The sequence below is a fragment of the Osmerus mordax genome, chromosome 2 (genome assembly GCF_038355195.1).
Source record: "Osmerus mordax isolate fOsmMor3 chromosome 2, fOsmMor3.pri, whole genome shotgun sequence".
NCBI lineage: Eukaryota > Metazoa > Chordata > Actinopteri > Osmeriformes > Osmeridae > Osmerus > Osmerus mordax.
The window spans coordinates 13,089,343-13,584,342 of NC_090051.1; the positions used below are offsets into that span (position 1 = coordinate 13,089,343).

The 495,000-nt window shown below is 44.3% G+C and overlaps 25 protein-coding genes, 1 long non-coding RNA gene and 1 pseudogene across 53 annotated transcripts; 16 read left to right on the forward strand and 11 right to left on the reverse strand.

Moving 5' to 3' along the window:
• Positions 1-77,082: 77,082 nt before the first annotated feature.
• On the forward strand, positions 77,083-104,170 carry acvr2aa (activin A receptor type 2Aa). Its single transcript, XM_067252698.1, has 11 exons — positions 77,083-78,240; positions 86,335-86,551; positions 87,776-87,885; positions 92,080-92,234; positions 99,147-99,290; positions 99,842-99,985; positions 100,323-100,468; positions 100,824-100,938; positions 101,099-101,237; positions 102,207-102,337; positions 103,104-104,170. The coding sequence occupies exons 1-11, from the start codon at positions 78,186-78,188 to the stop codon at positions 103,296-103,298; spliced, it is 1,551 nt and encodes a 516-aa protein (XP_067108799.1). The 5' UTR covers positions 77,083-78,185; the 3' UTR covers positions 103,299-104,170.
• A 3,525-nt stretch (positions 104,171-107,695) lies between these two features.
• Positions 107,696-122,784, forward strand: LOC136933655 (methyl-CpG-binding domain protein 5-like). The gene is made up of 11 exons (XM_067229139.1): positions 107,696-107,851; positions 110,650-110,805; positions 111,021-111,399; positions 112,160-112,262; positions 112,390-112,552; positions 113,218-115,365; positions 117,488-117,675; positions 117,798-118,808; positions 119,942-120,015; positions 120,139-120,214; positions 120,490-122,784. Exons 3-11 carry the CDS (start codon positions 111,275-111,277, stop codon positions 120,550-120,552), a joined length of 3,951 nt encoding a protein of 1,316 aa, XP_067085240.1. The 5' UTR covers positions 107,696-107,851; positions 110,650-110,805; positions 111,021-111,274; the 3' UTR covers positions 120,553-122,784.
• Positions 122,785-124,083: 1,299 nt separating this feature from the next.
• On the forward strand, positions 124,084-131,631 carry epc2 (enhancer of polycomb homolog 2 (Drosophila)). Its single transcript, XM_067254073.1, has 14 exons — positions 124,084-124,442; positions 125,073-125,232; positions 125,456-125,601; positions 125,781-125,987; positions 126,209-126,357; positions 126,542-126,671; positions 126,889-127,098; positions 127,462-127,545; positions 127,775-127,923; positions 128,409-128,734; positions 129,055-129,185; positions 129,292-129,433; positions 129,645-129,912; positions 130,343-131,631. The coding sequence occupies exons 1-14, from the start codon at positions 124,290-124,292 to the stop codon at positions 130,413-130,415; spliced, it is 2,328 nt and encodes a 775-aa protein (XP_067110174.1). The 5' UTR covers positions 124,084-124,289; the 3' UTR covers positions 130,416-131,631.
• Positions 131,632-132,606: 975 nt separating this feature from the next.
• LOC136966979 (kinesin heavy chain-like) lies at positions 132,607-157,912 on the forward strand. The gene is made up of 24 exons (XM_067261090.1): positions 132,607-132,732; positions 138,612-138,699; positions 139,047-139,120; positions 140,167-140,271; positions 141,896-141,944; positions 142,167-142,310; positions 142,401-142,525; positions 142,761-142,865; positions 143,058-143,206; positions 143,349-143,497; positions 146,118-146,281; positions 147,091-147,159; positions 150,930-151,136; positions 151,558-151,704; positions 151,844-152,032; positions 152,180-152,297; positions 152,395-152,471; positions 152,558-152,667; positions 155,948-156,049; positions 156,262-156,322; positions 156,408-156,479; positions 157,042-157,146; positions 157,283-157,499; positions 157,776-157,912. The coding sequence occupies exons 1-24, from the start codon at positions 132,607-132,609 to the stop codon at positions 157,910-157,912; spliced, it is 2,889 nt and encodes a 962-aa protein (XP_067117191.1).
• A 12,071-nt stretch (positions 157,913-169,983) lies between these two features.
• On the reverse strand, positions 169,984-170,922 carry LOC136965355 (olfactory receptor 1D2-like). The gene has a single exon (XM_067259481.1). It carries the CDS (start codon positions 170,920-170,922, stop codon positions 169,984-169,986), a length of 939 nt encoding a protein of 312 aa, XP_067115582.1.
• Positions 170,923-180,597: 9,675 nt separating this feature from the next.
• Positions 180,598-181,536, reverse strand: LOC136965178 (olfactory receptor 5AN1-like). The gene has a single exon (XM_067259219.1). The coding sequence runs from the start codon at positions 181,534-181,536 to the stop codon at positions 180,598-180,600; it is 939 nt and encodes a 312-aa protein (XP_067115320.1).
• Positions 181,537-196,715: 15,179 nt separating this feature from the next.
• On the reverse strand, positions 196,716-197,681 carry LOC136967010 (olfactory receptor 1D2-like). The gene is given in 1 exon segment (XM_067261091.1): positions 196,716-197,681. A coding segment is annotated over 1 exon segment (966 nt).
• An 850-nt stretch (positions 197,682-198,531) lies between these two features.
• LOC136967026 (olfactory receptor 1D2-like) lies at positions 198,532-200,405 on the reverse strand. Its single transcript, XM_067261092.1, has 2 exons — positions 200,340-200,405; positions 198,532-199,428 (listed from the first exon to the last, which is right to left on the reverse strand). Exons 1-2 carry the CDS (start codon positions 200,403-200,405, stop codon positions 198,532-198,534), a joined length of 963 nt encoding a protein of 320 aa, XP_067117193.1.
• Positions 200,406-202,931: 2,526 nt separating this feature from the next.
• On the reverse strand, positions 202,932-203,879 carry LOC136967042 (olfactory receptor 1D2-like). The gene has a single exon (XM_067261093.1). It carries the CDS (start codon positions 203,877-203,879, stop codon positions 202,932-202,934), a length of 948 nt encoding a protein of 315 aa, XP_067117194.1.
• Positions 203,880-211,676: 7,797 nt separating this feature from the next.
• Positions 211,677-212,618, forward strand: LOC136958736 (olfactory receptor 2K2-like). The gene has a single exon (XM_067252836.1). It carries the CDS (start codon positions 211,683-211,685, stop codon positions 212,616-212,618), a length of 936 nt encoding a protein of 311 aa, XP_067108937.1. The 5' UTR covers positions 211,677-211,682.
• A 16,429-nt stretch (positions 212,619-229,047) lies between these two features.
• Positions 229,048-229,995, forward strand: LOC136964084 (olfactory receptor 1D2-like). Its single transcript, XM_067258004.1, has one exon. It carries the CDS (start codon positions 229,057-229,059, stop codon positions 229,993-229,995), a length of 939 nt encoding a protein of 312 aa, XP_067114105.1. The 5' UTR covers positions 229,048-229,056.
• Positions 229,996-230,598: 603 nt separating this feature from the next.
• Positions 230,599-231,540, forward strand: LOC136964945 (olfactory receptor 1D2-like). Its single transcript, XM_067258927.1, has one exon. It carries the CDS (start codon positions 230,602-230,604, stop codon positions 231,538-231,540), a length of 939 nt encoding a protein of 312 aa, XP_067115028.1. The 5' UTR covers positions 230,599-230,601.
• Positions 231,541-238,316: 6,776 nt separating this feature from the next.
• On the forward strand, positions 238,317-240,946 carry LOC136967059 (T-cell surface antigen CD2-like). The gene is made up of 5 exons (XM_067261095.1): positions 238,317-238,368; positions 238,858-239,178; positions 239,729-239,971; positions 240,108-240,263; positions 240,581-240,946. The coding sequence occupies exons 1-5, from the start codon at positions 238,317-238,319 to the stop codon at positions 240,814-240,816; spliced, it is 1,008 nt and encodes a 335-aa protein (XP_067117196.1). The 3' UTR covers positions 240,817-240,946.
• A 4,217-nt stretch (positions 240,947-245,163) lies between these two features.
• LOC136958922 (peripheral plasma membrane protein CASK-like) lies at positions 245,164-277,438 on the forward strand. 10 transcript variants are annotated; one of them, XM_067253123.1, is made up of 26 exons: positions 245,164-245,789; positions 257,050-257,162; positions 257,748-257,853; positions 258,349-258,426; positions 258,631-258,703; positions 259,218-259,320; positions 259,606-259,784; positions 260,028-260,150; positions 260,240-260,323; positions 261,179-261,278; positions 261,901-262,022; positions 264,425-264,502; positions 268,246-268,326; positions 269,009-269,179; positions 269,398-269,476; positions 269,762-269,847; positions 270,016-270,084; positions 270,565-270,627; positions 271,436-271,471; positions 272,010-272,206; positions 272,409-272,518; positions 273,884-273,964; positions 274,073-274,153; positions 274,890-275,092; positions 275,508-275,591; positions 276,020-277,438. In XM_067253123.1, exons 1-26 carry the CDS (start codon positions 245,731-245,733, stop codon positions 276,194-276,196), a joined length of 2,736 nt encoding a protein of 911 aa, XP_067109224.1. In that variant the 5' UTR covers positions 245,164-245,730; the 3' UTR covers positions 276,197-277,438. The 10 variants fall into 10 exon arrangements, with proteins under 10 accessions (XP_067109224.1, XP_067109232.1, XP_067109167.1 ...); XM_067253131.1 differs by having other exon boundaries at positions 259,606-259,781; XM_067253066.1 differs by lacking the exon at positions 257,050-257,162 and adding an exon at positions 267,463-267,510.
• A 1,212-nt stretch (positions 277,439-278,650) lies between these two features.
• Positions 278,651-284,272, reverse strand: nyx (nyctalopin). The gene is given in 6 exon segments (XM_067229304.1): positions 278,651-279,461; positions 279,956-280,260; positions 280,524-280,810; positions 283,765-283,821; positions 284,216-284,246; positions 284,249-284,272. Coding segments are annotated over 6 exon segments (1,515 nt in total).
• Positions 284,273-285,483: 1,211 nt separating this feature from the next.
• On the reverse strand, positions 285,484-303,053 carry LOC136957754 (ATP-dependent RNA helicase DDX3X-like). 13 transcript variants are annotated; one of them, XM_067251925.1, is made up of 21 exons: positions 302,744-303,044; positions 301,268-301,322; positions 299,793-299,840; positions 298,005-298,061; positions 297,428-297,499; positions 296,169-296,342; positions 295,193-295,319; positions 294,963-295,064; positions 294,275-294,374; positions 293,972-294,107; positions 293,337-293,431; positions 293,153-293,251; positions 292,364-292,524; positions 292,033-292,177; positions 291,806-291,950; positions 291,410-291,460; positions 289,983-290,164; positions 289,764-289,881; positions 288,869-289,022; positions 288,550-288,677; positions 285,484-288,384 (listed from the first exon to the last, which is right to left on the reverse strand). In XM_067251925.1, the coding sequence occupies exons 1-21, from the start codon at positions 302,786-302,788 to the stop codon at positions 288,299-288,301; spliced, it is 2,280 nt and encodes a 759-aa protein (XP_067108026.1). In that variant the 5' UTR covers positions 302,789-303,044; the 3' UTR covers positions 285,484-288,298. The 13 variants fall into 13 exon arrangements, with proteins under 13 accessions (XP_067108026.1, XP_067108051.1, XP_067108018.1 ...); XM_067251950.1 differs by having other exon boundaries at positions 296,235-296,342; positions 298,005-298,064; XM_067251917.1 differs by having other exon boundaries at positions 298,005-298,064.
• On the forward strand, positions 290,370-290,717 carry LOC136957826 (uncharacterized). Its single transcript, XR_010878332.1, has 2 exons — positions 290,370-290,481; positions 290,534-290,717. It is a non-coding gene; the product is annotated as an uncharacterized lncRNA (long non-coding RNA).
• A 4,127-nt stretch (positions 303,054-307,180) lies between the features above and the next one.
• rpl8 (ribosomal protein L8) lies at positions 307,181-309,429 on the forward strand. Its single transcript, XM_067255150.1, has 6 exons — positions 307,181-307,199; positions 307,719-307,862; positions 308,020-308,161; positions 308,296-308,514; positions 308,881-308,996; positions 309,236-309,429. The coding sequence occupies exons 2-6, from the start codon at positions 307,725-307,727 to the stop codon at positions 309,392-309,394; spliced, it is 774 nt and encodes a 257-aa protein (XP_067111251.1). The 5' UTR covers positions 307,181-307,199; positions 307,719-307,724; the 3' UTR covers positions 309,395-309,429.
• Positions 309,430-312,359: 2,930 nt separating this feature from the next.
• usp9 (ubiquitin specific peptidase 9) lies at positions 312,360-343,422 on the reverse strand. 5 transcript variants are annotated; one of them, XM_067251900.1, is made up of 49 exons: positions 342,999-343,422; positions 340,504-340,754; positions 338,760-338,905; positions 338,430-338,509; positions 338,118-338,230; positions 337,526-337,744; positions 336,447-336,562; positions 336,024-336,275; positions 335,740-335,878; positions 335,498-335,650; positions 335,248-335,352; positions 334,903-335,109; positions 334,606-334,742; positions 334,056-334,094; positions 333,324-333,457; positions 332,556-332,646; positions 330,886-330,999; positions 330,493-330,721; positions 329,430-329,525; positions 327,386-327,597; positions 327,059-327,299; positions 326,823-326,972; positions 326,564-326,684; positions 325,943-326,073; positions 325,507-325,785; positions 325,152-325,277; positions 324,904-325,059; positions 324,552-324,718; positions 324,081-324,189; positions 323,848-323,994; positions 323,593-323,739; positions 323,148-323,355; positions 322,382-322,602; positions 322,062-322,252; positions 321,797-321,970; positions 321,352-321,493; positions 320,436-321,180; positions 320,045-320,168; positions 319,709-319,934; positions 319,079-319,208; positions 318,739-318,924; positions 318,052-318,272; positions 317,689-317,777; positions 317,456-317,612; positions 316,391-316,603; positions 315,873-315,980; positions 314,848-314,916; positions 314,182-314,386; positions 312,360-314,097 (listed from the first exon to the last, which is right to left on the reverse strand). In XM_067251900.1, exons 2-49 carry the CDS (start codon positions 340,585-340,587, stop codon positions 314,012-314,014), a joined length of 7,935 nt encoding a protein of 2,644 aa, XP_067108001.1. In that variant the 5' UTR covers positions 340,588-340,754; positions 342,999-343,422; the 3' UTR covers positions 312,360-314,011. The 5 variants fall into 5 exon arrangements, with proteins under 5 accessions (XP_067108001.1, XP_067107983.1, XP_067107975.1 ...); XM_067251882.1 differs by having other exon boundaries at positions 312,360-314,386; positions 324,922-325,059; XM_067251874.1 differs by having other exon boundaries at positions 312,360-314,386.
• A 2,218-nt stretch (positions 343,423-345,640) lies between these two features.
• Positions 345,641-360,056, forward strand: med14 (mediator complex subunit 14). Of its 2 annotated transcripts, XM_067255121.1 has the most exons (30): positions 345,641-346,022; positions 346,364-346,390; positions 346,515-346,620; positions 346,840-347,013; positions 347,148-347,277; positions 347,415-347,543; positions 347,690-347,797; positions 348,165-348,297; positions 348,401-348,551; positions 348,926-349,037; positions 349,296-349,421; positions 349,570-349,648; positions 350,790-350,949; positions 351,288-351,482; positions 351,717-351,851; positions 352,359-352,435; positions 352,522-352,682; positions 352,814-352,960; positions 353,092-353,183; positions 353,481-353,633; positions 354,235-354,504; positions 354,806-355,046; positions 355,460-355,582; positions 355,979-356,158; positions 356,256-356,494; positions 356,778-356,957; positions 357,093-357,200; positions 357,335-357,460; positions 357,789-357,978; positions 359,357-360,056. In XM_067255121.1, the coding sequence occupies exons 1-30, from the start codon at positions 345,850-345,852 to the stop codon at positions 359,428-359,430; spliced, it is 4,299 nt and encodes a 1,432-aa protein (XP_067111222.1). In that variant the 5' UTR covers positions 345,641-345,849; the 3' UTR covers positions 359,431-360,056. The 2 variants fall into 2 exon arrangements, with proteins under 2 accessions (XP_067111222.1, XP_067111223.1); XM_067255122.1 differs by lacking the exon at positions 355,460-355,582.
• A 19,085-nt stretch (positions 360,057-379,141) lies between these two features.
• On the forward strand, positions 379,142-443,952 carry igsf3 (immunoglobulin superfamily, member 3). The gene is made up of 9 exons (XM_067228646.1): positions 379,142-379,540; positions 390,630-391,010; positions 405,494-405,913; positions 412,780-413,166; positions 415,685-416,092; positions 417,845-418,258; positions 436,849-437,259; positions 440,481-440,942; positions 441,726-443,952. Exons 1-9 carry the CDS (start codon positions 379,501-379,503, stop codon positions 441,974-441,976), a joined length of 3,174 nt encoding a protein of 1,057 aa, XP_067084747.1. The 5' UTR covers positions 379,142-379,500; the 3' UTR covers positions 441,977-443,952.
• A 4,997-nt stretch (positions 443,953-448,949) lies between these two features.
• On the reverse strand, positions 448,950-451,302 carry rpe (ribulose-5-phosphate-3-epimerase). Of its 2 annotated transcripts, XM_067255729.1 has the most exons (7): positions 451,107-451,294; positions 450,391-450,470; positions 450,156-450,295; positions 449,894-450,028; positions 449,590-449,676; positions 449,367-449,499; positions 449,177-449,236 (listed from the first exon to the last, which is right to left on the reverse strand). In XM_067255729.1, exons 1-6 carry the CDS (start codon positions 451,226-451,228, stop codon positions 449,377-449,379), a joined length of 687 nt encoding a protein of 228 aa, XP_067111830.1. In that variant the 5' UTR covers positions 451,229-451,294; the 3' UTR covers positions 449,177-449,236; positions 449,367-449,376. The 2 variants fall into 2 exon arrangements, with proteins under 2 accessions (XP_067111822.1, XP_067111830.1); XM_067255721.1 differs by having other exon boundaries at positions 448,950-449,499; positions 451,107-451,302.
• Positions 451,303-453,904: 2,602 nt separating this feature from the next.
• LOC136960165 (NAD(P)H dehydrogenase [quinone] 1-like) lies at positions 453,905-455,354 on the reverse strand. Its single transcript, XM_067254532.1, has 6 exons — positions 455,290-455,354; positions 454,978-455,145; positions 454,736-454,866; positions 454,536-454,649; positions 454,315-454,416; positions 453,905-454,231 (listed from the first exon to the last, which is right to left on the reverse strand). Exons 1-6 carry the CDS (start codon positions 455,291-455,293, stop codon positions 453,932-453,934), a joined length of 819 nt encoding a protein of 272 aa, XP_067110633.1. The 5' UTR covers positions 455,294-455,354; the 3' UTR covers positions 453,905-453,931.
• Positions 455,355-457,770: 2,416 nt separating this feature from the next.
• LOC136960171 (NAD(P)H dehydrogenase [quinone] 1-like) lies at positions 457,771-459,220 on the reverse strand. Its single transcript, XM_067254546.1, has 6 exons — positions 459,156-459,220; positions 458,844-459,011; positions 458,602-458,732; positions 458,402-458,515; positions 458,181-458,282; positions 457,771-458,097 (listed from the first exon to the last, which is right to left on the reverse strand). Exons 1-6 carry the CDS (start codon positions 459,157-459,159, stop codon positions 457,798-457,800), a joined length of 819 nt encoding a protein of 272 aa, XP_067110647.1. The 5' UTR covers positions 459,160-459,220; the 3' UTR covers positions 457,771-457,797.
• Positions 459,221-462,160: 2,940 nt separating this feature from the next.
• On the forward strand, positions 462,161-463,596 carry LOC136963513 (NAD(P)H dehydrogenase [quinone] 1-like). The gene is made up of 6 exons (XM_067257668.1): positions 462,161-462,225; positions 462,370-462,537; positions 462,649-462,779; positions 462,866-462,979; positions 463,099-463,200; positions 463,284-463,596. Exons 1-6 carry the CDS (start codon positions 462,222-462,224, stop codon positions 463,581-463,583), a joined length of 819 nt encoding a protein of 272 aa, XP_067113769.1. The 5' UTR covers positions 462,161-462,221; the 3' UTR covers positions 463,584-463,596.
• A 2,214-nt stretch (positions 463,597-465,810) lies between these two features.
• Positions 465,811-468,528, forward strand: LOC136962372 (zinc finger protein 665-like; annotated as a pseudogene).
• A 19,045-nt stretch (positions 468,529-487,573) lies between these two features.
• On the forward strand, positions 487,574-494,257 carry LOC136965849 (vang-like protein 1). Its single transcript, XM_067260126.1, has 8 exons — positions 487,574-487,641; positions 488,287-488,449; positions 490,186-490,617; positions 490,731-490,906; positions 491,814-491,949; positions 493,359-493,495; positions 493,597-493,831; positions 493,997-494,257. The coding sequence occupies exons 1-8, from the start codon at positions 487,574-487,576 to the stop codon at positions 494,255-494,257; spliced, it is 1,608 nt and encodes a 535-aa protein (XP_067116227.1).
• The last annotated feature ends 743 nt before the right edge of the window (positions 494,258-495,000 follow it).

The following is a 495,000-nucleotide window of genomic DNA, read 5'->3' on the forward strand; positions in this document are numbered from 1 at the left end:
TTTCATGAGTTCATCAAACTGCCTCAACATTTTAAATAATGACTCACACACTATGAGAATTCAGCGTACAATATTTTTCTCTGAAATAAACTTGTTGGGATATCAAAGTAATGCTTGTGTGAGAGGTTGTGCACGAAAGCTGAGGACGGGGAGGCGTAAAAACATACTGTACTCCCACTGGCCTCTCTCCCACGCCAGGGATTACTCTGCCAGACCATGGTAGGTCCGCTGAAGGAAGCAAACACACGGGAAGGAGATAGGTGGTGGCTTAGCGGAAGATGGTGAGAGGTTTTGAGGGCGGGAGGCCAAAGGAAGAGGGTGGGCTGGGAGAGTGGGGAGGGAGGGGGGGGGTCTGATCTTTACAGACCAGCTGTTTTCTCTCAGGTCCTCTTTGTGAAGAGACCAGCAGGTTGTAGCTGTTCATTAAACGACCCTGAGAGACATGTTCTAAAGCTCCAGGTCGCCTTAAGCAATTTTGCTGTATGGGTCAACCCCCACAGGCCGGAAATGCATTAGGAGGAGAGGAGTTCCTGCAATGAGTTACTGTACCATGGCTCCTTCTCCCTTAGGATATAAGTGTTGAATCATTAAAATGTTTAAACCTGTTCAAACCTCAGGCACTATCCAAAATCTTGATACCAACTTGCTGTGTGGATTGTGTGGTTCAGAGTTGAATTTTCTCTGCTCTCCTAGTTCTCACAGCGAGGAGTTCTTCCCCCAAACCCAAAGGGTCAAACTGAAGACCAAATATTTCATATGACCCAGGTATCCAGATAAAACTGCCTCACAAACTATCTCAAGAGGAAGTGACTCCTCATTGAATGGTTGCTCACCAAATTTCTTCTGTTCCCTTTTTTCTCCCTCTTTTCAATGTTAGTTTTCAGATCCAGATTGGATTATCTGTTGATCTGTGGGGAAACCATGAAGCTGTTTGTGACAGTGATTGTAAAAAGGGCTACACACATACAATCTGATTTCATTTGGTCACCTAGTAACCATCAATGGGAAGCCAGACTGATTCAGGAGAATGACAGGCTTTCTCCGGTCCATCGAAAGTACGTAATCGAGTTTGCATTTACAGCGCAATCTCAATTACGCCAGCATTCAAAATCCTGGAGGTTTTGTTTTTTTGGGATGTGTTTTGGCTTTTTGGTAATTATTATTTATTAGTTGGCCTTTTTCTTTTTCTCTGTCTCACCCCATGGAGATTTGAGGTTAATCCAACCGGGAGATTACAGGATTCTCTTTAAGACGCTTGCACTGATAAACCAGTTTTATTTTTGTCATGCAAACTGTCCAAAATGATGTAATCCCTTCAAATAACATTTCAGAAACATGGAAAAAATCCAACTATAGCACACATTATTAACATTTCTGCTCAAATAAACACTCTAGAGATCACTAATTCTCATGCTAGAATGACTGGCCTGTCACTACCAATTACCCCATTGTCATGGACATCGCCTAATTATCTTCAATTTGTCAACGTGCGTTTGATTGTAGATGACATGGGTGTCACGACCAGTGTGTTTGTTCATGACTCGTTTGTTTTTTCGTTCCAATAGTCCCTTTTGCCCCCCAACATTTCCTTTAATGAACTATCAAGCCCTTAAGAGGCCTCTTATCTGCACTAAGGAAGTGCAGTCAAGTGGACGACTTCAGAATATTCTGGAGCATCGGAAGCTCAGAGGGCAAACGCCTTTTTTATGGGCCAAGAGAAAATTGCCCAAATTGAAGCATGTGTAAATACATCCCAAAACACAAAAAGTGTCATGATTTGATTCTATTCGATGAAAAGTATTGATCCGTATTGAAAAATTATTTGGTCACACGGCCATTGATGATGCAAATCTCCATAGCTGAATCCTACAGTGAGTTTGGGGGTGTAGCAGCTGGACGTCCTGTATTTCCCATCAGGTCCTCACTACATCCTGTCAGGTACCCAGGTTTGGGAGGGCCATGCGCGGCCTGCTCTCCCAGCCTAGCTCGGAAACGTAAATGTTATGCCTTGTTTGCAGTCACCAAGGCGTGCGCTCTGGGAAAATCCAGCGTGTTTCCCATTTTAATCCTACCTCGAAGCGTGTAACCAAACCCAGATGTGTTCGAGCACAAAATACATTTTTACTCCCTTACAAGTTTTTTTCACATGTATTCACTCCAAAGATGACTTAAGGTCACAGGCGCTAGTCCTGCAGCTCCAATTGTGAGTTGATTTACTGAAGTCACTTAATCTCTTTGTTTGCACATCCTTTTTACAGAAATGCAAACATTTGTATATTTACAAAAATGTGTCCAAGACATAAGAATTAGTTTTCTTTCCTACCAGAGACCTCCGTGGAAGTCATTTATCTTCATATGCTGTAAATCATGACAATCCCATCCCTCAAATCTCTAGATAACAAACTCCATTGGCCTGCCGTGTACAACACAAGCTGAGATCATGTAGGATTGGTTTGTGTAATACAATCTGTCTCTCTGCCTGATCCACATACAACAGGTATGCTAAATACTCAAATACATCAACAGCCATTTGTCTAGTACTTGTTTTATCATAATCTTTCCTCTATCGTCAGATGAGTTTTCATCGATTTATCTCATCAGTCTGTTACATCCTGTCATTATCTATAATCTTCCAGATTCACACATCTCCTGCCCCTAGTTTTGCTGATCGCCTGTGTCCTCTCTGCTCTTAGACGGAAGCAGGAGGAACTCGACATGTTACTGCTGATGTCACAGGCCCTGCAGGTCCCCAGTCAGCAAGGGGGAGGGTCTAGAAAGGGCAAGAGAGAGGGAGAGAGACACAGGGTCGGAGCCAGAGAGTTAGAGAGAGAGAGAGAGAGAGAGAGAGAGAGAGAGAGAGAGAGAGAGAGAGAGAGAGAGAGAGAGAGAGAGGGAGGGAGGGAGGGAGGGAGGGTGCAGCTTGGGAGAGTAACGTGGGGAACTTGCGAAGCTTCAGAGTGTTATGATAACATGAATCAGGCCCCCGAGCAGTGTCCTCTCTGCGTTCTGAGCACCTAGGGGGTCCTGACTTCCTGTGTTCCTCAACAGGGAGGGATGGGAAGGACCCATACAGGAAACTGCCCTGTCCGATCTCCAGATTGTGACTACTTGAGAAAACAGGGGTGTTTGGCTTCACTCTCACTTTCCCAGGGTGCAGCAGGCTCCAGGATGTCATTTTTCCTCTTTAGTCGATCACTTTGGTATCATTCCATCAGGGACTTGAGGCTCAGGGTCAAGGTCTGCTGTCTCGAGTAAATACCTTTCTGTGTCCATTTTCAGTTTTTTTTCCCATGACTCAGACTACTTCATCATGTTTTGACTTATCTATTTATCTATCTATCTATATATATATCCGCCTTTCGTCTTACAATACCTTCCTGTTTATGTACATAATCTTATTAGCAAATACAGTAAGGTCTTAGAATATTCCCTTGAGGTACCCCTCTTTCAAAAATTTGAATATTCAGTTGGCACAATCTGGCCTTGAAGTCAAAGTCTTATCAGTTTCCATTACCAGTCATTAATGAGGCCATGGCAAGACTAATGCAAATGAAGGAAATGAGGTATGTTCATTTCCATCTGTCACCATTCCACTCCCAGTCAACCATCGCATCCTGTCCTTGGGGTACCTGGAAAAGGCTTCTTGCTGTTTAGGTATACAACTTAATTGTGGCACAATTTGCCCAGGGTGAGGGAAGTTAATGTGGAACAAGATAATTTGCATGTCCAAGCCTTTAAAATTCTTCTTTTATCACAATAATATACCTCCAGGGCTCAACAGCCTCTGATATGTATGTCTGTAATAGGAATAAAGAACCAGGAGAAATGAAGTGACAGAATGCAGAAGGTATGACACTGTATTTGTTCCCATGTCCAGTTCTCCTGGTTTAACAGGAAGATCAAAACCCTTAAGCGTGTATGGGAGGTTTATTCCCATGCACTGTGATACAGTACAGTGTGGGGCTTGGATTGTCACTGGTGTGTTTAACAGAGAGCAAAGCCTCTCGGGACATGGTTTAATGTCAGTGTGTGTATGTGTGTGCGTGTATGTATGTGTGAGTACAGGAGAGCTCTCGTTCCTCCTCCCACGTAGGTCACTGGGAATGCTTTGGGGCTACATCCTGGACTCCACGTAGGGGGAGGAAAAATAAATACAACCCCAAAAACGCGTCTGGGATCTGAGGGTGGAATGTAGTAGGGCATGGGAATTGCACTCGCCCTGGAGGATACTTTGGCCTGGCTTAAAACGCCAGCTAACTGGGAACCCCCTCACCCCTCCCCTCCTGCCCCCCTGCCCCCCCCCCCACCCCCACCCCCAGCCACCCTGCTCTTGCCCCAGAACACTACTGAATCCTGCTCCGCCACCCTCGGTCTGCCTGGCGGCACTCGCAAACAAGCTTGAGACAAGGTGCGTGGGCGAAGCCCTCGTTTCTGTGTGTGGAGGGGAGGGAAGGGGACGGCAGGGGAGGCTTAACTATAACCCACTCGTTTCTTAAACACTCACTCGCACACAGACACAAAAACTGTCACTCTCTCACACACATACACACACACATGCTGCCACTCACACTCACACAAATACTCACAAACTGTTCTCTTCCTCTCTTTATCTTTATGCTTTTCCTCTCCCTCCCTCCCTCTCTCTCTCTTGCTTTCTCGCTCTCTCCCTCTCTCCATCTCTCTTCCTCTCCCTCTCTCGGATTTCTCTGTCTCTCTCCCTCTCTCTTGCCCTCCTTCCTCTTGGCACTGTCACCATCATCCTAGCAGGAAGGTCTACTTCTAGGTTCAGACAGCTGCCAAGCAGTCCTGGTGATTTGCGTCAGGACTGAGGGAGAGGGAGGGAGGGAGAACGAGGGGGAGGTAGAGTGAGAGAGACAGAAAGAAAGAGACTGAGAGAAAGAAAAAAGTGGGAGCGATGGTGAGGAAGAAAGGGGGAGGTGGGGGTGGGGCAGAACGACAAGGCCTTTGGACCGTCAGGGGGAAGAGCACAGTTCCCACGGAGTCACGGGCTGGAGAGGTTAGACGCTGTGGCTAGCTGTAGCAGACACTCACTAGAATGATGAGCCCAGGGCAGGCCCTCAGAGACCTGGAGCAGAGAGGAGGGGGAGGGACGCAGAGTGGTCTCTCATTAGTTTAGATAACGTTGACAGGACCTGCTTGGAGACAGAGACTATCACAAACAAAAGCTCTGTTTAATCGGTAGTTCAAGAAAAAAAAACGTAGAAGGAAAAACCTAGGGACACGATGACAGGAAGCTTCTCAACTGCATTTGTGTCGTGTCATTGACTCTGACCTGGAGTTTTTCTGGGGACTAAGTGAGGTCTTCTATTTTAGGCTGTGTACTTTATTGTTGCCTGGGTAGTGATGGGGAGGGAGAGCCATGGTTCACTGTGTGAAAACAGAGGTGGCTGAGATGGATGGAGGGAGGAGAGGGGTCTGTGTTTGAACACACAGACCCCAAAGCTCTCTGATTCATGTAACATAAGAAACTGCACAGAGGCCACAACATCAATCAGTCTCATTATGGCGTCTACCAGTCCTGATCATTCCGGAGATATATTTATTTCTTTAAAGCAGTCTGTTGTCTTTGTCGTTTATTTGATTATGAAAACTCTAATTAGGATGTGATGTGATGTAATCAAAAATAAACAACAATAATAATAAAACATCTTTTTAAAGGGGGTGGGGGGGTGAAACACTAGGGGAGAAGCAGAAAGCTTTCAGGATGTGAAGGCAAATAAATCTTAGTGATTATATGTAAACTAGAAGTTAATTAACAAACTGTTAATTGAAAACAAGGTTTAAAACTGCTAAATGAACATCATAAACATAATTTCTCCTGAATATAAATAATGTACAATTCGTTGTTTCTATTAGCAATTTCTCTTGGAGTTAATTTCATTATGTTAATGAAATCTAGCCCTCATCAAACCTACACTTTGATCCATTCTAATTGTCATGATCCTCAAAGAAAGACTTGCCACTTGCAGGGAATAAATGTAACTTTTTTTTTCTTCTTCAGGAATCATATGCAAATAAGATGAGGTAATTAAAATGTGATGTGTCTCAGTGTGTTTAACGGGGAAACGTCCAAGTGGCTGTAGATTTCATTTAAAGTAAAGTAAAAAATACAACACGTAGAGTTAGCGTAGAGATTTCCAAAGGAAGTAGATAAGGCAGAGATGGAAGAGAGAGGACTCCCTGTAAGCTCCCCAACCATCAGAGAACAGTGCCGCTACCATACGTACATTTTTCATTGTAATCTGTGTGAATTTGCCCCTCCAGATCTCGGTAAGTACCACTCCTGTGAACCCCCAGTCTCTCTGAGAGTATTTACTATTTATCTGATGCATGCAAGGAGAAATCTGGAGGGAACAGACAGATCTAAGAAAGAGTCTCAGTTATCCATCAGGGGGCCATTCCATATTCATACATAAAAAAACATAAACACGGGGAAAAGATCCACATTACCGTCTGCAGCAAACATCTCCGGTTCTCTACTTTAATTATGCACATAAATATTCATATTGAGCAACTCTGGGGGGTTTGGGGGGGGGGGGGGGGCAGTATCCTGTACTGCTGTACCTGAGACAGACTGTGCGCTTGGCATCCCTCGTGTGGAGGCTCTAATCTTCTGGCTGCCGCCTTGAAAGTGTAAACATGAGATCTTTACAAAGTGCTGGTGTTTACGTTTCCCTTCTCCACCCTCGTTTCACCTCCCAGAACTGTCTTCTCTTCACTGCTGTCCCCCAAAGCTGAGATTGTGTCTCTTTCATCGAAACATGCAGTGTACAGTACATTCTTTTAGTGACGTTTAACACTTACATTTACTCAACAAGCAAATGCTTTCATCCAAAGACAGGTAAGACAGTAGGGGCAGCGCACATTCAAGGACAAGTGCCCAGTTCTAACATAGGTGGGTAACTGTTGGTGATGAAAAATGGGTGGGACTGTCTCTGGCCTTAACTTTAGATGTGGACTGTGATTGCTCCAGATGACTGACATCTCTCAGGGGAACTGTGGCCCAGTTTATTCATTCTGACATGCAGCCGTCTGCCCGTCAGACAGACTCCCAGATGTCATCACTTTCACTCATTTGTTGAAATTACTTTCAACCGCAATTTAATATCTGATTATCTGACTGTCAGGAACGTAAAATTGAAAATATGCTTACCATCAGTTATTATACAAAGTACAGCATTTAAGGGGAAATCCTACACAATCCTACCAGCCTCATCACCGTTTCCTGCATGTCACATGATCTCCCATGATGCCCTTGTTTGTTGATCTTGTTGTCATGGTTCTGGGTGTTGCATAGGTGAATGCTGGCAGATTGTGCCTTTCACCTTTTAAGTCCAGCATTACATGGGACACGGGAAAAAGCCTCTTACACACCAAAATGAAATCCTCTCTGTCTGTTTGAGTGCTTAGGCAGGGGGCCAAATGTGCTCAGGTATCAGTGCTAGCTAAACCACCCTGTTGGGCCATGATAAAACACCATCACTAACTCTCATCTTTCTCTATATATATCTCTCTGCATCTCTCTCTCTCTCTCTCTCTCTCTCTCTCTCTCTCTCTCTCTCTCTCTCTCTCTCTCTCTCTCTCTCTCTCTCTCTGTAATCTCAACGTTTCTCGTTCTGGACAAACACACCCTGGCATGTGTAGTAATTAATTAAAGCGATAAATTAGAACGGGACGTTTTTTTATGCCGACGGGGAACACGTTGATACGAAGCAGGGGAAGAGGACGAGGAGGGAGAGACACAAATGGATGATTGTGGGGGTTTATAAACGTAACATAAATATGAGAAAAGGGTCCAGTCTAATTCCTCCTGCTGATCTGAGCTCTGTTCATCCTCCTTGTCCTGTTCTTCTCTCTGTTGTCTGCCTCCGCCCAGCTCTGTGACACTCTCTCCTGTTCAGACAACCCTGCCTCTATACCCTTCATCTTTACCCTGCCTCTATACCCTGCCTCTATACAACTCTGCATCTATATCACCCTGCAGCCTGCGTCTCTCACATTTCCAACATGAGGGTGCACAGATGCCACCTTCTCAGGATTTCAGTCCACCAACAAAAGTATATTATTTTTATCTTTAATCTTCATTTTTATTGAAATATTTGTTTGTTTTTACAAAGGCTATGGGGCTGCATTAACAGCACATGTTAAGTGCAGTTTAATGCTTCTCATGTCCCTCCAGAGGCTAACACCAGATACGTATGTCTGGCTGTTGTTTGAGACATGAAAAATCCAAATGTTGCCCTTTGTTAGTAATAGGCTTTTTCCTTGTCTTTAGGGTTGACCATCCATCTCCCTGTGTCAAGGTAACTAGTGTTGACCTCAGTCAGAGTGCAGTACACGTGAATTGTTGTGTATCCCTGTGCTCTGTCCAGTTGGAGGGAAATTAATGTGTGGTGGTGAGATATTGCAGTGAAATCCGTTTCTGGCTCTCTGAGCAGCCTTAAACATCTCATACCGACTAGATACCAATGGACATTCCCTCGGGTCGGCGAAATGAAAGCATGCCAGTTCAGATCAGCTGTCCTGCTTCCTGTGGGCATTCTGCAGAGCACATAGAGAACTCTACTTTTCTTCAAGCAGTCCTGGGGATTTCATTTTTCAAGCAAAAGAAAAATATTACCTGTGTCATGACCCTGTGGAAGCTCATTTCATTGTAATCCTCACACCAATTGATTAATGTGCTCAGATGTAGTTCCTGATGTAAACCAAGATCCTGTTTCAGCGGAAACGTATTTAGGACGGTAGTAGACTGCAGTGCAAGTGCAGTATTGTTAGGACTGTAGTACATTCTGACAGTAGCCCTGTCACATCATTAGGACTGTCTGACTGTAGCCCTGTCACATCATTAGGACTGTCTGACTGTAGTCCTGTCACATCGTTAGGACTGTCTGACTGTAGCCCTGTCACATCGTTAGGACTGTCTGACTGTAGCCATGTCACATAATTAGGACTGACTGACTGTAGTCCTGTCACATCATTAGGACTGTCTGACTGTAGTCCTGTCACATCGTTAGGACTGTCTGACTGTAGCCCTGTCACATTGTTAGGACTGTCTGACTGTAGTCCTGTCACATTAGGATATTAGGACGTCTTAACCAAGCATGAAACTCTTAACCTAGTTGCATTAGTTGAAGGTGTTAGTTGTGTGTGCAGTACTTCTTTGTGACATGCCTTCCAGTGCTGTGTGGTGCATATATGCATGTTTCACTAAGTCATCTTTGAATGAATCGTAGAGTTCACGTTAGCCAGCACGCAGGTTACTTAACCAGAAAGGACATGTAGCTCAGCAACTCGTCAACTTCTGGGTCCTTGTGTTAGTATTTTAAAAAATCTGTTTGTTTATCAGCACACGTTTAGTAAAATATACCCCTACCCCCCCCCCCCCCCACACACACACACACACACACACACACACGCACACATATACTGTTCAAACACACATATAAATACATGCACATACACACAGACAACACACACAAACACACACACACACAACCTGCAGGGTTCAAGTGGCTAATAGTGGACAGATTCCCACTTTGTAGTAATTACAGCCTGACTGTTTGACCTCGGCATTCAGCTCAGAGAGAAACCCCTCTTTCCTCCAAGTCTTTGTCTCAAACATATTATCAAAGGCCCTATTGGAGTAGGAGAATTGGAGCTTTGAATCACACTTGCTGTGTTACAGTAATATGTTTACCTTTGCTTTGACACAGAACCGTTAGACTTCTTTACAATGAAAATCATGTTACAGTCGAGAGAAAAGTGTTTAGACAGTGGTTGACCGTGGACGCCTAGTTTTGACTGACAACTAGCATAGCACTGGCAGATATCTCACAACTGTCTCCTCTCACAGGAAAAGATAAACAGCTTTTTCTCTTTCTAACTTCAAGCCACAACCTCTCTGCTGTTGTACATCCGCTGGTGGACAGAAATGTGACGGATGTTTCTGCAGAGTAATGCCCTGCATTTACAAACCCATTATCTCAAACAAAATGTCCCCCTCCTCACACTTCTTCATTCTAAATTACGCTACCCCTCGCAAGCTCCCCCTCACATGGCTTAATAGCACTTAAGGTGTCTTGAACGTTTCTGAAAAGCGGTCCGAGGGGGGTGGGGGGATGAGGAGGGGGGTAAGGAGGGGGGGTGGCAGACGAAGACCAGGGACAAAACACAGCCTTAGTTCCCTCCTCTGCTTTATCAGTGCAGGAAAGCGCAGAGACCAGTTTACATACCAGCTCACCGACAGCCCGGATTGGTTCTCACCTCTTGTCACTTTCTCCAGTGACCAATGAGTTATGTGGGACGTAGACCCTGCCCGCCCACTCTATCATTAGTGATAATTACCTTGCAGGAAAGGAGCCACTCTCCCTGCCTCCCCTCTGGGGTCATCGGTCCAGAGCGCGTCTCTCCATCTCTCTTCCAGTCCTGCTGTTTCCCGCTGACAGCTGCATGAACTCTGCAGAATGTCTTTATCTGGGCCCCTGGGAAAACACGTGGAGCCTCATACAGTACACACACACATACAGAACACACACACATATACAGAACACACACACACATACACAACACACAGAATACACACACATACTTTTTCTTTTTTTTACCTTGAAATATACGTTTTTTTCAAGTAGGTCTCCACTTTACTTTCATGAAAGTATTTCAGTATTTCACTACAGTACCATGTATAACATAATACTACACCACTACAACACCATAGATACTACAATACTACCTCAATACAATACCATATATACATAATACTAACACACTAAAATACCATATTAACCATAATACTACCTTTACAATACTATTATCATATATTTTATGATACTATACACCTATAATACAATATATTCAAACATATACTGTAACTTCATATAAATGGAAGGTATTTACATTACAAGAACTCAACCTGTTACAGATGTCTCTAGAACTGAACTAGCTGAGTGATAATTGTATGACTACAAATGAGAACAAGCAGCAGAGATGCTCCAGCCCTCACGTATCTGAGGAGTCTCATCAACATGGCATCATGTCAAACAGCTGAGCAAAGTGGATAACAGCACAACACTGGTTAAACAATGCCTGTGTGTGAATGTGTGTGTGTGTGTGTGTGTGTATGTGTGTGTATGGGCGTGAGTGAGCATGTGTATCTATGTGTGCGTGCTACTTTCCATGAGCGTGTGTGGGCTGTGTGTGTGCATGCATGTGTATGTGTGTGTGTGCAAGAGGTGAGTGTGTGTTTGTAGCGTGCATAAGTGTGTGCGCAGTACAAAAGCTGGAAATAAAGAAACAGAAAACACGACAATACACACCTTCAATTCCATGACCTCATCTCATATCTGACACAATGGAGCACGAGAAGGGACAAAAAGAACGGAAGCTTCACATTCCAAACATTAAGTCACACCACCTTCTACATGAGTGTTTACTGTAACCTCAGCTCAGATATGTATACAAGTGCTGTCCTCAAATTAAACTTGTCCAAATGCACATCTAGCATGACAATGGGTGGGCGCAGCCAGAGTGGGATACAAAAACAGAGTTATTGTCTAAAACTAGGTCATAGCACTGGCACTCTGGATTTTTCCGGAGATAATTTACATCTTGGGTATGAATTGTCCTTATAAACTTGTTCTTTCCCAAGTGGAGGTTCAGGTGAGCTATCATAATCTGTTAGCTGGATGGTAATCATGGCATCGCGGATATCCCTGGCTTCTCACAGGAGTGCTTGTTCAGCACAATCTCCAGAAACAATTTCATATCTATCATGTGTATTCATTTCTTTCCGTATCAATATGCCAAACAACTTGTATGACTTTAAAACGTAGGTATTCATTGGTCGTCAATGTAAAAACATCCATAATTCCCTGTTCCCATCCTGCCACCCTCAGCTTTTCCAGGGAGGCCTGTCAGGCGTAGCTCATCTGCGATGGTGATTCAACAGTTGTTGAATAAACATCTGTGTTGTTTTTAACCTGCCTCAGACCAGGCAAGGTGGAGCGGCCTCCTGAACGATCCTAATCTTTTCCTCTAATTAAACGATGCAGTCGACCGGAGCGACACAGCCTGGATGCAAATGAGCGAGCGAGCGCTCACCGTAATGCTCTAATTAGGGTAATTTGATAAAATCTGTTCCAGTTGTTAGACATAATTGTGTGTTTCCTTGATCTCTTTTCCCTCCTGTTAGCAGGCATGGTGTAGACAGCCTGCTGAGTAAAGACTCTCTCCCCCAGGGGCACCGCGGTGACTAGGATGCTTCCTGGGTCTCTACCTGTCAAGCGAATTACTAACAAACCAAACACACTTAGCGGAACCTGCCCTGGATGGGAGGAATATCAACACAGTCCACGTGAATTTATTTTGGACAAATTGTTTCTTTTGTTACTAGAGTTTGCATGATGGGTGTGTCTTTATGTGTGTGTGTGCGTGTGTGTGTGTATAGGTGTGTGTGCGTGTGTGTGTGTGTGTGTGTGTGTGTGTGAGGGAGGGAGGGAGCTTTTCTGGGGTTGCACTTATAGGAGACTTATAGATTGTGGTGTTTCAAAAGCATGTCATACTTCAATAAACCTGTTTGCAGTGGGTCATTGTACTGGCAGTTTTATGCAGGAGCAGAATTGTATAGCTTCAGATTAGCTGTCCTTGCTCTGTCAGTGAAATGAAAAAAAGCATTATGTGCAGAGCAAAACCAACGCCACTGATTATCTGAACATGTTCAGATGCAGCATGTAGTTCAGTCTGAAAACCTCCATCTAGATAAACACATACAGCATCTACATTCAAAGAATACAAACATTGATTAGTCCACACAGTTGAAGCATGTGAGTCTTATCAGGGTTGTTGGGTCTTTGATGTTTACGACAACGCCTAAGGCTTCTGTCATAAGAGGAAGAGGAGGTAGAGGGGAGGTGGAGGAGGGGATGTTGAAAGCAAAAAGGCAGAAAAGCTTCGGGACCTTACATAAGCACTTAGCTACATGAATATTCCTCAAATACCTGGCATTAGAGAATGTAATCTTCTTACATAGACATTACTGCATGTGGGCTCGCTTCTGTGACAGGTGTTTCTGCATAAGCATGTACTACCAAAGATTACCAAGGCAATGATGGTAGTGATCTTGAATGGTAGGGGAGAGAGGAGAGGAGAGGAGGGAGAGAAGAGATTGAATTTAATCCAGATCTGGAGGGGAGGATTCAGGAAGAAGAGTAGAAGAGCAGATCATCACATGCAACCAGCCCACTGAGAGACGTGATGTGTTTCCTGCTGTTGTCAATGACAACCATGTGATCTCACAGAGAAACTTCCCCTCGTTTAATACCTATGGCCTGTCATGGGATCAGAAGAGCTTGAATCTGGTTAACAATGCTACCTTTAAGGCTGAGAGGGACGGGGTGCGCACACAGGCGTATTAGCCATGCTTCTCCCACATGTTACGGCCATTGTGACCAATTTCAAGAGGTCATTTGTAGGTTAGCGCCCATACTGGTTTTAGGTTTCGCTAAAGTGGCTCTGGTATGATCTGGCACACCCCCAGATGCTAACGTAATGAGTCCCATTGGCTGGTCTAACTGCTGGTTTGTTGAAAACAAGACTGGATACATGTGTTCCCAAACTTACTGTTCTACCAGAAGTATCGGATGAATATTGTCTGTTTACAAGAACTCTTTCCGTTTACTCCCTGGGATTGGTATCACTAGCTCACTTTAAGCAGCCTAATGAAACTAAACATCTGTCACCTGGCATTTGGAAAAGTATCTGTTAAATTACATATTTCCTGATTTATTTTCACATCTCATATACTTCACGCAACAGTGCAGAAATGTGACATCATTCAAAACACAAAACCAGGCTTCACGGAAACTCGTAGACTCATAGTCTGAAGCAGCCACATTTCCAGATAAAGAGCGAGAAGTCCCTCGGTGCAGAGCGCTGTGTGGGCTTTGCCACTCCATCTCTCTAGTTGTAGTCTAGAGACTAGCCTCTTGGGGCAGTGTGGCCCCCGGGGCACGCTGGGGATCAGGGCCCCTCAGTGTCTCCTAGAACAAGGGCCATCCACCCAGAGAAACAGGGCGCCATTGATCAGCCCTATCTGAACAGACACACATCTGGGCGACCCCTCAACAAGCAGACCTCTGTGCGTCGCAGATCGCTCTTCGCTTATGAAATCAAACGCACATTCATAACTGTGGTTCTCCTCTGTCCCCAGTTCCCTTCCTTTCACATCCAAACCCCCTCCTCCGTGCGCCCTGAGCACTGGATCAAATCATTATCTGTTCGCTTTTTGAAAAACATGTTTGTTTGTCTCCTTGAGACATCTTCTTTTTCCTCTGCTGCTCCAGCGTAAGGGTGTGTGACAACGAGGTGGCTGTTTAAGCGACAGGGGAGGCTTGCGGACAATCCAGTTTCCTGTTACAAGCCTCTGCACTTGTGCCACAGCCGTAATGTCCCGGTTCAGTGTCCAAAGGCATCCCGAGGCTGGTTCGAAAGATCACTATGAGTTTTTTGTGCTCTTCAAATCAGGTGATGAGGAGAAAAAAACTGTTATGTTATTTTTTCTTTCTTCTGTTTTACTGTTTTACTTTACTTTTATCATCTCAAGAATAACATTTTGTAAACAAGACCTGCAACATCAGATAAAATCTGTTCAAACTTTGCTCTTTTAAGAAGTTTTCGGAAGCTTCTCTGGCTCAGTGTTAGCCTACTGGCGAGGCCCAGAAGGATGTGGACAGCGCTGACAACGAGAGTAGAGACGGGAGGATGGGAGGCTTGTTTAACGCTCCGTAGCAGAGGAACGGCAGGCAGATGTTGGGGGAGAGAGCGGCTCCAGACTAGTTCCAGGCCCATCCGAGGGTGCACCTTGGGAGGCCAATGTTCATCTACGTCAGTTGTCACCAAACCTCTAAGATGCGTCTGTTGCTGTGGGCATACTGTCTCTCTGGGAGCCCAGATGTCAACATGTCTTGTTTTAGCTCTCTAGCTGACCTCAGCATCGGTGTTAGCATCAAATAAGTCGCCATCTAGATATTTGTATAAACTCCAAAATTGGATTCAAAATGTATCCTAACCGTAACCAAAAAGAGACAAGTACCGAGATAACTGCTAGCAAATAGAGGATAGACAGTATTTTACAAATACAATATACAAGTATATTCCATATGTAAAATTCCTTTATATCTGGATATTCTTGTCTTTATATTCATCTGCCAGGTAAAGAACTCGTTTCCAATCTGAAAAACCCTGTTGAAAATGTGTTGAAAATGCGTAAACATAGATGCATTTGTAAAGTGCAAAGGATGAAGAATGAATGCACAGGAATGATTACTCCTTAGAAAGCGTGTATCTACAACAGCTTTGAGTTTGTCTATGCACCCCATTGATCCTAATGAGGTGTCTGTTTAGCAGTGAGCTGTGTGTGTCTCCCTGCTCACCCCCCTGGATTGATTCATGGTCTTTAGGTCTTGACTTTTTAAGAGACATACAACCTTAAACAGTGAGCCTCTTCAAGCCTGTCGCCCCGAGCACATCCTTACAGCGTCCGCATTGATATACGTTGTCAGTCGTCCCTGGTTCCTCACCGTGCAGCTGGGACCAGAAGCTGCAGACAGTGGTCGTCTCTCTCTTTTCCCACAATGCCGTGCTTGTGATGCCGGGGCGTTGGGCGGTGGGGACAGGCCCCTCAGCAGACCTTGGGGGCTGAGTCGGAGCTCTCCAGAGAACACGTGAGGTTAGGGAGGGGTAAATCACTGAGTTTGTCCTTAGTCAGGTAAAACTGGGTCTGTCCCAGTCCCTCCCCCTCAACCCAGAAACGACCCCCCCACCCCCTCCCACTCCTCTCTATGAGAAGCGAAGACGAGGGCACCTGCCCAGCACAGATGGCGGCGGGCATGCTCAGACATGCCCAGGCATGCCTGCCTTCTCAGCTATGCCATCTGCGCTGGTGTGGAGGGCCAGGCAGGTGTCCCTGAGAGAGCAGATGCAACAGAAGATGCTACAGCCAGATTAAGTGTCCCTGTCTGTCACATGGTGCAGGCTCAACAAGTACATAGACCTCATCTCTATTACGACTCACATGTTCTTTTCACCTTTAGCGTTCAACAGAATGAGAACATTTTTTATTTCTATGTGGAGAGTGGAAAATGAGAATGGAAAAAGACTCTTTACAATGATATTGTCTTGTTATTGTGAGGTCTCCACCCACACATGGCAACCACAATGTGGCTATCCCCAAGCTAAGTTGTAATTCGGTATCAGAGATATAATTGTGGAGTTAAGTATTGATTGTTTTTGGAGTTCACATACTCATTTATTCTCAGCTCTACGCTGGAAGCACAAAGCAGCGATGTTCTTATGTCACACTAAGAGTTGTTGACTTGGTAGTTTCACTCTGACTGCCAGTCTGAGGGCATGTCCGTGATCTGGTCCGAGAGGAGATGACGGCTTTCAAACACCCTTTAGCAATGTACAAACACGCACAAAAAAAAATCTCACTTGCAAACTACACACTGTCTCCCATAAAGACACATAAAGCACACTCACACACATCTTGAAAAATGCACACACACACATACAGCACATACACACATGCACTAATACACTCAGACCAGGCATCTTTCACTCAGGGCTGCTTTCAGGCACAGCTGGAGGGCTTTGTGCAGAGGGAGGCCTGGTGGGGCAGCCTGCCTAGCAAGCAGGGCCCTTAGTGGGGCAGGCGTCCCGGGAGGAAGGCCCTAACCTCCCTTAGTGGAATCTCGTGTGTGAGGTTACCAGACCAAACATGTGCAAGCTAACTCATTCAGTCAAGGCTTCCGGCGTTAATCTTGTAGTCCCAGCATTGTCCAGAAGGGGGGTGGGAGGGGAGTGGTTGCACCACCCTCAAGAGCACGCTCTGGCCCTCAGGAGCAGTAGTGTGCCAGGTGTTGTGTGCTGTCAGGAGGATTACAGGTCAGTGACCCAAGAGATGGAGGGGGGGATGAAGAGAAAGGAAAAGAGAAAGAGAGAGAGAGATACAGAAAGGGAGAGAGGGAGACGGAAAAAAAGAGACAGATAAATACCGATAGGGAGAGAGAAATAGAGAGAGACAGAGTGAGACTGTATGTACATATGTGTCTGTGTGTGTATATTTCTATGTATGTGTGTGTGTTTGTGTGACCTACATAACTGAAGGAGGCAGGAGTCACCCGTAGGGCTTTACCTGCTGTGACAGCCAGTCACTGGAGCAGGTGAAATGTAATCGAGGAATTGTGACATAACCCTTTTGTGGGAGGGAGAACTAGCTGGCATTGTTGTGGTATGCTGAATCTCCCCGCATCTCACCATAGCATGCCATTTACTGTATGCTACAGAAGTACGCTTACATGCAACAGAAGATTGAACCCAGTACTGCTACGAGACTAAATTTGCCCTTTGGTTTGTTTAGGGAAAAATCGAAAATCAAATATTTTGTGTAGAGCAGTTACACTAGAGCAATGCTGAGTTGTCATAACAAGATCAAAAACTTGATTTAATTTCAGTAATCACATACAGTCTCTGTCAACTTTATGAGGGTGAATACTTTCTCCCACTTGTGTAACAGACTACCCAGGTCTCAATGGTGACATTCTTTGAACTGTAATTTGAATGAACAAAGACAGAAAAGCTTCACTTTTTTAAGTCTAGGCCTCAGGTTATTTTCAGGTTGTTTGGAAGTATCTGTTGTGTGTCGTTATATATACTGTATAATTAGACTTTATTTTGTTTTTTATACACCACCCTTCCAACACAAACCTCACAAGCTGACAGTGTTGCAGGCAAGTTTGTTCTTTCTCTGGATCTCCGATATGAGCAGAGGATAAAATCTGTCAGCAGTGCATTCCAACTGCTCCTACTGCTATGTTGTAAGTAATGCATCAAATGTTAACTAGGTATCGAAAGAAGGAAGTATGAATGCCTAAACTTCCAAATCATACCATCAATATTTCGTTAGATAGCATGGAAGTAAACACAGCAGGTAGATAAAACTGGAGATACTTCCGTTTCAGTGAATTTCGACTATTCAGCAGTTTGATCAGAAATGTTTGATGTTATCTGATTCTTACATTTCTAGCAACCCATGTCTCACCAACAAAATGTCCCACAAATTTGGTACATTTAAAAAACATCAATGTCATTTGTGGAGATTTCAATTCTTCTTTGAAATTGGAGACAGAAAAGATAAAACATTTTGTTCTATCTTGAACGCTTTGCTTTGTTGTCATGTTCACCTAAAGCTTTTTTGTCATGTTCACCTAAAATGAATGAGCAGTCTCTTTCATCGCAGCATGTAAGGACATGGTTTGTGAGGACATGGTTCTTCTCGTGAGGACCTCAGACAAACCAGAATCCGATTTGAAAAACTGACTTAATTAAATCTTAATCTGTCTAACTCTATTTTCCATGTCATATAGATTTGTATCACACACTAAAGAAATATTTCAGTATACATTTATAGAATCTGAAGGATCTAACTGATCTTTCAGGATGAACGCACTCCAGAACTGCCACTTGTGTATAGCAAGATGCAGCAAGATGTACGGTTAGACTGAACTGATGTTTTCGGGACAACATGGTAGCATATCGTTGTGGTGTGTTTATGCCTGAGGTGGTATATTGTTATGGGTGGCTTTCTAGAAGTGTTGGCAGGATAGCGGTAGGTTTCCTTCGAAGCAAACCATCAAAACAAAAGGGGATGAAATTAATGATTTCGGATGTGAAGATGTCTGATGAGCCAGATCGTGTCCTGTGGTACAGTGGAGCTGCGTACAAAGAGAGAAGGTGTTCAATTCAAGCTAGCAAACTATGTGCGAACTGCCAAACTCTTAGTGTTAAACCAGTGCTTGAATTGTAAGCAAGCATTTCTGCTGGGGGAGGTGTTTCAGCTGGGTGATGTGCCAGTGTTTCAACTGGGGGAGGTGTTTTAGCTGGGTGAGGTGTTTCAGCTGGAGGAGTTGTTAGTGTTTCAGGTGGTGGAGGTGTTCACGTTTCAGTTGGGAGAGGTGTTTCAGCTGGGGGGATGTTTCAGCTGGATGATGTGTTTCAGCTGGGTAAAGGTGTTTTTAGCTGGTTGATGTGTTTCTGCTGGGGGAAGTGTAAGTGTTTCTGCTGGGTGAAGTATTTCAGATGGTTGATGTGTTTCAACTGTGGGGAGGTTTTTCAGCTGGGTGATGTGTTTCAGCTGGGGAGGTGTTTTAGCTGGGTGAGGTGTTTCAGCTGGGTGATGTGTTTCTGCTGGGTGAGGTGATTCAGCTGGTTGATGTGTTTCAACTGAGGGGAGCTGTTTCAGCTGGGTGATGTGTTTCAGCTTGGTGAGGTGTTTCAGCTGGTGGATGTGTTTCTGCTGGGGGAGGTGTTTCAGCTGGGGGAGTTGTAAGTGTTTCTGCTGGGTGAAGTGTTTCTGCTGGTTGATGTGTTTTAACTGAGGGGAGGTTTTTCAGCTGAGTGATGTGTTTCAGCTGGGGAGGTGTTTCTGCTGGGTGAGGTGTTTCAGCTGGGTGATGTGTTTCTGCTGGATGAGGTGGTGTTTTTCTGCCGTGTGTAGTGTTTCAGCTGAGTTATGTGTTTCAGCTGGGTGATGTGTTTCAGCTGGGGGAGGTGTTTCAGCTGGGGATGGTGTTTCAGTTAGGGGATGTGTCAGTGTTTCAGCTGGGTGAGATGTCTGAGCTAGGGGAGGTGTAAGGTTTTGCAGATCCTTGCAGTGCTGAGGCTCAGTACTGAGCTTGTGGGCTTCCATTGAGCAAGTCACTGGCCTTAATCCAAAATTAGAGGAGTCATTTATAGCAAGCATTTCTGTGGAAACCACACAGTGACATCAGGATAACATAGGGGACGTTTGAGATTCTCTGTAATTTTTCTCTGGATTGTGTAAAGAGTAATCTGGGCCTCTGCCACAGCGATGGTAAAAAAAAACACAGCACGGATGTAAAACTCCTGGAATGTACAATCATTTGATTCTCAGAACCTGGACTTATTATCACATGACCTGTTTGTGATTCCTCTTTAGAGGAGACCCACAGCGTTACACACAGTGCAGGAACATGCCCTCCACAGGTAGGTCTTGCTGATGACACTTCTTCAAAGGTGCTCAAGCATTCCGTGTTTTCACAGCTGTGCATAGGAAACGAGGGGGCATTCTAGCCCTGGTGTGGTTTCACTCCTACTTCTACATTCTGACCAGCATCTGCTCGCCTTTACACTAGGCACCACAGCCTGCAGAACACCAACTCTGGATCCCTTCAAATGAGTCGCCAGGAAGTGAAACACTCATTTGGAAATAACACCAACTGCTTCAACAAAAAGCTTGATGCTATATTTGAATACTTTTAGTTTATCAATGGATCCCTGCCTTCAAACCGTGACAGGGGAAACCTGGTCAATCTTGGGAGCATTCATGGTAACACTTTATAATAAGTCAACGCTTTTTGGCATTTACTAAGTGTTAACTAATAGTTAGTTAATTCTTTATAAAACATTTTGAAACATTAACAATACATTATTAAATAGTTAATAATCTTATTATTAAACACTATCATTAATAAACACTGTTAAATATTATAGATTTTATTCATAATACAATTCATAAGGTGTTTGATAACTGCATTATCATACTTTATAGACAGCTTGTTAATATAGTTGCAAACCAGTAGTTTAAAAGGTGTTAGTGGTACATGAGCTGCTATAGAAAGCATTAGCAAATGGTGAACAAACCATTTACATTACCTTTACAAAGCATGAGTAAATAACTAACAACATATTTACTTATGTCTTTAATTAATGTACGCCAAGTCGAATACATTATGTACACCAATACTTAGCAGATATCTTAACAACTATTTTATAAAGACTTACTAATGATGCAACTTCTGATTAGTAATGCAAGTTATAAAGCATTCATTAACTGTTAGTTAAGGCTGTTGCGTGACCTAATCTAAAGTGTGAACTATCTATGCCTTATTAAACATTTATAAGTTATTTATTAAGGTATTCTTGTCCATTCTCCAACCTCACATTCACAAAGGCTGAACATACGTTTCTCAAAAGGAAACAGACACAACACAATGTGATACACAAAATTACTATTTTATTGAAGTAATGACAGGCATGTGTCTTACTAACTACTTAGCTCTAACTCTACTAGCCGAGAGTGACAGCGGTCGATACGTTAAAACCTCAGTTTGATATTTCCCGGCATGACCGAACGGTCGAGGTTAGTAAGTTGTTTATTATATGGCATTTTTAGCTCTTTTCATTTAAAACATGTCGTTTTGTCCAGCTCTACTGAAGTCTTCTCACGGTGTGTTTCAGGTGTTAGCACCTAGCAACCAATCTGAAATATGAGCAACCAAACCTAGCAATCTGCCTAGCGCTTGTCGTTTATCTCTCTGTGTTCACACTTTTCTGCTCTTTTAGAAAGTTAAGAATTTCCTCGTCGCTGTTGCTGTCTTCACTGTCATCTGGTTAGTAAAACTCTTCAATCTCGCTCATTTTGAAGATGACATCAGCGGAGGGCAATAAGAACAAGTATCAGACCGCAGGTCAATACGCGCATAGAATGTGAAGACTTAATAAGCGGCTGGCAAGACCATAGACATATATACGTATATATTGTTGCAATTGAACCAATATGCTGTTGTTATTGGTTCAGAAGTATATACTTATATACTATACTTAAGTATATATATATCAGAAGACGTTCTCAAAAGAGTTATTGATATGTTGCCTTGGAGATGTAGTGACGTCACCAGTACAAGTGCAGCTGATTGCTCTGACAAGATGGCGTCTGCTCCAGATTCGCCGTGTTTGATTTGGGATCTTCCCACGTATTGTTGTAGTATATAAGAAACCAAATGTTTACTGTTCGACAGGTCAGCAAACGCTTTGTCGCCTCAATTTGTTAAAACGATTTGAACGTTTTAACAAATCTCTGCTTTCAAAGGCGTTAGCAGACCTGTTGAGGAGTATATTTCCAGTTTATTACAGCCATTTTTGGAAAATAAAATACAGCTTTGGGTAACCAACTTTTATACCAATTCTACTGTATTGCTTCTTAACGGAAATAAAATACTATTTTATTACCCAGGTAAATAAATTAACAGCTATTTCTTCTTAAAAACAAAAACACAACATCTATAGGCCTATAGTCTTTCTATAAATGCTTAATAAGGCATAAATAGTTCACACTTTAGATTAGGTCACGCAAAAGCCTTAACTAACAGTTAGTAAATGCTTTATAACTTGCATTACTAATCAGAAGTTGCATCATTAGTAAGTCTTTATAAAATAGTTGTTAAGATATCTGCAAAGCATAGTGTACATCCTGTATTTGACTTGGCATACATTAATTAAAGACATAAGTAAATATGCTGTTAGTTATTTACTCATGCTTTATAAAGGTAATGTAAATGGTTTGTTCACCATTTGCTAATGCTTTCTACACCAGCTCATGTACCACTAACACCTTTTAAACTACTGGTTTACAACTATATTAACAAGCTGTCTATAAAGTATGATAATGCAGTTATCAAACACCTTATGAATTGTATTATGAATAAAATACATAATTTTTAACAGTGTTTATTAATGATCAACATAGTGTTTAATAATAAGCTTATTAACTATTTAATAATGTATTGTTAATGTTTCAAAATGTTTTATAAAGGATTAACTAACTATTAGTTAACACTTTGTAAATGCCAAAAAGCGTTGACTTATTATAAAGTGTTACCGCATTCACATGTTCAGGTACTGCTGAGAATACAGAGTTCTGTAGTTTGGGTTTAGGTCCCTTTTTTCAGAAGGTTGTCTCAAATAACCAAGAACCCAGTTTCATCAATCGTCAACAATTACATTTAGTCATTTGGCAGATGCTCTTATCCAGAGCGACTTACAGTAAATACAGGGACATTCCCCCCAAGGCAAGTAGGGTGAAGTGCCTTGCCCAAGGACACAACGTCATATAGCACGGCCGGGAATCGAACCAGCAACCTTCTGAGTAATAGCCCGACTCCCTAACCGCTCAGCCATCTGACCCCCTCGTCAAAAAAAACAATAAAACATTGCTATCTATCTAGGAACAACATTTCCCTTTATGACTAGGAAATGCTTTGATAAATCCTTTCGTTATGTATTTCGTTCAAGTAAAAGGAGAGGTAGCTCTAGTGTGTCCTTGACAAAGATTTTCAATCACATTTATATGTTATCCAACTAAATGCTCTCCTATGAGCCGTGTTTATTCACTGTGTCTGAAACAGGGCCCCTCCATCTCCACAGCAACCACCTCTCCCCCCCCCCCCCCCCCCCCCCATCACCTCCACCCCATCCTAGGGAACCAACCAGGAACCTCGGGCCCCTGGTGTAAGCAGCTGTCACCCTGATCAAAGGCAGGATTTACATCAGATTCTTATGATTACACATCCCCCGGCAGTCCCACGATGGAGTGGTGCGCTGCCCAGACAGACGGCCACAGGGAGCGCGAGCAAGACCCTCTCAGGATCCGCATGCCTGGGATCAGCAGTGTGAACGCTGCCCCAGGTAAATGGCAGGTCACCTGAGAACAGCAGGGAAAGAGTGAAGATGAGTGATGGGTCCTCAAAAAGTGGAGCAGGTTCACAACTTCCTACTTAGAGGGAGCACCTACTTAGATAGGACATTAGGGAGAGGAATGTAAAGTTGAGTGGAAGGTTAGAGGGTTGAGTAAGGTAGAGTAGAGTTGAGTTTTTCAGATAAAGAAACAGGGCTGTATGCTAGCATGTAGCCAGAGGTTTCTGGCAGCTGGTAGCTGGTCGGCCTTGAGAAGCTGGACGAGAATAGGAGTCCTCTAACTAGGAACATATGGAGGAAATGGCTAAGCCAATGGGATTGTGAAGTGGGGTAATTCAAACTTCCAGAGCCACCCAGGATCCAGGCCACCTGCGCTCCCTGACCCCTGACCTCCGACATCTGAGCACAGGTGCAACAGCACTGTTCTGGATTGGCACCTGTTGTGTTTGATCTGATTGAGGAGTTTCTGTGCTACAGCAGGAGCATTATTACTGCCATATTATTACAGGTATTGTTACATGTGTTATAACAGCAAGTAGGTTGTACCTTTGCTGGTCTGCGTTACTATCCCCTAGAGTCCTGCCAAGATGAAGCTATGCAAGATGCTGTTCATGTCCGAGGCCAATAAAATAGACTGCATGGGAGGGTATTAAATAGATTCCTAATTCCTAAAATGAGAAAAAACACACAATTTCACACACAGGCACACAAACACGCACACAAACACATGCACAGAAATACAAGTACACAAACAAATACACACACAGTTTGGTACTCCCATAAGGTAAGAAATACATCTGGGTGTTGAAGCCAACGTGATTGGCTGACGGTAATGAATCCTCACAGCTGACTTCTGTGTCTGATCACCAGCACGCACCTGTCACTCAAAACATGCAGCAGGCACATCTCTGGAAAAGGGAATCAGAAAATATTTGTTTGAAGTCCGACTGACAGGGATCAGTGTGTGTGAGTCAAAAGAGACAGCGTTAGAGAGATGGACCAGGCTGAATTAAATATGTGAATATCAGATTCCATTTAAAATTTGATTACACATATCTCCTCTTCTTTCTTTTTTCATTTTTACATCTCTAAGATGAAACTGCATACTGTGCTTTACTCATAGTGCCCCAGATTTCCCTACTATAACACCCCAGTGAAATGTTTCATATTGAGTCTAAAACCTCCAACATCACACTGCAGCACAACCCTGTAGCACCCAGTGTCAAACCAGTACAACACCAATCATGTTTATTTATCTCTCTCACGGTGTCTCAAAGAGCTCTTTCCACTGTTTAAACTGAAACCGTTTTCTGGAATATTCTGTCTGTCAGTCGTCTTCCTCATGTAAGTATCACATTCACTGGGAAGGTTTACAATGCTGTGACTCTGTATACAATACAGTGACATATGACCACTGGTTAAATGCAATCAGTTGTCATATATGGGAATTATAGGGAATATGATACACTACAGTTAATCAGAGTGTTTACACAACACCGTCATCTACCTACCGGAATTGTTCCCTGAATGTTTCCTTTAAAAGATTTTAGGCAACAAAAGATTAAACAAAGTGAGTAATCCCGCCTCCATCTTAGTCCCACCTCTTACCTCCTTTAGAAAGAAGAAGTAGGTGAAAGGGAAGGTGAAACTAGCCTCGTGTTCAGGAGTTGGGCAACATCAGGAAAGTTGTCTGACCAAGTTCGTACTCCGGTGAATGTGAAATGCAACCTCTGCTGATTTCACCACCCAATCATCTGTGAGGACATTGCCAGGTACGTCTAAAAGTCAGAAGTGTTGCAACAAGAGCTGACCTGACTCACACAGATTTCCTCTCCCACAGTTTCATCAGAGAGAAAAAGGGGAAGAGGTGATTCTAACAGTAGACTTTGTAAACTTTCACCTTTCGCATTTTACGGACACTTGGCCCTGAGCGACAATGATGAACACAGAGGTTACGTTCTGGGATGATGGTTTTGTGACCTTAGTTTTCAAGTTAAGCGAGCAATCTCTATAACAGACAAACAGGAGGACATCGGGAGATCTTTTGGATTACTTGCTTTTCTTGACATGTCATGATCACTGTAGATAAAATCCATGGACACAGTTGCCCGAGCACACGGATATATAGAGACAGGAAATGTAAAGTGGTTGATGGCAGATGCCATAAAGTGTAGCATCAATTGCTAACAGACTTTAACTTGACCCTATCTCAACAGCAATCTGTGCTGCATCACCATCATTACAGAGAATTACAGGGTACAATTAGGAGCCTCCAAGGTAACCCTTTATCCCCTGATTAAAAACAGATGAGGTACTTGAAACACTTTATTTTCTATTAGGAGTGATTAAGGTAGAGCCAAGGGCTACTTCTGATAAACCAAACGTTTGGCTCATATTTGTTATTCTTAATTGCACCAACTCATCAAGTGAAGGACGGGGGTTTGACGGCGTTGCGTGTGGGATGGAATTCCTTACGCCGAAGCGTCCATGGGAACCCATACCACAAACAGACACGCAACGTTTTTGCTCTTGATATTTGTTTGTTCAGTTCTCAGCCACCAGTCTGAACCGTGGTGGTTTATCGCCATGTGAAGCTGATATTCCACATGCAGAGAGTGATGGGCCCTGACAGGAGCATGCTTCTCCTGTCACTCACATGGGCACAAAAGGCATTGTGGGAATCTGCCAAGGCAGGACACTTTGATGTGGCTGGGCTGAGTTGAGGGCTGGAACTCCACCCATGTTTACAGCACAGCCTGAATTCAAAAGTCTGATTTGGAGAGAGAGAGAGAGAGAGAGAGAGAGAGAGAGAGAGAGAGAGAGAGAGAGAGAGAAAGGGGGAAAGAGACAGAGAGAGAGAGAGAGAATGTCAGTTACTCTGATGAGTTATGAAGACATGGTAATGTATTCACGCAGATGTTGTATGCTCCGGAGCCATGGTAACACATTGCTGCGTTATTCTTCCATTTCAGTGTTAGTATTTTCTTCGTCCATGCGTGATGTTACGCACCTTCAACACACCACTATTCTGGTGCCTTCACACCAACATTTGTGATCCTAATCATTGTGACTGTGTAAGTAATTGGGATGCACCTTGCAATGCAACAATCCCAGTGTGTTTCTTCAAATGACAGCTCAGGGCATTTCCACAGGCCCAGAAATGATGTTACAGCTTTGACGGCAGTCTGAATATATGAATCTACATTACTACAATGTCCTCTTTCCGTATCTGCAGGCTCCTATCTAAATATTCAGTATTTGTGTTGTTCCTGCCATTGCACATAATTTTGTGTCAGGCTGAAGAACAAGGTTTTCCACCAGCTAGGTTAGAGAGCCCTGAGGCCTGCATTCAGCTCCTTTAATGTTCTCCTCTCAGCAATTATGCCACAAACAGGGCAGTTTGTTTTCTGAAATACTACTGTCTACGGAACGCAGTAATTACATAGTAAGGTTTATGTAAGTAAAGTTACTAAGTAAGCACGCATAATATGGTCTCATGTTGTAATTGCGACGTATAAAGAGCTGCCATAAATCATTACACCTCTGTGTCAGGACATTCTCTTAAGGTACAATTTACATACTAAATATTAGGCATCATGCAAAAACAGACATTTCATTTATTCGTTTTTTTTATTTCTATTTTATTGCCTGACTTGGTTATAATTAAATGACCTTTTTTAAGCTAACCTTTTGGTTACCCTCTTAGCAGAATTTTTTGGGGTTCAAGTTTAACATTTGCGAAGATCCCAGTGTGCTGGGTGCTTCCACTGGGTGGAGAAGCTGCTTCGCTGGCCTGTCCCTGCGGGCTGGAGGTAGCTGGTGTTGGAACAGGAAGCGTCTGTTTAGCACTTAGCGGCTGAAGTGAGCAATCAGGTCTGTGGCAGATTACCTTACCCACGAGCAGGCCCCACAGGACTTGAGCTGAGCTAACAACACCTGACGTTTCCTGTGTGTGTGTGTGTGTGCCTGTGTGGGGGCTTCTGTGTCGGTGTGTTTATTGCATGCTTCTGGAGTAGGTGCGTGCGTGTGTGTGTTATGAGTGTGTGTGTGTCTGTGTGTGTGTGTCAGACGGTGATTCACAGGTTTAGGCAGGGCAGTTGGTTCGCTGCCCACTCTTGCTCAGGGAGAATCATTTTCTCTTCCCTAACCAGCTCTGGCAGCCACAGCCGTGCTGCCAGCCTCCCCCCGTCCAGGAGAGGAGTTTCCGCGCTCTGGAAGACTCACCAGGAACGCTGACAGAGTTTGACCCAGCCGTGTCACCACTGGGCTGGCCAGAGAGAAACCTAGGAATCTTCACATCTTGTTTTGTATGTGTATAAACACATGTATACTGGCCCCCAGAGAGGTTTAGGCACTATAACTGCTGTTTAATGCTCAGATTTAGATGGCACTAATAGCTGTTTGCCACATAAGGATGATGAGTGAAAATGTGATGTTCTGCAGTAATTTGCGACTATCTAGCTTGGAGTACCAAAACCAGTATTGTTACTCACGTTACAGTACACTATAAAAAATATTTTGAGTTTGAGATTTGACACTGTTTTTATGGAATACACACTTTGAATCCCACACTGATTCCTGTTTCAAACATCAAACCATCCTCATTTCCAATCAACATATCCGTCACACACAGTGGAGAGAGGAGGGATATCCAGTAGCTCTGTGTGAAGACAGTTCATGTTTTAGGTCTCTGGGGTCAAGATCACAATGTCAGGATGTGTGACAGATCAATGAGTCACACAGTGGGGTAACATTTCTACACTGTCCTTGACTGGGGCATGCAGTAGAACTACTGTACAACTTAAGCAATCCAACCGTTCTCCAAAAGGTCAGGAAAGACATGTTAATGAGGTGGAATGTTAGTCTTATTATGCACACAAGACTCTAAAGACGCTCAAGTTCTTGCTCAAGTTTACTTTTATAAATATTATAACTGTCTGAATTTCCTAATGGCATGTCATTAGCCCGAAGTGCATTCATGGAAGCCGACCTGAGTGTGAGGTTTCGTGTCCCAGGTTGAGAGGCTGAATGGGGTCATGTGAGTGCATGGCCAGGTCCTGGGCATTGTTCCAGAGAGTGTTTATGAAAGAACACAGCATTCATCATTCCTAGTCTTCAACACACAAACCGCAGGTCAGACCCTGGGTCTGCCTCCAGGGTCAAATAATATGCTGCAAATCATGGCTTTCAACAAGATGGAAACAAGCTTTATTTCCGATGGCCAGGCAACCAACCTTGACTTCAATCCTCTCTCAGGAAAGAGATGTTTCTGGGCCTTCACTATGCTGGGAGACTTTGCATGTCCCCATTAACCCTCAGGACAGTGTGTTTAAGATGCGTCCTAACAGGGCCCTCTGACAGAAGCCCGAAGAGGAGTTACCATGTATAACTATGTGTGTGCGTGCATGAGTGTATTTTTTTTTATTGAGTCCAACTGAGGGCTTCTAATATGAGGGTCAACACTGACTGGGGTCTTGCTTTGTGACTTGGACATGGCTCCCTGAGTCTGAACACTTGAACGAGTCAAAGTCCTTTCCTCCATCTGGCTCTCTTGGTTTATCTTCTCCATTTCCTCCATCCTTTCCATCTTTGCTTTTTGACTTGACCTTTTTTCCTCCCTCTCAACCCTTCTCCCGAACACGGCGGGCAGCACAATACGTGATCTTAACTCACCCTCCCAGGGCCCAAGGTAAGCACCTGTCACTTCCTGCTGTTGCCGGTTGTAATCGGCCATATCCTGGGTTTACACCAGGGCCGGCGGGCAGGGGAAGTGTGGCGTTTATGCAGTGTAAACCTCCAGAGCCATACAGGATGCTGCAGCTGTGTAACGTTTACCTGCGTGACATGAACCCCCGTCACATGACAGGGTCCCTGTTTTCTCTCACAGCTGATTGGCTGTTATTACCTCAGTTTCCGCTCATATTTAGAAAGATGAATAAACAGCATTGACCCGGGCGGTTGTGTTTGTTTTGATTTGACTACATAGTGGGTACTTAGGATTTTCAGGGCCCATTCTAACTGTCTGGTTTGAGCGAATTCCATGCTGTCTCTACAGAGACATGCGAGGCAGAAGGAGTAGCGAGTGTTAGTCGCATGGTCTCGATGGAATGGTTGTGGTTTTTACCAAAGGATAAACATGACATTGGTCATGTTTATTAAACTCTTACCTCCTTACTTTGTCCGAATTTTCCATGGTACATACTAAAATAAACAGATGTTTGTCACAATTTGTCTGTCCCGATCATTCCTGTGAAACACCAGGACCATGCGTATTCACCTGGGGAGTGATACCATCCCAACGGGCCCACTAGTTTAGCTTACAGGCAAAATAACACCTCAGAGGAACATGAAAACCACGTTCACAGCCCCCCCTCTCCTCCTCCTCTTGGCTCTTTTCTCTCCTGCCTTGGCTGTGGTCATGCAGAAACAGAACAGGACACGCCTAAAACCCTGAGTTGTCCCTGGTGGCTGGTGTCAGTTGTGCATGGAGACTGTGGTCCTTGGCCCCTGCCCAAGGATTAGGTGTTCCAAGGAACAAAGATGTCTTGGCTCCTCCCCCGGAGTGCCTTGGGAATGGTGAATGCCCCACCATCCCCATACCCTCTCCCCTTCTGCCCTCTCCCTTCCACCCTCCCTCAATCTCTCTCCCTCTCTCTCTCTCCCTCTATCTTGCCCTCCCACTCCCTTTCTCTCTCTCTCCCCCTCTGTCTTCATTTCTCTACCTCCCTCTCCTTCCCTCCCACTGTCTCTCTCTCTCTCTTTCCCTCTCTCTTTCTACTGGCCCCTGTCACACAAGCGAACAGTTACAGGCAGTGTTGGTATGCAGCCCTAGACAGAGTGTCCACACACACTGCAATCAACATAGCATGCCAACTGAGAGAGAGAAGACAAAGAGAGAGAAAGAGAGAGAAAGATCATTTGATAGAAGAAAATGAGTGGAGAAAGTGAGGAGGGAAGAGAGGTAGACTCGGATAGAGGAAGAAAGATCTTTACTGATGTGAGAGAGAAAGAGAGGCAGAGATCTTTACAAATAGAGGGGGCAGGGAAACAATAATCTGGCAGAAAGAGAGAGAAGGAAAGGGAGAGAGAAAGAGAGGGAGAGAGAAAAGTGGCAGTGACACCAAAAGAGACAGTGATCCAGAAGAGAGAGAGAGAGACTGAAAGAGGAGGGGACAATGAGCTTATTGTGTGGCTAGGAAGAGAGGAGAGAAAGAGAGTCACAGGAAGAGAGGGAGAGAAAGGAGAAGGGACCCGTCAGAGAGATAGATCTGCAGAGAACAGCACCACCTAAAGGCTACACCTGGTTGGATATGAAGAAACCGTACCGACTCATTCCAAACCAATTGAGGGGGACACAAAGATGACCTTAGAACATGCAAAACAGATCAACGAAGAACATATAAAGAACATTTTTAACTGATGTATCCTTCCTTTTATCAGCCAGTAATGACTTTGGATAATACATTTCAATATGCAATATTCCTGTTCTGAAAATGATGTTGAAGGTCTGTCATCACCTCAGCTTGAGGACCTCGCCCCCCTCTCCAGGACTTGGCTGTGCCTCCTCCCCGCTGGCTTCAGTTTACACAGTACCCCCACCTACATGATTTAGCCAACCAGGAAATTCTCTGTGACACTTCAACATGGGTGGGGGAGTCCTGGCTGGGCAAGTTCCTTAGAGTCTCACGCACACACACACACATATACAACAGCTCATGTGCGCACACACACACATATGCAACAACATCAGCTTCACGACGTAGACACACAATTTTTCAAGTTGAACTTGAGGAAGATACGAATCCAACATAAATGTATGTCTTTTGAGTTAGCAGAGTTAGCAGTGTTAGCAGCTATGTTCCACCGATGTCATTGTCTTGTTTACAATGACCCCTCTTTCTTTCTTTCTCTCTCTCTCTGTAACATCATTTCTGGGCCTGTGGAAATGCCCTGAGCTGTCATTTGAAGAAACACACTGGGATTGTTGCATTGCAAGGTGCATCCCAATTACTTACACAGTCACAATGATTAGGATCACAAATGTTGGTGTGAAGGCACCAGAATAGTGGTGTGTTGAAGGTGCGTAACATCACGCATGGACGAAGAAAATACTAACACTGAAATGGAAGAATAACGCAGCAATGTGTTACCATGGCTCCGGAGCATACAACATCTGCGTGAATACATTACCATGTCTTCATAACTCATCAGAGTAACTGACATTCTCTCTCTCTCTCTCTCTCTCTCTCTCTCTCTCTCTCTCTCTCTCTCTCTCTCTCTCTCTCTCTCTCTCTCTCTCTCTCTCTCTCTCTCTTTCCCCCCTTCTCTCTCTCTCTCTCTCTCTCTCTCTCTCTCTCTCTCTCTCTCTCTCTCTCTCTCTCTCCCTCTCTCTCCCTCTCTCTCTCTCTCTCTCTCTCTCTCTCTCCCCCCAACTATAACAACAGATGATCCCAGAGGGGATCCAGACGGTTGACCTCAGTGAAGTGTGCCCACCACAGAGAAGCAAATATTTACCCTTCCTGCTTCTCCTGTGACTGTCATGGCCGCCCCACTGACAGGCCACTGATGAGGCTGCCCTGTCATGTCTTTCAATGTAGGAAAAGCCCTTTGAAATAGAGGTAACAACTCTGGATGTTGGGTTGTCGTAAGAATAGCATAAATATGTTGTTGTGTGTGAGGACGTATGGTTCCTGTTCTCTCGCAGTACAGTAATGGTAAACTCCTGCCTCTTCTTCTATGGTTTTCACGGTAGGGGAACTACATGACACGGGTGCAGCCAACTGGTACAATCTTCTGTGTTTTCCCTGCAGTCCGCTGCCCCCCCCCCCCCCCCCCCCATGGAGCAGGAGTGGAACCCCACTCTTGGAGGGTCTATGAGCAAGGCTGTGTTAACGCTCTCTGAGATGCATGATGGGGGAGGAAGGCACAGATGGCGGAGAGCGAGGGAGGGGGCCGGCTCCCCAGGGCTCCACACTTACTCAGAGATCTGGAAGGCTAAAAGTCCACCCCCAGGAAAATGGTTGGAGAGCACCACCAAATGGGGTCCCTTGGCTACTGTATGTACGCATTGTAGAGCGACTATTTGTACCCTACATGGAAAAACAATCATGCCATGTCTTTGCAACATGTCTCTTCAAACGGACGGTTGCCTGGCTCTGATCACGAGGCTCTCGTCCCTTCAGAGCCAGGCTGATGTTTGGAGATGGACACCAGTGGGTTTCCATTTTAAGTGAACTCTGTAAGTCCAAGTGGTACATCTGGTCTTGTATGTACCTGCGTGTCAAATGGATTTATCGTAAATCGGTTGCTCCCATCCGATTATAAATCCCACTTATAGGAATGAGCCCTCAAATCCAACTTAAACCCAGTATAAACTCTGTTTCAGATTGAGGATGTTGTTGATAGATGAAGGCCATTAACCTGGCCACATGGAACAAAAAAAGTGTCCACTCTGAGGCTAAGAGTCAGTGCCGTGCCAGAGCCAAAACTGAGAGAAAGAGGGAGTGAGAGTGATAAATCTGTTTTAATCTGATAAAAGGGCCAGATTACAGAGCAAACCGAGACATTACAGAGCTGATAACTGTTCAGAATGTCAGGATTAGGATTGTTGTCATCTGGGCGGAGAGGGAGGTGGGGGTGCTGGAGGTGGAGGGCAGTGAGGGGCAAAGAGATGTCAAAGGAGGTCAAAGAGAGGTCAAAGGAGGTCAAATCAGATCACGCCAGAGATGGACCCGCCAGAGAACGTCATTTGGATGAGCAGGAGGGAAACGTTTTCCCAATGTATTTCCATTCTGGCCTCCTTTTCCCTGGTGTCGTTTAAAACCTGCAAACATGAACTGCAAAGAGGCACTCTCCTCCAATTGGTTCTTTTCTATCAGCAGACATGGTCACGCCAGACTTCGTCTGTGAGTCCGCTCGTCGGACTGGAGTGTTTAGAGAACGGACAACCTGCTGAAAACAGTTGTCTCACACGACGTAATGACATGAAACCGACACGAGTCAGGAGATCAACTCTCAGTAAACACTTGACGCCAGAACGTATCCTGGCTTTAATTGATACCTGACTGAAATGCCTCCTTTGATCCAAAACCGGCTTTTTCCCCTTCTCCCAAGTTTTTAAAGTGGAAATTTATTTATTGGAGTTCTACCACTTCCTACCACAACATCTGGAGCCCCTCTGGTCCGGTGAGGAGGGTGTGTTCAGATGTGTGCAGGGGGGAGATACCCCACTAGCATAGCTGCTATATTTACACCTTGGCCTATTGTAGAACAGAATTTGTATCCTTTTAAAGCTGACTGGACTGACTGCTCAAGTAGAAAGGGTTTGAACCACACTGTACTGCGTTTAGAACGTTGGATATCGCTCGCAAGCGGTGATTACAGTGGGACTGTCATTTACAAAAGCATGAAAAAGATTCATCTTCTATTTGTTGATGAGAAGTGTGTGTATGATCGCCTAAGGTGTTGTTCAGCTATGGGCAAACTAGCCTCATTATGTACTTGCTAGTTGGAGGGTGTCCTCCACTCCAGGGTTGTTTTCTACGCACAGTATGCTACAGTGGATAGAAGATAGCCTGTAGGTGTTCACCCTCTGCCTTCTCTGGTTCAGGGCCTTCCAGTCAGGTCATGTGACTTGTGTAGCATTCTGACTTTTAGCTGAATTGGTGTATAGCCCCAACTAGCGCCACGCCCTCTGGGAGTTGACTGCCTGATGACATCCGTAAGCCTGTTGAATATCTCCATTCATGCACCCTTTGGGGACACCCAGGAACAGGCTTCAGCATCACATGCACATACTTCTGACTGCTGAATCTCCAGGCCATGTCTAGAAGGAGTTTGCCCTGCCACTTGCTGTATGAGCTGTAAAATCCCCACTTTTAAAAAAGGTTGTTTGTGAAAGCACATTGTGTCCTCATTCAAGTTTGACTTTCTGTTAGCTTTCTTTTATTTTTGATAGTTACAGGTTTCAGACTGTAAATGTAAAAGCAAGACGCAATATGAGGGTTGAATAGGAATGTACTGATGGTAGATGCATAAGATTGGTCTATTAAGGATTGTTGTTGCCGTTGTTGATATAAATATAGACAAAACAAACACATCTACATTATGTGTATTAGGATTGCTGGATTCACAGGTTTGTTGAGGAGATTTAAAAACAGCCAATAACAGATGGCAAAAGATAATCAGATCGCAATTAAAATCTCAACCATTCATCACCAGACGCAGTAAAAACCTGACGCCGTTTTCCTCTCTTGCAATTATTACAACGGCGGCAACAGAAGGGGCAACCACAGAAGCATCCTTCAAAACAGAGGGATGGAAAAACACACACAAGATCCGTAATCGTTTCTGCGTGTGGCACAGCAGGGAACATCAGCAGTCGAAGACAGGTTCTAAATGTTTGGGACTAGAGGGTGTCCCCAGGGGATAGAAGAGAACAGAACCTTGATTCTAGAACATCTGGATGGAGAAGCGCCCGAGGGGAGCCAGGAGATGGGAGATGTTCTGCACCGTGTGGGCTGGGTTTCTCCCCTGTGAGATGGCTCTGTCGATACAGCCTCAGGGAGGGGAAACCCACCAACAGAACAACAGCCTCCTTCATCACTTCCAAGCGTATCAGGAGGGTAACTTCTGCACGATCTATCTCTACTCAAACGTTGACAACGAAGCTGCTGTTGAAAGCAATAACATGTTGAAACCTTTATCTGATAAACAAAATCAAGGTGTCATAAGATACTTAGGTCCTGATGTGCTGTGTTTTGGTTGAATTGATTAATTTTATGATGGCTGACTGCAAGAATCGTTTGAATGTATTTTTCAAGATCACCTCTGAAAACGATGGTGTACAAGGAACATGGTAGGAATTTCTGTTACAACAAAATTCAAATGTGTTTTGGAACCTTTGGTTAGATCAGGGCCACACTGAAAAACACACACCGTACACACACGCACACACATACACACAACACAACTGGAGAACATGTTGGTGGTCAAAGAAGAGATTTATCTGGGTCAATAGCAGAGACGTACATTAAGTCCTTTTCTATTTAAAAAGTGTTTGAAGTGATTGATATTACAGTAAATTGTTCCAAATCATGGCGTGAGTTCAAAAGTTATTAAACCCCTTTCAAACTGGACTATTCATGAATTAAAAGTATTTCATTTAAAATAAGCTTTTAAAAACATATTTCATGAGCGTAGGTCTTAGTAGCATTTTTGTTTTAACAGTCACATAAAGAATATCCTCTGAAATGTCCCGATTCAAACCACATTAGGCTGAAGTCTAATATAAAAAACCTGGATGAGAGACATAGAAAAGGTCTTTAAAAAGTCTGTCAGTGATCAAAGTTGACTTCTTTAACTGCTTTGCTGTCATGCGCTGAGCACTTGATACCCACTGAGGACAGCTATCTGCTGTGTGATGTTCATCTTGTGGTGGTGCTTCATATTGGTGCCCAGTCACTGCCCTTGGAGACTCCACAATCAGGGCTTGTGGGTAGTAGGTCCTGGGGTCCTGAAGTCTATGAAGAGTGTGCCCTGCAAATCTCTGGCATCCTTCCTGAAGCCTGCATTCATCAGAACACCATAAACTGTCTGTCCCTTTAATTAAAACGATGAGCTGCCCCTCCATCAGTTCTCTCCTCACTCTGAGGAGGATTTACCCCCAACCTAACGGAGTTCACCAGCCCTAGTGGAATAGGACATATTCATGCAAAGAAACACAGTCAGACAGAGATTAGGTTGCTCCAAACCCTGCCTGTGCTGCAGTATGATGTGTTGGTGCCAGCGCGTATCATGAAGCTACTCTGATCTTCACCGCCATTCCTCCGACTGTGGTGAGCTTCTCCCCAGCTGATTATCCTCTGAATCCTGGCGGCGCTCAGCCCAGCGCCAGGGGCCTGTACGCCCCTCCATCTTCAATCCAGACCCCTTTCTGTTGCACCCAGCCGGGCGAATTTGTCTGTCAGAAATAGCCACAGAAAAAACACTGTAATAGCCTTATCACCGCTCAGCGCAAAACAGAACACCCGCCGCTCTGGCTGCAGCCAATCAGAGAATGCGCCCTTCAAATGTTCGAAGTGTCTGCTGTTATTTAGATATGGTCCCACATGCAAGGCCCACGCCAAACCGCTGGAAATATTGGCAGAGGACGAGTTGGATATTTGTGTGGAGGGCCAAACAGGATTGGAAGACTGCGCAGAATAAAAACCGAACAGATTTTTGTTAAGAATTACAATCGAAAAAAGTACTTCAGCTCTCTCCACCAAATCCAATTAGCATATTGTTGCTAGGTAATTTCTTTCTTTTTATAGATCTCTTCTTAGTCCTCTTCTTAGTCCAACTTAATGAAACAAACTCAAGTGAAACTCCAATTATCAGACATTCAAGCAGAATGGCCTAAAGTTGTACGGTACCACAACAAAGTGACAGCCTCAGAAGTAGCTTTTTAGAGACACACACACCATCAATTTTCATCAGCGATTAATCAAAGACTACATAATCAGTCACTATCAAAGACTCATCTCCTTTACTGCCAGGCTGAAATATCACTGTTTGATCTACAGTGGGGGGCTCCATTACCTCCAATGTACTTCATCTGGTCAGGAAATGAACCCATCGTCACCAGGGTGGCTCGGCTGCAGACAGGAAGTCTTCAGGCTGCGTACGGGGTTGTGAAGCCCTAGCCAGGGTGGTAGGGACGGGACTGGTAACCATTGGGTGAACACACACGTGTGGTACACTAAAAGGAAAAATGAAGAAATGGCTAGCACATGTTCCCACGTGTAGTCTAGCCCTTAATGAGAAGGTTTGTGGCCGCCTTTGAGCGGTGGAAAATTGCACCGTTGATAAGAATCTTGATAACTTTCGAACTGATTGACGACAATTACTGCCTCAATTTTTTTGTCAGGAAGGCTTAGGATGTTGGTTTGGCCTGTTACAAGAATATTCCCATCCTCTGTGAGGCCATTTTGGGGTCAGTATCTGTTTCCCAATGACGGTATCTCTGTATCTACAGTACTTGAAAAAAAGAAAAGAAAATAGAGACATTGAAAGAGAGCATTGAATACTTGTTTTTAATGAAAGGCTACATGCCAGATTTAATTTTCATACATAACTTACAAGTGCCTTAAAAATAACTCTCCAGGAGATGCAACAGCCCTTTAGGCTCATGTTCTGATGTTCCTTTGGGACCTTCTCCTTTATAAAGGAACTTACATGCCAGACAATCACATGGCGGTTTTGAGTCAGCAAAGCTCTAACAGGGAAGAACAGTAGTCTCTTTGGTAGGGGAGATTGACCTCTTGCTAATGGCGTAGCGAAGAGACCATTTGTCTACTATATCTAATTATGGGAATAGTGGCACTTGAAGTTTCTTGAGGCAGTGTGAAGGGACTTTTTAAACAGAGAGTTCTTTGAAAATTACAAGCCTTTCCAATTACCTTCTGAAGACACATTTCTACTATAGCCTAAGCCATCCTATGGACACAACTCATTATGTTGATTTCATGGTTTGGAAGCATTCTTTTCACAAATTATTAAACAACCTAATTTTCGGTCATGGCCAAGCCTTAAGGCACACTGTAGAATATTATCTTAAACACAGTCAAATTTGATTCTTGAAATACAAGATGGTGTCTGGCTGTATGGGTGTATTTCTTCATGTACCGGTTGGCCCAGAGGGAAGTGATTAGGAAGGCCAGTAATTCAGGAGGTCGATTAGCATAATGTTTGGTGTCAAAACCTCTCCGATGGTCTCCCGCTCTCATAAGGAGTTTTGATATGGGAACAGGAACTCCGGGCATGTTATTGTGAAGTGTTTCCTGCCCACTGTGAAGAAAGACAGGGTGCCAGCTCCACTGTATGAACTACTCAGTGATACTGATGACATCTTAAACAGTTCACAAAATGGTGGGAGGAAGGATGGAGCACTCCTGCCATGAAAGCTGCCTCCCATCATGTTAATAAACCCTGAATAAAGGATGAAAAGCTTTCCTTGCCAATGCACTGACACAAAATACAACCACTCCAGCAGGCACCCTTTAAGGACGCTGTACAGCAAAGTGACTGTGATTGAGCAACAGTAGCTCAATCTATAGGCCTACAAGTTTCAAACTGCACTGTACGGTATTGTCCTATGCCAGATTGTTTACATTGTGTTAATCAATATCAAACAATATTATGAGTGTTGTTTTGTTTTGATTTGAAACCCATATCCTGCCCACGGGAAACTTCCTGTTCATTCCAAAGCCGGAGTTAGGTGATGTTGCTAAGTGACTGGTCTCCAACGCTGGAAGCCTCTGTGTCCTACTGGCCTCCCTGCTAGTACGACTTAAAACACATCATACACAAGGGCCTCCAAACAAAACTAAAGTTTTATTTATTCCCTCTCATCAACATTTCCTGTCGCGTCGTCCAAACACAGAGGGGAACCTCCAGTTTGCTTTCTCTTTTCGCTCTTTAGAAACACTGCTTCTTCATGTAAACCTGCTTTGATAGAGGACTCCCTCAATGACTGCTTTGTTTTGGCCACCATTTAAGCCATTCTGCTTGCTTTCTGTTCAATGGGTATTTAGCAAGTATGGAGAGAAAAAAGGCAGTGACAAAACTGACCTGGTGACCATTTGATGCATCTGAAAGCTGTTGGCTAGGATTGGGACATCATGCCATTTTCATTCTCTGAAAATTGGCACTGATGGTGTTCCAATGTCCACAGCAGTGGGTTGTTCTGGCAGAAGGTCAACGATGCAATGACAATAAAACTATAAAACACACACACACACACACAAAGCTGATGAAAAAACACAGCATGTGTTTTCTGCCTTCTAAAATCAGTCTGGATGTGTCTTATATCGTAAATGATCGCTTTGTTTGAAGTGGCATTGACAAAGTGACTATCAATGAAGAGGACTGTGAACGTACATCTCCCTAAAGACTCATGGTGATCCAAGTAAACAAACAAAGAAAGCAGATTCATCTGTCTCTCTCAATGGCAAATGTAACAGGGACAAGTGACCGAGGGCTGTATGTGCTATTCTGTAGCTCACAGTAAAGAGGAAAAACTGTTTTACTCGTCAGCTCTAATACAGAAGTAAGGGGATACGGGAGGTTTACTTGTGCTGTGTTGCACATGATGTCATAGAACACCTGTGTGGATGTCATCTTCACAGCGACTCTGTATTCACTGGTTAATGAAAAGAGTGTCATTAAATACGTGTTCATTGTATTCAGTGCTTATTTAAAGCATTTTACATTTACATTTAGTCATTTAGCAGACACTCTTATCCAGAGCGACTTAAAGTAAGTACAGGGACCCAAGGCGAGTAGGGTGAAGTGCCTTGCCCAAGGACACAAAGTATTTTTTTTTTTGCACGGCCGGGAATCGAACTGGTAACCTTCAGATTACCAGCCCGATTCCCTAACTGCTCAGCCACCTGACTCCGTAACCTGACTCGTATTTGGAGCACACTTTCAGCCACAAATCCTACAGTTTCATCTGCCTTCATCATCCAGAGTGAACCAACAGGAGAGCGAACATACATTCTGAATATTCTGTATTAGCATAGTTTAGGAATAATCTAAACTAAGTATGTTAAGAAATTCCATTCATTTAAAAATAAATATGAATAATTTTCCAAAACTGTAGCCTAGTTGTTGTTTTTTGTCAAGTACCAGCTTCTTTACAACACCTGTGAAGAAGTTCCACCTCAAATACTGGAACTTGCTTTTAAACCGATCAGTATCAGAGTTTTCCAGTGTCACAAATTTGACTTTCAATTTGTCTCAAAACTTTCTGTCCATGATAACTTCCTACATACCTAATTACAATGTCCACAGATGTCTGACTAATGGAGGGAGTTTATCACTGACCTTCTGACCCAGTGATGGCCTCCTCGGCGTGTCACCTCCTGCCATCTTTAACACCATTGTCCTTGGTGGACACAATTTGCCAATTCCTCATCTTTGAACTAATGACCATTTGTCACTTCTTTTCAAAGACGTAGCTTATCGCCTGGGCAGACCAATCAAGTGATCAGAATCTCTTCTAATAATTAGGGGCCTTGACCGCGCACCCTCTTCCCAGTGGAGGGTGACATGCAGGTAATTATGTCATCATTATGCTGTTATCTACCCTCAGGGCCTTCTCAGGAGGTCACTGAATTGAGCTGTAGATGATGAAGATCTGGTCTGACAGATTGTGTTTTGTTGAGACAGGAGGGGGCACAATAGCATGTTCAAAAGACAGAAGTTAATGTGCTCTAAGTCAAGAGATTGGCTCTGTGGCCTGTCACCTTGCCTGTTCTGATGTCGTGGTAATCTGTAGTACTGAGGACCTCTGGTTCAGAGAGAAGTTAAAACGCATGACGCAGTTGTTTTGTTTGGCATGGAACAGTCTGAGGTTTTTCTTATGAAGTGACTGTGAAAGGCTGACATTTACTCACACATTGTATTTGCCAGGTCAGTCATGAGCTCAACTTTTTTATATATGTGGTCTTCCTCCGCTTTGAAAATGTTAGAAAACATCAGAGGTCAACTTTCACTTCATAACTTGATACTAACAAGTTCTGGTAGAAATATGTGATGGGTTGTTTCCCTTGAACACTGGAAAATATTGTCATTTTCCTTCACCACAGTAGTTTACAGCACTATCTGGCCAGCACATCTTACATCAACTGTAGCTTTAATTATATAAAAAGTTATAATAACTTATAAGACCAGCCCCTAATTGCATGACTATCCTTGCATTGAACCGAGACCCAGTCAGTTCAGAGAGTTGCTAATTGCAAATAAAATTCCATTTCATCTATGTGAATGAGTTTCTACTGGAATGTTTATTAATATTTAACTTGACCAATCCCAGAGGACCTCCTTCATCTGTTTAGTTCTGTGCATACACTTGGCTCGGTTTCATTGTAGTTCCGCACACGCCTCTGAACCGGTCTACAGGAGATTGTGAGAGCTTGACATTTTCAGGAAAATGCCAGAAAGGCTTTTGTCAAATAAAGCTGCAGAAATGTTTATTAAACCAGGCAAGACCGTGCATGATGGTATACACACCATTTCATCAGAGCAAGCAAACTCGGTAAGCTGTCAGATACCAGATGTTGGAACTGAGCGAGTCTTCTCAGAACATCAGTCTCCATCTGTAAGGTTTTGTTTTTCACCGTTTCATCCGTAGAGCGGATCAAGGAGGAGCTGTTGGAAGTCTCTAATGCTGCTAGGCATCATCCTCGCTACTGTCCTGAAATGTTGGGCAAAGTCTTCCATACAAAGGTAATGATTTCAACCATGACCAGACCAGGATACATTGTGTAGGTGTCACGATAGGCTGTGTACATTGCGGCCGAACTGTAACTCAGTACTGTAACAGTAATCTTTACAAACAGAAAAGAAAAATGTGAATGGTGAGAGCTACTCTTATCAAAATGTTAGTATGATGCAGTCTCTACATTCGTCAACCCTTCACCATTGTCAACATATTCCACAGTAGCTTAGCAGACTGTCAGGAAATACTGTAAGTCCTCGTGATGAGATGCGAGGAAACGAGAGAAACTAAATCCAGAAAAACGTTTTTGTTTTCTCTCTCACTTGTTTGTTGATGTTGACCTGGGAGAGTAGCTTTGTTCTGATCCCTGCTCCAGGTAAACAAACACAGAAACCTAACATGCACAACAACATGGAACACTATCTGAATATTCATCAGACTGCGTATCGCTTTGCACCTAGCAAAATAACATGGGTACTAGCACATCTAGAGGTGCCTGTTGACTGTCTTCCGTTTGGTTCTGGAACCCTGTATCAATATGTTCTTCATTCTATTCCCTGGCAGTCCTGTGCTTGGTGTCAGAGAAGATGACACTGGGTTGCCAACAGTGAAGGTCCTTCATGTCAATTTGTTTTCAACGAGAGCCCTCTAAGAAGTTCTAACATCAGACCCTCTCAGACAGCGCCGCATGCTGAGGAACATGATCTCCCTATAGGCTTCTGCTACATCAAAGACAACGTTGCTGTCGTATTAAATCCAACTCCAAGGCCCAGAGCGCTGACACAGAAAGAGGGCTTTTGTTGTACATTGTAAATACATGAATGGTATAAAGTGAGCCCCACTACAAGCCCAACACTAACATTCAGACACAAACTAAGATTAATTTGAGACCGGCGAGGCGGAGTGTTGAGGATGAGGGACTGCAGCTGAATCACCCAGTGGGTCCTGGATCCACCGTCTCTGCCACCGCTACAAAGATGCTCCAATCAAACTCCCTGTAGCCATTTTGTTGGCACAGTAGCTAACATGATGTCCCATGATGCACCATTATTTGTGACCACCGCACAGACATCAGAGGGTCTATGTATTAGACCCAGGACAGAGAGGAACATCCACACAGAAATAAAAAGGTCCAAGCTTGTTATGTCTACTCTGTCATTCCCAACCAGGATTATACAGCTACTCAGCCTATACGCTGGCCAGTCTTGTATGATCCTTTACTCTCCTCTGAACAAAAGAGGCAGAAAGAGGCTTTCTAATCTGTAATGGAGACAGCAGCTTCTCTCAGGGCAGGGAGGGAACAAGAGGCCTTGTCTCATCTCTACAATATTTAAAGAACAGATTGTGTTTCTGTGCGCGAGAGCGTGTGGGTTCCACAGTGTGAGTGTGTGTGTGTTTTATTGTGTGTGTGTCTCTGTGGACTGAGTTGTATCTTGTTCTGGGTCAGGGTCTTTTTTAATCACCATGCACTTCATACAAACAAAGTCCATCTCAACTCTTGACTGTGAAGCAAATACTCCGGGTAATTTCCAGGAAAACTTTTGCTCGAGTTCTACCATGATGGGATAAGCTCATATACTGGTTAACTTAGACAGTTCACAACACAGTTCCCCACTGTAAACATGTTCCATAGCGCCAATTGATGATTTTCTAGCCAATTAAATCGGAATGACTGGAATGAAAATAAATGTACTTTCCCAGTACAACTAAACGATAAAACTTTATAAACTTTCCAGATGCAGGGCACCATCAAGTGGAGTACGTGAAGGACAGCCTTTCTGCTTGCTGTCGCTACAGGAGGAACATGTGAAGGACCGCCATTAGCTGCAAACCGCTGGACAGAAAACAGGGGTGCAGCTCGGTTGATTTGGTCGAAGACTGTGTTTCAGGGTGTGTGAGAGAAAAAGAGAAAGATGTGTGTGTGTATGTGTCTGTGTGTGTGTGTGTGTGTGTGTGTGTGTGTGTGTGTGTGTGTGTGTGTGTGTGTGTGTGTGTGTGTGTGTGTGTGTGTGGGTGTGGGTGTGGGTGTGGGTGTGGGTGTGTGTGTGTGTGTGTGTGTGTGTGACCAGCCTGGAAGCCCTGTCATGACCACTAAACCTCGATGAGCTCACACAGCTCAGCCAGTTATTCCAGCTATTTTCATGCCAGATTAAATAGAATCTGTGTGTGTGTGTGTGTTTGTGTACTCGGACACCAGAGTGTGTGAGTGAGTGTGTGTGAGAGAGAGAGCGTTCCCAGCAGGCACAACCCCTAAATCCCGGTGAAGAACCTGCATCATGGTTGTCCATGTCAGTGATGCACATTATGCTCCAGATGGTTGTAGACCACCGTCATTTCCCTACAGTCATCCAAGAAGTTATTCACACATCTGAGTCCTGCATCCAGGTGGTCAGACCCACAATCAACTCGGTTTCATATCTATTTATGGTCCTGATTAAATATATGACAAAGATAGAAGGAAACAATACTTTAGTAGTATTTATTTGGCAGCACAGCGATCATTCTGAGCATACCCAACCATACACCAGCTAGTAGACCACATAAAGGCCATGGACCATGTCAGTTTGAACCTGCACTGAATCGACGCAATGTCAAGCAGACTGCACTGCGCTGTGCAGACGAGGAGCAAGTGAAGGCAAGGAAGAGCAAAGTTCACCAACGGGACAGGGAGGACGTGGGGAGAAACGCCTCACCACACCTCACCCACTCGGGTGCTCCCTTTAGCCAGAAGGCCCCGCTCCCTGGGGGAGATGAGCGAATGGTTGGGCCTCGTCTCGGATCATTAGAAGGCACATGCCCTGACAGAGAGAAAAGAGATTCCTGGGATCTCCATTGTGTATTACTCCTTATGTTTGAGTCCTGTGGTGGTATCAGGCCAATAATTCCTGTAAAAGGACGTCTTCAATATTACATTTCCATGTCTGTGAAAGGCGTACTCTTTCAAGAAATGTCCAGTCATTATCCTTTGTTGAGTATGAGGTAACAGCGGTTGTGACGTGTGGAGATGGGTCAATGGGAAGCAGACTTAAGCTGGGAGAGGTTTTTGGACTTAACATCGGTGTGACTCAGGATGGAGTGAGCTAGGTGTGGTGCTGGATTTCTTACTCTTAGTAAGAATTCATCATTTGTAGAGTACATCATTTGTAGTTGCTGGCCTTCACATGAGGATTATATTGACATCCTGATACATAGTAGTTTGTCATTATGAGTGGATTGATTTGCCATGAAATCATGTTCATTTGTTTTTTATTCAGCAAGTGTAATGAATTTGAATGTCCACTGTGTTTAATACGTTGCAAATCTTTATTCCTGAAAATCCAACAAAAATAAGATAACTAAAACTCTGAGGTGTCAAAGCAGAAGATGTTCCATTTGGTTTTGGCAAATCAAAGGAACACATTGAAGCTGGCAGGGATGTTGTAGGAATTCTTGGAAGCTCCCTGAGGAACTCTGCAGCTCCCGCCTGATTAGGGGAAGAACTTCTTAACGTTCGCTCCCCTGAAATGGATATTCCTCTCCCTCTCACACAACTCATCATAGATTATTAATTTCAGAGGTGTGGAATGTACCATTCCTAGGAGAGTAAAGAACCTAGCGTAGCGTGTACTGTATATGGGAGGGGATGCCTTTTTCCTAGAGTTCCTCATAATTATTTACAAATGTAAAATAGATGTATCATGATTATATGCCAACTCCCTGACACTGAGTCCTCTGCCTTGTACCTGAAGGCTGAATAGGAGCACGACATGTTTATTCAACAGCCTCTGTCCCGTAACTTCGTCGAAAGATCTGTACATTCTGGAATGGCAGCACACCAAGGCAAACGTGGCAGGACTGTGCTCAAGGTGTTTCATATTATTAAACTAGTGAGGAGCCAAGCTTGGTTTAAACGTTGTTTATTTTTCGGGGGGTCTTCCATATCTGGGCCATGGAACGTCCAATCAGGGTCAGATGACTCAGCTTCTTCCTGTCTTCTGGGCCCACGGGGTGGGGATGGAGAAATCGCCCACCTAGGCTCATGAACAAGAACCTTGAAACGACCAGGAACTCTACTTCGAAGTGTCATAGCTTTATTGATTAAAGAGAATGAACTGAATAGCGATAGTGATGCCAAAAACTAATCAAACACACGCTTGACGTCGTTAGCGGTGTCAACTAAATAAACATTGTTGGAATGTTGTCATGGCTACACTCATGCAGAATGGTTGTGTTTTCCACATCAAGGTAGACATTTCGAAGGCACACACATGTTTAGAGTTAGTAAGAATGTTTCTAAGAATTTGTCTTTAAGGTTTGAATGTAATTGAGTTTTTGAGTGATCTGAGAGAGTCTAAAGGACAAACCTTGGTACCGTCACAGGCGCTCTCTGCAAGAGCTGTCTTGTTCATAATTATGTATCTGACTAACAATGATGCAAAAACATCTTCTTTTCCTCATGTTGATCATGAGGATTCAATTTGAACGAGGCTCGGTTGTGGAGCACTGGTAACCTGCGAGGGCCAGGGGAATAGATGGCTTTGATGAAATATTTATTCAGATACACACTTGGGCCTACATGCCTACACTGTATGTAAATATAGCCACTGAAATGTGTGAATTGGGCATCAGCATCGTTAAGATGGCCCTGCCATTTCTGATTTCCATTTCTTGTATTCTTTGATGTGTATTTTTCCTCAAGTTCATGAGCTACTGAGGCATGTTCTCAGATGTCTGTGAAAGTAGTGGAGTAAGGAACAGTGTGAAATAGAAAATGCTATCATTTTTAACAATGTCAAAGTGCTGGTTCTCTATGAATGTGATTAATTAAAAGCATGAGTGCCAATAATTAATCAAAAGTGAATCTTTTTATATCTGAAATGGCAAATGCCTATGAAATTATGTTTCTTTCAGTATGAAAGACGAGGTGATAAGACCGATTAACTTTTCCAAGGAGAACAGAGGCCTTCACCAGTTGGGATAAAATGACATGTTTTCCTGCTGAAATGGAAGTTTTGAATTGCAAAAATAACATTGGCCACATTTAGATAATTGTCTTCACATTTTTATTCACACCCTTCACTTCTCATAATTTGTCAAGCTTCGTAAACAAAATCTATTTCTTTCAGAAGTCTGAAGTATAGTTGTACGCAGTTGAAGACTAACTGTTATGAGAGTGCAACATATTGTTTTGGTCTACAATGCATTTTCAATATAACGTGATTAGGAGGTGTGTTTGTCTTTCATGTCCAGTCAAGAACATATACAAATCCCCATGATTTCTGGCAAATTGCTTTTCATTTTTTCTTCAACAGGAAACAGAACAGGAAATTACATAATTGGTGTAGCGATAAGGTATTCTTTCCTGTAGCCAACTGCTCTCAGTCTGACCCAGACTCAAAACTACTGGAGCCTAAAGTCTGAAGTGTCGGTTGTTCCAGAGTTTGTCCTACAGGGGGTTGAATATGGAAGCGCTCCTTGAGTGATTTGTGCAGTGCAAAAAATGTGTCAGACTAGCAGGAAAAAAAACTTAATACAAAATTCCACAAAAAAGCCTCAGAGATATTGTAGATAACAAACAGCTCCTTATTTATCAGCTTCATTTTTACTCAACTTCCCTTTTTTCAGTATATCTAATGACTTCCCAATATCTGACTTTCAGGCTTGTATTGGTGATTTGGAAGACATCCATCTTAACCAGTGTACTGTAAGTAGTTCCTTCATGTTTTCCTTCCCTTGAAGAAGACTGCCTTCAGGACCCTCAGGAAGCCATCTGGCTTCTGTATGGACGCTTTCTCCTATCGATCTTCAGGGATAATTAATAAATTACCAATGTTTATCGTATTCTGGTGTTATTATATGGCTTTGTAACTCGAAGATATTACAGGCCGTCAGGACATGAACCCGATAAGACCATGAGTCACTGTGAGAGACCCAGAACCACACAGATCTGTATCTGGGCCAGCATGATGGGCTCCATCTCCTGAGTACCCTGCTTCGGCGGGTTGCAACCCCACCTCGGGGCCAGGGCCGATGTGGGGGAAACGCCGGGTAGAACCAGAGACTCACTACCACCGAACCTAATTACCACTGACATCACTGAGTTACATCCTGCAGCCTTAAAACACTGAGGTCATCTGCTAAAGTCATTCCCAGGGCTTCCTGTAAGAAACACAAGCCCTCTGCTAGGCTCTCTAACCCTGCTGGTGGGCAACTGTCCTGCTGTCTTTTACCCCAACCCCAGACTAGCTCACCTGCTAGGAACAGGTAGCTGACTGAGCTGAATCAGGTAAGTTGTAGCTAGGGTAAAGATCTCCAAGTGGGTAGTGCTCCAGGAACATGGTAGGATAGTTCTGTACTGTATGGCCTATATATATATATTATTCTAATATATATTATAATAAGGCAGCCTGGCTACCCTATGCTACAGCATAGGGTCTACAAGTAGTCTCATCTGATCATTCATGTATGTTATCTAATGATGACAGAATAACTGCAGGTCCACAGATGTTGTTCCTCTAGAGGTGTGTGTGTGTGTGTGTGTGTGTGTGTGTGTGTGTGTGTGTGTGTGTGTGTGTGTGTGTGTGTGTGTGTGTGTGTGTGTGTGTGTGTGTGTGTGTGTGTGTGTCTGCATGTGTGTGTGAGGCATTCCTGTGTGTGTGGTTGGGTGGTGTCCCTGCCTGCATGTATACAGAGCAGAGAGAGGAGCCTGGAGGTTCAGAGTTGATGAGTTCCTATTGGTTGATTCCCATCCTGTCTCATTGTGCCTTAAGACGATACACAAATGTTTGGATTCCTCACAGACTAAACACATTAGCACACACACAGAACACCTGCTGTTTATCTGCTAAAGGAGCATTCAGGGGCCAATCAGAAGCCTCTTCCTGTCCACATGAAGGTATTGATTGGCCAGTAAGCCTGTGAGGTCATGGTCACTTTGATATAACTTTCAAAGCTTAGTTCATTTACTGTCACTTTACCGCATGACTTGCCTGTAATAAACATTGAAATGTTGCCCCAATAAAAATCGATTTGTAGATTTTTTTTTGTGCACAAAAGCAACAAAATCTTGGTGGAGTAATTGTGGTAATGTAGAGAAGTGATTAAATGCGCAGATGCCTGGATGTCTGGCCTCTGTATATTCTCTGCACTCCTGCATCCTCGTGTTTGGGAACGATTGCATTGTACCGGACAAAAAACTCAAATGAGCTGTTCTTGGCAGTGACCCTACATTTCTACGGGTGCGTGGCTACTGTTTAGCTTTAGCAATAACAATGCATTGTTCCATAAACCTCTTTTTTTACCTCAGGTTTTATCTAAGAGTGAGCTCATGGATCCGGAGGAGGTCAGAAGGCTTTAAATAGACAATGGGATCTTATTATTAGGGTTTCCGAAGTCAGTGACTGATCCAGTCTCCATGTCTTCACAGAGGAAGAGAATGGGATTGTCCTCTGCAACACAATGACTGCATCCAACTTCAGATGCAATAACTGTAACATCACCATGTCCTGGATCCCGGTGCCCTTGCCACAGTTCATTGACTGCTGACATTTAACCACATCCTCACTGACGTTTTCTGAAGGATTGTCTTATGTTCTGAGACACATGTCAACTCTTCTCTAACGTCTCTGGTATTAGGGCTAAGCCTCAGACAGAGACTCAGACACAGAGCTCCCAGTACAGCAGAGATCCTTACTCACTCAACACTGCAGTGTCCTCAGCCTCTAATCGTCTTCACACAATAAAAAGAGCCAGCTGCAGGGGGATTCTTCACTAAATGTCAGAATCCAAACTCTGTCCCATGACTGAGTTTTTACTGTGTGGCAGCAAAGTTGTTGCTTCCCAATCCTAAAGAAGTGTAAATGATACAAACATCATGGTGTCTTGTTGGCTGGAGGGGTATGTGTGTTCTTGTGAGTGAATGAGTGTGTGTGTGTGTGTGTGTGTGTGTGGGTGTGTGTGTGTGTGTGTGTGTGTACGAGTGTCTGTGTCGGGGTGTGTTGGTGGGGGGGCGGGGGCGGGGATGGGTTTGAGTGCTGTACTGATTGAGATGTCTGTTTGATTCCTCCTGTTTCCAAAATTAGAATTACCCTTTAAATCCTGATGATGGAGGGTTACTCCCTGTGATAAAGTCAGGGATGCACCCTGTAGTGCTAACATCTGTACCCTCCCATATGTTTCTGTGTCTTAAACCCTGCCCCCTGCTGTGTTACTACTGTAATATTCCCCACCCACCCACCCATCCACTAACACACACATACACAGAGCCTCTTCCATCTACTGTCTCCCTAACTCACTGACAGACTCCTAGTGGTTACGCAGATAAGGTGACATTATGTTTTATTGATTTGTTGTGCAGTTGTGCAGGTTTTGTTCTGGGCACATTTCCTGATGTTGCTGAATTCAACTCTAGATATATTCGGATATGATCATGTTGCATGTTGGGCGTCATGACCATCACTGAGAGGGTGAAATATGTTTCTGTTCACTATTGTATCTGGCACTGCACTGGAGTGCTTCAGCGCATGTGTGGGGGTATGCGTATACATGCGTGCGTGCGCGTGATCCTGATTTCCCTGCATTTTTCCTGTCATTTATATGTCTGTGGAACTTACACTTCCATCCTTTCCATGGTGTTCAGGCAGCAATTCAGCTCAAATACGTGTAACATCTCGACTGGGCTGCACTCAGCTGCTTACACATAAACAGGCAGAGAGCCCTTTAGAGGACAGACACAGAGACTGCTTGACTTTGTCCATTATCTGTCCCTGTAAAAATCAACACTATCATTCATCAGCCTCCTCGTTCTCGGCTCTGTTTAAGCAGTCTCTGGTAGGGTAGGAACCAAAAGAGCGAATTACAGGTTGCCAGTCTGTCTCCAGTGTAGGACTGAGTGTTTCACCCAGCAGGGGTCTCCCCTCCTAGCTCTGACAACCTGTCATTACACAACCCTTTATGTCTCTCAGCACCAGGGCCCGGTGAAAGACTTGTGGACCAGACGTGCTGGGTGCTTGGGTTGAATCCATTTCCTGATATCCCTTGGTCCTACTGGGCTGATGTGAATACGCAGAAGGGCTTTTGCTCAGAACACAACATGGATGCAGAGATGGATGTCCTCTTGATAGTTTCTCTGCAGAGTACTACATGGTGGTGGCCATACTTTTTCTGATTCAGAGCTGAAAACAGACAAGGACAGAGTCTCGTCTGCGTTATCGTCGTGGTCAGGACATGGCACACAGGAGACAAGGTATTACAACACTGGCAGGGAGGGGAGAATGTGGATTATCCCCAGCCCCAGCCCTGCCTATCCCTGGAGCTGGGGCTGGGGTTAGGGCTTGAGATCACTGGCTGGGGTTGGGACTGGGGCTGGGGCTGGGGCTGGAGATCAGGGGTTGGGGCTGGAGTTGGGGTTGGGGGAACTGATCCAATCATTATCCCCCAAATTCTAACCCCTTTCCTTTCTGTGGGCCAGTGAGGTGATGTTTCTGTGTAACCGACCATCTACAGATCTTTAAAGGTCCCATGACATGAAAACGTCACTTTAGGAGGTTATTTGACATTAATATGAGTTCCCCTAGCCTGCCTTTGGTCCCGCAGTGGCTAGAAATTTCAATAGGTGTAAACCATGGCCTGGGTATTCTTCTCTGCCTTGAGAAAATGAGAGCTCAAGCACTCGGTTTTGAAAATCCCCTATTGTGATGTCACAATAGGGAAGGTTACCTCCCCTTTCTCTGCTTTGCCCGCACTGAGAATTTGGCCCATCAATGAAAAACAACCTTGCGAGTGCGACATTGGTTTTTCCTTGAGACATCATGGCTTGCAAACGACCGAAGCATGGCAGTTAGCCCCGCCTCTTTCTTCCTCACAGCATTTAAAGCTACAGACACAGAAACAGCGCGCCCTGAGGAAAGCTCACTGTGGGACTGCTCGTAGTGCTTGTAATTCTGCACCAAGGCTGAATTTCGGGAAAGAGACTTCAGATACAGTATTAGGGCACCACTAAGGCCTATATAAAATCATACAAAAACAGCATGTCATGGGATCTTTAATGTCTGAACTGACTCGACTGACAGATATGAATGAGGAAAAAGCACCCAACAGTATGTTCATTTGTTAATGTAGAACAATTGCTTAACCTGTCGGCCACGTAGACGTTAAACTGAGCACTTGCTAGCCCTGTAGAAATCACACTCCAGTTATGACCTGGTTACCTTCATGTTTGGCACAGAACACAGCAAACACCATCAATAAATTACTTTACCTCAATGGAAATCTTCCCACTACAGTAAGTATAAAACCAGCCTTTAGATATTGATGATTATTTGACTCAGTTGATTGACTCTCACATATATATATATTTTTTTTTTCAGGTAATTATTGTTGAGGATGTTGATGATGAAGAAGGACAGCCAAGCTGGGAGTGTCAGCTGATGACTCGCAGGAACTTTTGATCAGTCGTCACACTGCATGAAGTCATGGGACATCCAGCTAACAGGCGTGTTTTCACATTGTTTGGGTGACTACAGTCAATATGGGGTGTTTGGGCGGGCTCATGTGCACACTGCTTCAGTCATACAGAAACACAGGAACATTCCCGTCGTGATCTCTACAGTACGTTTGCATCTTCCCAGCATGGAACTGTGTAGGAGCAGGGCATCTTCAGCCAGCTTTTAGCATTCAGACCTGCATGTGTTTGAGATAATTAATCGTTTAACCCCTTAAATACACAAACGCGCATATTCCCAGACTGAAACTAACTGAAGCTAATCCCAGAATCAGTCAGATGAGTTATTTTGTGGTTCTGTCAGAATACAAGTTGGAAGTTACAAGTTCTGCAAGAGTTGCAAACAGTTTAAGTTGTGTAAGTCTTGAGTGTTTGAGTGTAAATTTAAATATTTTGACACACAAGGAGATTCAGTGATATGGCTCCCTCTAGTGTATTAGGAGGAGAACTGCTGCCTGCAGAGCCATGACCGTGTCCTGTCTGGCCTATTTGACCCTGTAAAAACTTGTGTGTGGGGGGGAGGGGGGAGGGGGGAGGGTTAATATTCCTTATGGGGCTTCCTTAAATGGTCTCAGTAATACATAAAAATGGTGACAACTTATAAAACCCCTACGGAATCTCTCTGATAGGCTCTCACGTGACAAATTTCTGGCCATTTTTTTGCTACTCAAAAATGAAAACATGACACATTTGCAAAGATTTATTGGAATCAAGTCCAGGATTGTTGAGTTGAGCCATGCTTGAGTTTTAACCATGAGGGTTGAACTGGAAAAAGGTTTGGAGTTTAGTTACACTTTAAAGTGATACACATTTCAAGAACGTTTCAATCTGAACCAGTTACAAACTGCTTGTTTTATATGTTTTAACACAAACAATTTATGCAATTTTCTTTTCCAAAATGAAGTGACGTTGAAAAGGATGCTGGGATCTCCTCAACTGAACTAATTAATATTGTATCCTTTTCCTTGTAGTGCATCTGCGGGGTAACTACCATGGTTGGAACCAACATTAGTGGGGGATCATGCTAAAAGGCTTTCTGAAGTGCTGCAGTTCCCGAAATGGAGCTGTTTGTCCGTAATGGAAGCCCATGGCACCATTCACTAGAACACAACCATTCATCCATGTCTAGTTACCTTCACTGCGTACACTTAATGTTTACAAACACAGTCCTCCAGCATTGTATTCATTGCTAAAATTAAGTTAAGAAGCACTTACAAGGGGAGAATGATCTTGTCCTAAGTAAGGACAAAGATCTTTATCTTACTCGATTATAAACAACGGTCTTGTCTTATGTTGTCTTGTCTTACAAATATCTCCACTGAATATCTTCTGACTGTTGTCTCAGTGTGCTATCAGTGCGTGTTTGTATGTGTGTGTCTGTGTCAATGTCTGTTGATGTTTGTGTGCGTGCGCTGAAGTGTGTAAATCTCTCACTGTGTGGTTTTAACACCGCAAGAAGAAGAGCAAAATGAGTACTGTGGTTGCAAGTTTGTCAACAACCTCGACTACAAATCAAAAACCTGATGTCCTCAGTTTCAACTTCAAGTTGAATACAAGTGCACATGCATCATATAAAGGTTTATTACAGTTTAAGATTGACACATTCTTGGATTGTGGACTTTGCTTTAAACAGGTTGGATTCGCTGAGATAATATTTGGATGCTTGCCAGTCAAAGCAGCAGGCTACCAAGATTCTTGTTACTTACAACACAAGCTTTTTATCAGGCATGCGCTCCAAGAGGTTATGGACCCAAACAGCCACTAGGGGGCAGTAACACATTGATCACATGAAGCACTTTACCAGCAGACAGAGAATTCTCAGAGGCACCTTTGTTCCTAACACAAAAAACCTTGGCTTCTGCCAATGCAGTCTGCTACTGCCAAAGAAGTGATATAATGTATGATGCAACAATATGCAAGTTCTCCAATCTGTTTCTATTAGGAGACCAGGGTCTTGAGTTATGTGTTTTAAACCTGCTTTTTATCCAAGAGAATTTCTAATATGAGTTATGTAACTTCCTCTATAATTGGGGTGCAGCCTCTGATTCACTCGCAAATCTAGGACTTAGATAATGCATCTGTATATATATATATATAGCTGTCGTGTTGTGTAATGGACTACATTCAACTTTAAACTCACAAATAGCACTTTTACAGATTTTATGTTTCGTAAATGCCATGGGATTATTATCCTTTCCTGTGCTCTTGCTAGGGGGTGGGTTGGGTTTATGAAGCGTTGAACCCTGTGGTAGGGTGGAACATGTCTGTCCTAGTCTCGCATCCAGGTGTTGGGTTCTGGTTCATTGGGGGATGTTCTCCGCATAGCATCTTCCTTCAGGACAGCAAAGGACGATGCTATTCTGGTTTCACCTTTCACTCTGTTAAAGGAACGTGACATTCAGCTGTGGGCTCGGGCATTCTCTGCTCATCGAACAGCCCCCCTCCCCCTAGTCTATCCCTCCTAACCCCTCTCTCTCTCCCCCTAGTCTATCCTTCCTATCCCCTCTCTCCCCCACTCCTGCCCCTCTGTCTCTCCCCCTATAGTCTACCACTACCGTCCCCTCTCTCTCTCTTTCTCTATCCCTACATCCTACCACTCCTACCTTCATGTTTGCCACCTAACCAGCGAGGATTCATTTTCTGTATTTGGGGGTAAACACATGAAAAGAGAACTTTCACAAGCCCATTTGATTGTAGGTACAGTTCAATCTGAGCACGTAGTTCCGCACCTGCTGAATTGATCAAATGTATTGGAAATGTGCTCTAGCTTCATAGGACATGATTGAGAATCATCGTGCCAGACCAAAAGCTTCATAGAGCATGTTTTAGCAGAAGCCCCATTGAGGTTACACCCAGAACACACTGTGACCTCCACAAGAGATGTTTACAACGTGTAGTGGGAAACCATTTATATCTTCAGCATCGGTTCTATTTCAGAACTGTGAAAATGTTACGTTTCTAAATTGGAAACGGGGGCTGTTTGTGCATACTGTTCGGTGAAGGCAGGGTCAAGGGATTAAAGTGCTCTAAATTTGAGCACATGTGATGGCCAGGGCTATTTTTACAAGTGAGAATGCACGCTAACTTCACAGAGGACATGTGTGAGGGACAGTTGTTGGTCCAATAGTTCATCAGGACCCTGGCATGTGTGGGTCCAAGGTAGCAGAGGCTGGGAGCAGGATGGAGGCTGGGGGCAGGGTGGAGGCTGGGATAGCAATCTCTATTGGCAGAGCAGAGGTTTCAGGCCACGGTGGAAGCTGGAGGGTGGGTGCTGGGGAAAAGGGTGGAGGCTGGGGGCAGGGTGGAGGCTGGGCACAGGGGGGAGGCTGGGGCAGCGTAGAGTCTGGAGGCAGTAGGCAGGGTGGAGGCAGGGGTAGGGTGGAGGCTAGGAGCAAGATGGAGGCTGGGGCAAGGTGGAGGCTGGGTAGCATACTCTGGATGAGCATCTGTCCTGACACTAATGCTACCTGCTTCTGGCATGGCGAACTCCTCGCCAGCCATACTGCTGTGTGTGAGAGTGTGTGTGTGTGTGTGTGTGTGTGTGTGTGTGTGTGTGTGTGTGTGTGTGTGTGTGTGTGTGTGTGTGTGTGTGTGTGTGTGTGTGTGAGAGAGAGAGAGGAGGATCATACATGCATTGGACCATATCGGGAGTAGGTTTGTGTGCGTGTATGCGAGCGTGTTTGTCTGTGTGTGTCAGTAGTATGTGTAGAAAGAGCTCATTGAATGGAATCACAACACGGGGTGTCCCTAGCTGTACATCTGGCTGCACAGAGGCAGGATGCTCTGACACAAGCCTGTGTGTGTGTGTGTGCGCGCGCGTGCGTGCGTGCATGCAAGTGTGTGTGTTCATTGCAGCCTAGTGTTGCTCCAGGGAGGGGGTGGGTCTCAATGGAGTAGCGTGACCAGCTGTATAAAAGAGATGGGGGTGGGGAGAAGGGGTCTGCGTGGTTGTATGCTCACACAGAATCAGCTGGGCTGCATCTCATACCCCAGGCACACGCTGGGTAATGTAGCATGGGAGTCCGGGGACACGCATCAGCGTGCTCCCACACAGAGTTAAAACGGGTAATCCCGACCGCAGCATGGAGAGGGGGAAGGCCTCAATCCCGATCGCATGAACAGTGAGATGTGTGTTCATGACGAGCGGCTTGGACCGTGGACGTGTCTGTGCTGGTCAAACAGCATTGGGTTTGGGTTAGCTACAGCACTGGGCTACAGCTGCCTCGTTGTCGGCTGTGAGGAAAGGGTTAGCCTTCTTCAGACCGCCGCATCGGTTCGCTCCGGCGAGCTTGGTCACGGAACGGAGTCGGTTAATTACACAGGCGCAGCAATAAAGGGATGGCGTGAGCGCCAAAAAGCCAAGCAGGAGAGCCAGGTCAGCTCTGAGGACAGTTTCAAAGAAAACCAATTTGCTCTCAGGAACATGGCTGAAGCTGAGACAATTTCCAGAGCGTGAATCAAACAGTGAGGCAGGGAGCCGGGTAGGCATACTCGGTTACACTACCATGGATCCCATGTTGGTAAAAACCCGCTCTTGATTGATGGATGGATGGATGAATGGTTGGATCGAAAGATACAGAGATAGAGAGATAAAGAGCCACTACAGTGGAGTGGAGGATGCCACAGATTTACACGATACACAATTAGACAGTTTCAACCGCCATGTCAAGGAGGGGGTTCCCATGGCAGATTGGACAGTGTCCTTGCCTCTGCCACCTCCGCCAGAGTCACTCTTTATCTCTATCATAGCTCTGGTTTAGTGGTCCAGAAAAGTCAATATCCATCACCCACTTATCTATCTATCGACACAGACTGTGTAGTAGTGATTATTTGGCCTCAGCTCCAGAACATTGTGTATTTGGAGCACATCTGTAAAACAAGCACTTAAACAAATGAGTGATTCTAATACCACACACAGAGGCTGTTGTTCTCATTGGTCCAGGGGAGAGGTGTGGACATGAACATGGCATGCCTGCTACAGCCAGCCTGCTTGGTTCCCTAATCTGAACATCAGGGCACCAGTACTACCCACACAACTTCCAACCATCCACTCCAGCTGAACAGAGGTGCCGTTAACCCCAAACTCTGACACCGAATCTGGGATGTGATCTTTGGAGAGATGCCAGTGCCTCCAGGCTCCTGCTTATAAACGCTGGAAAACAGGCATGAGTAACCTGTCCTCCTGAACTCTCGTGGCTTACTCTTCTTCCTCTTTCTATTCTTGACATCTCTTTTTCACACTGACCTCTCTCTCTCTCTTTCACTCTCTCTCTCTCTCTCTCTTTCTCTCTCTCTCTCTCTCTCTCTCTCTCTCTCTCTCTCTCTCTCTCTCTCTCTCTCCCTCGCTCTCACCCACCCATTCTGTATTTCTCTGTCCTTTCTGTCTCTCGCTGTTTCTGTCTCTCTGTCTTTACCACCCATTGTCTCTCTCTCCCTCCCTCCCTCTCACCCTCCTTAGCTCTCTCTCCCTCTCTCCCCCTGTTTCATGACTGACTTGAAGCACCCTGAGCCTGGGGGAACTGAATCAGATAAAGGAGAAGGCACTACAAGCAGCCTGTGTCAAGGTGAGAGACTTGATGTGTGTGGAAGCCCCCCATACCTAAAAGGACTGGAGACCTGCCATAGAGAGTGGTTCACGGGGCCCTGGGACCAACTGCTACCTACTTAGACTCAGGTATGGGGGGTAGGTGCCCTTTTTGTGGGGGAGACAGAGACAGTCAAGAATTGTTGTTGCAGGGGGTAAACATGAAGCTGGGCTGGAACTCCCAAGAAACAGGGTCACATGTATTTTGTTTCATATTTTTATGGGCTGGCCATCTCTCTTACCCACTGCTTTAAGCCCTTAGCTTTAAGCCCTTAGCCCAAATAATACACGCACTTAACCGGTGAACCACAGGGGCAACCACAGCAGTGTGTTTTTCAATGTGTGAATGTCTCAATAAAGAGCATAAAAAAAGTCTTCCCTCTCTTCCTCTCTCTCTTCCTCCATCTCCCTCCCTCTCTCTGCCTTCCCCTCTCTCTCCTGCTCTGGTGGACCAGTTCAGTTGATTGCAATCCTAATAGTGTATCATTGCTACCACAGTCACACAAGGCTTATAGCTGACTAGCTGACCTTAGAGACAGAACAAGTACAACCCATTAAAGGACCAATTAGTATAGAAGGTCGCATGTGCTTCTATCTTCAGCTTGGGCAATGTGATTTGTTGGTGAAGGTTGTAACCAGCACCAATTATCTCAAATGTCATTGTGGATCACAGCATTATGGAAATTTCCATAGCGATTTTTACCTACAATTAAATGCAATGATTTCCCATCTCATCGGTTCTGATAACTTCTGACCAGAATTTTACATTTGCTTATTTTCAGGTCACACCAGTAAAGAGAACCTGTCATCTGAGGCTCAAAACATGTGGTGTAGTTATTATCAAAATGTCACCTTGGGTTCTCCTTTTCAAGTACTAATGTGGAATCGTCTTGCTAAAATAACATAATTTAAATAGCATGGTGGTTGTCCTTTTATATATTTTAGACGGCAAGGTAATCCATTCCAAGTCTTACTCTCTGTGGAAACGATCTGTGTGAATCCTAGATATGAGAAAGTGAATATCGTTGATACAGAATCTCCCCAGCATCTCTCCAGCTCCTCTTCAAATACAAAGCAAGTACACCTGCCTCAACGTGTCTCACACCTTTCTCAATGTCAGAACTCCCCTCTTGTGAACATCCCTGCCGGCTTTCCCAGCTCAGGCCACGTTGACCTCACTGAAATGACTCCAGCCCGTTCACGTCCCAGGATGGGTCACAGTGACCTTGGTCTAACGTTCAAGGCCAAGATTCAACCGTGTTGTTCAGAAAGTCCTCCATCACCCATAGGGAATGCTCTCAGTCTCCCAAACACTTTATTCACTGTCTGATTATGCAATATCTACTCCGTGCCAACAGGATTTCAACCACCAAGCCCAGGATATACATATAAAAAAAGCATATATGCTTATCCATAAACGAGGAGAACCAAACACAGTTCATTGTGTTCGAGGCCGTGTTTGAAAGTCTGTCTGACAAACTATAAGGTTTTACAAGTGGTTTATGAGCTAGTTAACCTTCTTCACTCAAACCAAGTCTTTCCAATAACAAGCCCAGGCAAGGTCACACCTGTGGTTGGATGCAGGGTGTCATTCTTCCAACAGTATTACCTCATGTTTGGGAAAAAGCCCTCTGCTTGTCTTCCCCTTGACTCTGACAGGTGTTCAGAACATCCATTGTTGTGAAGCTTAGGCAGGGAAGATATCTTGGCAGGGTCCAAAACTGCTACTCACCCCCAGGTACCAAAACAGTGAGATTAGATCTGTCAGAGCGAGCTGAAGTGATGGACCTTGATGTGTACAGTGACATTAATGATACTAAAAACTATGCGGTGAAGCCCTGTTCAAACACTCAGGGTAATCAAAATGCAAATCACGTCTGGAACTAAAAATAATAATTTCACCAGTGGAAGCAAATGTATGGTTCATTTTCAGATAGCGAGCCCTGTCATTTTATGTTTAATGCAATTTTCATCTCTTTGTACGCCTGTGATGAACAAAGTGATGTTGAAGAAATGTTGAATAGCATGAATTCTGAGAGCTGTTAAGATTTATAATGGCATCATTAGAGGAACTTGGCCTACATGGAAGTGTGTTAACATGGTTTAAGCTTTTTCATAGCTTTTATTTCCAGCAAACCCTTTTCTCTTTCTCTGAAACGTATTAAAGTTTAGTCATAGAGGGCAAAGCATTCAGGGCATAAAATATCTAGGAAAGGTAATTTATTAATCTGTTTCATATGACAGGAATATGGAAAGGGCCTCTCTTAGGATAGGACTTTCATATTTTTAGGAAAAGGTCCATTTCCTTAGTAATGTTAAATACACTTTAAAGTAATTTAAGTGATTGAATTCAATTATCGGTTATTTCTGTAGTTTCATACTGACTCATCAACATAAAAGCATTACAAATAAATTCCATTCTAATGTCAAGATTTGTCACTTCAACCCTTTAAACACTTCCCTGGATGTGCATATGTCAAGGTGACCTCATCTCAGCCACATACCAAATGTAAACGATAAAGTGACCCGTGAAGGTGTTCAGTAAACTGGAAGATCTCACTGTGGGTGGGGGTGGCATGTGTGTGTGGTGGTGTATGGGCTCTGTTTAGAGTTTGTGTGGGGCAGGTATGTCTGTGAGGTGTGTTTATCTGTAGTGTGTGTAGGTGTAGTATGTGGTTTAAGTAGTGTGTGGGGGGATGAAGGGTATGTGTGTGTGTGGGGGGGGGGGTGTATGGTGGGGAATTACTGTTATTTGGTGTGTGTGTGAGTGAGGCGATTGAGTAGTTGTATATATGGAGTGTGTGTTATTGTGGCATGTTTATGGTGTGTGAGGGGGTGTATGGGGTGTGTGTGGTGATTGAGTGGTTGTGAATGTGGTGTGTGTGTGTGTGTGTGTGTGTGTGTGTGTGTGTGTGTGTGTGTGTGTGTGTGTGTGTGTGTGTGTGTGTGTGTGTGTGTGTGTGTGTGTGTGTGTGTGTGTGTGTGGTGATTGAGTAGTTAGGGTTTCTAAGGGTTTATGTGGCATGTGTGTTGTGTGTGTGTGTGGTGTGTGAGTGTGTGTGTAAGGGAGGGAGGGATTGAGCAAATAGTACGCCTGGTACATTCCAGCACAGTCTGGGGGGAGGGGCATGGGGGAGGGGCCTAGGGGAGGGGCCTGGGGGAGGGGCCTGGCGTCTCTGTGGCAGGCTGTCAGACATGGTCAGATGTGGAGCCAGAGTAAGGGATTAAAAAGAGCCAGGTGATGACAGTGGCCCACCAGGCCATGTGGGTCTGTTAGAACACAATACCCTGATGTCCCTGTTCCCAAGAGAACTGCTAGGGACACAATGAAATGTAGTGGTACAATCAACAACATGATAACAAGAAAAAAGGAATTCATGTGGTGGGTTGCAGACTGTATTTACATTTGGTTTGTTTTAAGTGAAATAGTATTTACTATTATTCCGGGAATGAAATAGAACATAGTTGAGCAGGTTGTAAATCCTGGATCATAATCCGTCTAAATGGTTTGTCCAAATACACTCAGTAGAGCATTCACTTCACATTGAATACACTTTGTGTGTGCTAATGTTTGCCTCGAGGAAGTCATTCTTCATAATAAGAAATAAGTATCATTCATTAGCAACAATGTTATGCTTGCTTTCATATTTTGTGAAATGAAGTATTCAGGCCTGACAGAATTAAGTTGATTAAGATGTTTGCTGAGAAAGCAGCCCAGCTGATCCTTAAAGACAGAAGCCCATGGAAGGTTGAGTGAGGCCTGTTGTTAGCAAAAATCCCTATATAGTGCACAACTCACAAACCCTGGTAACTTTCAAACAACTGTTCTGAAATTTTGGCACAAATTTTGAAAAAAAGGGGAGCCAAGGGATTTTAAATGTTTCTCTCAGCGTTGAGAGAACAATTCATCACTGCTACATCACTGCTATAATTTCCTGTTCCTATAAAACAAATTGGTATGGTGTTATTGGCCACAGGATGAAACTAGTATGCAGAATAGCTGTCCATCTTTACATAGACCCATTGCCATGTACAGAAACACATTCTCAAAACAACATGACCACAACTCCATGAGAGGGTTATGGGGACTACATCTTCATGTAGTCTTGATAATCTACAAAACACATATTTCACATATTTTTTTCTTTTTGCTCTACTGGATGAAGGTTCTTTCTTTAGCATTCCCACTGACACGATCAGTTCTTACTGCTTTGCATTTAATCCTCCCATCCCTGTCGTGTAGATCTATGGCAGATGGTGCTGCATGGGGATTTGTGGGGGGCAGGTTGAGTTTCATTAGGCCCCCCCCTCCCCCATATCTGACACCCCATATAGCTTTTACAAACAAGATCACTGCTTGTGCATGAAGGGATTGTCCATAACTTAAGCCCTCCTCATGCGTGTACCGTCCTAGTTACAAGCATGTACAACCATTTTGGAACTCAGCAATCAGGAGTGGTCGTGGAGGTCACAGTATTTTGTGTCAATATCTTTTGTACATATTTTTTCCGCTTTTTTACTGGGTTGGGGGATAAGACTCCCTATATAAAGAGATAGAGGGAGAACCAGTAGGCTTGGCAAAAGAGATGGAGATAAATCCCAAAACACCAAGAGAGAGAGAGGCAGAGATAACGAGAGAAATAAGAAAGAGAGAGAGAGGACGAAAGGAAGGAAGGAAGGAAGGAAGAGGCAACATTACATGTAGTTTTCCTCCCTGGTATTCTAGGGCGCCAAGTCTGTGGTGGGTGTGTTTAGTGGCCACTAATACCTCACCACCTCCCACATTGTAGCTGCTTTTGTGGAAACGCCACCGGTGCCAAGAGACGGGTGTGGGTGCCCAGTCTCCCTGGCAGCCCTGGGCCCGTCTGCCTTCAGCCTGTGACCAGCTCTAGCTTTACTCCAGCTGCAACCCTCTTCCAGCCTTCCACCTCATCCACCTCCTCCAGCTCTCCTGCACCTCTTCCTCCTCCCCCACCTCCTCCAGCTCTCCTTCACCTCCCCCACCTCCTCCAGCTCTCCTTCACCTCCTCCAGCTCTCCTCCACCTCCTCCACCTCCTCTACCTCTTCCACTTCCTCCTCCACCAGTCCTCCACCTCACTTAGACAAAGACACTCCACACTTCAAGTGATTAAATATGAGAAGGACTGCATAGCATACAGAAGACCACAAGATGTTTATCACGATCTTTAAAATCTACTGTCCTCCATGTTCTGGGTAATTAATGTACTGTGGATAGAAGTCTTGTAGGCTATTTATAACCATAAAAAATACAGTATATTGCGTTGCAAAATTCATACGTTTTATAAAAACGTGTGTGCCACTCTTATAGGTAAGAGAACAATGTATCCCCTGAGTCTGAGTCATGGCTTCCTGGAAGCAGTTCCTTTGTGGCACTGCAGAACATGACAACCATGGCTCTCTGCATGGCTCCTCTAGATGCTGACTTGCATCCCTCTGGAAGGCAGTCTGTTCAGATACTGTGCAGGTCATTGTGTTCCCGGCGAACTGCAACCAGAGTCAGCCTCTAAAGATGGAAGTTCTCTGATGGCCTACTATGCTGTATTGGCTGTGCAAGGTGGTGGTGGTGTATGGGGGGAGGGCTGCATCCATCTTGTGCTTTCAATATTCTACTTAGCTTGTTTAACCAGCAGTAGTGCCATCCTTCACCATACTAAATTATGTGGTGACCTCAATGATATATTTGAGGCTGTCACGGATGTACGTATGTATTTAATTATAGATATAGATGGAGAGGACTTCTGTGTATGTGTGTTCGTGTGTGTGCGTGTGTGTGTGTGCGTGTATGACATGAGGATGGGAAAAAGTCGGTAGCCCTTGAGGCCCACGCGAGGCCTTGCAGCTTGTACCTTGTCACCACGGTGAGAGGATGCCATGACAACAGAAGACAAGGAGACAGTATTTGATAGGCTACATGAGGTTATCTTAGATGGACAGTCTCTTTTTGCCTGAAAAGTCAATAGGATGCCCCACTTTACATTTCAATTGTAAATAAGATTTGATTTATAATGAAAATTGAAAATTAGATTAGTGAATTAGAATTGGAACTTTTCAATCAGGTAAAGAGTACAACTTTTTCGTATTTCTCAAATGTTTTTTCTCACTCAATATTATCTCAGTCGAACATCTTTAATGCGTACCAAATTGAACAGTATTGCATTTCAGGCCAGCCGTAGCCTTCCCGCTATCAGACAGCCTACCCCCTGTATTTCAGATTCCCTCACAAGGAGGTGTGATCGGTTCCTCTAGGAGCTGGAACCTCTGTGTGATGTAATGGCCTCCGCTGCAGTGTTCTCACATTTCAAATTATCAGCTAATCAGCTAATTAAAGTAATTGGTGCATAAATTGCCTTTTTAATTATACCAACTAAACAATGCTCGGGTGCCAGGGGAGTCTCCCTCCTAATCAGCGACAAATGGTTTTGTGCCGCCCTGGAAATCTAATTACACAGTGAGCCACCAGCATTACAGCTGATAAGCACTTGCCAAACAAACAAAAAGGGAGGCCAGGAGATGCAGATAGGCCCATGCCTTCGAAGGGCTGAACCTGTTAGCGACGTTAGCTCGAATGCTAATGTGAGGGGGTTTATTTTGAAGAGAGGGCATTTTCAGTGTTTCTAGTGGGGTCCTTGCAGGGAGAGAGGGGTGACAGAAGTGAGGAGAGGAGGTTGGGAAGAGGATGAAAGACATCACTGTGGTCGTCAACATGTAAGCCAATCTGCTACATCATGACCCAGGGCCGTACACTAACACTGAAACTGAATCATTGGCGACTTACATCGAATAGTATTTGGCTACAGGGTGGAGATGCTAAGACTCAAATAGTATAAAAAATGAGCTATAAAGGCAGCCAGGTCAGATTCTGGTAATATGATCATAACTTTGCACTGGTAGAGGTCTTCTTGTGTTCAATACGTAATACAACTCATTATCAGCGTCTTTAATAAACAAACCCTCAAGGATTCTACAGCCTTCAGTGTATTAAAACTACAAGACAAAGGGTCCACTCTTGTAAACAGACACTCCTGCAGTCAGGCAAGGAAATCACAAGCACAGATTGTCAGTGAACAACAGCTGGCGTTGAGGGTAAAACAATCGGACTCGTTTATCCGGAAGTATCCCTTCTGATTGTGTTTGTATTTGATTCAAAACAAACAATCCTTGCAACTGTGGACATAAAAAAACAATCAGGGTAACAGATCTGCAGACAGCAGGTACTCAGTGTTGGCTTTAGCCCCCTGTGGCATCTCCAAGAACACTGGCAGTTTGTTACAATAATGTTGTATTTGTGTAATTGCCTTTTTCCTTTTTTGGGGGAAAAAGCACCATATTCCCATTTTATGAAAGAAAATAGAGGGAGCACATCTTTAAATGGGAAGGGGGGAGAAGAGGGGTCATCAGCGAAGAAATTACTCAGGATTCCAACCCAAGCACCAATAGAAATGACTCAGGATTCCAACCCATCCATATAGAGACATATTCGGGATTTGAACCCATGTAGTTCGAGATGCTACAGATGAATGCAATTATCACCTCTACCCTAGTTCTCATAAGCTCCTACCTCTACCTCGACATTAGTCCTCTTAAGCCCTTGACACTGAACGTGTCTGTCCCTTTCAAGCGTGTCACTAGAGTAATATGTTTTAATCCTGTCCTTCTCAGGAGGAGTTATTGCCTTCCCACGTGTTCTTCTTCCTCCAGTGTGGAGATGATGGAGCTACTGTCACGGTGCTACGTGCTGATCAGCCGTCCTCTCCCGACCCCGGGGAAGAGGATGCATCCTTGGCTGCTCACTGACATGAATCCAGAGTTACACAAAGCCTTTTGTCTTTGGTTTGTGTCTGATCTTGACTGACGGCACGAGGATGCAATCCCAAGTTCGGGGTGTCCTGCAGAACAATGAGGCAGAAAGAGACTGCCATTAGGGTTCATTCTAAATGAGCAGTTTGTCAACAGCAGTTTGTCAACAGAACGGTTGTTGACAAACTGCTCATTTAGAATGAACCCTACAGGCAGAAGATTTACAACTCTTACTAAGAACACTACTGCCGGTATACAGTAATTGTACACTCCCATACCAATGAGCTTGTGCCTATCGCAACACAACATCAACGACAGCTTCATGTACATCATTGAACATGCAATACCACAGATTCAGAGAGATCAACCATGTCTTTACTTATAGTTCAGTGCATTTCTTAAAATAGTTTTTTTTTTGTAATGCTCTCTCGTGGAAGTCGCTTTGGATAAAAGCGTCTGCTAAATGAAATGAATAAATGTAAACGTAAGTAAGTGTTAATGTTGCAGTTGAAATTGAACCTGAAACAGAGCGTAGGTCTGTTTGATTACCAGGTTCCAGAGGTTCATGGAAACAGCCATACTGACAAAGGGGTGCTAGTAAGCAACGGGTCTGAGAGGGCCTTTAGCAACCCAAGCTCTCAGCTCTCTGGTAAACATCATTAACCTGCTCGCCACCAGATATCCATCATCAGGTCCTCTCAATGTTAATGACCAGCCAGAATTCTCTTTGTTAGCAAAACCCCCGGTCATCCGTCATCTCTCTTCTCCCTTCCTTTCTCGTTACTCCAGTCCTCCTCCTCAGACCCAGAAAACACAACGCTGGATTTAATGTGGATATGTGTTTCCTCTCTCTTTTGAACGTGTGAATCCGTGAATGAGACGAGCAATAGAGCTGCTTAGTGGGCTTGCTCCTAATAGGCCGACTCTGTGACCAACGAGGGTCACAATGATCCGTGGTGTGGTCTACGTGAGCTGCGTGTCCACAATGATCTCCCATGTCTCAACTGCAGAGAGCAGTGACGCATGGTGTGGGTGGCACACAGGGGGGAGGGGGCTTGGTTAACTGGCAGGGTGGCCACTTTTTCGAGAGAACATCACTGCATGTGATCAGCACACATGTGACTCCTCTCATCTCATTGGACAATAGAAGGCATGGTGGTCCCGGAGGAATCGGGGTGCGTCAGAATCTGTAACCATCTATCGTCCTGCTGCCTGTTGGGGGGAGGATAATGATGGAGTGTCAAAATGTGAGGAGATTCAGTCATATCAGGATCATACAGAGTAACTAGTGACTCCCACAGATGTTCACTTAGGCCTCCAGATCAGCTTGGTCTGTTCTAGTGGGCTGCTCATGCATCCAGTACAGGAATGCCTGGTCATTTCCCCAAAGCCCTGATTGTTGTTTGTGTGTGTTTGAGCTTGTGTGTAATTGAGACAACACACACACATGAGATATGAGATCACTGGAATGGTGTGACAGGACACCTTCAGACAATGTGCTCTCATCACAAACGTCCCAGGGCCACATACAAGACACAGTAATGCCAACTGTGCCATGTATTAACCATTATCTGTTTCTATGTTTACGGAACGGCATTGGCGCTACAATAACAAACTCTCTCTTGGCTGACGGTTAGGGTTAAGAGGAATTCTGTAGAAAGGGTCGGGCCATCCCTGTACCCCCCCCCCCCCCCCCCCGCACAAGCCTGAGTGGAAGTCCATGGTCATTAGCAGATGGACTGCCTGTCCCTCTACTGCTGTTGACTCTGTTCCACCGCCCGTCGTTCACAAACAAAGCTACAGTGAGAGGCCTCAAGAGCGGGGTGAAAGGCGTGCTGATGCAGGCTGGTCGCGGGGGCCGTTTAGCGGCAGCCCATTGAAGAGTCCTCACCAGCGACGGGGCCGAGACTGAGCGCGGGGAAGGAGCCTTTTGCTCCAGAGGGATGAAAAGCGTTCCCAGGGATGAGGCACAAAAAGACCTGTCCATCAGACCGTCCTGCCGCCAACGCCTCAAAGCACCATGGCAGCTGTCGCCATGGCGCCCTTCCATTTTCAAAACACCGGCGGAGATACTGAAAGTAGCGGCCTGATTTGAATAATTTTGGAAATTTGAATAGGTGGATATTCAAATACATTAAGCAGTGTATTCATGTAGATTCGACGGGTGAAAGCAGGGGTGTCTTGAATCGGCAGGAGAACTGCAACGGAAACATGGGAATCAGTCACCAGTGTTTGTGAATTATTTGACCTTAATACAGCAGCAATAATAGAGCTAGCCAGTTTGGGGATTGTTTTCCCTGGCTCAGTCCCCACATCACACCTTATATGTTTCAGGACACACTCAGGCAACTCGTGTTGCCTGTCCCCCTGTGGCGATTGGATGGCTGGCCCCGAGCGGTGATAGGATGCCTGACCCTGGGCGTCACATTTCATTTGCATTTCTAATAGTGATCTAACCGCTTGACTATTTGCAGACGCCATCTCACTCGAAATGGGTCCGTTTGATAGCACAACGATGGAGAATGTGATACCGAGGGACTCGTAAAAACAGAGAAGTAGTCATAAAAGAAGAGCAGGGCAGTGTGGGTGTTTATTCTGAACATGAAAGAGCTGTCAAAGTGTGGTCTGGGCTGTCGCTTAGGCCTTCAATGAAGCCAGGGGGCTCGTGCACTTTATTTCATGCTGATGCACGCAGTTATAAAGCTGCTCAAGACATAGATGATTCTCTCATAGGAGTTAAAGATGGATGGTGGAGTCACGTATACTGGATTTCCCTTTTAGGTTGTAGACCTCCCTGAAATAGCAGGACTTGACCTCCTTCAACCTTTTCAACATATTTTTCCCTCGCTGTGTTGGTCTGACACACCTTCCTCTACAGAATCCTACTGGAGCCCTCCACAGAACGTATTTGCACATCAGGTGTTTTCTCTTCTCTCCACACAAAGAGGCCGATAGGTAATCAAAAACCAGTATGCCGTTTGCCTGTAATGATGTTTATTCAGATAAAGTTACACAACTCTTGCAGGCTTATTTATCAGCCTTCCATGGCGCTTTAACCACAGAAGGAGTGGAACATGTTCATTCGGCTCTCACTGGCAATCTGCACTGCTGCAGACAGGAAGCGCTTTGATATGCAGCGAGTAATTTCAATCTCATTGGGGCGCCGTCACCGCTGTGATAAAACGGTCGTTAAAAAGAGGAGGCTTGGTGTAGGTGGAGCTACAGGTGGAGCATGGTTGGAGAAATGACTCTTTTATCAGCACTAAAGTGGCTAGTGATCGATGAGGCGAGATTAAACAGGCGCCGGCGCTGGTTACGCCTGAAAGACCTGGGGGGACTTGGCAGAATGGCTTTTCAGTGGGTTGAAGCTCCCACACGGCAGATCTGGTGTCCAGGTTCAGCTCAGGACAGAAACAGAGGTGCCTGGGTTAGCTCACTCTTCACCAGAAACACCTCAGGGACAGAGATGAAAATGTCAGATTTTGTGTGAGGCACTGGAGGTTGGCCAGGTCTACTTCAAGAAGAAAAATTACCTTCTTCTTTTATCTTTTTTTTGCCTTTCTGCTGCCAAACTTCTGTATAAATCTGAATTAATACACTTCTTGCTGAGGAGTTTCCAAAATAGATTCAGGAGGGCCGTATTAGCCGTCGCTGCGTGATGCTACCAGTAAAGTTCCAAATTCCCCCTCTAATTATAGACTTAGAGCTAAAACAAGCTGTTCTCACTCTCCCTCTCTCTCGTTCTCTCTCTCTCTTTCTCACTATCTTACCAATTCAGTCACAAAAAAAACCTTCAATCAGGAACCAGTGTAAAGTAATATTTCAGCAATCAAATTGCAGGGACTCAAAAAAGTATCCCTAGCAGCCCTTTATAAAGGCAACGCTAGGGTCATTTCAGTGCAATGTCTCTGTCCTCTGTTACAGCTAACTTCTCCATCTGGTCTCCCCTGCAGGCTAACAAGCAGGACAGCTAATGTGTAAAATGCATTCATATGGAAAATGGTTGCCAATTTTTATATATTAAACATCAAACTAATGTTATGTGGTTACGAGTCATTTTAACTTGTGATCATGCTTTCAAATAAAACCCAAATGATTATTACTCCTGGGACCAAAGTTGTCAAATTAACTTGTTAATCCTCTGTGTGGCATCATTGAAGGTCAAACTGTATTGCCTCTTTGACCAGGTCACAGTCACGGTCATCCTCATTTGGATCCAGTACTCTTAGTTAACGCTAACTCCGCACCCACTTTAGCCTTTGAAGACCTCTGGGTGAACCACGCTCAGCTAACAAATCACCTCTACATCATTGCGAACTAAATGGCTAACCTTCACTGATTGGATCTTCTGCCAGATCTTTGGCTAATGAGATTAGGGAGAAGGGCAGGGGGAGGGGCTACCCTGGGCCAGTTCCAACTCTTTCTCATAACCCCGCCCTGTGGAGGCCCAGGTCAAGGTGGATGTATCTGTCTGTACTTCACGGAGGAGGGGGAAGCCTGGTAAGAGGACAGTACTAACTTCTGGCCTTCATAGGTTACAGATCACTGATCAGTCAAGGTGTCAGCAGTCCTGCAAGTTATGTGTGTGTCTCTTCTTCAGAAGCACACAAACACCTTTGTGTATTAGGAGTAAGAGGCTAAGACCAAATTGTAACATTTGCTAAAATGTTGTCTTCATGTATTTCAGTGGTGAGGTACACTGGACATGATGAGGAACACCCCTTCCCCGACCTTTTCTCTCCTCCCCACTCTCTTCCTCTTTCACCCTCCAAAGTTCTCGTCCTCCCTCTTCTCCCCAACCTCTACCCTTACCTCTCCCCCTACCCCCTGCCTGTCCTTTACTTCACCCTCTACCTCTCCCCCATTCTTTACCTCTCCCTCACCATCTACCTCTCCCTCCCCAAATCCTCTACCTCTCCACCCCGCAAAACAAAGGCCAAACCCTATTTCTCTGCCCCTCCCCCCCCCCCCCCCCCCTCTCCACCAAACATTCTCCCTGACCCCCAGACTGGCAGCGAGGTATACATCAGAGAGTTATCCGAGTTAAAAGTTTCAGTAGGGCTCAGTAAAATAAAGTGGCTTTTTAATTACTGGAGAGAGGCCATTAGCAGCCCTTAGCCCATTCAGCCCACTCTAGCTGGAGCCAACAGCTCTACAGTGGAGCAGCAACCAGCAGGGAACCCATCTAGCAGACACCAGGAGAGGACATGAGATGTTGAAATGGAGAGAGAGAGAGAGAGAGAGAGAGAGAGGGGGGGGGGGGGGGGGGGGGAGAGCTTCTCGTTAGCACATAGTTTTTTTAACTAAATCTGAATCTGAAAACTATTTCACTTTACTTATTCCTCCATATGTAGTTCACACATTGATGTTTAACATGCACTCAATTGTGGGGCTTAAATGGAGCAAACAGGGAAGCAGACCATAAACAACAAAAGCTATTTGCTTAAGCCCATTTTTTTCCTGGGAATTTCATAGCCATTAAGGTGTCTGAGTTATTTGGTTGGTTCTCAGAATTCACAGCCTTCATGGGTGCACACCCTTTTCTCCGTTCTAAATCCCTTCAAATATTTCCTTTTTTCAAATCCATCCTTTTCTTCTTTGAACATTTAAATATTAACTTCTCGTGTTTCTTGGAAGTGCTTGTGTTTCATGTTTGATGGGTTTGACAGGTTTAGCTATACTTTTGCATTCTGTTCCTTCCAGCATTACTTTTTGACATAAACTGCAGCTGAACTTGTTTTTTAAATTCAACTGACACGTAAGTCCTCTCGATGCAGACACGTGGTAAACACGTCAGGGGAAAGCAAACACTTTGTTCTTACAAAAGGCCAGTGTCGTCACACCGAGGGGTTGTTTAACAAAGCAAAATTGCGAATGATGGACGGGTTCATGGGGTGTAGGTAGGCGTAAGACTTTCTTAGCATCACATGAGTTTAGCAGTGTTGGGCCTAGCGAGTGTCACCACGCCTGAACAGCAACTCTCACCCACAGTGGGCAGGCAACCTTGTCAGGCTGTTTGATGGGCAATGGTAAAGATAAATACACAAACGGCAAGAGACGTAGACAGCCTAGCGAGGTGTGGGGCGACAACACCACAGGGGGCCATGGGTTGACCTTTCAAGGGCAAAAGACAACACACTTGTCTTACTTTACCCAGGCCATCCTGTCAGAACCATTTTTCATACTCAGTGAAGTCTGTAAGGGCAGCGGAAGTCTTTCTGAAGAGGAGTTAAAAGGTGAACGACTGAAACTTCGAACAACCATGCCAAACAAAAGACAAACGTGTCAGTCGCTGGCGAGTAAAGACGGTACCTACAGATGTTACAGGCACACCTGCTTCCTCAGTGGAATGAGCTTTTTGAACTCCCCATCATAACTCTTTCATGCGCAAGCTTTAAAAAATGTACGTACATCTTACAAAACCCACTTTGCATATTTCATTTAGGTTGTGAGGGATGACACTTTTCTATGCAAGCAGATTGCAGAACTACAAGAATCTCCGGCCTGTCATCTCAGCTGTGTTAACGACTGAGGCCATTTCTGGCTCTGGGGCACAATAGCAGTGCAACTGAGTCTAATCTCTCATACAAACAGGTCTTCCCATATGAGGTGAGCTGGAGGCCAGGGGGTGTTGGACAAGTATGTCCACCAGCAGTTGAATGCCTGTTGTGAGGAATTTATCACCATGGCAGTGCTGTGTCTGCCCAGTGCCAAGTCCACGGTCCTTGGCCAATGCCCCACTTGGCATGAGCTCCCAGTTTTCTTTTTCAGCCACGGACAAGCAGCAGGGACAACAGGTCTGGTCGGATCTGTGGCTAACACCACAACTTACCTTTGACATCAGAGGGCCTCCTCTGTGGATATGACTGGATGTGGTCACACAACAAGCTCCCAGAGTCCTTCAGAGTCTCCCCGACATCCTTTAGGCCAAACTGTGTGAGCAAGGCTTGTGCTTATACTCATCTGTCTATTATGGGAGCCTCTTTATCCCCCTAACCTGTTACAGACATAGGCACTGCACAGTACTGCATACACACACCATCTCTCTCTCTCTCTCACACACGCACACACAACTGCAGACATACACTTTCTCTCCCTTTCTCTCTCTCTCTCTTTCTCTTACTCACACACATGTACACATAAGCGGACAATTTGCTACACTGGGTGAAGAGCACTCGAAGGTTACGTAAAAGCAGCCTTTTGAGCAACAAGGAACAGCTTGTGAGGACAGTCTTCATTTCAAATGCTATTCCTGCAATAACCCCTCAAGCACTGTCTGCCTGAAGTATAAGTCCCATCGCCCACCCAATCCCCCCTCCCCAACTCCTCTTTCCCTTGCAGCATACAGAATAACTCCCCACAGGCTAAACGTCTTAGCATGATGTCTATCCCTGCAGAGTCCTTGTTACTGTGGGTTGCATAACATATGAAAGAACTGTGCTGCTGAAGTCATAGACTAAAGTGGAGCTCTAGAAATGTTGGTTCGGATGTAGACAATTCTATGAATCGGTCCCATGTTACCCCGCTCCTCATTTCCCTTAACTTGCTACCCATCACGGCCCGTATCAAATTCAAAACCCTGGTACTGACCTTCCGAGCGGTGAACGGGACTGCACCTGCCTACATCCAGTCTCTCCTCCAGCCTTACACTGCCACCCGCCACCTTCGGTCTTCTTCTGACAATCGTCTGGTGGTCCCACCTCTCAAGAGTGCCCGCTCCCAACCCAAGCTCTTCTCCTGTCTGGCCCCCCAATGGTGGAATCATCTCCCAACCTCCATCAGAGACACTGACTGACTCCCCACCTTCAAGAAAAGGCTAAAGACGCACTTGTTCCGGGACTAACGGTACTGAAGAAAGATTTGTTCAATCCGATGTTAGTTTATTTCCTCCAGGAACACAATGACACTTATTGAGGGACTTGTTGCACTTGTTGGTTAGTTGTAACTTTACCAACCGATTTAACTACTTGTACTCGCTGTAAATTATATTATTGTTGCTTGCTTTCCTACAGGTACACTCTTGCACTTTTGAGGTTCATGTTGTTTACTACATGCTCTTATGTTTCTTCCCATTGGCATTTATTTGCTTTTCACAATGTATGCTTCATGTTTTGGCTGGAATGCACTTTTGTAAAGCTCTCTCTTGGAAGTCGCTTTGGATAAAAGAGTGCTAAATGAATAAATGTCAATATAATTGTTCCCTCCTTTCAATTAAAAGCATTCAAAAGTATTCAAATAACACAAAATATATGATAAAATGCAACCCAACCCTATTCTATCCTATTCTATTCTATGAGGGAAACCCACACGAAAATGCTCAGTTTATTGCAGTCATGACTTCCAACATTACACACTGTATTGATTTTGCATGCCTATTTACAAAAAGCTATGGGAACTAGGTGGAGGATATGCCCAAGAGATGCCAGTTAATTCAGATGATTTTAAACAGTTGCATTGAATGATTTAGAATCTATTATTAGCCACTATTGGCTTCCACATTTGCTGCCATCAACAATTAGGCTACCATGTAATTAGATGATATGGCTATTACCACACACACACACACACACACACACACACTTGCAGGTATAAAGACTGCAGTAGCTAACGTCAGGGAGGATGAAGATTAGAGGAGCAGATGTGTCATTGCTGCCCAGGTCACAAGCCTAATCTGCTAGCTCCTCTCTGTGACATCCAGTATCACGCTCCTCACATTCTCTCTCCTCCCATCCAGAATCACGCTCCTTCTCCTCTCATCCAGTATCATGCTCCTCTCCTCTAATCAAGTATCACATTCCTCTCCTCTCTCCTCGCTCCTCTACCCTCTCCTCTCATCCAGTATCATGCTCCTCTCATAAAGTATCACATTCCTCTCCTCTGCCCTCTCCTCTCATCCAGTATCACATTCCTCTCCTCTCCTCTCCTATCATCCAGTATCACGTTCCTTATCTCTCTCCTCTCATCTAGTATAATGCTCCTCTCTCCTCTCCTCTCATCCAGTGTCATGCTCCTCACGTCTCCTCATAACCATGGCAACATCCCATAGTGCCATCCTCAAAGTCAACAGGTCAAACTTCAGAGGCATTGCTGTCTCAAGGGAATAGGTCATGTGTCGTCCTTAAGGACTGTGTGTACCCCAATCATTTGCTAAAACGATGAGAAGCCGTGTTTGATACAGTGATTGCCTGTACCATGTTAACTGTGCCAGTGAGATAAAGACGGAAAGCTCTTTGACAATGCCATGTTTGTCTTACTATAAGAAAAGGATATCCTTGCCGTGTGCCAAGGCTCAACATTGATTTAAGAGGACAGGATGTAATGTGATTTACTAGTGCTTAAGCCAAGTAATTACCTGTGCACAAGGAGAAGAACAACTTGGTACAAGTATGCAGGCTTAGTCCTAAGTATAACATTGGTTAGAGGTTACATTTACATGGACTTCAAAAGGACAATTCATCTAAAGAGAAGGGACAAGAACGTCCATTTCGGTATTAAGGTGACCTGGCTGATATTGTTCTCATTCAAGGTGTTCCAGTCCTTTGGAAATGAATTAAATGCTGTACTGACTGTTATGATGGCTAAGAGAGGTTATTGCTGGGAAATGGTAATTAACTTCATGGTAGAAGCTTCCTTCGCCCGTTCAAGGACGTTCCCCTTGACAGGAAAGACACACTCCAACAGATGCATTGCCAGTCTGCTGACATCTGCCTGACATCTCTCACGAACTCTTTGAAATCCATCTGGATAATCTCTCGCACTTTTCGAACTTTGATTAAAAGTTAATGAGCTCACAAGGAGGAGAATGCAAAGCATGATGGGAATGCCTACCAAACATCCCCTCAGCTAAATACTGCACGTGTTTCAGGAGAGTGTTTGAGGGGTGTTTAGTGGGTGGACTTACTAGTGAGTGGGTGGCCCAGTAAGGAATGACAGGTGTGAAGGATGGTCTAAAGTCCTTCTGGTTTACGATAAGTGTCCAGTATGTATGTCCTCAATTAGTGAATTTCGACTCGGGGTCTGCCGTTTCCTGGAGATTATTGTGGTCATTCTACAGGCTATTTAAGCCATTTAATTCATACAGTTATGCAAGGGACTGGACCTGAAGACCAACAGTTTAGCACATATTAAGTGATAGACCTATACAGCATGTTTGTGTGTGTTGAATATCCTGTCCTTCGTCTTTTGTGAATATTTTCCATTCTTGCTTTTATCTGTACCAAGGTCAGCTACAGCCACAGAGGCAGTAAGTGACAATGAGGTCATTGTTTAAAAGATGTAAGAATCTGACAACCCAGTGACCTAGTGACATCCAGGAACAAGTTATCGCACTTCTAAGTTATGTTTAGATAAAGGTTTCTGGAAAAGTCGCAAGTTCCAAACTTGTATTGGCTTTCTTTAGAAGAAGCAGTTACCTCTCCACTGTCAAATAAAGTAAATGGTTGGTAAATATGATCCTCAGTGCTCGAAATGCATTCTGGACTACTTATAATGCCAACTGAATTTCTACAGTAATGCAGCAATCTTCAAATTAACAGAAGATTGCTTTTCATATTTTTAATCCGTTTACAAAGGCTGTCAGGCATTTTGGACAGGCTTCAATTCCAATCTCTTGGACCAATTCCCTACTTTCTATCCGGGGAATTCCAAAGCACCTATAGACATGCCTAAGCATACATTAGGTTACCTGATATGCCCAAAATAATAATAATCATGATTAGCTAGGACTTTATGTTTTCAAATGCCATATATCATAGCAGCTGTGAATAGAAAAAATATTAGACGTCATTGCATAGGCTACTCATATTTTGGGGGGTTTTAGATCACAGGAAATTGTGGAAGTCGGAATATGATTCACCTAAGCATATTGAATACAAAGGTGATGTTACCTTATACAAAACCATTACAGGCGAGGCTACGTTAGTTTATTTTTGCCCAAATCGTAAAAAAACACAAAAAAAAGGTGTTTCATATACGACTCTTTTTGAGCAAATCCAAAATGTAGGTTCAAATTCCAAAAACATGTTAAACGTGGTTATCATACTAAATCGATACAAATAAACTGTGCGGGTGGTTATGAGTTTACTCTACTGTAGCCCACAGGTCACTGTAATCAAAATACACAAAAATTATACAGTAACAGTGGGCGTTAAAATGACCTGTCATTCATGTGTCACAGGGTACACACATTCCTCACAGTATTGGTAGAATGGTAAATACTCTAATCTTTTCTCGTTCCCGATAGGACCGCATTCACGCCAATCACAGCTTTTAGCAACGTAGTGACAGATGAGTGTGGAAAAAACAAAAACAATCCGTGCTAGCAGCCATCTTACGTACAGTCTGCACAAGGCGAGGGAATGAGATATCCGCTGGAACAGTTTAAGGAAAATCTATTCCTTTTTTTCAAGGATACTCGATTATACGACACCGTAACTGAAGATATTTGTGGCAAGTCATTTTGCTGACGCAATTGTTGATTTTTATCCACATCTCCTGTTTGGGCGCGCTAGGAAACCGACTCCAAACAAGCCCGTTCACTAGCATGGAAGCTAGCTGGAAAGCGATGGATTCGTGGCTGCCATCATCAGCGTAGCTATCTTCTAAGCCACACAACCCTATCAGGGGGATGGACTGTGGTGTATGTTCTCTGAGGGGCGCTAACTGTAGACTATGATTTTTTGAGGTGCAATTTATTTTGAACACGGTCAGATGTGTGTGTCATGGACAGTGTTTGAACAATTGGAATTCACACAACCTTCTGTCAGCTTCCCTTCAGATTGATCGCGCGTGATTTGGGAAAAGTGGAATGCTGATTGCATGAAACAAGCGAGTGGAAATTTCAGCATTCAAGCAACTCGGGTGTCCTGTTAAATCGTAAATTGCTAAATGCAGGTTGAAAATCGTAATCCGTAAGCAATGCCAATAATCCTGGACCTATGCAAATACGAGTAATAGTAACGGTGATGCTATCAATGTCCAGTTGGACGAGGCTTGTATGTTGTTGAGTGACCTGGATACATCCACTCAATACATTGCATAAGACCGTAAAGCAACTTCACCCGGCAGCCTTTGTACATTTTTTAGGCCATCCCATAACTTTGAATGAATTATGAAAATGAGTAGGATACTACGTTGCATTGTGTGTAGGGAACCACAGAGTTAAGAAGTACACTAGGTAACTGTTTAGCTACCAACTGGACATCGGCATTATCTACAGTTTTTTTTTTTTTTTTACTTCTCTGGTGATATTTTGAATCACAGACGTTTCATTGCCACGCACTGAGTTCAACACGCCAAGAATCGCAACGAGGATGTTTTCAAAAGCTCCATGTGGCTGGCTGATCTCTCAATCAGTCATCTAATGCTACTGCTATAAAAAGGTACTCTTGATAGGTTGGACTTTAATCCCAGGGAATCGTGGCTCCAGGATTTAATCTAAATAAAGAGTTTTTGTATTTGATCGACAATGGGATCAGCAACAAAACTGGCATTCGGCGTTTTTCTCATCTCGTGTTCTTCAGGTGGGTCGTCAGATATCTACTTTGTACAATTTTAAAACGTTGATTGCATGCTTCAGTCATTCCACCTATAACGCTGTACGGATTATTTCCTAGGGGGCGGGGACAGTTCGTTCAAATGCGTTGCTCTTTAATTTAAAATGTTTAATTGTATGGATGATGCGCACTACTATTTATATACAATGTTTTAATCCTATTTTATACAACATGTCTTGTCTGTAAACTAACAAAGGGTTGCATACTGGTCCCTTCATATAGTAGACCGAGGCCTATGCAAAGCCCAGGCAGCGTGTTCATTTAACGGGGGAGAGGGAGAGTATATATAATGCATACGCCGCTATGATTAATGCATTGTGGGCTTTGCATGCGATGTCAAAGGTGATGCATATTTAAACAGGATGATTCTAAATGCAACTCATCTCGGCTACTCTTAGATTCTCAGAAGTATAAGGTGCATAAGACTCCAGTACATTTACATTTTAGTCATTTAGCAGACGCTCTTATCCAGAGCGACTTACAGTAAGTACAGGGACATTCCCCCTGAGGGCAAGTAGGGTGAAGTGCCTTGCCCAAGGACACAACGTCATTTGACATGGCCGGGAATCGAACTGGCAACCTTCAGATTACTAGCCCGATTCCCTAACCGCTCAGCCACCTGACTCCTAAAGGCAGCACTCCAGTACAAAATATCACGGATCGAACACTTGTCTATTCACTTTAAAACCCTGTAACTGGACACTATATCACACAGATGACAAATGTAGATGTTGACCTGTGCTAAAAGTGATTTCTCTATCGGTGACTACCTCAAAACAAAATTCTCCCTCTTCTCATAGCTTTGAAATTCTATTTTTGTTTCTTGATCTATAACTATCAGTCTCAAAAAGTCCCCCCACAAATGTACCAAATCACCAACAACAAAAATAATGCATGGTCTTGCAGTGAAAGCTATTCGTTGTCAGTTTCTGTGTCACTGGCGCCTACCCTGATAGAAAGTCTTCCATCTGTGCTTATCACTCTTCACACCATACTACTTTCTTTGCACAGGGTTCAAAGACTTGAGACATATCCTCGGATTCAGAGCTCCCTTTACTTATCATTAGTGAAAGTGGATTGTGAACTGGGCCCAATAATCTGCACCGAAGATTTGATCAATCTGCTGGTTTCCCCCTAGGCACAACCTCCCTTACAATGCTGGGGTTTGACCTCAGCAGAGAATGAATGTCACATTCCTCCCCTCTGTGTTACTGTAGCGGATCGACGCCGGGGTTATTTTGAGGAAGTGGCCATTATTCAGAGCTAGCGCGTCGGCAGTTTGGAGGTTGTTTAGGCCGTTGTTGATAAGCCTGGCCTTTGGAGTTTGTTGCATCGTAGGGGGAGGTTTGTGTGTGCGCGCACATGAAGACTGACAAATAGATCCCCATGGGTTCTTAGCAGAAGGAAAAAGGAGAGGTAGTTGGCTGTCCTGAAAATACTCCACATGGAGGGATGGGTTGTTATGATTTGCAGTTTTAAAGACTAACACACATGGGGAGAAAGGCAAGACATGTCCTTTAGATATTGTTAAAGAGTGGTGACTGCTGTATGCACAAAAGCAAGTTTATTATTTCTTCCCTTTCCATATGCACCATTTGTGGCTCCAAAAGAAGGTTTAACACCTTACCGAGGCATTAGAGGTCTTGACATGTTTAGTAGAGATTTCCAACCTTATGAAGCATGTTCCCAAAGGTCAGGCCTGGATTTGTCTGCCCTCTCTGCCTCAGCATGAGAAGACCAGGGTCATCTTCATCCCCACCAGTGTCCAGGCAGGGTCTTTAATCAGACTTCCCAGCTGGAGACCATTAGAGAACCACTCCACGTCTGTCACAAATCCTCCCACCCCCCAAAACAAATATACATATATATATTTTTTATGTAGCAGAAAGATAATAGCATACTAAACCCCATTTCCATCTTTTGGTTCACTCACAAAGCAATCCATACTGATGGTAGCTTAGAAACCCTTTAATGCTTTAGTTGAACTGCACATTTATGAGGGATTAGGATGATCTGTACAATGCATAGGACCGTGATGTCATTCTCAAGGGGGCCACATATGTTCTTATCTGTCAGTGGCATAACAAAGGGGGTGTCATTAATCTTTTTTTGAAAAACATAATTGATATTTTTTGGGGTGGCTGAGGGGCCACCCCCCTCAAGATGAATTGTTTTTCATTGAGTTGATACCCCTGTTGTTTTTTCTAGTGTGATCAACACAAATGAATACCATTACTCAACAGACAAGCCAAGTGATGAGCCTGGATGTCAAGGTGGTAGTTATATTCTGAAGGGGCCAGGACCAGCTGGTTTCCAGCTGAATTTGCTCGCAGGACCTTAGCTGTTTCACATGTAAATTTCCCCACACATCGCACAACAAAAGCCCACCATCCCGCCCTCGCCTCCTATCCTTCTGAATTTTAAGCAGCCCCTCTCTAAAGCTATAATTATCGCATTACCTTGGTGGCTTTTACAAGTGGGGCTTTTAGAAGAACACAATTAGAATGTGTATTGCTCATTACCGAGGGGTTTCTTGGTCAAATTGGGTGAAGATGCCCTTCATTATAACACCCTAACCTTATAAACTGAGCAGAGCAGTGGCGCCATGGTCTATTCTCCATGTTGTTGACTTCTGTTAATTGAGTTAATGACACCAGTCAGAGAGCAGGGTGAAGTCAGGTCCTGTTTTGATTTGTGTTCTGCTTCCTAGCCCTTGCTTAGACGGGTGTATTCCTTGGTGGATATAGGGATTTTTCCACATTCGTTGATTTATTTTATTTACGCTCAGGATCCTTCTTCTTCCATCCTGTTTAATATCAGCGGGTGAACATGCCTCAACAAGATTCATTAATGGGACTCTGCTGTAACCCCCTCTGCATTATCTAGCCACCTGCACCGAGCCCTCATCTCATGGTCAGGTAGTTTCCTGGGGCGTGTTTTCTCTCCCACAAGCTGTAAGGGTCCACCCCTATGTCTGAGAGTAGGATCGCTTGACCGGAAAAATACCTGGTTATGTTGTCAACTGAACTACCATTCCACTACTTGCATGCGAAAGAGTTTCCACAACAACAACACAAGCAGCAATACAGAGGGCTTTTTTGTTGTTGTTTTAGGATCGTTATCGGGACTCCAAGAATGTGTTCGATGAAAGTGTTATTCTGAACTGGTTTCACAGATGGAAAGCCATCAAATGTAATTGTAGGAACGAGCTGTGAGTCTGGTCTCTTAATGGCACACCTTTGGATTTAAAGTGCCAACCTCATCTCAGGACTTTTTTTTCTTTCTCTTCTGTGTTGTGGCTCAATGGTGGTTTTCAACAGCCAAGATAGTGTTGCAAGTCCTAGCATCATGAAGACATGAATTATTTATATTACCCAGTTGGAGCCGAGTTCACCTTGGAAAAAACATGCGCAGATTGTTCTCAGGTGATTTACTCAATACTCGTTTGATTCCTCAGGTCTGGGAAAACATTCTGTTCATTTGTAGGCCTTGTTGGCTCAAAGGCTTTTGGCCAGGGCTAGCATGGAATTTTAAGCGCTCAGCAGATCCAGCATGTCTCCACTTACACACAGGCCAATGCAGGACAAGCATATGGAAGGGTTCTGTGGATTGATATACATCCACAAGGGGAGATGAGCGATGTACCTTCTAAATGCAACTGTTAAAGCTGAACTACTCCAAAGGACGTCCAGATGTTGGCTTATGTTATATGTGTGCAATTTCTTCAATGGATAGACCCAATGTTGGTCCTGCTGCTGATGAGCCAGTCTGGAGAGTCCCAAAGACCGCCAGGCCTTTGTCCATTCTCAGAAATGGCTCAACGTGGAGATGAATTTGGAGAGATCTTAATCTTGACTGGAATGTCCAGCGGCCTCTCAGATCCAGCTCCAGTTACACTGCTCATCTGTCCCGATCACTGCTGGAACGCCCACGTACCTCCACCAGCAACTAGGTGGTAAACACGCCCAGTTTCACCTGGAACCTCCACCAGCAAGCACCACCAGTACCTCCATTAGCAACTAGGTAGTAAACACACCCAGCTTCAGCTGGAACCCCCTTCCTAGTCCAACCCTCCTGCAGCATATTTTACAGTGAACGTTGAGCCTGTTGGGGCCAATGAGCAACTCAGAAAGTAGGAGTTTACTCTGTCAGTGTCAAGCAGCCAACATGCGTCATGGTTGTTCAGTAGAATTCCCTTGAAGCAAGGTATGCTGAATCGAGGTAATCTGGAGGACAAAGTACTGAGAGAGATTACATTTACATTTTAGTCATTTAGCAGACGCTCTTATCCACAGCGACTTACAGTAAGTACAGGGACATTCCCCCCGAGGCAAGTAGGGTGAAGTGCCTTGCCCAAGAACACAACGTCATTTTGCACAGCCGGGAATCGAACCGGTAACCTTCAGATTACTAGCCTGACTCCCTAACCGCTCAGCCACCTGACTCCCTAGAGATAAATGACAGGCAAAAGTTCAACAGGATCTTTCTGAAGACATCGTCTACCTGAACCCTTGGGTGTCTACTTCCCTCCAGTGTGCACATGTAGCCTCACGTTTCCAACTCCTTTCACTTCATCAAATTTCAAGCAGGTCAAAAAGGGAGATTCTTGGCTGTTTGGTACCATGTACCATTACTGCACTGTCTGTGTTGTAATGGGACTTTACAATGGAGAAAATATACTTTACAGTAGATGTGCTCAACCATGTCTGTAATCAAATTTGTGTTGTGGGTAGTAATGCTATTTTTAACATTTCACTTGTTGGGGAGTGCTTTATGCACTGTGGGGTGCAGTACAAGAGAAAGTGTATTGCTCCCCCTCACCCCCCTTCATCTAATCCTGGCCAGGGCTGGACAAGATAATCAGAGTCTGCAACAGACTTGATGAGCTGGCAAAGTGGGGCTTTAAGCTGTCTTGTCAGGCCCGTTGTGCTACAATCATAAAATAAAAAAGCGGGGGATAGTCTTCAGTCAAAGCACTCACACAAAATCCTGGTTGTCCTCTGGTTAAATAATGTAGGCATTTTTAGTTTTCATCCCCAATTATGAAGCTGGCTCAGAAAACGGAATTTAAACAATTTAGCAAGAAGCTCTGGTTCTTTTGATAAACTCTTTCTTTTCAATAGGCAAACAGCTGAGTTATTTTGGAGCAAATTGGAAAATAGTTTTATTCATCCCTCATTCACCTCAGAATGTGTGATGTCTGTCAACCAACCACGTCTCACAATTTCACAATGATATATACATTAATTGTGACATTTGAACAAGGGCCTGTTTTGTGAGTTGTGTTTTAGCATCTGGGTCAATTTGTCTTTTTTGATTTGTTGGCCCAGATCTGTTATCCTGTTAAGGAGATCTCAATGCCTGATGCTGCATCTTGAGACCCGTCTTCCTTGCACCCTGGCCTGGCAGTGACAGGAATTCCAGCAGATACTCTGTAATCCTGATAATAGCGACTTGTCTCCAGAACTAATCCTTTGGATTTATACCCACTGAGGGGCAATTAGCAAATTAATTCCCCCCAAAATAATTTTCTTCCTCCGTGCCGCTACGTACTCCACTGCACCATTAGTTTCCTAACGAGGCGTTCTTTTTGTCTTTGTTTGTGTTTCTCTGAAATGAATATGAATGAAAATGCGAGGGCTGATTTGGACCGGGTCCACGAGTGATAGAGAATGAATCTAAATGCACTTATCCTTGCAGAATGCAGCTCCCGGGATGTTCCAGTGCATATACCCACTACACTGCTCTGGTGCCTTCAGATGTTCTGAGCATGTTTACAATGTGCTGCTGCACAAGGGTTTAGCTCTGAACCATTAGCCTGGACAAAACAATCTCTCTTCAGGCTCAGTTACTTCTATCGAAGCTCATCAGAGAGCTGGTAGTTAACACCGCATGATGAACACGCCAGCCCCTGGGAGCCCTTGGAAATGCTAATGGGAGTCATCGTATCCCCCAGTCCAGTTGGTCTGGCACGTGCAGCAATATTAAAGAGCTTCATCTGCCCTCCTCCCTTGCTCATTTCCTTGGCGCCAACTGTCTCCTCTCAACCTGCGTGACCAGTTCTAGATCCCTGGCCTGGGGCTTGGATAGTCCTATGCTGGCACTGCATAGCTCATAATTGATTGTCAGCACAAGCATGGTTGTAGGTCTTCCTTCCTGTCGTACACTTGTGGAATGAGGAACTCTAGTTTCCAGTTTTTTTTATGTAGGAGTATTATAACCCTGAGTAACTGACAGTCACGTTTTACCCTCCCCACCCCCATAACAAGTGATACTAGGCTGGATAGAATACTTTGTCCACATGCACAAAAAGAACTCGATGTCCACAACAGTTGAACCATCTCTCTGTGTGTGTGAACTGTGTGTGCCAGGTACCTGTGTGTAATTGCATATCTGTGGCTTTGCTTTGACAAGTGTTGTCATTGTCAAACCCCACCCGCCTCATCCTTTGACTAAGTAAGCCTGTTTTGTTGGTCAGTGTCACCACTTGAGTTTTTGAGAGGGTTAACCACAAAACCAGCTCTTGTTGTTCTTAAACCATATGGTGCCTCCAGGCGATGTTTTGCTTCTGAAATTGAAAATCCTCTCATTTTGTTTAGATAAGATTAAGTCTCAAGGATTATACTCCATAAGAGAAATTATTTTGTTTGGCCTTTTTGGTGTTGAAGATAAGGCGTATAAGTTTTCTGTAAGCAGTGGTTAGGCCCTCAGTCATTGATGAACAGTTTAGGGTTTGACAGAGTTGTTTGAGTAGTAAGCTTGGAGAATGTTATTTCACCCTCAGCTGTTTGCTCTTTTCACTGTTTCTGTTCTGAGGGTGTTTATGTTGGCTCCTGGGCCAGTTCATCCCCATGTGTAGTAGGGTCGGGAATCTTTTGGGACCTCACAATTCGAATCGATTCTTGGAGTCGCCATTCGATAAATTGATTCAGGACTTTTTTCACATTTGAATCTTTTTTTTTTTTTTTTACGCTAGAAGACTGAATCGAGATTCATATGTGAATCTTTTTTCCCCTCACCCCTATGTGCATCTAAACCTGCGTGACAGTAAGAGGGGCATAGGGGATTTGATGTGCTTCTACATTTACATTGTCATTTAGCCGACGCTCTTATCCAGAGCGACTTACAGTAAGTACAGGGACATTCACCCGAGGCATGTAGGGTGAAGTGCCTTGCCCAAGGACACAACGTCATTTTTGGCACAGCCGGGAATCGAACTAGCAACCTTCTGATTACTAGCCTGATTCCCTAACCGCTCAGCCACCTGACTCCTGCTTCTAATTTTGCATAACTCATGGAACTACTGTTCCACACCTGAACCTAAAACAAGATTCAACAGCGCTGGGAATGCAACAGGGAGAATGCTATCAGGTTACCTCTGGACCTGGGCAAATAGTTAATAAATCACGATAAGCCGTTTTCCTACACAGCACAGCCTGCTGTTTGAAGACTGTCTCACACTCCCTCCTTCTCTTTCTCCCTTCCTCCCTCTATCTTGTGCTCTGTCCCCCCCCCCTCTATCTTTCTCTTTCTCCCTCTATCTCTTGCTCTCTCTGTCTCACTCCATTTCTGTCTTTCCCCCCAGCCTCTTTCCCTCCAGAGGCTCTCATCACCACTGGTTAATTACAGGACTACTGTCTGTCGGGCCATTACACTGGTGACAGACATCTCTGTTAGTGATCACTACTGAGACCTGTGAGGCTCCCCTCACAACTCCTCTTCCCCTTCTTTGTCCTTCACCATAGTCAGGGATGCAAGGAGGAGGCCTCTACTAGTGTGCCTCCTGTAGTAGAATAGTCTAGAACACTATGCCATCCTAATGGTGGATGTGGTGCAGAGCAACGGGCCAGTGAACAGTGTTGATTATGCACGACGTGTCCCTCCTGTGGTACGCTTGGTCACTGGATATGTTTTGCATTGAAAATCTCTTTGTGAAAAAGGATCTGTAACCCAACCTGAAGCTATTTATCCTACCTGACAGTTTGCTTGGGGGTTGGGGGGGAGAATTGTTTGGATCCTCGACCATGATCTCTGATCCAGAACCTGCCTCGTCCTCCTCAGGCGCCATCTTGGGCCGGTCGGAGACCCAGGAGTGCGTCCACTACAGCTACAACCCCACGGACTCCGCCGACCTCCGCGGGAACCGCAGCGCCATCGAGACGTGCCACGGCGAGAAGGACAAGCGGCGGCACTGCTTTGCCACCTGGCGCAACGTGTCGGGCGTGGTGGAGGTGGTCAAGCAGGGCTGCTGGCTGGACGACATCAGCTGCTATGACAGGTACTGCTGGAGCCTGGTGCTGGGAGGTTGTCAGGATGATGTGTACTTGTCACGGGAGTTATCAGTGTACTAATGTGGTGGTGGCGGGTGGGTGGGCGTTTGGACTGCATGGCAGCATGGTAGATGCAGAGCTGTGATAACCTGTTAAAAATATCTTTGTCCTCCTCAGCTACAGATATCGTCAGATCCTCAGTTTGCATGTTGCAAATGGCCTGTGACTCCGTCAGCACAGCAGTTATAGGGTTTGGCACGTTGATATCCACTGCACATGCAGCGCTTTCAAGTGCTTCAACTTCAGCCCTCTTTAGTTGTGAAAACATGTTATTAAGCAGGGCTGTCCTGCCCCCCCCTCCTCCTCCTCACACCATTCTCAAAAACGTGGTGTGTGAGGGAGCTGCCAGAGTGTGTCCCTGCGCTAGCGTGTGAGAGACAGGAGGGCTCTTGTCTCAGTTACCTGCCGCTCTTGTCTCGGCACGTACGGAAACCCGTTAACCCCCCACCTGCAGTAACCGGATCGATTTGTTTTTGAAGCGTGGCATGCCGCCACGTTATTACTCAACTAAGTACAGCAGGTAGCCTGGCAGCAGAGCAGCGCGTCTTCGTGCCCGACATGTAAACTGGCTCCAACCGGCACGCTCCCCCTCGCTTCTCCTTTTACAAACAAATAGTTTGCCGAAGTAAACGCAGCTGCCCGCTCCGGCCTAGTGAGCTTGTTTACGTCTGTTTACAACACGCCACCGAAGGTCAGCTAGCAATCCTAAAAGTGAACATAGTCAACTGACAATAGATCTTCTCCTCCCTTTTTTTGTCAACTTTATTGTTATATTCTTTTACGGCTCTCTACGTCTTGGCAAGGTTGTAAAGCAGAGAATGGGACTCTGCGGCAGAAAGCAACATGGTAGCGTAATAATTCTTCTAGCACACAAAGATACCTAATGTACAGGTGGTGCTTAGCTCCCAAGGTCAGTAGAGTAACTGCAAACTCAGTTGAAAAGTGCAAGTATGACAAACAGTCGTCCAAAGCAAGTAAAGAGAGAGAGGGAGTGAGACGCTAATAGATATAGGGGGGAACGGGGGGGGGGGGGGAGGAGGAGTGGGAGAGGGGGGGATGAAAGAGTGCGAGGAGACAGACAGTGAGAGGGACAAAAAGAGAGGTCCTTTCATCCAAACGGCCATGGTCAGGGAGGCTACCATGTTAACTTCATCCTCTGCTCTCCTCTGCAGTGCTGAATGTGTAGAGAAGAAAGAAGCTCCGGAGGTGTTCTTCTGCTGCTGTGAAGGCAACATGTGCAATGAGAAATTCTTCTTCAACCCAGACAAACAAACAGTACCAAGTAAGTGACCCAGACCCAAAAGCAGTAGTAAGTTTAGGCTGTGTACGTTCAAGAGGACAATATCGAGGGCTTGGAGCAAAAGGGGTGTAAGAGACATATTAGGCAAAAAATAGTTGTATCTATAATTTTAAAGGTCTTGATGAGCCTTATCAAAATGGCAAAAGAAAATGGAATACATATGTGACGAAAGCTGAAAACATTCAATTGAGTTTGGAGCAAAATAGGCGCAAGTAATTGTAATCGTTTATATATTTCTTTTTTTGTGACATCAATTACTTGAAGCCTAATCTCTACAAAAGTATAGATTGCTTAAATATGTCGTTTTTAATGAAATAATTACAATCAATCAGAACATTCGGAATATGTCACTTCTGCTACTTTTGCGTCAAGCCCTATGTAGTATGTCTGAATGTGCGCAATGTGTCTCAATGGAGAATGCTCACCTGCTGCTGGTATGACAGTAGGTAGATAGTAGAATCACACGCACCAGCTCCGGACATCTTTGCATCCAAACTGCCGCTCCTTCGATTAGTTTGTTTGATCATTCAAACCTGGGCTGTGTGAGATCGACCCCCTGTCATTGGGCCCTTGGACAGGGGGAGAGTGGGTGAGAGCGGCCCTTGGGCAGGGGGAGAGTGGGGTGAGAGAGGCATGTGGCGTGCCCTGTGTCTCCGTGCTTCAGGGATTGCTGTGTTTCAGATTACAGGGGCTGATCTGTCCTCCTGTGGAGCTACCAGGCCTCCCTCCCAGCAGAGGGGGGAGGGCTCTCTAGCCCTGGGCTGGGGCCAGACCAGTCTGGATGTTCTGGAACTGGAATTACAACTGCTTGCATCTGTGCAGTTCTAGGCTATAGCTAGACCGTTCAAAAACCTGCCCTTTGTCCATCATTCAGTGCTAGAAACCTGTTGGGATGTCCTCATCAGGACAGTGAGGCTGGTCTCAGGGGGTTACAGGATCGAGGTTAGCCAGGGATTGCGGGGGTTCGGCCAGAGACCAGGGGCCCTTGGTCTGAACCACAACCCAGGACAGCCTGCACAGTGCTCTGTGGAGAGCACTTCCTCTGCAGATCCTATCCTGTCTGTCTGCTCAGAGAAATCTCACCCCAGACTCAGTTTGTGGGAAGTCGTCCTGTTGTTCTTTGGCTCGTCTAAACCGCTAGATCTTGTTGAGCGAGTGATATCAGTGGTCCAAATGTGGCTGTGTGTTCTTTGCGTTACACAACAGGGGTGTGTTATGGCTTGGAGGAGGAGATGGCTCTGTAGATGGAGCCACTCGGCTGCTTATGCAACCCTGTGTGGATCTGAGGCTGGCAGGCAGGCAGAGAAACAGGCAGGCAGAACGACAGGCAGGGAGGCAGAGAGGCAAAGGGGCAGGTAAGCAGAGAGAAAGGCAGGCAGGCAGGCAAGCAGAGAGACAAACAGTCAGGCAGAGAAAGAGACAAATGGGCAGGCAGAGAAATAAACAAGCAGGCTGAGAGGCAGGCAGACTGATAAGCAGACAGAGAGACAGGACGGCAGACAGAGACACAGGGAGCCAAGAGAGAGCTAGAAAGGCAGGGAGGTACAGAGGCAGGCAGGCAGCGGCATTAGGAACTAACTAGATGTGGAATGCCGGGGACATTTACAAGAGGAAAGCACTGTGGCCGCTTAGTGTAGCATTGAGCGATCAAAGCTGTGACGTTCTCTCTCTCACGCCACACACACGCGCTCAGACACGCATGCATGATGCTCTCTCTCACACCACACACGCATGCATGCACGCATCGGTGCTTTTTAAAAACCTAGCAACAGGGCCTATCTGGGGAGCCACGAAAAGGATAGAGAGCTGGGGAGGGGGGAGGGGCATGAAATAGAGGGAGATGGAGAGCGAGAAAAGGGAGGAGGGGGACATGAGAGGGAGTAGCAGAGAGGTAAATAGAGCAGGAAGGGGAGGATGGAGCAAGAGAACAGGGTGGGGAGGAGGGAGAGAGCAGGAGAGAGAGAAAGCATGGAGGTGAGGGAGAGAGCAGAGAGAGAGCAGGGAGAGAGAGCATGACCCGCTGACCAGAGTGCCTCCATGGCAGAGTTGCGTGTGCCGTGCGGTGATCCTGATGCCCGAGGGTTGGTAGGGGGAGGGGGGTTAAAGCAGGAAGTATGCAGTACTCAGAGTAAATGGGCTGGAGGGGGGGTGGTGCTGCCGTGTTTTTCAGCTCAAAGAGGCTAATCCGGGTTCTTATCCCACTCGTAGCTAAAATTGAGCGCTGAGCAGAGAGGGGGAAGGGAGAGGAGAGAGGCGTGGGGGAGGGGCAGAGGTTGAGGGTTAGGTTGTGGTGGCAAGACAAAAAGCACAGTGCCCCACTGTAACCACGTCAGTGACTAGCTAACCACTGTAACCATGTCAGTCACTAGCTAACCACTGTAACCATGTCAGTCACTAGCTAACCACTGTAACCACGTCAGTCACTAGTTAACCACTGTAACCATGTCAGTCACTAGCTAACCACTGTAACCACGTCAGTCACTAGCTAACCACTGTAACCATGTCAGTCACTAGCTAACCACTGTAACCATGTCAGTCACTAGCTAACCACTGTAACCATGTCAGTCATGAACTAACCACTGTAACCACGTCAGTCGCTGGCTAACCACTGTAACCATGTCAGTTACTAGCTAATGGGGTTGCCAAATGTTCAGTTTTAGCCGGGACTTCCCTTTATATCGGGCCTAATTGATTTGTCCCATATGTGATCTCCCTTGTCCCGTTTATTGACTGCTACGCCGATCTAACCACTGACTGATGCAACAGCAGCAGTGCTTATCCCTACACTGGAAAATGATCACCGACACCGGTCATCATCCAATCTCAGCCCCCCCGCACTTGCGCCAGTGTACGTTAAGTAAATGTGCCAATTCCTTCACAAAAAAAGAAAATTAGGGCAATGTGTGACGCTGTTCAGTCGATTTGTCATGTGGAAATAGGGATTACCCCGTACTGCAGCGGCAGGCCACCTTTTGTCCCTTATTTCATCGTGACAAGGTTGGCAACTGTACTAGCTAACCACTGTAACCATGTCAGTCACTAGCTAACCACTGTAACCATGTCAGTCGCTAGCTAACCACTGTAACCATATCAGTCACTAGCTAACCACTGTAACCACGTCAGTCATTAGCCAACCACTGTAACCACATCAGTTACTAGCTAACTACTGTAACCATGTCAGTTACTAGCGAATGCCAGTTTATCTTAGGTCAGCCCTTCCAGAGGGGGGGGAGGTGGGGAGAGAAAGACATTCAGAGAGGGGGATGAGAAAGAGGGAGAGGGATACGGATTGGCGGAAGGGGGAGAAGGCGAGAGATGGAATCCGATTGAGAGAGGGGGGTATGGAGAGCGCAAGGGGGGGATGAAGAGAGAGAGGGGGATGGGGAGAGAGAGAGTATGAAAGAAGTGGAGGGATGGAATTGGAAGCACACACTGGATTTCAGGCTGGCAGGCCAGCATAGAGAAACCCATCACAGCAGTTACTGCACTGCATGAACTATTATTGATACACAGTTGCTTCTCTGACAAAGGGCACTATTTTGCATCTCCTCATCTCTCTTAATTCCCTTTCTCCCTCTCTGTCCACTATCTCTCTCTGCTCCTCTGCTGACCCTATCCCTCTCTTCTCATCTTTCTCACCCTTTGCTTTCCATCTCTCTATATTTCTATCTCTCCTCTCCATTTCAACACTCGCTGTCTTGGTGTCCGACACCAAGCTGGGACTCTGACAAGCTGGCCACTTCCTGCTATACTGTCAGGGGGAGTAGAGAGAAAGGTGGGGAGGGAAGGAGGACAGGAGGGACAACACTACCACACTAGTAGCACAAAGCCCACATAGACCTGGCACTGTGCAGTTGCCAGCCTCCTGGTGCAGGTGATTAGGGACCAAAAACATTTCCCCTGTGGCTAACTAGCTGAGTTGCTGACGCTAGCGCAATAGTGGCTAACGCTAGCCTAGATCTGTGCTAAGTAGCAATTGCTAGCGCTGATCTAGTAGCTAACTAGCATTGTGCTAAATGGATATTCCTCACATAGTGCTAAGATAAACGGTTCCTCAACAAACTTGATTTTGAAGCACTTTATTGTCTTGATATAATTTGATGCAATTTAATATTTTCTCCCCCCCCACCCCTTCTGTCTCTATATCTCTCTTTCTCTCTCCATCTCTCTGCCCAGCAACGTCTAACCCTGTCCCCCCTAAGCCAGCGATGGTGACCACCCTCATGTACTCCCTGGTTCCCATCATGGGGATCACAGCCATAATCCTGTTCTCCTTCTGGATGTACCGCCACCACAAGCTGGCGTACCCACCCGTGCTGGTGCCCACCCAGGTAAGACAGGCAAGGCGAGAGTTGTCATATCAGGCTAGACTCTACCAGTAGCATGTGGGGGGGGGGGGGGTGAAACATTGTTCGTGTCAGTCTCGGCTCAACGTCCCAAAGCTTGAGTCTGTCCTGTTGTTGTGGCGTCACAGTCGAGTTGAGCAGCCTCTTTCTGTAAAGGGCACATTACCTACTTCTCAAAATAATTTCTCTCCCACAGGGAGAGAAACTCTCACGCCTTCTCACACACACAAACACACACACAGCTATCTCTCCTCAGACACAAATACATCACCTCACATACAAACATCTGTCCCCCCACACATACGCACCCACACACACACACTCTCTTTTCCCGTCTGTTTAAATGCCACTCTCTACTTTTTCCTACAAGTCTTGTTTGGGAGAGAGGCTGTCAGCTCAGGAGATGGACAGACAGAGCCTCTCTTCCCCGCAGCTGTGTCACCTCTGCTCTGCTTGATGGGGTGTGACGGAACCTTGACTGAGCCAATGTACCACCCCCCCCTCCCTCCACACACACACAAACACACAGGCACCAGCCTGCCACATGAATGCTCAGAACAGCAGGAAGCCTCATGACAGGCCCTCCACCACAGCTAAGTGAGGCATCACACTGCCTGGCAGGTGGGGCCTACCTCCACAGTGCCTATAGAAGCGTGGCATTTAGCGGAATCCGATTTCAAAGGCCCTTGTGCCTGGTGGCACTGTATAAATGGTTACTTTATTATTTTGTTGTGTTTCTGTCTCTCACCTCGTCTGTATTCTGTTGTTGTTGTTATTTGTCTATAAACATATATCTCTGGCCATCTACATTTACATTTAGCAGACGCTCTTATCCAGAGCGATTTACAGTAAGTACAGGGACATTCCCCCCGAGGCAAGTAGGGTGAAGTGCCTTGCCCAAGGACACAACGTCATTTGGCAGAGCCAGGGATCGAACCAGCAACCTTCTGATTACTAGCCCGATTCCCTAACCACTCAGCCACCTGACTCCCTACATCATATATATATATATGACATATATATATATATATATGACATATATATATATATATATATATATGTCATATATATATATATATATATATATGTAGACAGATAGGCAGACAGATGTATAAGACAGACTATATATATATATATATATGTCATATATATATATATATATATATGACATATATATATATATGACATATATATATATATATATATATATGTCATATATATATATATATATATATATATATATATATATATATATATATATATATATATATATATATATATATATATATATATATATATATAGTCTGTCTTATGTCAGATGTATAAGACAGACTATATATATATATAGTCTGTCTTATACATCTGTCTGCCTATCTGTCTACATATATATATATATATATATGTCTGTCTATTTATCCATCCAGCTTTCTGTCAGTCTGTCCATCTGATGTTTACAGTTCAGAAGAGTCTGGTGTGTTCATGATTGGTCAGTTCAGAAAAGGCGTCCTCCACTGTGCTCCATCTCTTGTGAGGTCAGAGGTCATGGTGACCCGCTGGGACCCTCAACCTGGCAGCGCTCCCAACATCAGCACCGTCAGCAGTCACCTGCTGTGCATGTGGGGTCCTGTTTGGGGACAGCGGCCGGCCGGTGATATGCCCGGCGGAGCAGAACAAGGGCTGGATACAGCTGAGGGGGGCGGGGGCCTCCAGGCACCAGCAGCCAATGAACAAGCATCTTAGTTATGAGAGGTAGTGGGAGTATGTGGGTGGTGTGTGGGTGCGTGCAGGGGTGGTAGTTCTTGTTTGTGTGTGTGTATATGCATTTGTGCCCTCTTGCGCAAACTACAGCATGTGTGTGTGTGTGGTCCTCGCTCACTCATCATCGCACCACAGAGCACAGGCAAGCGCAGCTCCGAGTGGGGGAGGGGGCGGGTTAATAATGCATGCCCTCTCTCTCCTTCCATCTCTCTCTCTTCATCTCTCTCCGTCTCTCTCTCCAGCTCTCTCTGAATCTCTCTCTTCATCTCTCTCCGTCTCTCTCTAGCTCTCTCTGAATCTCTCTCCATCTCTCTCTCCCTCTATCTCTCTCTCTCTTTTGTTCTACCCACCTACCCCCTACTCTGTCCCCCCTCCCTCCAGGCTACAAAAGGCAGCATTTCCCAGGTCAATGAGACATGCCAGGTCTGATCGATAACAGGCCATGATTTTCATTAATCCCTCCCCTCCTCCCACATGCAGCGCTCACTTGTGTACAGCCTGGCACTTCCTACTGGAGTGTACACACACACACACACAGACCACACGCTTACACACTCACGCACACACACAAACGTTTTGAAGTACAGCACAGTTATGTTTATGTTCATAGAGCTGTATCATTAGCTGTGAAAAAGGAGAATTGGGGTTAGGTTGATAAATCTTTGGCTAAATGCATGTGCACACACATACACGCACACAAGGATTACGCTTAATACACATGATGCACACACTCGCATGCACACACTCACGCAGGCAGGCATTTAGTGAAAATCTCCATGGTTTGTATGACCAGGGTCAGTCCGTGTGTGTTTGTAAGGGCAGGCTCAGTCCCGGTGTGTGTTTATGGATGACCAAGCTCAGTCCCAGTGTGTGTGTGTGTGTGTGTGTGTGTGTGGCCACCCTCCCTGACCTCCATCCCAGAATGCAACGTGATCTTGAGAGGCAGGAAAGAGCTGCTCTATTATTTACCAGATTTTTAAACACCCCGTCTGAGTCAGCATGTCCTTCAGCCTGGAGGGGGAGTGGGGGGGTGCACACCCTCCTTGCCCCACCGCCACCATCACCCCAACGATTACCACCACCACCCCCACCATTACCACCACCATCACCCCCACCATTACCAACACAACTATCACCCCCACCATTACCACCACCACCATCACCACCACCATTTATTACCACCATCTCCACACCATCAACATCATCACCACCACCTCAAGGCCCTGCTCTGCTCCACCATGCACAGGACACACAGTCTCATTCAACGGCCGCATTGCCGGAAGCTCGAAGGGATTTAGTTGTGCGCATATGGAGACTAGCATATATGCAAATAGGGTGGACTGTGTTGAGCAGGTGTGGGGGAGACTGTGCTTGTGGGTAAGGAACAGTGTGTGTGTGTGTGTGTCTGTGGGAACAGTGTGTGTATGTGTGTGGGAGTACAGTGTGTGCTGCCTGACAGTGTGTGTCAGGGGAGGGTTAGGTACCAGGAGCGTAATCACACTCTCTAACAGGCGTTGCAAAAAATCTGGGGGAGTTGTTGGCAGGGGCTGAAATGCTCACCGTCAGCTTGTCATTTTGATAGCATCCCCGGGCTGAACACACTGTAATGTACACACACACACACACAGTGAAGAGGTGCTCCACAAGCACCAGCATCCTCGTGTGTGTGGCCTACCACAGAGTACTATTAATCACTCAGGCCCTATTGCTGGTTGTGGATGAATAATGTACAAATGGTCCTGGCTTTCCATAGGATTGTTTTGCAAGGAGAGAAAGTGTGTGTGTGTGTCTGCGTGCAAGCGTTGGAGAAGCCCTAAACTCTCTTCCAGCTTAATGTGCTTTCCATCGCTGTCGTGACTCTTACGCTTGGCTGCAGGTGAGCCCAACCCAGGGCTGAGTGATCACTCATCTGCAGATGTTACAGTGTAACAATGGGGGCTCGTTCACTCCCTCCCTCCCTCCCGCCCCTGTGTGCTAAACTGAAGCTAGGTCAGCGAAGGCAATGGTCACTTAGCATTTACATTACATTTACATTTATTCATTTAGCAGACGCTTTTATCCAAAGCGACTTCCAAGAGAGAGCTTTACAAAGTGCATAGGTCACTGATCATAACAACAAGATAGCCACAAAACATTGTGAGTAGCAAAAACATGAAGCACACATTGTGACCAACCAAACTAAGTGCCAAAGGGAAGAACCATAAGAGCATGTAGTTAAACAAGTTACAATTAAACAACATGAACCGCTATAAGTGCAAGTGTACCTGTGGATAAAGCAAGCAACAATAATAAAAACAATATATCACAGCGAGTACAAATATTCAAGTCAGTTACCACTAACCACAAGAGCAACAAGTCTCTAAGCAAGAGTCATTGTGATCCTTGAGGAAACTAACATCGGGTCAAGCGAACCGTTCCTAAGTACCGTTGTACTCCCGGAACAAGTGCGTCTTGAGCCTTTTCTTGAAGGTGGAGAGACAGTCAGTGTCTCTGATGGAGGTGGGGAGTCGATTCCACCACTGGGGGGCCAGACAGGAGAAGAGCTTGTGTTGGGACCGGGCGGTCTTGAGCGGTGGCAGCCAATCAGAAGAGCCTGTTTAGGAGTAGGTCTGTTGTCTGACCTTTAGGTCATCGGATCAGCCTTGCTGTTGCAGTTGCCGCTCTCTCCTCTTCCGTCTCTCCCTTGCCCTCCTCTGACTCCGTGTCTCTCTGCCTCCGCGTCTCTCTGCCTCCGCGTCTCTCTGCTTCCTTGTCTCTCTGCTTCCTTGTCTCTTTGCTTCCTTGTCTCTCTGCTTCCTTGTCTCTTTGCTTCCTTGTCTCTTTGCTTCCTTGTCTCTTTGCTTCCTTGTCTCTCTATGCTTTCATGTCTTTCTTTCTCTCTGCCTCCATGTCTCTCTCTGCCTTCATGTCTCTCTCTCTCTCTGACTCCATGTCTCTCTCTGTATGTCTATCTCTCTGCTGCCTCCATCTCTCTCTGTCTCTGTCTCTCTCTCTCTCTCTCTCTCTCTCTCTCTCTCTCTCTGACTCCATGTCTCTCGCTGCATGTCTGTCTCTCTGCTGCCTCCATCTCTCTCTGACTCCATGTCTTTTTCTCTGACTCAATGTCTCTCTCTGACTCCATGTTTCTCTGCCTCCATGTCTCTCATGCTGGATCTTTGTTTTATGCCTCTCTCCTCTACTAGCACGCCTTTCACATAATGATTGAGGTAAGACTCGAGCTCCATTCAGCTGTTGGCTCGTACTGAGCCCAGGGTTTCTAGTTTGTTTGACTTATTTTTGCATCTTTTTTTGTTTCTGTTGTTGATCACATTATTCAAGCCTGCTTTTTCACCTTTTCAAGTGCGACAACGTTTCTTTCAGTTTGACTTGTACCAAGCAGTCTTTTCATTTTGTGATGCTCTTCGATGGTTTGTAATTGTGCACGGACATGTATGCATTAAATCCAATGTCCTGATTGGGTCTTTGTTAGCAGACCCGTAATCACGGACTAATCAAGTGCATGGACCAATGAGGAAGTGACTCAGTGATTGGAATGCAAGACTGAGCATGCCATGAATGCAGCCAATAGCATCTAGTTGAACTGATGGATGATCTGTGATGAGACCAATGGGATGGTGGAGAACTGTCGCCAGGGAGACATGCACCACACGCACACCCACAACACAACCTCACCTCAAAATACACTTCACCTACTATCTCTCTCAGTTTCCCTCTTCTCTCTCTCTCTCTCTCTCTCTCTCTCTGTCTCTGTGTGTGTGTCTATCATTCTATCTATCTTTATCTATTGTCTATCTTTTTGTTTCATATCCCTCTTTTCCTTTTCCACCAATCAAGACACTTTTCTAAAGTCCAGTGCCAGCTCCTTTTCCTTTTTATAGCTCTAATGAGCACAACCATTCTCAATGGCCTGTAAACGACAGTATTGATCCTTGCTTTGAGGGGCAAAAAAGTGGCTCATAAATATAATAAATGCATAGCAAGCCCCCTCTTTCCCCGTAGACACAACACACAAACCCCACCCGTATCCTGCCCTTGCCTACAGGGACAACTGTACCATAAAAAAAGCCTTGTTTTCTTTTTTACGAGCGCCTGTTCAGTGACTGGCAGTGGGAGAAATGGAATTGTAAACATGACCTTGGACATGGCGCTGTTAGAGGAGCTGGGTGTGGAGCAGGGGCTGGGCTGGGGACACAGCCTTAGCCCTGCCTAATGGCCTATATGTCAACCTGTCTGGCTAGGTTACCCTCTCTCTCTACCACATGCACACACTGTCCTCTGCTCCCACTGTTGAGCTGTTATCCCCTGACCCTCTACACACACACACACACACATGTACAGTAGCTACATGTGGGATGGTATGGTGTGTGTGTACATGTTCCGAGGGTGAACATGGATGTTATATTATAGCTAGGCCTTCTAGCTATAGGCCTACTCCCCTAGGACTCAACTCTCTCTCTCCTTCACACACACACACAAACTGTATTTAAAGACCTCGTGCTCACAGTAGGAAGTAGGTTGGACAGTTATGGAACTCTCCACCTACATTAACACCAGAACAGAGTGCTCTTCTTAGGCCTCAGGTTGTTGGAGGCCTTTAGCAGAGTAGCCTATCCAAGCTAAGTCAGCCATTAGTCATACATACACGCTTGTTTCCCGCCAGGGGTGGTGGGATCTCGTGTCCTGGAGGAAGTATTCATCCCAGAGGGAACATTTCAGCGTGAGCACCTGGGCTGCTGTTAGGTAGTTTGAGCATCTTCTTCATATAATTACACACTCCAGTCCCCTGCCACGCTCAATGTAGGTCAGCATCACCCAGCAGTCCAGAGACAGAGGTTGGTGATTAAGTGTAACAGGCTCAGGACTCTTTCCCCCCCCCCCCTCCCCTCCTACTCCAACCCCTCATAAGCCCCGTCTGTCAAATCTTCATAGCAATGACTTGGCAGCTGCTCACAAGTTTCCCTTTCCTCCATCTTGGGGCCTCACTGATCCTGCCCCTCGGCTGCCATTTTGGATCTTCACAGCCCCACTTTCCCAAACTAAGCCACACAGTTGAAGCTCGGTCTCTCTCTGACTTCAAATGCTCAAGGGTAGTCATTGTTATTGATTTTGCTCCATTTTCCTTGTGTGTTTCTCCTCCAGGACCCGGGACCCATGCCTCCATCCCCCATCCTGGGGCAGAAACCGCTGCAGTTGCTGGAGATTAAAGCCAGGGGGCGCTTTGGCTGCGTGTGGAAGGCTCAGCTGCTCAATGACTATGTGGCCGTGAAGATCTTCCCCATTCAGGTGAGGCTTCACCGAGTTAGCAAGGAGGGAGGAAGGCTAACAGAAGCAGCCAGGGAGGGAGGCAGCAAGGAATCAGGCAGGCTAGCACGAAACCATGAGGCAGGCTTTCCCTGTTTTCTTGTGTGTCGGGTGTGGTGTGTGGGGGTGGGGGTGGGGGTGGAGGGGGGAGCGTTAGTCTTAGTCTTAAAGCCCCAGGACTAATCCCCCCCCCCCCCCTGTCTGACCAGGGCCCTTAACTGAGGCCAATCACTAAGCCTCTTGTGGCCTCGATTGACCACTGAGCCCAATATGACAGATCATTATGGAAGCCCAGTCACTGTGTAGACCAGTTCAGCTGCTGCATTAAGAACCGTGGAGAGGTTCTAGAATGTCATATGCATCAGGCTTACCCTAATCCCTTTCCGCTATGTAAATATATGTAAATAATGTTTGAGCTGTAATATAATATATGATGAAAGCAGGGACCCTAACCCTATAAAGCCTGTTCATCTGTGGATGTCAAGCACACAATCCGTTGTGTTAACCATTTCTTGTCCGCGTGGCGTTCACAGGACAAGCAGTCGTGGCAGAACGAGTATGAGATCTACAACCTGAGCGGCATGAGGCACGAGAACCTGCTCCACTTCCTGGGCGCAGAGAAGAGGGGCTCCAACATGGACATCGAGCTGTGGCTGATCACCACCTACCACGAGAAGGTAGGGGTCCCCCTGCTGGTCAGAGGAACACATCACACCTTCTCTCACGCTCTGCGGCTCTGTTAGTTAGAATGGGTCTGGCCATTCTCTGTGGGGGAAACCTGCCCTCTAGTGGATGAATCCATAGATTCCAGAGAGTGCATGTGCATGTTTTGTATGTGTGTTTTGTTAGCGGTGATGTCCCTGAAATCTAAGAGTGTAGCTCAGTGGTAAAACATTTCCCTGCTGATCAAAAGGTCCCAGGTTCAAAACCCCCCATGTACGTCGCTTTGGATGAATACATTATTATGATATCCAAAGGAGGCTATGTGTGTGACCTGTGTGACACTTCCCCCAGGGGTCGCTTACTGACTATCTGAAGGCCAACGTGGTGTCGTGGAGCGAGCTGTGTCACATCGCCCAGACTCTGGCCCGAGGCCTGGCCTACCTCCACGAGGACATCCCTGGGCTGAAGGATGGACACAAGCCTGCCATCGCTCACAGGTAACCTGCCTCCCTCTCGGCTCCCCTGCCTCCCTCTCTAATACCCTGCCTCCCTCTCTAATACCCTGCCTCCCTCTCTAATACCCTGCCTCCCTCTCTGCTCCCCTGCCTCCCTCTCTGCTACCCTGCCTCCCCCTCTTCTACTCGGCCTCCCCCTTTGGTACACTACCTTGTAACCAACCTCCTGCCTGTCTGTCTGCTAATAGGCCTTGTTCACCATCCACTCCTCAACAGAAAGACCCATCTGTCAGCCTGTCTGCTTGTTTGTCGTACCATCTATTAGGCCACCTCCCTCTGATCCAAGAGCTTCTGTGTGTCTGAATGCAGCTCTAAAGGTGCTGTCCTTCCTCCACAGGGACATCAAGAGCAAAAACATTCTGCTGAAGACCAACCTGACGGCCTGCATAGCTGACTTTGGCCTGGCCCTGAGGTTCGAGGCAGGGAAGTCAGCTGGAGACACTCATGGACAGGTGAGACCAAGGATGCTGTCTGTAGAGCATCATCATCAGCATCATCTACTGAGTCTGGAAGCTAACGACACAGCAGGATGTATTCATATTTGTGTATGTGTGTTTATACGTCTCGTCCCGTCCCGTCCCCCCCCCCCCCCCCCCCCCCCCCCTCCCTCAGGTGGGCACCCGTAGGTACATGGCTCCGGAGGTCCTGGAGGGGGCCATCAACTTCCAGAGAGATTCCTTCCTTAGGATAGACATGTATGCTGTGGGCCTGGTGCTCTGGGAGCTGGCCTCACGCTGCAAGGCAGCTGACGGTGAGCACACACACACACTTCTACACACACACACAGTTCTACACACACACACCCCTACACACACGCCCATCCCCCCCTACACACACGCCCATACGCCCATACACACACGCCCATCCCTGACACACACCCACGGTGTAGGAGGTGGCCTGCAGCAGGCCATGTCCTGGTCCTGGTCCACTGAGTCCTACCCTCCTAGCCTGTCCACACAGCTATAGATTGTGTCTGGTCTGGCCGCAGTATTGACCTGGTCTGGCCCGGGGTTATTGTGACAAGTCTCATCAGGCAGAACGTTCTGGATGACCTCAGTTGTTATAACTGTAGACCGCACATAACTCACACTGTAGACCACTCAAACCCCTTCACACATCCTGTACTGTAGTTTACCACACACGCCTCCTAGACTATAGACCACACTCGCCTCCTCGACTGTAGACCAAACACGCCTCCTCGACTGTAGACCACACACGCCTCCTCGACTGTAGACCACACACGCCTCCTCGACTGTAGACCACACACGCCTCCTCGACTGTAGACCACACATGCCTCCTCGACTGTAGACCACACATTCCTCCTCGACTGTAGACCAAACACGCCTCCTCGACTGTAGACCAAACACGCCTCCTCGACTGTAGACCACACACGCCTCCTCGACTGTAGACCACACACGCCTCCTCGACTGTAGACCACACACGCCTCCTCGACTGTAGACCAAACACGCCTCCTCGACTGTAGACCACACATGCCTCCTCGACTGTAGACCAAACACGCCTCCTCGACTGTACACCACACACGCCTCCTCGACTGTAGACCACACGCCTCCTCGACTGTAGACCACACATGCCTCCTCGACTGTAGACCACACACGCCTCCTCGACTGTAGACCAAACACGCGTCCTCGACTGTAGACCACACACGCCTCCTATACTTTGGCAGGGCTTAATCATGGAATGTGTGTCGTCCTCGATGCAGGCCCTCTGGATGAGTACATGCTGCCCTTCGAGGAGGAGGTGGGCCAGCACCCGTCCCTGGAGGACATGCAGGACGTGGTCGTCCACAAGAAGCTCAGGCCCACACTCAGGGAGTGCTGGCAGAAACACCCGGTGAGTGGCACAAATCACTACAAATCCCATCATCCCTTGCAGTCCCAGTGGTCAGGTGACAGGGAGAGATGATGACACATGAATCCATAATGAGGCTTTCAGGAGGAGTTGGGATCAGACTGTAGGTATGCTCTGTGAGCACATTTCTACAGCTACATCCTCCACACAGTAGGCCATGCCCAGTCTCACCTGTTCATGTGCCACCCAAATAAATATCCCCCTGCCCCCAGCACTGGCTGCAACACCTCGTTCACCCCGGGCAGACCAGACCCCATACCAGACCGCTATCGATTAGAGAACGATACCGTCTTTGTGGCCAGATTTCTCTCCCTCGAGTCTAGAAGATAGTGGCCTTTCCTGTCTGAACCTGCTGCTGCTTCTCGCTGCCCTATCAGTGTCTGCCATCATATCTGTTCCAGCCACGCAGCCTCCTGTCCTCTGGAGCTGGAGATGAGCTTAGCTAGCCTAGCTGATGGAGTATAGTCTCTCTGACTTGCACCATGCTGTGGTGTGTGTGTCCTTGTGTGTCTCTGTGTGTGTGTGTGCCTCCCTGTGTGTGTATGTGTGTGTGTGTCTGTCACTGTGTGTGTGTGTCTGTCACTGTGTGTGTGTGTGTCTGTGTGTGTGTGTGTGTGTGTGTGTGTCACTGTCTGTGTGTGTGCGTCCCTGAGTGCATGTGCGTGTCAGTGTGCGTGTCAGTGTGTCCCTGTGTGTGTGTGCGTCCCTGTGTGTGTGTCCTGTGCAGTAACCCATCTGTATTCCCCAGGGTCTGACCATGCTGTGTGAGACCATAGAGGAGTGCTGGGATCACGAGGCGGAGGCGCGCCTATCGGCCGGCTGCGTGGAGGAGCGCGTCATTCAGATGCAGCGTCTCAACAATGTCACCGCGCCTGAGGAGATCGTCACGGTGGTCACCATGGTCACCAACGTAGACTACCCCCCAAAGGAGTCCAGCCTATGACTAGGCTGAGGACCAATCAGAGCAGGGCTGACTGGGCTGAGGACCAGTCAGGGTGGGGCCGGTGGGCCGGACCCTGCATGGGCTCAGCCAATGAGCTACAGTGACTCTTACCTGTGCCCGTCTCTGATTGTACACAAGTTGTCTGCCAATCACGGAGAGGATCTGGATTCACATGTGGAGATTCCCGGTTTAGACGCGTTGTGTGGCGGTTAGCAACACGTGTGCCTGAAGACTGCCCCCCAATCCCCCTCCTCCCCCCCTTGGATCCAGGAGGTGGGGGGAGAAACAAAGCCAGGAGAAAAGCAATCATCTAGACTTCTATTTGGACACACTGGTGTCCAGGACCTTGACAATGACTCAGTAATTTTAAGGTTGACCCTTTGACTGATATCTTTTCTCTTTTTTTCTTTTTTTTTTTTTTTTTCATTTTTTATTAAAGATGAGGAAAATTACTTCCTGGACTTCTTTTTTTGTTTTAGTTTTTTTTTAAGAAAAGCAGGCGTGGATAGAGCCCACACAAACAGTTCACTTCATTTCAGTATAAAAAAGGGCAACTTGGTTTTTAAAAACACGATTTGCTGTTTTTGTGTTTCTATGAATGACAATTGTAATGCCAATAAGAAACAGCTTCTGAATGTCTGTGTATTGCTGCTGTATATATATCAACAGAGAGAGTGTGTGAGAGGGAGAGAACAGCGTAATCAAGGTTGTTTATCCAGACCTGCACCGCAGCGTTTCTTCAGAATTACCATCAACCTCTCAACAAGGTATACCTCAGTTTCACATTCTACAAATAGTGAGTTTCTATGGCAACACTAAGACCACTGCAGAATATTCAGATGACCGTGTTTGGTATTGAAGCATTTTTAAGTGGGGGGGGGTGGGAGGGGTGCGGGACTTTTAAGTATGCCAACGTAAAATGGCCATTCAAAAACCAGTGTCTCTGCCTTGTAAGCTTCTGTGTTCCTATGTTGCCCCTGCGATTCAAATGTGACTGTGAGCGTTGTTGTTTTACTGAAAATGTTAGACCTTTTTTGAGAAGAATATCCCTGAAAATATGAATATCAGAGTTCAAAGAAAATAATATTTTAAAGCACTTCCCTTGTTAGGTTTGCAGTGTCACACATAAGCGCATGCCTTCTGTTTGGTTTTCATTCTGTCCTTTTTTTTATTTTGTCCTTTGTAAGTTTTGAGCCTCTGTTTATAAGTGACGCTGGTGTCGGTTGTGGAATCCCCCCCCCCCGATGATTATGATTTATATATAATTTTTTTCTGATATGGAGTTGCAAGTTCTACCTTCCCTCTGTGGTTTTTTTCAGATTATAGTCTGCTACTTGTACCCAGTATCACCATAGCTCAGGAAACACATCTCTATCTATGGTCCCCTCTGTCTGCAGGCTGTCACTTCCTCCTGCCATTGTGTGGTGACGTCTCAGTGGAGGGTCGTATGCAAACGTTAGGTCTCGAAAGCAGGCCAAGTTCTGCTCGAGCCTACTTGGTCTACTTCGCGAGGTAAAAGATGGCATTGCGATGTAGAGGAGAGAACATCATGAGGTAGTGGATATCATTGCGGCTGACGACAGGTTTTACAATGTAGCCATCATGGAGTCGAACCTTGTCTGCCCTCTCTTTGTCACCCTGTCCGCCATCAACAGACACGTTCCCTTCTTTGGATATACGCCCTATTTTCAGATGGCAAACACATAAATCTAAACTCAAAAGGCTAATGGAAGCTTGTAGGTTGATTGAAATGACAAGGCGAGAAGCTCTGAGTAGCTTAAGCATCTTAACACAGTGATGTGTTCAGTATTCTGCCTCGCCCTCTCTAGAGGGGATGCTACACTGGTGGCTTCAGTCTGTGCTTCTGCCTCTTCACCAACAGAGACATTCAGGGATATAACACTATGTTTCTACTCAGCTAACTGTATGCAATCCATGTTGGAGCAAACACTGGTTCGCCATTGCCTCAACTGACATTTCAGTGTAGCGTTTATTTGTTTTGTTTTTAGCTATAAAAAAAAAATCTGATGTCTTGTTAAAAACCAGGAAATCCTCTGGCCATGGTAAAGTACAACACGTACGGTTGCCAACTCAAAGGTGCAAGAACGTATGTTTTTAGATTCATAACGACTGCAACACAACCTTGTAGACTTCTGGTCTTTTTGAAGGGGCTGTCTAATGTACAGTAGCAGCCTGAGCGCCTGGGGTCTCTCCTTTGCGTTACTGGTGTCCATACTGTAGCAACAGAAACTCAGCCAGGCTGTGAAGGTCTGGACGATGACTGTACAAGAGGCACAGCTAGCCAAGATGACCACAACCAGTAGACTGTCTGACTGATGCAACGGCTGCCATTTTGACACTTCTCACCTGTATTGCGTGTAGCACTGATGCTGAGGGGGTCCTAGGTCAGATCAGGCATTAATTTCCAAGTTCCACCCTTGCAGGATGTTGTTTTAACAGCTGCTGTGCAGATGGTCTGTGCCCTGAGAGAGGGATGTCTCTGACCAAAACAGGCCCAGGTCTTTAGCATGTGGAGCCATGATTTGTCTGTTCTTTCTGCTCCACGGTACTTCTAAGAGGCGCGTGTTAAATCTAGCCTGCTTATTTACCCCTTTAACAAAAAGCCAAACCCCCTTCAATGACAATAGCAGATGACTGGATGGAAGATGCACAGTATGTACATATGAATGTTGTTTTAGATTGTGATCTTAGCATGAGGTTGTTTTTTATGGTCTCAAGACATAAAAGAAAAAAAAATCCTTTATAATGTTAATATTTAAAAAGAATGATTTTATGTTGTTTATTTTATATATAATTGTATTTTAAAAATTGTTTTAATAGTAATTTATGTCAAGGCCCAAACAACACTAAAATTCCTCTTTGAAAGAGAAAGTCTTTACACTAGTCAAAACTCCCAGGATCAGCTTATGCGTTACCTCAGACATCTCTGTTGGTGCTCTACGTCATTCTCACAAAATTGGTCTGTGTTCCAGGCAAGTGATCTCACAACGTCATTACGACGCTGTGACCATCACCTGTGATATAAGACCAGCAACGGGTTTTTCTTTTCATTTTCACTCTATGCTGACACAATATTTCATCACAGTAGAACGTTTCCGTAAACTGAAGCGTGTTACACGTTTTGCGGATATATTCATTCAAGGCATTTTACCACCCTAATTAAAACCTGACACGTGTTCCTTTGTTTTGCAAGAATTTAACAAACTGTTTCAGGGCTTGGTCGGAAGTGATTGTTGAATATTGTACAGAAGAAATTATGTATGCTATTTCTCCCCCTAAATAAAGTATAGTGACTGCTGAAGTGTCCCATGTTTTTGTTTGAGTGTATGTTTTCTTTTCTTCAAGTAGTTAAAATGATTCTAACTCAGGTTTTTATTTATCCAGTAAAATCTGTTATGTATGCTTTCATCCCAGCAATTACCTGGATGGCTGTTTGTGTACCGCTAGATGGCAGCAAAGCATTTTGAAAAGATGTCCCAATATTCTTGTCATTATCATCCTGTGCCTGGACCAGTAGCGTAGCCACAAGGGGCCTAGGCCCCCTCATTTGCATGTCCAGATTTCTGATTGCTCACAATGATTCTTTTTTTAGTGACCCCTTCATTTTAAAATGGGGACCCCCCAACAAAATAAAATTATAGATATGCCCCTGACCTGGACCTCTAGATTTCAAGGGATTATTGTAAGAAAATAAATCCCAAATTATATTATTCATTACATTACATATCACATAGGATTATTTCCCCTATAGGCATTTTGGAAATGGTTACTATGATTGGCTATTCCAAACTATTCGCTATATATTTCAGTTTCAAAAATGAGGTTCTAACTAAATCTGGATCTTTTTAGGTTTTTCTTAGGTGGCCAGTATTATTTCTATGAGTGGGATAGCTAAATGTGCACAGAACGTCTCTGACGTAGTCAAAATTCTATATTTAATTGCATGTAATCGAATTGAAAATATGTAATATAATATTCCAATTTAAACTTTGGAGTCTTACTCCGGTGCCCTGAACATTGCAAATAATTGCTCATTTGGTACTCTGGAACATTATCAGTCAATCTCCTTGGTGCTGGGGTTCTCTTGTCCAGGCTCCAGCTGTTGCGCAGGCGCAATCCGCTTCTCCCATCGTTCTATCCCACCGCCCTGCCAAGAAGAGAAATGTAGCAGAGCCTTCAGGCTAGCAAGGCATCACGTAGGAGCTCTTTAATCGGCATTATTTTCCAGGAATATATTTGGGAATATTCATATTTTCAGCATTTCTCCATGCAGAATCTCTCGCACGCATTTTACTATGGATTATGTGACATAGAAGACACTAATTGTAATATTGCTGGTAGCAGACGTGAATTGCCATTCTTTGCTGCCTGTTTCAACAGACTTGTTTGGTCTGTCTGTCTCAGCTTTGGCCCTGGCTCGACTCGACTGTCAATTTTGAGGGGTGCATCGTTAGGGTTGTTGTAAACGAAGCGAACGGCACTGTGTGTCGAGGATTTTCCATTGCTGTATTGCAGCAAGGAAGGGCAAAGAGGTAAGAGGTCGAGTTTCCATGTTTAGGATACAAAAATGTGAACCGTTAGCTTGCTAACTAACGTTAGCTAGCTAACTAGCTAACTAACTGTTTAGCCACTTAGCTAGCTAAAAAGCTACAGCTTGCCATGTTGCTTAGTGAAGCCATACAATTGCTAGCTAATATGTTTTAGCAGTTACTTACCTAATTAGCTTCTGAGACCGGACAGTCATCTCAAATCAAACTGTATTGAATTATATTTTGGCTCGTGCAACATTTGTCATTCTGAAGCGGCTGGCTACTACTACTGTACTAGGCAGAGATGCTATTTAACTGGGTAGCTAGTCCTGAACACTTGCATACAGACGTAATATGATATTGCAAAACAGTTGGCAGTTATTATCTAGTTAAGGTTAACACTTTCTAATTTGAGGCCCAAAGTATCAACAAATGTTGCCCACATACTTAGCCAGCGATTTATTGTGGCGAAGGTTGTGTGCGTCTACGTACAGTACAAGTCAGCTGGTGTATCCTGATGTCAGGCATAGAGCAAGGAGCTCTTTGGCTTTCCTGCCTGTACCCATGAATTAGGCCTGACATTATGTGTTCCTGTTACCTAGTTGTCAAGGAAACCACCTGAATGTGTCATGTCAAACGATGCTCATGAAATAATGTATTCTTTTTCAGGAAGATTCTGCTGGTTTGCAAAAATTGTGCGACTGTTGTTACCCAGAAGGTTCCCTTTGAGATAATTATGTTATGGTTCCTGATGGCGGTAGACTCCTGGCGCTAGTGATGATATTGTATGGAACGTCACTCTGAGGCTTTTTTGTAATGGTCACCTACCTGCCTACCTGCAGCATGTAGCCCACTAGCAGAAGATGAAAATTCAATAGGTCATACTGTATTATCAGTAACATTGGCTAGAGTCTATTCTAATTACAACATGGCAGGGTGAACGGAGAGTTCCATGTCTCTCTACATTCAAAATTCAATGTTCCTCAATGTTCCAAGCTCCATGTTTCTGTATGGACACCAGTCCCCAGTTAAACATGCCCTTCTGGGAATGACAAAACGTATGCCCCATCTTAATCTAGGTAAAAGATTGATTTCACCTGTTTTCCCATCCCAATTGAACAGGCCTCTCCGTAGACTTGTTGTAGGCTATTGTCAGTATATCCTGAGCATACAGTCGAATCAATTTGTTGTCATTTTGATTCTCAGAAGGTGCTGTCTGTACCTGTCTTGCAAACTGTTTAGTCATTTATCCTAATTGCACAGCGTATTCATGAATGTTTTTTCCCCTCCTTTCATCTGGCATAGTTGATTGTTGATTCTGTGTCAAAAGTAGAGTTATTCTGCCTGTGAATCAGTGTGGCCCACTGTGCCAACATTTTTGAGTGCCGTTGAATCTGTGGACCTCCCATCCTCCTTTGGGAGGAATTTTTTTTTACCTTGCATGTAAGACAGACTGCCCTATTTTTCAACTTGTTTCCCCCTCCAAGCTATAGAGCAGTGAGTGAAGAAACACGAGAGAACCCCATGCTCTTCTTCCTGACTCGGTTGATCAGGTAACGAGGAATTATTCTGCAAATGTGCCTCAGTTCAGTCACGCTAGGCCTCTCGGCTGTTTGGAGTAGCCTTGGCCAGTACGCAGGAGATGTTGCTTAGTTGAGCTTCTTGAAATTTGTCATCTGATTCTCTCACTCAACAATCCTGTTTGGATGCTTTTGCTGTGATTTAACACCGGGACATTCGATACCTCAGGGAAGACGCCTAGCTTTAATTCCCAGCATTTTCTGTGCACGCTTGGCCCTGGATGACTCATCCGTCACAGGAAATGCACAGCATCGAGCATGATTCACACTCTGAAATGCAATATCTGAGTGCCCGTGTTTATGGAACAAGTAGTTTGACAGGCGCTGGGGACAAGCATCACAATGTCCATGAGAGAGACAGAGCTGGGGGAGTGTTCCAGCATGCTGGGTGGCGCACTATCTCAACATGAAGGGGAAGGGATGGCTCCGACTATGCTCGAATGAAACAGTCTTTATTGCGGGGATTCTGAACCAACACATACAGTTAAAAATGCTGGTTTTGTGCATTTCTGGAGGTTAGTCAGTCGGTAGTCACATAGATCTTTCTTCTCTAGCTGTGAAGTACCAGTTAAATAATATAGGTTATGCTGAACTTGTGGCAGTGAGACTGCAATGAAACGATATGCAACGCACTCATGTAATTTGTAATACAGATATATAAGGCTTGCACATAGTTAGTCATCACGGCAAAAGGCCTGTCTATATCCCCCCCTCCCCCATTTTAATCAAGCCCCTGGCCAATACCTTACGATGAGATCACCAGTGGCAACAAGATGGTAATATTCCCCCTGTGTATTCTTTATTAGTTTGCTCCTCGCTACTGCAATCTCTGGGTGGATGGATTTGAAGGGCACATATGAGAATTCTTTTCAGATATTTTCTTTTTTATTGTCCAATTTAAACAACACAACGTGTGTTTTGCCATCTGGACGGTGAGATTTGCCATCGTATGATCTCTCATCAGTAGAAATCTCCGAAGCAGAATGCAGTGCTCTCTCCCTGTCATTAGATAGTGGGAACTGCAGCTCCAAAATATGGTATTTTTAAATGCTTAATGGAAATGGGTTTCCAAAAGATCGGTTTTCAAAGGATCAGTTGCTTTCTCAGTCTTTAATTCCACGTATTCAACATTTGCTTGATAATTAATATGAACCAAGACTCCTTATGATGCATGATATGGATTGCTGTTGTTAGATCTCGTCCCGCTTCATGTTTGTACAGGTGGCATTGTTGGGACCCTGACGTGACGCTCAGTGTATCTGGACGATGTTACACTGACCCTGTCTGGAGGGATGAGGAGAGACAAGAAGCAGCAGTGATGACGGACACCAGTTTTAACTGCAGTGTCTAAGAACTGACCACACATCCGGCAGAGAGGTACGATATCCTGGGCCTGTCCACTGCACAAGTCTCTCATTGGTGCTTCGTCCACCTCACCTCACCCTCCCCCCTCTCCACCTCACACACACCCCATCCAACCCCCAAAGCCCCCCCACCCCCCCAAGTCCCCCCTCCCCCTCCCCAAGACCCACCATGGCCTCCAATAGACACTGGTGCAACCTGTGTTTTGAAATGATGACCGCACTCAGCAGGATGGAGATGATGGACTTCCGAGGTCTGATCCTACAGTGAACCTGCCCACCAACCCACCCCGGAGCGACAAGAGGATCGAGGGCGGCCGCAGGGGATCGCAGGGCTCTGTGCTTCCTCCAACGAGGCTGATGCACATCCTCTCTTGGTCGGTCAGTTCACTCCTCCGAGACCGCCAGGATGACGTGCGGCCCCAGCGGTCCGACCGCCTGGTGAGAACCTCACGCAGGTGTGGTTGTGTGTGGACCGAAGGACAATGGACAGAACAATGAAGTACGAGGGCCAGTACGAGGGGCTGTGTGGCGAGGGAAGGCGACCTCCAGCTCAAGTCCCTATAGGCTGGCAACGGAAGACCCACCACAATGGAGTTGTCTACATAAGGTAAATACTCCCTTCTATATTTATTTTTCTGCTTGGCGGGAATATGATTCTTAATTTCACTCTGGGCCCGTTTGATCAATTTTTTTGTAGATCCTTGTAATGGCTTCCAAATGACACTGTCATAAGGTTCCTCTTTTTACAGCATTTCCAATGCATTTTACCCTTTAATTGGCCTTTTTACTTGTAAGTCAGATGGGTTTGAGATCACGGTGACCTTTATTTCAAGTCATAAAGCAGTTCATTTTCCGTCTGCAGGAACGGATGAAAGTGTGCTGTAAAAAAAGCACAATACCTAGATCAGTCAGGCATAGCCCCTTCTAGGGAGTCTAATATTACATTCCTGTTATATGAAGTATATTCGTCTCTGCTAGGCAGTTCTGGCTAGCATGGCCTTGAGGAGGAATGTGTTGGTGACCATCTCGTACAGGGAATATTCTGTCTTTGCCGCTTAGCCGGGGAAGTCTGTCGGGCGCTGTGTTTTATGGAGCTATAATTCGCCACCACCAGACACCACCTATCTACCTTGCTCTCCCCACAGGATTGTTCTGTGAAGTATGTTAGATATTTCCTCCCTTTAATGCGCCTGGTAACCTAACGACACTGTTGTTGCCCACATGAAGGTTAGCCCAAAGTCACAGTGGTGTTCATGTGTGGCAGCTAAGTTGGGCCTTGAAGTTCACAATTAATTGAAAGACAACAGAAGCCATGTCATATGGTGTGATGTGACTTAACAGAGGTCTCTCCCATTCCTCCCTCTCAGTCCCAGTGGCTCAGTGCTAGCCTGCTTGGAGCAAGTGAAGAGCTACCTGTTGACAGATGGCACCTGCAAGTGTGGGCTGGAGTGCCCTCTTATTATTCATAAGGTGAGGCCTGTTGTTTTCATGCCACAGGGATTAGACTCGGCGACGGGAACTTCTCAAAGTTCAAACGTGACCCAGAGGTTTAACAAGTGTACCTCGGATGCTAACCGCTCTCTCTGCCATCTGTTAGATTTTCAACTTTGACCCTGGGGCTGCAGTCAAGCAGCGTACGGCGGAGGACGCCAGAGCCGACGCTGACGTCACCAAGCTGTGCATCCACAAGAGGAAGATCATTGCCGTGGCAACCCTGCACAGAAGCATGGAGTCCCCTCACCTTGTCAGTGGTGGCACTGGTATGTGTACACTATACGATTCAACCCATACACAGCATTTTGCTTTTTTGTTATTTAGGTATGCAAGTGAAACTATAGTTTCTGTATGCTTAGAATCACTTTGACTTGTACCAGTAAACAGCCTATCAAGTTATGATATTGAAGTTATTTTGAAATATCCATATAAGTTAAAATAACAGGCCTAGTTTTAATTTTTAATGTTGTTGAACAATTTTGGGGTCATGAAGCCATGTCTTTCTGGAATTCTTGTATATACCACCCATAAATGATGATGTGTCGATGACTTGTGAAACCTCAGCACTTTTCTCCCTTTTGTTTTTCCAATGCCATGTAGAAAATGAAACTGATAGACAGTATCCTTATGACAGATTGAGACCAGCTCAGAAGTGTTGTGGTTGGTGTAGTGTTCACTGTGTACTGCTGCTGTTTTATGCCATGTCAGCATTCTGTATGCATTCATAACAGAAGTGAAAGATCTGACACCACAAAAAAAACATGCTTATCAAACACACATATTTGGAAAGAGATGGAAGATATTTTAATATTTCTGTTCCTTTCCCTTCTGTCCCAACATTTTCAGATTTTTCCCCTGTGGTTTCTAAGGGCAGGGTTTCTGGTTTCCATCCGACACGTCTTTATCTGCATCCCTTTTCTCTGCTTTCCAGGCACTGCTCCCATGGGTCCCATGAGCCACCAAGCAATAAGGAATAATATGCACAATGGTCCACCCAATTCTGTAGCATCGGACAGTAAGAATCCTTATAAAATGTCGATGTCTAGTCAGCGGTACTATCAACATGAACTGGGTTCTTCACCTCAGAGGGATCCGTACTTGTGCCATAGCAGGGCAAGGCTGGGCGGCGGCGGCGGCGACCACAATAGCCAGAGGTCCCCCTACCGCAGCCGCCAGGGTGTGCTGCTGAGCCCTCCGTCCTCCACCTCATGTGGCTCGCATCATTACGGAGACGGGACTCCCTCTCCGAGGACTGACTCTCTAAGGAGCCCCGACCGATCCATACTTGGTTTCCACGGCACGCTGAGCCCAGGCTCTGCCCACGTGAATGGCGAGCGCTTCACCCCTCTCTCACCCCCCGGCATCTTGCTCCACGGCTCACCTTCAGCCGTCCAGCCTTCGTGCGCCATGGCTGGAAGGACTAATGGTCCCCTGTCTCCTACTATCAATGCCAAAAGTCCTAATATGCAGAGGTCACCTTGCAGCTTCTCTCACAACATGGACTATCAGCATCAGCCCCAGTCACATCCCTCCTTGTCTCAGCTCCCTCCCTGCATCCTCCAGAAAAATCAGGTGACCTCTGAGAAAGACCCTCTGGGTATTCTGGATCCCATTCCGAGCAAGGCCCCTGGCCGGGATCCCTCACTGCTGAACCCACCTGGCGTCCACAGTGCCCAACCTCAGGTACCATCAATGAATGTAAACATCCCCCCTTCCATCGTCCCTCTGCCAAGCAACCTCCCTTTGCCTACTGCAAAGTCTGGACCTGTCGGGCACGGCCAGAGGGTCCAGCATCCACCCGCCTCTTCGGTGTCTTCGTCCCCCATTGTGTCTCCGGTGCACATGGCAGGGCCTGGCCTGGCGAGGGTGGAGGAGTCCCCCCACCGGTCACGGTGCTCCTCAGCTTCCTCTGAGCACGGGGGTTATGCTCTGTCCTCGGGGCTCCAGACGTCTTGCGGAGGCTCTAAACTTCCTCCCCGGTCCCCTCGGCCTTCCTTGCCCCCGAGCTCTGCGTACAAGCAAGACCAGCTCCATCACTTGAAGGACGGTGCGAATCAGCTGCTGGGAGGGATGAACAGTAGTCTAAGCAGACACCCTGGCTCCATGTGCCCTCCGGTGTCTGGATCCGAAGGTGCCCTTCACAGTAACCACCAAGGAGGAATGCCCCTCAACCAGCTCCTCGAGCAGCAGAATCCCTCCTCCTTCCCAGCCAGCAGCCTACTGTCAGCAGCAGCCAAAGCACAGCTAGTAAATCAAAACAAACTCACGGACGGCACGGCAGGGGCAGAGGTGCGGCCCAGCGGTTTGGGACATCCGGGGCTGGTTGGTGGAGGGCGAGGGGGAAATCATGATGGACACGGCACTTTAAACCCTAGATATGTACCCAACACCGGCCCTCTTTCAACTGAAGTCCAAAGTGGGAGAGCAGCTCTCAGAGACAAACTCATGGCCCAGCAGAGAGAGGCGCATCGCAAGCGGAAGCAGCCTAGTGACAGCGGCGAAGACGTGTCTTTTAACATGTTAAAGCATCCGATGAGTGGCGCTGGCTCCAGTGCCTCTGGCTACCCAGAGCCCATGAGGAGAGCTCTGCAGCCGGGAGGACTGACACCTAACACCTCCATGGCCCAGCTGCTTCAGTGTATGAGCAACCAGAATGCCCAAAAAGGGCCCAACCATGTGGGGCACCACCCTGCCAGGTCTGGCAAGTCCCCCTTCTTTGAGGAGAGTGTGCCTCAGATGTCGGCTTTGCAAATGCTGCAGAGACCTAATCAGCTCCAGGGTAGAACTGAGATATCCAGCTGTCAGAACTTCAATAGTGAAGGTCACAGTGGAGGCCAGGATCCCGGTATGGAACACTTCCCAGGCCTGATCAACCAAATACACGACCCTGCGATGGCTGGGAGCTTCGGGCCGTTGGGGTACGGAGGACACGAGGCTGTAAGCTCTGTGGGCAGTTCAGTCCCTCACCGTCAGCAGTTTGGACATTTCCAGAAACCGTCCCAGGGCAACCTCCACTTCAGAGACAGGACAGGGCTGCCTCCCATGATGTCCAATGGAGGCCAAACCTTCCCTGAGTCAGGTAAGCTGGTGTTTCCTCAGGATACATGAAAAAGGAAAAAATATATGTTGGTTGTTATTTTTTGTTTTGTTTTGTTCTCTTCTATTTTTTAGGTACCCTGACTTTTTGGCAACTCCAAGAACAAATGTGGCCACAGTCATATTTGGTTGCATCTTAACATTATCATCATTTTTGCATTTCTGTGCATATCTCACTATTGTATTTCTTGTTCATTTTATCAACATTTTTTTACTGGTTCTGTACTTTCCCAGTATCATCCGTAACACTGCAGAAATCAGGCAAGGCCGTGTCCAGACGTGGCATAGGCCAAAGATTTGAGCTATTTTAAACCTGTATAAGACCTTTTTTAACGTATTTTTAAAATGTGATTACATTTTCTTATTGTGATCATCTTTTACATTTTCATCTCTGACACACTTTTGCCAAAAATTAGTTAAGAACAATATTATATTTTGACATTTTAACCCCTTTGTCTCTGTTCTTGTATTAATTAATTAGTGATGTTTTCTTTTTATTTTAGTATTTAATTTGTATTCCCCCCCCCATATCTTATTTTATTCTGATTTTAGAATAAAGAGTAGACTATCATATGATAGCCCAAGCATCAGACATCAGAAATATGGTCCTTTCCTGCCTGACGCAATATCTGCTTCTATCTATATTGTGGACAGTGAAGAGAATTTAGTGTTGGAGAAAGCAGCCCCTTGGTATGTCCTCTGAAGTCTGCATGCCTCTGCTTTGCCAAGGGTGACAGTCTGTGACGGAGAACCCGGGAGCCACTAGGCACGCGTCACTGGTTCATGTGTCAGACGGCAGCGTCCTCTTGGCTGACGTCGCTGTCCCCGTGTCCTCGAGCTAGCCTCTAGTAACCTACATTCCATGTTCTCAGAAAGCAAGAGACTGGAGAGATGGGGTTGTAAAGGGGTCACACACAATGACAAAGCACTGGCTTTGGTAAACAAGCTGGCACGCAGTAGTGATCCAGGGAATGAGGTGATGGTTTAAGACTAACATTTTATGGTGGTAGGGAACATGACAGGGATTTAACCTTTTTCCGCGGATTAAAACAAACTAAAACATAATTGGATTACTATTATTATTGTCTGACACGCATGTATCAGTGGTTGACTGGTATGTATATATCTAAGATATAATGGATACTGGGATCTTCCACTCATTTTTGTTTTCACAGCAGAAATCTAGTATCAATTGGTAGTTGGTCAGGGCCGGTTGAACTGTATGGACATGCAGTTCCCTCAACATGACAGACATATACCACACATTCATAAACATGGGATGCATTTCTGTTTCAATACAGGAGCTCCACACAAATGATCACATTCACTTCGTGTCCAAGCTCTGTGGATTCAGCAAATGTCCTTCGAAACCAAGTTAGCGGATCATGGTGGCTACTTTGTTCGAGGTTTGTCATCTGCTTTGTAAATGAACCTTTTTGTTTTTGTTTACTAGAGCTAGTCCACCCTTCTGTTTGTGTCTCTTTTGTTGGCAACTTGTCCCTTCTTGTTCTTGCCTCACTCTTGTCCTCCGGCAGCCACTGTATTGAGTCACGGTAAGACACGGTTTTCCCCTTTACGACTGGTATTGTTAGGGGTGTTTCAAGCTTTATTCCCTCCCCATTGAGTTCTCTTAATTTGAAGTGTCCACCATCCTGAGCTATTTGTTGGCGGAGTTGTACTTTTAGTGTCAGACTCCGTATCTGGGAGGACCAGATGAACCCAAATCAGTTAGTTTCTTGTTTTAAAGCAGTTTTAGTTTTTTCCATATTTCACATTGTCTTTTCCATGCATCATTCTTCCAATCAACACCACCTCACAAACTGCTTTAAGTTACACCCACACAACCCACCTGGTCCCTAGTCTTAACTATAAACCTGTTATTTGCACTGATAATTGCCTTATTTGAATATTTCACATGCTTTTAGGTGATTCTCCCAACCACGCAAACCTGGTTTTAATATGTTTAGCAGTGTCTATCTTAGTTGGGAGGAAGATTGTTCTCAGATAAGATCTCGTTCTCTTTTCCCTTACTTATTCCTCTGTTCTAGCGTCGGGATAATCCTCCCTTTTCTGTTTCCTTTCCATCCCCCTCTCCCTGCCCCCAGGTGAGGCCCGTTCTCTAAGCTGTGATCTAAGACAGGCTCAAGAGGACAGTCTGCAGTCTCTCCTCAGGACCAGCCGCACACTGCAGCTCGGCCAGCCTGCAGCACAGGGCCAGCCTGTAGCACAGGGCCAGTCTGCAGCTCAGGGCCATCCCTCTAACCCTATGGACAGCCTCCTTCAGAACTTCCAGGTCAGGCATCGACATTCAGTAAATACCTCATAAAGAAGGATCTTATATGTTAATGGAATAACCTTAATAATAGTTTTTTTTTGTATATTGAAATTGTGACACATTGTAACTGTCTTTTCAAGGTTGGTTTGCCTGAGAGGGTCCCGCTCCCCAACAGAACAGTAATCAGTCATCCTGGGGTCATGTTTTCCACCGGTGCTCCCCTGAGCAGCCATCAGGAGTACCAGTCCGCCCAGGGTCTCCTTAGCAGTGAGGCTAACTACCGGGCACCAGCGGGCATGGCCAGCAAGACCACCTCCAGCGTCATCACGTCGATGGCCCGCGTCGGTGTGTACACAGATTCTGTTCCCGGCGAGCCCGTCAACCTTTCCCAGGGCACTACTCACTCAGTCATCCACGGCCCGCTCCGCTCCTACCCTCAGGAGGCTGAGCGACGCCCATCCAGGGTGGGTCGGCCCCGCAAGAACCCCGATAAGACCAGCACCTCCCCGGCCGCTGTGGGAGCCCCGGTGCGGCTCCGAGCTCCCCGGCGTGGCACCCAGCGGAGGCCAGCAGTCCGGGAGGCTGAGGCCCGTCAGGGTCTGTGGTGTAGCGAGGAGCTCCTCCAGCAGGGCTCCCTGGACCTTCACAGGAATGGCTCCTACTTGGAGAGGCCCAAGGGCTATCCCAGCCCCGGGGATCCTGCCCTATCCCAGTTCAACGGCATGTATTCCAGACCCGGCCTGGTGACCCACATGAATGGTGGAGCCATGTCCCCTGGAAGGGCCCACCCCAAACACATCCAGCCCCCAGGAGTGTTCTCTTCTCCAGAGGGCCACTTCGTCAAAGACTACAGTCACTACAACGGACACTTGAATGGCCACCCGAACGGACACTACAACGGGCATTATAATGGCCAACTAAACGGCCACTGTGCACTCAGTGCTCCAGGAATACAGAGTAGTGGCAGCGAGGAGGACCCAGGGCCTGTCGACCCTCTTTTCTCCACCAGGGGGCTTCACCAGAAGCCTAGGAGCCACCCGGCTGGGGACCTGCTCTGGGGCCAGGGCAAGGGCTTCCCTCCCTGGCCAGGGAAGCCCAGGGAGGAGGGCCACATCTATCTCCCTGGCGTGCTGAACAGCATACAGGACAAGGTGAGGCTTGCGTCTTTCTTTTCACATCAGCCTTTGTTGGATACTTGCTCTTTGTACTTTTCTTCTTGCGTCTTCTTGCACTGCTCTACTGATGGAAAGATAATGTTTACAAGAAATGAGTTTTAAATGGCTGAGGCTGTGTACGTTTCTGAAAGGCATTCATCACAAAATGCAGGGACCAGAGAAGAAACATGCACGGTGTTCTGCTTTCAAAAACAACATTTTGCTTTGCTGCACTGTCAAAGGCCTCAGAGATACCCAGAAGAAAAAACATTGGGGCAACAGCATAATGAATTTGACACCATCTCAGAGGTCATTCCAACTCTGCTTTCACCTGTGTGTCTAAAGCCCTTGGATAAATGTATTCACTGCTGACTGAGTTTGTGCTTATTTTTGTCCACTAGTATCCTCGAGGCAATTAAAATGTTGAGAGGACAGGAATGCATTTTTTACCTCCAAACACCACATAAATAGATAACAAAGTCATCTTTTGGGCCAGGTTTTATTTGGCTACGGCTTGGTGCTTTGCTTTAGACTGTGACAGGATGTGCTGTGATGAAGAGGTGGAGTGATTTCTGTAAATGAGGGATTTGAAGTAAGTCAAAAAGGCAGCATAAGATGCTGCTCTTTTAATTTAGAAATTAATTATATGGAGTTGAGGCACATTTTTCAGTTAATTAAAGTATAATTAAATTTGGTCAGGCTATAATGACTATGAAGAGTGAATTGTAGTCACGTTGGCCTGAGTCAGTGTGTACATTGGCCTGAGTCATAGTGTAAACCTCTGATAAGAAGCTTTCACAAGCATGCAAGGCTAACCAGAATCACGCCTTTTAGGTTTATGCTTTACCCCTGCAGTGCTCAGGGAGGCTAAAACAAATGTCAATTTGTATATAGTCCAAATACAGCACATGTCGATTAGGTGTAGGTTTGTAGTGAATCAAAATGTTGCAGGTTCAAATCCCCCCCACCTCCCTCCATATTGCTTACGTTTGCACTATGTAATATGTTTAATGGGCAACTTTTCCAATTGGCTGTCTCTTCCACTGGTGTGCTATGTGGGGGTTGTGATGCTTTTAGTTGAAGATTCTTACTACCTTCCCTGGGCTTTGGTGTTGTTTAACCCAACACAGGTAGAGGCAGAGAGGTTCCACAGGACACTGGCAGAAGACCTGGAAGCCCTACATAAAGCTAAGATGCACAGGAAGTAGGCAACTTTTTAAGGGATACAGTTATTGTTCAAATTGTCACATTTGCCACATCTCCCAGACATACCCTGAGACATGGTTATGGTATATATATCTTGTATCTATATTTATTTTTCTTCCAGTGGCATGGAACTGAACAACCATCTCGAAGCTGCTATACAGGACGCAATGACTGAGCTGGACAAATTAACGGGCAATGTTAGTAATCTAATATCTATATTCTTGTGTTTATTATTGCAGTTATTACATTTTCTAGATGTCATCATTTATTTTGGATGAACCATTACATACCGATATCTGTCAAATGGAACTTTCCAGAGAGGTCCCTTTTCACTAACTACTAAGTCTGTGATATAACTAGCATCAGCTATATGTGTAAAGGTATGTGATATAACTAGCATCAGCAACTTGTATAAAGGTATGTGATATAACTAGTGTGCATAGGTGACGTTCTCTTGTCCTCCCTTCCCCAGTTGTCTCAGAGAGACAGACAGGCTAAAACCCCCAAACCCAAGAGGAGGAAGATCTCCAGATGACAGTAAATGTTAGGGGCCTGGTCCTCCAGCCGGTTCCTGTTTTGGCTCTGGCAGTTCCTGATCCTAACACAACAGTCCTTCACCGCCACCATCCCCACGGCACGACAGTCAGAGAACAAGGATCGGGGTTCCTGTCTGTAAAACTGTTATTGTATTCACATACTTCTTAGACTAGGATCGGAACGTTCTATAAAAAAAACTTTTTATGAGAATTGTCTGTTTCAGACTGGTGTACATAGGAAATTATCCATTATCATATTCTTGAATTAATTGTGATTATTGTTGTCATCGTTGAGTCAGTTGGATTGTCCAATGTACATATCAACACGGTCCGTTCTTTGTTTCAGTCAACCGTGTGACTGGGTGTTTCATCACTCCCTGCCTATGAAATCCCTTAAAGTTGAAAGACCTGGGCTTGTCCCATTCACTGCTTTTGTGCATTAGGCATGCAAATACCTCCAACAACTCAACCTGCATGTTTTCTTTGCTGATTTTGAATGTATGTACTGTAAAACTACTTTGTTGAAGAAAAGAAAAAGCCATTTGGGAAGGGGCCAAAAATATGCCTCTTAAATTAAGGAATTATTTGTATTCCCAAAATAATATTTATTTTCTCAGAATATTTTTGATAAAACAGATTTCCTGTTACATCTGCAAAAAAAAAAAAAAAATAAAAAAAAAAATGAGTTTCAAACGCTTAATGTAGAACTCTGTGTTATGGTGTTAAAGCATTCTCAAATTAGTAATTCAACAAACCCTTGAAAAATAAATACATGTTTTGCCAAAAGTGTTATGATGAGACGAAAAAGTATGAAAGCTTTCAATATGTAATCGATAATGTTGAAAAACATAAACACTATTTGTAACTTGACGGGTCAAAAAGCCTTAACAGTATTATATCCTGCACGTATACAGTAGGTGCAGAAAGTGACATCAGTGAAACCTTTGCTTTCTGCTTCTTCAGAGTTTCAATGACCCAAGAAAGTATTACAATTTAGTTTGATTTGAGCCTTGCAGCCAATATCAAAACTCATATCTGCCAAAGCTACTCAGTGTCACAGATTTGGCATTTTAGTTTATATTATCTCTAGAGTCTATTTTAGTGGCCTTATTTTTCTTATTTAAAATGTTTTGGTGTTAGTTTCTTTTTCTTCTTTTTTTGCATTTGTAATTTATTTATAAATGAATCCCATATTTATTTGGAGAAATGATGTTTAGCAATAATACTAACAAGAGTTTAACACTCTGAAAAGCCTTAGAGTATTATATTTTTCTCCTGGACACAGAAACGGACAGTAAAATGTATATTCTGTTAATGTAATATTAAATCAATTGTGTTTATAGGAAGTGTACATTTATGGACATCTGTGATGTTTGATTTGATTTTTACATAGTAATAGATGGTCAATCTTCTTTTAATTTTTTACACTTGTCCATTTGACCATTTGGTTTAGTGTTGATTTAAATATATTTCTAAATTCAAATAAATGCTCATTTAAGATTATAAACTAGTGTCCAGTGTTAAGGATTGTCATTATGAACGTATATATGGTTTTGGTATTGATTTAATCATGAACACTGCCGAGGTCATTACAGCACTAGCAAAATGCTAGTTTTGTTGGATTTTGAGTGAAAAACCTCCCACTGTCATGATGACCAACTGCAGGATTTAAATTGAGGTAACATAAGAATCTCACATTACTCTTAAGTATCAAGTATTTATCACGAAAAAGCAGTTTGTTGTATTAAATGTCTGTTATGAATGTCTTATGTTTCCCTCTGACCTCTTGTCTCATTGCGGTGATCATGACTTAATAAACATTTCCCATACAGTGACAAACTGTAACCAATATCAGCCTATATACATATTCAGTAATTGTAAATTATATATGATAACTTATATTTTTGTTGAATTACCTTTTTTTTCCTCATCTCAAAAAGACTTGCATTTGGAGGTTGTTATTTGTAAAGAAATATGTGTTATGCTTTGTAGGTAATTTGGTAGTGTAACATCTATGAAATGTTACAGCAGTATGGTAACATCTTATTTTGTCCATCTCTACAGTCTACAATATCAAATGTGTTGTAGAATTTAATTGGTCTGTTTCTACATGGCATAATTTCCAAACGATGCCTGAACTAACAGGCAGTGAAGGGTTGCTTTCATGTCTATTCCAAAGGGATTTCAAATCAAAGTATTCCGGTAATTTTGTAATAAAATATTCAAACAAAGATGTGCTGCTGCATGGTCTTCTCTCTTTAAATTGAGAATGCTTAAAGGTGCCATAGACACCTTCACTTTGACATTTTGTCAAATTATAGCAACAGCCCCCCATTATACATCTTAATGAGCTAACCGCTAATGCAATAGTTAAAAGGTACAGTATGTAGATAGTAACAGTCCTGTTTTCCACGTGATGAGAATCAACAACCCTGTGCTAGAAACTTGCCAACAATTTACAGCTGTACTGTTTTTTTCTTTTTGTATAAAATACAAATAAAATGGCTTGCAACAAAACAGTGAGAGCTGTACACATTCACGATAGATGAGGTACAAGATTCACCTCTATTTGGAAGGTTAATGGTGGTTGGCATCCAATGGAGTGTGAGTCACAGAGCCAGAGACGGGTCTAAACCCTCCCAATCAGTCCGGTTACCTTTAGAACAAGGAATATGTGGGTGCTCAGTTAGCTGAACTCTGCAACAAGGCCTCCACTGTCAGTCCTGAAATGCCATGACCTCTCAAGCTCACCCATTATCTCTCCCGTTCCCTCAAACAACACTAAAGTAGGGCATGATGCACAGATTCCAAATGATAGGCCTAGCAGCCATGGATTATGAAACTGGTATTTTTTATTTTGAAAACTTAATAGAAAAGACAGGGCCCACTCATAGCCGTTGACTATCTCCAATTGGTCTGTTTCACTTCATACAACATGGTAATTTAGTTTCAATGGGAAAAACTTACAGTCCCTTTAACTGAATCCATCCGAATCTGAACAGTAGCACTGTTCACCGCTAGTATAGGCTAATTAAGTATTCGGGCAGACTTTCAGTTTCAGTTTTTCTTTTAAATTGTAGATATCAGACCTATGGCCTATAGGATTGACGAATTGTTTGGTATTTGTGTTTATAGCTTGCTTTAGATGAATTCCACATAACAAACACTAAAATAAATACTTTAAAGATAATGACCTATTTGGAAGTTAATTGGTTACTTTTGTGGCCGCAGGTTTAAATGATGGGGAAAAGGCTTGTTCCTTACAATTAATACTCAGGAGAACTCTACATGAGGGTCAGTGAGTACTGAGACAGTGGACGTATTTAAACGTGTAAAACTTTGTTTGATTTAGTTTTCACTGTATTTGTACAGAAAGTGATCAGAAGCTTTGCATGGGTTCTTCATGCATGTTGTATGAGATGCGCACGCAACACCACGGCCCATGTTTTTCAGATGTCTCGCACTGGCTGCCGGGATTGCTCAGCCGCTGTGTGGACATGTCCGCCATGTTTTTCATGGCGCAGAGAGCGGATCACCCGAGGAAAATAGCTTTTAAATCCAGTTAAACTCGACCAGAAATGGCTTCTCGCACTGGATTTCAATCAAATGGAAACTAATGAGTTCTCTTATTGTGGAAACAACCGAGTCCCGTTTGGATTAATACCAAATTTTTGATCGAATTCTGGCGGGATTCATGTTTCCTTTACAGTCTATGTGATTGTAATAGGCGCAAACAATGAGTAAATTATCGTTCCGAGCGCGAGCGCTAGACGCCGCCAAACCTCTCCCAATATACCGCAACAGAGACCTTCCAGACTTAAATGACTGCGTATCAATCAACCGGGCTGTACCGCAGATGCCAACCGGGATGGAAAAAGAAGAAGAATCGGTGTGTATATAATTAAAAATAAAGAAATCTTAAAAAGTATCTCAGGTCCGCTGGAGTACACTGGTATTCAAGATGTGTTTACGCACTACTTTCTGCGTAGCATGTGCTGTGCTTACGCTATGTCTAGTTAGTTACGCATCTTGCGTAATAAATATAGGGTTTTACGATTATTTCTACTCCTATAACGTAAACAATGTGCTCTACGTACGATTTTAACCCAAAGGGTTTGGGTTCGTGACGTCGGTAATTTTGCGTACATCGTTTGCGGATTTGCAACATGTCGTTGCGTATGAGGCATAGCTAGCAAGCTAGATTGCTTCTGCATGCTTCAAATAATAAGGCTATGTAGCAAACACACTAGCAAGTGACGTATTTTAAACACAGATAAATGTATCTAAAAGTAGTGGCCAGCACACCAGTTGTCACATTAGTCAATAGTATGTGTCAAACCCATGCGTAAGATTCACATCATTTGTACATATTAAAAATAATTTGTTCAATTTAATGTTTCAACAGTGTTGAACCAAAATGTGTCCGTGGTCAGTATTCTGACATATATTCATATTTGCGGACACACACATACCACAACTCAACTTGTTCCTATAAGTAACTCTTCCTGGCCCCCAACAGGAGCACCATCTCCAGAGGGCCATCTCAGCACAGCAGGTGTTTCGGGAGAAGAAGGAAAACATGGTTATCCCTGTTCCTGAAGCGGAGAGCAACATCACCTACTACGACCGCCTCTACAAGGGAGACCTGAAGATCCCCAAGCAGCTCTTCCACATACAGTGTGAGTAGCACCTCGTCTCTCTGCGCTTGGTGCTGCTCTTTCTCTTCACACATAGACACACACACATAGACACACAGACACATAGACACACAGTCAAATAAGTACACAAATCAAATGCTATGCCGAGGACCACGCAGATTATACACTCACAAGTGCAGTCCTCCTCTGCGACCGTCTGTGTGGTAGCAGGCGTTTGGTGCTGACCAGCTGTTCTCTCCCTCAGCCCTGGGCCTGGACAATGAGCAGCCAGACTACGACATGGACTCTGAGGACGAGACCCTCCTCAACAGGCTCAACCGCAAGATGGAGATCAAGCCCATACAGTTTGAGACCATGGTGGACCGGCTGGAGAAGGCCAGTGCAAACCAGGTACACGCACAGCAAGAATAGCAGCGTAGCACACTGTAGGCCCATATTACCTCCAACTTCCAGGTTGTTGTTAAACCAGATAGAACCATGCACAACTTTTAGTTGGTGGTAAACAAACGTGCATTTCAACCGAGGCACCATCCCGATGACAAGCGTGTGTGTTCCCCTCTCATGTTCAGCTGGTCACTCTCCCTGAGGCGAAGCTGCTGCTCAACGAGGATGACTACCTCCTCAAGTCCGTGTACGACTACTGGGTGAGGAAGAAGAAGAACTGCCGTGGCCCCTGCCTCGTCCCCCACATCAAGCAGGAGAAGAGGGATGGCTCCACCAACAACGACGCCTACGTGGCCTTCAGACGCCGCACAGAGAAGATGCAGACCAGGAAGGTGAGAGACACCATCTGGGCTGGCACACCCCCACACACACACACACGCAAACACACTGACACAGCCCATACTGCCCCCCCACCCCCAAACATGGCAATCCTAACATGCCCCCTCCCCTCTTCGAATAACCCCCCCTCCCCTCTCTAAATCAGCCATCACAGCCCACCACAGCATTAGCACTGTGCTCATATTCGGACTGTTCTCTCTGCTCCTCCACCCAGAACCGCAAGAACGACGAGGCGTCGTACGAGAGGATGCTGAAGCTGCGGAGGGAGTTCAGCCGCACCGTCACCATCCTGGAGATGATCAAGAGGCGAGAGAAGAGCAAGAGGGAGATGCTGCACCTCACCCTGGAGGTGGTGGAGAAACGGTGAGAAGGGCCGCGCTTCCTCAGAGCGCAAACACATATCCTCACCAAGCCCCTCTCCTAACAGGGCTGTTCCAGCGTCCGTCTCCCCCCCCGTCCCCCACTGGGAGCGTTAACAGTAGTCAGTGATGATGAATCTGTGTTTTTTTCCGACTTTCCTGTTGTGTGTGTGTGTGTGTGTGTGTAGGCATCAGATGGGTGACTACACAGGAGAAGTGCTCAGCGAGGTGACAGTCCCTCTGCCTGAGAAGCCCTTGTACACTGCTCCCATCATCCTCACCAACGGCAACCGTCACAAAGCTGACATCAAGACCAAGGTAAGAGCCTGTGCTGACCTCCACTATCGGTTCATGACTTTATATTGCGTAACATGTATTACATTTTTATGAAACTGACAAAGAAATGTAGATAATCAAGTTCCAGAAGTGCACAATTCTAACATGAATTATGTGGGTAATGCTAAGGGACAGCACTAGCGGTACCAGACATGACGAAGGGATTTTCAAGCCCTCTTCCTCTCTGTCTCCCTCTCAGACACACAAGTCCGCCCTCCCCTACCAGGTGTCAGTCAAGGACGAGGCTCCCTTCGACTTTGTCCGACCCAAGAAGAAGTACACCAGGAGGGAGAAGCTGCTCTGCCCGCCGCGCAGGCCCGGACGCCCTTCCAGCCAGTATACCATCAACAAGGCCGACATCAAGCAGTACGACTTCCACAGCTCCGGGGAGGAGGACTACCCCCCACTGGTCAGTAGCTCCCGCTGCAGCTGGCTGGGGTGGTGCTGCATTCTGTAATAGAAGGTGCAGTGTCAGGGTGGTGTAAAGGTTGTTCAGCATGGGGTAACGTAATGGTAGTAGGAGGTGTAGCATGGTGGTAGTAGGTGTAGCGCGTTGGTGGTTGTCGGTATAGGATAGTGTGTTGTAGTGGGGTTAGCATGCTATAGTCTGGTGGTGGGAGTAGGTATACTAGGGCAACATGGATGATGAGACAAAGACGAGGTGTTTCCCCCCTGGATTTGGGAGGGGGGGATTCTATACTGCCATTACAGATGTGTATTGATAGTTGTATTTACAGGTGATTAATATCTGTGTGTGTGTGTGTGTGTCCAGTCTCCTCCCTCAGAGCCAGACGAGGAGAATGACCCAGACGGGGTGTTTGCCTTCAGGAGGAAAGCAGGGTGTCAGTACCTGGCTGTAAGTCTCTTCCACACACCTGCTAACAGGAATAGCCTCTGTAACGATCTGTATTGTGTTACTTGGGCTTAATCTGGGGAAAGAAAGGATGTGATGTTGGTCCTGCCCTGGAGTAGCTGCTGAATAACCTTTCACACTCCTTTTTTCTATAATTCTCTCCCTCATTCTCAATCTGTCTTGCTCTGCCTCACTCCCTTCTTCCCCTCTCTGCCTCCCATCTCTCTCCCAGCCCCCTGTGGACCAGCGTGGAGGGATGTTGTGGGAGCACCCAGAGCTGGCTGGACTGGACACCCTGCAGCATCGCCACTCCCTCACGGCCCTCTCCATACTCCCCCGCTGTGTGGGTCTAGCTCGTCGCAGGCTGGGCCGGGGTGGCAGGTATGCCAGCCCCCACACCCCTCCACTGCCACACCCTTCCACCCCAACATCCCCTCCACTCCCACACCCTTCCACCCCAACATCCCCTCCACTCCCACACCCTTCCACCCCAACACCCCTACCACTCCCACACCCCCTCCTATTTAATTGGAGAACTTGTAAGCTATTTGATTTTAGAAAAAAGAATCCATGATTTTCTTAAATGTTAAATGTCAGTGTGTCTCTGATACAACTGACGTGTGAACACACCCTAACCTGTGATGTCTACCTCATTCTTTTCTGTCTCTCCCCTTTCTACTTTCTCTCTCCACCCTGATTCCCTCTCTCTCCGTCTCTTTCTCTCTACATCCCTCTTCTCTCTCTCTCTCTCCACCCCTCCTCTTTCTCTCCACCCCTCATCTCTCTCTGCACCCCCCCCCCATTTCTACCTCTCACCTCCCCCCCCCCCCCCCATCCCTCTCCTCCCTCCCCTCATCCTTTCTCAGGGTGTTGTTGGACCGCATGTCATCAGGCATGGACGGCGTTCTGCAGCAGCTAGACCAACACGTCCTGACCTCCCAACCCAGGCCCGGGGCTCCACCTCCTCCAGACAGCCTCACCACGCAGTCCCACAGACATGCCCCCTCGGCGGGCTCCGTCGCTGCCTCCTCCCTGTCTGACATCCTCAGCAACATCCAGACCCTCAGGTGGCGTTGCTTCGCACCGCGGCCCCGACCGGAAGACTCTGAGGCGGGGGCCCGGCCGGGCCCAGCCTCCCTCTGCAGCAGGCTGGCTGGAGGACTGGCACTCGGTACCAAGAACAAAAGCTCAGGTCAGACACCATCCACACCTCAACAGGGACTAGCAGTGCTTTGATATCAGCAGGGACCATTTTCTGTGTGTATCTCAACTGGGAGTAGATCGTGCATATATGTCAACTCGCATAATATATTTAATGCATCTCAACTGGGATTAGATGGTGTACATATTTCAACTGAGATTAAATAGTATACAATATACAGCTCGGATGGGATTTATAAATGTTAGAAGAGAACTGCACTCTGCCCTCTAATGTAGGTACAGCTCCCTCCCCCAAACCTTATTTGACCTGTCTGCCCTGTCTAAGTCTGCACCCCACTCTGTCTCCTGCAGTTGGTATCACAGAGCAGCAGTATCAGACTCACCAGCAGCAGTTGGCCCACATGCAGAAACAGCAGCTGGCTCAACTCCTGCACACCCCTCCCTCCCAACATCCCTCACTGCCCGAGCACCAAAACACACAGGTACACACTCTCACGACACCCTCTACAAAAGCACACTGGCACACACTCTCACAGCACCTCGGTCTTCAACAGCTGTGTGTTTTGAGAAACTGTCCTTTGGTTTCAGACTGCCCACACCACCGACTGCATGTCCAAGACTCTGGACTCGGCCAGCGCACACTTTGCTGCCTCCGCTGTGGTCAGCGCCCCGGTGAACAACGAGAACAAGCCCCACAAGACCAGCGTCAACGGCCTGGTCCACCCTCCAGGTGAGGAAGTCACGGGGTGATATGTACCCGAGTGGCTACCGTCATAGTTACAGGATAGCGGTCATACTGTTTAATGTGCCATATCCATTGTCTGAATGGTTATACAGTTGAATTATTGTTTGAACAGTCATATTGTATCTGAATGGTTATTTAGAGTTTTAATTGTGTTGTGGCGGGTGTAGTAACACTGTCGCATTGGCTTCTTCCACAGGACCTCCCAGACCTCTTCACCAGACCTCCTCCACCAGCACATCCCACAGCAACACAGACTCCCCAGTCAGGCCTCACTCTCTGCCCAACCACAGGTCCCACGCACACGCCCACCCGGGCAGCGTCAGCGCTGTGTCCCCCGCGCACCTCCACCACGGCGCCCGGCTCTCCGCCCCCTCGCCCTCCGCCTTGAAGCTGGCCAGCGTAGCCAGCGGCAGGGACCGCGGGCCCAGAGTCACACCAGACAGCCCTGTGGGCAGTATAGCCAGGTGAGCTGGGGAGAGTATTGGGGGGGACAGTGTAGGGGGAGAGGAGAGGGGGGGGGGGAGGGATAGTGAAGGGAACACATTTGGAATGGTTCAGGTTTAGAAAGATTCAATTTTGACCATGCACTGAACTAGCCAACATCTTTACTATGCACTACATAAACTGATGTTGGTGACTGGTATCAGATGCCTAAACAAACACGAGCTGAATCCAAAACGACTTAACTAGTTCTACACAGTACGCACTAGCAGTGTCTGCTGCCTCTGACTGATCATCTTCTCTTTGGTTATTTGTGAATTGGCAATCTGCTTATTATAAGATGGACAGATAATCTTGATTTTGATGCAGTGAAGTGAAGAATGTTTTGTATTCTGAAGGTTTTGTATTCTGAATGTAATTGTTAATTGACTGGCTGTCTCCTTGTGCCCCCAGGGATAATCATGAACCAGAGAGACTAGCATTGAACGGTATATCAGAGACCACAGTGGCCATGGAGGTGACATAACCCCCTCACCCCCCCCAGCTCAGACGGGTGAATGTGACAAACAGAAACCTCCCAGAGGACAAGTGCACGCCCCAGCCACCAGGGGGTAGAATACAAGGACCTGTGCTTTAATCCAGCATATCAAAATATTATAAGAGATTTGTCAATATTATAAATGTACATTTTGTAAATTGGGAATATCACTACCGTGTAATATAGTATATTTGTATCATTAGTGCGTTCCATTTTTCTGTTACTTGAATTCAAGCGATTTTGTCATCATGCTTTTGCACTTGAAAATGCAAACAACTAGTATACACAAAACAATGCACCCGTTTGTGTTAGGGATCATGAGCATGGATCCTACATCACTCGTTTTTCGTTATTTATTTCGCAATGTTTACATTTTTGTATCTCACAGAAAACAAATCAGCAAAATATGTCTGCGGGGATGAACATCAGTCTTGCTAGCATATTCGCTTATGTGCTTTTTTTCTTTTCTAATTAGAAAAATTAGCCCAATTTGATTTGGTTTCACAAATTAAATAGATATTGATGTTTTGTAATTAGATTGGTGGCATTTTTTTCCATACGGACAAGTTTTCCTGTTGCTTTGTTAGGTGCAACAGGAATTTTGTCTTTTTAATTTTTAATTTCCTTTTTGATGAAAACATTTCATTCAATGCATATTTTTTTCCCAAAACATTGAAGAATGAGCCATTGTCTCCACAGGAACCTATTTATTTAAATTCACATTGAAATAACAAATAAATGCATCCTTGAATCAATCCGCAAATGTAAACCAGGAAAATGTTTTTATAATATATTTGCCTTTTTAAACGGGTAGGGAGTGTGAGCCAGTAAAAAGGTACATGGCACTAGACCATGTCTCTCATGCGATGTGTGTAATCTTTCAGAATACTGGCCAACTGAACGTCTACCCCTTTAGACCGAAGGAGGGGGGGGGGGTTGCATAAATAAATAATTTTTGGTATATTTTTTTTCTCCTTTAGTCAAGGGCCAAGTAACATGTTGAAAGAGTGTCTGAGATCAGTGCTAAGCCTCACTTGTAGTTATGTGTAGTTGTAGTGATTCCTGTACAGGGCATTAGAAACGTGTTTAGATTAGTCGCAGTGATAGTGTTCATGCACTATTTCTTCAGACATACATTTCCCCTGTTACTTGTTCTTGGAGTGTTTCTGAAAAAAAATGCTGGGAAATAAAAAATATATATCTATACATTACAGTGTGCTGACTCGTGTGTGACTCACTTGGTAATTCCGGTATGTTATTAAACTGCCCCGTACACTGTACCGATAATCCAGCACAAGCACACATAGGTTTCCTGTATCTTTCGGGCTAATCAGGTTCGGGAAGAGAAGCGGAGGTCAAGCTGGAGTTTCAGTGTTGACCAGCAGGTGGAGCAGCACATGAGTCAGCAACTGCAGAGACAATATCAACGAGTTACACAATTTTTTGTGTTGGTTTGGTAAATTCACATTAAACTGGGTAGGATGACAACATAATCAGCAACATAATATGGGACAGGAACATATCAAGAGCACCAATTATGCGGCAAAAAGTAAAACAAAAAACAGGAGAAAAAAAACTACAAAAAACGGCTGATATCAATATTCCACTGTTCTCTCTAATTGCCTCTCCCTGGATCCTAATGACCAAGATTCAGATGTATGATAATTATAGAGCCAGGTATGACAGTCAGGGAATCTCATCGATAAGGTAGACTAGCCTTTTTGCGCTTGCTCGGTGATGCATAGGGCACGTGACCGCGGGCTCAGCATCCTGTGTGAACCTAGGTGGGACCGAGCATCAGCGAGACGAGGCTGCTGACTAGTTGGTGTTTGAGATGAAGAATGGCCAGACGCTCGCTGGGAAATAGATATTCCGAAGCAAAGATTTGACAACAAAATTGTTTTTCAAAAGAGGACATTTCTGATTCACGCTCTCGGTTACCACAACCACACCCAGATGCTGTATCCTTGATTTGTGTTTTGACTTTTCGCAAATAAACATCAATTAAGGCATTCACTTTTGTAATTGGCTTAATGGACCATTGACATTCAATCTTCAACGAAGCACAATAAAGAATGAATGCCACTTTGGTCAAATCTTAATATTTTTGCTTGCTTGGTGTTGACAAAGAAAACTTAAAACTAAATTTATATATTTTTTGGGATACAATAATTTTGTCATGGCGGACGCGTCTGAGTGCGGAGTAAAAGTAATGTGTCGGTTCAGGCCTTTAAATGAATCGGAACAATCAAGAGGAGACAAATACATACCAAAATTTAAGGGGGAAGATACTGTTGTGATAACGGTAAGTCGGTTTATTTCTCAGAAGTCAACTTAAAATCGCCGTTGTCTCTATTTTGATACATTTGAATCAAACATGAATAAGTTGCATCTCCACAATGTCTGGTCAACAGACAAATGGTAAATATCGGATGGATACGCATATCTGTGAGACATTCGATTTCTAAGTCGAGATCGTGAATAATTCAGATATGATAGGCTATTAAAATGTGCTTTAATTAGGCAATCTTGGAGTCATGAGGCTTTGTTATGTTTTTCCCGTTTCATTTCGGTACTCAACTGGACCTAATGTCAGTTGAACGTTCCTGCTTCTCGGGGTCATACCCATTATTTAATGTTGTCTAGCTATTAAACGGTGGAGAATTGATAACCTATAAGCGAGCTGTTATCCGCACACCACTATAGCACAGCCGACCGTGCTGTCATGGTGTTGGAAGTAGAACGTCTACCTTCCCTGACTGGCATGCAGTGGAGACATGCTGTAGCCTACTAAGGATATCACATCAGCTTCATAATCACTTTACCCAGGAAATGAGAATATAATAATAATTGATTGTTGAAGAAAATGAGTCTTTGTATTGTCACTCCATCACAGCAGAATAAACTGCCATGTCTAACATCAGACTCTCCCTCCCTCCCCCCCCTCCGCACATTGCTGCCATCCCTCCCTCCCTCAGTCTGTCCTTCCCTCATACAATCTATCCTTCTATCCTTGCCTCTCTCTCCCTCCCTCTCTCCTTCCCTCAATACCAACCTCCATCTCTCCTTCCCTCCCTTCCTCCCTCCACCTCCCCCTTCCCCCAGCAAGAGCAGTGTTTCAGAGTGATGTACCTCAGCAGGAGGTTCGCAGATGGGCTCTGCCTGAGTGGAGACCATTAGCAAGGGAATAGGCCTGCTTGTCTTGGTCTGAAATGGCTGAACCCATGAAGACATCACTGATGCTTGAATGCTGGTTTAAATGGTCTTTGAGGAAGAGTGGGTGCAGCAGAACATGCCCATCAGTGTCTGTCAGACTATGTCTCAGTGGAATAAACAAGGCCTGTTTTCAGCTATGAGGGAGACAGGGACCTACTTACCTTGATTAGAGACAGACTGAAACTTTGTCCTTTAGTAGACATAAGTTTGTGTCCTGGAATTCTGTTGTGTGGGTGTGTGTATGTATATGTGTGTGTTTGTGTGCGTGTTTGTCAGTGTGTGACTGTGTGTCTCAGATTTCCCAGTTATAGCATCCATACACCTACAGCGAAGTTGAACTACCTCTCCTGCCTTTCCCGCTGTGTGTAGAGGGCAGCCACCTTGCCTGAATACAAAAAGCAGATGACAGAGTCCTCTCCCCATGCTAACCCATGCGCTATGTGCTGTAGCATTGTTCAGTAGCCCTCCAGTCAAGCCACTCCTCTGCCATATGTCCCATCCCCAGTGTCCTCCCTGTCCCCCAGAGAGCCAACATCCTGAGGGAGCTGTGTACCTGGATCAGGGATCAGATTCTCCATCTCTTTCTGGAGGACAGCCAATAGCTATGGGTAAAGTTCAGTGGCAGAGCATTGGGTAGAGCATTGGACTGCAGATCGAGATCGAGCCCCAGGTTCAAATCTCCCTGTGCATCGCTTTGGATAGATGTATCTGCTAACGTAATACAATATTATGCTATGGAGTTGAGGTAGAGACTAACTGGTTTTCTGTTGAGGTAACCCTACCTTGAGTGTTACTGCTGGTATCTCTGAGTGTTACTGCTGTTATCTCTTGAGTATTACTGCTGGTATCTCTGAGTGTTACTGTGGGTCTGAGTGTTACTGCTGGTATCTCTCGGGTTCACTGTGCAAATGTGCTGAGTTATGGGTTGTAGCCTAAACACCTGGTTTGTGTAACTGTTGAGTGTTAGGGGTTGTGTGGTCATTTAAATGTATTTTAACAACCCACAACTCACCATATAAAACATATTTCTGCAGTGTTTAATTAGCACATTATTGGTTTAGTTCTGTCATCACCAGCTTTATCTCCAAGGTCTATTTGAGGCCCCAGAGCCACAGGCTTGATCTGGGGACACAGTATGTATATATATTTATATTATGCACATAATTTGAGCCTGACAATCTGGCAGTGTGCCTGAGTTTAACTTCCCCTTATTATGAGCTGTTAAATAATGAATTACTTTGTAACTCTGTCTTTGTGCTGTCCTGTTGCTTAGTAGTGTTTGTTTGGGGGAGGGAGGTGAGTGTTGGGGGGGCAGGGGTGATTATATATGGCCAGATGGACGAAAATGAATTCCTGGATCGTTTGTTATTAGTGTGGGGGATGGTGGAAGGGCAATTCTCACACCCACACACACACACCAACACGCATACCCTGACAGATTTTCTCTTTGTTACAGCAGATTGAATAAAAAAAAGAAAGAAAAGATTAGCTGATCATCAGATCTATATGTACGTGTGTTAGAGCGATCCTCAGCAGAATGTGATCCTCTGGATCCTGGCCTGACATTTAATGCATATTGATCTGCAACAACGTCTTAGAGCAGAGAGAGTCTGTGACTGGTCACTCCAGTATGACAGTAGAGCCTAAAGTTAAAATGTTTAATTTAATTTAGTTAAATTTATTTTAGACTAAAGTCTGACTGTCAGGGTACTGAAGTCTGAAATAAATTAAAATAAATTAAATAATAATTGTAAAAATATATATATTAATCAACTAAAGACTCCTACCATTCTGATGTAAATCTGTGAAGCGTGGCATTTCAGACTGGGGCTCAACTGCAGGAAAATTGATTTGGGAGTTCAGTGAAAAAAGAAAAAAGAAACTTTGAAATCTTGAATGGGGAAAAAGAACAATATAAAAAAAGAATGAGTTATTAAGTCTCCCGCTGGATGATGTCAATGCCTGGTTGTGTTAGCAGGCTTCTCTCCAGGATGGCAGGCCTGTTATAAGGGTTCTGTCACATAGTGTCACATTGTGGGGAAGGGACAGACAATTAAGTGACCGGGGTGCTATTAGGCTTCAACAATGAGACACAAAACAAAAGCTACATTGCAAAACCTCTCCTGATGACTATTTTTCTGAGGTCTATATTCCTGAAAAATCTATTTTCCTGAGGTCTATCTTTAGTTGTCAGACCACAAGCTGAAATTCCATAGTGCCATTAGTGGTGCTGAACAGCATGTTGGAGGTATCATCTGTTCATACAGGTGCACTGCAGCAAAGCTGCTTGGTCCAACAGCAGCCCCTCTCATAATCCCCTTGTCTTGACTGGGCTGGACTGCACATAATACAACCACAGCTACATATCAAACATACTTTGATAGTGTATCACACTACTAGTCTAATATCCAATGTTTTGTCTGGAATTAAGTGATTGAATTTATTATTTGTGTAAGTGTAATCCTGCATGCAGTCGTGTTTATGTTAAAGTACATCCGTGAGTAGCTGTTTAGTTTGGTGAACAGACAGGTTCTGCCTTGTTCCAGGCCTGTATGTGTTTGTGTGTGTGTGGGGGGTTCCTGTCTCTAGGGTCATGTGGTCTCCATGACGATGGCTGCCAGTCGTTAGACATGATTGACAGGGGAACTGAAGGACTGCCCAGAATCCCTCTCTCTCTCTCTGCTATAGTTGCTCTTGTGTTTTTTTAAAGCACTGAAGTAAAGTATGTGTGTGTGGTGTGTGTGTGGTATATGTGTGTGGATGTGTGTGTAAGTGTGAGTGTTGATGCCTTGATCCCTCCCATGGTTGGAGACAGGAACACATAGACCGCACTCACACTGAGAGAGGCAGGAGCAGGTTTTACTCTCACAAGGGAGGGCCCATCCATTATTGAAAGGACCACTGTAGCGTTTACACATGTGCGTGGGGTCTGCTTGAGTAGTAGGTCTGCATGTGTGGGTGCATGTGTGTGTCTGCCTATATGTGGGGGAGGTCTGCATGTATGTTCGCTAACCATCCAGGCTGCTCTGGACTTGGCTGTGTGAGGCAGGCCAGTGTTTACCTTGCCCCCCGCTCTGCTATATTACCAGTGAGAGAGAATGAGAAATGAAGAGAGACAGAGATAAAGAGAGAGAGACAGAGAGACAGAGAGAGACAGAGAGACAGAGAGAGAGACAGAGAGAGAGAGAGAGAGAGAGAGAGAGACAGAGAGAGAGAGAGAGAGACAGAGAGAGAGAGAGAGAGAGAGAGAGAGAGAGAGAGAGAGAGAGAGAGAGAGAAAAAGAGAAAAAGACAAAAAGACAGAGAGAGAGAGAAAGAAAAAGACAAAAAGACAGAGACAGAGAGAAAGAAAAAGACAAAAAGACAGAGACAGAGAGAAAGAAAAAGACAGAGAGAAAGAAAAAGACAGAGAAAGAGAGAGAGAGAGAGAGAGAGAGAGAGAGAGACAGACAGACAGACAGAAAAAGACAGAGAGAAAGATGGAGAGAGAGACAGAGAGAGAGATTGAGAGAGAGAAAGAATGGAGTGGAAAAACCCTGGCTCACATGACAGCAATCCTGTTTCCGTACTCGTTGATTTGTCGAGGGACACCTGCAACAAGCGGACATCCAATCAGAGCAGGCCTCTCACAGTAAGATGCAGTTTCCGTGGCGACCGTGTGGTTGTATCAGCAGCAGCTTTATGTCTCCCGCTGCCTGTGCTCTGGAACCCTGCCCCCTCTGAACCCTGAACTCCCTTAAGTATGTCCCTCTGAACCCTGCCTGCTCAACAAAGACATGCAAGAAGCGGACTGGGACATTGAGAAAAAAACTAAACAAGCCTGGTAATGGCCAGTTTAAGATAGGGCTGAGTCAAGCTGTGTGTCTATGCCTGTGTGTATAAGTCTGATGTATGCTCATTATTCAGACGGCGCTATGCTAACCCTGTATTGATGGTTAGTGGCGCTGCCCCCCAGTCAGCTGCCCAGGGTATGACAACAACAACATGGTTAACAAGACATGTTAGAAAAACAGAAGAAGTTGTGCATGTTTTCTTGTCCTGTGTTATCTGATCATGGTTATCTGATTATGGCCTGTTCACATGCATGTCTGTGTGGAGTCTTAGTAAAGTACTTTCCCTTCAAGACTTTTGTGTGTGTGCATGTGTGCATTCCTGCATGCATGCATGCGTGCGTGAGCGTGCAATGAAAGCAAGAAGAATGGAAATGGGTCTGCTCCAAATCTCCCTCTTCTCTCACTTTCTTTCTCTCTCTCTCTCCCTCTCTCTCTCATTCTCTGTCCTTCTCTTGCCCTCTCTCTCTACTCCCTGTGGATTTACTGTTCTGGGTTTACTGTAATATAAGCTTTACATCGCTGCACAGGACTGCTTGGAATTCTAGTCTTGATTTCCCAGAGGCTTTGTCTGTCTAACTGGTACACAAGTAAGAGTAGGATTGCTGCATCTGCCTACAAGATTAACACATTTCTGTTTTATTAAATCTTAAAAAAATATATATATATGTTTGAGCAGTAATTGGATCTATAGATCCTGAAGCTGGTAGCTAGTGTAAATCCATAGGTTAGTTGTATACTTGGGGAGGGGGGGGGGACAGTACTTAGTTTCCATTTGTTGTTGTTCTATATTGTTCATAAGTCTATCTTGTTGTTGTTGTTTAAAATGTTCACGTTGTTTATGTTCATTATTTGACCATAGTTTTTTTTATTTTGTATAAAAAACTTACATTCATAGCTTCATTACAGTATCTCTATATTCCTTTTGCTGCTGCTGTAACACCCAAATGTCACTGCCTGGGGATTACTGTAATAAAGGGTTTCTTCTCTTCTCTTGATTTTCCAGTAGAAGCCGTATGTGTTAGGTATTATATGTGTTAGGTATTATATGTGTTAGGTATGTGTTGTGTATGTGTTGGGTGTATGCTAAGTATGTATTGGATATGTGCTGAGTATAACAGTGTGACTATCTCTGCAGGGTAAGCCCTATGTGTTTGATCGCGTCCTGCAGCCCAACTCTGCCCAGGAGCAGGTGTACGACGCATGCGCAAAGCAGATTGTCAAAGGTGGGTGTTCTGCCTCTGGGGGGGGGGGGGGGGGGGGAGAGAGAGATGAAAAGGGGCCGAGTGATAGAGGGAGAGAGAGAGGAGGAGAGACTGATAGGGAGTGACTTGACTTATTATGCTATTTATTGGGACATTCTCACATTAAAATTACACTTCTCAGTCTATCGTTTTTGGTTAAGAAACACCACATGATGATTATTACAGGACGATGAATGTTGTTATTATTATTCCTCCAAGAAGCAGATGGTTCTGACTCAGCATGACATGAACATAAGGTGAACCAATTCTGATTGTGTGACACATTTTCACAACCACACTGACGCAATGATCTGATTGGATGATTGCAGATGTGCTGGGCGGGTACAATGGGACCATCTTCGCCTACGGCCAGACTTCCTCAGGGAAGACCCATACCATGGAGGTAGGACTGGGGGACAGCAACACCTTTGACCTTGTATATGTACACAACACTAGGAAATCAATAAAATAAAATAAAATGTGTGCTAAACCTGTGCATGTATATTCAAGTACATTTCTAATTTATTCCCAAAACCCTAGGGAGAGGGGGTGAGCATGGAGATGGGAAGGGGTAAGGTGGGAGGATGGAAGGGGTGAGGACTGAGGTGGGAGGGGGTGAGGAGGCAGGTGGGAGGAGAGTGGGTGATGAGGCAGGGGGAGGGAGGAGGTGGAAGGAGATAGAGGAGGAAGGGCGGAATTGGGAGGAGAAAGAGGGTGAGGAGGGGGGAGTTGGGGAGGAGGGTTTGAGAGAGGAGTGGGCTCTTGGCTAGTCTCTTTTTCCCCACCCAGATAAAAAGGATTCACTACCAGTGTAGTGATGGCACAGCCCTGAGGAGAATGACTGCCATTTATTACACCAGTGTCAGGGTTAGGGTCTCTTGTTATTCGAGTAAAGATGATGATGGGTAGAGCATTCTTGATGAGGTGAAGGGTGAAGATCATGATGGTGGGATTGACGTGGATGAGGAGAGCAGAGATGGAAGCTCCAGGGATTTACTGTACAAGTCTTTTAGGAGGCCGACATCTCCAAAAAGGGGATCAGTAATTATATCCCTTTTGCAAAAAGAAACAATAAATGTTATCACTCCTCTATAAAACATTATTGTACCAACTTTTGTCTTTCCAATGTTTTTAAAACTGGCAGACAACAGGGTATCTTATCAGATACACTTCTTCCAAATACCTCGCGAGTGGATTTTTGTTTCTTTATTGCAATCCTTTGTAATTCCTACATTAATCAATGTGTGTGTATGGGTGCGTATGTGTTGTGTATGTGTTGGGTGTATGCTAAGTATGTATTGGATATGTGCTGAGTATAACAGTGTGACTATCTCTGCAGGGTAAGCCCCATGTGTTTGATCGCGTCCTGCAGCCCAACTCTGCCCAGGAGCAGGTGTACGACGCATGCGCAAAGCAGATTGTCAAAGGTGAAATGTGTGTGTCCTGCAGGGCAAGCTCCATGACCCCCAGCTGATGGGCATCATTCCTCGTATAGCCAGGGACATCTTTGACCACATCTACTCCATGGATGAGAACCTGGAGTTCCACATCAAGGTAACATAGCACACATGCCAGTCTGTCTGTATCAGATTGCTGTTAAAAGGGAATACAATTCCCCAACCACTGACCATACTTTTAGACATGAAGCTACCAAGGTGTTAAAGTGAGTGAATAAGGCCCTTTAGAGCACTGCTATTGGGGTCTGGGCCTGTGACAGCACCCCAAAGAGGTCCAGATCCAGGATGGACCAATGCTTCCATATGGGCCTCCACCTGGTGTTTGTGTGTGAGTGTGTGTGTATCTGGTCCACGGCCATCTGGATACTTTTTCATTAAAAAATCTTCCACAATAACAGTCATGAGATTTATTTTCGACTTCTCTTTGAATCAGTTTCAAAGAGAAACTGATTCAAGAACCTACAAAAACACTACACAAACAGCTAATCGTTTAGCAGAGAAACAAGCGCATGTGGTTGATGCATGTTTCTGGCCTCCCCCACTCACCTCACTTTCAAATGAAGTTGACACACTCACAGCTGACGCTGTAGCTAGCTAACTCTTACTACCGGACCACACACAGCTAGCTGGTTAACTCCTATGTATTGTAACACACAAAATTAGCTAGCTAACTCCAATGTTCCTCAAGACTCAATTGTTGTTTTCTGACATCTTACAACATCAAAGCTGAAGATGCCAGGTGTCAACAGGACTAGGCGGCACATAAACATGGCTATAGCTGCAGATGTGGTATGCACATATTTCGCCACAAAAATGAAAATATTTGGTTAATGAAATATTTCATTAACCATGCAACAGTGCCTTCCACAAAATAACAGCAATGCAATCGGGAACAAAACACACATTTTGGCTTCTTTCATGTCTACATAGTGTACTGCAAAGGTTACTTCCCCTTTCTCTGCTTTGCCCCCCCAGAGAATTTGGCCCTCCAATGAGAAAATGAGCTATGATAGTACAAGCACGATAGTGGTTTTTCATCAAGACATCATGGCTTTCAAACGACCGAAGCATGGCAGTTAGCCCCGCCTCTCTCCTCCTCATAGCATTTAAAGCTACAGACACAGAAATGGCACATCCTAAGGAAAGTTCATTGTGGGACTGCTCGTAGGGACTATAATTCTGCACCAAGGCTGAATTTCGGGAAAGAGACTTCAGATACAATATTAAGGGACCACTAAGGCCAATATAAAAGCATCCAAAAACAGCATGCCATGGGACCTTTAACAAGAATACTCAAATTGAGCATTATTATTGACATCGATCAATATAAAGAAAACATACCGTGATAACATTTTCTGCCAAATCGGCCTCCAACAAATGTCAGACTAAATAAGCCTTTAAGAGTTTAACTACTCATCATGTGGATCAGATAGTCACCAAGGAACCGGGCTATTAATCAATTAATTAATTAATTAATTAAGGTTACCGGTTCGATTCCCGGCCGTGAAAAATGACGTGTCCTTGGGCAAGGCACTTCACCTTACTTGTCTCGGGGGTAATGTCCCTGTACTTACTGTAAGTTGCTCTGGATAAGAGCGTCTGCTAAATTATTAAATGTAAATGTAGGTACAGCACATCTGTCAGCCCTCAGCTCAGTCAGCTGAGTGTTCACATCCCTCTTTAGATTCACAGTGTCCTGTGTCTCCTCTCTCTCTCTGCAGGTCTCCTACTTTGAAATCTACTTAGATAAGATCAGAGACCTGCTAGATGGTGAGCCAACTATGAATCTTTCAAAATGTCGAATAACTCTGTTGGACCTCTTTAAAGACCTGTAATGGTCTTTGGTTTTCCGTTCAGCCCCTTATTTGGATTGCTGCCTTCAGTGGCTCCCTGCTCCAGTGTCTAAGGCCTGCCTGTCTCTCTGCTCCAGTACCTAAGACCTATGTATCTCCCAACTTCAGTATCTAAGACAAACCTGTTTCCCTGCTCCAGTATCCAAGACCAACCTGTCTGTCCACGAGGACAAGAACAGGGTTCCGTACGTGAAGGGCTGCACTGAGCGCTTTGTCTCCAGCCCAGAGGAAGTGATGGACGTTATCGACGACGGGAAGACAAATCGTCACGTCGCTGTCACAAGTGTGTCTCCTCAAAGCCTGTTCTACATCTACCCAGTGTTCAGGTAACTGTATGGAGTGTTGGGTAACGTTGAGCCTGTCTCTCCTCCAGACATGAACGAGCACAGCTCTCGCAGCCACAGCATCTTCCTAATCAGCATCAAGCAGGAGAACGTGGAGACAGAGCTGAAGCTGTCAGGGAAGCTCTACCTGGTGGACCTGGCTGGCAGTGAGAAGGTCTGACCTCACCTGCTCGATGTCTATCTTTGTCTGTCGCTGTCTCTCTGTCTCTCTGTCTGTCTCGATCTCTTTCATTCTCTCTGTCCATCTCTCTGTAGCTCTTTCCTTCTATTTCTTTCTCTTGTCTCCCCCTTGTCAATGACTTATGAGTACACAGATGTTCGATCGAATCGAAGGTTCCACTGAGAGGTTTCCTGAGCAATGGTATATACTCCCCTCCCTCCCCCCTCAGGTCAGTAAAACTGGAGCAGAGGGCTCAGTGTTGGACGAGGCTAAGAACATCAACAAATCTCTGTCAGCCCTGGGGAACGTCATCTCAGCGCTGGCTGAGGGAACTGTAAGTTATCTCTGTCTCCTCTCTCTCGTTTTCACTCTCACCCTCCCTGTCCCTCTCACTCTCAAAGCCTCCTCTTCCTACCTCCCTCTTTGTCTCTCTCTCTCATCCTCCCACATTTACATTTATAGATGTGTGTAACCAGTTGATTGCCATGTACCTCTCTCCCTCAGTCAGTCCTTGTCTTCTGTGTAGAAAACTCACGTCCCATACAGGGACAGCAAGATGACCCGCATCCTGCAGGACTCCTTGGGGGGAAACTGCAGGACCACCATCGTCATCTGCTGCTCCCCCTCCGTCTACAACGAGGCCGAGACCAAGTCCACACTCATGTTCGGACAGAGGTGGGCCTCCCTGGTCTTACAATCATACTGTTATGCAACACATGGGACTGAACTGTGTGTGTGTATGTCTGTGATGGCGGTGGTGTGTGTATTTGTGAACATGCTGCTGTGTGTGTGATGGTGCTGTGTGTGTGTGTTGCAGAGCTAAGACCATCAAGAACACGGTGTCGGTGAACCTGGAGCTGACTGCTGAGGAGTGGAAGAAGAAGTATGAACTGGAGAAGGAGAGGAGCAGAGGACTGAAGATCAGGATCCAGAAACTAGAGAACGAACTAAAACGCTGGAGGAAAGGTAGAGAGGGAGGGAGAGGGAGAGGGAGAGGGAGAGGGAGGCAGAGGTAGAGGTAGAGGGAGAGAAATAATAATAAAGATTTCCGAGGCACGACAGAAAAGCTGTCAAGCAGTAGCCGTCATGGTGAAACGAGACCTGAATCCTGATGAGAACATCTCAACTGGAAGGCACACACACACACACAAACCCTGACATACGCGCGCACACTCACATACACTCGCAGACACACACATGCTCACAAATTAACACACACTAACAAACCAACAAGTTTATACAAATAAAAGGGAGGTGCATGCACACACTTAAACATAGGGACATGCACATACACACACCCCTGGAGAACTCTAATAGGAAGAGATAAGGGAGGTATATCGAGTCATCCCTGACTCTTATGTGAACTCAGGTCATCCCAGCCTCACCGCTCTCATTATGTCTGAATGCAATGGTTCATGTTGGGATTGCAAGGAATTTTACTGTCACAAAGTGGACTTTTCTGGTTGACCTGGATGGGGGGTCTACAAACAAACAACCTCCATCTTATGTTGTCCGTTCCTTGCAGTTTCTCGAAAGACACTGAGGCATGTTCACTTTGTCCTGGTGCATTTGTCTCAGTGTCATCAGTCTAGAGACAGAGAGAAAAGGGGATGAAAAGATGAAGGAATGGGGGGAAGGAAGGATGAAGGGAGGATGACAGCACACAACGTATGTGGGCTCTGACTGTTGCCATGGCTACAGTCATACACTGACTGATAAGTCGTTAGATGCTCTGTAGTCTCAGTCTTCTCTCTCTCTCTCTCTCTCTTTCTCTCTCTCTCTCTCTCTGTTACTCCTAGTTTGTCCTGCCTGCCTCCCTCACTACCTCTCTCTCTCTCTCTCTCTCTCTCTCTCTCTCGCTCTCTCTCTCTCTCTCTGTTACTCCTAGTTTGTCCTGCCTGCCTCCCTCACTACCTCCCTCTCTCTCTGTCCCTCATGCTCTTTCCTTGCCTCTCCCTCTCCTTTACCCCCCCCCCCCCCCCCCCCCCTCAGACACAGCAGAGTAGATAATCTACAGCTACAAACACCGAGACAGTCCTTGAGGATGCCACTGTCTGGGCCTCTGAAGTAGTTCTGTCATAATGTTACACACACACACACAGCCTTATCCCAGTCTGCATGAGGTCCATCCTACAGAGGCTCATCTCCCCTGAGGAAGACTCATCTGGAGGTGTTAAGACGTCTATCACCAGGGGGGTGGGCAGATTGTCCATAGAGACTCCCCCCCCTCAAACACACACAGTTATCTGTGGAAATAAGGCTTCAAAAAGTGTTTTGTGAGCTTCCTGGGGCAAAGGGGGTCATCACAGGGGTGCAGATGGGATTTTTGAACTGGGGGGGACCAAGCTGTCAGCAAATGATTCCAACTCAATTAGTAGTTATTTTGTGTAATGTTATATATATGTATATACATATATACAGTACCAGTCAGACAGGCAATGTTTATTGCAGTTTCAGTATATGAAGCTGCAATAAACATTAGTATGTCAATCACGCACCAAAACTTCATGCCCTCTGCAAATGTTTTATTTAAACATTTGCTGATCTCAGCAGGATGTAAATTATTACAAATATAACAATGTGTATGTAAACGGTATAAAGTATAAACACTTAAACAATAGATTTACATAAATAAAATAAGTATAGCCTTCATAGCATGAAATGTGAAATGAAATTTACACTTTAAATTCAATATTCCAAATTCCCTCTGCAAGTATGACCTTTCTTTGTAATTCTTTTTCCAATAATAAACCAAATTTATTTAAAAAAAAGAATTCCCTCTGCAGCCAAACAAATTTACCTTCTAGAGGCTGACTCAATAGGTCCCAAAAACATCTCTCCTCCTTTCATTTCCCTGAAGATATTGCTGGGCTGTCTGTCTTGTCTGTCCAGTTTGTCAAGTCTGTCTTGGTGAATATGGCACACAGCAATGCCATTGAGCCTTTTTTGTGTTGTGGTTGATCGCAACCAATAGGTTAATGAAAGGGAGCGAGCCAAACATTTCAATTTTAACCAGCCAAACGAGCGGGGCTACTAACGTCATCTCCATGACAAACAGGAAGACGCCAAGCCTAAAAGCACAAACGCCAGCTCCAAAAATACTTTAAATAAGCATAATACACTTTTCTTATTTAAGAAAAGTGTATTGCGTTACACACGCTAATACAAGCTAACATCGCTAACATTGCCTAATCAGCTGTGCAGTTATGAACTGATGCTTGTCGCCTTACGTAGGGAGAGTGGTGGGGACGGATCGGGGTCACAAGGAATCTGGGGGGGACATGTCCCCCCCTGTCCCCAGTGCCATCTGCGCGCATGGGTCATCAGCTAATATGAGATTTCTAGTTTTCTAAAGTTAAGTTGTACAGTATGAGGAAAAAAGTTTCAATCTGAAAATACCTGCTGTCTCTGTATTCACCTTATTCACCCACTAACCCATTTCTCTCCCCCTCATCTCTCTTTGTCTTTGACTCTCCTCCATTTACATTTTTCTCACTAAACCCTATTTGTCTTTTTCTCTCTCTACATCTCTCTCTCTATCTGTGTCTCTCTCTATCTCTTCTTCCTCTCCTCTTGTCTCTCCCAGGAGAGGCGGTGCCTGTGGAAGAGCAGCTCAACAGTAAGGAGAAGACCAGCGAGGCCACGCCCGTCATCGAGACCCTGGCCCCGCCCGCTGCCCCGCTATTGGACGAGGAGAAGACCCGGTACGAGGGACTCATCACTGACCTATACCAGCAGCTGGATGACAAGGTGGGCGGGCCGAAGGGAAAGGTTTTAGGCTGAGGGAAGGTGGGGCTGTGGGAAACTTGGAGTTGTGATTGGTTGGCAGATATTACATTTGTGTATATAATTGTTAATTCATGGATAGATCCTAAGATACCGTAATCAAGCCCTGAATTTGACTAATCATATGTAAATACTCAAACATGAATAGCTCATTCTGAAAGATGATGATGATGGTACGTAATCGGTGCCAATGTCCGTAATGATTGGTGATTAGGCTAATTTTCCAAGGTCATTAGAATCTCCCTAAATAGCTGCTGGGAAAAATGAACAAATTTGGCAGGCAGCCAAATTCCCAGTCCTGCTCAGCATGACCTCTGGGACAGCGTGTGACTGTTATACACACTGGAGTAGTGCACCACACCAGCTCTGTCCTCAACCAACAGTGACAATAAGACAGTACAGTAGACATTTGTAATGGAACGTTTTCTATAAGGCATTAGTTTAGCAATGGATTTCTATGGATTTTTACCAAAAACATTGCTTTGTAAGAAGTTACATTTTAATAGGTGGATAAAGGCTCTAATAATATGAACAGCTAATAGTTCAATAAATAATAATTAAGATATGGATTGCCCTGGTGGCTCACCGGAGAAGAGTGCTGACCATGGGCACTCTTTGTGTCGTCCCCTCTTTCTCCCCTGCCTTTCCTGTCTCTCTGTAATGTCACTGGATAAATAAGGAAGAATTTCTACCAAAATCTTTTTATTTTTTATTTTTTTATAATAAAGATATGTTGAATCAGACAGTGTGTATGACCTTTGAACTGTTTCCAGGACGATGAGATCAACCAGAGCAGTCAGTTGGTGGAGAGTCTGAAGGATCAGATGATGGACCAGGAGGAGGTGAGGTGCCGTCCCCTAGGCAACAGCTGTCACTGACCAGACACCTTTTTTTTTTTTGCACGTGTTTTGCTGCAGGAACTTAAGTTTGTGTGTATCGCCATCTAGTGGTGAATAAGCAGTAGGATACACTAAAAGTGGTTACCAGTGGGTCCTTTGTGTCATGTTCAATGGACCATCACAGTAGTGACTTCCCTTGCTTACTGGGTGAGTCCTGGCAGACAGAAGTTTGGCTTCCTAACGCCTTGTATGGCAGAAAATTACCTGAAAATTGCGGCAGTTACCCAAAGCGATTTCAAATGAAAATGCCATTGCCATGGTAACAAATCAATTTCCCTCTCTGTGGTGCATTCAAAGGCAGCTCCAGTCCTCTATTAAAGAGACACTGGGGCTGCTGTTACACCCTCATGCATTCTCTCTATAATACAGTGTCTCAGTCTAGAAGAGGACGAGATTTTGTAATGTAAACTACATGTCATTGGCTATACATATTGCATTAAAACTTTAGCAGACACTTTTATCCAAAGTACAAATGTACAAAGACGTACAAATGGTACAGAAAATACAGTGGGAAATCAAGGATCAGAAATGCATAGTTTAGTTTTTTGTTCATTCTCATCATCGCTCTCCGAAACTAGAAGCATGGAATTAATTAGCTGGTCTCTCAATGCTATTGACACCATCTTCTCGAAGAGAAGCTCGGGTTCGGGGGAACCCAACTGTCCGGACGGGACGTTCGCAGCTGGCTACACGATGGACGCGTGGGAGAATTGGCGTGTCGTGTGTCTAGCGGCGCTTTCCGTGGAGGACGTTGAAGACATCTTCATATTCGGAACCATGATTACAGGCTTTCTGCTGTTTGGAATAGGCGCTGGCTTTGTATATCGGAAAATTAAGGAAACGGCTGCAGCCATCAAAAGCCCCGTTAGGCTGCCGATATGATTGATGCGGTGGGCAGAGTTGTTGGAGCTCAGACTGTGAACTAACGCAGAATTGATTACAACAGGGATAAGTTTGCGGCTCTGCAAAGGAAGATGGAGGACATGGAGACCTTCCTGAAGGGTGGACGTGAAAATTGAGTTGCGGCTACTCGTCAAAACAACTACCCCAATCTTATCCACTTTCGGCCCCGTAACCAACACAGGCCTTGGCCAAGGCCGTTGCTGGAAAACAACTCCCCTGGAGAGCGCTGAAGCGAGACTATCTTGCTCCCCCCCCCCCCCCCACCGACATCTGTGGCTTGGTCTCTGCCCGGGTCATGACCAAGGATGTCTCCTGGCCAACACAATCTGCATAGGGAGAATCGGACTGATTGTGGCCTAGGTCAAGGGTGCCAACCCAGACCTACTCACACATTAACTTTCACCTACTACAGATATCACCACCCCCCCACCCCCATCCAATGCCTTCGCCTGCTTGTTTCCCCAGGGTGGCTGGCGGGTCTGTGTCCAGCGCCTACCATGGCTGCAGGTCCAGATGCTGCTTGTCTACCCCCCCACTCCCCGTTGCAAGTCACGTGTTTTTGTAAATGTTGTTGTGCTTATGTGCTGAGGTTTTTGTCTGTTCCCACACTGAACTCCTCTAGGAGTATTGTCTGGGTGTTGCCTTTTTACATTTACATTTACATTTATTCATTTAGCAGACGCTTTTATCCAAAGCGACTTCCAAGAGAGAGCTTTACAAAGTGCATAGGTCACTGATCATAACAACAAGATAGCCAAAAAACATCGCGAGTAGCCAAAACATGAAGCACACATTGTGAACAACCAAAGTAAGTGCCAAAGGGAAGAACCATAAGAGCATGTAGTTAAACAAGTCACAACCAAACAAAATGAACAGCTATAAGTGCAAGTGTACCTGTGGAAAAAAGCAAGCAACAGTAATAAAACAATATATCACAGCGAGAACCAAAAATTTAAATCAGTTACCACTAACCACAAGAGCAACAAGTCTCTAAGCAAGAGTCATTGTGATCCTTGAGGAAACTAACATCGGGTCAAGCGAACCGTTCCTAAGTACCGTTGTACTCCCGGAACAAGTGCGTCTTGAGCCTTTTCTTGAAGGTGGAGAGACAGTCAGTGTCTCTGATGGAGGTGGGGAGTTGATTCCACCACTGGGGGGCCAGACAGGAGAAGAGCTTGTGTTGGGACCGGGCGGTCTTGAGCGGTGGGACCACCAGGCGGTTGTCTGAAGAAGACCGTAGGTGGCGGGTGGGGGTGTAAGGCTGCAGGAGAGACTTGATGTAGACGGGTGCAGTCCCGTTCACTGCTCGGAAGGTCAATACCAGGGTCTTGAATCTGATACGGGCCATGATAGGTAGCCAGTGGAGAGAGATGAGGAGCGGGGTAACATGGGAGCGTCTGGGTAGATTGTAGACCAGGCGGGCCGCCGCGTTCTGAATCCTCTGAAGAGGGCGGGTTGCACATGCTGGGAGACCAGCGAGCAGAGAGTTGCAATAGTCCAACTTGGAGAGGACGAGTGCTTGGACTAGCAGCTGGGTGGAGTGCTCAGACAGGTATCTCCTGATCTTCCGGATGTTGTAGAGGGTGAATCTACACGACCGGGAGACCGCAGCAATGTGGGCCGTGAGGGAGAGCTCATCGTCCATGGTAACCCCAAGGTTCCTGGCAGAGGATGAAGGGGTCACCGTCGCAGATCCCAGGGTGATTGAGAGATCGTGGGAGATGGAGGGTTTAGCCGGGATGATGAGAAGTTCTGTTTTGGCGAGGTTCAGCTGGAGGTGGTGCTCGGTCATCCAGGCGGAGATGTCTGTGAGGCAGGCCTCAATCCTAGCTGAGATCCCCGGATCGGTCGGGGGGAACGACAGGTACAGCTGCGTGTCGTCAGCGTAGCAGTGGTAGGAGAAGCCATGGGAGGTGATGATTGGTCCAAGTGAGGTGGTGTACAGAGAGAAGAGGAGGGGTCCAAGGACGGAGCCCTGTGGGACACCAGTGGAGAGCTGGCGAGGGCCCGACAGTTTGCCTCCCCAGGAAACCTGGTAGGATCTTCCCGACAGGTAGGATGAGATCCACTGGAGTGCAGTGCCAGTGATGCCCATCTCAGAAAGTCTGGCGAGCAGGATCTGGTGGTTAACCGTATCAAACGCTGCAGAAAGGTCCAGCAGAATGATAACGGATGACCTGGAAGCCGCTCTGGCAGACTGGAGGGCAGTGGTGACTGAAAGGAGGGCAGTCTCTGTGGAGTGGCCAGTCTTGAAGCCCGATTGGTTGGGGTCAAGCAGGTTGTTCTGAGAGAGAAAGTTAGACAGTTGGTTAGATACAGCACGTTCAATTGTTTTTGAAAGGAAGGGTAACAGTGATACCGGTCTGTAGTTCTGGAGAACGGCAGGGTTTTTCTCTCCTCCTCTCTCCTCATGTTATGCTCATCCTGTCTACCCCCTTGTCATGTTTGTGTATTAGAAACTGCAAGTGGCAGCTCGGATCTAAGATGGATTCGAGAGACCGCAGATAGAGTGCGGCTAGTTTGGTTTGTTAAACGTTTTAGATCAACACTTGTATTATTGTTTTTGTTGATTTTATGTAAAGCACTTTGAGCTGCAATTCTTGTATGAAAAGTGCTATATAAATAAAGTCTTACTTACTTACTTCAAAGAATGGGTGGCACAGAGCAAAATAACCACATGTCGGCTACCAGGCACAGAGTACAACAATAACAATATTTTAACTAGAGTGCAAACATCTTTTTTGTCCGTCCATCTGTCTGCCTGTCTGCCCATCTGACAGTCTGACCGTCTCTCCCTGTCCACTGCTCAGCTGCTGTCATCCGTGCGCCGGGACCTGGAGCGTGTTCAGGAGGAGCTGTCCCAGCTGCAGAGGGAGAGCAGGGCGTCCAAGGAGGAGGTGAAGGAGGTGCTGCAGGCCCTGGAGGAGCTGGCCGTCAACTACGACCACAAGAGCCAGGAGGCCGAGAACAAGACACGCCACAACCTGCAGCTCAGCGATGAGCTCAGCCAGAAGACGGTGTGAGGGGGCTGGGGGAGGCTGGGGGGAGGCTGGGGGGAGGTGGAGGCTTGGGCTGGGGGGAGGCTGGGGCTGGGTGGAGGTTGGGGCTGGGCTGGACTGAACTGAACCGTCTTACATACATACCATGTTCGCCTGTACTTAGACCCTTTGTGACTTGCCTTAGGATAGCGCCACCTGGTGGAGATGATGCTGTGCACTCAAGTGAAAGACACCCAGTACAGGATTTTGGAACACTCAACCCAGGGCATAGGAGACGACTTGGAGAATATTGTGATTTTAACTTTATATGTGTGTGCGTGTGTATATACTTCTGTCTATCTGTCCTTTTGTGTGTGTGTGTGTGTGTGTGTGTGTCTGAGCGTTTGTCTGTCTGTGTGTGTGTGTCTGATCGTTTGTCTGGTTGTGTGTGTGTGTGCAGACCTCTCTGGAGGGCGTCCAGAGGGAGCTGTCCAGCCTGCAGGAGCTCAGTAGCCACCACAGGAGGAGGGCAGCAGAGATCCTCAGCCTGCTGCTCAGGGACCTCAGTGACATAGGAGGCATCCTCGGCACCAGCGACCTGAAGGCTGTAAGACACATACACACTCACACACTTGCTCATACACACACATACACACACTTGCTCGTACACACAGGCACATGCTCATACACACTTACTGAAACACAAATATACACCCCCCCGACCCAGTCGTCCTGTGTGTGGTCAGATGGCGGAGGGCAGTGGGGTGATGGAGGAGGAGTTCACCATGGCTCGTCTGTACATCAGTAAGATGAAGTCTGAGGTCAAGACTCTGGTGAGCCGCAGTAAGCAGCTGGAGAGCAACCTGTCAGAGACCAGCCGCAAGATGCAGGCCAACGAGAAGGAGCTGGCTTCCTGTCAGATGCTCATCTCCCAGGTAACCACACAGGAAGAAGCACTGTCTCACAGGTTTTGTTAAAGTCAGTAAAATATAGGTTGCTTGACCATGACGAACCTAGCTATTGGTTTACCATGCTGTAATTAACCTCTCCCTCTCCCTTTCCCTCTCCCGTCTGCCCTCCAGCACCAGGCTAAGATCAGGTCTCTGACTGACTATATGCAGAGTATGGAGCAGAAGAAGAGACAGCTGGAGGAAAGTCAGGACTCTCTCATGGAGGAGCTGGCCAAGCTCAATGCTCAAGGTGACACATACATATACACACACACACAATTAAAGCACTCATGCAGAGACACACTGTCATTTTTAATGAAAATTATACATGTTTGCTGTGTCTCCAGGGAAGATGCAAGAGGTGTCAGTGATGGACAAGGAGAAGGAGCACATGAACAGACTGCTGGATGCTGTGGAGATGAAGGTAAGCACACTCTTCGCTCACACACACTTTGTTCGTCTCTCTTTCTGTCCCCATCCTCCCTGATCCCTCCCTCTGTCTCCCTGTAGAAGACTCTGGAAGAGCAGATGGAGAACCACAGAGAGGTGCACCAGAAGCAGCTGACCCGTCTGAGAGACGACATCGACCTCAAACAGAGAGTCCTGGACGAGCTCAGGGAGTAAGAGACACTAGTACACCTGCTCTAGTACCCTAAACCATGCATCCTATAGACACTAGTAGACATGCTCTAGTACCTTCAACCATGCACCCTAGAGATACTAGTTGACCTGCTCTAGTACCCTAAACCATGCATCCTATAGACACTAGTAGACATCAGAATCAGAAAGGGATTTATTCGCCATGAAAGTTTGCACAGACAAGGAATTTGCTTTGGCAGGAAGGTGCATACAATAAACATATACCTAAAATTTAAATATGTGGACTAACTATACTAAGGGTACATAAACTAGCAGTACTAAGTGGGATTAGAATAGAATTAAATATACAATAAAATATAAATTGCCGTAAATTACAAAATACAAAATTATAAAAATACAAAAATACAAATATTACAAAAAATACAAATGTACAAGATACCATGTTGTGGTGCAGTGCAAAAGCAGAGTGTTTTAAGCAAGAAGTCATTTTGAGTCAGTGTGGTCCCTTGGCCTTGTTGAAGAGGCCAACAGCGGAAGGGAAGAAACTGTTTTTGTGGCGTGAGGTATTGGTCCTGATAGACCGCAGCCTTCTGCCGGAGGGGAGTGACTGAAACAGGGAGTGTCCAGGGTGGGAGGAGTCGGCCACAATCTTCCTCGCTCGCCTCAGGGTCCTCGAGGTGTGCAGGTCCTCGAGGGTAGGCAGATTGCAGCCAATCACCTTCTCAGCAGTACGGATGATACGCTGCAGTCTGCTCTTGTCCTTGGCAGTGGCAGCAGCGTACCAGACGGTGATGGAGGAGGTGAGGATGGACTCAATGATGGCTGAGTAGAAGTGCACCATCATTGTCTTTGGCAGGTTGAACTTCTTCAGCTGCCATGCTCTAGTACCTTCAACCATGCACCCTAGAGATACTAGTAAACATGCTCAAGTACCCTAAACCATGCATCCTATAGCCACTAGTAGAACTGCTCTAGTACCTTCAACCATGCACCCTAAAGACACTAGTAGACCTACTCTAGAACTAGTGCCATACATGTAGTGTGTATTGTACAAGCAAGTTCAATTTCAAGTCTTTTGTCAGCTGCAGAGAACAACAGTCAGACTGGGCCCTGAAATTCTTAGGACAAGACAACGCAAAGCAACCTGGCATAACATAACATAAGTACACAGAACATAGATTAAATCTAGGAAAAGCTAAAATATAGCAAGCCTCCTAATATACAAATAATATACAATATTCAATACGGTATACTAAACCTCTAAATACACATAATACACATAACTTGTCAGGGTGTGAGGAGGGGTAGGACCCAAACGCACAAGAGATGCGAGGCATGGTCGAAAAAAGGGTTTGATTTCTCAAAAACGGGAACAGATAGGGTACTCACACGGACAGGTATCGTAAGGACAAGACAAAGACTGGACACAAAACAGAAACCTAAACACACAGAACCAAACGATACACAGGTGGACACAATAACGCTAACGAGAACAGGTGAAGACAATGACAGGGAAACACTAGGGCAGGACAAAAAACTGAAACGGGGGGGGGCACGGCTGTGGCCGTGACATAACTAGAGAGAGTACAATTTCTGGGGAAATTGTAGGGTGTGCTTGCTTGCGTCGGTTGCACAGGGGTCCGTTTTTTAATTAAATTTTTACAACTGATATTCCTGTGTATTTTATATAAAAATGCATACTTATTATTTATAAAGATTACATAGATTTAAAAGCATCTTTTTTTTGCTCCTCATTTACAACTCAAAATACGAGTGAAGCGTAGAATGAAATAGATGTCTTCTCATTTCCCCTGCAAGAGGCAGCCTCATAGCTGAATCAAAACGAATAAATTTGGCAGTAAAAATTGACCTAATCTCTATGACTTAAACGTTCGTAAAAGTTTTTCCCTTCTCGTGATATTTTCAGGCATTTAGCCTACTCATATTGCATTCATTCATTAGTTTGGCTGTAGCAATGAAGTTCAGGTTAGTAGTCAGATAGTTTCACCTACTGAAAGACTTTTGATTTAAGTAAGGGGAGTGCCGAACACGTTCTGTCGCCGTTTGACTTCCTAAACAGCTGTGGAGATGTTTTTGTTAGCTACTCACTAGTGTCTCGGGTAGGCTACAGCGTTGCAGTGAGCTACACTGGTTTGAAACCACAGGTAATGGTAATTTTACCAACAAATCGTTTACTAATGTCATAATAAATCCTACAACGAAAATGTATTTGTGAGGAATGTTTATTTTAACGATTGAAAACAGATACATCATAGACCACTGTAGTATGTGTTGCCCGGGCAACACAGGCTAATGTCATGATGCTAATACTTCAGTGAAATAGTAGACTATTGTTTCCGAAAGTAGATAATATCAGCTTATATTGTACATTACACATTACAGTTGTGTGTCATATCACAAAGTAAAATTAGTAAATAGTTATCACCCTGGCCTCTTTGCTTGGGCGTTTCTGCAGCTGATTTGCAGTAAAGCAGTTAGCTTAGCTATCTCCCAGAAGTTACCGAGCTGCTAAACTAATGTTCTGCTAGAGGTAGTCACGCGAGTTTTCGTGACGTTAGTGACGTTAGTAACGTCAGTGACTGTGGCTAGCAAATTAGCTTAAAAACTTAACTTGAGCCTAAACCATGCAATGGAACGTAAATCCCAATAGAAGCAACTCAATCGCTACCAAGACGAACATTTTCTTTTGACACCTAGGTTGTCTATGTAGGCCAAATATTGACTGAGTTTTAGGGGGGCAAAAAGAATAATAAAAATAATAATAATATATATGTGAGAGAACAAAGGTTGTGCCCTTGCCGAAGGCAAAGCACACCCAATAACCTATACTAACCGTATAAACCTATACTAACCTAAGACAAGTGAAGTACAATAGTGCAATATTGCTGATCGTGCAACCAATAGCTGAAAGTGACAGTGTGTAAAGTGACTAGTGAGAAGTGTATCAGTGTCCATATCAATGTCCATTCAGAAGCCCGATGGCTGCCAGAAGGCAACGGGGTAAAGAGACTGAAGGATGGGTAGTAACAGTCTCCTAGAATCCTGCCAGCTTTCTTGAGGCATTGTGTGTAGTAGGTCTCCTGTAGGGCAGGGAGCTTCCTGCCGATGATGAACTCAGCAGACCGGACCACACTACGTAGGGCCATGAGTCCATGCCAAACCTCTTTAGTCTCCTCAAGAAGAAGAGGCCTTTCCGGCACTAAATGTCCACTGTAAATCCACAGTGTTGTCCCCTGTATACAGTAGTGTTGACACCCCCTCCAACCTCCCCACCCCCAGTCTGAACCAGGCCCAGCGGTTGGAGCACAGCAAGCTACAGTCTGACTTTGACAAATTGAAGACTGAGGAGATGGAGAAGGACAACAAGCTGCAGAAACTGCTGTAAGACAAGCCATTGCATGTACTATATTTGACCTATACAGAACAGAACATAGTCCATATAGAACCTTGTCCATAAGATAACTAGGCAGTACAGTACCTGTAGGTACTAGTTCTTCAGTATGTGTCAGGATGTTACTGTAATGTTATAACTAACATTTGGTGTTAGTAACATAAACTAGTGTGCATGAAGCCTGTGTGTCTTTATTTGTCAGTTTGCTGACTGAGAAGAGGGAGCAGGCCAAGGAGGACCTGAAGGGTTTGGAGGAGACTGTGGTGAGTGGGGACAGACACAGACCTTCTCCTGTACATGATACATACCCCTGGAGAAGATCCTGAGAGCTCATTTTCTTTCAAATAGGTCAAGGAGCTCCAGACTCTGCACAACCTGCGCACGCTCTTCATCCAGGACCTGACCTCACGAGTGAATATGGTAGGCTGGTTCCACACCAAACCCTAACCCAACACCCCTTCCACCCCCCTGAACCCTAACCCTCACCCCACACTCCTTCCACCCCCAGAACCCTAACTCCACACCCTTTCCACACATCAGAACTGTACCATATGTCCCTGAAAACTCAAGGTCTTTATAAGTTATGAGGAAGGTCATTCAGTGTCCAATGAAACATTTACACTTACGTACTGTCTTGTTTGTGGGTGTACGTGTAATCACCCAGGCCTTGCTGCCCACCAGAATGTTGCCAGTGTTTTGGTTCAACGTTATTAATATCCAAAGCCAAACATTAAGCAGAGCCTGAAAATAAGCTGATAAAGGAGTCGAGCATTAGCTAGTGCTAGCAGTTGTATCTTCTGGGTAAGGACATCGCATGCCTATGTCAGCTCTCACAGTGCATGTCAGACTATGTCAGAACCATGGCTGTTGACTGCTGTTTCCTTCATAGATGCCACTTGAGTTTGTTTTGTATATGCATGCCAAGTTCCATTATATTGATTTGTTGTGATGTATAGTCTCTTCATCCTGTCCATCCAATCAGAGTGCAGAGATGGATGTTGACGAGGCTGGAGGCAGCCTTGCCCAAAGACAGAGGATCACTTTCCTGGAGAACAACCTGGAGCAGCTCACTAAAGTCCACAAGCAGGTAGGTCCTCTCACACTGAACCACACAAACACACACATACATAAACACACACAGACAAGCACACAAATAAAAACAGTTACACACCCACAGACAAACATACACAATCATGTTGACCACCCCTCCTGTATGAACACAGCTGGTGCGTGACAATGCCGACCTGCGCTGCGAGCTGCCCAAGCTGGAGAAGCGCCTGCGGGCCACGGCGGAGCGGGTCAGGGCCCTGGAGAGCGCCCTGAGGGACGCCAAGGAGAACGCCATGAGGGACCGCAAACGCTACCAGCAGGAGGTGGACCGCATCAAGGAGGTCGTGAGGGCCAAGAACGTGGCCAGGAGGAGCCACACTGCTCAAATAGGTAGGGCTGAGGGCGGTGGGAGAGGGGTGGGGAGGGGGGCTGGGGGACTTTGGTCAAGTGGAGGAGGAGGAGCCCCTCCGTCCAGTGAAATCGACCTCAACGAGTGGGGAGAACAGAGACAAAACCTCAGTACTGAGTTTCACCATGTTTCCTTATTTCTAAAAGACCTTGAATCGCTCACACTGGGGTTAGTTTTCATTGTGCAGAAATGTTGATAAAAAAAAAAGTGTTGCTAGGATTTTAAATAATGTTTGCTTCCCCTGTGTGTGTGTGCAGCCAAGCCCATCCGTGCTGGACATCACCAGCAGCAGCCTTCATCCTCCTCCACGGGCCACACCCTGCGGGGCGGTGCCGGCGGGCCCAGTCCCCACCACCACCGCCCGCGCCAGCCACAGCAGCAGCGCACCAAGTAACCACCAGGTCAGTAGCTCCGCCCACCACCCAGCAGCAATATGCATGAATTCTGGGTCAAGTATTAAGTTATTCATGACAGCCAGGATACCCATAATGGCATTCAAATCATTCAAGCCTAATTCAGATGTCAAGGCCTTTCAAGCTGTAATCAGTTCTGTGGAAAGTCTGAGAATATTTTTGTGTTTGCAGAGGAAAGTCAGCCAGTTCCTACTCTCAGCTGCCAGCGAAACTCAGATTTTGTCCTTGTGTTTGTTGCATTATATTAACCTGCTCATATTATTGTAACTCCAATCAAGCTACTTACGTAAAATGGCCAGAAATGCTGTTCTTGCTCATGTGCATGACTAAAAAGTGAAAATTCTGAAATGTGCCACACGGGGGCAGTATCTAATCAATCTGCAACTGTGATTGGTGCTGTTAAATACTTGGAGGAAAAATACCACAGCCAGAAACCGTACCATTGTGTTATCAGTCTCACTTTCACAGTAGGCCTATTTGAGTTGTAGCAAGGTGTGGGTGTTAAGAATAAGATATTCTTAATTTATAATATCAGTGTTCAGAAGTATCAACTTCTCAAGTGGAGAAGAAATTGTCAAAGGATGATTATCCAATGTGCAGACTGCAGGGATCAGGAGACCAAGTGTGTGATTTCAGTCACAGTTCACTGTGAGAATTGTGTTTTGGAATTGGTCTTGATGATGATTGCAATTGTCTATCCTTCCTGTTACGCTGCTAACTCAGGTTAGCAACGTGTCTTGGTGACATCCTTTGAAATGCTAATCCTGACAACACTTGCGCCGCCATATTCTTTGCATATGGACACAATTATGACAAAGAAATTGACTTGTCATCTCAGTTTTATAGAGTTCATTCTCTTGCAATCACACTTACTGTAGGTGTGAACTGGTCTTAGGCTTGTTCACAAGAATGTTCATATTATTGTTATGGACATCTTTGTACAGTTACAAAATATAGTTAAATTGTTTTATGACCTTAGATTCATTTAGATACCATGGATGACTTGGTTAACTAACAGGCAGGAGAAGTAGTTACTAACATCAACATTTAAGTAAACACAACATAGAAAAGAAAGGAGCAATCATCACACAAATATTCCTCTCATAATTCTATACTTTATACTCTTGTGGTAAAGGTGAAGTGTTGAAGGAATTACTTCTTACAGCTCTGTTCACTTCAATGAAAGGGAAAAGTTTGTTCTTGTGTTTGAAAGTCCCGCCAAAGAAAGTGAGGGTGAATACTGTGACTGTCAGGTCGCCTAGGAAAACCCTTTGAAGCTCAGAGAAAGAGATAAGAGGCCATATAATGCAGAGTGCAGAAGACCCCCCCCCCCCTCCCTGTTTCTTTACCAAGATAGATGCCTACCGTACACCCTCCTAAGATCTTCTCCCATCTCCCACAGGCTGGCTGCTTCAGACCTTAGGATCAAAGCTGGATCGTCAAGCAAAGATCCTCCATTCTACAATGACTTTACTTTAACTTCAATAACCTCATTTCTGCACTCCCCACCCCAGAACACTCTCAGCCACTGGGACCAACACTGACTTCACCAATCTGCCTTCGTTGGGACCACAGACCTCATCTCCCAAACGTTTCTCTCTCTCTCTCTCTCTCTCTCTCTCTCCCTCTCCCTCCCTCTCCCTCCCTACTCATAGCCAAGAAAAGATGCAGACCCTTTATACCAGTCAAGTGCATTCTATCTCTTTATTTTTATTTATTTATATTTCTCACTCTCTCTCATTTTGTATCTCTTGTTCTTTCACTTGTCTATTTATATTGTTCCTACGATGACTATCTATTATGTATCTAGAGATTCTTCCGATTATCGTTGAATTCCTCTCCCAGTGCTGTAACTTTTGAAACTGATTTTCCTAAAGGTTCTTTAAAGCCAAATTACAAGTTCAGCATACCGTAAACTATTCTCAGTTCTAGAGGCCTTTTATCAAGTGGTTATGGACCAAGGTAAACATTTGCAGACAAAACTAAGATTGTAGTTTCTTTTTAAAAGTTTTTTATAGATATTGAGGTGACTATGTGGTTGTGTTGACAGACTATCGCTTCAGTATAAACACAATCTTGTTAAGTTTGCACATTTCGTGACTTTGTTTTATAAAAATGTATCCTGTGTATTATCAATTATTATTTAAATATCAACTGTTTTTTTTCAGACTGACATTATTCCACTTTTTATGTGATTGTAGAATATGACAGTGTAAATGTAACTCTACTGTACATGTGTGTCATCTGTGTTTGAGAAATCCATATTGATATGAGCACACTATCATCTATGTTCTCATTTTAAGCTTTTACACATCCAGGATCATCATAATCATGATGTTGCATCAGTAGGAAGCAATGAATAATAATGGTGCTCTGATTTATGAATTAGTACCATGAATCTTATATAGGTCTACATATTTCATGTCTGTACAGTATTGTCTTAATTACATAAGGTACTAGGTATCACAAAACATTGAGGTGTATGAGGTGATGTATAAGGTCAGGAAGAGGAATCATTCAGCTCAACAAAACACCCAGAAAAGAGAATTGAACAATCTACCTAAACAATGCATCACTTCCAGGTTTGGTCACATGGTAAAAGACAATATGCCCTGATCCAAGTAAATTGTATTTTGGTTAAAAAATGTTTTACTGGAATGTGTAACTTGGCTGTGAGTTGTAGATTTTGTAAATGAGATCAAAAGAATAAATGGGTCAATTTAGGTTGCCTGTGCAAGGTTGCTGAACAGGCCATCTTTCAGTGAAGAGGTTAGATGTTCTCAAGTAGCGTAACTGGGTTTTCCTATTTGGTTGATGTGGATGCTATTCAGACCTTTGATCATTATTTGTAAAAAGTTATGGATTCAAATTACGAATCAAATGTCTCTGCTGAAAAGATTGTTCACCTCCTCTGGGAAACAGTCACTAATGGCTCCACTTGTCCAGACTGGTGAAGGGTATTTAACGAAAAGAAAATATTATAACTGCCATGTTCACTCATGTCACTACTTTACTGATGTAAGTATCTCGTGAACATAAACATTTCCATGTTCATTCTATTTCACAGGGCCTGGTATGGTGAGAAAATGACAACACACTATGCCACTTATGTGTGACGTTCGCCACTTATATACGAGATTTATTGTCCTGACTTCTCGGCGAACAACCTTGAATGACCAGTAGTATTGGTCAAATTCAAGACCAAATGCTCTTAAAAGGCCTTATAGGCAAGTTTTGCAAACCTAGAAATTTTAGCTTGAGCTTGAAAGGATTCAAACCAAAATATTCCATCGCCTCCCTTCAAAGCCACTCCTCCAAAACACATGAACGTGCTGCCTGACTACTGCCAGGAGGTAGTAGACAAGACAAGTAGCCCATCCAATCATTGCATTCGGTCCGAATGTCATCCGATCAATAGAGCTGGTCCGACCTTAATGATTGGTCATGTTTATTAGAGTCCTGCGATGCCCATGATCAATGACACGATGTAGTGAGAATGTTCCTTTCACAATTTCATGACTGAATAAAATAAATATTAAAATGTGAAAATGTTGTAGTAAAATTCTTCTTCTTGTGTTGCTTGTACCCTAACAATAAGTCTGAGATAAGCACATTAGTTATTTTAACAGTTGTAACATGCACTGCTGTACATACAGTAACTAAAGCCTATTTACAGTGTTCAGTCAAATGTTATTTGTGCTGTGTAGTTCCCCTCTACTGTTCTTCACTCCTGTTTACAGACTGTTTATAGTCTGTATTGCTGGGAATTAAAGATGACCTATGAGTGAACAGAACTGTAGTTGGTGAGAATATATCACCACTGATATATTCAACAGGTTGGAGGAAAAAAATGCAGTCTCATACCTTCAATTCATTCTGCACCGTGGATCCACACCTTAATTAAACTTGTATCTAATCACCACATAAACAGCACGTAAACTGCAAAAAAGATTATAGAGGTCATAAGCACACTCACCACTAGGTGTATAAGATCATTTTTAAATGCTTTTTTTTTATTATTATTTTATATTTGTTAGCTAAATAGATGTACATGTTTTTCTATCTGTGGTAAATCTTGAATAGTTTTTCAATATATCAATTCATTTTTCCACACAAACTCAATAATCGGTTTCTAACTTTTGTCAGTTTAAGACCATAAATTAGAAGGTTAAGTAGTGGAGGAACTAATATGAACTCTATAGCCAAGAAATTGGAAAGACTTTGCGGTAAATCACTTGAGCCATAGCGTGTGTTCCTTACATCAAAAAGCAAAGCGACTGTGACATGAATCAATGACAGTAAATGCTGAACACAGGTCTGCATAAACGTCCCCCTGTCACTACAAGCACATAAATAAATTACAAAACTTAGTATCAGACATCCTGCATAAGGGTTGACATGAGAGTAAGACAGTAAATCCAGCAGGAAATTGTGGTATAATGCTGCAGTCCCATAAAGTGAATTGAGGCACAAATTACACAGGAATATGTACATGGGCTCATGGAGGTTTTCTTCTAAGATGATGGTCAAAACTAGAGCAACATTTCATTTACCAGAAAAATCAAACAGTAACACAGTAAAGTGAGAGAGAAGATGGTGCCTCTGTAGTGCGTAGTCCCTTCCAACCCAGAAAGAGTAAACATTGTAACAGTAGATGCATTATCCATTAGGTAATTCCACAATTCTACCTGCTAACCATTGCAAATGTAATGGATCAGTCAGCATATAATCATAGTAAGCCTACTCAGCATATAATCAAAGTAAGCCTACTTAAGCATCAAAATGTCTGAAATGTGAGTCACACATACAATGCCTGTATCTGTATTATGCTAACCATACCTAAGAGTCAAAAGTAGTCTGTGCTAGTTCCAAACACAGTTCTCCCCCTTGCTGACTGTTTATACTTCATCTGCGTGTATGTATTAGTTTAAAGGAGTGATTGACTGTTTTTTGGGGGTATTTCACACTGTTCCTTAAGGTCTCCGAATAGTGTATGTAACATTGGTTGGGCTGAAAATGGCCCGAGTGCTGTTGTATGCTAGCCTGGCCCTGCCCTCCTAGGTACTTCCGCTCAATTTTGATTTTGCTTCTGTACTAGGTCTGGCCATGAGGTACGTAAGTCAGATGTCTCCGGTAGATTTTCTACCGGCGAATCAGCGAACAGATGGAGTGGCTGAGAACGATGACGTTGATGTTGTGCGCTAGATTTGTGTTGTAGTTCCTTAATGTCGGCGGAGAAAGATGCTAGTGAAGCCATTCGGTCCGTTGTGGCAACACTGCCGAATATCTATAAACTAAAGCCGGAGCAAGAACAAGTTTTGCTGAGTTTTGTTGGTGGCTATAATGTTGTGGCCCAGGCCACAACGGGCCTCCTCCCCACGGGGTTCGGGAACAGTTTGATTTTCCAGCTATGGCAGCTAGCTCTGTTACAGTAGTGGTGAAGGAATTGGCGAACGCTAGCTATTGGTTATGGCAGATCAGAGTGGCACTGGGCAGATCCAATAGTTTTAAACTTCAACAGAGTACCCGCCTACAAGGAAGTCAACGCTTGTCAATGGAGCGAGGCCAGACTCTGTACAAATGAAATGTACAAGAGTCTGGTTAGGACCAGGCTAGTTCTAAGCCCCCTGATACATCCAGTGAAATTTTCCCGGGAAAAAACGCTAGGTTTTCTCCTTTTATGGTATGCTCATGAATATATAGATGAGCTGCGCGCTGATTGGTTGGTTTAGAACGGGTGAAGCTGCGGAGCAAAGACTCAACAAGGCAACAGCACTCACTGAAATAACGAAAGTGGAGACTTGAAATAAAAACGTACAAATAAATCTATTGTGTCTACACAACACTGTTTTCAACAGATTGACTAGATATCATTTCAAATGATTCCGTTAGTTGTTTCCACTTCTGTTGTCGAAGCAAACAGGATCGCCTTAGGTGGGTATAACGTTAGCACTAGCTTAACAAACAAATTATCGTGATTCAACTCAGCTTCAGTTAGCTCTAGCTATCTTGCTGAAAAATAGATCTGGACAAACATGCATCTTGAATTGTAGATTTACATGACAACACGGGTTATTTATTCGAATGAAACACAGTCAACTAGACTATGCTCTTGCGTTAGCAAGCTTAACTAGTTTGCATGCCTACAGTCTAGGTGTTTTCGCTATCTAGCTGGTCTTGCATTCCTTGCAAATCAGCGTTAATAAAAATCATATGAGCTAGAGGGTAGGGTAGGCTAGGGGTCACTAATTGGAGGACCGCGGTCCGGGTCCGGACCAAGGCGGTTCCCTATCCGGACCCTGACCTATAACGATATATATCGTTAAAACGTTCCGTCAATTATGGAATTAATTCATTTTGACGGAACGTTTCCATTTTAACCGGCACATCTTTTTGTTCCAACTAAATGTGGCTTCTATCTTACTTGTCCAATACAAAGGTCCAATCAGTAGCTTTAATAACTGTAATCACCATGACAACTCACTCACTGAAAGTTGGTTGCAACCTCTGTGGCTCAGGTTGTGTGTGTCATTCGCAACAACGCAGGCTAATCGATTTGCTAACAGTACCTGTTTCTTCCTTAGCGAAAAACATGGCGTGCTCTAAACCCGGCGAAAATCCAACTCCCAAAATACCTAATTTCAGACAAGTATGCATTTGTGCTGCCGGTGGGGCGCACAAAACCGATGTGTTTAATGAGAAGGTTGCCCTTGTCAATAGTGGTAGCTAATGTGAAACGTCACTATCATGGCCGTGGGAACTAGGAGTGCTGTAGCACCCCCTGACAGCACGAGAATTTCCAATGATATGACTTGAAAATTCACCACCTCGGCACAGCCCAGCCCCGCAATAGCGGACTGGCCATCGGGAGCACCGGGAGAAGAATAACAATGGAAAACAGGCTAAGAAACGTAAGGGTGGGGCTGAAACATTAAGAGACAAAAAGACATCACCTTCACTAGACAAGGTTTTACCAATTGAAAAACGGCTAGGTTCATTTTACATAAAGCTCAAAAAACTATTTTGTGCTCAAACAAAAGGCAAAAAAAATGGTCTTGCGTGCTACGCGCGCTCGCATTAGGTATCCTTGAGTTCTCACGAACTAGCATCACATCAAACAGAATGTGCATGACCTATTTTTACTCCCAGTCCATCCCTACCGCCCCGCAACATTATATGGGTTTCTAATTGAGTACCCCTGAGCTAGAGTCTAGCTAACATTGATTAGACGGGCATGCTGATGTTTGTCTATACCGTAGCGTAGAAGATCCCTGTGCAGTTCGACCCTCGACACATTTGCCCGAACCATTTCACCAAGGACGGTTTTGAAAATCTGGGACAATGTAAAGCAGGATATGCTATGAAGCTGTTGCTGAAAAGAGGTGCGTTCCGACTTTATGTTCATCATAACCGCAAGCTGTAGTATGATTTTGTCGAGTAACAGTTATTAGCAATGCTAGCACCTGCCTTTCTCCAGTTCTTCAAATGGATAATCTAGACAGGCGTTAGCCTATTGCTTACCTTCTAATGCCGACTACAGCTAGCGTCACTGTGTCCAATCCCGACCGGTTTTTAGCTAACATTCTGATAAAATGCCACTTCAAATATTGATAAAATAATCGTATCACGTTTTCATCTGATTTACTGATTTCACGTTAAGCTTTAACTTCTTACCTTTCGAGCTAAATATTGTTAAAAAATTTAGAGTTAGCTTAGCCTTTACTAGAGCCGGTCAAAAGACGCTGACGCCGGTAAATTAGCCGTGCGCTACCCTTGTCCAAACCCGACCGCACTTCTAAACACTGGCCGCTGCTGTTTTTCTGGGGATATTAACTTGATCCAGGGTCACCAAACTTACCATCAATGCTGTCAACATATCCGGGGACGTAGATATGTCCTCCACAATAAGATATCACGCTTCAACATCTCCAAACTATGCGATAACATCTACATTTGACTGTATACCACCACCTGCTGGATGTTTTGTTGAACTCTTCTCAAAGTTTGCTAGCCCCCATCCCTTCCTCCCCTCGACTACAGATCACGTCACACATGATCGTGTATTTTCATTGGCAAGACAAAGTAGTGTTAAGCTAGCATTGAAATACACTCATATGCTAACCCATAGTAGCAGTACGATGACAACACAGACACACTTGTCAGAGTAAAGATCGTCGCCCGAGTGTCAACGAGTGGTCTTTCGGCCAAAGTAACTTTCCTATATTATTTAGACATGTAAACGTCCATATATGTTCATGAAATTTTACATGTAGATTGTTTGGTATGCCTAAAATAATACTACTTACACTTTGCTGGCGATAGCAAAAGAAAATGCTGGCAAAAAGACCGGAAACTGAGTGTCAATAGTAGTTTACAGCGGTCGAGATTGGACACAGTGACGTTAGGTATGTTGATGTGTTTAGAAACATATTTAGCATTCTACCTATGCTAGATACAGGAGACATTAGCATTGCTAATAGGCTAACTGTTAGCGACAAAATCATACCAGAGCCTGTTTAAGGAGAGCATGGCCACTCCCTATCAAGCCCCATTGTACCGAATTTTTTTGCAGTTCCACCAGAGTTCAACTGGGAGTGATCGCGGTCGAGGGCAAAATGAATGGGAGTCTATGGAGCTAAAGGCTAAATTTGTCTCTTTCACCTGATTGTCATTGAGAAATCTCCGATTTGATTGTAGTTTTTGCATGTTCAACATGGATTATAGGTCGAAAGTTGAATGAACGAGTACTTATGTCCTTTCGATTTCTTACAGGGTGAGTCGTTGTTGCCCATAATACGCTAGCATTCTGATAATGAATGCTGATTGGTTAGTGAAGGACTGACTACTACCAGAGATCCCGCTTGATGGCATCCGAAGTGGAATCAGAATGTCAGAGCATTAGCAACGTTAGCAACAACATTGGCAAGCCAAAACTCTTTCTAGCCTGTGTATTAACAGGGAGAGCCTAACCTGTCAGCTGTGTTGTCGAGACCTCACGCTGTCCGTTTTAAAGACCATATTACGTGGTCACTACAAAGTGGACTCATCCTCCGATCTCCTGCATAGACTGATGACGCTGGCACAGGACCCAAAGGAGTCTACACAGAGTTTCCTGTTTCGAGCTATTGAGTTGAGGGAGAAATTATGCAAGCTGGGGGAGGAGGACGAAGAGGAAAAGCTGAGCGCAGATCTGATTCAGAGACGATTTTTGCGATCGTTAGAGACTGGGCTGATCAGCAATGCAGTGAAGTTCCAACTCAAACCCTACCTGTGTGACCATCGAGTGACAAATGAAGTTCTGATAGACCTCGCCCGTCAAGAATAAGCGAGATCCAGATCGATCTACCCTCTGACCCTCAGCAGTCGGCATCTAGTGGTGAGGTAGAGCGGCACCACATCGCTGTGAGCACCGTGGATAAAGGAGAAGTCTCCAATAAAAACAAGAAATGTCAAGCACGCTGCAAGGATGAAGACACAGAATCGAGTAAGCAAATTAATGACCTCAAGGCTGAAATACTGGAGCTGAAGAAAATGTTCCTGGAGAGTGTAGGTGCAAGTAAACAACAGTCACTGCCACACACTCCCATGAATGGCATTTGGGCAAAGCTCAGCTCCCGCAGAATTCCAAAGAAATATGGAGGAGTGTTTAAGTGGCCTTAGAGATGTCATGTGTCAGCCGTACCTGGACGATAATCTGGTACACAGTGCCAGTTTTGACGGGCATCTCCAGTGCATGAGAACAGTGCTACAGCGATACCAGAAGCATGGTGTCAAGCTGAGTCCACGCAAGTGTGAAATATTCAAAAGAAAAGTGCGCTTCCTTGGACATATGGTCTCCAGTGATGGATATACCATGGACCCTGCAGAATTAGCCCCTGTCCTGGCTTTGAAAGAGAAGACCCCTGCAACAGTAGGAGACCTGAGAAGACTACTTGGATTCCTCTCCTATTACAGAGCATACATACTAAACTTCTCTAAGTTGGCAAAACCACTGGTACCAGCTGCTGTCATCCTCTCAAGTCAAACAGCCGCCTGCAGCACGGGAAAAGACAAGAGGGGAGCGAGCACAAGAAACAAAGGTAACTTGTCACCGAACAGTCCCATTGAATGGACACAAAGCCATCAAGAAAGACTGAATTCTCTCGTTGATAAATTGACTTTCCCACCTATACTAGGCTACCCAGACCTAACCGAGCCCTTTGTACTCCACTGTGATGCGTCACAAGAGGGGCTGGGTGCCATTCCTTACCAGAGGCAGAAGGGGAAAACAACAAATTCTAGAGTCAGGAAAAAGACCCTATCATAGGGCCAGCCTTGAAACTGAAGAGAACAAATCAGCCCCCATCATCCAGACTGCTTACCTCAGAGCATCCGGATGTAAAGGTGCTCCTCCGTCAGTGGACTAAGTTGTATCTCAACCCAGAGGGTGTGCTTTGCAGATGATCAGGAAATCGGCATCAGCAAGTCCTCCCTCGAGAGTATTGTGAGACGGTTTTTACAGAGCTGCACAGAGAGATGGGACATCCAGGTGTGGACAGGACATTAGACCTAATTCGGGAGAGGTTTTATTGGCCTAGGATGCAAGAGGAGGTAGAGCACTTCATTGCACATGTCTGTGAGTGCCTGAAGAGACGCAGGTCACAAAAGCCAACAAGAGCACCCCTTGTTTCCATTGTTACGACACATCCATTTGAACTAGTGTCAATGGACTTTCTACATTTGGAAACATGTAAAGGGGGCTACGAATACATCCTAGTATTGATAGACCATTACACGCGGTTTGCACAGGCTTATGCCACTAAAGATAAGTCTGCAAAGACTGTGGCCCAAAAGGTCTTTAATGACTTTGCCCTCCGCTTTGGGTTCCCAGAGAAGATTCACCACGACTTGGGGGGAGAATTTGAGAATAGTTTAATGGTTCAGCTTAAGAAGTGCACTGGGGTGCGAGGCTCTCATACAACGTGTTACCATCCTGCTGGAAATTGGAAGACGGAACGTTTTAATAAAACAATCCTGTCCATGTTGCGTACCTTGACGGACACAAAGAAAGCTGACTGGAAAAATTCCCTGGAGAAAATGGTGCATGCATACAATTGCACACGCAGTGAGGAAACAGGGTTTTCTCCCTACTATCTGCTATTTGGTCGTTTTCCACGCCTACCCATCGACATAATGTTCAATTTAACAACGCCTGAGAAAGTAGAGAGTTACTCAGAGTATGTGCAGAACTGGTCGGCCAGAATGCATCAAGCATATGAGATCGCTTCAAGAACAGCTGCTTAGGGAGCTTCAAGAGGAAAGTTATTCTATGACCCTTCCCCCTGCAGCCAGGGGGAAGGGTTTTAGTGTGGAACCTGTCTCAAAGTTGGTTCTATGGTACAGATTCAGATACTCAAAAACAAAGGTGGGACAAACCCACTCTTTTATTGTAAAGTTCAAAAATAATACGTACAAACATACTGTATATTAAACCATGCTCAAAATACAATAAGTAACAAGAAAAATATATAGGAACAAATATAAAGACAGTTTTTTTTCTGTGCATGAAAAATGAAAGGAGATCAGGCAGATTTGTGTGATGCTTTGCATTTGAAGTCTCAGAAATGTCTGGTAAACAAGTAGTATTCCAAAATATTTTTGCAATAAGGCATGATTTTAACAATTCTATGAAGTTATCCTGCAACGAGTTACAGTGTAGTACACTATCACAGTGTAGTACACTATCACTAAGGTGAGTTAGCTCAGAACTGGGTCAGATACTAACTGGATCACTCATGTTAACAAACAGCTGGATAAATGACAAACTCCCCATTCTTCCACATCTCCCTGAAACCACTAGTTTTGTTTAAATAAAAAGCACAGTGTGACTGTTTGAAAACATTCTTACTGACTACATACAACTGTCAACCCCAAAGTCAATGCCACAGCTTAGCAAATTTGCAACCTCTAGAATATTCTTTTTTTAAAGGTTTAATTTCCCTATGACCCACCTTTTACAGTACCTACCATTTATGAAATAAAAATGCATATAAAAAATATACTCAACACACTATTATTTCCTTTTCAAACATCTACACAGTATTTTATTGCGAATTTGAGTTAGTGTCAGACCATAAATGAGGGGGTTGAATAATGGAGGACCTATTAGAATTTCAACAGCTAAGAAGTTTTGAAGGCTCTGTGGCAAATCGTTTGAGCCATAACGCATATGCAAAACATCAAATAGAGCAGCAATTGAAATGTTAAATAATGCAAATAAATGTGGCAAACAAGTACTCATGAACTTTCCTCTGTTTTCCAAGGACTTAAAACATGATCTGATCAACTGCATGTAAGAGCAAACTATGAAAATGGCAAGAAAAATATAGAACAATATTGTTACATATGCAACTACATTGGTTGGTGTGGATGAAGTTACCCAACTGGTCGCATCACACGACAATTTAGCAACCAACCAGTTAGCACAGTAGAGTTTCTGTATGTGTGAGCCACACAACCTAATTTGGGAAGTAAATATAATAGCACCAGCTGTAAGGCCAAAAGGAGCAATCCAGGAGAAAGAGACTAACTGTGCCACCCGCTGCTTAGTCATGACAGAGTGATATTGCAGTGGTCTACATATTGCTACAAACCAGTCATAGGCCATCACGGCTAGCAGACAAAGATCGATGCACACGGAAGAATATATGAAAAAAGCCTGAAACAGACAGGCTGCATAGGAGATGACCTGCAAACGAGATTGCAGATCTGTCAGAAATTTGGGGTAGAATCCTGCAGTACCAAAAAGTCCATTAATGCACAAATTACAAAGAAAGATATACATTGGCACATGAAAGATTCTGTTAAAGATGATAGTCATGATGACCGTAACATTAACTAGCACAATGACACAGTAACACAATAAAGTGACAGAGAAGACAGGGACCCTGTAGTCTGTTATGTCTCCGAACCCAGACAGAGTGAACACTGTTATTACTGACATATTTCCCATTGTGCAAAAATAACAAGACAAAATTAAGACAAGCTATCTGCAAGGAAATGGAAAAGGTCCCTTTTATTCACTATCCTTATTGAAGGTTAGATCTTAGTAATAAAGTATGATACCCAGTTAATATTAAACCTAAACTTACATTATACACAAGATAAGCAAAGAGTCGTCGTACCATGTTAAGCTTGTGCTATGAAATTATATCTGTGGTTCTTTTCACCATTTTCTTCATTTATTCTCTACTCAGATGCATATTCAAATCTGAAAATGTGATTTGTCCAATCAGGAAGTGGGAACAGTGTTGTGGATTTAGATTGTGGATCTCGTCAACACACTATGATGTTGGGAGTATGTGATGTAACATCCAGAGACTCCAAGATACGCTGTCAGTCTGACAGCGTATCCACAGTCACACCACTCTTACAGACAGGGCAGTCTATTTAAGACCACTCTTACAGACAGGGCAGTCTATTTAAAGACCAAGAACTCACTCACACTCTGATATTGCTCCAAGTATGACACAGGATGCATGGATGCTTCTTTCTTGTTTCCCCCACTGCCCCAGCCTCAACCCTTGGTTCTGTTTTGCTATCTACAGGGGGGATGGACAGCGCAGCTCTCTGCAGACCTGTCGTCGGGGGGAGGGGTCAAAGGGTACAGATAGCCCCAGGCCAGGCTCAGGTGGGGCCCATGTTAAATAAAGTTAGTAGAGGGCAGGGGACAGTTCATGCAGACCTTTGTGCCACATTTACTATAATTGTTTCATGTCACAGTTGCACAGTTGGTCGTGGTGATACCTAATCCATCCATCCAGGTCCCTTCGTAGTGCCCGGGCGTCTACACTTGAAATCACATCAACAGGAAGACGGGCATGCATGCCACACATTACAAAGAATGGTGTAAGCCTAGTGCTATTATGTTCAGTGTTATTATGCCTGAAGCAGCATGGGCAACTGCTCAGGCCCGGACCTCTGTTGATCCTGTCTGAGGGACCCAAGGAAAGAGATCAAGATCTGGTTAAATCGCTCACAGGCACCATTGCCGATATGGGGTAGTACGAATCTTTGCACAACCATAGAGCTGACAGAACTGAGCTACCAGTGCAGACTCAAACATTGTCCCCTGATCAGACAAAATCCGTTCTGGACAACCCCAGTGTTGCACTACCGCGGACCAGATAGCTTTTACAGTAGTCTATGCAGTCTAATCCTTGGTGGGGATGGCCCAGCCATATAGAAAATAGATATGTCATGACAAGCACATAAGGGTAAGCGTCACCAGGCTGACCCAGAGATAGGTATTCAATGGCCAACACTTCCAAAGAATAACCAGTAGTCATCGGCACCAGGGGTGCCCTTACCTCTGGTCCTGGTTTGCTCTGCACACACTGGGTGCATTCACTGATCCAGCCTCGCACATCGTTCCCTCGACGAGGCCAGTAGAGTAGGGCATCTAGCTGAGCCCCTGCTTTGGGCGTCTCCCCTTGACTGATCTTCTGGGCCAACGATCGAAGTTGTGGATCCTCTTGTTGAATCTGCCCCCAGATGGGCTCTGTCGGTTAATTCTGATGGTGGCACTCTTTCTGGCGTCATTGGTTCAGATAAACCTGTCCCTCCGTGCTAGGAAGCCGGGAGAGAAGATCTGCGTTCTGATTTGTGCGGCCAGGCCGGTACGTTACTTGGAATTGTAAGTTAGCAAGCTGGGCCACCCATCGTTGCTCCACAGCTCCAAGCTTTGCAGTGTGAAGGTGGACCAGGGGGGTTGTTATCTGTATATACTATGAAGTCTTCCCCCCACATGTAGTCTCAAAACGTCCTTGTTACCGCCAGTCCGGACCGTGTGAGGAAAATTAAAAATAAATAAATGTGTTCAGCGGTAGGAAATCTGTAGTCCTGAAAGACTACAGTGATCAGGCGATTTACTTATGCGCGCTTACGCAGCCTCACCGACAGGAAACACTGAGTTAACTGTTGGTTAGCCCTCGAAAATGTCCGCTCACGGTAAAAAAACGAATATTGATACAAAATAAAGTTTTGAACGAGACATGGACTTCTAAGTATCTGTTTACTGAAGTCAAAGGCAAGGGCAGGACTACGCATTTTTGGCGTAGTCCTGCCGACTACGCCAAAAATGTCAAGTGCCTGCCCACTAATAGGACAAGCCTTGACCATTCCACCCACTACAGGTTTTATAAATCTCTAGAACACAACCCCCACATGGATAACCAGGACAAGTAAGGCTCACGATAGATTTATTACAAAGTTTAGTACAATACAATACCAAATTGAAGGAAGGTTATTGACTCCCCAAATAATAATCCCCCAAAATAAAAGTAAAGTCTTTCCTCAAATAACAAAGATACCAGCCTGGAACTTTCCACAGTGTCCAGCCCACAGTGGCGTCACTCACAACTACGCCATCAGACGGTGAGGGTTAGCAGCAGAGAATGTTGGGCATGTTGTCCATCCTTCACAGGCTCAGAAGTCACAGAAAGCGTGGTAGAATGTCCAACTTCATTTTGTCCATTTCCAAAGCAGCGCTAAAAGGGCACAACTCTCACGCCAATCCCCAGGGAAAGAGCAAATACAAATCGGTCAGCATGCGTGCCGAACCACTCTCCCCGCACAAACAAACATTGCTGTGTTATAAAGGGAACATGGCCAATGCAAAGCTCCCTATCCGATTCGCCACAGGTGTAACCGATCACCAATTATCTGTTATTATTCCTGACCTGTGACCCGGGGTTGCTAGCAATGACAATAATGTTCTATTAAATCTCTAACAAGCTCCATTACCTTGGGGGTGGCATGGGGTGGTTCGACATTTTGTACACCCATACAGGTCATAGAGCTGTTGCACTACCTCTGACTCGAATGCCCCACCCTGGTCTGCTAGTAGGCGTTGCGGACAGCCAAAGGGTTGGATGAGCGAAGTCCATACTGCTCTGGCCATTGTCCAGGCCGTCTGATCCCTGGTGGGCACAGCTATTGTGTATTTTGAAAAAGCATTAATCATCACTAGAATGTAGGGATAAGAGTCATTGGGTCTACCAAGAGATAGGTAGTCCAAACCTACCTCAGGGCCTGGTTTACACACTGCACAGTCCGGACACTCCTCCATCCACCCTCTCACGTTTCATTTGAAACAACTTGCCCACGTCATCATCGTCTTGTTGCTTCTTCCTCCAGGGACCCGGTGTCGAGGCCGCCGTCGGGTCCTCTGGTCCCCTTTCCGATCACTGGACATCAGCCTGTACCACAGCCGCTCGGGCTTCACCGGGTAGGCGGGACAGAGCATCGGCATTCTTGTTAGTGGACCCTGGTCGGTACTTAATGGAAAATAAGAAGTTAGCTAATTGCGCCACCCACCTCTGTTCCACTGCTCCCAATTTGGCAGTCTCCAAATGGACCACCAGGTTGTTATCGGTAAATACGGTAAAGGTGGTTCCCCATAGATATTCCTTGAACTTTTCCGTAATGACCCACTTTAGTGCAAGGAGTTCCAACTTAAAAGAGCTACAGTTCTGTTCATTTCTTTCAGTCGGGTGAAGGCTCTGGCTGGCATAGGCGATGACCCGTTCTGTTCCTTTTTGCACCTGGGAAAGCACTGCTCCTAGCCCATCCAGGTTAGCGTCCGTATAGAGTCTAAACGGTAAGCTAAAATCTGCGTACGCCAATACAGGGGCACTCAATAATGCTTGCTTTAGCTCCTCAAATGCTTGCTGGCATGCTGGAGACCACTGCAACAGTCTTCTCCGGGTCCATGGTGACCCCTTGTTGACCTACTGTGTGGCCCAGATATTTCACCTCCTTCCGACAAAGACAGCACTTTGATCTTTAAACCATGCACTTGGAGACGCTGGAATACTTGTCGGAGGTGCTGGAGGTGGCTGTTGAAACATGGAGAAAACACAATAATATCGTCCAGGTAGATAAACAAGAAATCATTTACTAACCCTCCTAGGCACCGCTGCATCAGACGTTGGAACATCGCTGGGGTGTTGCACAGACCGAATGGCATAACTAGGGCCAAGCAGCTCCCTCCCCTCTGACCCTTCTGTTCTAGGAGTGAAGTCCACTGCACACTAAAAACTTCACTGTAATATCTTGCAAGTCACCCAATTAAATGGCACACCGCACGTTTAAAACAACCACCTCCAATACAGGGCGCAAAATTACACCGTTACGGTACGTGGTGCTCCGAGGTCTGGGATGTTGCATGGCTGGCCCAGATAGTGAGTGGCTCGCCAACACAGTGCAGGCAACGAACGAGTTGGAGTAGGCTAGTTAACAAACAAACAGGTAATAAGCGGTCCGTTTGGTCCGCAGCGGGCCGATATGGACCGTACATCATCGTTTCGTTAGTCTGCGCTTGGGTCTACCACTGCCACCCCCGAAACAGTATTATCCGGCCAAAATAGACCCAGCCGACAGAGATGCTCTCCGCCATGCCATATCCCAACAAGGAGCCATCCTGGGGCAGCACGACAAGGCCCTTCAGTCCATCTCGGCTAGCCTGAATGCGTGAGCCCCATGTCCCAGCGCCTGAACACTCCAACGGTGACCTAGGATCCTGCCGTGCATTCCTGGGTTCAGTGTTCCGTGTTGTTTGAACAGCAGCCCACTACCTACGCCACTGACAGGTCCAGGATCGCATACCTGCTTGACTCGCTAAGAGTAGATGCACTCGCTTGGGCCTCTGCACTGTGGGAGAGACAAGGGGAGGTCTGCTTCTCCTACGAGGACTTCACCGGGGAGATGCGCAAGGTGTTTGACCACCCAGTACGTGGCAAGGATGCCGCAAAGCAGCTCCCCACCACCCTTACGACTGTGCCATAGACCTCCTACCCGGTTCTCCCTACCCCAGCAGTCGGCTGTATAACCTCTCCCGCACCGTGCAGGTCACCATGGAGGAGTACATTCAGGACTCACTGGCTGCTGGCCTTATCCATCCATATTCTTCACTCCTGGATGCAGGGGTGAAAATGTATTTTTCGTTGGGAAGAAGGATGGAACACTGCGCCCCTGTATCGACTACCGGGGTCTCAACAACATCACGGTAAGGAACAAGTTCCCACTACCCCTCATCAGTTCAGCATTCATCCCCCTTCATGGAGCTTCCATAGTCACCAAACTGGATCTACGAAACGCCTATCGCCTGATTCGCATCCGTGAGGGAGACAAATGAAAGACCTCTTTCAAGACCCCCCTTGGACACTTTGAGTATTCCTTAATGCCTTTCAGGTTAACCAACGCCCCTGACGTTTTTCAGGCCCTAGTCAATGACGTGTTCCACAACATGTTGAACCGTTTTGTTTTTGTGTATCTGGACGATTTTTTTTTTTTTTCTCGGCCCCCTGCTGAACACGAGCAACATGTGCGTCAGGTCCTTCAACGCCTTTTGGAGAACAGGCTCTTTGTCAAGGCTGAGAAGTGCGTGTTCCACGTTCCCTCCGTGTCCTTCCTGGGATACATCATAGCCGAGGGTCAGGTGAAGATGGACCCCACCAAGGTCTCTGCATTGGCAAAATGGCCTGCTCCCGACAACCTGAAATGGTTACAACGCTTCCTGGGCTTCGCCAACTTTTATCACTGTTTCATCCGCAACTACAGCCGCATTGCGACTCCACATCCACACCATTCTCTTGGACTCCAGAGGCTGAGGCTGCTTTCCAAAGGTTGAAGAGCTGCCGGACCCGGAGCTCCAGTTTGTTGTTAAAGTTGATGCTTCTGACACAAGGCTAGGGCTGTGCTCTCCCAACGGTCTCTTGCGGACCAGAAGTTACACCCCTGCGCCTTCTTCTCCAGTAGAGTCACTCCTCCAGAGAGGAACTACAACGTAGGGAACAGGGAGCTTCTTGTGGTAAAGCTGGCTCTGGATGAATGGCGTCATTGGCTGGAGGGAGCCGAGCTGCCCTTCATTGTGTGGACCGACCACAAGAACCTTTCCTACATACACACCGCCAAGCGTCTGAACGCCCGCCAAGCCAGATGGGCCCTGTTCTTTGGTCGCTTTCGGTTCCACCTCACATACCGCCCAGGCTCCCGAAATGTCAAGCCAGATGCCCTCTCCCGCCTGCACTCTGTCTGGGATAACACGCCTGATCCGGGTTCCATCCTGCCTCCCACCTGCCTGATTGCTGCCCTCACATGGGAGGTCGGGTCCCTGGTCAAACGAGCTCAGACAGTGCAACCCGAGATCCTGGTACCGGTCCCCCCAACAGCCTGTTCGTTCCGGACTCTGCCAGCTCCAAGGTGCTCCAATGGGCTAACTCTAGGCGTCCAGGCATCACCCGCACTCTGGACGTTCTCCGACACCCGTTCTTTTGTTTCTGCCTGTACCACCTGCGCTCAGAAGAAGTCCTCCACCAGACCCCGGGCTGGCCTTCTCTACATCCCTTACCCATCCCCAGTCATTCCTGGTCTCATATAGCCTTGGACTTTGTCACAGGTCTCCCTCCATCCGGGGGTAACACCACCATCCTCACGGTTATAGTCCCGTTCTCCAAAAAGGCGCCCATTTCATCGCCCTGCCAAAACTCCGGTCTGCCAAGGAGACCACCGACCTGCTAGTCCTTCATGTTCTCCGTTTGCATGGAATCCCCCTGGATATAGTTTCTGATCGTGGACCACAGTTCATATCACAGGTGTGGCAGGCTTTCTGCTCAGCCCTAGGGGCCACTCTCAGTCTCTCCTCGGGTTACCACCCACAAACCAATGGCCAATCAGAGAGAGCCAACCAAGAGATGGAGGCCGCACTCCGATGTCTTGTTTCAGATCGCCCTTACAACCTGGAGCTCCCAGCTCCTGTGGGTCGAGTACTCACACAACACCCTCACCAGCGTCTCTACTGGCTTCTCCCCCTTTCAAGGCTCTCTTGGTTACCAACCCCCCCTATTTCCATACCAGGAGGCTGAGTTAACGGTCCCTCTGTCCAAGCTCACATGCTCTGTGCCTCGGGCCGCACGCAACAGCACAACAACAGGCACCGCGTCCCAGCACCTCAATAAGCCCCCGGTCAGAAGGTTTGGCTGTTTGCTAAAGTTCTCCCACTCAAAGTGTAATCCAAGAAGCTTGCCCCCCCATTTTGTTGGACCCTTCGAGATTGAATCATTTGTTAACCCTTGTGCTGTCCGTCTGCGACTCCCTGCCTCCCTTCGGGTGCACCCCACCTTCCATGTGTCCCAGTTCAAGCCTGTCTCTGAAAGGCATGCTCTGTCATCGCATGCACCTGCTCCGCCGCCCCCCCCCCCGGATCATTGACGATCACCTCGCCTACACGGTCCGGAGGCTGCTGGATGTCCGTGGTCTCGGGGTCCAGTACCTTGTGGATTGGGAGGGCTATGATCCGAAGGAGTAGTCCTGGATTCCTCTGCGCCAGATTCTCGATTCGTCACTCATTCGTTACTTTTGCCGTGCTCACCCGACTGGTTCTGGGCGTTCGCCGGGTGGCGTCCGTCTGATGGGGGTGGTACTGTCATGCCCTCTACCTCTGCCCCCGAGCAGCGGTTTTTGTTTATTTCTGTGTCTACCTGTGGTGGGTGTAGCCATGGTCTCCAGTCCCAATTACCCACACACACTGCCTCAGTCTCCACACCTGTCTCCCATCAACTCATCAGCCCTGCAGTATATCAACCCTGGTTTTCACGTCAATTATCGCCGGATTATAGTTTTGTCTACCTTGGTAGTCCTTCCTCTCGGCTGCTACAGTCATTTAGACGTATTTTGTACTGTGCGAACTGTGTTTTTTCCTGTGTCTTCAGGATCGCCAACCTTCCCACCCTGCCAAACACCTACACAGCCTACCCTGCCTTTCCCATCTGTTTTTGTCACCGCCATTCCACTCTGCAATAAGCCAGGCATTAAAACCTTTCTGGACCATACCTTATCGTTTCGTTAGTCTGTGTTGTGAGCTTGGGTCCAAGGGCCTGTAAGTCGCTCTGGATAAGAGCGTCTACTAAATGTAAATATAGTTAAAGACAGCTCAAAGTCAATGCCACAGCTTAACAAATTTGCAACCTCTAGAATATTCTTTTTTGTGTAAGATTTAATTTCCTTATGACCCACATTTTATAGTACCTACCGTTTATGTACATAAAAATATACTCAACACACTTATTTCCTTTTCAAACATCTACACAGTGTTTTATTGCGAATTTGAGTTAGTGTCAGACCATAAATGAGAGGGTTGAATAATGGAGGACCTATTAGAATTTCAACAGCCAAGAAGTTTTGAAGGCTCTGTGGCAAATCGCTTGAGCCATAATGCATATGCATAACATCCAAAAGAGCAGCAATTGTAATGTTAAATAACGCAAGTAAATGTGGCAAACAAGTTCTCATGAACTTTCCTCTCATGGGCTCATGGAGATTTCTATCCATGGTGATGGTAACAGTAAGGGCAACATTTACCATAATAATAACACAGTAACTGCTTACTTTAAAAGCACTTTACTGCTTACTTTAAAAGCTCCTCGAACCCAGACAGAGAGAGTTCTATTGCAGATAACACATTTTCCATTATAAAAAAAACACAAAAATCTAAACCTTTACAGAATTTATGATGTCATCTCTCTTGTTTGATAATCTGTTTACTGAATATTAATATTGAATTAGATATATCTCATTATATTAAACTTAACATTACATGTACAGTATAAGAAAAAGAAAGATTATTTGAGCAGATATATGATTTATTTTATACTAATGTTAAGTCTGTGCTGTGTAGTTCCAGCCACTATTCTTACCCTTGCTGACTATCAGTTTGGTCCCGGTCTAATCATATATACACATGAGCAGGTTGTTATGAGATTCAATGGGTCCAATCAGTGATCTGACCTTACATCATATCGTAAATCCAGTGAGCTTTCATCTCACAGTGAATTTCATAATATTGCCAGGTCATTGATGCAGACTATAGACAGAATAACAATATGGACACATTCATTCAGCGCTAATTGGTTCTATGGTACAGATTCAGATACGAAAGGTTGCACAAACCCACTTTTTTAATGTAAAATTTAAAAATAATAAGTGCAAACATACTGTATATACATTAAACGTAATGCTCAAAATACAATAAGTAACAAGAAAAAAATTGTCGTAAAATATATTATTATGATAATATTGATTATTTTCTGTGCATAAACAATGAAAGGACATCAGACAGATTTGTGTGATGCTTTGCATCTGAAGTCTCAGGAATGTCTGGTAAACAATTAGTATTCATCCAAAATATTTTTGCAACAAGACATGATGTTAACAATCTATGAACAAGTTATCCTGCAACAAGTTACACTGTAGTACACTATCACTAACGTGAGTTAGCTCAGAACTGGATCAGATACTAACTGGATCACTCATGTTAACAAACAGAGCTACAGCAATGACAAACTTCCCATTCTTCCATATCTCCCTGAAACCACTAGTTTTGTTTAAAATAAAAATAATTGTGTAACTTTTGTGGGACTGGGCCAAGATATAACAGTATTGTGTTTTTCTGAACAAACCTTTGAAAACATTCTTACTGACTACATACAACTGTCAACCCCAAAGTCAATGCCCTTAGCAAATTTGCAACCTCTAGAATATATTTTTTTTTTTAAGGTTTAATTTCCCTATGACCCACCTTTTACAGTACATACCATTTATGCATGTAAACAATATACTCAACACACTATTATTTCCTTTTCAAACATCTACACAGTATTTTATTGCGAATTTGAGTTAGTGTCAGACCATAAATGAGGGGGTTGAATAATGGAGGACCTATTAGAATTTCAACAGCCAAGAAGTTTTGAAGGCTCTGTGGCAAATCGTTTGAGCCATAACGCATATGCATAACATCGAATAGACCAGCAATTGAAATGTTAAATAATGCAAATAAATGTGGCAAACAAGTACTCATGAACTTTCCTCTGTTTTCCAAGGACTTAAAACATGATCTGATCAACTGCATGTAAGAGCAAAATATAAAAATGGCAAGAAGAATATAGAAGAATATTGTTACATATGCAACTACATTGGTTGGTGTGGATGAAGTTACCCAACTGGTCGCATCACATGACAATTTAGCAACCAACCAATTAGCACAGTAGAGTTTCTGTATGTGTGAGCCACACAACCTCAGGTGGAAAGTAAATATAATAGCACTAGCTATAAGGCCAAAAGGAGCAATCCAGGAGAAAGAGACTAACTGTGCCACCCACTGCTTAGTCATGACAGAGTGATATTGCAGTGGTCTACATATTGCTACAAACCTATCATAGGCCATCACAGCTAGCAGACAAATATCAATGCAGAAAGAAGAATATATGACAAAAGCCTGAAACAAACATGCTGCATAGGAGATGACCTGTAAATGAGACAGCAGATCCATCAGAAATTTGGGGTAGAATCCTGCAGTACCAAAAAGTCCATTAATGCACAAATTACAAAGAAAGATATACATTGGCACATGAAAGATTCTGTTAAAGACGATAGTCATGATGACCGTAACATTAACTAGCACAATGACAAAGTAACACAATAAAGTGACAGAGAAGACAAGGACCCTGTAGTCTGTTATGTCTCCAAACCCAGACAGAGTGAATACTGTTACTACTGACATATTTCCCATTTTGCAAAAATAATAAGATTAAATTTAAGACCAAGCTATCTAAAACGAAATGGAAAAGGTCCCTTTCATTCAATGTCCTTATTGAAGGTTTGATCGTAATAATAAAGTATGATACCCAGTTAATATTAAACCTAACCTTACATTATACACAAGATAAGCAAAGAGTCGTTGTACCATGTTAAGCCTGTGCTGTGAAATTACATCTGTGGTTCTTTTCACCATTTTCTTCATTTATTCTCTCTTCACATGCATATTCAAATCTGAAAATTTGATGTGTCCAATCAGGAAGTGGGCACAGTGTTGTGGATTGAGATTGTGGATCTAGTCAACACACTATGATGTCATTATTGGGAGTATGTGATGTAACACATATCACAACACAATACTATTTTGCTGTCTGCTTTGCTTTGTCTGTTTCTTAACAAACTGTAGATGCATGTGTAGGTGTTTTAAATGAAAATTTTCCCCAAAGATTCTTGAACTTCGTATAACTAACGAAGTCATTGATAATTATGGAAATGTTGTTAAAAAGTACAATCAAATATGTATAACATCTTGCCACACCTGAAAAGTGATTCAATCACCTCAGACAAACCTAAGGCCCTGATTGAGACAACACGTCTCCAGCAACCATTTGCTATCCGTTTCGGCGGCGATTTGAACAAAGAACATACCTTGATCAGAACTTTTGAGGAAAAGTTCTTGAGACTTCACCTTTTCTCTTCACCACAAGAGTACAAGGTGGAGAATTATGAGAGGGATATTTGTGTCATGTTTGTTTCTTTGTTTTAATGTTGTGTTCACTGAAATCTTGATTCTAGTAACAACTTCTTCCTGAAAGATAACCACGTTATTCTTGGTATCTACACAAAGCTATCATAATAAAACAATCATTCAACTATATTTTGTAACTGTACCAAGATGTCCAGAACAATATTTGAACAATGGTATGAACCAGCCAGAGATCAGATCACACCTTTGGTAGGTGTGAAGGAAGGAGGGGGGAGTTGAGAACCCAGCTTCCCCCAATCAACATCTGACCCCAGACAGGTCCTCCCTCGAACTCTGAACTGTATAAAGCCCTAAGATGACCATCAATCTCGGACTCCAGCGAAACCGACCATGGCATGAACGCCATTAGGATTGGTGTTCTAAGGACGTCGCCAAGCTTCTCCTGAGATTCAACTTTATAGTGATCACAACACTATCTGGACGTTTAAACAGAAGAACCAACAACGCAATTCTAATTGCGACTTCACTGAGATCCCGCAGACTCAGTCACATGACCCAGCGCAGCCGGGCTTGGACTTCAGATTCTTCAAATGTACCTTTGGCGCGAACCACCCTCAACCTCATTGATCAACCCCTGATCAAACGTAACTATGGCTAACGCTCTTTCCTCCCTGACATGGCATTGGCGTGAGCTCTGTTTATGATTTGTAAGGATGTAATCATTGATTGTACAATTTCTGTCTTTCGTTAAGTTAAACAACTTCATTCTGTTGAAACCAATCTCTCATATCAAACCCATAATCTAACTTGTTCATAAGATCTGTTTACCTGACTTGAATACATTCATTGTAAAGATATTTTGACGTGCGTGTTCACTGATGTTACGATTGGCTCTACACAACAAATTCATTCATAAAGATTAGACTGATTATTACATATTAAACATAGGATTCCCTAATGTCCTAAACCAATATTAGGGTGGTGCCCCGAGACTTTATGATAAATTAAGTATTTCTATATCTTTAAACGAGCAAACCCCGCTACAATGCGTTATGGCTAAAAGTTATTTACCACAAAGTCTTCAGAATTGGGGCGTTCATAATAGTTCCCCCACTACTTTACCCCAAAATTTAAGGTCTTAAACTGACAAAAGTTAGAAACCAATTATGGGTTTCTCTGTGCAAAAAATAAATAGTTGAATATAGAAAAACTGATTTTTACATTTAGGTATTTAAGATTTACCCATTTAAAAACATCTATTCAGCCAACAGATATAAAATAAGAGAATGTTAAAAGTTGATGCATTAAAAGAAATGACCAGATGCATCTAACCATGTAAGTGTGCTTATATCACAGAAAGCGTGGTAGAACTGTCCAACTTCATTTTGTCCATTTCCAAAGCAGCACTAAAAGGGCACGACTCTCGCGCCAATCCCCAGGGAAAGAGCAAATACAAATTGGTCAGCATGCGTGCCCAACCACCCTCCCCGCACAAAGCTCCCTATCCAATTCGCCACAGGTGTACCCGATCATCAATTATCTGTTGTTATTCCTGGCCTGTGACATTACACATAAGACCTAAAGGAACAAGCCAGGAGAAAGAGACTAAATGAATAACATGCTAGTTAGTCATGACAGAGTGATACTGCAGTGGTCTACATATGGCCACAAACCTGTCATAAGTCATCACTGCTAACAGACAAATATCCCGTGATGGGTAATCATCCACTGTCCTTCAGTCCTGCCAGGGGGACACCCCTAAACACAAGTTGACGGGGAGCCTTGCATGTCTTCCAAACTGTACAAAATGAGGGGCAAGCCCAGTACTGCAGTGAACGGTGTTGTTATAGGCCTGGATCAACATTGGGAGTTTAGTTGTCCACTGGGCTTGCAACCCTGGACCCAGGGTTACCAGCAAAGACAATAATGTTCTATTAAATCTCTCACAAGCTCCATTACCTTGGGGGTGGTATGGGGTGGTTCGACTTTTTGTACACCCATACAGGCTGCAGAGTTGGTGTACTACCTCTGACTCGAATGCCCCACCCTGTTCTGCGTAGGCGTTCCGGACAGCCAAAGGGTTGGATGAGCGAAGTCCATACTGCTCTGGCCGTTGTCCGGGCCGTCTAATCCCTGGTGGGCACAGCTATTGCGTACTTCGAAAAAGCATTTGGACTACCCTGAGGTAGTCCAAAGCTACCTCAGGGCCTGGTTTACGCACCACACTGTCTGGACACTCCTCCGTCCACCCTCTCACGTCTCTGGCCATCCCCGGCCAGAAGAAACGGCATCGCAGCAGACTCAAAAACATTTCTGTACTGGCATGGCCCGAGGTCTGGTGGTATTCCTTCCAGACTTCCAAGCGATCCAGGGCAGGAACCAGTACTTGGAACACTGCAACTCCGGTCCCCGATTCCTGTCCCTGTCGGCCCAACACCCCATTTTGAAATTCCAGTTGATCCCACTCCAGCATCTAGGGCTGCATCGATGACACACAACTACGGGTTTGGAAAATGTAATGAACTTTCATTTGACACAACTTGCTCACTTCGTCAGCTTCTTCCTCCAGGGACCCGGTGTCGAGGCCGCCGTAGGGTCCTCGGGCCGCCTCTCCAATCGCTGGACATTAGCCTGTACCACAGCCGCTCGGGCTTCACCGGGTAGGCGGGACAAAGCATCGGCATTCTTGTTGGCGTACCCTGGTCGGTACTTCATGGAAAAAGAGAAGTTAGCTAATTGTGCCAGTCTCCAAATGGACCAGCGGATTGTTATCGGTAAAAACAGTAAAGGTGGTTCCCCATAGATAGTCTTTGAACTTCTCCGTAACGGCCCACTTTAGGGGCAAGGACTTCTAACTTGAAAGAGCTATAGTTCGGGTCATTTCTCTCAGTCGGGTGAAGGCTTCGGCTGGCATAGGCGATGACCCATTCTGTTCCTTTTTGCAACTGAGAAAGCACTGCTCCTAGCCCATCCAGGCTAGGGTCCGTATAGAGTCCAAACGGTAAGCTAAAATCTGCATACGCCAATACAGGGGCACTCAATAATGCTTGCTTTAGCTCATCAAATGCTTGCTGGCATGCTGGAGACCAGTGGATCTTAGCCACTGATTACAGCCTTGCCTTGTAACTTTTGGTTTAAGGGGCCAACCATCTGGGAGAAAGCTGGGAGAAACCGCCTATAATGTCCCACAAACACCAAAAAGTTGAGTCATTGTCCGAGGCACTGGCCACTCCCGTACTGCGGCAGTCTTCTCAGGGTCCGTGGTGACCCCTTGTTGACTTACTATGTGGCCCAGATATTTCACCTCCTTCCGGCAAAGACATCACTTTAAACCATGCTCTTGGAGACGCTGGAATACTTGTCAAAGGTGCTGGAGGTGGCTGTTGAAACATGGAGAAAACACAATTATATCATCCAGATAGATTAACAGGAAATAATTTACTAACCCTCCTAGGCACCGCTGCATCAGGCGCTGGAACGTCGCTGGGGCATTGCACAGACCGAATGGCATCCGGTTAAACTGACAAAGCCCTATTGGGGTAGCCAAAGCAGTCTTTTCCTGGTCTGTGGGGTGGACCTGCACTTGCCAATACCCACTCGCCATGTCGAGGTTGGAATACCAGGCTGCTTCCTTGAGGTTGGTAAGAGACTTCTATCCTTGGCAGCGGGAAAGCATCTTTGTGAGTCACCGAGTTCAGCTGCCGGTAGTCTACGCAGAAACTCCAAGAGCCATCCTTCTTCATCACCAGTACCACTGGCGCAGCCCAAGGGCTGGCACTTTCCTGCACCACCGCAGTGGCCCTGTAACAATGACTGTAATGGAAAAGGCTAGGGGGTACTGGTCTGTACCTCTCACAAACCGGTGGGGCATCTCCCGTGGGTATCTGGTGTAGGACCGTGTTCGTATGGCCAAAGTCATCCTCGTCCGCAGCGAAATTACTTGTCCAGACATTCATTTCGGTCTCTGGGTCAAGACGTAACACCGACTGTCGAGGCAGTTTGGCGGTGCCCCAAAATTCCTTGGATGGTTTAACTGTAGTGCTGTGGGCCCATCGACATGCAGTGAAAGCCTTATCCCACGCCAGGCCTGCTGCGAATGGAAGCTTAGACTTGAATGCACCCACGCCAGGGTGAGTGCTCTGGGAAACAATCTTCCAGCAATCTTTGAGCACATTCATACCCAGCACCCCAAACTCAGAGCCCAAACAAGAGTCTGTAACAATGAATACTCCCTTGTTCACCACTTGTATTCCACCAAGCTCCATGTCCACCACTGCGTACCCCATATATGGAATGTGTAGTCCATTTGCTGCAGTCAGTTTTAGCCAAGTCAGATCCTGTATGCTGCCCAGCATTAAATCTGAAAAATGTCTCTGAAAAAGAGTGACTGAACAGGGTTACTTGGGGGCCACTATCCAGTATACAAGGGGTCTTCTCACCCCTTATCGTCACGCTGACTTCCGGACACTTGCCAACAAAAGAGGGCTCGTTTGTGGGCGCCTGTCCCTTCCACAGTCGTTTGCCCTATAACAGCCGTGGAGACAAAAAATCCCCCGATGAAGCCCCCCGTCGAGGGCAGAAACGCTGGGTATGGCCTGCCTGCTCACAGTCTAGACATATAGGTTGACCTTCCATATTCCAGCGATACCTTGGTGGCCCCCCGGTCAGTCCCCCGTCGTCTGGTCTGCTCCTCCTCTGCCTGGGTGGTTCCATTAGCTGGCGACGAGCTGGTGGAGGAATTGGCGTAGACGCCCCTAGGGACAGCGTGGACAGATGTGCCCTGACTTCATCAATAAGTGATTTACTTAACGTAGTCATTTGCTCCTTGACCTCCTGTTTAAGCTATGACCTAATTGACTTTTTAAATTCTTCAAATTCCTGTTGAGTCGGCCCCCCCCAGCAGTGCTACCGTAGCTGCGGGTCTAGGTGGTAAAGGTAGTATAGAAGAGGCCGATGGTCTCGTACCATAGGTACGGTATACTTGGGAATCTTCGCCAGGGGCTGCCTGTGCTGGTGATGAGGCGATGGTGGATGCCAGTGTTTGTGGGTAGTGAGCGAAATGGTCTCCCCCCTCCTTGGCTGCAGGGTAGTTAGCTGCCAGCCTTGGCTCAGCGCGAGTACAGTAAGACTGCAAATCCCCATCAGTCCCCTTATGAGACAAAGCCCTTGCCACGGTACATACCTCTGTAATCGTGACGGCCGGTTTACGGCGGACTTCGCACTGTAGTTCCTGTTGAATGGGGCCTGGTCGAAGTCCTCGGATGAATTGTTATCTCAGCATCTGGTCATGGACTGGCCCACTCTCAGCTGGGCTCTTCCCCTGCCACCTGTGATACAGTTCACGGAAACACAAAATGAAAGCCCCAATTCCTTCCTCAGGCTCTTTGCTTGCATTCAAAGAAAAGGGCCCTTACTAGGTCTACCGGCTGGTCGCCAGCATAGAGAGTTGCCAAGAAGTCTAGGATCTTTTCATATCTTTTCTTAATAATTTCATGTTCCTTTGCTCCAGTGGAAGTAACATTACTTCTCTTTTCGCAACCCCTTCCAGAGCAATTTGTACAAAATCAATTTTCTGTGCCGCAGACTACCAGTGATCACCCACTTGCCAACCGTCCGAAATATCCCTTCACGATTGGTGCTCTCAGTAGGGCGCAGAACAGTTAGTTTCGGTTCCAGTTGTATGACTCCCTGACTCTCTCCATTATCGCCAACACGTAATTACGAACGTCTTTTCCTGAATGTACCCGGTCGACCGGTCACGTCCGGTCTATTACTCTCTGTGTCTCCTTTTCCCCTCTTGCCAACATGTCAGCCCTTTTCTCCTCTTCGCGGCCGCATTCCCACGCCGCTGAGGATCCAATCACGACAGGACCGACAGCTGCGCCTACAAAGCAATTAGCGCTACTCCACACAGTCCTCTCACATCAGTCCATACACGCGACAACTGTAGGCGTCTAAGGGGAGACAAGGGACGTGGCTGGGAGCGAGGAACCCTTTCACGGCGGCCCTCACGGAGCCGGTTGTCTAACCGGATAGACAAGGAGATGAGTTGTTCCAGGTCGGCTGGTTCGTCCCGGGACCCCAACTCATCCTTCATGGTCTCAGTCCCTGGTGGAAGCGGCCCGCGGAGGAGCAGGAGGGGCCTGGTGAGGCTGGAGGGCCCCAGGGCAGCCAGGACCTCATTGAGGGTGTGGGAGAGGGTCTGCATGGTTTCCTCATGATGTGCCAGGACTACACCTTGGTGACCGAGTAGCACATTTGCAATATGCAGTGTAGCGTCATGAGAAGAGCTGACTAGGGCAGGCAAGAGTGAGGCAGTGCAACAGGGTGGGAAGGACCACACAAAAACAGGTTCCACAAGAAGATGGGCACTTTATTTTCCAGGAGCAGACCATAAAACAAACTCAGGCAGGTTCCTGAGACAGTCCAGCAAAAATCCACAAAAGTTGTGGATTGACTTTCACCTTCAAAGCCGTCCTTCACTCACCCCACAGGGCTTAGTATGCCACTTGCTTCTCTCTGGTCCAAACTAACCAGCCGTGTGGCCCTTGTCTCTCTGGTTTCTTTCCCTGCTCTTTCCCCTCCCCCCCTTTTCTAGTCCTAACTTAAAGGTGACTTGACATGAAAACTTCACTTTAGGAGGTTATTTAACATTAATATGAGTTCCCCTAGCCTGCCTTTGGTCCCCCAGTGGCTAGAATTTTCGATAGGTGTAAACCAAGCCCTGGGTGTTCTTCTCCGCCTTTGAGAAAATGAAGGCTCAATTGCTCTGTTTGAAAATCTCCTCCTTGTGACGTCACAAGGAGGAAGGTTACCTCCCCTCTCTCTGCTTTGCCCGTCCAGAGAATCTGGCCCGCCCATAAGAAACTGAGCTACGACCGTGCAAGTGTTTTTATCCTCGAGAGACATCATGGCTTGCAAACGAACGAAGCATTACATTTGCTCAGTTTGGATGTACAAAGGAAAACTAAAATAATTTTACAGTTCCTTCATCCGAGCCTCTGAAGACCCAGTGTCTTAATTTTATTTTCTCTGGAAATGCGCCTAGACAACTTCTGTTGCAGGCGCATTTGTTTTGTATGTCTGCGCCAAACACTTCAGCCACAACTGTTTCCTCAACTTGAGCTAATACAAAACTGGCCTTGCTGAAATTAAATTCTGGATCAGTACTAACTCTCCTTCGTCCAGCTACTAACCTCGGACAAGTAAGTTAACTAACGCTATATCATTTTGTAGCTTTACTGTATATGGTTACCTAGCTTGCTACCCTTAGAATGTGGCTGTAACATTAGCTCTGCAGCTAACAGCTGAGTTACTGTCGCTAATGGAAAGGTAGATAGCATCAAGTATGTGTGTGTATACACATGCTGTAACGTGAGTGTTGTACACTTCTTTGTTATTTGGATAACCGTTCTGCTGTTGGTCTTATGGCACGCGCGATATCCGCCTTTCCCCTCACTGAAATGACTGAGTGTGTACCTCTGCAAACCAGGATTATCAGATGAGAATGGGCAAATTCGAGGCATCTTACAGCAACGGGGTTACAGCCATTGCGATACATCCATTCTAAACATTAGCGCATGGTGCCGCCCCTCCGCTCCTCATTAGCATTTAAAGCTACAGACACCAAAACAGCTCGTTCTGAGGAAAGCTCCTTGTGGGACTGCTAGTAGTGGCTGTAATTCTGCACCAAGGCTGAATTTCGGGAAAGAGACTTCTGATACAGTATTAGGGGACCACTAAGGCCCATATAAAAGCATCCAAAAACAGCATGTCATGTCACCTTTAATTAGGTGGCTCAAACATCTACACCTGTCCACTTGGTGAGGGATTCTGGGAGATGTAGTGTGGGCCATTGCCACCATTTTGGGGTGTTGCCACCTCTCTGGTCCAGGGATGCAACATCCCTCCACTACCTGTAGTGTGGGCCATTGAGAGAATTGTTTTTCGGAAACTGCAAAATAGCACCAGGGAACGTTTGCGCCGGAACACGCCTCCTTTTTCGCTGAACCGCCCACGGGAGCGCAAGGTCATTTCGACGTGCGTCTGTAGAGGGAAAAGTCCACTTTACGTCGAGTGCAAACTAGGAATGATACTTGCGTCGTTGACAAAGTAAATTGCGCTGGGTGCAAGATCGGGCCCTTAGACTTCTCAATCACATTCAGCTCACACATCTTTCTGACCTCCTCCTCAATCAGTTTATTGCGAGCCTCCGGCACCCGATACGGCTTTAGGTTGACCGTTTTTCCTAGAGGGGTGCCTATTTCATGCTCCACTAGGTGGGTGCAACCCGGGAGGGCTGAAAAGACATCCTGATTGCCATCCATTAGCTCTTTTGCTTGTTGTAGTTGGTGAGGGGAGAGGTCTGGGACCCACTGCACTTCCTCCTTGGCCCGTTCCTTTGCCTCTTGGGAGGCAACACACAACAACGTCTCCCGAGCATGCCATTTCTTTAGGAGGTTCACATGGTAAATTTGCTCAGCTTTCCTCTTCCCCGGTTGTCGTACTTTGTAGTTGACCTCCCCCACTTTTTCGATTACTTCAAATGGACCCTGCCATGTTTCCAAACTTACATTCCACCGTGGGGACCAGAACCAGGACTCTGTCTCCTGGGTTGAATTCTCTGGGTTGAGCGGTTCGGTCATAGGCTGCCCTCTGGTCCCTCTGAGCTTTTTCCATGTGTTCCTTCACCATGGGGATTACCTCGGCCATCCGTTCCCGCATCGCCCCTACATGTTCAATCATGGTGCGATGAGGACAGGGTTGCTCCTTCCAGGTCTCCTTGGCAATGTCCAGAAGACCCCTGGATTTGTGTGAATACAACAAGTCAAAGGGTGAGAAGCCTGTAGAAGACTGCGGAACTTCTCTTACCGCAAACAGGAGGTAGGGGAGAAGCTGGTCCCAGTTTCTTCTGTCTTTGTTGATGGCCTTTCTCAACATGGCTTTGAGGGTCTTATTAAATCTCTCCACTAAACCGTCCGTCTGGGGGTGGTACACAGAGGTCCTCACCTTTTTTACTTGCAAAAGAGTACACATCTCCATGGTTACTCTAGACATAAAGGGGGTCCCTTGATCAGTGAGAATCTCTTTTGGAATCCATACCCGACTACAGAAAAGGAATAGCTCTTTTGCTATCTGTTTCGCATTCGCCTTTCTTAAGGGCACGGCTTCCGGTTATCGGGTAGGGTATTCCACGATGACCAAGATGTATTGGTGTCCCCGAGCACTCTTGGGTAAGGGCCCCACGATATCCATCCCCACCCTTTCAAAGGGTGTTTCTATGATGGGTAACTGGACCAGGGTGCTCCTGTAAGTTTCCTTTGGCGCCTTGACCTGGCATTCCGGGCAACTGCGACAATAGTTTTCTACCTCCTTGTGAACGCCTGTCCAAAAGAACCTCTGTAATACTCTTTCCTTTGTCTTCTCCATGCCCAAGTGGGCCCCAAGCACGTGAGTATGGGCTAATTGAAGGACTGTGGGACGATGAGATTGTGGCACCAGGAGCTGTTCAATAACTTTCTCATTACTTTTTATGGCCTGGTACAATAGGCCACTGCCAGGAAATATGGCCAGACTCGCCACATCGAAAGCACTGGCGAGGCTCAGGGTTCGAGAACCCCCGTGGCTGTGTTGGATAACCAGCTCTATTCAGGGGGCTGGACTGAGGGCTGACCGGGTTGGCTCGTTTTTGTCGCCTCCCCCTGGGCTGATCCGGGACCGGAGCTATCCGCTCTTTAGGGGTTGGGCGGAACAATTCTGAGGCAGCCTGGTACTGCTCTACGGCTTCCACTAGCTCCATGGTGGTTGTTAACCGTTGGGAGCTAACTATCCTTTTGGCCTCATACTAAATTTGGTAATGCCATGTCGACCCAGAATCTCTGCCTTTAGCGGGTCATAGTCTTGAGCCACACTGGTCTCTAAATCCTGGAAGGCTTTAAGTGACTCCCCAGAGAGAAAAGGGGCCAAAAGTCCAACCCACTGCGTCTTCGCCCACCCCTCCAGATGGGCTGTAGCCTCAAAGGCATACAGGTAAGCTTCTACATCATCCGTTGCTCCCAGTTTTGGGATAAACTCCCCAGCCTTTGGCTTTGCCCTGGCCAATTGTTGAATCTCCAGCTCTTTTAGGCGATTAGCCTTTGTGTGCTGTTGTACTAAGGCTGCATTGGTTTCTTGCTGAGCCCTCAGGTTTTCCACAAGTATCTGTAGCAGCTGCTCCATTTTCGTTTGGGGTTTGCTTGCCTGGAGTTTTGAAAAACGTTGGGTCAAGTCTTCTATATCCTGCCCCCTACTCATCTGCACTCCGCCTCACTGCCCGCATCCTCCACCATCTGTAGCGTCATGAGAAGAGCTGGCTAGGGCAGGCAAGAGTGAGGCAGTGCAACAAGGTGGGAAGGACCACGCAAAAACAGGTTCCACAAGAAGAGGGCACTTTATTTTCCAGGAGCAGACCAAAAAACAAACTCAGGCAGGTTCCTGAGACAGTCCAACAAAAATCCACAAAAGTTAAACAAAAATGACTTTCCCCTTCAAAGCCGTCCTTCACTCGCCCAATAGGGCTTAGTATGCCACCTGCTTCTCTCTGGTCCAAACTAACCAGCTGTGTGGCCTTTGTCTCTCTGGTTTCTTTCCCTGCTCTTTCCCCTCCCCCCCTTTTCTAGTCCTAACTTAATTAGGTGGCTCACACATCTACACCTGTCCACTTGGTGAGGGATTCTGGGAGATGTAGTGTGGGCCATTGCCACCATTTTGGGGTGTTGCCACCTCTCTGGTCCAGGGATGCAACATCCCTCCACTACCTGTCCCCTGGTGATGTCACAGCAGGTAGTTTCGACATCAGTAAACACATTAACTTATGTAACAAAATTCACTGATCTAATCTGAAAGTATTCACTTTATATTGTCCTGTAAGATAGCCAGTATTTCATCCATATAGAAATCCCTTTAAAAGCAGCTATGTCAGCAGCAGTCAGCACTGCTAACCTGGCCATATTGGTTAAATAGCGAATTTACTTCTAAAGAACAGTAGGCTATAAGGTACCCAAAAATGTATTTGTGAAATGTCTATTGAAAGGTTGTCCAGCAAGCGAGTATGCCTATAGCAAAGAAAATCAAATCCCTGTTGTATTTCTAGGCTAAACCTTTGGGACTTTGTGTATTCCAGAGCCATTAGTCTACAGTAACAATTGTAGCGAATAATCTTCCAGTTACACCTACTGAAATAAACCATCCCCTAAAATATAGTATTTTTCTTAGTTAGTTAGACAGTATTTCATCAGTAAAATAGTCTTGGATTTTCTGTATCACACTGGCATAAATAATGTTGTTCATGTCTTGTGCCGGTTTTCATCTCGTTATATCCATATTGTTTTGGCTCACGAGAGCTAGCTGAGTGCAACTCAGTCAACTGGGAGTCAGGTGGCTGAGCGGTTACGGAATCGGGCTAGTAATCAGAAGGTTGCCAATTCCATTCCCGGCCGTGCCAAATTATGTTGTGTCCTTGGGCAAGGCACTTCACCCTACTTGCCTTGGGGGTAATGTCCCTGTACTTACTGGAAGTCGCTCTGGATAAGAGCGTCTGCTAAATGACTAAATGTAAACTCAAGATGGCTGAGCTGAGAGCCAAAATGTCGGCAAATAATCTTTTTGAAATGTCAAACTGCTTATCGAAACAATGTCAATCGCAGCACTGCACTCCATTGGATTATAAAAAGGACACCTGCAAAATATTAACTTTGCAGAGTGCCGGGTTCTTGACATAATCGTGGGAAACTAAACACATTCTAATACGCACACACACACACACAGATTCCTGGCATTATTAAAGAGATGGTCAGATTCTCTACCACTAAGCTATCTAACCTCTTGTACTTGTGTGTTAAAATAATTGTGTATCAGTGATGTAAAATGTATAAAGTAACAAATAAAAAATAATTTGGGTTAAGATGGAACTATTAAGTTATAATAACAGTTTGTTATTATTACTAGATGTCAACAGTACACGATCTCCAGGCCACTTAGTTAGCCATGTTTCAGTGGACAATGGGGTGGTTTGTTTTCACATGATAGGTGGCAATAGGTTTTATTTATATAATAATATTCTTGATATTTATACTCCATAATGCACATTTCTGCAGAGTACTGATGACCCTGTAACACTTTGCCAAATATTGGGATGGCCTAAATGATGGTCACTCTACACAAATTATTGCACATCACTGTAGTTGCGCTCATCAACTCGCGTTTCCATGCAATCATATAAATCAATCATGTAAATTAAATGTATACTATTATTAAATGTCTCAGTTCATATTCAAATGAATGATAAAAGGACTGAAAATATTTTATTGATAACATGACTGACGTAGGGGGAGTCTGTAATTGTTAGGGATGCGTATTGATAAGATTTTAACGATTCCGACTCCTTATCAATTCCTGCTTATGGATTTGATTCTTTATCGATTCTCTTATCGATTCTCCCCTCTACAGCCAACTAAGTCTGTGCGTCCTGCACCCCCCCCCACACACACACTCGTTCTAAGCGAATTTCTCAAACTGGCTTTGACTGGCTCTAAAATGAGCTAATACCTACCACCTCTAGGCCTCTTCAGGCCTCTGTTTTCAAAACAAAATCTAGTCGGAGATAGAAACTTTCAGTTTCCTTGTGTTCAAGCTTCTATTACTCAACACTAGTAGGACTTACAGGGGTCCTAACAACAGGGGAAATAACTTCAGTGTCACCTTTCAAAAGAGACCATTTACATGCATGTACTCCAAATGGTTCAACAACAGCTTTCAATGTACTTTGGGTATGTTGTTTAGGCGTTTTCAGGCACATTTAACAGGACTATTAAAAAGTTATACAATTAAAATGCTAAGTTTAATAATGGATTAAAAATCACGCGAACGTTTGCTGATAACACACGCCGCCCTGATAACGTGAAATGATCAATAAGATTAATACTAATGGGAGACGAATGCCGGAGCTAAAATGTATGCTTCAAACGACGGGACAGAAGATAACTAGATCGACTACACACAATAAAGGCAAATTGCTTCACACAGTAACAAGTGGTTGTGATCACTTTTGAGAAGTTTAGCTCGACCTTAGATAGTTAGAGATGAAGCGTGAACGTTAGCTGCGCTGCTGCATGCATCGAACACATGACGTTCCAGTAACTTCAATCCATGCTGTGTGTTCAAATGCTTCTTCATATTTGTAGTATTTCCTCCCTTTGACGAAATAGACTTTTTACACGCGTTACAAGTGGCGTTGTTGTCATTTTGTCGTGTGAAATACAACCAAACTGTAGAACGCTTCTTCCTAGTTGCCATGTTTGCTGCAGTCTGTGCAGCAAACATGGCTGCACAGACTGAGGAATTTTGCTAACGATTCCAAGGAATCGATTCACTGGGAACCGGTTCTAAACAAGAACCGGTTCTCGATACCCATCCCTAGTAATTGTATGTCACTAGTGGCCAGTCAACACAAATTGTGTGCAAAGTCATCGTTAAAGACTCCGCAATTAACACTCTCAAAAACAACAAACACATTCTTAGCATTCTACCTCCCCCTATAAGCTAACATTTGTAGCTACACCCGTCACGGATCACCTTGCATCCTTTCTCCAAGTGAAAACCCTCAAATGAAGTAGGTAACATCTATGTTTGAGCTGCCTGCCTGTTGGAGAGCCCTCTGTCTTTCCCTCCCATGTCCAGATTTGCTTTCAGCACTCTGTTTTTTTATGGCGTTATGGGTTTATTATTTCCATACATTCCGACATCGGCCGAATCCAAAGCTTTACACATCCTCTCCATACACTACTTATTCACAAAAGGTCACATCGCATCTCTTTATTTCTGTTATCATTTATAGCATCAAACACATTTTAAACATTACTAATACAAACTATAAACACTTGGACATGATTTTAATAGAAGTACAGAGCATGTGTTACAGTTTCAGGTGACAACTTAAATCCTGAAAATTAGTCATTAACAAGAGCATCTGAAAGAATGAATATCTCGTAACTAATGAGAAAATAACTGCTGTAAAAATATTAACTTTATCAGGTTAACAATAGTAACAGGCATACACCTCATATCCAGAATATAACTACCACTCCAAATCCTCCATTCTATCCAACTCAAGTGTTCTTCTGCATTAGGTTTGGAAGATCTAATGTTATATACCTGCTATAGTTAAGCTATGATGGAGTAGTATATACATTTGTTATATCACAACACGTTTAGTTTCAAGACATTTATAAGCACTGAAAAACAAAAAAGTTCCACAAAAAGCATGTCCTGCTTCTTTTTTTTTTACACAAATCATATCTAATGTTGAATGTCTGTTTGAACAGACATCTTAACTATGTCCTGCTTATCAGTGTTTTCTTATTTCCTTTTTACCGTCTGTTCATTTTTCCTGCCATGTACAAGTTAATCCATCAGTTCATTTTCCAACACATACGCAGCATTTTGTTTCTAATGTGAGTCAGTGTGAGACCATAAACAAGGGGATTAAACAATGGAGGAACTATGACTATTTCCATAGCCATGAAGTTTTGAAGGCTTTGTGGCAAATCAAATGAGCCATAACGCATGTACAGAACATCAAAAAGTCCAGCAATTGAAATATTTACTAATGCAATTAAATGTGGCAGACAGGTCTGCATAAATTTTCTTCTGTTCTCTATCACATTCAGACAGGATCTGATAATGAATACATAAGTGCAAACTATGAAAACACAAAGACAAACATAAAACAACATTGTAACATATCCTATTACATTGGTTGGGGTGGTTGATGTCACCCAACTCGTAGCAGCACAGGAGAGTTTAGCAATCAGCCAATAAGCACAGAAGATCTTCTGTATGTGGGAGCCACACAGCCTCAGTCTGGTAATTAATATTACACCGGCGGACATAAGACCAAGAGGAGCAAACCAGGAGAAAGAGACTAACTTGGCCATCTTATGCTTAGTCATGACAGAGTGATACTCTAGTGGTCTACATATTGCCACATACCTGTCATATGCCATCACTGATAAAATGCAAATGTCACTGCATACATAGGAGTATATTACAAAAGCTTGACACAGACATCCTTCATAAGCGATCACATTATAATGAGACAGTAAATCAAAAAGAAACTTGGGGTAGAAACCCACAGTCCCAAAAAGTCCATTGATGCACAAATTGCACAGGAGGATGTACATGGGCTGATGGAGATATTTATCCAAGATGATGGTCATAATGACAACAACATTTACCATAACAATCACACAGTAAAACAGTAAAGTGAGAAAGAAGAGTATAATGTTGTAGTCTGTTGTGACATTCAACCCAGAGAGAGTAAAATCAATAACAATAGATCCATTTTCCATTTTCAGTTTCAAAATATATTACACCATACTACACTGCACTCAACAATTATACTATATTTAGTTTTACAAGGAACTGAAGGTTCACAACATTACTGTAAATCTGCCAGTTGTACCCTTATTCTAAATATATTAAGTCCAGATCAGTTTACTTGAGTTAAACAAGATTTAAAATGGTCACTTACTTTATAATTATTTTATCAAAAACTTTACTCAGATACTTACACATGAGCTCTTGAGCCCTACTAAACAGCATACAGACTGTCATAAACAGAAACATAAATCAAATAAGTTCCAATGTGAGCCATACCTAATATCAATGAGCTAAACATACAGCACATTATGTATGTTTCCATCTACAGTGGCAGTATTCCCCTCTACCTATATGAGCACATTACCTGGTTGCTCTGGTAATGGAAATGTCCAATCAGAGACCTGAATGCAAAGAATCTCAAGATTGAGACACTTTGTGATAAGCAATGTATTAACAATGACACACTACTGTTCTTGTGGGAGGAAAGTGATGCAACAACGGTTTGGTAAACAGACTGAGACCATTTCTTTTAGGCTACAGTAGGCTATTTTATAAATATAATGGCCCCATGACATAAACACATTGCAACTGTTTTACAGGGATTGGCTAACTCAATAGCAAAGGGTTTTGTGCAGCATAAAACAATATTGTTACCTTTAAAACACAATTCAACGTATATCATTTTTTAAGTGTTTAGTATCCTGCCTTTCTAGCAAGAAAAAGCAAGTGATTGAACAAACTGCATCCAACAGCCAACTCAGGCTGTTTGCTCACACTGTATCATACTTCTTGCTATGAATGGATTCAATTCTTCTCTATTTTCTTTACTTAAATTTACAGATTAGATTACATACAATTTGCCTTTTTCAGACATGGATGCAGCATCCTGCTACGGATTTGAGTCAGGGTAAGACCATAAATGAGGGGGTTAAACAAGGGAGGAACTATAAGCATTTCCATGGAAAAGAAGTTCAGAAGATTTTGTTGTAAATCTGCTGAGCCAAACCGCATAAACATAAAATCGAATACAACCGCAATTATTACATTGAATAATGCCAGTAAATGTGGAACACAAGTCTTCACAAATTTTCCTCTGCTGTCTAAGGACTTCAAACATGATTTGATCAACCGAACGTAAGTGTACACAATGAAAATGCCAAGAAAAATATAGAAAATTATAATTAAATATGCAACTACATTAGTTGGTGTGGTTGAAGTTATCCAACTGGTCGCAGAACATGAGAGTTTAACCATCAACCAACCTGCACAGTACAGTTTCTCTATGTGTGAGCCACACAATTTCAGTCTGGAAATAAATATAATAATAGTACACATAAGACCTAAAGGAACAAGCCAGGAGAAAGAGACTAACTGAATGACATGTTTCTTAGTCATTATAGAGTGATACTGCAGTGGTCGACATATTGCCACAGACCTGTCATAAGCCATCACTGCTAACAGACAAATATCAATGCACACAGAAGAGTATATTACTACAACTTGAAACAGACATCCTGAATAAGAGATACTCTGGTGATGAGACAGAAGATCCAGCAGGAACTTGGGGTAGAATCCTGAAGTACCATAAAGTCCATTGATGCACAAATTACAAATAAAGATGTACATGGGCTCACGGAGATTTCTATCCATGGTGATGGTAACAGTAAGGGCAACATTTACCATAATAATAACACAGTAAAACAGTAAAGTGAGACAGAACAGCGTTACTCTGTAGTCTAATAGCTCCTCGAACCCAGACAGATAAAACTCTATTGCAGATGACACATTTTCCATTACAAACGAAGACAAAAATAATCTAAACCTTTGCAACATTTATGAATGTGTCATCTCTCTTGTTTGATCATCTGTTTACTTAATTGTAATATTAAATAAGATATCCCTCATTACATTCAACTTAGCATTACATGTACAGTCTAAGAAATAGAAAGATTATTTGAGCAGATATAATATGAGTTATTATATACTGTTGATGTTAAGTCTGTGCTGTGTAGTTCCAGCCATTATTCTAACCCTTGCTGACTGTCAATTTGGTCCCAGTCTAATCGTATATACACATGAGCAGGTTGTTATGAGATTCAATGTGTCCAATCAGTGATCTGACTTTACGTCATCTCGTAAATCCAATGAGCTTTCATCTGACACAACGGCACAAACCCTCTCTTTTATTGTAAAATTAAAAAATAATAAGTACAAACATACTGTATATACATTAAACGTCATGCTCAAAATACAATAAGTAACACAAGAAAAGATAAAATTATATATATAATATATAAAAAATACAGTTAAAGTTTTTTTCTTTACTGTACATAAACAATGAAAGGAGATCAGGCAGATTTGTCTCAGGAAGCCATCACAACTAGCAGACAAATATCAATGCACAAAGAAGAATATATGACAAAAGCGTGAAACAAACATGCTGCATAGGAAATGACCTGCAAACGAGACAGCAGTTCCGTCAGAAATTTGGGGTAGAATCCTGCAGTACCAAAAAGTCCATTAATGCACAAATTACAAAGAAAGATATACATTGGCACATTAAAGATTCTGTTAAAGACGATAGTCATGATGACCGTAACATTAACTAGCTCAATGATACAGTAACACAATAGAGTGACAGAGAAGACAGGGACCCTGTAGTCTGTTATGTCTCCGAACCCAGACAGAGTGAACACTGTTACTTCTGACATATTTCCCATTGTGCAAAAATAATAAGACTAAATTAAGACCAAGCTATCTAAAACGAAATGGAAAAGGTCCCTTTCAATCACTATCCTTATTGAAGGTTTGATCTTAATAAAGTATGATACCCAGTTAATATGAAACCTAACCTTACATTATACACAAGATAAGCAACAACATGTTGTACCATGTTAAGCCTGTGCTATGAAATTACATCTGTGGTTCTTTTCACCATTTTCTTCATTTATTCTCTCCTTAGATGCATATTCAAATCTGAAAATGTGATTTGTCCAATCAGGAAGTGGGAACAGTGTTGTGGATTGAGATTGTGGATCTAGTCAACACACTATGATGTCATTGTTGAGAATATGTGATGTATCACATATCACAACACAATACTATTTTACTGACTGCTTTGCTTTGTCTGTTTCTTAACAGACTGTAGATACATGTGCTGGTGTTTTAAAATAAATGTTCCCCAAACATTCTTTAACTTTGTAAGATAACTAAGTAATTCAAAATGATGTAAATGTTGTTAAAAAGTACAATCAAATCAACATTTATTTATATGTGGAGTCAGGTGGCTGAGCGGTGAGGGAATCGGGCTAGTAATCCGAAGGTTGCCAGTTCGATTCCCGGTCATGCCAACTGACGTTGTGTCCTTGGGCAAGGCACTTCACCCTACTTGCCTCGGGGGAATGTCCCTGTACTTACTGTAAGTCGCTCTGGATAAGAGCGTCTGCTAAATGACTAAATGTAAATGTATAGCCCTTTTTACAAGCAATGTCACAGAGGGCTTCACATACGCCCATAGAACTGCTCAAATTTATAATAAAATATGAAGAGACCATTTTCTGAGATGACAACTTTAAAAACAGGCAGAGTTGGATCATCCAGAGACTCCAAGATACGCTTTCAGTCTGTCGCTGTCAGTCAGCACCACCGTCATGTCTCGCACATTTATGACCACTCTTACAGACAGGGCAGTCTATATATGACCACTCTTACAGACAGGGAAGTTTATTTATGACCCCTCTTACAGACAGGATAGTCTATAAATGACCACTCTTACAGACAGGACATACTATGTAGGACCACTCATACAGACAGGGAAGTTTATTTATGACCACTCTTACAGACAGGGCAGTCTATTTATGACCACTCTTACAGACAGGGCAGTCTATTTAAAGACCAGGAGCTCCCTCACACTCTGATATTGCTCTAAGTATGATACAGGATGCATGGATGCTTCTTTCTTGTTGCCTCCACTACCCCAGCCTCAACCCTTGGTTCTGTTTTGCTATCTACAGGGGGGTATGGACAGCGCAGCTCTCTGCAGGAACGTCGTCAGGGGGGGTCAAAGGGTACAGATATCCCCAGGCCAGGCTCAGGTGGGGCCCATGTTAAGTAAAGTTAGTAGAGGACAGGGGACAGTTCATGCAGACTTTTGTGCCTCATTTACTATAATTGTTTCATGTCACAGTTGCTTTGCTTTTTAATGTGATGTACATGCGTTATGGCTAAAAGTGATTTACCACAAAGTCTTCAGAATTGTGGAGTTCATGATAGTTCCTCCACTTCTTAAACCCCTAATTTAAGGTCTTAAACTTACAAAAGTTTGAAACTAATTATGGGTTTCTCTACAAAAAATAAATAGTTTTTTTTTTACATTCAGTTTTTTAAGATTTACCTATTTAAAAACATCTATTTAGCCAACAGATATAAAATAAGAGAATGCTAAAAGTTGATGCATTATCTAATATCAATGAGTTAAACATACAGAATGTGCTGTATATTTTCATCTACAGTGGCAGTATTCCCCTTTACCTAAATGAGCACATTACCTGGTTGCTCTGGTAATGGAAATGTCAAATCAGAGAACTGAAGGCAAATCATCTCAAAATTGAGACAGTTTGAGATAAACAATGTACTAACAATGACACACTACTGTTCTTGTGGGAGGAAAGCGATGCAACAACAGTTTGGTAAACAGACTGAGACAAGGTCAAAGTCAGGTGGGAGTCAGGTGGCTGAGCGGTGAGGGAGTCGGGCTAGTAATCTGAAGGTTGCCAGTTCGATTCCCCGGCTGTGCAAATTTGACGTTGTGCCCTTGGGCAAGGCACTTCACCCTACTTGCTTCGGGGGGGAATGTCCCTGTACTTACTGTAAGTCGCTCTGGATAAGAGCGTCTGCTAAGTGACTAAATGTAAATGTAAAGTACACTTTTGTGTACTTTTAGGCTACTGTAGGCTTCTTTCTAAGTATTACGGACTGAAAGCCCCATGAAACACATTGCCACTGCTGTATTTTTTTGCTAACTCAATAGCAAAGGGTTTAGTGGAGCATAAAACAATATTGTTATCTTTAAAACACAATTCAACGTATATCATTTAAAAAAGTGTTTAGTATCCTGCCTTTCTAGCAAGAAAAAGCAAGTAATTGAACAACAGCCAACTCAGGCAGTTTGCTCACACTGTATCATACTTCTTGCTATTAATGGATTCAGTTCTTCTCTATTTTCATGACCTACTTCTACAGATGCATTAGATACAATTTGCCTTTTTCAAACATGGATGCAGCATCCTGCTACGGATTTGAGTCAGGCTAAGACCATAAATGAGGGGGTTAAACAAGGGAGGAATTATAACAATTTCTATGGAAAAGAAGTTCAGAAGTCTTTGCTGTAAATCTACTGAGCCAAACCGCATAAACATAAGTTCGAATAAAACTGCAATTATTACATTGAATAATGCCAGTAAATGTGGAACACAAGTCCTCACAAATTTTCCTCTGCTGTCTAAGGACTTCAAACATGATTTGATCAACCGAACGTAAGTGTACACAATGAAAATGCCAAGAAAAATATAGAAAGATATACTTAAATATGCAACTACATTAGTTGGTGTGGTTGAAGTTATCCAACTGGTCGCAGAACATGAGAGTTTAACCATCAACCAACCTGCACAGTACAGTTTCTCTATGTGTGAGCCACACAATTTCAGTCTGGAAATAAATATCCCAATAGTACACATAAGACCTAAAGGAACAAGCCAGGAGAAAGAGACTAACTGAATGACATGTTTCTTAGTCATTATAGAGTGATACTGCAATGGTCTACATATTGCCACAGACCTGTCATAAGCCATCACTGTTAACAGACAAATATCAATGCACACAGAAGAGTATATTACTATAGCTTGAAACAGACATCCTGAATAAGAGATACTCTGATGACGAGACAGAAGGTCCAGCAGGAACTTGGGGTAGAATCCTGAAGTACCATAAAGTCCATTGATGCACAAATTACAAATAAAGATGTACATGGGCTCATGGAGATTTCTATCCATGGTGATGGTAACAGTAAGGGCAACATTTACCATAATAATAACACAGTAAAACAGTAAAGTGAGACAGAACAGCGTTACTCTGTAGTCTAATAGCTCCTCGAACCCAGACAGAGAAAACTCTATTGCAGATGACACATTTTCCATTACAAACGAAGACAAAAATAATCTAAACCTTTGCAACATTTATGAATGTGTCATCTGTCTTGTTTGATCTGTTTTTACTTAATTGTAATATTAAATAAGATATCCCTCATTACATTCAACTTAGCATTACATGTACAGTCTAAGAAATAGAAAGATTATTTGAGCAGATATAATATGAGTTATTATATACTGTTGATGTTAAGTCTGTGCTGTGTAGTTCCAGCCATTATTCTAACCCTTGCTGACTGTCAATTTGGTCCCGGTCTAATCGTATATACACATGAGCAGGTTGTTATGAGTTTCAATGTGTCCAATCAGTGATCTGACCTTACGTAATCTCGTAAATCCAATGAGCTTTCATCTGACACAACGGCACAAACCCTCTCTTTTATTGTAAAATTAAAAAATAATAAGTACAAACATACTGTATATACATTAAACGTCATGCTCAAAATACAATAAGTAACACAAGAAAAGATAAAATTATATATATAATATATAAAAAATACAGTTAAAGTTTTTTTCTTTACTGTACATAAACAATGAAAGGAGATCAGGCAGATTTGTCTCAGGAAGCCATCACAACTAGCAGACAAATATCAATGCACAAAGAAGAATATATGACAAAAGCGTGAAACAAACATGCTGCATAGGAAATGACCTGCAAACGAGACAGCAGTTCCGTCAGAAATTTGGGGTAGAATCCTGCAGTACCAAAAAGTCCATTAATGCACAAATTACAAAGAAAGATATACATTGGCACATTAAAGATTCTGTTAAAGACGATAGTCATGATGACCGTAACATTAACTAGCTCAATGATACAGTAACACAATAGAGTGACAGAGAAGACAGGGACCCTGTAGTCTGTAATGTCTCCGAACCCAGACAGAGTGAACACTGTTACTACTGACATATTTCCCATTTTGCAAAAAGAATAAGACTAAATTAAGACCAAGCTATCTGCACATCTGTGTTGTGGATTGAGATTGTCGATCTAGTCAACACACTTTGATGTCATTGTTGGGAGTATGTGATGTAAAACATATCACAACACAATACTATTTTACTCTCTGCTTTGCTTTGTCTGTTTATTAAAAGACTGTAGATGCATGTGTAAGTGTTTTAAATGACATTTTTCCCCAAAGATTCTTGAACATTCGTAGAATTTACGAAGTCATTGAAAATTATGGAAATTTTGTTTAAAAAATACGATCAAATATGTATGACATCTTTGAATTACTGTATTTATGATAAAATATGAAGAGACAAGATGACAACTTTAAAAACAGACGGAGCTGGATCATCCAGAGACTCCAAGATACGCTGTCAGTCTGTCGCTGTCAGTCAGCACCACCGTCATCTCTTGCACATTTATGACCACTCTTAAAGACAGGGCAGTCTATTTAAAGACCAAGAACTCACTCACACTCTGATATTGCTCACAAGATGCACATGGATGCTTCTTTCTTGTTGCCTCCACTACTCCATGTGACGGGTCTGTAAGAGCCGTAGCCACGCTCCGTCTGACAAGGTAGTTCGCCACTCACGGGATTCGAACGCTCGGCCTCCGACTTGCCAAGCGCGACCACTACCAACTACGCCAAAGAAAAGCTAGCTCTTCTTTGACGCGGGTGGTCTCTTACATACCTGAGGAGTGAGTTTCACGGTTCTCATTCCATCACATCCAGCCTCAACCCTCGGTTCTGTTTTGCTATCTGCAGGGGGATGTACAGAGCAGCTCTCTGCAGGCCCATCGTCAGGGGGGGTCAAAGGTTACAGATATCCCTAGACCAGGCTCAGGTTGGGCCCATGTTAAGTAAAGTTGCCTACCCCAACCCCAAAACCAAGTCTTTTATCGTTTTTGAGAGACACATGCATGTTCCTACTATTTACATGCAACAAAAAAGGTGATATAATGGTCGGAAGGTTTACTTTCACCCAAATGTACAGATAATGTACAGACCCTTCATCAAACTGTTACCTTAGGCAATATTTGGAGAACGTGCTAACTCATACAGTGCATGTAGATTAAATCCCCTACAGACCTTGATTGATTGATTGACTGTGTTATTGAAATAAATTGCCAACTGACTCAACTATTGTACTGGCTCCGAACAAACAGTGGAATTAACAAATACTATGTGAACATGAGAGGGGTTGTGGTGAGCTGGGCCTTTGTCTTCTTGTTGATGATTTTGAGGTAACTAACTGGACTGGGGTGCGTTTCCCGAAAGCATCGTAAGCCTAAATTGATCGTAGAGAACCCTCGTAACAGCTACGATCAATCGTTATCGGGAAACGCAGCCCTGATAAGGACAAGTCTCCCTACTGTCAGTATTATGTGAAAAGTAACAGGTGAAGGAGGGATGAATATGAAGAGCTTCTGACAGTCCCCCACCTAACACACACACACTCACACACAACCCACATATTCAACAATCAAATATTACATTTTGCTCATTACCTCAACACTGAGAAGCAACTATTTCAATTGTGTTCACCAGTGACACTGGTTTGTTTAAGGAAGCAGCTGTGTCTGCTGTAACTTCTTAGCTTTCTATTGTTTCGGTGTTGACCAAAAGCAGTGGTGCAAACTCTTGTGATTGAGTAAATTGAGGGTTCTACTGGGTTAGTGATATTAGAAGGTATAACAAGCAGATTGGTTTGTTCTGGATATCAAATTATATTACGTTGCATTGACATGTCTTCCCAAAGTTTATCAACACTTATATAGTATTGCACAGTTTTATTTAATAACTGCCAGCTGTCATTTCATGGGCACTCACTATATTATTTTCCAATGCATCTTTTCAGAATGATGACCTGTAAAGTTGCACTGTAGTGGTGCTCCTGTAGGCCCATGCTGCACATTACCTTTCTTACTGGTCTTGGGGGAGGTCAGAATCACCAGGGCCAGTGTGGGTCTCTTTGGGTCTAGTGGCAGTTGGCAACAAAGGGACAACTTTGTTTTGTCTTGTGCCCATTTGGTCTCACAGGTCTGTAGGGTTCAAATTGCCATCCAGGGATTGAGGACTAATGATCTGAGGAACAAATAAGCATGTTTACGCTTTCATAGTTCACACACTGGGGGTATTGCATAAGATGACAGTTATTTGAACAATTATTCTTTGTTGTTTACAACAAAAATAAGTTCACACATTCTACAGTTATTCAACTAATTTGCAACCATGACATTCCCTTTCATGGACACTCATACACTTATTTTATAGCTGGGTATATTCCTTTTTTTATTTGTGTTACGAGAGAAAGTCTGAGCAGGATGCAATGCATTTTCAATCAAACCTTTCTAATCATTACGGAAATAATTTGTTATTGCTTTTCTTAAATTCCCATTAGCACCAGGGAATACTGCCATTATATGTGAAGAGTTGTTTTCCCTGGAACAAAGATTATATGTTTTGAAGGAAATCCTTATTAGCTAATGACTTTCCAAGGGCCACCATTATCAGGAAGCTCCAGCCAGGCCAGCTCCCGGAGGCCTGTGCTTTCAGGCTGGAGGTTGGTCCAGCAGGGACTTAGAGCCACAGCAGAAGTGGTCATTAAGGATGAGGGAACTTAATGACACTCATTACTGTAAAGTTACATCACTTCAGGGATAATGTCTGTCATGTCCTGTATTCATTAGCTTGTTGACCCATGAACTTAAATCTTTGTGTATTTTTTTATTGTAACTGTTCATTTTGGTGTGTTTTTTTTTTTTCAAAACAGTTTAGTGACCCAAAGTATTTTCAACCTTTTATCTACTATTAACCTACAACCTCTTAATCTGCAGTCATACCAATACAAAATATTTTGATACTCCAACAGTCCTGTAGCATGGTTCTGTGTTCAGCGCAATTTCAACCACATGGGTTCTAATGGCATATCTGGGCTTGCTTGTTTATGATTGTAATATTTAGAGCTGGTTCTAAGCTTTTGTAACAGTATGGGGGTTGTAGTCTTCAACCAATTTTACAAGTTAAGAACAGCACTGGAACTCAGCAAAATTTGATGCAAAGTTTTTTATTGGAATTGAGAGTGATAAACATTCCCAATAGAACGTGAGCAAGATGCCGGGATCAGACTAAAATTCTTCTCCGGACATTTAGCTTATATATTTTCTCCCTATTATTTTGTGATATTCTGCCGTTGGTACCATACTTGTTGGTCAGAGATGCATTATGCATTCTTACACAATTGGTCCCTTGTCCTGGGCTTTCAGATTGCAGGTGCTTTTATGCATAGACAATTCTCCCATTTTCAGGCCTGCTCTGACCATGAACAGCCAGCTGCACTAGGTTTCTGGGCATAGGGCCATAAATATGCCTCATGAGATAGCTGGGCCTTCTTGTTTTCTATGGAAGAAGCATATACACATAGTCTTCTCTCGCACTCAGCCCCTAATTATCCAGATCTTCACATTTTGGGGCTTAATATCTTCTACGTTTTAGTGGCAATAATAATCAGTCAACAGCTATGCATCTGGTTTTCAGTAATATAGCATATGCTAAAAAAGGTGATTAAGAGTGTCATTTTCAAGCATTAAAGATCCTGTAAAGTAAATTCCATGTTTTGCTTCTAAGTACATTATATACGTGTGAAATGAGTTCTTGAAAGCATGTGCAAAGCGCTAAAACTTTATCGCACTGAAATGTGGAGTTAAACCGAAGAACAGTTTCTCTTCTGTTTTCAGATCAGGTTTTAATGGGCGGAGCCAAAAAATGCCCTATCTACGTCATTTCGCCCTATCTACGTCAGATCACTGAATGGCTCCTCCTGCTGTACTGTTATTGTAGCCTACATCAGCTAGCTAGCTAGCTTCAGGATGTCTCCCACCACCTGCAACTGCATCTTCCCTGGATGCAAGAACTACAGCTGCGCTGCAACGCCATTTAAGTTCACTATTGCTAATGAAAGGAAAAATAGGTGGATAGATTTTGTGAAGAGACACGCTCATGGAAAGCTTCAGATAAACTCCAACAGCCGCCTCTGCACTGACCATTTCACAGCGGACAGTTTTAACATGGTCCAGAGACAGACGGGGTTCACCAACACACGGCATCTCTTGCAGCGCGGAGCCGTACCGAGCATCGCCCCTCCGGCCATTCATCCTCCGGTCGCACCTGGACCATCCACTGCCACCAGCAGTTCATCACTCAGTTCTGTGTGCTTGTTATAATTATACTAGATAACTTTTCCAGAGGTATCTCTGCTATGAGTTAGTGCAAACTGCTAAATTGATATTAGGCTACTCAGTGTAGAATGATGGTATTTTGGTGAAATGGTAGCTAATGTGTTAGAAGTAGCCTAGTTGGAGAGCTCACTGTCTGCTGTCTCTGGTGTCCATTTTTACTGTTACAGCTCAGGGGAACATTTCATTTATATGCATCTGTATGTTTCACTCATTGAACAAATAAATACTAATTCTATACGGTTTTGTTCGGCTTGACATAGCATCCATTATCTGGGTCGGAGGTAGGCACTAGGCAGCGAGGGGCGTAGCTTCAGCTCCTTCAGGCGACACGCCCCCCCAGTCTCAAGGAGAGAAGACTGCTGATTTTTTCATGATTTCAAAGCCTAATTTAACATACTTGTCAGTGTTATTTTTTCATTCTAATTTGGATGGGTAGTTAATAACACATTATTCTGTGATGTGGCGAACTTAAAACTCGTTTCCAGGTCCACTTTACAGGATCTTTAAATCCATAATCATTACCCATGTTCATAATTTCAACAGTGTGATGTTTTTTCCACAACAGTCAGAGATATTAGTTCAAGGACAACTGTCAGTTGTATCATGTAGCTAAACAGGTAAATAAACTAGCAACTAAAGCCTAAGCTTGTACACTAAATATGTATTACATTTAACCCTTGTGCTGCCTTCGGGTCACATGACCCAAAGGTTCATAATGAACCATTGTTGTGTTTACACAATTTTACCCAATAAAAAAACAAAAAAAAATTTTTTTCTTTTTACCTTCGCAATGTGGGGGGTCTGAGACAGCCCAACGGTTAAAAGAAAATGATTCACTTTGTTTTTGTATGCGGTAAAGTTGTCACAATACGACGGTGGGTCACAATGACTGATGGGTCAGAATGACCCGAAGATAACACAAGGGTTAAACCCACCTCTACAAACTTCTTCAATTACATAAATGATTAAGCCACATACAATTGGATAATATGCTGTATCTTATTGTAGACTTATCCTGTAACAAATCAACTTATAATATCATACTTCTCAGCCATGTCCAAACCTTTATATGCATTGCAATAATTTAATAATAATAGATCAACCAGTTGCACAATGTAACAGGCTGTTATGTCTACAGACAGCCATAGAGCAAACTTATATGAATTTGACAACAGGAAAATGCCACCCCATAGTAACATTTTATGGACAAATAGCCTTATCTAAGGTTGACAATAGTGTCATTTGAGTATCATCCACATTGTTTGAATTGCCTCAGTAACCCTTCTTTGGTAAGGTGGACAAGTCCTCATGGATAATCTGTCTACTGAATTGAGCATGTGTTGTTGGACATGACAAAAGACTCCAGAGTAACACTCCTCTCTCACTCTAAAGTGTTTCCGTGAGATTATTTTGATGAATGGGGCTCCACTTTTGACCATAATCCTGGATGAAAATCTTCCTGTACCTGGCATTTGACAGAGCAATATGTAGACCACTGCAGATTCACTCTGTCATGACTGATTTCTCCTGGTTTGTTCCTTTGTTTCTTTTGTTTATCTGTTTTAAATGTATTTACAGATTAAGGTTATGTGAGCTTACCAAAATAATACTGTGCTAACTTCTTGAGTGCTCAACTATCATGCTCTGCTACTAGTTGTCTTACATCAACCACCCCAAGTATGTCAACTGCTCTTCTAATAACAGTGATTTATTGTGTCCCTGCTGTGATCATAGTGTGTACCTATGTGTATATGTTCAGATCTTGTTTGAGGTCTGTAGAGGACAGGGGACAGTTCATGCAGACTTTTATGCCACATTTATTATAATTGTTTCTTGTCATAATTGCTTTGTTTTTGATGTAATGCAGAGTTCATGATAGTACCTCTATTACTTATACCCTAATTTACGGTCTTAAACTGACAAAAGTTAGAAACCAATTATGTGTTTCTCTCTGCAATAAATAAATAGTTAAATGTATAAAAACTTTTACATTTAGTTAATTAATATTTTTAAACATATATTTAACAGATAAAAAATAAGAGAATGTTAAAAGTTGATGCATTAAAAGGAATGACCAGATGTACTTAACTATGTAAGTGTGCTTATGGGCTATTGTTTTTGCAGTTGTTGGGGGGAATTAGATGCAAAGTTAATTTACTTGTGGTTCTTTTACCACAGCGCAGAGACCTTCAATTCATAAATGTCTTTTTGTTATCTGACAGCTTGTTTTTTCTCCAACCACTTGAATATCTCTGTGGTGATGTATTCTCACCAACCACACAAATTCTGTTCACTCATAGGTCATCTTGAATTCCCAGAACAACTAGCTGAGGCAATCACAGACTATAAACAGACTGTACACAGGAGTGAAGAACAGTAGAGGAAACTACACAGCACACGCCAACATCTGACTGAACTCGGTAATATCTTGTAGGCAGTAGGTATGTTCAGCATAGGCCTTCCTGACTTAGACTACTGATAAGATGACCTGTTTGTTTGTCTCAGATGTCATATAAAGTTATGCATAGTATTGGGGTCAAATGAAAAAAATACGATTACACAATTACTTTTAGATGAATACTTTTGCTTACAGTTTATGGTTTATAATGGACAATGAATCCCTCGTTTTTGTATTCACTCTTTCTGGGTTGGAAGGGCTTATGTACTATAGAGGCACCCTCTTCTCATTCACTTTACTGTGTTACTGTTTGATTCTTTTGATAAACATTGTTCTAATTTTGACCATCATCTTAGATGAAAACCTCCATGAGCCCATGTACATCTTCCTGTGTAATTTGTGCATCAGTGGACTTTATGGAACTGCAGGATTCTACCCCAAATTCCTGTTGGATCTATTGTCTTATGCTCATGTTAGTTCTTATGCAGGATGTCTGATTCAAGCGTTTGTATTATATTCATACGCTTGTTGTGATTTTTCTATTCTATCAGTGATGGCATATGACAGGTACGTAGCAATATGTAGGCCACTGCAGTATCACTCTGTCATGACTAAGCAGCGGGTCACTCAGTTAGTCTCTTTCTCCTGGTTTGTTCCTTTGTTTCTTTTGTTTATTGGTACAACATTTACCTTCAGATTGAGGTTATGTGGTTCACACATACCTAAACTTTACTGTGCTAACTTCTTGATCACTCAACTGTCATGCTCTGCTACCAGTTGGATTACGTCATCAACACCAAGTAATACCACTGCTCTTGTTACAATAGCAATTTATTTCCTCCATGCAGTTTTCATAGTGTATACCTATGTGTATCTGGTCAGATCGTGTTTGAGGTCTTTAGAGGACAGGGGAAAGTTTATGCAGACCTGTGTGCCACATTTACTGTCATTGATTCATGTCATAGTTGCTTTGCTTTTTGATGTAATGCACATGCGTTATGGCTCAAGTGATTTACCACAAAGTCTTCAGAATTTTTTGGCCATGGAGTTTTTAATAGTTCCTCCACTGCTTAACCCCTTAATTTATGGTCTTAAACTGACTAAAATTAGAAATAGAATACTGAGTTTATGTGTGCAAAAATAAATTGTGAAATATTAAAAAAAGAAATGGCTCGATTGAATTTTTCAAGATTTCCCTACTTAACACCTACATCTATTTAGGAACATGTACAACCGATTTAAAAGAACAGAATATTGAAAGTTGATGCATTAAAAGTAATAACCAGATGAACCTAACCAAGTAAGTGTTATTAATTAATGCTATTTACAAGTAGTCCCTGAAACTGTTTCATGTATGCAGTTAAACTGAATCTTATCAATAATTAAGATTCCTGAACAGACTACAGAAGAAGATTTCCCAACTCAAACAACTTTTTTAATGATGTTGATAACCTGTACTTGACAATGCCCTTGTTCTTTGCATATGTAACAAGCCACACACCACAGGGTAGATCCAAGGGCAGAGTTTGTTTAATAAATGTCACAATACACTCTGTAAAAAGATTTTTTTTTTTAAACAGGAACAATCTAGCAGCTGGGACGCCAGATTAAACCCATTAAATTACAGTAAAGAAAAAAGATTTCATTAACATTAATTAACCGTAAAGTAATTTTCCTGTACCAAATATACAAGATATATCTGTAATATTACATTACAGGCTGTTCTTTTCCGGTAAATATTACTTTTATTAATTGAACTTTTTTGTAAAAAAAAAAACAGTGTTTTCAATAATAGCCTACTAATATTAAATAAAGCCAAAACAAGATACAACGATTTAACATTTTCATTCAAAACATGTCGTTGGCACAACATACAGCATCCAGATGCTGTAATCAGCATCCAGACATTACAGATATTACCAATGCTTCAGATAACAACTGTAGCGCCAGCTGGCTGTGCGAATTAGAGAGGAATATTGCTCGCCTCACGTAAAGCTTTTTTAGATCGCCATCTAACTGAATAACATTCACACTGAGGGTGAACACTTATTGTATCCAAACTACAGACAATCACATTACACATATCAAAACAGAGCGAACACAACAACAACTCCAAACAATGCGTATCTAACTAAGCTTAAACCTTTAACCAGAGAATGTTTAATATAGAGAGAACTGCCACTCTTGGGAAAACTTCCGGGTTCTGAACTGGTTGCAGTTCCACTCTAGTTCCATATGAGGGCGCTAACAGTCGAGTGCAGAATGAATGAGATGGGTAGCAGCATGCAGCCTCCCGTCTCATGCCCTCCCATCTCATGCCCTCCCATCTCATGCCCAGGCTGTCCAACGGTAAGTTCAGAGGTTCAAAAATACTAAATCTCAAATTATTTTACGGATGGAGTTAAAGGTTAGCCTGGTCCTAACCAGACTCTCGTACATTGCATTTGTACAGAGAGTCTGGCCTCGCTCCATTGACAAGCGTTAACTTCCTTGTAGGCGGGTACTCTGTTGAAGTTTAAAACTATTGGATCTGCCCAGAGCCACTCTGATCTGCCATAACCAATCGCTAGCGTTCGCCTTAGCCAATTCCTTCACCACTACTGTAACAGAGCTAGCTGCCGTAGCTGGAAAATCAAACTGTTCCCGAACCCCGTGGGGAGGAGAGCCACAACATCATGGCCACCAACAAAACTCAGCAAAACTTGTTCTTGCTCCGGCTTTAGCTGTTGGATATTCGGCAGCGTTGCCACAACGGACCGAATGGCTTTGCTCGCATCTTTCTCCGCCGCCATTACGGAACTACAACACAAACTAGCGCGACATCAACGTCATCGTTCTCAGCCACTCCCTCTGTTTGCTGATTCGCCGGTAGAAAATCAACCTGAAAAATCTGGCTTATGTACCTCATGGCCAGACCTATGTACAGAAGCAAAAATAAAATTGAGCGGAAGTATGTAGGAGGGCAGAGCCAGGCTAGTTAAAGGTAAGTTCGTGAGCACGTTTGTTGCAGACTTTTATGGCGTGAAATTAGTGCCAGGAGAGCGAGCTCTGTAAAAACGATTTGTAACTTGCAAAAATGATTTGTGTCTCTGTAGAAAATGATTTGTGTACTTGCAAAAAAAGTTTTGTGTCTCCATAGAAGAAGGCAAGATTTGTGTACTTGCAAAAAAGATTTGTGTACTTGTAAAAAAATAATGTGTCTCCGTAGAAGAAAAAGATTTGTGTACTTGTAAAAAAAAGTTTTGTGTCTCCGTAGATGAAAATGATTTGTGTACTTGTAAAAAAAAGTTTTGTGTCTCCGTAGAAGAAAAAGATTTGTGTACTTGTAAAAAAAGTTTTGTGTCTCCGTAGAAGAAAAAGATTTGTGTACTTGTAAAAAAAAGTTTTGTGTCTCCGTAGAAGAAGGCGGGAACAATGCTCCCGAAACCATCTAAGCCAATCAAATATAGCCATTTCTGTGTCTAGTATCATTGGACATTTTCGTCTGTCTATCACACAAAGAACGTCAGCGAATAAGAACAAAACTAGAATGCTGATGATTTCAATGGCGAGTCATTTGGTAAGTAGTTCAAAATATCCATTTACATTTATTCATTTAGCAGACGCTCTTATCCAGAGCGACTTACAGTAAGTACAGGGACATTCCCCCGAAGCAAGTAGGGTGAAGTGCCCAAGGACACAACGTCAGTTGGCATGACCGGGAATCGAACTGGCAACCTTCGGATTACTAGCCCGATTCCCTCACCGCTCAGCCACCTGACTCCCGGGCATGCATCCATGGGCATGTATCTTTAATGCAACATTTAACGATTATTCGGTTAGCACACTCTTAACAGTATAAATTAATGGATAACAGTCGTAGTAAGTTGAATAGTTTTTTAATGTATATATGTATTCGGATATTTAATTAGACGAACAGTCATTAAACCTAGCCTTAGTTGGACAATGTGCAGTCAGTGGCGCAGAGGCGGCTGTTAGAGTTTATCCGAAGCTTTCCATGAGCGTGTCTCTTCACAAAATCTATCCACCTATTTTTCCTTTCATTATCAACAGGGAACTTAAATAGCGTTGCAGCGCAGTTGGAGTTCTTGCATCCAGGGAAGATGCAGTTGCGGGTGGTGGGAGACATCCTGAAGCTAGCTAGCTAGCTGATGTAAGCTACAATAACAGTACAGCAGGAGAAGCCATTCAGTGATCTGACGTAGATGGGGCAAAATGACGTAGATAGGGCATTTTTTGGCTCCGCCCATTAAAACCTGATCTGAAAACGGAAGAGAAACTGTTCTTCAGTCTAACTCCACATTTCAGTGCGATAAAGTTTTAGCGCTTTGCACATGCTTTCAGGAACTCATTTCACACGTATATAATGTACTTAGAAGCAAAACATGGAATTTACTTTACAGGATCTTTAAGTGCCAGGCTCCAATGGAATGTAACATTACTGACCTTGAAGTTTAGTTTTGTTTTATTGTGCTAACATTTCCTTTACACTGGTTCTTTTGACCTGTTTGCAGAACATGCAGTGCAATATCGAGGAAATTAAGAAATTAGAAACTAGGACTTTGATGGTAAAAGGATGAAACTCTAGAAACTCTTGGAAATGTAATACCATTGTGTAAAATAAATCAAAACTTGGAAAGTGCCTGCAAGCCGTTTCAACCATGTCGGTGTTGACCATGTGGGTGCCCTCTCTCCCTTCATCCCTGTGGTTTGATCACCTACTCACCATGGAGGACAGGACCAACAGGTGGCCGGTTGTTTCACTGATGTAGCTTGGCTGTTCAAATACTTCGCCATCAGGCTCCTGTATGGTCATTGACATAGTCTTTGATTGACCTCTTAATAGTTACTTACACACTGTCACTTTCAGCTGCTGGCTGCACTATCTGTAATTTTGCACTATTGCACTCACTGTACTCTACCTAGGTTAGAATAGGTTAAAGGGTTGTAATAGATTTTATGTGTATTTAGGGTTAGTATTGTGTATTATTTATTGTTATCTGTATATTTAGGACGTTTTAGTATTTAGGGTTAGTATAGTGTATTATTTATTGTTATCTGTATATTTAGGAAGTTTTACTTATTTAAGCTTAGCATAGATGTAAATTATGTTCTGTGTACTTATTTGTTATGTTATGTCATGCCAGGTGCTTGCGTTGTCTTGTCTTAAGAATTTCAGTGCCCAGTCTGACCTTGTGTTGTTCTGTGTACCTGACAATAAAAGACTTGAACTTGAACTGTCTTGAACAAATGGACCTGGTTTAACAACTTTGCGCACCTTCAATTTCTGATCTCGACCCACAGTTCACCTTGACTAATGGATTGCCGTTGCTCAGTCTCAGGGTAAAGCTCCATCACACCATTGCCTTACCACCCTCAAGCCAACAGCCTGTGTGAGGCTGTGTGACGGTTGCCCTGAAAGATGAGGACTTTCACAATCGCCATTTGTGGGTGTCTGAATGGAGACCTGCAATCCTGTTCTACAGACAAACACCCTGGGTGCCTGTGAAGATCTGCAATCCTATATGAACAAATGTTCTGGGAGTCGATTTTGTGCCGGTTGCCAGTGATCTGATCTGTTGGAAAAAGCTGCTGCTTTTGTTCTCATGCACACTTCTCAGCGGACCAGCAGACTGTACCAATGCAGTTATCCACCTGCCGTGAATACTCTTATCATTCCTCAATCCATTTTAATGTGAGGTTTTTAGAATACTAATTTTGTAACGGAAAGGATTTTTAACTCGGATCCTTGAGGCGCACAACCAACACAGTGAAATAATTTATAATAAATATCCCTTTATTAATACACAGTTCTAAAAAACAGAAGACTTAAGTCATGAGCAAATCGCAGCCCTACACCTGGTGCCAAAAGCTAATGTCAGCAAATCCACAGCAATTTACATCAAATTCACAGCAAAACCCACAGCAATTTCACTGCCAATCCCACAGCAATTGCACTGCAAACCCACAACACTGCAAACATTATAACACACCATAAACGTATGCCGCAAAACGGCGACCGGCTCATAACCCCCAGTCCCTCACAGAAGTAGCAGAAGATCCAGATTGATATAAAAGTAAGTAAAAAATAGACCACTCATGAGAGGATTTGTCCAGCGATCCCACCAGTCCAGACACCACTCACGACCCAGCTGATGACTTCAGGGCTCCAGTGTAACGCAGCCGCAAGCGCACCGCAGTTCCACCAAAACTGTCCTTTCACAGCGGTGGCGTATGTTTCCCACGGAACTGCGGAAGAAGAATAAGATAGATCAGGACCCGCACTGGCAGTGAGGTTAAACCACTAGGCTGTCACACGGCAATGTGGTACAGGCAAGTGTATTTCCCTTCCCTTTGCTGCCGAAATAGAGAGCGTTGTACGTCTTTTGGTGGGGCGCACGATACCAGTGTCCTCCAGCGTTTCTTGACGTTGTTTCGTTGTGTGCGTTGTATGATCCTTCTGCTCGATCGTAACGGTTGCTGTTCCACTCCGTGGAGGTTCGTCGTTGAGTCCTTTCTGGGCGCCTGCCAATAACCAGCTTCCCCGTTGAATGCCGTCCTCCGCATTTAATTCCTCCCGTCACCAATCACGTCGGTCTCATTAGAGGCCATTTGGCACACCTGTTGGGAAACGCTACAAACCATACACCATTCTAAAATAATCACTTACCATTGTTCAACCCCGCCCACTACCAACAGCCAATATTTACATGTCACAATCACAAAACACCCAAACGTTGTCGCCCCGTTACATTCTTCCCCCCTCTTTAATGGTGGTCGTCCTCGACCACTACCATGGCCAATGTTCAGTGTTCTATGTTGCACTGGCCAACAGTGTCCAGTCTAACTCACGGTTTGTATCGTGCCGGAGGCATACCACGAGTAGAGCGGTTTGGGTACCGCCTAGCAGTGGTTGGTTCAGTCCTTTGGTGTGTTGGAATTGGGTCGTGAGCTGGTGTCACACAAGGTTGAAATATTTGATCACATGCAGTTACAGTCGGTAGTGACTCTGGGCCAGGGGCTTCCTGAGACGGGTTGACTGAGGCAAGAGAAGGAATTGTCTGTGTTTCAAAGCTGGGTGGTTTTTCGGCTGGCCCTGGCATTGCTGCCCAAGGTTCGAGCTGCAGCGGTTGAGCTGGTGGGAACAGAGCGAGGGGGCCACTTGGCCAAGGAGTCGCGAGTTGTTCATTTGGTGGATTGTTGTCGTTTGTCGAGGGTACATCACCTGGGCATGAGCGGAGGTTGTTGCGATGAATTGTCCGAAGGGGTCCTTCCTTCCCTTCGGGGCGTATCGTGAAGACTGGGCTATCTTGGTAGGGTTGGGTGACTACGATAAAGGGTATAGGTAGCCACTGAGGTGCTAGCTTCCCTTGGGCCCGACGTCGAAAGTTCTTTATGAGCACTCGCTCCCCAGGCAACAGTGGCATAATCCGTGCATTGCGATTGTAGCGGTCTTGGTTCCATTGGGTTCGTCGTTCTACATTTCCCTTGACAGTGGCATAAGCCTGGAGGAGTGTTTGGTGATGGCTTCGGACCCATCCCTCCAGGTCCTCTCTACGCTGGGGGGGTGCAACATCATGGAGCATGTCTACGGGTAGTCTGGCATGGCGCCCAAAGACAACGTAATGAGGGGGTATGCCTGTACTCGCATGTGTGGTGTTATTATATGCTTGTAGCAGGGCAGGAAGTAAACTCGGCCAATGAGTTTGGGAGCTGCTCTCGATAGTGCCCAGCAGAGACAGAAGGGTACGGTTGAAACGTTCACAGGCTCCATTTCCCTGCGGGTGGTAGGGTGTAGTGTGTACCTTTTTACAGCCATACACCATACACAATTGCTGCATCAGCGCTGACTCAAAGGCTCCCCCCTGGTCCGTAAGTATGCGTTCCGGGCAGCCAAACGGGACTATGAGAGCCGTCCATAGAGCCTTTACAGTTGTTGAAGCAGTTTGATCCTTGGTTGGTACGGCCAGAGTGTAGCGGGAGAAGAGGTCAGTGATGACAAGGATGTACTGGTAGGTGTCTGAAGGTCGTCCGAGGGACAGGAAATCCAATGCCACGGTCTCAAAGGGGTAGCTAGAGGGGATAGGACATAAGGGGGCTTTTGGTGGCGCACCCAACTTTCCCACTATGCAAGTAGTACATTCCGCTGCCCATGTCCGTGCACTTGTGCTCATTCCTACCCAGTAGAATCTTCTCCTCAAGAGAGACACCATCTTGTCGCCACTTGCATGGCCCCCGGCCTTGTGGTAGTCCTCCCAGAGCCGACGGGCATGTTGTTCTGGGACGAGGACTTGCTCCACTGGTTCGCCGGTGTCTGGTTCCGCGACACACCTCACCAATACGTCATTTCGCAGCTCTATTCGGTTCCACTCTCTGAGGAGGCAGCGAAGCCGAGGGGACAGTGAAGAGCGGTTTGATGGAGGCCTGTTATTCACTTTCCAAGAATGCAGAAGTCGGAGGTCTGCGTCTTCTTTCTGTTGTTCACCCCAACCCTTGGGCTCGACGGGCTGTTCTCGGGAAGTGGTGCACCCTGCAACATGCACCAACAGGTTGGTAGCTTCCCCTGGAAGCCGGGATAAAACGTCAGCGTTGCGGTTTGCTGTCCCCGGTCTATAGCGGATGTCGTAGGAGAAGTTTGCAAGTTGGGCCACCCACCTCTGTTCGGTTGCGCCAAGGTTCGCCGTATCAAGATGGACCAGCGGGTTGTTATCGGTGAAGACGGTGAATTGTGCCCCCCACAAGTAGTCTTTAAATTTTTCTGTAATGGCCCATTTCAATGCTAGCAGTTCTAGCTTAAAGGAACTGTAGTTTGTGTCGTTGCGCTCACCAGCATGGAGGCTACGACTGGCATAGGCAATGACCCTTTCCCTTCCATCTTGAACTTGAGCGAGAACTGCACCCAGCCCGCTCAGACTAGCATCCGTGTATAGTCGGAAGGGCAGTTGAAAATCGGCGTAGGCAAGGATGGGAGCAGTGAGTAGGGCTTGCTTCAGATGGTCGAATGCGGCCTGGCAATCCGTTGTCCATTGGATGCGGGCAGATGGTCGGTTGGCCTGACCTTGTAGAAGTTGGTGTAGTGGAGCTGCTACTTTGGCGAAGGCTGGAATAAACCGGCGGTAGTAGCCGGCAAAGCCAAGGAATGAGCGTACCTGCTTGACAGTTGATGGTATGGTCCAGTCTTGGATTACCGCAGTTTTGTCAGGGTCAGTAGCAACGCCCTGCTTGCTGATGACGTGTCCGAGGTATGTAACGCTACGTCGAAAGAGGCGACACTTGCGAGGCTGCAACTTGAGGCCATGCTCTTGGAGGCGGGCGAAGACCTGCTCAAGATGCTTCAAATGGGCATGGAAAGTTGTGGAGTACACTATGACATCATCAAGGTAGATGAGAAGGTAATCATACACTTGGGCTCCTAAGCAGCGTTGCATTAACCTCTGAAAGGTGGCAGGAGCATTACAGAGGCCGAAAGGCATACGCTCGAATTGGTAGAGTCCGAAGGGCGTGGCGAAAGCAGTTTTCTCCTGGTCGTCTGGAGCGACTTCCACCTGCCAATAACCACTGGCAAGGTCAAGTGTGGAATACCATTCCGACTTCCCCAAGCTGGTGAGGGATTCTTCAATCCTGGGCAGCGGAAAGGAGTCCTTGTGGGTTACCGCGTTGAGTTTACGGTAATCCACACAGAACCTTAAGGAGCCGTCTTTTTTTTTAACAAGGACCACCGGAGCAGCCCACGGGCTGGCGCTTTCTTTAACCACTCCACTGTCCAGCATCCCTTGCAACAAGACTCTCAGTTCTGTATAGAGTTTTGGAGGGATTGGGCGGTAGCGCTCTCGACTTGGCGGTGCTGTGCCAGTGGGAATCCGATGGGTGACAATGGCAGTTCTGCCAAAATCCTCGTCGTTAGCTGCAAAGACATGGGACCACTTGCGCAGCAGGGCTTGCAATTGGGCCTGTTGATCGCCGTTCAGTCCCTCGCCGCCCAGGGACATGGCTGGGTGGTCATTGACTGGGCTTTCCTCTGCATGCCGTATGTCGACTTCGATGACTTGGGGTCCGGTGTTGCGCAACACCAATCTTGACTGTCCTTGGATGTCCTGTTCGTCAATCTGTACCACCAAAGCCAGGGGGCACCTCTGGGGAAGTTCAAGGGAAAACGGGTTAGGGTTACACAGGCGCAAGGGAACCCTTCCCCCTCGGGTCCAACTCACGGCTCTAGCTACTCTCCATTTTTGGCCACAGTTCTCTAGGTTTTCAATCAATACGGGGCAGTCAGGCTGGCCAACAGCCTGTGGTACCTGAGCCCAAATGATCATCTCGGTCAATGGTGGAATCACCACTTGGGGCTGCCGTGGAAGCCTAGCCACACCTTGTAGCTCCATGCAGGTCACAGAGGCTTTAGTCCTTTGGCAGGCGACAAAGGCAGCATCCCAGGCTTTTTCTGCAGCAGGAGGGAACACAGATTTAAATGCAGCCACCCCAGGATGCCCACTCTTAAAAATACCTGTCCAGCAGTCCGCTATGACGTTCATGCCCAAGAGTCCATATTCCGTGTTGATGCAATCATCTCGGACAACCAGTACCCCTTTCCCTTTCACGTCTATACCCCCTATCTGAAAATCTAAAACCGCATACCCCACATAAGGAATGTTCAGCCCATTTGCTGCTTTCAAGGCCAGCCACGATATACTACTAGGGTCAAGCATACTGTCTTCACCAAAGTGGCGCTGGAATAGTGCTTCACTAAAGAGGGTTACTTGTGAGCCAGTATCGAGTATACATGGTACTCGTTGTTGTTGCACGAACACCTCAATCTCAGGGCATCTGCCAACTATCGAGGGCTTTTGTGGGGGTGCCGTGGGGGGCCCCTCCCGGTTCACTCGCCCTGTTGTGACCGGGAGAACCGAAAATCCGTCTGGTTTGGATGTCGCCGGGGGCAGAAGCGCTGGATGTGGCCAGTTTCTCCGCAGTCTCTGCAGATAGCTCTACCTTGAGCATCCCACTGGCTGCCCGGGGGAAGCTGACCCCCGTCGTTGACGTTGAGGGGCATTTGACTGGGGAGGCCAGGAAGGTTGAGTGGCCGTGCCGCTGGTTTGTGATCGCCCAGTCGAGTTGGAATGAGCTGGAATTAAAGGGGAGGGTGCTGATGGGCTGATGTTCAAGCGCCCCTGCAGTTCATCCACGATAGACCTTCCTAGCAGAGTCACCTGCTCTTTGAACTCTTCACGCAACTCGGCCCGTAAAGTCTCTTTTATCCGTTGCCAATCTGTATTACCTGGGGGCTCAGGCGTAGGTGTCCTTGTCGTTTTAGCAAAGGTTGGGCAGACTTGGGCGCCTTCGGCATGACCTTGCTCCCGTTCCAGTGCCTTAGCTTCATCAAAGGCCTCTGCGAAGGAGAGTGTGGGGGTCCTGCGAAGTTGTCTCTGTATCTCTTGGCCAATTGGACCAGGCCTCAGGCCCATGGAAAATTGCGTGCGAAGGAGTTCATCATCGGTCCCATCTGCAAGGGGTTCTCTTGCTCGCCATTGATGGTGCAGTTCACGTAAGCGGAGGGTGAAGGCCCGTACATCCTCCCCTGGTTCCTGTCTGACATTGAAAAATTTGAGCCGCAGTTTAGCCACTGGCTGCTGATTTCCATACAACAGTGCTACTTCTTTCAGAATTGCGACATCAGTGTTGCGTTTATCCGGTTCCAATAGTGCCACTTCTCTTTTAGCATTTCCTTCTAATGCACTCAGAATAAAGTCAACCCGTTGCTCTGTATTCAGCCCCTGGGCCCTAATCAAGGCTTCCATTTGAAATTTCCATTCACTAAACCTGTCTGACTCCCCATCTCCACTAAACTTCGGGACCCACGGTACACCCATAAACCATGGCATAAAAGCATTCGCTCTTTGAGGCTGGGTTGCCGGTTGTTCCTCATTTTCACTCATGATGCTGTGTGCGTCAAGGATCCTGCCGACTACGCCAATTTGTAACGGAAAGGATTTTTAACTCGGATCCTTGAGGCGCACAACCAACACAGTGAAATAATTTATAATAAATATCCCTTTATTAATACACAGTTCTAAAAAACAGAAGACTTAAGTCATGAGCAAATCGCAGCCCTACACCTGGTGCCAAAAGCTAATGTCAGCAAATCCACAGCAATTTACATCAAATTCACAGCAAAACCCACAGCAATTTCACTGCCAATCCCACAGCAATTGCACTGCAAACCCACAACACTGCAAACATTATAACACACCATAAACGTATGCCGCAAAACGGCGACCGGCTCATAACCCCCAGTCCCTCACAGAAGTAGCAGAAGATCCAGATTGATATAAAAGTAAGTAAAAAATAGACCACTCATGAGAGGATTTGTCCAGCGATCCCACCAGTCCAGACACCACTCACGACCCAGCTGATGACTTCAGGGCTCCAGTGTAACGCAGCCGCAAGCGCACCGCAGTTCCACCAAAACTGTCCTTTCACAGCGGTGGCGTATGTTTCCCACGGAACTGCGGAAGAAGAATAAGATAGATCAGGACCCGCACTGGCAGTGAGGTTAAACCACTAGGCTGTCACACGGCAATGTGGTACAGGCAAGTGTATTTCCCTTCCCTTTGCTGCCGAAATAGAGAGCGTTGTACGTCTTTTGGTGGGGCGCACGATACCAGTGTCCTCCAGCGTTTCTTGACGTTGTTTCGTTGTGTGCGTTGTATGATCCTTCTGCTCGATCGTAACGGTTGCTGTTCCACTCCGTGGAGGTTCGTCGTTGAGTCCTTTCTGGGCGCCTGCCAATAACCAGCTTCCCCGTTGAATGCCGTCCTCCGCATTTAATTCCTCCCGTCACCAATCACGTCGGTCTCATTAGAGGCCATTTGGCACACCTGTTGGGAAACGCTACAAACCATACACCATTCTAAAATAATCACTTACCATTGTTCAACCCCGCCCACTACCAACAGCCAATATTTACATGTCACAATCACAAAACACCCAAACGTTGTCGCCCCGTTACAATATTAGCCTGAAACTAAAGGATATCTTTCAGTCCTACCTGCGGCGCTGAAAACAAAATGACAGAAGTAGCAGCAGCATGACAGAAATGTGATGAATTAAACATTAAGCTTCTTGTTGTAATGTCAAGCATAAATTAATTTATTCAAGTTCAATTTACAGTTTTGCCTGTATTGTTTGACTTTTCTCCTGTATTATCCTTATTGCTTTGTTTGCCTACCTATGACCCATTGTCTGTACCTTGACTCTGCCTTTTGGATTACCTCTATTAACCTGTTTGCCTGTTTTCTGTAAATTATACGTTTTTTTCTGTGTTTCTTAATGACAGGAAATACAGATAGAAAGACAATGGCACCTATGGTCACGAACTGTGGGTAGTGACCGAAAGAACGAGATCGCGGCCGAAATGAGCATTCTCCGCAGGGTGTCCGGGCTCTCCCTTAGAGATAGGGTGAGAAGCTCGGTCATCCGGGAGGGGCTCAGAGTAGAACCGCTGCTCCTCCGCGTCGAGAGGAACCAGCTGAGGTGGTTCGGGCATCTGATCAGGATGCCTCCTGGACGCTTTCCTGGTGAGGTGTTCTGGACACATCCCACTGGGAAGAGGCCCCGGGGAAGACCCAGGACACGCTGGAGGGACTATGTCTCTCGGCTGGCCTGGGAACGCCTCGGGGTCCCCCAGGAAGAGCTGGTGGAAGTAGCCGGGGAGAGGGAAGTCTGGGCCTCCCTGCTTAGGTTGCTGCCCCCGCGACCCGACCCCCGGACAAGCGGCAGATAACGAACGAACGAAGACAATGGCAAACTGTAAATGTATAATTTTACATAAACATTACAGCCAAATGTTGTTACTTAAAAACACACAAAAATTCTTTCTTTTTTTACAAATATTAATAACATTTTCACCAAAATGTTCTGTTAAAACATTTCATTTAACTTTATCAAAACTAGCTAATTTAACAGTTATTTTGCAGATATTTACTTTCATCCCACGGACAACATAATTTTTGGTTTAGACATAGGAACCTTGAATTGTGAACTGAGCTCGGGTAGTTGACTTCATGAAATCCCAGCATGCACCAGTCAATATCAAAGACTACAAAAGCCTGCAAAAACCTTTCTCCTTGTTTATGATCATTGACCAATGCACTTTTAGTAAAGCTCTCTCTTGGAAGTCGCTTTGGATAAAAGTGGCTGTTAAATGAATAAATGTAAAGACTCCAGAGTAGGACCAGAGCCTGTTTAAGGAGAGCCTGGCCACTCCCTATAAAGCCCCATTGTACCGAAATATGTTGCAGTTCCACCAGAGTTCCACTGGGAGTGATCGCGGTCGAGTGCAGAATGAATGGGAGTCTATGGAGCTAAACGGCTAAATGTGTCTCTTTTACCTGATTGTCGTTGAGAAATCTCAGATTTGATTGTAGTTTTTGCATGTTCAACATGGATTACAGGTCGAAAGTTGAATGAACGAGTACTTATGTCCTTTCGATTTCTTACAGGGCAAGTCGTTGTTGCCCATAACACGCTAGCATTCTGCTAACGAATGCTGATTGGTTAGTGAAGGACTGACTACCAGAGCCATAGATAAAGAGAGTTGCGACACGCTTTGATCTCGCCGACACGTGATCACGTGGTTCATGTAGCTCCCTGTAGTTCCAAAACACTGCTGTCAACCGGTTTGAATGGTTTTCAATGAAGCTGGCCAACGGAAGTCGCTTTCTCAGGCAAATGATGAATGAAACAGGCTCGGTTAAAGAAATCCGATATTCTGGCTATCTTCAGCAGACTCGTATCTACATAAGGCAGTCCTCCCTGACGTGTTTGGTGTAGAATGGAGTGAAATACAACATTGTGAACACTCACTGCCAGTGAAACACAGGAAAAAAGCTAGAGCTTTCACGACGGACAGTTTTAACATGGACCAGAGACAGACGGGGTTCACGGCTTCTCTTGCAGCGCGGAGCCGTACCGAGCATCGCCCCCCCGGCCGTTCATCCTCCGGTCGCACCTGGACCATCCACCGCCGGCAGCAGTTCATCACTCAGTTCTGTGTGCTTGTTATAATTATACTAGATAACTTTTCCAGAGGTATCTCTGCTATAATTAGTGCAAACCGCTAACTTGATATTAGGCTACTCGGTGTAGAATGATGGTATTTTAGTGAAATGGTAGCTAATGTGCTAGAAGTAGTTGGAGAGCTCACTGTCTGCTGTCTCTGCTGTAAATGTTTACTCCTGTTTTACAGCTCAAGGGAATATTTCATTTATATGCATCTGTATGTTTCACTCATTGAACTAATACATTCTAATTCTATACTGTTTTGTTCGGCTTGACGTAGCGTCCATTATCTGGGTCGTAGGTAGCTTACTTGAGAGAGGCGGCGCCTTCCAGCGAGGGGGCCAAGCTTCAGCTCCTTCAGACGACACGCCCCCCCCCAGTCTCGAACAGAGAAGACTGCTGATTTTCTTACGATTTCAAAGCCTAATTTAACATACTTGTCTGTGTTTTTTTTCATTCGAATTTGGATGGGTAGTTAATAACACATTATTCTGTGGTATGGTGAACTCGAAACTCTTTTTTAATTCCACTTTACAGGATCTTTAAACCCTAGAACCAGCGCAGTTCAGAAGAACTCCAAAGCAGCAGCTTTGTGTCCACTATGTCCACTGGCACAAAAGTGCCAAGCAGCGGTCCAGTTAACTTTGCCACTACAAAATCCAGTGTATAATATTTTTTAAGTATTTGAATAAGTATTTGAAGCATAGGTTAAGCAAAGGGCTATTGCATCCTGTCTGGACAGGTGTTAAGGGCAACATACTTGCCTGCACTTGAGCCAAGCACCATCTGGTGCATGATGAAGAGCAGTCAGTCCCTGTGGTTAGTGGCCACATCATTAACAGGCTGGAAGAAGATTTTTTTATCCCGAAAGCTTGGTAATTTAAGGCTAAGAGAGGCATGGAATTGTCCAAGAGCCTCACCACCCACAAATGGATGGGCAAGTGAAGAAATGTAACATAACTCTAAAGCAGATACTATGTAAATGTTTTGATGACAGTAAACCCTGGGATCAGATGATGCAATATGTACTGTATGTATTTGCCTGAGCTCCTCAATGGTTCCATTGGCTACGACCCCTTTCAGCATGCTGCTAGTTACCATTTACATGTAGTCATTTAGCAGGCGCTCTTATCTAGAGCGACTTATAGTAAGTACAGGGACATTCTCCCCGAGGCAAGTAGGGTGAACTGCCTTGCCCAAGGACACGACATCATTTTGCACGGCCGGGAATCGAACCAGGAACCTTCTGATTAATAGCCCAACTCCCTAACCTCAGCCATCTGACCCCATTTAGTTCTTTAAACAGGGCACAGAGCCAGCAGCAAGTGTTTTCAACCTATGAATAGTAGAGTGGCAACCATGGACACTTATGAAGCCAACCAACTGGTTCCAACCCCATTTTAACCTGCAACATGTTCTATGTAGTCAACACATGTAGAGGATAGAATATTACAAAGCAAGTCCTAAATCACTTATCACAGTAACTACTAATAAATGTTATTTACATTTGATTTACTGAGACGTAAACTCATCTGTTGGATCCATAATTAACTTTAAATCGATTTGTCCACGAAAAAAGAAAATCTATCATGGATGAATATATTTCCTTTATTGCATCGCAAAGCCATGGAGAATATTTTTATTGAATGCATAATTAATTTTTAAAAAATCATTCTAATTCTGTGTATATCTGCATGCTCTATTGTGGAATGGGAGTTATAAACCTTTAAACCTTAAAAACCTTTATTAACCTATTTTTGAGATGAGACAATATATGCATTTTTGTTTCTTGACCACAGAGTTTCTTGTAATTCCTCCACTGCTAAGCCCCATAATGTATGGTCTTCAGCTTACTGAAATAGAAAACTTTCATGTGCAAAAAGAGTTTGTGCAAAATACATTTTGAAATATTTTTTAAAACTAATGGCTCGAAGATTTCCCCACATAATACATACATCTATTTAGGAAAATGTACAACCGATATAAAAGTAGAGAATATTGAATGTTGCTGCATTTAAAGTAATGGCCAGATGCACCTAACCAAGTAAGTGTGCTATCTTTCGTTTTTAACAGTTGTTTGATGGCGATAAGATACCAAGGTAATTGAGTTGTGGTTATTTTACCCCAGCAGAGACCTTTAATTCATAAATAGATTTTTGTTATCAGACAGCATGATTTTTTCTCCAACCAGTTGAATATCTCAGTGGTGATGTATTCCCACCAACCACACAAGTTCTGTTCACTCATAGGCCTTGAATTCCCAGGACAACTAGCTGAGGTGTTTATGCGATTACAGACTATAAACAGACTGTACACAGGAGTGAAGAACAGTAGAGGGAACTACGCAGCATACGCCAACATCTGACTGAACTCGGTAATATCTTGTAGGCAGTAGGTAGCATAGGCCTTCCTGACTTAGACTACTGATAAGATGACCTGTTTGTTTGTCTGATGCTTGGGGTGGGTGGTATATAATCTAACTTTGTCTGATGAAAAAAATACAATTTGCATTCCATTTATTAATCACAATGAACAATGACTCCATTATCCTTGTGTTCACCCTTTCTGGATTGGAAGGATTAATGGACTATAGAAGCGTACTCTTCTCTCTCACTTTACTGTGGTACTGTATGATATTTATGGTAAATGTTGTTCTCATTGTTACTATTATCATGGACAGGAATCTCCATGAGCCCATGTACATCTTCCTGTGTAATCTGTGTATAAATGGGCTTTATGGGACTGCAGGATTCTACCCCAAGTTCCTGCTGGATTTACTGTCATACTCTCATGTCATCTCTTATGCAGGATGTCTGGTTCAAAATTTTGTCATTTATTCATATGCTTGTAGGGATTTTTCTATTCTATCAGTGATGGCATATGACAGGTACGTAGCAATATGTAGGCCACTGCAGTATCACTCTGTCATGACTAAGCAGCGTGTAACTCAGTTAGTCTCTTTCTCCTGGTTTGTTCCTTTGTTTCTTATTTCTATGGGTACAATATTTACTTCCAGACTTAGGTTGTGTGGCTCACACATACAAAAACTCTACTGTGCCAATGGGTTGATTGCTCAGCTGTCATGTTCTCCGACCAGTTGGATTACATCAACAACACCAAGTAATTCAACTGCTCTTCTAATAACAGTGACTTATTTCCTCCATGTTGTTTTCATAGTGTGTACCTATGTGTATATGGTCAGATCGTGTTTGAGGTCTTTAGTGGACAGGGGAAAGTTTATGCAGACCTGTGTGCCACATTTAATATCATTGTTCCACGTCACAGTTGCTTTGCTTTTTGATGTATTGCACACACGACTCAATGGCACAAGTGATTTACCTCCAAACCTTAAGAATTTCTTGGCCATAGAGTTTCTTGTATTTCCTCCACTGCTTAACCCCCTGATTTACGGTCTTCAGCTTTCAAAAGTTAGAAATAGAATACTGAGTTTATGTGTGCAAAAATAAATTGTGAAATATTCAAAAATGAAATGGCTCAATTGACTTTTTCAAGATTTCCCTACATAACACATACACACAGGATGCATCTAACCAAGTAAGTGTGCTTATGGCCTCTATGTTTCGATTTTTAAAGATATTTGATGGTGATTAGATCAAGTTAATTGAGTTGTGGTTATTTTACCACAGTGCAAAGACCTTCGATTCATGAATGTTCTAGGTTATCACAGCATGATTTTTTATCCAACGTGTTGAATACTTTTGTAGTGATGTAACCAACCACACAAGTTCAATTCACTCAGAGGTCTTGAATTCCCAGCACAACTAGCTGAGGCGTTCATGCAATTACAGACTATAAACAGACTGTACACAGGAGCAAAGAACAGTAGAGGGAACTACGCAGCACACCCCAACATCTGACTGAACTCGGTAATATCTTGTAGGCATTAGGTATGTTCATCATAGGCCTTCCTGACATAGACTTCTGATAAGATGACCTGTTTGTTTGTCTCAGTTTTCGTATAAAGTTACGTATAGTATTGGGGTCTCAAGAAGAAAATATGATTATGCAATTACATTTAGATTAATACTTTTCCTTACAGTTGATTGTTTATAATGGACAATGAATCCTTTGTTTTTGTGTTCACTCATTCTGGGTTGGAAGGGACTATGCACTATAGAGGCACCCTCTTCTCTCTCACTTTACTGTGTTACTGTGTGATTCTTCTGGTAAATATGGCTCTCATTCTGACCATCATCTTAGATGAAAACCTCCATGAGCCCATGTACATCTTCCTGTGCAATTTGTGCATCAGTGGACTTTATGGAACTGTAGGATTCTACCCCAAGTTCCTGTTGGATCTATTGTCTTATGCTCATGTTAGTTCTTATGCAGGATGTATGATTCAAGCTTTTGTATTATATTCATATGCGTGTTGTGATTTTTCTATTCTATCAGTGATGGCATATGACAGGTACGTAGCAATATGTAGGCCACTGCAGTATCACTCTGTCATGACTAAGCAGCGTGTAACTCAGTTAATCTCTTTCTCCTGGTTTGTTCCTTTGTTTCTTATGGTTATTTGTTCGCTATTTATTTACAGATTAAGGTTATGTAGTTCACACATACCTAAACTCTACTGTGCTAACTTCTTGATTGCCCAACTGTCATGCTCTGCTACTAGTTGGCTTACATCAATAGCACCAAGTAATTCAACTGCTCTTCTAATGACAGGGATTTATTTACTTCATGCAGTTTTCATAGTGTGTACTTATGTGTATATGGTCAGATCGTGTTTGAGGTCTTTAGAGGACAGGGGGAAGTTTATGCAGACCTGTGTGCCACATTTACTATCATTATTTCATGTCATAGTTGCTTTGCTTTTTGATTTAATGTACATGCGTTATGGGTCAAGGGATTTACCACAAAGTCTTCAGAATTTTTTGGCTATGGAGTTTTTAATAGTTCCTCCACTTCTCAACCCCTTAATTTATGGTCTTAAACTGACTAAAATTCGAAATAGAATACTAGGTTTATGCAAAAAGAAAACGTGAACAGTTTACAAAATAGAATGATTCAACTTTTTTATTTAAAAATCTGCTCACAAGAAGGAGGTTTACAAAACTGTGTAGATGTGCATTCGTTTGCACAATGCACAACATAGACTACTTTATGTATTTTCTTAATGAATCCCTCCTTACTGTTTTGGTATACAGTTTGTGCATAGCCTCTGAAATAGTGTTGAAGCATGTCTTGATACAATTACATATTGTTGTAAAAAATTATTATAAGAACCTTAACCTTATAAAATCAGGTGCATAAAATCAAATAATTGTGAATAATAATATTAAGGTTTAAAATATTATAAAACTTTAAACTTTACAGAACCTGTCTGTCATTAATGCACTCTGAAGAGGTGGGTTGTGGCAAGGAGTCCTTCAGAGTGATAGCTGACCCTTATATTGCATTATTTTATTACATTTGAATGAATCTCTGATATTGCTGACAAAAGGTTAGGACGCAACTTTGAAACCAATAAACTATGGACGTTTATTTGAATCTCGTTTATTGGACACTTTATTCAAATGTAAATGTCAATGTGCAAAGTGATACAGTAATCATCAATTCAGTTTGAATTGTTTTGAATCTAAATTTTAAGAAAAGCTTAATCAATTGCATTTCATAATGCCAAGGTTTTTTCCGACTCTTTATTCAAGCTCGTGCATAGTGCCTGTGATGCAGTCTGTGATTAAGCTGTTTATGAGACACACACAGAATCCTGGAACTATAGATAGTAGCCCCCACAGTGTCCATGATGAAGTAGGTGACACCCAACACAGATTCCAGGGGTCAAATGTGCAAAGGTGCATACGCCTCAAAATGGACACGTGCAGGCGTTTCTACACAGAGTTTCAGATTCATGAAAAAAACACTTGGTGTCCAACTACTGACACAAAAAAGCAAAGTATTTTGAAAAAAAGGTATGTGGATGATTGATATGCTTATACGAATAAATTATAGTGTAATTAATTTATTTCGATTTGAACTTTTTCCATTATTCATTGAATTATTTAAATAATAATAATGATAACTGGACTGGGGTAACTGCCCACCCCCTTAAAAACAATGTCTAACTACTGACACAAAAAAGCAACATTTGGGGAAAAAAGGGTATGTGTATGTTAAGGTGAATAAACCATAATGTTTAACTGGCTATAAATTATATATTTTTTGCAAGTTCATGGAATGTTTTCAGAAAAGGTCTTGGTTTTTTGATACTGGAGTAGAATCTAGGAAGACAAACCATCGACGGAATGAATGGACGGCATGACAGCTCCCTTAAAGTGAAGCCAACACATCTCGATCGCCCTCTGGTGGCTGGCTGAAGTATAGGTCATAAGTCCCGCCCCCTCCATGTTAGAGGATGGGACATAAGCTAAATAAAAAAAAGTGCATGTAATTTTTTCAAAGATGATTTCTGTAATTTTAGGTAGTTATTATCACGCTGTTCAAGTGCTCATTTGTTATTTGAAGATATACAAATGGGTTAGTGTGTGCTTGCCATTGGGTCGGGCGAGTCTAATTGTGGGACCTCAAAACCGCTCCACCACCCAATCACTACTGCGCAGACTGGCTCCAAATGCCGTCACCAGCGCAAGATGGCGGCAGCACCCATATCCGGGGTATTTTGGCTTCATTTTTGTAACAGTGGCATTCAGTCAGTGGCATTAGTAACTACATTTCTCAGATCACAATTGAAATTCTCAAAAGTATGTGTTCAACCTCCACATTATCTAGTCATTTGGGCAAATCATAAAAGCAATTTCTCATTACTTTAAACAAATTGCCAAAGCTCTGGCCCAATAATGCAAATTAACCTACAATCATCTGCTGTTTCCTACATTATTATTTTTTTTGCTGCTCATTTACAACTGAAAATACGAGTGAAGTGTAGAATGAAATAGATGTCTTCTCATTTCCCCTGCAAGAGGCAGCCTCATCGTTGAATCAAAACGAATACATTTGGCAGACCGGTGTAAAAATTGACTTAATCTCTATGACTTAAACGTCATTTTAAGTTTTTCCCTTCTCATGATATTTTCAGGCATTTAGCCTACTCATATTGCATTCATTCATGAATAAACAACCCCTTTGAAGATTATTCTACGACGTTACCCGGCAGTAGAAGATGGAATCGCGATTCAAACAGTACCATCTGCTAACTGAAAATATGCCCCCCAAAACGTAAATAAGCTTGACATTTATTTAGTGGAAAATCGCTCATTCATAAAAAGCTCACTGGTAGCGATCATTGTCAGTAACAACGCAAAATGCGATATAGCCCTGTGTGGAGAAGCTGCCCCGGTAAATTGTACTAATATGGTACAGTACTAGACTACTGCTGTGTTCGTCTTGGTAGCGATTGCGTTGGTTGAATTGGATTTAACGTTCCGTTGTACGGTTTAGGCTGAAATTAATTATTTTCATGAACAGATTGACAACGTTTAGGCTGTGGCAATGAAGTTCAGGTTAGTAGTTAGATAGACTTTTGATTTAAGTAAGGGGAGTGCCGAACATTTTCTGTCGCCGTTTGACTTCCTAAACAGCTGTGTACTGTAGCTAGATGTTTTTGTAGTGTGTCTCGCGTAAGCTACAGCGTTGCAGTGAGCTACACTGGTTTGAAACCACAGGTAATGGTAATTTCACCAACAAATCGTTTACTAATGTCAGAATAAATCCTACAACGAAAATGTATATGTGAGGAATGTTTATTTTAACGATTGAAAACAGATACATCATAAACCACTGTAGTATGTGTTGCCCGGGCAACACAGGCTAATGTCATGATGCTAATATTTCAGTGAAATAGTAGACTACTGTTTCCGAAAGTAGATGTACTTCCTTAATAATATCAGCTTATATTGTACATTACACATCACAATTGTGTGTCATATCACAAAGTAAAATGAGTAAATATTTATCACCCTGGCCTCTTTGCTTGTGGGTTTCTGCAGCTGCCTTGCAGTAAAGCTATAGTTAGCCTAGCTATCCCCCAAGTTAACAGATGCGAAACGAATGTTCTGCCAAAGGTAGTCACGCGTGTTTTCGTGACGTTAGTGACGTAGTGACGTTAGTAACGTCAGTGACTGTGGCTAGCAAATTAGCCACCGTTAGCTTCACTTTTCGCCACAAAAACTTAACTTAAGCCCAAACCATGCAACGGAACGTAAATTCCAATAGAAGCAACTCAATCGCTACCAAGACGAAACTTTTGACACCTACGTTGTCTATGTAGGCCAAATATTGACTGAGTTTTAGGGGGGCAAAAAGAATAATAACTAGAAAAGGCTGTTCCTGCGAAACAGCAGTGAGAATGCTGAAAACCTGAATGGGGATAGCTGACCATGCTAAAAAAAGATGAAAATAGTGAACATTTTGTAGAAAGTTATAAGCTGAAGCTTCAAAGCAACCGAAAGGTATTTTTGAAAGGGGCTGGAGCAGCATTCCAACAATGATTTGAAAGGATTTACCATTACTTTTAAAGGGAGAATAATTTGCACAAAAACCTTAATATTTTAAAAAGTATAAAAGTGAGAAATAAGAAAATACCCGCAAGCTGAAAGCTGAAATGAATTTTAAAAATGTGTGAGTCACACAAAAGAGGCAGTGTGGAAGCTGAACTGCATCATCTTAACAAAGCTAAGAGCTAAAATAGCCTACAATGCGGGAGAAGCTGAAAGCTGAACTGTTAAACAGAAGAAGAAGTAGGCTAGCTAGTCGTAACAAGAATGTTATCGTTTTATCAAATGAAATTATAGTTGGGATAGTATTAGCAGTAGCAGATGTAGCCTATGCGTTTACTCGGCTTTCTTAGTAGGATTCAATGTGTTGATGGAATGAAACGTAGAGCCGATACAGGAAGACACGGCGACACTTTGTTGCAGAAGGATGATGGTGCAAGTTTTGGCCGTGGAGCATACAACGATTAATAAAAAAAGAATCATGTAGACGCGTTTATTGAGTAATCGCATAACTAATTACACATGTAAACGGAGTAATCGTATTATTGGTATAAACCGACAATTGCTAGTAATCGGGTTTCTGATGGTCAAGTAAACGTCCCAATCACCTGTGTGAGAGACTGAGTGGTGCGTGTCTGTGGTTACGGTGATGGTGCAGCTATGATTGCTAACGCTCTGAGGGCAGAGAATAAGAGAAATGTAGCTAGAATCCACACCTCAAACAAGATAACCTAGACGCAAAACTGTACGTCCAATCCAAAATATACGGATATTTTCCGAGACCCAAGACTCTGCCGAAACCAGAGATATTCTTTATATGTCTGTGCAGTCAGAAATACGACTCTACCTGCAGTTTCAAAAACGTGTTCCTTTTGCTTTCCTGGTGCTTGTTTGTTTGGTTGCCACGGTGATGGCGCAGCTGTGATAGCTAACGAGCTAGGCAGAGAGAAAAACGAACATTTACCTAGCATCCACACCTCAAACAAGTTGACCTAGACGCAAAACTATACGTCCAATCCAAAATATAAGGATATTTTCCGAGACCCACGACTCTGCCGAAACCAGAGATGTCCTTTATATGTCTGTGCGGTCAGAAATACGACTCTATTGGCAGTTTCAAATTCTTGTTCCTTCTTGCTTTCTCTGACTGATTTTACTCACCTCTCCATTGAAGTTAGTGAGATAATTTGAAAGGCTGCTCTCGCTTCAAGGCTCATAGCTGAAAGTCTGTAAATGTGAGCTCTTTAGAAGTTACATTGGCTGAAAGAGGACAATTTTTCCTACATTTTAAGGTATAACTTGTTTCTGTAAGTTAAACTATATGAACGTTAGAGGAATTTGTTTGACAAATTAGTTGAATATCAGAAAAAGAGCAGCCAGCAGAGTGTGCCACTCTGCTTGCTGCTCATTCATAAAAATCAAGAAGGAGCAATCATTTTAATGTATTTCAGAAAGTATGCAGGACTAGTTAAAGGCCAAAAAACGGCGGAAGAACTAAGAAGTTGAAAAACAATAGTGAGAATGCTGAACAGCATTCTCACAATAATAAAGAGAAACAGGAAAACAATAGTGAGAATGCTTAACAGCATTCTCACAATAAATATATATGTGAGAGAACAAAGGTTGTGCTCTCGCCGAAGGCTTGAGCACACCCAATAATATATATGTGAGAGAACAAAGGTTGTGCCCTTGCCGAAGGCAAAGCACACCCAATAAGTAAAAATACTGAAAAGATGCCTACCCATATTTTTCTAGGCCTACCCAAAAATATTATTTTGGCTATGCCCCTGATCTAGACATTTAGTTAATGTCATTAAATGCACAATGCTTGAACCTTTTGTCATCATTGTAGGCCTAATTCATTAGTGCTGCATGTACAGTTCTGCCAAAGGGGTGTTTGTTTACAATTCATATGCATAGCACAATTCATTTGTGCTATGCAGTGCTGTAAAATAGCCTTGTATTTCTGTATCGCCCAATTCAAACTGAATTGGGGATTGCATTGTCGTGGCACATTGAATCAACATTTGAAAAAAGAAAATGGCCATTTGAACAAAGAGTAAAAGTATGACATGCAATGTATTGAGCATTCATGCATTTGAAAAATGCATTTCCATGAAAAGAGAGTCAAATAAACTTCCATAATAAACACACGTGTCATTGAAACAACTTTGCTCTGATATGAGATATTATTAAGTGTTGCTTTTGATGGAATAATCTCTTTTTAATCAACAGAATGATACATTTTAAAACACATGAATGATTGAACCCTTGTATGTGGACAAACCTTTATAACCTATATAGTGTGAAGTGTTAGAATAAGTGTTAAGGATTTTACTATGAGTACATTAAATTGAAGGGAATACTTGTGTTCAATACCTGTTGTTAATCTTTCATAACACCTTCAATAAAAAATTAAAAAACATTTTTAAACCCTGTCAGAAATATTAATCTTTATCAAGTATTGCACAGTCAGTCAGTGAAGAAGTCAAGAAAGCTTTATTACAAGAGACAAACATCATGGTGGTCACAAAGTTGTCTGCCATCTATTCTCCTTGCAAGACCATTTATAGCACTCAGTGTATCAATAGTCATTGATCCATCCACAATCATGATTGGCAACTGTCTCATGTCTCTTCTGTCATTGGCTCAAACACACACAATGACACATTGTGTGTGTTTGTGTGTGTGGGTGAGTGACTGAGTGTTAACAGTGGAAAACGACTTCTTCAGTTTGGAGTGGAAAGATACAGTGGAGTTTGACCCTGCTTCCAACACAATATGTAGTTTGACATCTGTTTAGCTTACCTACTAACTGAAAAATCTTTACATGCTGAGTAAAGGTATCAATCAGCCTGTTTAACTAATTGTCAGCATGTTTAACTTCATTTGGGGAATCTTTCTGCACTCTAAGATATGTTGCACAATAGTATTCTTGTAGCTTGCATAAAATGCACAATAAATATTTCTAACAAACCCCCCAAAATTGAGAAAACAAACTTTTTACATTTGGATCAAATTTTCATGCATTATGACTATCCTTACTTATCTGACTGCATCAGTTCTACTGTGTTTTTGCTGCCTTAAGTCTGTGTGTACAACACACATGCAGGTGTGTACATACATAAACAGATAATACCACACACACAGACCCCAGATTCTCTCCACTGACAAATAGGTCAGTAGGTGTTCTTAGCTAAGAGATGTAGTTGCGGTGTAGGCTTCTCTAAACCTGAGAGACACACAGACACATTCCTCTATGACACCAGGCACTCACAGACGTTCTTCTGGAGCACAGAGCATCTCTCATGGCCCTGTCAGAACTCTTGTCGCTCACTCTCCTCTGGATGCTGGTGGAAGGTGAGACTAAAGATAGCTTTTTAGCCCCATTTATTAATATTTTTTTGGGGTGTTTGTGGTGTAGATTCATAAAAACTATGTGGTACCCCCTTGTTGTGGGTTCGGGATTGTAAAATGCCTCAGATTAAAGGAAATTCAAATTACCACAATAAACTGTAGATTATATCTAAGGCAAACAGACTGTCAGATACATTTGCAAATGCTAACCATGCTGATGCCTATGAGTTGAAGGAACAGGATGCGCTGAATATTTTCATTTACTGTAGTTGTCCGTTAAGTATACGTGCACTATATCTGTAAACCTCTGGTAAGTACACATTTTCATCTGACCAAACCCTAACTATCTTTGTGTCTCTAATGATCCGGTATTGATCACATATTGAGTCTGTTTCTCAATTTGTACACACCTGTCTCGTTGCCAACCCCTGCATCTCACGCATGGATGCTACGCATTAAAGATGTCTGTTGTGTCCGAGTGCAGATGAGCAGAAGTCATTCGCGGCTGTTTTGTAGGTGCTGTCGAGGAGACTGTGTATGGTGCGGTGGGGACCAGCCAAGTCCTCAATTCTGGAACCTTAGGCCTGGTGAGCGATGAATCATCCATCCACCTGCGCTGGGTCCACCACTCCCACCGCTCTACTGTGGTGTATGACAGCAAGAAGGGACAAGGCCAGAGAGGCCAGACCACAGCAGAGCTTCACCTGCTCCTAGAGCACCTGCAGCTGGGCGACACAGGGAGGTACACAGCAACCATCTACGACAACGAGGGCCGTCTCTTGAAAAGCACAACCATTATTTTACATGTCCTATGTAAGTATCAGTGGAATGTACTGATATTGAACTTTTTTTCTATTTGGTTAAGCAAGGCAAGGCATCCTGACATACAGGATGTCATACTGATCATACAGTAACTGCAACAACAACGATCCACAACAATCCACAACATGCACATCCTGATCTGGATCAAAATCAGTATTACATTTTTATGTGAAAGTGTATGATTTGCCTCACAGTTGGTATTAACGGGACTTGCCATTTGCTTTCACTGTCATGGTTAAGACAAATCAAGAGCAAGTATAAGACAGTAGTTATACATACTGTAGTATCTGACAGTAGTTATACAAACAGTAGTATCTGACCCAAGTAGTCTTGACTCTTTACACATACTTACTAACTAACTGACCCAGGTGTGAGACTTAAGACAGGCCATTCTTTACTGTATATTATAGATTAGCTCTCTCATTTTATCTCTCTCTCTCTCAAATACACACACATACAGTACACACACCACTTTGCTTGAGGTTTTAGAACATGGTTAGTGCTCACCATTAAACATGACCAAACATGTTTTTGTTGTCAGCTCCTGTGTCTAAACCCAGAGTCACACACAACTGTAGCAGCGCGTCAGCCAGGCTCCTGTGTGATGTAGGCAATGATGTCAAGGTGAACGTGTCCTGGAGACTGAACGGACAGGGAATAGGAGAGGCAGGACTGACTCTGTCTGTCAGTGACAAGAAGATCCGACCTGGGGACAAATATGCATGTCTGGTGAAAAACAGAGTGAGTGAAGAGAAGAGTGAAGATGTCCACCCTGAATGCACAGGTATCCAACAGAAAATTGTTTCACCTTGTTACATTTCATATTCTTTCAAATGTGCTTTGTAGCAGGAAAAATGCACCTAACCTGAGTCAGTTAGAGACATCTAAAAGATAAAAAAGTGTTTTGTTGTGATGACTAGATGAGTACACAGAGGCCTCTTCTCCCGTGTTGCTGTTTGGTCTGGAGCGCTGGATCTCAGTAACCATTCTGGCGGGTTTGACCAGCCTGATCTTCATCATCATCATCATCTGTGTGTGTGTGTTCATGAGCTGGCAGCGCAAGAATCCTGTTGACGGTACGGATCAAACACACACTCAAACATACATACTCAAACACACACACACTTTCTCATGTGCATACACACATACAGATGTAAACTGTAAAAACAAGATAAGATTTGAGGATTATCTTTTGGTAGACTTTTGCTACCATGTGCTGTAGCCTACTGTAACTCCACATTTCTGCTAGCATGATCAAGATGACATGTTTTTCCTCTTGTATATGTATTTGAAACTACATGTAAACTTGTTTGATCAGAGTAATGTGTCAGGCCAAATGCCCATGCTTCTAGCAGTCTTCATGTATTAGCCCCTAATAGTTATACCTCTGTAGAAGAGGAGGTAATACGACGGGCCACCCTGACCAAACAACATTGCCAAGCAACCCTCCACCAACGCTGCCCTCCACCCGGAGCCCAAGGTGGAGCACGACCCCAAAACAGAGCTCCAACCCTACCCACAAGTAACTCCCAGCGCCAGGCTCGACCCAAACCTCCAGAGCAACTATCCATTTTGGTTCAACCACAACTGACGGTCAGACGGACAGCACCTCGAACCAATAGGAGCTAAATCTGTGCATACATTTGTATGGCTGTGTGTATGTGTAGTCCTTAAAGCTTGGCAAACAAGTTTCGTACAGTTTCAAGAGAACATTCTGCTTGCATATCTGAGTATTTCTTGTGTAGTGTGGTGTTGTGGTTAGAGGAAACTCTGTCTTCCTGTTTCAACAGTTAGAACACTGAACTAGGTTAGCAGTTCCACCTGCTTTTCTGAAACAGACCACATCCTGGTCTCGTGTTCCACGAATCAGTGTGGGCCTCAGCACCACTATGCACTCTCATCCAATCAGTGTGGGCCTCAGCACCACTATGCACTCTCATCCAATCAGTGTGGGCCTCAGCACCACTATGCACTCTCATCCATCTGCGGTGTTTGTGCTTGAGTGGAAGGAGAGGTGAACCGAGAGATGGCAAACAGAGGCACTTCAGTTTGGTTTGAACATGTAATGAGGCTCACATCTTCTAGAAAAGGGCCAGTGTGTGTGGTTTTGTTGGTGTCACTATGAAACTAGCATTTCTGAAAGAATGAAAGTACTTTGGTTCAGCAGTGTGATCTACCCAGTATGGATCCAGTGTCTAATCACACTTTGATTACAGATATTGTCAGAATGCATATACTTCTTCTCCATATGCTATTGCACAATTACAATTTGTCCAGAAATGTACTTGAAAATGAAGGACAATTACTTTATTTGCTTTCAAACCCTAGTTTTAAATCTTGATTAACTTTGAATCTTGTTTAAACTGTTATGCTTAATTGATTTTAGCTATGACATTTGTTTTCTAAAATTGTCGTATTTGAAGCCAAACTGTATTTCCCCCTTATGAATAAATCTAAAAGACATGGTGAACATACCCTTCAGAACATCCACACTACCTTAAAAATATTCACCGCTTGCAACCTTCCAGAGTACAGTCATAATAAATTCAATTTACCTTTTCCAATTTTACTAGCACTCACGGACCCTGCCAAATGTAATTTTTTGTTCATAAGCCAAATTCAATTTTATTTCCATCAGACCAGAGGATGTCACATAATAGGGCATCTGTAAGGCTTTGCACATATCATGAATGCAACATGAACTTGTTGGTACATGTTGGGCTTTATAAATAAAGTGTTATAAGTAATACTAAAGAAAGGGCTCAAATGGTGAGTGTACAGAGTACATTCATCCAGTTCAGGACACATAGCTAGACAGCCACACTCATCTCTATTCAAACCCTCATGCTCCAGCTTACACATGTATCATGCCCGGGGCTATCCTGAGTATGTGTGTGCATAGGACGTCCTTGATGGGAGATCCAGAGAGGTAACACTCACGCTCCTGTCAAGGCCCAGTAACCAGGTCCCAACATGCCACCGAGGAGATTAGGTGGTTCTTACTGTCATGCCACCACCACCTCTCTCCCAGCTGGATCACCAGAGACCAGCTGTCTGACTACAGAAAGTAACATTACAGGATACATGGCCAAGCCAAGCCACACACATGGACATACACACAAATACACTCACACGCAGACACATTCACACACACAGCAGTTTGAATGGGGTTGGGTGGCAGTATAGTGGTTGTCTGACACATTTGCAAGCAAGCGTGGACACACAGTGTGTGTTTTTCCGCATACACACAGGGGACAAACAGTTCAGGCTCTGAGCTTCAAGACACCAACTACGTACATGGTCATGGGCTTCTTCAGGCTCCAGCTGTCTCTCCTATCAGTGGCCAGCTTTCTGTTGGGTCTACCATCAATCACATACATCCACCTATCAAAACTTGCAGCAGTGAATGAGCTCACGCCCAAATACGTTCAACCTAGGACAGAGACAGACAGATGGTTACCCTGTGCCCAACAGTTATGAAAGATGTTGTAGGCCTCCACTCTAGCTCCGTCGAAGACCCCACATCCTCCCCCTGTGGACCACCATCTTGTGTCACTAGCAGGTAGTTAACAGCAGCTTCATCTGGGTCCACCTGTCCAGGGCATCCCTGTAGCTGCATGTGTCTCCCTCATGGAGTGAGATTCATCACATGATAAAGAAGGAAGGGAAACAGGAAGTGTGAAACACAGCGAGATAGATAAAGAGAAAGCAGAGAAGATGAGAGGTAAAGGGGGAAAACAGATAGTCAGATAGTCAACGGAAAACAGATAGTCAACGGTCAATGACCTATTCCTCCTCATCTCCACAGTGTTTTTGATGAAGATGATAATGGAGGACAAAGAAGAGGAAGCAGGAGGGATTTTTAAGGGAAAGACACATGAGGATGATGATCGGGACAGGTTACCAAGGCAACAAAACGTTCATCCTTGGTGCAGCTGACGATGACAATGAAAACCTTGGACGGGAAATACCTCAGGAAGTGCTTGGTCCTTTATAAGACCGCAGACATACTGCTTAGTGATGATGATCAGTAATTGTTCCCTCAAGCAAACATCCAATCAGATCAGTAAGCTTGTCTTGTGTGTGCTTCTCACCTCTCCACCTGGCAGGTACGGGAAAATGCCTTGGGGCAGCAGCCAATCAACTCATCCCTCTGTGGCAGCCATGGCAGCATTCTGGCCAGCAGAGGGCAGCGCTCCTCTTCCTGTGCAACTTACAGTACAGATGGGCTGGAGAGACGCTAGGAAATGTCACACTCTTTCACCACACGGTGGAACTAGGGAGACAAGGAAGAGGGTGGAATCAGATGACAAGATAATGTCAAGACACATGCTGCCTATCACTGTTCTGCTGCAAGCAGTGGCGGTTCTACATTGAATTACACCCAGGGCGAGACGCCCTTCGCGCCCGCCCCCCCCCCCCCCCTTACTTACTTTTAGGGAGGAACACTTTTAGTTATGACGTTAAACTATACTTGTAATATAAATATATATATATAATATATATAATAAATATAGAAAAAATATAATATATATAATAAATATAGTTGCAGCAAATAGCAAATGTTCGTCTTTGAAACTACCTACAGATTTGAAAATTCCGTTGGCTAATTACAGGGCCTAACCTAAATAATGAAAACAAATAATAACTGAACTTTTAACAGTTTGGTTGCAAAGCACACTATTATGGTGAAATTTTATCTCGTGTTTGTTGAGTTAAAACCAAAATATTGTTGTTGCATAGCAAGCATCATAGCAAAAAGGCTAACAAACGTAAGAGTTAGCCTATACCCACCAATTAACATTAGCCCTTCATTCATGAAATGGATACCGTAATAATCATACAGAGACATATTTGCATACCTTTATCTTTTTCTCGTTTCTCCTCTTCTTCTTTTCTTTTTTTTTCGAAATTGGGCACCTGATGGCTTACTTGACCTTTTCCTGTCCATCTTCTTTGGCACTCAACAGTCAACAGATTTCCCATCCCCCCAACACTTTCACTCACGACCAGAAGTCAAGACTAAACCAATTCACCTTGGTGACCACAATCATTTTGTGTTACATATTTTTATTAGCCATTTCACACAATAAAAAATAAAAAAAAATGTGCAGGAACTTTAGGCCTATATTTATAATAGTAAGAATGAAATGTGCGTTATTTGGAAGAAAGTCGAGGTGCAACTGACTTTAGCCCACTAATTTAGAGTATTGCACTATACAGTGGACCCCCCCTGCAGCTGCCTGAAGGGGGCGCCAATTTGCCAATTCCCCACACAGTGAAATGATAGAAAAGAGAAAACCGCTTCGCGGCGCAGATTTGTATTTATTTATTTTATGCTTGTGCGCCCCCCACGTGACATGAAAAAATGCCGCCCCGGGCGTCTGCCCGGTCCGCCCGTGCCTAAAACCGCCCCTGGCTGCAAGCATCCTTTATACAAACACAAACACACACACACACACACACTGATCCTTGCCTCTGAGGCGAACAGAATGGCCTGGTTTTAGGACTTCATGAAAGTGTATGCTCTATATGTGGGGTTTTGTTTACTAGGCTACTTATCTACACCCAAGTTTTTGTAATTTCCTCGCAAAATGTAGGATATTAATACTTTTACAGTACATATTTAAGTATTTTAGTCCATACTTGCTTTATGCCTGCTTTGTTTCGTATATGTCCCTTGCGTTGTTTTTCACTGCTGCGGGTGCCGCTCGGAATTGTTAGGTCTGGTATCTGAGTGTTCCCCACCATTGATTTGCTGTATGAGATGTGACTCTTGAAGCTCATCTACGTCATCGTAGCTCAGACCTGTTCATTTGAGGAATTCTTGAAAACAGCCACATCTCTTGAGCCAACATGGAGGACATCGAAGCAGTTTCATAACATAGGGTAGGAGGAGCTTGGATTGTCTGTAACTTGAAAGGCTTGTAGTAGAGACGACGTGGGAAAGAAAAGTGGAAGATGCGTTGTGCGTTTAACAATGCAAGCTTAATATAACAATGCATGCTTTTCATGAAGAATATAACCATTTACAGTACGTGTTGCCAATGTGATTAATTTTGCGTCCTCACGTTGATGCAGTTTTTTCAACAGTGAAGCCTTTTTCGGTTAGACTGTAGCTTTAGTTCTGTTGAGCTGTTTACTGCCTACCTGGTGTAGTGTGGGGACTGACAGCGGCTGGCTGGCACGCGTCAAGTTCTGTAGAGACTGACGACACACTGTTTCCTCGAGGAAGAGTAGGGAACCGGGAAGCTCGGACAAGGTGGGGCCAAACCAAGGCCAGCAAACGTTTGTTTAAACATTCACGTTGCTTCAAAGTGAACAGCTAACCGGATCCCATAGAGCCACACTAAAATAATCAAAAACCAACTGTACCCATTGGAATTTGGGAAGCCTTTTCTCGCAAACCTGCTGACCATGCTTCTGGATTTGTCTTATGGGGTTTGCCTGTGGTTTACACCATTCTAACGCCATTTAGTATAGTAGCCGTATCTTGTGTTTTTATTTACGGTTTCTGGCAAATTTTCCCAACTAAGTCGGACTATGGCGGACGACGACATTCTCTTTGAAGATGTCTACGAGCTGTGCGAGGTCATTGGGAAGTAAGTATCACGTTGTATTATTATTTTAGCTGTTACCTTGTGCAATCTTACCGTCACGACAAGGAAGCCGTCAGATAAACGCTATAGGTGTACGGACAGGCATACCCGTGGCGAGTAGCCTGAATGCCATCATGCTGCCATGATGGCATCTCGATGTTGATACACACAAGTCTGGGGAGTTAGTTAACGGCAAGGTAGGTTACTTCACAACTAATATTCTATCATATTGTATCTCTCCTTAATATCTCCTGTTTAGTAACTGTACGTCTCTTGGTGATTGGTGGTGTGGTTGGTGATTTGATTGAGTGGCTGAGGAAGAGCACCTGACTCGCCTGACCTGCATGTACTTAATGGCTCTGTGTGAGTGCATGCTGTGAGGACCAGGATGTGTCTGTGTTTTGTGTGGAGTGTTATTCGTTTTAGAAAAAGTATGAGGCAGGCTATGCACACATTAAGGCAGGCCAGAAGCAAGTGAAAGCACACGACAGACAGCCTAACCAGCTTCTCCACCTGTCTCCTGTAGTGCAGTACAGAAAGTCTGCCACCAATCCCAGACTACTCTGGGACCATTCTGTTCATTCAGCAGAACGTGTGTGACAGAGTGTTGTCTTTAAAGCCTCATTGAATCTTCAACAGTGTTTTTATCCTGGGTGGAGGAGATTAGCTGGGGAATCCAAGCCAAACAGTGGCCATTGAGGTGGTGTCTCTTAATAAGCCTAATGCCCAGTCTCCTCTCACATTTTGCAGGGTCAGTAGAACCATGTAGCCTAGATGGAAGAGCTATAGCAGTAGGTCCATAAAGCTGCCAACTGTGTGGAAAAATGCTAAATTGAGAGCAGAATATTCTGTTCTCATCTACATTTTACATTACATTTACATTTAGTCATTTAGCAGACGCTCTTATCCAGAGCGACTTACAGTAAGTACAGGGACATTCCCCCGAGGCAAGTAGGGTGAAGTGCCTTGCCCAAGGACACAACGTCAGTTGGCATCACCGGGAATCGAACTGGCAACCTTCGGATTACTAGTCCGACCTCCTCACCGCTCAGCCACCTGACTCATCTATACTGTGAACAGCATTTAGACCTAAGTTCTCATTTTTAGAGCACTGACCTCAGAACAGGGTTGCAAAGGGGCGGTTAGCAGTTTTCAACCCTTGCTTTTGTGAGCCTTTTGCGAACCATTTGTGTGCGTTTTCCAAAATAGTGACCAGTTGCGCTCAGAGGCGGCTGATGTTGGTGGGATAGGATGATGGATGCTACAGGTGCAAGGGCCTCAAATCCACAAAGTCCCTTCCACCAGGTACATACAGATCTATTCTGGCTCAACTACCATATTCCCTTCCCAAAGGCCATCCTTGGTACAGTACTTCGCCAGACTACTGAGAACTTCATCAAGACCCATGTGGTGAGATAATAAGAACAGTGGAAGCTCTGTTGATTTCTTCACCAGAAAGTATGCTTTTCTCATACTTTGGGTCCAGCCTGTGTGCTGCTGCATACTGGCTTCATGCAGAACTCTTGGCGCTTCTCCGTTGATTTGACGACTGTGGTTTCCTCTGCTTGGAGCAGCAAGGAAGTGGGCAGGACAGCTTGGATTTCTTCTTTGAGCTCAGCAAACAGACTTTGAACATCTGACGAGAGAGACGCAGATGACTGAAATGCAGTCTGCTTTGTCAGTGGCTTGCTTGACCTTTGCTTCAGAACTCTCCATCCAGCAAATGTATATTATAAAGCATGTCTGGTGGGAGGTGTGTATGCGGGGCGATGAACATTCAGAAATCTCTTCCAAATGACACTGACTGGGAGGTGAGCCAGTTGCAAACACTGCTTGAGCAAAACATTCATCAGCATTTCTCCGGCTACGTTCATCCATTGAGTCAAAAAATCCTCTGATTCCAGAGTGACCAGGAGCTGATGAGAGGGTGTCTGAATCATTTTCACTTCGCATGGAAGCAGAGGAACTCTTGCCTGGGGTTGCTTGTTTTGAGCCCTGGTGAAACTTTAGGCACTTGGCTATATGCTGCTGCACCTTTGTGGCATTCTTAACATAGAGCTTTGCACAGTATTTGCAAATGTACACAGCCTTTCCTTCTACATTGGCTGAGGTGAAATGTATCCACACATCAGATGGCACAAGTGGCACTGTTCTGTAGAATAAAAGCACGTACAAAACACGAATGCAATGCCATGCACAGATATAAATAATTACCTAAACATTTGGAATATTCCCAAATGGTCTTTTTTTTTTTTTTACAATTAATGCCGGAAATAGGCTACATGAGTAGATGAACACTCAATCAGCATGCTAAATCAAACATTTACCTATGTTCTTGCATTGGATTGTTAGGTTAACTTTAATACCATATATCAAATATATTTACCCGAGTATTATTATCAAAAGTTACTTTGTAGTCCTTGGGCTCATGCATTGTGGCTTCAATAGTCCTGCCATATTGTGCAGGATTCTAGAAATTATCTGTGTATGTGATGGAGGAATGCACAGTGCAGGCAGGGTGTGTGGCCTCAATAGCCCTGCAGTAAGTAGAGTGCTTTGTGCATGTGATTGAGGAATGTGCAGGGTAGAAATGAAACAGAATTTGCATTAAATCTGGTTGTTTTAACCAGAATAAGGCCATGCTGCAAAAAAAAGATCAAACTACATTTAAGTTCCCTGTTATGCTAACCCGCAATTTATCACATTTATAGCTAATTCCTGTTAATTCACATACATTCCTGTTAATTCCCATGGAAAGTTTCCAAGTTTGAGATTCCCGGAATTTTGCAACCCTATCTCGGACAGGTGTGTGTGTGTGTCTTAGTATCTGGCATTTCCAGATTGATCCACTCTGCTGTATGGCTATACCCTCCCTGGGGCACATGGATATTACAATGAGGAAACGGTGGAGGAGAGAGAGGAAGGAGAGTAGAGTGAAGGGTTGAGTCCATTCGTATAACTCACACCCTGCATGCTGTAACTTCAGGCTCCTATAATAGGTCCTCGTGAGAATATATGTGTGTGTGTGTTTGTGTGTGTGTGTGTCTACCTCACAGGTGCCTGAAATCCCTACTATGTATACTCATGAGATGAGATTAAGGGGTAACCCTAACCCTGGAAGAGACCATACTAGCCCCTTCAGATGAAGGGATTGTGTGTGTGTGTGTGTGTGTGGGGGGGGGGGGGGGGGGGGGTGGTCTGGTCTGCTATAGTGTCACAATATTTTCCTCACAACACGTATATCTTCCAGTTTTGTGCCAATAATCTTTAGATTTCTTTAATTGTTATAATTGCATATGTTTATCTTAACAAGTTGTTAAAAAGTGAAGTGTGTCAGTTAGTATGAGGCGGTCCTGTCTGGTCAGCCTTCTGAACACAGGTCATGAGAGCAGAACACAGGTCATGAGAGCAGACGTCCCAAAGCCTCAACAGGAGCTCCGCATTAATGGGCTCATATTTCATCTTCCTTTCTCCCTCCTTCAAATCCCTCTCAGAGCATGTGTGCTCCCTCTCCTCCTTCCCCTGGAGGTATTTCCTCACTGTGTTTCCTGAATGGGGTCAGTAGGCCCTGTGTGTGTGTGTGTGTGTGTGTGTGTGTGTGGGGGGGGGGGGGGGAGGATTTTCATATAGCATAAGGGATATACTGGCCTAAATGAGCAAGAAAACTATAGGACTGGAAATGCATAGCAGGAAACTCTAGGACTGGAGATGGTTAGTGCCAGGATAATGTTAGCATCATGATTGGTATTAATGTTAGTTTGTTTTAGGTATTCACGGTTTGTTTTAACTAGACTAAATTGACTGAAGTTAACACAACCTCCTACCTCTTAGTGCACATTAGTCCAAGAGCTTAGTGAAGCGTTTAGTGTGAGGTCAACATGGCTGAAAAAGATCCATCGCGAAACTGGCGGCAAATTATTTTTGGGAAATGTCAATGATTCAAACAACGTCAAACACTACTCCATTGGATTGTAAAAAGGAATCCTGCAAAAAATGAACTTTGCGGAGTGTCCAGTTAAGATAATCATGGGAAACTCGCTGCCATAAAAGCCTGTAAAAAAAATAATACACAGACAGAGATTCCTGGCGTTATTAAGGAGATTAAGGGAAGCTACAGTGGGAAACAGGGTTGGAAGCTTTCAATGGGAATTAACAGGTGTATATAGGATTTTACGGGATAAACTGGAAATTTGCAGAAATGCAGGTTTATCTATATCAGGGAACTTTAAATGTAAGTTAAGAACGCTTTAACTATAAGAAAACAAACCAATAGAAATAAGCCGTGTCCTATGCAACACCCTAACACCAACCCAGCCCGCCAGGGTTGCATCCCAGCCTGAACTGAGTCAGTGTTAGAAGCCCTGCCCCAGTACCAACACTGCTGGTACCTGCAGTGATGAGGATACTCGTAGTGGTCTTCCATATGTCCTTGCAGAGAGGTAACTTCAGCAGTGATCAATTCCTTAAAGGGGTCATTGACTGGGGTTTTTGATTATTTCACACTGTTCCTTAAGGTCTCCGAATAGGGTATGTATATAACATTGGTTGGGCTGAAAATGGCCCGGGTGCTGTTCTATGCCCCCTGATGCTTCCTGTGAAATTGTCCAGGGAAGAAATGCTAGGTATTCTTCTTTTATGGTATGCACATGAACATACTGATGAGCTGCACGCTGATTGGTTGGTTTACAACAAGTGAAGCTGCAGAGCAAAGACGCAACACGGCCAACAGCACTCACTGAAACAACGAAGGTGGAGACTTGAAATAAAACCATACAAATAAATGTATTGTGTCTACACAACACTGTTTTCAACAGATTGACTAAATAACATTTGAAATGATTACATTAGTTGTTTCCACTTCTGTTGTCGAAGCAAACAGGATCGACTTAAGTGGGTAACGTTAGCACTACAGCTTAGCAAACAAACTATTGTGATTCATCTCAGCTTCAGTTAGCTCTAGCTATCTTGCTGAAAAATAGATCTGGACATACATGCATCTTGTTGCTCTTGTGGTTAGTGGTAACTGATTTACATTTTTTGTACTCGCTGTGATATATTGTTTTTATTATTGTTGCTTGTTTTTTCCACAGGTACACTTGCACTTATAGCAGTTCATGTTGTTGAATTGTAACTTGTTTAACTACATGCTCTTATGGTTCTTCCCTTTGGCACTTACTTTGGTTGTTCACAATGTGTGCTTCATGTTTTGGCTACTCGCAATGTTTTGTGGCTATCTTGTTGTTATGATCAGTGACCTATGCACTTTGTAAAGCTCTCTCTTGGAAGTCGCTTTGGATAAAAGCGTCTGCTAAATGAATAAATGTAAATGTAGATTTACATGACAACACAGGTTATTTATTTGAATGAAACAGTCAGGAACAGGAAATAACGTTCGCTTTCTACCGATGCTAGATACAGGCAGGATACGTTAGCATTGCTAATAACTGTTAGGACAACATCATACTACAGCTTGCGGCTTTGATGAACATAAGGTCGGAACAGCACCTCTTTTCAGCAATATCTTCATAGCAAATCCTGCTTTACATTGTCCCAGGTTTTCAAAACTGTCCTTGGTGAAATGGTTCGAGCAAATGTGTAATTGAGGGTCGAACTGCACAGGGATCTTCTCGTAGACAAACATCACAGTCCATCGAGTGTTTGGTTCCTTGGGAAGACTCTGAAAAGTGTCAGCATTCCCTGTACAGGCTGGAACACTGCATTTACGACCGTAGTCCATTTTCAATATCCTTGAAAAATTTTCTTCTTTGTAATTCCGTGGAAGTACACAGAGCAGTACGCAGCAAATTTTGGGGCGTGACAAAGGTACAGACCAGAGCCAAAAAGGGCTGACGTCAGTTCGGTGGCTTTTTCAAAACCTACCGTTTTACAGCTACCCCCCCACACTCTCTTGCTTTCTTGAATACACTTATTATAGCCTTCACAAGGTTACTATATTTCTGCTCCTTTTTCCCCAAAACATTGGTCCACATTACAGGTGCGTGTCACATTTACACATAATGAGGCACAGGGGGATTCTCCACGAGTAAGTAACTGGTATTTCCTTGGTTGGTTCTAAGGATTAGTGTCAATCTGCTGAGGCTGCCATCTGTATTTTAGGAATAGTTTCCCTGTTCTTCCGTCTGTTTGTTTTTCTTTTTTCAGTCTTTTTGGTTGGGCTGTCCAGCCTGAAGTCATTTCCGTGCTCTTTGCCAAAACACACACTGTAACCTGGGTTACGGCTGTGTCCAGTGCCACATACACACACACACACACACACATGCAGACACACAAAACAAAAGCAAACTATTTCAGTGGAATGCGAAACGCTTTCCCACTGCATTTCTCATAGTACATACAAATGATAATGTGTGCCTGGTCCCGACCAGCCCCTACAGACTAGCCCGGGAACATACTAGCCCCTGTACAGACTAGCCCCTGTACAGACTAGCCCCTGTACAGACTAGCCTGGCCCCTGTACAGACTAGCCCTAGTACAGACTAGCCTGGCCCTTGCACAGACTAACCCTGGGACAGACTAGCCCAGGTTGCACAGACGAGGGATCAGTGTTTGCGTGAATGGACATTGGAATTTCCCAAATGGTAGCTCTAATCTGCACATTGTTAGGTTTCACTTTTAACATACAATCTGGATTCAACAAACCTGATAAGGTTGTAGGGACCACACATGCATCCTGGTAATTCCTGAAGTGGAATTCCTTTGCACTCAAGGATACCCCTCTTTCTCTCTTCTCCTATCCCTCTTATCTTGTTTAAAAAAATAATCAATAATCCACATTTTATTAACAGGAGACTGTTAGGAACATAGACAAGTAGAATGCTTTGAAAGGATTTGCAAAGCAAATTAGCATAAACTCTCTGTTCTTCCCTTTCATAGAAAACAAGAAAGATGTAGGTGTGTAGCTGTCAATTATTACAACATTTTACACTGATTCCATTTCTGGAAAGATGCTGTTGTTTTTACTTCAGACCACACAACCATTCTCCAGCAGCTTGAGTCTTGACTGTTTAGATTTTCAGTGCTTTTGTTTGAACTGTCAGGGATAAGAATATAATTGGGAAAGTGAAAGCACCCTTTCTGTGTCTCCTTCGCAATCCCCTATTTTGGTTTACAAACACGGTCCCCAAGTATGAAGAGCCTGGCTGCGTTTAAATTTTTTTTATCGAAATCTTCTCTAACTTTCCCCCTCTCCATCTCCTCACTACTTTATTCATCAAGCCCTGAGAGATACAAGTACTTTGAAATCCTCTCATTGTTAGCCAGAAGAAACTACTTTAGTTCTGATCCTCTATACTGTGTGTGCGTGTGTGTGTGTACGAGAGAGAGAGAAATCCCTTGAGCATTGTCCTTTTCAGAAGTGTTATTCTGAGGAAGCCTTGGAATAATCATCATAAGTCGCTCTCTATCCAGGTCTGTATCCAGCACACTCCTGGAATTGGAGCATTTCCTGAGGAATACCAAACTAGGGGATTAAGACTGGAGAAATCATTTCACATAGGCCATTCTTTGTGTGATCAGAATGGCTCTCCCGAGCCTCATGTAGGTGTTGTGTCTAAAACACACAAACTCAATGGCCAGGCTGAACAATGAAGGTGCAATGAGATGTTGAGAGTGAACCGGAGTTGCCAACAGCGTTGCTCCCAGTCTGATCAAATCTAGAAAAAACCTTTTTCTAAAAAGATAATAAAATAAATGTTTAAAAAAGGTTTCATGTGGAGGATAACTTTGTTTAAAGGCAAAGTATGAGTTCGTACTCATTGGATCAAAGTGTAATTTAATAAACATTATAAAAGCATGACTTGCCGACTGGTTTTACTCAACAACACTTGCATGTGAGCTCGGAATGATCATAGATCTGTGAAGGACTCTTGGGGCAGTGAAACTGCTATGGTAACGAGACAGTAGAGTTTTGCGCTCCATTTGAGCAGTATCACTGACATTCTGAATGCCCATAGCTCCATCACTGTTACAGTGAAGTTCAGTGTGTTCACTATGGAAATAGGTTTGAATGGATGTATCTAAGGGAAGCACTCCCTGCCTCTAATATTAGCCAGCAATATGAGGCAAGGAGCAAATAGTCAAAATCCCCCTGATGGACAGTAACTTACAGACAACATGGAGGATGGGGATGCAGGGCTCGACAATAACGATGGCCCGATGGCCAGTAAAAAGTAACTTCGGGACAGTTAAACTAGCAACTCACTGGTCCGATCGGGCCACTGCAAATTATTGATTGGAAAAAATTGCATTGTAAAAGTTAACATCCTTCAAATGTTTTGCTATCTGCTAAATGCACAAATAACTTTGCGCGCAGTTGGCAAATCAAGAGTTTAGTAGTGAGTGACCAGTGGTTGTCAAATTGTAGTTCTATAATCTCGATAAATTTTTTAACAACTGGCGCGAGACAATAAAGTGAAGACGGCAGCAAAGTAGAGCTACGAGCTCAAACGGAAAAAACTTTCTTTATGGAACGAAGCACAGGCACCGACAATTTTCGAAAACAATCCCTGACCAGCCATGCTAGCAGACAGCACCTGGTTTGCGTGACAGCTAAGCGAATGGTTGACAATCCATCTTCCAGGTCGTTGACCATGCTGGTCAGGAATTTAAATGTAGATGCCCATTGTGTTATTGCACGACTTAAAACAACGGTATATCACGTAATTAAGACGGGCCAGCCGTTCGCCTCGTTCCCCCAGGCTATCGAACTGCAGCAGAAGAATAGTGTCGACTTGGGTACTTAGTATCATACTGATGAAATGCTATGTAAGCTTTTATATATTAGCATTGAGGGACCAGAGGTTTCAGTTTCTGCCAGACAGAGTTGTGCAGAGATGGTTGTCAGCAGGGAAGAGAGCACGTCATGTTTGAGGTTAAAAGTCAATTGTTTTGTTGACTATTACCGTAAAAAGAAAATCACTACAAATGTGGTTTCATTGTTGTTATTTTTATATCCAGGATATGTTTAATAAATGGTTAAACATGTTAACAGAATAACACAATTTATAAGTCTTTGGTTTTGTTGTAACAATGATAAATTACAACTTTTGGAGGGGGGGCCAGTAAAAATTGTCTTGGGGCCAGTAAGTAAAAAAAATTATGTTGAGCCCTGGGATGGTGGAGGGCAGCAGCAGCACAGATAATACAACAACCGGGAGTGAGTGTAGGAGTTTCCTTGAGGGACTATATTGCCGCCTTATCGGACGTGGCCCAATGGTCTTGAAGCAGGCTAACACAGGTGTAGTTGATGAGCGGAATGACGCGCACTGCCCGAGTGCCATGCCTGAACTAGGCTTCACTGCTACAGTTGCTTATTAAAGGTGTGCATCTTCAACCTAACTCCCACACTGCTGCATCCATGACTGTCCAAGATGTCTTTATTCTATCTACTCAGTATCCCTTCGAATCCCCCTTGGTCGAAGAGGTACAGAGATTTGAGGTCTGAAAAAACAACATGAAGCACAAATTGATGTGTTGAGATCACTGTCAAAAGAGAACCACCGCTGTTGTTTAGGTTTAGTGGCCCTGTCATGTTTTGGTCATCAGTGATTTGTTTTTACAGAGCTCTCTCTCTCTCTCTGATATTCCCCCTCTCTCTCTCATACTCTGCAGCTGCATGTCCCCCTATATAGCTCTCCCCTCCCCTTTCTCTCTTACTTCTCCCCTCTTCCTGTTCTCTCTGTGAGGGAAGTGAAGTGTATAATTTCTTCTGATAGATAGGAAGTAATGCTGCAGCTGACTCTATTCACTCACACGGGGCTCTGCCTTTCCTGCCTCAAGTAATGTCCCCCCTTCCATTCCTCTCCCCTCTTTCCATCCCTCTCCTCTTTCCATCCCTCTCTCCCCCTTCCATCCCTCTCTCCCCCTTCCATCCCAAGTATTTTGTTCTGAAACCGTAGAGTACCCCGGATGTCTGTGCTTTAAAGCTGACTTCACACATCTTTGCTCCATGCTGTCTAGTGCCTGGTGAGAACATCATATTTGCTGTGGTGTCATCATCCCAGGGGAGGGCAGGGAAAGGCAGGGGGGAGGGGTGAGGGAGATGGAAAGAAGAGTGAGAGAGAAAGGAAGGGGGTGGAAGGAGAGAGATTGGAGATGCAGAGAGAATGATGACGAGAGGAGAAAAGAGACGAAATGGTGAGAGAATGAGGGAGAGGGGAAGCCATTGAGTGGGAGAAGGTTGTGCCCTATCAGCTGCCTGGCCCTTTCTGTCTCTCTCTCTCCCCAGTACAGATGAATGGCTGCATATCAACTGTGAGTTCTGACAGGGTTAATTACTGCTAAAACAAGCCTTAAATAACCCTCCATGCACTCGCTCGCCCTGGAGACCACGGGATGCTTCTAGAGGCTGTTCCACCGGGAGTGCTACCAGCAGTCCAGCCGTGTGTGTCTGCTTGTGTGGCATGATTGAAATAGATTTTTTTGTCTGTCCAGTAAAAGTTAGAGCCAGTGTGTTAATTCCTTACTCATCATTATTTGGTTTCAGCATGAGTGGGCAGGACTTTAATTGTGTGTGTGTGTGTGTGTGTGTGTGCGTGTGCGGAAAGAGGGGGGGTTGGTCATCTCTGGGCAGCACGCCACTGTGCCTTGTTTCTCTGATGTTAAGCAGCTTTAGTCTGATGACCATCTGCTCATCCAGTCTGTGTTTGCGCCCAGACAACACCAAACACATACTGTTACTGTAACTGATATATGGTTGAAGTAGAAATGAAACACTTAGAATAGTAGAGGTGTATTTTGGTGGTCAGTGCTTGTTTTACCTAGTTTTGGAGAGGGCACTCTACAGTATTTAGTAGACAGTAGGCCTCCTAGTCATCTATACATCAATAATTCATTTTAGTTTGCCTACATAAAAAAAAAAATTATATCCTGCTTGTAGAATGTTTGTAACACCTAGCCAAATGTGTGATTGTGGAACTAATTTCATTAACGATCATGGTAGGAGGACCTAACTTGCCAAATAAGCGTAATTATTATTATTTTTTCTCTCAAGATTGTTTCCTATTCTGCATTCAGTTTATATAAACTATGGGTGTCTAAGTCATCCCCCTCCCCAAAAAGACAATTTAATTTAATTGCAGTTTAATTCTTGATTTTTCTTCAGGAGACTATTCTAGAAATAAAATTTTACTGTCCACATTCTGGTTAACACTATCTAGTAAGCTCCAATCTAGTAAGTGGGTGAAACCTTTTTTTGGGGCTAAAATACACCAGCGTTATGACTGTCTGTATTGTCTGTGTCCAGGGGTCCCTTCAGTGTGGTGAGGAGATGCACCAACAGAGAGACAGGGCAGCAGTTTGCTGTGAAGATTGTTGATGTGGCCCAGTTCACATCCAGCCCAGGACTCAGCACAGAAGGCAAGGATGCATATTGTTGAAGGACACTCGCACAGATTTCTATCCTTTTCATATTTCCATACGTTTATGGGGATTTCAGATCTTTTACCAATATTTAGACACAGACGTTTGGGTTCAGAAAGGACTGGCTCCATAAAGTCTAGCCGCTTGTGGCGCAGTATGTAAATCAATACCTTTTCAGCAGCCAGTCTTTTCTTGTAGCCAGATGATTAGGGAAGGGGGTCTGTGCAACAGATCTTCCACCATACATCCTGTATACCCAGCAGGTCTAGAAAGTACCTCACACCTGCTACCTCACACCTGCTATGCCTGCTACCTCACACCTGCCATACCTGCTACCTCACACCTCCTACGCCTGCTACGTCACACTTGCTTCCTCACCCCTGCTGTACCTGATACCTCACACCTGCTATGCCTGCTACCTCACACTTGCTTCCTCACCCCAGCTGTACCTGCTACCTCACACCTGCTGTGCCTGCTACCTTACACCTGCTACACCTGCTATCCTATATGCTAGAATGATAGACAAGGGCTCCATTTCCATCCCAGTGAAGGTTGTTTGTCTCTCTCTCTCTCTGTTTTCAGACCTGAAGAGAGAATCCAGTATCTACCACATGCTGAAACACCCTCACATTGTGGAGTTGCTGGAAACCTACAGCTCAGAGGGCATGCTCTACATGGTGTTTGAGTTGTAAGTCTCCCACAGCAGGAAAACTCACTTCTTACACTAAGTATGATGCATGTTTGTTGTGGATGAGTCTCACGCTGTGACGGTGGGTCTTTGTTGTCATGTTGACAACATCAGATCCAAAAAAAGAAAAATGTATAGAAAGAAAATTTGAGAGAGCAATTTTAACATTGGCTAATAATTGAGAAAGAGATCAGTGTGGAATACAATGATCAAATGGAAAAGACCTTTCAGGTCATTAAAGCAGTGATGCTCACCTTGTCTCCATCCCCCTCTATCCTCCTGTTCCTCTTCTAGCCCAGTACTCATTGTGTTATCAGCTAAGTCCCTTATCAGACATCGCTAGGTGACTGACACATCTCTGCATTTGAGGATTTTCAAGGATTGTAAAGCCAATTGCTGTATGAGGGCTTCCTATGGCTTTAGTAAATACACACACACACACACACACAGACTCAAATGAAGCTTCATATCATTTCTTTCTATCTCTCCTTGCAGTATGGATGGAGCAGATCTGTGTTTTGAAATAGTGAAAAGGGCAGATGCTGGCTTTGTCTACAGTGAAGCAGTGGCCAGGTGAGAGGAACATCTGAACCTGATTCTGGTTTTGGATTCAGTCAGCAGAAACTGTTTTGTTACTATCATAACACTTGCATTTGACATTACTCTACAGATGGTTAAACAAAGTCTTGATTTAAATTTACACAACACAGAATTTCATTACACTGTGGCAGATCACCAGTTTTAGATGCATTTCACCCTCCTTCACTTCCCCTGCAGTCACTACATGAGACAGATTTTGGAGGCGCTACGCTATTGCCATGACAACAACGTGATCCATCGCGACGTCAAGGTGCCTCAACTAACCCATCCCTCTCCTCAATCGCCTCTCCTTGCCTATCTCCTCTCTCCAGTCTCCTCTCCTCACTGCCTGACCTCTAGATATATATTTATATATAGTATAGTTAGTATTTCATCCCCACCTTTATTCTCTCCCCCCTTTTTATTTCCTCTCCCTCCCCCTGCACTGTATCTGGATAAATACAGACCATTCCTGGGCACTAACCATGGAAATACAGTTAGAACTATCCACTTCTGGTCCTTGATTATCAACTGTACTTAATATATTCCCTACTTGTGTTTGATAAATACATTTTTGAAATAAGTATATACTCCCTCCTCTGTTTCATCACTGTGCTTCTCTCCTTTTTTTCTTTCTCTAACTTTCTCTCTCTCTCTCTCTCTCTCTCTCTCTCTCTCTCTCTCTCTCTCTCTCTCTCTCTCTCTCACTCTCACTCTCACTCTCACACTCACTCACTCACTCTCACTCTCCCTTTTTCTCTCTCGCGCCCTCCCTGTCTCTCCAGCCTCACTGTGTGTTATTGGCCTCCAAGGAGAATTCCTCTCCAGTCCAGCTGGGAGGGTTTGGAGTGGCCATCCAGCTGGGTGAATCCGGGCTTGTGGCCGGAGGTAAGCAGGGCTTGATGGGAACTTCTCTTGTTTGTTGCTGAGCTAAAATGTAAATTTCCGGTTGACAGTTCAGGGATGGGAGAGACAGCTGTCAGTGCCTGTAAATTGCAGTAAATTGTGATCTCAAACATATGTCACGCTGACTTGTTGCATATGCACACAGTATGAATTCACCAACTGCATTTTTTGCATGCTGCATGATTTGTGTTTTGATGAAGCAGTTATTTGTGTGTTTGTGTGTGCGTGTTTGTGTGTGTGTGTGCGTGTTTGTGTGTGTCCCTGGAGGTCGAGTGGGCACTCCTCACTTCATGGCACCAGAGGTGGTGAAACGTGAGCCGTACGGGAAGCCAGTGGACGTGTGGGGCTGCGGGGTGATCCTGTTCATCCTGCTGTCCGGCGGCCTGCCCTTCTACGGCACCAGGGACAGGCTGTTTGAGGCCATCTGCAAGGGCAAATACAAGGTAGTAGTTGATTTACAAAACCCCATTTACCAGCATGAGGAGGGTTTGTAAAAGTGTACAGTCGATTGTGTGGAGGTGTGTGTGTGTGTGTACACATGTTCAGTAAAGGTGTATACATTATGTTGTGTGTGTGTGTGTGTGTGTGTGTGTGTGTGTGTGTGTGTGAAGGTGTACTGTATGTGAGTGGTGTGTGTGGAGGTGGAGATGGAGGTGTACGGTATGTGAATAGTTTGTGTTTTTCTGTAGATGAATCCTCGCCAGTGGAACCACATCTCGGAGAGTGCCAAGGACCTGGTGAGACGCATGCTGATGCTGGACCCTACTGAGAGGATCACCGTCTACGAGGCCCTCAACCACCCCTGGCTCAAGGTGGGGAACTGCCACACACACGTGCACTCACACACACACACACACACATGGTTGGTCTGGAAGTAATATCTTGCTACTTGTGTCCTGAGGAGAGAGAGCGGTACGCCTACAAGATCCACTTGCAGGAGACGGTGGAACAGCAGAGGAAGTTCAACGCCCGGAGGAAACTGAAGGTCAGCAGATGGCGTGCTTCAGTGGACATTCACACAGAAACACACTGACACATACACACACTCACACTCAGAAACACACACACGTGAGACGAGAAGTGTAGCGTATGTGTTAAGGCTGAAATATACTTCATGCTAAGTATGTGTACACATATGTTGAATGGCTGCCGCATGTATCCTGGGTTTGTTTGGTGCATACTGTGTGCACGTCTCCCTGGGCCTGTAATATACGCATGCGCAAGATACAATACCAATAGAAATAGTGTTGCGGAATACCAAAAATTCACTGACGTGCTGCTAGATTAAAAACAGAAAACGGGGAAGAAGTCGGCCTACTAGTACACAACAGTGGTACATTTTTAAGAGCAAATATGTGAACTGGCTCGCCTATACGGTCATAGACATAGACATAACAATACCTCCTCCTCTGTCGCCATGGTTATTGCTGTTGTACAAAATATGAAGTAGTTGTCAATGCATTTAGTCACAATGTTTTGTCGCCTCCTGGTGGACATTTACATTTAGTCATTTAGCAGACGCTCTTATCCAGAGCGACTTACAGTAAGTACAGGGACATTCCCCCGAGGCAAGTAGGGTGAAGTGCCTTGCCCAAGGACACAACGTCAGTTTGCATGACCGGGAATCGAACTGGCAACCTTCGGATTACTAGCCCGATTCCCTCACCGCTTAGCCATCTGACTCCCATGGCTTTTCAAAAATCCATGTTGACTTGAAGAACACAGTGGAATATGTGGACAATTCCACATGCGTAGCTTTCGCATATGTCCAAACAACCAAGTACAAAACTAGAGTATATTGAGGCCTTTAGAGTACTAGAAGTACCTTGTGTGTTTTCAGGGTGCAGTTCTAGCTGCAGTCTCCAGTCATAAGTTCAACTGTTTTTATGGAGACCCTCCCAAGGACCTTCCTGACTTCTCTGAAGACTCCACCTCCTCAGGTAGCGACGCTCTCTCTTACACACACACACACACACACGCACGCACGCACACACACACACACACACACACACACACACACACACACACACACACACACAGTGGGAACACCATGAGTGGAACTAACCCTGCATACATTCATATGCAGTTTGGAAATCTCAGCATTCAACACCCTTTTCAGCTTCATGAGTGATTTCTGTTAATCAGTTTATCAAGATTGCCATGGATGATTTTTCTTAAAAAATAAAAAATAACACTTCATATGTGTAGTCCTATCACAGCTGTTGCACACATTTACAGTATATACTATTACCTAACATACCAAGGCTAACATTGTGACCACACAAATGTTGATGACTAAAAGAATGCTTACAGTCTTACTGTTACACTGTCTTTGTATTACTGCTTCCCTGATAGGACTGCTAGCATCAGAACGTAGGTATCCTGTGTGTGTGTGTGTGTATGTGACCTGTTTGACCCCCAACTCTGTGTGTCTGTCTATTCACGTGACCCTCAAATAAAATCCATACTTGATTGCTGATTGATTTCCAATACAATTGTATTTTTTCCCAAAATGTTATGTTTATTTGTCAGAGTTCAATCAGTCGTGTGTGTTCTGTACAGGGGCTGTGTCTCAAGTTTTGGACAGTTTAGAAGAGATCCATGCTCTGACGGACTGCAGTGAGAAGGATCTAGACTTTCTACATGGGGTTTTCCAGGACCAGCACCTTCACACACTTTTGGACGTGAGTCGACACATACTTGGTCTTCTTTTGGCCTTTACCTTGATTAAACAATTGACCCCAAAGATAAGCTTTGACATATTATATTAGGTTGAGGGCAGCATTATCATTAAGATATCTACAATTTAGTTTTCAGTCAATGTATGGTGCCTTTATTGAATAAAATGGTTGTAGGCTTGGAAACACCACCTCCAAATCAATTAACTTATTCAGTGCATATAATGAAAACAGTATCACTGACCTCAGGGTAAATTACGAGAGAGGGAGAGAGGGAGGGGAGGGAACAACCTCACCCCTGAGGGAGAGAGAGAAACACAGAGGCCGAAATGGAGAGAGAGAGGGGAACCCTTCACGAAAACTGAAAGGAGAGTGAACAATGGCAGCTGTTATGTCTAGTCGTCTTTCTATGGCCCAGCAGCTTCCAGTCCTTTCTGTGTCTGCAGGGCTGACACTACCCGCCTCAACCCACACACACATGCTACCCGCCTCAACCTACACACACACGCAAATACAGACACTCACGCAAACACACACAAAGAATGAGATCCATTAGGCCAGGAGTGGATGGGTTGAACTGATTAGTCTAGTGTTTATGTATGCTCTTTTGGACCGGTCTGTCTGACAAGAGTTTGGAGACGGGTGGGTGAGTGTATTCTTGTTTCTAGAAGTAACGCTGCAGTGTTCCATCAGTCTTCTGTAGGAGTGATGGCTAGCTTAGAATGGCATAGCTTAGAATCGTAAAAAAAAAAAACATAAATACAGTTATAATCAGTGATTTCATGATGGGCGTAATGGGGAGTAAGGTTATTGAGAACAGCGGTCTAGAAATAGTGAGAACCAGGGACACCAGAATTTAGTTACTGAAGAAATTACTAGCAACCCTGTCTGATGTGTGCCACATTTGCGCTCTGAATGGGTCATGTATTTTTGTGATTTATAATAATGTATTGAAAGAGTCTGAGAGACAATATACACCAAAGTTTAATATGTAATTCAGCCACCCAAAGCCCTCTGTGTTGATTATGTCTAATAAGTGTTTTCCTGAATGCATAACCTCAACCGTGAAAATACAGATTTAGTGAAATTGTGCTTGATGATACGGGCCATCACTTGGCTCATTTTATCCGATTGCTTAAAGAAATTGATCCAGAAATGAACTCCCTATTCCTAACTTCTTAAGTAGTAAAAACTGTGTATTTTCTTAATTTGAATTTCACAGCATGTTAGCATCGAGTTAGCAAACATTTCTAGTAGTTTTACAAAAGCCAGCATCTTGCATGTTCAAGAAACAACTTCATGAGGTAGATTCAGTCCACCCTGTCTCCAGTATAACTATGATACTTTATCTTGGATATCTGGTAGGATTAGTAAATCAGCATTCTATTCGGAGAACACTTGGGCTGGGCTGAAGGAATGGTGTTTATGTATGTAGGCGACACAAGGCAGTGTTGCTCATCACCAGTGTGCCACATTGTTGCTGGTCATCACACTTTGCTGTCACGGCAAGCAGTGGAGAGAGGGCAACAGTTTCCCCAGCAGAGGGTGCAGTAAGGTGGGCAAGGTCTGGGCGGTAGAGAGGGGCAGTTGGGTGGATAAGCTCTGGGAGAGAGGGCAGTAGGGAGGCATTCATACTTAGCCTTTTTTTAAATCAACAGGGTGTGCTCTTTTTTTGTTATTTTGAAATGTCAACACAAGCTAGTTTTTCTGAACGGGGGATGCGGCCATAAAGGAGAAAGAAGGATTGTCTGCAGGACAGCTGAATACATTGTGATGGAGGCGATGAGAGGATTCTATCTCAGCTATAGTGGAGGAATTGTGTTTAACTGAGCACGTCTCTTCCTCCCAGATGGCTCCGAATCAGAGTCTCCTTCACAGCTTCTCCAGCTGCTGTCTTTGTGAACCGGGGTCTGACTCTGGGTCTGGGTCTGACTCTGGCTGATGCTCTATGAGGACAGAACAGACCTGCTGCTCTATAGATCCTCCCATTAGACTGCCGGGATTGTTTTACTCTTACAGTTAATTGTACCTATTTTCATTGTATGCATGTTTATTGTGAGGCATTTCGTACATATTAAATGTTTATCAACATCTTCATATTGGAGCATAGCAATATTTTATTGTATGGGTACTTTTGTTTTATTATTGTATGCATGGCTTACTTGTCAAAAGCGATTTGTCATGGGAAACACTGCTAACTAAATAAGAAGAAAAGGTTGAAAATGAGAAGGCAGAGGAGAGTTACAATACTCATATACACTAATTTAATATTGATGATGATGATTACACCAGATCTTACAAATGTGCAAGTTGATTAGGATTTACAGTACCGCTAGTCACTTGGTCAAGTTTGTTGATGTTTAAATTGTTTATTAATGAATGAATTGTGTGTTTTACTGTCATTGCAGCTCTATGATAAGATAAGCACCAAGTCCTCTCCATACATCAGAACCCCCCACAGTGATGCTGTCCACAGAGCCAGAGAGGTTAGTGTGTACAAACTGTGCACACACTTGCAGACACACACTTACACACACATACTTACACACACACAACCCACAATTGTTATACTGTAACCTATTGTGCTGATACAGTCAGGTCCATAAATATTTGGACATTGACACAATTTTCATCATTTTGGCTCTGTATACCACCACAATGTATTTGAAATGAAACAATCAAGATGTGCTTTAAGTGCAGACTTTCAGCTTTAATTTCAGGGTATTTACATCCAAATCAGGTGAACGGTGTAGGAATTACAACACATTTGATATGTGGCCCCCCCCTTTTTAAGGGACCAAAAGTAATTGGACAATTGGCTGCTCAGCTGTTCCATGGCCAGGTGTATGTTATTCCCTCATAAAGGGAGTTCGTTATTTCATTGACAAGGAGCAGATAAAAGGTCTAGAGTTCATTTCAAGTATGGTATTTGTGTTTGGAATCTGTTGCTGTCAACTCTCAATATGAAGTCCAAAGAGCTGTCACCATCAGTGAAGCAAGCCATCGTTAGGTTTGTTTTGATTTTTCAGCCCATCAGAGAGATAGCAAAAACATTAGGTGTGGCCAAATCAACTGTTTGGTACATTCTTAAAAAGAAAGAACGCACTGGTGAGCTCAGCAACACCAATAGACCTGGAAGACCACGGAAAACAACTGTGGTGGATGACAGAAGAATTCTTTCCCTGGTGAAGAAAAACCCCTTCACAACAGTTGGCCAGATCAAGAACACTCTCCAGGAGGTAGGCGTATCTGTGTCAAAGTCAACAATTAAGAGAAGACTTCACCAGAGTAAATACAGAGGGTTCACCACAAGATGTAAACCATTGGTGAGTCTCAAACAGGAAGACCAGATTAGAGTTAGCCAAAAAACATCTAAAAGAGCCTGTACAGTTCTGGAACAACATCCTATGGACAGATGAGACCAAGATCAACTTGTACCAGAATGATGGGAAGAGAAGAGTATGGAGAAGGGAAGGAACTGCTCATGATCCAAAGCATACCACCTCATCAGTGAAGCATGGTGGAGGTAGTGTTATGGTGTGGGCATGTATGGCTGCCAATGGAACTGGTTCCCTTGTATTTATCGATGATGTGACTGCTGACATTCATCCTACTGCTGAGCAGTAGGATGAATTCTGAAGTGTTTCGGGCAATATTATCTGCTCAGATTCAGCCAAATGCTTCAGAACTCATAGGACGGCGCTTCACAGTGCAGATGGACAATGACCCGAAGCATACTGCGAAAGCAAGGGAGTCAGTTGGCTGAGCGGTGAGGGAGTCGGGCTAGTATTGACTGCAAAGGATTTGCAACCAAGTATTAAAAGTGACAATTAGATTTATGATTATGTTAGTTTGTCCAATTATTTTTGGTCCCTTAAAAAGGGGGGGGCCACATATAAAATGTGTTGTAATTCCTACACCGTTCACCTGATTTGGATGTAAATACCCTGAAATTAAAGCTGAAAATCTGCACTTAAAGCACATCTTGATTGTTTCATTTCAAATCCATTGTGGTGGTATACAGAGCCAAAATGATGAAAATTGTGTCAATGTCCAAATATTTATGGACCTGACTGTAGGTGATCTACTCCACTCTGTAGTACTCTGCTCTACTCCACTCTGTAGTGCTCTACTCCACTCTGTAGTACTCTGCTCTACTCCACTCTGTAGAACTCTGCTCTACTCCACTCTGTAGTACTCTGCTCTACTCCACTCTGTAGTACTCTGCTCCACTATGTAGTATTCTAATCTGCTCTACTGTGCTCTGTACTGCTCTGCTCTACTCTACTGTGTACTGCTCTGCTCTACTGGGCTCTGTTGTATTATGTGCTTCTTGTCGTGTCCAATCAGTCACATGGATCTTGACCATGATTACCTCCATTGATTCCAGGGGTATTGATCATTACACGCTGCCGCCTTATCTCACAGCTAATCAGACCCTTCATGGTTTAGATGGCCCATTCATTTGAATCAGGTCTGTTAGAAGAGTGAAACATGAAGGACAGTGGGTCCCAAGGACCAGGATTGGGAAAGGCTGACTTACACAACTGTTCTGTATTTACAACAGAACCCTGCAGGTCTCAGTCTCTACAGAACCCTGGTTAGTTGTATGTAAGGTCTGATTAGCTGTGAGATAAGGCGGCAGCGTGTAATGATCAATTCCCCCTGGAATCAATGGAGGTAATCATGGTCAAGATCCTTGTGACTGATTGGACACGACAAGAAGCACAGAAGACAGCAGAGCCCAGTAGAGCAGAGCAGAGCAGTACAGAGCAGAGCAGATTACAATATTATACAGTGAAGTAGACCAGGATTGGGAAAGGCTGTAGGAATGAGCTTGTAGGCTGTCGTCTCTGGCTGTGCTAAACTTTACCAGGCTTCTCTAGGCTTCACCGTGCTGTAATCCTCTGTGGGGCTGAGTTGGAGCAGGTTAGATGGTGTGTTCGATTCCCGATGAAAGGCTGTCTCTCTTTGAGCTCTTACTTCTTCTTCTCTCCTTTTGCGGAGAACTTCCGTCACTGCCGTCTAAGCTTCCATGGACTTTTATCGGAGCTCGTGTTTTGTTCGTGAGACGAGTCCCTGCTGCTTGTTTTAGTTTGTGTGTGTGTGTGTGTTCGCTCATTCGGAGGTCCTTCTTCTTCTCTACTCTGCTTTCTCACTCTCAGCCTCGGTGGCTGCTCCTGAAATGCTTCAAAGCGATCAGACTGGAGGATTCCGCTCTTTTCTCCGGGGCTTCACCCCCAGGGGCCTGCTAACACTGACCCTGCCCTAGAGAATACCTTCTCCCCTTTGGCCTGATGGAATCTATGGTGAATAGATTGACATGAGGCCGGGGTTTCTTCCCTTCCAACCCTGTCACCTTGGTCCACTCTGACCCATGACCTCTGGTCCTTATGCGGAGGATCAGCATTGTGTAACATGTGTTCCCGTGTCTTCCTTTGCAAAGAGCCCCTCCCAAGACAAAGAAAGTGGCTCTTTGAGGCAGCTGGAAAATGTAAGATGTCCCACAAACTCCTTACACTCCAAGACGAGTTGTTTTGTAAAGTTATTTTTTCAAAATTGAAGCAGCTGGACCAGAAAGGAATATAACCCACATGTCCATCTTTTCATCTGTCTGTGAGGCTGCAATGTATAATTGTGTGTGTGTGTGTATAAGTTCACACTGTTCCAGTTATGACAAAACCGTCATTACTGTGACATTAATAGCACTTGAATGTCATCGACACAAACCTACCACAGTGATTCTTTGATTTTGAAACAAAGTTCAGTTAGTCCTGGAGCAAACCAGAAGCGAGCCAGACCTCATGTCTTAGCGAGTCTCTCACTATCCATCTCTCTCTGTCTATTTATCTCGATCTCTCTCTCTCTCTCTCTCGCTCTCTCATGCACACACACCTCACAATAGTATTGCCACATTCATCAGCCAGGTGTGACATACTGTATCTGGAGCTGATACCAGCCCAGGTAGCCAGGCGACGTGGTCATGGAGCCCGATTGGCTTGGGCATGCTCTGAGGAGTTCCCTCATTGGTTGAGAAGGGTGTGTCTTAGGGAGAGTGATAGGGATATGAGCTGTGTGCTGGACATGCGGTGGGTTTGCAGTGGACAGAAGGTGGTGACAGTTAGGGTTTATGAGCTGTGCCCTGGATGTGCTGCAAGGGTTATGAGCTGTGTGGGTTAGGGTTAGCGTAGTGGACCGAAGGTGGTGACTGTCTTCTCTGCCCATGTAGGTACTGCAGGAGATCTCCTGTTACCCTGACAACCTCGACGCCAAGGAGCTCCGAAGGATACTGACTCAGCCGCATTTCATGGTGAGTGAAAAACACGCGCGCACAAGCATAAACACACATGAACACTGATAAACACACACACTGATAAACACACACACACACACACTCATAAACAAACTCACACACTGATAAGCACACACACTTCTAAGCAAACACACTGATGAACACCCAGGCACAAGCATAAACACGCACACATGGATACACACACTCACTACTACATATCTGCATACACCATGCAGAGGTCCTGGAGGCTGTATAGTTGGTGCTAGAGGCTGTATGGTGGAATAAGAAGGTACAATTGTGTAAATGGAGAATGTGGAGAAACGATGGAAAGAGGAAGTAGATGTGCGGGGGATAAGAGAAACAAGCCGAGTACATTCCTCCTCTCTACTCTCTATACACTCTTTCTCTCCCTCTCTCTATGTCTCTCTTTCTGTCTCTTATACTCTGTCTCTCCATCTCTGTTTCTATTGTACTCTGTCTGTCTCTCTCACAGACATGACTGTCCCTCCCAGTTTAGTCACCATTATTCTGGATGCCCGCCTGCTCTCTCACCTCGACCAGTGAACCTGAGGAGGAACCCTCGTCACAGTGTTTACTGGGAGTCTTTAGCATTCCTGGTTTTGTGGTGTTAAAGTACACACTCAAATACACTGTGTGTTTGTGTGTGTGTGTGTGCGTGTGTGCGTGTGTGTGTGTGTAGGCCTTGCTGCAGACTCACGACGTAGTGGCCCACGAGGTTTACAGTGATGATGCCCTGAGGCCCGGCTCCCCGTACCTGAACGGAGAGTCACCGGAGAGCACGGATGGAGACCTGGAGAACGTGACGCGTGTGCGCCTGGTCCAGTTCCAAAAGAACACGGATGAACCCATGGTACTGTGGTATACATGTACACTTCCTACATCCAACATAGTGTCTCTGCTAAATGTACTGTTCCGATGCCTGTACAAGGTATCGTAGTTCATGTAATGTAAATGTTGATATGCATTTACCCTAGTAGAAAGAGTTTTCTATATTATGCATCTCAAACACAAGAAAGACATGTGGGAACTGTTCAAATTAGATGTGTCTCTGATAACGTGTGTGTGTAGGGTATCACACTGAAGATGAATGATCTGAACCACTGCATTGTGGCCAGGATCATGCATGGAGGAATGATCCACAGACAAGGTAGGCTACATCTGAATACCTTATCATCCCTTATCACCAGCCTTCTGAACACCTTATCATCCATTATCCCCAGCCCTCTGAAAACCTTATCATCCCTTATCCCCAACCCTCTGAACACCTTATCTCTTATCCCAAACCCTCTGAAAACCTTATCTCTTACCCCCAACCCTCTGAACACCTTATAGAGTGGCGCACGCACACACACAAACTCACACGTCGTATCATACTTTCACCACCCATACACAACTATAACTCACAACTCTCTGTCTCTCACGTTCTATGTAGGAACGCTGCATGTGGGGGATGAAATCAGGGAGATCAGTGGCATCAGTGTGGCCAACCAGACGGTGGAACAGCTCCAGAAGATGCTGGTGAGTGATGCCCTTGCAGCACAGTGCCCCCCAGGGCCCTACAGCGCCCCCCAGGGCCCCACAGCGCCCAGTAGGCAGGACTATAAAACCTTCTCTCCACAAGGGGGGGGGGGGGGGGGGACATCCTGGGAAACGGTGTAGTGTGTGAGTAAGCTTTTCTCTCCACAGAAGGAAATGAGGGGCAGCATCACCTTTAAGATAGTGCCCAGCTACAGGACACAGGGTTATCTGTGTGAGGTAAGACCAAACAAAAACGTGTTCTCACTTCTCTCAGTCCCGTCCTTACCCTTTCTGCCTCTCTGACCTCTGTCCTGCCCTCTCTCATTTCACCCCGATATCTCAAACTCTTTCTTTACCAATCCCACACACACTCCTTCTCCTCCCTCTGTCCTTGCTGTTTTTGAGCTCTGGGACCCATTACTAACTGCCTGCCTGGTGACTGAGCATGTGTGTTTATTTATCAGATATGTTTTGGCTGAGGCTGGGTGAGACAGGCTGTTCATCTTTTACCACACACTAGCTGACACTCTACCACACCCAAGCTGTGAACATTTTACACACCCTACTCGTCGTAGAACTGTTAGATAAACAACCAACAAAATAAGAATGTGCCAGTCAAGTAACTGCTTTCACTCCTGGTTCCTGAGTGAGTGTGTATAGGTGTGTGTGTGTGTGTTATGGTGGCTGTATATTGCTGACCTGTGTGTCTTATTTCAGAGAGATTCCCCCTCCACCCCGTCTCCTGCCAACGGTCACTCCAGCATTAACAGTTCTATCTTGGTAAGGATGACCCCTCCTCCTGACCAACCCTGTCTCCCCCCCCCCACCCCTGACCAACCGTGTTTTTTACACCCCACATCCCTTGAAAATTACGCTCCTCTGCGCCCCTCCCTCCAGCCTTTGTGTGTGAGGGAACGCGCCACCTCCCTTTTTTTTTATCTTAGCATCGCTTCCAATTGAGCATACACACCTTTATTTGAAGTTTAATATCACCAACGCTGATAGTAATATGAGTGTCAGAACGAGTTAGGGTTGTTACGCTTCAAATGTTACCGCTAATCTGCTGTCTGTTTTGTCTGACTGGCTGCTTCTATAATTATTCTCACACGTCATCTATTCCACCAGACCTCTCCCAGACACACTAGTGCTCCAGGCATCTGCTGTACTTGCTCTCTGCTTGCTTCCTATCACCCTGCCCACACACAGACTGGTTGTGAAGCCAGCTGTCCTTTTCACTAATAAGAATGATCTATGAGTATTATAAAGAATGAAGTCTTGGTTGTGTATAGCTGCCACACCCATGTGGTAAAGTCTCTCTCTCTCTCTCTCTCTCTCTCTCTCTCTCTCTCTCTCTCTCTCTCTCTCTCTCTCCCTCTCCCTCTCCCTCTCCCTCTCCCTCTCCCTCTCCCTCTCCCTCTCCCTCTCCCTCTCCCTCTCCCTCTCCCTCTCCCTCTCCCTCTCCCTCTCTCTCTCTCTCTCTCTCTCTCTCTCTCTCTCTCTCTCTCTCTCCTTCCTCTCCTTCCTCTCTTCCTCTCTTCCTCTCTTTTCTCTCTCCCCTCTCCCCCATTACTGGATGTGTTTCTCACAGGACCTGCCGTCCACCATCCAAACCAAGAGTCGACAGGTGAATACCAGCACACACTCTCTTAATCTTGCTCTCCACTACAGCTTTTTCAATTTCCCAGTCCTTTCACCCCCCATAAACACACTCTGTGTGTAGCATGAAGTATGGCTTCAGCAGATACTGAACTTAGTGATCCAATCATGGTCTGTGTTAAGATTAATTTGATATTGATTGAGTGAAGAGATTTGAACAGACATGGTGTCCTGATCTCTCTTCAGGGAAGCCAAAGAGCTCTCTTTATCAGCAATGATGTCACCCCTTACCACACACACCAACCACATACACACCCAACCCCCCACCACACACACACAACCCCCCACTACACACACCAACCACATATACACCAACCACACACACCTCTTTACCATCTCTCTATTTGTGTTTCTTTTGTCTGTCTCGATCGCTCTCTCCCTGAATGTCTCTCTTTATCTTACCCCTTCCTGCTCTCAAATATATTTTCCCTAATTTATTTTATCTCTGTCCCGCCGCCTCAACCCATGACCCCCTCACACCTCCACATGACCTCTGACCCCCTCAGATCTATGTGCGAGCCCAGTTTGAGTATGACCCTTCCAGAGATGACCTCATCCCCTGTAAGGAGGCAGGGATTCGTTTCGGGGTCGGCGACATCATCCAGATCATCTCCAAGGACGACCACAACTGGTGGCAGGGCCAGCTGGAGGGCAGGAGCAGCTGCCCCGCGGGGCTCGTCCCCTCACCGGAGCTCCAGGAGTGGTGAGGACACGCACTGCTCAAACCCCTAACAATATTGCAGGACTCATCAAATCTACAGGTGTACACAAAAACACCTTTTGAAAAGTCAGATGGACACACACAGACACACACACAGGCAGACAAACACAACACAACACATTGGCAACACCAACATTCATAGAACACTTGTAATGGAACTCTGTGTGTGTGTGTGTGTGTGCAGGCGCGTGGCATGCTGTGCTATGGAGAAAACCAAGCAGCAGACCAGCTGTACCTGGTTTGGTAAAAAGAAGAAGCAGTACAAAGACAAGTACCTGGCGAAACACAATGCAGGTCAGTATTCACACAGTGCAGTATTTACTTGCATACACACACGCAAGCAAGCAAGCAAGCAAACACATACCAGAAGGAACATTTACTACCATCATAAACACATGAATCATCTCAACCACATGTAGAAATATGCCACTCTCCCCCAAGTTGTTACTGCGCTTCATGTATCTGTGGTTGTGTGTTTGAAGGGTCTGTGTGTGTCTTAAGGGTTGTTGTGTCTGAAGGGTTGTTGTGTCTGAAGGGTTGTTGTGTCTGAAGGGTTGTTGTGTCTGAAGGGGTGTTGTGTCTGAAGGGGTGTTGTGTGTGTGTGTGTGTGTGTGTGTGTGTGTGTGTGTGTGTGTGTGTGTGTGTGTGTGTGTAAAACAGATGACAGGCAACAGAAGCTTGTAAAGGTAGTTCCAATCACAGTCCCATGCCAGGGATAACTGGCTGAGTTGGCCCAGAAGCAAAAGAATGTTATGTCTGTAATGTATACAGTAGTTATTTACACATCCAGATATGACCAGCAGAGTGCAGCACCTTCTGCCTACTGACTGCTGGATGAAAGAGCTTTCCCGACTTTGCTGCGCCACAGTGTGGTAAACACATAATATGCACATACAATAATATAAACACATGCACATACAACGTATTATGCAGACATACACAAATAAATGTACACCAATAACAAACAAAAAAGATGCAATTACCATGGGGAAGAGTTCAAAGAATATACATCCAGCCCCACACCCCTGAGTTCATCCTCCCTGTTTGAAAGACTGATGTTTTATGGCACTGATGAATTCATCATCCTGTTCAGCCGCTGTGGGAGTCTGAACCGCCTTCCAGACAGTAGACACAGACACAGCATCCTACCGCAGACACAGCACTCGACTGCAGACATAAGGCACTGTAGCCCAGAGTGGCGTGTCAGCTACGATAGCTTTGAGCTTTCAGGTTGACATTTTGCTTATTAACTGTTGATCTAAGGTCCTGTGTGGGAAATAAATATGTTGCCAAAGGGGTGAACACGATGCATGTTCATTCTCTGCTGGTCTAATGGTGTGGAGATGTTACACCAGCTCTCAGCAGTGGACTCGTCAATCACGTACATTTTAACCACTGTGTAATCAAGGTGTGTTATGTTCATTTTTCCCGCTGCCCACCTCCAAACTACCTTTATGTAAGTAACCAGCAGTGACACTAGATAACATTCCTCTATTTCCAGTCGTATTAATGTCCGTCTTATTTCTTATTGTTTGTCCCCGACCCATGTCCAACTGTTACACACTGTCCATCTCTCTTACCTTTCCTTAAGTTGACCCTTATTATTAAGTCTCACTTTCTGTTTCCACTCTCTTTCCTTCTCTATTTCTCTTCCTTCAGTATTTGACCAACTAGACCTCGTCACATATGAAGAGGTTGTCAAACTTCCAGCATTCAAAAGGAAAACACTGGTTCTGTTAGGTAAGCACGATCCATAACATGATCTCCAGTGCAGGATGTGTTTGCTGGGGAGCAGCATTAGGACCATGGGGACACCAGAGTAACTTCTTGCTGGCGTGTCTTCCTCAGGAGCCCACGGCGTGGGACGAAGGCACATCAAGAACACGCTCATCACCAAACACTCGGACAGATTCGCTTACCCAATCCCACGTAAGACACACACACACCTACCCAATCCCACGTAAGACACACACACACACAGAACTACCCAATCCCATATAAGACACACACACTGAAGAAGTATTAGATAGTACCCAATTGCTGTGAAAGTACCAAGGCAATGAAGTGAATCGCCAAGTACAAGTTCAAGACAAAATTAACATTTATTATAGATCTATACGGTGCAGTTGTCTGATGCACTCAAGTTGAGCATCTCAGAGGACTTGACCAAGAATACAGGAATCAAGGCAGTTAAATAGTATCACAATATAGGGGGTTATACTCACAAGAAACGTCAGGGGGATGACAATCAACATGGCCTTTGCAAGCACAGAAAGAAGACGCCACTTGCTAGATAGCTTTTGTTTAGGCTTTAGATACGGCTCCTAGAAATGGCCCTGACGTTCCATGGTCTCATGAGCTAATATAGCAGGCTAGAGTTCAAACATTGTTTATTATATTCAGCATTCCAAACAGTATAAAAGTAATAAAGTAATCATTAGCTGTAATCTTTCATTATTGTTAACTGATCAGTGGTTAAGGACAGACGTCTTCACACACCTCCCAATCCCAAACAAAAAGGACACACACACACCCCTAAATCAATCCCACATAAAACACGCCTCACCTAAAATCTCTATCCTCTTTGTCCTCTTTCGAATGTGGATGAAGGATGCGCTCACCTCATAGTTCTGTCTCTGTCCATCTTCCTGTTCCATCTTTCCAGACACCACCAGGCCTCCTAAGAAGGACGAAGAGAATGGGCAGAACTATTACTTTGCGTCCCACGAGCAGATGATGCTGGACATTAGTAATAATGAGTACCTGGAGTACGGCAGCCACGAGGACGCCATGTACGGAACACGGCTGGAGACCATCCGCGACATCCACCAGCAGGGACGCATCGCTATCCTGGACGTAGAGCCTCAGGTGAGTGTGTGCGATTGCATGCGTATTTGTGTGCGCTTGCGTGCGTATGCATGTGTGTTAGCACAAATATGTGTGTGTGTGTGTGTGTATGAGCTAGGGAGTCAGGTGGCTGAGCGGTTAGAGAATCGGGCTAGTAATCAGAAGGTCGCTGGTTCGATTCCAGGCTGTGTCAAATGACGTTGTGTCCTTGGGCAAGGCACTTCACCCTACTTGCCTCGGGGGAATGTCCCTGTACTTACTGTAAGTCGCTCTGGATAAGAGCGTCTGCTAAATGACTAAATGTAAAAGAGTGTTTATGGGTATGCATAAGTGTGTGTGCGTGTATAAATGTATGTGCTTATGTGTGTATGAATGAGTGTGATAATGCGTATGAGTGTGATTGTGTGTGTGATCTAAAATTCTGTTCTTTGTCCAGGCCCTGAAAGTGCTGCGGACAGCAGAGTTTGCTCCATATGTTGTTTTCATCGCTGCACCGACCATCACCCCTGGAATCAACGAGGTACGTACACAAACATACAAGGGTAAAGTTTTCTTTAAAAGAGATAAATTAAAGTATACATAAAATCATAAAAAAATTGGAACACAACATGACAGTTTTTCTGTGCACTCATGTCACAGTAACGGCAGTTCTGTCATAACTGTGGAACAGTAGGAGAATTATTTGAACTTTATAATCTGAATTAAAAGTGAAAAAAGGAAATCTTAAAATATGTATATATATTTAAGCTAACGGTGTAGAATATATAAGAATTGCACGCAAGATTATTCATGCAAAGAACAGAAAAGTGAGATGAACATACAAAAGTTGTCTCGTTGATTTTTCATGCTGCATTTGTTTCACCTCTCAGCTGCCCAAACAATGCAGAACGTACCTAGACCCATGAGGTAGGTTAACAAGCTGTCTGCCCTTCACTCCTCTGTGCCCAGGATGAGTCTCTACAGCGTCTGCAGAAGGAATCTGAGATCCTCCAGAAGATGTACGCTCACTGCTTTGACCAGACCATCATCAACAACCAGATCGATGAGACACTCCAGCACCTGGAAGTGGCGGTGGAAGAAGTATGCTCCAGTGCTCAGTGGGTGCCCATCTCTTGGGTTTATTAGGACTCACCCCACTCCTCTCCTGGGTCTACTAGGACTCATCCCCCTCATCTCCTGGGTCTATTAGGACTCCCCCCCATCATCTCCTGGGTCTATTAGGACTCATCCCCATCATCTCCTGGGTCTATTAGGACTCCCCCCCCCCCCCCCCCCCCCCATCTCCTGGGTCTACTAGGACTCATTCCCCTCATCTCTTATCTTCTTCCCTACTTCTTACATTCCTCTTACATGTTCTTTTCTATCCGATCATCTCATTTCTTGGAACAAAAAAAAACACACAGAAAATCATTCCTAAAACCAATGAGAACCTTGAGCCTTCAGACCCTCCGTGTTTCTGCACATGACACGTAGTGGTTCAGCACAAGCTTCAGCAGCCAATCAGACTTGCTCTTACAGATCATAACATTGTAATGTTGTATAAACCTAAACAAACTAATGCATATTGTTATGTCTACGATAGCTAGAAGGAAAACATTGTAGACGTGTGCTGTTCGTCCTCCCATGTTGGTGTTGTAGCTCTCTAGACACGGTTAGTGGAGATCCCCTCAACAGACGAGGAGCACATCTATCGATTTACCATTCTGTCTTGTATTCACCCTTCATTAAGTTCATTACAAACATGTACTGTAGCCTCTGCAGTCTCTGTTTTTGTGTTTATCTCCTTATAAACAGTGGGTGTAGCTATAAAGAACTGCTATTGTAGAGACATCTGTTACAGGTACTGTCTCTTCTAAATGAATCTATAAAGATTTTTTTGAGATGGAAGGTTACGCCCTGGAGGATATTCAGATTCTAGACAGAGTTCCCTGTCCTGTAACCTCACAGGAAGAAGAAGAAACAACATTCCACTGTGGAAGATTCAACTCAAACCAAAAGGACAGAACAATGACGCATATGCGCATGCCTGCATTCTGGAGATTCTAGAAAAAAGATTTTTCAGTGGACTAGATTGTGATGAGGTGTTTGTTTTGGATTTGTGGTTCAATCAGCTCTGCCTTTTCACATATGTTGTCAGAGTATTCATGTTTTAATTCAGTCAAAGAAAGATAAATGATGATTTTTATTCTTGAGTTGTGTTCCTGGTTGAAAATGCTGAACATATACAAAATGAGGCAGCAGCTGGTGTGTCTGAATAACCCTGCATCTGATACAACTGACTGGCCCGTGTACATTCATGTCTTGGAATAATGAAAGTTCTTAAGTAGATGAATAATTTTTTTAATACATTTCCTTTTGTGTTGAAAGATGAAACTGGCTGTTTGTTTGTTTTTTACCTTATCAAGAGCGGTAACCCTGTCAACTCTTTACACACACGTGTTAATGCAAGATACAGGTTCATTCTTGAGTGTCTACTTTGGTCGCTTTGTCTTAAATCTAGCTAGACTGTGTTGGGTTCAGCATGTAGTGCCAAGAGCCTGGGGGTAATTCACTTACAGTGGTAATTGAACAGTGGAAATCCATCATGTGAATTCCAGTAGACGATGCCATGGCCCTCTAGCGTACGGCTGGGCCGAGGGTTCAGCACCGATAGTCCTGGTCTAATCCTACATTACACGGCATGAGGGGGGCAGATTACCCAGGGTTCACAGCTGCACTTAAGTGACACCTATTTGAAGCTAGAAGGCCTTATATTAACAGGCAAGAGAGTACAACTCAGAATGGATGTTTTTTTAACAATGGTTGGATTTTACTTAATCAAAAACATAATCAGGTGTGACATTTGCAATATGGAAGTCATTTCAGACATAAGTAAGAAACACTAAATGTGGTACATCTGTGGTAGCAGTATGCAGTATGCTGATCCTAAACAGGCTTTAATTATTGTAACATTTTATCTTCCCTTATGAACATGGATGCTGCTATGTTCATAAGTGAAGATAAGAGGCATGATAAAGTCCCTGCATCACAGTAGGCTACACCAGATAGTCTATGTACAACACGCTGTAAGAAGATTACTGTATTAAGCTGGCATTTCTACATAGATATAGGGAGAAAGACTGAACATGTGAAGGAAAAACGTTTAAGTAATGATTGTCACATTCAATAGAATGTGTTACAAATATAGTACTGTATAAACAAATAACCTTAATAAGAGAACACACATTTCAACACTTCATTAAAATTATAGATCAGAATCAATCCTGCGCCAGTACAAACAATGTCAAAGCCTCTCATTGTATCCATGCTACTAATGCCTCAACACAATGGATGGTTACAGTTCAGTTCATCATAATCTAGCCTCATTCATCAGTCCATCAGGCTCTTGAGTATCTGTCCACTTGATTTTTCTTAGAAAGTATAGCAGTCTGGTTCATAGAGGAGCAGATTGCCCCAACATCACACCACAGCCAAACAGAAGCTATATTTTGGATACTCCATATATCCAGTGTTTACCCATTTCACAATGGTCATGAGGCCTGATTTTCCTGGGCACTGCCAGACCCCATCTCTGTGACCTCATCCTGCCACAATGCCCTCATCCAATTGGCTTACACTCACCCACATGACCCATGCCACCAGTAAGAAGATCAATGATTGGCTGGCTAGAGCACCTCTGACCCCAAAGGAGAGCTCTGTGGGTTCCAGCATGCTGGCGTTGCGGAGGCTCTCGGTTCCATTCCCGGCCTCCTCTCGCAGCTCCTGCTGCAGCAGCTTGGAGATCAAGCTGTTAAAGCGGTTCTCGGTGGTGGAGAGCATCTCTGTGGAGGCCGTGGTTAGGTTCAGCTCAGCCGGGTCAACACAGGATCCATTAACTTTGCTGAAGACCACCTCACTGAGGTCCAGACCCATCACCGAGGACGGGGAAGCGCAGGGGATGTCCCGCACTAGCTTGTAGCTCTCCATCCAGTCCTTCAGCCACTCCAGGCTGCAGTCACACTCCCAGGGGTTCCTGAAGAGGTAAAGGCGTCCAATGAAATAGACCGGCTGGAAGACAGGGAAGGGCAGCGAGGTCAAGTTATTACTGTTGAGGTGGAGGGTGATCAGACTGGTCAAGTTCTCAAAGGAGCCCTCCTCAATGAAGAGCAGGCGGTTACGGTCCAGATATAGGACTTCCAGTTCTGTTAGGTCGCTGAACCACGTTCTGGAGACGTTGGTCAGCTGGTTGCCACCCAGGTTGAGCATCTTGAGGTGACTAAGCCCTTTAAAAGAGACCCTGGGCAGGTCAGTCAGTAAGTTGTCATTGAGGTAGAAGTTATCCAGGCGCTGTAGGTCCTGGAAGGCATGGTCATGGATCACACTGATGCGGTTCTCCTGCAGGTTCAGGTAGCTGGACACAGGGATGGAGAAGTGTATGTAAGAGCATAGAAGAGGCAGGACAAGATTGTGTCATGATTAATCCTGGCATAGGAGATGAGGCTTAGGAGAAGCACTCGTTCTATTTTTAAAATTGTACTGTAGTTGATAACACTCACTCCTCAGTATAAATACCACACAAACGCACCATCAAATTATGAGCATTTTATTTAATCAAAGAAGTGTTATCAGTGTTAAGTTATTCCCTGTCTTCCAGACGTTTCTGGGAGGTGGTCATTGTGGGCATGAATCAGAGGACCCAAGATCCCAGAGAGGGATCAAAGGAAGAAGTGATACTGAATAGCAATTGATTGACAACTGTAACAGTAGTACTTCTATATACACCACTCACACCTAGCAGAATATTCCCATTAACTCTATTATAAATCCCAGATCCTTTATTGTTGCCACTGAACATTCCCCCACCCAAGGCCCTGTCAGAGCAACCCGCCACACCATGCTTCCTACCGCAGGCTCCCCAAACCAAGCAGAGAGTTGTAGGCCACTGCCTCAATCTTGTTTCTCTCCAAGTACACGTGTGTCAAGTTCTCCATCCCCCGGAGGGATCCAGGGATCCTGCGGAAGTTGTTCTGGAAGCAGAGTAGCTCTCGGAGGGAAGTCTGCTCCAGGAAAATCCGATCGGGCAAGTTGAAGAGGTGGCAGTCGGACACATCCAGCCGCAGCAGCCGTTTCAGGCCTGTAAAGGTGCGTGTGTGGAGGTAGCGGATGTACTCGTTGTGGGCCATCTTCAGCTGCACCAAGTTGGGTAGACCCTACAAGATGCACACACATGCAATGGGGTTTTTTGATACGCGCTTGAACAAATCCTTACACACCGGGCATTACTAATTGAACCTGGTTGTGACATCTTTCTCTGCTTTAGCGGAAACGCCGATGTTGCTTGTCTGAGGTTTGAGGAGCTTTAAAAGGTTGAATCGTACGTGGTCACAGGCAGATTTATATAATTAGGGGGGATTGACAGAAAGATATCAAATCAAACAAGCTTAATGGATATAGTATCACTAGCTGATCAGACCTTGAAAGCTCCAGGAGTGATGAAGGATATGTTGTTGTGGTCCAGAGACAGCATTCTTAGGGAGGGCAGGGTGCCGAACGCTCTCTCGGACAGGAACTTGAGGCTATTCTTGTCCAGGTTGATGGAGGAGGCCTCGCATGGGAACTCCCTGGGAAGGTCCGACAGGGCGGACCGGTCACACAGCACACTGCAGCTCTTCTCCTGGGTGCAAGTGCACAAGGATGGGCAGGCACGCACGCAGGCCCACAGTGCCAACACAGCCTGGGGAAGCAGGCACAGCATAGACACTAGGGATAGAGACCGGGTGAAAAAGAAAGATTAACAGCAGTGCAGAAAGACAAAACAATTATACAGTAAAGAAAAGTGGATTTATTTTACTTTATTTGAAGGTTTAAGAAAACATGTTGATTCCTCATTCATCTTTATTCCTATGCTGTGGCACATGCAATCCAATCCCAACATTGATTACTAGGAACAATACAAACTGTTGTAATTTATATGGGTAAACATTTGGTGTTGGCAGATTGAATTTGAGTATTTGCCCATTTCCAAAGTTACTTACATTTAGGAAAATACTTCTAAAATCCAATATTCTGAAAAAATATTTTAATTATTTGCCATCTTATCATATTGAAAATAATTGTCAACTATATAATTGGTGTGCTTGCAAATCACACTTCTGTTGTTATCTCACCTATTTTCTTACCATTATTATTCCTACCCTAACTCGTAGGGGTGGGAATCTTTTAGTACCTCACGATTCGATTCAAATCGATTCTTGGGGTCACGATTCAACTAAAAATCGATTCACGATAAAAAATAAAAAATAATAATAATAAATAAAATAAAACAATTCACATAAATTTGTGAATCGATCTGAATTGCTAGCAGACTAAATCATGATTCAAATGTGTATTATTTGTTTTCCCCAGCCCTACTAACCCTTGCGTTTTTGCACTACGTAGACAAGAAATGTGCGTCTCGTTCCAGAAAGTGTTGCTACTACTTTCTAGAAAGTTCCGTTGCATGGTTTAGGAAATATTTAAATGTATTCACTGGGCTCACTGTATTCACCCAATTTTACCCAATACAAAAAAAATATATATATATTTTAACCTTCGCAATCTGTGACAGCCCAATGGTCAAAAGAAAATGCTTCACTTTGTTTTTGTACGCGGTAAAGTTGTCGCAATATGACGGTGGGTCACATTGACTGATGGGTCAGAAAGACCCGAAGATAACACAAGGGTTAAATGTCTGTACCACGCAAGATGAGGCCTTACTGCAGGGGCTTGGGTTTGAATCCCACTTGAACCATTAACCTGCATGTCCTCACCTCACTTTCCATGTCTATATTTAATGATGTGTCCCAAATAAAGCAGAAATTATCATATTAAAAGGTATCTTTTCAAATAAGCCCACTTTAAGCCCATTTTCAGTATCTTCTTGTTTTATTTGACAGTGTGGTCAGGTTTTTCCTATTTAAATCCAGCTACAGATTGGTTTTAAGTAACGTAAATTATATAATTCTTGAAAATGTAAGTACACCCTATGAAAGCAGTCTTTCCCCAAATATTTGAACATTCTGGACATTTGATATTAATTCGAACAATGGGTTTGGAGGTGATTAGGCGGCGGCAATTTCCCCAGAATTTGTACCCTCTCTAGTTTGAAGTAAATTTCCAACAAGCTCAAACGCTATCATTTACATAGTATTATGATAATGCCAATTATTTTCTGCGCCTCTAGAAATGTTTTATTACATTAGACATGCATGCAAACTAAAAATATATTTAATGACTTTCCTAATTGTACCTTAGACTCTACATTAACGTACCCTTTGACCAGCCATTAGAGTACAGATGTGTGGTGGGACAAAGTGGCCCCTTCAAAACGCTTCAAATGTATAGATTAAACCCCTGGTTTCTTGGTAGAGAAAAAGTAAAAATTCTGATCAGTTGTATTGGTTGTAATTCCAAAGGGAGTGATTGACATTTAACTATAAAAGGCAGGTATGTGTGTCTATTGGCTGGTGTGTTGCTCCGGACGTGCAGCGTGGCATTTTACGTCATTTGGCCTACAAATATATAAACGCATTCACCACCATGTGAAGCTGAACTAAACATGGAGCCATGCATCTCATGAGCTGCCAACAGGAACTGCCTTACTTAATTTGTACAATTGCAAATACTTACACATTTAAGTCACAGAAATACTATTTTACTCAGGTCTGCTATGGACAACCAAAAATGACCTCAAGGCTGCCCAGTAAAATCACTTTGCAGATTTCCCTTCCTACAGATTAAAGTGAGCCAGCTGAATAATAGTGATTTGATGTGAGAGTCACGTTGCCGTGCATGAGGGATATTTTCAGGCTGCTGCGTCTGGTGACTGTGGTGAAATGATTTGATTAAGAAAGCAGTTCAGATGGGAGAATACCCTAACAACAATAGGCCTGGCCTGTGATTTCTCTTTACATGCTGCTAATGTCCGCTGTGGTATTTTACTGGCTGTTTTAATTTTAAGGATAACTCTTGTTCTGTGAGATTAGGCGGTACTATTCAATCAAACCTGTTATCAGCGTTTCCTTGAATAACAGCACAGGTCATCTGATCTGTGCTGATTAAAGCATTTTACATTACTGGTGATGGACAGGAGACTAATCTACATCACTCATTTCTATCTGCATCCATGGGTGAGAGCAAATATAGCCTTCCATCACTACAATTAGACTACATTTGACATTTTATTAATTTAGCAGAAAATTCTATCCAAAGCATGACAGATTGTTCATATAAGAAGTACAACAGAATATCAAGAATCAGAAGTAAATTGTTCTAAAGTACCATCTCAATTACTAACCATTGCTTTGATTTCAGGTTTCTGCTCAAAATACAAACATACTTCCAAGGCCATTTTACTAAAAGAAGTAACGCATTTTAACACTTGGCTAAATATGTACTTGACCTATCATGTTTAATTCTCTTTCCAGACAGATATTTGGTAGAACTGTGTTTTCTTATCCAAGAGATATTTTGTGGGACAGTGTATTCTAATCCGAGATTTTTGGTAGAACAACGTATTCTAATCCCAGAGATTTTTGGTATAACAGTGTATTCTAATCCCATACATATTTGGTAGAACAGAGTTTTTGATAAAAACGTTAAACAGTGTGTTAGGGTTCAATTTAGCAGGTTGTGTTTACTGGGTTCCGTAAACCACAACAGGATTGGAGACTGACCAGTTAACGCACTCAGAATCATCCCTGCAGTTTCTCTCCTGGGGCAGCTCCTGATTACTGCAGATATTAAATGACACAATTATAGATATAAAACACAAGTCAAATGATTGAAATATCAACTAATTATCAAATGTACATAAATAAATCCTTGTGTGATGCTAAAGTTGAAATAGTGTGTTGTCAAGAGGTGTTTCAAAAGACAGCAGAGCGGCGGTAAAATAAAAAAAAAACTACTTTTAGCTAATAACTCATATGTGATGTCTACTTACAAAACATAATTTTAGGTATTTCTCATTAGAACAACGTACTCTTTAGTATTAAATATCATAGCATTACAACATTAGTTATTAAATGAAGGCCACAGATAAACCATAAGAGAAATCTAAAGTCTACGCTATTTAAACAAGAGACCCAAAGTCCAAACTAAGAGCCCCACACCAGTAGTTCTCACCTCTGGATCCTGTCGTACACGTGAGTCCATGTGTGGTTGTCTTGGTGACCTCAACATCCACGTGTATGTTCTGCCGGTCAGTCAGTCCAGCTTTCTCTTCCATGCAGAACTGAACACGCTTGCCGTTCAAGTGACTGACATGATCGTATTAGTGTGTGTTTGACAGAGGAGGGCTTTGTGTGTGAGTACATCTACATGAACGTGTGTTAAAGTGTGAGCTAGCTTGTGTTCCCTGGTGTGTGACTAGAACATACTGCATGTTTCCTCTAATAAAAGCTAGTGAGTCTGTGTGTGTGTGTGTGTTTTCCATCATTAACAACACACTCACTTTCCCAAAAGCCATCTCTTAATGGGACTCAAATCCCCAGGTCGGAGGGATGGATGGATGGGGAGGCCGAGATGAAGGGAGAGATGGATGGGATTAATGAGAGGTAAAGCAGGGCTCTCAGACTAGCGCAGACTGCTCAGATTACATCAGCCTAAATCCCCCTGCTCCCCCTAACCCACTCCAGCACACTAACCCTGTCTAGCACACACTGTTTCTAACACATTCCTGCAAGAACATGGAGTCCTCTTAAGAGGATGCAGAGAAACACTTTAGATGAACATAAATACCCAACGTATTATATTGACCTCCATACACTGACAATTTGTATGTAAAAAAACTAAAATGCCTGTGGAACCTGTTATTGAGCACACTTGGTAATTGTGTTAAGCCTTCCCCAGCAGACTATTAGCTCTGACCCCTTATCAACTGAATATATTTAACTGACGAGACCAGTTAGTGTTTTGCACTGCAGGCCACATCCTAAGCCACACTAACCCTTTACTGGTAAATGAGAGTTGTTAAGTGGGTGATGCTCATTTACAGACTGTAGTCAGTGCATGCAAGTAACGCTTTGCAAAGTAGCAAACATGACTAGACTACAACTTTTCATGTTATCAGGGATCCATATTCTGTGAATGAATACATTTTTCAATTAACATATACAACATCCACAAAAATGTTAAGTGTGAAAATGTGTCAAACCTTTATTCTATCAAAAAATGCATAGACTAGTGGTCTTGAACACCAGAATTGCAGCTATATATTTTTTTATTACTATTGCAAAACATTACAACTCAATTTTAAATGTATTCCATGTATACATTTAAATAAATGTTTCGGAAGTTATATACGTGCTGTCTGACGTTCTCAGAAAGACGATACCCACAAGTATCCACACTTATGACAAAGTTGTCGTAGGCAAATATACAAACATCAGAAATAGTGCTGAAAATGTCAGGTACTTTATTGCATTCAAACTTTTATTTTGGTAAAATTATACAATAAATGCACAGCTTGAGTATTTTCCCATGCAGTGCATTAACCTATAAGCTAATACAGAAAGCAAAGTCTACATCTAAAGAGCTCTGGAGGTTCACTTCAGGATTGGAGCTGTTCTGGGACTGCACAAACCACTGTCTCCGTGTCTGTGCAGCTGGTCCCAGTGTTTCTAGGATACAGTTTGACAGTACTAAGTGGTGCTGTAGTCCAGTTCAGACTGGCTTCATACCCAGAGGTGCCATATATGCAAAAGCAACGAGAGAAGAAACCACATGTTTGATTTTAAAGATTGCCATGTGCCAGAGATTCACTGGAGAAAAACTGTCCTATTATCAGGTCAAATCAGAGTAAAGAATAGTAAACACAATGCACACAATTTGAGAATCTGAACACATTTGCACTGGTATGCTGTTTAGGAAATTGGTTTGCTCTTCTGACAACTTTATTCCAAACCTTGGCATGTTTGTTGATTGAATTCCATTTTTAATTTTGATAGCCAATTAGTTATCTAAGAGTGATTGGCCCTTAGGCCTGGAAACAGCTATGGATAGTATTATTGACTGAATCCAATACGTTTTTAACATTAAAAAGCTCACACTACCCCGAAATATATAAATTTCACGCATACAGGTGACATTCAACATTCAAGTGCCAGTGTTTTTGTACTGTCTTTTGGTCAAGTTTCTTTAAACGTTCAAAGAATCACTTTGAGGCTTACAAAAATAAATATTTCTCAAAAATGCTTAATAAATTACACAAAATTAGCAGCAAAAGTAGAATCTAGAAATCTGTGTGCAAATGGCTAAATTCCCCCACTGCTAAACCCCTGGTCCCAAATCAGTCCTGGTTAAACGTTGAGAACCTTTCCCCTGTAAACAAGCTGCGTCGTCCCCCCTTCTCCTCACACTCTGGAAGCTTAAGGACACATATCCAAGACATCTATATAAAACTCTAGATGTGCAATAAAATAACTTTAGTAAAACTTGATGGGCACGACAGGGCCTACACACCTAGCTCAAGTAGCACCATTCAAGTCCTCAACACTGTCAGTGCATGAGCTTTTAAAGTTCTTCAATTTCTAAAAAAGTTTTCAAGGCACAACAAGCTTTGAGGAGAGAGAGCACTTAAAGTTATATGCCTCGTGTCTCCTCTCATTGGCTGTCCCTCTGACAGCAACAGCCTATCCTGGCCTTGCCAGAGCGTTAAAACATTTATGCAGAAGAACCCTCACAGGAGTCCACAGTACTTTACCAGGAGGAAGTCACCCCCTGGTCTTTGGCCATCTCCACCGCTGGTGAATAAACCAATGGAAACAACAGTTACCAGTAGTGGTACTGAACGCCTCATAATCGCCTCCTGCAGCCCCAGTCAGAGGTAGCGATGACCCTCCTGCACCAGCCCCTGCTGTAACTTGTAAACTTCAAGTGATCATTCTAACTCCCGTCTCTGAAAGATGAGCCCTGCCTCGAACGCAGCTTGAAAAGAGAAAACGTTTATAATTAAGTTAAGCCTGCGACTCAGTTCATATGTCCTACCTCCTTGACCAAAAAACAAAACACTAGCATGCGTAGAATACCAACTGGTTCCCATTGGTGACTACATGCCTGGCCAGACTTTCCCCCCATTGCTCTGGTCCTTATGTAGCTGTTTGGAACTTCACGTTCAAGATTGGCAGGCATTTTTTTTGTTTTATACACATTAAGGAAACATTTTACTCAAATAAAAATGTTTTTGTTCGTTTCTCAATTGTGTGCGCGCTTGCAATAAAATGTCTCTAATAAAATATACAAACAAAAAAAACTGCCCACTTTCTGTAGCTAGCACATAACATACTAGCTGCCGTAACGCACTTGTCATTTTAATTAGTGGAGTAAAGTTCCATGTTAAGTGTTAATGTCATTTCAACACTAGTGAGCATTTTGCACTGAGCTGAATGACAGAATTAGGATCATACCTGGAATGCCTTTTCTGAAGACTACCACATCCATAATACAGAAACCTGTCCAGGATAGAGTGAGCAAAAAAAATAATAAAGTAATCCAACTCTCCATCCCTTAAGGTCAGACTCCAGTTTGCACAAGGGAGTCCCCAGTAGGGGACTCGTTAGTGGGGGACGTGCTAGTTGTCAAGACCCTGTAGAAAAGGCTTCATGATGTCCCTGCCACAAATTTGAAGTTCAAATGGAATCATGACTCAAGTGAGCCACAACACCCCAGTGTTTGCCAAGGTTTGAGTAAGTACACACTTAATATACTCCATGCTTTTCACCAAATAATAAAATAACATATAGCAACAATTTAGAGCACGTGGCCAAGTTAGTTTGGTGAAAATGACAAAACAGATTTCCTTGCCTCAATTCGAAAAGGCACAGTACATTAACATACAAATGATCCTCAAAGTTGTCATTTTAGTTTCTTGTTGTTTTTTTCGTTTTTTTTTTTACAATGATAGAAAAAGTGTAGCTTTTTTTTGCCCCCCCACATCAACAGATGTTCGAGTTTGCTGCTGGAGCCATGCACACACTTTCAGTATGATGTGTGACTGCTCTCTTTCAAGAGCTCTGCTGGTGGCCCTGTTTGAGGGCTCCCTGCTTTCCAGCAGAGAATCACAGCTGGAAATGTACACTGGGTCAGTGAAGTGAAGGGAGTGTGTGTGTGTATGTATAAGAAGGGGTGAGGGGGTTAGGGTCTGGCTTATGTATTAACATGTGGTTTTCCGTGGGGTTGGGTTGGCATGGCAACCTGCTCATATGGTACCTAGTTGCCCCACCAGTCCACGCTGCCAGAGTGGCTGTAGTTGCCACCGTAGCCGTCATTGTTGTAGAAGTTGCCCCCAAAGCCACCTGAGAGCACAAGAACAAACGGTGAGGTCCGAGGGCTCTCATTTACCCCAACCCTAGTCCCTTCAGGGCAGAATCTATACTACATACTACAACCAGCGACAGTATGCTCTATCCAGTCTTTAGACACGGGACAGCACTTGACCCCAAACCAAACCCTGGTCTCACCTCCTCCTCCCCCGAAGCCTCTGTTTCCTCCAGGAGTGCGCACTCCGCCACGGCCCCCGCCTCCAAAGCTGTTGGCAGCTCCGCCGGGCGTCTGACGGTAGTCCCTGGCTCCGAAGCCTCCAGAGAACCTGAAGATGCACAGCCACAAGTTTAGAACCTGGGTTAGGGCAACACACACACAGCCCCTCCACCAGCTTAGGTGATGTGATTGGTGTGCAGTGTCATGGATGTGTAGACAGTGCACACGGTGCAAGTACAATGAAGCATAATCTCTGTTGGATCATCAGGTTGGCTGGTAAGTCGGGAGGTAAATGAGTACCTCTTGCCGCGTCCTCGGGTGGTGCTCTTGTGCTGGTGTTCGTACGCCAGACTCTCTAGCCAGGTGGGGACCTCCTGCTTTGCCTCCACCAGAATGTCCAGCAGGTCTTTGGTTATGTTGCTGTTTTTGTCGTTAAAGAACGACGTGGCCAGCCCTGTAACACATGAACACACACGTATATCTATATATGGTGTGCAACAACGTGCATTTTCACATTGAACCGTTAAGTTTTAGGCTTTCGGTTCAGTATGCATTACTAACCAAACGGTTTGTTTGACTAATCCTATTAAGATGCATTAAAACATCTTAAAATGGGTGAAATATAGGCTAATGTTCTCAGTAACACTGCACTCAACAAGGTAGCCCAAACAACAAACCCTCCAGTCAGGCACACTGGGAAGCACACCATGCTCACTGTTCTACCAAATGCAGGACAAAAGGCAAATGTCGTAACTAGCTAATGAAATCTTAGCCATCACCCCCCTTGCACCGGTTCATTTTAAGACAAAGCTAACAAGGACACAAATTGCAATAGAACTAGCTAGCCAGCTGGGTGTACGTCTCTGACATTTCTACTTTTTTGCTGTACCGAACAATGAGGCCACGGTATTGTAAAAATAGGTAATTGGATGAACCATCTGGTTATCACCAGGTAACTTCAACCACACCCATAGCGGCCATTAGTTCCTCATTAGATGTTGATTGGTCCGAACCACTGTGGTTCGGGCACAAACGGATAACTTGGAAGCATATCCAGATGGCTGCTCTTGTGATTCATCCACCTGTCTCAGAAGGTTAACCCTCTGCAGACAGATCTGTAAAAATATGTGAACCTACCATCAGAGCTACAGAGGCCCAGCCTCATCCTTTATCAAAGCTCTGCTTCATGTCTTACCCAGGTTTCCCACACGTCCAGTACGGCCAATACGGTGAACGTACTCTTCAATATCACTGGGCAGGTCAAAGTTGATCACATGTTTCACATTGCTGATATCCAACCCTCTGGCAGCCACCTGCAGAAAGACACCACATCACTCAAAGGCTGCTGGGTTGCTGTCTGAGTGAGTCTGCGAGAGAAAGTATGTGAGAGTATGTGTGTGAGTGTTAGTCTCACCGCTGTGGCCACCAGGATGGGGCAACGTCCAGAGCGGAACTGCTGCAGTGCCTCCTCTCTGTCTCTCTGGGAACGGTCTCCATGGATACTAGTGCAGGCGTATCCCTCACGATACAGGAAGTCCTCAAGGGCATCAGCTCCCTTCTTGGTCTCCACAAACACCAGCGTCAGGGAGTCCTTACCTGGGAGGGGCACACATGGAAACAAAAATATATTTAATGACCAAGTCTTTTGTTCAGTGAAGGATAAAAATGTGAGTACAGAGAGATGGGAGCATGGACAGAAAACATTTGGTGCAACCAGACCTCAAAGCCATGGGAAAATAATAAAATGGCAACTAAAAGTGGAGACCAGCTTATAGAAGCAGCTTTGCATTCACATTTATCTGGGAAGCATACGTATTCCAGTATCCCATTTACCATAAAAAAGGTTCCATTTGAAGTAATTTGCTTAAATGTAAGAGTAAACTTGAAGCAAAATAAGCCAGGACTAACAAGTTGTCCTTAACACACTAAATGGTGTGAATGAATTAAAGATTTGATCCTAACAAGTTGTCCTTAACACTAAATGGTGTGAATGAATTAAAGATTTGATCCGAAATAACTGCTCTGAACTACTTTATCAACTTGGGTGATGGAAATGACACATGCTAAAACACAATGAAAATGTTAAGTGACAGTTGTGTTTCCAGAACATTCATGTAAAATCTTTTTTCTAAGAGGAAAAAAAAATTAATAAAGATCTCTAGATGTGATACGGTAGGAGACAGACTGCAGGAATTGGCTAGCTTGAGGTTTGGGTGTCACGGCAACAGACAAACTTGAAAATGCCCTCCCCTAGGTGTAGGTGGTAGCAGGATAAACAGGTAAATGTTTACCTGAGCTGTGCCATGACATACATTTCACAGTACATACTAGCAGAAACCTCAGATCAGAGTGCATCTTAATGAGCTTGTAGAACTGGAGGGAAATGAGGCCCACCAGGAGTTTACATACAGAACTGGGAGTTAAACAACATCTTGTCTTCCCTGCAGATGACTGAAACTGGACCTATGGGGATTTCCCTTCAGTGATTTAAACCACCACACAAGGCAGATGACTGGGCGAGTTTGGAACACAACATTGTGGACAGGGGAACTGCATTCTGTCCCCTGCTCTACAAGTAGAGGAAGGGACCCTTCAGATGCAACTAGCTGAGCTCCACTCCACACTGCCTGGAATGCGGAACAGGAGCTGCAGCAGGACCTGAAGCTCCTAGCAGGCACGATGGAGGAGGGGAGGGGGTGAGGAGGTGGTGGAAGGAGGGGGAGGAAGTTGAAGAGGTCTGGGAGGGGGAGGAGGTCTGGGAGACACCAGTGGAGAAGATGAGGGGTGGGATGTGATGCATCTGGCTGGGTCAGACAGGAGATGTAACACACTCATACTCACCAGGTTTCTCTGGAGCATCCGGCACTATTTCCTGAACATCACTGGGAATGACTGAGATAGATAGAACCAAACCCAAACAGCCAGTAAACGCAAGGTGGCTGGCAGCATAACTAAACAGCTGTAGTGTGAACAGGGTGCTACACATGGGCAATAGATGAGCACACACAACTCTGAACTACACGGAAGCATAGCTATGCAGCCTTTGCTGGCCTCTTCCCATTGACGAGAAGTAACACTAGAGAACAACATTCTGACAAGCAGGATAAACACACAAGGGTAGGAGCAAGGCTATTACTGTCCTAAAGAGTCCTTCACAAAAGAAACCCCTACATATAACCTTCTCTGCAGTACGAGTTGTTATTGACAATGCGTGTTTGTGTGTTGTTGTCTCCATACCCGTGGCGTTCAGCAGATCGAGGAGGAAGGACCTCTTGTCCCCGTCCTCCACCCACACCACCTTCTGGGTGATGTTCTCAGAGGTGGACCCCACGCGACCTACGGCCAGGAAGATGTAGTCCTCCAGGAAATCCCGAGCAAGGATCTGAACACACAATATCTCTCCGGTTAAGAAGGTCCTCTTTGAGAGGAACGCAAAAGCTTTTCTGACAAGTACACATGCGTACCTGGATCTCCTTGGGGAAGGTGGCGCTAAACATCATGGTTTGGCGCATGCCCTTGGGAGGCATGGTGTCCTGCTCCACGATGCGTCGGATCTGAGGCTCGAAGCCCATGTCCAGCATGCGGTCAGCTTCATCCAGCACCAGGAAGCTTGGAACACAGGCAACATACTGAGTACCCTCTGCCCCCAGTGCCCCATCATCTCCAGCAGACGAGCTGTACCTTCATGCTCACCCTTAATTGCAGTAGTCCCTCCATGCATCTCCCCCCCCCCTCACCCCCTCCCTCCTTGTTGTCCCACTCTTGTTGTGCCTGCCCTCCCTCCCCCTTCCTTACTTGCAGTAGTCCAGGCCGATCTTGCCCCTCTCCATCATGTCCACCAGGCGTCCAGGCGTTGCGACCAGCAGGTGGCAGCCTCGCTCCAGGTCTCTGATCTGCTGGCCGATGTCCGCTCCTCCGTAGACCACGCAGGGACGCACACGTGAGCGGTACGCAAACTGGCGAAGGAAACGAGGAACAGTTTGTAGCTCACCGTTTACAACAGGTAGTTCCAAGCCATGGTATATGTATTACAGATCTGTAAACTAGCTTTTTTATGACTAATATCACACCCTACTGATTCGCTACTTCCGGTGTAAATTGCTAATTTAACTGCAATCTATATCATGAAGCTATAGTTAGCAAGTTCTAGTGTAAATAACTTGTCCAGCTAGCATTACTTTGAGTTTCTAGTGTTTGTAGTTAAACGCAATAGCATCTCGAATCTATTACTTAATGAAAGTAAAAAGGTACTGGACACAGAATTTCCCTTGCCATTCTAAACAGTCAATAAACCCCTGGTAACTATACAACATCCATGGTTTTGCAGGAACTTCTTACCCTGTGAAACCATCAAGCAATGGAGATTCTTTTAAGAACAAATTTGTTTTGTTACTGAAATATATCTCAGAAATATTCATTCTGATGAATATTTTGCAGAACCCATGGGGTTATTTCTGACATCTCATTATGTATTCATCCTCATAATTGGTTGCTTCAGAGTAGCATGGGTTTGTGTTCCCATTGTGCATGAGGATCAGAGGCCTACAAGATGGTAGGCGTTGAGGCTGGGTGTGTGGTCCTTACCTTCCTGGCCTCGTCGTAGATCTGCAGGGCCAGCTCTCTGGTGGGTGCCAGGACCAGGGCCAGGGGGTACTGCTTACGACGGCCGTACTTGCCATTATCCTGCGCACATTCACACATCCGTTACACGTGGTCCAGAGAAAGTGTGTGTGTGTAAATGTGTGTATGGTTGGGTGATGGGTCATACCTGCCCTCCCTTGGTGGCCTGCGCAGCTTCTCCCGGTCCTTCACAGTATATCTGACTCAGCACCGGCAGCAGGAAGGCCGCAGTCTTACCAGAGCCTGGACACACACAAACACATCTTATAAGAACCTGGGGGACCAGGAGGAACTCAGCCCTCACACACCATGCAGTCAAAGCATAGAACCATGGGAGCACCTCGTTCTAGAACAGTACCTGCATCTCCTCTGAGCCATAAGTGATCTTCACACAATGAACCTTAAGATTAGTGAGTTCCAAAATGTCCGACGGTCATCACAGCGCAAGTTGTTTTTTTTTTAGCTAGCTAAGATAGCTGCCGGGCTAAGTTACCTAGCATTAAACTCGTAGCAATGCTACTACCATGCTAGTGTTACTTGCTATCCTTACAATTTGTACATTTTAAAACCATACTTAGTGTTTGTCGCATAGTTTTTGTCTCAGAAAATATTGTATTGGAATGTTCGAATCACATTTGTGATGTTACGCTGTAGGACCTATATTCAAACGATCACATTTGTGACGCTACTCATTAACGGGTTAGGGGCCATTTCTGGGTTGATTTTTTACAACTGCACAAACAATAGGCGGTGCCAAGACGCAGTGGTGTTGTCAAGTCTTACCAGTTTGAGCGCAGGCCATCAAGTCCCTCTTAGACTTTATGATGGGGATGGCATACTTCTGGACCGGGGTGGGTCGTGTGTACCGGGTCAGGGCAATGTTGCCCATGATGATCTCCCCCATCTCCACATCATGGAACTGACAATAACACAGAAAGGGGAGCCATGTCACCAGGTGGCCAACATATCTGTAGATCAGCTACAGCCTATCAGAACAACCTAGCACAGATGATTGCTCACCACCATCTTGAAAAGTCAGTGTGTTAGATATGGGCTGAAAAGTCAGTAAACAGGAGTTTGACTTACGCTGTCTATGTGAGGAGGGCAGTTGGCTCCAGTGGCCTCCACAGGAATGTCATCATACTTCTCAAAGTTAATCCCTGTGTTGCTGCTAGAAAACAGCTCTCTGCGGGACAGACAGTCAGAGGTCAACCATAGGAGAGGTGGTGTTCATTAACACGAACAGCCACCTGGACAGTGTAGGCTTTACCAACTAAATGTAATTTTAAAGTGTAGTTATATTGTTGCACACCAATAGCATTGAAAATAAACAAGTTAAGACATACCAAAACATTTTACTCTTAAAAAAAATTGAGGCTGAAACTATATAAATCACACGATTCAGTTAGTGTTTTTTGTTCTTGCCATTTTCAATAACACTAGTTAGCCATTCTTGTCCCCCAATGAAACAAAAGTTGTTGAATTTTGATGTTCTTTAACAAGCCATTTTAAAACGATGCCTGCGTGCTACTGCAAATTCCCCCATGCAAGTTCAAGTGTTCTTATCTCAGTCTATATTCTCTAGCAGATTATTTAAATCGAATATCATAATTAGTTTGAATACTAAAAGCTGGTTGAATATTTCTAAATTCCATCCCATTTAGCAACAAGATTCTAAAATGCTGAATCACATAATTCATTAATCACATTATTCACACTCATTAGCTTGAGGCCAGGGTTTGTTATATTGTTCCAGGAGGCGTCAGACACTCACTGTTCCAGGCGCTCATTGGCCACAGTGGGTTTGGACCAATCCTCTTCGTCTCTGGAGTCCTCCTGCCAGCGGCTATTTCCGCCCCCTCCGAATCCTCCACGACTTCACACAGAAATATTTCACATTAATCATGACTCTCCGAATCCAACCTTGATTGGATCTACACCCAGCCGTTTGCACACCTGGGTTACATGCACACAAACATACTGTTCAAAAGCACAAATACTAACTTTCCCCTGTTGCTTGCTCCACGGTCATTGAAGAAGGCAGACTTGCCCCTGCTGTCAGAGCGTCCTCCAAAGCTGTTGTAGGCCGCGTCCCTGGGAGCGCCTCCCCAGCCACCCTCTCCTGAAAACCCTGCACATGGACAGGACACCTTTAGTGGACCCTTCCAGCCTCCAACACCCTGAACACAATCATCCTGATGGGCCAGGTGCCTGCTGGAGGACGGAGCCTCCTGGGGGGTTAAAAGTCTCTCCCCGCCAACTACAACTCTTAAGCTGCAGTTTGACAGTTGTTATGGAGGTTGTTTGTTTACGTTGCGTTTTGTATATGGGAGGATTAAATCCGTTTTAGAAAAAGGTTGTCATGAAAATATAAAAGTAATTCCTCAACCTATTAGTAATGGCGCAACCTTTCACAGACGTGTTTTTTTCCCATATTTATTACGTTTTGAGTTCTCAAATGTTTTTTTATCCTTACACCCTTTTCATAAAGCATTACCAAATAATACAACTGATACATCAAAGTAGCAGAAGGCATTATTACACACACTTGTTTTGGCATCTATAATTACCAGTGCTATGCAGTGGACTGTAGGTAAACTAGCCTTTAGGAATACTGGTATTGCCATTATAACATTACTCTATAGCCGTGTTTCTCAACTGGTGGGTCCCGAACCAAAATTGGGTCGTCAGCTGGTGTGGAGTGTTGCGGACGTGTGCTTGGGCATCGTAAAAAAGTGTAACTTTCTTTTTGTAAATTACCGAACTTCCAATTGTGCGCTTTTATTTTGAAAGGTGTGTAGGCTCAGTGTGCCGCCCGCAATCTAGAACAAATGATACTGCACAAATTGTTGTGATATTAATTCTACGGTTTGGAAATTTAATTATTTTTGGGTTGTGACTTAATCACCAAGGACAAATGAGTGTCCTGAGGTTAGACCAGTTGAGAACCATTGCTCTATAGCATAGTAGGTTTCCCCACCTGCACTTTGCATTGGGTGATTAAACGAGACTCCGCCCCTGATACCACGGAAGCTGCCACGCCCACCTCTATCAGTGCGGGGGGGCGCACGCCCTCCGAAGCCCCCGTTCGTGCGGTTGTCATGGAAACCATTCACAAAGCCGTTACCGCGTCCACCATCCCATCCAGGAGAGTCTTTAAAAGGAGGTAGAGGAGAAAGGAATTAAAACATAAAATTAAAAAAAGCTAAACTGTTGCCTTTATCACTGAATTTGGGCAAAGTTCTCCCCAGACCTTCACAACAAACTGCCAGATCATTCCCTGAGAGCAGCAGCACATTTTATCTACACAGCAATAATACAAGTTAGGCCCAAAGTCTGGGAAAGAACTGGGAACCATCACTACTCTTCCTCTAGAGACACCACTATGGGCCCAGTCTCAGTCGGCATCAGGACACATCTAATGACCTTACGGACTTGTGCTGTTGCATGTCTACACTGCCATCAGTGTAGATATGCAGTTGGAGAAAGATCATTTTAGGTTACCACCACCACTGTGGGCCACTACTAGTGCAGGCTAGCTCGCACTCACAACCTCCCTTGGGCCTCTCAATTCAGACACCAGAACACCTGCACTGCTCAGATGCAACTAACAGAATCAAAGGCTGTTATTGTGAGATGGCACTCCAGAAACCGGCCTCCGGAGTCTGTCAGGACACACATGGGACCAGAGGCCCCGGCTTGTTCAGCCCTCCTGTGTGGTGTATTAGTGGATACATGCTCACTAGGGTTAGGGTTCACTGTGTGTGAGCCAAGGTTTACTAGCACCACTGAAGACACACAAAAGCAGGAAGGAACCCATGTTTCCCAAGGCTAAAACGGATAGACAAATAAAAGTGACAACCTAATAATGTTTCCTGACAATTTATACAAAAATGATATAATTTAAGAATAATTTCAATCCAAACTGTAGTAGAAGATCATCCCATCATTGGTGTCCTACTTTATAAATGTCAACCATCTGGTTAAAACTGTTCTAGCCTTGCTGCCATTAGTCCAGCAACAGACAGTGCAACACCTCATTAAAAAACATGCATCACAAGCAAGCAACTACAATGCAAGCTTCGACATATTTCTGAATTAGTCCATGTCAGAATCAGGCTAGAACTGCCCATCACACTTTGTGCAGTAACATCCACTTGACAACGGCCTGGTCATGTCAGCAAATAAGCCATCTACTAGAAGACCTCAGCCAGGACATGCAGGTGGATCCTGGTATACCACATCTGTGAGCCCAGCCCCCACTGTAGGCAGGGTAGAAGCCTGGGTCATGAGAGCCCAGTCCTGGGTAACCTGAGCACAAGCACAGGGGAAGTAGGCTATAAACCCCTGGGAGACTGCAGTCTATAAAAGAGCAGGTTGACTTGGCACTAATAGTTTCCAGTCCTCCCATCCATTAGAGGCGTGTCCAGGCTGCTGCTCTGCAGGCCGGGAGGGGGGGCACATCTTAGGAGGAACTTCAAGGACGTTACAAATATGAACAAAGGGGAGCATTAGGGTGAGTTGGTGAGTAAAAAAGGCTCCCGAAAACATTATTAAAATGCAAGCATTCTATACTTCTGAAGTGAAACCTCTTGTTTTTGTCTGACCAACATCCACTTTTTAAACAAGCATGTAAGCAACTTGGTAGAGAAAACAGTTGGAAGTTCTTAAAGAACTGTCACTACTCGTGTGAAATGGATGATGAATTAATTTGGCCCCTCCCTCCTTCATTTAAGCTTTGCTGGTATGCAAATGACTATTTCATGCATCTTGGAATTCAGGTTGCCCTCAGCAGAAGCAGACAGAAGAGACTTACAGAGAGTCACTGGTGCCATTGAATAACCGCACTGTCTACCAGTGGATAAAGCATTTCCTGCTGTGGAATAAGAAAAGAAAAGGCATGCGTGAAAGGAGACTCACAAAAGACATGATTTATCAGATTACGTTGAACAATTGGCTTCTTTGATAGAAGGTAACCTTTCATGTGTTTGTACCAGAGATTAGAAAGTATCCTTAGTGGGTCGATTTAACCCAGGAAATTCATCTGCTGGGCATAGACAACCCAGAATGCACCAGGTAACATCTACCAGATTGAAGTGTTTGTACAGAAGTACAGAAAAAAGGAAGCTGGTGTGAATTCAGGCAGATTAATTACATTTTAGAAAAATCATTCATTGGATCTTAATCCCCAAAACATTGGCCACAGGCCACCATCCATTAAGTGAATTTAAAATGTTTAGAGCACACTGAAAACATATTGCAAAAAACAAAGAAACTGTTGGTCACATACGACTAGTTTAGCTGTGCTACTCTTAAGCCAACATGCCAAGAAAGAACATCCATTTCTGGTGGCTCTTTTTTTAGAAATCCATGCACACGGGAAATTAGAATCCCTCAGATGGCTCTGGCGCAGAGCAGGAATGCAAAACTAGAGAGGGTACAATTTCCAGGAGTTATTGTGAGGTGTGCTTGCGTCGGTTGCCGATGGATCCGTTTTGTTACTGAAATTGTGCAACTGATATTTCTGTATATTTTAAATAAGTATGCATACTTATTATTTATGAAGATGGCATAGATTTAAAAAGCATACATTTGTTGCTGCTCATTCACATTTCAAAATACTAAGATTGAAGTGTAGAATGAAACGGGATTCTGTAATTTCGATTAGTGCATGAAGGAATGGCGATAAGCTATGTTGCAGCTTTACATTGTTGAAAAATTGGGCAATCCTGTGTAAAAATGGTCGTAATCTATATCTACCAACGTTGACCTTTGCCTTTTCTGCAGCTGTCTTGCAGTTTTAGGTAGCTAGCTATATCCCTGAAGTTAACGAGTTGCTAAACTAATGTTCTATTATAGGTAATTGCGTGTTTGTGACATTTGTGACTGTGGCTAGATAGGTAGCCACCGTTAGCTCTACTTTTCTCCACAAACTTATATTATGCCTATACCGTCAAACGGAAACTTCACACGGATACAAGCAACGCAATCTGGAAAAGACGAACATTTTGACATCGACACTGTACTGCATAAATGTACGTGGGGGACATTCCCCCGAGGCAAGTAGGGTGAAGTGCCTTGCCCAAGGACACAATAGTATTGTGCACGGCCTGGGAATCGAACCAGCAACCTTCTGATTACTAGCCCGACTCCCTAACCACTCAGCCACCTGACTCCGCTTGTTGCTTAATCGGTAATTTAGAAGACAGTACTGTTCAAACTAGCTAAGAACATTTGATTTAGCGAACTAGCAATTTGTCTAAAGACACGTTAGCATGCTAGCGCAGCTAGCCTAGAATACCATATTTCTTAAAAACGCTGCTCTCAAATAAACGCCGCCCTCAAATAAACGCTGCAATAATAAATTAACATTGTGTAACAAAAACTGCAATGTTTAATCGAAGAAATACGGTATATGAGAATATAGGTTGCACCTTGCTAGCGGCAAGAACGCCCAACTAAAAGTTCCAACACTGAGCTAATAAGGGAGAATGTTTCTAACAAGTGTCTTTTTCCATTTTCACTCTTAGTTATATTTAGATTTGCCCACAATTAAACCTGATGTGTTGGGTATATTTCACCAAGTGTTCCAGTGACCACTTACCGTTTTTGGAAGCCTCTTTGTTCCTTAAGTGAGGAGGAATATAACGCCCTGCAGGAAAAATCATACAGTTAAAAATGTAAATCCATAAACACTGACACGCAACTGCATCTAAACATTAACTATATGGTAACGCAATCAATCACAACATAACGGAAAAGACCATCACTGGATCCGATACTGGAGGGCCAGAATTGCCGATATTGCTACCTTTTCGAACATGCATGCGCAGGCATGCATTAAATTAAATGCGGCTTATATAATTTAATGCAGTACCCGGATTTGAGGTGCATCATCAATAGGCTCAATCTGAATTCATGGGAACTAAATGATTTGCTAAAACATTAGCAATCATTGTTAGGTGAGTGGTAGAAATTATGCCTGCCACCTTGGGACCAGGGGCCTCCTTTATAAACGTTGCATACGCACAAAACTTTGAGAAATGGGAAACTGCAACTCCAATGGCAGAAGACTGAAACTCTCGACAAGCCTTCAAGTTGATAACATTGTGAAAAATACATATAACCTCACGTGTTACATATGAAGAGTTCACTGGAGTACGCAAAAAAAACTTGATTTCCGATAAATACAAAACAGATATCCTTTATGCAAAGGAACACCTCAAATATTTACTGTTTAATTGGGAATGTTTGATTGGATCTATAATCATTCAACACTTCTTGCATGTTATGAAATGTATTCTCATAAATAATAAGGTGAACATGAGGACAAATAAAGGTTTAAACTGATGCTGTTGCTTCAGTCGGGCAGATACGAATGCACAATGTCATGTTTTCACATGTTCGTTGCGCATAGCTGTCAATGTGATAATGTCCCTGTCATTGTCAATAGCAACCAGTGCAATTAACACACATGAAAGTGATATTCATATTAATGAATAATATGAATTCTGGGCACTATTCATATTAATTTGGGCTGTGTCAGAAACCATTTATAGGCAATTACGGGTGTTACTTGGGTGGGACAAGATGCTCGCGCGAGTGCGCGTAACTTCCAGTAAGTTGTGATAATATTTTTTCAAATATCCTCATGTCTGCATTATTTTTCCAAGTTTGTTCAAGATTATAACCAATCCAGTCAGCTTTACCAGTTTAAACATCTTTACTGCAGAAGGGTTCTTAGCAAAAAATTCACAACAACGGTAGTGAGTCTAAACGACACCTGTGCTTGTTTTTTGAGCAGCAGCAGTGGAGAAGCTAAGACTGCAGGCACCAAGATATGCACACGACAACGGAACACTGTTTGCTCAGACAGCCCTATTCTTTGATGATATGGGTACAACGTTGGAGAAACTGAAACTGGTATTGATCCTAGAATCCATCTTCAAAAAAGGGTAGTAGTTGTGGTATAGAAATATTTTGAGACCGATAGGCCCATAAAAGTAGGCCAATGTACATTCTCTTTTCTACTAAAATGAAATAAAAACCTAATCTAGCAGAGGACAGCAGAATACTTACTGCCAGTTCCACCACCACCCTGTCCGTCTGCAGAGTTCAAGTCTAGGGCAGCAAGCTGGGGGGGAAAAATAGGTACTTTAGGAAAGTTCTTGGGAATGTTTTGGAACAGGCTGTAACTAGTTTTGTGGGCACCTCCAATGCTGTGCATACACAAAATAGCAGTGAAAAACTTGAAATCGGGCAGATTAATTCCTTTATTCGTCACATCCCTGGCAAATTATGTTTTCAATCCATTTTGGATTTCAAAATAGACAGCACCTTGCTGTAGCTACGGATGGCACCCCCAAATTAGATAGCACGTAGATAGACTGTACAGCACATTGTTAGAAAAAATACATACGCTATATACTAAATATGATTTTTAATTGTTAGTACTTAGCCTATTGGTTTCAGTCCAATTGTAAATGCATTGAATTTCTAATAGAAACGTCGCAAGGAATGAGCATTTAAGCAGTTTATTCGTTTAAAAATAAATAAATAGTTTTGCTATTGTACTTTGAGAATCAAATCCTAATCGTTATTATCCCACACCTATGCATAGCTTACGTTCGCAAATCGAAATGGGTGCACCCGACACTTTCACTGGAGAATAAATTTACGTAAGAATAGCGTTGGGCGTACTGAAATTGATTCAGAGCCAAAGTTCCTGGCACGAGTCGCTGCTTAGACATCACGTGCCACTTAGCTGGCTAGTTACCCAAGACCTGGCATTAAAAGCGAAACATCTTGCTGACCTATGCTTAACATGTAGAAGCGCGAACGTTGATAATACTACAGGAGTCCATTTTTATATGTACAATAACTAGCACTACGCCTTTTGTCAAGTAAAGCTAGAGATCTAGACTAGCGGTAAATTACCGTACATCGTAACTGCGTTGGTTTCAATAAATATCCTGCGCCACGTTTCACGGCTGCTGTCTAGCTACTGTAGCTTAGTAATTGTCGTTAGCCAATCGGATACCTCACCGGCAAATGATGTTTTCAATCCGTTTTAATAAACAAATATGTCCCCTTAAAACTATTATTACAAAATTGAAAGCAACAATTACTTAGGAGTGTTTAATAAAGTGCGATTTCGCGGTAAATCTCAAACCTATATGAACTCTACAGTCTCCATTGCATAGGTTAGTTCGTTTTGGATGAATTGTCACATAACCAGACTGAAACATAACACAAAATGAATAATCGTCGAGTGAGTGCACCGCGGGAGTGTTAGGTGAAACGAAACGAGGGTCACTAGCTACTTTAAGTCAAATCGGCCACCATTTTAACCGGCCGTACACTCGCACGCACTTAGCCAGGTGTAGAAACTAGATTATAGTCTGCCATCTATGGTTAGCTAACAAGCTTGCTAGCACTAGCTATCAAGTCTCACACGAAAGTAGCTAGCTCGCTAGCTGTGAAACTAGTTTAAATAACACATTTTAACAGTTTACCAATGTAAATAATTTATTAAATACATTAACAGAAACTTACCTGCTGATCTAGACCGTGTGGATTATCGACGACCACATGACTCATAACTAAAGACAATAAGTGAAGATTATTTCTCAAGAAAAATAATTTTCTTTGTTAGCACGTTCAGCTACCTAGCAGAACACAGTCCGTGACTCCGTAGATACGTTCAAACGTCCGCGTTATTCTCAGTGAATGAGATGTACTTTTTTACCGTACGAATATCTAGATGATCCCTTTTGCCTATTTAAGGTTTACCGAATGTAAGTTATAGCTATCCGCTTGGGCTGAGCTTGTAACAGAAACCTTCCTCCCGCTGGCTTGTCCGTGGTGGAATGGAACTGGTTTATTTGTACCGCGAGATGTTCGCCTGAAAACGAGTCATAGTGGCAAGCCATCGCGATGCGATCTTCAACATTCGCAGTCACATTATTAAATGCCCTGTTGTTTCTTTAGCCGGGACCTTAGCATGCCTCTCTAGAACATAATGTTATTCTCCTGATATCAGAAAAACATGTAAATATATGGATACATCTTACATATCAGTAACACACGTACACTACTACATATCTGCTAACTGGAAAACTGAAATATGGTGATGGCACAAAGACACAGAAATACAATTATAACTATAACTGGGTGAATGCCTTGGCAAGGCACAACCTATATTATATCATATATATTATTATTTATTATTATCCCACACCTAAAACAAATCGTGAATTTCGGCACTACATAGGCAATGTCGTGTTCTTCTTGGTCCCGATTGCGTTGCTTGTATCCGTGCGAACGTGATGGTTTAGGCATAATTGTACTGCTAAAGGTGGCTAACTAGCTACACACAATCACAAACATCACCATCGTCACAAACCCACGCGCGATTAACAGTATTGCTGGTAATGCTTCCTGATATTTTTTAAACAAGACAATGCTATTCTTGGTTTGAGAAGTGAATCGGATGTTTTTTATTTGATCAATCTTATTCTGTTTTTGGCTAAATATTTTATAGGCTACACAAATGTAATGTTAACCTTTTTGTTTAAGATTTAAAACTATATCTCTAATTTCAGATTCCACTCATAAGAAAGCTGTAAAAACCTTGATCTTTTCCAAAAGTATACAGTATTCTGGCTCCCTAGCATGTAATTTGGGGAGTCAGGTGGCTGAGCGGTTATGGAATCGGGCTAGTAATCCGAAGGTTGCCAGTTCGATTCCCGGTCATGCAAACTGACGTTGTGTCCTTGGGCAAGGCACTTCACCCTACTTGCCTCGGGGGAATGTACTTACTGTAAGTCGCTCTGGATAAGAGCGTCTGCTAAATGACTAAATGTAAATGTAATTTAAATTACTGTAATTTCTATTTGTATAGCCTATTGCATTCTAATCTAATAGCACTAAATATTACTTTTGAAAAAAAGTCGTAGCTGGTAAATTTCTGGCTAGCTATCTAAAACGGCAGGACAGCTGCAGAAGCGCCACAGGCAAGGCCAGAGGGATAACATGTAGCTAGGTATGTTTCCAGGCTATCAACACCCATTATGATCATAAGTCCTGTGTAGAGCAATCGATGCCATTCAATATCCGAACGAGTGGATCTGCTCAAGGCGGTTGGTACTAGCGCGGATAGCCTGTCACATCACATGACCCCCTAGTCTTCAGACAGGGACGTTGATATTGTTGATATTGACACAATAAACTTGCTGGTGATGTTTTCTGATTGTCTTTTTATTCTGTATAACGCGAGACAATCATCTCTGTATGCCTGCGCTTCGTCCATTAATTGTAGCCTATAGCTCGGAACAAGGATTCCCAGTTATTTCACAGTGTGAGAAATGGTTGAAATGTGTGAGAAATACAAGGTGTTGCGTGATAACGTGAGAAATGGCTGAAATGCGCGGCGAATTGCGTGAGACTTGAGAGCCCTAGTATTTTGATGTGTAAATGAGCAGCAACAAATGTATGCTTTTGAATCTATGCCATCTTTGAATAATAAGTAGCCTAGCCTATGCATACATAAATATCATTTGTAAAATGTCAGTAACAATACGGACCCATTGGCAACCGACGCAAGCACACCTCACAATTTCCCCAGAAATGGTAGGCTACCCTCTGTAGTTTATCTTAGTGTTTCACTTTAAGTGTGGCCCTTGACCAAATCTGACTCTTTCTGGGATTCACATGCCACCACATTTCACCGCTACTTGGTGTGAGTCCAGAGGCGTAGACATAAAACTACTGATTCATATCCCTTTTTTTCTTTCAAGCTTGCTGCGCACAATGCACTACTAGGCTATAGAAATTCTCCTTGCTTAACCCACTATACAACAGTTCAGGGACGCAAGTTCGATATCAGATTTGGCAGGGACATCAATAGCTAATGCAAGCGGGATTTTTTGGGGGGGATTAATTTGAGCCAAATACAGTTTTTTTGAGCTTCATGTAATATTGTTTTTATGTTTTAGTTAAAATAAGATTATCGGTAGGCCTATCATTTAGAAACTATCTTTAGTTTTTTCATGTTTTCTTAGCCTACCTCAATTCTGAGTTGTGTGCCGAGTCTGACACCTGGACTTCTGTGTGCGTGCCGCAGTGGCTATTTGGCAAGCTCAGAAGAGCGTGCTGACATGGAATTCTGCAGGCATCGGTTTGTGTTTTCGGTTAAACACTTTAAAAGCGTTGATTGGGATTATCAATCTAAATGAATGCACTGACAAATAAAGTAAATTGTTAAAACTCAAACTTTAGATTTTACTGGGGCACAGCAGATTTATACTGGGGCACGTGCCCCAGTAAAAAGGGTCTAACGACGCCCCTGTGTGAGTCCCAGCCATGAATTTCACACGTGTTGGCCCAGTAGAGGTAGGCTATATTTGGTCATTAGGGCTAGGCTCTTGTGTATACTTGGAACATTGTTTTGGTCTGAATGGCTGCAAATTGTAGAGTTCTTGGTACAAACCAACACTGACAGCAGTTAGTACTTTGTCATACTTGTTTTCATAAATTGTTGTCTGAGCTGTAAACCCTTATGAATAACAATCAGATTCTCCCTGTTGCTTTGGCTCAAGTGCAAGCGTGCCTGAGCCTTTTACCAGGGAGGTTCAACAGTGTATGGATACAGACACCTCACCTGATGTCATGCACAGGTCCACCAACCCAGAAATTATTATCTTTAACTTGAAGAGATGACAGAACACCTTTCTCACAAGGTCCACAAAGTTCGTTTTGAGGAAAGCAGAAATTTGAGTCCACACCTTAACACAACGCAATCCTTGGCTTCGAGGTTGCCCTCAGAATGCATAGGTTAATTTCAGTTTTTGTGGGAGTAAAACTTGTTTGAATGATACATTGTGAAAATTATTCTTCCATTTAGGTCCAATACAGCTGAGATTGAGACCTTAGTATCCCAGCACCAATCCATGGGATATTTCTCAGGAAAAAGTTTGACAAAATTGACATAAAGGGGGCCTTTCCATTGATAGACCATCTTCCATTCAAAGTACTGGCCAAAGTACTGTGTGTGGACATTTAAAAATTGCACCCATATGAGCTGGACATCCCATTCTAAGGCATTAATATGGAGGTGGCACCCTTTGATCCTATAACAGCTGCCACTCTTCTGGGAAGGCTGTTCATTTTGGAGTGTGTCTGTGGAAATTTGTGCCCATTCGGCCACAAGAGCATTAGGGACGTTGATGTTGGGTGATAGACCTGGCTTGGTGTTTAGGTCAGGGATCAGTGCACGTTTTTCCACACCAAACTCAACAAACTTTATTTATGAACACTATAGTGTTCATGGAGGCATTATCAAGACAATTAACAATGGGGACTGTTTTTGGGGCTAGCTCTAAGTTCTACTGGTGGAAATATTAATGCTAAAATGTAATTCTAGACAACTCTGTGCTTCAAACTTTGTGGCAACAATGTACGGAGGTCAATAAACAGGGGTTTATTGAACGCAAGCTCAGCACATCCATAGGAGTTGACGATAGGCCCTTGTGACCTTTCAATGTCAAGTCGATGCAGATCAACGTTCAAATGAGGGGTGGAGTCACACAGAATGTTGCTCGACAGTGCCACCTATAGTCGTAAAGGCCAGTTCATACTTTCCGTATACTTACATGAACATGACAATTGATAATGACACCAAGATATGTGGCATCGTGTCTTCTTTCTTCCATTTCTTCTTCAAACTACCGGTAGCCTACTTAAAGTATTAATTAGTATCACATTGTGTGCCCTCTAACCTAAATTTGTATTTAGGCACTCAAGCCAATTAATATATATATCTCACATGTCAATCTAATATCGTTATCTTTTGACTATTAAAAAAATTAGGACGTAGAACATCGTTTTCTATGAAGTGGAGACGAAGTGATGTTTGTAAATGTTGGCCTACTTTTCCCATCAACCCCCTCTGTCCCCGGAAGAAAAAGCCGTGTTCACCGTTGCACTTCCTTTTTCCTTCAACGGGGCTTAGGTACGGGAACGTTAACTTTATTCTCCTCACAGAATCCGACTTAAATCTTGTTCTTATTCAATTCATCGGTCTGCATGCACAGTTGCAATGTTAACAATATGTACCCCCGACTGTAATAGTTTGAGAATTGTGGCAAAGAACTGTTGTTTTCATTGACAAAGTATCAGTAGATGGACGCGTTGTATATATCTGCGTAGAGCCGTGATGGACAGGGCCTTCTCAGCGGTGTTGGCTCTAGCTAACCAAAGGCCTTAATAGCCGGTTAACAGAAGCCGAATTTGTCACGCTATCGTGTTAAAAGTGTAATGCCATAAAAGTAAAGGACTGTTATATGTCAAACGTATATCTGACTTGTCGTAAAACATAGCAAGTATAAAACCAAATGGCGTAAATGTGTCAACTAGCAGGCTACTTAGCTATAGCTACGGTGGCCGAAACTGGCATCTGCGCGCCTTGATCCACTAGGTAGGTAAGTTGTAGAACTTTGCGATTGTTGTTGAGTGTTGGCCTTGCTTTCAGGACACAATGGGACGCGTTATAAGGGGACAGAGGAAAGGTGCGGGCTCCGTGTTCAAAGCCCACGTGAAGCACAGAAAAGGTGCAGCCAAACTTCGCCACATTGACTTCGCCGAACGTCATGGCTACATCAAAGGGATTGTGAAGGTACACATGTTGTGGGCATTAGAATATACGTGACTTTTGCACAATTGACTGGTCCCATTTCCCCTCCAGTGAATTCACTTGTTTTTAATTTTTTTAATGTCCTCATGTACATATATGGAGCAGAGGAACTGACATGACCCTCTGCCTCCCCTCTTAGGATATCATCCATGATCCAGGTCGTGGTGCTCCACTGGCCAAAGTAGCCTTCCGTGACCCTTACCGGTTTAAGAAGAGGACAGAGCTCTTCATTGCTGCTGAGGGTATCCACACTGGACAGTTCATTTACTGTGGCAAGAAGGGTAAGTGGGCTTTCAGCTCCAATGTAGTGTATTGGCGAGACCCACCAGCTTTGTGTGCAGGATCAGATATTGCAAACTCTGAGATACAAATCTTGCTATTATGCCGAGTAGTCAACCTCAACTCTTCTTCTCAGCTCAGCTAAACATCGGTAACGTCCTACCCGTGGGCACCATGCCAGAAGGCACCATCATCTGCTGTCTGGAGGAGAAGCCTGGTGACCGCGGGAAACTTGCTCGCGCATCTGGGAACTATGCCACCGTCATCTCCCACAACCCAGAGACCAAGAAGTCCAGAGTAAAGCTGCCTTCTGGTTCCAAGAAGGTCATTGCTTCAGCCAACAGAGCTGTTGTCGGTAAGGCCCTCCAACCTTGACTGTAGACCATAACCTAGTTGTGAGAAACCTTTGATCTAACCTGGCCAGGAGTGAATAAGATGAGTTGTGTAAGAGCCCTAACAGAGAAAAAAAGAGTTAACACCTCTGCCCAAGGGACCTTGCTCTGCATTTTGGACCTTGATAATTAAATTAGGTTTTGTTAGTTTGAGACATATTCAATTGTAGCAAATGTTGGCCCTGGTATGCATGTTCTTGTACCTTGAAATTGTCATCAAAATCTAATTAGGGTAATTAGTGTTCTATTTACACACTAATTACAGAATAAGGTAGTTGAAGGTAAAGGAATCCTGTCTGTTATCCTAATTGAAGTTCTGCTTTGTCCAGGTGTGGTTGCTGGAGGTGGCCGTATTGACAAGCCCATCCTGAAGGCAGGTCGTGCCTACCACAAATACAAGGCCAAGAGAAACTGCTGGCCACGTGTCCGTGGTGTAGCCATGAACGTAAGTGGGCTCTTCTTTCTCAAAGTACTTAAACACGGGTGTACTACAGAACACATGAGGGCACAAGGAACCTCAAGTAAAAAACAGATAAGTACACCAGTGGTCCCTCCTAAAGGGATTTTTGTATTTGTATGGGATTCACCACACATTGATTCCATTTAGTAAGCGGGCAGATCTGTACTTTATGTTCAGAAATGTATTTTAGCTTTCAAAACTGAACTCTCACATGTCCTCTGTAGCCTGTTGAGCATCCATTCGGAGGTGGTAACCACCAGCATATTGGCAAGCCCTCCACCATCCGGAGAGACGCCCCAGCTGGTCGCAAGGTCGGTCTCATCGCTGCCCGTCGTACAGGCAGACTGCGTGGAACAAAGACCGTCCAGGAGAAGGAGAACTAACTCTGTTCATAATAAAGTGTTCAAAAGAACAAGAACTGTGTGTGGTTTCTACTGGGTAACGAGCATAAACCTTGTTGAAATTGCAGATGTCAGTAAATTAACTTGGACTTGAGTTCTGCTGCCGTTTCAATTGGGGCAGAACTAAAGTAACGAACAATCATGGTCAAATTCAGACATCCTGTTCCACACTTTAGCAATGCATCAATAGTGTCACCACGTTTACAGATATTAGAAATAATCGCTCAGCTTAGACAATTATAGTTAATTGATCTCATAGCTTTGTGAAGTCTGAAAAGTAATACATTCATAGCTAAAGGTGATGTCTACATCAGATGAGGTGTAAGGTACCCCTCCATTCACTAAGGTATATATATATCTGAGGAAGTACAGACCATGGGATTTGTTGTGGGGGGTAGTGATTTAATTATGTACAGGTGCATCTCAATAAATTACAATATCAAGTTGATTTATTTCAGTAATTCAATTCAAAAAGTGAAACTCCTATATTATATAGATTCATTACACACACACACACACTGATATATTTCAAGTGTTTGTTTCTTTTAATTTTGATTATAACTGACAGCTAATGAAAACCCCAAATTCAGTATCTCAGATTATTCGAATATTAAGACAAAAAAAAAAGGATTTTGAACCCAGAAATGTTGGACTACTGAAAAGTATGAACATGTACAACACTCAATACTTGGTTGGGGCTCCTTTTGCATGAATTACTGCAGCAATGCGGCGTGGCATGGAGGCGATCAGTCTGTGGCACTGCTGAAGTGTTATGGAAGCCCAGGTTGCTCTGATAGCGGCCTTCAGCTCTTCTGCGTTGTTGGGTCTGGTGGTCTTGCATCTTCCTCTTCACAATACCCCATAGATTCTCTATGGGGTTTAGGTCAGGCGAGTTTGCGAGCCAATCATGCACAGGGATACCATGGTCCTTAAACCAGGTATGGTACCTTTGGCAGTGTGTATAGGTGCCAAGTCCTGCTGGAAAATGAAATCCGCATCTCTATAAAGCTGGTCAGCAGAGGGAAGCATGAAGTGCTCTAAAACTTCCTGGTAGACGGCTGCGCTGACCTTGGACCTGAGAAAACACAGTGGACCAACACTAGCAGATGACATGGCACCCCAAACCATCACTGACTGGAAACTTTACACTGGACCTCAAGCAACTTGGATTCTGTGCCTCTCCTCTCTTCCTCCAGACTCTGGGACCTTGATTTCCAAATGAAATGCAAAATTAATCTGAGAAGAGAACTTTGGACCACTGAGCAACAGTCCAGTCCTTTTTGTCCTTAGCCCAGGTAAGACGCCTCTGACATTGTGTGTAGTTCAAGAGTGGCTTGACACAAGGAATGCGACAGTTGAAGCCCATGTCCTGGATACATCTGTGTGTGGTGGCTCTTGAAGCACGGACTCCAGCTGCAGTCCACTCCTTGTGAATCTCCCCCAAATTCTTGAATGGCCTTCGTTTCACAATCCTCTCAAGGCTGCGGTTATCCCTGTTGCTTGTGCACCTTTTTCTACCTCATTTTTTCCTTCCATTAAACTTTCCATTAATGTGCTTGGATACAGAACTCTGTGAACAGCCATTTTCTTTAGCAATGAGCTTTTGTGTCTTACCCTCCTTGTGCAGGGTGTCAATGATCGTCTTCTTGACAACTGTCAAGTCAGCAGTCTGACCCTACTGAACCAAACTGAGAGACCATTTAAAGGCCCAGGAAACCTTTGCAGGAGTTTTGAGTTAATTAGCTGATTAGAGTGTGACACCATGAGACTTATTCACAATATTCTAATTTTCTGAGATAATGAATTTTTGTTTTCATTAGCTGTCAGTTATAATCATCAAAATTAAAAGAAATAAACACTTGAAATATATCAGTCTGTGTGTAATGAATCTATATAATATAGGAGTTTCACTTTTTGAATCGAATTACTGAAATAAATCAAAATTTTCAAGAAAATTAAAATGACAACATCCAGTAACATTTAAGATTTCCCTAAAAACCCTAACATGCTAAATTTAGCTACAACCAAGTCAGTGGCCACTAAATTCGGCATATCCCTTTATCGACTGGGTAGGATATCTAGAACAGATTACATTATTCACAGCTTGGATTAATTGAGGTACAGGAAACATTCCTTAAACATCCCACACAAACGGTTCTCTGGGGACTGGAGGATGTTGAAGTATACTGAAATCATTTGAGTTTGTGGAACCACCTTTATTATGCATGCTTAATGATATGGTGTGGGCCTGATGTGTGCCAGACAACTGCTCATACCATTCCATCACCACCCTCTACCATTGACACTGCAGGATGGATTCATGACAGTTTTTGTCATGCAACATTTTGATTGTTCTTGAAATTTAGATTAATCAGACTGATGTTTTTCCATTCCTTAATCTTCCAGTTAAATTGATCCTGTTCCCAGACGCCACCTCCTCCCTGCCCTCCTCTTCTCACTCTTACCCTCAAACTCTCATCCACCCTCTCTCAACCTCAATTAACCCTTCCTCAACTCTCACTCACTCTGCTTCACACCCTCCCATCACACTCACCTTCCCTTATCCCTCATCCTCCCTTGACCCTCATCCTAACCACCAATTACACCTGCTGTTACAGGAGGAACGCAGCCTCCTACTGCAGTCCATGAAAAGAATGTGTTCTACACAACAGAAGATATGGGATAATATACACACAAAAAATATATTTTCTAATAGAAATCCTGTAGGTAATATTTCCAGCTGTGATGACAGTTGCTAGTTATTCTCACTGTAGACATCTGGGGAGTTTTCAGTTTTAATATCATGATGGATTACAAAAGCTGAATCTGTGGATGACGGGGCTTTATGTAAATGTATGCATTTGATCAAAGTTGCTGTTCTACAAACATTAGCCAAGTAAATGTTTCAGAATATCAGTGAAATCACCAATCAATACTGAGACTGACACAAGATTCCATATTCTTTATTTGCTAAGGGCGCAACGCTTTTTTTTTTGTTTGTTTGTTATATTTCTGTGCACAAAAAACCTCACAAAGTGAAAGTTCACATCGTGACTGGAGCTCCAGAACTCACCGTCACCACGGCGGCAGAACTCTGTACAGTCAATACCTTCTTTAAAAATAACTCAAGGACAAAAATGTTCCTCTTAAATCAAATTCTATTCTTTTTGTGAAATACAACAAAATAAATTCTATAAAATAAGAGCAAAATATTTAAATATAATACGGTGGGCAGAATATTTTCATTTGCAGGAGTATTTGGTATATTTTAGATAAATCCCAAAAATACACGCATTCAAGTGACCAATTAAATACAGTATTTACTGATGTTTACCATCAGCTCCTAAAGAATTATACTTTACTGAGCCAAAGTTTCACTGTGACTAACCCAGCAGAGAGAACAGTAAAGACTGCTGTGTGCCAGTTCTCTATGGAGGAGGAGGGACGCAGCAGAGAAGCCCAGCCTAGCCAGCTCCACAGCAAAATGGAGGCCCTGGGGCATGTGTGTCCAACTAGGCTACCAAAGAAGAAACCACAGTCTATATTACACCAGGAGCAACTTCAATGCATGTGGCCCCCCACTCCTTTTCTGAATTCCCATGGGTGAAAAGAAAGCTGTCTACCCTGATGAAAACTGACTGCCAAATGTGTAGGATTATACTAAATGTGCATTTGAAAAGCCACTTATTCTTACATTGGTTCAAACGATCACCCTCAATGTCCAAGAGGGAGATTTGAGTAAATTACAACGTGTGTCCCTCTGTGGTTGTCCTCCTTACTAATCATCCCTGGGCGACACGTCAGGTGAGAAGCCATGCTAAATGTTACGGCATATTAACTAGAGCTTCAAAATGATTCAGTTATTTACCAGAACAAAAAGAGAGAAAGGCAATGACAGTTTCAGAACAATGTTGCATCGTCGCTTTTTCACATCAGCTGAACACCGTTTAAGTTCACCCAAACATTCCACATCTCACACATGAACTGACCCTTGCTCAGAAGTAGATCTGGCATGGGTCATAAGGTTGTCAAGGAGCAGTAATAATAAGAATAACATTATGAATGATGACGTGTCTACAGTAGAATGGCAGACCAAACTGCACTGTCAACCATGGGTGAGGAAACAAAAATCATTCTTTTGATATTTTTTGTATCCTAAGATATCCATTGGTATCCATTGGTGATCTTCTAGATCGCCCAACAGCAAACTAAGTTAGGCTATTGGGGGATTTTTGAACAGTCAAAACAACTTTAATATGTACAACTTTCTGTCATGTCAACAAGGGCATCAGTATAATCAGGCTTGGATAAATTGGATGTTTATGAACACGCCCTCTCTCGCCCCCCCTCTGTGGCCCAGCAGGTCCTGCAAGGCAGGAAGGTAGCCCACCCCGGGGAAGAGCACCCCCTACATGCCCAGACTGGCTGCAGGCTGGTGGGGAGAGACTCTCAGGGGGGCTGGAGAGGGGCTGGGGTGCCTGGTGAGGCCCTGCCCTGCGGGTCACACAGAGAACTTCTTGCTCTGTGGGAGGGATGATGCGAGGAGAGAGAGAGAGACAGGATGATGGAGACTCGAGGCACAGCGAGAGGTGGGGGGTGTCATTCCTTAGGCAGGGCCGGTGCAGGGGCGGAGGAGGTTGGGGTAGGGGGGACTTCCTCATTGCAGCTCTCTTGTGCTCGTGGACCTAGGCCGGTGGTTGGAGTTTGGGTTGGACCGGTGGATGGAGTTTGGGTTGGTCTGGGGGTAGTTGTTGGAGTTTGGGTTGGACTTGGGGCAGTAGTTGGAGTTTGGGTTGGGCCAGGGGCAGTTGTTGGAGTTTGGGTTGGGGCAGGAGCAGTTGTTGGGGCAGTAGTTGGAGTTTGGGTTGGGCCAGGGGCGGTTGTTGGAGTTTGAGTTTGGGCGGGGGCAGGTCGCTGGGGGTTGTTAATGTGCTGGGCTGCAGGGCCTGTATAGGGATGAGGATGGTTGTTCTGCTGCAAAGAGAGGAGATGGACATATCAGAAAAGAAAAAATAAATCACATCCTGAAATCTATTTTCTGAACAGAGAAAAAGTAAAACAGTATTAAAAGAAACGTTCTTGGTGGAAGCGCATTTTTATTGATATTGTTCATTTCCAATCTTAAATGAAACCATTATATTTCATTAAAACTATTGTTGTATTTTCTTGTAGCTCATGTTTTCCTAAATGTATAACAATTGTTACTATCCTTTCATAGTATCAAATTTGATTTCAAACGGTTGCTTTGACAATATACTGTATACATTCAATTATTATTATTATTTGTATTCATTAATTTGCCACATAGTACTGCTACTACATGATAAGCTACTGAAACTACTGTAATGCTCTGCCATCGCTAAACCCTTGAGGTCAGGGCACCATCCACATTGCTAACCATGACACTACAGGCAAGGTTGTGTGTCTTTTGGTACCTGCTGTGATGGTGTGGTTCCTGCAGGGTAGAGGGAGGGGTCCTCAGTGGGGTCCTGCCCATCAGGCACCTAGGAAACACAGGACTTGTTACCCTTCCTATCCATCCAGAATGACGCATTCAGAATATGTAACAGCACAGCTAGGCCAGTCCTAAGATGCAGATTAATGCCTCCTCACACACATTTAGGGAGTCAGGTGGCTGAGCGGTTAGGGAAGTGGGCTAGTAATCTGAAGGTTGCCAGTTCGATTCCCGGCCATGCCAAATGACGTTGTGTCCTTGGGCAAGGCACTTCACCCTACTGGCCTCGGGGAAGAATGTCCCTGTACTTACTGTAAGTCGCTCTGGATAAGAGCGTCTACTAAATGGCTAAATGTAAATGTAATTTAGCTCCCTATGAATTGAATACCTTTCCTAGATTAGGAATGAGTAGTGAAGTGCATGCTGTGTAGAGGTCGGCCTGTGAGCATGAGAGCAGGTATAACCACGTGGTTTCTACAAGTCTATAGACTGCATAAAGACTGTAAGGAAATCGTGTCCACCTCCCATACGTGCTGCTGATGGCGTATGTGTGCACCTGAGCCTGGTGCTCTCTGTACTACACAGGCCACAACTTCATCACTGACGCTAATACAGCAGTGCTCCACCTTCCTGACTACAGCCAAGTGTCGAGCTTTCAAACAGGTGTTTGTTTGTGACCGCACTATTTGCTCTGGAAAGAGGGCACACAATTCCTACTGCCCCTCTGATTGGCTAGTTCAATGCTGCTAAGAACCAATGGGATGGTCCAGCTGCACAACAAACAGCCAATCAATGCATTTGCTCCAACTTGTAACTTCCCTGAAGGGTTAAACACAAGCGACACCCAGACATCTATGATGTCTATCACAGCCTGACTATCACATGTTGCAGCAGCTAGCTCCAGTCTTGGTGTCCTGTGTGTGTTCTCGGCCCTGAGCAAACATGTCTGGTAGTCGTGTCACTGTAGCCTGGGGACACCAAGGAGGACGGAGGGTGGCAGCTTACAGCGTGCTGCTGGCCTGTTCCTTCCCCTGGTAAGAGCTGCGGTGGCGTGGAGGATTTCCCCAGCGCCGCCTCCTCTTCAGACACCACATCGTGCTTCGTTAGGTGACACTGTTTTAGAAATGGCAGTTAAAATAGGTTGCATGTCGTCAAGCGTCAAAAAAACGATACAAGCGTGGACTGCTGCAGTCGGAATGTTTTCTGTCTTGATCAATTAATCGCTTCAAAATAATAATAATGAAACGGATGGTTAGAGTGATAAGAGTCAAAGGTGAACAGAGTGATAAGGGTATAGAGCTGTTCAGTTGTTAGAGCTTGATTACACAGCCAGGGCCTGATAATGGCTGGCTGCTACTACAGTACGCTATCCTACTGACTGACATCCAGACTGTCTTAGTCATAAGTACCTAGTACTGAGCCTTAATCAGGCCTATCATATTTGAGACAAATGGCTGGCTCGGAGATACACCCCTGTAACCTTTGCGTTGTTAACACGCAGTCATGGTTGGGCTAAGGGTTACCTCCTCGGGGCAGAGTTCGCAGGCCTTGGCCAGGGTCATGCGTGCGCTGTGCGAGCGCTCCAGGAAGTAGCCGTTGGAGGTCTCGTTGCTCTGGACAGGAGGAGACCAGTTGTTGTAGGTGTACTGGGGGTTCCCGGTGTACGGCCTCCTCTCCAGCTCGTCACCCAGCCACTCCACCGCCCACGTCCACTTACGCTTCAGGTCCCCGTTGCTCTGTGCGCGCACACACACACACACATTGAAGAGAATAAAGAGAACAATAGTGGGAGGTTGAGCGTGTGCCAGTAGTGCATTAGACTTGCAGACTAGCAGTAAAAGTGTGTGGCTAAGATAATGTACCACAAGTAGAAATAAGAGTACTACTATAAATAGTAGGAAATTGACAGTAGCAGTAATAGTGGCGTGAGGAGAAAGAGAGGAGAGGAAAGAGAGTAGAAGAAGGTGTGGGAGGATGATGTTAAGTACCTGTAGTATCTGTTAGGGTTAAGACTGTACCTGTAGTATCTGCTAGGGTTAAGACTGTACCTGTAGTATCTACGAGGGTTAAGACTGTACCTGTAGTATCTGTTAGGGTTAAGACTGTACCTGTAGTATCTACGAGGGTTAAGACTGTACCTGTAGTATCTACGAGGGTTAAGACTGTACCTGTAGTATCTGTTAGGGTTAAGACTGTACCTGTAGTATCTACGAGGGTTAAGACTGTACCTGTAGTATCTGCTAGGGTTAAGACTGTACCTGTAGTATCTGCTAGGGTTAAGACTGTACCTGTAGTATCTGCTAGGGTTAAGACTGTACCTGTAGTATCTGCTAGGGTTAAGACTGTACCTGTAGTATCTGCTAGGGTTAAGACTGTACCTGTAGTATCTGCTAGGGTTAAGACTGTACCTGTAGTATCTGCTAGGGTTAAGACTGTACCTGTAGTATCTGCTAGGGTTAAGACTGTACCTGTAGTATCTGCTAGGGTTAAGACTGTACCTGTAGTATCTGCTAGGGTTAGGACTGTACCTGTAGTATCTGCTAGGGTTAGGACTGTACCTGTAGTATCTGCTAGGGTTAGGACTGTACCTGTAGTATCTGGTAGGCCACAGAACAGTTACTGAAGAGGGCCACCATGCACTTGATGCACTGGTAGGCTCGTTTCTGGTAGTGGTTCTTGGAGCGCTGGATAGTATCAAACAGCCCGTCACGGTCGTCAGGGATACCCTTCAGAACATTGTGGATCCTACAGAGGGCAAGAGGAAAGATTAGCCCAAACAGGAAAACACACACACACATCATGGTAGGGAGTATGAGCTGACCTGTGTGTTTGCCAGGAGTCCTCGATGAGCAGGATCTGGAGGAGGAGGTCCAGGTAAGGCCGCAGCTCATAGGTGTAGGAGTACGCCACCTGGACACATGTTAACATTCCTATTGACATGTTCTCACATGTTCCGCAAAGGTGCGGCATTAAGAAGCTGCCGAGAATCCACACAAACGCAACACGTCGACCCCTAAACCCTAACCCTCCTGACAGAGCAGCCCGTAAGAACTGCACCTCTAGCCCTCGACCATCTGCGGCACTCACTTTCTGCACCGCTTGCGATGTCACAACGGATGAAAAGCATAGGCTAAAACTAATACATGTGTCCAGATGTTTGCATGTAGGCTGATCCCCCCCCCACCTGCCAGAGCAGCTCGCTGAGGACGGTGGAGGAGAACTGGGGGTTCTCCCAGCAGCTGAAGCGCAGTAGCTTCACAGTCTCCTCCGAGTTGCTGCAGTCCTCGATGATCTTCTTCACGTAGCTCGTCCTCACAAACAGGATCTCTACCACCAGCTGCTGCAGGGGCATGACCGGGGCAGTCAGGCTGGGGTCGCCGTACGGGTTGGGGAGGGGGGGGTTACCTACGGAGAGAGAGAGCATAGTAGAGGAGACATAACACAGGGCCCGAAGAGGATGCAGTGCTCTCGTCTGTAGTGTCAGAAGTATGGGTGTACCCAGTACCATATGACCCTGTACCATATGACTCAAAAGTCCATTGCTCATTTTCATTGTCAGGAATAACATGTTTGACCATTTAAGGCAGCCTCTCTCAATCCTGGTCCTAGGGACCCCCCCCCGGCCCTGCACGTTCTAGATGTTTCCCCTCTTCCAACACACCTGATTCAATTGAATGGGTCATCGTCAGGCTTCTGCTTAGCTTGATAACGACCCATTAATTTGAACCAGGTGTGTTGGAAGAGAGAAACATCTAGAACAAGCAGGGCAGGGGAGGAACAGGAATGAGAAAGGTTGATTTAAGCACCTGACATTTCAACCTCCCCCTTTCTCTAGCCCCATCCTGCTGCCTTCCTCTGACCCCAGACCCACCGTTGATGGAGGACTGCATGCGTGTGGACACGTCGCAGCAGCGCAGCAGCTGGGACACCACGGTGTACAGCTTGCCCAGCTCAGCGTACTGGTACTTGATGGGGGGCCCGGGGCCCTCATCCAGGGCCACCAGCATGAAGGTGGCTGGGACACTCAACTTCAACAGCTGGCTCTTCTCTGCCAGGCCTGGGGACAGAGAGGGATGGGGGAAAACAGGGAGAAGGTGACATAGATGGGAAATTAGTTGGTGGGGTTGAGAGAGATCATGTCAGGACTATGTGATGCTGGTGTGTGTGTGTGTGTATGGTCGGTCTGTGTGTCCGAGTACACTGACCCTTACCCAGGTTGGCATACATGACGAACAGGTTGAAGTACTGCTGCAGGTGGCGCCCGTGCTCAGACACCTCCCTCCTCAGCAGGTTAAGCACGGCTCTCAGCAGGTGGTCGCTCAGACCCAGGTTGTCACACGCCTAGCGCACAGCAAGCAGGTTATCACACAGTGACACACGGTTACAGATGATGAACAGCTCAATATTCAGGCTGTTTCGATCAGCACAGCCAAACTTCTGACCCTTCTAGTCTGATTTGCGCTACCTGGGTGGAGGAGTGCTACCTGGGTGGGGGAGAGCGCTACCTGGGTGGGGGAGAGCGCTACCTGGGTGGGGGAGAGCGCTACCTGGGTGGGGGAGAGCGCTACCTGGGTGGGGGAGAGCGCTACCTGGGTGGAGGAGAGTGCTACTTGGGTGGAGGAGAGTGCTACCTGGGTGGGGGAGAGCGCTACCTGAGTGGAGGAGAGTGCTACCTGGGTGGGGGAGAGCGCTACCTGGGTGGAGGAGAGTGCTACCTGGGTGGAGGAGAGTGCTACCTGGGTGGGGGAGAGTGCTACCTGGGTGGGGGAGAGTGCTACCTGGGTGGAGGAGAGTGCTACCTGGGTGGGGGAGAGTGCTACCTGGGTGGGGGAGAGTGCTACCTGGGTGGAGGAGCCTGACGAGGCGCTGGGAGGGGGGCAGGGTCCGTCCTGCAGGGAGAAGTGTGCGATGAAGACGATGAGTTTGGCAAAGGCTCCCCTGACCTCGGCACTGGGACACTCCAACAGGTACTCGGAGAAGCGGTTAGCGCAGGCAAACAGGACGTTGTTTGCAAACCAGTAGCGTACGCTCTTACTGTGCCTTAGGAGGACACACAGGCCGTCATACCTGGATGGGGGGGAAACAGGAGAAGGGTTAGGGTGGGGGCGTAGGTGGGTGCGTGGGTGGAGAGAGAGCAGGTTTAATGTGGCGGGGTGGGTGGAGAGAGCGGATGTTACCAGTCACTTGCTGGACCCCGCACCACCTTCTTGGTGTGGAAGCCAGTGCTGAAGAGGAAGCGGGCGGCTAGCTGGGCGCTAATCATAGCCATCTCCTCAGCCTCTGGAAGCAGGTGGTCTTGGCCTGGAGGGTCAGAAACACCATCAGATCACACTGCATGACTGCATAGAATCTTACAGGGATGCTCAAGTACTTTCTATCCAAGACAATGAACACAAATAAAAGGGAACTCAAAGAATGTGAATCTGCTTCATTCAAAGCATCGAGCAGAACTGCACTGTGGAACTGCCTTTTGTTCAAATCACATGCTAAAACCAAGCGACACCTCAGACAGAATAACCCAGACAGGAGAGAAGAGTTGGGGTTAGACAGGAGAGTATTCGTACGTACCAGGAGGGGGGTTCAAATAGACACTGTTACAGGTCAGAAGTTTCTTAATGAACTGGAAGTATTCCAGGCTGTATTGCATACGGTTGTGCATAAACTGCACGTTCTGCTTGCGCACGCTGCACTCGATAACCCCCGGCATCTTGACCTGGTGGGGCTTGGAGGACGAGAGGGTCAGCTCGGAAATGTACTTGACCAGCTCGTTGTCCTTGTCCATGGAGTCCATCCTCTCGTAGAACAGGATGTAGGCGTTCCACCAGCGCTTCTGCCTCCGGTAGGACATCCTCTTCATCATGTGGTCGAACACCTCCCCCATGTACTCGCCACCGAAGCACTGGCTCTTCATCTCCTCCTCGTCGTCCATCTTGCACTCGGTGACATCGCCGTCGTCAAACTTGTACCAGCGGTTGCGCTCTCCGTCCCCTCCGTTCCTCTGGATGATGTAGGAGTAGTAGTGTCCTCCGCTGGCCTGGCCCGAGTGCACCAGCACCCCCACCAGGCCGTATTGAGAGCTGCCAGGCGGCTCCGGGTCGGGCTGGATGAGCTGGCTCTCGGGATTGACGTGGTCTCCCTCCAGCTTGGCCACCCCTGCTACCGTGTAGGGCTCCATGTCCAGCTCGCGGGGGAACTCAAAGTAGTCGTTGAACTTGATGGCGCACTCCCTCTCCCAGTCGTAGTCGAAGCGCTTCAGCTGGATGGCCAGGACCGGGGGCAGCTTCTTAATGAGCAGGCGCTTCACTGTGTCCACCTGGGGGGGCGGCAATTGAAGTGGCATTAGTTGAGCTGTTGCCTTATCACAGCGGTTGGTTTAGGGTTTCAATTATAAAGGTCACAGGTAGTCGGTGGTAGGGTTAAACTGTGCTGTTGTCTCAGGTGTGTGTGTGTGTGGCGGGGGTTCTACACTGAGTTGTGTTTTTACCTTCTTATTGCACTTTTCACAGTGGTAAGCGTTGGCTCCTTCCAGCAGGTCTCCCTTGACATACTGCTCCATGGAGTCTAGAAGGTTCTGGTGGTTCCTGATGTCCACATTCAGAGTGGTGAACGACTCCTCACACTCATACCTACACACACACACACAACACAGTTGAGTTACCAAAAAAACTTACAGATTACATATCAAAAGAAATGAATAATTGAAATGAATAAATCAGTGTCAAAATTGAGTTACATTGGCTCTAGTAGTAGTTAAAATCTCACTTATAAAATGAATAATAATACTACAAAAGGTGAGATTGAATAAATGTATTTAATAAAAAGTAAACTTACTCTGATGCTCTGGTACCATATATTACTTACAATTTAAATAGTGTGTGTGTGGTGTGTGTGTGTGTAGTGTATGTCGTGTTTAGTAAGTGTGTGTGTACCTGTGAGGACAGCCCTGGCAGATCTTCTGGTCAGCGAAGGAACCTCCCAGGACCTTGCTGAGCATGGAGGTATGTCCCAGAGCCTTCAAGGCCTCGTCCAGACTGTCCACTAGCGAGTTGAAGAACTCCAGCGCATCATGCTGCTCTCGCAGGTTCACCGGCTCCCCCCACAACCTGGAACACAGGGTGAGTACTATGAGTGAGAATAATGATGGAGGGGTTGGAAGGGTGGGTAGGGCCTCTTGGGGAGGGGTAGGACCTTCACCTGAACTGCTTCCAGAAGCCTCTGGGGACGTAGTACTGCAGCCTGGAGGCGGCCAGATGACCAAAGATGACCTGTAAGTGGCGCAGCACCCCGATGTTGTACTCCTTCCTGTCTTCAGACTTGCTGAGGGACGGCTTGTCATCAAACTGGTGGTGGTAGCTGAACACCTCATCACGAGGATCCACATTGGTCTGGAGGAATATAAACCAGTGAATAAACGCAACATAAACAAAACACTGTAGCCAGCCAGTCTGAATTACTATGCTGTATCCTCCACTCTTGTGTGTTCTATCCCCTGCTCTGCTCTGCTCTGCACTCACCTCACTCTCCTGCTTCTCGTCTCCTGACATGTCGTCGTCCACAGCGGTCCCGGTGCCCTCCACGGCCAGGATACCGTTGCGGATGGGTGGGATCATGTAGAGCTGCTGGATGACAGAGTTCATGTAGCAGGTGGCGCCCGCGTTTTTCAGCCCCACAAAGCCTTTGGTGGGCCGAGGCCCTACAGGAGGAAGGTACTCCCACTCTGTCAGAGCCTCGCAGCCTGGGGAGGTCAAGTCAGAACACACAGATCTGTTAGGCCAACCAGTCGGATGCAACTTATTCCTAGAGCATTCTAATGAAGATAATAATGGAGATGGTATGATTAACTAGGTGGTAAGGATCCTGGCTAGATACTACATGTATGTTAACACCTTGGTTAGATGATACATGTCTGTTAGCTTCCTGGCTAGATGATACATGTCTGTTAGCATCCTGGCTAGATGATACATGTCTGTTAGCATCCTGGCTAGATGATACATGTCTGTTAGCTTCCTGGCTAGATGATACATGTATGTTAGCACCTTGGCTAGATGATACATGTCTGTTAGCTTCCTGGCTAGATGATACATGTCTGTTAGCTTCCTGGCTAGATGATACATGTATGTTAGCACCTTGGCTAGATGATACATGTCTGTTAGCACCTTGGCTAGATGATACATGTCTGTTAGCTTCCTGGCTAGATGATACATGTCTGTTAGCATACTGGCTAGATGATACATGTCTGTTAGCATCCTACATTGCTGGGGGCTCCATAGCGGTTCTCACCTTGGTAGTACATGTCAGTGAGTGTGTCAGTGATTTGTTTGAGGTTGCGCACGCAGCCCACAGCCAGCGCCACCAGCAGCTCGAAGCCAGCGTTGATGGAGGCAGGACTGCTGCATACTGGGATGGCCTGCTCAGGGGGGAACTCCCCGCTCTTCATGTACTGCAGGTAGACATTAGACGCGGGGAAGATGAAGTCATCAATCAGCTCCTGGAGAGAGAAGAGGAGGGGAGGTTATCCTTTCCTGTTTACCTATGCTGCTTCTCAACCTACATCCATCTGATCTTCCTATCATGGTGAGGTTGGCTCCTTCCCTTCCTCCAACCATGGGGAGCTTGGCCCCTCCCCCATCTTCATACCTTGAGGAAGCTGACCCCTCCCATGATGAGGTGGGCCCTTCCCCTCCCCCCTCCCATGATGAGGTGGGCCCCTCCCCCTCCCTCCTACCTTGATGAGGTTGGCGCCTCCCTTTTCACAGCCGATGTAGAACTTCTTCTCTGGCGTCTGGAATGCCAGCAGCTCCTTGGTGATGCCGATGTGGCCCTCCAGGATGGTCTCCTCCACCCCGGTCTCACCTGTCCTCTTCACCTCGTCCTGGCCACACACACACATCAACTCTGGGCCTGGACACTTAGGCATCACAATGCTGCACTTCTGGGTATCAAAGTGAATCGTATAAGTCTGGCGTCTCCTGGGTCTCACCCTGATCCTCTTGAGCCAGTCGATCTGGTTGTTGAGCAGCACCTCTGCGTTGGGCAGGTTGATGTTGCTGTTGTAGGCATAGTTTAGCAGAAGCCTCAAGAGGGTGAAGTAGTCTCCTGCATGCTTGGCCCGCTCCTTAGCTGTGCTCTGGATCACACACACACACGTCAGGTCTGGATGCCCAGAGTACAGTGCCCCCCCCACCCTCAATGACCCCTGACCTGAGTACTCACCCCCAGGACAGTGAAGAGCAGGGTGATGAAGAAGAGGAGGGGTCTGTGTCCCATACAGCACCTGGTGGCCATGAGGAAGAACTGCTCTTGGGCCATCTGCCGGACAGACCTGCACACAGAACAGGTGTTCATATAGCCCAACACACACACACATTCATATAGCCCAACACACACACACATTCATATAGTCTGACACACACACACACACACACACACACACACACACACACACACACACACACACACACACACACACACACACACACACACACACACACACACACACACACACACACACACACACACACACACACACACACACACACACACACACACACACACACACACACACACACACACACACACACACACACACACACACACACACACACACACACACACACACACACACACACACACACACACACACACACACACACACACACACACACACACACACACACAGCTTACTTGCTGTGGCAATGTAGCAGCAGGTCTATAATGAAGGTCTGCCAGGCCTTCTCCTTGCTGAGTGTGTCCAGAGCCGTGGGCAGGAGGGCGAAGCACAGGGTCATGACCTCCAGGGCCTCACAGCACACCTGCTCATCCTCCCCATCTGGCTCCTGCCCCGTGTTGGTCTGGAAAGGAACACACACACAGTGTACAATATGGGTCTTCGTCTAGCTTGTGGTTGGACGAGATAAGGGGGCTCAAAGTGCCGGCCCACAGGCCATTAGCTTTAACACCATGGATCTTGCCTGTCCTAACTTGAACACCTTCTCATACATACAACATGCACTCGCTTTAACACCTTAGATCCAACCTGTACTAGATTTAACACCTTCTCATAGATCTTGCTAATCTCTTCGTTGGAGCTGAAGACCAGCTGCACTGTGCCACAGCCTGAAGCCCATACGATCTTCTGCACGGCCCGGATCACACAGATGTCTGGGATGTACTTAGAAGCCTGGAAGAAGTTCTGAAAAAGACAAGGGAAGAGGTCGACATTTGTAATTAATGTAGTCATCATTCCATGACACAAACCATCTCTCCAGGTCTCTCTCTCCTCACCTCATCAGAGATCTGCTGGGCCAGCCGTATGGCCACGTTGCGCAGCATGCACTCAGAGGCTGGGTTGGGAATGTGCTGCAGGGCGGTCTGCAGCACCAGGGCCTGGTCGTGTGTGACCTGGTTGATCTGGAGAAAAAGTAAGGGCCATTACAGCTTCGCACAGGCCTCAGGCAGGGCAACAGGCATAACTGGTTGACTGTGGTATGTGAACTATACAGGAAACTAGTAATAAAAGGTGGGGTTTTAAGTGCGCGTGTTGTCAAAGTGTTTTCATGTTAAGTCAGTCTGTGTGTGTGGTGTGTGTATATTTATTCAGTATGTGTGAGTATGATTATTCTGTGTGTGTGTTTCTGACCGGTGAGACAGGGATGCTGCCCTCAGCGTTGGGCTGGCAGGCCTCCGCCACGGCCCTGACGTGTCCGAAGCCCACGGCGGTCAGCAGCAGCTTGGCGATCTTCAGAGCGTTGAGGTACGCCCCCCGCCGCGTCTCCATATCGGCGCTCGTCAGGAAGTTGTTCCTGGTGAGCATGCTCAGTACGAGCGGGAGACCTCCGCTCTTCAGGAAGTTGAACTGGAAGTCACAGGCTTCCTCGCCCAAGGTGCCGCTGGCAGGCATGAGCAGAGCGTACACCACCTGGGGGAGCAGGGGGTAGATAACAGGGTCACAAACACGTAACTAACCCTCATAGCTCACCCTAAACCCTCATAAACACACCCTCATAACAAACCCTCATAACAAACCCTAACAACAAACAGGTGCAAACTCTCTCACACAGATCCACACCACCCACCTCGATGAGGTAAAGCACTTGTGAAGGAGAGGGCCCAAAGAAGCGGGAATCCAGACTGGGACTGAGGCTGTTCTCCCCCAGCTTGGCATGGTCCAGACACCCCGCACGCAAGCTGCCCACCGTGGTGTTATCTAGGAACACACGCACACAGCAGGACCAGTCAGAATCATTTGAAAAATTACCAAATACAGATGTCATGTATCCCAAAGACTGTCAAATCTAACATGACTAAAATGAGTAGTGTGCTTCCTGGGCTGATAAAAGATGTGTTTTCCTTTGTGGGTGTTTGCTTTAGTTCTGTGGGTTTGTGTGTACCTGTGGGAATGCATGTTTTGTGTATCCGTTTGTGTGTGTATTTGTTCTGTGCGCATGTATGGACATTTTTCATAACTGAGTAATAACATAACACAGAGCAATTAGTATTTTATGAGATATTGAATGATCATTAAGCATTTAATAAATAATCTAAGCATTTGATTCATCATTAGATTTATCATTGGAACAATTTATCATTTAAATTACATTTTTAAAGGAAAAACCTTCTATAGGCATCTATACCTTCAGTGAAACCCTCTATAGGCATGGACAGTTACGATGTGTGTGTGCACGCTTGGTGTGTACCTGGAGGCATGAGCTTCATGAGCAGCCTGGCTCCATCTCGGAGCAGGGGCATGGCGAGGCTGCAGCCCAGGTCGGCCACCTGCCACAGGAAGGACACGTAGCGCAGGTGCAGAGACATGATCTGGAGACGAGGGCAGACGGAGGATTTACGTTTCAGGATATCCACTCAGGAGGTTGTCTACATGCGTGCTTGTCTGTCTATGTGTGCATTCGTTTGTGTGTGTGTGTGTGTGTCTGTGTGAGGGCGCATGTCTCTCACCACTCCAGGAAGGCAGCTCTCAACTTCCGGGTTAGGTCCATCGCTGAAGTGGTTGCCGTGGTTTCCAGGTGAGCCGGTGGAGGAGTCCGAGGAGCTGTCAGGACTGGAGGGCATGTTGGCACTCACCTGGGTGAGCTTGGCTGTAATCAACTACAGACACACACAAGCATATATTGGTTCAAATGTCCAGTTATAACAGACAATATGGTGACAGACAGAAGATCGCGATAACCCACCGTTTTATCTTTGAGACTGAGCTGCCCAATCAGCTTCCTGTCGTCAGCTGGGTCCACCACCTCTCCACCAATGAACAGTTCTATCTTGGTGTGAGTGGCGTTGGCCTTGATCCTGGTGAGGATGCCTCTGCGCACGGAGCCGATGGTGTCGTTGGTGTGAGACCAGATGTCCAGGTCGTCTACCTGACGGCCCTGGTTGGGGAACCGCACGATCAACGTGATGTGCTTCCCACGGAACGCCCTGAGAGAGGAGGGCAAAAAGAAGGGCTTAGAAAGTGTGTGTATGTCTGTCTGTGTCTGTGTGTATGTATGTGTCTGTCTGTCTACCTGGACATGGGCAGTATGGTCCTCTCCTCGTGGTAGTCGCTGTCACACTCGTTGATGTACTCCTTCAACACGGTGAGCACTCGGACCATGCGGACGGCCTCCTGGCGGGCAATGTTGACGCTGTCCTTGTCCCCGTCTAGCACACACAGTGTGTCGTACGACGCCTTCAGACGGTCAAAACAGGACTGGATGAAATCCTCGTGGATCTCGACCTGCAGACAGCCAGATAGAGAAAGAGGTTAAATGATGGAACTTATAAAAATAAAGAATATTTAGGAGTTTAACACCAGAAATAAAAGGGTTTTAGGACTTACTTGACCCCCTTTCTTTTTAAGTATCTACAAAAGCTACAGTTAGGTCCATAAGTATTTGGACATTGACACAATTTTCATCATTTTGGCTCTGTATACCACCACAATGGATTTGAAATGAAAAAATCAAGATGTGCTTTAAGTGCAGACTTTCAGCTTTAATTTCAAGGTATTTACATCCAAATCAGGTGAACGGTTTAGGAATTACAATACATTTTATAAGTGCCCCCCCCCTTTTTAAGGGACCAAAAGTAATTGGACAATTGGCTGCTCAGCTGTTCCATGGCCAGGTGTATGTTATTCCCTTATAAAGGGAGTTCGTTATTTCATTGACAAGGAGCAGATAAAAGGTCTAGAGTTCATTTCAAGTATGGTATTTGTGTTTGGAATCTGTTGCTGTCAACTCTCAATATGAAGTCCAAAGAGCTGTCACCATCAGTGAAGCAAGCCATCGTTAGGCTGAAAAATCAAAACAAACCTATCAGAGAGATAGCAAAAACATTAGGTGTGGCCAAATCAACTGTTACATTCTTAAAAAGAAAGAACGCACTGGTGAGCTCAGCAACACCAAAAGACCCGGAAGACCACGGAAAACAACTGTGGTGGATGACAGAAGAATTCTTTCCCTGGTGAAGAAAAACCCCTTCACAACAGTTGGCCAGATCAAGAACACTCTCCAGGAGGTAGGCGTATCTGTGTCAAAGTCAACAATTAAGAGACGACTTCACCAGAGTAAATACAGAGGGTTCACCACAAGATGTAAACCATTGGTGAGTCTCAAAAACAGGAAGACCAGATTAGAGTTTGCCAAAAAACATCTAAAAGAGCCTGTACAGTTCTGGAACAACATCCTATGGACAGATGAGACCAAGATCAACTTGTACCAGAATGATGGGAAGAGAAGAGTATGGAGAAGGGAAGGAACTGCTCACGATCCAAAGCATACCACCTCATCAGTGAAGCATGGTGGAGGTAGTGTTATGGCGTGGGCATGTATGGCTGCCAATGGAACTGGTTCCCTTGTATTTATCGATGATGTGACTGCTGACAAAAGCAGTAGGATGAATTCTGAAGTGTTTCGGGCAATATTATCTGCTCAGATTCAGCCAAATGCTTCAGAACTCATAGGACGGCGCTTAACAGTGCAGATGGACAATGACCCGAAGCATACTGCGAAAGCAACCAAAGAGTTTAAGGCAAAGAAGTGGAATGTTCTGCAATGGCCAAGTCAATCACCTGACCTAAATCCAATTGAGCATGCATTTCACTTGCTAAAGACAAAACTGAAGGGAAAATGCCCCAAGAACAAGCAGGAACTGAAGACAGTTGCAGTAGAGGCCTGGCAGAGCATCACCAGGGACGAAACCCAGCGTCTGGTGATGTCTATGGGTTCCAGACTTCAGGCCGTCATTGACTGCAAAGGATTTGCAACCAAGTATTAAAAGTGACAATTAGATTTATGATTATGTTAGTTTGTCCAATTATTTTTGGTCCCTTAAAAAGGGGGGGGGCCACATATAAAATGTGTTGTAATTCCTACACCGTTCACCTGATTTGGATGTAAATACCCTGAAATTAAAGCTGAAAGTCTGCACTTAAAGCACATCTTGATTGTTTAATTTCAAATCCATTGTGGTGGTATACAGAGCCAAAATGAAAATTGTGTCAATGTCCAAATACTTATGGACCTAATTGTATGTTTTCCCTGTTAGTAACCAGATGTTTCTGTGTACCTGGTTGACTTGTAGTTTGGGTCCCAGGTTGGTGTAGATCTCCTTCAGCAGGTCTATGGCTCGGCTGGCGATGTCATCACTTCCCTGGATGACCACCTGTGGGGGCAGGGTGATGAAAGAGATGTGATGAAAGAGATCAGGACTTGTGTGAGTGTGTCTCAGAGTACGCGAGTAGGCTTAAGCTTTCATGGGTCATCAGACTAGTGGCCTGATCTGAAACAGGGCCATTCAACTTCCAGCCTGGAGAGTGAGTGAGCCACAGTGTGAGAGAGAAACAGGGACATAAAGGGCCATTGCTAAGAATTGGCAACCGCCAGCCATCCTAGATCCCCAAGAGGAGGTTCTAGACCCCTGACAGGAGGTTCCAGATCCCTCATAGGAGGTTCTAGATCCCTGAACAGGATGTTGAATCAGTACACATGCCTCCTTCCTCACTCTGGTGTTGTCAATGCATTTTTACACATAGAAGGATTAGAGAGCAATGTAGGTCAACCAAAATGCACAGCTGCTCTCAACTGGGCCAGCTCCTGCTTTCCTACAGCAGCAGGCTTGCAGCTAGCAGTTCCAGTGGTTGCTCTAAACAATCTAATCACCTCTAAACTCTCCAGCTGGAGATAACGTGCGGGGCATTCAGATGCAGCACTCAAGGCAGGTTTCTGAAGATTATTCCCTTGTCGGTTGTGTGTCAAGCCATAGCAGAGACGTCATCCGTTTATCAGGGTTTCCCACAGAAAATGTGTTAGTTAAGGTGGTAGGGTGGGGTTTGCCGTCAGACCGGGGGTCAATGTTAGTTTGAGCGATAGACTAATGCATTCTGCAGAGAAGGGAGACTGGCTTTTTGGAATGGAAGGGAAAAAACTAAGACAGTAACACAGCGGATATCGCTATAAAAAAAAAAGGCGTGTGTTGCTTAGGCGGTTGCCTTAACTGAAAGGTGCTATGTTACACAGGAAACATTTACAGAAGTTTTAGGTGAAATGGGCCTAGCTATATTGAAACTTTGCAACTGCAACACTGTAAACGCCGCAACAAATCTAAAAGCGTATGTGGGTGTCTGACTGACCCTCCAGAGGTAGTCCAGGCCGATGAGCTCCAGGTCATCCATCATGTAGGCCCTGCGCTTGGCCACCAGTTTGCCCTCGCGGCAGTTGACGGCCTTGAAGAACCTCTCGAAGCACTTCATACCGTTCTCCGTCAGCAGAGACGGATCCAGCTGCAGAACGTTGTTCTCAAAGAAGTCCTTGTTGATGTCCGGGTCCAGATCAGGTTCATCCCCCATCAGCTTAGAGTACCTAGGTGGAGACATGGCAGCGTTTATCGGCCAGGCAGCTCCAGGACAGGAGGGTCCCTAGGATGGACTGTGTGGACTGACTCAACTGATAGACTTGGATGCGTTTCGAATAGACCAGAGTAGTATTTCCTGAATGTAGGTGTGAGCGTTGGGAATGAGCGCTACCATTTAAAGCAGGCCTCTCGGTCACAGAGGAACACAGCGTTCTCAGCCAGACACTTCCAGATCTGCTTGGCCTGCGGGGCGCACAGCCACAGCTGGCCGTCCTTCAACAGAAACCTGCACATACACACAGCTTCCATGTTATACACCATCACATACACACAGCTTCCATGTTATACACCATCACATACACACAGCTTCCATGTTATACACCATCGCATACACACAGCTTCCATGTTATACACCATCACATACATACAGCTTCCATGTTATACACCATCACATACACACAGCTTCCATGTTATACCCATGTTATACACCATCACATACACACAGCTTCCATGTTATACACCATCACATACATACAGCTTCCATGTTATACACCATCACATACATACAGCTTCCATGTTATACACCATCACATACACACAGCTTCCATGTTATACACCATCACATACACACCGCTTCCATGTTATACACCATCGCAACACACCGCTTCCATTTTAACACACACAGCTTCAATGAGTATGTTTACATGCACACTAATATTTCATTCCGTCATTCCGAATATGACAATATTCCGAATTTGATACGGTCATGCTTAGCAACAGCATATTCCGTTTTGGAAATAGGGAATTAGGAAATGTTCAGAATGTTTGAATTTTCCCATTAAGACAGAAGAGCACACAATGTACAGTACTGTGCATAAGTCTTGGGCACCCAAGACTTTTTACACAAATAATGTCTTATACTGTATTTCTTCAAATAAATGCTACAGCTTTTTCTTGAACTACATGTTTCGATGAGGGCGGTGTGTACACGAGGGCAGCTTTTATTTATTATTATTTAATTCGTAATTAAGAACAACACAGGAATTGCGCAAAGCAGTTTATTAATTAGTAGGCGACATCTCTGGTGTCTCGTCGGTGAGGAGGCAGATGAGGATACTAATAGTGATGCAGAAAGTTTTGTACCGTACCTATTTGTAGTAAAAATAAATTAGAATTATAGTCAATCTAAATTTAATGTTGTTGCATTTTTTCGTTTAAGTGTATCAGATTTGAATGCAACGAAAATATATGTGAAAATATATGTAATATAATTTTTTTATTTGTGCAGCAGTCTAAAAGTGCAATTTTGCTAAATTTTTTGTTAAATTTTTTAATTTCATAAAGCATTTTTCCTTAACCTTTTTTATTTTTACTGTTCCTAAGAATTTTGCACAGTACTGTATGTGCTGATATGATTCCGGTTTGGGAGCTTTACATGTATACAGGCATTCAGAATATGCAACTCAGCTGGGGGTTTTGCGCACAGTTTGTGACACATGGCCTCGTAGTCAACTCTGTGTTGTACATAAACCAACAAATTAATCAGAGTGAGCTCGGCTGCATGTAAAAACGGTTATATTCGAGAAATATTCATTTTTATTAGCCATGTAAACAGACGAGTAGGGATTTGGTATTTTTCGGAATAAGGGCCAAAACCGGAATATTTTGTGCATGTAAACATAGTTATTGTGTCACAGTATACATCTATACCCACACAAGATCATGATATCACACATATTATAAAGACATACCTTATAACAATAATTTTACCGTTAAACTATAAAATCTTGCACCTATAAGATCTGTATCTCAATTTCAGTTGATGGCCTGAAAATGTCATACCTCAGGAAGTTGAGTCTCTCTTGCACTTCCTGTACGTGGCTGTAGCGACTTCCAGGCCTCACCGTCTGAGGGTCAAACTCCGCCTGCTCTGCTACAGAACACACACATCAAATGGTTCATCTATGTACCATGCAGGAAGTAGGTTAACACACACACAGTATAGAAGGTAGGCTACCACATACAACCACACATGCAGGTCCACCGTGTACAAGTACAAACACCCCACTAATTAACACACAACCTACACACAAGTACTTCCTCTCCCCCTAGATGCACTAGAGGCTACCTGGTCCAGACAAGCAGCAGCCGATCTTGAACTAGAGTTAGTTCTCGCTATCTGGGAGACCTATTACCCTATAACCCTATCTGGTAGGGGTGGGGAACAAAATTGATTCGCATTCGGGATTCAGTCTTCTAGCGATTCACAAATTTCACAAATCGATTTCTTTTTAAAATTGTATATAAAAATGAGTTTACTAAACTGCAAGAAAAACTGTACATTTCAAGGTTTTGATGCATTGGGAGTTTTTCTTCAACACAACTGGCTATCACCGTCAAATAGAAACAAGTAACACTAAACCGCAAACTGAAATCAAATGTAAACATATATTGAATCGAAATTTGATTAAAAATCTTGAATTGAAAAAATCGTGAATACATTTTTTATCGAAATCGTGACCCCAAGAATCAATTTGAATCGTGAGGAACCAAAAGATTCCTACTATCTGGACCTTGCTTAGGGACCAACCAAGGGGAATCAAGACCAACCTTTGGAGAACAGCCTCATAGTGTCCATGTAGGCTGACAGGCTCTCGGCCACCAGGGTGACCAGCGCGTGGTTGTGCTGCAGCTGGTTGATCAGGTCGTGGCGGTAGAACACATGAGGACTCCTCTGGGTCTGGCTGTAGAAAGAGAGGAGGGAAGATGGAGAGAGTAAGGATGTGTGTATCAGAGAAGAAGAAAAAAATCAAATAAAAAATGATGACATTTGTACAAATGTACATCTCCCAATAATATATCCGATTACATTGATTTTAGACATGTTGATATTTACTATGCGTGTGTGGATGAGTATGTGTGTACCCTTCTTTCTACAAAAAAACCAGCAGGTGAATTTGGATAATTGAATCACTATGTTGTTTGTCTTAGGAAATGTGAGTAAGCCCCCGGAATGTGAACTCAAACATGTCTCAGCTTGATTGGAGCTGACAGGAGCACAAACAGAAGAAACCCACGTCAGTCTCAAACCACACCCTGGTCCCACATAGGACCCACCGACCGCCCTTTTAAGGGCTCTTTCTGGACAAGCGTCCCGAGGTCACTATGGGAGACAGGGTGCTGTTTGAGGTCTGAACAGAGGACAGAATAGCTGAAGCAGATCTATGAATGAAAGTTTACATTAGAGATCTGTGTTGCTAAAAATAGAATGAAATCAGATACACAAAATGTACAGTATAGAAATTGTCATAATAATATTCCCCAAATTAGCTGTCAACTTACCCCACTAAGTTCGTTTGTATGTTAATAGGCATTTTCTTTCTGAAAAACAACAGGCATTTGTGCTACATATTTGCTTAATTTACTGGAAACACTATTGCAGTGTTAAAAGTTGCTCAGGTGCTATTTACACAAGTCAATGTCTATACTAGTCTTGGTTCTTTTGCTTTTAGTCCCCCCAATATTCATGTAATCTTGGTTTAACAGTTGCCATGTATGCCTGTTTCTAAGAAATAGAATGGATCAGCTTTTCTGGAGATTAGGATGCCATGGTAACCCCTAATGGAGAATAAAAGCCATGCTGTTGAAGACATTGTGGGGAAGAACATTGAATTTTAGAATAAGAAATGGCCCTTCTCTTGTGGGAAGTTAAAACTGTAGATGGATAGAACAATGTCATTTGAGAAACCAGTTTTAAACAACACATCTTGCCAAACCCTAACACCATGATGCGTTATGGCCTCATCTTTATGTTCCAGATCCCCATCAGTGACACCTCCTCTGGGCCCCTCCCTGACCCCAAGCCCAGACCACCTCAGAGCCCTCATCTTACCTGAGGTTCTGAGGAGCTTCTCCAAACAGGCTGCAGATCTCTCGGATCTGTTTCAAAGCAGGGATCACCCACTTGTCATTGGTTCGCAGCTCTTCAATAAAGCGATCGATCCACTGGATCTTTTGCGTGTCTCTGTCCTGAAAGCAAAAACAGACAGTTTGCACTCATTGTTGTGTAGGTCCACAGCAGCACACACACCTTACCAAACGCACACACACACACACACTCTTCCACACACACCCTCCCCGACACACACACACCCTCCCACGCACACACATGCTCCCCGACAGGGGTTACCTGCGAGCAGCTGTAGTCCAGGATCTTGATGTGAGCGCTGAGGGCCTGGTCCATGATGTCCACAGGAACGTCATCACTGTGCGCCAGGTTCCACAGCAGGTTGAGCACCTTGTGCGCCATCACGCCGTCCTTGTCGTCCTCCGCCAGGCGCCTGATCAGCTCCAGCAGCTTCTCGCGCTGCTTCTTACTCGCGTTCGTCCAACTGGCCTGAACACACACACACACACACACACACAGGTACAATGGGTGTGTGTGTCTGAACTACATCTATATGCACGTGCAGGGACCGCCACACACATTGACCGTGAGCAAGCAAGACCTTGTCTAGCATAACAGCCCACTCACCTTGAAGCAGTCGAAGAGATGATCTAGCTGCTCGGGGGAAAAATCCCACGCCAGCTTGGCCAGCAGGTCGTGGACGTTCTTCACTATGGCCTCATGTTTACCAGCCTGGTTACAAGAGCAGCGTGTAGGAGAGTGTGAGATTTCAGAACCCTTCATCAGATCTCCTGTAACTAAACTAGAAGGTCTCCTGTAACTAGACTACCTCATCTCCTTGAACTAGACTCTCCATGAACCACACACACACACACACCTGTGCAGCCCAAATGTTGTCCAGGTCCTGCATGGTTAGAGCCTTCTCCTTGATGACGAAGCGAAGGATTTTCTCCAGCTTCTCTACGTACTGGGGCTGGTGCAGGCTGTCCCTCAGAACAATGGTCAGGATGTGGTTCTGCTGGATCCACTCCTTAAAAGAGAAACATACAGAGATATAGAGATGAGAAGGGAGATGCAAATGAAGTACAAAACACACCCTGACAGACAGACTACACTTACCGCCATGCGTTCCGCAGTGAGCCACTCTTCCTCTTCTGGGTTCCCATGGCGATGTGTGTAGTAAGACACACTTGAGATGACCTTGTTGACCTCGTTTAATGCGTTCATCTTACCATTAAAAGAGGATATTTGCAATAACCTGTAGATTAGAGGATAACCTTCATTAGCATAAACATTTTATGTAAAGCCTGGTGATAAAATGCATCTGTATTGGACTAGGATCATCATCAATTACTTAACATAAATGGACTAAAATTACAGCTGCTTTATAGTTTCAAACTCACCTAAGAATCATTTTCAACCTAAAAATCTCTAAATTCTTCACTGTTTCCTCCTGCCCAGGAACCCTTGAGGCCAGGTTCTTCAGGGACTTGATTATCATGGACAGAGCGTCATTCTTGGCCTCATTCTTGGCCTCCTTCTTCAGCTCGTCATCCGTCAGGTTCTCCAGGAACTGAGGAACCATCTCGATCACCGGGAGGAAGAACTTCTTCACTGTGTGCAGCGTGAGGAACTCGTAACACTGGCCGAAAGGCCTGCAAGGCAACACAACACGGTCAGGTCAAGACATAGCAGTCAAACAAGAAGCACATATCACTACAATGAATAGAAATCCTCCTCCTATTCCCATAACAGTATGTGGCGAGACTTTAAGACCTGGTTCATGGTAGTCTAGTTACAGGGAGACAGTGACTATTTTTACTCACTTTATAAGTGCAGCGATGATCTGGACGTTCAGTGCTTGGCCACTTATGAAGCGATCGTGCAATATTTGAAACCCGTTTAACATCCCAAACTTATTTATTAAATCCACTAACCAGCCCTGTGGAATGAAGAGGGAAAAAGAAAACGGAGTCAAAATACAAACATTTGGATTCGAACTTGATTAAAACAGGCCTTTTACATTTGTGAAAATGTATACATTTTCCCAAAATATTTGTCGACATCGAGCAACAAACAATTATTGTAAAAGTTTTTTTAAGTAGCTGATTTCTAGTTCAAGTTGTCATAGAACCTAGCAGAGAACAGATCCACCCCAGTAATTTCATCAAAACATACTTAAAGGCATACGCTCCTTAGGTTTACCGGTCCTTCAGCAGTGTGAAAGATGCTCCAGACTCCTAAACTAACCACAACTCCATATTATACTGTCCGTGCATGATCGATGAAGATGTAACTGTTAATGTGATGGATGCACTACGTATATTAATGTTTTATTGCCTCTAGTGTTTAACAAAAATTATTATTATTGCTATAGAATAAATTCTATCAAATGAAACCAGTTATATTTCTATAGAATATTCTCATGGACATTCAATGCAATGTGCTGGATGACAGAACCAAAACAGAAAAAAGGCAGCAACTGCACTAAGAGCCAACCCTGAAGGATTTATTTATAGAATTACTTCAACCAGTCTGCCATCTGATCCACCAACACTGACTCAGGCGGTCCACAGCCAGTCAATGTTAGTTAGTATAAACATCATATATTCTACCTAGAGTAGTGTAGGTGCTGCACTTACTATGATTATTGTAAATATTTCTTGCAGAGGCATTGCACATCAAGCATGACACTCTACAGCTAACAATACAAAATAAGAAACCAGTTTTGATATTAGCAGTGTGTTTAGTGGATACGAAATGTGAGAGTGCATGTGTATGCGTGTGGGTGTGTGTGTGTGTGTGCATGAGTGTGTGTGTGTGCGTGAGTGTGTGTGTGTGTGCGTGCGTGAGTGTGTGTGTGTATGCGTGTGGTGGTTTGTGTGTGACTGCGTGTGCGTCATACCTTGGGTGAGCGAGGATCCGGGGGTCTGGCAAAAAGCTCGTCTTGGGCCAGCGTGGCCCCAGCGGGGACGGTCTCGGAGGGGCGTGTTCCGTTGTAGATGTGGAACTTGCAGTGGGGGTTGGCGGCCATGGCCAGCAGCTCCAGCAGAGGGAACCAGTCCTGAGAGAGCTTGCTCACACACAGCTCCACTAGCCGGTGTGTGTTGTTGATGATGCATCTCTGGAAGGCAAAAGGGAGGCTTGAGTCAACCACCAATTACAGACCCCTTGCATTAACCCAATGGTCACAAGAGCGGTTTAACCTAGGCATGGGGTAACAAAGGAACAGGGTAACCGAGGAACAGGTGTAACCAAGAAACGGGCGTAAGCAAGGAGCGAAATCGATGTAACCGATCCAGCTAAGGCTCAGCATAGCTTTCCTGCAGGAAGCCGTGAGTCATATACATTACATCCTGTTACTCATGGATGCATGTGTGAGTGGCTATGTGCGTTAATGTGAGAGACGAGTCTCTCCTCCCTCCCTCCCTTCCTTTTTCTCCTCACCCTTACCCCTATCCTCCCTCCCCCAGACCCAGACCGAGGACAAAACTTACATGGATCTCGAACTTCCAGCCACTGACGGCCTCGTCTGTAAGGATCTTGGTGAAGGAGATGGTGAGGCCGTCTCGAAAGAACCTCTGACACGCCTCACACCTGACATCCAGACCTTCAGAGATGACCATAAACAGCACCGACACGTCAAAAACTTATAAAGGGAAAGTGAAACTGAAATTTTTATAGACTTGCCATGAAGTCTGATAAATATAATCTAGTATCCCATTTAATTGCTGTGAACACAAAGGTCAAGACACAATAAAATAGATAAACCTTTAAATGACTTGGGAGCAGTGAGACAGTGTTCTTACCTTTCTTACTAAGATCTATAGCAGCTTCTAGAAGGACCTCCAACTCTCCTTTTGGCAGAACTGGAACAACCCAACGGGGCCTGGAACCACAAATATGTAAATGCAGAAACTTCCATACACACCAAACCTTCTCCTATCCAGCCTAAGGTAGAATTTCAATCCAACTCAATGTTATCCAATTCCTTGTTAGTTCCAAGATCAAATGCTTCGTCTCCACTGGCCTTGTTCGACATTTGTAATTTATGTTTTTTTTTAAGAATTCGATGGCTTTCTTCCAATTTCACACCACAGGTCTGTGTGTGTGTGTGTATATATGTGTGTGGTGTGTACCTGTTGATCATGTCGTCCAGCTTGGCCAGGTCTGCATGAGGAAAAGCAGGTTCCTCCTCCTCCAACAGAGGAAGGCCATCGCCCTGACCCTGCTCCTCCCCTGGGCTTACTGGAGAGGTCTCATTGGACGAATTAGGGGATGATGTCTACAACACACACACACAGGTTCATTCTTAGAGCAATCACACACACACACACAGGGCTTTCAAAGCCAGAGGCAGACCATCACATCCAGATGGACTGGATCTGCATTCACCAACGTTAAGGGACTTCCTTTGGTGTGTCTTGCAAGTTGCAAATGCAGTGTACCTGCATTCTATGTGTGAGTAAAATGCACAGAAGCTTTAGCAGTTGTGAATATTGAGAGTAAAATATTTAATCATATTTTGAGTTTCTGTAGTTCAGATTGTAGCTAGACCATCCTTTTATTATTTAATTTCCTCTCAAATGGAAGACTTTCTTGACATAGGCTACAAATAAAAGCTAAGAACCTACAAATAAAAGCTAAGAAACTATAGACTAACCTCATAGCTAAGATGTTAAAAACTAAAACATGAATAATGCAGGTAAGTAAGATTAGTTCAGGAGGACAATAACGTTGATGACCTGTCAATTAAGGTAGAATTCTCAATGCATGAGAGGGTGTGAGGAGAAGGGACAGGTGTCTCTTGAATAAGCTCAGCTCCCATTTTAGAAGACGCTCCTGGAGTTATCCAGACAATATTCTCTCTAATATTCTCATCACCTTTGTCAAAAGCATTGAATATCCCTGAGCAAGTGTGTAAGTTTGTGAAATGAAGGTTGTGTGTAGCTCTTCCCCGTGTCTTCCTGCTCTGTGTTTATGACTGACTGTGTGTGTGTGTGTGTGTGTGTGTGTGTGTGTGTGTGTGTGTGTGTGTGTGTGTGTGTGTGTGTGTGTGTGTGTGTGTGTGTGTGATAGAAAGCAAGGCGAGTAAGGAGCAGAGCTGCATAACTTGGAAAATGTGGGGGTGTATGGACAAGGCTTCTGCTTGGCTGACCTACATAGACAGCTTGCCTCTCACATCTCATCTCTTCCAAAAGACACTCGCTCTTACACACTTTTGCTTCCAGGGGCTTGTTTCATTGATGCCTTGCGCCATCCTCCCTTCCCTAGTCCCTCCCTGTGTATGGTAGGTTGGGGAACGGACTGTTGAATGAAACAGTGTTGCAGTGTCTTCCCTCCTCCCCCTCCTTTCCTCCTCCCCTCCCCTCCCCTACCTCCTCCTCAATCACACACACAGCCTTCCAGCTCCTCCATCCTGCAAACACACAAACACACAGCCTTCCTTCTCCTCCATCCTGCACACGCACACACACACACACACACACACACACACACACACACACACACACACACACAGCCTGCCTTCTCCTCCATCCTGCACACACACACACACAGCCTTCCCATTCCTCCATCCTGCACAAACACACACACACAGCCTTCTAGCTCCTCCATCCTGCACAAACACATACAGACTTCCCACGCCTTCATTCAGCACACACCCTTCACTGACGTGTCAAATTTGTCCAAATACAGTAACAAGGAACACAAGTGTGAAAAAGAGTAGAACTATAATGGCAGGAGATGGAGTGTAAGTTATGAGGCTAGCAGAGTGAAAGTGGCAGATGGTGATGATGTAGAGCTAGCCAGTTAGAAACGACAGAATATGTATGTTTAAATATTATTATTGTATTTGCTCGGTGGGGAGCCGGATGTTCTGACCTGGTTCTGTGGGGGCTGGCTCTGAGCATCAGGCGCCTGGCTGTCGTTGCCCCCCACTGGAGAGCCACGTGTGGTGGCTGTCATGCTCGCCACCAGGCAGATCTTGGCAATCTTGGCCTCTTAGCGAGCACTGTGCCGAAGAGAAATAACTACCACCTCAGCCGGGGTGCAGAGGGAGGAGGGCCCGAGCACGAGAGAGTGGGAGACGAGCACCTGGAGGTCTGGACAGACCGCTGAGACCATTGCATTACCTGCAGACCAGAGAAGGAGATGGGAGAGAAAGGGTGAGTAGTGGATGATCCATGAGATCGGTCAGTTATGATGTTGACAGATAAACATGTTTTTCAACCTTAAAACTGACCAGATGTTATAATTTACATTTAGTCATTTAGCAGACGCTCTTATCCAGAGCGACTTACAGTAAGTACAGGGACATTCTCCCGAGGCAAGTAGGGTGAAGTGCCTTGCCCAAGGACACAACGTCATTGGCAGAGCCGGGGATCGAACCAGCAACCTTCTGATTACTAGCCTGATTCTTTAACCGCTCAGCCACCTGACTCCCATAATGTACAACTCATTCAATTAGGCTAACAATTTGGAGATTAACTGAAAAACAATACATACGATTAGAAACCCCTACAAAAGCGTAAAGGACTCTACAATAATCTAATTGTCTATTTCAGAAAACTGGAAAATGAATCTGTGGCCACAGCTGAGCAGAGAAGTAGAACAATGTCCCAGAGTGAAGTTCGATGAGATGGGAGTGCTTGCTATTGGTGAGGATGAAGCATAGCATTTTTACATTCATACCACCAGCATAGACACCTTACCAATTCTAAGACCTGTTGCACTACTTCACTCCACCTAAGTCTCTCTACCCCTGTACCTCAGCAATCAGCTGTGAACTTTGTGAGACCCAGCCTGAATTTAATTTTACAGATGACTGAAATAGGATATGGACTATTCAGCAGAAGTATACACCAGTAGAACACTGGTGACCTAGGGTTGTAGGACATGTGGAAGTCGGCATTACTGACCAGATGAAGGCCATGGCCACAAAAACCCTGGCATTACATTTGAACTGACTTCACTTTTTCCCCACATGTCCATAATCACATCAATGGTGTCTAATTTCATCATGCTCTGGTGAGGGAAGAAAAATAGATTGTGTTACCTTTATATAAAGCTAGTAAAAGACACTCAAGAACATACTCTACCCAGTTTTAACGTTTAGGATCGTTACCTTGTTTTTGTCTAACTGAAAGCAAAAGTCACTTGTAGATGCCATATACATCAGCATTCTTACACAGCTTATGTTAAATGTATTCAGTTCACATTTTGAACCTTGAGCTTATTGTTGCAGTGGCTACCCAGTCATTTGGCTTGCTAGCTAGAGCTAATGTTAACTTGCTAACTGATTTGTCACCTGGTCAGAGTAGGTCATTATTAAAAAGCTGGTTACACCACACAATTATGCGGGACCAAACACATTCAAATCGGCTATTACTGGTATCAATGCTATTCTGACCTAGCTATCAGTACAGACTGATACGCCCCTAAGGCCTAGGCTCATTTTCAAAGCGTAGTTTCGTGGCCTGTGTGGCCTGGCTAGTGCTGCTGCATTATAGCAAGATGGCTAACGAACTTTACGTATTACTGTACAACAATAAAAATCGTCCATCTACACCTTTAACATTATGCGAGCTAGTGTGATTCTCAGATAACAAGTAGCCTGACTTCTAATAGGTAAAGACAATATGAACCAGCTGGCTAACTAAGCCATGACCGTTAATGTGCTAGTTAGCTAGCTAGGTAGCGACTTCCATTGAAGTGACACTTGCTTGGAAGCAGCTAGCTATCTGTCAGTCATTAACACGGCGCACAATAGTGTCTTAATAGCTTATGGAAAACCTAACCATTTCATCCACTGTTGTTTGACATTCACAGCACGATGTTCTGTGAACAGTTAATGCTAGCTTGCAAGTATCTACGCTAATAACACACAGTAATCGCTGGCATCAGTCAGCTTTTACTGAAGTGAATCCATGTACATACCCGGCTTTCAGTTTCGGAGTAGACGGTAGCTAGACCTTGCTCTGTTTTGTATCCGCTAACAAGTTAGCTAGCAAGCTAACGAGGTAGTGACAGTCCGAAAAATGACGAGGGTGCGTCCCAAGTCAACTAGCTATTAGCTACGCATTTTTAACTAAATTAACACACTAGCCTAGCGACTGACAATACAGTAGATTGCAAATGTCGGCTACTATTAGTTCGCTAGCGGAATGTCTATGTTCCATCAGCTGACAAAAACATAAAATTACAAAAATGTAACTACGCTAGCTGAATGGCTAGTTTTCTGTCTGCACCAGCTGGCGCTTAACAAATACACTGAATGCTAGCCAGTTAGCTTTCTTGCCATAGTCATAGCTCGTACTGTAGTGTAGTTAGTTAGCTAGCTTAGCTAGTGCTACATGGCTACCTAGCTAACCACTTACCAGGAATTTGATATGACTTCCTTCTCTTTACCAGCTAGTCCAGCTTCGAAAGCGGTTGTGTTGTTGTCTTTTACTAAACTTGGCCTGTGTTGGAAATACCAGATCCTGGTTGTTTATTTGTCCGGTTTTGGGTGTTTTCCTGCGTCACTAGCACGGCTGCAGCACCCCCTTACTCAAAGTAGTCTGATCTCTTTCTGTCTATCAGTTCAGACCCAGCCAGTCAGTCACAACTTGCATTCCCTGAACCGCTAGAAGCCCTCAATATGGCGGAAATGCAGGCATGACAACAAATGTCGCTTGTCAAAGAGATGCCAAAATACTTTCAGAAGAACTCCAACGACCACTGTTACTTAGTGGCCAACAATACATTCTGTGAGAAGTCTGCAAATGGAACCTCGGCCGAATGGACAAAACCCTAGTTTAATTAATGGACCTCGATTCCAGGTCCAGTAAACTACTCTGGGCAGTTCCTGGAGTTTTCTCCTACACATAACGTAATGGTGACTACAGCCTCCTCTGTCTCGAGTCTGTCTCTTGTCCAAAATGTGTTGTATTGCGCATGGTGTTAGATATGTTCTACGTGGAGATTAAATAAATAAAATAAAAAAACGTTATCCTAAGTTTCTAATTATTTGCTCATTTCTGTATGCATTTTATATCAGGGAGATGGAAAGGCATTCATACTTTTGGAAGCTGATATTTCCATGCACTACTTAAATCCAGTTGCACCAGCTGATCATGGGCATCACATTGCAAGAAACATATATTGCTAGAGTCTGATACCACCACTGTGAGGCCTATACAGCCGTTCAGAAACAAACCAGTCATCAGAAATTGTGATGGGTCAGGTTTCTAATCTTATCTCTGACATCACACAGAAAGATGCCATACCATACACTGTGTGTCTTTTGTGCTTTCTGTCAGTGTTTGCCCCCTTCTCACAAACTATGAATTGTTTTTACATAATGACAGAGAGAAAGAGAACAATTAACCCATTGGTTTTCTAAACACTAGCTAAAATCCCTAAAGCCCATTAACCTCACCTTGGAATGGTGAAGAATATGACTTTGGTAGTTGGTAATACAGTTTATAAAAGTATAAGCATATATAATTTTGAAACAAACAATTACTGAATGACTGAACAAACAAAGAACTGGGCAGGGTATGGAATAGAGAAAGACAGGAGCAAGCACAATGAAAAACCATATAGTAACACCCAGAGCCATCTAGTAGCATCCATATAGAATGTGAGACTGAGAGTCTGTGTTGCGTTTGAGAGTATGTGTTTTTCATGTGTGTGTGTGTGTGTGTGTGTGTGTGTGTGTGTGTGACATAAGTGTGTTTGTGTATCTTGTGTTCCAGCACTTTCCAATTGGATAACTTTACAATTATCCATTTGCCTTTCTCTGTTGTGTTAATGGTTTGAAATGAAATGACAGAATAACTGACAGAACAACAGACACTGATGTTCTTAAAATGTAGGGCTGGATGGCAGAACAATTCTTAAAAAGGCTTACTGGAGGGTCTATATTCAATACATGATTTAATTTAACTACAATAGTGATTTTTTGTGGTTGCAATTTGAGTTGTGTGTTATTGCTCCCTCAAAAACACAACTAAATGTATTTACATTTACATTTAGTCATTTAGCAGACGCTCTTATCCAGAGCGACTTACAGTAAGTACAGGGACATTCCCCCGAGGCAAGTAGGGTGAAGTGCCTTGCCCAAGGACACAACGTCAGTTGGCATGACCGGGAATCGAACTGGCAACCTTCGGATTACTAGTCCGACTCCCTCACCGCTCAGCCACCTGACTCGCATTTAGGGATGTTCAAATGTTTTGTTTTATGCTTTTGCTACATTGTGTCCAGATGAGGACAATTGTGGGACACAAATGGATCATGGGACGTGGCTAGCTAGTAGAAAACTTCTCACTGACATTTTCTCAGATCCATGATTCCGAATCCACATTTTCTGTGTAACCACATAATTTTCACTTCCTGTTAGAGTACCATCCTCGATAGTTCCAGATAAAAGTATATCCGGATTTGCAGACTCGTTTTCAAAATAAGAGCAAGTACTGGAATGTGCCGGAAGACGAGCCCTCGCTTTTAATATTGGCATTGTCCTATCAGTGAACCCCTTGTTCTGATTCCTTACCTGCTTGAATTCGTTTCACTCTCATGTTGAGTGGACAAGAACATATATCCTAACATCTCAAGAAAGTCCATGGAAGGTGCAGTCTTTCCTTAATTATGAATGGGGGAGGGTGTAGCACAGTGGTTAGAGTTCTTTACTTCATATTATTTGGTAGCAGGTTCAAATTCCCCTGTACTGTTTGTTGCTTTAGATAAAAAGATAAAATATAATCAGTACCTGTTTATATTTTGATTCCTCTCACATTCCTGAATCAGTTTCGCCCATGCTGAAGGGCCAGCCTCACTGTTTAAACTAGTATCTTGCCAGTTTCTGAAGTCTCAACAGTAGTGCACTATACCGTTGTGACATTTATACATGTTCAAATGAAAAGTAAAAAAAACTAACAGTGGCCTTTATTTTGAACAGTTGTGGGGGGGGAAAGAAAACGGAAATGACATTGCTTATTGAAGCTGGTTCACCCTGCAGCAAAGATGGCGGGTGAACAGTGTTAAATACATTTTCAGAATAAGCTGTAAAATAGTGTGGTTAAAGTAACTTGAATATGGAGCGAAAACGTCAAGACCCTAAATAATTATTTGAACGAAGGGAAATGTTTTAGCGTTCATGTAGATTTGGTTATCATAACAAGATATCGCGACCCGTTATCATTTTTCGGTGTCAATTGCAGAGGCTCGTATTGTCATTTTAAAATGGCTCCGGTGCAGATTGGATCAGATGGACAACTAGTCCCGGTCGGGGGTCCAACCTCGGCTCCCCAGCCGCCTCCTCCCGGGGCCCCAGCGACGCAGGGTGTACGCCTCAGTCTTCTCATCGAATTTCTTCTGCAGAGGACCTACCACGAAATTACCCTGCTGGCTGAACTGTAAGTCGGGGGACCTTGAATGAGTCAGCTAGCTAGCTTTCTTAGTGACTTTGGTAATCGTGCACCAGTAGTATGCCAAGTGTTCTTCTTAACGTGTTAGCAAAAAACAAAAATAAAAGTATGCTGTACACACAGAGAATGTAATGTCGTGACTGCTTCATGAATTTGACTGAACCGGCCAGGTTGTACCTGGCTACAGTAGTATTGCAGAGTTCTTATAGAGCCGTGTGAAGTTTTACAGAGGGCTCCAAATAGGTTGGTTGTGTGGTCCGTGCTTCAAGAAGTGAAGCACGGACAAAACTTGTGTTGTTTTGACACCTGCTTCTGTTTGTGTCTTACAGTCTACCCCGAAAAACAGACATGGAGAGGTGAGTTTCCCACACGGTTGATTCATGGGGAAAGTGTATTTTGATGTTGGACAAGGGACGTCATTATGATGCTTACGCCTTTATCTTTTCTGCTGTGTGAACAAATATCATTTGTCTTTGATAGGAAAATTGAAATCGTGCAGTTTGCCAGTCGCTCTAGACAACTTTTTGTGCGTCTCCTAGCGCTGGTGAAGTGGGCCAGCAATGCTGGGAAGGTGGAGAAATGTGCGGTATGTGGTCCACAGTCTTCTACATGTCCTGGGTTCTGGGAGGCTTACCTTGATGAAAACACTCAGTCCATTCAGCATACACTGTGTTTTATTTTACCCACTGTAATTTCTTGATCTTGATTTTCTGTTAAGATTTGATTGTTGTTTAATGAATGTATTGTTTAGTTATGTTTAGTCTTAGGGATACATACCTTTAACATCTAATTTCCATGGTAACAGATGATCTCCAGCTTCCTGGACCAGCAGGCCTTCCTGTTTGTGGACACAGCTGATAGGCTGGCCTCGCTGGCAAGAGATGCCCTGGTGCACGCCCGCCTACCCAGCTTCGCCATCCCCTTCGCCATCGACGTGCTGACAACAGGATCTTACCCTCGGCTGCCCACATGCATAAGGGTAAGATGACTACTACTCCATTGTTCTGCCCACATTCCTCCATGCTACAAGCAGAGTCTTCATGCAAACCATTACATTAAGTTGCTGTTTAGTTGAATCCATCTTTCTCCCCCTCATCCACTGCTCCTCTGTAGGATAAGATCATTCCTCCAGACCCCATCACTAAGGTGGAGAAGCAGAGCACTCTGAACCAGCTCAATCAGATCCTTCGCCATCGCTTGGTCACAACAGACTTACCCCCCCAGCTAGCCAATCTTACCGTAGGTACGTATGTCTTGGGTTGCACGGCCTCATAAGGAAGTACACTGTGTAATCACTGGATTTCAAACTCACCAACCAGTTGGAATTACATGGTAATGCGTGTTCTCAAGTAACACAGTAATAATGCATTTTTGTGACAGCTAATGGGCGTGTGAAGTTCCGTGTGGAAGGAGAGTTTGAGGCCAGTCTCACGGTGATGGGAGACGACCCTGACATCCCCTGGAGGCTGCTGAAGCTGGAGGTCCTGGTCGAAGACAAAGAGACCGGAGGTGAGACAAGCTATCCTTTCTTTCTCAGATGTTATCCTTGCTTGCTTTACCTCTCTTCTGTCCATACTTTCATACTTGATCATTTCATCCATCCAGTTGTTCATCATTGAACTCCATCCCTCCCCCCTCCCCTTCCTCCTCCTTAGATGGGCGAGCATTGGTCCACAGCATGCAGGTGAACTTCATCCATGAGCTGGTCCAGTCCCGCCTGTTTGCAGATGAGAAGCCTCTGCAGGACATGTACAACTGCCTGCGTATCCTCTCTGACTGTTCAGCCTGTTTGCTTGTGTCAAGTCTCAGGTTATTGTGGATGTTAGTGTGCTTAGTTCTAGACACAGGGCTGGAACAGTTACAGGGCAGTAGAAGTTAGTGTGTTACTCAACAGTATTGACAGTATGGGCAGCCAGTACATAGGTCCCAAGGCACTCGGGATAACGTGTACGACAAGTATATAACAAGTTATTATAGTGTAATAACAAGGGGGACTTGTATTTTACATAATGAGCTCCAATGCTATAGCTTGGTGTACTTGGACATTGAGATGTTTGCAGGTTTATGCGTGTTTCTTTTTTTCTTATGTGTGCCACGTGCCTTTAGTTCGTTCCTTAGCTGGGAGTCCAGACTCGTTCTGCCTGTCGCTGCAGCTGGAGGTTCTGCACTCCCAGACCCTGCTGCTGATCAGAGAGCGCTGGGGCGACCTGGTGCAGGTGGAGAGATACATGCCTGCCAAGAGCCTCACGCTGGCAGTCTGGAAGTAGGGCAGACATCCACACACACCTACACACACACCTAGCCTCTGTAATTCTTTGTCTGGTTTCCTCACACATTTCTTGTTTTCTATTCTGTTCTCCATCCAGTCAACAGGTGTTGGGTAGAAAGACAGGAACAGCCTCTGTCCACAAAGTCACCATAAAGATTGACGAATCAGACGGCTCCAAGCCCCTGCAGATATCCCATGAGCCTCCCCTCCCCGCTTGTGATTCCAAACTGATGGAGCGTGCTATGAAGGTAAAATAGTGTGGGGGGTTTCTGAGACAAATTTTAGTTTTTCATAATGAAACATGTCAGTAGGGCTTGATATAATTTTCAGGAGTGAATAATATCAGGTAGGCTAATACTAAGATATTGTTCAATGTTCAAATTTCCTAAAAAAATAAAATATAAAATAAAATATGAATTTTAGAGCAAAGTAGTCTTCAGGATCTTTTATAATGACATTTTAGGCGACCCCCAAGAACCATTGGTCATTTTGAACCCTGAACGAAGGTATAGCGAGGATGGCCAATCAATCAGACTTCTTCATGCACCTCAGTGACATATCTTGAGGCTTAATTGTTTGTGTATGTGACTTCATATCCTGTGTGGTCCTTGCCCTCTTGCAGATCGACCACCTGTCAGTGGAGAAGCTGTTGATTGACAGTGTCCACGCCCGCTCCCACCAAAAGCTGCAGGAGCTGAAGGCCATCCTGAGGAGCAATAACCCTGGCGACAACTGTGAGTGACCTACCATTCTGCTAGCCACCCGCAATGTTCTGATCCTTGTTTTACAGCTGTAGATGTAAGCTGTAGATGTAAGACAGCTTATATAATAAAGCTTAAGAACAGCATGACTGCTTACCAAGCCGAAGACCAAGACAAGTAGAGAATAGAACTGTATTGATACCCGGGGAGAAAATGCTCTAGAGTTACTGTATATAAATGAATGATTTAGTTAATGGTCTTTTTCATGGTATGGTTGTCTCTGTGTTTCAGCGTTCATCGAGACAGCCCTTCCCACCCTGGTCATCCCCATCCTGGAGCCCTGCGGACGCTCAGAGTGCCTGCACATCTTTGTAGACCTGCATTCTGGAATGTTCCAGCCAATGCTCTATGGCATAGGTACACTGGGAAACACACACATAGATACATACACACACACACACACACACACACACACACACACATACACACACAGAAACACATTCATATACACACAGAAATACACACATTTGTTTACACTCATATCCTCTGTCTTCTCCCTTTCCAGAACAGTCCATGCTTGATGACATTGAGAAGACCATTAATGATGACATGAAGCGCATAATCTCTTGGCTGCAGCAGCTGAAGTAAGTCAACATTAGGACTTGTTCTCACTAAAATAGGCTCAGTTTAGAACAGCACCTGAGCTGAGTTCAGTGTAGAGCAGCAGCTCCCGAGGTAGCACAGAGCAGGAACCTGGTGACATTGAAAACATAAATACCGCATTTCTTCGAATAAACGCCGCCCTCAAATAAACGCCGCACTCAAATAAACACCGCACCAAAAATGAACATTGTGTAATAAACGCCGCCCTCGATTAAACGCTGCACCAAAAATAACGGTTATTTAATTGGTAAAATTAAAACAGAAATTATAACAAAAGAAAATCACAAGTGTACAATATGAAATGTAATTCACCACTCACGAATTAGCATTTCATCAACCCCAAGTTCAACAGATCTGTTGTTGCTGGTGAGTGCTTTCTGCAGAGCTTTCTGTTTGAAAGCTAAAGTGTAAGAACGTTTCGGCATGCTGCTTCAGATTTCTACACAATGTGGAACACTTGTATTTGAGATAGTTAAAGTACTACCCACGAACATCTAATTGATAGCCAATGAGAAAGGGAGTTGCCGCACCCATACTGCACTTGTACTCCCGACTAAACGCACGGCTTCAATTTTACACTTGGCTTTGTGTTTGACCTCCTTGTCTATTCTTTCTTTGTTTATGGCCGCACTGCAGCTACAATTCACTAAATCTCTCTTACTAAGTAAACACCGCCCTCGAATAAACGCTGCACCAAAAAAGAACATTGTGTAAAAGCGCTGCAGCGTTTAATCAAAGAAATACGGTATGGTATATCAATACAATGAACCACACCTCCCCTTATCTTTCTTTCCTAGTGACATGCTAGCACAGTGCTATGCCCAAATAATATAGATACGTTTTTTAGAAAACTGTATAGCATTACTAATTTGCGCGAAATGTGGTTATGACGAATTTGAAATGTTATCCAGCAAGTAAGACAAGTGTGTTCATGGTGCGATACCTGTCTAGAAGTGAACTTTCCTAGACTAGAGAGGCGGATGCCAGATAAAACGGGCATAAACAAGCATAAACGCCTTTTTAGCATAAACAGGATGCCCGCGGTGTCCACAGCTGCCCGTGGATGCATCAGAGTATAGCCTTATCTTTCTCTCTCTCTGCCCCCTTTCTCCACCTCTCTAGGTACTGGTTGGGTGAGCAACGTTGTCGTCAGTCTGTCAAGCACCTCCCCACTGTGTGCTCTGACACACTTCACCTCTCCAACGCTGCCTCCCACCCGGCGGGCAGCCTATCAAAGCACAAGCTCTTCATCAAGCTGACACGCCTACCCCAGTACTACATCGTAAGACCCTCCCCCCTCATAGACACCCAGACAATGGACATCATTAATGATTGTTGTCATTTTTGGGGAGATCAAACTGGAGAGGTTTTCACCAACATTGTAGGATTATCCTCCCTACGTTTGTTTTGTTCTGAAGTTAACTCACTAGCATATGTCCTTGATACATGGTCTCCAGTCACAGCAGCCTACTCAGTCATTATATTATTCACCCATATCTCTCTGGCTGCATCCCCTCTCTTCCTTCATCTCGCCATTCTCCATCTTCTCTTCTTACCACCCCTTGCCTTAATCTCTCCATCTTCTCTTGTTTCCTCTCCCTACCCTCTCTCGCTCCTCAGGTTGTGGAGATGCTGGAGGTCCCAGGCTGTCCTACAGAGCTCAGGTACCAGTACTCCTTCCTGTCAGTGAGTCAGCTGGAGGGGGACGAGGGCCCTCCTGTGGCCCAGCTTCTGCAGACCTTTAAACCCAATCTGGAGCAGCTGGTCCTGGACACCATGACAGGGAAGGGGCTCCGGCCTGGAGCCAAGAGGAAGGTACTATCAAATAGTGATGTATTCACTTAATTTAGCAGACACCTTTTTTCAAAGTGACTTATACCAGCAGGGATTTGGATATCTTGTGAAATGGTCTAGAACTGAGCTATAGCTAGCCCCATGCTCTACCACTGAGCCATACCCCTCCCACCAAAGAATAAGGCTTTCATTATCTGAGTTTTTGTTTTTCTGTTTGAGTGATTGTGTATGTGTGTGTATGTTCTGGCCCTGCAGCTGTCTGGGGACCCAGGTGCCCTGGAGCCGAAGAAGCCCAAGCGCTCGGGTGAAATGTGTGCCTTCAACAAAGAGCTGGCCCACCTAGTGGCCATGTGTGACACTAACATGCCCTTCATTGGCCTCCGTGCAGAGGTACGCTCACACGCCTTTACCCCTACACACCTCCACCCATATACCTCCACCCTTACACACCTCCACCCTTACACACCTCCACCCCTATACCTCCACCCCTACACACCTCCACCCCTATACCTCCACCCATATACCTCCACCCCTACACACCTCCACCGCTATACCTCCACCTCTCCACACCTCCACCCCTATACTTCCACCTCTCCACACCTTCACACCTTCACCCCTATACTTCCACCTCTCCACACCTGCAACCCTATACCTCCACCTCTCCACACCTTTACCCCTATACCTCCGCCCCTAAACCTCCACACCACCACCCCTATTTCTCCACCTCTCCACACCTTAACCCCTATACCTCCACCCCTATACCTCCACACCTCCACCCCTATACCTCCACCTCTCCACATCTTCACACCTTCACCCCTATACCTCCACCCCTACACCTTCATCCCTACCCCATACAACTCCACCTTTACACCTCCACCCCTCTCTTCCTATTTGTAGCTATCCAACATGGAGATCCCTCACCAGGGGGTGCAGGTGGAGGGAGACGGCTGCAGCCACGCCATCCGTATCCTTAAGTAAGATACAGACACACACTCACACACACACATTTTTTGAAATCCTGAGTGTCCTGATGCTCAGCCTCCATCCTCTAACCCCCCAGGATCCCAGCCAGTAAGGGTGTGGGGGAGGAGACCAGGCGGGCGGTGGACCGCTCCCTGCTGGACTGCACCTTCCGTCTGCAAGGCAGGAACAACCGCACCTGGGTGGCTGAGCTGGTGCTGGCCCATTGCCCACTCAGCAGTACACACAGCAAGGAGCAAGGTGGACTCTCGTTTACACACAGATACACACACATACTCACATACACACACACACACTCACTCACACACACAGCGCCAATAGTGAAGCACCAGGTCGAGTAACAAGACTTAACTTCCCTGTCCCCCATGCAGCCTCCACGCGGCACGTGTATCTGACCTATGAGAACCCGCTGTCTGAGCCTGTGGGAGGCAGGAAAGTAGTGGAGATGTTCCTTAATGATTGGAGCTCCATTAGCCAGCTTTACCAGTGTGTACTCAAGTTCTCACGCTCACTACCAGGTACGTGTGTCTGTCACTTATGTGCTGTCTGTGTAGATAGCTATTTGTATTGTAACCTTGTTTGTCACTAAAGGTGTCTCTTTTGTCCTGTATCTGACAATAATCCATGTACCCCTCCCCCTCCCATCCAGAGATGCCCTCCTACCTCAGCCACTTCTCAGAGGTGCGGCTCTATAACTACCGCAAGCTGGTCCTATGCTATGGAAGCACCAAGGGCAGTTCGGTAAGTATGACTGGAGGCACAGACCTTGCAGGCTGCTAGAAGTGGGACCGTGGCTTCAGATTCACTCTGTAATATTTAACTCTGGATTTTATGTTGTTAAAACATAAACAAAGAGAAAAGGAAAACAAATTATAAGCTCAGTGTCAAAATTGAAAAAATACACTTGAAAGCTATATTGTTTTTTTGGTTGTAGAATATTGGTTTACGTCCTGAACTATTCTTCTCCGTTTTTTGGAACAAAAAGGAATTGAATCAACAAGGAAGTGTTGAGAATAAACATGCTATTACCTTCCCCAGGTTACCATCCAGTGGAACTCCAGCAGCCAGACATTCCACCTCTCCCTGGGGACCATAGGACCTAACTCTGGCTGCAGCAACTGCCACAACATCATCCTACATCAGCTCCAGGAGATGTTCAACAAGACCCCCAATGTGGTGCAACTGCTGCAGGTACACACACACTCACAGATATTAAAGCCCGACCGATAAAGGATTTTTAAGGCCGATACCGATAAATATCACAAATATTTGGTGATTTAAAAATCCGATATATCGGCCGATGCATATTGTAAAAATAAATCCAGAAACGCGTAACGAAACAAACAGATTTACCTAACACTTTGCCCGACTCTGGCTTGATCAGCTGGTTGTAGGGTTTGTGGTGTTATAAACACGAGTGTTGCCAACAGGGACGTTGTAGAGTGTCCTCTGGTGGACAAACTCTGCAACGGCAACATTCATAACATAGTTGAAGGGTGTTTCGTCCATTTTTATATTAATTTATCGGCCATTAGGAGCCTTGATTTTGTACCTTGTGTATTTGTTTGTATTGTGAAGGCATAAAATAAAAGATAAATGCTGATACCGATAGTTTGGAAAATGCCTAATATCGGACGATAATATCGGCCTGCTGATAAATCGGTTGGGCTCGAACAGATATACACACATGCACAGATAAACACACGCGCAGATATACACACACACACAGTTACACACACACAAACACACACTGTAGCACAAAGAGACATCCGGATCTCCTTGTCCCACCCAGGTGCTCTCAGACACTCAGGCTCCTCTGAATGCCATCAACAAGCTGCCCACTGTGCCCATGCTGGGACTGACCCAGCGGACCAACACAGCATACCAGTGCTTCTCCATCCTGCCCCAGTCGCCCACACATATCCGTCTAGCCTTCAGAAACATGTACTGCATCGACATCTACTGCCGTGGCCGAGGGGTGGTGGCCATACGGGATGGAGCCTACAGTCTGTTTGACAACACCAAGATAGTGGAGGGCTTCTACCCAGCTCCAGGGCTCAAGGTGAGCAGGAGAGGGAGGGGGGAATAGATGTATGGGTGGAGGGAGGGAGAGAGCGAATGAGAGGGAGGGATAGGGCTGGAGTTCTGTAGCTACTTACTAACCCTATGCCTCTCTAGAGCATTTCTCTGGTCACTTTTCAGGACAGGGTTTGAGCTCTGAAGTAGCTCAGAATGTTATTTAATTTGAAAATATTTCTAACTCTTCCCTTATTTTCTCGAATAATCCCCATCTCCTCCTCCTGAACCTCATCCCTTCCTCTCTTCCTGCACCTCATCCCCTTCTCTTTTTCTCCACTCCGCAGACGTTCCTCAACATGTTTGTGGACAGTAACCAGGATCCTCGCCGCCGCTCTGTCAACGAGGACGACAACCCGCCCTCCCCAGTGGGAGTGGATGTGATGGACAGCCTCATGAACCAATTACAAGCCCAGCAGCCAATAAGAGGGGGGGCAGGAGGAGTGTACCCTCCCCTTACTTCACCACCAACAGCGTTCCATACCAATGTGGCTCCATCGCCCTCCATGATGCCCACCCAGTCCCCAGGTTAGTCCCGCTACAGTGCAAGAGGGAGAGAGCTTATGCTTCATTTGTGCAACATGAGCTTTGGATTGTTCAACTGAGGAGAAAGACCATACCATGTCTGGTCTGCTCCATCATCTTCCAATCTCCTGGTTTGTTTGGTGCCATGTCATCATGTTGCTAACCCAAACCCCAGCTGTGCTACCATGTCATCGTGTTGCTAACCCTAACCTAATCTGTGCTCAGAAAGGAGACAGCATGCTCTCAGCCCTGCAGCCCCCCCTTACACTGCCCAGCTTTAGCTTGTGTATGAGTGTGTGTGTATGTGAGAGCGTGTCGCTGTGAGCGAGACACTAAGATAAGTGAGAAAGGTGATCTTGTCGACCCACACCTGAGTCTGACAGTCCTCGTGTGGGTATGCGTGTGTGTGTATGCAGGGACCATCCATTCCTCCGGCTCCCCTAGTGGAGTACTGAGGGCGCCCTCGCCCTTTGGGCCCACCCCGTCGCCCTCCTCTCTGGGCATAGCTATGGGCCCCAGCAGCTTTGCCAGCCCGCATGGTAAGTGGTTTCAGGCTCCCCTGGAGCTGGAACTGGAGCTGGGACTGCGGTGGCAGACTGGGGCTGGAGGGCTGGGAATGGGGTGGGTACTAGTGTGGAGGGCTGTGGCTGGGGTGGAGGACTGGGGTTGGAGAGCTGGGACTGGGGGTTTGAGGGCTGGGACTGGGGGTTTGAGGGCTGGGACTGAGGTGGAGGCACTGGGCTTAGGGCGCTGGGCTGAGGGCTCTGGGCTGAGGGGCTCTGGGCTGAGGGATTTTGAAACCCTGTGTGTTTCTATGTTGACGTCTGTGTGTTTATTATTCAATCAATCTTCATCATTATTGAGTCTGACTGGGTTCATAGACTGAAAATGGCCGAAGCGGATGTTGATAACGATCGTGTCTGTGTGTCCTCCAGGGGCCCTGGATCCCAGCTCTCCGTACGCCATGGTCTCCCCCAGCCAGAGGGGCCAGTGGCCAGGCTCTCCCCAGGTGTCAGGCCCTTCTCCTGGGGCTCGGATTCATGGCATGTCCCCTGGGAACCCCTCTCTTCACTCACCAATCCCCGACGCCTCCCACTCTCCCCGCGCTGGATCCAGTAAGCACTCCTCTGGTGGGCTGTTAGTAGATGGGTGATCCAATAAGAATGTTGACACCATAGTCATGTGTCTCTGTGTGTGTGTGTGTGTGTTCAGGCTCCCAGACCATGCCCAGCAGCATGCCTCCTCCACGAAAGCTGCCTCAGCGCTCCTGGGCGGCTTCCATCCCCACCATCCTCACCCACAATGCCTTGCATGTGCTGCTGCTGCCGTCGCCCACGCCCTGCCTGGTGCCGGGCTTGGCAGGAAGTTACCTCTGCTCGCCACTCGAGCGCTTCCTGGGCTCCGTCATCATGAGACGCCACCTGCAGCGGATCATCCAGCTGGAGCCCAACGTGAGTACTCCATCCCTCCATCCCAATGACTAAATGAAATGAAAGCCCTCTCTCCTCTCCATTCCTCTTTCGTCTCCTCCATCCCTCTCTCTCCTCCATACATTGCTCTCCTCTCCTCAATCCCTTTGTCCTCTACTCCATCCCTGTCATCTCCTTTTACCTCCCTCTCTCCTCTCCTGTATTCCACCCCCCTTTCCTCGTCCTCCATCTCATCTCTCCTCAGCTCAGTGTGCTTTTACTGTCTGGCTGGAAGCATTCGTTTCTCCCTGTCTCTGTTCCCTAGCTGGCCATTGTGACCTCTAACGAGCCAGGAGTCATCATGTTTAAGACCGAGGTTCTGAAGTGTCGCGTAGCCTTGAACCCCAAGACCTACCAGACTCTGCAGCTCAAGGTCACCCCAGAGAACACTGGTCCCTGGTCCCAGGATGAGCTTCAAGTCCTGGAGAAGTTTTTTGAGACCAGGGTGAGAGGAAAATGGCCACCACTCACCAATGCGCACACACTCTCACGCATACTAGCATAACATACACACTAAGCACTTTTGTAAGTCACAGCTGTTGTCCTCAAGCTTGTTGTCCTTTGTCCTCCTGCCCACTAGGTGGCAGGACCTCCTTTTAAGTACAACACGCTTAATGCCTTTACCAAGCTCCTGGGGGCTCCCACCAACATCCTGAGGGACTGTGTCCGCATCATGAAACTGGAACTGGTGAGGGCTATAGGCTTAAAGGGATGAGGGGTTGGGGTGGGTTTAATGGGACATAGAGGTCGGTTAGTGTGGCTGTAGAAGAACTGTATATTTCCATGTGCTCATACCCTTCTGTCCCCCCCCCCCCCCCCCAGTTCCCTGACCAGGCAGCTCAGTTCAAGTGGAATGTTCAGTTCTGCCTGACGATCCCACCCAGCGCCCCCCCCATCGCCCCCCCTGGCACCATCGCTGTGGTGCTCAAGTCCAAGATGCTCTTTTTTGTAAGTAAACCTCTGGATATTTCAACTCAGCTCCATCATACCTCAATGATCCTTCCTGTCTGAAAACTCAGTAGTGCTGCACTGTGTCAAGGCCAGTAGGTCAGATAAGTCCAGGTAAAAAATACCTGGTATACAAGGTAAAAGATGAACACTGTCTCTCAACATTTTTACATCTCCCTCAGACCTTTTAACTAGTTGTTCGTTTTTAACGCCACAGAAGTCCTTTTGCGGCATAAATGGGATCTTCTGTGCCCATCTAACACTAACCCCTGGCCCCTAACCCTAACTCCAGCTATTCTTAACCCCAACCTGTCTGCTGTGCCCCCAGCTCCAGCTGACCCAGAGGGTCCCTGTGCCCCAGGACCAGGTGAGCATCATCGTGCCGATTGTTTACGACATGTCGACCGGCCTCACCCAGCAGGCTGACATCCCCCGCCAGCACAGCTCCTCTGGGGCCGCAGCACTCATGGTCTCCAACATCCTCAAGAGGTTCAACGAGATGCACCCTGCCAGACAGGGTGAGACACCAGCCTGTCCAATAAGGACACTTGATTGTTATGATTTGGTCATTTCCATTCAAAATCCCCCCCCCCCCCAAAAAACAATTGCTTATGTTTCTGCTGTATCACAACCAATTGCACCCAACTCTTTTCTACTTAGACGTCCCTTTTAAAATATTTAGCCTTCTGGCTAGCTCTATTTTGCACACGACTACAGCTAAAAGGCAGGAAGTCATTTGGTAACAATGCTAAGATTATCTCGATAAAATGGGATTCTAATGACGGCTTAAACTTGGAAGTTGTACCCGATGCTCCAGGATAGTTAAATAGCCACTAGCGAATCACATGAGCAGATCCCAACTAAAATGACATCTGCTTCCCATTGTCTGATAGGCTTAAGGCAAGTTACCTGTTGAGAAGCTTCTTTCTACCGTTTTTACCTGAATAAGGAGGATAGGGCTACGGCCAGCCAGCAAACCTTTTCTACTGATCTAGCTAGTCAAGTTATCTATGTAAACCCGTTAGCCACGTTGTTTATCCAAGTTGATGCAAAGATGAGGATCTGTGCAAACCATTGCAACCCTCAGAGATTACTACTTAAAAATGTTAATTGTAAAATTATGCAGTTAGATTTACGCTGCTTGCCTCCTCACGTTAGTGCTGGCTGGAAAAAACCCTGATTACCTCCCTGGTTGTTTACATCCCAGGGTGAAACATGATTACTTCCCCCTGAAGGATCCTGATTCTAATTTCAAGGTTTATTCCACTACAAAGCTTTTTAACCTGTACAGCGCTGTAGCTATGTTGATCTGTACGACATCATGCATAACAAAACACCTTGTTTGTGCCTCGGTTGAGTTAGGGTTGTGGTATTCATTTGAATACTTATTTTTCTTGTCTTTTCACAAACCATAACTATTAGGAAAAAGAAAAAACAATCATATGAGCTTTTAGCGTAGCAAACTGGGGTGCTTTTCATTAGACTGTAATGTCTAATTTCCTCAATCATAACTGACTCCACCAACACACCAAAAATAGTTTTTTACACATATCCACATTGCTTGCTGATCCAGTGATGGAGGAAGTGACGGAAGGTACCCTCAAACTGTACATAGTTAGTATTCTATCTTAAGTCCAAAATCCACACACCCTTAAGTGTAACCCAATCAAGTTTGGCCTAGCAAAAAAGCCAAAAAGCCAGATTTTTCTCATAGCGATAGTTCAGTCTTCACACATGTCCACGTATGTGCTTTGGTCCCTTTATCTCCTTCCAGATTTCTTTTTTTAATCATTCCTGTGTAGTAATCGCGTGGAGTGGAGTATGAATGTTTTTGGACGCAGCCCTGGATTATAAATGAGTTAAGAAACTTGACATTGTGTGTGTTCTTCTTTTCAGGTGAATGTACAATATTTGCCTCAGTGCATGAGCTCATGGCCAACCTCAATCTACCGCCTGGTGGTCGCCAGTAGCAACGGATGCTTGCTGGTTGGAACAGTAACCCAACTCTGGATCTGGGACAGATCTAAACTGTAGTCAAAGGATGTCACAATGTAACATACCTTTTCTTGATTCAGCAGTTGGGCACGTTTCTCCGTCGGAAAAGGGAGTGGATAATGCAAAATCATGAAGCCTAATGTTTATTCTAAACATGTTTATGTGTTAATTCAAACACACATGTATGTTAGCAATTTGGTGTATTAAGGTGAATCCTCAGAGAGAAAGACGTGTTATTTTTCCCTCCAACTCTAAAGGGTTCACAAATTAAAAAGATGTTTGTTTACCAAAAGATGTACATTATTATATATTTCTGCATTAGGCTGAGTTAGGGTTTTGCTAGAAACTATTATTCACATTCATTTTGATTCTGTTGTTGTATTGGGGATTCTGTTTTAGTACAATATTTAAATGTATCTTCTTTCATTGTTTTTCTTTCATGATGTTAAGCCCTAAAAGCTTCTTAGTTCAACCTGTCACTTTGAGAACTGTAAAACTGTGAGAACTTTATAAGCTGGCTGTATTTTATGACTGCTTTTGATTCCTACATGAAGAATCGTAGAACTATAGTCTGTCTTTATTTAATAAATCAGTAAAAACATGTCTTGAGTAAAAATGTGCCTTGATGGTACGGTGCTGAAATCCAAACCTATTATGCAGAATGCAGGGTGGTGCAGGGTCAGGACAGCAATTCTGGGTAATTGGGCCGTGTGTAACCCGTTTGCTGTTTTGAGGTGTTTGAGGCTTACTACCTGCCCTGTGCAACCTATCAAAGGCAGTCAGTCGCGTTGGCTAAGTATGCGCATGTTGCGGACGTGGAGTTTTTTGATTGTGGGAAGTAAGAGCGGAAAGTATTAATCGAGGGACGGTGTGCTGCTGCTGATGTTTTCTGATTGGCTTTGTATTCCGTCTAACTCGAGACAGCTAGCATCTCAGCATGCCTGCGCCTCGTCCATTAATTGTATATAGCGGGACACCCTTACTTCTCAGCGTGAGAAATGGTTGAAATGCGTGAGAAATAGAAGGTGTTGCTTGAGAACGTGAGAAATGGTTGAAATGCGTGAGTCTCACGGCAAATGCATGAGACTTGAGAGCCTTGTAAGACCTGCAACTGTACAGTCTAGATCTGTGATCTCTATGTGTTATGGTATTGTAGGAGTGTTTTGCTGAGCCTGACTGTGACAAGGTCTTGGGCATCAAGAGTCTCAAATACGGACTACACAAGCTACTGAAGAACATTTCCCAAGACTATCAGGTCCTCTGGAGTACGTGCAGCAGGACACAGAACCACAGGACCGTAGAGGAGCAGATTAGAGAGATTAGAAGAGCAGAGAGACACATGAAGAAGTGAGGAGGGAAAGAGGGATGAAGGATAGGGGATACTATATTAAGTCAGGATATATAATATTGAACAAATATAGTATTGGGTAAAAGTAAGGCAAGTGAGAGAAAGAAAGATAAAGTGTGTTGTAGAAATTACATTTATTTACATCACTTCAGTTTGTTTTCAGTATTGGTGAAGAACTTTGTGCCTGTTTTGATACCAGGAACTAGCCACAGCACACAGAGTCCATGTCTCGCAGACAAACCGCCTCTGCAATAAAGAGAAGGAGTTTGTTGTCTTGTAGCTATGTGTGGGAGTTATGTGTGTCCAGAGAAAATGTTTTAATTTCCAGTGAAAAAAGAGACAGAGGGAAAAATAATCCGCACTGAGCCAATCAGAAAGGTCAATACTAAGGTTAGGGCCTACTGAAAGAAATGGATTGTCTTTGCAAAGAAGCACACAAAAAAGTTTTTCGACCACAATTCATGATGTGGACAACTCATTCCTCTACACTTCTCCTCACTGTTGTTTGTGTTTCTCACTGGGGCTCGTATCTAACCCTAACTCTTATCCAACCATTCAAGGTCGGAGGTCAACAGCTCTAAGGACAACAGCAATGTTGCTGAAGTGTCCAGGTCCCAAACTATGGTGATGACAATGATGGAGAACCGGTCAAGCAGGGATGATGAACACAAGACCAAAGACTCCTGAGTATGAACAATTCACACTCCCTGACACAAAGTTGTTTTCAATAGTTCAAACTATTGACATGGGAGACGATGATGTGACAGAGGATTCTGTGACCGAGTCTTGACGGCAACCCAACAACCCGCTGGTGTCCACTGCTCTGTTTAATCCAACAAATAGTATTTCAAACAGTTTTTTTAACACCCAGAACTCGCTGGAGGAATTATAAATCTCATCTAGCCTGACGACACCTCTGGATCCCCTAGGAGGAGCTGGAAAGCTTTGCAGGGTAAAGGGACGTCTGGAATACCCTACTTAGCCACCTGCCACTGCAACCCAACCTCGGATAAGCAGAAGATGATGGATGGATATTTGGTCACAATATCGACGGTGGGCTATGGTGACGTTATGGTCACCACCACCTCAGGACGATTTTTTATTAGAATACTCATCGTCCACTGTTTGGTAAAACCCTCCCCACCTGCCACCTTGCTCTCTCTTTCCGTTTACATACCTACATGGAACGATATTCATAGATTGTAATTGTTACTTAAGAAAGCCACTAGATGGCACTGTGTTAAGTGGTCTGTGATCGATACTTTGCGATGAGTCACAAAGAAGAACCACTCTACAGAACGTGTGAAGAAGAAATAAAGAACAGACATGTTGAGATTGCACAGAGGTATTATATTCTGAATAAAACAATACATACTGGCACGCTGTCGCTATCACAGAATAAATAGTCGGCACAGCATCACACCATAACCGTCATTTCACGAGAAAACATATTGACTTTTGCAAATGATTTTGGAAACATTCCTTACTGAATTGACCACAGCAGATATGCAGTACATCCAAGTATGTTGGCAGAGGCCGATGTCTGTCAAATTCAGCCATTTTAGAAGCATTGTGGGATTTTGTTAGTGTAGCCCCAGGGTTCGGTTCACACCCCAAAACGGCGAATAATATTTTTGCTGTTAAACCTTTACCTTAAGCAATGCTAACTGTTTGCAGCATAGCCGATAGTCTATGGTTGGCAGCTGTCGCAAACCTTAACTAAAAAGTCCACTCTTGCTCTGCGCTCGAGTTTCTGGGTTTGTTTGCATCATTTGCATATCACTAGACGATTTGGTCGAATTTGTGACAACAGAAATCCAATTTGTATAGGATCGTTTCAATCTCAGACTTTTCAGAAGTGCAGTAGACTTCCAACTTCAGTAGAGGATTATGCCAAAACCTTTCGAGTGACAAACTTTGCACATATACAATTCAGTTTAGTCATGGTCAGACACTTTAGGGCACATAAATATAAGAAAAATTCAGGGCAGAGGGGTCTTCAATCTCTTACTATCTTTCTTTCTCTTTCTTGTCTGGTCATCTGACCAGCAGCATCCACAAACATGCTGCTCAGGCTGGTTTGAGATGTCTGAGCCTTAGAGTGGAACAATGCCCAGCTAAGTCAAAGACCTGGAGTTTGGAGCCTGCAGCAGACAGCCAACAAGTCAGTCATTCAGTCAACATGTCTGTTAACCAAGTACCAAATATCACCTTCAGCTAGTCACCCAGCATGTAGCCAAGCAGGCCATCAAGCTTTTCATTGCACTGTCATCATGTTTGGCATGTATATTCTTCAGAGTATCTATTTAATAAATCATTGTGCAGCCCTACAAAAACAAATTCAAGTGACAGAAACATGGGCCCAGTATTAATAAAGCATGGGGCAACATAAGCTATTAATGCACTGGGACTCTACAGGCTTCGCACTGGCTGGCAAAACAAATGATACATTGCCAGCGACCAAAAATGTCATAACAACAATAGAACTCTAAACTGCAGTTAGTGTAGAGAGACGTTTGGGTTTGACACAATTGGGCTTGTAGACTGAACTCAAAAAAAAAATATTCTATTCGTTTTTCAGTTTTAGGCTTTAATGTCTTCTGGTGAGCAGATGATTGCAGCATAGAGTAGTCTTTATAGCACCTCACCTAACAATATGATATTACCTTTAGACTAATGTTTTGATAACGTATTAATTTTTCCTGCAACTGTTGACTGTTCAAAGATGATGGAATAGTGTAAGATTGGTTTATCTTATATTACAGTAGAGATAGGATGTTTACTGGGACTTGCATGAGGGAAGAGACCTTTCTGAGATGGATAGCCTGGTAAAAAAGTGGAGGATAAAAAGACCATCTCCTAAAACAAAACAGACAGTAGCCTCAACTCAAACACATCCACACTGCATGTGTCAGTAAAATCTCATTAAAATCTTCACATTGGTCAAATCTCAACTGTGAAACTAAAATGAACTAAAGTGCATATGCAGTATATGCAGGCATATGTTGCTTTTTCTGTTCTGTCTCTGCAGTCAGGTTTAGTGTTTAGTTAGAGTAAAGTCTTCATGTAATCACAGTATGTTATTACATTATCAGCTGGCACAGCTCTTGGATGAGGGGAAGCAAAGCTGTCAGCCGGCCAACTTTGTTATCCATCCAGCTGTGCTATCACAAATTACTTACACCAACACAGCTCATATCTAACCCTTATATCAGCACATAGCAGACCAGTCTAACTTGGTATATGTCTGTCCATCATCCTGATAGTGCTTGAGGCCTAAAGTCACATCAAGCAGTCCATCATGATTTTGGCAACAAAACCTTTTCCTATGCGAAAAAATGGGGGAGGATGATAGGCATAGAGGAGAGGAGGACACATGGAAAGTTGAGAATTGTCATGCCCGTTGTGATCATAACCGCACGGCAGCCCGTTGCTGATGCTGTCTCAGTGTGAAAGAAGAGGACAAGGGAAAGAGAAAGAGTGTTGATCGAATCTAAAAGGAGGGAGGGGAGTTGGAAGAGAGGGAGAGAGGGGGTATCGTGACAAAAAGAGGGATAGCCAGAGTGAGAATTGTGCGGTTGCCATCTTTTTCTTTCTCTATATCCAGTTGGAAGTCAGGCTGCTTTTCTTGCTATTTGCTGTCAGCATGTCTTTATATATGTCTCAGCTTTTACCTCTCGCTCTCTGTATATAATAGCTGCCTCCTCCTCACTTAACCCTGTCTCTTTCCTTCTCTCTTCTCTCTCTCCAGCTCCCCTCCTTATCCCCCCACTTTCCACTCCTACTCCTTTCCATTCCCCTTTTCACCTGACTGACAGGTATTTTTCAGTGTTTATCATTGTAGTATGTGCTTCTTTCACCTTCCAAAACACAGGTTGGAATTGTCCTATTATCAGTACGTGTGTGTATGTGAGTAAGGTGCGTAACACTGTGAGTCATTTCTGTCACATTGTTCTAATCTCTCTGTTCTCTCCAATAGCTCTCCATTTTACCATGTCCCTGACCTAGCATATCATAATAATGATCAGCGCTGGGGTAATGGAGTTTTCTTCCCCTGAGGCCTCCAGATCCCCATGATAACATGTACAGGACAGGGAAGGTAGAAGAAATATTAACCATCTTCAATTAACCTTTTTCTGAGATGAATGTTTCCAACGGTGTCTCCGAGTTCCTGAGATACAGAAATACATAGAAACAGACAAAATAAAGAAACAGCGAGACAGGCAGACGGAGCTGTATTGTGGGCCTGGCCCTGCTCAGCTGGTTTTCTACTTTCCATGCCATTCACACTAATGTGTCAGTTTTGACGGCTGCCTGGGACTCTGTCAGTGAGATGAGGTCTTCATTAACACGGTTTAGTTGCTGCAGACACCCTCGCACATTTGTTTTTAGTCCTGTCGCTCCATTGCACACTTCACTTCTTGTGTTTCAGAGTCTTTGGTGGGATTGTCGTCTCTCGGCGTATGTTGCTAATTAGCCGACAAACACTACTGCTCGCTATCAAGCGTCTGATCCACTTAAACATGGAGACACACGCACACACACACATAGTATGTCAAATACAAAAGTCTCTCAAAGTCAATTACACACAAAAACATACTGTTCGTTCTCATTATTGTCTCATTGAATGCATAGTTACTACTTTTAATTAAATTATTTTCAGCACAATATACACATTGAGAAAAAATGGGCATGCTGCCATAGCTGCCTCTCCCTGCAGTGTCTGTTGATGACACAGTGTGTGTAGTTAACTACTCACATGCTTCTCTGCATTGCCCAATTAACTTCTCCCCTAGCATCCTTCCAGCGATCCCCTGCATCGCTGTAAAGAGAGAGGGAGAAGGAGGAATGAGAGAGAGACCTGGGATGGGACAGAGGAGAAGAGAGAGATGGAAGAGAGAGGGAGATACATAGGGCAAATAAGATGGAGACAGATTAGAGATAAATCTTTCTGAGGTGAAGTGTTACAGCTGAAGTGTTACGGCTGATTAGTGGACCCAAATGCATGACACATAGCAACCGATCAAACTGAAGAGGTATTTAATCAGGGACAAGGTTAGGGGCAGGCAAGCAGGACAGGTGGACTTAGGCTGAACCGGTAGGGCAGGGAGGGCAGGCAAGGAAACCAGGCTGACGTGGCAGGTGGGACCGGCAGAGCTGTCAGTCAGGTGAGTAGGTGGGAACCGGAGAGACTGCACACAAAAGAAAAATTGTTAGAAAAAATTGGGGGAAAGTTACGCTGTAGCTATAAACACAACTGACATAATGTTCAACAACGACCTGGCAGTGAGTGAATGGAGAGCCAGAGTAGAAATACTGATGCCAATGAGGAGGTTGCTTCCTCTTCCCTCACCACCGAAAGCATGCAGGGTTTTGGAGGGATAGAGAAAAGAACATATAGTACCTCAAGTATGTACTGTATGCACAATATATTTTCTAGATTGTAAAACGTCTGTAAATGGCAAACTTCTTATGTGTCAACTAATCACATTTATGTAATTGATTTGCCAGATATTAATATTATAATATAAGATGTATATTATAATTGTAATTACTATTCAAATCATTCAAACATTATTTATGAATAATGTAACGTCCCTTAGACACTACTGTCTCGGCTGGAGCAGCCAAGTGCGCTTCTCTTAAATTGATGGAAATTTTAATCAAACAGAGAGGATAAGGCGGTCAGGGGCACACCTCACAAAGCTGTGGGGGGTGCGCCCCTCTGCCTCCAATCAAACCCAGCGGCAGGAGAAAGTGGACACAGCCTTCCTGGGCCCGGCACAGACGGAGAAGTGCTGTATGCACAACCACCGGCTCACCAAGCCCTCTATCACGGTGGAAAAGTTTTTTGTATCTGCAATGTCACCTTTGTAAAGTCCAAGTGGCATTCATTATGCATGGCAATATTGTACTAAAAACACAATTCCAGAAAGGAAGCATTGGATTTTGGATGACTGTGTTGTAGTTTACCTTCCCCGATCCATCCAAAAATCTGAAACAGGTTTTTATGGAATTTGGAGTTGCATGTCATGCCGAAATGGCAAGACCTCTGCCACACACACAGCTTCCTTGACACCAGTGCTTGAAGTTTAGGGTCTATATCGTAGCATGGTTTGAATCAGCTCTGCCTGACTGCAGTTATGCCATCACATAACATGGACTATTTCAGTAAGTGGCCTGAAGTGGCCTTATGCTCCAAAGTAGACAGGGCTGCTGTAATTCGGTTCCTCCATCTTCAGCTGGAAAGGAAATGCACATGAGCTGGTGTCAGATAATGGACCCCAGATCATTTCCTATGAGTTCAGAGTTCCTTAAGCAAAGAGGAATTAGGCACCTTAAAGCATCTTTGTACTACCCTCGCTCCAACAGAGAAGTTGAAATACTTAACAGAGTTCTGTCAAGACACTCACGTATTAATTGAACCATTTATGGCAATGGAAATAGGTTTGTCTTTGGCGATATGGTTCTATCTAATGGGACACTCCCTGCCTTGGAGCATAGCTAGTATAGCACAAGTACATACATTAAGAAGGCAGGAAGATCCCCCAATGGACAGGAATAATTGCAAACATATACTAACAAAGTATTTACTTTTTAAAAATTAAGTTAAAAGGCATTAACTATGTCATGTAGTGACAATACAGAAGGCTGTATGGAAGAGCTGGGGATGATGCAGGCTGCAGGTACATAGCAACGCATGATGTGTGAACGTGTCCGGATTTGTGAATGCATGCAGTATTCAAGTCCTCTAAAGGGGAGGCCTAGGCCCTAAACCTTCAATTAGAACTCCTGCAGTCGATAGCTTGAATGACATCAGCTGATGACATGACATGCAGCCCGAGTGCCATGCCAGAACTAGCTCAGCCAATTTCTTATAGACTGTCTACAAACTGCATCCATCTGAAGACTTCACTCTGAAGTCCTGATGGACTACAGATCCAAGTAAAACTGATATCTACTTCATGTAGATCTTATGTAGAGCATTAGAAAAAGAAACAAGAATATGCTACAGTTTTTATGAAAGGGATATTTTCTGTTTTTCTGAAAATTTTCTGTGCTTACATTGCTAAATGTCAACTGCAATTTATTTTGATTAGGCTGCTGAAGTAATTAGTTGTTACAATATTACACAAAACATAAGTGTTGTTTTTTTAGGAGAAGGTGTGCATTGTAATACAATCTCATTCAATAGGTGGCACTGTGATTTCTGAAATGTTTAGTTTGAGAATTACTGCGCATGGATAGGGGAAAAGGAAGTGTGACAAGGTGAAATGAAATGCAATGGAGCGTGTTCAGTAAAGTTGAAGCTGACTCTTTCTTTACAAACCCAATAGCTTCACACATGCCCTATGTCTATACCCATGACCAGATTACCTATTCCATAACCTTTAATACAAATAATAATCATATTGAGTATAGAGTCAAAAGGATAAATTAACAACTACAAATAATAAACACTAAATAATACAATTATAATATAATAACTACAAAACTCATGAAACGAGTTGAAAGACACATGTAGCAAACTTGACACTTGACCAGAAGAAGAACATGGCTATGACTGGACGGATGGAGGTGTGTGTGATTGATGGAGTTAATGACACCTGGATTTTGAATGAGAGTTTAGAGGGGAGAACAGTTTCTCTATCCTCACCTATCCTCTATTTGCTCCCTGCCTCATGTTTAACGAATACAAACTACATTTTACCATTCTGTTCCTCACTCAAATTTGTCCTTCTCAACTGAAGGACAATTTTACCCTTCTGTTCCTTCAGTTGAGAAGGACAATTTTGAGTGAGGAACATAAGGGTGAAATGTAATTTAAAAGTTCATATTTTGCCGGTGTCCTCTTTATAACCGAGTGCAGTGCCCCAATTGACGTTGTTTGGATAAGAATTTTGACAGAAAATAATAAAAAAACTATTCACCACATCACTGCTGGTAACGTAGGAAACAGCAGACAAATGAAGGCTACATTATAATTTGCATATGCCATTTGGAAATGTGCAATTTGTTTAAAATAATGAGATATTTGCTTTTATGATGTGCATGTGACTAGAAAAGATGAGGTTGAACAAGTACTTCAGAGATGACAGAGAATTTCATTTTTTGTGATCTGAGAAATATAAATGCCAAAGTCACTGACCACTGCACTATGCCCTATCTATAATTCCAGGAATCTGTGTGTGTGTGTGGTTTGTGTGTGTGCCACCAATTTTATCATTTTATCATGGGCACTGTGCACTATCTATGGTTCAGGTAATCTGTATTTGTATGTTTCACTGACATCTTAAGCACCAACTGCATCACAGGCACTGTGCACTAGTAGTAGGAATGTAGATAGCATCTACCATTCTAAATAGTATGTTAGTCCATACAAAATAATATTTCAATATGAGTATTGGGATGCACCAACAAAACTTGGGCATAACAAAATACCAATATCAAAGCTGTGTGTGTGTGTGTGTGCATGTATGTTTCTATATAGTATATACATTTGCATTACACATTTATAACATATTAGCATGGTTGTCAAGCAACATTCGCAGACTGAGTCTGGATGGAAAGAGTCAGAGAGGGTAATGTAGAGACACAAAGAGAATGTGACGCAAGAATAACCAACAAGACTGAACATGACAAGTTGAACGATTTAAGCAGTACCCAGGACACTGAGCAGACAAGTACAAATAGTGCTGCTTACCTATCCTCACCCTTTTGAGCACCATGCACCAGTGATCCCCCACCCCACCTCTTATCTGGCCCCACACCCTTCTCAGGGACATGGGGTAAAACTAAAACCATGAAAAAGAATACCAATTTTAAATGGTTTGTGGCTCAGAGGTTTTGACAAATGGCATGAGCAAGGATGTTCTTTGATATGTAAATTTGTCCTTTTGATTTCAGCAGGCACATTTTAATGGTGAGAGACATTCCCAACAGCTAATGCAAATCAATTCAAAATGTTTTTGCCACCAGCTTGGTTTGGTGTCAACTTAGCTACAAAGTACCAAATTCTCTCTTGTTTTTCCAACGCATGTGTTACCCAAATTTGGCAAGCTGCTCTTTTCGGGGGGTTGATTAAAGTTTTCCCAAAATAACACTGTCATAGCATTACAGTCCTTCAAATATGCTGAGTAACACATATCTAGTTTTCAGTTTGTTTGTTCTTTATTTCTCTCAATAGATTACAAAAGTAAGCTTCAGACTTCATCATATTCTACCAGGTATTATTGCCAAAACAAAATACTTATTATTGTAGTGACCTAATTTCGAACACTTTTTTGCAATATGGAGCATTAATACATAAACAACTTCCCAGTAAAATATGAACAAAGTCTAGTTGAGGCATGGCACTCAAGGAGCATTTTTTCATTACCCTCATTAACTACACCTGTGTTAGCCTGCTTCAAGCACATTGGGCCACGTCTGATATGGCGGCATTATAATGCCGCACGGATATTCCTACAGTCACTCCCGGTTGTTGTATTATTGTGCTGCTGCCACCCTCCACCATCCCCATCTCCCCTGTGTTGTCTGTATGTTACTATCCATCAGGGGGGATTATTTCTCGATTTGCTCCCTGCCTCATGTTTAACAGATACAAAATTGTCCTTCAGTTGAGAAGGACAATTTTGAGTGAGGAACAGAAGGGCACAATTTGCAGTGGCATCTTAAATTGTGCCCTACTTTTCCTCAAATTTGTCCTTCTCAACTTTTATTTAGTTTTTTAAGAAAAAGGTGCATTGGTCTCTCAATTCTTTCTAGAGCTGTATGTTGCTCGCTAAAGCTAGAGAGGAAGGGAGTGCTTCCCCTAGATAAATCCACTCCGCCAAAGTCATGCCTATTTCCATGTTTATGGTTATCCATAAATGCTCAATTCAATCACGCCAGTGTCTTGACTGAACTGTAATGCTAATTTGTTATATTAATGTTATATATTTTTACTTTTCTAAAAAAATCCAGAATGGGATACAGAAACACTGAAACATTGCTTTGTATGTCTGGTACTCGGCTATCGTCATGGTGTTTCCTAACTAAGCCCTGTGTATACACTTAGTTTTTTTACAGTACATTTTATTCATTTAGCAGATGCTAAAATCCAAGGCAGCATAGAGTGCATAATATAGAAAGTATGGAAGAAGGTCAATGATCAGAAGGAAATTGTTCTGTTTTGGTGTCAGGGTTGAAGAATGGTCTGTGTTTACTAAGCACAACACAAAGTAACCACATCTCAGCTGCCAGGCACAGTGGACACAAAAAATATCTATTAAACAAGAAAGACATTTTATTCCGAGTGATTTAGTGTGTTACTGCAATTTCTCATGTTCTATTATTGAATATCACTTTGGAATGCTTGAAAGCTGACTAGTTTAATTTGAAAAACAACTTTTTCTCAACAATGCACACATGATCATGATGTCAAAATGACATGTTGCTAAGGGATTGTGGATTCCCAATTATGATGTCACATGTACAACTTTAGTTTTAAGTCATTGTTCCAACATTTTCAGACAGTCTGAAACAGCAGTAGTGAACAACTTTCTTATTACAGATAGCAATTAGTTAACAGTTACAGCAATAGCTAAGTTAGCTAATAATTGTTTTACATTTGATAATCAAAATAAACATTGGCTCGATGGGTCAGGCCCAAAGAGACCCAGGGATCTCTTCGGAGAAACCTAAAAGAGAGAAGGGGAAAAAAAATAAAAAGAGGAAAGTCTCTTGGAGGATTCCTCTGCCTGTTCTCGATGCTGAGTTGTGTTGGTAGACCTCTGAAAAAGTCTGCATCCTCATCGAACGATGACACGAATTCTGGTAAGTGTTTGAAAGAGCCCTTGGACTGAACTAGTTGCTGGTTGACTGACCAAATTCATGATATAGTGCTAATTCCATGCCGTTTTCTGTTAAAACTATCAGAAAGTTCCAATCACAGGAGGTGGACGTGATGACCACCTTTGAGGGTTTTGTCGAGGCAGGGGCTGAGACTCAGGCAACAAGTTGGTCATGCTCCAACACCGAGTCCACCTTCACTGACCCTCCTCCTTGTTCTCCTCACGCCTCACCTCCTTCACCCCCTTTTGAGGAGGTAAATATCTCCACACTTCCATGTCTTATACCTATGCCAATGATCTCACTCGCCACTGAGTGAAAAGCGCCTTGAGATTGAGACCAATGTTGCTTTTATGTTGTAGGATTTTGAGGATGATGTTGTGGAGGAATCAAAGGTCCAAGTACCCCTGATGCAGTAAGTACTGTAGAAACACCGGTTGAAAATAGTACTGCTACTCTGCTGTGGACATAATTAAACAAAAGGTTACTTCAGCACACCTCACTATATCAAATGTTCTTGATACAGGAGCTGTTTTGCCTACAAGGGGATAAATGACTTTGAGGGTAAACTGGCTTCCCTTCGCGATGCCTTTGAGGTACAGAGAAGCAGTATTTGTCATGAGTCATTGCATTTTACTTTGTGTACATACAGTGTACCGATGGTTTTCCCATATTTTTTCAATGACCAGCTAACTACAGAAATCACAATACTGAGAGGGAAAGAGACAGGGTAATGAGTGTTACAGCGTTTTGTAGTCAATAGGATGTTTGAGGTTTGAGTTTTATGATGTTTCTGTGAGGATGTGAGGGAGTTCCAGCAGGCCTATGATCGCCTGGTCTCCTTTGTACACGAGCCAGGAAACACACAGGCAATAAGGGAGGAAATTGACCAAGCAGGAGTAGGTGTAGCCAGACATCAGATCAGATAGTGATTCCATAGAAATGAATGATGTTCTGATGTAAGATTATGATATCCTTGTCATCTGGTGTTACTTTGTTCTTTAAAATATTTACTTTTTTGATTTCAGATCACACAGATCAATTTCCTGGATTTGTTTTTTGAATTGGTCCTGCTTGGCCTTTCTGTTGAGAATCAAAGTGTAGTCCCCCCTTCACATGCTCTACCTGGATAGTGTTAACTGGTAGTGTCTTTGTAGAATTATAACACTTATTGTTGTTGTGTCAATGTGTTGTCTCAGAGCCAGATGCAGTCATGGATGGACGCCATCTTTGATTTTGAGGACCATTTATGTGGCTGTTCCCAAAATCTCTCTGGGGAAGTTCTGGGGAACCTGGAGATGCAGGTCGAGTACCTTTTGTCCTCCTTGGACTAAAAGACGTCAGACTCTACAACCTCCAGAGCTAACCAGAGCGACAGGCAACTACTATAGGACTAACACCATCGATCGTCGTATGCATGAATTGATCAAGTTATCCAGCACGTGGTCAATGCCTTCTTGTAGATACTAGTTTTCAAAGATGATCAGAACTCAGAAATGATCAGTACTCAGGAGTCAGTGGGTATTGCCCAGTGCAGAGATTTTCCTTAATTTACCCCAGCTTCTACTTTCATTTTTTTTTTTTTTTATATTGTTTTCTCAAATTGTTTTCATCTGTGCCTGTACTACACAGTATATTATTGCACCGGAGCAATGTTTTCCATAAATTAATAAATACACATGGTTTGCATCCCTGGACTTTCAATCTTATTTTTATGCCTCAGGCCTCGGCCAACCTTACAATACCATTCTCTTTCTCACTTTCTCTTACATACACACACATTCACATATTTGGTTTGTAAGGGTTTTTGTAGCCTGACTGGAAGATGAAGTATGTTGTTAATAAGGGAGTGTGCCCAAAGCTGAAAGAGGAAAGAACTAAAAGAATAGAAAGAGAAAAGGCTGAATGATTATATCTGATCATTCCTTTCTTTGCACAAGATGTGTTAATGTGTCATTGGGAAGCGCTATAGTATCACTTGGTATAGAAATAGAATACAGTAGATAAGGTACATAATTATTTGGAAAAGCAGTATTTATGAAGGGGTATACAACTGAAGTTTATTGGCAGAAAATGTTTGCATGAGGAAGACATTTTTTGCATCAGAGGACGTTTGTGTGTGTATGTGTGTGTCTCACCCTGATTTGTTTCACCTGTCTCGAGTTTGTTTCCATGCCCTCAAGGTGTCTCTCATCTTCCCTCATTACAAATTGAATATTTATCCCTGCATTAGCTGTTTGTGGGATTCCAGTTCACCTTGTTTGTCAAGCCTACCTGTGCCTTTTGTCTAGTTGTATGCCTCTTAGTTCTACTGGCTCTACCTGCCCCGATTCCAAGCCTGCCTGCTGCCTTGTACCTACCTGACTGCATTGTGAATTACACTCGCTTACCTTGACTCTGAGCCTGCCTGCTGCCCTGTACCTGCCTAACTACTCTTTTGTCAGCCCCTTGTATCAAAATCAGTATCTAAACAATGCTTTCTCCTCATCTGCATTGGGTCTAGCTTGGGTTCTGATCATTTTGAGTGAGCTGTATGATTTGGGGTAAGCAGCTCATATTTCCCATCACTCCAGATACACACAAACTGACTGACCAAAAACAAGATGGCAGACCTGCCTAGTTCTGAAATCTAACCCTACTCTCATTGGTTTGATCACCATGGCAATATCTGCTCTTGTCAGAGGTATCTGAAAGCATGCCACTCCTCTGCTTGGTGCTGGTGTAGGAGTGTGTCAGGAACGAGTGTGTGTGTGTGTGTGTGTGTGTGGGGGGCGGTCAGTCGACACTCATTGTTGAGTCACTCCACCTCCAAATGCCCTTTGTAAAACTGGCATGCCCACATGTGTGTGTGTACTTTATCATAGACAAACCATTAGCTTGATATTTGTACCTTTTTTGATTGTTCTTTTCTCCAGTGTTTCCTTTTCTGGCTATGCAGTTCATGTACAAACAAGGACAGATACACACAGACTAGCATTTCTGTGACTGTGTTTCCGCATATGCACTCATCAATAGCCCTGTTGTGAGAAGGCTGCCAGGAAAAGATAAAATCTGGTTTGTTATTATTGCTTAACAGCAGGGGGAGCCGACCTAACCGTGAACTGTGTGTTTGATGGATTATACATGTGAGTGTGTGGATTGTCACGTAAACACACAGCCACAACCTTCCAAAATACCTAGTTCTTCTTTCTAGCAATAAACAATGTGATTGAACAGAATGTAACATCCACATGAACGCAGAGAGAGATAGAGGGAATGAATACAAGGAGTCCAATGGAAAGATAGATATAAATGGTTGGGGCCAGACCTGGGTTGAGCAAGGTTATGAATGTTGCCAGTTGCCAGACAGTGACAGTGTGTCTACCTTTCTGGTTCATAATGAAGAGGGTGAGAAAGAAGAAGCAGTAGTATTCACCAGCTGCTCTGCTCCTATTATTCAATGCTCTGCTCCTATTATTCCCCCAGTGGTCCTGTGACCCAGGTGCTGCAGTACGAGTGTGTGAAGTGTGAAACTACAGGTTTTACAGAAGCTTTACTGGCTCACTTTAACAGGTTTGAGATATTTGGATCTAGACTGGAGAAAAATAACTGGAGTTAGAGATTGAGATAAAGAGATGATAGGTCTAAGATGACAGGTCTAAAATAAGTAGTGTTCAGTCATTTCTCATTTCATATTAATACTCTGCATTAGGAGTCTATGATTAATAATTGATGGAAAAATATAGCAATGTGGTTGCTTCCGGTGGTCTACTTGAATGTTAAATCAGCTGTGTGTTTGTGTAAGTGTGTGACAGTTGTAAAAAATGTGAGGGTATGTGTTGACTTGTGTGTATCCCCTACTAAACATTCAGCTTGTTCTTTACTTACATTTACATTTATGCATTTAGCAGACACTTTTATCAAAAGTGACATCCAAGAGAGAGCTTTATAAAAGTGCATAGGTCACTGATCATAACGAGATAGCCCCAAACATTGCGAGCAGCCAAAACACGAAGCATACATCGTGAAAAACCAAATAAATGCCAAACATTGTGAGCAGCCAAAACACGAAGCATACATTGTGAAAAAACAAATAAGTGCCAAAGGGAAGAACCATAAGAGCATGCAGTTAAACAAGTTACAATTAAACAACATGAAACTCAAAAAGTGCAAGTGTACCTGTAGAAAAACAATCAACAGTGAAATATTTCACAGCGAGTACAAGAATTTAAATCCGTTACAACTAACCAACAAGAGCAACAAGTCTCTCAATAAGAGTCCGTCTTTATCTCTTTCTTCATCTTGATTGTCTGTTCCAGTGAGTGAAGTTAGAGTTTGTTGCCATGGAGGGTGGAGTGGGGCAAAGGGGAAAATAATGGGAATTTGATGGGTTTGTATTGTACCAATACTGGAGAGAAGTAGAAGTGAGTCGAACCCAGTGAAACTGACAGGACTAAGGCCTGGACCAAGGCATAAAGGGTGTATAAGAAAGATACTAACATTGCGTGCTAGGGCAAATATGTATACATGTGTGTGCCTGTGTGTGTGTATACATGTATGCATACATTTTATAAGATGTAGAAAGAAAGTCTATATGTATCTATAAAGTATATCGAGAGAATGCAGTTTTCCAACATCCTGCTCTTTAACACTGACAAACTCCTGTGAAGAGGAGAGAAATTAAATTAATCATTTATTTACAATCTGGATGGGCTATGAAAAAAATTTAAAGTCGGAAGAAAATATGTTTAACAAATCATTTTTCTCTCGGCAATACCCAAAGTCTCAACCTCAACTGCAACCCAGAGCAGTCACATAAGTTTTACTTTCTCAGATGATGTTACTCTTGATTATAGGGCTTTTCTCACATGCAGGCAGATATATCATGGCTGGATATCATTGTGGAATGTGAGTTAAACGGTGACTGTGTGATCTCTGTTTCCATGGAGACTGACCAATTTGGAGTACCTAGGTCCTCGCTCAATGGTGCAACCTGCCACTAAACCGACACGTGGTAGCTGTGTGTATGTCTGTGTGTGTTTGTGTATATGGGTATGAAAGCTACCTGGAGCAATAAAGGGCTGGTAGAAGGAACATCCAAGTGTGTGTCTGTGTATGTATGTGAGAGCTAAACGTTTTCCTATGAGGTTATTCTTGTTACGGTGCAACAATGTTCGGACCTTAAAAAAGGACTCATGAGATGAAGGTTCAAAGGTGATTCGCTCTGGATAAGAGCATCTACTAAATGACTAAATGTATTTAATGTCCAGGAAAAGTTTGTGTGAAGCTGGGGTATGGGCTGCAGGTCTTCAGGCGAGAGCAGGCCAAGGAAAGTAGCTTACTGGAGAAACGCTGGAGTCTCGACTGGGAACTGAAAATCACAGGGAAAAAAGGTAAGAATGTCCCTGTACTTACTGTAAGTCGCTCTGGATAAGAGCGTCTGCTAAATGACTAAATGTAAATGTCAATGTATCCACAAAAATAGGTAGGAATTTGCAATACTCAGAGACTGAGCGGCCTCGTAGTTCACCATGTGGCTGATGTAACGATCTGGCAGAGTTTTGATGGTGAGCAGGGTTTAAATAGGTCATTGGTTGCTGATTTGCCACAGGTGAGAATGGTTGTCTGTTCCCGTAAGACTCCGCCCATACACACACACACAGGGAAAGTGAGGGAGGAGAACACAAGGAAAAGGAAAACAGAACCAGTGTCACAGCCAGGGGCATGACAATTCTTACTTGATTTGCACACACAGAAACCTGCCAATCTGAGTAGATATAGGATAGAGGTCTAAATATACTGACAGATACCCTGTCATAGTTATAGATGCCCATAGCAACTACTACAGACTTAAACTAATGCTGCACAGCACACTACTACAGCTTAACTGCATGCAATATTAAAATCCTTTATCCCCTGACCAATGATCAATATTTATAATCCCAAATGGATTATGCTAGTTTAACAATAAAGATCCACCTTTTTAATCTATCAAACATAGGCTATATTTTATTGCTTCCTCTATCGGAAATCGTTGTTAGCCAAAGTGTATGGAGACATGAGAGATCAGTAAGATGCCAAATCAACTGACTTGAGTAGACTTGAATAGAGCAGTGGTCTTCAACCCTGGTCCATAAGGCCTGTAGACAGTCCCGTATAGATCTTTCCCTGCTCTCACACACCTGATTCAAATGAATGGGTCGTTATTAAGCTTCTGCAGAGTTTCACAACGGCATTCATTTGTGTGTTGAAGAAGTTCCTGTTTTTATGTTTCCAGATCATTTTAAAGTAGGCTACGTCTCACCTTTTCTACTATCGTCAGGAAGCTTAGCTTTTCTGAATTTCTTTACCACATTGTTCCTTAATATGTCATGGCTCAATTTATAATATAATTAAATGCCGTTTTAAAGGCAAAATCCTGTTCTTTCATTAGTATTAAAATATCCGCATCTATGCAAGGAACAGTGTTTCTGTAATAGGGTATTGTGCCTACATTTGCAGTTACAATATTGAATAGCCAAGTGCTCTCTACTTGGTTTTAGAATAATTAACGAAGACTCAGAACTCGGTCGTAACCTACGACTGAGTACGAAAACAGACAATGAGAATTATTGGATTTTTGGGGAGTTTATTCGGCACCCTCAACAGAAAGCGTGCATTGATTTCAAGTCGCTGTCCGCTCTTTCTGGAGAGGTGAGGTGTTGCGCTTCACTAGGTCCAGAGAGGTGGAGCTGGACTTGGTCAGCTCCACCCATTTGGCTCTGCAGTGAGCACCACTTGGTTATTGGGTGGGACATGGAAAGTAGGCTAGCCCCACGCATTGGCCGCGGTGAGACTGTGGGGTGGGTGAAGCCTATGCTAAACGCTGCTTCGTTTTCAAATTACAAATAAGGAAAACAACAGTGGCCCATTCACGATTCGAGACTCATACCAGGAAATATCAAGAAATACATCCACGCCTGGAAATTCGAAAGAAAGTAAACGTTATTTGACTTTGAACTAAGGAGACCAACGACTGGCGAGACAGACGTTGGAGAATATACGCAACTAGTAGCTATGTGTAGTTTTATTTTTTAGGCGGAATGCCTGCAGGTTACTCCGTACGCAGGAGACACTAAAAGCGTTCAATTGCTTTTACAACTCTTGAACTGTCCTTAAGAATCTGAAAAAATAATATTAGTATTAGCTATGGGCTGGATTTTGTGCACCATTGTCCACATTTAGTAATATACGGAATTAGGTTTATCCAACCCACCGATTTCCTTCCTAAATTGTAAAGGCTACGGTATTGATCCTATATATGGCATCAACTGAATAGAGAACAAAACCAGTGTCTACCGCCGGAGTAAATTAGTGATTTAGGCTATATAGGCAGGTCAGTGCAGGACAGATTCGCGGAACTTTATATGTAGAACGATAGAGTTTTGGGGTCATTGTAGCTTAAGTCTGTATATGTTATCAAAGCTGATCCTCTTGGACTTCTTCTGAGACTACTCACCAACCATTCTTTTGAGAATCGCCTCCGCAGTCTCTTGGATGCGTCGGGAAGGGATAATAGGTTGGGTCGCCGAGGCGGAGTTATAGGGGCATGTCGTCATTGTGAACAAAAGCTATCTGAAGGTGATAAGTGAAAGGAATACACGCGCTTCTCTAGTTTAACCTAGGCTACCTTACTATCTCACAGAACGTGAACGGAGGGCATCGCGCGGGCTGCTGGCTGGGCGACCTTTCTTCACAGTGGAAAAGATTTCACTCTCAAAGGGACTGTATAGGAGCTTCCGTCCCACGGTAGTTGGTCAACTGCCACTCGTTTTTTGCAACGAACCTTTGCGACCCGAGACGGATTATAGGCTCCTATAACATTATCTTTGTGGGACTGCAGACAATGGGAATCCGTACGCTCCTTATTGCGTGTTCGGTGCTTGGTAAGTCTCGCCTGTTTGAGTGCTTCTCTTCAATGTAGCCGTGTCGGTCGAAGATACCGATTTCTCACATTTTTACTGAATAAGTCTCTTTCGACACACCCAAATAAGGGCACACCTGGCTGTAGCCTATGTCGACAGAATCCAATCTGAGTAATAATGTGAGTAAGTGTGAGGGTGCGTCGGCCAATACGCCATTTAAGAGGTTTTGTGTGATGTGCAATTTTATTAGTCAATCAAATAACATGCCCTTGACCAGTTGTTAGGTTGTGTATATGATATCGACCTGGATGAAAGATAAGTGTACGTATGTTTGTGTGGTATTCTAGGTTAATGTGATATTTGGACGTAAATCTCAGATTAACCCTCTGTGGACTGAGCTCCTCTGTTTAAGGATGAGCAGGATCAAACATGACAGGCCACATAACTGTGTAATCTTGATACACACACACACACACACGCACCTACCTCCATGTCAGAGTGTGTGTGCATGTGTGTTGAATGTCAGATAGTGAGGCTCTCCAGGATACTTTGGCGATGCTGATATTGTCTCAGATATAAGCCTGTAATGTTCTGTTTCACCCCTCACTTTTGCTCCCTCACACACACATGTGAATAACCAGTCTCACTAATTTGTCACAACACACACATACACACACAGACACTCATTGCGAACTGTTCCAAACAAACACCAGATGGCTGGTCTGTTTCTGGACAGGAAGCATGTCAGAACGGGTGTGCATGTGTATGTATGTGTGACCCAAGAATGGATCATTGCCCACTAAAGAGCCCTGGTTGGATGAAAGGATTAGCTGTCTTCTTTCAGACGATGATGCACAAGATGATGATGCTGATGATGATACGCACACTCACAAAATAAATACTGTATATGTGTGTGTGTATTTAATGACTGACTCGGTAATGGCCCTTTTCCCTAGGAGAAGGACAGGTATTCATACAATTCGTTCAGTTCATACAAGTCAGGAAGGGAGTCAGGTGGCTGAGCGGTGAGGGAGTCGGACTAGTAATTCGAAGGTTGCCAGTTCGATTCCCGATCATACCAACTGACGTTGTGTCCTTGGGCAAGGCACTTCACCCTACTTGCCTCGGGGGAATGTCCCTGTACTTACTGTAAGTCGCTCTGGATAAGAGCGTCTGCTAAATGACTAAATGTAAATGTAAGTCATTGTCCTAGACATGAGTAGAGAACAGCAGTATTCAGCTCTTCAGCTGTACCATTCAGACATGTCCTTCTCAGTCTTGCTGCTTTAGGTCTTATATAAATGCTGAGTGTTACACACAAAGTGGCTGGCTTGGTTCCTCCCATAAACGTATAGCTTTATAACATCAAATTCGCATTGTTAATGCACATTGACCACACTTTACCACCAATGTGGGCATCGAGTTTGTGTGTGTTTGTGTGTGCATTTATGTGTGTGGGAGAGGAGCAGACAGATACAAGTGTGGTTTGTGTATGGGAAAGAAAAGTGAGAGACTGTGTGTAGGTGTGTTCATTTGGTTTGTCTCAGCCATCAAGGTGTTTATAACTAAACAGAGCATGGTGGGATGTATGACTGTTGGGTTCATTGTTAATGTTCACTCATTACTGTTCTCCTTGTCTCAGATCAGCCTCTCAAAGCCAGTCAGAACCAATAGATGTCTGATCTCAGACCTCCAAACTTAAATTTGTATTTATCATTTTGCATGCCATGGAAATATCCAGCTTCTCAGCTATTGTACATGTAAATGTAACTCCATCTCTGCTTAAACACAAAGTACATTATTTCAGTCTTCATTAGTTTAGGTGTTTTCTTTCTTTCTCCCACTCTCATTATCTATATGGTTACAGTTGTACATTTGTCAAATGCAGACTTTTTAAAGGATAACTCCCTCACATCTAAGCAATGCCCCTCACCCCGAGGTATGTCAGAATGACAGCTGTGTGTCACTCACAGCCCAATTGCCATGTGTTTTCCACACACACACGCACACCCACACACACACCCACACACGCGCGCGCACACACACACACACTATTCCAGAACGGAAGGAATCTCATTCCTGGGTCAAGACAGAGAGCTCTTTAAACATGTCTCCATTAGACTTGCTAATGTTACTATGATGCTACAAGTAATTGGTTCTCTACTATATTTTAGAGTCTGTTACATTTACCCAAAATGTTTGGCCAGTATGAACTTGGATGCTAATGTGATCAGTCAGCCTTTGTATGTGTGTGGTCCTACATCTGTGTGCATTCTACGGCAGTCAAAAGTTATTTTTGGTTTGAAGTTTGCCTGAGTGTCTCTAGATTTTGTGTTGATTAATAGTTGTGTGTACATGCTGTGTGTGTAGTCTGTTTATATCCATCACAGTATGTCTTCAGACTTTTTCTTTTAATCAGGCTTGTTGTTTCACCTGTCAACAAATGTAACAGTCATTCCATTCAACGGTGCGATTGCTAGGGTGCTGATCAGCAGCTGCTTATGAATATTCACATGCAGAGCTAATTATTGGTCATTATGTTGTTGTAGGCTGAGGGTGGACAGTCCTGATTTGTCAGGGATTGATAGAGCTTTATGTAGGGCCTGCATGGATGTCAGGCATGCCTGTCTGCCAACTGGCAATATAACACACAGTGGGTATTCATGTGTGTGGATAGGTGGGTGGGTTTGTGTGTGTGTCATTGTCATGCTTGCCCTGAGGACTGTTTACTCCCCTCCCAAATAGGGTTGTCTCTAACTCCCTCCTCACTCTACAGTCCTCACAAATTGTAGACTGGTCACAACTGACTGTATATCGTTGCTTCTAAAAATGACATCTGTATATATATGTGTGTGTGTGTGCACTTTATTCCTGAGGACCAGTCCTGATCAAAGGCTGTAGAAGTATTCTGTTGGCTGCCCTCTCTTTCTCCACAGACACACACACTCCCTCCTCCACACCACTAGAAAGTGTATTGTTTCTCACTGTCTCTAGGAGCTAGCCTAGTCACAGAGCCAGACTTGTCCTGGCTTCTACTAGTTATTGTCAGGGCAGACAGGAGGCCTACTGCCCACCAACGCATGTCCCTGTTATTGTTTATTGGAACATATTCTTACCTTGAAAATTTGTTTTTTCCTGGTAGTACCCAAACACGCTCGCATATTACACACAAAGGCAGATGTGGTACTGCACACTACAGCGCTGCACAATCTAAACAATGACGTGTTCATTGCTTTGCTTTAGAGTAGAATGAGTAGAAAGAATCTGATGGTGGGTTCGTCTCAGCATAATTTAGCATATTTAAGACTTTAGCTCCAACCAGTTTACAGCATGCTAATTATCTATGGACCAAGGGTAGACCAATATGTCTGTCACAACATACGTAGGGTGCTAAGTAGACAGCAAATGGAGAGATATAGAATAAGGAATGTTTGATCATTCCAAAGACCTCTGTCCATTAAGTCCAAGTATGTGGTACTAGAATTGGTACTTCTCTAAAATGACGCGTGACCCTATTGCAGCCCCATGGTCATCAGGCGATTGGAGTGTTCAAACAGGATCTGGGATTCACAGGGTTTTACTTTTCCACAAACACCCACAACTCTCTCTGCTTCTGTCTCCCACCTATATCCAGCCTTGCTGGTTCACACAAGACGCTGTTGCTATGGTCACAGCTCCCCCACTGCACCCACAATCCTAAAGCATTGTCTGTCTCTCTTTCTTCTCTTTCTATCTCTCTCTCTGACACACCACTCACACAGGCTTACTTATTCTCCTACATTTTAATAAAAACATAAATGATGTAACGTTTATCGTCATCCCACATACATCACCACTGTAATATTTTATCTTATTAAATCTTACACATACAGGCGCACACACACATGTCCATGGCAGCCTATTGGTGTGTGTGCTGCTGTTATTTTAAATATGGTTAAAAAGAAGAGCCAGTTATCATGGGAGTGAGCTAATAAGAGATTGATTGATGGATTGTGTGTGTGTGTGAATCTTAGGCCTGAAAGTACAATTGATTGACAAAGGCAGAGAAGTCTATTTGAAGAGACTAATTAATAGTTAATTAGTTTCCACTCCAAATCTGCAGCTTAATACACAAACATAAGGAGTGATTGACAACTAGCTAGCGTGTCTATCTCACCCACCAACACACACACACACGCACACACACACACACACATACAACAACAGAAAAGGACATCATGCTACTGTGTAGTAAATAAGTTATATATTTAATGAACCTATCCAGTGTTTGGGTAGTGTTTGTGAATTACTCTGTGGCCAATGTTCTGGTTCAGAAATAGAGTTATCCGTCGAGTGGTGTGTTGATGGTAGTGAGGTTGGAGAGCAGTGAGAGGTTCACACTACCTTAGTGCTGGATTATGATTTATTGCTCAATTGTTTTTGTGTCAGATTCCAATGTTAACTGGTCACAGTCCTAAACTGAGCTGCATGTGCAAAAGAACATGAAGATGTCAATGGCAGCACACTTCTGTAGTACGTAAGTCACTGAAGCCAGCGGTTTTATGTATAAATTGAAGTGCAGTGGAAGCCACCAAATGATGAGCAGATGATGAGGAGAAAGGGAGACACATTTTTTATTTGTATTCACTGAGGGACATAGATTTGTGACAAATGTTAACCTACAGTTGCATAAAGTTGCAGAAATTCCAATATGATTGTTCAGACTAAAGGGGTGTTGCATAAAATCAGACCCTAAATCAGATTTGGGACCACATATGAAAGTGGCTCATATCCCAATTGAAAATATTAGATTCCATCAGATTTCTGCTATTCACACTGTACATTTTTTTTTCTGAATCATGACCCAAAATCTTTGATTTGGACAATTTTTGCCTGCAGTCAGAATGTAGCCTTTGTCATTCAGTCTGGGTGTGTTGGATGGTGGATTTGGGAGGGTAAAGGGGGTGGAGACTAGGGAACACTGGGGGATGGACGGACAACAGGAGAGTGGTGTTGGGGTAGGGAGCAGGTGGCTTTAATGGAGTTAATTGACTAGGAGGGCGGAAACTCGTGGCTGAGCTGGGAGTAGATGAGAGAGAGTGTGTGTGCGTGTGTGTGTGTACATGCGTGCGCGTGTGACTATAGTACACAGTATATAGACTGTGTGACTATAGTACTACAGTGTATAGACTATAGTGCGAAGCAGGATTTGGGGGTTGGCAAGTTAACTTCAGGTTTATTCCTGGGTTTTCAGTGTCACAACATTTATATCTCCATGGTAACTTCCGCTGTACAACTTACCTGCTTGGGAGTAGGCTATGTTTGAAATAACAGATCATGACACTTATGACAGCACTGCCTCCTGACCAATCAATTCTCAAAATGGCATCATCATTCTTAGAAGATCCAGTGAATAGTGAGAGGGTCAAAGGTAGGTTAAGAGACCGACAAAATCCTTTGATTTTCCATGATAAGTATCTAGAGATAGACCTACGACCTACCCCCCTATATCTGTAGACATAGATTTTCAGCAGAGGAAATTACTTATTTGTCACCTTTTTGATCCTTTTAAGCTTATTACCTTACTTTAGATTTGAACGTATGCGTTTTTATATTTGTACTTGATTTGCTCGCAAATCCTGTTAAAACTACCAGGGATGCTGCTGAAAGAATATGGCATTGTAATTATTGTCAGATCAACTTGTGATTGGGTAGTGATACTGATAATATAAATGCCAAATAACTTGGTTATTTTTTAACAGTCAGTCACTTTTTGCCAACTTTCCATCCTGCCTTTGGCAGCAGCAACTGTTTTGCTTTTAGCCTGGATGATATTTATTTATATATTTTTGGTAAAAATAGCCTATTCCTTTTAGAGCTTTCTCATCTTGTGTAAAATATTTGGCTCTGGTAACCATGCCCATGTTTGATATTGGTCATATGGTGCAAACATCAACCCTTTTACGTAAACCTGCTCTGATATATGAGGGAGAAAAAGAAGCGACGCTACCCATCCCTGACTCCTCTCAATTATTTATTAATTATAGGATGGCTACAGTGTGGCCCTAAGCATATGTAAGCACACACCCATGGCCTGGTCCGCCCCTGCTGCACCTAGCCTGGCCCGAGCATCTGTGGCTGATGGGCCTGCTGGTGTTTTGTGTGAATACGGATGCCCTGAGGGGACATCTTTCAGTGCCGGCTCATAGAGCACCGGGTTTTACTCTACTGTCTCACCGCTCCACTGGAACCACGGCGAAAGACAAACTGCACTCTAGTAGATAGATGTGTGTGTCAAAGAAAGATGGATGTGTATTTATGCTTGTACAGCATGTGAGGGAGGGATACCGGGGCAGTTTGTGTGCATTGGTAAGAAAGAATAAGATAAGGAGAGAGGGTGTGTGCATCTGTGTGAGAGAACGTGTGTCTGTATGAGTGTGTCGGCAGGATTTTACTCCGCTCTTGTGTAACAAAGCTGTCACATAGGTAACACTTTTCATGCCACCACGGGTGTGTTTGTGGAAATTCTGGAAGTTTGACCAATATTGTCATGGGTAATGAATGCCACTTGGGTATTTCAATGGAGACACCATGGGGCTGTAGGCAACGTGATGGACAGCTAAATGAGCAAACAAGGGAATTGCCACCAAGGTAAAATGGGGACCATTAACCAAAATGCAGTTTCCTTTGGTAAGTGAATGCCCATAGAAGTAGAGTGGGCATCTTATGTTATTTTTTCCAATAAAGGTGCTGCAGTAGTACTTTTCAAATGGTACCACTGCCTAAATGGTCCCTGGACCAACTTTCACAAACAAAAAGCACAAAATGACGTTGATGACATCAAAGGACAGTATTTTCTTTCTGTGAAGGCCAATTTGAACTTGAAATTGGCAATTGCGTAATTAAAATGAATGGACAGAGATTTTTTTTCCAATGTGGTGGGATAGCTTTTTTTAACAACTGAGGATATGGCCGTTAAATATAATTTGCTTAAGAAAAAGGGGGGGGACAGATTTCCAGCATCATCCTACCCCACATCTGATCTGACACTGCACGCATTATGTTAAGGACCCTTGCAGATTTCCTAACTATTCTTCTCTTCTCTGGCATTTGCCTTTTGAAGAGTGCCTCTCTGAATATCTGATGTTATGCACGTCTGATAGGAAGCAGTTGTCGGAGAAGTGGGAAGCGACCAGAAAATGCCTACTAACTCTATCCAATGTTCTGATTCGCTGCTCGTGGCTAAAGTAGACTTGCGACAGTTTGTTTACTCGGGGGGTTGCCACAGTGTAAGAAAGAGAGTGTGTGGGTGAGTATTAGTGGGAAGTGCTTGATGTCTTCAATGTCTGCAAGCCATTGTGTCTGCTATTGAACAACGGTTGGTTCCTCCACTTTTCTGTGTGTCTCGCTCTCTGGCCTTTCTGTCGTTCTTTCAAGCCATCCTCTCCCTTCTTACTATTCACTTCCTGTCTTCCTCCTTCTCTGCTGTTTCTCTCCCCCAGTCCCTCAGACCCCAATATAGTGGCAAGAGTCTGACATGCTCTCATTATCCCTCACTTCATCCCTTCCGTGTCCCTTCTTCTAATCTCATCCCTCTCTTTTTAAGTATTGTTATAGTATAGTATATATTTATATAGTATAGTATATAGTTAATAGATGAAAAGGCCCTTGTAAGATGCTTATTAGTGTGTTTGCTATCAGCAAGGCATACTATTGTTATCTCAAATATTCTTATTATTAGGGTTCCTCCATCATAAGGAAACCTATTGTTACTGTATTAAGGTTTCACCGCCAGGTGATAGTAGGCAATTAATAATTGTACTGTTGTTGAGGCTATGTTTATTTTCAGTGCTTCACTGCTAAAACGTAATTTTTTCATAGAGATTCAGCATTGGTTGAAGGACAGAAACTACAGAGTAGTTTCTCTCTCTCAATCTCTCTCAATGTCTCTCTCTCTGTGAGTGGCCGTAATAGTCAGTAGTTAAAGTTCTCTGCACATCTTTTACTAGCCTTTAATGTCTGCAATTACTGCTGTTCTCTCGTCTCTCCACTGTTTCATTCCACCCTCTTCTTTGTTCCTCTTGTCTCTGTACTCCTCCCTCCCTTCTCTTCTTCCTCTCCTTCTCATTTTTGATTCCACTATATTCTGTACTCGGAAACGGTTTAACCTGGGGTTTGTAGTGTACAGAGGAAAATGCGCGCGTGCGTGCACGCACACACAGAAGTTGTGTACACCAGTCCCTCAGTGTGCCTCATGCAGTACCCTTGAGACTGGCTCGGCCGCTCTGTCTCTCCTCTTCTTCACTCCTCCTCCACTCCCTCCCTCTCTCCCTCTGCCTCTCTGATGATCTTAACAAGACTTCAGTTCTCAGATGAGAGTGAGGCTCCCACTGGGAGGGAGGACACTAGCTCGGTCCTGCTCTTTATTTCCTTCTTTTTTTATTTTAGTAGTGGATGCATATTTCACCACCTTATGCTGCCTTGTTCCCCGGAAAGTATGAGGGTCTCGTTCAGATGAGCTTCTATCCTCCTGTGTGGGTGACAGAAATTGCCCCTCCTGTTGTCTTTTTTGAGGGGACACAGGATATTACTGTCCTCACTAGCTATTCACATGGACTGCACACATCCCATAATAACAACCTTCGACAATGGTGATTTTCCATGACGCTGGAAAAAAGCATTATGCAAAAACACCACCCATCCCACACACCCAGTGACATCACATACAAAAAGGCAGATGATTGGCCACGCCTCAGGGTCTGATGGGACTCGGAAGTTGAGCCCTGAGATATTGCAATCAGAATGTGATTAAATAAATGCCTTTTATAATGGTCAGGTCACGTAACCTGTCCAGTTATGTGGTGTTGTCACTGCAGTGAAGTTATGTGGCGATATTCACGCTAGGAAAGAGAAACTAAAGCGACAAAAACCTTCTGTCAACACAAGTTTAAAATAAACATCAAAAAGGAATGCAGAGATTAACACAATTGAATGTACATATGAATTTACTAGTGGTTTGTAGACCCTGTTCAACTAAAGAGGAATGGGGAGGGGGGGGGGGGCGAGAGAGGAGAGAGAGATCCCAGCTGCTGCATACACAGAGACAAGAGAAGTGGTTGAAGTGTGAGTGTGCGAACATACTTGCATGTCTAAACAGTGTAAGGTGATACAGATAGTAGGTCCCTTTCCAGTCCAGATGTGCTGTGTGTCACGGGCTAAACTAGTGGTGTGTGTGTGCTTCCTGCTGTTTTAACTCAGGATGAGACACCAACCACAAATGATTGGATTAGTGTTTAACCCCCCCCGCTCTTAGCATAATCCTCTTAGTAGCTTCCGCTATGTGTGTGTATGTGTGCGTGTAATTCTCAAATCTTCCGTCCCTGTTGTTTGATGGTCAGTATCAGCCAGCAGTTAAGCACAGAGGTCATAACAAAGGTATTTGTGCGAGTGTATACTGTGTGTGTATGTGTGTGAGGAGACAAAGGCTGAGGTTTGTAGACACAAATGTTGGGGGGGGGGGGGTGATAGATGAGTGGTTGTTTTAGGGCTTTAGCCTGGTAAATGCAGTGCAGCCAGCCAGAGGTGACGAACAGAAGTGAAAGAGGGATTATGATGGAGGGATGGACAGAAAGTGATCAGTTTGAGGTCTGCTTTCGGAACGTCATTGTCAGACTTCCTCAAATAGCCTTCAGAGAAACGGGAGCTTTGAAGTTCCGAGAGCCGCTTATATCCGACACTAAAAGACACAGAGAACCGCAAGGCATGGAAGAGACAGCAGTTTACTCTGGGGTGTGTGTGTGTGTGGGGGGGGGGGGTTGAGAATGAAGAATTTACCCAGAGGGAGGGAGTGGGGGAAGAGAGATGGAGGGAGAGTGTGGCACGTGGAGTGTGAAGAAAGCAGTGAGAGAAGACTGGAGGAAGGCACTAAGAAATAAGGGGGGGGGGGGGGGGAAGGAATGAAGATGCCAGAAGAGAGAAAGTGAGAGAGAAGGAGGGAGGGACGGATGGAAGATTATTTTTTTATTACTACAAACATACAGTAGTGTACAGTTTCAGAAGCAAGAATGTGGATGATGTCAGTCTCAGGAAATGACACTACTGCTATCAGTAATATGAACAGCCGTTATTTGAGAAGCAGAAATGTAGCAGCATGACTGTGCTGTATGTGGTCAGACGGAGGGGCTCCATGCAAGCGCTGCTAATCCTGTTAGCCCTGCTTTTCAAGTTAGCCCTAGCTAGCATTGTTAACCATGCTAAATGGCATTGTGACATTAGCATACTGGCACATTAACATCACAAAGCAACAGAGAGCAGGATGCTTCTTGACCTCATACATGAGTTTGTCCCTCTTTTTCCCTTAAACGTCTCTCTTCCTCTTTCTTTTTCTCTTCTTCTAGTTGTGTTCATTTCAGACCAGTTAGTGTGTTAGTAGTGATCCACTGGAATAAGCTGACCAGAGAGTTATTTATGTCTGTTAATTCTTCACTCTTATTGACTGAAAATCCTATTGAGTTGCGTCAGCCAACAACAAATCAGAGATTTGTGACGCTTTGTGAGCGCTTGATCAAATGTGCCAGCAAATAAAATAGAGACAAGTAGGAATAAGAGTATAAAATGGGGAAAATGGAGGCTTCACTCGTAGTGTGGTCAGCCGAAACACTGACCACAGATGTTGTAACTGAGATGTTCCTCTAAGAGAAAGAAAAACTGATCAATCCTGATCCTGGGTAAGGGTTATCCTGATCATGGTGTAATGGTCATTGTGCCGTAACAGACAAAAACCCAGTGACCTCACCCACGCTATACACCCCTTTTTCGATCTCTATCTCCATCTCTCTCTCTCTCTCTCTCTCTCTCTCTCTCTCTCTCTCTCTCTCTCTCTCTCTCTCTCTCTCTCTCTCTCTCTCTCTCTCTCTCTCTCTCTGTATCTCTCTCTCCTTTGCTCTCTCTCCTTCCCTCTCTTTCTATGTCTCTCTTCTCCAGGGAGGCTGCGGGAGCTTCAGTTGGGCTGGCAGAAAACATGTTGACACCAGTTCTGTAACCGCCGTTCTATGACACCTGTCCCTCCTCCCCCAATCTCTCGATGCATCTCACCCTCTGCCCCCATTGTCTTTCTCTCTTCGCTCACCAGCTGGAGTGGGCCTGGCCCAGAGGGTCGTGACAGTGCAGAGTGGGCCGCTGGTACGGACGGAGGGCTCCCACGTGACCATCTGGTGCAACGTGACTGGCTACAAGGAGGGGGTGGAGCAGGACTTTGAGTGGTCCATGTACCTGACGTCGGTGCCAGACCGGGAGATCCGTATCGTCAGCACGGCCCAGTCGAACTATGCCTACGCCGTGTACGGCCAGCGCGTCAACAGCAAGGAGATCTACGTGGAGCGCCTCAGTCAGGATTCGGCCCTGCTCCACATCACCAAGGTGCAGACCAGAGACCAGGGCCTCTTCGAGTGCTACACCCCCAACACCGATGGCCAGTACTTGGGCTCCTACAGTGCACGCACCAACCTCACAGGTAAAACTGTTAGAAATGACGCGCACACACACAGTGAGAGAGCTGGCACCAGTCCTAGAAAAATCGTTCCTCACTGTCTAACCCCCTAGGGTTGTTTTAATGAATGTGTGTGTGCATGTGTGTGCATGCTTGCATGGGTGTGTGTTAGCCTTGCATTTTGCCAACATCTGTTCCTATGTGCCACTCCCTGAGACACACAAACACATATGCCCACACTCCAATGCCATCTGAACTTTTATAGAAATTCCAGGGGCACAGCTGGTGTGGTTGGATATCCTGCCCCCTTCCTGTCATCATTCTTGAGATTCTGACCTTGATACGGGTCAGGGGTTAAACCCTTGTGGGATTATGGTCACTTAGTTGGGAAGAGTCCTGGAGCAGTCTCTGGTAACAGCATCCTGAAAGCAGTATGAGGGAGACAGGCTTCTTACTGTTGTGCTGCATTAGCTTGTGTTACAGTAGCTTGTATTACTGTAGATTTTGTTACTGTAGCTTGTGTTACATTAGCCTTTGTTGCATTAAGATGTGTCACCAGAGGCTGTGTTACAGACAGTGTTGTAGATATTTAAGATGTAGACACTGTCTACATCTTAAATATCTACGACAGTATATTATTGTAGTGTTACGGGAATACATGGTACAGTTGTAGTCAATTGTCGTATGGTATTCGTAGGGAGTCAGATGGCTGAGCGGTGAGGGAGTCGGGCTAGTAATCCGAAGGTTGCCAGTTCGATTCCCGGTCATGCCAACTGACGTTGTGTCCTTGGGCAAGGCACTTCACCCTACTTGCCTCGGGGGAATGTCCCTGTACTTACTGTAAGTCGCTCTGGATAAGAGCGTCTGCTAAATGACTAAATGTAAATGTAAAATGTAATGGTATTGTAGGTGGTTTTTGTGGTGTATATTGTCATGTTATGTTTGTGTACACTTGTGTTAAGGTACTGGGGTTAAGATTAGGGGAGCTGGGAATCCAAGCTGTCTGCTGTATGAGAGCTATGCTGTCAATGTGGGCCATGGCTCAGATGTAAAATAGTGCTGCAGATAGCGTACTGTATTTATAGACCTGTGTGTGTGAGTTAGGAGGTGTTGAGGGACTGCCTTAACTCAGCCCTTCTATGTATCTCTAACCTCTTAACCCAGTTCGGGGGGGAACTTGCTCTCCTCTTTTGCCCCCAAGCAGCTGCACATGTCCAGACACACAATACCCTTTCTTCTCTCTCTGAGTCTCTCTGTCTCTGTCTGTGTCTCGCTCTCTGTGCCTTTGAACAGAGGACCCTGTCTTACAGCAGGAAGTGTGTACGCTTCGGCTGTCACATGGCCATAGGGAAGTTAGGGGAGAGGTACCGACAGGAGGAGAGATAGGGGCGAGGGTAAGAGGAAGGGAATGAGATAATGGAATAAAAAAGGAATTCATTTAGCAGACGAAGTACAGGAGAGAAGATAGGAGATCTATCTATCTAAAAAAAAACTGTGTGTGGGGGGGGGGGGGGGGGGGGGGGGGGGTGTATGCTGAGTACCAATGACGCACACAGAATCTGAACGTGTAATGTGTCATTGGTATCTGTACGTAGTTGATTTATGATGAGGGGAACCTTACACCTGCCGCACTGACAAAGGTGTAAGAAATACAGAAGCACACCTGGCTCCAATCTTGCCTGAAACTGTGTCTACGGTGTATCAAATTGACTGAGTCACTGTCTATTGTTTGACACCTCAGCGGTGTGTGTGTGTGTGTGATGCTTCAGGAGATTGATACTGTTCTGTTAGAGCTTTTATTGAGAGACAACTGAGACAACCATCAGTCAACAACATATGTTTGTGTGAATGATGTATTATTATGAGGCTGGCCCTTGGCCCAAGATATGCCCCAGAGATATTATAAGTGAACCTATTTTGGCCTCAGCCTCCATTTCTAGTTCCTATCCCTGCATCTCAAACCGCATATATTTCCTTTTTCTTTTAGTACGTACTGCAGCTTTAATTACGAAGTAAGGGCTGTGAGGTACATGCAGTATGCATACATCAGAATCAGAATTCTGATTCTGAGGTACATGCAGTATGCATACGTTTGGGACATACTACTTTGTCATTACATTGCACCTTGTACTTGGCCCTCTTGCATCCATCACAGTTCTTAGTGCAACATGTAAATATTGTTGAAGAAATGGTTGATGCTACATCTTTTACCGAGGAGTTGACCAGAGATGAGCATACTGTCAGATGGCAACCAGAGCTCTGCTGTTGTTACTTTGTAATGTCTGTAGTTCAGTTCATGTCACATATCTTCTGCTATGCTGAGGATTGTGGATCCGAATAGCCCGAACAGCCTGCTGGCTTGCATACTGCAAAATGCGAGCGGATGCAGTCGGACATCCTGGTATTGGTTCTAGCATACTAGTATGGTAGGGTATTGACACGCAAGGTATGTTGAAACTGTACATCTAAACAGTTATTTGATGCTTTGGTTTAAGATCTTCACATGGCCTTAGTCACACACATACACACACACACACACACACACACACACACACATACACACACACACACACAGAAGGAGGATTCATGGGCAGCTTGTGGGAGACAAGGACAACAGCATGACATGGCCATGAGGACGGTGCTTGTCCTACGCACCAGCCTGTGTGTGAGGCTGTCCAACCCACACCAGACTGTGTGTGTGTGTGTCTACATGTGTGTGTCTGTGTGATGGAGAAAGATTCTGTCCAGGCTCTGTGAGAATTGAAACAAGCAGCAGACTGCTCTTACACACTGTACCACTCACAGTCACCATCACAAGGGAGCTGCAATGAGTCAGACTGAATTACAGAAGGACAGCCTGCTAGTTATAGACAGGGTACTTGACTGTAGGAAAGGGGAGAGAGATAAGAAAGGAGAGAGGGGGAATGAGAAAAATGAGAGGGTAGTGGAGAAGAAAGACCAAAGGAAGGAAGCTTGCATATGAGAAAAAAGAGAGGTGTGTGTGTGTATGTATGTATAAACAAGCATCACATACTCCTGAAGGTGTCGGCATGCCCATTCATTTTGTTGAAATATTTAGCCTTTAAATTGAGAAGCAAATGTGTGAGTGCGAGAGGAGATACAGCGAGGGAACACATTGTGGGATGGATTGGGAAAGAAGAATTCAACATGGAGTTGAACAGTACAGCAGATGCACAGGACAGATTTACCGACAGACAGTGATGGAAAGAGAGGATAACGGGTGGTCTTGATAGGGAAGCTGCAAGAGGACGAGAGCTGAGAGAGAGAGGGAAGATGGAGTCGGGACGCATAATCTGTCTCATGTTTGTGTATTGATTACAAGTGCAAGTGGACTGCCTTTGACTGGAATACTTTATCTCTCTATCTCACACAGACACACACACAAACGCACACACTTCCGCTATCTTTCCCGCTGACACTTACTCTGTTGTTCCTTCCTTCCTTCCTTACATCCCTTCCTGTACCTTCACTCTCTCTAATATGTTGTGTTATGGGGATATTGTATTTGTACTGTATATGTAATCTGTAATGTATATGTGTGAGGCTCTCTACAGACTGTGGCAACAAATATCCATGGAAAAGGACGAGAATCTATTTATGCATCTCACTATCTCTCTGTCTCTCTTTAAATCAAATCTAATTGGATTTGTACAAGCAGTGTCACAGAGGACTTCACATACACCCATAGTACTGCACTTAAATTAATCAACAACAACTCAACCACTCACACACTAATACAGTCCCTAGCAACATCAGCTTTTGCAATGGTGATCTGCCCACTTGTCTGCTCTGAATCCTTCTCTTTATTCTTTAACTCTTGCCCTTTCTGACCACACCTTCTCATTTTCATTTGCTACCACTTCTATTTGACTGTGTATGTGTATGCCACATTGAGCTTGTGAACACTTGCATGGAAGAAAATATTATTAGTCCAGTACTCTGCCATTTCCCAGCAGATCTCATCTCCCCTAACAGACAGATCTGCCTGCTCAATGGCATTACCACTGGTCTGACTACGCAGGCAGGCACGCACACACACACACACACACACACACACACACACACACACATCCATCCACTCTCTCTTTCTCACTCACGCACACACACCCTGGTGGGCTGTCAGTAAAGACAGATTTTCCACCAGTTATTGACTCTAGAGAGCCAGTGTTGAAGAGCTCTCATTGGAACACATTCACGCGAAGCATGGCAGAACATTAGAAAGGGCACAATGCACTCATACACACATGGGCCCAGTAGAACAGGAGAATAGAATGTCTTAAATCAAAAAAACTAATGCAATGCCCGTGCACATGATGCGGGTGATTAAGATGTTGGTTAGTTGATTCGGTTTTATCTTCCTTGGAGTTTGTGTGCATGGGTAAAACCTTTTCTGTTTTATTATAGATCTTTCTGTGCGCCCACATGGATTATCAGTAAATGCATTAATTCGACATAACAAAATTCACTGATCTATGCGAAAATATTCAAATATATGGGGAGTCAGTTGGCTGAGCGGTTAGGGAATCGGGATAGTAATCTGAAGGTTGCCAGTTCGATTCCTGGCCGTGCAAAAATGACATTGTGTGTGGGCAAGGCACTTCACCCTACTTGCCTCGGGGGAATGTCCCTGTACTTACTGTAAGTCGCTCTGGATAAGAGCGTCTGCTAAAATTACTAAATGTAAATATATATATTGCTGTTAGCTAGTCAGCATTTCATCCATAAAAAAAAACTTTTGAAATAAGCTGATGAACGGTTGTGCCAGAGTTATCAATGAGCACTGTTTATTTGATCATCTCGCTGTATAGTACTGATACAATAACAAGCTTCTAAGTAGAACCCGATAATGTATAAATTTCCTGGAACTGTAATAATGCTTTCAAATGTAATACATTTGTAATACAATAACATTTGCACTAAACCTTCCTCTTCACTCTCTACGTATATACCACGGATTTTCAACAAAACATTCCTCACGAAAACATCCGCAAACCAACAAAACAACATTCAGTACAATGCATTCAAAAGGGGTCTACATAAGCACTCATAACACGTATGTAAACGCTACATAATGCCTGGCAGCATACATAACCTGTCATAAATGTTTGTACCATCTTGTCATAAAGTGTTATCATGCCACTTTCAGTGTCAAATTGTGCCAGTGACAGAGGACAGTTGACATTGACTGTCATATTGATATGTAATGACATTTTCAGCAACAAAATTACAGTAATTTACGACAGCTGACATTGTCGTTCTGCATGTTCCTCATTAAAGGGGCCAATCACCCAAACATCTCAAATACATATTTTTCCTTTTACCTGGAGTGCCATTTATCTATCTAGATTGTTTTGGAGATGTCAGTCGTAGAGATGTCTGCCTTCTCACAAACATAATGAAACTAGATTGTGCCTGTCTTGTGGTGATCAAAGCAACAAAAAATACATACTAAAATCTCAAGTGTCCTTCGTGTTTGTGTGTCCCAGGGATCCTGGGAGCTGTGTTGTCAAGGGCAATACCCCCTGGTAGGGTCTCCCAAGGCAAATGCACAACACATTTACACCGCACCCACTCAATAACTACACCAATACACTCCATGGAAATATGGGCTTTTACGATCATGAAATGAATGTGAAATGAGAAGGGATTTAAAATGCTAGTATTATGAGGGTGTTATCCATGTGTGTATGTTTAAATATGTTTCAAAATAAAATAGAAAATGGGCCAGAGAAGCGCCAGTGTTCCTCCGTGTTGATTAGCTTAGCTAAGTGCTAGGCTAACCCTCAGGGCCTTGCTGCCTCCTCTCAGTGGGAGATTAACGCTACACAGCGGCACAATGAATATGAATGCTCCATGAATATGAATAGAAATAGGAAAACTAATGTTACCAATGTGTGCTTTAAAGTGTATATCTGTTAATAAGGCTGTGAGTGTTGGTTTGAGTGTCTAAAGTGAGAGAATGGAGGAGGGAAGTGCCACGTGTCTAGGACAGCGTAGTGTTCTGATGTTTGCTGTTTGTTTGGGCTAAAAGGGAAGCAGGATAAAACAAGGGGTCTGGAGTTTTACTCTTTCTGTCTCACTTTCTTTCATTTATCTCACAATCTTTATTTTTCTCTCTTTTTCTCTGTCTCAGTCTGTCTTTCACTCTCAGCTTTCCGTGTCACTCTCTTTTTCTCTCTCCATCTCTCTCTTTCTCAAACACACCCACACGCCCTCACGCTTGCACATACACACCCGGCCATGTCAAAACCGGACTGAAAGACTAAGTCTTTCAGTCTCCCTACAACCTTCTCTAAGGGACTTGTGGATGTTCAAACTCTCTCTCTCTCTCTCTCTCTCTCTCTCTCTCTCTCTCTCTCTCTCTCTCTCTCTCTCTCTCTCTCACTCTCTCACTCTCTCACTCACTCTCACTCTCTCACTCACTCAGTATCGCACTCTCTCACTCACTCACATGCACACACACACACACACTCATACACTTTCTCCAAGTCAGACGGAAGACATATGCTGCCACCTGTGTCTTAGTGCTAGGGTTGCACCTTGCCTGGGGGGACTGTGAAAGAGAATTGAGAGTGTGTGTCCGTGTGTGTCCACATGTGTAAATGTGTGTGTGTGTGTGTGGAGGAGCTCCCCCCTCTCGTTTGCTTCAGCTCAGACAGACAGAAGCTGTCCTCATTTGCTACCCTCCTTGAATGGTGCCTCATCTGCCCACTCATGCAATCCCCATCCTGTGTGACCAACTTCCCAGTCACACACACAAAGAGACACACACAGCATAACAGCATTTTCTTCTTTGTCAGCTAACACACACCGTCCCTAGTCAAGCCCGGCTTGCCCATTGTCCTTGTCCTCTTCGTCTGACCAGATGAGAGATGCACAGCCTGCCCGGTTTAACACTAATACATGACTCAGTGCTTCCATACCACACACACACAAAAACACACAACCACCTTTGAAGATACTGACAGCACCTGGTATTGCCTTGGAGACAAACTGATGAACACGTAAACACACACACGCAGAAACAAAGCCATGGTCAGATGTCAGGTCTATTACTGTCACCAACCCTCGGGATATCTTTAATAGTTCACAGTTCCTGACCATCTGCGTTTGGGGAGATGGAGAGAGAGAGGCAGCATAGAAGGATGAAGGAAGGAGTGGGAGCGTGGGGAACGTTGTGAGATGGGAGGGATGAGTAGGAGGGGATGAAAGAAAGGAAAGATTTGGGAGATTGAGAGAAGCTGTCAGCTCATTTAACAATGTATTGGATCTGAACATGCTTATGCATCTTCATAAAGGTGATAGGTTGTGATATTTTTGTCCGCATGTAGGTTGTGGTCATTTTTATCAGATCAAGTGCTTTCAAATTATGTTTCATGCATTGAAATCTGAAATGTTTTGAAGGGGAGATATGAATGAATGCTCGTTTGAATGTTGGTACCCCTTAAATCAACGAGCAGAGAAAATCCCCTTGAAAGATGTTGACTTTTTCCAGGAAGGTAATGGGTGAGAACAATAGCTGGTTAACTCAACCCCCCCAATCCCTCCCCATCCCCCTCTCCAAATGGACAACGATGTAGCAAGTGCGCTAGCTAACATAGCTAACAACTATTTGACTAAGGAAGGCACACAGACGCATGGCTATCGATTCTCCGCATGTTTACCACATAACAGCTTCAGAAAGAATATGCAGTCATTTTATTCAGCACGTATCACAAATGTTTCCCTCATGCTCAAGCTTTTTAATGCCACTTAGATGGATATTTAAAAAAACTCAAGTTGATAAGCATCTCTGGGACGGTACAGACCCATACACACATGATGAGGAATAGCCTACATCCCTCAGTCCTTTATCTTGGCTGGCGTATTCAAATTGTATTTACAGTTCGACAATTGGGTGAGACAGGAAAAAGCAAGCGTGGAATTAGGAGGTGGATAGAGTAGAGGGAGATAAAAAGGAATAGAGAGCAAGAGAGAGACGAGTGACAAGGGAGCGTGAGATGGGATAAAATGGAGGGTGAGATTGAAAGTAAATGACGAGGAAACGTGAAGAGATGCAATATTCTATGTTTTTGAGGTATTGATGAGGGTTCCTTTGATGCAATCAGAGGATTCAAGGCAGTGATTGCTTTTCTCCTAACACTCTTCCATGCTCTCAGGGAAATCTGTCTTTCATACACCCACCTCTTTCTTCAAACTACCAAACTACCTCATCTCCCACCCCTCCTTCTAATTGTTCACTTTTCTGTCTCCCATGAATCTCTCTCTCTCTCTTGCTCCTTCCCAAGATGGGGTTCTGTGAGAAGGAGTAGGGTGTCTCTAGTGTGTGTTAGCTGTGTGTGTGTGTGTTCATGTATGCGTGTGTGTTGTTACACCTAATTAGCCCAGGCTAGTCCAAGCTGGTGCACACACAAGGTTGAATCCAAGGGCCACACCTGAGCTATTTTAATTACCTAATCATGTTAGGTGAAAACAACACAAACGTTATCATTGTAAGAAATGGGGCATAGAATTGATGTGAAAGAAGTGTTTGGCTGTTGGTGTCCTTTTTCATTATACTGCAAAATGTGCTCAATATAATGTATTTGTCCATGAATCCCTCCTATCCCTCTAGTCAGCCTGCTAACTCAACTCCACCACCCCATATCACTCCGTCTATGTTAATACACAGCCCACTGACACTCTCTATGTCTGTCTGTCTGTATTTTTCTCTCTCACACTTTTTTATTCCAATCTGTCTAATACAAACACTGCCTTTTTGTGACCTCTTTTTCTCTAACACTTCCTTACTCGCACTCTCTCTCCCTTATTATATGCACACATTCACTGGCCTGAGGTGGTCCGGCTGTCTTCCTGAGTGCTTGGGTTTGGGTGTGTGTCTGTGTGTTGTGAGTCAATGAGCAGTCCCTCTCCTCCCTATCACTGGCCTGTGGGCAATGGAGGAGAGCGGTGGTGGTGGTGGTGGTGGTGGTGGTGGTGGGGGGGGAGGGAGGGAGGGAGGTAGTCGAATGGGCTGGGGGGGTTAGATTTCTCTGTGTGTCAGAGCAGCTGTCCCCTTTGGGCTCCCTGCTCTGTGTGTGTGCGTGTTGAAGAGAGGCTTATTCTCATTCTGCCATCTGCCTTGAGGTATAATGAGCGGTAATATCTGCAGGGGTTCTCCTGTCATACAGATACACGCAGAAATACATTTTCACACTCACCATAAGGCCAGTTCTAAATTCAGTAACGTTGTATTTGGAACTCTTTGAAGTGTGTGAGTGAAGAGCTTATCACTTCTGGTTGAACTGGGCTGGGTAGTGTAGTGTGAGAGGACACAGACCTGCACAACTCTCTCTGTGATAAACCATGGGAAAGGGAGGAGGAGAAGACAGAACAATACAATAACACTTTATTATCCCCAGGCGGGGACATTTATTTGTTATAGCAACAGAGACAGGCGACAAATATGAGTAAAACATGAATAAAATATATATTATTTATATATCATAAGAATATATATAAAAATCCAATGGACAAATAATAAACATATAATATGAACATGTAAACAACAACAACAGTATAAACATATAAGCAAACAATATGAACATGTAAACAACAACAACAACAACATCAATATAAACAATCTAAAACATGTGACATTTAAAGAAAGCCTCTCCTACTTCACGTTATCTTTATTTCTGTCCCTCCTCTCTGCTGCACTCTCTCTCTTTTCTTGTCAGATTATAGGAGATTGGACATGGTGTATTTTTATAGAACTGTGTGGGAGACTGAGAGATGGCTAGGTGTATATGTGTCAGAGTGAACACACACACACATGGAAACGTGCAGAATGTGGAGCTGTTCACTGCATCTTAAGCAGGCACACATGTACACACACACACACACACACACACACACACACACACACACACACACACACACACACACACACACACAGATATAGAGTATCAGAGGCATGGCTGGGAGAAAGGCTCATATGGCTGTGTGCGTTGTATTATAGATGCCTCCCTGCTGTGTGGGGGGAGGGAGAGATGGAGAGGGATGGAGAGGGAAGGAGGTAGAGAGACACAAACAGTGGGAGTATGTGTCATCCTCCTCTCCCTCTTCCTCTTCGTCCTCCCTCACTCTCTCTAGAGGGCTTATTCACTCTTTTCTCCTACTCATCATCAGCCTTTTAGAGATGGAGGGAGAGACAGACAGACAGACAAAATACTTTCCTTCAGAAGAACGGTTTTGGTAGTACAAATTTTTTGGGGGAGGTTTCACTGAACAGTAGATGACATCATGTAAAATGCTAAGCTACTTAGATTCACGGGCATACCGCCACACTTTGATAGTACTAATCAGATAGTATCGCACACTCTCTGAGAGGGTATCGCCCACTGCTTTTTTTCTCAGCAGATCTCTTTATTTTCCACTGTGCAATTACTGCCAATTGCTCTCTCGTGCCACCAAAGGACCATTCCTTGCATGCATACCCACTCGCGCATTCTTTGGGTCTGCATTGGCTCATTTTGTGCTCCCTCTTTTTTCGTGTGTGTGTGCAACTGTGTGTGTGTGCTCAGGAGTACCGAGGGCATGTTCAAACGGCGGCGACCCAAACGGAGCAGGAGTTCTTATGGCGACACAGTAAACAGGATGTCAGATATCTGACCTGTCTCTCTCTCTCTCTCTTACGCACACACACACATACCGACTTGCTGTATTTTATTTGTATTTATTTCTTAACTTTTATTGTGAATCACACTGACCATTTTGACCGTAGAACCACCAGAGTGCAGTACTCTTCTGCAGTACCTCTGTCAACTAACCTATAGGTGATGTGCAATGTTCTATATAAGGACTCCTAAGGTCAGCTGAAGGCCCCACCAGCTGTTCAGTCAGACGACGAAACAGACATGACTTACTTTTGACAAGGTTGACCACAATCACTCTAACTTTCAGTTGTAAAGATGGTGGGGCAGAAGGGGAGCAGAGATGTATAGAGATGTTACAGTAATGTTGTGACATGGGGTGGGGGGGGCAGTGTTGTGTAGGAGGGTCGTAATTACAACAGCAAGCTGTTGCGTAGGTGTGTTGTTATGGCAACAGCAGTGAACCATCTTCTCTTAAGCTCCTTTTCATACAGAAACCCCTTAATATTGCCGTAAAGTAGTCCCGTCATTACGCCGGCATTGCTCGTTTACATTGAAACAAACAAAGCCAGAACCGTGATCAGAGGTGCAACTTCAACGTTGTTGTATATTGTGCATAGTCCCTCCATGCCGGTTCTCTCTTTTACACAGACTTCGAATCAGCTCTGTGACTACCTCCATTGCTGGCTTATTGCAGGGACAAAAATGACCCGGCATTCCGTTTTCGTAGCTTTTCTACAGACCTGTGAGGAGGCATAAAGGCACAACATTCCTATCTTGAACAGGCGTTGTAAAAGGGGCTTTAGATTCCATAATCTCCTCCCACTCCCACTCCCCCTCTCCTCTACTCTTCCCTCTTTCCTCTCCTCTCTAACAGCAGTGAGACAGTATTTCTCCCCCCCCCCCACTCCCTCTTCTCTCCTTTGCCCTCTGCCGTCTCTTTTGTCCCATGCCCTCTCTCGTCTTCTCACCTCTCCTCTCGCAGCACGAGCCTGGATCTCTTTCCTTCCCCTGACCACTCCTCCCTTTCACGCATCTTCTCTTAGTGTCCCTAATCTCATCTCATCTCCACTCCTCTGACAGGACCACCTTTCACAGCCTCTTCATACTCTAAGTAAAACCTTTGTCACGCCTGTAAGCCCCCTTTCCCTCCTGCTGCTGTCAGAATATGTCTGCCTTGCCACTCCCGTCGGTCTGTAAAAGAACACCGAGTCTCACACTGAACTGCTTGCCTTCATCTAGACTGAATCCCAATGTGACATCCGCACAACTTCCCCAAATGTTACTCTCTGCTATTATTTTGGCCCTATGCAACGCTGACATACATTATGCACATATACAAACCAAATAATGACACTATACACTGGTTTGGATCTGTTTCTTAATATATTTTTGTCTTACATGTTTGTTTGTTGATCCAGAGCATTGCACACTACCTGATTTTGGTCAGAGGAAAATTGAAAGCGGGGTGGGGAATGAGCCTGTGTTAAGTTGTAAACTAAGCAGTTTGCGGACTGTCTAATGTCAACTTACTGTTGTTATACATGGGAAGGAGGATGCAAATTGTATTAGTTAAATTAAGATAAATGGTAAATGTAATTTAGGGTTTAATGTTTGTCTTTCCCCATGTCTCTTGTGGTTTGGCCAGCCTGTATAAATACCCTCATTTTGTCTCATTAGAGAGGAGAGTTCTCTTATGCAGACCCGCTCTGCTCCCATGCATGTGCATTGTTTGGGGAAATAAACCCATCATTTGCCGCATTCCACCTACGACTGTTTGGTCCCTCACACTCAACATGGTCAACTCTTCTCCCCCTGGCCTCCATGCCTCACCTCACCTCTCCTTTGCTTTGCTCCTCCCTCCTCCTGTCCTTTTCTTGTCTCCCCTCTCCTCCTTGCCTCGCCCCTCCTCCCCCTCTTCTCCTCCCTTCCTTTTCATGTGTCTCGTTATTGAGTGTAGCTTGTTAAGCAGACCTAACCTGATGTCATCCTCCTCCTTTTCGATCTCTTCTCCCTGATCTCTGTCTTTGTTCCCTTATCTTACTAGCTGTCTCTTTTCTGCTCCCGCTATCTCTTCATGTTGCTCACAAGCGCGTGCACACACACAGACACACAAATGCATGCACGTACATGCTCACCATGGACTCCCGCTGTTTTTAGCATCTGTCCAAAGTGCTAACCAGCTGACTTCGGAATTGACGCAATGTGGCCTTAGACATACTGCTGTGTCAATAGAATCCTTTACAATCATCTAAGAGCTTCTGTAGGCTAACACACAAACAAACACACACACACACACATGCACACACACACATCTAGACAAAGCACTTCCAATTCCCAGCATGTAGACAGAGCTCAGCACAGTGTTACAGAAAGGCATGATGGATGAAAGGCTGCCTGTTGTGTCTCTACCGTTGATGCCTTTATACACGCTGTCTGTTCTACATGCGTGTTCACAACTGCATGTGCCTGTGAGTCACCCGCCAGCCAGACTGTGGTCCCCTTCATTAAAAGTGAACCACATCCGAGCCCCAGTCTCTGGCCAGTCCAGTGATGGGCCACTTCCTAATGAGATAATACACACAAAGGAAATGAGTCAAAGACACAGCCAGGCAGGCAGATGTTCAGCGGGCTCGCACGCACACACACACATAGAGAAAATGTGGTACATGTCATCATGCTCCCTCACGGAATAGTCTTGTAGTCAGCGTAACCTCGTCTCCCGAGCAACCACAATGTGTTTAGAGCTGTGTGGGGCTGACACGTTTCTGTCCTCATTCTCTCCTCTCGTTTACACTTTCCTTTCTCTCTTTTCTCGGACCCTTTCTATTAATCTTGTGTTCTGCTGTCCTCGTCCCTCTGTTCCCCCCTGTCTTACATTCTATTTTTCTTTTCATCATCTCTCCCTCCTCCCCCCCTTCTCTCTCCACTCACTCCATCTTCCTTCTGGTTTTACAGCCATAGATAATTAGATGACACATGTCCTCTCGTGGTCATAAGATCATTGCCTGTATATTTAGAACATGTGATCTTCTCAATCTTCAGGGGTGGGGGTGAAAATGGATGGGGAAAGGAGAGAAAGGTGAAAGATGTGTAGAGAGAGTGTTGATAGGAGTTGTCCATTGTGTGAAGGTGCTCTGTTTTTTTAGACTGAGAAAAGCAAGGGGTGGGGGGGGGGGTCTGTGTGTGGTGGTTACAGGGGGTGGATGTAATGCGAGCGTTCTACCTGTTTCAACAATATCCTGGGTTTGTACCTGCCGTAATACATTACATTAACACCCCTCGGTAAACATCCAATAACATCATAAATAGCCCTTTATACGAGAACTGTCTCATAGGGCTTCACAGATGGCCATAGATCTGCACCTTTAACCAACCTAAACTCTCAAAAGAAACATTGAAGGAGTATTTCAGTGAGGGATCCTCCTCTAGAGACGGTTGGTGATGCAGAGGAGACCATGTGCAGACCACAGGCTCAATACAATACTGCAGCACAAACAGAGATAACAAAAGTAAACAAGGGATTGGATGGTGAAGACAAGAGTTTTTAATTAGCAGAGCCTTCGTAGTGGTATGGTGTTGGGCAGTTTGGGCAGGGGTCAGCTCCAGGGTTATTAGAGAGACCGGTGTCGACGAGGTCCAAACACAGTTGGAGATAGTGGAGGAGCAAACAACGCTAACCGTTGAGGTTCTTTCTACCTCCTTGAGGTCCAGCCTCGACAAAGCTGTTATCTATCCTGTCATGTCAGATCTGGGATCTGGAGGTGCTTGAACAGGAACAGAATCACTTGCACTGTGGTCATGTCTTTTTGAACTCACCCGTTTCTCTGTTTCTCTCTCCTCCATCTGCAGTCATCCCCGACTCCCTGTCCGTTACCGCGGCAGCCCAGACCCTCTCAGAGGTAGAAGGCAACACCCTCCAGCTCACCTGCGAGGTCTCCAAGACAACCGCCCAGCACACACACCTGTCGGTGGGCTGGTACCTACGCTCAACCGAGGATGCGGCGGCTCCATCCCAAGAGCTGATCACCTTATCACGGGATTTCGTGCTGCGCTCGGGAGGGCCTTACAGGCAGAGGATGGCTTCCGGGGACCTGCGATTGGACAAGACCAGCGCCACTGCATACAGGCTGACCATTCACATGCTGCAGCCAGTGGACCAGGGCCTGTTGTACTGCCAGGCGTCTGAGTGGATACAGGACCCAGATGGAAGCTGGTTTGCCATGACCCGCAAACAGGGGGAGAAGACACAGCTACGCATCCAACCCACTGGTAACTCTCTCTCTCTCTCTCACACACACACACACACACACACACACACACACACACACACACACACACACACACACACACACACACACACACACACACACACACACACACCCACACACACTATGCGTCCAGCTTACTATGGAGAAGGAGACTCATACACTGTTATGTATTCCACACCACTAGTGAGTAGGGAGTCACACACAGATATATTCCATACCACTGGTCAGAGGGGGTAGATCTGGGAGGGAGAGTGAGAAGAAGCCTTGCCTGTCACGCGGCTACTTTTAGGGTCACAAAGGCAAAAGACCACCCTCCCGACACAAACACACACAACACGCACAACACACTTGGTCTCCGAGTAATGATCTCCATCTCACACTAAGCTCATTACAGTACTAACGAGGACTTAACCAAACCCCCACAGACCACCCCTTGTTTTGTGTGCGCACATGTGAATCTGTGAGTGGGTTTCCTGTACAAAGCCTGTGTTTGTGCGTGCGCGCGCGCGCAAACAATCATCATATCCTGCAGCTGTTTAACCTGCAGGTCAGGGGTGAAACGCCTCCTCGTCTCCCAGCTTCTTGCTCACAGATTAAAGCTTGTCTCTATTAGAGTCAGTAACAAGGGACGACTGGAGGAATGAAGGAGAGGAAGAGAGAGATGGTGGGAGGACACACACCACCCATATTTATTTATCTATTATGCAGCATGTTCAAGGTGGGAATGCCGTGCCTTTAACTTGCCTCGCAGTAATGTATAAGTGGTACAAACACGGAACGAGATATCACTGTTGTACCGGCAATAAGCCGGCAGCGGAGGTAGTCACAGAGCTGAATTGATCTCTGTGTAAAAGGGAGAGCCGGCATGGCGGAACTACACCCACTCGATGTGACGTCATGCCTCTGATTCCGGAACGCTGGCACGCAATTTAAAAGCACACATGGTGCGGCATTATGCTGACTTTGGTTCAGTGTAATCAAGCAAAGCCAGCATAGTTATGGGTCTTATTTATGCCAATAGGGAGCTCTGTATAAAAAGGGTTAGAGATAGGGAGGGAATGGTGGAAAGAGCAAGAGAGAGTGAGGGTTGGAGAGAAGTAGGGTGAATCAGCTTATGATAATGATCTGGAAATAAGCTGCCAACTTCTTACCCACTGGACAAGGACACACTTACATACTCGCACAAACGCCATAACAAACACCTGTATTGCATAAAACTGTACAAAAGACTCTGCTAAGACTCTCAAGAACACAGGCATATGTGTGGTGCCTGAGTATTTGGAACTCAGTCAACTCAGCTAGCTAGTGTTCACCTCAGAAAGAACAGCAGGCCCTGAACCAAAGGCAATCTCTCAGCCGATTCTGATCAGGGAGAGGGAGAGAGAAAAAGGAAATCAGACGGAAGAGATGAAAGAGGGTTATAGAGAACTACAGAGCCAGAAGGTGGTGGTGGTGGTGGTGGTGGTGGGGGGGGGGGGGGTAAATATGAAGACACTTACACAGACGCGTGCATGCTAGCTCTTCTCTCTCTGCCTTGTTATCAGTCCCCCATCACTACCATGCTCTCCTATAATCTATAATGAATGAGAGTGTTGTAGCGTGACAACAGGAACAGTGTTTGTGAGAGTGTGTGTGTGTGAATGAGGAACAGAGAGCGAGAGAGAGAGGGTGTCTGTGATAGATGTCAGTATATTTGTGCATGCAAGTGTCTCTGCTTGTCGTGTCTTCAAGTGTTGCATATATGTTTGTGTGCTTGTGTTACGACCACATGTTAATGTACACTGATCAGCCATAACATTATGACCACTGACAGGTGAAGTGAATAACACTGATTATATTGTTTTCATGGCATCTGTCAGTGAGTGGGATATATTAAGCATGAAAGTGAACATTTTGTCCTCAAAGTTGATGTGTTAAGAGCGGGAAAAATGGGCAAGCGAAAGGATTTGAGCAACTTTGACAAGGACCAAATTGTGGCGGCTAGACGACTGGATCAGAGCATCTCCAAAAGGGCAGCTCTTGCCCGGTCTGCAGTGGTCAGTACCTATCAAAAGTGGTCCAAGGAAGGATGAGCGTGCACTGGTGACAGGGTCACGGGCGGCCGAGGCTCATTGATGCACGTGGGGAACAAAGGCGGACAGGGTCCGAACCAACAGACAAGCTACTGTAGCTGCAATTGCGCCAAAAAGGTTCTAGAAAATGCTGGTTCTGATAGAAAGGTGTGAGAACACATAGTGTATTGCAGTTTGTTGCGTACTGCCTAGCTGCAAACCAGTCTGGGCCCTGCTGGCCCCTCTCCACTGCCCAAAGTGCTTACAGAGCATCAGAACTGGACCATGGAGCAATGGAAGAAGGTGACCTGGTCGGATGAATCACATTTTCTTTTATGCCACGTGGATGGCGGGGTGCGTGTGCTTCGCTTACCTGGGGAACACATGGTGCCAGGATGCACTATGGGAAGAAGGCAAGCCAGCGAAGGCAGTGTGACGCTTGGGCAACGTTCTGCAGGGAAACCTTGGGTCCTGCCATTCATGTGAATGAATTACATGTGAACACGTACCACCTACTTAAGCATTGTTACAGACCATGTAAACCCTTTCATGGGAACGGTATTCCCTGATGACAGTGGCATCTTGCATCAGGATAATGCACGATGGCACGAAGCAAAAATGGTTCAGGAATGGTTTGAGGAACACGAGCTCAAGGCGTTGACTTGGTCTAAAAAATTCCCCAGATCTCAATCCAATCGAGCATCTGTGGGATGTGCTGGACAAACAAGTCTGATTCATGGAGGCCCCACCTCACAACTTACAGGACCTACGACTGCTGCTAACGTTTTGGTGCCAGATACCACAGCACACCTTCAGAGGTCTAGTGGAGTCCATGCCTCAACGGGTCAGGGCTGTTTTGGCGGCAAAAGGGGGAGACCTACACAATATTAGGCAGATGGTCATAATGTTAACTTATGGCTGATCGTGTATATATTTCTGTCTGTAAAGTTGTGTTGTATATTATTTTTCTCTCTGGTTCTCTTTCCTCACTCTCATTCATAAATTGAGGTGCATATGAAATAGATTGGTATTAACGCTGCTGCTGGTAAAACCACTGATAAAGGAAATCTAATAGACATTTGTCATGGAGTACAGTACATGAATAATCAAAATGAAACGACTACTCCCATGCATAGGTAGGGACAAATGTAGGAAGAAGAAAATGGCAACAAGAGTTTGCTCACCCAGATGATACCCATAGGTCTGGCTCATGGACAATAATACACCTCTATTAACTATCCTTCATCAACCTACCTCCCTCCCTCCCACTAGCTCTCATCTTTCACTGCATCTCATCAACTGTTCTCTGTCTCTCTCTGCAGGTTTTAATTTGAACATAATCCTAATCAGGTCTCACTCTCCACCTCTCGCTCTGTCTACATGTATTTTTATTTCCTTCTCTCTCTCTCTCCATCCATTTTCATCAGCTCTCTGTGGCTTCTGGGAGAGTTGAGACTGCATGTCCTTGTCGAAATAGGTCAGAGCTCCTTCAGCTTAGACCCTGAAAAACAATCTTGCATGAATACGTGCACAAACGCTAACTTGAACACACACAGTCCTACAGCCCCCAGGCCCTCAGACAAGCTTAGATGTCACAATACGATCTCCTGCCGGTCCATTGGACAGTACAGGACGGGCCGCCACTGGCCTTTGTTTTGGCAACTGGGTTTCTGCTCTGTTCCTGCTGACCTGTGTGAGTGTCTGTGTGTGTGCATGCGTGAGAGCACGAGCAAGATCTACTTTTTCTGTGATGGGTGTTATTATAAGGCTTGCTGCGTGTGTGTGTGTGTGTGGGGGGGGGTTGTGTGTGAGTAACATGGCTCCTTTCCCACATCCCTTTTGCGCCCCTGTAGGTAAAGTTTGACCATTGCCATGGCAGGCTTTGAACTTTTCCACACCAGGCAGTCAGTTTACGGTGTTTGTAATTATAGCCTGGGGCAGGCACTTCAGTCTCTGGTAGAGAAAACACACACACTCTCCATGCCTACAGGGCTACACACACTAGGGGTGGTAAGATTCACGCATTTGCATCGGTACACCGGCATTTAAATTCACAAAGCAATTGCCCCGATTTAAAAAGTGTGCATTGGAGACAATTTGGAATGAACTCTGGTTAGTTAAAGTTGCAAGGAGGCAGGTGTCTTGCTCAGGCCCCAAGGACTTGCAGTGTTGACTGTTTGGTGTATTTTGAATAGAGTTCATAGAATTCAGAACGAGACGGGTGCCACAATGGAAATGCACTACCATGCTCCCCAACCTTGCAACTCCTCCCTAGTACCCTGCAGCAACGGACAGTGTGTTGGCTTCCACAGGCTGGTAGAACTCCAATGGCCTGCTGCACACGCCAAAGGACCCAAGCCTCCTAAGAAAGAACAGTCTGCTCTGTTCTGCCCGATAGAGGGCCTCAGTGTTGGCGGTGTAGTTTACTGTTTATGTGCACTCCCCGGAACTTGTACAAGTTTACCATCTCAATCTCCTCCCTGTTCGTTTCATACATACATTCATACAAGTAGACACTGATAAACTTTCCCCCTTCATATCGGTCGCTGAACTAAAACTTTGCGCATGCCTGAGACGGCGAAAGTGAGCCAGCTTGAATACTTCCATGTCGTTGTTCAAGATTCAGGATCATTGCCATTTATGGCCCACTACTAACTCATTTGTTTAGTATACATAGAACTGAGAGTATTTCAGACAAAATCTCTCCATAACATTGTTGAGTAGAGTGCTGCTTTTCCTGTCATAGTTTATTGCAACATCTCTATGAGCCCCAAGAAATGGGGTGAAATAAAATCTATTGACAAAATAAAGAAAAAAAAGAAATATTGTGATTCATATGTATCCCACTATCAAAGCATTACTGTAATTGATGGAAAAACTTGTAAATGTGCATAGTGATGCCTAGTGGTTGGATTGGTAACATTACAAGCAGACACAGATTTGGAAATGATTGAAATTGATATTGAAATCAGGATAAACAGTATCATCATGGTCAAGTTAACTGCAAGCACATAAGGTGAGCCATGTCTTAGCCAAATACACTTAAAATTACACTCCAATGAAATCCGATTGCACTAGGTATTTGAGAACTGTTGGAAAGGAGTTCAGGTGATGTCGGTACAGGGCTATTTTCATATTTTTTTAAATACAGGAATGAATAGTGTAGGCTGGGAGGCACCCCTGCCACGACTCTTATGCTAAAGACTAGACATGCGGGGTGAAGTCTTCAAGTCTGCTTGATGGTTCTCACACCTCAACTCCTCTACAGACATTACAAGGTAACAACAGCAGGGCTTTGATTGCTTTCCGAGAAGATGTGCGTCTCCGGTCAGGCCCGCTGTAAAAATAGAAATTATGTGTTAACATGCATTAAATGCGCTAATGGCCTTCCATACCTAACTAGATTAATTTCTCTTTCCATGATTTAGATTTGTAGATTACACATCTCCAAAGATTATAATAATCCCACTACATTTGGACACGTTTAGAGGAGAAACTTTAACAAATTATACCATTTAATTATACATTTAATAGACTGACATTTCCACTTATTTCAGTGTAACTATATGGTCTGGTTTGGGAACTGCACAATAGAAAGCACACAAAATCAGTTTATTTAGAAGAACTAGCAATCAGTCAGTCACAGTCTGGAATATACAGTATACCACAGGCACTGCAGGTTATATTTCTCCTCTCTAAACTGTTTCTCAAGACCCCTCTCTCGTTCCCACAGCTGTCAGTGGTCAATTCTCATCAAATCTCTTGGCCAAGTCTTGCACAAATTCGAGGCGTATCCAGGCCACAGATTATCATGGAGAACAAAAGAGCTACACGTTCCACGGAATTGCTACAAATCAAATGGTTGGCGACACTTCAGTTGAAATAAAAAGGGGGACAATTTGCATGCAATTTGCAAGAAGTACACACTAGAGAAACAAATATGTGAAGAAGAAAAGCACTCTTTATGAGCAAAATGATGATTTGTGTTCTGCTGGAGAAGAACTGAAGAAATTCAATTTGCAACTTTTCAAAACTTTCCTTCTGTACCATATTGAATATTGAGTCGCATCGTACCATGTTCAATTGCATTGGGTTGAATGAAATCGTGTTGAATCGCACTGCCTCACAAAATGGGTGAAATCATATTGTGTCGCGAGAATAGTTACTTCATATGTATCTTTACAGTATCGGATTGTTCGGAGTGCATCAACATGTGTGTTACATCGGCCTCAGTGGTGGAGATGCACATCCCTATCACACACCAAGCACACACACACAGATGCCGCTCCTCTTGAGCATATTAATACTGTAAATAACAGCATTCATGAGAGGCATCTGCAGGGAGAGGAGGTGGTCTTTTAAGACTGCTTTTGAATCATAATAAGATGTGTGTTCTTAGAGAGGTCAAATCAAGGGGAGAGGAAGGAGCTATGTTTTGGAGGGGAAGGTTTACCTTAAAATCCTCACTAAAACCCCTTGGCCATGGATATTATTGAATATTTTGCATATTTATGTCAGGAATATTTCATTAGTTCATTTGACTGGTGAGGAGCACAGCCATGCACGTTCAGCTAGAGAAACATGATGTTCTTTTAACTCATAGTTATTTTATTTCATAATAAATTATGGAACCGATTTCAATATGAATAATGAACTGCTTTTGGTAATATAAAGGATTTAACAAGGAAAGTTTTCTCCTACAAAATAGTTCTCTATTTTGACTTTCTCCCTCCACTCCTCTTCTCCCTTGCCCCTTCTCTTAACCCTCTCTGACCCCTCTCTTATCCTCCCCTTTCTCTTCTCTCCTCACCAACAGACCGTGACTTCAGCATCCAGGTGAATGTGGAGCGTCGCTCCTTCACAGCAGGTGAGCCCCTGGAGCTGCGCTGCACCATAGAGGCCCAAAGCGTTGCCGAGCGCTTCTTCTCCGTGTCCTGGGTGTTCAGCAGCTCGCCGCTTGCCCTCATCGGACCCAGCGCCGTGCCTGTCCTGGGGCCCAACTATGTGGCTCGTGAGGCCGCCGGTCACATGACCATCCGCAAAGAGGCTCCCAACGTGCACCTGCTGAAGCTGCAGCGCCTTCGCCCCGAGGATGCTGGGAAGTACCTCTGCCGTGTCATCGAGAGGGAGAGGACACCGACAGGAGATTTTATCGACCGCAGCAAGAGGTCCCGTAATGTACAGATCACCGTCCAGCCCCTCCGTGAGTAGAAGCCTCCTATTGGACTCTGTGGTAGCAACCTAGCCTCTGCCCGTCTGACTGTTACACTGTGCCTCATTGATGCATTGGTTAAAACAAACTCTGTTTTAAGTTTTATCACCACTTCTCTCACTCGCTTGTTTTCTCGCTCTCTCATCGCTCTGTACCTCTCTCTCCTCCTTTATCGCTCTCTGTCACAATAAAGAATCTGTCTTTATTTCAGTTTGCTGGTGATAGTGATGCGATCTCTCTTTGTACTCCTCTGTTCTGCCCTCCTTTGTGTGTATAGGGCCAAAGGTTGGTAATGCTCTATTATGTTCTCCTCTTCTCTGGATGAGCCAGGGGCTGGGGCCAGGATAATGGAGGGAGAGAGATGGAAAGTAGCAATGGCTGGCAGAGGCAGAGCTAACAGCCGTGAAATGAGAGCGTAGAGAAGTGAGAAAAGCAGAGAATGAGGCCTTACTCTCCAGGGCAAGCTAATGGATCCCCAGGCTAAATTAATGTGTTCTGCTGGGTCAGAAAGGCCCCAGCTGGGCAATGCGATGTTTCCAGTAGGGCGTGGAGAGACTAGGAGATGATTGAAACTAATTTCCTATAAAGGCTTCAATGCTACTGCATAATCTCTCACTACACTCTCTGTTGTCTACAGCTATCCAATCTCTCTCTTTCTCTCTCTGCTCCTCTCTCCCCATTAGTACCTAGTTCCTGCTATCTCCGAGTCCCAGAGAGACTGTAGTGTAGGTCTCTCTTTTGGTCACTTTCTGGGGCGGTGTTGGTCTTCCCTAACAAAGACCCATAAGGCAACCCCTCCAAAACACCCCCACCTCTATCTCCCCTGCCCCACACCCATCTCTACCCCTCCCTACCAGCCCTACCACACCACCAGACCCAACAATGCCCCCGCCTCTGGAATTCCTGGCGAACCATGTGTTTGTCTAACAAAGAGCCTGACTGTCCCATAACAGCTGTTTAATATGGTCCTGTGAATGTCTAATAACTATGATTACAGAAAGCGACGGTCTTGTAGGTTGAGTCTGTTAGAGTTGGTGCTGTAGGTTTAGACCGAAATTTTGGGAGGAGACGAACAGGGGAGATGGGGAGTGAGGTGTGGGGTTGGACAGGGCTGGTTGGAGGAGAAGAGAGAGATGTAAAACAGAGTTGACACACCAAACCTGATGGATGAGTTTATCTTGAGCTGCACGTAAAGCCCCTCGCACACTGCTGTGAATCCCAAACAGAGGGAGGACGAGGGAGGGAGGGAGGGATGGAGAGAGGGAGCGAAATTCGAGTTGAAACGAGAAGACTGAAAAAGGGACTGAAAAAGAGAAAAACAGAGATTGAAGAAGGCGAGGAGAGAGAAAAACGCCACTATAGAGTGAGACGAGAGCAGGTAGTATAAAGTATTTAACTTGCAGGGAGACATGAAATGAATCAGATGAGACTCCGAGCGAGGGATGAGAGGAGGAAAGAGGAAGGGGAGAAAGAGAGGGACGTCCTTTTGTTCAGTGCGGTGTGAAAGAGCTTAAAGGAAGCTTTACTCTGTATTTTAGGGGAGAGCCGTGTCTAGTTACCGAAGGTTTCACTGTGAACCCCTCTTCTATCACACCCTGAACAAAGAGAGAGAGGGAGAATAAGGGTAGGGGTGGGTTAGAGAGGCTATTAGGGGCCTGTCCGTTCCTGTCTTCACCCCTTTCCCTTCTCTTTCTTTCTCCTCTGCTATTCTCTTCTCCTCTCCTGGGTCCGATCCCTGCTATGTTGAGTCGGACATTTAAGCTAGTGTACACCAGCTCATTCTTCTGCAGGTGTCAGGAGAACCTTAACTCTCTCCGTCGGTCTGCACAGCTGCCTGTCTGCACAGCTGTTTGCCTGCACAGCTGTCTGTCTGCTCAGCTGTCAGTGCCTGGAGACAGTATGGGTTGACTGATCTCTGCAGACAGTCAGTCCCCGTCAGAAACATGCATGACCTGCTGGTCTGCCTCAGGTTCTGTCAGTCGGTTGGTTCTTCATATTGTTAAATATCTCATAAATGTACATCGAAGTACATTGGTTTCCTCTCCAGTTTCTACTCTTGACCCTTATACTTTCTTTCTTTCGTACATCCATCCCTCTCTTCAAAATTGATCTGGCCCATAAGGCCATTAACCAGCATGTGCTGAATAAATGCATTGCAATTATATTACAGACAAAGAAGATAATTATGTATCAAGGGGAAGGTGTAGTCCTGTGGTTAGGGCAGTTGAATTCAGACGAAGAGGTTTACAGGATCATATTCTGTGCTGTTTGTTGTTTTGGATAAAAGTGTCTGAATGATTATTATTCATATTACAGATCATAAGCAACATTTCTGCATTAATTCTCTACCGTATATTCATCATCCCTTACTTCTTCCCCTTTACTCCACATCTCCACCCTCCACCCCTCTCCTTGTTTCCTCCCATTCACCGTCTCCCTCCATTCCATCCATCCAACTTCTCTCCCTGTCTTTCTCCTCCACCCATTCCCCTATCTCTTCCTCCCTCAGAAAGCAACATCACCATCTCCTTGTCCACAAACTCCTCCGAAGTTCAGGAGGGGGGCGTGGTCCAGTTCACCTGTACTGCCCGCTCCTACACCGGCCCTCTCTCCATGGGCTGGCAGTGGACCGACCAGTCGAGCTCTGAACCTGCCCAGGACCTGGCCACAGTGGACCAGGACGGCAGCGTCCGACCCGGCCCTCGGTACATGGAGCGAGCCAGCTACGGGGAGGTGCGGGTTGAGCGCGTCCGTCCTGCCACCTTCATCCTGTCTCTGTACAACGCCGGGCCCGGGGATGAGGGTCAGTACCGCTGCTCGGTGTCGGAGTGGCTTCAGACCGGGACCGAACCAGAACTGAGTTGGGAGAAGATAGGAGAGAAGTCTGCCACCAAGAGCGTCACCGTCAAGACTGTCGGTAGGTCCACACGAAGACCCACACGTGCACCCTCCCATGCGGTCTCAGTAGGATTTCACGTTTTCACAGTGGCAGTAAAGGTGTGATGAAGAGAGAGAAAGAAAGCGAGGGAAAAAGAGAGCGGTGTACCAAGGGAGGGAGACAGAGAGAGCGAGAACGGCATGGTTAATTCATAGGGTCTTCAGAGGGAATGTGCCAACACAATGTCTTTATCCTAACAGAACAAACAAGAACACTCAAGAACGCTGAATAATATTGGACAGATTAACCAAAATAAAGCGTGTACAAGGTGTACTCATTCGAGCACTCTCTTTTACCGCTGCACACATTCACACTTGAACAAAAACTAACACAAATTTTCAGAATGCCAATGTAGTAAAATGTGTTTAGCAGTTATGTGGCTGCTGTCTGTCAGAGCAAGCTGGATGCTCCTCATGTAAAGCCGAGTTCAGCTACACACACAGCTGAACAGCAATGAACATGCTGGGGAAGTCACTGAAGCTGTACTTTGAAGGGCTAAAAAGCCAAGAGCTCAGCTCAGCCCTCACACACACACACACACACGCGCACACACACACACATACTCTTTGCCGGGATTTGGCCCTGTAGCATGCCACTGGGAAGTAGGGAAGACAAGACATCAGCTTCTATGTGGCCATTTGTTGAGACAGAGCAACAACAGCTACATTATGTAAATACAGTATGATGGAGAGTGCTGTTATTGTGAGAGTGTTTTGGAGTAAGGGATGGAGACAGAGACATTGAGAGAAGGGACAAAGAGAGCTGGGAGGGTTGAGGGGCCCCCTGCTGGGGTTTTGTGTCGCCTTCCTCCATCTACGTCATATTGAGTATGTATATTGATCAGAAAAACATTTCTGTATATCCTCATTTCATGTATGTCTCCTCTCATACACAGTTACTCATACGTGCACAAAGCCTCACAAGGTCTGAAACAAGATCCCTGTCAGGTTCTGTTCCTCAGTACAGACGTACAGAGAGGGACACTTATGGGAAGTGGGAGAGGGAGATGGGCTGAAGGAGAGATGGAGGGAGAGAAGAGATGGATGGATTGAAGGAGATACGGAGGGATGGGTTGAAGGAGAGATGGAGGGAGATAGTTTTAGTGTGATGAAGAGTTATGGCCTGTGGTGGCACTCCCAGCAGCGTCCGGTGCTCCAGACATAAAACCATTGATTATATACCCTGAAGGACGTCAGGGTCGAGAGAGAGAGGAGAGAGAGGAGAGAGAAGAGAGAGAGGAGAGAGAGGAGAGAGGAGAGAGGAGAGAGGAGAGAGGAGAGAGGAGAGAGAGAGAGAGAGAGAGAGAGAGAGAGAGAGAGAGAGAGAGAGAGAGAGAGAGAGAGAGACTGAGTCTGTCAGTCAGTCAAGGAAAATCCTCCCTTAAGTCTTGACCAGTGTATCACCATTATTTTAAGCCTCACACACATGACAATTGTGTTCCTTGTGTTGTCTCTCCACCCCTGGGGAGGCAACACGGATCTAGACAGCTTTCTGGTGCATTAGAGCAGACTCTGGAACTAACACCTATGCACTCTGGGTAAAGAGGAGTAAGGCTGTATCTCACTTTCCTGTGATGGGATTACGTCTTGGACTACTATCTTAAAAATGGTAGTCAATTAACTAATTAATGTGTTTTATGAGGCCAAATATAATTATTTGACTTTGGTTAGACACTAAAACTTTGTAAACTCTAATCTAATCTAACCTTGCTACACCTTCCTGCCTTCACAGAATCTTCCTTTGTTGTGTCTGCCTCGTCACGAACGCCCAGCGTGACCTATGGTGAATCGTTCGACCTCCAGTGCCTTGTCAAGCCTCGCCACAACCCCCGTGTGCCTGCCTCCGTCACCTGGCGCTTCCTTCCTGCCTCGGCCGGCGAAGGGACCGAGTTCCGTGACCTGGTGACCTTCACACGAGAGGGAACCCTCCAATGGGGCGAGCAGCTACTGGGCCTGGGCACGCGAACCACTGTGGACCGTTCCCATACCAATACCAACTTCCGCCTGTCTATCACACGGGCAGGAAGGCGGGAGGCGGGGACTTATCAATGCTCCGCCCAGCTATGGAGAAGAAACTATGATGACACCTGGAGTAAGATCGCCAACCGCACCTCCAACCTGCTGGGGATCAGTGTTCTACAGCCTGGTAGGATACCCTTACACACACACACACACACACACACACACCATGAATCCTGTATAGCTTCGAGGAATTCTCTCAGTTCTAATTGCTTTCAGTATCTGGGGTCTTAAGCAAAGAAAAAGGTTTCCATGTAAAAGGTCTGTGTTTTGGTTGAGTTACTGAGATCCTTCCAATTGCTGGATGGTTGTGTGTTTACTGTGTTTAACGTGTGTGGGTGTTTGTAGAGCAACCTGTTAATGGAGCAGGTGAATAGAGTGTTAAAATCCCCCAGGAAGGAGGGCAAAAAAGGTGGGAGAAGAGTTGAAGAGAGGGAGAGTGTGGCAGGGGCGGTGTGAGGGAGGGGGGCACAGACACTCATAGAGGACAGAGACAGAAGGATCAAGGAAAAGAGATATCTGTCCTCAAACTCTTTCTGTCTGTAGTTTTCAAAATCCCACTGCCTTCACAACCCTGTGCACTGTGCACATTAGAGTAGCAATAATGGGACGTTGAGTGTTCTGCACACTCTTTCTCTCTCTCTTTCTCTCATACACGCACACACACTCACATCAAGCTGGTCAGTCGGTAGAATATGTTCATTCTTGGTTCACTCTTTTTCTTGCTAATTCCCCTACAGTCATAAGCACGCACATGTATATGTTGCCACTACTTACAAGAGGTGACACATGCACACACCTACACACACACACTGGTGTTTATCAGTGATTACCTCTGGAAGCATGGTGTGTAGAATTAACTGGGAGGCTCCTTTCTGTTTGTTTTTCTGTGTGTTTGTGTGTGTGTGTGCGTGTGCGTGTGTGATAGAGAGGGTGAGTGGGTGGGTTCCTTTGAGGTTTTTTCAGGTGAGGAGGAGGACCTGCCCAACCGTGAGATTAGGCCAATGACTACTGGTCAATATCTGTCTGTCACACACACAGACACACACACTCTTCCATATGGCCTAGCTACCTCTGTTGATCTGGCTTACTTTAACTCACACAAAGATACACACACACACACACACACAGACAACTGTACTTGATTGGCTGTCTGCACCCTTCAGGAGGCATTTGACCATCGACTTCTCATCCTGAATGCTCCTTTAGTTTCTCTTATGTGCTTTTTGCTTTGATTACCTTCCGTGCAGACCAGCAGGGAAAACACACTCTTTTTCTCTCTCACACACACACACACACACACATAGACATTCTGTCTCATTCCTTTTGTTGTCTCTGAGCACCCCTGGGGAAACATGATTTATCCAGCTTTCTGATGCATCAGAACAGACTCTGGAACTAACACTAAGGCACTATGGTACCGAGGAGTAAGGCTCTATCTCACTTCCTTGTGATGGCGAAAAGGATCGTCTTGGTTGAATAAGGACCCTATGTGTCTTGTGAGACCAAATCATTCACTCTGGTTGGGCAATAAAGTTTGCAGTTCAAATAAAAGAGAAAGAAATAGAGCTCTTTTCTGGTCCAATCTCTGTGACTATTTGATCAGTTACCTTCGAGATGCGTGAGATAAGAGTTCCTGAGGCAACGATCACTTATCATGGCGAAGCCATCGGTTACGGCAATTTCAGGATTGTTCAGTCCTTAAACCAGCATGTTATTGTCAGTTTCCACTACACACACAATAGCATGTTGTTTATCTCATAGTTCCTGTGTTTGCTTCAGAAAGGTCCTTCTGGCTGAAAATATCTCTCATCTCATCAGTTTTTTTTGTCTTTCTCTCTCTGTCTTTCTCTGTCTTTTTTCCCTCTATATTTGAACCACTCATGGCTACAGTAAACAGTTTAATGGCATTTGCAGTGTTCTCTCTCAAAGAAGCAGAAAGGCTCGCTGTGTGGTGGAGTGTGAACGGCAGCATCTGACCAAATCTATTATTGAGAGCCTTTAAATCCTGCTTCCAGAGGCTCTTGCTCATTATGCATGTATTCGTCTGAATGCCTATGTGACATCTGCCTTGCTTGCTTATACATTTAAAAGCAACTGCTTGTTCATGAAGAGGAGGTAGACCTGGACCCAAACCACTAATCTCAGTCCCTTCTTGGGTCTGTCCCTATTCCTTTGTTTCTTTAATCGTGGTTTAGGCTGGGCAGGGCTAAAATTGGGAGGTGTACACATGTGATGTGGTAATAATGTTTGCATAACCTCATACAACCTATAAAATGAGTACTGAGAGCACTACCGTAACCCCAGCTTTCTCCCAATCCCCCAAGCCCCCAGAGCACCATAACAAGCTGCTGCATATTGCTAGTCCTCTCCAGAGGTGTGCTCTTTTGTAGACCCAGAGTGTCTCTGTTTTTCCTCCATTTCCTCCAGAGCTCCATATGTTGGACAGTTGTACAGAACACACACACACTCTCCTCTCTCATACACACACACACACACACACACACACACAAACTCAATGTGCTGAATCTTTGTAATGAAGATGCTGCGCAGAGCTGCTGGTTTTGGGATTTTTTTCATCTGTGTGTGTGTGTGTGTGTGCGTGTAGTTGAGGAATAGGATATTAACGATCACATTTTATTGGCTCTGCTGGAATGGGGAGGATGTGAGATGATGATTATGAGATCCACATTATTACACCCTTCATAATGTTCCCTACTGTACATAGCAGACTGTACATGATTAAACACATGTACTTAGACTGGAAGTTGTCCATCCTCTAAACCATCCTTATCTGTCATTGATCCCTCAGTGACCGTCTCTCTCTCTGTCTTTCTCTCTCTTTCTGTTTACCTCCGAAGGATAGCAGACTGCAGCAGCAGTAACTTACTTGTGTCCACACTTCCTCCATGCTACTCAAACGTCTCTTCCTGACCCCTTCCTGTTGTTTGTGTTGTTACAGTGACAAGATGTCCCTGCTTATCAGAGAACGTATTTTCTCTGTCCATTGCCATTAGTCTCCTCCTGCTGATTCACTTTCTCACACTCTCTCTCTCTCTCTCTCTCTCTCTCTCTCTCTCTCTCTCTCTCTCTCTCTCTCTCTCTCTCACTTTCCGACCCCTACCTCATCCCCCCTCCCTACCCATCCCTCTATCAATCTTCGTTTCCTTCCTTCCTCACTCCCAGATTGCCTGTGGGCTCTTCCCCAGTCAGTGTTAGGGGAGATTCTCAGAAATGCTGCCAGGCTTCCTCAACATGATGGCATCGAGGTGCGAAGCCTATCAGTGTTGTGTTCTTATTGTGACGGGGACCTGTCACTGTAACCATGCCACGGTACCATGCCACATGGTGTGCCCTGTAGTGTGCCCCAGGCACAGCGCTGTCTGCTGTCTGAACTCCAATCCACTCTCTCTCACTCACACACACACAAACACACAATATGTAATATATATGAAAAGCCTCTGTCTAACTAAATAACCTCATGGAGGGCCCTTGATTAATAACAACACATTCTCTCAAGGTCAGCCCATCCCCATTGCTCCACTACTGCACCCTCTGCCGTTCTCTAACTTATTCCCTCTTTCTCGCTCTCTCTTTCTAGACACGTCCTCTCTCCATTTTGCATAGGCACATATCCTACATCCAATTGCCCTGAACCCACACCCTGCCATCCTTCCCAGACTCCTTCAGCTATCCAATCTTGAGTTAATCTCTTTGTCTTCCCCAAATCTGCAGACACAACCATATTTTCTCGTCGCTTTCTCCATCTCTTTCTCTCGGTTCCTACTGCAGACTGTGTGTGTGTGCGCAACTGTAATTGAAACTCAGGGTGAGAATCTCGCTGCTTGTGCTCCTCATGAGCTGTGTCGTATAGAAGGAGAGGGGGATAAGTAGCAGAAGGCACCATCAATGCCAAATGGTTTGGGCCAAATGGACAAAAAATGGTATAGAACTGGCTCGTCTCCTTTATAACTGGCTCATCTCTTTGTCTCTCTTTCTCTTTGACTGTCTCTCAGTACTGTGGCTCTCGCACGCACAGGCACGCCCATGTAATACAAGGGCTACTTCCCATACTTTTTGTGGTTGCTGTGGTCATCAGGTTCCCATCATCCGTGTCCATCCTCAACCCTGTACCACCGTCATCTCATCTGAGCCATGTTTTTTCCTCCCTGATTTCCTGTTCTGCTGCTCTGCAATCAGTGATCAGACAGAAAGAGGCAGCGTGTGTGTGTGTGTGTGTGTACGTGGTTGGAGCTTCCATGTGGCGCTCCAATTCCATAATTAACCCAATCGTAATGCCATTGCTGGTGTGAGAGGAGGTGAAGGGGCGGGGGGTGGAAAGCTATCTCTGATACAAAAGGATCAGAGCTACATGACCATCATTAGCATCGAAATTAGGCTCTATTAGAGGCTTTTCGAACCCAGAGACAGCCCCATCCTTCCTCTTTCCTCCCTCCCCCCTCAGCCAGGAACAGCCCTTCCCCATCCATTCCTTCATCCTTCTTTCCATTCATTCATCTCTTGTCACCACGAACAGCCCCCTTTCTCCTCCGACCGTCCCGCATCCCTCCTCAGTCAGGGATAGTCCCCTCCCTCTGCCCCTCCTGTCCATCTTCCCTCTGCCGAGGACAGCCTCTACTTACAATCTCTCCTTCCTCTACCCTTCCATCTCTTCATTCCTACATCCTCCTGGAAGATCTTCCCACAGTGACAGGGCTTCACACCAGTGGGGAGTTTCTGTGGGGTCACACCCAGCCTGAGTGAGCTGTACCTGGAGAACGGGAGGCGCTACAGCCCTGGCTCTGACATGCCCTGGGGCGAGGGGTGGATTACCTTGTGGCTGGGCTGATGCTAATGCTAGCAGAGAAGCAAGTGGCCTGTAAGGCAGGATAAGCCCTCTGGAGAGGAACCGCAGAGATGCCTGCCGTTCTCTAAGCCTCAAAGAGAAAATCCTGGGAATATTGTCTGTACATGTCTCTCCTCCTCTTCCCTCTTCCTTGAATGTCTCTTGCTCTGTCTCTCTCGATTTTCATCTAATTGTCTGTCTCAGTGGTGGGGTGGTTCACTTTAGTTTACTTTTTACATTTAAGAAGATACTTCTACCATTAGAAGAACTAGCACTACCAACTACCACTACCATTTAAAGCAGTACCCTCACATGGCGTCTTCATTTTAGTTAATGAATAATCATCAGGCATCAGATGAGCTTCCTGAATATTCATGAGTTGGCAAGTGACAAGGCGACCGGTGATTGGTAGAGCCACATAACCTGTCTGGCACAGCAGGGGTGAGAGAAAGGGTGAGGGAAAGAGGGTTGAGAGTGTCAACATAAAGTGTGAGAGAGGGAGGGGGCAATAGACAGACTGAGGAAGAGAGACGTGTGAAGGAAAGATGGAGACGGAGGGAGACCATTTATGAAATATTAGGTCGCCAAATACTTGCCCTCTCTCTGTGTGTGGTTGATTTGGGTGATTTTAAACGTCTCTTAGAGTTTTGCAGTTAAAAGAGAGGGGGTGGGGTCTGTGTGCCCTTTATGCAAATGTTACATTTAAAGGAATAAATGCTTCTTCATCTCAGTTCTGCAGCTGCATTTAGAGGCATCAACACCAAGTTGGATACACATGATGAGGGGGGACCCAATCAACTTCATAGAGAAGTGGTTACCGCTTGGTCAATACACTCCACACGCACACATATATACACTGACAAATGTACACACCCCTGCAGAGAAGTGGAAATATTTGATGATGGTGGGTGGGGGGCTTCCAGTCCTGTAAAAACACCTCACACAGGTTGATTTACTTTCTGTTTCTGTGTTTGGGGTGGAAAACGAGCAGCAGAATCTTAACAAACTGATCATTTGGTTGTGCCTGGCAGCATTTAATCAGATCTTCTTCAACTCAGACCGTGATTCACAGCGGTGCACTCACAGGTATGCCGTCGTCCTGGGAGACGGGGTTACCGTGGTAACAGGAGTTGCGGGGGTGGCAATGGAAAAGGGGGAAGGAAGGAGGTGGGTGTGATGGCACCATTTGTGTTCAAGGTTAACTCCTAAATGATAATTGTCTGCGCCCTGATTGGCTTCCAGCTCCCTGAACATTTCTTCCGTCTGACTTGAGGTCTCGGAGGGACAAGTGGAGCAGGATAACTTATCTTGTGGAGAGAACAAAGAGAGAGAGGAGTACTGACTTGAACCTGTTGTTCTTGCTCACACACATGCAGGATTCTGCACTGTAAGTGAGTTTGGTACCAACTAATGCAAAACTGGGATGACAAGTGTTTCCAATTATGGATCTGTCTTATTCTAGGTTGACACCCCTGAGACTCATTAAAGAAACACACTGCACAGAACATATAACAAATATTCTAGTATCAACCATCTCTCACTTGCTCTCTCGCTCTCTCTCTCTCTCTTTGACACACAAACACACGCACACACAAACAGCTAGCGCCTATGCATGACAAATGACCTGGTTGAAAAAGTATGATTGAAAACTGCACAAATACATAGTGTACATGCAGTGATTTCCAAGCACAGTGTACAACTCTCATCAGAAACACACACACACACACACACACACACACATACTGGTTATTGTACCCATGTGAGGACCTTGACTCAGACCCCACGAAGTGAGGGCCACCCTATCTGGAGGAGCAGGGAGCCTGAAAAAATATATTTTAGCACTAGGTGGCTCTCACGAGGCCAGAAGTCACCTCAAAATCACCATACACTCGTAAGAAAAAATATGTGCACAGACCCGCCGGTGTGAGGACCACTGGTTACTACTCTGTTACTAGGTAGATTTTAGATCACATGACTTTTCTTTTGTCCACCACCGGATCGCCATTTTTGGTATATGCCGCTCATATACTGACTATGGCTTTCACTTTAGTTGTCGACAAACCAATTTGCACGAGTTTAAATTAAACGATTTAATGTAAAAGCAGATTGTGGTGTATGGGTTTTAATGGACTTATTTTGATTATGTATTTTAACTACCGAACTATTACAGATGCGTTAGCAATTTTCGCATGAAATTATTTAGGTCACGTACGCACACAAGCACAAAGATTATTTAAACAACGCCGAATGCAAATCTATTTAACTACCTGTGTAATTAGGCAGGTTAATACAGTAAAGTCACTCACAAAATAACTGATACCTGCTAAAAAATATATTGACTTACCAATACGGCAGACACATGTTGGCAATCTTCTTTAAGATCTTGCAGTCTTTTAGAGCGTTAAACCGGTATAAAAAAAAAAGATCTACAGTATTCATATCTCCTGACGTCAGTTAACAACGAGTTAGCTAGCACAAGGAAACTGGTTAATTATTTAGCTTACAGCAATCCTGGCCACGACCAATCAATGAAGTATGAATGAAATCCATAAACTATAAAAATGTTGGCCATATTAGTAAATTAGCAGAGGGGTTGATAACCCAAAATAATTCATTATAATCAGAATCAGAAACCGGTTTATTTCCAAGTTGCCTACGTTTTCACATACAATAAATTATATTTGGTGCTGTTGGTGCAGACAAACACAGTAGTTATATAAAGATTGATAAAAGATAAAAATTGTTAGTGGATAAATGAGTGGTTCTCAACTGCCTTTTTGTGTGTATGTTGGTGTGTTTCCCAATTACCATTTGCAGTTACATATAAAATGAATCCGATGTCCATTAGTCAAGAGAAATGTTAGATAGAAAAGAGGATACAGTAAATACAGTAGATAAGGAGTTTGGTGTAATACAATATCCTTAAAACACCTGTCTTCATTCAATTAATACGTCACAGATATTAGGTGACTGAGGGAGCAATCAGACAGGCAGTTAGGTAGTCAGACATTCAGGTAATCAAGAGTCCAGAGCAGTCAGGTGGTCATATCTGACCTGGGAGGTGAGGGGACAGCAAGCCTTGTATAGCTAGTACAATGACGGTCAGGCTTCCGCACTTGATAGAACAATAAGAGATCTGTCATGTCCTCGAGGTGTGAAGGTCCTCGAGGGTGGGCAGATTGCAGCCGATCACCTTCTCAGCAGTGCGGATGATACGCTGCAGTCTGCTCTTGTTCTTGGCAGCAGCGTACCAGACGGTGATGGAGGAGGTGAGGCTGGACTCAATGATGGCTGTGTAGAAGTGCACCATCATTGTCTTTGGCAGGTTGAATTTCTTCAGCTGCCGCAGGAATGACAAGAGCAGACTGCAGCGTATCAACCGAGCTGCTGAGAAGGTGATCGGCTGCAATGTGCCTACCCTCGAGGACCTACACACCTGGTGATAAATCTTGCCTATAGGGCGCCAAATGTGCTAGGACCGGCACTGCCTGTGTGGTTCTATGCTGGCCTGTGTGGTTCTGCAATTTTGACATGAAATTATTTAACCTAGGTCACGTACGCGTACAAATATTATTTCAACAACGTAGAATGCAAATGTATTTATCTACTTATGTTGGCAAATGTATTTCATACCTCGCTGTTTACATCTTGCAGAGGGCTAAACCGCAACAAAAACAACTCTACAGTACGCTATTCATAACACCTGACGAGTTGGCTAGCACAAGGGATCTAGTTATTTAGCTTATAGTATCCTACATGTTTTGACATTATTTTGTAAACCTGGTTTATTCTAGTGGGGAGCATTGCTCCACCTGTCCCGAATGAGGTACTATTTTAGGTAAATCAAGTATGGTTTGTGGTGATGTTGGTGCAAACACAGTAGTTAAAGATAGACTAGTATTGCCAAGTATTAAGCATACATATGCATCCAGACCCCCCAGCACTACAGCCTGCCTGCTGTATGAAAATTCTAGGCATTGAAACACCCTAACCGTCCCAGCAAACATTCTTGCTGGAAAACTCACCACCAGCTTCCACCTAGATGACCGACATGCTCTGTGGATAATGGACTTTACCAACTGGTCAGTGCTGGTCAACACCTTCTTTGACCTCCAACACACTTGAAATCAGACAGTTCAGAGATCCCAAGGAATCTTAAGGCATGCCACGTGTTCAGTCTTTCCTGGCTGTCCTTGTCAATATGTATAAAATATATTAGAAAGGTGAGGGTTTCAGTTGACAAACTGTATCTTTATTAGAACTCCAACTTATGTCATACCTGTATGTCCAAAGCTTGGATGAACAAGGGGGGCATCATGACATTTAATGAGCAAACGTAGTTGGATCAGTAGTCAACATTTAAAACAAAACAATGAGGACCCCAATGCTCCCCATCCCCTTACTAACCCCTCTTTAGCCCCTAACTAACATTTTTAGCTTAAACTAAACATTTAACTTAGTGGTTCCCAACCCTGGTCCTCAGGGCACCCCTGTCCTGCATGCTTTAGATGTTTCCCTGCTCCAACACACCTAATTCAAATGAATGGGTTGTTATCCAGCTCTGCAGAAGCCTGCTTTTGACCATTCATTTTAATCAGGTGTGTTGGTGCAGGGAAACATCTAAAACATGCAGGACAGGGGTGCCCTGAGGACCAGGGTTGGGAACCACTGATCTAACTAACCACCCTCATCCATTAACTCCATCTTATTTCTTGTCTTTTAATCCTGCTTCATCACGAGCCATTTTTTTCTTGATGCTTTGAATAGAATTGTGAAGGTAATTTTTTACATCTTTCCAAGATCTTCTGTGGAGGGTAGGCTCTTTATTGAGGCATGCCATGCACTCAGTCTTCCCTGGTACTCTTTGTAAAGTTATGTATTTCCCCAAGTGCTGAAAAACTGCATCCCTTTCTTCTGGTCTCCAGGGCATCTTTTGACCTTTCACAGCTACTACAGAAGGGACAACAAAAATGAATACAAAGTAAATTATGTAACTGTTTAATGGAGTGCTTAGCGCCTTTACAACTCTCACTATGGATGTCTCGAAATTGCCTCAAACTTACCGGGCTCTTCATTTGCAACAGTGGAGGAAGTTCTGGGTCGTTTCTTTGGTGGGACAGCACACTCTGGAATCAGCTTACTCTCTGTTTCTGAAAAACATTCAAGCACACAATTATTTAACTGTTTAATGGTGTGCTTAGCGCCTTTACAACTCTCACTATGGATGTCTTGAAATCGCCTCAAACTTACCGGGATCTTCATTTGCAACAGTGGAGGAAGTTCTGGGTCGTTTCTTTGGTGGAACGGCAGTCTTTGGAATCAGCTTACTCTCTGTGTCTGAAACATTTAAGCACACAAACTAATGTTTTAATCAAACAATATAAACAGCCATCTAAACAAATTTGATGGTCAATGTGCCAAGATTTCCAACAAATATGTATAATGGCATACCAGTCTCATCATCTGCATCAAAATCCCAGGTGGGGGAGGAGCTGATGGTAAGAACTGTGAAACAAGCAAGATATGATATAAGTTATGACACTTTCATCCTCCCAATTTTGACTGCATACAATCCCACAAGCCAATGTGTTATGCTCCAACATCTGTAGTTACAGGTTGGTTAACCTTGTAGCCTCAGAGGATCATGGCTTACCTTTCTCGTCATTGTCTGGAATACTGTCTGTGGCATCTTCTCGTCTCTGAAGAACCCTGCTTTCTGTGTCTGAAAAATGTAATTTGTTTAGTAAACCAATTAATTAATTAATTAGTATAAGGGAATATATCAAGTTTACACACCAGTTGTGTTGACAGAGATTTCATCAAGAGATTTCCCCTTGTATGTGTGTGTCCCCTGCTCAATGGCCATCAGAACTCTGCTCATTTTGGCAAGTTGAAGAGTGTTTTCGGTCATGCGGTAGTACTCTCGATGGACACGTATGTCATGGCCCATGAACTTTGCAACCTGGTCCATTTCATTGTCTTTTAAATTCATAATCTGGCAAAGTGTAGCAACATGTTTTCTCAGTTTGGTGGACCTGAGTCTCTCTGGGTGAGCCGCTTTGCAAGCATCTGCAAACTTGCGCAGGCAGTCTGCGCCTCTGATAGGAGTCTGCGCCTCGACTCTGGCAAACACATAAGGGTTGTCTTCTGGCACACCAACGTCAGATCGATACTTGATAAGTAAGTCAAGTGATGCAGTCACTCTTTTGGTGAGGAGGACAGGTACTTTGCGACCTCTTTTCCCCCTTATCTCTAGCCGTGTGAACTGTTCACTTAGTTCTTGCTCTAACTTTGAGAGGCTCTGGTAGACATCAGCATTAAGTGGAGCCCTGTTTCTGTTCTGATAGGTCTGCATCAGTAACTTTGATGCCTCCCCTTCACGTCTCCGATTGAAGAGTATAACCTGTGCAAGCAGACTCTCACAAAGAACCTTCCAGGCTGTTGGACTAGGTGCCTCAGCCAGTTGTTCTTTTGATTTGTCTTCCAAAGCCTTGAGGTGTTTTTGGAGTAGGACTACATCTTCTGTCAGCGGAATCATGTCATCTTTGTTCCATTTCTTCTCTTCTAGGTTAGTCCTGGCACGTTTGGAGACATACACACTCCAGTAAGTTTCGATCAACTTGATGAAGTTTGCTGCATCCTTTTCAGACGCAGAATCTTCCTGCTGCACACTTTCACCCACTATTATTTCAGCCACCCTCTTCAACGAATATCCCAGCTTGCAGGCCAGTGATGGAATATTGAAACTCCTCTTTTGTTTTAAATATCCACAAACGTTTAGGGCTGCTGATACAGCCAACTTGAATCTAGCTGGAACACAGACCTCCCTTAGAGTTTTGACACTTGGATCTATTCTTTTGACAGCAAGGATGAATCTACCCAACTCCCTCATTTTTTGAGCACAGTATCCAAGTTGACTTTCCTCGTGCGTGTCATACATGAGTTCTGCATATGTACAGATCAAGGGGTCCGACTTCAACTCCATAGAGACCAAATCAATTCGCATTTTGTCTGTAACCCTTCTGCTTTCTTCGGAAGCATGACTTCCGTTCGGAATGAGGCAGGTTGCTGAAGCTTGTACTCTCTCCCTTTTGGAAGACTTTGCTTCTGGTCTTAATTTACATTTTTTCTGGTGCTTCCAAAGGTCATTTTTAACAAATAAAGCTAAACAGTATTTGCATGGCAGGTACTTGCTTGGTGATACATCATGTGTGGGCTGCCTCCATGTTACAAGCTCTCCATCACATCGTTTTAGTACTTCTACATTGTGGTGATAGTCACCTTTGTTTCTGATTTTTTCAAGCAAAAGTAGACGTTGTTTGGAGCCCTTTGAGAAACAGATTGCGCGACTTACTTCTAGTTCCTTATTGTGTTTCCTTTCAAGGTGTCTTGCTATTTTGCTTTGAGGCTTAAAGCAGTAGATACAGTAATGTTTTTTGTCCCATTTTCTTCTTCCCCCCTCTTTACTGCACTTCTTAACATATAATAATGACTCACCATTATCCACAGTCACTCCCATGTCACAGAGTTCCATGGGAGTGACTGGAGCTGATTTTAGTGGGGCCTCAGACAGGCTTCCCTCTGGCTGCTTTGAGGTGGCGGCTGGCTGCTTTACGGCGCTGGCTGGCTGCTTTACGGCGCTGGCTGGCTTCTTTGAGGCGCAGGCTGGCTTCTTTGAGGCGCTGGCTGGCTTCTTTGAGGCGCTGGCTGGCTGCTTTGAGGCGCTGGCTGGCTGCTTTGAGGCGCTGGCTGGCTGCTTTGAGGCGCTGGCTGGCTGCTTTGAGGCGCTGGCAAGCTTTTTTAAAGGGGATGCACATGAGTCCTCCGAAGTGCTTTCCTCCGGCAAATATTCTGAGGCACTGCATTCCGTATTACTCTCTACATACTTAGGGTCCTTTAAAAAATAAAAACAAAAAATTATGTTATATATATATATACATACACACAGCACAATATCTGTTATTATATTGGTATATTAAATGACTGCATTACAGTTAACCTCTTGTCACTTGGCAGGTGCATGCTTTCCCCTATCTACTTTCTCTCAACTTGACTGAGTTAGATTTATGTAGCGATTGAGAGGGATATAATGGAGGTTTTGTGTGGATCTAAAATATCTAGCCTACAGAAAAACAATGGTTACCTTTTCTCGGGTTTTCCTTGACTCCATGACCTATTCAAAACGAAATGAAGAGTTTAACTAAATACGTAGCATCTGAAATAGCAAATGGATCAATTTTAAAACGAGTTTACGGTACACACTCTCTGGATAACGTTAAATGATCCAATGTAGCCTAATCACCGAGTGGCTATCAAAATGGCCTAACGTGCGTCATGTGCGGCCTTTACTAAAGCTCGAATCACGACGCATAAAGGATGCATTTTAGACAAATTATATAAATAAATGTAAATATCATCATTTATACACTCAGCATTTGTTGCTATACATTGAACCAAACCAAATACTACAATATTATTAGCGTGACTGCTAGCATTGGTTTTACGGAAAACTCCACGTGCGTCATCGCTGTTTGATCTTTTCTCCTAAATACTTTGCTAATATGCATCTTTGGAAAGTTAAATTTTTTCATCCATTGGAATAATCTTTGGTAAATGTGGATTTTAATCACACGCCATCGAATTTAATCATTTTTTTACAAGCAATCAACTTTTTATCAAGCATCAGCCTACTCTAACTTACCGGGATCGGAGCTTGAGTCTGAATGGCAGAAGCTCCGCTGTTATGACGATTTTATGGATTGTTCTACTGCATATTCACGAGGCCAATTGTAGTTGCTAATATTTGTATACAATAAATAAATTTAAAAAAAACGTGCTTACCTTTTTTAGTAATTTCTGTGTAGATTCTTGATCCGTAGTACGGTTCATGTACTTGTAATTTTGGAAACTTATTTCACATTTAGCGTGATGCAAACGAAGTTGATGCAGTCGCCAATGGAAAGTATCCATGTTGATCCAGAAACACGTTGACAAACACTGCTTATTTAAATATCTAGATGCATAAATGTACGTGGACATGTGTTCGTGCCCGAGTAGAACGGTTACCCATAACTAAATGTCTTAAAGATGAATACATGTTCTGATAAAATGTTATAAATATTTAATAGCACATCAGATTTGAGAACGTTATTTCGATTTGCTTGCCAATATCAGGTGATTGGTAGTGGATTAATGAGTGGTTCTCAACTGCCTTTTTGTGCTTATGTTGGTGTGCTTCTCAAATACCATTTGTAGTTACATATTATATGAAACTGACCATGTAAAATGTCCATTAGTCAAGAGAAATGTTAGCTAGAAAATAAAATACTGTACATACAGTAGATAAGGAATTTGGTGTAATACAATATCCTTAAACACCTGTCTTCATTCAAGGAATAAATCACAGGTATTATGTGGCTGAGGGAGCAATCAGACAAGCAGTTATGTAGTCAGACATTCAGGTAATCAAGAGTCCAGAGCAGTCAGGTGGTCATATCTGACCTGGGAGGTGAGGGGACAGCAAGCCTTGTATAGCTAGTACAATGACGGTCAGGCTTCCGCACTTGATAGAACAATAAGAGATCTGTCATGTCCTCGAGGTGTGAAGGTCCTCGAGGGTGGGCAGATTGCAGCCGATCACCTTCTCAGCAGTGCGGATGATACGCTGCAGTCTGCTCTTGTCCTTGGCAGTGGCAGCAGCGTACCAGACGGTGATGGAGGAGGTGAGGATGGACTCAATGATGGCTGTGTAGAAGTGCACCATCATTGTCTTTGGCAGGTTGAATTTCTTCAGCTTCCGCAGGAATGACAAGAGCAGACTGCAGCGTATCAACCGAGCTGCTGAAAAGGTGATCGGCTGCAATGTGCCTACCCTCGAGGACCTACACACCTGGTGATAAATCTTGCCTATAGGGCGCCAATAGTGCTAGGACCGGCACTGCCTGTGTGGTTCTATGCTGGCCTATGTGGTTCTGTCCTGGCCTGTGTGGCTGACTGTACAGGCCTGTGTGGTTTGGTTCTGGCCTGTGTGGCTGACTGTACTGCCCTGTGTGGTTCTGTTCTGGCCTGTGTGGTTCTGTACTGCCCTGCGTGGTTCTGTTCTGGCCTGTGTGGTTCTGTTCTGGCCTGTGTGGTTCTGTTCTGGCCTGTGTGGTTCTGTTCTGGCCTGTGTGGCTGACTGTACTGCCCTGCGTGGTTTTGTTCTGGCCTGTGTGGCTGACTGCTGGTGTGGACCTCCATCAAAACAACAATGGATCACTATCTGCTACTCCCAAACCGGGCACACAGGTTTGACCAGGAGAGCACAGGACCACAAGTAACTGACTATTACAATCTTAGTGTGTTGCATGGGCTGATTCACTTAACTATAAAGTAATTAAAACAAAATAATAATATATCTTAAAGTGACCAAAACGCGTTTTCCATCAACAATCCTTAAAACAGTTTTCCTGCCTAAATTGCCCTCTCTGATTTGAGTCCTCTGACTTACACACACCACTGACCACCTGTCATAAGCTTTGCCACTCAGAACCTAGTGGGGGAGGGGTGAGTGAGTTGTGCTGTGCTGGAAGCCAAATCAAATGTATGAAACTGCCACTTACCAACCTCTCCTAAGGCAACACAATATGCATCCTTAGGTCTCCCAACTTTAATGACTGTCACAAATGTGTATCTGATTATGTTAGGAGAATATTCAAAGTGGTTAATTAATCTATACCAAATACATTGCACGCAATTAAATCATTGCATAGACTATGCAATGCAAAGTGTGGCTGAATATCAGATTAAAAGTTTTGTCAGAAGTCTGGAAAATCTCACGAACAAGCTAAAAGTAGTATTATAAAAAAAAAAAATCCTAAATAGAATTTAAAAAAAATCTGAGTAATCTTAATAAATCTCTGTCAAGATTTCGGATCGCAGTCAGTGAGTGCAGAGCAGTGGGGGTGGGGGAGGGGTATCAGGATACGAGCGTCTGCTAATTGACTAAATGTATCGTTTTCAAACTGTCACTTCACAACCACTCTCCAAAAGCAACACAATATGCAGCCTTATGTCTCCCAGCTTTTATGACTTGCACACAAACACAACTGTTTATCTGTTTATGTTACGAGACTATTCAAAGTGGGCAATTAATTAATTAATCCATACCAAATAGATTTCATGCAATTACATAATTTCATAGACTATGCAATGCAAAGTTTGGCTGAATATCAGATAAAAAGTTTCATCATAAGTCTGGAAAATCTCATGAACAAGCTAAAAGTAGTATTATTTATTTAAAAAAATCCTATATAGAATTTATTTACATAATGTAAAAAAATCCGAGTAAACTTAATAAGTCTCTGTCAAGATTTCAGATCGCATTCAGTGAGTGCAGAGCAGTGGGGGTGGGGGAGGGGTATCTGGATAAGAGCGTCTGCTAATTGACTAAATGTATCGTTTTTAAACTGCCACTTCACAACCACTCTCCCAAGGCCACACATTATGCAGCCTTATGTCTCCCATATTTTATGACTGGCACACAAATGTTTATGTTAGGAGACTATTCAAAGTGTGCAATTAATTAATCTATACCAAATACAATGACATAATTGCATAGACTATGCAATGCAAAGTTTGGCTGAATATCAATTTCAAAACCTTTTCCTTAATATGTACGTATAGAATTCATCAACATATGTAAAACAATCAGAGTGAGCATGATATGTCTGTCAATAAGTCAGATCGCGAGTGCAGTGCATGGCAGAGGGGGTGGGGCGTCGTTTTCAAACTGCCACTCTCCCAACTGCGCTTCGTGCTTCGCGGAGAGATTGACAGACAGAAATGTGGGCAATAGTTGCAGCAATCTTATAATCCATCAAATGGTGTGGGAAAAGGCGAAACTTACAAAGAGGGGCAATGCAAATGTGCGCACACATTGAATTATTTGACCTGATGCACATCATAATGAAACTAAAGCCGAATCATTTTCGCAAATTTAGAAATCTTAATTGGCCCCAAAATGAGGATTATTATTGGTCCCAAAATGAGGACTTAAAAATGTTTTTCAAAAATGTAAAGCCAAAATCGCCATTGATTTTATAAACTTTATGTTTGGCCTAGATTGTAATAAACATTGAACTAGCAGCCCTTTTACTTTTTTCCCCAAGCTCAAATATAATATGTGAGACATTTAGTAACTGATATACAAGTTAATCCAGGTCTATGTATTGCATTTGGGTTCCCAAATGAAGCAAAAGCAGGTGGCCACATCCTTCCTCTCCCTTGGTCACGTGGTAAAAAAATTCTAGCCAATCAGAAAAATAGCCCTGATTCAGAAACCAATCAAAAAAGGTGTGCAACTCAATGGGAAAATCCGAATGCAACACCAAGCCTGGCCTACAGGGGTGCACTAGAGCATAGAGCCAAAACACAGTTTTTGACGGACTACCACATAGGTGAGGACTTTTGGTGAAATTTGCAGAGATGGATGCCTATGGTCATAGGGGGTCTGTGTAAGAGTTTGAAGCGATTTGGTTGTGAGGACCAGCCAAAATGTCCTCACAAAGAAAAATGTCCTCACTTTAAAGGTCTGTTGTCAGGTTGTGGTCCTCACAAGTATAGTATTACAAACACACACACACACACACACACACATGCATCCCTATCCCTACTCCATGCTCTGTCCCTCATGTCCCTAGTCTATGTTCTGTGTGACTGGCTTGTGTTTGCTAAAGTGTATGTATGTGCACTGGGGTTGGACCTTTCTTTTCTCCTCTGTGGATGTAAACCTGTATTATGACCCAGGCCCACAGAGGCGTAGTGCCTCAAGTCAGTCCCGTCCAACATGGTTGCACTCTGGGGGCTTCTATGGGTAGCTCTCCCTAAGATCCATAGCCAGTATACTGTAGCTCTGTTCAGGATTCTGGTCAGGGTGATTGTCTCTGGAGATGTTGTTGCACTGTCAGAAGCCCCAGTGCGGGTGAGCTTAAACGCCGCTAAGCTGTGAAAATGCTTCTCATAGCATTGCAAAACACAAGACCACACACACAATCACACACACACAAGAACCAATAGTTGTGGCATTCACCAGTCTGTGAGTTGTTAACATTATCTCGGCAGGTAGCTGTGCAGGCAGTCAATCCTATCACGGCTTAGTGTGTGTGTGTGTGTCTGTAGAAAATGTTTGTGCGGGCATTTATGTATCCCATGGCCCAGTACAGTAAGGAGCGTGAGCTGAACCCGTGACATTCATTGTCATCATGATGTGCTGTACCTTATCCATGTGTTCTGCTGTTCCTGTGTGCTAATCATTCCTCTATGTATGTGCTGTATGCCTGTCCTTCTGAACTTGGAGCATAACGCACATTAGGTCTAATCCTTCATGTGTGCGTGTGTGAGTTTGTGTATGCCTGTTTGTGTAGATGCTTCATCCCCAGGGAGCCAGCAGGAGATGTGTGTGTGCAGTCACACCTAGTAAACCTGCAACTAATCCCATGTTACACCTGGTCTCTCTGTGACCAATCCTGTCGCAGTGCCCTGAGCAGGCTAAAAAAACACAGCTCCTCCCTGACGTCTTTTTCCCCCCGTCGACACTACACTTTCTTTCTCTCTTGCTTACTTTTTCCGTCTCTGCTTCTTTCTTTCTGTCAATGTCGTCTGACATTTGTCCCTCTTTCTGGTTCTCGCCTACACACGCACCCACAAGCAGACACTCCCCCAAATTTCTCCAATCATATCACTCAACAGAAATGGTGTAGTGTAACTGTACCAGTCAACACTTACTTCTGGCAAAAAGAAGGACTGTTCTGTTAAAATTCATGTTTGTCTTTTTCTTCTCCTTGACCCCTCCCCTCTCTACCCTCCCTCCCTCCCTCTTTCTGTCCATCCAGTGAACAAGCTGCGGGTCCAGAAGTCCAACCAGTCTCTGGTCTACCTTGAAGACAGCAGAGTCCGCGTCAACTGCTCCGTCACCTCCCAGACCAGCTCCGACTCCCAGCATGCTGTGTTGTGGTACGTGCGGCGTGCGGCGGGGGCGGAGCAGGACGAGCTCCTCCTGAGGATCGAGCGTTCCGGTGCGTTCCAGTACGGGGCCTACGCCGACGAAGAGTGGCTTCGCCGGCGTGTGCAGGCCGAGCGCCTGTCTCCACACCTGTACGCACTGACAATGAACAGGGCAGAGGCCAGCGACTCCGGAACCTACTACTGCCTGGTGGAGGAGTGGTTGACCGACCCTGAAGGAGCTTGGTATCGGCTGGCTCGAGACTCTTCTGGCTACACTCATGTCCTCGTCCAACAGCCAGGTACTGGTGCAGGCTAATTCATTTCTGGTGTTGCAGATTGATGCGACGTGGTGCGTAATGGGTGTAACAATGCTAAGAATGTGTCACCCATCAGATTGATCCTGTTACCGGTCATGGTTATTTTTGAGACCGTTAACTGGTCGGGAAATACAGACAATGACATCGCGTACAATTAAATACACTGGTTTGAAATGTATGTGCTTTCTGAATTCTCTTATACTTAAATTTTTTATTATTTAATTTTGTTTTCCTTTTCTTTCGTTGATGTTTTGACTATAGCCAAAGGCCAGTACCTCCCCTCCTGTAGGAGCGTTAATGTTAGCATAAAGGGGGTCATCATATCGATCATTGAAACTCTCCAACCTTTCAGACACAACTATCAGTCCTATATATAACTATAACCGTTATTACAAGACTGTTTCTTCTGTTCATGTTTTTTATGATGAAGAGTTGCGGCACCAACAAAAGAAACAATTATTTTTATACACCTTTTAATGTCTGTACACAAAATTTCGGCCACCTACTTTAATATTTAAATATACAAACACGCTCTCAAACCATAGGCCTAGGTGTAGTGTCAAGTTGATTATTGACAGGCAAGCTCTCGACCCTCATCAGGAATCTTACATTAATGTAAAAAAAAACGTACTACCTTTACACACCTAGTTCAAACAGTTCAGGTTTTAAAAATCCAATAGTAATATGAAGGTGTTATTTTTCTAATTTTGACAGTTAATGTAGGGGGTCTTTTGTCTGTTATTCACACTCTCCAACGAGAGTACAAAATGTCAACTGTGGGTTGCCTGTCATTTTACAGTGTGGGGGTAGGGCGATTGCAGTGTAGCCAGCTGTGACTCCTCTTACATTTACATGTAAATAGGTTCACTGTCTTGATAATAGCCCATTTGGGATTAGATAGCAATTGGCCAGTTGGTAAAATGGGACTAGCCACCAACATTTTGGCAAAAATAGACGGCATCTGAAATGAAATGTAAAAGGTTGCCTGTATTTGATATAAAGTTATCCAAAATCTCAATTTAGGGCTTTTGATTTATTTTAATTTTTTTATTATTTGTTATTATATTTGTTTAAAAAGGAATAGGCCTAAACACTCTCACTGTGCTTCCAACCTGTGAGGGCAGTAAAGGTAGTTTGAGCCATGGCTGTAAATTACTTGTGTACAGCAGTGAGTTTGTTTCAAAATATCTCCATGGTATGCCATCTAACCCTAGGCGATAAGTGTAAACATGATTACATCTTTATTCCAGTTAATAAAGCTAAGAAATCAGTTAAAAAATGACCAAATAAATTGACTAGTTAACAGGCAATAGAAAATGTTGGCTAGAAGTGAATTGGCTCCCACAGTGACCACACTCCTCATCCCTACTTTGCCTTTCTTTCTCCCCCACTGACTTGGAGGCTGTCTTGCACCGATGACCTCATCATGTCTGGCTGTCCCAGGCAGGGCTCAGGTGGCAGAGCAGGGCACAGGGGTGGATTGAGCTCTGGTTCCAGCTGGAGCACACACACACACACACACACACACACACACACTGACAGGCATGGTCTGGCAGAGCTCTGGAGCCTCATCCATATGTTCCCCCACAAACCCCCTAGTGTCCCTGACCCACACTTTATCACCCATATCATCAGACCTCAGCCTCAAAGCAAGACCAACTGCCCTCCATGCAAGACACTCTCTCTTGCCCCCTTGATGTCTCCAGACCCCATACGGTATTAAACACACACACAGTCTAGTTGTGCCAACACCAACTGATTCACACCTCAAGTGCACCTTCAGCCCCTTTCTAGCTGAAAGTGATGGCATCCAGATACAGTGGGTCCCTCCATTGACCCTCTCCTTCCTTGAGATCTGAGCATGTTTAGAATGCAGGATGATATCCCTAGGTGTCTGTGGAATTTGCCCGAATTGAACATGAAAGTCAAACGGAAGGGCTTTAGCAGGGCAAGGTTACACTCATCTTTTATTTAAGGAACAAAGTTAACACAGTTCTGTTGCACAGAAAAGTCCCATGGAAGTACATGCTTATCTTTGTGTGTGTGTGTTTTACTTTGAGCTCCTTCTCTTGTTTTCCTAGAGTGTGACACCTGGGCGAGATGGTAGAATGTGTTTGCGTGTGTATGTGTGTTTGGATGATTGTGTGTTCAGGAGAGGGTAAGGTGTGCCTGCAGGTACCAAAGCTCACCTGTGGATTAGGTTATTATCAAATAGGCCACAACCACATGAGCAACCATAGCTCTGCCTCCATATCTATTTATAACCATATAAATATAGAGTTATGTGAATATATAAGATAAACAGCAGACTGGGGTTGATTTCCCTCAGGGGCGTCATCGGGGGGCGTTGTGTGTGTGTTTTGGGGGGGGGGTTCTCATTAAGGTGCACTCAGCTAGGAAGGCATAATATATTAAAGGGATCTCTCTGCCTATCTGTAAGACTGAAAGGGAAGTGGAAAGGCTATTGCTGGCAGCTGACACCTTATGTTCCCCTGCTCTCCTCTTATTTTCTTCTCTCTGTTATCCTCTTCTCTGATACTGCTGCACTGCATTTCAGTCACTGAGATATTGTTATCGCACGGTTCAATTATTTTTGGTTCACTATGCCTTAATTAGCTAGCTACTGTAAATAAGATGTTATTGATGCACTGTAGTTCATTGTTGTACTAGTATTTTCTTTTACTTAACTATGCACTTCTGATCCTTGGTCTTTTTTTGCACGTTGCTTCAGATAAGTGTCTGCTTAAGACTAAAATGTAAACAGGAACTCTCATTTGGCTCTGATGAAGTCTCTCTACTTAACTGGATTGTAACCAGATGCTACCCGTCAGACAGACAGCCTAGTTCTGGGCAGCTCTTTCTCTGTGTGACAAACGGAGAGGCCAACAACCGCTGGTGGCATCAACTAGCCTGTTAGCCTAGTTATCTAGGATACAGTTTTAGCCTTGGGTGTTTTGGACTTTGTTGTGCCTCTCTGTTAGCAGAGGCCAGGGAAGGAGGAGAGTAAATTCATTGGAAACAGTGTTACATTATGTTTGGATTGTGTGTGTTTGGTCATATTTTGAAGTACAAAAGATATTAAAGAGCTGCAGTTTCTTAGGAGGAATCAAATGAGAACAATGATTCTGCTGTTAGCACCCAGTTATGGATTTTCATCTAATGTCTTATCCCCTTGCCCCTTCTCTCTCTCCCTCTGTCTATAGAGGTGCGCCTGCAGATAGAGGAGGCGGAGTCTAATGTGACAGTACACGAGGGTGGTCCTTTCCGTCTGGGCTGTAGCATTCTGTCCCAGTCCTCCCGGGATTCCCGCTTCTCTGTGTCCTGGTATGTCCAGCGTTCCTCCGTAGGCCCCGAGGACGAGGAGGAGGAGGAGGGTGAGGAGGATGGGGAAGAGGAGGAGAAGGAGTGCGTGTTCTCCATCGGCCATGACGCTGTGTTTGGGAATGGGAACTGCAGCCCGGCGGAGGAGGAGGGGCCAAACTCCCGTCTTCAGTTTGAGAGGACGAGCTCGGACCTGTACAGTCTGGTCATCCAGGTGGCGCAGCCTAGTGATGCGGGACGGTATTACTGCCATGTGGAGGAGTGGCTTCTGAATCCCCGCAATGCCTGGTATCGCCTGGCGACCAATAATTCCGGGGTGACCCTCATCAACGTGCAGCAGCAGGGTAATTTCTGAATGTGCTCCCCTCCTTTCTTCGTTCTCTTTCCGTCCTCCATTTCTGTTCCCCCTCTGCTCCCTCTCTTCTCCTGCCATTATCTCCATCTCTCTTCTCCCGCCATTATCTCTCTATACTCCCTTTCACCATCGCTGCTCATTTGGTCCTTGACCCACCCTGACATTAAGTACACCCTAATTTCACCGTCACAGATATGCCCCTTGGCTCAGCTAACTTGATAGTTATTTCTACAAGTACATTGCTTATTCACTGCCTGTTTCCTTCATATTCTCATAAGTAAGATAATCAGATTTATTGTCAACGCACACTCTGACATATACCACACAGTCATTATTTATTGTGAAATATGTGCATGCATACATACTGTGCAACATCTGCATTTATACACATGCTACCATGGGTATTAAAGCATATACTACAAACAGAATGGCAAATGGCCCATGTCTCTGTGATGCTGGAGGCTTTGATTAAGAGCTCTCAGGTTTTTTATTTCGTTTCGAGCCCCATTAAGAGATATAGGGTAACTGCCATAAAAAAAACATCTCTACATATCCCTATTCCAGGATATTCTCCATTCCCTCCTGGTGCCATCACTTTTATATAACCACTCAGACGTTCATGGATAAGAGAAAAACATGTCCCCCCCCCATGTCATCCTTTTTTACCTGTTATACTCCTACTCTTACTTGGGTGTGTTGAGGTGCAAACAAATATTCTTGAGCGTCTGTGTAACCATCAGAATAACTTTCTCTCTCTCACTCTCCTCCCCAGTCTCGACCCTGCAGTCGGTGGTGTGCTCCAATGACTCTCTCTTCTATTTCGTCTTTTTCTACCCGTTCCCTATCTTTGGGATCCTGCTCATCGCCGTGCTCCTGGTTCGCTACAAAAGCCGCAACAACAGCAAGAGCCAGGAGGGCAAGAATGGCGCCCCCTTGCTGTGGATCAAGGAACCGCACCTCAGCTATTCCCCAACCTGTCTGGACCCACCTGCTCTCAGCCTGCACCCTGGCTCTGTGGAATAAAACAAATGCGACCACAAATGTGCACACATACTGCGGACCAGATCAATTCCAAACCATGAAGGGGCTTTTAGCTCTCCTCTGGACCTCATCTGGCCTATAACCATTGTGTTCAATTAGTCAATCAACCAAATCAATGAAAACATGTTAACCCCGCTCTATTCACCGTGGCTGTGATTGGATATACTGTATTTACAGCAAACGTGCTGTGTGTGTGCCTGTGTGTGTGCCTGTGTGTGTGCCTGTGTGAGTGTGTGTGTGTAAAGGGGAAACGGATGTGTGCGCTATTTCGTTTGTAAGAGAGACGTCTAGAGAGTGTGCAAATATGAACGCTTGTTTATAACCTCGTCCTTTTAGTCTTCTTTTCCCCCTCAAAATGATCTCCTAGTTCCTAGCCTGTTGTGTTTCCTCTCTCCTAACAGTTGTCGGTTCTTCACTACATGTGTATATCAACGACAGCTTGTGTGGACAATTCTAGGAACTCTGGTACTGTATCAAAACGTCTAAGGATGAAGTTTTACTCTGGATCTGAATTCTGATCAGCCACTTCTCGCCCCCTGACTTTGTTACCTTGAGGACAGCTCTGCTACCATTGACTCTGGATCCATTGTCTCCTGCACAAAGACTTGCTGTAGGCTGAGATGAGGTGCGTGTGTGTGTGTTAGAGAGGGACGGTAGAGAAATGGGAGAAAGAGACAGTATTTGTTGAGCTCACTTGTTTGCCCTAGCAGACATGAAGAGAGACGTGGCAAGAGACTTGTACACATACATGCACAAATCTTAAATGTGGCTGCTTCCCTATTCTCCTCCTCTCCAGAAAGGGAGAGGGAAGGAGGGATGGAAGGACTGAACTGCTTTATCCCACTGTGGAAAAACCTGAGGGAAGATCTTCTTACTCCTTTCTGTCCTCTGCTACCAATGGCTGAGGTCTATAGCATGGGCGGCAAAGCCGATTGGCTCAGAAGCAAGCTGTAAAAATGGCTGCCGACCTCCTGTTGAGGGATTATGGGACAGAAAGGGCGATATGTACGCTTCTGTTAAATCTGTTGATTTGTTCTGCATAAATGTATTGACACAGTGGGAATTATGTGCTGAAAAGAAAATTGATTCTCACACATTTTATACGTTTCACAAATATTACATCCTTCTACTGTCTGAAAAATATATGAATTGATCCTACAGAATTCTACTGAGTCGCTAGAGATCACTGCTATAAATGAATGCACTGGAGCGGTGGTACAGACACACACTCTGCTGAATCTTTTTGGACTTTGCTTATGAGAAGAAAGAATAACTTAACAGTAATGTTATAGACAGTACAGAAAAATGTTCGTTTTAGGTGTTTTCTTATTTATTTATGTGATACTATTGCTTTTTTAATTTAATTTTTTTTACAATTCGTATTTGCTCTGAAATTCCTTAAGGACTGCAATGCTGATGTTGCCAGGCAACCGAGTCAAACAAATCATTCGCCTGTGCTTTGTGTCAATGGCAACCCAACAACTGGTGGCGACGTAGTAGATGAGGAGTAGAAATGCTAGATGTGTCCTCAGAGCTGTTCCACAAAAGGTTTCATTCATTCAGGACTCAGTGGAACACTTTAGAAGTGCTTATAGACATGTGCAAAGATGCCTAGCCGCTTTACATACAGTGTAATGTACAGTTACACACAGCCACACACTAACATGGAGCCTCTGCTAGTTTAGTTTATTTATTGAAGAGTGCTGTGTGTGTATCACTAGTTAGGATGTCTGAGCTGTGTGGAAGCCTAGGAAGGACTGAGACTGCCCTCTCTGTCCAGCAGTTTTGAACTGGGAATTGGAGAAGTGTAACATTCCCGTGTCGGACGTCGAAACTAACCCTGTCACTGCCAGACTGACAAAAACCTTGTCCTTCTCTTCTCAACAATCGTGTCAAAGTGTATATTTGCATGACAGTGTTGCAGGAGGTGTTCTATGTTTTATAAACTTTTGAACTCATCGTTGTGTTTTTTTTTGCCAGCGCAAAGCTACACCCCCACTTCCTGTGCCAAACCATATGAGGCACCAGGAAGAGAATGATCTCTTGTCAATCATACTTTACCTTTTATTTTCCAGTACAGCCTTGATCGCTGGTAGGCAGTATCGTCTCCAAATGTGTTTGCTACAGCTATTGGTTAAGTTGGATCTATAGCAGACAATGATGATAAATGAGTTCATACTTAAACTTAATCCATACATCAGAGGCTATATTGGTGTATCTGAACTCGCACAAGATAAACTGTCTAAATGGCAGAGTGCATCCAGTACAAGGAAATGGAGGGACTGCCACTGATGTGTGACGTTCCACCATTATTGGCATGATTGGCATCCATCATTGGCAGAGCTGTACAGTTGACATCTGAACCCTGCTCCAGTACATTGTGTTTCCGTATGGAAGCCATCCCCTAACCGCCTCTCGACGTGTCCTCAGCGTTCTCCAAACGTTCCACAGACGTTCCGATAGTATTGTGTCTGCGTTCTGAGGCGTTGCGTTGCATGCAGTGTTTAGTGCTGCCTCTAGGTTTAGCTGTAATGTAATAATACCAACGTGGTGGTGATGATGATGAAGAAGATTATGTTTGCAGTTCGGCAAGTGCTGCTTTTTCCAGTGATGTCTTTTTTATGTTCTTTTTTATCTACAAAGTGCACTGATAGTGAAAAGGAAGGCCATAGCTTTTTAATAATGCTTACTGTGTTTTGTTGTATAATTACAAGTTTTATTTTTTATTTTAGACATATATTCTATAATAGTAACCTTTCAGACACATTGCTATTCTGTCAAGTTAATTGCAATAAAACATGTTCAGTGCAAACCAAACTTATGTACGTTCTCTCTAACTTTCCTTTTTTTGGAAACCCTAGTTCGATCCCGGTTAGCCTGCGAGCTTGGTGGGTGGACTAGCACTCCCCTCATAAGCCACCCAGACACAAGTACTTTTGTTTCCTGTCTCCCTCTCTTTCACACTTACAAAATCCCATAGTAGGTACATACTCACTCTATGACAGTGGCCTTGTGGCACTCTGTCTAGCCTGCTTTGTCCCTCTCTCTGTCTCAATCACATATACACACAGTAGCAACAGTAGGACTTATCAACCTCCTATCACCCTCCTAAGAACGCCACCAAAATGTTCAATAGAAGTAATCCTATTCCTCTTTGTCACATTGACGTAGTCTGTTAAGAGATCCCACCCAGGGCTCTGGAGCTGCAGATGCAGGTGTGGATATGTCAGGGATGACAGCATAACCCATACTGATGGGCCTGCTGATAATTCTGTCACTGATGCTGACAATTCTGATGATTCTGTTGATGTTGTCAGTCTTCACAACATGGCTGACTGAGACTAAAAGGTGTGAGGGGAGCCTCTGTCTCATTTAATCTCCCTCAATCAATTTTTCGGATATCTCTGAATAGTCTCTCTGGTACACTGAATTCTCACCCTTCTCATAACCACAGCCCTCAACTATTGCTGTCAATCCTTCTTGAGTTCTCACCGTACTGTACTCTTATTTCCTTCTCATGTGCAGAAGGAAAGTAGAGAGCTGTTTGGATTAGCGGTAAATAAGAGCCAAAGTGAAGCTGGATGCCTGAGGACACTCCGATGCACAAACACACGTATACAGGCAGACAGCTCCGAACCACCAGGGCCAGCAGGCAGGCCAGTTAGATAAAGACATTACCAGTCCTTGGAGAAACATCTTTGTTTCCTGCAGATGGACAAATTCACTTCAGTATTCAACACACATAGTTTACCATCAAGGGGAGAGGCCTGGCGTGGTCACAGAAGCACATGGTGTACAAACACCCACACACTCCAAAACGCCCACGCTCCTTCATTCATAATGGCCCACTCAGACACATGCAGGCCCTGTCCTAGCTCATCCATAATAGATAACAGATAAGATACCATGTGTGTACTTCCGCTGGCTCTCTGCCAAAGATAAGAATGAGGTAAAGGGGTCAGCATACCCTCAACAACAAGCAGTATCCAGGAAGTGGAATGGGCCTGGGAGGTCAGGGTCAATGTAACCGCGAACATTCATTTAAGTGTTCCGAGCAGTGCTCTTCACCATCAGAAGACCTCTGCAGACGTAATACTGAGCTTTCCATTCAGCTCTCTTCAATCAGCCTATTATATTTTAGTTTCTCTTTCCTGTTATTTTTCTTTGGATCTATTCTGGTATTTCAGCTCAAATAAAAAGATGTACCCCGAGCTTTGCTCTGAGCATTACAATCAAGAAAATCTCTCAAACAAATCTCTCCAGATCCCCACAGCATAGATTCTGAGTACGTAGTATTTAGTAGTGTAGTAGTATTCAGCCTGAGGGCAGTGCAAAGAGATATTTTGTAATATTATTCAAAGCAATTAAAGTTGTTTTTTAGATTTTTAGACTACGCACCCTCAATCAGACTAGGAGTTTGTTATGCATAAGTAACGCCTGCTTTGGCAAGGAGCTAATCAGTACCACGCTTCCTGCTCTCTTGAGGGATTCTGGGTAATTATGAATGAGCTCAGAGTGAAAGATGTGCTTTTTGTACTGAAGATGAGAACAAGGAAAGAATGGAGATGGGAAGTGTTGGGGGAGAGAGGAGCAGACAGGTAATGTAATTTTGCTACCGTTGAGGAGTGGAGGGGCAAAGTTGGAGAGGAGATGAGGAAAATTGGGGAGAATGGGGGGAAAGCAGTAATGTGATTGTATACACTGAGGAGAGCAGAAGAGAAGAGGTGAGTGAAGGAGAAGAGATCAGAGGAAAGAAGAGGGGTTTCGGGGTGAGACATTAAGAAGTTAAAAAAACAAGTCAGGAAAAGAGTAACCATAGGGCACCTTAATAAAAGTAAGGGATTCGGCACTCTATATGTGCTCTCCATGTGCTCTGGATATGAACAGCCTCGATATATCAGGATTGCCTTCCGAATGGATGACGTTCTAAAAGCAACTCTGTATACATGTCTCTCGTCACTCCCTACTGGTGGTGCAAATTCAAATGCATTCCATCATGCAGTACACATGCACACACACAGGTGTGCTCATGCTGAAGCTCGTAGACAGTGTGTTCCTGTGAGAGGCCCCCAGGGGCCCTGCTTCCTCAGCAGCTGCTGACTCAATATAAGCCGGCTCAGGAGGGGCTGGGCTGAGTAGCTGTGTGGGTGTGCGCTCTCTGGCTGGGTGTCCTACTCCTGCTGCTGCGTTTCCTTCGCTTCCATACCATGTAACGACACACAAACCCTTCACACTACATTAAAAACTCATCCTTTCCTGACTCATGATTAGTGGTATGTGCACGTCGGGGGTTTGGTCTGTTATTATGTGAGCGTGTGTGCATGTGTTATTTGCCTGTCTGCAGTTAACGTTCTTGTACCGTAAGAGCCTGCAGACATGAAGTAGAAACATGTTGACACCACACACACATACAGTATATGCAGAGGTGTGTGCCTGTGTGAAATTGTCTGTCCTGTTTTTACTGCATGTCTACATTTATCTGCCATGGCACCAGTGTAATACATTCAGCATTCCTTTGGGTAACAACTTTATGAGTCGTGCCCATTAGAGGGTCTGTGAGAGAGGGCCTGCGTGTTAGTCTATTGGAGTCAGGGCTTGCATCACCTCCATTACTGCTGCCGTCAGGAGTATTCCTATGTGAGAACTACTCACTAGTTTCACCTTCTTAATGGCTGTTCCCCATTAATACACAGGTTCCACAAGGCCAGGGCAGACCAATCTGTGGTGTGAAAAATTCTCTGTCTCACACACCTTTTGTATGTGATCCATAAAACCTACAGAGCTATTAGTGCATGGAAGATCAGATAAGTAATCATCTCATTTGACAAATGATCCCCAATGGTGCAATGTGATACCGAAAGGGAAAATCCAAATTTCTGATATTCATATTTTAGCGGGACATGAACACCCTTTCAGATGTGAGATGCTTTATTGAAAAGGAAGTGCTCGCAGCTATAACTATGGAATGTGTTCTTGTCGGGAGGTTTGTTCTCAAAGGGGGTGATATGAAAGAGTCCTTCATTCCTCCCATTTATGCTCTCCCTCTTTTCTTTATCCGCTCCCTCCCTTCGTCAGAGATCTGTTCCTGCATGTAGTTCTCTTATTGGCTTTGATCTGACACATTTTGAGAAATTTGTCTGAATTACCTGGAACCTTGTTTTTTGTTTTGAGGAAAAGATAATATACAGAACACAATTTCCCAATTAAAACTGCATAATAAATTACTGAAATTAAAGGTAAAGTTCTTGAAGTTCATTTTGGAGAAGGCATTTATTAACATACAAGCATTTCACATATAGTTATCATTCAACATATTGGTTACTATTCTGAATGTATTTGTCCATGCCTGCCACCTTGTGTCTGGTCAAGAACATCCTACTGGTGAGGAAACTGACTTAAAGGGGAAGACAATTTCACGTAGAAAGGCTAACTGACTACCTTTCAGAACTCGTGAAAACTCACATGGCTTATCTAAGAGATGGTACAGATCACTGACCATGCTAAATCTTAAGACTTTGTGATCTCCCCAGACAGTAAAGCCTTCCCAGCTCTCCCAGCTGGATCCCCACTCAGCAAACGAGCTGCACAGCTGCGACCCATTCGCTACTTAGCAGCCCGCTCCACAAAAACTGAGCCGACAGGGCTCACAGGTACCAACCTGTAACCTCCAACGCAAGTACTGTAGTCTGATTACTTGAAGTGCGGGGTTCTGTGACTCACAGGTTGGGAGGGGCCAACCCATATAGAGTGAGGTTCCCTGTGGAGAGGCACTGCGAGATGGGAGTACTTTTCAGAGTTTCGGTATCCTTTGTTAATTAAAACGCACGGCAGTGCAACCGTCCCAGACCTCCTGAATTGTATACATCTCAATGCTCTGACACTGGTTTTCACAACTTTCTGTAAGATGACCATCAGTCTACTCCACCCCCACCCCTCAAGTAACACACTAAACAGGTAAATTTGAACACATTTAATTGAACATATTAAATGTTATAATCATTTAGCAATTTTTCTAACTCACCAAAAATACAATTAAAAAAAAATTACCGGAATGTTTACAATTCAAGTGTGAAATCATATATAACCAAGACTCCTCTTGTATCAGTTGTCGCATAATTGTTTGCAGGCGTACGCTGCTGGTGGTGGATAACCATGGAGTTAACTGGAGGGGTGTTGGTGAGGGTGTGGTAGATCTGATGATGATTTGAAGAGGGTCTAACTTCTGTGACTTCAGCACCCAATCTGCAATCCGCAATCCCCAACCCCCGTCATATACTGTGCACACAATCACCCCTTGACCCTCCCGACAAGTTTGTCTGCTGCTTTGATAGAACAGGCTGCAGTGGGCCATTTGCCACAGGGTCATTCTTACGGTAGATGAGTCAACGATCCAGCGAGCGTTTCTGGATTGCCTCAACAACCACAGTACGCAGCAGAGCGATGACAGAGCGAGGATCGGGGCTGCTCACCACTGCACTGCCTGACACAATCATGTTAGCCCCCGCCTGGAGAACACACACACAAACAATTGTTACATTGGGGATCATGCCCCGATGGTGGTGGTGATGAGGATTTTGTGTGTGTGTGTGTCTTACCTCGGCACACTTGTGGATGGTGTCAGGGCCCACTCCTCCATCCACCTCAATGTCCAACGAAGGGAATTGATTCCTCAGCCATGCCACCTGGGAACACACACATGGTACTGAATAAGAATTAGATCTCATGAGTTCTCAGTGTCCTTTATTAGGTAGACATCTCTTCACAAATGTCCTCCCACCACCACCTGAAACTAAATGCTGTACTTTCTACACTATTCGATGCTTTGGATGGAAGCATCTGCTAAATGGACTAAATCAAATAAATGAGATAGTGTCTCACCCACTCTCACACACTTGTTACCTTGGGCATCATGTCCTCCATAAACTTCTGTCCCCCAAAGCCAGGTTCCACAGTCATGACCAGGGCCATGTCTATCTGTCCTGCCCAGGGAGCCAACTCCTCTACTGTAGTACCAGGTTTGATGGCCACGCCCACCTAAACACACATTTTAAGGATGTTTTAAGAGGTTCAGTACACACATCTTACAGCCATGGTTCGATGTTAACACCAACCCAACATCTACCTTTTGCATTTCTCTCTCTCCCTTTCCCCCCCTACTCACCTTCATCCCACTCTCCCGGATGTCTTTAATGAGGTTGCCAGCATTGGTGGTGGCCTCCAGATGGAAGGTGTACTGGTTGGCCCCTGCTGCTGCCATGGCCTTGACCCACTGCTCCGGCCTGGACACCATCATATGCATGTCTACATACATACACACGTACACACACGTTTAGATCAGCATTAAATTGCTGTGTGGCTGTGTGTGTGTGTCGGGGGTGCAATTTGTGCTGCCTCACCAAAAAAAGGGTCCAGTCCCACAGACTTCCTCAGGCACTCCACCATGGGATGGCCAAACGTGATGTTTGGGACGAAATGCCTGTAGGGAGTACAGTTTAACCCTTGTGTTATCTTCGTGTCATTCTGACCCATCAGTCATTGTGACCCACCGTCGTATTGCGACAACTTTACCGCATACAAAAACAAAGTGAAGCATTTTCTTTTAACAGTTGGGCTGTCTCAGACCCCCCAAATTGGAAAGGTGAAAAGAAAATTACTTTCATATGTTTTTGTTTGGGTAAAATTGGGTAAACACAACGATGGTTCGTTATGAACCTTTGGGTTATATGACCCGAAGGCAGCACAAGGGTTAAGAAATGTATCTGGGCCTTTCTTAACATGGGTACCAATAACCAATTAAGTTATTTAAAATATACACGCACAATGTCGATTTGCTTCCGTCTACTACATACCACAACTTGATAGCCAACGCACTAGCTGTGTGCACAGAGGAAGTTTAAGTAAACAATGTTGCAATGTTGAGCAACCTTAAGTTGCTGTGGACTTTACACACAAAACAAACCAGGGTTGCTTAATTAATGCAAGCATAAGCCAAGCAAGCTAGTTTCCCCTCTTGTTGAGTTCTTGACATCTTGGCATCAAAGGGTTAGTCAGCTCGCTAACAAGGTAGCTACTAGCTACTACAAGCTTGCCAATGCGTGTTAGAGCAGCTCACCCGTCCATAACGTCGAGATGGAGGTAATCTGCCCCGCACTCCATCATCCGCTCACACTCACTACCCAAGCAGGCGAGATCACTGCTTAGAATGGATGGGCCGATCATGGCACTGTAAGCCATGGTGGATATTGTACTGAAGTGCTCTGATGTCTTCTACAAGTAGGCTAGAAGCCTAATGTTATCTTCCCTGCGGTAGACTTCCGCTGTTAAACGGACTTTCAAAATAAAAGTTTGAACAAACTACTTGATTTCACTACTTGACTGTCCACACAAAACGTACGGAATCCCGTTTTCACCACACAAGAAATTAAAGGTTTTTCTTAATTGCGATTCATAATTCCAAATTCAAGCAGTGTTCAACATTCAATATCAAATTCCTCAAATACGGTCCACTATTGCAAACATTTGTAATTTTCCGAGCGAAGAAATCAATAAATCTAAACCGGCCAAGATCAATTAGGCCAATAGTCTCAGTAGGCCTTCAGGAAAGAGAATTGACTTTTACTTGGTCTTCTGGTAAGTCTTTCGTTCATTCTACATGTGACAGTTGCATGGGCTCAGTAGAGGAAAGAATAAGAAGAATATGAATAATTGACTTTTAACAGTACTAGTACTAACAAATGTACTATTTGTTTTTTGTTGCTAGGAGTTACAAACAAGAGCTTATGGTGTGTGTGTGTTTGTGTGTAGACAGACCCTTTTACACAGCCTGTTAAAGCCAGGAATGTGGCACCTTTATGCCGCTTCGCAGTTCCGTATAAAAGGTAAGGACATGGAATATGGGGTCATTGTTGTGCCAGCAATAAGCCAGCAGAGGGGGCGATCACAGAGCTTAATCGATAACAGAGAAGCTCAGAGAAGCCCAGGTATACATTTGAAGTTGCCGAATAATTTTGAACTCCCCATTGAGCAAAAAAATACTGCTTGGAAGGGTTACTGATTTTACATGGAGACCCACGTAAATAATGTGGGCTCCAGTGTTTTGATCCCAGAGATAATAGAGTATTGTTTATGTAGTCCCTGACAGAGTGATAGGATATACATGGCTAATATACAGTATATCTCCTTCAGTTCTCAACCTTTGATCTCTATTTTCCTATTCTATCTTTCACTCTTTCCTTCTCTCTTACTCTGTCAACCTTCCAGTACATACTGTAGTTACAAGTTAATGTCTCACTCTCTTTTTGTTCTCTCTCCAATCACCGTTCTCCTCCTCTTCGTTTCTCTCTCCATCTTTATTCTCTCTGCTCCCCCTCAACCCCCACATCTCTCTCTCTGCTGGCACCCTGCTGTGAGTTGTCATTTTTAATGACTGACCATAACACGTCAGACCAAACACAATCTAATTCACTGGCCTGTCAAAACACCAACCAGTTAGCAGGGAAACAGATTCATCACCTGCTTTTTACTGGCTCATTATCTGAGATGCTTTATCTAGTATCTAATAAACAGATATATACTGCTGTAGGCTGCAATACATCCTGTACCCACCTCTCATATGCTAAAACCTTGAGTTGCTTTTGCATGGTGGTTTTCACACCTCATTGTGTGACTTGCATTGGCAGTCATATCTTGATAAGGGTAAAGATGTGGTCTGTTTGGTTGTTCTTACAGATATTAGTTGGATATAAAAGGGAATGTGGAGCATTGTTCTCTAGATTCTTCTGAGGTTGTTCCCCTCTGCTCCTTCTACTTCTACTAGCTCTTACTCTCTACAATTTATAATAATCATGATCAAGATTTACATTTTTAGTCATTTAGCAGACGCTCTTATCCAGAGCGACTTACAGTAAGTACAGGGACATTCCCCCCGAGGCAAGTAGGGTGAAGTGCCTTGCCCAAGGACACGTCATTTTGCACAGCATGGAATCGAACCAACAACCTTCTGATTAATAGCCCGACTCCCTAACCGCTCAGCCATCTGACCTACTAAGATTTAAAACTTTTGTTTTGTATCATGTTTGCCTTGTATTTGACTTACTGTAATTCTTGTTATTAAATATCTATTTCACCCAACTACTTGACTATTCTTGTTTTGATTTAACCCAGTTAATTCCAGCATATTTGGTCAATAAAAAAAGTATCCGAACCAGTTTACCTCTTCCATTATATCAAGGGATATTGTTTGGCCAATAAAACCCCTACACCGCTCACCCTAACCCTAACCCTGCTGTGTGAGCAATATGAGTTATAGAACTAGATTTTTACGCCTAAACCTGCTTTTAAATGTTCAGAAGAGTGGGCTCCCCCATACTGCCAATTATTTTCCCCATATAAAACAAAATGCTCAACCTTGGGAATAGGTGCTACCGGAAACCAAGTTTTGTAGTATGATGCACGACATAATAACAAAACAATTTGTAGAAACCTATGGGCCCCATCAGCCTATAACTCCCCAGAACATCCATGGCTGCACTGGTAAGGCAAGTCTGAATTGTGGCTGTTGAGGTGGATTTCTGAACCCTGGCTCAGGGAGAACAGCCCTTTGTAAAGTGGTCAGAGATTTCTAACCCTTGAGGATAACTTTAAAAACCTCAGGAAGAACAATTCTCCCCAGTAACATGTAATCAAGTTGTTTACCACAATGGAGGTTATGTACATGTATAACCAGTTTCCGTCCCTTTATTGGAGTAGGCCTGTCCAGGATCCATCCTCTTAGAGAATGGAATCTGAAGCCACATCAGGTTCTTGATCACTAACAGAACTAGCATGCAAAAACTGCATGTCTAGAAAGAGCATTCCATGGCAACAGTTCACATTTGTAGGTCTAATGCAAATGAAGCACATGAGCCTGGATAGATTTGACACGTTTTATTTTAGGACTCAAACCCCAGCCTTGATCTGGTTGTTGGGAGGGAGGGGTTTCCCCAGATGGGTTCCGACCGTCAAGCCAAACTCCTGGTGTGCATGCTTCATCTGAAGCTCTGGTTTAAGCTGGAAGCCATGCTCCCTGTCAAAACTATCCGAAGGGACAAAGGACAGCGGAGTTTCTCCTTGCAGCCCCTGAAGCCTGGTTCGCCAGAGCTCCAGCATTGTGGTGCGGGCTTCAGAGGTGATACCAGATGGAGCCCAGAAAATCTGAGGAGCCAGAACTTGAAAGCCACAGTAGTGAAGGATCCCATTCTACACAGGGAGACAATAAGTACATGCATCAGTAAGTCTTCCAAATCTCAAAGCAAAAAGGCATAAGGCTCAGCAACTCCCACCTGTAGAGGCCACAGGGTTACATTCATGTCTCCATTGATGCCGTTGGAAGAGAACATTGACTCCTGAGAGCCAGTGGTGAAGGATAGCATGGCTTTCTTCTCCTGGGAAAGGGGAAGAGTCGTATGCATCATGTTAGACTAGCTTGTAGAAAGTTGACATCCTTAATCTCTGGAATCAGATGGACCGTGGGAAACAGGTTTGAAAACAAAATAGTTACTACCTTGAAGATACCCTGGGTGTACCTCTTCTCTGGGGTAAAGGCATAGCCCAAAGTAAGCACGCGGTCAATCCATCCCTTCATGATGGCAGGAACAGAAAACCAGTACATGGGGAACTGAGGATACAGCAAGTCAAATCACCAAATTAGGGTGAAAAACAACCAACACCATAAGACAGAAATGGTGTTTGTAATGCAACAACCTGGAAGATGACGATGTCCGCTTTGGTGAGTTTGCGGTGCTCTGCCATGATGTCATTAGAGAGCCGGCCCTCCTGCCAGGCTAGTTTGGTTTCTTCTGCATAAGAGAAGTGCGTAGAGTCCTTCACCTCTCCTGGATGAAGGAGAAACACTAATGTCAAGGAAAGCACCAAGAAGCCGAGTATAGCTTCCAACAATCTAGGTCCGCTTAGTCTCCATCAAGCAGTTAAGACTGTTGCCTCACCTGTGATATCCTCTGCAGTGGCAACAGCTGTGAACTTCATACTGTAGAGGTCAGACACCTCTACCTTGCAGCCCTGTGCAGTCAGAACCTCAACAGCCACATCTTTAGCTGCGGCATTGAATGAACCAGCACTCTGGTGGGCATACACGATCAGAACATTCTTCTCGGCTGGAATACAACAAGACTTCAAATCAGTTCCTTGACATGGTTACACTGTTCAAAGCCCTTAAAATGCTAGGAATCCTATGAAGACATCAAGTTGTTTCATCTTAAGCAAAGGCAAACCAAACATTTGACAAAATGACTACTCACCCATTCTGATCTGCGTGGTGTCTGCAAGTTATGTTGGGCTGAATTGTAAATAGCTTGACTGGCCAGACAGCTCATACTTGCTCTGAGCTGAGGCTGCTGTTTTTATACTGCTGACCTGTTCACGCGCGTTTGTGCAGCACCCACTCACACAGCTGCTTATCAATCAGCAATCAGCTGAGACTTGATTGCTGATACTTGATGAAATCCATCAAAGCCCTTTCTTTGGCCCACACACTTGCTCAACTTCCGCATAGTCATTGTTTTTTTTCAAACAATCAACTGAAAGTAATTACATTTCTGAACATTTTCTCTGAGTTATAAAAAAGTGTGCCAAGCATGGTTAAAGCTGTCCCATGTAGACCAACAAAGTATCCTAACCAGTTTACCTCTCTTCCATTATATCAAGGGATATTGCTTGGGTTGTTTGGCCAGAATACATTTTCAGAAGTATACAAATGGGCTCCCTCCATACTGCCCATAATTTCCCCTATATAAAACCAAAAGCTCAACCTTGGGAAGAGGTGCTACTGGAAACCAAGTTTTGTAGCATGATGCACGACAAATGCATTCAATAAAACCAATTCATGAGTTCAGTAACACACCAGCGATTGAATAAATGATATGTTTTTATTGAGGTGGAGGAGGCTGGTAGCAGAGCCAAGCCTGATGCAGTTTGGTGGAGGCTGGTAGCTGAGCTAAGCCTTATGCGGTTTGGTGGAGGCTGGTAGCAGAGCCAAGTCTGGTGCGGTTGGTGGAGGCTGGTAGCAGAGCCAAGACTGATGCGGTTGGAAAAACTCATTAGAGGAGAAAAAATGGAAGAAACCTTGGTAGGAGCTATTCATTGAGGGACAACATCCTCCAGAGACGGTTGGTGAAAGAGAGGTGCAGAACACAGGCTAAACATAGTCATACAACAGGAAAGTGTCAATGGGTGTTGAAACACCAAAATCCAGTGTTCAACTCGGGTCAGAGTTGGTAAATGTCAGTTTAACCCTTGTGCTGCCTTTGGGTCACAATGGCGAGTTGGCTGCGACAACTTTACCCAATACAAAAACAAATAAAAGCATTTTCTATTAACCTTCGCGCTGTGGGGGGTGTGAGACAACCCGACGGTTAAAAGAAAATGCTTCACTTTATTTTTGTATGAGGTAAAGTTGTCGCAACATGACAAGCAAGAACAACTCCCTGATGCACGAGAGAACAAGCTCAACCCTTTTTTAATACTTGTGTTTCAATTGCACTGTATAAATATATGCTGGGGAGGGACAGATAGCCAGTTGGACTTTGTGAACCAGCCCAAACTCTGTTGCGGGTAGGGAAACTTAGACAACTCCAGAGTTCTGTACTTGTTGATTTCCAACTGCAGCATTAAAGCTGATATTATTGGACCTGGCGACTCCAGACCACTCTTTCTATAACACAGATTTGTGTCATTGAATACTATCATTACATATTGGAATAGACACACAATATTTATGAATCCTTCACATCCAAGTTCTTATCCCAGAAAAACATGTTTCCAGAGCGGTAGTTCTCCAGGATTTAGGGACATGTATAGCTGGGTGTCATCTGCAAAGCAGTGAAAATGTACTCTGGAGCTTCTAATTATGTTTCCTAGAGGCAGCATGTAGAGATATTAGCAGAGGGCCTAGGACAGAACCCTGCGGTACTCCGTATTTTACAATGGAGCTCCTGGATGAGCGGCCGTCTTAGTGGACAAATTGTGATCTGTGATACAAGCTAAATTACTGGAGTGTGGTACCAGAAATCCCAACATGGTTCTCAATACGTTCCAGGAGAATTTGATCCAGTGTCAAATGCTGCACTTGGTCCAGGAGAACCAGGACAGAGATAGCGCCTGCGTCAGAGGCTAATGGTTCATTGACTACCTTGAGGATGAAATACAGACTGGAGGGGTTCCTACAAGTGATTTGAGGAAAGGTGTTCAGTGAGCTGTTGTACCACAACTTTTTCCAGAATCTTTGCGGAAAAAGCCAGGTCTGAAATGGGCCTGTACTTGCCCAGAGACCCGGGATGCCGTTTGGTTTTTAAGTAAGGGCTTAATTGTTTAAAATCGTCAGGGACTTGGCCAGTTACGAGAGATTCATTAATATGTACCATGTGTGAGCCAATAGGGAGTTCCTTACGAAGTTTGGCAGGAAGGGGGAAGGGGGGGGGGTCATGAAGGCAGCTGGTGGTCAGAGGGATTTCTAGTCCTTGTGGATAACCTCAGGAAGAGCAATTCTCCCCAGTAACATGTAATCAAGTTGTTTACCACAATGAGGTTATGTACATGTATAACCAGTTTCCGTCCCTTTATTGGAGTAGGCCTGTCCAGGATCCATCCTCTTAGAGAATGGAATCTGAAGCCACATCAGGTTCTTGATCACTAACAGAATTAGCATGCATGTCTAGAAAGAACATTCCATGGCAACAGTTCACATTTGTAGGTCTAATGCAAATGAAGCACATGAGCCTGGATAGATTTGACACGTTTTATTTTAGGACTCAAACCCCAGCCTTGATCTGGTTGTTGGGAGGGAGGGGTTTCCCCAGATGGGTTCCGACCGTCAAGCCAAACTCCTGGTGTGCATGCTTCATCTGAAGCTCTGGTTTAAGCTGGAAGCCATGCTCCCTGTCAAAACTATCCGAAGGGACAAAGGACAGCGGAGTTTCTCCTTGCAGCCCCTGAAGCCTGGTTCGCCAGAGCTCCAGCATTGTGGTGCGGGCTTCAGAGGTGATACCAGATGGAGCCCAGAAAATCTGAGGAGCCAGAACTTGAAAGCCACAGTAGTGAAGGATCCCATTCTACACAGGGAGACAATAAGTACATGCATCAGTAAGTCTTCCAAATCTCAAAGCAAAAAGGCATAAGGCTCAGCAACTCCCACCTGTAGAGGCCACAGGGTTACATTCATGTCTCCATTGATGCCGTTGGAAGAGAACATTGACTCCTGAGAGCCAGTGGTGAAGGATAGCATGGCTTTCTTCTCCTGGGAAAGGGGAAGAGTCGTATGCATCATGTTAGACTAGCTTGTAGAAAGTTGACATCCTTAATCTCTGGAATCAGATGGACCGTGGGAAACAGGTTTGAAAACAAAATAGTTACTACCTTGAAGATACCCTGGGTGTACCTCTTCTCTGGGGTAAAGGCATAGCCCAAAGTAAGCACGCGGTCAATCCATCCCTTCATGATGGCAGGAACAGAAAACCAGTACATGGGGAACTGAGGATACAGCAAGTCAAATCACCAAATTAGGGTGAAAAACAACCAACACCATAAGACAGAAATGGTGTTTGTAATGCAACAACCTGGAAGATGACGATGTCCGCTTTGGTGAGTTTGCGGTGCTCTGCCATGATGTCATTAGAGAGCCGGCCCTCCTGCCAGGCTAGTTTGGTTTCTTCTGCATAAGAGAAGTGCGTAGAGTCCTTCACCTCTCCTGGATGAAGGAGAAACACTAATGTCAAGGAAAGCACCAAGAAGCCGAGTATAGCTTCCAACAATCTAGGTCCGCTTAGTCTCCATCAAGCAGTTAAGACTGTTGCCTCACCTGTGATATCCTCTGCAGTGGCAACAGCTGTGAACTTCATACTGTAGAGGTCAGACACCTCTACCTTGCAGCCCTGTGCAGTCAGAACCTCAACAGCCACATCTTTAGCTGCGGCATTGAATGAACCAGCACTCTGGTGGGCATACACGATCAGAACATTCTTCTCGGCTGGAATACAACAAGACTTCAAATCAGTTCCTTGACATGGTTACACTGTTCAAAGCCCTTAAAATGCTAGGAATCCTATGAAGACATCAAGTTGTTTCATCTTAAGCAAAGGCAAACCAAACATTTGACAAAATGACTACTCACCCATTCTGATCTGCGTGGTGTCTGCAAGTTATGTTGGGCTGAATTGTAAATAGCTTGACTGGCCAGACAGCTCATACTTGCTCTGAGCTGAGGCTGCTGTTTTTATACTGCTGACCTGTTCACGCGCGTTTGTGCAGCACCCACTCACACAGCTGCTTATCAATCAGCAATCAGCTGAGACTTGATTGCTGATACTTGATGAAATCCATCAAAGCCCTTTCTTTGGCCCACACACTTGCTCAACTTCCGCATAGTCATTGTTTTTTTTCAAACAATCAACTGAAAGTAATTACATTTCTGAACATTTTCTCTGAGTTATAAAAAAGTGTGCCAAGCATGGTTAAAGCTGTCCCATGTAGACCAACAAAGTATCCTAACCAGTTTACCTCTCTTCCATTATATCAAGGGATATTGCTTGGGTTGTTTGGCCAGAATACATTTTCAGAAGTATACAAATGGGCTCCCTCCATACTGCCCATAATTTCCCCTATATAAAACCAAAAGCTCAACCTTGGGAAGAGGTGCTACTGGAAACCAAGTTTTGTAGCATGATGCACGACAAATGCATTCAATAAAACCAATTCATGAGTTCAGTAACACACCAGCGATTGAATAAATGATATGTTTTTATTGAGGTGGAGGAGGCTGGTAGCAGAGCCAAGCCTGATGCAGTTTGGTGGAGGCTGGTAGCTGAGCTAAGCCTTATGCGGTTTGGTGGAGGCTGGTAGCAGAGCCAAGTCTGGTGCGGTTGGTGGAGGCTGGTAGCAGAGCCAAGACTGATGCGGTTGGTGGAGGCTGGTAGCAGAGCCAAGACTGATGCGGTTGGAAAAACTCATTAGAGGAGAAAAAATGGAAGAAACCTTGGTAGGAGCTATTCATTGAGGGACAACATCCTCCAGAGACGGTTGGTGAAAGAGAGGTGCAGAACACAGGCTAAACATAGTCATACAACAGGAAAGTGTCAATGGGTGTTGAAACACCAAAATCCAGTGTTCAACTCGGGTCAGAGTTGGTAAATGTCAGTTTAACCCTTGTGCTGCCTTTGGGTCACAATGGCGAGTTGGCTGCGACAACTTTACCCAATACAAAAACAAATAAAAGCATTTTCTTGTAACCTTCGCGTTGTGGGGGGTGTGGTGCGAGACAGCCCGACGGTTAAAAGAAAATGCTTCACTTTATTTTTGTATGAGGTAAAGTTGTCGCAACACGTGGGGGGGGGTCACAATGACCCGAAGATAACACAAGGGTTACATTTACATTTAGTCATTTAGCAGACGCTCTTATCCAGAGCGACTTACAGTAAGTACAGGGACATTCCCCCTGAGGCAAGTAGGGTGAAGTGCCTTGCCCAAGGACACAACGTCAGTTGGCATGACCGGGAATTGAACTGGCAACCTTTGGATTACTAGCCCAATTCCCTCACCGCTCAGCCACCTGACTCCCAGGTTTTGCCCCCTGGAGTAAGTTCCGCCAAGTTCCTGAAGACTAAAGCGGTCTAATTTCTGTGGACTTGGATGACTTTGTTTGGAGAGATGAGAGTGAATGCCAGTGGTCTAAAATACCAGTCATTCTATGCATTTGTTCTTTGTCCATTCCCGGGCTATAATAGGATTGATGGGTCTGTTTAGGCCCGGGACATCAACATCTTCACTCACGCACTTAGAACTGTCAGAGACCCAACCTTCCTCTCCGCCCCCTTCTCTGTTTCTCTCGAAATCGAACATGTTTGGGGGGGGGCTTTAGCTGATTCAAAACCAGCATTACCTGTAGAGGAAGGAGGAGAGGTAGCTTGCTCAGAGAGGCAGAAACAATATACTGACAGGGTCAGGGAAGAAGCCGAGGAAGAGGAGAGTGACCATGACAGGGCCATGGGAGTGAGTGAGGAAAAGATGGAAGAAAGAGTAGCCTAGTTGACGACGTGGTAAGGAGTGCCAATTAACAGGGACTCAGGAAGGGATGGAGGCTGTGTGTGTGTTTCTGTATTGTATTTAGCAGACACTTCTGTCAAAAGCGACAACATATGCTTCTTACAGTAAGTACAGCACAACTCGCCATTGTGACCCGAAGGCAGCACAAGCGTTAAACTGACATTTACCAACTCTGACCCGAGTTGAACACTGGATTTTGGTGTTTCAACACCCATTGACACTTTCCTGTTGTATGACTATGTTTAGCCTGTGTTCTGCACCTCTCTTTCACCAACCGTCTCTGGAGGATGTTGTCCCTCAATGAATAGCTCCTACCAAGGTTTCTTCCATTTTTTCTCCTCTAATGAGTTTTTCCAACCGCATCAGTCTTGGCTCTGCTACCAGCCTCCACCAACCGCACCAGACTTGGCTCTGCTACCAGCCTCCACCAAACCGCATAAGGCTTAGCTCAGCTACCAGCCTCCACCAAACTGCATCAGGCTTGGCTCTGCTACCAGCCTCCTCCACCTCAATAAAAACATATCATTTATTCAATCGCTGGTGTGTTACTGAACTCATGAATTGGTTTTATTGAATGCATTTGTCGTGCATCATGCTACAAAACTTGGTTTCCAGTAGCACCTCTTCCCAAGGTTGAGCTTTTGGTTTTATATAGGGGAAATTATGGGCAGTATGGAGGGAGCCCATTTGTATACTTCTGAAAATGTATTCTGGCCAAACAACCCAAGCAATATCCCTTGATATAATGGAAGAGAGGTAAACTGGTTAGGATACTTTGTTGGTCTACATGGGACAGCTTTAACCATGCTTGGCACACTTTTTTATAACTCAGAGAAAATGTTCAGAAATGTAATTACTTTCAGTTGATTGTTTGAAAAAAAACAATGACTATGCGGAAGTTGAGCAAGTGTGTGGGCCAAAGAAAGGGCTTTGATGGATTTCATCAAGTATCAGCAATCAAGTCTCAGCTGATTGCTGATTGATAAGCAGCTGTGTGAGTGGGTGCTGCACAAACGCGCGTGAACAGGTCAGCAGTATAAAAACAGCAGCCTCAGCTCAGAGCAAGTATGAGCTGTCTGGCCAGTCAAGCTATTTACAATTCAGCCCAACATAACTTGCAGACACCACGCAGATCAGAATGGGTGAGTAGTCATTTTGTCAAATGTTTGGTTTGCCTTTGCTTAAGATGAAACAACTTGATGTCTTCATAGGATTCCTAGCATTTTAAGGGCTTTGAACAGTGTAACCATGTCAAGGAACTGATTTGAAGTCTTGTTGTATTCCAGCCGAGAAGAATGTTCTGATCGTGTATGCCCACCAGAGTGCTGGTTCATTCAATGCCGCAGCTAAAGATGTGGCTGTTGAGGTTCTGACTGCACAGGGCTGCAAGGTAGAGGTGTCTGACCTCTACAGTATGAAGTTCACAGCTGTTGCCACTGCAGAGGATATCACAGGTGAGGCAACAGTCTTAACTGCTTGATGGAGACTAAGCGGACCTAGATTGTTGGAAGCTATACTCGGCTTCTTGGTGCTTTCCTTGACATTAGTGTTTCTCCTTCATCCAGGAGAGGTGAAGGACTCTACGCACTTCTCTTATGCAGAAGAAACCAAACTAGCCTGGCAGGAGGGCCGGCTCTCTAATGACATCATGGCAGAGCACCGCAAACTCACCAAAGCGGACATCGTCATCTTCCAGGTTGTTGCATTACAAACACCATTTCTGTCTTATGGTGTTGGTTGTTTTTCACCCTAATTTGGTGATTTGACTTGCTGTATCCTCAGTTCCCCATGTACTGGTTTTCTGTTCCTGCCATCATGAAGGGATGGATTGACCGCGTGCTTACTTTGGGCTATGCCTTTACCCCAGAGAAGAGGTACACCCAGGGTATCTTCAAGGTAGTAACTATTTTGTTTTCAAACCTGTTTCCCATGGTCCATCTGATTCCAGAGATTAAGGATGTCAACTTTCTACAAGCTAGTCTAACATGATGCATACGACTCTTCCCCTTTCCCAGGAGAAGAAAGCCATGCTATCCTTCACCACTGGCTCTCAGGAGTCAATGTTCTCTTCCAACGGCATCAATGGAGACATGAATGTAACCCTGTGGCCTCTACAGGTGGGAGTTGCTGAGCCTTATGCCTTTTTGCTTTGAGATTTGGAAGACTTACTGATGCATGTACTTATTGTCTCCCTGTGTAGAATGGGATCCTTCACTACTGTGGCTTTCAAGTTCTGGCTCCTCAGATTTTCTGGGCTCCATCTGGTATCACCTCTGAAGCCCGCACCACAATGCTGGAGCTCTGGCGAACCAGGCTTCAGGGGCTGCAAGGAGAAACTCCGCTGTCCTTTGTCCCTTCGGATAGTTTTGACAGGGAGCATGGCTTCCAGCTTAAACCAGAGCTTCAGATGAAGCATGCACACCAGGAGTTTGGCTTGACGGTCGGAACCCATCTGGGGAAACCCCTCCCTCCCAACAACCAGATCAAGGCTGGGATTTGAGTCCTAAAATAAAACGTGTCAAATCTATACAGGCTCATGTGCTTCATTTGCATTAGACCTACAAATGTGAACTGTTGCCATGGAATGTTCTTTCTAGACATGCATGCTAATTCTGTTAGTGATCAAGAACCTGATGTGGCTTCAGATTCCATTCTCTAAGAGGATGGATCCTGGACAGGCCTACTCCAATAAAGGGACGGAAACTGGTTATACATGTACATAACCTCATTGTGGTAAACAACTTGATTACATGTTACTGGGGAGAATTGCTCTTCCTGAGGTTATCCACAAGGACTAGAAATCCCTCTGACCACCAGCTGCCTTCATGACCCCCCCCCTTCCCCCTTCCTGCCAAACTTCGTAAGGAACTCCCTATTGGCTCACACATGGTACATATTAATGAATCTCTCGTAACTGGCCAAGTCCCTGACGATTTTAAACAATTAAGCCCTTACTTAAAAACCAAACGGCATCCCGGGTCTCTGGGCAAGTACAGGCCCATTTCAGACCTGGCTTTTTCCGCAAAGATTCTGGAAAAAGTTGTGGTACAACAGCTCACTGAACACCTTTCCTCAAATCACTTGTAGGAACCCCTCCAGTCTGTATTTCATCCTCAAGGTAGTCAATGAACCATTAGCCTCTGACGCAGGCGCTATCTCTGTCCTGGTTCTCCTGGACCAAGTGCAGCATTTGACACTGGATCAAATTCTCCTGGAACGTATTGAGAACCATGTTGGGATTTCTGGTACCACACTCCAGTAATTTAGCTTGTATCACAGATCACAATTTGTCCACTAAGACGGCCGCTCATCCAGGAGCTCCATTGTAAAATACGGAGTACCGCAGGGTTCTGTCCTAGGCCCTCTGCTAATATCTCTACATGCTGCCTCTAGGAAACATAATTAGAAGCTCCGGAGTACATTTTCACTGCTTTGCAGATGACACCCAGCTATACATGTCCCTAAATCCTGGAGAACTACCGCTCTGGAAACATGTTTTTCTGGGATAAGAACTTGGATGTGAAGGATTCATAAATATTGTGTGTCTATTCCAATATGTAATGATAGTATTCAATGACACAAATCTGTGTTATAGAAAGAGTGGTCTGGAGTCGCCAGGTCCAATAATATCAGCTTTAATGCTGCAGTTGGAAATCAACAAGTACAGAACTCTGGAGTTGTCTAAGTTTCCCTACCCGCAACAGAGTTTGGGCTGGTTCACAAAGTCCAACTGGCTATCTGTCCCTCCCCAGCATATATTTATACAGTGCAATTGAAACACAAGTATCAAAAAAGGGTTGAGCTTGTTCTCTCGTGCATCAGGGAGTTGTTCTTGCTTGTCATGTTGCGACAACTTTACCTCATACAAAAATAAAGTGAAGCATTTTCTTTACAATAATTAAAATGAACAGTAAACAGTTTTAAAAGTTGCTAAGCCTATATTAAGCAAAATAGTAATAATAACAATACAATATCAAATATCAATAGGCCTATGTACATATTTTTTTATACCATACATATAAAAATCATAACTCTAAGAATTAATGATTTATTGTAATTAGTGTAAGATCAACAGATAAGTCTTGAGACCCTTCTGGAAGGATCCTAAACTATCACATCAACGCAGAACATTAAGCAACTCATATTATAGAATGCACGCATATTTTAAGGACTGTCTGCAGGGAATGTGTCTGACCAGTCACGGTGGGCGTGGGCCGTCTGGACCAAAAATGCTAGGGACGATTTTTTGTCCCAGTCCAGCCCTGACCATATATCTATGCCCTCAACCTGCACCTACCCACCCCCCCTTCCACCCAGACGCGATATGCACCTATCTCTACCAGAAATGAACAATGGACAGTCTCTCGCTCGCTCGAAATACAAAATCCCCGATTTGCGGGAGATTGTACAGCATTTGCGGGTGTCAGGGAGCCGCTATTAAAATTCGGCTCCCGGACCTTCCGGGAGACTTCGGATGTCTGCAAATGCATTCCAAAAAAACAATTTGCCAGCGCAAAAAGACACTTGACGGAACTTTCTTTTGGGGATTCTGTTTCCGTCAGTTAAAAGTTATTTGTAACACAGCTAAATACAGCTCAGCCTGAGCTCAACAGTTAGCCTGCCACTGAGCAGCCTAGGTGATACAAGTTACCCTAGTAGGCACTGCGCTGGGAAACCAATAAACTACGGCAATGGAACGGATACCTCTCTGAAATTAGCTTTATTTATCGAAATAAATCTGGATTTTCCTTAATTTACGTTGATGGAATACCACGTGGCCAAACATTCCAGATGCGGTGACTGAGTTTTCTATCCATCATCTGGGCTGGTGGATATGTGCCCTATCGCTCAATCTACACTTGTTTATCATGCCAGAGGTACGTACAGTTAACAGTGTGCCTCAGGTTTTAACATTCTTTTAGAGTCCTGATGTATTTTAAATTCAAAGTTGCAAATCTGACAGCTACCAAAGTTAGCATTTAATGCGTTGCTATTGACACCGTTGTGTACCGAAGTTGTGACTTTTTACTTAGTTTTGACTCTAAACTTTTGAGATCACCACGTTGTTGTATTCTACAGTGGGGAGGACAATTTGACATGTTTTGATAATTATTCCAGAGGGAATTGTTGATTTACATAACAGTTATCTTCTACAAAACGTGTGTGTGTCATCTACTTAAGAACAGTGTCGTTTTATTGTATTATTTTGTACTATTATCATTATTTGATCTGAAACTTAGCAGTTGCAATACAATGTCATGTTATTGTTCATTTGCAAGTAATGCTTAGAGTGTAATCACATTGTATTGCGTGTTTCTCCAGAAATAATAAACCTAAGTCACACACTTTTCTCACCAAATGATCAACATTACATATGCAGAGTACACATTAGGACAGACAAAAGATTTCCTTTTCATGTGAAAGCTTGAGTTCGTATTCACTTGGAACTGTTTCTTCCAGATCTCCTATTGGCCAATCATACTTGATCGTGGGCGGAGACTAGACAGAGAGGACATCTTAAGGCTCCAGAGAGACTCAACCAGAGAGAAACAAGCTCTGGATAAGAGCGTCTGCTAAATGACCAAATGTAAGCTTCCAGAGGCTAGATACCAGACAGGACCCAGAGAGACCAGACAGAAAACAAAGAGAGACCTGAGTTATGGAGCCACATCAGTGTGACACCTGTGGGAAGAGCCTTTCCTCATCCAGTAGCCTCAAGCAGCACGTGATGATCCACACTGGAGACAAGCCCTACAACTGTGAGCTCTGTGGCTGTAGTTTTACAACAAATGGCAGTCTGAAACGCCACATGCATATCCACTCCGGAGAAAAGCCTTACAGCTGTGACCTCTGTGGTAAAACCTATAGCCACTCTAGCCAATTAACAGTTCACAGCAGGATCCACACTGGAGACAAGCCCTACAACTGTCACCTCTGTGGCTATAGTTGTACAACAAACAGCAATCTGAAAAGCCACATGTATATCCACTCCGGAGAAAAGCCTTACAGCTGTGACCTCTGTGGTAAAACCTTTAGCCACTCGAGCCACTTAACAGTTCACAGCAGGATCCACACCGGAGAGAAGCCCTATTACTGTGACTGTTGTAATACATTATTCTCTACCTCTGGTGGATTGAAGGAGCACAGCAAGATCCACACTGGAGAGAAGCCGTACAGCTGTGACCTCTGTGGCTATAGTTGTACAACAAACGGAAGTCTGAAAAGCCACATGTATATCCACGCCGGAGAAAAACCTTACAGCTGTGACCTCTGTGGTAAAACCTTTAGACAATCTGGCCAATTGACAGTTCACAGCAGGATCCACACAGGAGAGAAGCCCTACAGCTGTGACCTCTGTGGTCAAACCTTTCGCAACTCTGGCAATTTGACAGTTCACAGCAGGATCCACACTGGACATAGAACCCTACAGCTGTGACCTCTATGGTAACACCTTCAGAAAGACTGACCATTTAATAGCTCACAGCAGGATCCACACAGGAGAGAAGCCCTACAGCTGTGACCTCTGTGCTAAAACCTTTAGCCACTCCCGCCAATTGACAGTTCACAGCAGGATCCACACCAGAGAGAAGCCCTACAGCTGTGACCTTTGTGGTCAAACATTTAGGTAGGCTCGCAGTTTAAGATTTCACAGCTGGACCCATACTGGAGAGAAGCCATACAGCTGTGACCTCTGTGATAAAACCTTTAGACGGAGAAGGGAATTCACAGTTCACCACAGAATCCACACCGGAGAGAAGCCCTACACCTGTGAGATCTGTGGTGAAACCTTTAGACAATCTGGCCAATTGACAGCTCACAGCAGGATCCAAACTGAAGAGAAGCCCTACAGCTGTGACCTCTGTGGTCAATCCTTCAGACAAGCATGCACTTTCAGAGTTCACCTCACAAGGAAACACACTGGAGAGAAGCATTACTTCTGTGACTGCTGCAATAACTGCTTCTCTACCTCTAGGGACTTGAAGAAGCACAGCAGAATCCACACAGGAGAGAAGCCCTACAGCTGCCCACACTGTGACTATTCAACTAAAACAAATGACCATCTGAAGAGTCACCTGCATATCCACAATAAAAAACAAAACAAAGCTGTCCCAGCTGTCACCACCTGAGAAAACTTCTGTATGACCCACAGCTGGAAGAGCTATATTACTGATACGCAGAATGTCTGTGAGAGAGAGGCTTCTCTCCTTTTCAGGTCAAGAGGTCATGTTGTGGCACTCCCAGGGTCTCACTTGTCCAGACTGACTGGAGTGAGGAGAAACTATGCTGGAAAAGGCTTCAATGAGTTACGATGCTGTCAGGTACAGTGATGCCGGTAACGCGTTACTGTAATCTGACCACTTTTTTCAGTAACGAGTAATCTAACGTGTTACTATTTCCAAACCAGTAATCAGATTAAAGTGACTTGTCCAAGTGACTGTGCGTTACTATTTTGTCATTAATAGTAAAATATATATTTGATTTCTTCTTGCGTCTCTGGGAGTTCCTGTAAAGTAAATTCCATGTTTTGCTTCTAAGTACATTATATACGTGTGAAATTAGTTCCTGAAAGCATGTGCAAAGCGCTAAAACTTTGTCACACTGAAATGTGGAGTTAGACCATAGAGTTAATATAACTAGAGGAAGCAACTTTTGTCTTCCAAGATGGGGTCCCCATTCATTTCTATGAAAAGTGCTCAGTGGCAGTGAGGCAAGCGAGAGTACAAAACTGGACCGCGCCATCTTTCCACTTCCGACTCTTCCGGTCTAGCTTTAAACAGTGGCTCTTTTTTTCCCTAGCTCCGAGACCTCGTGCACACTTGCAACTAGCTGTACACGTCATACTTTGCGACAACCAGTCGCGAGCATAGATTTATATGGTTGCGAGCGTGTGAGCTAAAGGCATTGCAGTGGCAGAATGGGGTACAAGTCCGACAAGAATCAGAGACGTGATGCAAACTTTACGGAAATGTATGCTGTCACTGTATAGTATTCCTTTCACTTGTTTTTTTAGAAATAGGCTATAGGGCTATTCTAGATGGAACTCATCACATATGTTGTTGTTTTTCTTCGTGATTTGAGTGATTTCCAACGCATTGTATCGGATTAAATAAACTGTTAACATGAACACTTAGCTCCGTCGTTGTTCTCGCCGGGCAAAGAAAGCTTAATAGTTATTTTTGTAACAGAAATCTTCCATAATGCAGACTTACCATAGCTTACTGTCAACTTTATATTCAAACGAAATGCCACGAAAATCACACTGCCTTCAATTTAACATCAGTGTAGAAATGTGGCTTGTGTTTTATATGTTCAACCTACAAAACCAACCCAAACGCCTATTAATGGATATAACGTGATCTAACAAGACTTGGTAATAATGTAATAAATTGAGAAGTGTGTCTAAAATATAATCTACTTTATTAAACGTGCCTTTGAAAGGGGCATATTAACAGAACTATATACAAGACGTTTCCATCAGATATAAGTGGGGGTGAAACATAGTCACTGAGGACCTTCATTGTCCCACAAAAGCAGTCTGGCTTTGACACGATCAAAAAAAGAATAATGAGTGTGTTTAACAAAAGCTTCTGAAGCCAAGACTAATATTATTTAAATATATATATCATTTCCTATTGTGGTTATCAGTTAAAGTACTATTAATCTTCGTCTTTGCTCCAGATAGACATGTCAACAATCTATGCTCACGTTTAACATAATATAATATTTGCCATCATGTCATGAAAGTTTTTACGAAAAATCTAATCTATTTTAAAATAACGGGAATAAACTATATTAACAACATTTCATGTATGTGTGACAACCATTTGCTAAACTTGCTACAACAGGGCAGGCAACTCAAGCCATTTCTTTCAACTCCAGGGGGGTGTTCCATCAACGTCGATTAAGGAAAAGCTAGACTTATCTCGCCAAGTCTCACTTACTTTAGCGAGAGTTCCGTTCCATTAAGGTGGCTTATTTTAGTTCTAGTTACGTAACCAAGGTAACTTATACTTCGGAACTAGCCTGATCCGTGTCAGGCTAAAAGTCAAGCTAAACTAAAATGTGTTGCAAATAATTTCAAACAGGCAGAAACAGAATCTCAATAGACAGTTCCGTCGAGTAAATTCCTGCGCGCAAACCACTTTAGTCTGTGTTCGGATTTACATTTAGTCATTTAGCAGACGCTCTTATCCAGAGCGATTTACAGAGGGTACAGGGACATTCCCCCGAGGCAAGTAGGGTGAAGTGCCTTACCCAAGGACACAACGTCAGTTGGCATGACCGGGAAGCGAACTGGCAACCTTCGGATTACTAGCCCGATTCCCTCACCGCTCAGCCACCTGACTCCCTCTGAAGTCGGAAACGTAAATTCAGACTTTTTGAAGTGCAGACATTAATGATTTAGCTACATGTTTACTTAATCTCCAAAAAATATATTAATTTAAATAAACAAGTTAAGAAATAATGTCACTTTTGTTTTCAAAAGCCATTGGTTAATTGACATAAAATAAGGACTTAGAAACTAAGCAGAGCGTCTAGACAAGTTACAATCAATTATGGCGTATCCGTTCTTTGACAAACTTGTGGTGGATGAAGGTGCTCAGATTATACAAAGAGCGTTTATCCCACCAGCCCCAAGGGTCTTCAGAGACAGAAGTAATGGTTCCCTGACCAGTATCTGTGGAAGAAGTATAGGTTCAGCAGGCCCAGCATAGTTTATCTAGATAAATGTAATTGTCATTCTTAAAAGAAAAAATACATAAATATATATATATGAAATAACACTTTAGCAACTCTTAAGGATGGCAATGAACACATAAGAGCAGCCTACCATCCTTTGTAAAAAGTAATAGAAAGGAGAGTAGACTATAATAGTAGAAAGGAGGGTAGTAGACTGCAGTCTATGTAGGTAGGCCTAGACTATGTAGTCTGCTGGAATCACACACAAGGAAGCAAACCCACTGTAGCCAAGCCTTGACACTGTTCAGTCTGTCTGCATCTGTCTGTGTCTTTGCATGTGGGACATTCTTGAACGGGCAACTATGCCAGGAAATATGAAGGGTATACCTTGCTCCAAAGCAGTACCTGAATATTATCATCAGTTTTTCAGGTAATCTTGAAACACAAAGAATCAAGGACGACTTTTTATTCAATTGTATAAAGTATTTTCATTGTTTAAAGTAGCCTATATGTTGACAAGCCTGTATATTACCTCTCCTCTGTCTTCCCCAATATTATAGGTGCAATATACTGTCCCCATGGGTGTATCCAGGCCCATTGGAAGACTCAGGGGGTGACTGCCTGGTGCCCCCATGGTTGAAAGCGTTTCTAAAATGCCCAGAGTGGCAAAAATTAGACCAAGTGCCCTACTGTCTGCCATTCACATTGTGAAATATGCTTGAGTGCACAGGATGCCCCATGCAATAAATGACAGTGTGCCCTCTATAAATGTAAAAAGAGTTCCTTTATAGTATAGAAAATGTGATGCAGTACCCTATAAGGTGCCCTTACAATGGCCTAAATTGGACTGTTCCCATGCTCTTACTTCCAATGGAAAAAGGTGCTGTTATGAAGTGCCCTTTATGCTGCCCCTACATGACAGTGTCCCAAATGTTGCCTTTTCCAAAGAAGACAATTAGATTCTGTGCCCAACAGTCTGCCCTAATGTTCCCAGTAGGGCATGCTTTCCCAAAGTGAGGCTGTGACAACACTTGGCACAGCCACAGTCTGTCACTGTCCAAGCCCCCTCTGGATCTGTGGAGGCAGACTATGTTAATTGAAAATACTCGTAATATAATAATGATAAGTCATGCTGAGCAATTTTAAATGACTGTTCTGCCAAACAAAGTGTGCAGTTTGGGTCACCTTCTGATCTAAAAAGTCAGTGCTGGATCTGTGCAATACTAGTCATTTCAGTGAATCCCCATTTAAGTCATGGTTATCTTTCCCTTTTATCTTAAAGCTCAGCATTTAGCCTATCAGTTAATAAATGTGTGTGGCAAAGTTATTTTGAAGTAATTTTTGATTTTGTTCAAGATGTGAAGACAAAAACATTATTAGCCCACATCAAGTGCAATTAACCATGGCCTTCTTCAGTGTTTTGAATTGTATCCTACAATTTTCAATTGCTGGCTGCCACGTTCTTTTTTGGGCTATTATTCTCAATCTCCTGTTGGGAATATCGACCATAGGCTAGCCTGCCAAAACGGTTTCAGACAGCTCATCAAATTACGCTAATTATCAGTAGGCCTAAATGCATATATATATATATGTTAAGTAGATTTGGTAGGTCTACAATTTACGCATTTTAACGGTCGTAATGGTTTGACAAGTTGTCTCCCTTGCCATGTTAATTGCGGCAACATTGCCCTTTTAGGGAACAAAAAAACTCAAAAAATCAATTTACGCTGCTGAAACAACACACCTCTGCTGCTTTACGCTATACTTTTTGCGACATAACTCCTCTTTTTGACGATCGCCTGATCTGGGCTGCACAGTCTAAGCTTATTGAGGTATAGCTTGAATTAGCGTTGCCTGTTAGTGGAACGGGACGTTAGTGGAACGGCTTGAGGCTTAAGTCTAAATTGACGTTTACCCAAGTGAGACTTATTCTTGTTAGCGCGACTTGCGTTAGCGACGTTGATGGAACACCCCCCAGGTAAATCAGCTATCGGCCAATGTGAACTTTTGTGCTCGTGCCCTGTTAGTATCCGCGAGCACATTTGCAGGCAACTTTTATTGACGTAAGCAAATAAATGGGGTGCTAGTTTACCCATTTCGGATTGGTTTCAAACTTAGGAAAAATTATTCTATGAAAAAGCTAGTAGTATGAGCCAGGTTCGAGAATCGAACACAAATTATTGGGGGAGATAGTTTTGTAAATGTTGACTGGAGTTAATAGAATAAAAACGACCGGAAGAGTCGGAAGTCAAACACGAAATGCAATACCACCTACATCCACCTTCAAGCCGAGTCCATGTGACAAAAGTGCAGTTTATTCAGTTGCCCATGCTTCAAGAAGAGGGGTGGGGCCTTGAGTTAGAAAATGCCCTATATACGTCATTTCGCCCCATCTACGTCAGATCACTGAAAGGCTGCTCCTGCTGTCAAGAACATGCCGACCGCATGCTGTGCCATGTAAGGAAATATAGTAAGGAAACTATCTGAACTTGTCTACTTCATGGTATAAAGGCTGATTGTAATCCATGCCTCACTCATCTGACCACTCTGCCTTGGACTGGTTAACGTTAAATGATTCCAGCTCGTTCTAATAAACCAAGTCAACTCTTTGTCGTTCATCTTTCCGGCCACCGATTGACATCATCCTAACAGCTAACCAGCCAACAACATATTATTGCTTGTGAACAAGGCTAGGAAACATCTACATAGCCTACACAAGACTCATGTTGGCTGTAAGCGACTGTTAATTGTTTTGAAATATACAGTTCAGTAACCTTCACATTAGCCTATTTGTCCTTTCTGCTCATCTACCTTACTGATGTAGTAAACTTGTCATTTATGTTTGTGTTTGACAGCATAATCACCATTTGGAAATCCACCGATGGCAGTCAATTAGTCCATGTGACTAATTGACTCAGGGGGGACTAATCCTGTTTCTCTTTATTATTATTATTATTATTATATCAACTTCTTAGTTCTTCCGCCGTTTTTTGGCCTTTAACTAGTTCTGCATACTTTCACCGATTCCTACAATATTTGTATCAAAACGTTCAGCTCCTTCAGGAGATGTTGGCTATGACTTTTGGTATTTCTCACTTTTATACTTTTTAAGACATTAAGGTTTTTGTGCAAATTATTCTCCCATTAAAAGTAATGGCAAATCCTTTCAAATCATTAAAAAGCTTCCTCCTCTTTCAAACGTAACTACTTCAGCATACTTTCAGCTAGAGACACCATTCAACCTTTAAAATGTTCACAAGACATTCAGCTATTCCCAAATGATTCAGCTTTTTCAAATATTCAGCCAATTTTGAATTATGACAGTTTGAAATACATTAAAATGTTTGCTCCTTCTTGATTTTTATGAATGAGCAGCCAGCAGAGTGGCACACTGCTGGCTGCTCTTTTTCTGATATTCAACTAAATTGTCAATCCTCATTTTATTGATTGGACGTGTAGTTTTGCGTCTAGGTCAACTTGTTTGAGGTGTGGATGTTAGGTAAATGTTCGTTTTTCTCTCTGCCTAGCTCGTTAGCGATCACAGCTGCTATATCGCCGTGGCAACCAAACAAACACGCACCAGGAAAGCAAAAGGAACACGTTTTTGAAACTGCAGGTAGATTCGTATTTCTGACTGCACAGACATATAAAGAATATCTCTGGTTTCGGCAGAATCTTGGGTCTCGGAAAATATCCTTATATTTTGGATTGGACGTACAGTTTTGCGTCTAGGTTATCTTGTTTGAGGTGTGGATTCTAGCTACATTTCTCTTATTCTCTGCCCTCAGAGCGTTAGCAATCATAGCTGCACCATCGCCGTAACGACAGACACGCACCACTCAGTCTCTCACACACGTGATTGGTGCGTTTACTTGACCATGAGAAACCCGATTACTAGCAATTGTCGGTTTATACCAATAATACGATTACTCCGTTTACATGTGTAATTGGGTGTGCTCAAGCCTTCGGCGAGAGCACAACCTTTGTTCTCTCACATATATATTTATTTATTTATTTATTATTTATTTATTTTCGCCCCCCTAAGGATCAGTCAATATTTGGACTACATACACAACGGCGGTGTCAAAAGGTTCGTCTTGGTAGCGATTGCGTTGGTTGTATTTTGATTTACGTTCCGTTGCATGGTTTAAGTAGAAATTGCGTTTTTGTGGTGAAAAGTGAAGCTAACGGTGGCTAATTTGCTAGCCACAGTCACTGACGTTACTACGTCACTAACGTCACGAAAACACGCGTGACTACCTGTAGCAGAACATTCGTTTCACATCTGTTAACTTGGGGGATAGCTAGGCTAACTATAGCTTTACTGCAAGGCAGCTGCAGGAACGCCACAAGCAAAGAGGCCAGGGTGATAACTATTTACTCATTTTACTTTGTGATGTGAAACACAATTATGAAATGTAATGTACAATATTAGCTGATATTATTAAGGAAGTAGGCCCACATCTACTTTTGGAAACGGTAGTCTACTATTTCACTGAAGCATTAGCATCATGACATTAGCCTCTGTTGCCCGGGCAACACATACTATAGTGGTCTATGATGCATCTGTTTTCAATCTTTAAAATAAACATTCCTCACAAATACATTTTCGTTGTAGGATTTATTATGACATTACATTACAAGTAAACGATTTGTGGGTGAAATTATCATTACCTGTGGTTTCAAACCAGTGTTGCTCACTGCAATGCTGTAGCCTACGCGAGACACTACAAAAACATCTACACAGCTGTAGGAAGTCAAACGGCGACAGAACATGTTCGGCACTCCCCTTACTTAATCAAAAGTCTATCTAACTACTAACCTGAACTTCATTGCCACAGCCTAAACGTTGCCAATCTGTTCATGAAAATAATTAATTTCAGCCTAAACCGTACAACGGAACGTTAAATCCAATTCAACCAACGCTATCACTACCAAGACGAACACAGCAGTAGTCTACTAGTACTGTACCGTAGTAGTACAATTTACCGGGGCAGCTTCTCCACACAGGGCTATATCGCATTTTGCGTTGTTACTGGCAATGATGGCTACCAGTGAGCTTTTTATGAATGAGCGATTTTCCACTAAATAAATGTCAAGCTTATTTACGTTTTGGGGGGCATATTTTCAGTTAGCAGATGGTACTGTTTGAATCGCGATTCCATCTTCTACTGCCGGGTAACGTCGTAGAATAATGTTCAAAGGGGGTTCTTTATTAATGAATGAATGCAATGAGTAGGCTAAATGCCTGAAAATATCATGAGAAGGGAAAAACTTAAAATGACGTTTAAGTCATAGAGATTAGGTCAATTTGTACACCGGTCTGCCCAATTTATTCGTTTTGTTTCAACGATGAGGCTGCCTCTTGCAGGGGAAATGAGAAGACATCTATTTCATTCTACACTTCACTCGTATTTTCAGTTGTAAATGAGCAGCAAAAAAAAATGCTTTTAAATCTATGTCATCTTTATAAATAATAAGTATGCATTTTTAGATAAAATATACAGAAATATCAGTTGTAAAAATGTCATTCAAAAACGGACCCCTGTGCAACCGACGCAAGCAAGCACACCCTACAATTTCCCCAGAAATTGTACCCTCTCTAGTTAGTTATGCGATTACTCAATAAACGCGTCTACATGATTCTTTTTTATTAATCGTTGTATGCTCCACGGCCAAAACTTGCACCATCATCTTTCTGCAACAAAGTGTCGCCGTGTCTTCCTGTATCGGCTCTACTGCTGTATGTTTCATTCCATCAACACATTGAATCCTACTAAGAAAGCCGAGTAAACACACTCAATGGTAGGCTACATCTGCTACTGCTATTACTATCCCAACTATAATTTCAGCTGTTAAAACGATTATATTCTTGTTACGACTAGCTAGCCTACTTCTTCTGTTTAACAGTTCAGCTTTCAGCTTCTCCCGCATTGTAGGCTATTTTAGCTGTTAGCGTTGTTAGATGATGCAGTTCAGATTCCACACTGCCTCTTTTGTGTGACTCACACATTTTTTAAATTAATTTCAGCTTTCAGCTTGCGGGTATTTTCTCATTTATCACTTTTATACTTTTTTAAATATTAAGGTTTTTGTGCAAATTATTCTCCCTTTAAAAGTAATGGTAAATCCTTTCAAATCATTGTTGGAATGCTGCTCCTGCCCCTTTCAAAAATACCTTTCGGTTGCTTTGAAGCTTCAGCTTATAACTTTCTACTACATTTTCACAATTTTCCGCTTTTTTAGCATGGTCAGCTATCCCCATTCAGGTTTTCAGCATTCTCACTGCTGTTTCGCAGGAACAGCTGTTTCTAGTTATTATTATTTTTTTCTTTTTGCCCCCCTAAAACTCAGTCAATATTTGGCCTACATAGACAAAGTAGGTGTCAAAAGTTTCGTCTTGGTAGCGATTGAGTTGCGTCTATTGGAATTTACGTGCAGTTGCATGGTTTAGGCTGAAGTTAAGTTTTTGTGGGGAAAAGTGAAGCTAACGGTGGCTAATTTGCTAGCCACAGTCACTGACGTTACTAACGTCACTACGTCACTAACGTCACGAAAACCCGCGTGACTACCTTTGGCAGAACATTCGTTTCGCATCTGTTAACTTGGGGGATAGCTAGGCTAACTATAGCTTTACATCAAGGCAGCTGCAGAAACGCCACAAGAAAAGAGGCCAGGGTGATAACTATTTACTCATTTTACTTTGTGATATGACACACAATTGTGATGTGTAATGTACAATATAAGCTGATATTATTAAGGAAGTACATCTACTTTCGGAAACAGTAGTCTACTATTTCACTGAAGTATTAGCATCATGACATTAGCCTGTGTTGCCCGGGCAACACATACTACAGTGGTCTATGATGCATCTGTTTTCAATCTTTAAAATAAACATTCCTCACAAATACATTTTCGTTGTAGGATTTATTATGAAATTACATTACTAGTAAACGATTTGTGGGTGAAATTATCATTACCTGTGGTTTCAAACCAGTGTTGCTCACTGCAATGCTGTAGCCTACGCGAGACACTACAAAAACATCTACACAGCTGTAGGAAGTCAAACGGCGACAGAACATGTTCGGCACTCCCCTTACTTAAATCAAAAGTCTATCTAACTACTAACCTGAACTTCATTGCCACAGCCTAAACGTTGTCAATCTGTTCATGAAAATAATTAATTTCAGCCTAAATCGTACAACGGAACGTTAAATCCAGTTCAACCAACGCAATCGCTACCAAGACGAACACAGCAGTAGTCTAGTACTGTACCGTAGTAGTACAATTTACCGGGGCAGCTTCTCCACACAGGGCTATATCGCATTTTGCGTTGTTACTGACAATGATCGCTACCAGTGAGCTTTTTATGAATGAGCGATTTTCCACTAAATAAATGTCAAGCTTATTTACGTTTTGGGGGGCATATTTTCAGTTAGCAGATGGTACTGTTTGAATCGCGATTCCATCTTCTACTGCCGGTAACGTCGTAGAATAATCTTCAAAGGGGGTTCTTTATTCATGAATGAATGCAATGAGTAGGCTAAATGCCTGAAAATATCATGAGAAGGGAAAAACTTAAAATGACGTTTGAGTCATAGAGATTAGGTCAATTTTTACACCGGTCTGCCAAATTTATTCGTTTTGATTCAACGATGAGGCTGCCTCTTGCAGGGGAAATGAGAAGACATCTATTTTATTCTACACTTCACTCGTATTTTCAGTTGTAAATGAGCAGCAAAAAAAAATGCTTTAAAATCTATGTAATCTTTATAAATAATAAGTATGCATTTTTATATAAAATATACAGAAATATCAGTTGTAAAAATGTCATTCAAAAACGGACCCCTGTGCAACCGACGCAAGCAAGCACACCCTACAATTTCCCCAGAAATTGTACCCTCTCTAGTTGGGTGTGCTTTGCCTTCGGCAAGGGCACAACCTTTGTTCTCTCACATATATATTATTATTGGGTGTGCTCAAGCCTTCGGCGAGAGCACAACCTTTGTTCTCTCACATATATATTTATTTATTATTATTATTATTTATTTTCGCCCCCCTAAGGATCAGTCAATATTTGGACTACATACACAACGGCGGTGTCAAAAGGTTCGTCTTGGTAGCGATTGCGTTGGTTGTATTTTTATTTACGTTCCGTTGCATGGTTTAAGTAGAAATTGCGTTTTTGTGGTGAAAAGTGAAGCTAACGGTGGCTAATTTGCTAGCCACAGTCACTGACGTTGCTAACGTCACTACGTCACTAACGTCACGAAAACACGCGTGACTACCTGTAGCAGAACATTTGTTTCACATCTGTTAACTTGGGGGATAGCTAGGCTAACTATAGCTTTACTGCAAGGCAGCTGCAGGAATGCCTCAAGCAAAGAGGCCAGGGTGATAACTATTTACTCATTTTACTTTGTGATGTGAAACACAATTATGAAATGTAATGTACAATATTAGCTGATATTATTAAGGAAGTAGGCCCACATCTACTTTTGGAAACGGTAGTCTACTATTTCACTGAAGCATTAGCATCATGACATTAGCCTCTGTTGCCCGGGCAACACATACTACAGTGGTCTATGATGCATCTGTTTTCAATCTTTAAAATAAACATTCCTCACAAATACATTTTCGTTGTAGGATTTATTATGACATTACATTACAAGTAAACGATTTGTGGGTGAAATTATCATTACCTGTGGTTTCAAACCAGTGTTGCTCACTGCAATGCTGTAGCCTACGCGAGACACTACAAAAACATCTACACAGCTGTAGGCGACAGAACATGTTCGGCACTCCCCTTACTTAAATCAAAAGTCTATCTAACTACTAACCTGAACTTCATTGCCACAGCCTAAACGTTGTCAATCTGTTCATGAAAATAATTAATTTCAGCCTAAACCGTACAACGGAACGTTAAATCCAATTCAACCAACGCAATCGCTACCAAGACGAACACAGCAGTAGTCTAGTACTGTACCGTAGTAGTACAATTTACCGGGGCAGCTTCTCCACACAGGGCCATATCGCATTTTGCGTTGTTACTGACAATGATCGCTACCAGTGAGCTTTTTATGAATGAGCGATTTTCCACTAAATAAATGTCAAGCTTATTTACGTTTTGGGGGGCATATTTTCAGTTGGTACTGTTTGAATCGCGATTCCATCTTCTACTGCCGGGTAACGTCGTAGAATAATCTTCAAAGGGGGTTCTTTATTAATGAATGAATGCAATGAGTAGGCTAAATGCCTGAAAATATCATGAGAAGGGAAAAACTTAAAATGACGTTTAAGTCATAGAGATTAGGTCAATTTTTACACCGGTCTGACAAATGTATTCGTTTTGATTCAAGATGAGGCTGCCTCTTGCAGGGGAAATGAGAAGGCATCTATTTCATTCTACACTTCACTCGTATTTTCAGTTGTAAATGAGCAGCAAAAAAAAATGCTTTAAAATCTATGTAATCTTTATAAATAATAAGTATGCATTTTTATATAAAATATACAGAAATATCAGTTGTAAAAATGTCATTCAAAAACGGACTCCTGTGCAACCGACGCAAGCAAGCACACCCTACAATTTCCCCAGAAATTGTACCCTCTCTAGTTTCTACTGTACTTTCTCTGCCCTTCTTGTCCGTACCTCAGTCTGAGATCAGCCTTTGACCACATCCCTCAGTTCAATGGTAGCATCACAAGCTTCACCTGTATTCTGTCGAAATTGACTGTATATTATTACTGTCTATTATTGGGGCCCTGTCAGATTGTGCCAATATTTTTCCTGTGCCTTTCCAATGTTTGCTAGTGTCAGATTCCGTACAGACAGCTAGGCTATATATTTTTGACCCTGATTTTGCCAGTCATTTAGCTGTTTGTCTGTCCCTGTAACCTGTAACATGACTAGACGCACTGCTGTAGTTTAGGTTTATGTCAATTAACTAATTGCGTTTGAAAAATGTTTAACGTGTTTATTTAAAATAATGTTTTCTTTGGAGATAAAGTAAATACGCAAAGTCATGCTGGTTCACATTGTGAGAAAAAAGTCTGCAGCAGCATTTATGAACAGCGCTTTCTGAACACGGACAGGACAAGAGCCCTGCTAGGGCAAAAATACACTTTACGGAACTGTCTTTTGGGGTTATGTTTCCGCCTGTTGAAAATGCTTTGTAACACAGCTCACTCTATGGTCCAGAGCAGAGCCATATAAAACCTTTTTTATATAGGTTATTTTTACATGGGTCTGGTGGTCCAGAGCCATCGATAGAAACGTATGGCTCTGGCAGGGTCGTGCAAAAGGAGGGTGGGCTGCGGCAGTGGATAATTTGAGAGATGCTTTCAATGAAAGCACATCAACGCCCTCTAGCGTTGTATTTCACGCCTCTTCCTATCCCCACCAGAATCCATTCTGAGCGATCGCATGGGGGAGTAGGTCAGCCTTTTAACGACGATGTATCAATTGGTTCTGCAATTTAGGTTAGCCCAGCGGCAACGCGATTCTGACGCACCCAGGTGATGGAATCATATCTCCATATGAAGGTGAGAATGCAATGCGGTGCATTTGGGATTTTGAATTGACTATTCAGATTCGCCGACCCCGTCGTTATCTAGATAGATTCGATGCTTAATGTAATGTAGACTAACGGGAGAAAGGGTGCACTATACACCGTATTGAGAGTGAAGTTCAGTGCTGCCGAATTCGGCTTTTGTTTCTCCGACAGACATGATTTGCATTGTGTTTTGTGGACAGACATCCCCATTATTTTATATGCTAGGGCTACTGATCACTAGGTAGACAACATTTTAACATTACGTTGTATGCCCATGGGCTCGGTCTATGTCACAGATGAAGACACGTTGTGTGTAGATTTCCCAAATTGTTGGCAGTGTATGCATCCTGTAGCTCTCTCAGGCAGGGTATTTCTCGCAGGCCTTTGCTTTGAACCTACTAGAAATTCACCCTAATTGGTACACATCTAGTAGTCCTGTAGCGGAAGACAGTGGTGAGAGATTGGAAGGAGGAGGGGGGCACATCTGGATGGGTCTGGAGCACAGGTCTGTCAGTCATGGTGGTTTGGGGGGTGGGGATCTGACAAGATCAATGCTTCCATTTATGAAGTAGTTGCAGGAACCTCATCTTTCTGCTTTCAGACTGTATTCGGTCAGAACTCCTTATTGCATTTTCTGTTACACTATTAGTATTGTTTTTTTTAAAGTTTTTTTTTACCTTACCTAGGCTGGGGAACTGGTGTGCTGCCTTCACACAAAATAAATGGAGATTTAAAGCCACTATAACTGTACATGTGCTACTGGTATGTGCTATATGTAGCCTAGCACATGTATGCTGTGCAAGTAGAAATAGGGACATACTATATGTACCCCTGAGCCCTACCCAAGTCTGCTTCAGGTCTCCTGTAGCAGAGTTATAATTGTAAAGACTAAAGTGTACAGGCTATATGATTTTATTATTCCTTTTTGAAAGATTTGCAAGGGAGTTAGCATACCAACAAAGTGGGTCAGCTCTCAACTGTGTGTGTGTGTGTGTGTTTGTCTAGGCCTATGTGGGTGTTTTGTTCAGTACTATAGTCATGTGTTAATCAACAGCTGTCCTACAGGGTTAGGTCCAGTGCATGGACAGATTGCAGATTACCCATCCCATAAATAGCACTGGAAGGGTTTCTGTCCAAAAACTTAATTCGCTTAAAATGTTTTGTTTTAAAAGTTGAAAAGACACTGTGTGTGTGTGTGGGTGGGTGTAGGTATGTGTAAGTTTACTGGGTATGACAGTCACATGTTTAATGTCATCGTGCACTTATCTGCTTTGCATTGGTTATGGTTAGTAAATATGGTTTAAGACTTTATTACGGATGTGTGTGTGTATTTATGAGGAGGTGAATATGGATTCTTTTCTTAAACAAACAGCCCTAGAGTAAGGCAGAAGCCAGGGGCTGTGGTGCCGTAACTGGCACAGCATGACACAGAGCCACAAGGGCAGGGCACACTGAGGGCTGGATATGGGGGAGGGGATGGGATGAGAAGGGAATGATGGGGGGGGGGGGGGGGGGAGAATAATGGGTGTGGGAGAGAGCAGATGCCATGGTTACCATGGCTGTCCGCAGGGTGTATTTGTGCCACCCAAAGTGCCAGGCATCACACGGATGCTGTGCTGGCATCTCCCATCACTCAACCCTCCTCTCTGCCTTGACATTGGGCCAAATGGTTCTGCAGCTGGGCGAATAGTACATCATACACACACCACCAGAAAAAACACACAGCCACTAAAACACACCCACACCACCTACAGAAAAATACACACACACACAGACACACACACACACACAGCAACAGAAGCACAAACACACCACCACCACAGTAACACATGCTCTACTACAGAAATACATACTGCATTCAGACACACACATATACACAGACACACACATACATAACAAGCACAGAAACCCACACACCCTAGTGATACTGACAAAATGATACTGACAATCACTCACACATCACACACAAATGATACACACTGTAAGTTCTTACAATGACTGTACAAAACACACACAGATTCCTGGATCCAACAGCTGAAACACATTATTCAGGTGGCGAGTCAGGTGGCTGAGCGGTGAGGGAGTCGGGCTAGTAATCTGAAGGTTACCGATTTGATTCCCGGCTCTGCCAAATGACGTTGTGTCCTTGGGCAAGGCACTTCACCCTACTTGCCTCGGGGGAATGTCCCTGTATTTACTGTAAGTCACTCTGGATAAGAGCGTCTGCTAAATGACTAAATGTAAATGTAAATGTATTCCTCCCATTGAGCAAGAGTGGAAGCCAAAGAGAAAGAGATTGAGTCGGATCTGACCGTTGCGAGTTCTCCTGGGGAGTTAAGTTCATGGAGTCTCATGGACAGTAATGTCACTAGTAGTTTGGACCTCTATGTGACTGTCTGTGACTCTGTGAGTGAAGAAGATAATGTATGCAATGAGGTATAGAGTAATGGGCCTATATGGCCTTAAGCCTTGTGTTCGCTCAACTGGCTTGATGCCTCAGTGCCTCTGCGCTTCTTCTACACAAACACGCTAACGACTGTGATTCTAATATCAGTCTCACTTTCTGCTCCTGTGCACCCAACCAGAAATGTGAGCAGACACGTGGTTGGTTATCCTGAATATTTTATACATACATTACTGTTTGACTGAATTTGCTGATGTTCACATATTCTGACAGCAGACATGAAGACAGATAGAAAGACAGGCAACCAGACAGGTAGATAATCAGGAGACAGGCAAACCGACATACAGAAAGGCAGACAGAACGACAGGCAGGTTGGCTGGTGGGAGGGCAGGCAGGCAGACAGACACAGATAGATAGAAAAACAGGCAGACAAGGCTGGCAAACAGACAGACAACCAGCCAGGCAGTCATTTTTACACATGGTGATTCCAGCAGGCCCTATTCATGCAGTGAGGACTTAGTATGTTACTGATAGTTGTTCTTCCCCACTGGGTATGATTTTCTGCCTGTCCTGGTAGTGTGTGTCATACTGTGGATGACTGACTACTTTGAGGGGAAGACCTGCCCCACATACGTCTAGTGCACATGTGCAGTCAAACCCTCCAGGTTATACCTGTTCTCAGGGTGACCTGAGGTAGGAGTGTGTGCCTACATTTATGAGTGTGATTGTAAGAAAGAGAGAGAGGTGGTGATAGAAAAATAAATTTGCATGGGCCACATGTATTGTTTGACACGTGAAACTGTGCCTGCGTCGCACACACTCACACACAAACAGAGGCGATTACTGCTGCTACAAGGAGTCTCATGCCTCCAGTGTTACCATGGCAACTGCACACCTCCAGATATCTGGGTTAGAACTGGAACTCTGGTACTCTTGATGAGGTGAAAGTCAGAGACACAGACTCCCCCCACTTCCCCCACTGTGCAAACAAGACAAATACTCGAAATGTTATCAGGAGCATTCCCTGGATCATATCTGGACTAGACTCCCTCCATATTCCCTAGCTGACTAACTCTCAGTCACACGACACAGACACCCTCCCCTGCTGGTGCGTCTGTGCTTTATAGCTAGGTTTACGTTGGTAATACAATTATTGTAAGACCCTTGGTCTGAAGGAAAAGGGGTAAACTAAACAATGTATTTATAACAATGAAGTCTCCCACATCTGACTTCATTTTATAATTGTTTAACACAATTGAACCAAATGTATGTGTGTTACTTGTAATCCTACTTCTATTAGTTATATTATTGTAGAATCTTGGTTTAGTAAATTTGGGTCATTATTTGACTTGCTATTTTTACTTTGTCTAGGTCAGAGTTGGTGAACTATGATAGCGTACAAGAACTGGTCGCGTGAAGTATTTAAACAAATATGTAAAACAATCTGTATTCTTGATCTGAGGCAAAGGATCTGTTAACAGAGTGTATGGTTTTATATATACAGACCAGGGGTGAACCAAATGTATATGTTACTTTTAAGATGCATGTTTAAAGTTGTTTTCTCTCTTGAACAGAGATCTTATTGGGATTTTTATTTTTGTTTGAATTGTTTATCACTTGTATTATTGTTTTTATTGATTTTATGTAAAGCACCTTGAGCTACAATTCTTGTATGAAATGTGCTATATAAATAAAGTCTTACTTACTTACTTACTTACTTGCAAAGACTAATGGTTGTGGGTTACACTAGAGCAAGAATGTTCAAAGTGTAGTTGTGTGTAAATTATATTTTAGAACATTGCAAACCAATTGAACCCTTAATATATTGATGTAGTAAATCCAGAGTTATCTATAAAGAAATAAACAAATTCTTATTTATATTATATATATTGTCACTAAGTATAGTAGCTCAGGTTAGGAATTAATACAACAGGTCTAGATGTTTTTTTTAGAGGTTTAGATGCTGCTAGAGAGTGTTAGGAAGAGCAGGACCAAATAATTCCAGTGGACCACTTCACAAATTACAATAAACTTCAAACCTTGTGTAGAGCAAACACAAAACACACCTGATTCAAATGAAGGTGTCGTCATCCAGCTCTGCAGAAGCTGGATGATAGATAGATAAGACTTTATTAATCCAATAGGAAAATTGATGTGTTATAGCAGTATCAACCCATTGATTTGAATCAGGTGTGTTGGAAGAGGGAAACGTCTAAAACATGCAGGGCAGTGTCGTCGTCCCCACAACAAGATTGAGAAACACAGCTGTGGAGAAAGACATGCTTTCTGAAGCCACTTAGGTATTTTGTATTTGAGAGATGGAGCTGGGCATTCTCCAGCCCAAACCACACTAGTGAAAAGAACTCCCTATCTTCGTCTCCGTACACGCAGTGTGTCTGTGTCTGATGTCTGAAATTATCATTATCCTGGTTGGTGGGGGGAGATGAGGGCGGGGAAGATGATTGGCAGGGGGTTGTCATGGATACAGCAGGGAGGCAGAGATGAGCGATAAGAGACTGAATGAGAAGTCATGCATGAGAGGATTGGAGACTGATAACAGAATATCCTTGATGGAGTCTAACACACAACACATTTGCTTTCTAGGACAATGGCTGCAAATTGGAGTTGTGGGTTTAGGGTAGAGTGAGGGGTTAGGACAACAGAGACAACAGACAACATTACACTACTCACTAGCCACTTTACACACTGTCACTTTCAGCTACTGGTTGCACTATCAGCAATATTGCACTATTTCTAGAATGCGAAGTTACGTCTCTGTAGGTTAATGATACGTCACGCCATGTTGCATGTTTGGACGTCGCTGCCATCTTTGCAGGTAGATGCCCTTTCCAGCCGGCCAGTCCAAATATGGGAACTTAAATTCCCATGGCTCCTGCCTTAATATCTTCGCCGTCCAATCACCAATTTTATATCTGAAAACTGCCAGATACTCGTGACAACATACGCTAAAAGCACATCTAATTTGTTTAATGGGCGTGAATTAACAAATGTATCGTTATCCATCTTTTGCCTACGCAGAGTCAGAGAGGATACCATGGCATGGGAGATGGCTAAACTGTTTTGTTATGTTATGCCAGGTTGTTTTGCGTTGTCTTGTCCCAAGAATTTCAGTGCCCAGTCTGACCTTGTGTTGTTCTGTGCATCTGACAATAAAAGACTCGAACTTGAACTTGAACGGAGGAATATACTTTTTTATGACTGCTGTTTCCTGAATTGACAAATGAATTAAGAAAGACAAATATTTGACAGACACGCTCATGATAGGGATCCTATTGGGATCATAAACCAGTCTGGTCTGTGATATCATGAGGAGGAGGATGGTGGTGATCTAGGCTTACCTGTTGTTTTAATCCTCTTCCCACTCTGTCAGTCTGTCAGTGATGACAAGAGACGAGAGGAGAGGTTAGATCACGATTGAGTCATGTAATGCTGTATATTATGATATTCTGTATATGGGACTCCACTGTGTTCAACTGTAAAACCTTGCCTCGTACCTGGGATTTATGTTGTTTTTCCATCTCTCCTCTCTCTCTCTCTCTCTCTCTCTCTCTCTCTCTCTCTCTCTCTCTCTCTCTCTCTCTCTCTCTCTCTCTTACTCCTTGTCTTTCATTCTCTCCATGTTCTTTAAGGCTCCGCAGGATTTTTGCCATCGGGGACTCCTAACATTGTCTCTCCTCTGAAAGTCTCTAGCTATCTCTTCCTGTCTTTCTTCTCCTTCTCTATTCTTGCTCTTCATTCCGTCCTCCCGCGGTCAGACTGACATTCCCCTCTACGACACCCTAAGGCTCTACTCAGACACCCAGCCAATCACGGGACCTAATCTGCATTGGCATGGACACCGAGTCCACTCACTCTGGGTATTCCCACTCCAGTCGCTCCAACAGGTCCAACCGGCATGGGTAAGCCCTCTACTTTCTCCCTTTCTCTCTCTCGTATTCTCTCTATCTTACTTCTGTCTCTCTATCTTGTACTATCTATCTTACCTCTGTATCTTACCTCTGTCTCTCTCTCTCTTCAACTCTCTATCTTACTTTTCCCTTTCTCTCTCATATACTCTTTCTTTCTGTCCCCTTTCTTTCTCTTATGCTCTCTGTCTTACTTCAGTCTCTCCCTGTCTCTTTCTGCTCTCTGTAGAGCGCCTGTACTTCTGTGTCTCTTTCCCTACTGCTGGTTAATCCTAGTTATTTATGAGCCAGTGGTGTGGCATCATAAGAGAAGCATTTGTCTCTACTAAGATGTGCACTTCAGTGTGTATGCGTTTGTTTATAATTTAAGCCATGCATGTCTGTTGATTGAAAACAAATTAAAGCAACAGACTAAGAGAGAGTGAAAAAGAGAGTAGGAGAGAAGAGACCAAGAGAGAGGAGTAAAGAGTGGATTAGGGTCATCACAGCTGACTGCCTTTAACCTATTTTACGGAGAGGCTGCTGCCTGTTCAGTAAATTAAAAAGTAATTTTCTGTCTCCTCTCCTCTGCTCATCTGGTGGCATCTTCAGTCTGTTCTTTTACTTCTCCCCTCTGTGTGTGTATGTTTCTGTGTCAAGCGAGCGCAGTAGAGAGCGCCGTAAGCCCAGCAGTAAGGACAGCAGTCGTTCTGAGCGCTCTGTCACCATCAACCCCCCGGACACGCCCTCTCAGACCACGCCCACGCACAACTCTGAGCCCCTCCCAGGCGACTCAACAGCAGCCCCAGGAGAAGAGACTCAGGTACTGAATAACATAGGAAACATTTAATCTTGATACAGTATGACTCGCCAAATGGTTATAAGATAGGAGGACTGTTATTTTTAAGGGTGATACACATATGGGTAGAATAGCTCATGTAGGATGTGATTCATTTGTCATGCCCCGCCCCCTGAACCATTGATGAACTCTGTACTTACAGACCCCACAGCTGGGGTCAGGGTCATCACTATGGCAACCAGCTCATAATCGCCATGGTAACCCAGGGCCAAATAGGTCAGGGGATTAATATCAGTGTGGACCTTTGTAATCACATTGGGATACACTTGGTTGAACAAAGTTGGTTTTACTGTCTGTAGGCCAATGTGTGTGTGTGTTCTGCTTTACTCTGCTCTGTTGTGCTCTTTCCTGCAAGTTTATGTTCCCAAAAGTTTGTAAACAGTAACTGCTGTCTACTGCTGTGACTACTTGTACTTGTACCTTGTTACATTAGCAGAGATGCAGCTGTTTCTAGGGACTGGTTTGTGTTAGCCAACATGTAGTTGTTTTAATGGACTGGCGAGTGTGTTAGTTGAGATATAGCTGTGTTGAGGGCCCGATGTGTGTTAGCTGAGAGAGCAGTGTTAAGGGTCTGTAGCTGTGGTTAGGGCCCGGTGTGTGTTGGCTGAGATGTACTGTAACAAAAATGTACTTCTGATAATTATGAAGTTAATAGGCTTCTACAGAAATCATCTATCTTTTGGGCTTTTTTGAGCCTAATTCCTCTGACTTCAGGACTTTTGGATTAAGCCACTGAGAGTTAACTGAGATTTCAGGGTTAGGGTTAGCAGCAATTAACTGTGTTTCTCCCTCTCTTCCATCTTGTTTCCTAATGGCACATGTCATCAGTGGTGAGCCCATATGGCAAGGGGATGGGGTTTTCTATAGGTGTCAAGCAGTGTGTGTTAGCCAGTGTGTGTGTGTGTGTGTGTGTCTGTGTCTGGGGGATTGAAACAAGAAACTGTGTTCGGCTGTATTATGGTCTGGCTAATGAAAGTCCAACATTCAGTCTCTTTATATTGTCAACTGATTGCACAAGGATGCAGTGGTTGAAGGTAAGGTACATGTGCAAACACACACACATTTAAGCACAGACACACACACACACTCATTTCTCACACACAATCCAGTGTGCAGAGGAAACGTTGCAGTGAAGTGGAACAGAACAGACTTCTTCGGGTTTTTCCTCGCTACCTCACTGAGATAAATGAGGAAGACAGGAATACATAGAGAACATCAGCAATGAGAGGATTAGGAACTAGATAGATAGACAGACAGACAGACAGACAGACAGACAGACAGACAGAAAGAAAGACATGATCAGGGAGAAGATGGCTGACTCTAATCAGCTATGTTGGGCTCGCATTACATCCATGCTTGTAGTTATTCAGACTGCGACTGTCTGTGTGTTGGCATTAGTGTGCCTGTGTGTGTGTGTGTGCTCATCACTACCTGGTTATTATGAGCTGTCTGAGGCCTGTCATGCAGTATTACATCTATGGAGGCAAGAGCCTGTCACAGAGCCCGCTATTTATACCTAGACTGGAGGGCAGAATGTAAAGCAAACATCTGTGTAAACACTGTCGCAATTCAGTTGATATGTCTGTCTGTGTTTGAACAGGAGAGATGTCTACTGAATGCGTGAAAGATGAATCGATGCTGTAGATGTACTTGTCGAGTTGTAGTTACAACATTGTTTCTCTTTTCCTCCTCCTCGTCAGGATGAGAACTGGGGGGAAACCACCACGGCCGTGACCGGGACGTCAGAGCTGAGTCTGTCCCAGGAGGAGGTTGTGGGTCTAGGGAAGGAAACTGAGGATGACCGAGGGCAGGCCTTTCAGCGCTATGCTCCCCTGGCCCTGGGCCTCTCTCTTGTGCTGCTGGTTGTAGCCTCCCCCCTGGCCTTCCTGGTGCTCCCGGCTCTGCTGTGGCCCGACAGGCTTCATGCCTGTGGCTCAGCCTGTGAGGGTCTCTTCCTCTCCGTCTCCTTCAAGCTGCTCATCCTGCTCCTGGCTGTTTGGGCCCTGTTCCTGCGGCCAGCGCACGCCAGCCTGCCACGCGTGTGCGCTTTCAAAGCACTTCTTGCCACCCTCACGCTCTTGCTCATCCTCTCCTACTGGCTCTTCTACGGTGTACGCATCCTGGACGCGCAAGTAAGTGCTTATCGGATGTCTTGGACTTTGCGTGTGTGCGTGTGCGTTTGCTTGTTGGCAAAGTGTGTGTTTGTGTGTCCTAACGCCCTGCCGTGTGTGTGTGTGTGTGACAGGATGAGGACTACCAGGGAATTGTCCAGTTTGCTGTGTCTCTGGTGGACTCCCTGCTGTTCCTCCACTACCTGGCTATTGTGCTGCTGGAAATCAGGCAGCTGCAGCCGTGTTACAGCGTGTGTGTCATCCGCTCCACCGATGGGGAGACCCGCCACTACAACCTTGGACGGCTCAGGTAGCAAACACGCACTGACACAATCACACACTTACACCCCCCCCACCCCCACCCCCCCGGTCGCCTTGATGTGGCGGATCACGGCTACTGACTGCCCTCAGAGGAGGGACAACAGGAGGGGGAAAAGAGGATAACTAGTTTCTACGGCACTTAGGCAAGGGTTAGATAACCCTTCCTGAATGTGTGTGTGTGTTCTTGTTGTTGCAGCTCCCTGCACTCGTTTGTCATGCTTATTAGACAAATACGCGTTTCTTCTACTGTGTATCGACATACACATTTGTGGTCAATGTTACAGAGTCTTGTGGTATAATAGTTGTTCATCCAGAAATTGTGGGGTTGTTAATTGTGCTGTAATTAGCCATGCTGTTCTGCACAACCAACCTTGCAGAAACAACATACCTCAATTGGAGAATGCTTCAGTGATGGCAGAGCACACACACATGCAAACAGAGCCCCAGCTTGTAGACTTGGAGGCTTGTGTCCTGGGCGGGTGCCAATGATGAATTTACCTCATTACCTAGCATACACCAGCACCGTCTCTCTCTCAACTGTACAGTTAGATGGGGGGTGGTTCTTATAAAGGGTGTGGAAAGGAGGGGAAAATCACAAGGGCTTGATGGGTCAGGATGTTTTTTAGTGGCGATGGTTATCATAGTCAGTGTGATAAAAAAAAAAAAAGTTGTGGGAAAGCACCACTAAGAAGATGTTGTGGTCAACATGCCTGTGTTCTGAGTTTGGGAAAGAAAGCTGTTCATCATTAATATTATCGAGAATTCAGTTCTTAATAATATCCCCCCCTCTCTCTCTTCCTGTCTCTCTTCCTGTCTCTCTTCCTCTCTCTCTTCCTGTCTCTCTTCCTCTCTCTCTTCCTGTCTCTCTTCCTCTCTCTCTTCCTGTCTCTCTCCAGTATTCAGAAGGCAGCTCTGTCCCTCCTGGAGTTCTACTACCGGGATTTCCCTCTCCACAACCCCGCTGTTCTTTCTGCCTCTAAGCACCGCACTGCCAAACACCTGGCCGGCCTCAAGATCTACTCTGTTGAAGGTGTAGTATTCTAGTATTCTTCAGACCTTGACATTCATCTGCTCTTTACATTCTAATGTTCTGTACTAGTTCTCTTTTCACTCTCCCTCATTTACTTGTTTCACCATATCATTGTGGTTTTGTCTCTTTCCAATCTCTTTCCTCCTGCTCTTAGCCTTTAAAAACAAACTGAGAACATACCTGTCAAACAGTAAGTCCTGATAGGTATCATCAGCATCCATCTTTACCCCTCTTTCGCTCTCTTCACAGCACTTAACCTCAGGAAGCAACTGCGCGCATCTCATGCATCACTGCCCCACCATCGTCCCTCACTCCTCCATACGCCCCCAACACTGCACAATGCACAGATATGGTCTGCTGAGGCACATGCATAAGCACACATGCATACACCCATGCATTAGTCATGCATCTGCCTCCCTCCTTGATTAATACACTAGCATACGTCGGTTAAAAGGGTTCCAAACTGGCCCTGCAGCATTCGTGGTCGTTTAACGGTTGGATAGAACCTGGCTAGCGAGCTGCTTTGTGATGTGAAGAGGTGCATGCTGGGATAGATGGGATCCTTGCTGGTCCTACCCTCCCCCACATGAAAGTACAGCAGCTCAGTGGAGTTTCTACCCCCTAATAATTCATAACAGTTGGGCTTATTCTCTCCCCTCTCTCACTCTTTCACGTTTTCACTGTGTCTCTCTTTCTCAGTAGGATTCAGATGGCTTATGTTTGACATGCACACAGATACTCACACACAAATGCCACCTCTTTAGGTCCTCGGGCTGTATGTCGTCAACAAAATTGGATCAAACTGGTACCACAGTCTTTGAAGTATCTCTGTCATCTCTGTCATGAATATTTACATGATCCACAAATGTAAGAATTTTTTAAAATAATTAGTTATCTTTAGATATATCTTTATGCATTTCTACTTCATTGACGATAGTGACAGAGTGAGGGAGACAGAAAAGGTGTGAGTGGGAGAGGGAATGACATGCAGTAGAGGTCCCGGGCTGCTCTGATAAAGCCCCATGAAAAGATTATTTGAACGTGATGAAATTAAACCGAACCTTGAGTTCTGAGTTCACATACATATACGGCACTGTACAATGGCCCTCATTCACTAAACTAGGCATGAAACATTGGTGGTTTTCAGCCACCACCATTCTTAAGCTGTGATTGGCAAGATGAGAATGTTTTATGAACAACACGAGCCCTGTCTTAAGATCCTTTCTAGGTGAGGTTGATAAATGAGGGCTATTGACATCAATACAGGAATAATACCTGTGACTAGGTCTATCTGCCTGCTGAGGGTTTAAGTGCCTTGCCAAAGGGCACAAAGACAGGGACTTAGATTCACGCCTATGTGTTCCCTGACCCTCCAGGCCCTGATAACTCTGGAAGCCCAGTTGGGGGGCAGGCAGCGGGCTCGCAGTCCGGGGGGGCGCAGTCGCGTGCCATGATCACGGCAGCAGCCAGACGAAGAGATGCCAGCCACAACGAGCTGTACTACGAAGAGGCCGACCACGAGAGACGAGTACGGAAACGTCGAGCCAGGTGAGAGAGGAAGAGTAGAGCACAGGACAGGACAGGAGAGGAGAGGTCATCTGAACTGTGTACATGTGTGTGTGTGTGTGTGTGTGTTGTGTGATTCCCAGACTGGTGGTGGCAGTGGAGGAGGCGTTTACGCACGTCCGCCGCCTGCGTCAGGAAGAAAAGCGGGCGTCGCCCTCTGAGGTGATGGACGTGCGGGAGGCTGCCCTTGCCATCTTCCCCTCCATGGCCCGCGCCCTGCAGAAGTATCTCCGCGCCACCAGGAGACAGCACTGCCACAGCATGGACAGCATCCAAAGACACCTGGCTTTCTGCCTCACCCACAACATGAGCCCCAAGGTAAAGCCTGGCTTCTACACCCTATACACAGTATGGCATCTGGTCACAGCCTGTGTAAAATGACTGAATCCACACACAGTTGTTATAGATATATTTGTATATTTCATTTTGATTCTGAAATCGTATTTTGAATGTAAGAATAACTGTGTGTGGGGGTTTGTCCAGGCCTTTCTCGAAGCCTACCTAGCCCCAGGTCCGACCTTACAGTATGGATCAGAGCGCTGGATGGCTGGCCAGTGGACCTTGGTGAGTGATGCTGCGGTGACCAGCGGTCTGAAGGATGGGACGGAGTTCCTGCTGCGCTGTCTGGACTTCAGTCTGGCCATCACCGTCAAGACCATCCCATACATCCGTCTCACTGAGGAGTACATAGACCCCAAGTCCCACAAGTTCACTCTGCTGCTCCAATCAGAAACTTCTGTCTGATGATGTACAGAGCACTCACTGGCTGCTCCAATCAGGAACTTCCATCTGATGGGCAGAATTAGTCAAAGACAGGACTGACGCTGTTTTGGATTGGATTTTCTTTTTTATCTGTCACTAGAAATCTTTTATACTTTTATTTATACTTTTAGTGTTTCCTTTTTCACTTGTAAATTTTTTGTAGCAGTGATGGAATCAATGTGTTAATCTTAGATGGTTTATGCATATGACATTTGTTAATGGAATTAAGTATTTCGTCTTAAATCACTGGAAGAAAGATGGTAGATGGTTCTCACTAGAACCAGGTCAGGTATTTCTCTATGCACTGTAAACGATCCTCACATTCCTGTAACTCCTTTCTTTCGGTGTGCTGGTGCGTGTCTGTGTGTGTCGATGTTTGTATGTGTGTGGGATTTATTTAAGAGTGTGTGTGTGTGTGTGTGTGTGTGTGGGTGCAGTATGTTTGGGTGACTATCAAGTGTGCAAAATGCAGTTGAATCAAAAAGCTCCACTAGGAGATATTTCTTAAATTTATGTTTTAGCATCAAGACTTTTTTCCTAACTGTAAAAGCACCAAATTGTTAAACACATTAATTGCATACAATTATAAAATAACTTTATTTTAGGGATTTAGGGAACACATAGTTGATGTAGGCCTTTAAAAATCTAATATTTTGCCATAGGCTACATATTTTGAAGTGTTGAATATGAGACTGCATATGCTTAGATGCCAGTCAGAATGGTCT

What these genes read in the sequence shown, in the direction of transcription:
- acvr2aa (XM_067252698.1), top strand. Translation starts at nt 78,186, where the DNA reads ATGGGATCAGCAACAAAACTGGCATTCGGCGTTTTTCTCATCTCGTGT. An exon ending in TCTCATCTCGTGTTCTTCAG is followed by an intron (nt 78,241 to 86,334) that starts GTGGGTCGTCAG and finishes CGTCCTCCTCAG; the next exon opens with GCGCCATCTTGGGCCGGTCG. An exon ending in TCACCACCTACCACGAGAAG is followed by an intron (nt 99,986 to 100,322) that starts GTAGGGGTCCCC and finishes CACTTCCCCCAG; the next exon opens with GGGTCGCTTACTGACTATCT.
- LOC136933655 (XM_067229139.1), top strand. Translation starts at nt 111,275, where the DNA reads ATGGACAGAACAATGAAGTACGAGGGCCAGTACGAGGGGCTGTGTGGC. An exon ending in GCCTCCTTCAGAACTTCCAG is followed by an intron (nt 117,676 to 117,797) that starts GTCAGGCATCGA and finishes TGTCTTTTCAAG; the next exon opens with GTTGGTTTGCCTGAGAGGGT. An exon ending in AAAGCTAAGATGCACAGGAA is followed by an intron (nt 120,016 to 120,138) that starts GTAGGCAACTTT and finishes TTTTTCTTCCAG; the next exon opens with TGGCATGGAACTGAACAACC.
- epc2 (XM_067254073.1), top strand. Translation starts at nt 124,290, where the DNA reads ATGAGTAAATTATCGTTCCGAGCGCGAGCGCTAGACGCCGCCAAACCT. An exon ending in AGGAGGACTACCCCCCACTG is followed by an intron (nt 127,099 to 127,461) that starts GTCAGTAGCTCC and finishes GTGTGTGTCCAG; the next exon opens with TCTCCTCCCTCAGAGCCAGA. An exon ending in CAGGGTGTCAGTACCTGGCT is followed by an intron (nt 127,546 to 127,774) that starts GTAAGTCTCTTC and finishes TCTCTCTCCCAG; the next exon opens with CCCCCTGTGGACCAGCGTGG.
- LOC136966979 (XM_067261090.1), top strand. Translation starts at nt 132,607, where the DNA reads ATGGCGGACGCGTCTGAGTGCGGAGTAAAAGTAATGTGTCGGTTCAGG. An exon ending in GTCAGATGCTCATCTCCCAG is followed by an intron (nt 152,033 to 152,179) that starts GTAACCACACAG and finishes TCTGCCCTCCAG; the next exon opens with CACCAGGCTAAGATCAGGTC. An exon ending in GGCCAAGCTCAATGCTCAAG is followed by an intron (nt 152,298 to 152,394) that starts GTGACACATACA and finishes CTGTGTCTCCAG; the next exon opens with GGAAGATGCAAGAGGTGTCA.
- LOC136965355 (XM_067259481.1), bottom strand. Translation starts at nt 170,922, where the DNA reads ATGGGAAATATGTCAGTAATAACAGTGTTCACTCTGTCTGGGTTCGGA.
- LOC136965178 (XM_067259219.1), bottom strand. Translation starts at nt 181,536, where the DNA reads ATGGGAAATATGTCAGTAGTAACAGTATTCACTCTGTCTGGGTTTGGA.
- LOC136967026 (XM_067261092.1), bottom strand. Translation starts at nt 200,405, where the DNA reads ATGGGAAATATGTCAGAAGTAACAGTGTTCACTCTGTCTGGGTTCGGA. An exon ending in GAGACATAACAGACTACAGG is followed by an intron (nt 199,429 to 200,339) that starts GTCCCTGTCTTC and finishes GGGTTCGAGGAG; the next exon opens with CTATTAGACTACAGAGTAAC.
- LOC136967042 (XM_067261093.1), bottom strand. Translation starts at nt 203,879, where the DNA reads ATGGAAAATGTGTCATCTGCAATAGAGTTTTCTCTGTCTGGGTTCGAG.
- LOC136958736 (XM_067252836.1), top strand. Translation starts at nt 211,683, where the DNA reads ATGGACAATGAATCCCTCGTTTTTGTATTCACTCTTTCTGGGTTGGAA.
- LOC136964084 (XM_067258004.1), top strand. Translation starts at nt 229,057, where the DNA reads ATGAACAATGACTCCATTATCCTTGTGTTCACCCTTTCTGGATTGGAA.
- LOC136964945 (XM_067258927.1), top strand. Translation starts at nt 230,602, where the DNA reads ATGGACAATGAATCCTTTGTTTTTGTGTTCACTCATTCTGGGTTGGAA.
- LOC136967059 (XM_067261095.1), top strand. Translation starts at nt 238,317, where the DNA reads ATGGCCCTGTCAGAACTCTTGTCGCTCACTCTCCTCTGGATGCTGGTG. An exon ending in TGTCCACCCTGAATGCACAG is followed by an intron (nt 239,972 to 240,107) that starts GTATCCAACAGA and finishes TGTGATGACTAG; the next exon opens with ATGAGTACACAGAGGCCTCT. An exon ending in GCGCAAGAATCCTGTTGACG is followed by an intron (nt 240,264 to 240,580) that starts GTACGGATCAAA and finishes ATACCTCTGTAG; the next exon opens with AAGAGGAGGTAATACGACGG.
- LOC136958922 (XM_067253123.1), top strand. Translation starts at nt 245,731, where the DNA reads ATGGCGGACGACGACATTCTCTTTGAAGATGTCTACGAGCTGTGCGAG. An exon ending in ATTCGCTTACCCAATCCCAC is followed by an intron (nt 274,154 to 274,889) that starts GTAAGACACACA and finishes CCATCTTTCCAG; the next exon opens with ACACCACCAGGCCTCCTAAG. An exon ending in TCCTGGACGTAGAGCCTCAG is followed by an intron (nt 275,093 to 275,507) that starts GTGAGTGTGTGC and finishes TTCTTTGTCCAG; the next exon opens with GCCCTGAAAGTGCTGCGGAC.
- LOC136957754 (XM_067251917.1), bottom strand. Translation starts at nt 302,788, where the DNA reads ATGAGTCATGTGGTCGTCGATAATCCACACGGTCTAGATCAGCAG. An exon ending in AGGCCACCAAGGGAGGGCAG is followed by an intron (nt 293,252 to 293,336) that starts GTATGACCCATC and finishes GAATGTGCGCAG; the next exon opens with GATAATGGCAAGTACGGCCG. An exon ending in CCTTCCCCAAGGAGATCCAG is followed by an intron (nt 291,951 to 292,032) that starts GTACGCATGTGT and finishes TTGTGTGTTCAG; the next exon opens with ATCCTTGCTCGGGATTTCCT.
- rpl8 (XM_067255150.1), top strand. Translation starts at nt 307,725, where the DNA reads ATGGGACGCGTTATAAGGGGACAGAGGAAAGGTGCGGGCTCCGTGTTC. An exon ending in AGCCAACAGAGCTGTTGTCG is followed by an intron (nt 308,515 to 308,880) that starts GTAAGGCCCTCC and finishes TGCTTTGTCCAG; the next exon opens with GTGTGGTTGCTGGAGGTGGC. An exon ending in TCCGTGGTGTAGCCATGAAC is followed by an intron (nt 308,997 to 309,235) that starts GTAAGTGGGCTC and finishes TGTCCTCTGTAG; the next exon opens with CCTGTTGAGCATCCATTCGG.
- usp9 (XM_067251874.1), bottom strand. Translation starts at nt 340,587, where the DNA reads ATGACAGCCACCACACGTGGCTCTCCAGTGGGGGGCAACGACAGCCAG. An exon ending in TGGACTACAGCTGCTCGCAG is followed by an intron (nt 334,743 to 334,902) that starts GTAACCCCTGTC and finishes TTTTGCTTTCAG; the next exon opens with GACAGAGACACGCAAAAGAT. An exon ending in AGAGCTGCCTTCCTGGAGTG is followed by an intron (nt 326,685 to 326,822) that starts GTGAGAGACATG and finishes CCTCGTCTCCAG; the next exon opens with ATCATGTCTCTGCACCTGCG.
- med14 (XM_067255121.1), top strand. Translation starts at nt 345,850, where the DNA reads ATGGCTCCGGTGCAGATTGGATCAGATGGACAACTAGTCCCGGTCGGG. An exon ending in CGAAGACAAAGAGACCGGAG is followed by an intron (nt 347,544 to 347,689) that starts GTGAGACAAGCT and finishes CCTCCTCCTTAG; the next exon opens with ATGGGCGAGCATTGGTCCAC. An exon ending in GAAGCACCAAGGGCAGTTCG is followed by an intron (nt 353,184 to 353,480) that starts GTAAGTATGACT and finishes TACCTTCCCCAG; the next exon opens with GTTACCATCCAGTGGAACTC.
- igsf3 (XM_067228646.1), top strand. Translation starts at nt 379,501, where the DNA reads ATGGGAATCCGTACGCTCCTTATTGCGTGTTCGGTGCTTG. An exon ending in CGTCACCGTCAAGACTGTCG is followed by an intron (nt 416,093 to 417,844) that starts GTAGGTCCACAC and finishes CTGCCTTCACAG; the next exon opens with AATCTTCCTTTGTTGTGTCT. An exon ending in TGTCCTCGTCCAACAGCCAG is followed by an intron (nt 437,260 to 440,480) that starts GTACTGGTGCAG and finishes CTCTGTCTATAG; the next exon opens with AGGTGCGCCTGCAGATAGAG.
- rpe (XM_067255721.1), bottom strand. Translation starts at nt 451,228, where the DNA reads ATGGCTTACAGTGCCATGATCGGCCCATCCATTCTAAGCAGTGATCTC. An exon ending in GGGACTGGACCCTTTTTTTG is followed by an intron (nt 450,296 to 450,390) that starts GTGAGGCAGCAC and finishes GTATGTATGTAG; the next exon opens with ACATGCATATGATGGTGTCC. An exon ending in TGGAGGACATGATGCCCAAG is followed by an intron (nt 449,677 to 449,893) that starts GTAACAAGTGTG and finishes GTGTGTTCCCAG; the next exon opens with GTGGCATGGCTGAGGAATCA.
- LOC136960165 (XM_067254532.1), bottom strand. An exon ending in CGGACATCGTCATCTTCCAG is followed by an intron (nt 454,650 to 454,735) that starts GTTGTTGCATTA and finishes CTGTATCCTCAG; the next exon opens with TTCCCCATGTACTGGTTTTC. An exon ending in ACACCCAGGGTATCTTCAAG is followed by an intron (nt 454,417 to 454,535) that starts GTAGTAACTATT and finishes CCCCTTTCCCAG; the next exon opens with GAGAAGAAAGCCATGCTATC.
- LOC136960171 (XM_067254546.1), bottom strand. An exon ending in CACTGCAGAGGATATCACAG is followed by an intron (nt 458,733 to 458,843) that starts GTGAGGCAACAG and finishes TCCTTCATCCAG; the next exon opens with GAGAGGTGAAGGACTCTACG. An exon ending in CGGACATCGTCATCTTCCAG is followed by an intron (nt 458,516 to 458,601) that starts GTTGTTGCATTA and finishes CTGTATCCTCAG; the next exon opens with TTCCCCATGTACTGGTTTTC.
- LOC136963513 (XM_067257668.1), top strand. An exon ending in ACACCCAGGGTATCTTCAAG is followed by an intron (nt 462,980 to 463,098) that starts GTAGTAACTATT and finishes CCCCTTTCCCAG; the next exon opens with GAGAAGAAAGCCATGCTATC. An exon ending in TAACCCTGTGGCCTCTACAG is followed by an intron (nt 463,201 to 463,283) that starts GTGGGAGTTGCT and finishes CTCCCTGTGTAG; the next exon opens with AATGGGATCCTTCACTACTG.
- LOC136965849 (XM_067260126.1), top strand. Translation starts at nt 487,574, where the DNA reads ATGGACACCGAGTCCACTCACTCTGGGTATTCCCACTCCAGTCGCTCC. An exon ending in TACGCATCCTGGACGCGCAA is followed by an intron (nt 490,618 to 490,730) that starts GTAAGTGCTTAT and finishes TGTGTGTGACAG; the next exon opens with GATGAGGACTACCAGGGAAT. An exon ending in CCCACAACATGAGCCCCAAG is followed by an intron (nt 493,832 to 493,996) that starts GTAAAGCCTGGC and finishes GGGTTTGTCCAG; the next exon opens with GCCTTTCTCGAAGCCTACCT.